At 30.3% G+C, this 576716-nt stretch overlaps 19 protein-coding genes and 3 non-coding genes across 26 annotated transcripts; 8 read left to right on the forward strand and 14 right to left on the reverse strand.

Moving 5' to 3' along the window:
• Positions 1-664: 664 nt before the first annotated feature.
• On the reverse strand, positions 665-3255 carry LOC135958468 (pickpocket protein 28-like). The gene is made up of 9 exons (XM_065509374.1): positions 3107-3255; positions 2838-3038; positions 2660-2777; positions 2455-2603; positions 2057-2184; positions 1811-1899; positions 1166-1751; positions 951-1102; positions 665-781 (listed from the first exon to the last, which is right to left on the reverse strand). The coding sequence occupies exons 1-9, from the start codon at positions 3253-3255 to the stop codon at positions 665-667; spliced, it is 1689 nt and encodes a 562-aa protein (XP_065365446.1).
• A 6086-nt stretch (positions 3256-9341) lies between these two features.
• AnxB11 (Annexin B11) lies at positions 9342-44324 on the forward strand. 2 transcript variants are annotated; one of them, XM_065506729.1, is made up of 8 exons: positions 9342-9550; positions 26525-26600; positions 32383-32982; positions 39336-39476; positions 39633-39873; positions 40489-40718; positions 43423-43632; positions 43711-44324. In XM_065506729.1, exons 2-8 carry the CDS (start codon positions 26589-26591, stop codon positions 43846-43848), a joined length of 1572 nt encoding a protein of 523 aa, XP_065362801.1. In that variant the 5' UTR covers positions 9342-9550; positions 26525-26588; the 3' UTR covers positions 43849-44324. The 2 variants fall into 2 exon arrangements, with proteins under 2 accessions (XP_065362801.1, XP_065362802.1); XM_065506730.1 differs by lacking the exons at positions 9342-9550; positions 32383-32982.
• Traf-like (TNF-receptor-associated factor-like) lies at positions 44194-56076 on the reverse strand. Its single transcript, XM_065506731.1, has 6 exons — positions 55781-56076; positions 49194-49601; positions 48981-49129; positions 48564-48844; positions 44788-44903; positions 44194-44725 (listed from the first exon to the last, which is right to left on the reverse strand). The coding sequence occupies exons 1-6, from the start codon at positions 55907-55909 to the stop codon at positions 44414-44416; spliced, it is 1395 nt and encodes a 464-aa protein (XP_065362803.1). The 5' UTR covers positions 55910-56076; the 3' UTR covers positions 44194-44413.
• A 58346-nt stretch (positions 56077-114422) lies between these two features.
• Positions 114423-115347, reverse strand: LOC135959097 (protamine-like). The gene is made up of 4 exons (XM_065510118.1): positions 115179-115347; positions 114914-115117; positions 114621-114830; positions 114423-114560 (listed from the first exon to the last, which is right to left on the reverse strand). Exons 1-4 carry the CDS (start codon positions 115179-115181, stop codon positions 114531-114533), a joined length of 447 nt encoding a protein of 148 aa, XP_065366190.1. The 5' UTR covers positions 115182-115347; the 3' UTR covers positions 114423-114530.
• A 38407-nt stretch (positions 115348-153754) lies between these two features.
• On the forward strand, positions 153755-325659 carry LOC135957467 (otoferlin-like). The gene is made up of 24 exons (XM_065508216.1): positions 153755-153833; positions 166176-166234; positions 171898-172090; positions 190828-190898; positions 242613-242802; positions 262544-262955; positions 294050-294250; positions 294310-294493; positions 297465-297527; positions 306168-306252; positions 310119-310275; positions 310331-310613; positions 310668-311351; positions 315420-315617; positions 315678-315794; positions 315853-316206; positions 316263-317320; positions 317392-317761; positions 317828-318372; positions 318441-318687; positions 322852-323102; positions 323174-323412; positions 323475-323751; positions 325449-325659. Exons 1-24 carry the CDS (start codon positions 153755-153757, stop codon positions 325627-325629), a joined length of 6498 nt encoding a protein of 2165 aa, XP_065364288.1. The 3' UTR covers positions 325630-325659.
• On the reverse strand, positions 191011-191083 carry TRNAR-CCU (transfer RNA arginine (anticodon CCU)). The gene has a single exon. It is a non-coding gene; the product is annotated as a tRNA-Arg (tRNA).
• LOC135956580 (adult-specific cuticular protein ACP-22-like) lies at positions 200778-205939 on the forward strand. The gene is made up of 3 exons (XM_065507115.1): positions 200778-200898; positions 205227-205658; positions 205725-205939. The coding sequence occupies exons 1-3, from the start codon at positions 200778-200780 to the stop codon at positions 205937-205939; spliced, it is 768 nt and encodes a 255-aa protein (XP_065363187.1).
• TRNAR-CCU (transfer RNA arginine (anticodon CCU)) lies at positions 200820-200892 on the forward strand. The gene has a single exon. It is a non-coding gene; the product is annotated as a tRNA-Arg (tRNA).
• On the reverse strand, positions 209168-209943 carry LOC135956582 (adult-specific cuticular protein ACP-22-like). The gene is made up of 2 exons (XM_065507117.1): positions 209484-209943; positions 209168-209416 (listed from the first exon to the last, which is right to left on the reverse strand). Exons 1-2 carry the CDS (start codon positions 209941-209943, stop codon positions 209184-209186), a joined length of 693 nt encoding a protein of 230 aa, XP_065363189.1. The 3' UTR covers positions 209168-209183.
• TRNAR-CCU (transfer RNA arginine (anticodon CCU)) lies at positions 237504-237576 on the reverse strand. Its single transcript has one exon. It is a non-coding gene; the product is annotated as a tRNA-Arg (tRNA).
• Positions 325660-334147: 8488 nt separating the features above from the next.
• LOC135959093 (phospholipid-transporting ATPase IF) lies at positions 334148-392561 on the reverse strand. 3 transcript variants are annotated; one of them, XM_065510113.1, is made up of 10 exons: positions 392426-392561; positions 348862-349072; positions 341056-341181; positions 340029-340990; positions 336738-337413; positions 336536-336677; positions 335974-336476; positions 335093-335906; positions 334696-335022; positions 334148-334637 (listed from the first exon to the last, which is right to left on the reverse strand). In XM_065510113.1, the coding sequence occupies exons 1-10, from the start codon at positions 392426-392428 to the stop codon at positions 334418-334420; spliced, it is 3984 nt and encodes a 1327-aa protein (XP_065366185.1). In that variant the 5' UTR covers positions 392429-392561; the 3' UTR covers positions 334148-334417. The 3 variants fall into 3 exon arrangements, with proteins under 3 accessions (XP_065366185.1, XP_065366184.1, XP_065366183.1); XM_065510112.1 differs by lacking the exon at positions 392426-392561 and adding an exon at positions 379317-379462; XM_065510111.1 differs by lacking the exon at positions 392426-392561 and adding an exon at positions 357960-358154.
• Positions 392562-403368: 10807 nt separating this feature from the next.
• Positions 403369-415362, reverse strand: LOC135958469 (phospholipid-transporting ATPase IF-like). Its single transcript, XM_065509375.1, has 8 exons — positions 415357-415362; positions 412684-412891; positions 411942-412617; positions 411470-411884; positions 405098-405668; positions 404234-405032; positions 403611-403937; positions 403369-403549 (listed from the first exon to the last, which is right to left on the reverse strand). The coding sequence occupies exons 1-8, from the start codon at positions 415360-415362 to the stop codon at positions 403369-403371; spliced, it is 3183 nt and encodes a 1060-aa protein (XP_065365447.1).
• TH1 (negative elongation factor complex member TH1) lies at positions 415290-417801 on the reverse strand. Its single transcript, XM_065508854.1, has 5 exons — positions 417606-417801; positions 416824-417536; positions 416271-416717; positions 415725-416206; positions 415290-415659 (listed from the first exon to the last, which is right to left on the reverse strand). Exons 1-5 carry the CDS (start codon positions 417669-417671, stop codon positions 415628-415630), a joined length of 1740 nt encoding a protein of 579 aa, XP_065364926.1. The 5' UTR covers positions 417672-417801; the 3' UTR covers positions 415290-415627.
• Positions 417802-418463: 662 nt separating this feature from the next.
• LOC135957046 (uncharacterized) lies at positions 418464-419978 on the reverse strand. The gene is made up of 2 exons (XM_065507703.1): positions 419488-419978; positions 418464-419380 (listed from the first exon to the last, which is right to left on the reverse strand). The coding sequence occupies exons 1-2, from the start codon at positions 419935-419937 to the stop codon at positions 418493-418495; spliced, it is 1338 nt and encodes a 445-aa protein (XP_065363775.1). The 5' UTR covers positions 419938-419978; the 3' UTR covers positions 418464-418492.
• Positions 419979-420344: 366 nt separating this feature from the next.
• ais (aramis) lies at positions 420345-422796 on the forward strand. Its single transcript, XM_065507359.1, has 5 exons — positions 420345-420516; positions 420581-421368; positions 421443-421776; positions 421900-422210; positions 422274-422796. Exons 1-5 carry the CDS (start codon positions 420442-420444, stop codon positions 422623-422625), a joined length of 1860 nt encoding a protein of 619 aa, XP_065363431.1. The 5' UTR covers positions 420345-420441; the 3' UTR covers positions 422626-422796.
• Positions 422671-434163, reverse strand: hfw (leucine-rich repeat domain-containing protein hfw). The gene is made up of 7 exons (XM_065507360.1): positions 433854-434163; positions 426935-427629; positions 426636-426870; positions 425595-425711; positions 423592-423753; positions 423402-423509; positions 422671-423329 (listed from the first exon to the last, which is right to left on the reverse strand). The coding sequence occupies exons 1-7, from the start codon at positions 433869-433871 to the stop codon at positions 423048-423050; spliced, it is 1617 nt and encodes a 538-aa protein (XP_065363432.1). The 5' UTR covers positions 433872-434163; the 3' UTR covers positions 422671-423047.
• LOC135956584 (uncharacterized) lies at positions 430517-432524 on the reverse strand. The gene has a single exon (XM_065507119.1). It carries the CDS (start codon positions 432488-432490, stop codon positions 430517-430519), a length of 1974 nt encoding a protein of 657 aa, XP_065363191.1. The 5' UTR covers positions 432491-432524.
• Positions 434164-436164: 2001 nt separating the features above from the next.
• Positions 436165-437877, forward strand: LOC135959306 (protein C19orf12 homolog). The gene is made up of 2 exons (XM_065510453.1): positions 436165-436443; positions 436540-437877. The coding sequence occupies exons 1-2, from the start codon at positions 436242-436244 to the stop codon at positions 436758-436760; spliced, it is 423 nt and encodes a 140-aa protein (XP_065366525.1). The 5' UTR covers positions 436165-436241; the 3' UTR covers positions 436761-437877.
• On the reverse strand, positions 437791-441954 carry dor (vacuolar protein sorting-associated protein 18 dor). Its single transcript, XM_065510452.1, has 6 exons — positions 441559-441954; positions 441192-441505; positions 440607-440921; positions 439148-440546; positions 438452-438603; positions 437791-438376 (listed from the first exon to the last, which is right to left on the reverse strand). The coding sequence occupies exons 1-6, from the start codon at positions 441857-441859 to the stop codon at positions 437912-437914; spliced, it is 2946 nt and encodes a 981-aa protein (XP_065366524.1). The 5' UTR covers positions 441860-441954; the 3' UTR covers positions 437791-437911.
• A 9140-nt stretch (positions 441955-451094) lies between these two features.
• sbm (sobremesa) lies at positions 451095-566594 on the forward strand. Of its 2 annotated transcripts, none has more exons than XM_065507412.1 (8): positions 451095-451336; positions 541475-541693; positions 553279-553380; positions 560567-560809; positions 560939-561437; positions 561506-561602; positions 563521-563839; positions 565226-566594. In XM_065507412.1, exons 1-8 carry the CDS (start codon positions 451291-451293, stop codon positions 565294-565296), a joined length of 1596 nt encoding a protein of 531 aa, XP_065363484.1. In that variant the 5' UTR covers positions 451095-451290; the 3' UTR covers positions 565297-566594. The 2 variants fall into 2 exon arrangements, with proteins under 2 accessions (XP_065363484.1, XP_065363483.1); XM_065507411.1 differs by lacking the exon at positions 451095-451336 and adding an exon at positions 538107-538361.
• A 1375-nt stretch (positions 566595-567969) lies between these two features.
• Positions 567970-568561, forward strand: nmdyn-D6. Its single transcript, XM_065508302.1, has 2 exons — positions 567970-568239; positions 568306-568561. Exons 1-2 carry the CDS (start codon positions 568040-568042, stop codon positions 568547-568549), a joined length of 444 nt encoding a protein of 147 aa, XP_065364374.1. The 5' UTR covers positions 567970-568039; the 3' UTR covers positions 568550-568561.
• Positions 568562-569370: 809 nt separating this feature from the next.
• On the reverse strand, positions 569371-575831 carry Atg2 (Autophagy-related 2). Its single transcript, XM_065508984.1, has one exon. The coding sequence runs from the start codon at positions 575696-575698 to the stop codon at positions 569639-569641; it is 6060 nt and encodes a 2019-aa protein (XP_065365056.1). The 5' UTR covers positions 575699-575831; the 3' UTR covers positions 569371-569638.
• Positions 575832-576716: the final 885 nt, after the last annotated feature.

Here is a 576716-nt window from a genome sequence, read left to right on the forward strand (position 1 = left end):
AAAGAAAGACTCGGGAACACACTGCATAAATATTGAAATGCTGGTTTTGTCTTATCTAAAGCTTTTACGAAATTTTTTAAAGTAAATAAGCATTTTGCAGTGTTTGTGTTATAGGAAAACCTCGATTTGACTGAATAATTTTTCCGAAAATAAAACAAAAATGGTCTGGGTTTATTTTACATTTTCTATAAGATATTTTAAAATAGTTTTTACTTTAGAGTTTTGTACTTAATAGCGATTTATTAACGTTTATCTACAGGAAAGATGTCCTTTTAAACAGTATTTATTTTTTTCTCGTTAATTTTTGTTGGAATTTGTCAAAATAATACAAGTCTGAAAGTATCTGGTAGCTTCTCCAGAGTGTTGAGTACCCAAAAACGATGTAAATACTTAAATACCACAATTAGGTACACTACAGTATGCATTAGTAGTACTCAGGGCAGGTGAAAAATAAAAACCCATATTCTCAAAATTTTGACGTATAGGTGGGAAACAAAAAATTTTCAATTAACTAGCGTCCGTAGCTCTTCTCAAAAATATAAGTTTCATTCCATGAGCAAACAAAAATGTTTGATTTGTAAACTAGTGTTATTAGTTTTAAATAAACAATGAAAATAAGTGCTAATTTGAATTTAGGTGACATGATGTTAAAAAGGTTTGGATTTTAATATGTTTCATTGCGATATTTTTGCAATTCATTACTATTCCAATTCATAACACGATTATTAATGTTTTTGCGGCGTTTAAACAACATTTGATGATGTAGCTTATTTGGAGAAACCTAAAATTAATAAGAAATTCAATTAAAAAAGAAACTTTTAGGGTCATTATTGCAACTTGCCGTTATAGTTAAAGTTACCTTTAAGGGTACCCTTTTCTATTGCTTAAAGTTACCTTTAACTATAACGGCAAGATATAATAATGACCCTTAATCTGCTAAACAAGCTTACATCTTTATCTTTATCATCTTTAGCCTCCAATAACAAAGGATTTCTTCTTTTGAATATATCGAAAAAAGGTTTTAAGAAAATAAAGTAGAACATTTCAGCTATAGAAATAACACTGAAACCCACCATTAAACTCATAACACCACCAGTTTGGGCTATATAATACAAAAATGTAGACATATTTAGAAAAATCTTTTAATATATTTTGAAAAACTTACATAAAAACTCAGTAAAACCGGTATATGGCACCTTGGTATTACCCCGGAAAAAATTATCTCTATAATAGATTTGTACCAGAGCCAAATTTTTATGCATTACCTCCTTCGAAATATTACGAAAGAATGGATCTTGTAAATTGAAATCCCTAGAAGCCAGCGGTGTAACAAACATATCGGGATAGTATGACAGATCATGACAGCCCGACAAACAATCCTCTTTACACTTTAAATTCCCCGGATCCAATATTAAGCGTTCAGTTTCAAAAACACAATCCATTTCATTAAGAAAACATGTGGTAGCATTGGGATATATTTTCGGCATATGATATGGTACACATTTGCAGCGACGCAACATTTGCTTAGAATCACATTCCATTTCACAGTTACGTCGGGTGTAGTATTTGAAATAGAGTAGGGTTTTCTCGCTGGAAAAGTAGCATTGTCTGTCTTTGGGGTTGGTGCTGCGCAACGACGATAGAGATTCCATGCGTTTGGGATTAATGCGTACACGAGTCTGGTGGCCCAGCATTATGGGCAGACCGGTTTCTTTCATGTGAGGTGCATCGACAGGATTGTAGAGCAAGACCTGGAAGATGAATTATCATTTAAGGGAGTTTGAATAGTAAAAATTTCAGATAAAAATACTTTAAAGCCAGGTCCATTTGTTGAAGAACAAAAGTACTCATCTAATTCGGCATTCAAAACTACGGTTAGTCCCATCGAAACTCCGGAACCTATTTAAAGAAACATTGAATTTGTTAATTTTTTAAAATCTAGTTTAAGAGAAATTTAATTTTATCTCGACAGGAACCTGATTTGATTAAGATCATAGGATAGCTATATGCCTATTTGGGAATCACTAATGTTATTCTAGTTATAACTAAAAGTTACCTGCTGCTCTCCTGGGATAATAACTTTTAGGCAAATGATCATGATCCTCATAACCTTCTTCCAAATTCCAATTTACCGGAATACTAGTACGACCATTCGAAGAAGTATAATCTCGAATAAATTCATAACTGAAAATATCCAAAAACATTCAGTTAACAAAAGTTTATGGAGCGGAAACTCTCCTGTCAAAGACCTAACTCAGTTGTCAGAAACCTAAGTGGTGAGAATGTATAAGTAAAAAATAAAATGGAAACAAAAACAACACCCATATGTGTAACTTTTTTGAGTATTTTTTTTCAGTTGTTAACAACTGAGTTAGGTCTTTGACAGGAGAGTTTCCGCTCTATGTGTATTTCTCAATGGTGTCAACTCTTATTCAAATATAAAATAACACTCACTCTCCTTTATACAAAAAAAATGGATGCAGCTGATTGAAAACACAACAAATGCCCTCATCCAACAATATCTCCCGAAATAGATCCGTACAGGTCTCCTCATTGGGACCAAATTTGCAATAGATAATCATGTTACTGCAGCTTTGGGTGTTCTGAAATTCATTTCAATAAAATAAAATTTATTTTCAAAATTATTACAAAACCTCACCTTTAAAATAAAATGCACCAAATTATCTCCCTTAAAACGAGGCTTAAAATTTTGGTAGCGTGAATAATTGTATTTTTGGAAACATATTTTCTGCAACATGGCATAGGCAGGGGTGTCTCTAAAAAAAATCACAAAATATGCTAAATTTTTAACCAAAAACTGCATTAAAAAAACTTACGGTACTATATCCTCAACTCTACTGGCCAATGCCTGATTCATATTGCAAAATGTTACGGCCGGAAAAGGTACATCTTGTATAGAAGTGGCTTTGGGACTCATGCTTATAATAACCGGAGTATTTTGCCATTTTTGTAGGAAATAAATGGCCATATATAAGCCAGCGGTGAAAACAATTGAAAATGATATCAAATAATAACCCCTTTAAGGAATCCATTACAAAAAAATCCAAATTAGTTCATCGATATACAAATAATTTAATTAACTTACCTTTCCCATATATTACGATGTACATCTTCTATGTACTTTAAACCGTTTAAGGAGGTTTCTATTAAAAATCTTTTAAGATTTTCTTTAAAATATATATGGACTGGCAGTAATTTAGCTTTTGGTTTCTCACTAGGTATATTTGTTTCCATTTTGTAAATAGTTTCTTTAATGTGTGCTCTTCAATCAATGATATTCAGTTAAATGATTTATAAAATTACTTAACAGTTGCATGGAAGTTCCTTAATGACTGGGGTGTTTGAAGCAGGGGGCGTTTACTGAATTTTGTAATGCTATTTAATTAAGCAGGCTTAATGATGATACTTTTTCTTTAACATTTAATGTTAATGAAAATTTTATTGTTTTTATTTCCTAGTACAACAAATATATAAGAAACTAATACATGATTATAATTATTACAATATCTAAACTGCTGATATTTCAAATTTAAGCTTGACGAAGACAAATTAGGACATAGCGGAAATGGAAATACTATACGAAGGACTTCCTGTCTTTTAAATTCATCAAGAAAAATTAAGGATAAATGTTTACATTGGTTTAAGTGCTACCTTTTCTTTTCTAAAATATTAAAATCTATCAGGTCATATTAACTTTATCGTAATAGAGACATATTTTATGGTTCTAATACTCGTTAACAATAGCACTAACCCATACGCGAGTCCAAGAGGGGTGAAATAGGAATACCCCACCTCAAAACCGAACAGTTTTCATATAAACAAGTAAGAGAGCTATATTCGGCTATGACGAATCTTGTATACCCTTCACCAAATTATACTTCAAAATACAATTTTTAAATATTTTTACATTAATTTTAAAATTAAAATTTAAAAATTTTTTTTTTTTTGGTTAAAAAAAAATTCGGTTTAAAAAATATTTTTTCCGATTTTGACCCATTGTAGGTCCAACTCGTTGCAAAGGCCTTTGAAATATCTATCATTAGATATCCATATTGTCTATATTAATGACTTAGTAATCCAGATATAGGTCAACAATAGGTTGTTTTTCCTCATATCTCAGCCATTTGTGGACAGATTTTGCTGATTTTAAATAGGAAACTTCTCGAAAGCATGTCTGACAGAATTATTGAAGATTTGGATCCCGAACATATCTGGGGTCTTCAGAAAATTGATTTCAACAGACTGACAGACATGGTTTAATTGACTCCGCTATCTATAAGGATCCAGAATATACCCAGTATGCAAAATGATTCGAAGTTATATCGAAAATTAATCATTTTTTCGTAAAATTGTATCGATATAATGTCGAGAATGTGCGTGTTTTCCTATGTAGAGTGCAGAGCGATATAGAGTCGAAACTCGTTTATTATTCTGAATCTAATTTTTATCGATAAACTATACCTCTTTCGATATTAAAAATGTTCTAAAATGATTGGATTGCGATTAATATATGAGCAATTTCGTGGCTTTAAACCCGTTAGAGCTTAAAACCCATTATATTATCCACATATACACCTGCTTGGTAACATTTAATACACTAATAATAACCTGTGTGACCCTTTATTCCTAACACATAAGACCTCACAGGGGCATCGCAAATAAAAGTACTTAATTTGACAAGAAAATGATTATTACCGAGCGGTATACTGTTTCCCTCAAAAACTCCTATTAGTGAAACAAAATGCGTGTTCTGTATATTCACAAGGAGTGGCCAAAGTTGAGGGGTAAGCCATCAATGTTATAATTCAGGCCGTAATGCATATATTCTCCTCCCCCCATGCTCAATTTTGGTATCCTTGTTGGTGTGTTTCTTAAAGTGGGAATGTGTTTTGGCACCTTAATAGTATCAATGGGTTTATTCATAATTTTAAGCAAATCATTTGCTGCTGCATATATTATTCCATGTTCAATGGACCATCGAGCAATTTTTTCTTGAAGTGATGCATATTCAATAACTTTATTATTATCCAAGAATGTTGCGTTAGATGTGTTTTCATTTTCCAATGCAATGAATTGACATAAACGACATCAATAATTGGTTGCGCTTTTCTTTTAAGACGTCTTTGATCCATTTTTCGTGTTAAACTACATACATTTTTAGGAATATGTTATTGATAGTATAACATTTTATTTTCTCACAAATTGATTAAAGAATAATGCAAGGCGAATTTACTGTACAGGTGGCGTTGATATTACAACAAGTACAACATAGCAAAAACAACATTGTGTTTTATTGTTGTTTCAGGGGCAAATGTGTCAAAAAAAACAAAACAAAAATTTGTGAAAAAAAACAAAAATAATCAATTTAATAAAAAATTAACTAAAAATAGTAATAAAGCCAATAAAAATAACGTAAATTTTACACCAACGCTAATTAATATTAAGAAGACATTACCAAAGTTTAAATTTATTTGCTAGTGATCAGGATCCAGAGAAAACATCGAAAAATACTAAAACAAATGAAAGAAACTGATAAAATACGGGTGCCTCCTGGAAGCTCGGTTAGCACTTTGCGGTGAAAATTTTAGCGCTAATGCTCCAAATGTATTCACGTGGCATAAATTGTTATTTCCAAAATCAAAACACTAATTTTAAAAGATCTTATAAACTTTTTTTGAAGCTAAAAAGGTAAACAAAACAATTTAAGGCATAAAATAAATTTGTTTTGTAAACAATTTATGACAAGTTTGCCCCAAAGGCGAAGAAAAAAAAGTAAATCAGCTGTGCTGTTAACGCCACCTGTACAGTAAATTCGCCTTGGAATAATGTATGTATATGAATTTGTCAATTTGTGAAAAAATAAATTTTGACATTAAAAAAAAACTGGGTATCGAAAATTATTCTCCTTTTCCATAAAATATTAAAATACGATATTCTAAAAAATGTAGATTGGATAGAGCATCATAATAAATTCATATTTTTGATTTTAATTCGAAATAACTTCGATAAAAAGTACTGACTCGAAATGTTGCATACTGGGTATATACTTTATAGGGTCGGAAAATTATATTGTGGAAATTACAAACGGAATGAAAAACTTATATATACCCTTTTCACGAAGGTGAAATTTATTAAAAGGGGAAAAACAAAATGCAAAACAAATTTTAATTATCCCCCCCTAATATTTGAGCTGGATCGGCGCCTGCAAAAAACAATGGTTTTAATATTTTTGCTAACACTTGTTTGTAATTCAATTTAATCACAAAATTTATTTTAATAAAATTTTTAACTGAAATTGTAAGACCTATATTTAGTATTAACTTGTCAATGGAAGTAAATCGAAATTACAAAAAAATCCAGCAGCTGTTGAACCAGGCTATGAAAGAGTGTTTTTTTTTATTTCCATCGCCGATGATTTAGAGAGCAATGACAGATGATAGGTTATTTTGCTCGATGAACTCCTACATTTTATGATCTTGAAATATTAATCAATGTCGAAGCCAATTTCACGTACCAGTCCCGGTATGATATGGACTGGGTTTCCATTATCTGATACAGTTCCTGTGCCAAAATCTTCAAAGAATCAAAGAAGGATCAAAATATTGACGAAGGACGATAACTTAACTTTCGTTGAAACTGTAAATATGAACAAACTGCAAAAGCGCTAGCCCTCACACGTTCTCAATTTCTGAACAATGCAGCTCTCAACTAACTGGATAGAAAAGAGTAAGGAAGGAAGCAATTCCCCATATCTGACCAATTTGAGTTCTGAACCAAACCATCCCGTGGCACTTATGAAGGTATATAACCTTTTGATGTCCGCCTCCAATAGGTCGTGCGGAAAGAAGACACCCATAATATCCAATCTTCGGTCGCACATAACCGTCAGCGACAGAGGAGGTGCTTCATCGACTCCTCTCCTGCATCATGACAGTTTCTGTAGAACACACCGCTTCGAACTCAGCCTGATGAACAATAGACAAGTCCGGTAGTCTAAAAGACGCACACGTACCAGTCGTGCCCAAATAAAAGATTCTTCCCAAACCCACCGTCGATTTCAAGTCATCTATGAAGATCTCAGACGGGATCTACGGAAGGGTTTGAATGGCAACATTCCTTCCATCCATGACGACACATTAAAGTCGCTGTTGAAGAACGCGACTAATATGAACGCATAGTGAAAGTAGCTCCAGGTACCATACGCTATTAGTAACAAGTCGTAAGGCAGCGTTGAGAGCAACGCCACAGATTGCCATCAAATAACCACTGAATAACATTTTCATTCAGTCCTAATGACCAACACAGACTACCTTAAAATAACATGCAACTCCATCTTCAGGAGGTTAAAGTCATTCAAAGTCCAACATCAACCTCGTACTTTTTTATTTATTTTTTTTAAAGAAACACAAACTGCGAACTGTTTTGCTTGTCTGCAGATACACACAGAGTCTCGAACGGGAATCGAGCAAACCTCAGATTAATAGTCCAGCACACTATCGACTGGTCTATCGGTGCACAATAATAGAGATACCGGTCAATACTGCAGTGACTATAGTCCTTGAAAAAGAAACTGCTTACATGACCAGCAAAGAAAGGATCACCTCACATATTCAACTGTTTAGTTAACCCTACTTCTTTGCTTATGTTGGATTTATGAACTATTCAGTAGATTCACACTCACAATTGCTTGGACTTTATCTCCATCTCACTCCAATCACATCAAGATTAACAAACAAAATCAATTTCAATTGTTTCTTATACTGACCCAAATGTTTATGTTTTTCCAAATGAAGTAATTAATTTATTAAAAAACCTTATCGTGTATACTAGATAGAAACGAATATTAGCATTTCACATAAACTTCCAAATCATGCTATAGTCTTAACTGACTCAGAACGAGTTCAGCAAAATCATCAAGAAAACGATTCTTAATCGCACTACTATCGATTCAGGTGATCATGTTTTTGTTTGTCATCTGCGATAACTTAAAACCATAGCTATTTTATTATCAATTCGGGCACTTTGTCTTCGAGCATCTGGCTGACATTGATTTAGAGAACATTCTGCGCTGTGGACAGGTTTAGTATTGTGAATGTTATATCAAAAGGAACAAATTGGTAGTTTTGGTAAATATGTTCATTAGGGTGGACCGATTTGTATGGACACAAATTTTTCAATATTGTGCCATCGATTTTTCGATAGCTTTTGGCATGGGGAAAAAAATTTCCACTACGACATATCAAAAAACTCATTTTCTAGGCACCCAAATTTCAGAAAAATGATCGTCGTACAAGCACGGAAGATGTCGAACCTTCTGGACGCAAATTTGTCAATTGTTTCTACACCCGAAACAATCACGATATGGTGTTGGCCGATTGAAGATTGAATGTGCGAGAGACTGTGGAAGCCATAGGCATCTCACATGGCTCAGTGGTTTCCACAATCTCTCGAAATTTCTATCTCCAATCGGCCAACACAAAAATCCATGAATTTAGCTATGAAATGCTACTCTTCCGCCGGAAGATCGGATTTAGTCCCGACTGACTATTTCTGGTTTCCAAAACCTGAAGAAATGTCTCGACGGAAAGAGATTTGACGTAAATAATGAAATTTTTTTGGAAGGAAAATGTTAGACAAAGGAAAAATAAAATAATTTTTTATCCCAAAACACTAGTATTTCGGTGCCCGTATTATATTGGTGGTGGATATATAATATTGTTATAACACTCTGTCTGTTTTTGGGAATGTTACCAATCAGTACAATTAAAAATTATTTCATTTTTGATTGGCTAAAAAAAAGTCTCACACTGTGCCATGTAATCAATTTCGACATATTTTATTGCCCAGGTATTTAAATTTACCAAAAGTTCTATATTTACTACAAGTTTCTGCATTGTTTAACCAAAATTTCCGTTATAAATGTTGTTATTTTAAAAATTGTCTAGTCACTACTTTTATTTACAACCCTGTTACACCAATATACAACTCTTCATACTAACACTGCACTAAACAATAAAATAAAATTAAACACAATAACAACAAAAGAGAGATCATTGTGCTCTCTCCCCAAAAACCAAACAAAAAAAAACAACACAATCGACTAGATTCATTCATCTATATAAAATCCCCAACCCAAAGCCACCAGCCAGTCAGGCAAGAAATAAACAAGCTTTTTATTTTAACATTTATTTAGTTGTCTTTTGCTCTTTGGATTGTACGTTTGGTTCCATTTTTATTGCTCCAGTACGTTTTTTACGCATTTTTTTCTAACAAAAAAAAAAACCGGCAAACAAGTAAATAATAGAAAATAAATAACATAAGATAACAGAAAATAAGTGAAGTGAAATAAATAAAAAAAAAATAACTTAAAATATATTTACATATAGCTGGGTTCTATTGTTAAATAATTATCTAGCAGATTCCTAAACTAGAAGTGTGAAAATTAAAAGAGAAGAATAAAGAAAAATTTAAGAAAAATAAAAATAAATTTTTCCATAAAAAATCGCTTTTGCAACAACAACAAGTGCCAGTAAGTCGAACAGATTTTATTTTTTATATACAAAATACGGGTTTTTATGGATTCTTTTTTTTTTGTTGTTAAATTTTTTTAAATTGTTTACCCTGGTAAATAAATATGTATTTGTTGTGTGTACTGGTATGGTTTTTAATTTCATTATCTAGACGAAAGAGTTTAATATGTATCGTGAATAAATTCCTTTGTTAAATTCAAAAATAAACAATAAAAAATTATAAATTTAATTAAACATGTGTGGTTTTAAATGGAAAAAACAGTCCAATACTTGTACATTTAAATTGTATCCATAATTTCAACATATTACGTATGAATAAATTAACTACGTATTCTATGAGTTGGTACACAGCTAATAACCAATTCGGTATGAATTGACTATGAGTCATCATTACATATTTATACTTCTGATGACAGTAAACAAAACGTTCAAACCTCTTTATTTTCGAGAGCAAATATGTATTTCGTATTACACTCACACCGCACTTAAGAATAATTCAGAATTGTCCAATGTGTGTGACTAATGTAATTTTAAACTAAACCTCACCATTATATTTAGAACCGGGTTTAAAATTAAAAACAAAATTGTTTAAATTTGTAAGAATCGGTAATAATTTTCATCCAATTACGATCTTAAAATATGTAATTCACTTATTTTCAAAATCAAATACTTTACTAATAGTTTTTATGAGGGATATACATAAATTTGTTTTTAATTATTTCTGGTTTTGCAAAAACAATAAAAAATATCCATTTATTTTGAAAACATATGCACCAAAAGTCTGCTCTCATAAAACTTTTATATTGAATATCTACATTAAAAATAAATTGAAAAAAAAAAACGAAAACTTAATTTCGGGTAGTATAAATTCAACGATTAAGAAGCTCTCTGAAACTATTTTGCATAGAATTGACGAGGTGTGTGGTTTCTTCGGAAGTAATCCTCTTACACTCTTCCTTTATCACGCTCTTGAGAATTGTCTTACTCATTATTGAGCGCGGGCCCATAGGCTTTGTACTGAGTTAATGTCTGGATATTGTGGAGGAATAGGCAAAGTTTTTGCCACATTGAACTGCAGCCAAAGGTTAACGATTTCAGCAGGGTCGTTATTTTGTTGGAAATAAAAAACATCAGACAACTCTGCTTTATATCTCTTTTTAAAACGTTCAGATAAACAAACCTATCTATTTTTGAATCCATACTGCCTACTTCTCCAGCTGCCACACTCCTCCAGATCATGGCTTCTCCACCACCATGCTAACAGTTGCTTGCAAATTTTGTCTATAGAGGGCTGTACCTGTTTTCCTTCATACCATTTGCTTACCTTTATTCCGAAGACACAAAAATACTTTTTGCCGAAGATACGAAATAAAAATTTTCCGACGAAAGCTTGTTTTGTATCTTAGGCATAAAGTGAAGGCAAATGGTGTGGAGGAAAACAGGTACAGCCCTCGATAGACAAAATTTGTAGCCAGCTGTTAAGCAGGCTATGACAGCTGGAGGAGTAGGTACCCTCAATAGACAAAATTTGTTGCCAACTGACAAAGTTGACACTATCGGTCCACGATTTCGCTTAGCCACTATACAAATGCCCCTCTGGAATACAGTTTGAGCAGTCATAAATACGTTGTTGTGCGGCAATACTGATAAAATGTTGCACAATTTATTTCTAAGTACTCTGAAATGATACTGTAAATTTTTTAAATATTTTAGCTTTTATTTTGAAACATTTGTACAATATAAATTTATACAAAGTATTGGCAATTGTTAGCTATGATCTTTTCCCAAGTATGGATTTCGAGCCAACCTTTTGGTGCCAAAAACAAATCAAGCCCATGTCGGATACTGTGTTCCAAAGTAAAGCGTATCCCAAAAAGAGCGTTCTGCATCGATCAAAACAAATAGTAGTCGGACGGGGCGCGGTCTGGACCCCAACCACTACATTCTAATTTTTTTTAACAAGTATTGCAACATTAAGGTTTCATGTCTGACCGTATATTCTGGTCGTTTTTCTCAAATGCTCGCTTCAAACGAATCAGTTGCATTTTTTTTTCGGTACAGGTTTCCTTTTGGTCCCACCAAATACAGATCATTACCTTAGCGCCATGGATATTTAGCTTTTGTCGATTCGGCTGGTTGGCCGTTGGTTTCTATTGGCCAAAAATTATTTTCTTTTATAGCGTTCAAGCTTTATTTCGGATATGCAAAATCAAGGTCTCTCGGCTTCAATTCATATGGTACCCAATTTCCCTGCTTTTGGATGAATCCAGCTACTCGCAAACGTTTTGAAATTGCTGCTTGAGTAGATCCCAATACGTCCAATTCTTGGTCTTCAAACTTTTTTGGCTGGCCTGGGCGATATTTGTCCTCCTTGTCAATTTCACCACTTCTGAACCGCACAATCTATCTTTAGCACGCTGAAACCGATGGAACACATTTGCCATAAGCTTTGGTGAACAAGGTGATTCAGCGACGCTTTTTTCAAATTAAAGCAAAACTTCCCGCATATGACGCGTTGTTGATACAAAATTGGATATTTTCGAAGCCTTCAAAATGACATATAAGTTATTAAAATCAGCATTCAAAAGATACGCCATCCATTGTAAATCCCAAAGTTTTAAGCCATTATTTCGCTAGTTCTTGAACGGTTGGTGATATCAGCACCTTTTGCACTAAATACGTTAAACATTTTAAGAGAAGGCAAAGTGTCTCCTAAAGGGTAGACTAAAAGGGGTATTTAATGTGTGATAACTTATTAGCTTTCAGTGTATTTAAACTATATATTTAAACTATATATTTTATTGAAATTTTTATCAAAATTATAGCTGACATTATTTAAAAAAAATTATTTTAATGTGATGACAGAAATTGCCTTCAAGTATCTCTTAACCGTTCTAATATGTTGTTAAAATTTGTGAAATTTAAATTAAAATTCACAATATTTAATATATTAATAACAACTGAATTCGTAGCCAATCAAATTAATCAACTGTATAAATTGATTTTATACAGTCATAGAATCAAAATTAATTCTGAAAATTAAAATAAGAACAAAACTAATGAATGTTTATTGGCTCAATTAAAATTTGTGTAAACACAACGGTAATGATCGGTCGTTATAACTAACTTATTCATAAATATTTTCTTTCGATGTTATTTTGTATGCGATCATGAGAATTTATAACCTATACCTAAACTACATATCAATTTTTTTTACTCTTATTATTTAAACATTGTTCAGGGTCGCATTTAGTTATTTGAATATTTTTTTTCTCTTCTTGTCAATGAGTTGTTTAATATAAAAATAAAAATATGCCTACATGGTTACTTTAATTTTTTTTTAGTTGTGGTATTTTTTATTATATTTATTTATTATTCATATTTCCTGATTATACTAGATGTACTTCCCCATCTTCCATTATTCAACTCTAAAGATGATTGATGTTTCGTGTTCGTTACTAATTTGTAGAGAGACGACGACTACTAATTATCGTATGAGTTTGAAATTTATTTATTTTTTTATTTACTTTTGTAATTTACAATTCAAAAAAGCTGTTTTTAAGCTTTAGTTGTATGTATAATAAATTATTATATGAGTTTTTTAAAAAATTCATTGGATTTTTTATATGATAAAAAATGAAAAGTGAATTTAGGAATATAATAGAGAAGAAATGTATCACAAAAATGGTGTAATATATAAATGTTTAAATAAATTTATCGCAGAGTAATAATGTTGGGTTGAGAGCCTAACTCAATCTGGAAATAAGTGATCGTGGGTTAATAAGTAACAGCATTTCGTATTAGACTGATCATTCAAATGGAAAAATTATTTAAATAGACAAATTATTATTAAATCTACTAGATAGCTTATGTAATCTCGCATGCCTATTATCAATTAAAAAAATGACGATCAATTTTACTCGATCGAAGCCAGGAGACAAATTACTGCATTCGTGATTGAAAAAAATTTCTTATTTTTTATTGTAGTATTCCACCATATCGAGCATGAAATCTATTACAATTTTATTATAATTTTGCGATTGAAATTATTGTTCGATATAAAAGATCATTTGATAGCAAAAGCGTTAATTTGGCCCCTGCAAATTCACGTTCTTAATGAGAGTTTAAAAGTCAGCTAAAATTAATTTTATTTTTATGAAAATATTAAAGTTCAAAGGTCATTGAAATTGCTTTGTGAATATAAATATGTATCTCTATTATTGATCCCACCTGTCGCTTAATAGTCAATCTAACTATAGGACCTTTATTTCTCTCATTTCTTTCCTTTTTTTATATATTTTAAACCTCTACTTTTTTTATAATTCCTTTATCTAATACATAAAACTGCTTAATGTAGTATCTAAAAACTTTTTAATCCACAAACTAATTAATTAATTCCCCTTCCCCAATTAGTTTTCTACCAGACATACACAAATCATTGTTCAAATTACGCATGCAAAAAAAGCCCTGCAAAAACATCTTCTCTTCATTAAAATCTTTAAGTAGTTTCACAAGCGAATGAAAGACTGAAAGAAAATCCATAAAATTACATCATCATCTGTTAGATTTCTTAGTCTTCTTTTGTTTGTTTTATTGTCTCATTTTTCATTAAACAAACGACGTCATAAAGTTTCCCCCAAAATAAATTCTTTACTACTTCAAAGATACAAACAAAGGTGTGTAAAATAAACTTTATAGACCTTTTCAATTGCTAACATTTATTTTGCTCTCAAGAGGAAAAAAATTCAACAAATACCACGTCATATTTTGTCAGTTTTTGATGAGTTTATGTTCAGCTATTTAACTGCCAAATATATGGCAGACTTAATAATTAAGACACGTCATGTTTATTTTTTAACAAAAAATTTATTAAGACTAAAATTTTGTATTTATTTATACATGCACGGTAGTTTTAATTTTATTAAATATATTCATGACGTTTTGTAAATTTTTGTATTTATTCAGTTTGCATCTACATATTTGGTTCACATTACTCACGAGTTGTTGCCTTTTTTTTGAGTGTCTGGTTTGTTTCAATATTTTCTTGTTTTGTTTTCTTAAGTTGGTACTAAAAATTATGACTGCCAGTCACGTCAATGCTGTGGTACGTCACAAACATGTTTTATATTTAATTTTGTCATTAATAGTTTAATGCCGAAGATTTATTCAAACAGCAAGGGATTGCAAAGTCTCTTGACTAGGGGCTCTAAGCACTACACCATTTTTAATAGTATTTCAGAAATTTCTAATTGTATTTAAGAATTTTCTATTGGAAGCATCACTTAAAAATGCGGATTTTTTTAAAATTGTTAGCTTTTATTTTGAAACATTTGTACAATATATTATAAATTTATTCAAAGTATTGGCCATTGTTAGCTATGACCTTTTCCCATCTTTATGGCAACATATGGATTCCGAGTCAAAAGAACTGCTCAGCTTTTGAGGCCAAGAACGAATCAATCCAATATCGGAAACTCTGTTCCAAAGTGAAGCGTATCCCAGAGATAGCGTTCTGCATCGATCGAAACAACTAGTAGGCGGACGGGGCAAGGTCCGTACTACAAGGCGGTTGTGGCAAAACTTCCCCCAAACACATCATTCTAAATACTTTTTAATAGGTATTGCAACATATGGTCGATATGGAATATTACGGTTTCATGTCTGGCCGCATATTCTGGTCGTTTTTCGGCAAATGTTCGCTTCAAAGAAATCAGTTGCATTCGGTAGAGGTTTCCTGTGATGGTTTGGCTAGCAGCTCATAATATATAGGACCATTTTAGTCCCATCAAATACCGATCATTACCTTAGGATGAATACTGCTGCTCGCAAACGTTTTGGAATTGTTGCTTGAGTATTTCCCAATGATTTTTCAAGCTGTTGTTGCGTTTGAAAACAATTTTCATGGAATAATGCCTTGAATTCTAGGTCTTCAAATGTTTTTGGTTGTTCTGGGCGATCTTTGTCTTCCGTTTCAAAATCATCACTTCTGAACAGAACAAACCATCTCCCGCATGTTGAATCCGATGGAACACATTCATCATTCGCTTCGGTGTACTTCAGCAGCAAATCTTCCCGCATATGATGATATGTTGCCACAAAATTCGACATTTTCGAAGCAAACAATTAAACTTTATTGTTTTCACTGTAATGTTCAATAACTAAGTGAGAATAAACAAGTAAGAGAGCTATATTCGGCTGTGCCGAATATTATATACCCTTCACTAAATTATTTTAAATATTTTTAGTTAAAAAAAATTAAATTTTTTTTTTTTCAAAATTGTTTTTGAATTTTTTATTTTTTACAAAATTTTAATTTATTAGTGAAAAAAAATCGTTTTAAAAAATCGGGTTAAAAAATATTTTTTCCGATTTTGACCCATTGTAGGTCCAAATTACAATAGCCTTATATACATCGTAGCAATGGACTTTGAAATATCTATTAATGGCTTAATAATCCAGATAGATAAACAAGTATTTTTTTTTAAATTTAAAAAAAAAATTTTAAATTTGAAAAAAAAATTTTGAATAACAATTCGAAATTTTTTTTTCCAAAATATTAAAAAAACAACTTTGAAAAAAAAAAAAATTGTTTACCTAAAAATAATTAAACATTTTATTTTGAAGTACAATTTGGTGAAGGGTATATAAGATTCGGCACAGCTATATTCGGGTGTTTTTTTTTTTTAAATTTAAAATTTTTTTTTTTTAAATTTAAAAAAAAAATTTTTTGGTGAAAAAAAAAATTCGGGTTAAGAAATATTTTTTCCGATTTTGACCCATTGTAGGTCCAACTTACTATGGTCTTATAAGGTCTTTGAAATATCTATCATTAGATATCCATATTGTCTATATTAATGATTAGCAGGGAAACCGGAAATATGCTCTAAAAAAGCGTTTTAGGCGCTTTAAATATGCAGTAAAAACTTTAAAATATGCTCTTAAAATTTAAAAAATATGCTCTTAAAAAAACAAACTTTTACAAAATTTTTAACCAAAAAAAATATACTTAAATTTTCAAATAAAAATCGTTGTCTATTGGATCTGAAAACATTTTTAAACATAGAAAATGTTCTTTCGACATCAACTGATGTTACAGGAGCAAATTTAAAAGACAATATTTCTTTAACACTTAGAGCGGTTAAGTTTGAATTAGAACTAAAATTTGATATTTAGATGGAGCTATTATTAAAATAGTGCTTATTTTATATTAAAACAAGTAAGAGAGCTTTATTCGGCTGTGCCGAATCTTATATACCCTTCACCTAATTATACTTCAAAATAAAAAATTTAAATATTTTTAGGTGAACAAACATTTTTTTTTCAGTTTTTTCATTTTTTGGATAAAAAAATTTTTCGAATTGTTATTTTAAATTTTAAAAAAATTTCTGTTTATTAAATTTTTTTTTTTTGATGAAAAGCCATCTATTTTTCAATTTTGAATTTTAAACAAAGGAAGTAAAAACCTGTAACACAACAGCGAAAAATAAGTAAGACAATATTTGTTTTTGATAAACTCAAAATATGATATTAAACAGTAAAATATGATCTAAAAACGCAAAATATGACATAAATATGCTCTTAAAACAAATATATGCAAAAATATGTATTTATGGGTAAAATATGCAAAAATATGCACTAACAAATCGATGCCAAAATTCTTAAATAGTTCTGAAACGTGTAAATATCTTATCCATGTGCTCATTAGACTCACCAGAAAAAACATGCATTTGCATATTTTGGTTTCCCTGATGATTAGTAATCCAGATATATATAGGTCAAAAATAGGTAAAAAATCGAGGTTGTCCTGGTTTTTTCCTCATATCTATCTGACAGAATATTGAATATTGAAGATTTGGAAGATATCTGGGGTCTTCAGAAAATTGATTTCAACAGACAGACGGACAGACAGACAGAATATATATACTTTATGAAAACTGTAGAAATTACAAACGGAATGACAAACCTATATATACCCTTCTCACGAAGGTGAAGTTTGTCGAGTTTGTCCCGGTTTTTTCAACCGAGCCGGGAGAATACCCGGTATATTGATGTAAAGTGGCAAAGGTATATAAAAGTTTGTTATTCCGTTTGTAAGTTCTACATTTTTCATTTGCGACCCTACAAAGTGGATCGTTATAGATAGAGAAGTCGATATAGCCATGTCCGTCTGTATGTTAAAATAAACTTTCCGTAGCCCCTAAATAACTTACATACATGATTCATACATCAATATATCGGAAAATCTCCGAGCTCGGTTGCTATGTAAAATCGAGAAAATAGTAATAAATAAAAAAAAATTTTGAAAAAAATTAAAAAAATTTGAAAAAAAAATAAAAAAAACAATTCGAAAAATTTTGAAAAAAAAATTTAGAAAAACTTCGAAAAAAAAAATTTTAATTTTGTTACCTAAAAATATTTAAAAATTTTATTTTAAAGTATAATTTGTTGAAGGGTATAAAAGATTCAGCACAGCCGAATATAGCTATCTTACCTGTTGATCTATATCTGGATTACTAAGTCATTAATATAGAAAATATGCATATCGAATGATAGATATTTCAAAGTCCATTGCAACGATGTATATAAGGCTAAAGTAATTTGGATCAAAATCGGGAAAATATTTTTTATTTTATTATTGTTTTTAAAAAAATGCATTTTTGAAAGTCAATTTTAATTAGGCACATTTTTATTTTAATTTTTTTTGTAATAATTCAAAGAATATCACTGAATACCAAAAATCAATGAATAAATACAATTTCGAAAAAATAAATTTTGAAAAAAACTAATTTTTTTTAAAAAATTTTAAAAAACAATTTTGAAAAAAAAAATTTTAATTTTGTTTAACTAACAGTATTTTAAATTTGTATTTTAAAGTATAATTTGGTGAAGGATATAGCTCTCTTATTATTGATCTTTATCGGGATTACTAAGTCTGGATTTATCTGGATTACTAAGTCATTAATAGACAATAGGATATCTAATCTATATATATAAAAGAGTAACGTTACTGACTGACTGACTGAGTGACTGATTCATCATCGCACAGCCCAAACGGCTGAAGGTAGAATCATGAAATTTTAACTGTGGGTTCCTCCCTCCCCAAAACGATCCGATAAGAAGGCATTTTTGGAAATTCGAACGTTTAGGGGGTAAAAAAGGGTAAAAACGGGTAAATTCGGTAACCTTATATCTTAAAAACTAATAAAGATACAGAAAAACTTAAAATTGCATGTTACTCCATTCAAAAAATAAGCTGACAGGTGTTTCGTACTTTTTCGAAATTCGAAACTTTTAGGGGAGAAAACGGGTAAAAACTGTATTTTGGTACTTTTTTGGCACCCTATGTATCTTTTAAACCAATAAACATAGAATCAAATTTTAAATCGTATTCTTTACTTATCAAAAAATAAAAAATATAAGTTTGGTACTTTTTGGAAATTCGAACCCTTAAGGTATAAAAATTGTGTTTATTTTTGGTACTTTTTCATAAAATATGTTTTTCTATAATTTGACATAGACATACGAATATTTTATTATGAGCTCCCACCACGTTACAGAAATTTATTTGAATAAAATTGTACCACCTCAATGGGGATAAAAAAGGTACCAAAAAGGGGATAAAATCGGGAAAATACATTATATTTGAAATTATTAAGCCAATTTTGATAATTTTTTTAACGTTGGTTCCTGGATTCATACAAAAATTAACTAACAGGGTGTTATTTGGAACTCGAGTACCAAGGTGTATATTGGGCCAAATCCGGGTAAGCAGTTTGGTACTTTTTTTAAAACATATTTATTCTTGGGCACATTAACACAGATTTTAATATTTTGAGACATGCCTATAGCATAAACAATTTTGGCAAAATGGAATATTTTTAAATTTCAAACTTGAGGGGTGTTCAAGGAAGAAAAGGGAAATTGGTACTTTTCTCCTAATGGTACTTTTTTAACATTTTAAATTATTTCAGTTATCGACATTAAAGTTAGCTGATATGTATCTGAGTGAAGTTAGTGTTAGGAATAGGGGATAATATTTAGGTACCAAAATGTGTGAACTGAACTATAGGTACTTTTTTGTTATTCTAATGGTACTTTTTTGAAATTTCTATAACAATGGACTTAGAAACATGAAATTAAACATATATGGTCCTAAGTGAGTGAGAATTCTAGGGGGAGACTTTTTGGTACTTTTTCTTTATTCGATTGGTACTTTTTGTAATTTCTTCACCAATGAACCTAAAAACATGAAATTAAGCTTGTATGGGCCGAAGTGAGTGGGAATCTACTAGTGACTGCTTTTTGGTACTTTTTCTATATTCTAATGGTACTTTTGAATTTTCTGTAATAATGGACATAGAAATATGAAATTAAGCATATATGGTCCTAAGTAAGTGAGAATTCTAGGGGGAGACTTTTTGGTACTTTTTGTTTATTCAAATGGTACTTTTTGTAATTTCTTCACCAATGAACCTAAAGCCATGAAATTAAGCTTATATGGACCCTCTAATGGTACTTTTTTGAATTTCCTATAATAATGGACCTAGAGTTTCCAAAAAATGGAAGAATTGCAAAACCACGGTTTCGGTTTTAAAAAATTGAAAACCGATCGGTTTCGGTTTCGGTTTTGTGATAATTTATTAAATATGAAGTATTATAGAAACAAAATTAGTTTATAATATAGCAAATGATATACAAATCTAAAATTCAAACTTGACGGGTTATGGTTTAGTGAATGCGTATTTAAAAGTGATAATCGATGGTACTATTTCCTTATTGCAATGGTACTTTTTGAATATTTTAAATAATAAACATAAAAATTTATAATTAGGAACACATTTTGCATTTTCTATAATAATGGGCCCAGAAATATGAAATTAGACATTTACAATTAGATTAACAAAGTGAGACTTGATAGTACTATTTCTTTCTTCTAATTGGGGTGGCGAAGCGCACCGGGTCAGCTAGTTATGAATAAAAAATCGGCGCGTTTTTCCCTTTTCCCATTTTCAACATTGAATTTGAATAGGAAAAATGGGAAAAAGGAAAAAAAACTCCCGCGGATTTTCACCCATATTTTATTATCATTAATAAAATTTTTTTAACACAAAAATTTTTTAACCGGAAAATATACTTTAAAATTGGTTACTTAATTTGTAATATCTAAATTTATTTGTTCCCATGTCATATTAAGGGACTACAGAGTTTATGCAGATTACTGCATACATCACATTACTCTACAGAGTATTTGAGAGTAAATTTTATTATTCTATTTTGAAATGATTCTTAAGACCAGTTTCTCTAACAAGATCGCTTAAGACTTGAGTGTTCACTACTCAAAAACTAACATTTTGCAGATACTGTCAATTAAACAGTGTGTAATGATATTGTTTATATTTAATGAATCACATTAGTTTAATAATCCCGCTAGTTGACCGATAATTTTCTTTAGAAATTCAATGATTGTCATGCGATATCTTTCGCTCGACTTGTGTTTGTTCATCTCAGCACATTACACTACAGATTAGTTTAGTGTAAATTGTATTTTTCTTTCTATTTTTATTATATACAATTAATTCAAATTTCTAAGAATGGCATGTTTGTTGTTGTGTCTTTCTATTTACATGAACAGACATTTAGTGGCAAATATTTTGAAATGGATTCTGGGTATTTAACCGATTTACTTGTTTTTCAAATTTTGTGTGTGTTCTTTTTTGTTTCTTTGCAAAAACAAAAATTAAACAAATATTTTTATAGTATGAGTTTATTTTTCTTTAATTTTTCTAGCACCAAAATCAAACACATGTTGCTTGGTATTATGCCAAAATTTTCAAACAAATAAAATAAATGCCTGAAAATTAAATTCAGCTACTGCAACAAAATATTTTTTTTAATGTTTGTATGTTTAAAATGATCTATTTCTTGTTTTCTTGCAGTGAAATTTATTAAGATCGTATAACAACAAGTTTTTAAGTTTTTTCTAGTTTAGAGTGTATCGATTTTGTGCATTGTTTCGATCAAGAAAAATAAACTTGATTTCCTGTTTGCTTTTCAAATTGCAAAAAGTTCATTTATATAGAAAATTATAAAAAAAAGAAATAAATAAGGAGCAGGGGACAGTGTCCACTGGAAAAGACTTTATTAGGATTAATAAATAGGTTAATAAAGAACTTGTTAATTATAATTTAAATTGTATTTAAAATATGTTTACAATCAACTTATAAAAAGAAACAAATTTAAAACAAATTCGGCCACGCCCACTTTCAAAATTTTACAAAAAAGGCGTTGTTACAATTAAAGAACAGTGGGGGAGAATCAACAGTTTTTGGAAATAAATCTGGCATTTCTAAATGACTGGTCCAAACGGGGTAAAATGACGTGGAGTATTCGATTTTAAGCTATTAAAATGGATCCTACAATTCTCCAGGAGCAAAGTTTTGCTGCTCAAAGTAGGATACCTTCAACATTTAAACACCTGCAATTTTTTTGTTTCCCATCCGATTTCAAAGATTTTTGGAAAGCGCTCGGCTAGGTCTTGCGTGTGCTATTTATTTATTATAATTTCCGAGTTATAGGCATTTCAAAATTGAAATTTTAAAACTTTCGGTCCGGTTTATTAAAAATATATGGCGTAATATTGGACCGATTTGTTCTGTTGGTTAGACAACTAAATTATATATAATATACAATAGATTTCAGATCAATATCTATTATGAATCCAAAAATAAACGATTTTCAATTTAAAAATTCAAAAAAAATAGTAGATTTTAAAAAATAAACTTTCTTTAAGAACATATAACAATTTTATATTTTTCTGTAAGGTACGGAGAACATTTTGATATAAAAAAATTTGACCTACTTTTTGAAAAAAAAAAATTCAAATTTGGTTCACATGTTCTAAAATCCCATAGCTGGGATCAGAAAACGGAAAGCAGCTTTGGAAACCTTGATGTGTTCTCTATTTATCTTTAAAGTATTTCCCCAGCTCCGAAGGAAATGTGGACTCTATGGGCAAAATTGTAAAAAATACCATTTTTGGGATTTTCGCTCCAATTTTTAAGAATTGTGGGATTCTGTTTGACCTTTTCTCAAATTTTTTTACACTTTATTAATTGGAATGAAAAATTTAAAAAACGTTGAAAATTTTATTGAGTTTTGTTAATAAATAAAGATTTTATTACATATTTATTGAGTTTCTAAAACTAAAATTTTTAGCAAAATTTTAATAGGATTGCAAATATTAAGCAATTTGATCCACATTTATTCTGAACTAATTTTTATGTTTAGAAAAAAATTACAAGTAAATATCTCAATTAAATTCAAAAATATGTCACTTTAAAACTCCGTCCTTCAAAAATATTGCAAGACCTAGCCGATCGCTTTTCCTAAATATAAAAATCTTTGAAATCGGATTCGAAAGAAACAAGTAAGAAAGCTATATTCGGCTATGCCGTATCTTATATACCCTTCACCAAATTATACTTAAACATTTTTTTTAACTGTTTTTATTTAAACAAAATTAAATTTTTCTTTTTTTAAATTTCTTTTTAAAAAAAATTAAAAAATTTTTTTTTTCAAATTGTTTTTTAAATTTTTAAAAAAGAATTTTTTTTGTAATTTTTAAAGAATTTTTTTTTTTGAAAAAAGAATTTATACGATTTAAGTTTGGCTGCAATCGGAAATTATTTTCTGCCTTCGGTTTGATGTTGAATTTTTAAAAAAATGTAATTAAAAAAGTCAATAGAGCATGATATGCAAGTTTATTCCAGATAGCAGTATTTATTTGTAAAAATATAAATCAATTGTAATTACATGCATATAACATATTAAATATTTAGAGAAAAAAAGTATTACAAAAATGTTTACAGAAGTGAAAGAAAGAATAATCAAAATAATAATGAAGTGTTCATATAGCGACAAAATTATTTTTGTTATCAAATTTTGGTATTGATTTTCTTGATTCTATATGAGCTTTGGTGAATCGTTCTCTTGTTGTTTTGTTGCACAAAGTTGATGTTGCTTTACTCTGCTTTGACTGCTCTCTTTACCGTTTGAGTATGACAGGGGCTGAAATAGCTCAATTCCTCCGTTTTTTCCTTCTTCAATAAACAGAAGAAGATTTTTTTCATCTTCGGATTTTAATATAGGTGATTCAGTAATATTTTCATCCCATTTCAAAAGCTCATAGTATGACGTAGCATTAAAATTTATCGTTGGCATCTGAAACAGTAGTAATTTATTTGATGATGTGAATCTACTTTTCAAAACTCGATGGACAGCTAATTCACGAATATGTTGTTGGGGATATATTAACATTACAATTAATATGTTTTCAGGATCTGCTAAATAACTGTTTCTTTGAATCACTGGGCCGACAAACCTTCACAGTTGTTGGTAAATATCTACTAAGTTTGATTAGTTCAAAAAGGTGTCGAGGTCCGTCTTTAAAGCTGGGAAGAGTTTTTATAGAAAACCACACTGAAGCGTAAACCTTTACAATATATATTGTAAGAGTTGTTAGATTTGAAATATAAAGATGTAGGTCTACACTTATATTTACAACGCAAAGCTCTGGTAAGTTCGTGAGAATTAGTTGAAAATTTACTATTGACCTTTTTTAAAGTTTTCAAGTTCTATGCCAATTTCTCCTAAAAATGTATGTGGCCTTGATGTTCCACCATCAATATGTTGAAACAGGTGTCTGAATGGCAGTTCATTCTGTTCTTCTAATAAACGAATATACAATTAAAAAATTTAGTGATACACCCGTATGCAAGAAAAAGATTTTAATGGTAGTAATTGTGATTGTTCTGTTTCTTCATAATCTGACTGATCATATTCAAGTTCAGTTGCCCTGCTCAATATATGTATCTGGCTACTTATAGCCATTTGTGTAACCGTTGTCTGGTATGTTATCAAAATTCGTTCTCTTGCAGGTATTTTTTGTTTTTTAATGCAAGTACATTTCCGAAAATCTTTGCACTTACATGCCGAAATATCAAACAAAGGATCTTTTCCAACTTTTCTTTAAGAATTTTCGGGTGAGACTTTATAAGATTTTTACATTTTAAATGATATGTTCGTATCATAACCTTCATTCGTCTAACAGATACTAAAGGTATTGACGATTTTCCCATATTTATATCAGTTTTCCAATAACGATGGCTTCTATTTCTTTATATGTTGGCTCTTTCTTAGTGTCCCTCTCATATTTAATGCTAAGTATGGTCCACTCATAAAATTTCATAAGATCTGCATAGGTTGGCAATATATTATTTTTTAAATCACACAAAACACCAAAATAAGGGACACTTCCAAATATTCCACTTCTCAGATTATGAAAACCAAATAAATAATAGCACTTTTCCCCTAATCTATCGAAATATGTAGAAAACTCGATTTTTAGGGTATTTGTATAAAAAAAGTAATATGTAAATACGTGTTCTGCTGAAATGTAACAGTAAGAATCCGGATTTAAATGGTACAATTTTATATTGGCATCAGTAGTTAATATTATTTCGCATAAAAATGTATTATTAATGTGATGCAAAAAATTTACTCTTTCCAAAAATTCAATCGCGATCCGGAGGCAGTAAAACTTAAAACAATGCAATAAAATTTTAGATACATATTAGCAACACCATTTGGCACATTTTTATCTCTGAGCCTTTCAAAAATTTAAGAAAAAGAAATGTTGAACCACCCTAACGCCCACGTCAAATTTTATCCCGATCAGACCAGCCGTTTAGAAGTGTCAGATTTATTTCCAAAAAATTTCGATTCTGCCCCTCTGTACGTCTGTGTATTGAAATCAACTTTCCGCAGCCCCCAAGTAATTTACAAACATGATTTATATATTAATATATCCACTATAGTTTCGGTTAGGTTTGCTATTTAAATTTGCTTTATTAAAATCGGCTCACAAATGGCTGAGAAAAAACCACCATTATCTCGATTTCGTATCTGTTTTTGATATATATCTGGATTACTAAAAAATATAAAAACAATATGGATATCTACTGATAGTCATTTTAAAGACCTTTCCAATGATATAACGCCATAGTAATTCTGTCCTTTAATTGGTCAATGTTGGGAAACATTTTGTAAATTTTCTTACTTGTTTTTGTTTATCTTTATTCTTTACGTTTTATATATTTGCTATTGATTTTGAAATTTAAAATTCCATTAATTTCAATTGGCATACTTCTCCTTTCAAGCACTCTAAAAAAAGTTCATTGATATTTATTGAGAAAATGTGCACTTGAACAGAAAAAAATAAAAGAACTTGTTAGTTTTGTTTTTTTTATCACCATAAAACGTATAAAAACATTGTGCAGTTACGGTTTCTACATTTTAGAATATTTGCTTTGACTTTGTCAATAATGCCGTGACGTCACTACACATTTGTGTAATGTCGACATATCGAAAGAAAAATATCTACTAAATACTTAAATGCATATAGTATAAATGTATATCTAAAATGTGTATTGAAAATTGACATACCAATTGGTCTGTCTAGCTATAATGCGGTAAAATACATAAAAGAAACGCAGGGAGTGAGAGAAAACACCGACAAGCGTGCCAAAATAATAGACGTGAATAAACTATAAAATGAATAAAAAACTAGGGGTATTCAAGGTATTACAAAACTGGTTAAAATTAGTGAAATTAAGATTGAAGCTATAGAAAAATTAATAAAGAATGTAAAAAAAAATTATTTATTTTAGAATAATAAATAGGTTTTCATAATTTTTCCATTAACTGTGATTACCCCTAATGCAATATTTTTTAATTGTTTCAATTCAATATTTTTGCTTATCATTTTCAAACGAAATTGATAAGGAATTTATTTTAAAACTACTACTTGTTTATTTTATCAATACCAGCAATTTAATAGCAATTAATTATTATTTAATTTAAATGCCAGTAAACAAGATACTTAAACAAATATTTCTATTATTATTTATTTGCAGATTTTAAAAGAATTTACCTTTTTGTAACAGCCTTAATTAATCACTAGAAACAATCAACAACAAAATGTATCCATTTGTAAGTATAAATTAATAAATTATAATATTTTCTTATAAACATAAATATTAACTAATCCCCTTATTCATCAAGAAATTTTTTTATTATCAAATGTTTGTAAAAGAAATTTTGTATTGAAAAATTGTTCTATAAACATTTAATAAAATAAAAATATTATTTTGAATAAGTTTTGAAATATATAAATACTAACATTTTTTAATTGATTCTATGAAATCATTAGATTTTCGTTTATATTTTTAAAACACCTTTCTAAATATTTATTTTAAAAATGCATGTCAAGTCTTGCCATATATTTTATAACAAAATTAAATAAACACTCTTATATACTATTGTATATTTTATTTTTAGTATTTTTGGTATTTTTTATATGTCTTATTGTATAATTGTTAAAGAAAATGTTTTAAAATATTTGCGGTATTTTTTTTTATGCTCTACAAATTCAAAACTGACAAAATTATGATGTGGTGTGGCAAGTGGCTGATTAATTAATTATAAACTTAAAGTGGTTAATTACTATTTTTATTGTTACACATATTTATTTAAATAATTTTTCCCTTAATCATAATCAACTATTAATTTTATAAAAGGTTTATAAAACAGAATTTCCATACTAAATTTGTTTAATAAATCTGTAATAAATTTCAAAAAACTGATTATGAATAAGACCTTTTATATATATAAAAGCAGCTGTTAAAAATATATTTTAAATGATTAACAAGGATTGAATCATTTTCATAACTTTATCATAATCTTATTTTAAACACAAGTGCCAGGGAGATCTTTCATTTAATATAATTTCATATCAACATTTTATTTCGTGCTAGAACTTGCGTGAGTGATTACAGAAAAATCAGGTTTAGTAGAATAAAATAATAATAAAAATAAAACAATTATATTTAATAATAATTGGTCAATTCACAAGGCCTCTTATCATGTCATATTGTCCTAATATTTCACAATGGTTTTTATTGTTTTTCAAGCAAAAAATGTCCTAAAATAATACTATTCTGTATGCTATGTTTTGTTATCGTAACCAACCAGCTGAGACCTGTGCCGAATGCCTAAGAGTCTGTAAAGCCGAGCTGCCGAGTCATGATATATTAGAACATTATGACAATATGACTGTTAAGAGACCTTGTGAATTGACCAAATATATGTAAAAAAATAAACCTAAAAAACATACAGTTATTCTAGTTTGAATGTTCAATAAATAATTTGAAGCTTTTTAAAATAACTCTCAACTTCTTCATTGTTCAAAACCATTGTGCAATTTTCGAAATTCGGTATAATCAAATACGATGGAGCAAAAGTCCACATCTCTTGGCAATATCAAAATTGTTAACATTTTTTGTTTTTTAATTTCAACACTCAACATATAATATTCAATATTTTTAACTTTCTGGCACAAAATGTTGCCCTTTTTCTGCCTTTTTTTTTGTTTTTCTTTCGAAAAATGCTTATTTGTAGAGAATTGGGAATTGAACATGGTCATATAATATATGAGGTATCAAAGTAACAAGATCTACTAAAACATATATACGAGAATGGGTAAATAAGTCCGCGACTTTTGGAATTTCCCGGCTCATACCTGAAAGGGCAACACTGCTCCTGTCAACAAGCATCTGTCAGTTGACTCCTGTCAAAATTTGAACAAGCTGCTCTTTATTTAGTTTTTATTTGACAGCCATTGATAGCAGATAAATTCGAAAAAAGTGAATTTAGTCTGCTCATTAAGCATTATATTTTGCGGAATAAAACATTACTCAAATAAAGGCTAAAGATAGGGTCACACATGGCAAATATTTGACGAAAAAGACGTAACCGCTAAATGAAATATATTTAAATACTTTTATTTATTGTCAAAAACTCCTTTTACTTAAGACAGTTCAAAACAAATATTTAGTTTTATTTTATTTGATGCTGTTTGATCTTACAAAACACTTGTAAGAGCAAACAACTCAAACAAATTTGTGCTAAAAAGTGATTACGCTTTTTTGAGTAAATATTTGCCATGTGTGACCGTACCTTAAGCTTGATAAATACTATGGGAATTCTGCACTTTTAATTTCAAAAAGTGGTTTACTGAATTTCGTTGTGGCCGTACAAGCACGGAAGATTCCGAACATTTTGGACGCCCAGTTAACCCTATGTCGACCGTTGGTATTTATAAGTACCATAACAATAATAAGCTTACAAAATGAAAACAAATCATTATTTGACCCTTTTTGCCCAAAAGTACTTTGAAGTAAACTATCATCTTTGGAATAATATATTTGTTTTGCCTATTGGCAAACTCGTTTACCCAGAATAACGTTGAATTATTTCACGTTCTCATTGTGGAGTTTATTTATGGTGTAATGATAAAAAATACTGTTTCGTAAAATACCATAAATAGACTTGTAATAGACAATGTTATAAACGTTACAAAATTACTCAATATATTAATAAAATTTAACCCTTTGACGACCACGGGGACACCGGTGTCCCAACACAAAAATATAAAATAACGAAAAAAAGAATGGGTGCCATTTTAATTTTAATTAGTTCGTAAACGTGTCGCTTATTAATGTGCTTAGATTAAAACAAGTTCGGTTACAGTATTTATTTTTTTATTGTTTTTGAAAATTGACAGTTTTATTTTGGTACTGTGTTCAAGAATTGTGCAAAAATTTTTTTTGTTTTAATTTCAAAATATGTTTTTTTGGCGCTGACTGAACCACATTAAATAGACAAAATGATTTCTTTTATCCAAATATTCTTATGGTCGTGAAAGGGTTAAAAAAATCGATGGCGCTTATTCATAAACGATCACCAAATGTTAACTTGTTTAAGTACCTATTTAAGTTATTCACAATTGGTTACTTTCAGTACAATTAGTTAGCACTTAATCATGGGTAAAGTTGTAACTAAATGCCAACTAACTAATACATTAAAACAAACATCGGATTGATTTCATTTTAATACATCTATACAAAAAGAAAATAATCTAGAGATGTGTTTTTTTGTCAACAACATTCTATTGTCACAAAGCAGTAACTAATTTAGTTATGAATTGTGAATAAGATCTACAACTATCTATGAACTATTTTTTAGTTTCCGTTTTACTAGTTCCGACTTTAGTTATGATTTATGAATATGCGCCGATGAGTTTTTTTTATCTTTAACCAGTACCAGGTCCCTTTTCGGTTCCTTGCATTTCCCTTTCGGTTCCTTGCAGGTCCTCCACAAAGTTACAATTTTGTAAATAAATTCCTGAAGTGCTTATTTTCAATATTTCATAAAAATACTTTTTCAACGATTTAAAACATTGTGCAACAAGGGGTTAAGGTCTCTACACCCGAAACAATTGAAATAATCACGATATGGATTTGGCCGATCGGAGATTAAAAGTGTTAGAGATTGTGGAAGCCATAGGCATCCCACTTGTGCACTGGTTTCAATTTTGAATGATCACTTGAGTATGAGAAAGCTTTCCGCAGGATGGCTGCCCCGTTTGCTCACAATCGGGTGCATAAAAGGGTACACATATAGCAGTTTTCATGGCAAAACTCCATGACATAGACTACGAAATGCTTCCTCTTCCGAATGACTATTTCTTGTTTCCTAACCTGAAAAATATCTCCGCGGAAAGAGATTTGACTCCATCAAAAATAGCTATTTTGATGACCTCGACAAATCTTATTTTTTGAAGAAACGTTGGACAAAGTATATAGAGCACAAAGGAGACTATATTGAAAACTAAAATTATTTGTTATCCAGAAACCTGTGTTTCATTCAAAAAGGCATTGAATTTTTGACCCACCCTCTTTTAAATACCTTTAATTCATAACCATATTTTAGATATCCATAATAGTACAAAAAATACGATCTTGTACTAAAGGTGCAGAAATAGGGCAACATTATTTTCGCAGAAAAGAAAACGGAATAAGATTATCTGTCATTTACACTGTCATACAGCGTGACTATATTTTCTACCAATTTGTATAATTCTCTAAAGGGGCAACATTTGTTTTACAGAACGGCATAAGTGTGGATCTTAGTTGATAACTTCATTACATTTTGAAATTTTTAAAATACTACTCTGGTTCTATTTGACTGATTTTGCCCATTTTCAATACCAAAAATTTCTGATCAATAAGAAAGTTTGAGGAAAATTCCATTCCACTAAGTCCTTCCCTGGCAGACATACATAGCTAGATCGTTTTTTTTTATTAGGATCCATAATATATGTATTTGTGTGGGTATGCGATGAATATGTCGATGCGTTACAAACGGTATTAAAAAATCAATCTCTTTTTGATGGTGGGTATAAAAAAGGCACAAAATACTTGCCTGGCTCTTGGACGTTTTCTATCGTTGAAACAATATTGTGAAGTTGGAGTTCATAAGATTCGTGTTTTGCATATGAATTCACGTATAAATGAAAACAGTTTAATACAATTATCCTAATATGTCAGTAAAACGTCTTTAGAAAGAACCATTATCTCGACTCAAAAACAAAGCGAACAAATTAGTTAGTCACTCGAAGTCCATTAAAAGTGGATTCCTCTATATAAAAAACTGAACCCTTTCTCTGTCCATCATATGTGATGCACAACAAGTTTCTTTCACACGTCCTTTCTTTATTGTTTTAACAGAACTTATTGATCATTGTGATGTCCATCTTGGAATAGACTCCAATAGTGAAATCTAGCATTTTAAAATCTGTTGGACTGATTTATTGAGTAAGATGCCATGAGCATTCCATTCCATTCTTGTAGAAGCAGATCACTTTGGTCTATTAATCATTGATTAAGTTATGTTTCCCTAGAGCAAGTGGCATAGCCAGGTGATATCAGACCTTCCCAGATCGTCAGACTACGTGATAACTTCTGTCAAAGACGTTGAATGCAAGAACCATCCTCATGACATGAGTCTTTATAATAAAGTGCCCCGTTATAAAGGACACCAATGCTATTATTAGCATACATATGTTCTCCGACATGTTCGTTGTTCCATCTCACCTAAGGAGGTTCGTATAAATTTCGCAGAATCACCCGCTTACATTGTGCAAGTTTAGTAATATCCCGGCAACCAATCCATTAATACCTTCGAATGCCTCGCTATCTTGTTAGGAGATAGTCGGCAAATATGCAAATACCTCCTGGTACACAAAAAACCTAAACCAGTTTACTGCCCTCCTTATGGCAGTAATCTCAACCTATAATACACTGTAAATTATCAGGCATATTACTTCATCCTAACCAATTCTACCCTCCTTCATCGACACATTACTATATAGTCTCAGAGCTCCTTCGGGCGGATAGGATCCCGATAGATCATCTTTGAGGACGAATGAATAAATATAGGCATTTCCTAAACATTTCATACCATATTCATGCTTAAATTTCATACTTTATGCACTCACTGAGCCTTTAAATTATCAGATATCACGATCAACTACTCAAAAGCAAATTTATTACTCACTTCTCTTTTCCCTTGCATTTTATAAGACAAATATTAAGTCTGTTCGTTTACTTGCTAGTTTTACAATACTTGTTTCCAATACTATTTTATTTAATTTTTTGTGTTAAAAATTTCCAATCCTAGTAAAACTTTTGAAAACTAGCAGGCCAACGAACATACCCATTTTTGCCACTTCAAAACAAACATCACATTTTTCGGAATAATTTAGCAGCTTATTGTGTTTTTTTTTAAAATTTTTTTGTTCTACTTATGATTTTTTTCTACACAACAATCTAAACGAAACTTGTGATTGTTTGCATATTCTTCTTATTTATAGGGAACCGGTATGCCACAACCACACGCCACATCATCAGCTTCAGGTTATAATACAAATACTCAGCCTAGCGGTATGCCAGCTGGTGTGCCATTCGGTGCTGGCTGGATAGCGCCCACACAGCATCCACATCAGCAACAGCAACAACAACAGCAACAATCGAATTTACACTATCAACCGAATACTACAGCACCTTATCCCACACATCACAATAATGCCGCTCCATATCCTACTAATAATGGAGCGGCTCCTTATCCCACATCTTCACCTTATCCTCATACAGCTCCTTATCCCTCGAATCAACCACCCTATCCACCCACTGGCAATCATAACGCTCCCTATCCCGGTTCATCCTATCCCCATAATCCACAACAGGCCGCTTATCCACCAGCATCCTCATCGCCACACTATCACAATGCTCATTATCAAGCTCCCATCAATCCATCGAATCATCCAACATCGTATAATCCTCAGCATGGTTATACACCAGTACGTACTTCAGGTGGCCTCGAATCACCAGCTGGCAATATACAACACTGTTTTGCAGAATTGGCTCAAAGACAAGGTCATCCCATACAGCATCATACTATGCAACGCAAAGAGGTTAGTTAGTGCCTTTGCTAAATCTAAAGGCATAACGTAACAGTTTGAGGGGCCTTATTTTGTAAAAGCCTAAAATGTTTTTTTTACTATTTCGATATGTTTTGTTTTGCAAAATAAGGCCCCTTAAATTAAAGATCTGAAATTTGTTATAATGTTTTAAAAACGAGTTGTAATATTTCGAAATTATTCCAAAAATTCTGTAATTGTTTTAAAGTATTTGAATATTAGTGGTAATTAACGAAATTTCTTTTATTAATTAAAAGTTGGGGTTTACGGATTTTTTATGGGACGAAGATAGTTATGTAGAAATTTCTGAAAAACAATATTATGCTGATAATGATGATAATCTAACGGATGAGGATGTATGTATTTAACTCTATTGTTTATATTTTTCTAAACTGCTTGTATAAATAATATGAAAAAGATTGTATGGAATTGTGTATGCTTGCTTATGAATATGCCTGCTAGTTTTTTAATTGAATAATTTAATTTTACTATAATTACATTGTACCAAAGTCCATTACGAAATTGCTAGTATAATTATTTTATTGCAGAGCTGTAAATAAATCATTCTTTTTTTGATTTTAATTCATTACAGATTAGCTAAATTTTGAATTAATTCTTTTCACAACAAAAAAAATTTAATGAAATTTTAATCAATGCAAACGAATTAGACAGAAATGAATTTCAATTCATTTTCAATTCAAATGAATCTGTAAAAAGAATTGCAATTCGTTTGTTAAAGTTAATTACAATTCATTTCCAATTTGACTGCAAAAAATGTTATGTTGAGATCCAAAGTTTTAAAAAAAAAGATATTTTCCACAATATATAAATATGAGATTATTTAAACAATAAATGATTGTTAAACACACATGTAATAATGTAAGTTTCTTTTAGCAAATAAACAAAATTTTCCCATCTTGATAAGATTTTCGTCGTTGTCAGGTAGCCGTCGAATTAAATTCCAATTCTGCGGCTACCTGACAACTCCAGTATATCATGGGAATTTCAAATCTTAGAATTTTTTGTCTTTGGACGATATTAGGTGATATACAAAACGAGAGTAGCGTTTGCTGTCTTTTACATAAAAAATTAGCTGAATAACAAAACAAAAGTGATGCTTATTGTAGATTTATTTACAAAATCAATTAAAATTTCAATCAATTCAAATGAGAAAGGAAATTAATTGCTTCTTTTTTCTAATTCATTTCAATTAATACAAAATCAATTAAAATGAATTGGAAATGAACTGCAATTCACTTTGACAAATGCATTTGAATTAGAAACGAATTCTACAAATTCATTTGAATTAGAAACGAATTCTATTTTTACCAAATTCATTTGAATTGACTCAAATTTCATTCAATTATTTGTTTTTATGTGAATGATTCGCGAATTAATTCAAAAATGAATGATTCATTTACAGCTCTGTTTTATAGTCATGTGTATAAACTATTTTTTATATAAACGGAAATGTGCAACCTTTAATGGTTGTGGGAGGATTTGTAAATTAATGATTAATAATATTATTAATAAATAATGGGTACCTACTGGGATCAGTTTAACATGTAAAGAGTGAGCCAGAAAAAACTTACTCAATATTACAGTCAAAACTTAAGGCCCAACTATAATATGCATACACTACCCAGTAGTTAAGCAAGTAGTCAATGTATCCCTTAAAGACAGTAATTGTCACAAATGTCTTATCACTTGGCTGACTCCAATTTATACATTTTGGTCATTTGTCACGTGTGTGCACTTTGTAGTGCAGAGAGAAGACAATTGGTTACTTTATACATCCCTAGTAATCTAGCGTGAAGACAATTGACACTTAAGTGTCTCTAAGTAATCTGGAGTGTAGTCACTTTAAACGTTTTGTGAGTAATTCGTACAAACTGGTTTAATACAAATTGTGTTGATACAATTCTCATACAGTTTATTTTTATTTTTGCTTAAGTATACTGATATCCCATGTAACATAGCATGAAGTCAATGGCACTTTAGTGTCTCTTAGTTACCTATGGTGAAATCACTTCAAACTTTTTTGTACTGCACTTTATTTTACCCACCATGAGCGTTGACTACTTTCGATCAGCTATCAGATAGTCACATTGTAATCAAAAGGGTCAATTGACCCCCTGCTTAGGACATGCACGTGTTAAAATAACTAGTCCAGTAGCTGATCAAGTAACCAGTTACAAAGCTAGTAAGGTAACTGACCCTATGTAACCAGTATGTGAATCCAATGCGTTGTCTACTTTGGACCAGCTATTAGACAGTCCCATTGTAATCAAAAGGAGACAATGGACCCCCTGCCTAGGACATGCCCGTGTTAAAACGACTAGTCACGTGGCTATTGAAGTAACTAGCTCCCACCCTAACTGATGGGTAAAATCACTAGTTCGGTACTGTCTCCTAGAACTGCTGGGTAGCTTAAGTCAGATTAAGCAACTGTGCGAATACATATAAAACGCATGTGACAAACTATAATGAACTTAAGAGAGTTTCGTCAAGTTTCGTCAAGTTTCGTCAAATTTATTTGCTTAAGGCCCAACTATAATATGCATAAGCTAGCTTAAGGTAATGTCAAAACCGAACGAAAAGTCTGTCAAATGCTTAAGAAAATCCGAAGGTAGCCATAATGTACTTACGTGCATTCAAAACAATTTAGCCCCATTTGCACATTTATGTGCAACACGTAATTAAATAAATACGTATTTCTTATTATTTTATTAAAACAAATTAATTTTCTTCATCCTTTTAATTTTTTCTTTATTTTATTTGTATAAAATAAATAAACAGCTGATTCCGTACGGAATGTGCGACCAGCTTCGCTCTTTGCTTAAGCAAATAAAATTTGACGAAACTTGACGAAACTCTCTTAAGTACATTATAGTTTGTCACATACGTTTTATATGTATTCGCACAGTTGCTTAAGCTGACTTAAGTTAGTGTATGCATATTATAGTTGGGCCTTTAAGCAAAGAGCGAAGCTGTTCGCACATTTCGTACGGAATCAGCTGTTTGTTTATTTTATACAAAGAAAATAAAGAAATAAATTAAAATTTATTTATTTTGATAAAATAATAAGAAATACGTATTTTTTTAATTGCATGTTGAACATAAATGTGCAAATGGGGCTAAATTGTTTTGAAAGCACGTAAGTACATTATAGCCACCTAAAAGTTTCTTCGGATTTCCTTAAGCATTTGACAGACTTTTCGTTCGGTTTTGACATTACCTTAAGCTAGCTTATGCATATTATAGTTGGGCCTTTATACTTGATGCAACAAATTATTATATAAGTTTGTCATTCCGTTTGTAATTTCTAAATTTTTCATTTGCGATCCCAAAAAGTATATATATTTTGGATCGTTATAGATAGCGAAATCGATATAGCCATGTCCGTCCATCCCTCTGTCCGTCTGTATGTTGAAATCAACTTTCCATAGCACCCAAATAAATTACATACATGTTTCATACATCAATATATCGGGAATTCTTCCGGCTCGGTTGCTATTTAAAATTGGTCCATAAATGGCTGAGATATAAGAAAAAACAGGGATAACCTCGATTTTTGGGCTATTTTTAATCTATATCTGGATTACTAAGTCATTAATATAGATAATATGGATATCCAATGATAGATATTTCAAAGTCCATTGCAACGATGTATATAAGGCTATAAAAAAGTTCACCAAAAAAATTTTTTGTCCCACAATTTTTTTCCTTAAAAATTTAAAAAAAAAAAATTTTAACAAAAAATTTAAAAAAATAATTTGGAAAAACTTTTTTAAAATAAATTAAAAACAATTTTGAAAATAATTTTTTTTTCAATAAATTTAAAAAAATATAATTTTAAAAAAAATTTCGAAAAAAAATTCTAAAATACGCAAAGATGAAGTCTTGTAGAGTTTATGTTTTGAATATGGACCTCATGGGACCACTAGGGGCGCGAACAGGGGTCCCCAAATTAGGAAACCTCGGGTATATTACATTTTTAAAACGATCTTATTACTTCGTTTGTGTTCCGAGTACTTATATAGAATCTCCTAGTCGAGCACTACAAAAAACCTCATCGTAGCTATCAATTATCTCTTATAGCTTAGGAGATATTCGCATTTGGAAATTAAATTTTCAAAATTTACTTCAAATTTAATAACAGATTTTCTTTATTGGACTAACAACAAATGTATGTGTCAAATAAAAAAGAATTGTTTAAAGATACTGACAGAGTTTAATGTTAGTATATGCATTTGAATTTTAAAAATGCGATTTTCTCTAGTCTTTTGGGATAAAAAGTACTTTTTTTTCTTTTTAAAGAATTTGTATTTTTTGAAAACCTCAAATATTTTAAATGAAAAAATAATGAGGGGACATTATTTTTTATGAAAAATTCCACTTTTAGGGCAAATCTAAATTTGGTATCCCAACTAGGGTTTTTATCCCGGGAATTCCCGGTACAAATTTCCCGGGAATTTTGTCAATTTTTCACTACCCGACTAAAAATCCCGGGAATTAAAAACTGACGAAAATACATAGAAAACAAGTTTTGCACCAAAAAAAAGTGAAACTTTTTTACAATTTTTTGCTTATATCTCGGAAATAATAATATACCGTATATTATTATTTATTTGTGATTTTTCGTATGAAAATTTAAAAAGTGAATTCATTATTTATTTCTTATTGAATTATTCTAATTGCTTTAAATTTCTTCTTCAAATCCATAACAAAATAGCTTCAAAACTTTATTGAATGATTAAATTTTTCTTCAATTCAAATCTAGTACAAATTTTTTCAATTAATTTTGTAAATGATTTTATTTAACAAAAATTTAATCATTCAAAGTTTGAATAAATTCTATTATTAATTCAGTTTAAACAAAGGCTTTAGAATGAATCTAAAAAATTAAATATTAGTAATGGATTTATGGAATGAAGTGTTGATATTCTTTAATTACGGATTAAGATTTTAGTGAATTAAGCTCAAATTTTATTAATTCGAAGCTCTGCTATTTATTAATTATAACACTAAGATTTTATATGAAATTTGTCTATAATATTCCTAATTTACAGTATCATTATATATTTCGGGAATAGCATTATATATTTCCGTAGTAAAAAATTTCCCGATTCGCGGGAATCAAAAAAGGTCGGGAAATTAAAAACCCTAATCCCAACATTGGGATTTTAGAACACTAAGCCAAAATTAAAAATTTCTTTAAAAAATGGATTAAATTTGAAGGGCAGGGCCTAGGTAAACCTCTATTAGAATATTTTAGATGTTTTCTATTTTAAGACTGTCCCTGTAGATCTGTAGATAATGTAAAATCATTGTAAGTTCATGAAGAAACTTTTTTAGGAAAAAATTTCGAAAATTTAAAATTTTCTCAATTTTGAAATTTATGCCTAATTATTATTTTTGGACTCCTAAACGATATATTATGATCTTTTTGTTTATTATGTAATTAATAGGACAATTTTAAATAAAATCGATATTATGAAAGAATCAGAGGTCTAAGAGATATCCTTGATTTTCATGAAAATAAGTTTTTAGTGGCAAAATATTCAGCAAACATTTGCCAGTTAGAAATGGTAGATTTATTTCTGTTCTGTTCTTAAATAAATAATAGATCCTTACGTATTATTTTCATTCACTATTCCAATCATTCTTTGAGAATCAACAGTATCTACATCAATATCTTAATAAAATCTTATTTTACAATAAGATTTCTTTAATTTGGTTTCGAAAATATTATATTTCAAATATATCTTATTTAATTTTCTCAGCTGTTTATAAATAGGAGGAGAACCAAATAATAGCTTTAGCAGATATTTTAAACTCTTGTTTATCAACTAAACTCATCCATAGTGAGTATGGATTGAATTTATTTTCAAAATATTTTAGTTAAACCCTTCATTTTCCTTTTAGTTTTTCGAAATACCTGTATGTTTGCTTTATAATAAAACTTCCTAGTATCTTAAAAAATTAAGTAAAAACCTTTAAGTTCTTAATAAATTAATATAAAGTAAATTATTAAATGACAATTTAGAAAATTGTTGCTCTTTAAAGTATCAGTCACAGATAATACAGATATGAGTCAGATGGAAAACAAACAAAATGTCACACTCGATTTGCAAATCACAACCATTCAAAATTGTTGTGGAACGTCAAAATAGCTATACGGTTTAATTACTTTTTTGACAACTGTCACTTGTTGCATATCTGTATTACTCTGTGGTATCAGTATTACCTGAAGCCTTACATTTTACAAAATCCTGCGTATTATAAAAAACACTATTTATTTATGCATTTTTAAATTAATTTCTTGAATAATTTTTACTTTAAAGGGCACCCCAACCGTTTTCCCAGCTCAAAGTTTTGATCCCGTTAAGGATGCCCACGATTTGCGTAAGGCCATGAAAGGTTTTGGTACCGATGAGGATGCCCTAATCAATATTATATGCAGACGTTCCAATGAACAGAGACAAGTAAGTGTGAACTCTACAACAACACTTTAGTTTAGATAACAACATTTTTTTATTAATAAAAAGTTTTTTGAAAAGCTTTCTTAAAGGTTGTTGTCTAAACTAAATAACGGTAAATGTAAGAGTATAACAAATTAATTTTATTGCTTTCTTTTTTAGGAAATCCAACGCCAATATAAAACACATTTTGGCAAAGACCTTATCGAAGACATCAAATCGGAAACTAGTGGCAATTTTGAAAAGCTTCTAGTGGGTCTTTTGCGTCCCATTGTCGACTACTATTGCTGTGAATTGAATGATGCCATGGCTGGCATTGGTACTGATGAGGATGTTTTAATTGAAATTTTATGTACTTTATCGAATCATGAAATTCATACCATTAAAAATCAATATTTGAGATGTAAGTATTCGTGTTCTTATTAGGGTTTCTAATTGCGTGGACTATTTTCATTCCCGGGATTTTTTTTTAATACAAAATTAAGCAAATAACCAGTTAGTTTCGGTTGTAATAACAGAATTTATTGCTAATCAAATGATTCAAGACCTCATTTTATAAAACGCAACGACAAACTTTAAACTTATTTTGTATAAAAAAAAATTCAAGTATAAAACCTTTTTCTCAGTATTCTTCATACAAATTGCTTACGTTTCTGAACGCTTCGTTTTATAAAATGAGGCCCTCAGCCTTATTAACCGAATTTGTGAGTTGAGGCTGAAAAATGTTTGTTCCAGTGACAAAATTCCTTTATTTAAATCGTCCGTGTCAACTGAATTTCTATTGCTAGTATCTAAGTAATACATGGATATAATTGAATCATTCGATTGGCATCAAATCATAACGAATCGGACTTTCTGTTCAGAATTAATTAATAAAAAGACTAATGAAATTTCGGAAATTTCCCCATATTTCTAAATAAAATATTCGTGATAAATCCCAGAAAAAATTTCTCGATTAGGAACCCTAGTTGTTGGACATGGGAGAACATTTATTTAATATTTATTTTTATTTCTTTAGTGTATGGTGCCCATTTGGAATCTGAATTGAAATCGGAAACTTCTGGCAACTTTAAACGTTTGTTGGTCTCTCTTTGCACTGCTGCTCGTGATGAAAGTGGCCACACGGATCGTGATGCTGCACAGAGTGATGCTCGTGAATTGTTAAAGGCTGGTGAGTTGCGTGTGGGCACCGATGAGAGCATGTTTAATATGATCTTGTGCCAGCGCAATTATCAACAATTGAAATTGGTGAGTTGGATTTTTTAAAGGGGTCTAAAAACTTTTTATTTAGCATAACTTATAGCTTTATACCTGTAGAAATAATTCGTTAACTCGTGAACGATTGGAGATATCTTAATGAAATTTCCCATAGTCAGTGCAGGAGTGTTTTTGATTTGATTTTTCTTTACATGGGTTCGTAGTTAGAATGTGCACTTCCACTCCGAGACCGCCGGGAATTGGAAGGTAGTAGATTCCACATACGTACGGTTCGACCAAAAAAATAATTTTCCCTATATTGTGTCGTGCTACCGATACTCAAACTTATAACAAATGGGAGCGTGATAGTCGTGTGCTCCGAATGAAAGTGCTCGTATTAGGTATAAAACTGCTTATGTCTGCTGAACAGCACCCGTGGTAATATTTGTAAAATAAGCATTAGCTGCCCACATTCTGACGATGTTCTAAAGCATCAGTAAACCGGGTAACCGTTTCATACCCTATAAGATCAACCGCTCTTCTTTGAACCCAGTCCAGCAGACCAAGTTCTGAAGAATATTTTAGGCATAGTACAAGATAGAGTAGGTATAACAGTCTCCGATTGATTGCTATCGGGAAGAGATGAATTTCATGAGAAAATTTTTGGCAGAAAGTTAGCTTTTCCTTTAAGCAGAGGAGAAATTGAAGTACCGATGTTATTCCGAATCCTCTTGACAAAGGATCAGAAACTTTTGCTGTTTTTTGGGGCATCAAGTATTCAAAATCTTATGCGATTTTCGTAACTAAGCCTTTCGCTATCGAGTATCCTTGTACAGTCACTAATTGCCTGTCTACGAAGATGATCAGTAAAGATCAACTCCGTTTCGAAATGCCATATTTTATGTTCTAACTTCCTCACGACAAGTTCTATTGAACAAACATTTATCCTTTGATTTGCTGGAAATGTTCCTTCTTGGTATGAAGAGTTTCATCCCCAACATAACCGTGTTCACTATCATATCGGCAGCTTTGTCAATGCTATCGTCGAGGCAGCATATCAAAAATAGTTTGAGCTCATTCCAGCGTGCATTACCATAATGAAACACCAAACGTTCTGGTGAAGCGTTCGGGGAATCCCTGAGGGCTGAATTTGAGAATGAGGTGGAAATGGTGCTATGGACAGAATTTCCCATGGTTTAAAGATATCCACACAAGTTTTGGATAAAAAAAAATCATTTTAGTTTTCAAGATAAGTAGTCTCCAACGTTTCTTCAATTTGTGTACCACTTTCAAAATATAAGATTTGTCGAGGTCATCAAAATAGTTATTTTTTGTGAGATGATTTCATCGTTGGAGTCAAATCTATTTCCGTCGAGACATTTCTTCAGAAAATAGTCACTCGTGGCTTATCCGGTGAATAGGGGAAAGAGGGGGAATTTCGTAGCCTATTTCATGGATGTTTGCCATGGAAACTGCACATGTGTGTACCCTTTTGTGCACCCGATTGTGAGCAAACGCGACAGCCATCATGCGGAAAGCTTTCTCAAGCACTTTCAATCTCCGATCGGCCAACACAATATCGAGATTTTGTTCAATTGTTTCGGGACCTCACTCAACAGGGCGTCCAGAACGTATGGCATCTTCCGTGCTGGTACGGGCACAATGAAATTCAGTAAACCACATTTGTATACCCTTCACCTTCGTGAGAAGGGTATATATAAGTTTGTCATTCCCTTTGTAATTTCCACAATATAATTTTCCGACCCTATAAAGTATATATTTTCTAGATCCTTATAGATAGCGGAGTCGATTAAGCCATGTCCGTCTGTCTGTCCGTCATACATCAATATCTCCGGTTCGGTTGCTATTTAAAATCGAGAAAATCGATCCACAAATGGCTGAGTTAAAAGGAAAAAACCAGGACAACCTCGATTTTTGACCTATTTTAATGATAGATATTTTAAAGTCCATTGCAATGATGTATATAAGGTATATTAATTTGGACCTATAATAGGTCACAATCGGGAAACATTTTTTTTCACTAATAAATTAAAAAAAAAATTTGGAAAAAAATCTTAAAAATTTTCAAAAACAATTTTGAAAAAAAAAATTAAATTTCCTTTACCTAAAAATATTTAAAATTTGTATTTTTAACATTAAAAAAAAAATTTGGAAAAAACTTTTTTTTTTTTTTTTTTAAATTGTGAGAACTTTTTTTTAAATTCTCAAAAAACAATTTTGAAATTTTTTTTTGAATTTCATTTACCAAAATATATTTAGAATTTATATTTGAAAGTATAATTTGGTGTCTTTCTATACCACTGTGTGCTGTGCGCCATTTCAATTAGAAATTGAGAAAATCCAAACTTATATTGAGAAAAAGCACACTGTAATTGAGAAATCCAAATTAATATTGAGAAAATACAAATTGAAGATGAGAAATCCAAGTTAGTATTGAGAAAATATAAATTGTAATTCAGAAAAGGAAAGTAATATTGAGAAAAAGCTAATTGAAATAAAGAAATTCAAATTAATATTCAAAAAATACATTAAGAAATCAATTTAATATTGTTATTTCTCAGCATTAATTCGGAATTATTTATTTAAATTTGTATTTTATCAATATTAATTTGATTTTTTCAATATCAAATTGTATTTTCTCAATTACATCTTGACATTAAACTAGTATTGGAATTATGCTTATATTTATAAAAATTACTTCCTTTCCATTTTTTAAACTTTATTTTAATTACAGATTTTCCAAGAGTACGAGCACATGACTGGCCACTCATTGGAGAAGGCCATTAAGAAGGAATTCTCGGGTGATATAATGGAAGGTCTCATTGCCATCTATCGTTGTTGCACCAATAAGGCTGAATATTTTGCATCTCGTTTACACAAAAGTATGGCTGGTATTGGCACCAATGACAAACAATTGATACGTGTCATTATTACCAGATGCGAGGTAATTTGAAAACTATTTCAAAATATTTTAAAGCAAGTGATTAAACTAATATAATTCCTTTTATTAAATAAATTCCAGATTGATATGGGTGATATTAAGACCGCTTATGAGCGCATGTATAGCAAGAGTTTGAAGAGTTGGATTAAGGGTGACACTTCTGGTCACTACAAACATGCCTTGTATGCTTTGATTGGAGAACAACGTTCCAACTCTTAAGATGCAGAAAGAGGAAAACAACATTATACAATTTTTTTTTATTAAACAATATTTTTATATAAAAAGAAAAACATAAAAAAAGATAAAAATATAATTTTTTATTATACAAAACTTATTCCTACTCTTTAAAAATCGAATATATTGTAATTTCTTATTAAAAAAGCAAAGTATTTTTTCATTAATTTTATATAAATCTCTAAAATATGTATGAATAATTGTTTTAAACAAAATAAATCTCAATTCATTGACAGAAGCTGCATTTAAAATGTCATTAAATCCAATAATATTCTATTCTATGCTAATGAAATCCCTGTTACCAAATTTTGTCTTTATAAATTAAAGAAATTTAATTTTTACTTTTTCTGTTATTTTTGTCATTTATTCATGTTTTATTTAAATACTGTCCTTTATTATTATTCCTAAAGTAAACATACATAAAAATAAAATAAAAAGTTATAAAAAACTTAAATAAAAAATTTCTGTTTTTCGTTTTACAGACTAACTTAATTATCACTAAAGGAATTGCTTTCAAAACTTAATAACTTAATATATAATAAAACTCTAACTATTGTTTCAAAATTTTCACCTCCACAAAAATGCTATCATTCTTAATATAATTACGCTGTGTTAGAACTGCATGGGGTATATGGAAAAACTGTTTGGTTTGTATATAATCATCACTTTTCTTGCGTACATTCACCGTTTTAATATAATCTTCCGTTTCACCTTGATTATATGTTTGATCGCGTATTACCATCTCAGCCTGCAAGCGACAGGGCCACGATAACAAAGGATCATATTCACCAGCTATAACATTTAAACAGGCTATCATATTGCGTCCCTTCCACGATCCCTTGCCATTCAAATAGATATCAAGCTTTAAGAAAATTAAGCATTTTTATTTTTAAGTTTAAAAAGTCTTTAATATTAGATACTTACTCTTAAGGAGTAGCCAAAGGGTTTATTGGAGAACATGGCACTATGTAAAATGGTATCGTATTGCTTAGCTTCTTCCAGTTTTTTTGAGAAATCTTTAATTCTCCAAATTAAGTGACCTAAAAAATAAAGAAAAATTGTTGATAAAGCAATTCAAAGTATTTTTAATTCGTCTATTTGTGAAAAATGGCCAAAGTCAGCATTTAAAATAAGAAAAAAATTAACAGAGTGATACAAAAGTGAACCAAAAAAATATGCAATTCTGAGTTCGGAAATGCTTATAGTCACGAGCATTCCATTTAGTGAAATAAACGTGGGTTCTACCTTTTAAACAAACATAGATTTGTAAAAATCGGTTGGAAAATGGCTGAGTTACGGTATTTTAAAGTTAGGATGCTCCATAACTAAAGCTAACTATTTTCAAGTATTTGAGAGCATAATGTAATTATCACAAAGTATTCAGAGGTGTCACGAGACAACAAATAATCTAGTTTTATATTTTTCTCCTTTATCGTTTGCTAGCTCTTTTTAAGAGAACTGCCCTAACATCTGATTTAGCATTTTTGAAACGTCAAATTTGACAACTCTGTATACTTTGTGGTAATTATGTTTAACATTTTAAAGGAAATTTGCAAAAAAAATAGAATTTATAGAATAAAAACTTTGCATGTAATTTAGGAAGGAGATTGTGAAATATTTATATCATATTATAGTTGGTAGGATCATGTCTGGACATGAAACTTTAGTACTGCCCATGTACAATAATTTGTAGGGATGTATTTTGTTAGGCGGCATGAAATAACCCCCCACGAAATAATCCCCCAAAAATAAAATGAAAAATGTGTTTAAACTATCGAACATTACGAAAATATTACCTTATAGCAGACCGTTTGAAACCACCAATTGTTTTTGATCACCTTCACTGTGTTTGGGGACTTATTTCATTTTAAAAATTGGGGTTCTATTTCATATGAAATAAGACCCCAATAATGGGGTGTTATTTAATTTCTGTTTGGGGAATTATTTCATTTCGTTGGGGTCTTATTTCATTTTCAAAACTGGGGTTTTATTGCATATGAAATAAGACCCCAAATTTTGGGGGGTTATTTCATTTTATTTTTGGGGTGTTATTTCGTGGGGGATTATTTCATGCCGCCATTTTGTTATGGTATCTGTAGATTAGTTCCGATTGATGAGTTGAGTTGGTCTATAGAGATTTTTGACCCTTATAAGACCACGTCTAAACCGGTATTGTTTAGAAGATCTAGTTGTTATTGTTGTTGTAACAGCTAGAATTATAAAATTTGCCAGTTGAGCTATTTCTACTGGTAAAGATCATAAATCCAAGTGAAAAGTCTGTCATAGGTGACAGATTATTAGAGAGCTTATAGATAATGTGATGACAGGATCCCGAACTGAGGAACTTCTTACTTAACTTTGCGGAGATTTGAGGGTTAGTCACGAACTGCTGGTGCCCACTCGGATAATTCACGATACATTTCTTGTTGGGAATTGTGGAATGCAGGATGTCGAGGAAGAACATGGCGTGACTGACAATGTCGAAGGTTTTTGACAATTCTAGCGTACAAGGACCGTCCTTTTACAAGGCCTCTGCAGCTTTAAGGGTTAATAGGTTAATGTGAATTTTGCCATACGAGCTGCTGGTAGTTGAATGGTCATTTGGGGAAGGATAAAAGAGTATTCGCGTTAGGCAAGAAGAGCGGTACAGGTGGAAAAACAACTCTGCCACTCTCCAAGATGTTTAACATCAACTAAGGTTGTATTACAATTTTTCCACATGTTCTCATTTTCCAACCTGCTGATGTTGCGATTCAGCTGGAAGATCCATGGATCTTTGGACTGCGGATGGAATGTTTGGCTGCACTATTGATAGTTCACCAACAGGAATGAAGCGAGCTTTATTAACGGAACTTTCTCATTCTTCGTGTCGAAAGATCATTGATGTTGCAATCAGTACATTTTCCGAAGCCTGATGTTTCGGATCTGAAACGATGAAATCGATATGTCGATTATAGGTAAGAGGTCTGACCTGCTCGTCAGGTTGCTAAATTGATTATACCAGGACTCACTACCGTGATGTCGGATAGGCTAGCGCAGTTAACCTCATTTAACCTCATCCTCATTTAACAAGCAGAAGGTGGAATCGAGAATTTGTTTTGCCAACAACGCACCTCTATATTGTTTGCCTAGTCTAGTGTGGCGATGCTAATGGAGCTATTTGAAGTTCCCTACACGCAGAGAAAAAATAAAAAAACAAACATATATTTGTTTACTGTAACCATATATATGGTTGATACAATCATGTGAATCATAAATTAAACATTTTATGGTTACCACAATCATGTAAATAGTTACTGTGACTATAATATTGTTAAAAAACTTGTAACACTATTTAAATGGTTACAGTAACCATGCCCAATTATATTTTTTCTCTGCGTGTAGAACCAGACTCATTTCGCCGACCGAATAGGTCCCGATGTCGTGACATTTGGTCAATGACGGAACATTTCACCCAATCTGATCTCGATGTATTGATCCTCGAGGTATTAGTCTCTAGTGTCATGATGGAAAGGAAGAGCTGTATCTTGCACTGTATTTCGAATTGAATCGTTGCCTTTGGTCTTTGGAGAACGTTGTATCCGTTGTAAGACAAAACTGATGAGAATTTCATACTATACATCAGTTTTGTCTCCTGGACCGCAGCATAAATTTTAATTTCTCAGTTATTATGACTTGCACTTTTGAACTGCAATGTGGATATTAACCCAGGTATCCGGATACATTCGAAGTTGTGCCTCGCGTTGGTGTTTGTTGCTACTGCAGATGTTGTAATGGCTGTTGCGATGGTTAGAGGTTTATTTCCGACACGTTCCAATAGCATGCTGATCAGCAATAGTGGAAGATGTTGCGCAGCTGGAAAATGGAAAAGTGGTAGCGAGTGTTAACACCCTTTCACTAAGTGACTCGGGACATGCCGGTGCATATACTCATGTGTAGTGTTAAATATGGATCTAGTTAATCCCTGGTTTCTAAAATTAAGTTAACCTGTCTTTATTGGTAAAACCTTCAACGTGTAATGTGATATTTATTCTCAATGGAAGCAAAAAAAGAATACCGATGCAAAAAATAATATTGAAGAGGCTTTTAAGAATGTCGATTCAGTCTGATATTGATATATCTTAATCGGTGACTGATTTGAAAGATAATCTATTCTCAAATAGGATCAATAATCCTGCATTGGGATATAAGGTGCAATATTGTACTATAAAATTTGGTCATTAACAGGCATCTCGTGCAATGGAATTCCTACAAAATAGTTGCATACGTGGACGACGTGATAGGAAATTTATCTAACGTTCATCTCAAGACAGTTTTAGCCACTAAGAACTTTCTAGCCCTGGGAACGACAATTGACTATTTGTCAGATTTTTTGCACTACCGATTTTTGTAGGTATTATAACAATGAAGAGGAGGACGAAACTTTAACTCGACATCGTCCTCTGGGTGGATCATTCTATAATGATATTAGGTATCTATTGGCATTGAGCAATTGAATGACGGACCATTGATATTTTCCATCATTTATCTAATTTTTCGCATTATCTGGGGAACATTTGTATTTTCCGACAACACAAAGATGGCAGGTGATAAAATTATCATCTCGAGTTAATAGTTAATGGACCCAAGTGGCCAACGACTTAGTGAGATTTGGCGAACAAATCGAATCTAACTAATCTAAACTACCGGATCACACTTACCTCTCGAATTGATATAACTAGTCAAACGTTGTTGAGTGGCAATATGATTTTCCAAATCGGACACCAGCTGCATTGTGTGATGTAAATCATAATCAGTTTTAACCATTAATTTCTCCAATTTATCACAACGTTCCTCAGTTTCACAAACAATATGCTTCATGCTTTTCACCTCCAGGTCCAGGGCAGCATTCTTGGCAGAATTGTTATCATTGGGAGTGAGTTTTGTGTTAATGTCCACATTTATCTCTTGAAGAAATTTGTCAATTTCTATAAATTTGTCTCTGTAAGGAAATAATTAAAATGTGTTAAGAGGATTACAAAATACAAAAGAACTTTTGACTAGATACTAGAAAAACAACCCTGTTTCAGCTTTATTTGTATTAGAAAGTCTTTGGACAATTGCATTTCGCCCCTTACCTGTTGATCTTCTCATTCTGCACTACTGTTTCCTCCAATTTCATTATATTGTCATTTAAATGATTTTGATGTTGCGTCACTTCCAAGGACATTTGATTGATATGCTTTTCCAGATCATCGATTTCATTTTGAATTTCGGTTTTTAAGGACTACATTCAAAAGAGAAATTAGTTACTTATGCACATGGAAAAACCATAAAATTTTCCTACAAACCTGCGTTATATCGTAACAATAACGAAAATCCTGCTGACACTGCTCCACTTCAAAACAACGCTGTGTGTTTTCCTCTTGCAATTGCTTTTGCATGGATTTAATATTCTCCTCCGTTGTGTGACTCCATTCGTCATGTATTTGATTTTGTTTTCTTAAATTTCCCACATCTGTGATCAAATGCAAACGCTGGCGTATCTCTTCATTTAACACTGATCGCAAAGTGTTTATTTCATTCTCCACCACTTGCACCCGATGATCGACCTGTTGATCTACTCTCTCCAAACTGGCACTTCTGCGTTTGTTACGTGGGCACTCCTTGAGATGGGCTCGCATACGTATTCTGGGCACAAATACATTGCAGGTATTTGGGCATTGTTCCAGCACCTGGCCACAGTGTATTAGATGTTCCTATAGGGTAGTTATTTATGTAGAAAACATAATCAGTTACAACAACCAAGAGGAATTTATAATGATGATTACGGTTACATTAAATATTAGTAAATATTTTCAAGTTTATTAATAAACCAGCAACAAGTGTATGTTTCTGCGAGTATGTGTACATATTTTTAAATTCGTTCCTTATCTTATCTGAGGGAGGTGGAATGTGTTGGGGTGTTTGTTGATAAATAATAAAAAATAAAAGCAAATGTTTGTGGTTGCTCATGTTATCCATTTATAAAGCTTATGTTGGCCCTTTTAGTGTTTTATTTTTGGCAAATTTATGAAATGGCTTTTGTTTATTGATAAAAGTTGACATTGAAAAATTAAACAGCTTTGAAACACTTTGAACGTTATTTTAAACTGAAGGACAGTTTGGACAGCAAATTAATCAAATAGTGACAATAATAAATGGGTGAAAGTCATAAGGTATTTAAACATATCTTGGTTAGAAGGGTAGAACGTTTTGTTTGCTTAAAGTTAATTGAGAGTTCCTAGTGTCGAGATGTCTTGATAAAATCATAATTAGTCCAGAAATTCAAAAACTGTACTGATTAAAAACTAAAGATCCCTTCTTCTGAACTTTGTAACAAAATTTAAACTGTGCTAGAAAGTAATATTTATTTAAAATTTTATTGATCAAGAAGGTTAAAAATTGTTCTAGAAGACGAAAATATATAAACAATTTGTGTTGTTATATTAGCGATATATTTACGATAGCTTTTATTGACAGTTCTTCCTAAATTTTGACAAAGAATATGATATTTAAAAAAAAGGGGAGATGGAAAACAAGTCTAAAAATTATCAATATTCTTTTGTTTTTGAAAGTTCAACAATTTAGTAAATGAACGGGAGTTTTATTTTGACAAAATTCGCTGTAAAGACCGTCGATTGATACCCATTTGCGTGGTACATCGTCTGGTCGATGTCGACGGCGCTTCCATGACATCCTCGGCTACAGCAGCAATATTCTCTGCAGAACAGCTACTCCGGGGTCTGCCACGCCTGGCAGAATCTCGTGTTGTGCCAGTCTCTTCGAGGCGAGCGGCTAAACGTCGCAGTGTTTCACCAGCAGGCGTTGGACGGCCATGAAATCTGCGACGAAATTCACGTTGTGCCAAAGTCACCGACCGATTATTGGTCAAATAAATAGTCAGCAATATTCCGGGCAGATGGAAAACAAGTCTAAAAATTATCAATATTCTTTTGTTTTTGAAAGTTCAACAATTTAGTAAATGAACGGGAGTTTGATTTTGACATCGTATTTTGTACTATCTTATTCCCATTTATGTCCTTAGTTTAATTAAATTAAAGTAACAATGTCTACTTCTTATGAATATTCCATATTAGGGTGGCTGTTATTCACATTTTTGGATTTTCGATGCTCCCAAGGCACGGTGGTAAATTCCGGCCAAAAATGTTTTTTTTTTTGTTTTTTTATTTTTTATAAAATTTTGATGGTAAATTTGTCTTAACAATTTAAAGTAACTATATGGTTATTTATAATGCTGTAAAGTCAAAGGTTTTTTACTTTTGAATCGAAGTAGCCTGTGCTTTTTTCTTTAAAGTTTTTTTTTGCAAATTAGCACAGATTTTATAAAACAGTTAGCACTTAACCATTCCACGTAGTTATTACGGATTTTTTGCATGTTCTTTTTATATAAAAGTGAAGTGATTAGGAACTAGTTTTAAACCAATAGAAACAAAATAAAAAATTATTTGGCCAACTCCTGTATGTAATTTCTAATGTTTTTTTTTCGATCACATATTTTATTCTTTATTTTAGGACTAAATTTCAGCCACTTACATGCAATTTTTTTGATACTTTTAGAACGTCCATGCTTTTTTGGCCAACCCTGTATTAGAACATCGAAATATTTATCGATCGGTTATGTTATTCTTAATACAAATACCAAATTTCAAAAATTTTTATGAAGAAAAAAATAAGTTATGGATTTTTGGCCGGAATTTGGCCGTGCAAGGTCTAAATAGGAATATTAGAAAAAAAAATATCTTCAAAATTTTGGTGATAAAATAAGTGTGTTAAAAATATATTTCCCGAGTTTGACCCATTTTAGGTCTGAATAACTATGAATTTTTAATGGTTTTTAAGGATGAAAAATTGTATTTCTTTAATTAATTCAGTTCTTTATAGAATGAAATAAACAATTTAAAATAACCCAAATTGATAGAATCATACATAACAAAAAGCAATAACTAAAATTTACTTAAATTTCCTTTACTTACTTCAATTTAACCTTCGCTTTACCAAAGGTTTTTTATATACATAGTTTACCAATACCCACCCAGGTGACAATACACTTTTATAAATATATGCGACGAACGAAATTTTAAAAAATTGAAAAAACCTTATAAAAAGTTGAAAGTGTTTCTATTAAATTCTATAGAACTCTAGAATTTGTTCAGTGAGTACAAATTTCATTTAAATCGAAACAAAATTAAAAAAAATATTAAACCAATAAAATCGATGTGGTCACCCGGGTGGGTATTGGTAAAGCGAAGGTTAAACTAAATATGAATAATTTTCATAAGTTAATAAAAAGTAAAAATTTCTTTATAGACACTATTCTGTGAGAATACTGTCGAACTGCCCTTTACGAAGCATACCCTGCTTCCCATCTTCATGAATCACTTTCACACTAACATCATGTAGGAATCTTGATCTAGAAAATGCAATATACATTTGGCCATGGCTAAAAGATAGATCCCTATCTTTTCCAACGTCTGACCTTGTGCTTTTTATTGTTTTGGAAAATGCCAGCCTTATAGGGAATTGTGTTCTGCGCAACAGATTCTATGTCAACAGATAGCTTCAGAAAGTCGTGAAAAAGTAAAATCCCCTTACAACAAATAGTGAGTTATATGGAGAAATATTAAAAACGGAAAATGCCACACTGCTCCGCTCAAAGGCCAAAAAATCTAGCTCCGTTACGATCTTCCGCAGAGAAAGTACTTTAAATATGCCAAATTTCAGCTTCTTATGTCATCAGATGGCTTCAGAAAGTTGCGGAAAGAGAATAGGACATACTAAGAAATTATATACACACCGTTACAAAAGTATACATGCGATCGACTTATTGGTATTTTTTTAAACATCTATATATTTAAAATAAAAATATAAGGCCTGACTCTTTCATTCACTCATTCACTGACTCATCAGTGAGTGGGTGAGTGAATGACTGAGTCAGGCCTTGAATTTATACCCGACACCACCATAGTGGGGAGGGTATAATGAGTTTGTACAGATGTTTGTAACGCCCAAAAATATTTGTCAAACACCCACCTTAAAGTATACCGATCGACTTAGAATCACTAGAATCTGAGTCGATTAAACGATGTCCGTCCGTCTGGCTGGCTGGTACATATTATTTTTTCGGCCCAAAGACCAATCCTATTGAAACTAGCTGAAATCGGTCCATTATTTCACATACTCCCCATACAAATGTCCTTCCGAAATTGGTCTTTATCGGTCATAAATGTTTAATTTATATATGTATCTCCACAAATTCCGCTCCAAATAAGTTTTATGTATACAAAATTCATGTCACCAAATTTTGTTACGATCGGTCCATAATTAGTCATAGCTCCCATATAGACCCGCTTCCGAAAATCACTTTAACGTGCATAAATCGCTTAAAAATGTTGGTATACATACAAAATTCAACAAAGTTAACTTTAATATAGACATAAATCACTCGACCTAATTTCATGGTGTTTGGTCCATAATTGGTCATAGCCCCCATATAAGGCCCACTTCCGAAAATCACTCAAAAATATAAATTATTGAAATTTTAAAAGAAAAATGTTTTTGCTCTTTTACTTAGTGTAGGGTATTATATGCTCGGGCTTGACCGACCATACTTTCTTACTTGTTTTATAAAATAGATGTTAAAACTTGAATTAAAAAAAAATCTCTCACTGGTTGTAGATGATGGAGATATCGATAGTAAGGCATGATAAAGAATATCAAATTTCTCAGTTATAGAACATTCTAGAAAAAACGGTCATTTGCAAATTCCTCATTGTCAGCTTCCGTACTATGCCTCCAAAAACTATTGCTAGAAGGGAATGTTTACGAGTTGAGAAATAAATTGTGTGGGTTTAAAACTATTATTCTATATAAAGTTTAAAAAAAAACAAATTTCGGTTAATCGACACAAATTAATCGGTTTATTTGTTATTTGAAAAATTTTGAGTTTTTGGAACAGTTAACCGACCGTAATTTTCCAGAATTTAAAAGGCGACCAAACCGGAACTATAGCCGATATATTGATGTATAAATCATGTTGTAAGTTATTTGGGAGTTTCGGAAAGTTGATTGTAACATACAGACAGAAAGACGGAGATTGCTATATCGAGTCCGCTATCTATTACGATCCATAATTCCATAATTAGTCATAGCTCCCTCTTCCGAAAATCATTCATGAAAATAAGTTATAGTCGGGCATGACTTTTCTGCTTGTTTTTATCAGATTTTTTATAAGTAAAGCTGATGCAAAAAATAAAAAAAAATCGCATTTACATACTACTTAAATGCAATAAAAAAATAAAAGTTCAACTTTAGCTTCAAATTTCTCAAGAACTGCTTAACCGATTTTAAAGAAATTAAAACTGTAGAAATACTCAAGAAAATATCCTGCGCAACTGTGTTGTGTATCTTTTGAACGAGGTTTTTGTCATAGAGCGGAAACTCGAAAAGAACTCAAACCAAAAAATTACTCAAAAAAGTTACACGTACGAGTATGGTTTTTGTTTTCACATAGTTTTTTTACTAATACATACTCACCACTTAGGTTTTTGACAACTGAGTTAGGTCTTTGACAGGAGAGTTTCCGCTCTATGTGTTTTCTCTATGGTTTTTGTTTTCAAAAACTTATTTGTCATTTATTCTCACTTAGTTATTGAACATTATCGAAAATATCAAATTTTGTGCTAACAAAGAGATATATACGGATAGTTTAGCTTTACTTGTTTAATTTGAAGAAAAGTGCAGCTGAAGCACACCAATTGCTCCGCAAAGCTTATGGTGTATGTGTTCCACTGATTTCAACGTGCGAAATATGGTTTGAATGGTTCAGTGGTAACACGGTCGTGACACGGAAGACAAATATCGCCCAGTCCAGCAAAAAAAGTTTGAAAACCAAGAATGGGAGACATTACTCCATGAAGATTGTTGTCAAACTTAACAAAATCAGTGGTAGCTCAATCAGCAATTTCAAAACATTTGCAAGCAACATGATTCATCCAAAAGCAGGGAAATTTGGTACCATACGAAATGAAGCTAAGAGATCTTTAAAACGGATATTGTATGTCTGAAATGCTGCTTGAACGCTGTACAAGAAAATCATTTATGCACCGAATCATTATTTGCGATGAAAAACGGATCCATTACGATAACCTGAAGCATATAGATGTATGTGAACCTCGGACAACTAGCCAAATCGACTCCAAAGCAAAATATCCATGGTTCTAAGTAATGCTCTGAATTTGGTAGGACTCAAAGGGTCCTATCTATAATGAGCTGCTGAAATCTGGCAGACCATCACCGAAAAACGCCCAGAATATACGGCCAGACATGAAACCGTAATATTCCAACATGACAACGCTTGGATGACGAGGTTGGGAAGTTTTGACTCACCCGCCTTGTAGTCCAGACCATGCCTCGAGATCATGACTGCTATTTGATTCGATCGATACAGAACGCTCTCTCTGGGATACTATTTACTTTTGAGCAGAGTATCCCATATTGGCTTTATTTGTTCTTGGTTTCAAAAGAAGAGAAGTTCTTTAGGCGCGGAATCCATATATTGCCAGAAAGATAAGAAAAGATCATAGTTGACAATGCCAACTTTGAATAAATAATTTATATTGTACAAATGTTTCAAAATAAAAGCTAAACATTTTAAATCCCCAATTTTGACCACAGACATAAATGGGTTAACAATGCTCTAGAAAGTGAAAAATAAGAGCCGCCCTATTCTACATCGATGACTAATACCACCTTTGTCACTATCTTAATAATGTCAATTTAATACATACGATTATTTAGTAGTAACACTTGTTGCCAATGTTGAAAAAATAAGGAAAATATTTATTTAAGTATAATGTTTGTAAACTTCTTCACTCACCGTAAATGTTTGTGAATCAAACCATTCATTGCAAAATAAACAAGAAGATTTTTCATACTTTACAATTGTTGTTGAACCGGAAGTTGAGGGTTGTAGACGTTCACCGTTATTTATATTTGAACCATTCATTGTCGAAGAAACGTTATAAATATAAAATTTCTTTTAAACGATTTGCAGAAACACACTACCAGAAATATTTTCTAATGTTTGCACTTGTTATTAGCAAATAAACAAATAAAATGGTCAAAACAATATGAGATATCTTATCAAGAAATTTACTACAAATGTATGTTTTATTATTATGATTGTATTTATTTGATTTCTTTTAAACAATTATCACTAGATAAAGTCAATGATATAATTTGGCACAATAGATTTTTGGTTAGCAATATTTATTTCAGTTTTTTTTACAATTATTTTAACACTATATCTTTTTACACTTTAATTAACTTCCACATTTCTTGTACATATTCTTGTGCATAAAAATGGGTGTAAATCGAAAATGTATTTCATTAATTGAAAATTATTTTTTTCTCTCTCGTTTTAATCAGCAGCACAATTTAATATTGACAATAACTAACAAATGACTACAACAAGTGCGAGCAACTAGCGACTAAATACGAAATTAACACAGAATAAACTAAATGAAATTAAAATCGGTATCAGTTTTTTTTCTTCATATCATTTTCATTTTCAACTACTACGATTGTTGCTGACTGTTATCAGTTGCAGAACGAATGAAAAACGAACAGACGAAAAAAATACACAAAACATTTTGTTGTATGAAAATGATAATGGATCCACAATCATAAAGAGCACGTCGATGGTAGTCCGAAAGAACTGGCAAAATGAGATCGAAAAGTAGGTGTCAAAAAAATATTAATAATAACGAGAGAGTAACTAAAAACTGGAGACTAAGAGTATTTATCATGTGCTGATAAATCGGGGAATATTAATTATCAAGTAAATATTTTGTATGCAAATTAATGCGTACTTTTTTAAATAGATATTTTGTTGGACTTAACATTTTCACATAATGTGGGTACTAAGATCATGTTGAGATGAAGCTGAAACAATTAAAGAAAATGTTTTGCCTAAATATGTGGTACAAAAAAAACACATTAAAATTTTTTACAAAAACTTTACCAAAAATATTAATTATGATACGCTAGGCATTTCCCCACCAAAAACTTACATTACAAAGTAATGTGTTAGTAATATAATGAGTAGGGTTTTTAATTTCCCGATCTTTTTTAATTCCCGGGAATCGGGAAATTTTTTTCTACATTCCCGGGTACCCGGCTATTCTCGAAATATATAATTATACTGTAAATTAGGAATATTATAGCCAAATTTCATATAAAAAACTTAGTTTTATAATTACTAAAGATCAGAGCTTCGAATTAATTAATAAAACTTGAGCTTAATTCACTAAAATCTTAATCCGTAATTAAAGAATGTCAGTCTTTCATTCCATAAATCCATTCCTAATATTTAATTTTTTATATTCATTCCAAAGCCTTTGTTTAAACTGAATTAATTTTAAAGTTAATTAATAACAGAATTTATTCAAACTTTGGAAGATTAAATTTTTGTTAAATCAAATCATTTACAAAATTAAAAGTTTTTATACTAGATTTTAATTAAAGAACAATTTAATCATTTAATTAATTTTTGAAGCTATTTTGTTATGGATTTGAAGAAGAAATTTAATGAAATTAGAATGATTCAATAAGAAATAAGTTCTATATATAATGAATTCTCTTTTTAAATTTTCATACGAAAAACCCCAAATAAATAATAATAATAAGCGGTTTGTATTATTGCCAAGATATTAGCAAACAAATTTGTAAAAAACTTTTCACTGTTTTTTGGTGAAAAAAAATAGAGTTCTAACTTGTTTTCTATGTATTTTCATCAGTTTTTAATTCCCGGTATTCCCGACTAAAAATCCCGGGAATCGGGTAGTGAAAAATTGGCAAAATTCCAGGGAAATTAGTACCGGGAATTCCCGGGATAAAAACCCTAGTAATGAGTCATCGGAGGCAAGTACATACCACGTAATCATTCAATGGTTGAATAAATTATTTAAGGAATTAATTATGAATTTGGTGAATAGGTCCTACATGTACATCAGATGTCAACCATTACCAAACCACTTCTAAGTAATGCATACGGTATGAAGTAGTCATTAAAAAGTAAGTTGTTCAGTCATTACCAAATTTTTGATGGGGCTTTTTTGGATTTCAAAGCTCATTTTTATAAATTTATAAAGATTTGTTATGTTTTTAATGAATAATAAAAAAATATTTTTGAAAATAAAAATTTTTATGAAGTTATGTTACTAAACATTTTCTATTATTACGAAATCTACTCTACTGTTTATGTTTTTGAATGGACGGGTAACAGTTAAATGACAGATCTATACCAATATATTTGGTGTATGACTTTAAAATGCGGGATTTTTTTTTTCAAATTTTTAGCTTTTATTTTGAAACATTTCTATTATGAAAAATTATTCAAAGTATTGGCCATTGTTAGCTGTGACCTTTTTCATCTTTCTGGCAACATTTCGATTCCGAGCCAAAAGAACAGCTCATCTTTTGAGCCCAATAACGAATCAATATCGGATAATCTGTTTCAAAGTGAAGAGTTTCCCAGAGAGAACGTTCTGCTTCTATCGAAACAAATAGTAGTCGGCCGGGACATGGTCTGGACTATAATGCGATTGAGGAAAAACTTCACAACCACTTCATTCTAAATACTTTTTAACAGGAATTACAACATGCGGCCGAGCATTGATATGGTGGAATATGCCATATTCTGGTAGTTTTTCGGTCAAAGCTCGCTTCAAAAGAATCAGTACAGGTACAGGTCAGATGTCACCAGCTCATAATAGAAAAAATTTGAAGAATTACCTTAGCGCCATGGACATGTGGCTTTGATGTCGATTCGCCTGGTTGGCCTGGCTTCACATATGACCTCTTCCGCATCGAGTTATTGTAATGGATCCATTTTTCATCGCAAGTGATCGTGTGGTATTCAATTTCTTTTTGTTGTATCCTCCTGCTAAGAAACGCTTTCAAATTAATGCTTGAGTAGCTCTAAATGATTTTGCGATCTCTTGTTGGGTTTGTCAACAACCTTCATATTGTAATGCCTCCAATTCTTGGTCTTCAAAATTTTTTGGCTGGCCTGGGCGATTTTTTTCTTCCGTTTCAAAATCCCCACTTCTGAACCGCAAGTTGAAGCCGTGCTTTGGTGAGCAGAATTTTTAAGTTATACACCCAATTAGTTTTACATCATGACCAGAAACCTTGTAAACAAGTATAATTAGAAGATATTTCCAAATCTATTTACTGGTGGTTCTAGCGATAATGTACAGAATAGCATTAACTCTGTTAGATGCTCTTTTGGCATCTTAAATCCTATCTGGAAGTATATTTACATATGAAGAAAAACCAAACTTAAAATTTAAACTCTTTCCTTAAATCCGTACTTCTTTTGGATATGAGGATATAAACTAGCTGCAAGTTTTTCTAAACCAATGTTTGCGGAGAATCCTAAGAATGTTCTGGCCTCAAATAAAATCTAAAGAAATGCTGTAGCTAGAAACTAAACAAATTCCTATAAATAAAGAAATTATTAGAAGAAAGTGGTCCTTAGAAGGCCTGTAACAAGAAAGGCTATAGAGTGGAATCCCGAAGGTAGCAGAATAAGATGTAGACCAACAGAAGCTGTCAGGGAGAACAAGAGTTGGAACGAGATTAATGCACTAGTTGAAGACAGAAATAAATGGAAGATATACATATATTATAGGAACGACGGGAACTTATATGTATGTATATATGTTATTTTGGCGGCGTGTATTAAATCTTTTGTATATTATTCAGAAACTTAAGTAAAATCATAATTAATGATAAAACTTATTATTATAAAATAGAGTAATCGTTAGTGTAATCGTCATCATTATCTACTTTATCTTAATAATCTCTAGCGACGAGCAAAATATTTGTATGGAAGCTTTTCCAAAAATGGCTTTGGTAATGCCATCTCCGACAACTGTGATCATTACATATCAATGATAAACGATTTCATTTTCCGAATAGTTACTGATTGCTGTAGATTTTAGACCGGCGGTATCGAGGTCTGGACTTCTTCGAAAACGACGTTGGTAAAGCTATATCCGTCAACGGCGAGAACTATATATACTTGGTAATGAATTTCATTTGGCTAATCATTGATTTGGAATTTTTTTTTTAACGTTTATTTATTTATCGAATCTGCCTTACTTAGGCCTGACAATAAGTAATAAAATCTTATAATTAAAATTAAAACTAAATGCTCTCTGACGGGAGCGTTGATGTTCATATGGGCCACATCTTAGCGGGGTGGTAGATCGGCTCTACGAAGCCTTGATCTTGTTTGGGTCTGTGTGAGATGTCTTGCAAGCGGGTTCGGGTGGTTCCACAATTTCATGATGTATTTCTCACGGACATTCTTGAATTCATCTTTAACTGACGGTACTTGTAGGTCTCTATGGATGTTCTCATTTCTTAAGTACCAAGGTGCACCTGTCATTATCCTAAGAATTTTCGATTGGGCCCTCTGTATAAGTTCGATACTGGAATTACTGGCCGTTCCCCACAATTGGATTCCATATGTCCAGATTGGTTTTAAAACACATTTATACAGGATGACTTTATAGTCAAGGCTTAATTTTGATTGGTGATTGTGTAACCAGTGAAGGCTAGAGGCTCTTAACTTCATGTGAAGTCTCTTGGCTTCTATATGACGACGCCAAGTAAGTCGTCTATCCAAGTGAATACCAAGATATGTAACAGTATCTGTCTGTGGAATGTTTATGTTATTTAGTGTGATAGGTGGACAATCACCCCTTCTGAGAGTAAATGTGATGTGTTTACTTTTGAGTTAATTTACTCGTATTCTCCAGTTATTCAACCATATCTCCACGAGTCTCAGATAATTTGCCAATTTCGTAGAAGCTACCTGCGGATCTGCATGTGAGCTAAGTATTGCCGTATCATCAGCGAATGTTGATATGGTAAGTCTATCACACACAGGCAAGTCAGAAGTATATATCAAATAAAGTGTTGGTCCGAGAACACTTCCCTGTGGAACACCAGCTTTAATTTCATAATTTCCTGTTACATAATCGCAATATTTCACTCTAAAAACTCGGTCTGATATGTATGACTCCAGCAATCGATGCGTACTTGGTGGCAGTAGACACTTAATTTTGTGAATTAACCCCTTATGCCACACCTTGTCGAAGGCCTGGGCGATGTCCAAAAAGATAGCACAGCAGTATTTTTTATTTTCAAAAGATTTTCTGATCTCTCCAGTCAATCGATTAACTAGTTCAATGGTTCCATGTTGTTCACGAAAACCAAATTGATGAACTGGGATGGAATAATTTTACATTGCAATACTTTCTCAAATAACTTTGATATGCATGGCAGTAGACTTATAGGTCTGTATGAAGACGGCATTGTTAAATCTTTTCCTGGTTTAGGTATCATTATGATCTGAGCAATTTTCCAATTAGTTGGGAAAACGCCTAGTCTAATGATCGCAGAAAACAATACAGATAGCACGATTATAGCTATATTCGGTAGGTTTTTAATCATGGATGGCGTAATTTTGTCATATCCTGGAGTTTTTTTTGTATTTGTGTTATTTTTGATAACTTTTCGAACGTCCTCGGGACTTACTCTGATATGATCATCCGCTGTCTTTGGAATTAACGGGACGGCACTCCGTGGCACAAAATGAATTGGGGAGGTGACGTGTTCGTACAATTGGATTCAATGATTCTGATCTATGCGACAGAATCATTGAAAATCTAAACTTACATAATATCGTACAAGTGCCTTTCAAATAAAAAAACATCGTTAAAAAACATCAGCTTGTGTTATTTCATATCAGAACCATCGATAAGCTTTGAAAACCCCTATACCTGTATTTGGTCTGCTTAAGAAATATTTTCCAAGTACTTCGGTATTACCCCAGCAGCTAAGCAAGTAGTCAATGTATCTCTTATAGACAGTAATTTTCACTAATTCCTGACCACTTGGCTGACTCCAAATGACCCATAATAGTAATTTTACACGTATAAACAATTTGCTCTATTGGTTACTTTTTACAGTACAAGTAATCTACTGTGAAGACAATTGTCACTTAAGTGGCTATAAGTAACCTAGAGTGTAGTCACTTCAAACATTTGTTTTGTACTGCACTTTATAAAATATTTATTTTAAACACCAGTATTAATCTATTGGAGAGTTGTCGGAGGAAGGTTTGTTTACAAGCAATCAGTTATTGGACTGTCCAGGAGATGTCTTTCTATTAGAGGTCAGTTATCTCCCATACATTTTAAATAACTAGTTATCTCACTGATCAAGTAAACAGATAGGTAGCTAGTATGGTAACTGACTCTATGTAACCGTTATATGAATCCAATGCATTGATTACTTTGGACCTGCGACCAGACAGTCTCACTGTAATCAAAAATTGTAAATTGACTCCCTGCTTAGGACATATATGTACGTGTTAAAATAACTAGTCATATAACTACTTATGTAATTAGTTGTCACCCTAAGTGATTGATAAAATCACTAGTACGGGGCAGTCACCAAGTTCTGGGTCAGTAATGCTTCATCTGCTTTCACATCTACTCATATTTCAGCGCGAGTACTTCCCACTTCCAAGCTCCTAAAAAATCATGTCTTTTTAAAGTTATCCCATCCTAATGTAACTATTGTATAATTAAATATTGCTTTTCAGCCAGCCAACATGCTGTCAATGGCTCATCAAAAGTACTCCTACAAATTTAACAACATATATCATTCCATTTACAATTAAAAACATTTACCAAAGGTTATAAATATTTAAAGTACCAAAGAAACCATAAAAACAATTTAATTTTACTTTATGGCTGCCACAAAGCAACAATAATTCAGATGAGGAAATGAAAAAGGACACAGATGTTGACAGTTTTACAGAGTGAATATTGGAAAAGTGTCATGTCTCCAAACTCATGAAATGATGTAGCCACAAAGCATCTTAGTTTTTTAAGAAGACGTACATCATGTTTAAAAAACTCTTAAACTTAAATTTCACACAAAGACATCATGTAAGCAACATGAATCCTTTCTTTCTACAACTTGTTAAAATTGTTACGACTTTAATCATTTGTATAGCTATAAAAAGTATTAAATTGTACCATAACAAATAACAACAATCTATAAACATGGTTTCATAGTATGGGTGTCTTTTCTATTCTACCTGCAAATAAATAAAATTTTGTCAAAAGACACGTATCCTGTCTAAAAATATTAAATCCAATTTGCTACTGTTTTCACTTTATTTAGTTTACTTTTAAAACCAAGAAAACGTGTGAATTAGAAAGAAAACCATGTCGTTCAAGTTGAATTTATCAAGGATACACCATCACGCTGTTGCTGCTCATTGTTTATGTATAAGTGGAAGAAGTCCTTTAAATTTTTCATTTTGTTTTGATTATTTGAATTGAGAGTTTTTCCGGTATCCCGCCAAAATAATTTGGAGTATTTGGTTATTTGTTGTTTATGTTGTTGTATACGGCTTTTACAAAACTCACTCATAATTTGAGTGAATTTTTGTTTGTTTGTTGTTGTTTTGCTGACGTACATTGTACATATGTGTGCGAATACATAGTATTTTGTACTAAAAAAATGTCTAACAACAACAAAATGTAGAGCATGGGAAGCTTTTGCGATGTCATTGACAATGACTTATGCAATGCGAATTATACTGTATGTTAAGAGTTGCCAAATTTTATAAATGGGGATGAAAATACGGGAAATTTGTTAATACTCTGGTCGTGTTTTTGTAGAATGCTGTTCAGATATTGCAGCAATTAAGCAAGTACTCAATGTATTCCTAATAGAAAGTAATTGTCACTAATGTAATTTTGAGATATCATTTGGTTATTTTTTTACATGCCATCTAATCAAGCATGAAGACTATTGTCAGCTAAGTGTCTCTTTAAATAACTAGTTATGTAGCTGATCAAGTAACCAGTAAGGTAGCTAGTAAGATAAATTACTTTATGTAACCGGTATATGAATCCAATACTTTGATTATTTTGGACAAGCTATCAGACAGTTTCATAGTAATCAAAAAGGGTCAATTTACCCCTGCACAGTGGTTTCCCTTATATGAACAAGCGGTCAATAATCCATATCTCCAAAACTAAAAAAGCTAAGGTCTTTAAAATTTGTCACCGCATAGTATGCCCGAAGAACTTAAAGTTTGCAAATTTTTAAGAAAAAATTTTAACAACTGTAACCACAGTAGCCCTTTGATCTTTCAAGAGTTGATTGGCTTTTAGACATGTTTTATGAATTTTTGAAATAAAATATTTCAGTATGAAAATTCGTTTGTTTTAAACAATTTAAGTAAATTTTTATTCCATTTTAATTACTGAATTATACACTGAAAAAAAACTAAATTAAAAAGTTATACAAAGTTATATAATGCAATATGAGGTAAGGTAAAATAAGACATTAATATACATATATCAAATATTAATCAAATTTAAAACTCCTTGACTTAAACTACTTGTTTTCTTTGTTGGTAAGTTTGTCCTCCAGAAATAAATGGATCTGAACTTAAAACACGCTATTTAAAAGTTCTGTATTTGTAGCATTGCACGATATTTTTCGGGGATGTTACAATCTAAACTGTTTTATATGAATATTTTTCGCTTCAGCTGCTTCCTCCGATAATTCACCTATTGACACTACTACATGTTTGCTTACCTCAGCTCCATGGATCAGATTTTTATGTACCGATGCAAAAGTCAAATTTTCAAACACTTAATTTCAACAATCAAATGATGCAATTTTGTAGATAAATGTTTATAGATGAAATGTACACTTATAGTTTTAAGAAAAAATTTATTTTATTTTTAGAAAATTGAACTAAAGTCCATGCAAGGGTGTTAAGCAAAAATTTACTTATATTTTCAAGCAATTAATTTTTTTATATATGTATAATTTTCCTAATAATACTATTTACCTTTAACATATTTGAAAAATATAACATTTCAACATCAATAAAAAAAATTATGGGGAAACCATAAACCGTTAAGAAGATATGCCCAAATCTATAAGACTCTAATTATTATTCTATTTTTGATTTTCCATGGAGAAAAAAAAATGTAGCCCCACTTTCCCCCAAGCTCTTTTTTATAAAATGAAAGGTGGGAGTGTCTTGTTTCGATTAAAAAAAATAATAGTTTTCGGAACAGGATGAAAACTTAAAATTGTCGAATAATAAAAGAAATATCAAAAATATTCTTATCTATGTATGGGTTTCGTGGGCGGTGGGCGTGACCGATTTTATTGAAACTCGACATGCGTTCCTTTTTGGTTTCAATAAATGTATGTACCAAATTTCTAGACTTTTGCTTGGATGTAAACAATTTTATGCGAAAAAATCAATTTGGATTGTATGGGCAGTGGGCGTGGTCGATTTTGATAAAATTTTATTTTTTTCTTAATTTAGTGAATATAATTCTCGGTTCCAAATTTCAATGCTCTACGACCACCCCTTATAATTTTTGCTCAAAAATGTATTGCATTTGGATTGCATGGGCGGTATGCAGTGGGCATGGCCGACTTTAATAAAACTTAGCATACGTTCTTCTTTTATTTCAGAAAATATATGTACAAAATTTATAGACTTTTACTTGAATAGGAAACATTTTATGCGAACAAATCTATTTGGATTGTATGGGCAGTGGGCGTTGGGCGTGGTCGATTTTGATAAAATTTTATTTGTTTCTTAGTTTGGTCCATATAATTATCTGTGCCAAATTTCAGAGCTCTACAACCACTCCTTATAATTTTAGCAAAAAAATGAATGAAGCCATCCCTCTGTGGGGCGGGTTAGTATATTTCAGATTACACGCCCATCCGCAAATTTCCGCAACTAACTTCAGCTTTTTTATTATCTTAAGAATCAGATAAATACAATGAAAAAGAAACCTATGGGGGAATTTTGGGGGAACACAACTAAAACTTTAAGTAAACATAATGAAGTTTTACAAAAAAGTAACAAACATATAGGTTAACTAAAACATTAATTTCACAAGAATTACAACACAAGTTAGTTTTTATTATTTTCTAAAGATAAAATAAATACCTTTAACTTCAAAATCCATTGAAAATAATTTAATTTTGTAGACTACAGCAATTGCAAGACCGTTTTGAAGTGCACTTTTGCTTTGAATTATTCTTCCAGCGTTCAGCTGCGCTTTGCAAATGAATATTTGCTCATGCTTTCAATTTTATTTTTAAAAAGTCCCGTTTGATTTCCAGTAAAAACCGGTTTGCCATTAAAAAGATTGGATATTTAAGAGATAATTTTTTTGTATTTTGTCTAAATGTTTTGTGATCGTTTTATTTATTTTTGGCCTATGGGCGGAACCACTGTGCCCTGCTTAGGACACGTGTTAAAATAACTGGTCACGTAGCTAGTTACCTAAATTATAGGTAAAGTCACTTCGGGACGTTCTCTTTGCTGGACATCTTGTCCGATTTTAATGAACTGTTCAGCATATATTTCTTTCGATGTGTGTCTCAAATTAATTCATTTTAAATGAAGCATGTAAACCACAGAATTGTTACTAATAATAAAAGGAACATATACACACAAAAGTAGTTTTCTTCATGGTTTGCAATAAATCTGTCATTTCTAACTGACTGATCCGAATTAAATGAAATATTACATACACACGATCGGTAGATCGAAATGCAGTTCTGATTATAAATATTTAATAACTAAGACAGAAATAATATTGCAGTTATTGAAATTTTATACACACAACAGCTTTCTTATATTTAGAATTATATAACCACAATTGCAATCGAATTGAAGTACCAAACAAATTTTGGTTTGTGTCTTTACTAAATTTAACTCATATATATTTAATTTCATAATTCTAGGTTTATTATTATTAAATATTATAAACGTATCATTACAATAAGGAAAAAATACCAAAAACTCAAAATTAAAGATTCTCAGACACTCTACATTGTGAATACCGCTATTATTTATTTTTTAAAAATTTTACTCGTATTTGGCAAATGGCAGAAATTTGGCAGGAACCAATGTTAAAAGTTTTATCAAAATTGGCATAAACCTCTGGAATAATATGTATTTTTCCGATCTTACACCTTTTAGGTACTTTTTTGCGGACATTGAGGTGAAAGATTTTATTTCAAATAAATTTATATATGAGTGATTTCATGTCAAGTGAACCAACTTTTGAAATCGTTGTCTTTTGATCGCTATGAAATTTGCATCAAGTTAGTTCTATTGGATAGTAATTCAGACACAATTTTTCAATAAGATCAGTGGAGAACTCTCTGAGTTAGACATTTTGGCCAAGCAGGTGTTTTTTCTCAGCCATGTAACTTATTACATATTGTTCTTAGCAAAATGTATCCCAAATAGTTTAGATAACTATTTCTTCAATATTTCAAAAGAATATATTTTTTACATTTTTTTCCGATATCAAAAACTTTTTTGACTTTTTTCTCAAAAGAAAGCTTAATGCCCAACTATAATATGCATACACTAGTTTAAGTCAGCTTAAGCAACTGTTCGAATACATATAAAACGTATGTGACAAACTATAATGTACTTAAGAGAGTTTCGTCCAGTTTCGTCAAATTTTATTTGCTTAAGCAAAGAGCGAAGCTGGTCGCACATTCCGTGAGTTTGTTTATTGTATACATAGAAAATAAAGAAAAAATTAAAGGATGAAGAAAATTAATTTATTTTCATAAAATAATAAGAAATACGTATTTTTTTAATTACTTGTTGCACATAAATGTGCAAATGGGGCTAAATTGTTTTGAATGCACATAAGTACATTATGGCCACCTAAAAGTTTCTTCGGATTTTCTTAAGCATTTGACAGTCTTTTCGTTCGATTTTGACATTAACTTAATCTAGCTTATGCACATTATAGTTGGGCCTTTAGACATATTCCTTGAAGCTTAGTGGAATGCGAGTTGGATTTCTATCAAAATAAATGTTTTGTAACTGAAAACATAAATTTTTTCACTTTTTTTTTTCGATTTTGTCCCCCTCTAACTCAGAGAGTTCTCCACCGATCTTGTTGAAAAATGTGTCTGAATTACTATCCAATAGAACTAACTTTGGTATATATATGTATATAACTTATCTGTATTGCATTTTATTTGAATTTAAATTTTAAAGAGATTTATGCTAGTTAAAGTGATTTGCGGAAGTGGAGCTTATATGGGAGCTATGACTAATTATGGAGCGATCATCACAAACTTTGGTGGTGCGAGTTAGGCTTATTTAAAAGTAATTTATGCTGAATTTGGTTTGGATATCTATATAACTAAGATATTTATGAGAGCTTAATTATCTTCAAATGGGGCAATCGCATGGGGGCTAGTAGAAATAATGGACTGATTCTAGCCAAATTCAATAGGCTTTGTCCCTGGAACAATAGAAAAGTTTGTAGCAAATTGAAACTGCGGCTAGTTGTTTGATTACTACATTTACATGTAAGGACGGACATCGCTTAATCGACTGAGAAAGTGATCCTGAGCAGATTGGTATACTTTAAGGTGGGTTTTGAGACAATATTTTTGCACATTACAAACATGAACACTAACCCAGTATAAACAGATTGATTTTTTAAAGGAGCAAATTATCGATTGATTTAAAAAATTATTAAACAATTTGACACTTCTGTTCTTTTATCAAAGAGTAAAGTCACTATAATAGAAGTACAATCCTATAATAACCAAATTTAGTTTATGAACTCCGTATTTTATTTTTAAAATTTTGAATTTTAAATACATATTTTTATAGTGCATATTTTTTATATTTTAAGAGCATATTTTTCGTTTTTAAGTGCATATTTTTGGTTGACCTACTTATGACCAACAAAATAATAGACTAGCCATTAAATATATTAGATTATTCTTATGTTGGCAGTCCTATCTATTAGTACTAAACCTAAAAGCTTTTACCAAACAAACGCATGCTTCTTCAAAAGCTTTTACAAAATACAATGACACCAGCAAAACAAACATGTGTAAACATTTTAGAGTTTACGAGTTGTAGTAGTATTAAAACAGCATGAAAATACAAAAACAAAATGCACGTGTATAATAAAAGTTACAACGACAAAAACAACAACAGCAACAAACATGTATAGAAATGAATATTACAAAATTGTACACCAGCCCAAACAAACAAAGACACACACACACACTGCTACTACTAAATAAACTTTAAGCGATGAAAATACAGGAAAGAACAAGAATTTTGTATTTTTTATTTAAGCAATGGATTTCGAAACAAACAACTCAGTTTCGAGTGAGACTTTGCCGCGTACGCGTTTCCACAGAAACAACGAAACGGGAAAATTAAATTCAGAATAAATACATCTATATATTTTTAATAAAATTGTTTTTGTTTATTTATTTATTGTTGTAGTTGTTGTTGTTTATATATGTGAAGAATAAAGTATAAAAATATGTTACTTTGTTTACTAAAATAAAGATTAAAGTGTTAGAATAAAGATTAAATTCAACACAAATTAAATGTGTACGTGTGGGTACAAGTGCTGCAGCAACTACACATGTAAACAAAAAGGATTTTCCATGTTTATTAAAGGAAAAGAAGGTCTACTTACTCGTAATAGAAAATAATAAAAGTTTTGTAACTGTTTTTTTGTGAATGATTGTGTTGCCGGAAAAGTGAGTTACATGTTTATCCCTGTGTGTGTACGTTTATCCTTTAATATATATATTTTTGGTTACCAGCATCTTTTCTAGTTTAATGTTTTTATTTTGTAGCCTTTCTAAGTTTGTTACTTTACGCCCGTTCTGGCTGACAAGTTTTACAGAAGCGCATGAAATATATAATGAATAAATTATTAAAATATACATAAATTTATGTTTCGTAACATAAAACTGAAATGAAATAATAAAATATTACAAAATTCCCGAAGGTGTTTTGTGTACAATTTGTGTTCAAATGTGTAAGAGTGTATGAGATTGTAATGTATGTATCTAATTGAAGTTTTGTTCGACTGTATAATAAATGCGGTTGCAATAACAATTTCAAAAATCAACGAGCCTTATATTGCACAGTGGGTTAAAAATTGGAAAAATTAAAAATTAAAAAAAATAATATAATGTGTGAAATTTAAACAAAACATAAGGTTACAAATAATAATATTCAGATTATATCTAAATGAATAAGTAAATGTTCAGAATATAAAAAAAAATCAATAAATAATTAAATAAAAATTTTAAAATTAATAAACAAATAATTATAAAAAATTAGTGAAATAAAATTAAAAAATAATAATAATGAAAATAAATTTCTGGAAAAAAGTGTTTAAGTGTATATATGGGCAATTCCAAATCATCGTACGTGACATTTGTACGCCTATAGAGTGGAATAGAATTTGCAAAAATAAGAGTATCTGAAAAATATTTTGGTCTGTATGTTCCATTCAGAGGGTACTATATTTTAAAATAATAAAAAGTTCTTTAGAAATATTGTTGTCCAAAAAATATTGAGCGAAATAAGGGTATATCGTACGTGATATACAATTAGAAATGGTATATATTTCCATATGAATATAGCGATTGTGCAAAAAAAGAATTATGAAATTCTGTACCTATGTCCGTAAATTTTAGAAAAATATCGGCCTGAGGACTTACATACCTCCCATATATTGTGAAATTTATTTTAAATATTCTAAAACTCCGTCATAACTACAAGGATAATTTTATTAAAAATGTTACAAAACTGCTTTGAGTATACTTATTATGATTGGTATATGTTACTCATACGCTAACGAAAAATTCAACATTTACTAATAAAACCGCATTTATTAAATTTTTTTTTTCTTAAATTTTTGTAAAACTCTGTCTCGAGTTCTTTTTGTTTATAATTTAATGAGTTACTCCAACAAATATAATTGTGGAAAGATATAAAAAACATGGATCTGATTCAGTAACACTAACATCTATATCTAAAGTAATTTCTAAATTTATGAAACGCCTAAATGGCTTAATCGATTTTATTGAGATTTGGGACATAAGTAGATAGATCCTTACTTGGACGCGTTAATAGCCTATATACTTTAACAACACTTTGATCGGGAAGGGACAAAAAGTGGGTAAAATTGGAACCTTTAGTTCTTATACAATGAAGCCTAGATCCTTACTTGGAAGCGTCAGTAACTTATATCTTTTTTTCGAAACTTGGACCAAAAAAGTATAATAAGGGGGAAAATTGCAAAAATTCGTATCTGCCGACACATTTTCTATGTAAAACTGTCAACAATTTGGCTAACGTTTTTAAGACTGCATAGTATCTATGACAAGTTTATTTCACTATATAAAATATATACATATATTAAAAGTATATGTGGCTTACAAAGTGCAAGATCGATATATGTGGCTTACAAAGTGCAAGATCGATATTCGCTACTAATTAAAAACCAGACCTGTCGCGAAAACTGAATTTTCGCGATAACAGAACCCACAATTTTATTGAAAAATTGTATGTACTTTTAAAATTACAATTGTTTTTTATTGATATATTTACATTTTAAAATTTTAAAGAAATTGGAGATTTTGAGTTAATTTTTTGGCGAATAATATTTTAAAATAACAGCTGAAGCACGTAGTTCATATAGTGCTTTTGTCGGCTTATCTTTTTCCAAAGCCCATTGCATGCATATGTTTATCGATGTTATACAATCGTCCACCTTAATTTTGTTTTTAGAGCTGAAGGCCTCTGATGCTATTGCTCATAATAATGTTAGTTTATAATTTGTAATTATAAGTTAATAGATCAATAAATAAATAATTTTGTTTTATTCATGATCACTATCGTATTAATCATCCGATTCCGTATCTGATAATTCCATTTGCTCCTCATTACTTTCGACATGAAATTCTTCTTGAATCCAATTGTTTATGTCAGCATTCGTGAAAAGATTTTCCGTACCAATTTAAGCTACAAGTGTACCAATAGTTGAAAGATCATCGTTTTCTTCCAAAATTATATTTTGTAAAATATTTAAGGGCATATTATCCTTTTCTCCATTCAATACCGAATTCGAGCAAAGCATTCCAGGATTTTCTGATATTTTATCCCAGGACGTAGAGATTTAAGTTTTTTAGTTTTAACTCCAAATTTGGCCCCTTCTCGCCAAGAAGTTGGGTGAGCAGTTGTTTTTTAATGTTAAATAGGCGCAGTCCAATTTGATGGTTTCATTGCTATTAATGAAATTAATCAGTCATCACTTTTTAGTTACTCAACTGGGTGACACGTTGCGTTATCTAAAAGCAAAACTGCATTTTGCGGCAGACCTTTGGAAGCCAAAAATTATCGGACTTAAAAAATGTTTACTTATGAACAACTTACTTTTACTAATTGGTAAAAAAATAACTTACGTGGGGAACAAATTCATGGTGGAACCAGTCCTTGAACATAAATGATGTCATCCATGCGTTATTACTGGAGTTGTATATTACAGGATTATTGAAAAAACATATAAAGGCGCGTGGGTTTTTCGATTTTCCAGTTTGTCTGTGCCAATCGCAGGGAAAAAATTTATTCGCTCTTTACGTATTTTTCTTCCGGGAGTCGTTTTCTCATTACATATGACAAGAGTGGGCATTACAGATTTGGTGAAGAGTCAAATGACTGGCTTTTGATCGTAAAATCGCTGCTGATATTGGAAAGAATGTTTCCTTTTGTTTTACAGACCACTTATAAAGCATTTTTTCCATTCTTGGGTTCTCAGCATTCTTTAAAGTGGAACGTTTGTCAGGGCCACTTTCTGTTGTACGTACGAACTTTCTTACACAGAAAAAAGTTTCAACATAAATATTATGATTCGAATTCATTGATTTCAATTCATAATATTTATAAATAATTTCTTAAATAGTATGATTTTTTTAATATTTTATGTTTTGAAATAAAATCTAGAAGGCTTGAAAAATATAATTTCAATTTCATTTTTATTTTTATGTTGTTCAAAAATGTTTGAAATTTTTCATGGAAAATTTTTAGTTTTTTTATGATTTTCAGCTACAAAATGATATAAAAAGCGCGAAAATGATTAAATTGATTTAAGAGGATGAAATGCTTTTATATTTATGAATGTTTTATTATGTTTAATGATAATTTTTAAGTTTCAGATATTCTCCTTTTTATCTTAAAATATTGGCCAATATATGGCTATTATGCAAATATTCTTGCACTAATTCATTATATAATACAATTATAATGCAATTTATTAAAAAAATTAAGTAAAAAAAGCAAAAATTTCCGTCATGTAAAATTTTATAATATTTATGAACATGTTCTTATTTTGAATGAAATAAGTTTGGGAAAAAAAGTCAAGTTCGATTAATAATATTTATTACAAAATTCATTCCAATTATGAATTTTTTTTCTGTGTAATGAATTTTCTTGCTTTATAATGCGGTAAACAGTAGACTTATGCAGCATCTAATTTTTGAGAAATCCTTGGCTTTAAAATATGTTGAACTTTTCCCATATTAAGAGACATGAATAAGCTGACAAAATTAAAGATCAAAATCATCCAAAAAGGTTAATATACCAAATGACGGAGATTTCCTTTTGTTGGTTATAGACATTGTTATCAAATTTAAATTTGTAAAAAAAGTAGCTAAAATAGAACCCTTTTTTCGTAAACTGTCGTGATTATAGAACCTGTAATGCTAAAAATTAAGCCGTCGCGATAACCGGAACGTGGCACAGTGATATTTTTTCTGGCAAAAAGTCTATTTTTTTATAGTTATTTTTTAGAAATCTAATGATGCAATTCTGTAGAGAAATGTTTCATTAGTAGAAAATCATGATTTGTTTTCGAAGAAAAAAATAAAATTTTCTATAAAAAAGAGTGTGGTAAAGTTATCTAAATATTATACAACGAAAAGTGATGAAAATGTTATGACATTTCAGTTGTTTATACAATAAATATGGTTCAACCAATAGTTTTAGAGCATTTGAATTAAAATATAGTATTTTCAATATAATAGGAAAGAAAAAATATTTAAATTACATATATAGTTTAAGAGATCTGAGCAAATCAAAATGGCTCCAAAAAAATTAGCATTTGCAGTTTTCATTAGAAAAAAAATAAGTTAGCTCGGTCTACCTCCGTGTTAGTAGTACTACTAAATGAAAGTTTGGAATATTTTCTTTCATTTTATGTAAAAAAATTCAGCGACTTTTTGCGATCGCTGAACAAACTTATAAATTTTTTGATAAAACTCACGTATTTTTTATGAATATTTACAATAAATTGCAATGCATATTTACAATAAAAGGTTTTGCATACTTTTAGGCTTTTACTTTTTATATGGGGGATAGGAGCAATTATGCTCCTATCTTTATGAAACTTAACAGATAGATTTGGGTTTATATAAATATTGTTTATGTCGAATTTCATCACGATACTATTATTTTTATGTGAGTTTTGAATGGTAAAACTATTTTCAGAAAGGGACCTACATACATATATGTGGACTAGGTTCAAATATGGATTTTCTTTGTAGTATGATATATGGGCACTTGAAAATAATATATGCAAAATTTTAATAAGATCGCTGCATTATATAAGAATTTATGGGAGGTACCACTACGGACTATCCGATATGAATCATTTTTAATATTTAGCTTGTCTATATGAAACTAGCCAAGTGTACCAAATTTTATTAAGGAGTGCTCCTACCTTATACTTTTTGCAAAAAAATACCACTGTGCGTCTCGATAATTGGTAGTCGCGAATACCGAGCTTGCACTGTAATAATATCTGTGCAATTGTGGACCCAATTTCTTATCCATACCAATACATATAAAGGATTTATGCCGGTTAAAAATAATTTTCGGAAAAATACAAACAAACAAAAAATACAATACAAATACAAATTTTCCCTTTTTGAGAAAAATGTTTTTTAACATACTATGCGTATGAGTAATATTGGTCAGACTTAACAAGTATACTCCAGAATAATATGAGGTCATAGGTAAATAAGATTTGTAAATATTTAAGATTTTTCATGAAATATGATCTAGTTTTTGACAACATTTGATAAAATTAAAATAAATATTTCCTATGGGTTTTCATTAAAATTAGACTTTTATTGCTTATTATGTAAATTCTGTATTAATTATCAAATTAATTTAAGAAATTTATATCGATTGAATATCATTGAATTAGAGGATTCAAAAACCAAAACCGGTTTCCGGTTAAACGATATCCAAAAAATTTGCTTTTAATGCAAATCTTATATTAGGAAATGCTTCTAACACATTTTCCTGATCTGGAGTAGAACTAACTCTCTTCAATTGTTTAAATGTTGATTAGAAAATAATTTTGATTAATATGATTTTTGAATGTTTCTTCCTTTAAATTGTTTATTATTTGTAAAAATATATCACGATCAAATTTACAAATGTAATGAAAAACTGAAATAGTACCGTGTCGAAACTAGCTCATTAGAAAATTCTATTTTTCGAATAACCCGAAAACCGGATTTTTAATAAGTCAGTTTTTTCATACTCTATATTGAACCATAATAAAATGCTATTTTTCGAATAACCCGAAACCCGGTTTTTAAAAAGACGGTTTTTTGATTACTATATATTGAAAACAAGTAAGAGTGCTTATTCGGCTGTGCCGAATCTTATATACCCTTCACCAAATTATACTTAAAAATGTTTTTTTTTTTAAATATTTTGATTTAAACAAAATCAAAATTTTTTTTTTAGTGTTTTAATATTTTTTTTTTCCAAATTGTTTTTAATTTTTTTTTAAAAAAGTTTTTTCAAATTTTTTTTTTTTAAATTTCTTTAATTAATTTTTTGGAAAAAGAATTTATGACAAAAAAAAAATTTTTGATGAAAAAAAAATTCGGGTTAAAATATATTTTTTTACGATTTTGACCTATTGTATGTCCAACTTACTATGGTCTTATATACGTCGTTGCAAAGGTCTTTGAAATATCTATAATATGTCCATATTGTCTATATTAATGACTTAGTAATCCAGATATAGGTCAAAAATGGGTCAAAAATCGAGGTTGTCCTAGTTTTTTCCTTATATCTCAGCCATTTGTGGACCGATTTTCTCGATTTTAAATAGGGACCGAGCCGGAAGATTTTCGAAGATACTGATGTATGAATCGTGTATGTAAGTTATTTGGGGGCTTCGGAAAGTTGATTTCAACACACAGACGGACAGACGGACATGGCTATATCGATTCCGCAATATATAACGATCCAGAATATATATACTTTATGGGGTCGCAAATGAAAAATGTTCTTATTTATCAAAGATATGATATACAAATTATGAAAATGTTTCACAATTTTTTGAGTCATAAATGAAAATAGAAAAACGTTATTCTATATCAAAAATTCATAACAGTACGGAATTTGAGCTCATTCGCCAAAATATGGCCAAATAATTTGCTTTTTTTGAAAATTGAAAAATTTAAATCGCAGGTATGGAAAAACTGCAGGAGGTATTGTCATACCTTTTTCCTATTTTTATTCCCTATTATATTTTCAATAAATCTTAATATGATGATTTTGAAATTTCTTTACAAAATTTCTAAAAGTTTTAAAATGGTGTTTAGAAACTTCCGTTAAAAAAATTTAATTTTTTTGGTCATAGCTGCGAAAAGGTTAACGGTATTCTACTAAGACAAAATGTCATATACAAGTAAATATGAATATATTTTATGTAAAAATTAGCTTTTGTTTTAATATTTCTTAAAATATCTTAATTTTGTTCATACATTTCTTGTTCTAGTGGCCTGGGGAATTTTTAATAATTTTAAAATTTTTTAACCATTTTTTTCTTTATATTTCACTAGAACGACAATTATTTTAAAATTTCTATTCTTTCAAATTAAATTTCAAAAATAATTTTTTAATAGTAAAATTTTTACAAAAACTGGAAAAATTGCATTTTTTCCCCTTGTAATCTAAAAACTTCAGAGGGCTTGCAGCATGTCTTAACCCCAACCGATTTACCTAAAACTTTTCTTTATTAAAGGCCACCCTATTATATATACATAAGTACATAGTAGTATTTAATAACAATGTTTAAGCAAAAATTGAGAAAATGTAAATTTTCTTTGAAAACTCTTTTGAGTATCTTAAGTAACTTGCTTACTTTTGGTTTGTATTGATATCCCACAGTGAAAAACCCACATACTTTAAAATATTAATATATATTATTAAGATTGGTACAAGTGAAATTCTTATTACATATTAAATTATACAAAATTACATTACATATTAATTCATGAGAATTTCAATCAGAACATTCACAAGAAAAACATTGTTTTCTGCGCCTTCAAAAAAGTATTAAAGCAACAACGTGATTTTAAAATTCACATGTTATAAAAAATACATAAATAAACTCACATACTTAAAAAAAGGACTTAAAAGGGATACTCGTACACCCCACGTTTATGGTGTTAATCATTTAAATCGTAAATTGTTTCAATCGTCAAGTTCCTGTCTATCGGATCTACTCAAAATTTTGTGATAAAACCGGAAGTGATTTGTTATAGAATTTTTCTTGCATTATTTTCCTGTTCTTCCACTTTCAATATTTGATTGTTATGTTCATTTATACTGTGTTTTTTTTTGGAATATAGGAAACAAATATTTGTTGTAGTCTTTTCATTGTTGTTTTGTAAACGGAAGTTAATAATTCTGACAAAAAATCAAAAACAAAAAACCGAACAATTTTTTCAACATGTTCAACATCATTTGTTCAGTGACTCGCAAATAATTGTAATTGTTCTATCGCTTCTAATGCTCAAGGTAAGTGAAGTCTTTCTTTTTAACAAGAAAAAGTTTTTTTTCAATTTAGAATGAAATGTGTTAAAAAAAGAGAGGGTAAGAAAAAACCCTGAATGATGATGATGTGTTTTGAGGCCATTTTCAAAATTAAATTATGAAACATTTTATTTTGGGGGGAGATTAAAATTGTATTGTTAAGAATTGTTAAGTGTATATTATTTAAAAGTGTTAAATTAAAATGACTAAAACAAATATTTTAAATAAATTTAAGTTGCCAGAACTTTTACTTTAACAACTAATAATTTAAATAAGATTAACTAATTTATCAGTTTACTGATCACTTTTAATTATTAAATTAGAAAATCTACATACATATTCAATAGGATATTCGATCTAAATTGCCCTCTTTTGATTTTAAGGTTATTTGACGGTATGATAAATCCAAAACAAAAAGAAATGTAGTTGAAAGGACAGTAGAATATAATAAATGAATAGGTGGACAAAATTATTTGGCGGTCTTTTTATATAGAATTGATATCTCCGATTCCAAAAAAATGTTTAAAAGATCAATATAATTTTTTTTTCAAGTTACAGTAGGGTCTAGATATATGGGGCATTTAAAAAATATTTATTTTGATAGATATCCCATTCGCAACCCACTTAGCGACCAAAAGGGTCTTCAAGGATAATATCTAAGCTTTTGTTTGAGCTAAAAAAAAAAATTAAAAAAGGGTCCATTTTGAAGAAAAAGTCAACAAAGTTTTTGATTTTGCAAAAAAAGTCAAAAATTTTATGTTTTGAGTTAAAAAATATTTATTTTGATAGATATCCCACTCGCATCCCACTAAGCGATCAAATAGGTCTTCAAGGAAAATATCTAAGCTTTATTTTAAGAAAAAAAAAACAGGGCCCATTTTTAAAAAAAGTCAAAAAAGTTTTTGATTTCGGAAAAAAAAATATTAAAAATTTTTTATTTTTTTTTCAAAAGAGCTATCTAAACTATTTGGGACACATTTTGCTAAGAACAATAGGTAATAAGTTACATGGATAAGAAGAAACACCTGTTTGACCAAAATGTCAAAATTTGACCCCCTATAACTCAGAGAGTTCTCGACCGATCTTGTTGAAAAATTGTACTATCCAATAGAACTAACCTTGGTGCAAATTTCATCCCGATCGGAAGACACCGATTTCAAAAGTTGGTTCACTTGACATGAAATGCCCCATATATATAATAAACATTAATAAAAAATTAAAAAAAAATATGTTTTCATGTCATGTCTACTATATTTCAAGTTACAGTAGGGTCTAGATATATAAAAATCAATAATAAATAAAGAAATATTTCTAAAAATTCCATTTCGTAAAAATTAAAAAAAAGTATTTCGGAGGGTGCTGGCCCAGAAGTTTCTTTAAATGATGTATATAGTCATTGGACGGGCTTCGACGGTCTTTTTTTTTGGCAAGCTATATAACATTCTTATAAAAAAAAAATATCAGTATATTTGAGAACCATGTTTAAAGGACTATAACAGGAAAATGGAGAGGCCCATAAATATAAGATATACATTTAATAAAAGCCTATATCAATGTTTATCTATGTTTTGAAGTGTGAATTTCTATATGGTAAAACCATTGGGATATATCTAATTTAGTAAAGCAGTAAAATATTAAAAAAAATTAACGAAAATATGATTCAAAATTTGTTGAACTTCTGGCGCTTCTGTCGAGAAAACGAAATGTCCAATCGAAAAACCCATTTGTATTGGAGGAGAGTAGATTATCAGCTTCCGAAAAACCTTAGTTTTTCCAAATTCTGAAGATATTATTAATTTTGTCCACTTAGGTTTTGATTTGGAACCACAGTGAAATGTGATGAAATGGTTTTAGAAAATAATTTAATTTTTATAACAGTTATCAGTTAATATTCACATAGAATACTCCACATGCGATTCCATCATTAATTTGAACTAATAATAAATTGGACCGCAATCATGCTGAATTTCCAGTTTGGGTAATGCCAGGAATATTGTGACGAAGGCACTTGACAAATGTATTTCCAATCTTTATGATCATAGTTAATTTCAATGGAAGATTAAATTTGATAGTCGCTACAATAAGTAAACTCATAGAATCGCCCTTGGGTGGACTACATTAATTTTCACCACAGAAGGATGGACATAGCTAGATCGTCTAATAATATTATAAGGACCCGGACTATTTTCTGGGTTTATATTCTCGTTTTCATCTTAGACACCACAATATCTTAGAAGAATGCATTCCGAAACATGAGCATCTCCAGGAAAATGAAATGACTGATAAACTTCTTGAACTAAACAATGGGAAAATATGCCCTTAGTTACATTATCGAACATAATCAATTAATGGACAATCACTCTTTCGTTCACTTTTTCCACTAGTAGGATACCAAAACTTTTCTGGCACTAATTGGGAAGAGAATCGATCAAGACTTTCTTTGCTATTATTAAAAACTCGATAAGACTCTTAATAGACATACATACTGGGTACTGGATAATGTTTATGGATGACCCATGTAATAGGTTAGATTGTATCTCGAAACACCTGAAGCAAAGCTAACTTGTGACCGGTATTAGATCCGTATACACGTACGTCCAAGTTTCATATAAAGGAGATACATTTTCAATCTTAAGTTGCCAAAGGTTGGGTTGGGTGTCTTAGGGTTTTTTTTGTTGTATTTTCCTTCTCGTTGTTACTGCTTCTGTTGAAGTTAGTGTAAGGAATTTGTAACCTACGCGCTTGTCCAACATGTAAATGATAAAGCTATGTGGCAACTGCACTCAATGAATGTCTGAATCAATGAGACACGAGACATTCGTGGACAAATTTCGATGTATTATATGCATTTTCTAATGACCGCCTTACTATTAGTAAAGATGATAATATCCCTGCCTGATATAACTTTATATTGAACATGTTGCGCGGACTTTAGCCATTATTATGGCCTGAATTATATAACAGTGATCAGGGTTTAGTAAATTCAACATGCAACTCCATTATTAGGGTTATATAAGTCGATTGTTCGATTGTTCGAACAATAAAACAATAAAACTATTGCAATTTGGTATACTTGCATTTTTTGTAGTATATGCTAATATAAATAATAAATAAATGTTTATAAATTAAAGCTTTTTTCTACACAACATTCTTCTAACTATTATCGCCTTGATAAATTTCATTTTTATTGCTAAACATTACAAAAGGCGCATCAATAAATGTAGAAACTATGTATTTTTTACAAGAAATGGTAAAAAGTTGAAAATAGTCGGAAAGTCGAAAATAGTCTAAAAAAGTCGAAAATAGTCTAAAAAAGTCGATTTAACTAAAAAGTCGAAAGTTCGAAAAGTCGACTTTTATAAATTACCAAAAGTCGAAAGTTCGAAAAGTCGACTTTTTAAAAAACGAAAAAAGTCGAAAGGTCGAAAAGTCGACTTTTTGTTTCAGCTATAGAACCCTATCCATTATATGACCTAGTGTATTCTCCGTCTTCTTTATTACACTCTAAAAAATGCATGTAAATCTACTACTATAAAGTAAGTAAGTTTTCATGTAAACTTACACAATATGCGTAAATTTAAGCACAATATGTTTATCAAAATCAATTACATACTTTTTTCAGCAACAATACAAACAAAATGTTTTATTTTAAATTTTTATAATATAATAAGCATTTTATATTTAAAATTACATATATTGTGCATAAATTGAAGTTTTACACATAAAGTGTGTAAAGTAATTCAAACGTTTAATATACAAATTGTCAAAATTATATTTCTAAAAAAAACAAAAATCATTTATTATAAAAAAAAATATTTCAATTTACACACAACATGTATTTTTACCCTAATTATAGAAGGAGAAAAGTTTCCTACTATTAATGTAGGAAATTTACATGAAAATTTATTAGAGTGTATGATACCGGTATCAAGGGGCGGTTCGAGTATTATGTAGTCCACAGGTATACTCTGATTGAACCTTTAATTTATTTGACCATGTCAATAAGTCCAGCGTCGATTGGCATTGCAGAAGTGCCCAATGGTAAACAGAGATAAATTTCTAACAGATCCTTGGACAGGCTCTCAATATGATCAAAATTCCTATGATACTCCAGATTTTGCATGGTTTTTGTTTCTTTTGTTTTGTTGCACTCTCCTAGATCTTGGAATATTGGGCGTCTTTGACCCACCATAGCTTCCTGAGCCTTGAGGGTTCCACTATAACGCCATCCCTGTTATGCTGTCAGGATTCTTTCTGATAGTATGGCCGATCCAACTCCATTTTCTACGTTTTATTTGTGTTAGTATGAGTTCCTCGTTGGTAATGTTCTAGAGATCCGTGTTGTAGACGTTGCACAGTGGCGCCTGTAAAACAAGTTAGGTTGCAAAAATCAAAAATTGCATGTGCCCCTAAAAAATATTAAATAAAATATAAAAGAAATATTAATAAAAAATTAAATTTTACAGGAAATTGTCCAACGATTTGAAATATGCTACATTTATTTCAATCAGATTGGTTCAGAAGATATAGACCTCCAAAGTTGACTGATTGACTGATCAAAAACAGAGCATTTTTACAGTATCTCGAAAACTATGTAACGGATTGTATTTTTTTTTATTCTATTGATATATCTATTTATTAACAAAATAAATTGTACTGTTTGCTTTGTGTTCGTCCAGGAAAATCGATATTTGCCAAATATCCATTATTTCAATATTTCTCAACTTTGATGGAAAATAAATAAAAAAAGTTCTTTGATTATTCCTTTACCTAATGCAAAACCAACCAGCTGCCCATCCTTGCACCATTTTTTGCTAGAGTTAAAATTTTGAAAAAAGACATGGTTCCAGAAATGTTTTGCATGCATTTTTGGGCAATTTATGATATTTAGCAGTGAAGTAGATTAGATATTTTACGGATTGTGAGCAATGTTTTACAAAAAAAAATAAAAATAAATTGAAACAAAAAATTAAATCTTTTCTGGAATATTTTACAAACAATTTCAAGATAAATTAAAAAAATGTTTAAATCGTTTCAGGAATAATTTTAAATCATAAAAGCCTTTAAAAAGAAACATAAAACATCAAATATTTAAATAAAATATTTTATTTTACTTCCCATTTTACTTCCTAAAAGACGTAGAATGCTTTTAAAACACTCATTTTATAGATTGATCAATTATCAAATATTCCTTTAAAATATTTTGATTATCTCATTTGGTTAAATAGTAGTTATGATTTTTGCAACGAAATAAAAACTCAAATGGCACCACTGTGCGTTGTTAGGAAAGAATATCCTGCATATGATTCTGAGGCACTTGTGTATGAATATCAATAGCTTTTGCGTGATGGTACTAATCGAGCTTTACTTCAGTACAACAGAGTAGACTTTAAACATGCTTTGAATATTCTAAGCTTGGTTCGTCTGGATATTTGTGAGTTTCTCGCTTTATTGAGACTGTTATCTACATCAGACTAAAGAAGCTATTTATGTATTCAACTGGTTTTCATATATTCAGAATGGTTTTCATATAAAGTACGTGTCTGATTCGACAAAATGCAGGGCAGTGGCATAGGCAAATGTGTTACTTCCTCTTTCCCAAACGATAAACAGATTTTCTGATAAACCCATGCAGGCAAAGGAGCCATCAGCTCTTCTTGTCCTGTTAACACATTACCTAGACTTCTGAGGATTCAGAATCTCCATTCTGCACTACAAGTTTGACTGTAGAGTTTTGATGATCCCTTAAATGATAATTCCTGCATGTTTTATCCATCACCATGAGTAGAGTATTAATATTCAAGATCCAGAACAGCAGTGAAGTAATACAACTTGTTTCGTATCTCGTGTTGAAACTGTTGTAATATAAGAGGCTTCTAGGCTAGACTATATTCTCCGGAAGTTGATAAATATCCATCAAATAGCAAGATAGCTGAATTAACAGTCATATTTCTTATGACGTCTATCACTAATCTTAATTCCATCTTATTTGAAGGTATCCTGTGTGTTCAAGAAGGCAATTTAATTTAATTTCCTGTAGCAGTGAGATCTTTCTTTGAAGCTAACTTGTGCTTGCAGTGTGGTTTCAATCGTTCTACCTTTGCTGTAGTCATATTGTGCCTGCGTTAAAATGATCGAGCGATGTTGTAATGTAGACATCAATGATCCTTTCCAGTGTCTTCAACAGAAAGAAAGTGAGGTTAATTGGTTTAAAGTCCTTAGCCTCTAAATTAAATATTTTCCTTCCCTAAGGAACGAAAACTATCTCATATGCTCTTCATTCTGATGGAACATGACATAGGGGCAGATATATTCTAAAAGATTAGTAAGAGTCATACCAAGGAGAAAAATTAAATGTAAATTACCTTTTCTGAAATGGAAGAAATAGCGCAAAATTGCTTTTCAGAATTAACCAGGGTTAGATTATAATTTGGTATAAAAAAGCTGTAATTCAATTGAAATACACGTCATCATCTGCTATTATGTGGAATTCTGAGCAGATAGTGACTTACGGATAGTCCATACCAATTTGTTTTACATTAATATTTCGTGGATTTTCTAAAACTTGAATGTGATAACCATAACTATTAAAGAAGTTAACTAATTTTAAATGAATTCGTGGGTGGCCAACATTCATTACTATATCCTACCCTATTTAATTTCGACAATATTCATTTCCTTGATTCTTTTAGATTGCGATGTCCATCTGGCCTTCTGGCCGTGTGTTGAAATAGTTTTTCTGAAGCATCTTTATAACATATATACAGCACAACTACTAGTATTTAGTATAAGATACTTATAAATACTTACGCACCACTTATATAAACAACACACTTATCCTTAGCTTAGTGTGTAAATGTGCTAAGTCCAATTTTTATGAAAATTCAGATTTTAATACAAAATGCTAGAATAAGTAAAAATACACTCGTTGTTATACAGTGATGTACAAAAGATCTGAGTCTATTTCCATTTATTATGTCAGTCATATGGAATTGGATATAATGAAGCTATTAAATATATAACAGAATAAAACTTGTTTTTATTTATTGCCTCATTCTTTCAATTTCAATCAACAATCGTAAATCATAATTTGTTTAAGGAAATATTTTGCAATGTACACAGAGAAAACAGATTCATGATAGCAACCGAATTTGTTATCAATCGAATGGTTCTACTTTAGTGACCGAAATTTAAAGATTTCAAAATTTTAGAAGAGTTTACGAAATGGTGGTTGCTTCAACCGAAATTCTTCTTTGTCAACTGACTTTCTGTTATTAGAACTGAAAAATTCTATGTGTGCAACCGAATCATTCGATAGGCAACTAATTTGGTTCCTATTACGAATCTGTTTTCTCTGTGTATTATCAACTCGACTACTGATATCTCAAACGTTGTTTATTGCCTTTTGAGAGCAATTTTAGTAACATTAGAGACTTTGAGCTAAATCCCAATAAAGGACCTATAAACCGCCAATGCACTTCTTCTAAACTGTGATTATTTATCATTATAAATCTTAGCAAAGTCTTTGTCTCTCCTGTAAAATTTATGAAATGGGACTTAGCACATTTGCACACTAAACAATTGATATAAGTACCAGTAGTAGTTACCCCAGCTGAAAAGATTTCATTTCACCTAACATTAACAAACATCCTTCATATAAGAAAAGTAAACATAAAAAGTTTCTTTCTCAAATATTTCTTTCATAATTAGCAACATCATTATCGCCATCATTTAGACTTTGACAGCAGAAATTGAAAGAAAACAGATACATACTTATTACATAAACTTTCTTGAGGCAAACTACGGCTGTAATCAACTTTCTAAAAAGAAATAAAACAATTTCAAAGAAATATTTATGAAGGTTTTCAACGATGCCTTCGTCTTACTGTAACTCAATGTCTTGAACTCAACAACTAATTGCAAAACATTAAAGTTAAATAAAGTTTTGCAATTTTTAATGTACTAATATGTAAAAAGACGAAAAAACTAAAATGAAATAAAAATATTAAAATGAAACTAAAGTCAAGTCAAAGAAATTAACAATTTTGATTAAAATGCAGCATACAATTATAAAAAAAAACTAACTGAAGACTTAAAACAAAGTCTATCAAATTTACCTTTCATGAAAGTTATATAGAGAAAAGCAAATTGTTGAAGTTAAGAATTTTTTCTTCCATAAAATAAATTTCATATAATAAACCAAAATTTGTGCATAATAAAAGAGCTGTAATCATAAAAGCAGCCAAACGAAGCCACCAAATTTAGCAAAACTTTGTGAATGTGAAGACACAAGCAAGGATCATTAAAGATTCAAATGTCTCTTAAGGACACACTTCATTTGTTGTTTTCATAAAATTTAATCATTAATTTACTCAGTTATTCTTTGCAAAGCTTCTTTTCATACAATTTAAAATGTTACGTCTGGGTTTTTATTTTCCTTTGAAACTGTGTGTTGGCCTGCTTTGTGTTAAAGATTTTTATCAAATTTAAGAAGGCAGTAATCGAGATAAAATTTGTGTTAAACTTTTTAAGGGTTTTGTTATGTGTGTAATAAAAAAAGAATTACTCGAAATGGTTTATTAAAAATAAAATTTATGCTGCGATGGAAAGTCCAGGGGGAAATTTCCAGTGAACTTCCTTTCATTCTAAAATGTAATAAAATTTGCCTATGGAATTTGTGCCTTTGTTTATAAAAATCCACTCTGCAAAATATAATAATGATCGAATATTATTCTCTTTGGTGCATTGGAACCGTCGTTTGGGTAACCCTTTTAAAAAAATTCTCCTTTTGAATTTTTCCAAAAAGTTATATATTACAAGATATATACAACTTGTATAAAATAAAAAATATACCCTTTTTGGATACATTTCAAGATTCCTTCTGTGTTAGATTGATACGTCTGATGCCTATGGGAAAGCTTATTTGGGCCCAGCACCAGGTTTCGTTGTGATACAGTAATCTAAAAATACATCATACATCTTAATTCAAAGGTCGCCCATCAGCTTGTGAAACCAACCCGTCGAGTTAATGAAGGAGTGGATAATTCATAAATCACTAGTGGAGAGACATATCTTATTAGTGAGAGTTCAGTGACCGAATCGTTTCAACCTTAAGTCGTCAAAAGCTGGGCTGTGTTAAAGAAGTTATTTTTTTGTCTCATCCTCTTCATTGTTACAGATTCTGAAGTATTCGTTATAGAGAAATGGTAATCTTCCAGCGTGTTTACCAACAGACCGCTAGTTAGTTAACACCGATATCGAGTTCCATAAATCGATTCTCGACTTAATTTTTTCTATACTTTTTAAAGATTCCTTCTATGTTAGAGATACGGCTGAAGTTATTCTTTTGTCACAGCCTCTTCATTGTTACAGCCTCTGCCATATTCGGTTATGGAAGTTGCAGTCTTCGAGAATGTTTATCGATTCTCGATATTAAATGTTTTGACACTTTTTAAGATTCCATTTAGGTTGGTGATACGGATTGAGCTTCTGGCAAAGCTTACTTGGGTTCAGAAACAGGATTTAAATTCAACTCAGGTTTTATCGAATAGCTAGATGGTTACTCCCTTCATCCTTAAATTAGTTAAATCCTTGACATCATTTAGATAATAAATTAATCACTAATTCCAAACCTTTCGAAAGTATGCTAGGATATTTGTCGACACGCCTACATCATCCTCATATCTAATAGTCCTGCAGCTTATTTTATCCATTGTCATGAGCTGAGTATAATTATTCACTTGCCAAAGCTGTGATGACTCCCTGTAGTAAACCTCGTATTGCAACTCTATCCATACTAGGATACTGTTCGCCTAAAGGTGAGGTGTTTTCAAAAAAGACTCTATAGCAGAATTAATATCTAGATTTCCCATGGCATCAATCACTGATCCCTGTTCCAAGTTATTGAAGGAATCTTCTATGACCAAGAAGACTGTGACAGCGAATTTTTTGTAGTTCAGAGATCTGCCTACGATTAAAACTACACTATTCAGCTCTATAGAATAGTGTAGTTTTAATCGATCTACGCTAAGGCTTTTTGAGCCTTGGATAGAGTAACAGGTTCAACTGATGATCAAATATAATAATGTGTAGACATCAAATGATTTACAGAGTCTTCAGAAGATATGAAGAAAGGATTATTGTTCCAAAGTAGGTCTTATATACAGTTCATCTTGGTTGGATATAAGATAAGCGAAGAAATATTCTAAAGATCAGTAAGAGCCATGAAATCAAAGTTCTAATATTCTTCGATAGATTTAGATTTGCCATCACATTCGGTGATGTATAATAGGTATATTTTTGATATCGTGCATAGCTGTGACCACATTTTTCATTGACTGATCTTAAAAATCCGGACAGCCGGGAAAATGTGTGTCCATCAGCGCATCCAGAGTGTTTCAAGATCCATATAGCTTTTGCATATAAGATGGTATGGTCGGACTATGTGATACAATCTTTGAAAATCTATTCCACGAATTTTGTCTTGTTGAATAGTTTTCTACAATATTTGCGTATCTCCGCAATCCACCTAGAATTCTTAACCTATCCTTTCACAACAGTGTGTCTGCAGAATATATATGTAGCTTCCGCTAAAGCACCTGTGAGGATATTTACTAGGAAGCTCAAATCCATCAAGCAGGTAGAATGTTTCACAATACCTCCCAGTAGATGGGTACCAATTGGACTGCCTACAGTTTAAAAATGTAACCAGAAAAGGTTAAATTTTTGTGTCTTGGACCAGCACTCAAGGAATGACCCCTACTCATGCAATGCATTGTATTGGAACTAGAAAATTGGAGAGAGGATAGAGGGAGTAGTATTTGTGGATATTTTATTTGAATTTTCACATATGCACAGTATGGTTAAAGAACGAATTTTCCCTGTATATGTTGAGCGATCCACTGACCAGTCGACAATGAATTGATCAGCCCTTACCGAAGAATGTGTATTGCGTAACTAAGGATTTCAGGACGAGTTCCCTAATTTCAGCAGAGCACATACCATTGTAGTATCGACAGAACAGTGGAACACATGCCAACATTCGTTACTGCTATTAACTAATGTTTGTCTGATCTCTACGATAACGATAAAGTTAAAGTTCAACATCACATAAAAATCCCAATTAGTAAATTTCCTGTTTCTGAAGAACGAGGAACGAATATAAATATTGCTTATCTAAATGGATGAATATCCAGATTTGAAGTACCTATGATTCAATTTGAATCATCATTATGTAGAGAATTTTCTAAACTTTTAGGTATTCTTTTAACGCATACTACACCCTATAATCCACAGGCTAGTGGACAAGTGGAACATTGTCATCGAACTGTAAAGTCGGCAATAATCCGCCAAACAAACTCCTGTTGGTTAAATGTTTTGCCTACTATTATGTTGGTTCTAAGGTCTTCCATTAATAATGATATCAACCTGGATCAGTATATAGCATGGAACTTAGATTACCAGATGAACTTTTCATTGATTTTAAAAATATTAACTCTGAATGGGTTATGCAAGTCAAAGAAGAATTGGAAATGTCAAAGCTAATACGTATCGAAAGAGTTGCAGCAATCAGATTTCGTTTTCATTGAGATGATACTGTTCACCTCTTCGACCACCTCATAAATTATCTATGGTTGATGTTAATAATAAAACAATATCTATAGATCGATTATAAGCCGCTGTAATTTTAAAAAACAAAGTTAAAATGGACCTTTTAAAACCCAACATCAACTTCTGAATCAAAACACCTAGTATTTCAATCTGGAACAACTGTACGAACCAATACTGGTTGGTTGGTGTACGTGGTAGTTCCCTGCGAGCCAAAAGTCAAGTACAGACGAAAGGACCCCGTTTTGACAAGACCACACCACTCGTCTGATGTAGTGTCATTTTCATCCTAATGTATACTAAAATGTCAGAGTTATTAGACCCAACATGTAGCCGTGAGATATCTCAGTAGGTCATTAAGTTTTGACCCAGATACCTCACCAAGTTTTGTCAAAATGTAGTTGCCCAGGAATTTGTGACTTTTGATCTGGCATTCGCAGAGAAGGTGGAAAATCATTTCTTCTTTTTCCCTATCAGAAAGACGATTCCATGACGATGCCTTTTCATTGTCATAGCAGTCTCCGTGAGCAGGGACCCAAACTGAAGTAATGTCAGATGAACGACCCAGCCTTTACAGATCATTCTTACATTACCTGACTAATGAAGAGGAAGTTGTATAGGCATTCAATGGGAGAAGTTCCGCCTGCCTGTCGACAATACTACCACAATCGCATAACTTTCAGCCTGAAAAACACTACACTCATTCGGTGTCATATTTGAACACAAGTTTACCCCTACACCTGGAGAAAACTAAGACTTTGAATTCCCTATCAAAATCTGTATATGGAGGTTGGTATACAATGGAAGGTAATAGTCCCAGAATCCCCGCATGGCCATATGTTCTCGATCTCCAACATCAAGGTACGTTAAGCCTCACGGTGTTGAGTAATCAATTTCAATGATATTTCGCATTATTTGAAAGAGGGATTTCTTAGTTTTTCAATCGCGGAAGTCTGAAGCTTAGAATCTTGGTCTTTGTCGTGAAAAGTACAAGTTCAGTTTCGCTTGGATTTACCCCAAGACCACTTTCCGTGACCCAATTGCCGAGAAGATGTCGTGATACTTTCCATATTTTCTCTTTAATGTTTTGTTTAAACAAAAAATATTGTTAGGGATTTCTCATTTTTTGGCTGTGGACAATCTTCAGATGGTTCAGCTCAATGACAAGATAACCTTTACATATTTTTAAAACAGAAGGATATTTTTAAAGAGATTTCAATCTAATATATTTGAAAATTTTGTTAAACATATTCAAAAGATTTTAAGATTTTCCTTAATTAATGATATCTGCAAGAATTAAATTTCGATGATATCGAGTAAAAAATGTCAGACAATAATTTAATCAATAGACCAATATGTGTTAAATGAGACAAATTGGCCATTTAATGTTAATTTGAGGAAAAAATTACCCACAAAAGTTTTGGGGTCATATTGGTTCTTGTGGAAATTATAGGTTAATTCTCATTTTCCACTTCCAATATCAATTGTAAGCCTATTGAAACCATTTTCTGATAATCCTAATTTTTGGATATGAAACAAATCTACGTGGGCTTATTTCAAATTTGGCAAATGCAATTTTTTTACAGACTATTACACTTACATACACGTGTGTATAGGCAATTGTATAGTTCCCTGTGAAAACAAGAAACTGTATTCATCTTTTGTATTCCAAAAACACTAACCATTCACATTCATAGCAATAAAAAATGAATATAATCATGTTGAACATTCTGTATAATCATAACAAGCATCTCCTAACATCAGGTGTTTGTTTCATTTTGATAAAAACTCAAGTACTCCTATCCAGCTGAATCCTACCTGCCTCACAGCATGTTAATGATGTTAAATTTCATGAGAAATATCCAACTATAAACAGCATCAATTTTACACAGAATTTGGGGGAACAAACAAAATTTTGTTACTTTTTATTTGTGTTTTTCTTTGACAAAATCTCGGAGTAAGAGGAGGGTGTGGTAACTACGGATAGAATCTCACAGTGCCAGCCTGTATTCATGCCCAACAAATTGGAAAAAATAACAAGCAAGTTACATTTAACAACAAAGGGCCGAACCGACCCACCGTCTGTCTAACTTTACACTGGAGAGTACTTCATGTGTTTTTTCTACATACAGTATTTTAGTTACAGTTCTATTTTACATGAATATTCACTAAAATGCTTACATACGTTTCAACTGACTGTATGACTGACTCGCTAACTTGTCATGCTGGGGCCAGTGCTGGTATATGAATGGATTTAAATTTTAGTGAAAGAACGAATAAATGAAATAGGATTTTTTTCAACTTACTTCTACTTTACAAATTGTTTGACTTTCTATATTGTTGGAAATAATTTTAAGTCTTCAAATGTTGAGTTGTTGATTAATGTCATGCTTTTTACACATAAACGATGTGCCATTCCTGAGCGACTATAATTTCTAACTTGTTTATGTTAAGATCCGGTTAAATCATTTAAATTGAATATACTATATCTACATTTTTGATAACAGCGGGTCCAAATATATCCCGATTTTCTCCATTTTTCTTTTATTGGACTAACAAAAAATGTATATGTCTAACAAAAAAAGAGTTATTGCAAAATCGTGACTGACTCCAAAGTAATATGTATTTGAATTTAAAAAAAAATTAAAAATGCGATTTTTCGTTAGTTTTTGGGAAAAAAGTACTTTTTTTATTTTAAATTTATCTAAAAAATTTCAAAGACGATATATTAGGAATCTATACTTTTCGAAAAGCTAACTTCACATTAAATATTTCAAATGTAAATAGATTTAAAAATTGTTGATACGGAGGGGACCAGGTCCATTCAAATAACGCTTATTTTTATGTAAAATTAAATTTTAGGGCAAAAATTCTCAAATCGCGTAGTCGATATCAAAATAAAGTAACCTATTATAGATGGCCAAATATGTTCTTAATTATTTTGTAAAGGGTACCGATAACCCCGCTCCTGGTGTGGATATTACAGCCAAAAAACTAAAAATCCCATTTTTGGGATTTTCAAAACTTTTTTGGGAATTACGGGATTCCTGATTATAAATTTCAAAATTTGTTTATAGTTTTCTATATACAATAGCAAAGTCTATATAAGTGTGAAATTTCATTAAAATCTATTAAGAAATAAAAAACTAATTTTAATTTAAACAAGTAAGAAAGTATGGTCGGTCAAGCCCAACATTTTTCTTTTAAAATTTCAATAATTTACATTTTTGAATGATTTTCGGAAGTGGGCCTAATATGGGAGCTATGACCAATTATGGACCGATCACCATGAAATAAGGTCGTGTGATTTATGTCTATATGAGAGTTAACTATGTTGAATTTTGTGTGTATACCAACCAATTTTTAAGCGATTTATGCACGTTAAAGTGATTTTCGGAAGCGGGTCTATATGGGAGCTATGACTACTTATGGACCGATCGTAACAAAATTTGGTGACATGAATTGTGTATATATAAAAGTGATTATCATAAAATGTTTGAACCATTTGTTTATTTCTAAGAAAATAAAAAAAAAAATGCATTCAACATACAAAACGTATGAACATACCCAGGTATGTTGCTGTTGACATGCGTAAAGCAGTTCTGCTGTTGACATAAATGTTAATATAGATGTTGCCTTTGATCATTTCATATACAAATATAATACATTCAAAAAACTATGACATGTTAAAAACCAAAATCTCCTTAAAATTATTCCCCGCACTGCAGTTGTTTATCACTACTGGCTTATATTTTAATTATTTAATTTTCTGTATTTTTTTTATGTTCTTGTGCCGAAATTTCTGTTTCAGAGTTTGTGTAAAACAGGGACAGACGACTACCAGTGTGTATTCAAGTAATTAATTCAAAATTTTTAAGTGTGTGGGTTACTCACATACAATCCTACACAAACACTCACATGTGTGTGTGTGTGTGGCATTAATAAATTTTTAAATAATAAATTCATGTGAATTTTTAAATAATTCGTAGAGAGCAGAAATATTGTCAGAAGTGTTAGAAAATTTATTTATTTCTGCTCAATTTCTTGCTCATGTTTATTTGCTTGTTCATGTTTAATGAACATGATTTTATTTAATATTTTTTTTATTTTATTTCTTAATACTAATAATTGTTGGAAATGTTTTATATGTTTCTAGCAGGATAGAAAAATCTTAATAATTTAATTTTTAATTTAATAAATTGTAATATTTTTTCCAATAAGGATAATTTGATGACACTACAATTGTTACTGTTGGGATTTCTAATGTTGTAGAAAATGCCAAAAGCCGCAGTCGGTCGATGCACTCAAAGCCAATATAACTAATTCAGGTCATCGCTTAAAATCAGACTAAAAAAATTATTGCTAAATTTGTGTAAAATTTTTAGCTTTTACATTTCAGGATATATAGGAGGAATATGAGTCCTTGAGCCAATTTTTTTTTTAAACTTCACATATTTCTTCAATATTTAGATTTATAACTGTATGCTAAATTTGGTAGAACTCCTTAAATTTTTACCCAGTGTTCTATGCAGCAGAGTCATTGAATATTGCCGATACTGCGGCAAATATTTATTTGATGTTATATTTTATACATAGTGGCATATATGAAAATTTCAAGTTAAAATAGAAAATCGATAACTTTCATTTTTATTTACTAATACAAATTTGGACTTACATTCTTTTTGGACAATTGATAGATAATAATATATGCCCATTTAGAACAAATATTACAATATTTATATATTTTTTATACTATTGTAAGTAATTTTACTTTTTCCATTTAGTTTATTTTTAAAATAAACTAATTATTTATGCATTTTGTACGTGAACAATATGTAACCAATTAAAGTTTTATGTAGGCCTTCCCACTCCAGCAATAAAATTTACATAAAATATTTAGTTGCTTTTATTATCCGTAAAACAATTGTGAGTATTAGGGAATAAGGACAATAACAAGCAGTAATAAACATAGATGACAATCATACAAATGTACAGAAGACTTTACAAAAACCCACACACTAACCACAAAAACTAACCACTGTACATAATGTGTACATTATATTTAAATGACAATGTGTTATTGAGGCACAAATTAAATTTTTTTGTGGACTACAGATGTACTTACATATGGAAGGTGGATAGAAACAGGAGGGAAAATAATACACACTGAATTACTATTAATTACAGCCATATACTGCAGACAAAGGCGCATCTAGAGGGGGTGAAATAGCAATTCACCCTCATCCAAAACCGAAAAGATTTCATATAAAAATTAAAAAAAAAGAAATATGTAGAACAGATTTAAATTTCAGACCCCCCCTCAAATGGTTGGCCTTTATCCGTACCTGACTACAGGAAATATCCCAGTTGGCCAAATTGTCTGAGATATTTTGGAATTTGTGAATTTATGTTGCCTTTAAGGATGCTGTTAAAGAAACCTTCGTTAAAGACTGGATGAGAGAGACACAGAGAATTTACAATTGTCATCTATTAAACTGACAAAAATATGAATGATAGACTTGACTATTATAATTTATTCACTTATTTTAAGGACAAGATCAGCATCAAGATCAAATATCTTTTAAATGTTAGCTTTTGTTAGGTTCATTCGATAAGCGATATTGTCTTCTATTATTTTGATTTGTCTCAAATTATATTAATGATTGGAATACCGACATATAAAACTCTTTACATGAAGTAGACCAACATAGTCTTTAATATTGTATTATATTTGCCGAGGGATCGCAAATATTGTTATCTGTTACCGGGTAGATAGATTAAAGACTGTAAATTTTTACTTTTTTAACAGACAAGTTGAGTCTTGATCATTGTCGTCTTTCAAAGTTTGTTGATGGCAAGTTCTTAAATGTTTGTAGTCAGTAACTCAAAATCACTTTTGACAATTTATCTTTCTGAATTGAAGATTTGCAACAAAATGGCATCGATTTGTTGTTGCATATTTTTGCATATTTTGTTATAAATGCATATTTTTCTTTTAAATGCATATATTAAGCATATTTTTCAATTTTATTGCATATTTAATTATCTTTTGGGTATATTTTTATGTCTGTACATTAGACCGTACCTCAAAAAAATCCACGTACACCCCCTAATATAATGTATTTCTGCAAGACAGTACGTAGGGTTCGCCTTTTTACATTTTTCGTTATATCTTTGCCATTTACAGTCGGATCTTAAAATATGATGTATCAATATTTTTGTCTCGGGAAGACCAATGTTATGCTTTAAGGGCCATATACCTCAAGTATTCCATTCTAGTATTTATCCACCAGATCTTTCTTCCTACCATCCTAATGTACCATCCTAATGTACCTTCCTAATGTCAGAAAATTAATGCTTGCAAGAAATCATTAAACTTTTGCTAACGAAGTAATTCGATATCACCTGCAAAACATTCTGCATTTACCGTTTGTTAGAATCTGTCCATTTTTTCTCCTAGCCCCCATACAAGTTATTTACGATTAGTGAAATTTATATTTTTCGTTTATTAATAAATATATTTCAAATAAAAAACTTGTTTTTATTGCATATTTTTGTAATTTTTAGTGCACATTTTCGCTCTATATAGTGCATATTATAAGCGAATATTTTTAATTTTTTAGTGCATGAAAATCCTTGCCTTTTACTATTGAATTTTAGTAGTAAAGGGTCAGCAGTAGGGTATTCGAATTATACGATTTTTCTCTTGTTCGAATAAAACGAATAATTCGAATAAGAGATTTTAACTTGTTCGAATAATTCGATCACAATCGAATTATTCGAATAATTTAAATTTTTTTTTAAAATTAAAGAAAGAATTTTTTATGTCGGTTTTTAAATATTTTATTGTTAAAGGAAAACAAAAAATAACATTAAATTTAACAATTCAAGTATTGATAATGTTAAAAAAACATTCGAAAAGAAAGTCCATCATTAAATTTTCAACAGAAATATTCTGATCAGAATAACTCCCGAATAATCTACAAAACAATTGACTTGCAAACTCTTTAGTTTCCGTTTTGGATCTATGCTTTAAAAAATTTGAGCATGATCCTGAATTCAAATACAATATAAACGTAATAAGAACTTTTTTATGTCGTTCATTAATTCGTGTTTTAAATTAAGTAAGTAATTCATTAGTAAATTAATTATTCACTATTTCTAAATTATTTATAAAAAATTGTATTATACCCTCAAGTTCTATCAACGTTGCCGTATCTTTGCTTAATAAAGTGGTCTCGGGGAATTACACAATAAAGGGAATCTGCCCAAAGTTTGATATCATTGTCAGTGAACGTGGCTAATTTGAAATCAGGCAGTGTATGATTGACTTATTTACAAATACGCAAAAAGTTTATTACCATGTTAGACAAAGATGTCCAACGATATATACATCATGTATAAAACGAACTCCTTGCTTTTCTTGCAACAAAACGTTAGTGTGCAATATTTGTGTTTATCATTCGATTTATTAAATATTTTGCAACACTTACGTACGCAGTTAATAACATCACTTATATACATATATTTTAAGATCAGATAATGTAGTCATTATAAACATCATCCTCAATATCACTTTCGACGACCGTTTCAAAATCACATTCTCCATCACATTCAACTCCACTTTAATCTAAGTTAAAATTTTGATTATTAATTGCGATTCTTCTAATATTTCGCCAGCTAAATCACAAATATTTTATTCCGTAACTTTTATTTTCATTGGTTCAAGTCCTAAGTTAAAAATTTTGAAAGATTTGTTTTAGGAATTGTAACTTCTAGCAGTAATATTTATGTATTTATGGAAGGAGCTATCGGAACACTCATCTACAGTGATCGAAAGTTCATTTGTTTTTAGTTATTTTTCGAATTTCAAAAACAGTACAATTTTTGTGAGTTATTATTACATATTTAAATTTGAAATTATGAAAAATTTTAATCAATTTAATAAATTTAAATATATATGAAAATTTATTCGTTTTATTCGATTATTCTACATAAAATTGTTCGAATTATTCGTTATTCGAAAATGGCCATTTTTAAATTGTTCGTAAGAAATTATTCGATTAATCGAACGATCATTAGTCGAATGAATACCCTAGTCAGCAGTCAATAACGAGGCTCGTGGGTTTAAAATTCACTTAACTAATTCGACGTGGCGGAACTAGTTCACTGAACTGCAGGGCAGTTTCTGCCAGATGCAGGGATTACACACAAACAACAAACCACAACAATATTAAATAAATAAAATAATCTTTGACATAATGGCTGGACTTAAGCAACAGTTATTAGAAACAAAGGGCAAAATTACAAACTAAAACTCGGGTACTATACAGTAGTGGGTGTAGGAATAGTCAAGTAAATGTAAATATTTATATGTATGGAAGGATAATAGTTATTAAGCCGGATTATCTACTTATTCTGACATTTTTTGAATGTTAGAATCAGAGATAAATACACATAGAGTGGAAGCTTTGCTCTCAAACAACTAACTCAGTTGTACAATCTATATGAATACAAAACCAACAATAGGATGTGTGATTATTTTGAGTAATTTTTTTGTTTAAGTTTTTTTCTAGTTTCCGATCTATGTGTATTTCTCTCTGGTTAGAACCATGGAGAAATACACATGGATCGGAAACTAGGAAAAAACTCAAACAAAAAACTTACTCAAAATAATCACACATCCGATTGTTTGTTTTGTATTCATATAGATTTTACAACTGAGTTAGGTATTTGACAGCAAAGCTTTCACTCTATGTTTATTTATCTATGATTCTAACATTCTAATTCGAATTACGTATGTTGTTTTTATTCTCTATAGGTTTTTTTACTAATATATTCTCACCACTTGAATTTTGGACAACTGATTTATATCTTTGAGCAGCAGAGTTTCCCATCTATATGTATTTGTCTATGGTTAGAACAAAAAGTGTAGTTCTGAAGTACTTTTTTTTGTTACTTTGGGTACATTTCAGTACTGTACATAATACGGCATTTATATAGCAGAGTAAATAAGATTATCTTGCAAAAAAGTTGTGCCATTTAAAAGTACATTTTTGATGTTTTTGGTACATTGCTGTTCTATAAAGTGAAGGTGAGGTTAAAGTAAATGCAACAAAGTCAGATTTTCTCATTATAGTTTTATTTACTAAAAGATTTTACTATTACTTCAAATTGTTAAGAACTTAGTTAGTACTTAGCTGCTTTTTAATTTATCACTACTGTGTTTAGTGTCAGATAAAAGTAACTCATAGTAGAAGTATGTTTCTTTCTATGTTTGGCCTTAAGTACTCAAAATCATACAAACATTATCACTGGGTAATAAAATGGAAAAATTGTGTTAGGAAAAAGGAATAAAATAAATGAAAACAAGCACTAGGGCTTTAATCTACTAACACAAATTAAACTCGTATTGGTTGAGTAATAAAAATAATTTGATTTTCCTTAATACTTATTCGTACCATGATGTTGTCTGTTTTATTGAAGGAATTTTTGTATAGATTTTAAAACTATTTTTAGAGGTATGTTGGAAATATTTATACATAAAAGAGATTGTATCATAATATTTTATCGATTCCATTTATACGAGGGCGCTTCAATAAGTCCGTGACTTTTAATTCTTATTGTCAGAGTTATATCGTATAATTTTATGGGGATCATTTTTGTAGAAGATCTTATCCCGCTCCTCCCTTTATGGGTCAATTTGATCCTAGGGGTTCGATAGCACAGTATTACGACATTAAAACTAATTCTTTTAATAACAGCTTGAAAGAGACATCACTTTCCAGAGAATCCTAAGACCACCGGATTAAATATTAAAAAATAAAGGATTAAAATATTGTACGAAAGATACAAAAGTTGTAAGTAAAGTTATTTTCGCTTAATTAGCAAAATTACACGCCACCTGATTTTAAAAAAATATCCAAAAATCCATTTATGATCCGAATCAGAAGTTTGCTATTTAAAATCAGCAAAATCGGTCCATAAATAACTGAGATATGACCAAAAAACCGGGACAACCTCGATTTTTGACTTATTTTTGATCTATATCTGGATTACTAAGTCATTAATATAGACAATATGGATATCTAATGATAGATATTTCAAAGTCCATTGCAACGATGTAGATAAGGCTATAGTAAGTTGGACCTACAATGGGTCAAAATCAGGAAAAATACTTTTTAACCCGAATTTTTTTTCATCAAAAAATTTTTTTTGTTACACATTTTTTTTCCAAAAAATAAAAACTAAAAAAAAAAAATTTAAAAAAAATCTTTTTTTAAAACAATTTCAAAAACAAAAAAAATTTTGAAAAACAATTAAAAAAATTAAATTTTGTTTACCTAAAAATATTTAAAAAAATTATTTTAAAGTATAATTTGGTGAAGGGTATATAAGATTCGGCACAGCCGAATATAGCTCTCTTACTTGTTTTTAATTCTGCTCAATATTTTTTAGGATTTTTAGATATGGAGGGCTTAAGTTTTTTTTTTTATACCAGCTATATTTGCTATAAAATTCTAAATAAAATCAAGACAAATTGCTAACAGTTATATCGTCAAATAACGTTATAGTAGGCACTTTTCTAAAAAAACTCAGTTTTTAAAACACAGTTTCCCCGTTTTAGGCATTTCAGTATTTGGAAATAAAAAACGTCAAAAATTATAACTTTTTAAGGTTTATCCTACCAAAAATTTATAAAATTATTTAGTTATACTAAAATATCAATATTCTAGTCCTACGGTTTTCAATAATATCAAATACTTATATAAAAAGCCTTGGCCCCTTCCAAAAATTTTTAAGTTTTTTCATATATTGCATGTTAAACCAACTACGAAGTGGACGCTATTAGCGCTAGTAAACTGAGCAAACGCAAATTAACTCAGCTTCAACTGTGGGAAATTTCGTAACCATATTCCCAATAGTTCCCGAGATATCGAATTATTTCCAAAACAAAAAGTTTCTAAACCACTGTGTGATGTGACATAAAAACATTTGGACAGACATCCTTTTTAGACTTTTAATTCGTATTCATTTATAAACATACATGCTCAATTTCATGCTTCTAGGTTCATTATTCTAAAAAATTCAAAAAGTACCATTATAAATTCAAAATAACCATTAGTAGAAAATTTGCCGATATCTCTTTGCACTCTTTTCACTTATAGGTCTCAAATGATTCAAATCTGTGCTCGAATTTAAAAAAAGTACCAAACTGTTTACCCGGCTTTGTCTCAATCTACACTTTCACACTCGTGTCCCAAATAACACATTGTTAGTTAATTTTTGTATGACTGGAGGATTCAATGTTTCGAATAATTGTTTTATGTCCCAATTGAAATTTATTTAAATAAATTTCAGTATCGTTCATAATAAAATATTCTATGTCAATTTACAGAAAAACTAACTACAATTTTTATTCATTAATTGTTCAAATTTGATAAAAAAAAACCAAGTAAGAGAGCTATATTCGGCTGTGCCGAATTTTATATACCCTTCACCAAATTATACTTCAAAATAAAAATTTTAAATATTTTACAAAATTTTTTTTTCAAATGTTGTTTTTTTTAATTTTTTGGAAAAAAAATTATTTCGAATTATTTAATTTTTTTTTTAAATTTCATTTTTTTTTTAAATTTAAAAAAAAAATTTTTGTTTCTTAAATTTTTTTTGGTGAAAAAAAATTTGGAAAATCGGAAAAATATTTTTCTGATTTTGACCCATTGTAGGTTCAACTTTCTATGGTCTTATATACGTCGTATCCATATTGTCTATATTAATGACTTAGTAATATAGGTGAAAAATAGGTCAAAAATCGAGGTTGTCCTGGTTTTTTTCTCATATTTCTGCCATTTTTGGACCGATTTTGCTGATTTTAAATAGGAAACTTCTCGAAAGCATGCTTGACAGAATTATTGAAGATTTGGATCCCGAAGATATCTAGGGTCTTCAGAAAATTGATTTCAACAGACAGACAGTCAGACGGACATGGCTTACGAAGGTGAAGGGTATAAAAACAAACTTACATATATACTATTTTTTAAAAGTAAAGAATACGATTTAAAATTTATTTCTATGTTTATAAATTTAAAGGATACGTAGGGTGGCAAAAATGTACCGAAATACAGCGTTTACCCGCTTTTTCCTCTAAAAGGATAGAATTTCGAAAAGGTAACAGAAATCTGTGTGTTTATTTTTTAAGTAGATAGAGAGGCATTTTCAATGGTTTTTAGTTTAAAAGATATAAGATTGCCGTATTTACGCGTTTTTGCCCACGTTTGGATTGTACGATGTTGAATCAGTAACGTTATTTTTTACGTATATAGAATGGAGTAATTATATCTATATATATTAGATAGAATGGATGTATTACTAATACAACAAATATTTTTAAAAACTAAATAATATCTTAAATAAATGAAATATTTTTGCAACATTGCCTTTGTATTTTGGTCTTCCCTTATAAACAATAACCTGAATTTAATATAAATCTTTCCGTTTCTTTAAAACATGCATATATCTCCCCTAAACCTTAAAGACATACTTCCTGTTTAAATTAAAAATATTTTTTATACCCACAACACCTACGCAATCTGATAAAGCCATAAAAAGTAACAAAACTTTTTGGTATTATAGTCATGTGGGATTTCTCAATAGATATTATTGGAATTTTGTCCTTAAATTCAAGTCAATAATTTTACATTTTAACAAACAACACAAGTGGCTACTGGGACAAAGGCAACAGAAAACATTTGCTTTCCATTTTCTTTGCAAAGTATCTAAACAAAATTAAATAAGTCTGTAAAAATAATAAAAGTGTATTTATAATAAATAATGAACAGACTAACCAAATTACTTAAAGCTCTAAAAGCGATAATAACAAAGTTCTATGGCATAAAATTAGGGAATAAAAGCAATAAAAGAAATTTAAATAATTCTTCAGGGACCATAAATATACACAAAATTGGCGTTCAATAAAAATCAAGTTTGTTTGGTATTATGTATATGAAAATTTTGGAAATAATTTAATTTAGCTTGCAATAATATTGCTCATACGTGCCATATGGTCGCATAACTAGTGACTCGTTAGCAACTACTTTAATATCATCACGTATGATTAATATCTGCTTTAAATATAACTTATACGTTTAGTCCAAATGAAGGTAATTGAACACGATTTAATTATAAATAAATATTAGTTAAATGCAGCCAGTTTTATAGCTACTTATTGAATTAGAACTTGAAATCTGTATATTAGGGTGGCCCAAAACAAATGATGTGGATGCTCCCTACTAAAATTAAAATTTAATTCATTCTAAAATGAATTGGGTTTAGTATTTGGTCAGCTAGTTCAAAGTTTTTTAAAGGTTTTAAAACGCTTTTTGAAAATCCATAAATGTTTGATCTTTTGTGATTTTGTTTGAAACAATTTTAAGTTTACCATTTTTTGAAATTTAATTTAGTTCCAAATTTATTTGCATTTTTGGAATCCTATAGTATAAGACGTCGTCTTTAGTATAAGACGTCGTCTTTAGTATAAGACGTCGTCTTTAGTATAAGACGTCGTCTTTAGTATAAGACGTCGTCTTTAGTATAAGACGTCGTCTTTAGTATAAGACGTCGTCTTTAGTATAAGACGTCGTCTTTAGTATAAGACGTCGTCTTTAGTATAAGACGTCGTCTTTAGTATAAGACGTCGTCTTTAGTATAAGACGTCGTCTTTAGTATAAGACGTCGTCTTTAGTATAAGACGTCGTCTTTAGTATAAGACGTCGTCTTTAGTACAAGACGTCGTCTTTAGTACAAGACGTCGTCTTTAGTATAAGACGTCGTCTTTAGTATAAGACGTCGTCTTTAGTATAAGACGTCGTCTTTAGTATAAGACGTCGTCTTTAGTATAAGACGTCGTCTTTAGTATAAGACGTCGTCTTTAGTATAAGACGTCGTCTTTAGTATAAGACGTCGTCTTTAGTATAAGACGTCGTCTTTAGTATAAGACGTCGTCTTTAGTATAAGACGTCGTCTTTAGTATAAGACGTCGTCTTTAGTATAAGACGTCGTCTTTAGTATAAGACGTCGTCTTTAGTATAAGACGTCGTCTTTAGTATAAGACGTCGTCTTTAGTATAAGACGTCGTCTTTAGTATAAGACGTCGTCTTTAGTATAAGACATCGTCTTTAGTATAAGACGTCGTCTTTAGTATAAGACATTGTCTTTAGTATAAGACGTCGTCTTTAGTATAAGACGTCGTCTTTAGTATAAGACGTCGTCTTTAGTATAAGACGTAGTCTTTAGTATAAGACGTAGTCTTTAGTATAAGACGTAGTCTTTAGTATAAGACGTAGTCTTTAGTATAAGACGTAGTCTTTAGTATAAGACGTAGTCTTTAGTATAAGACGTAGTCTTTAGTATAAAACGTAGTCTTTAGTGTTTTTAGTGTCATATCGATCCATGATTTCACCTTGCCACTATACAAATGTTTGAGCAGTCATATACATATTGATTATGCTGCAATCTTGATAATATGTTACACAAATTAGTTCTAGGTACCCGGGCAACATTTGTCCCTAGTCCCCATATAAGGTTCCCTCAGAAAATGACTTGAACATTCATAATTGTCTTATAAAAATTAATATCGTTATGAAATTGGTTTTTCATGAACCTAAATCTTTCTACCAACTTTTGTGAGGAAAATTAATTATTGTCAATAAATAATTTATATACATACATATAATAATACTAATATAAATTGCGACATAAATCATTTAAAGTTTGAAGAAATTCAGCACTCTGTCAAATTATGTACAGTTTGGACTGATTCAAGTCCCCATAGAAGGCCAAAATTGCATATTGATGATAGGTATACAAGATTCGGCACAGCCGAATATGACACTCTTACTTGTTTGTGTTCATTTACAAAATAAATTCTTTAAATTCTACTGATATTTAACAATTTTCAACAGAAATGCTTTCACTGAAAACCACAACGTGGTTAACACTGCGTATGATTAATATTTAATTAACAAAAAAAAAGTAAAAGTAAACACACACATGTAATATTTTACACTTTTTATTAGTTTATACCAACTTAAATTGAATTTTAATATGCGGTTGATTAAATATTTATATTTGTTGGGTAAATTGTATGAAAGTTTTGTATGGCAACATTTGTGAAATGTTTATTTAAGAGAAAATGTTAATTTTTAAAGTGATGTAAGTCAGATTTGGTAGGAGTTGAGTAATATTAGGAATGCTTTTAGAAATTAGAGATAACTACACACATATTTGGATGAATCTAATTTATTACGGAGAATTACAAATTGTATTTCGGGTTAGCTGAAACAAGGTAGTTATAGTTTTTGATTGATTTAACAAAAATATTTCTTTAGAGAGTATCATAAATAATTTGCGATTGGAGATGAAATATTATTTGTTCCGGAAAATTATAAATTGTGCTAACTAGTTTTCTAGTTAATTTTAAAGGGAATAAAGGTTAATCATGGCTTTAGAAATTACTATTTTAAATAGACTGATTTTTTCAAAACTTAAATATATAGTTTTATTCAAATACTGACTTGTGCTATTTTCAAAATAACCATTTCATATTTAAATAACACAATGAAGCCTAGATACATTTAAAATTTACATAAATCCTCAGTAGATTTGACATGCCTATGAATTTGTATGTCGACACATTTAATAGTTGAAAAATTTAGTTGATACCCAGAGGGCTGATAATTTTGATAGATTTAAAGGTGTAAATATAAACAGTAGCATATATTTATTATAATAACGTCATTATTCACAAAAAAGCATATAAAAATACTTAGTAATTGAAATTTGTTCTCTTTTGTTTTAGCCTTCAGTAAAATTTAAAATTGTCAACAACCTGCATAGTTCATTGTTTGTATAATAAAAAAATTACAAAGAATATAACAAAATGTCTACAAGTGTATTTGTAAAAGTTTAGAAGAAATGTAGCCAAAAAGTAAATGCCCGTTACATTAAATTAGCTACTTTAGGTTGATGATGTACAGCATATTTTAGTCCAATTTTCCATAAATTATTTTTAAATATTCAAGAACGGATCAATAAGTCCGTGATTTTTTAAATGAAATACAGCTTTTTGGATAAAAATCATTTTATTTTTCAACATGGTCTCCTTTGTGCTCTATAAACACTTCTTAAATTTTTTTATTCCTTAAAAAAAATAGGATTCGTCGAGATCATGAAAATAGGTATTACTTGTGAGATTATTTCTTCGTTGGAGCAAAATCTCTTTCCACCGAGCCATTTCTTCAAGTTTGGAAACAAGAAATGGCTCGGATGAGGGAGCAAATCATAGCCCATAATGATTGATACATCAGTATTTCAGCTATGGTCTAATTTAGATTGCAATTTAAAATCAGTTGAGATAAAGCAAAAAACCGCAACTACCTTGATTTTTTCACCAATTTTTTTTTACAAATTTTTATTTCTCATTTTTTTTTAACCTACAATTTTTTTTAAACCAAAATTTTGTTTATCAATTTTTTTTATAACAATTCAATAAAAATGTTTTCATTAAAATTTTTTCAACAAAAATAGTTTTTAATCATGATACAACAATATAAGGTACACTCAGTAAAATGTATAATTCTCAATTATACATTTTTTGTAACGTAAAACAAAAGAAAATATGAAAAAAATCAAAATCAAAGTTTGACGTTATAGGGCTAAATATTGAAAAATCTCCCTAGTGATTCTACCTTCTACTATTATTGTATCAAGGTTTTTAATATTATTTGAAATTGCTCTGAGGAAAGAATATTGTCCCAGAATATCGGACCAGAGTTTTATAAGATATACATAAATACATAAACTTGGATACTTTGTGGAATTTTATCACTTTTAAAAATTGAAAATCATGAGCGAGTTTTCCAAATTTAAAAATGGAAATAAAAAAATGATCTCAAATACATTATTTGAAGTTTTTTATGTTTTTATACACAAAATTCGTTCTTGTATTTTAATTGAATAAATCTAAACCTCGATTAATTATTTGCTCGATTAACCGATTATACCAGAAACCCGATTAATTAAATACCCTAGTAAATACATATACATACATACGAGTATTTTGTCCTATATCTTGTAGCTTATGATTAATATTTGTATTTGCGTTGTAATAAAATAATAATCATATGCAGTGTAGTCAAAATTCAATTGGGTTCTTTGAACCCCAAATGCAGCAATTTTGAGGAATAACAATTAAGGTGAATGATGATTTTGCTCGAAAATGTGGTCGCCATATATTATTTTATATCTAATCTAGATACATTCACTCCCTGCCACATGAATAGGACCCCCTAACACAATTTTTACAAAAAAAATCTAACGAACTTAATTCTTCTATTTAAAAGTAATTTAGATATTACTGAACACTCCAAAAAATGGTTCAATATATATACTGTTTTGTTTTTATAAAAAAAAATGTAAACCAAAGAATAACAAGAAGGGAAGCCTCTCAATTTTTTACAACAACAACTTCTCTCTCTTCTCACATACAAGTAGTATGTGAATTCAACACACTTGAGAGAGAGATTTATCTTCAAAACTTTTTATTGAAAATTGCAATAAAATTGCACTTCTAACACACACTTTCACAATCACATACAATTTTTTAATTTTTTTCTACACATTTAAACCATTAAATTAACCGAAACATGCTTATTTTGCACAAATGAAAAATATATTTTTTTATTTTTTTTGACATTCAATTTTTGGGTGTTGAAATTAAAACTGAAAAAAACATATTTGTAAAATTTCGTATTAAAAATTAATACAAAATTAAAATAAGTTTAATTTTTGCACAAATTATTTAATAAAAAGATGAAAAATCTATTTATAAAACTTTTACAGGTCAAATATAAAATAAATAATTTGAGAATTGTTCGATTTTTTAAATTTAATTTTAATAAAATTTTGTTATAATTTTTAAGTTCTCTTTTTTACAACCCTGTGTGTTTGAGGAGTGTGGTGGTTTAATCACCAATACATATAAACATTATGTTACCAATACATTCATATAGTTAGGTTTTTTTTTGACAACCGACTTAGGTTTTTTTTGACAGCGTTTCACTTCTTGTTATTATTCTTTGGTCCCTACTATAAAAAACAGTTTATGGATATTATTGCAAATAGTATTGCAAACTATTGCAAATTTTAAATTTTATTTATATTTTATGAAAATTTGTACATTTTAAAGCTTTTTCAATAATGCGTAGCCTCCATTTTTACAGATTGTTTCGTAAATTCGATTGGGAATAGAATCATACAATGATTTTATGTAATCGAGTGAAATTGAACTAGCCACTTTTGGAAGCATACACTTTATGAGCTAGCCATACCCAAACATTTTCAATGATGTTAAGGTCCGGCGATTAAGGGGACCAATCAAGCTCATTAACAATTTGATCAAGTAGCTATGATTTGGTGCATTGTCATGCTGGAATGTCCACTGTAAGCTTCCGAAAATGTTCTGAATGTGAGAAAACGCTTCTTGTAGCACTCCAAACTAGCAATTAGCGTTCATGGTGCTGGACAAAAATTTCAGTTAGCAGGAACCATAATATGATATGGCTCCCCACACCATAACTCTTCCCACTCTGCTATCCAAACGATCCAATTGATGCTCCTCTTTTCGGAGATCGTGAAAATAATTAAATTCAAAATGAAATTTTTTTCATCCGAATAAACGACACGGTGCCACTCGATATTCCACGTCATGTGAGTTGGACAAAAACCCAAGCGCATATTTTTTGGAACATCGTTAAGTGGTGGTTTTTCCAGCCTTAGAAATTACACGTTGCACTATTCTTACGCTTGATAAAACACCAGTTTTAGCTTTAATTTGTGCAGACGAGTCGTGATAGTTTCATGCTGCTCTGAGAATAGCACGTTTATCAGTTGCCGAATGTACACTTTTAGTACGGCCTTTCATATTTTCCCGTAGTTTGACTCATTCCGTAAAAAATTAGCGTGGGCGTGGCACCTCCCGGGACGGTCAGCTAGTAGAATATAAAAATCTTGTGTCACGATGTTTGTGTTTGAACTCCTCCGAAACGGCTCAACCGATTTCTATGAAATTTTTTATGTATATTTGGTAAGAAAATAAGTTGTAAAGTATATTTCATTTGTCAAAGTGAATTGCAATTCATTGATTGAAATTTGAATTTATTTTGTAATTAAATCTACAGTAAGCACCACTTTGGTTTTGTTATTCAACTAATTTGTAAAAGAAAGCAAGCATTACTCTTGTTTTCTACATTACATAATAAAGTCCAAAGACAAAAAATTCTTAGATTTGAAATTCTCATGATATACTGGAATTGTCAGATAGCTGCAGAATAGGAATTGAATTATTTGGTATCGGCGAATATCTTATCAAGATGGGAAAGTCTTGTTTATTTGCTAAAAGAAACTTAAATATTTAGTTTTCATTCCCCCTAAATCTTCTCTTGAATTTGATTGTTTGCAACTCATTTTTGATTTCATTCATTTGAATTGCAATTCATTGTTCTATTTCATTTGAATGAATTCAAAATCAATTCAATTCAAACGAATTAGAAATGAATTGCAATTCACTTTAAAAAATTCACCTGAATTGGAAATGAATTGAAATTCATTTCTGCCTAATTCGTTTGAATTGATTCAAATTTCATGCAATTCTTTTTTGTTGTGAAAAGAATTAATTCAATATTTAGCTAATTCATAATATCAATAAAAGAATGATTCATTTACAGCTCTGATATTTATTTATATTTTTTTTTTAATTTTTAGTTTTCTAAAAATTTGTATTATTTGCATAGACATTGATTAACAACTTAAGCGTATACTTAATATTAATTAAAATAATATTAATCATACTCACTGTATGTTTGTACTTGTCTTACAATTAAATAATAATCATACGTTGTGCAGATTAAATTCAAATAATTATTTATCTCCTCATTAAATTAAAGATTAATTTAAATTTCTTTAAGCCACTTTATCCAAAGTACCTATAGTTATTTACATTATCCTTTTCTATTACGTAAATGTCATATAAATATGAGAGTGTAAACCTAAACAAATATTGATAGAATAGATGAAAAACAAATAAATAGTAATTAAATGTTAATGAATACATTTGTCTTAAGAGTATTTAGATAAATAAACTGTTAATTTACTTTATTCACTCCAAAGCCAGAGAAAGCAAATATACAGGAATTATACAAGAATTATAAACTTATTAAAATTTATATCTGATCAACAAAGAATAATTGAGGAAAATTTTAAACACCCTAGGTCCTTTCCTTGAGGCCCTATACTAACTTCCACAGGCGGAAGGACATAGCTCGATCGACTTAGAATTTTATAAGGAACCCGAATTTGGTTCTACGAGCAATATTTCGATATGTTCCAAACAGCATGACAAAGTCATTATATTTCTGATAGTGGGTGTAAAAATGATTAGTTAACAACTTAATAAATTATGTGGATTAATTTAACTACAATGTCAAATTGTGCATATAAAGGAGTTTATAGTTAAATTCTAAAATTTGAATTCCCTCTAAAACTATTAAGTAGCTCTTCTTAATCCAGTATACATAAATTTATTTAATTAAAAGTGTATAGGATGTTAATAAACATTTAAATTAAAATGTAAAAATAAAGTTCTTTTCTGTCTTGACTACAAATTCCAATAAGCTATTCAATTATTCCCAGAACTTATTAACTTTGCATACGTATGCATGCAAATTGTCAAATTGTATATTTTGTTTAATTTCCTTTCAAAAACAAAACTCCCAGATCTCATGTTTTAGCATCCAATACACTTTCATTGTTTACGTTCAATGACTAGTATTTCGTATTCATTTAATCATCAACATTAAACAACAAAGGTATTCACTTCATAAATTTTAATCTTGCAAATAAAATAAAATTGTTCAGGACAAACAATTCAGAATTTTCTAGCTAGAAGACAGAACTAATTTGCTCGTATCAAAGAGGCGACATTTGGTATTTTGCAAGAAAAAAAAGCTGATGTGAATTCTTTATATCAATTTAAGTACATATCTGCACAGTGTTTTTTATTATTTTCGATAACAACAAAACATTCTTTAAATTTCTATTCATTTAGCTTCTAAAGATAATTGATATTGTTAAAATCAATGTGTCATTTGCTGAAATTCAATTAAAAAGAAAAGGTAGAAAAGTCTTTGTTGAAAAAAACATAATGAAATAATGTTCTTAGATGACATAAAACGGAGGCAAGTCTAGTTTTAATTAAATGAAACTTGTCATGTTTAGCGAAATTAAACTAGATTTGGGAAAAATTTAAATACTTAAAGCATTATATTACATAGGATTTAAGATTCTCGCTTACCTGTAGAAGGAAAGTAGTTCTCTGGATCTAGTTTTTCTATAGAAGAAAATTTGTTCGCTAGCTCCAGCTTCTCTATAGAAGAAAATTTGTTCGCTAGCTCCAGCTTTTCTATAGAAGAAAAGTTGTTCGCTAGCTCCAGCTTTTCTATAAAAGAAAAGTTGTTCGCTAGCTCCAGCTTTTCTATAGAAGAAAAGTTGTTCGCTAGCTCCAGCTTTTCTATAGAAGAAAAGTTGTTCGCTAGCTCCAGCTTTTCTATAGAAGAAAAGTTGTTCGCTAGCTCCAGCTTTTCTATAGAAGAAAAGTTGTTCGCTAGCTCCAGCTTTTCTATAGAAGAAAAGTTGTTCGCTAGCTCCAGCTTTTCTATAGAAGAAAAGTTGTTCGCTAGCTCCAGCTTTTCTATAGAAGAAAAGTTGTTCGCTAGCTCCAGCTTTTCTATAGAAGAAAAGTTGTTCGCTAGCTCCAGCTTTTCTATAGAAGAAAAGTTGTTCGCTAGCTCCAGCTTTTCTATAGAAGAAAAGTTGTTCGCTAGCTCCAGCTTTTCTATAGAAGAAAAGTTGTTCGCTAGCTCCAGCTTTTCTATAGAAGAAAAGTTGTTCGCTAGCTCCAGCTTTTCTATAGAAGAAAAGTTGTTCGCTAGCTCCAGCTTTTCTATAGAAGAAAAGTTGTTCGCTAGCTCCAGCTTTTCTATAGAAGAAAAGTTGTTCGCTAGCTCCAGCTTTTCTATAGAAGAAAAGTTGTTCGCTAGCTCCAGCTTTTCTATAGAAGAAAAGTTGTTCGCTAGCTCCAGCTTTTCTATAGAAGAAAAGTTGTTCGCTAGCTCCAGCTTTTCTATAGAAGAAAAGTTGTTCGCTAGCTCCAGCTTTTCTATAGAAGAAAAGTTGTTCGCTAGCTCCAGCTTTTCTATAGAAGAAAAGTTGTTCGCTAGCTCCAGCTTTTCTATAGAAGAAAAGTTGTTCGCTAGCTCCAGCTTTTCTATAGAAGAAAAGTTGTTCGCTAGCTCCAGCTTTTCTATAGAAGAAAAGTTGTTCGCTAGCTCCAGCTTTTCTATAGAAGAAAAGTTGTTCGCTAGCTCCAGCTTTTCTATAGAAGAAAAGTTGTTCGCTAGCTCCAGCTTTTCTATAGAAGAAAAGTTGTTCGCTAGCTCCAGCTTTTCTATAGAAGAAAAGTTGTTCGCTAGCTCCAGCTTTTCTATAGAAGAAAAGTTGTTCGCTAGCTCCAGCTTTTCTATAGAAGAAAAGTTGTTCGCTAGCTCCAGCTTTTCTATAGAAGAAAAGTTGTTCGCTAGCTCCAGCTTTTCTATAGAAGAAAAGTTGTTCGCTAGCTCCAGCTTTTCTATAGAAGAAAAGTTGTTCGCTAGCTCCAGCTTTTCTATAGAAGAAAAGTTGTTCGCTAGCTCCAGCTTTTCTATAGAAGAAAAGTTGTTCGCTAGCTCCAGCTTTTCTATAGAAGAAAAGTTGTTCGCTAGCTCCAGCTTTTCTATAGAAGAAAAGTTGTTCGCTAGCTCCAGCTTTTCTATAGAAGAAAAGTTGTTCGCTAGCTCCAGCTTTTCTATAGAAGAAAAGTTGTTCGCTAGCTCCAGCTTTTCTATAGAAGAAAAGTTGTTCGCTAGCTCCAGCTTTTCTATAGAAGAAAAGTTGTCTAATCATCTCTGAATAGTCCTTCCCATTTTTCTACTTAACTTTTCCTTAAAATAAATATAGTAGGAAACAAAATACAAACGAATTTATGACCACAAATTCCTTTGTCAATCTGACTATAAATGACTGTTTACTTTAAGACGACTACGTGACATTTTTACTAACAATCTCTTGTTTGCTGGAGTATATTTTAAAATTCTGAAAAGATGCTTGAATAAATTTTCTATTTAAGTAAACAAAATAGTTCTGGAGAAATTACTATTATGATATAGCCTTGCTCGCAAGGATATTCGTATTTTGCTGTACAAATAGTATGATACTTGAAAGTAATTGGTTTATTTTAATTAAGTCTAATACTTAGTAAATAAAATTCCCTTTAATCTTTTATGGATTTCAAACAATGAAAGACAAATTCATTTGTCATTTTTATTTCGAATTCAATTATTATCATAATTTAAATCATATTAATGAGATTTTTAAATTGCATACAATCATTATCATTTAGTTTCATGGCAATGTTTACACACCATGGCCGCGCGGTGGCCACTTTACTATTATAGAGTGACAAAGATTAAAATAAACCGAATCTTATAGTTATATTCATATTAAGCCTTAATTTTGAAATAGAAAATCCTTTTTCATAGCATTTAATATTTGTCACACTGTCAACACACTGCGGTTTGTTTAATATTTATTAAAAATTCAACAACTTTTCTTGTTTAAACAATAACGCAACCATTGTTTGACTAAAGACTCTTGATACTGATACACGTTCAGCTCATATCCTTGTTCTCGTAAACAAAAAAAAAAACACAATCACTTGTACATGCACGCAAAGGACTATACATATACACCAATATGTTTACTTGTAACCGAAGGCAGAGAAAATATTGGAATACATTTAGCAAATATTGTGAAAACGATAAAAAGAAAAACTGAAAACAAATTGAAAAAATGGCTCAAATAATGCAAGTTAAAATATGAAAGCAACACAAGTCTCGTGAAATTAAAAAATAATCATGCAAACATTTCAAAGGATAACACGATTGGGAAAATTCAGTACGCTGAAAGTTTTATTGCTGGATCAATATTTCCAGCTTTTCTATAGAAGAAAAGTTGATCGCTAGCTCCAGCTTTTCTATAGAAGAAAAGTTGATCGCTAGCTCCAGCTTTCCTATAGGGGATGGATGTTCGCTAGCTCAAGCTTTCCTATAGAGAAAAGCAGTTCACTAGTTCAAGCTTTCCTATAGAGAAAAGCAGTACGCTATAACAAGCTCTCACAGTTCTCTAGCTCGAGCTTTACTTTAGAATGAAACTTCTATCGCTTTCTATATTGCCTGCATTTAGAAGGGAAGTTGTATCACTAGCTTAAGTTTTCCTAAAGAAGTTATTAAAACTGTGATACAAAAATCTCTTTATTTTAATCTTCGTTACTATAGAGTATTTCTAATCTGGAAACTATGTTACAAACGAAATGTGTGCGCGTTTCGAAACATATTTCGTGACATTCGCACAAAATGGCTATAAATTATTTAAAAACAATTTAAGGCCATTTATGAACAAGTCAAACATCCTTTTATAAAAAGCATTTTAAGTAAATGTCTGTGACAATAAAGAAATAAAAAGCAAATAATAAAAGTTATTGGACAACTGCCTAAAACACACGTTTCACTGCCAATTGTAAATGTTATATATTCAATTGTTTAAGCAATTTTAAATAACGAAATTTATGTGTTAAATACATTACTAAATAAATTTAAATAGTAATTTTGTGACAGTTAATTTAAATTCAAGGAAATAGTTAATGACACACTTATGTAGTTTTCATGGGAAATAATTATTAACATTGCAATATCGTTATCTGGGATTGATTTAGAAGTTTCCTATGACTTAATGGAAATTCCTCCCAAAATCGCAAAATTTTCATATGAAATTTCCTCTGTGGAGGAATCCAGTTAGTAACTTACCAATCAGCATACAATTTTCTTAGCAAATGTTAAAACCTATTTTGAAATTATGTTTTTGGAAAAGAAAACTTTAATTATTAAAATTGTATACATTTTTTTTTTAAAACATCACTAAATCGTTACACCTTTCAATACAGAAGCATTGCAAATAAAGCCTAACACACACGTCTACGACCTCTTTGGGCCTGAAAGTAAATCAATTGATTTTATATATTTATTAAAGAAAATGTTTTATTAAAACTTACCAAACGATTGTACTTTTCTTTTTCCTTTTCTGAAAGTTTCATCCATCTTAGAGCGCCACGTCTTATGGTTTCCGTAGGTGACATGCCGCAGCATTGTTTGCGATAGTCACGCAAAAAATTTAAATAACCATTATTGGTTATTGGGCCGGGTCTCATGCAACGCTTTGAGCTTTGAGAACGACTCCGACTCCGACGACGTCGAGGTTTGCTCTGAAGAAAATGTAAAACAATCGAAATTTAAGAAATTAATTTTGTATTGAAAATTTCCAAGCTAATTTACGGACATAACTTACCATTCGACTATATTTTTCTTTCTCCTTTTCCGGCAACTTGTTCCACTGTTTGGCCCCTTGTACAATAGTTTCTTGTGGCGTCATGCCACAGCACGATTTCCGATATTTTCGTAGGAAATTTAAGTAACCATTGTTAGTTACAGGCCCAGGTCTCATACATCGATTTGCTCTGCCTCTGCGAGAATGACTGCGAACACGTTTAGCCTACAGATTTATAATTTCAATAAATTTTTAAAAAAAATGTATGGGCTAATGAAAGATTTACCATGGTTTATAGTGTTTAACTGCGCTGTTAAATAATTTTTTCTTGTACACAAAATTTTGTTTAATAAATTTGAATTTTTAAACTTATAATTTTGATATTTATTTTTAAAATAATTAAAAATTTTGTTACTGAAATTGTTTAACAGCTTTTGAAATGATATACATATTGAAAAAATATTTATACTTTAATTGGCAATAGTGTGCACTACACAAAGGAAGGTATGTTTAATTTAAAAATCAGTTTATATATTTTAAAAAATTTTCCAATATTCCTCAGTTATTTGCACTAAGTTCTCATCAAAATTTTCTTAACTGTTTAAAACACCTTAAGCCAACATTATTACCTAAAAGCCTTCAACAAATTCTCTCAAATTTCATTATAAATTTTCTATCTTACATTAAAAACAAATAAATCATTTTCATGATGCTGGCCTTTAAGATTTCATACAAATACTTAATTAATTAGCAACACTTAGACTAAGAACTTTTAATCTCTATGCCAACAGACATCACCTCAATTAAACCAATTAATCTATCTAGGTAATTAAGTATCTTTCACCTCCACCGCCTGCCTGCCTACACGCACTGGTAAAACTTTTCAAAAACTTTTTCCATTTCCCAACATTTACCAGCATTTACAAATTGACTTCTAACCTTTCTATTGTGTTATTTTGTTTAAAACTGTTGCCATTGTTTAGTTTTTCTCTGCTAATTGTTCATTAAAATTATTGTATTGTGCTGGTAAATCGATATTTGGTATAAATTACAATTTAATCTGTGCATTTGTTGTGTTTTGCTGGATTAAATATGTATTTAAATTGTCAATAAATGTTTTAATTTGTTTATGTTTGGGGATTATTATGCACTCAAGAGAATATTTGGATATTCAGACATTTGTAGATAATCCTTGGCATTGCACACTGGTTTTTTCCGTTGATTTTTTTGTTGATTTTTAATTTTTAAACACCCTAGTTAGAAAAAAAATATTTAACTTTAACATGTGGACTAATACTGTTCTGTTTCCGCGCTGTTAAAGAAAGCTTATTATGTACCACACGTTTTGTGTAAAATTGACGAGGAAAATTTTGCAATTTTGATTGTTTGTTCTGGCGAAAGTTTACAAAAAAGTGAAAAGGATTAATATGGAAAACGTTTGTCCTGGTATGTAAAACTATAGTTTATCAATGTTTGTGACGTTGTTATGTATTTTTGTCCAATTGTACCGTGTTCTGTTTATATGTATTTTTAAAATGAGCTTAGCAAGTGTAGTTCTGTTTCGTGGATCAGTACATTTGCATGGCAAAGCGTTGCAAAATGTTGTAAGTGAGAAGCTATTAACCAAAGTGTGCAGATTAATAAGAAACTAATCCTTTTTGTCCGAATCCACACGTTTTCGAAAAAATCAAAATTTAAACATTTTATTTTTAGTGGAAACGTCAAAATGTCAGCCAGATCGGTTATATGGCAGCTATATGAAATAGTGCTCCAAAAATATGAAACTTGGCACGTCATCTTGGGAGTATAAAAAATTTCAATTCAATTGCTTTTAAATTAGAGTTTATGCAAAAAAAAACGTAAAAAAACCAGTGTGCATTGTGAGTCTTTAATTATGGCAATTAAATGCAAAAAAATATAATTTAAAGTTGTATAGGATATGATTGCGATCTTAGTAAATCAAAGTTTGTTTAATGAGCTTTTTAAAGGGCTTTCATATGGTATTCAAAAAGCATATAGTTTCTCTGGAAAATATACTTTTGAAAGTTCCTTATTTGTCCTTAAATGGTTTGCATTATAAAAACACGTACATATAGTTTTTATTCCAAAAGCTCTTCTCTCAGATACCGAGTAATATAAAAGCCTTTATTTAAAAAAAAAATATTTTTTTGTTAAAAAAAGTTTTCTATGAAAAAAGTTTTCATAAAAAATAGTTTTCGTAAATAAAATTTAGAACCAAATTTCGCTTAGTATTTGTAAAAAAAATAGTTTTTGATAAAAAGTTTTTTACTGAAAAAAGGTTTTATAGAATATCACGTTTCATTCAACCAGAGAAAAAAGTTTTTATTGTAAAGAAAGTAACATATTTTCTTTGATAGTTTTTTTCAGGCGAGCTACTGGAGTCCTTAATGCTTTTCTCTCAATATACAAAAAGTCTTGTTTTGAAAGAAAAAAAAAAAAAATTATCTTTTGGTAAAAAAAACGTAAGTTCCAAAACCGTTCGAAGATGTTTAAAAGCCAGTTGCGCACAAAACTTAAAAAACCTTATTTAAGCGAACAAAACCGAAAAAAGCGGATGGCTTTTGCAAAAAAGAACGAGCATTTTACGACAGACTACTGGATGTAGGTAAATTGGTCAGATGTAGGGTAATCGAATTATTTAAAAAAGTAAAGAATGAAATTTTGATGTCGGTTTTTTAATATTTTATTGTTAAAGATAACAATTCAAGTATTGATAATGTTAAAAAACATTCAAAAACAAAGTCCATCATTAAATATTCATCAGAAATATTCTGATCAGATTAACTCCCGAACAATCTACAAAACAATTGACTTGCAAAACCACTAGTTGGACATGATCCTGAATTCAAATACAATATAAACGTATTAAGAACTTTTTTATGTGGTTCATTACTTCGGATTTTAAATTATGTAACTAATTCTTTAGTGAATTAATTACACTATGCGACAAATGGTAGGGTTAGTGATCGGCGGAGGTTCTGCCCAATGGGACACGTATAACTTTTTTTTTACCGATCTATCATTTCCCATTGGGCAGCACTTTGTCGCATAGTGTTATTCACTATTTCTAAATTATTTATAACAAATTGTATTATATATCAAGCTCTATCAACGTTGCCGAATCTTTGCTTAATAAAGTGATCTTGGGGAATTACACAATAAAAGGAATCTGTCCAAAGTTTGATATCATCATCATTGTGCATGATTGACGCATTTAGACAAAGATCTTCAATGATGTTCAAAATCATGTATAAGACGAAATCCATGCTTTTCTTGCAACAAAGCATTAATTTGTAATATTTGTGTTTATCATTCGATTAATTAAATATTTTGCAACACTTACGTACGCAGTTAATAACATCACTTATATAGGTACCGTGAAATAGCTCCCAAATGAAATAACTCCCAATGAAATAACTCCCTATAAAGTAATTCCCATCAAAAATTAAATAATTCCCAAACTTGAAAAATGAAATAACTACCAAACGGTGAAATGAAATTACTCCTCATAATCGGCGGTTTCATAATTTTAAAAATATTACTCCCAAAAAAGCGAAATAACTCCCAATGAAATAAATCCCAATAGAAGTGAAATATTTTCCAATCCGAAGCAATTTATCTATGTAACCTAAAAAAAGGAACTTCAAACGTGAAATAATTTTTCGCTTACCAAACATTTTTTGCATTGCGGGCCTATGGCGTAGCGCAAAGTTTTACTCCTCTGGGATGTGTCAAAAACTGGCTTCACCCAGAAAATTTGTTTTGCATTGCAGGCCTTCGGCCGGACGCTAAGGTTTTCTCCTCCGGTCATACTCAATATAACTTTCGATGACCGTTTTAAAATCACATTCTACATCAAATTCAACTCAAATTTAATCTAAGTTAATATTTTGATTATTAATTGCGATTCTTCTAATATTTCGCCAACTAAAAAACAAATATTTTATTCCGTACCTTTTATTTTCATTGGTTCAAGTCCTAAGTTAAAAATTTTGCAAGATTTGTTTTTAGAATTGTAACTTCTTCTTCTGTCTTTAGTTATTTGTCAAATTTTAGAAACAATACAATTTTTGTGAGTCATTATTACTTATTTAAATTTGAAATTATGAAAAATTTTAAGCAATTTAATAAATTTAAATATATATTCGTTTTATTCGATTATTCTACATAAAATTTTTCGAATTATTCGTTATTCGAAAATGGCCATTTTTAAATGTTTCGAAGAATTATTCGTAAGAAATTATTCGATTAATCGAACGATCATTAGACCGTATTGGGTCTGATGGGCTGATAAAAAAATTGGAGTCCAATAGCGAAATATTGCAAGCACAATGAAATTTGGAGATGGATCTTTGATGGCTTGGGTCTGTTTTCGTGAAAAACCAGTTGGGTGTACTACGTCAAATAACTAGCAGAATGTGTGCCAAAGATTACAATACAATCCTTGAAGACTCATACATGATAAGTTTGGATATATTTGGTTTAGAGCCGGGTAAGGATGACATCTTCATGCAAGACAACGACCCGAAGCACACTGCCGGAATTACTAAAAAGTGGTTTGAAGAAAATGGGATTATACTTTTAGATTGGCCACCCCAGTCTCTGGATTTAAATCCGATTGAACACCTTTGGTCAATATTGAAAAGGAAAATATTGGGTAAAAAGACCCAGCGATATCCATCAATGAACTTTGGGAGCATTCTATCGAGGCGTGGGTAAATATTAACCCACAGGTGCTAATAAATCTTGTAAATAGTATGCCAAAACGAATAAAAGCTGTTAAAACTGCAAGCCAAAATAGCCAAAACGTAATGATTTTCGTCAAGGGTCATAATTGTTGATAGCTAACAAGAAACCTTTTTAAATTTAAAAAGTGAATTTAATATTTTTTTTTCGTTTTATCTTTTTTTTTTAAAGCATAATGTAAAGATTAAGGCCCTAATTTTATAAATCACGTCACCAAGTGATACTTATATGCAAAGCAAAAACAACAATTCACACATTTCAAAAATTTGTTTTTGTTTTATGTACAAATTGTGAACCAAACAAACGCACAAAAATTCAAGAGTTGATTTGCCTTTCATAATTTGAAAATTGTGTACACAAAACAAAAACAAATTTTTAAAATGTGTGAAATGTTGTTTTTGCTTTGCACATAAACATCACTTTGGTGACGTGATTTACAAAATTAGGGCCTAAAATCAATTTAAAAAATTTCAATAAAAACAATGAAGAAGAAAAAGCAAGTTATTTATATTTAATATTGGTTGTTTTGTGAACAATTTTGTCCCTAACTGTATATATGTAAGCTTTTTTCACAAAAGAATATTGTTTTTAAGTCACCTAAATAGTATGTCCATTTTTACACGTATCTGACTCATAGATCAGTCTGAAGTTGACCGATGACCTTTGAGGGATATTGTGATATTATTCACATATATTTATGACTTAAGAAACCTCCATCGCACGATCGTGGTGGCCAGTTCACAAACACCTGAGATGACCATGCCCTCAAATCGCTCGATCAGAATATCCAATGTGGTCTGAGCTGAGTTATGAGTTATAACCACGTGTCGCTGGAGTCTATATCATTCAATTCAGGACAATAGAAGTTGGTAATCGTCGAGCTAATCGTGCTCGACGTTGCACAGTGTTTAGAAACGTTTGTTTTTGGAAATAATTCGGTATCTCGGGAACTATTAGAGCTATTACGAAATTTCACATGTTTGAAGCTGTGGTGCTTTTAAATTGATTCACGTTTGTTCAGCTTCCTAGCGCTAATGGGAGCCAGTTCGTACCCCCTCAAAGTTGTCACCTCGGGTCCCAAATAGAAGCAAAATTCATGATAAATAACTTTCATATAAACACAAATCACACGACCTAATTTCATGGTGTTCGGTCCATAATTGGATTTGTAATCCAGTTATTGAGCAAAAAAGGTGAAAAATTGGTAAAAAATTTAAAAAAATGTGCATTTTTGCGATTTTTAAGGCACTGGATGCAACTTTTTCGGGTAGGTATGTTCCGTATTTTTCTTCTACTATTCAATATCTACAACTTTTCTTCAGCCACAAAAGAGATATTCCGTACGGTATACGAGATAAAATATAGAAAAAGTGATAAAAATCCACCTTGAGGAAAAAAAATTCGTATGGCCATTAAATTATTACGGCAGCCAAATTGACAAAACTAATGATGCATAAGTTCTTATTTTTGGGGCTACTTTCACGTGCAATTGTTAGAATTGAGTCCCAAAATCATGTGTTGTACTGTGTTATGCAAGTATGGAGCTTTTTTGTGGAATTTTTTACTCAAACCGAAATTTTGTTTTAAAAATTGGCCAAGTTTGGATAGATCTGCGGGGTGTTATGTCCACTTAAATGTGTCAAATAGTACTTACAAGCTTTTGCATTAAGTTATCTTTTTGAATCATATAAAAATTGTATATAGTCCCGAAGAAAATGTTTTTCTACAAAAGAAAAAAATATATGGGAAAAAAAGTAAAAAATAAAGCCCTTTTTACATGTTCCAACTTTGGATGAGTTAACTGTTCCGTAGACCGAAACATCTAAAAAACCATAAAAAGATCTAGAAAAATTAAACAAATAATTTAATAAACCTGATTATCTCTTCAACTGATAGACATAACCTATACATGTGAGTGTATTTTTTTTATAGGTTTGCGCTCATTCGGAACATAAATGGGTTTTTTGGCGATTTTTTTTTTATATATTTGAGACCCAAGGTGAACAACTTTGAGGGGCTACGCGCTGGCCCCCATTAGCGCTAGGAAGCTGAACAAACACAAATCAACTCAAAAATACCTCTGCTTTAACCGTGACTTCTTTGGGATGCAGTGGACGTTCTGGGATTGCATTTGGTTTGATTTCGTCCGAATTTTGATAAAACAATTTTATCATTTGATTATATTGTTGAACGCTATAAGCGTCCTTGGTGATTTGCCAGAACAAACTGAATAATAGACAGCCAATTCGACAGATGTATCTTCAACTAAGGAAGTCTCTATTGGAATACCATTTAAATACATTTGAAATCAATTTTACAAAAAGTTGTATATTTTCAGATATGATGACTTTCATTTGATTTTAATGCTCTTCTCTGCACACATTTTGATGAAAAAAAAAAACATGATATATTAATAACCATTTTATACATGTTTTATAGATTCACCAATAGCCTGTATCTCTGCATTTTACCATAAAGAATACAAACATTTTTTTTTTTTAATTTACAATTTATATTTGTAAATAAGTATAAATATACATATAAAATAATACTTGTGTAAATACTCGTACACACGTACAGTGTGTAGTTTCAGTGATTTTTTTTACAAAATCGATTTTCTTTCAGAGATTTTTTTTCCCATCTCGGTAAATTTTAACACATGAATAATTTTGCAACAAAATGTATGTGAATTTAATAATACCCCAGCTGTACTAGGAAACAGTGCCGTACCAGTGATTTTATACATCATTTAGGGTGACAACTAGCTACGTGACTAGTTATTTTTCAATTGGTTTCTTTATATATCACTGGAAATCTAGCGTGAAGTCAATTGTCACTTAAGTGCCTCTAAGTAATCTAGAGAGTAGTTGCTTTAAACGTTTATTTTGTAGTACCTCCTAGAACTGCTGGTTAGTGCTACTAGTATATTGAAATATAACCATTTTTTTTCTCTAGCAGTTGATGGACAGAAATATGAATTGTGTTGAAAATAATACATATGTCTATTCATTTGCTCGTATTGAAATAAATACTGACATGTGTAGGTACTTTGTTTTGTAAAGTAAAATATAACAAAAAAGGTCAATGGTTTCTAAATATGATTATCTATAAGATTATAAACTCAAATTTATTTAAATATCTTGGAAAATAATTTACACAAGAATCAAGAACTTTTAATATGGCTATTTGGATTTAAATTTTATTAGCACTTTGAAAAGTTTCCACTGTTATTAGCTTCATCACTGCAAGCTAAACAAAAAAATTTATAAAATTCAAGCCAACCAACGGCCATTTATTTCAAATAACTTTTATTTTACCACTGACTGTCAGTTTAAATTTTCATAAAGTTTTGTAAAAAAATGCCAGAGTAACGAAACTGCAACAAATACAAATGATTTATAAACTCCTGCCACAAGGAAAAACATGTGTTTTTGTGGTTTAATGGTGTTTTATTTCATTGTGGCAAAAAGTTGAAATTCAATTTGATTCGATTAAGGCCAATACTGTGTGAGTTTTCAATTTGTTAAATAAATAAAAATCATTCAAATTATGAGGCCTTCGAGTATAAAATATGAAGGCTCCAATATAAGTTGTTGATATTTCTAAGATACAAAATAAATGTTATAAGATGTATGATAACTACTGAAGGTAAAGTTGAGAAGACTTGACCAATAATCTATTTAAGAGAGCGTCCAGAGATACAGAAGAGTGTGGTCATTGGAATAGCATTTTCAAATTTGTTTACACACACGGCCAGTGCTACTTTCATAAAGGTAGGTTTTTATTATTACATTCAAACCAAAATTGTCTGAGATAAATGCACTAATGCAAGAGAGCTTTTTGTTAAAGCTTCTGTCACTTAAACAAAAAAGTTTCATTTGCTTCGAAAATGTCGAATCTTGCGCGAAGCGTCATTTAAAAAATATTGAAGATCATGAATTGGATGATTTACTCTATGAAGATTGTTGCCAAACTCAATAGGAGCTTGCAGACCGTGCCCCGTCCAACTACTGTTTGTTTCGATCGATGCAGAATGCTATCTTTGGGATAGGCTTCACTTTGGAACAGAGTATCCGAAACTGGCTTGGTTCGTTCTGCATTTTTACCATTTTCAACATAAATTGTTCTTTTAACTTATTAACGCCGCACAGTGGCGTTAATAAGTAATAAAAATAATAAGACCGATGAAAATCGGCCAAAAACCCTGTAACTTTTGAACGGATAGAAATATTTTGTTGATGGACAGATATTTTCTTGAATTTGTCTCCAGTTTTAATTCCATTAAAATCGGTTCAACAGTTGTTGAGAAATTTAAAGCTAAATTTAATTTTTAATTTTTTATAGCATTTAGTATGAAAATGCTGATTTTTTCGTTTTTTGCATCAGATTTACTTATACAAAATTTATAAGCTGATAAAAACAAGTTAGAAATATGTTCGGTCAAGCACGACCATATAATGCCCTACACTATAATTAATTTTCATGAATGATATTCGAAAGAGGGCATTAAATAGGAGCTATGACTAATTATGAACCTATCGGCATGAAAATAGGTCGTGTGATTTATGTCTATTTGAGTGTTATTTTTGTTGATTTTTTTGTTTATACCAAAATTTTTTAGAAATTTATGCTCGTTAAAGTGATTTTCGGAAGCGGCCCTTATATGGGAGCTATGGCTTACTATGGACCGATTGCCATGAAATTAGACTGTGTGATCTATGTCCATATGAAGTGATTTTCGACCGATAAAGTCAAATTTCGGTAGAACATTGGTATGGGTGCTAGGTGAAATAATAAACCGATTTCAGACAGTTTCAACAGGCTTTGTCCTCGAGCTGAAAAAATATATGTACCAAATTTTATCGCAATATCTTCAAAATTGTGACTTGTACTTTGCGCCATTCGGATGAACAGGTGAAATAAAAATAGAACAAAATTTTGGAGTAATTTTATTCAAATGAAAAAAGTGTTCAACAAACAGGTCAAAACAGGTCAACAACTATATATGGACCTAAAGAGGATACTTTTGCCTTTCTCCTGATAATAAAATTTGTTTAACCCCTTTTAACCCTAAGCACTTTTATTCCACTGAATTTAAAATTTGACTAAAATATAGTTCCTGAGAAAAAATTTAATAACACATCAGGTATAAACGGTACAGTGACAAGTCATACCAGTTCTTAAAGACTATTAATCTACCAATATAAAAAAATAATCATCCAATTATTGATAATAGTTTGCGAGTGATGATAATTTACTTCTGATCAAATTTACAAAAATCACATTTTTTATAAAGTGACATAAAATATTTGACTTTAACACCACGCCCACAATTGTCAATATTTTTATCTAATTTTTATGCTGCCTTAGTTTCAATGTGTTTACTATTGTATGGCATTAACATTTTTGAAATCGGATATAACAAAAAGTTGGACTTTTGCCCGATGAAATTAAGTTCTGAGCCACCGTGCGCCCGGTGGGTAGAGAAATATCCAGCTGTTTTAGAAAAAATTCTAACCAGGGACTGATAGAGTTATCACTTTTCCACGGATAGATGAGAAGTGATTGGGACTACTCAAGTAAAAATTGGAAAAACGACATTATAATATTTATATAGAGAAATACGAATCAGATAAGTGACTGTTGTGCATGCGTGACAACTTCAATGATTTTGACCAATTTTCTTCAAAACCTATCACATGAAAATTCAGCTAATTTCCAGAGCTTTGTGATAATTTCCAAAGACTATGGATGCTTGAATTCTGCATACTATAATATCAATCGCATTTTAGAATTGCGGGTAGACAAATACCACAATACCACAGTTTCAGATGTAACAGATAAATATAAAATAAAATATATATATATATCAATATTAATGCCATTAAAATTATTGTATGCAACTTTGTCAAAATCAGACGAGGGAATCTGAGTTCAGGCGTTAATGGGTTTAAGGTTCTTCCAATAGGGACTTCCGAACTTTGACAGTTGTTAGCAGCCATATTATTGCAGCTACATATGATTCACTGACAATTATTCAGTTTGTTTTACTAAATCACCATAGACGAATATAGCGTTTAACAACACATGAATATGGTAAAATTATTTTATCAAAATGGGTGTTCTATTAGGGCAACGTTCCCCGCTAATTTTATATCAAAAAATCATCATCAGTGAAGAGGCCGATCAGCACATGAGATCCCATAGAGCGCCCACTGCATCCCGTAGAAGTCACTATTTGCTGTGGTTTTTGGGCAGGTGGAGTCATCAGTCCATTATCCTTTGAAAACGACATTTTCCAGGCCATTACCGTCAACGGCGAACACTGTAGATCGAAGATTATCAACTTCTGTTGTCCTGAATTGAATGATATGTGGTTGTAACAGGACGGCGCTATGAGACACACAGGTCATATCACATACATTTGAAGACATGGCCATCTCACGTGGAGGTGATGTGAACTGGTAATCGAGATCGTGTGATTTATACTTTTTCAAACGAATAAAAAAATTCAATGATAGGAAAAGCTTAATGATAGATATTTATGACGCGTCGGCAGTGGTAGTCAATCGATTGGTAAGTGATAACTTGCACTGATTTTTCGAATCGCATGTCTGAATATTGAATCTCTCATTTCACGACTTCTGTCTAAAAAAAACTGTACCAAAGAATATTTAAACTGGTCGAGACAGCAATGAAATACAATTTAGCAAACAGAGATGGGATAACATTTGTATGTCGGCCGAAGGAAAAGAGACTGCACCACAAGTACACCAGTAAGTCAAGTTTGGCGGTGCTAATATTATGATGTAGGGCTTTTTTTCATGGCACTTTATATCATAAAAAAATGCTATGACTTGAACTGCATACAAATCCATTTAAAATATTATCGTTTGAATGCATTATTGAATCAGCTCGACAATGAATCCAAACATACCATTGAGATATGTGTTTTGAAGTGGCCTACCCACTTCGTACAGTGGTCTTCTCCAAATATTCGAAATAACTATTTAATTTGTATGATAATGTAATACTAATGCAATCCCGACCATTTTCAGCCAAACTCCGTGTAGTGATGAGAAATGAATTCGTACAAAATTTAAATGCTTTTTCAATTAAAGTTCATCAGATATTCGAAATTAACAATTTACATTGTATGTTAGGTGCCACGCCAATACCGCAAATATTCAACTAAACTAAGTAAAATGAAAAATGTGATTTACGTTATTTGATAAGTTGCGCCAATTTAAATACCAGAATACGTATTGTAAATATTTGAATATGAGGATTAGGGTGGCCCTTAATAAACGAATGTTGGATTTTGGCCATTCTCACCCTCCAGTTTGGTGAACATTAGTAAAAAAATCATCCTGAAAAATTTTAGGTAAATCAGTTGGGTATAAGACGTGCCGCAAGCCCTCTGAAGTTTTGAGGTGCATTTACAAGGAGAAAAAATGCATTTTTTCAGTTTTTGTAAAAATTGTTCCATTAAAAAATTACTTTTGCAATTTAATTTAAAAGAATCGAAATGTGTACGTAATTGTCGTTCTAATGAGATATAAAAAACAGAAATCCGTCAAAAAATGTTAAAGTTACTAAAAATTCGCCAGGCCATTAACGCGTCTCAGACCACTAGAACAAGAAATGTAGGAACAAAATTAACATATTTTGATAAATATTAAAATAAAAGCTCATTTTTACTTAAAATATGTCCATATATACTTATATATGAGTTTTTGTCTTCGCTGGATACCGTTAACCTATTCTTAGGTATGAACAAAAAAATAAAATTTTTTTAACGGCAGTTTCAAAACTCCATTTTCAACTTTTTAAAAATTTTGTTAAACAAATTTCAGAATTTTTTGATCATCTCATTGGGATTTATTAAGAGTATATTAGGGAATAAAAATGTGAAAAATTATGAAAATATCTCTTATAGTTTTTCCGTTCCTGCGATTTAAATTTTGAAATTTTCGAGAAAAACCAATTATTTGGCAATTTTTAGGCCAATGAGCTCTATTTCCTTACTCTTATGAATTTTAAGCAAAACTTAATTAGAATATTATAGTCCAGATAATTCTAAATATACTCTGAAACATTTACTGAAATCGAAAAACGTTAACCCTTAAATCGTGAAGGCCAAAGTAAAATTTTTCAATATTTGGAATTTCTCTTGGAAAGATTTCGAAATGTTCGAAATGTTGTATATTTTTGGGCCGATCTTGCACAAGAATGGAAATTAACGCTTAATGGCACTTGGGGTTAAAATGACACAAAACTTTTAAAATCAAAATTTTTTTTATGGTTTTAGAAGTTTGGGATAATTTTAACACCAAGTGCTATATAGGGTTAATTTTAATTTTTCTACTGCTTTTGTAAATACTAGGCTTTGTGTTATATTTTTGTTAAATTTCATCAAAATCGGCCCAAAAATATACAACATTTCGAACATTTCGAAATCTTTCCAAGAGAAATTCCAAATATTGAAAAATTTTACCTTTGACCTTCACGATTTAAGGGTTAACGTTTTTCGATTTTAGTAAAAGTTTCAGAGTATATTTAGAATTATCTGGACTATAATATTCTAATTAAGTTTTGCTTAAAATTCATAAGAGTAAGGAAATAGAGCTCATTGGCCTAAAAATTGCCAAATAATTGGTTTTTCTCGAAAATTTCAAAATTTATATCGCAGGTACGGAAAAACTATAAGAGATATTTTCATAATTTTTTCACATTTTTATTCCCTATTATACCCTTAATAAATCCCAATGAGATGATCAAAAAATTCTGAAATTTGTTTAACAAAATTTTTAAAAATTTGAAAATGGAGTTTTGAAACTGCCATTAAAAAAATTTTATTTTTTTGTTCATAACTAAGAATAGGATAACGGTATCCTAAGGAGACAAAAACACATATACAAGTAAATATGAACATATTTTAAGTAAAAATGAGCTTTTATTTTAATATTTATCAAAATATGTTAATTTTGTTCCTACCTTTCTTGTTCTAGTTGCCTGAGACACGTTAATGGCCTGGCGAATTTTTAATAACTTTAAAATTTTTTGACCGATTTCTGTTTTTTATGTCTCATTAGAACGACAATTATGTACACATTTCGATTCTTTTATATTAAATTACAAAAGTAATTTTTACAAGGACGAATTTCATTCAAATCTTCAAATTCGAAATAAATTTGTGTAAAAACTGTTAACAATTTTAATTTTGGAAATGTATGGTCTTTCTCGGTATGTTAATGCTTTTAATTTAACTTGCATATAGTGACTTAAAGTACAAATTGTGTTCTATAGACGCTGAGGCTATTTAATGTACATTTCTGCTATTACGAAAATACACATATAAAATATTAATATAAATGTATGTAGCATTTTCATGCCACTTTCATGGCTATAGATTTTGCTTTTATCAAAGACCTTTTTATGTTTTTTTTTTTTTTTTAAAATAACGCAGCACAAAATAACACATTTTTTACGTGTTAAAATGTTTGGCATGTTTTATTTATTTTCTTGTTAAATAAATAGTCATACTTTAATCAACACCCGCACACTCTCACTTACAGGACACGGATGTATAAATATACATACATGTGTGTACATTGTACAAGCATACATGTATAAATAGCAGTCACTAACACCAACACGAGCCGTTTCATAATCGACATTGAGTGTTGGTAAATTTAAAGGCTTCCGGTTTGTGGTGTTTACAGCAAAGGATTTGCATTAAAGGATCCATTTGAGTGACATTAATGGATGTAATGGTCACATTGGTCAGATTTGAGCATACACAAATTACCACCACAACCAGTGTTGTCAAAACTTAATTAGGAAAACGTGGTAGATTTTCTTTTTGTAATAATAAAAAGTGTTAAAAATATTAAAAATTTATTAATGAAAAATTAAAAAAATATTTTTTAATTTTAGTTTTGTCGTTGACCTTCTTAGGAATCATTCAAGAACTACTAACATCAAAAATATTTGAAAAATGCTAAAAGTGTGTCAAGTACTAGATGCCATTTTTGTTGCTAAATGAGTTTGAAAAGTGCTAATTATATCATTAAACGCTAAATTGGCAACACTGACCATAAAACATATGATTAAAATTATTACAGATGAAACTGACGGAAATGTAGTAAAACACACTCGTTTGGTTATATACCAAATTCACGAACTACGGTTTTAAAAAGGCAGAAGACTAATTAATTTTATTCAGACCCTTTAGTGAGTTTTTATCCCACCTTTTTATTACTTTAAATTCCATCCTCGTATGTACGTGCTTCGAAAAAAAGGTCCAACTAAAACCAAATTAATGTTACAATAAAGAAAACCCTTTTTTATTTTTAACAAGATTTTATCATGGTAAGAGTACAATTTATTAAAAGTTTACTACCATGCCAACGCATTGCATGTTCTACTTTAATTAGCTTCACTTTAAATCTGGTTATTTAAAACATTTAAACAAGGAATTTATGGTAAAAATAAATCTCAAATAATTTTCAAATAATAAACCGCAATCAGCTTTTTATCGCAGTTTAGCTCTCCGCAATCTCTTGTTTATACCTTATTAAAAAGTTAAACCATCATTAACACACTTGAATGGGTTTTGGAAGCAAGGCGAAAAACAATTGGCACACAAAAAACTTTTGCACTTGGCCAAAATTAATTTGAAGGGCACTCTTACGAAGGTCAATGTTTGCTGGCGAAAGTTTCTGTTGGAATTTGGGTGAGTGGTGAAGTTGAAATTCGTTGTCGGTTTTAATATGTTTGGGTAGAGACTGTCATAATTTAATGCTGCCATTAATTAAAGATGTGGCAAAGACATACAAATTAAGAGAAAATTATGTCATAAGTATCACTATTTGATAACCAGTGGAAATTCTTTTGCTTAATTGTCATCTTATGAAATCATAATTTTTTTGAAGGATTACACCACAATATATGAACACTTTTTACTTCCATAGGGTACTATAAAATATTGTTACGTTTTAACCTTTTCAAAACGTTGGTTTATTTCCTTTAAATAAATCGGATACTTTTGATTGCAAATAAAAGCCGTAACAACTCTTTATTTATTTAAAATGTACAACAACCACAGAATTAAATAGTCACTCCATGTTTTTTATACACGTTTATAAATTCGCAGAAATACAGGCACACTTTATAATGTACACGAATTCACTTGAAAAACACAGCACTCAGTTGATGTTTGTTCGAAAAGCGTCTCTGATAAAACTGACTAACGACTGCAACCTCTGCCACTATTTATAACACTGCCATCTGCGCTCTAGATTTATCTTTAACTGTCTAGAGGTTTCTAATACATACGCCATCTGTGGTGTACTTTCTACAATGTTCTTTAACTGAATATTCGAATTCGAATATACAGTCGCAGCAAACAGCGTTGCCAACTTACGATCAATGGTTAACTGAAAGCTTTTATTCAATGTTAATAATGCCCACAGATATGTTACAGTTTGCTATTACAACACTGTTACTTGAAAGCATTAGGCTACTTCTAAATCAGCCGTTAAAATCGTTATATTTGAATTCAAGTACAATTTCGTAACAATATGAACTTAGTGAACTAAGCTGTTCATATTTTAAAGCTTTTTAAATTATTATTGTTTTTATCGTATTTTATTTATCTACACAGAGTTGAAATCTAAATCAACAGGGTAGTGGCTAGTGTTTATAAAAAACCGACTTTTTAAAAACCGGGTTTTTCGGTTAACCGAAAATTGGCCTTTAATAGAAAACCGGTTTTTCGGTTAACCGACATCGAAAAAACCGGTTAACCGTCATATATGTGTAGAAAACTTAAAATGTCCTATAAATTATACACAGCTTTAAAATGTTTAGTTTTTAGTAATCACCAGGGAAACCGGAAATATGCAGTAAAAAAAGCGTTTTAAGCGCTTTAAATATGCAGTAAAAATTTTAAAATGAGCTCTTAAAATTTAAGAAATATGCTCTTAAAAAACAAATTTTACATAATTTTTAACCAAAAAATATACTTTTGTTTAAAAAAATCAATACAATTCATTTCTAAAAATGTAAAGTAACATAAAATAAAAAAATTAACTAAAACAAGTATAACAAAAAATAAATACAACATAAAAACAGTAGGAACTTAGCGTGGAGAAAATCTCGTGGGCGGTGTCATCTTTTAAGCCCTATAAATCACCAGGGCCAGATGGCATATTCCCAGCGTTACTCCAAAAATCGATTTCAACCATCATGCCATGGCTTATAATGATATTTAGGTACAGCCTGGAAACAGGATAAATTCCTAAAGAATGGAGAGAGGTTACAGTGGTATTTATCCCCAAAGCGGGAAAGGTAAACCACAGTACCGCAAAGGACTATAGACCGATCAGTCTGTCATCGTTTTTATTGAAAACACTGGAAAGATTGGTCGATATCCACGTCAGGAACATCCTCTCCCCTGATAATTTCTGTAGGGCACAGCACGCATACCTTAAAGGCAGGTCGGTGGAGACAGCCTTGCATGACGTTGTCGGAACTATAGAGGGGACACTTGACAAGAAGGAATATGTTATGGCATCTTTCTTGGATATAGAGGGTGCGTTTAATAATGTGAACATATCCGCAATAGTTGATGCACTGGGTGACTTATGTGTTGATCAGCGGATAAGGAATTGGACAGAAAATATGCTTAGGAGCAGGGCCATTAACTCTAATATGGGTATTGGTAGGACAAGGAAAGTTGTGACAAGAGGCACACCACAAGGTGGGGTCATCTCTCCACTTCTGTGGAATCTTGTCGTAAATAAAATCCTTTTCAGGCTCAGTAGGATAGGTACCAAAGTAGTCGCATATGCTGACGACGTTGTTGGCATTATGTGCCTTCTATATATGCAAGAAAACCTTTGGGAAGAGATGGGGTCTTAAACCATACATTGTACACTGGATGTACACCGCGGTCATAAGACCTATTTTGACCTATGGGGCTCTTGTTTGGTGGAGAGTGGTGGACACTAAGACTCACCTCTCTATTCTAAACAAGGTACAAAGATTAGCATGTCTTGCAATTACTGGCTCTATGAATTCCACACCTCAGGCCAGTCTAGAGACGATGCTAAATATAACTCCCCTTGATATATATATCAAATGCATTTCTGCTAAGTCTGCTCTACGACTCAAACAGTCGAGCGGACTGAAGCATGATCGTATTGGTCATGGCACCATCCTACAAAAGATAGGCAGGCCAATCATAGGGCTGGAAACGGATTATATAATACCCACACCGAATTTTGATATAACATTTAGGATCAGAATACCGACAAGGGATGATTGGGCAGCGAACTCTGTCCTAAGAGATGACGTGATCTCAATCTATACTGATGGTTCAAAGACAGAAAGAGGCACGGGCTCGGGAATCTTCTCAGATGAGCTGGACCTTTTGATGTCTCTTCGATTACCCGATACCTGCACGGTTTTCCAGGCAGAGATTTATGCTATTGATACAGCCGCGAGAAGAATCCGGGAACTGAATCTTGAAAATTCGACCATACATATCTACTTGGACAGCCTGGCATCAATCAAGGCTCTTATTAGGTCGAAATGTCTTCTCAATTGTATCAAATCACTGGCACAACTGACACAACATCACGTGGAGTTGATATGGGTTCCAAGACATGCGGGCATCCGGGGAAATGAAGTATCTGATGAGTGCGCAACCAACGGGTCGTCCCTGGACGTATCTCTTGCGCAAAGGGATATTCACACTCCCTTGGTGACAGTATCAAAATTGATAGATGAATGGGCTTTGAGCGAGACGGAACTCAGGTGGTCAAATATCATCACTTGTAGAATATCCAGAATGCTCTGGCCCAATCTGACAGAGGATAGAACTATGATTCTTTTGTCTCTTAGTAGGAATTCGATTAGACTTCTCACGGGTATAATTACTGGGCACTGCATGATTGGACATATGTCGGAACGTATGGGTTACCCACGTTATGGCTATTGTAGAAGTTGTTTAGATGAAGAGGAGGAGGAATCGGTACAGCACCTTCTATGTGAATGCCCAGCCTTACAAGAGCATAGACTACTACATCTTGGTAGAGTTCTTTTCCATGATCTGGACTGTCTCAGAGATGTGTCACTGGTGAATATGATTGGGTTTATTAGAAGTACCGGCTGGTTCCCATAGGGACCACAGAAATCACATAATAGACGAAACTAGGGAGGGAAACTATTCTCACTTTATGTATAACATTTTCAGCATAATGGAATAGTACTTCTAAGGGTACCACAATGGGCCGCAAGGCCTCCGAGTGAACTCGCTAACTTGCGAGCAACCCACGTAACCTAACCTAACCTAAGCTATGAAAAGGCCTCGAGAGGTATCTTTTCATGATATTTTATATAAATATAAAGTCACTTCTTCAATTAATGTAATTATTGCAATAAATTAAAAAATATTGGGTTAAATTTTCAAATAAAAATCGTTGTCTAATGGATCCGAAAACATTTTTATACTTTGAAAATGTGCTTTCGACATCAACTGATGTTAAGGAGCAAATTTAAAACACAATATTTCTTTAACACTTAGAACGGTTAAGTTTGAATTAGAACTAAAAATTTGATATTTAGATGGCGCTATTATTAAAATAGTGCTTATTTTATATTAAAAAAGCCATCTATTTTTCAATTTTGAATTTCAAACAAATTAATAATTTCAAACAACAGCGAAAAAAAAGTAAGACAAAATTTGTTTTTGCACTAACAAATCAATGCCAAAATTCTTAAATAGTTCTGAAGCGTGTAAATATGTTATCCATGTGCTCATTAGACTCACCAGAAAAAACATGCATTTGCATATTTTGGTTTCCCTGGTAATCACGAATGGTTAAAAGTGCAAATCAAATGCAGTCAAATGGAATTGAGTATAAATATGTTACTAAATATATAATACTTGTTTTAATTCATTAAATTTCAACCAAAAAATGTAAATCATTTTTTTAATTAAATATTTGATAATTTTAAAATTTATTATCACCTCGACTTTCTGTTATGAAACAGAAAATGTTACAATTCCCAAAAGAGGACCTACACGATGCAAACGTACTTCTTCTTAGCTGTGATTATTTATCATTATAAATCATACCAAATAATTAATAAAACTCCATTATCAGATTTCAAAAATATTTCAAATCATGTACTCCTGTAATATTTCTGAAAAGGACTTTGTACACTTAGCTTAGTGAAATAAATAATAAAATTAAATTTTAAGAACAAAACACACTAATGAAGTCAAATTTATTGAAAGAAGGTATGTACATCAAATTCAATTTAACGTTTGGTAAAATCATCAGTTTATAATAAATAAATCATTATTAGGATTTAGCTTAACTTTTAGAATTATGCAGAATTTAGTTTTTAATAGCTTTTTATGTGCAATTTATTCAGGAAAAATTTTTTCAATAAACTCATCGTCCTCTAGTGTTTAAAATCATTGTAATTCTTAAAAATATTAATCTCAAGAGGTTTGTTTGTAAATCAGCAGTTTAGGTTTCAAATCAGACCAATAATATATATACAATGAATATAAAAATGCACAAAAACATGATATTTATTAATTTTAGTAACAAATTTTAAAAACCGTTTAACCGAGTGATAAAGACCGGATAAACCGGTTAACCGAAAATCAACATTTTAAATTAACCGGTTCGCAAAAAACCGAGATTTCGAAAACCCGGGTTTTCGGTTAACCGGTTTATAAACACTAGTAGTGGCTAAATTCTAATTCAAAAAGACATCAAAAACAATCCAAATTTGTGTAAAATTTGAACGGATTAATATATCGTTCTACAAATTTGAACTAATATAGAACAAAAGGTTTTTAATGAATGAATTCCTAAAACGGGGAAAATATGTTCCAAAAAATTTGAGTTTTTCATAAAAGAGGTGCTCTACCGTTATTTACCGAGTGATATCTTCTTAACGTTTAGTGTATTTAAACTATATATAGGGACTTTAAAAAATAATTCGGACCATATGTAAGCAAAACTGACCATAAGTCATTTCAAAAATACCAAAAAACAAGTAACAGTGGTATATTCGGCTGTGCCGTATCTTATATACCCTTCACCAAATTATACTTTAAAATACATATTTTAAATATTTTTAGGAAAACAAAATTTAAAAAAAAAATTTTAAAATTTAAAAAAAAAATTTTTTTCGAAATTGTTTTTTATTTTAATTTTTTTTCCAAATTTTTTTTTTATTTTAAATTTTTTTTTAATTCATTAGTGCAAAAAAATTCTAACCAAAAAATTTTTTTGTTAAATAGTTATATACATCGTTGCAATGGACTTTCATTAGATGTCCATCCATATTGTCTATATTAATGACTTAGTAATCCAGATATAGATCAAAAATCGAGGATGTCCCGGTTTTTTTCCATATATGTCAGCCATTTGTGGGCCGATTTTATTGATTTTAAATAGCATCCGAGCTGGAAGAATTCCCGATGTAATGCAAAGCAAAAAACTTTTCTGAGCAAAGCCAGATTTTGATACACCCCAGAGAAGAAAACCTTAGGGCAATGCAAAAAAACTTTTCTGAGTGAAGCCAGTTTTTGATATTTATGGATTCTGCTTATGCAAAGTAGAACCCAACAACAATTAAATAACTCCCAATACAGTGAAATAACTCCTAATTCCCAAAATAAAATTAAATAAAACCCAACAAATATATCATTGGGAGTTGTTTCATTGGGAATTATTGCATCATGTTTGTAAGTTATTTCGGGACTACGGAAAGTTGATTTCAACATACAGATGGACAGACTGGCATGGCTATATCGACATCGCTATCTATAACGATCCAGAATATATATAATATACTTTGTGGGGTCGCAAATGAAAAATGTAGAAATTACAAACTTATATATACCCTTCCCACTCATGATGAATAAAAAAGTCGGCCTTGAATTATAGCAAACAAGAGAAATGATTGAAATTGAATCCTCGCTGGAACTATCTTCAGATCACTCACCCACTATTATTACTTTGTTGAGCCCACTAGAAATTGTATCCCCGACTGGTAATTTAGCGATGGCAGACACAAGAATAAATTGGCTCAAATATAAAAAATACCTCAGTACACATTGCTCGGAAAACATACCGCTAAGAACACCAGAAAACATCGATCACTCTCTTATCAATTTCGATAAAAATCTCAAACTGGCTGCTCAACATGCTACCCAAACCCTTCGACAATTCAGATATAATAGAATTAATTCTGCAGATGTCGAACGGCTCTTAAATGAAAAAAGAAGATTTCGAAGAGAGTGTCAATTGCACAGATCCCCCAACTAAAATCGAAGCTTAAAGATTGTATAAAAAGACTTAAAAAGCTCTTGGAATTTCGAAAAATGGAATCATTGAATAAATATTTAGAAAGCCTGGAGGCAACCCCGCAATCAGACTACTCATTATGGCGAGCAACAAAAAGTCTTAAAAGACCCGTTATATGTAAGTCCCCCTTGCGAAATTCAAGTGGCGGTTGGGCAAGAAATGATACTGAAAAAGGGAATCTGTTTGTTAATCATTTAAAAAAAGTATTTACACCGAACACATCAAACGAAGCAATTGAGTTGCCACCTGTTGCACCCCATTTTGGAGCAGCCGTACCCCTACGTTTTGAGATTCGAGAGATCGAATATGCTATTGTTGATTTAAATCCCAAGAAAGCGCCTGGTATGGACAAGATCAGCAACAAGATGCTTATGGAGCTACCCCGGATAGCAGTAAAAATAATTCTTTTTATTTTTAATGCTATATTACGACTTGAATATTATACTCCAGAATGGAAGGTTTCACTGGTTACCATGATACCCAAGCCGGGAAAAGATCACACAAAAGTAGAATCATACAGACCCATCAGCCTATTGTCTAATATATCAAAGCTATTTGAGAAGATACTTATGAACAAGTTGTACCCGATGTTAATTGAAAACAATTGTATTCCGAATCATCAATTTGGATTTAGAAGAAAACACAGTACTATCGAATAAACCCATAGACTTGTAAATATGGTGAGAAAAGCGTTTGAAGAAAAGAAATACTGTTCTGCACTCTTCATCGACATCTCTCAAGCGTTTGATAAGGTATGGCATGCTGGATTAATATACAAATTGAGTCAAAATTTACCGGCAAACACACATAAGCTGTTGGAAAGCTATTTAACTGGTCGAACATTTAAGGTTAAAGAGGGAAACTTTTTAAGTACTGCACAACCCATTGAAGCTGGAGTCCCCAAGGCAGTATCCTGGGACCTTTTTTATATTTGATGTATTCGTCTGATATGCCAACTAAAAATCGCACTCATACATCAACATTTGCTGATGATACTGCTATTCTAAGCATTCATGAAAACCCTCAACAAGCGTCTCGTTACTTACAAAACCACATATTTGAATTGGAAAAATGGTTAAAACAATGGAAAATTAAAGTCAACGAGCAAAAATGTACACACATTACATTTACATTGCGTAGAGAATCATGCCCCCCTATTCATATCAATAACCAAACAATAATTCAACAATCGGAAGTGAAATACCTCGGAATACATCTCGATCGTCGCCTTACATGGAAAAGTCATATAGATGCAAAGTTGACTCAAATGAAATTGAAATCAATTCAAATTAATTGGCTCATTGGCAGAAACTCTACGCTTAGTTTAGATTGTAAACTTCTACTTTATAACATGATCATAAAACCGATATGGTGTTATGGCATACAGTTATGGGGCACGGCCTCAGCGTCAAATGTAGAAAAATTATCACAGTTGCCCCCTGGTATATCAAACGCGAATATACACAAAGATCTAAACGTGCCCATTGTAAAAACTGAAATCTCGAAAAATGTACAAAAATATTTAAAAAAAGTTGAAGTTCACCCAAATCCGCTGCCCCGCAACATATTAGATAACCGTGGCCACACTCGATTAAGAAGGAGGGACACAGCAGACCTAATCTAGAAGGAAGAATGTCAATTTAACCAAAACAACCATGAACACAATATTTTTTCTTCCGGCACTGGCTGGACTAATTAAATAATAATATTAGATATAAGATTTGAACCACTTATTGTTAGTTCATTAAATAATGAAGATACAATAAATAAATGATAATAAAAAAAAAATATATACCGCTTTTGGTGATTGAAAAAACATAGTAAAATTATTAGGACCATAGACCGACTTCATTGTCTATGAATATATCCTCACCTGAAATGCAAAAGGACGTAACAACCAAAAATTCCTGTCCTTTTGCATTTTAGGTGACGACATAATTTATAAGTAATGTTATAGAAATTTTAAATTAAATTAATTATTTAAATGCATCTATCGCACTGATAATGGATTTTGCAAGGCTCTCTCCAGTTTAAAACTACGTATACTTAATATTAATTGCATAAAACCCACATATATATCATACGACATGATGTCTAATATCTCATGCACATCAAATAACACTTTCTACAAAATAAAACTTTTTGTCGAACTTGAAAAGCGACCTAATGGGGGTTGTAGCCCTAGGTGAGGACATATTAAAACGGTTTTTAAAGATTTTGAAACACCCTCAACATTTTGATTTATTTTGAAAAAAACAATAATTAGGAAGTTTTAGAAATTTAAACTGATTTTACAGATTTTAGTATTTTATTTACAGCCCCACTGTGCAATATTTGCATACGTTACATACTAAATAAAACATTGGATTGCAGCCATTAACCAAAATATAAGCTACACTAAAACAAACTGACACGCAATCAGTTTATTTAACTGGAAACTTACAAAAACACAGAAAACAAAAGTTTTACAAAATTTCATTACACATTTTTTTTCACTTTTCACATACGACTTTAACAAACAGCGTTTTGCGTCATAATTGAGTTGCAAATTGTTGTTTTCATAAAAAGTTTTGTTTTATTTTTTTTCTTTTCGCGCTGTATGTTTACAATGTGGCATTGTACAATACATTTTGTCAAAATGCACCCCTTTAATATTGTGCCACCTTACACAACAACCAACAGTCTACATGAAATTCACATGAGCTGTACATTTGTTTTACATTAATAACACTTGCAGCATGTTGTAAGTGCCAGAACATTAAAGCAATAACTATATATAGTCATAGAATAAAGCGTTCAGCAACCTTGCAACAAACAATAGGTGTTCAATTAGACGCAGAAAAAATCAATATAGCGTGACTTTAAGTGCGTCTGAAAGGTTTGCAATTATTTTCAAGTTTAATGTGGGTGATGGGTGTAGGAGAAGAATCTCTTAAAGAAATTAAACTTTAGTTTTGTGTGACAAAAGGGGGAAAAAAGTTGAAAACTTTTACTTTTCGAACAACAAGAATGTGTCCAACTGTGAAATTGTTTTGATTAAGGATTAAATAAGCCTTAAAATTATGCTAAGATAAGCAAGTTTAAGTGAAAAAGTTTGTTTTTGTAAGTAAAAACGTTTTTGTAAGTAAAAACATAACATTAACTTTAAAAGAAAAACACAAAACCACTAAAGCAAATGATCGATTAATATAGGTTTGTATTAAATATACATACATAATAAAAGGAATTTCTAGTTTGAGTCCTTGCTAACTTTAACCACAATTGAACTCATTTGTAGCCCTTCTTTTATTAATAAACCTTAATTTACCCTGAGTAAAAGGGAGGGTCAGTTCTTTGAAAACTATAATTGAACATAATCAATGTCTCTCCTAATGGAATCTATTGGGTTGAATTAAATTTCAATTACGAGTAAGTTACTTTCCTTTTACATTTGCTTTTATCCAAAATCTAAACAATGGCAAGTACATTAATCGAATATCTAAAAATAAATAAATAACGCATTGTTCGTATTTTTTACTAAAAGGATTTGGTCACAAAACAAAACAATACAATAAATAACCAAACTAAAAAGTTTTTTTCTCCTACTGCTTCTTTTTTGTGTTTGGTGGCTATTTTAATGGTTTTTTGCTAATGCTCAAACAAAAGAATAAAATGCAAAATTGGTAGAAAAAATTGTAAAGGAAATTTTGTTGAAATAGGATTAAAAATAAGTTATTTTTGCTGAAAATTCAATTTAGAAGCTGTAAATCTGTTTCGCATACAATTGTTGAATTGTCAACTTGCCAGATGTTGTGTAGTCTTGCGTATGGAAAAGTCAATGACAGCAGTTTGAATATGTGTATTTATTAGTAAGGATTCTTAAAAAAGAATAATTTCGGGAATTTAAAATCAAAAAAGTGAAATAATCTCTTTTAAACCTTAGAAGTTGTACCCTTAATATTGCCTTTATCTTTGATACGACCCTGACGATATCATATCTGCCGGATTGTGTGAAAATATTCATCCGACAAACCACTGACGTTAATCAAGGCGATAATACTTATGTAGTAGACTCTCTTTTTTGGACGTTGTTAAGCTATTTTTTTGCTTAAATTCAATTATTTTTTTAGAAATTATTTTAATAAAATCTAGAAATTTTATCCAAATCTAATGAAATTCGGTAAATGAACGTACAATAGAGTAGTAAATATGTATTATTTGAAATTATTAAATTTTACTTAGTAATACAGAAGTTGTTCATATATCCTTTTTTTAACAAAAAACCAAAATGTAGAAAAAATTATCCTGTTACTAAATTTATACTTTTTTTCAATGGAAATTCAAAAATTTAAGAAATAATTATAATTAATACCTACAAATCATTTCCGAATCTTATGAAATATGGTAGATGAACGTACAATAGAGTCGCAAACAATTATTAACAAAAATTATTTATCTTTGCTTAGTTAAACAAAAGTTGCTCATATATCCTTTTTTCAGTAATATCAAAAAATGTTACTAAGCTGTAAATTTGTCAACATTACTGTATTTCAAAGCTTCTTGTTAAACGAATTTGATATATTTTTTTAATCCTTACCTTTTCATTAAGAAAAAAATTTCCATAAAATCTACAAATTGTATTAGAATCTAATGAAATTTGCTAAATGAACCTAAAATGCAGTCGCAAATACCTTTTAATAAAAATTATTAAATTTGACTAAATAAAACAGAAGTTGCTCATATATCCTTTTTTCGACATGAAACTAAAAGGTAGCAAAAAATTTGTTTTACTCAAGCTCGCAATTTTATTGCATTTTTTAGTTTTTTCAATTGAAATTATGCAAAAAATTTAATATCAACAACTATTTGAAAACAAAAAAATGCATAAAACCTACAAAGCTTTTCCAAATCTAATGAAATATGGTAAATGAACGTACAAAAGAGTCACAAAAAATGATTTACAAAAATTATTTATCTCTGCTTAGTTAAGCAAAAGTTGCTCATATATCCTTATTTCAGTAATATCAAAAAATTTGACTAAACAGTAAATTTGTCAACATTACTGTATTTCAAAGCTTCTTGTTAAAAGAAATTGATATATTTTTTTAATCCTTACCTTTTTATTAGAAAAAAATGTCCATAAAATCTACATATTTTATTAGAATCTAGTGAAATTTGCTAAATGAACCTAAAATACATTCGCAAATACTTTTTAATAATAATTATTATATTTGACTAAATAAAACAGAAGTTGCTCATATATCCTTTTTTCGGCATGAAACCAAAAGGTAGCAAAAATGTACCTTTTACTCAAGCCCGCTACTTTATAAAATTTTTTAGTTGTTTTTGAACGGAAATTAACCAAAAAATTTAACATCAACAACTATTTGAAAACAAAATACTTAATAAAACCTACAAATGTTATCCGAATCTTATGAAATATGGTAAATAAACATACAATAGAGTCGTAAACATTTATTAGTAAAAATTATTTAATTTTGCTTAGTTATACAAAAGTTGCTCATATATCCTTTTTTCAGTAATATCAAAAAATATGCCAATACATTTAATTTGTCAACATTATTGCATTTCAAGCTTATTGTTAAACAAAATTTATACATATTTTTTTAATCCTAACTTTTGTATTCAGGCAAAAATGTCAATAAAACCTTCAAATTGTATTAGAATCTAGTGAAATTTTCTAAATGAACCTACAATATAGTCGCAAATACCTTTTAATACAAATTATTAAATATGTCTAAGTAAACAGAAGTTGCTCAAATATCCTTTTTTCGACATGAAACTAAAAGGCAGCAAAAATATTTGTTTTACTCATGCTCGCAATTTTATTGGATTTTTTAGATTTTTATCAACCGAAATTAATAAAAAAATTTAACATCAACAACTATTTGAAAACATAAAAATGCATAAAACCTACAAAGCTTTTCCGAATCTAATGAAATATGGTGAATGAACGTACAATAGAGTCGTCAACAATTATTAAGAAAAATTATTTAACTTTGCTTAGTTAAACAAAAGATGCTCATATATCCTTTTTTCAGTAATATCAAAAAATATGCCTATACATTAAATTTGTCAACATTATTACATTTCAAAGCTTCATGTTGAACGAAATTGATATATTTTTTTAATCCTTACCTTTTTATTAAGAAAAAAATTGCACTAAAACCTACAAATTTTATCTGAATGAAGTTGAATGGTTCTAAATGAACCTAAAATACAGTTTCAATAAAGATGATTAAATTAAGCAGCAATTTAATTTAAAAATTATACTTTATTTATTAACAAAATTTATTAAATTTCACTCAGTAAAAAGAAATTGTTCTCGGTATTAACCAAAAACATTCCTATAAATGAAATTTGTCAACATCTTTGCTTTTTATAGCTTCTTGTTTGATGAAATTGTTGCCCCTTTTTTAATTCCAAATTTAAAATTTTTTTACTAATGTAATTAAATTTGATAAATAAACGTAGAATAGAACGTAGCAAATACTTATTTATAAAAATTATTTATTTTGACTAAGCAAAACAAAAAGCTAAGTAAAACAGAAGTTGCTCAAATATCCTTTTTTCGACATGAAACTAAAGGCAGCAAAAATATTCTTTTTACTCAAGCTAGCTATTTTATTGCATTTTATAGTTTTTTTCAACGGAAATTAAGCAAAAAATTTAACATCGTCAACTATTTAAAAACAAAAAATTCATAAAACCTACAAATTTTATCAGAATCTAATGAAATATGGTAAATGAACGTACAATTGATTCGTCAACAATTATTAACAAAAATTATTTAACTTTGCTTAGTTAAACAAAAGTTGCTCATATATCCTTTTTTCAGTAATATCAAAAAATATGCCTGTACATTAAATTTATCAACATTATTGCATTTCAAAGCTTCTTGTTAAACGAAATTGATACATTTTTTTAATCCTAAATTTTTTATTAAGAACAAAATTTGCATAAAACCTACAAATTGTATTAGAATCTAGTGAAATTTGCTAAATGAACTAACAATACAGTAGCAAATACCTTTCAATAAAAATGATTAAATTTGGCTAAGTAAAACAGAAGTTGCTCATATATCCTTTTTCGACATGAAACTAAAAGGCAGCAAAAATTTTCCTTTTACTCAAGCTAGCTATTTGATTGCATTTTATAGTTTTTTTTAACGGAAATTAAGCAAAAAATTTAACATCGTCAACTATTTAAAAACAAAAACAAATCATAAAACCTACAAATTTTATCCGAATCTATTGAAATCTGGGAAAAGAATGTAGAATAGAATCGCAAATAGTTGTTACTAAAAACTATTAAAATTTACTTAGTAAAACAAAAGTTGTTCATATATCCTTTTTTTCCGCTTGAAACCTAATGGCAGAAAAAATGTTCTATTTTATAGTTTTCTTCATTTGAAACTGTTTTAACAACTATTTCAAGAACACCTACATATTTTATCCAGATCTAATGAAATTTTTTTCGTATTAAATGAATGTACAAAAGAGTAGCAAACAATTGTAAACAAAAACTATTAAATTTTACTTAATTAAAACAGATGTTTTTCATATATCCTATTTTCGGTATTAAATTTGTTGAATTGCATAGTTAGTTTTTGGATTAAATTGATAAGTTATTTTTAATTCAAATTGATTTTTCTAGAAAAACTTCTATGTTTAAACATTTTTTTCCCAAATCTAATGAAATTTATAAAATGAACGTACAATAGAGTCGCAAATATTTATTTATTAAATTTGGCAAAGTAAAACCATGGTTGTTTATACATCCTTTTTTTGGCAGGTTCCAAAATTTAAATTTTTTTAAATATTTAATTTTAATTTTTAATTTTTTTAAATATTTTATTATTTTGTGGAGGAGAAGAAGATTTTACAGCTACATCTCACATGTCCCTGAAAATAGGCGCTGATGAAGGTATGAACTACCATTATATTTGTTGCCTGGACATTACTTGATACGAAATAACAAACTCATCATTTTAAAATTACTTATTATATAAAATGACCCTACTAAATCATTCAAAATATAAAACATTTTAAAATCCTTTTTATAATACACAAACAACATACATCCAAGTACAATTACTTATTTAAAGTTGATTACTTTCTTTGTCACATTAACTTAATGAAGATAATTTATTTTTGCCATTAAATATGTAAATTAAAGTTCCAAATAAGTACCGAAAAACAAGTAAACTAAAAATATTTAATCTGAATTTCATAAAATAAATTTCGAACAAACTCTGCTGGTAACTTATAAACTTTAATTGCATTTATATCCTGCTGATTTCCACTGTGTTTACCCAGGGTAAATACACAGACATGTGAAATCATGCCAGGTTAAATTACATGTAAACAAATTATATACTTGATTCATAAATAATTAAAAATCATAAATTATCTAAATAAACTAATTGTCTGAATATATGATATTTAACAGCATAAATACTAACTCATGTTACAATTTTTGTTTTAATTTATAAATAATCGAATAAAAATTCTAAATATTTTGTATACATATATGAAATCCATACAAAATTCATTTGTCATTATTTGTACAACAATTTAATGGTACACATTTCTTTTTGGGGTTTGGTTTGAAAGGATATGAATGAATGTAGTTTAAAATTATTATTTTTTCTATCAAAAAAAGTCATCTATTGCATATTCATTTATACAGCATAGTAGACACTCAGACATTTATGAATTGTTATGTAAGTGAGCCCGATATGTTTGATCAGAACAAAAAGGAAACTTAAACCATTATTTAAAAAGTACTTACATTTATTTATTGTTTTCGTTTAAAAATTATAAGACGCATTTTAAACAATGGTCAAATTGGGTCTATGAATTGATCCCTTTGCAATAGTATAAAGGATCATAATGCGTTACCTCAAATCTGATCCTTCATATATGTATCGTTCACATATGAACGAATACATTTTCCTAATATCCACGACCCCGATAGATCCGTAACGAGATGCACTGCTTGACCACTCATGAGCAGGGAAAATACCGAGGAGGTAATATACATTTTTATCATTGTCTTTACCATGACAACTGCTTCAGAAGTCATTAGTGGCAACATTTATTATATCAGAAACCGCAGCGGATCACGTGAGAAATGCATCATAAATGAAGGCTTGTTATAATGAGCGTAGCCAAGGAGTATTCGAGTTTTAGTTATTAAAATAGGCCCAACAAATACTCCATGGGCGGCGCTATGGGGGCTCAAAGCAGGGTGCCTTCTACTTGTAACATTTTTAAACACATGCCATTTTTTGTTTTCCATCCGACTCCAAAGATTTTTATATTTTTAAAAAGTTCCGAGTTATATGCATTTGGAAATTGAAAAATAGGGCGTAAAATTAAGCAAATAGTAGATTTTTGAAGTTTTTGGTCGAAAATGTGACTTAACTCTTTTTTTATTAAAAAAAACTTTATTTAAAAACATATAACAGATTTATGTTTTTCTATAAGGTATCTTTACGGAAAACATTTTAGTATAAAAAACATGTTCTATTTTTCGAACATGTCGCCCCTACACCCTTCGGAATTTGAGCTATTTTTTATAAAAATTTCAAACTTTGGCCACATGTTCTAAAATCCCAATGCTGGGATCAGAAAACGAAAAGCAGCTTTGGAAAACTTGATGTGTTCCCTATTTATCCCCAAAGTATTTTCCCAGCCCCGAAGGAAATGTGAACCCTATGAGAAAAATTGTAAAAAAAAATACCATTTTTGGAATTTTCGCTACAATTTTTAGGAATTAGGGGATTCCCTTTGACTTTTTGACACGATTTTTAAACTTTTTTATTTAGACTGACAAATTTAGAAAACTCTAATACTCCTTGGCTCCGCCCATGTCAAATCCCGATCCCGATCGCACCAGCGGTTTAGAAATGCCAGATTTATTTCCAAATTTTTTTTTTGCCCCACTGTCCGCTCTGGGAAGATTAATAAAGTTTGCAATATTGACATACTGAATGAAGACGCCAACCCAACAAAAAATCGATCTCTTTGTAGACGAGATACAGGTACTTCAAAACAGCCAGAATAGCCCCACGTTATCTCGTTAAGAGACCGAAGGTATTCATATACAAATCTGGAAAGAAAAATATTTAATTGATGGTTTGCTGTCAGTGCAAATCAGCTTTTTGTCATGGAATATCCTGTAGTAGCTCAACCAGTATACTACATTCATCATGCAATCTGAATCAGACCTCATATTGAAATCGGGGAATCTAAAAGCCAGAAACATATCCCAAAATATTCACATAACTGGTTATGTGTACAAATTATACACGAACGGTGTCAATTTGACAACGAAAAAATTACACCATTCCGTTGCCGAATTAACACCATCCGTTGTCAATTTGACAACGAAAAAATTACACCATTCCGTTGCCGAATTAACACCATCCGTTGTCAATTTGACAACGTTCGTGTACGATTTTATAACAGACCGTTGACAATTTGTCACCGTTCGTGTACGATTTGATACCAGACCGTTGTCAATTTGACACCATAAATTGTATGTCGTCACTGGATTCAGTGGTATTTTCTGCCTGAATCTTCACTGACTTCACTGCCTGGATCTTCATCTGCACCAACACAAATTCGCAATCAAACATAATTACACTTTCTTTTATATTTTGGTTTTTTTAACCATTTATTTGCATCACAATTACCATTTATTATTTATTAAAATATTTTGTCAATTCGTACCCGTTTGTTTACAAATTGTAAACGTACACAGAAAAAACTATTTCTTAAACCGTTTCAATTCAAATATTTATCACATATTGAACTGTTTCTAATTATTTTATAATTGAATCAAGTATTCATGTGCTCAAAAACAAAATTTTCTGATATTTTGTATTGAATTTTGAGTTTTGAATTTGATAATTTTGATAATTAGATATACAATTTTCGTTATTGGTTGAACTTTAAATACAAAAATTATTGAATAGATAATTTTTGTAATTGAAAACACATTTTTGTTATTTTTTGTGTTTTCAATTACAAAAATTATCTATTCAATAATTTTTGTATTGATTTTCAACCAATAACGAAAATTGTATATTCAATTATCAAAATTATCAAATTCAAAACTCAAAACTCAATACAAAATATCAGAAAATTTTGTTTTTGAGCACATGAATACTTGATTTAATTATGAAATAATTGAAACCAGTTCAAAATGGGATAAATGTTTGAATTGAAATATAATTTTTTCTGTGTACGGTGTCGAAAAAAAGTGACGAAAAAAAGTCCATAACAATTACAGCTCGCGATGAAGTAGTTCGTAAGGCAGCTGCAAACCATGTTCACTTTCATTGCTACAGCGGATAAGTGTACTTAGTGCTGTCTGTAGGCATTGTGGAAGAGTAGCCAAGTGTTTGGACTGATCTATATCAGATCTGCGAAAATTCGTTAAGATCGACTACGGTTTCACATTCAATTTCCAAAATGTCACAAATGTATATTCCTTGTGCTCGAGTGATTTTTCAACATATCACACCAGCGAATGTAGTGCAATCTCAATAGAGTTGCCTTTCATATAGTCATGTTGAGAGTTAGAATATTAAGCTAGATCTATCGACTATCGCAAATGCCTGTCGGTTATCCTTTCCATGGTTTCAAGAGGTAAGACGACAGTCTAATGGATCCGAAGTCCATCTGGCTAGTATGAGAAGATGTATGACCATAATAGACAGGTGGAATATATACGAGCCAGCAAGGTTATAAACAGATCATTATCACTTTGTAATTTAGCCGGAATTATGCCATATAGACTCGGTGATTTATGTGGATCAAAACTCTTCAGGGACCATAGCAGTCTGTCCTTATTTATCAGAATTGGTATTAAATATACCCTACACCACCATAGTATAGAGGGTATATTGGGTTAGTGCTGATGTTTGTAACGTGCAAAAATATTGTACCAACACCCAACTTAAAGTATACCAATCACTCTCTGAGTCGATTAAGCGATGCCCGTCCGTCCGTTCATGTAAAACTTGGGGTCTCCAAATTAATTTTTGAACAATGAGTACTTCTGCAAAGTTCTTGTTAGAACAAGTATTGCGATGCACCTTTGTCGCAAAAAATTTGACCAACCCTAATACTTATATATACAATATATGCTTCCTTTTTTTAAATTGAAATATATTTTTAAAACATTTTTGTAGTTATGCCCTTTTGCACTTTCAACATTCCCTCTCTGTGGTAAAATCCTTCATGTCATTTTATGAAAGACACAACAAGTTTTCGAGTACATATGTTTTTGCTGTACGTACTCGTTTAATATTCACAATGATTTATAGATGGAAGCATACAGGCAGTCCTTAGAATAATTGCTCTTCAATGTGGAATTTCATTTCAATAACAATAATAAATGAACAAACTATGGCAAGTATTTGTAGGATAAAGAAAAATAACGATTTAATGTGATAGTAAGAATGAATAATAACACAGGTCTGCAATGATTTTGGTGCCGGAAAAACTAAAACTGACAAAAAAAAAAATAAAAACATTTACAGCAATTTATTAAATTATTTTACAGGTCAGATGTTTATTTTTTTAAATTTTTTACGATGGAGGTACTTAGGATACTCCAACCGTAATCTTTCATCTCATGTTCAGCTCATTCATTGGTATTTAGCTTCCATCACTTTTAAATTTTAATTTAAACGTTCTCCTTGTTCTTCGCTTTACGATCCAAGATTTCCAAGAAACTTGTCTAAATGATTGTGCAGATGTGCAGATTGTACATATGAGGAGCCGCGGAACAAAAGGTACTTTTTTGAAAATTTAAAAATTTTGGGACATTGATTTTTTCTGAAACCCAAATATTATAAAAATACTAAAATATCAACTTGTAAAAAAAATTCGAAAAAGTACCTTTTGTTCTGCGGCTCCTCATATATTACTAATTACAGGTAATTACACTGTACAATACAAAAAAAAAAACAAGTAAGAAAGTATGGTCAGTCAAGCCCGACCATATAATAAATACCCTACACTAAGTACAAAAGCAAAAACATTTTCTTTTAAAATTTCAATAATTAATATTTTTTAATTGATTTTTGGAAGTGGGCCTTATATGGGAGCTATGACCAATTATGGACCGATTGTGTGTGTATACCAACATTTTTAAGCGATTTATGCACGTTAAAGTGATTTTCGGAAGATGGTCTATATGGGAGCTATGACTAATTATGGACCGATCGTAACAAAATTTGGTGACATGAATTTTGTATATAAAAAAGTTATTTGGAGCGCAATTTGTGGAGATACATATATAAATTAAACATTTATGACCGATAAAGTCCAATTTCGGAAGGACATTTATATGGGCGCTAGGTGAAATAATGGACCGATTTCAGTAATTTTCAACAGACTTGGTCCTTGCGACCTGTACTCTACGCACAAGGTCTACATAGACAGCCAGCCAGCCTACCAGCCGGACGGACATCGTTTAATCGACTCAGAAAGTGATTCTAAGTTGATCGGTGGGTGTTAGACTAATAATTTTGGGCGTTACAAACATCTGCACAAACGCATTGTACCCTCCCCACTATGGTGGTGTAGGGTATAATTACAAGGTCCGATCAATAAATTTTGATAGAGAAGATAAAAAAAGACACGTTTATCGATGTTTTGAAAGTTTACGTATGAATTTCAGTTGATTTGATGGTGATACAACTCTGCTGTGAGACTGAATGCTGGATGCTTGTGGTCTGGAAAAGACTATGGGCACTCTAAGATACTGAATTACTATGGGCACTTACATAGTAATGTCGATTACTGCATCGCAAGACCTTTCCGCGATAGGCAGTTCCATATTTTGATTCCGAACAGGGATTTATGGCAGCGCGGACTCTTCCCCCTGATGATATCATAAGGATATACACTGATGGCTCAAAAAGGATCGGTTTCTTCATTGATAACTATGGGGATTAAATCCTACTTCAGGCTACCTAACTTCTGTACGGCTCTCCAGGCGGAAGTTACGGCCATTAAACGTGCATCCAACTGGCTGAGTTTTTATCGTATATCTGGTAATGTTTGCATATTTACTGATAGCAAGGCTGCCATTAACGGAATAGCGGGTGTCTTCACGACATCTAGGTTAACCGAGGAATGCCGGGTATCCCTTAATGAGATAGTGAGACATTCTAGGATAACGCTTATATCAGGGTAATTATATAGCAGACGAACTGGCCAAAAGGGGTGCGATGATGGATGATGAGGAGATCGACCCCTTTTCTGGTATTTCCCTTGTTGAATGCAAGATGCCTGTTCAGCGGATACTATATGAATCTGCAAAAAGCAGGTGGACCAATGAGTATATTATGAGTATATGATGCCAGCAGGACGAATCTACTTATGGAATTTCGTCATGAGCAAATAAGGCTAATTGTTTTCTTCATTACAGGACATTGTATAATTGGGACACATGCTTGGGCCTACGGTACAATGACTACTGTAGGAGCTGTCATAATGAAGAAGAGGAGGAGACGGTGTCCCACATATTCTGCCAATGTCCGGCTCTGATAAACCTTAGGGAACGCATCCTCGGATTACCATTCCTATCATGCTTAGACGAGCTATCAAGGTTGAGTTTTAGACGAATCTACTCTTTCATCAGAGAATCTGGTTGGTTTAGCATGGAAACGATGGACGTATAATTAATACTCAGATGTTTACCCCTTGGGTGTCACAATGGGATCAGTTTTGAATGGACCCAAGTGACCTTCATTTGAGGGGAGGTTAAAGTTTCCAACTCTGGCAAATTCTTATTATAAATCGGCATAAGAAACCATGTGATCCTTATATCAAGGTTGAGTTTTAGACGAATCTACTCTTTCATCAAAGAATCTGGTTGGTTTAGCCTGGAAACGATGGACGTATAATTAATACTCAGATGTTTACCCCTTGGGTGTCACAATGGGATCAGTTTTGAATGGACCCAAGTGACCTTCATTTGAGGGGAGGTTAAAGTTTCCAACTCTGGCAAATTCTTATTATTAATCGGCATAAGAAACCATGTGATCCTTATATTTTAGGTATAAAGTGTGTAAAATATTACGGAGAACATTTTTGTAGAATATCTTAACCCTCTAAATCTTCAAGGCAGGGGTCTTTTTTGTCCTTCTGTTAAAGAAGAGCAAAAACCACCATTAAACTGCGATTTAAGGGGTTAAAATGTTCCGCAAAAATATTATAAGTGAAATTTTACTATAAGTCCCTGAATACACCAAAACGGAAAATTCAACCAGAAAGTCAGAAACAGGACACAACAAAAGAGAGCTTAGGGATTATTTCGCATTAATTAAGAATTTCATTTGAAAGTACCCCAACAATTTATCATGACAAAAAATTGTGCCGAGTCGGTTAATCCGAGCCGTCGAGTCGTGAAATATTAGAACATTGTGACAATATGACATGATAGGAGACCTTGTGAATCGATCAAATATTTAGAATCCTCGGCTTATTCAGGACCTTAATCTCCTTCTTAATGTAATTGAAATACATGCTTCTATATTCACCACAAATGAAATAAAGCTCAATTCGGTCATTGCGACAACTCTTTCACGATGAGGATATAATGCTAAAATCAATTTATTCATAGCAAAATTCCTATAAGATTACGAAACAGGCACAGGAATTTACTTATGACAGCCAATATTGTAAAAATTGAAAGTAATTCCAAAGCTAGCAAATTTATTTTCTTTATTTGTTGACCTGTGTAATGACAGAATGATGACTTTGCTTTTTTAATAGGTTTAATCAAGTACATGTGTTTAGTCAGGACAATGATTGCCAATCCTAGATCTAAACAATGAGTTCTTTTTGTATCGAATTTTTCAAAGAGGCAAACAAATTATTCAATATTTTTTTTTAATTGTTTAACTAAAACATTGTAATTATAACAAAAAATATACATTTAAAAACCTATAACAACAATTTTATTACATTTTGTTTAACATAGAAACAATAATTTAAGGACTAAAATAATACTGTCCTGAAATAAAGGTCTAACATTTAAAACAATTTCCAAGAAATTTACTTCATCATTTCGTTGAGCTTATTTAAACACTTTTCTCTGCTTTTACTTCCAAAAACTTAGAACATTTATAAACACTAAATCAATACTCCATAAATAATATTGCACCTGTATTTACCTGGTCTGTTTAACATAATATATGTAGCTACAATATAATACATACTTATATTTAATGCAACACTTTTAATACTATTCAATAAAACATCTATGTTTGTCTATCTATTTTCAGTTATTTATTTCTGCAGCATTCTCAATCGTGAGGGGAATAACAACCAACTACTTACTAGTATAAAGAAACCCCAATGAAAAAAAATCAAATAAATCATCTTAGAGAGAAATAAAATAAGAATTCTAATTCTTTAACAATAACACCATTAAATGGAATCCAATAAGCAATATTTTACACCAAATTCAATCAACCAAATAACAAAGTTATTTCAACTGTAAAAATACGAAAACACCATCAACTAAATATATGAAAAAGAATTTTAAATAAACATTTTATAAAAATATTTATTTAAACTATAAAACAGTAGAGAAATACTATTAGAAACAAAAAAGTTCTCTTACAAAAAAAGGAATATAATAAAAATATAACAGCCACAACATGTCGTTGACCATCAAACTAATACGTTTTGAAGTGCCCAAGGCCAAAACAAATCTAATAGGACGTGTGGAATTTCGGGGTAAGTTTGTATATGAAAGTTTAAAAAATAAATAAAAATATAAATTAGAATATACAAATATTTATACACAAACATAAACACAAGTACATAGCTGGTGTATCCTAAATTTAATCAAATCATTTATAAACAAATAAGAAAATAGAGTTGGTAAATACGACTACATTTGCAGACATGTGCAAGATAATTAGAAGAGACAATTTTAGAGATTTCGTGAATAATAAATTATGATTGGGACCTGTAATTAAATTCCAATGTTTACATGGACTGCAAGATATCTGGACGGATATCTGGAATTGGATAACATCTGCAACATATTTAAAGTAAATATCAAAATATTTATGAAAAATATCTTTAAGCTGTTTCGTATTTTGGTCCATAACTCTGGTTCTACTATACCGAATTTGTAAATTTTGACTGTCAAACATTTCTGACTGAAATATGAAATTTGTTAAAGCAACCAATAAATTTCGTAACTTAACGAAATCGGTAAGAAAATACAAAATGTTACAGAATTGCGGTACTGGTTCTTTAATGTTATCTTAGATCAAATTTACTGACAAATTTCTTCAATGCTTTTGTAATCTAATGTTTAAACACTTCAATTTACTTTACCTACCTTAACTTTCTATTATTTCGCCGAGCACTAACAGAAATGAACAGAAACAAAGAAGACAAATACCAACTACATATTGAGCCTATTATGTTTATTGTCCTACTCATCACACCAACAATCTTCACATTTAATCTAATTTCCTTTGAGTGGCATAAGAACAATGGAAACTAAGGCAAAATACATGATAAGTAATAAGAAAAATCTCACACCAATTTCACATTCAAATAAATAAACCAGCAAATGTCTCTGTACCATCATTATCAGCCATAATAGATTTTATGTTTCAATGAAATTTATTCAACATGCCTAAATGTGATTGTTAATCTTTGTATGACATTTAGGCCAACAATCAAACATCCATCCGTCTGTCTGTCTTTCATTCATTTACTTTAGTTTAAGAAGCTTCCGTTATCATCAAAATGTAATGAAAAAATATTCATCATATTTGTGGCTGACAGACAGACTGTGTCATGAAAAAAAAATATTTTTTTATTGGATATTTTATATCCTCCCTCAGTACTCATTCTCCAGGAGGCTGTACAATATGAATGTGTCTAAGTTGTTTCTTCCCATAAATTTGACAAGTACATTCTAGGTTCTTATAAAACTTTCTATAGTTCTGCCCTAGGAAAAAGGTTCCTTAAAATAGTGTCCAAAAAACAGAATCTAGCAAAACTATTTGAAACATTTAAATTTTTCCTCTCTTAATTTCAAACTTTATTAATCAAAATTTAAATTCCTAAACAATTTTTAAATTTAAACAACGTTTTAAAATTAAATTTTATATGCAAATTTTTCTTTAAAACGTTGTTTAAATTTTAAATTTGTTTAAGAATATGGGGGCTAAAATATAGCTAAATTTTAAAACGACCCTTACTTGCTGCTTTTTGACATTCACATCATTATTTTTTCAGGCTCTTTAAACAAAATTTCATTTATGTATCTTCTTTTTTATACATTTTCTGGTTTTCTCCTCCTTCTTAAAAAATTTGTCTTTTATATGATGGTTGACGTTTTTTTTTCTTTTTGCAGAAATGTTTCAAATATTTCCGTTAGTGGATGTCTAAAGGAATTTCCTTTTCCGCTGCTTCGTTTGAATAATTTCTTAAGCAAAATACTAGTACACGTACGAGTATAGACTAGGGTGGTCCTTAATTTGGTGTATGTCTTACAAATTTAAAATTGATGGCGTATCTTTTGAACTCGGTTTTAGTTTTTAATAACTTATATGTTATTTTGAAAAGTACATATCTGTCATTTATTCTCACTTATTTACTAAACATTATAATATAAACAACCAATTTTTTGCCTCGAATTTTGTCATATACGGTAAGTTTTGCTTTACTTCTTTAATTTAAAACAATTAAGAAAGTATGGTCGATCAAGCCCGACCATATAATACCCTACACTTAGTAAATGAGCAAAATCATTTTTCTTTTAAAATTTCAATAATTTATTTTCGTGAATGATTTTCGGAAGAGTGCATTATACGGGAACTATGACTAATTATGGACCGATCGCCATCGACATCGTTTAACCGACTCAGAAAGTGATTCGGAAAAGAAAAGATATATATATTATGTATAAACTTGCAGGAAATTATGTCCTCTTTTCAAAAATGTAAATTATTTTTAAGAATTAAAAAATTGATAGAATACTTTTTTCAAAAATATGGGAATAAAAAATAGATGATTTTTTGTTGGAAAATTTTCATTTTTAAAATGCAATATAAGTTTTGATTATGCATCGTTTTTAATGAAATATATAGAAACTCTTGATCCAAATCCAAAAATGAAAATGATATTTTGGAATTGTTAATGACAATCCTACAAATCCCAAAATATTTTTCAAAAATTCCAAAATTGGCATTTTTTAGATTTTTGGATCTGTTGAAGGCACCAAGCTGGGGCCTATGAAATCCCTTTGCACAATATTGAAGAACATATTGAGACATACAAAAGAGGTCTTAATTTTTTGAAAGTAGCTATGCGATTAGATAAAATGTCTAAAGTAGAAATTTTTATAAAAAATAGGTCTACTTCGAAAAGCTCTGGACCACGCAATAATACGAATTTTTATATTATTTTGCTTTTATAATATTTCCCAAAATGTTATCTTTCAGAAAAATATAAGAAGTAAGAAAGTATAGTCGGTCAAGCCCGACCATATGATACCCTACACAAATCTAATTAAAAACCAATCGCCATAAAATTAGGTGGCATGACATCTGTATATATGAAACCTGTTTGTGTTGAATTTTTTTTTGAATACCAACATTTTTAAGAAATCTATACTCATTAAAACCATTTTCGGAAGTGAGCATTATATGGGAGCTATGACTAATTATGGACCAATCGTTATAAAATTTAGTATGGCTCTTGTACATACATATAAATTATTTGTGTTGAATTTTATTGGAATACCAACATTTTTAAGAAATTTATGCTAGTTAAAGTGATTTTCGGAAGTGGGCCTCTATGGTAGCTATAACTAATTGTGGACCGATCATTACATAATTTGGTGAGGCGGGTTCGGCTTATATAAAACTTATTTTAGCCGAATTTGGTCTGGAAATCTATATAACTGAGATATTTGTGAGAGCATAACTATTTTCATATAGGGCAATCGTATGGGGGCTAGGAGAAATAATCGACCGATTACAATCAAATTAAATAGGCTTCGTCCTTGGGGAAATAGAAGAGCTTGTACCAAATGTTGTTGAATTATCTTTGAAATTGCGACCTGTAGTTTGATTACAAAGTTTACATGGACGGACAGATGGACGGACATCGCTTAATCGAACCAGAAAGTGATCCTGAGCAGATTGGTATACTTTAAGGTGGGTGTTGGGTAAATACATTATTTATCTTTTTCTTATTTTCTGTATAAGTGAAAATTAATGTAAGTACGAAAACTGTTGACTCAGTAGAGGTTTTTAAACAATAAATTATTATTAATAATTATTATAAACGAAAATTGGGAAAGAATAGTAGACGTTATTAGCAAAAAAGTAGACCAAGGTAGGTAAAAAAATAAAATTTTACTTTTCAAATGCAAATAACTAGTAAACTGTAAGAGATAATATATGGCTAAAGGAAAGTTTTTTATAGATCTTGTCAAGTAGATTCCATATGTATTGTTACGAAATTGTACTTGAATTCAAATATAAGAATTTTAAGGGCTGATTTAAAAGTAGCATAATGCTTTCAAATAACAGTGCTGTAATAGCAAACTGTAACATATCTGTGGACATTATTAAATAAAAGCTTTCATTTGATTTGATCGTAAGTTGGCAACGCTGTACTCGAATTCGAATATTCAGTTAAAGAACATTATAGAAAGTACACCACAGATGGCGTATGTATTAGTAAGATCTAGAATATTCGAATTTTGACAGTTAAAGAATAATCTAGAGTGCAGATGGCAGTGTTATAGATAGTGGCAGAGGTTGCAGTCGTGAGTCAGTTTATCAGAGACGCTTTTCGAATAAACATCAACTGAGTGCCTTAAAGTGTGTTGTGTTTTTCAAGTAAATTCGTGTGCATTATGAATTGTGTCTGTATTTCTGAGAATTTATAAACATGTATAAAAAACATTGAGTGACTATTTAATTCTGTGGTTGTTGTACATTTTGAATAAATAAAGAGTTGTTACAATTTTTAAACTACTAAACGGCTTTTATTTGCAATCAAAAGTATCCGGTTTATTTAAAGGAAATAAACCAGCGTTTTGAAAAGGTTAAAACGTAACAGTATAAAAATTATTCCAATCGGATCGAAAACAAAAATAGCCATGGGAAATTTTATTAAAATCGGTCTATTCGTTTAGAAGTTACATATTTATATCCAATTTTTTCAGGTCCCCTACTGTGCAAAATAAGCAATGAAACACTACTAAGTTCAAAAAAGGTGATAAATTTAATTTGTTTTTAGATATTTTTAACAAAAACAATACTTATGTATGTATCAAAAATATACGTAAAAATATCAAAATACAATGTATCAAAAAATGCACGCTATTTTAAAGCGAAATTTAAACAAGTTGACGAACATCACTGAAAACTGTTTTTTAGAATAACTTCTGAATTGGATTTTTCCCAACGTTTAATATTATTTTTTTTTTAATATTTCTATTGGGTCAATAAAACTTTCAAATAAAGTGTGCAACCTCTAAACTAATTTCGATTTTGCTTAAATTTCCAGCATTTGGTTTTTACATGACGAAGAACAATTTTAGACCTTGGAAGCATCGAAAAACCAAAATGTGCTACACAAGGGCTACCCTAATACACACAAGCCAATGCACACTTGCGTGTAACTTATTAATGACATTTTAAACGAAATTCTGTGCGATAATGACAAGAAATACTGTTTCAAAATTTAACACATGGTTGACGTTTGAATATGTTATGAGCATGAGGTAACAGGGCATAATGAAATTAATTAAATTTATTAACTTTGTGCTTAATCAATTTAGCACTTTTTGTTTCACATGTTCCTTTAAACAATTTAAATCTTATAATTTTGAAAACAAAGAAGCAACAGACTTGTCATACATATATAGGAATTTATGAATAAAATTCCATATATTTTGTGCTGACATATTTAACTCCAATATTTAATCCAAATGCTTCCTTACCTTCAAAAATAATCTTTAGCAAATTCCTGCTGAGATAGAATGATTTTCAACAGACACGTTTCTTAACACAAATCCATCATATATGTTCTCCTACTCCTACATTATTATATAACATTTATGGTCATAATCTCTGTTGATATAACCACACTCCTTCTCATAATACAGATAACCGCAAAAAAAAACAGCATAATACATCATAAAGTACTAAAAGATGTGTTGAGACACGCATTTAACAACTATTCACTCCTACTTGCTACATATTTTCTTATTTTCGTGCATGACTTTTTAAACACCAAAAAAAATCAAACATATTTCTGTTGTTTTCTTTTATGTGGCAAAAGAAAAATATTTTCAAATCTATCACATCCATCTCCTTAACAAAATCTCATTTTGAACATGACAAAAAACAAACAAACTGCAAGAAAAACTAATAATGTCACGACTGCAAGCGAAAACGAAAATAATAAAAAAAAGATAAACAACCATAATTCATTTTTGTTTCTTTTAAGCAACAACTTTTAGATAAACAAATGAAAAATACTTTGAAAAATATTTGAACACAATAAGGACTATTTAAGGAAATAACTGCAGATAGAAAATACTTAAAGTGAAACTGGGAAAAGTTTGATAAAAGTTATCTTTTAAATTAAATAACAACTATGCAAAACATTGTAGTGGTTGACCTAGTTGCTGGTTTCTGGGGAATCGTTTGAGAAAAGCTACAATACATTTAAAGAGTGTCCCAAAATTTAATAGAAAATACAGTTTATATGCTCACCACTAGAAAGATGGTGGGTATATTGAGTTTGTCATTACGATTGTAACATATCAAAATATTAGTCGCAGAACTATATATATGGAAGATTTCATGTCAAGTGAACCAAATTTTAAAATCGATGTCTTCCGATCAGGAGGAATTTTGCACCAAGGTTAGTCGTAATGGAGTAGTAATAACTAATTTATGCAATTAAAATTTTGCAAAAATGAGCGAATTCATTTAATTTTGAATAAATTTTAAAAGAATTAATCGATTTTTATGATCGATATCTCATTTTGTTGCTATTACATGTGGCTTTGTGATAAAGCCATAAATCTGAACAATTTCTGCCGTTTTCGATTTTTCTAAAACAAACTAAATTGCTATTTTCACGTAAAAAATATATTTTTTGCTTCAATTTGTTATTATAACTCGAAAAATACTAAGCCGATTGAAACGAAATATATATATGTGAAAATGTGTACATAGCATGGGGAAAATTAACTTGTAAATTTAATGTATATTAAAAAAAAAATAAATTTTGTGAAAATGAGCAAATTCACTTGATTGTGAATAAATTTGAAAAGAATCCATCCATCTCATTTTGTTGCTATTACATGTGGCATTGTGATAAAGTAATAAATCTGAACAATTTCTGCCATTTTCGATTTTTCATTATTTTTTAAAATACAAAAAAAATAGCTATTTTCACGTAAAAAATATATTTTTTGCTTCAATTTGTTATTATAACTCCGAAACTACTGAGCCGATTGAAAAGCAATATATATGTGAACATTTTTCATAGCATGAGGAAAATGTTTTCAAAACTCAATCAATCGAAAGAAGAACATTAACTACTGAATTTTATGTATATCAAATAAAAAAAATAAAATTTTGTGAAAATGAGCTAATTGAATTAATTGTGAATAAATTCGAAAACAATTGGATTTTTATTATCGATATCTCATTTTGTTGCTATTACATGCGGCTTTGCGATAAAGCAATAAACCTGAAAAATTTCTGCCGTTTTCGATTTTTCATGATTTTTTTAAGCAAAAAAAATACTATTTTCACGTACAAAATATATTTTTTTTTTCAATTTGTTATTATAACTCCGAAACTACTGAGCCGATTGAAGTCGAAAATTTCTACATAGCATGGGGAAAATATTTTCAAAACTGAATCAATTGAAAGAAGAATATTAACTACTGAATTTTATGTATATCAAAGAAAAAACTAAAATTTTGCGAAAATGAGCTAATTTAATTAATTGGGAATAAATTCGAAAAGGATCAATCGATTTTTACGATCGATATCTAATTTTGTTGCCACTATATGTAGCTTTATAATAAAGCAATAATTCTGAACAATTCCTGCCGTTTTCGATTTTTCATGAGTTTTTTAAAATTTCTATTTTCACGTAAAAAATATATTTTTTGTTTCCATTTGTTATTATAATTCAGAAACTACTGAACCGATTGAAACGCAATATATATTCGAAAATTTGTACATAGCATGAAAAAAATGTTTTCAAAATTTAATCAATTTTTCATATGAAGGAAAATTAGTAAATAGCACGGGGAAAATGTTTTCAAAATTCAATCAATCGAATGAAGAACATTAACTACTGAATTTGATGTATATCAAACAAAAAATTTAAATTTTGTGAAAATGAGCAAATTCACTTAATTGTGAATAAATTCGAAAAGGATCAATCGATTTTTACGATCGATATCTCATTTTGTTGCTATTATATGTGGGTTTGCGATAAAGTAATAAACCTGAACAATTTCTGCCGTATTCGATTTTCTATGATTTTTTTAAAACAAACAAAATTACTATTTTCATATAAATATATTTGTTCCTTAAATTTGTTATTATAACTACAAAACTAAAAAAAATTAAAAAAATTCAAAATTTTACTTAAATTTTTTTTTTTAAAAGAAACCTCTCCATAGAATTTAAAGTTTGGACGATATTTGTACAACTGGAACCACAATAGATCAAAATTGTGTAGTGGTTTAAAAAGCCTCCAACAGATTTTCGATTTTGTAGCCCTGTGTAATTCAAATACGATCAAACCAATTCCGTCCGTATGTAGTTGGCACGATAGGGCCTCGGGGGAAGCACATAGGGGTATAAAATTAAGATATTTTTTATTAATCAGAAATGTTTGGTATTGGAACAAAATCTGAGACAACTTCCAAAATAGTTGATATTTTTAAAAAATATTTAGCTATTTCCATTAAATATATTGCAGATACTACCAATAAATTTTGCATATATTGTTCCTATGATAAAAGGAAAATCTCTGTTGAAAAAAAAACACATCGATATAATCGTCACAAAACCACAACAGTACATATATATATTCTGGGTACTTACGAAATTCTAGGGCGATCTAGCTGTGTCCATCCATCTGTCTGTCTGTCTGTCTGTCTATTGAATACACGATACAAAAAAGGAGTTAAAAGTGACTACACCCTAGATTACTTAGAGACACTAAATGGACGATGGACTTCATGCTAGATTGATGGGATTTAATTTACCAACTTATAAATACACGCAAATATATTGTACATACTTAGTTTAAATTTTAAATTTATTCTACTTTGACTTATTTTGGCATCTCTTCTTATCTGCTTTGAAAAACATACTTGTTGGCTAAAAATTTATTAAATTTCATTGACAATTTAAAACGGATTTTGATTGTTGCGTGACGACAAATTATTAAAATACGCACACACATAAATTCTTTTGAAATTGTTGCTTCCAAAGAATAGGAAATAGAAAAGAAACTCTGCTAGCAAAAATCTAAATCTGAGCGGAGAATGTACTAGTAAAAATAACAAAGTGAAACTCGTGTGGGTAATTTTTTGAAAATCTTTTTGTTGAAGTTTTATTTTTAAGAATTTCTGCTCTATTTGTTCCACTAACATTGCTTCTATAAAACTTTATAAATTCATACATATGTATGTATGTACATGAAAATTTATGGAAGAGTATGACAACAATGACTGAAAAACAACATTCTAAAGATTTATGTACTTTTTTACAGAAAAAACAAATGTACATTATACAAAACCAGACACAGACAGAGATTGGAAAGGAAAACCCATACCAACTGACATACAAATATGTTTGCTATATAGGGCTTATAATGATTATTAGGATGGCCTTCTATGTATGAAGATAAAAAAGTTATTTATTTTTCCAAAGAAAAATGGAAACATAAAAAAAGATTCAGACATAGTTTGTTGGTTTGCTTTGAAATTTTTTGATATGATGTTGACTGATTGAGGTTCTTCTATCAAATAGTAAAATTGCAGAGAATATAAAGATTAAGGTTTTTTTTAAGTAATAAAATCGCATTAGTTTTTCTTAGTATTATATTTAAATTACTCATATTAAATCAAATCTAAAATTGGCAAATCGAAGGTTTGTAATATTTTTGAAAATTAACAAAATCGGATGGTATGGTAAATACAGAATCATAATGTGTATAGATAAAGTATAATTAAAGTGGTTCTAATGAAATAATTTAATTCAATTTATTTCAAGGTTAGTTACCGTTACCTCTAATCTACCGTTACCCCTAAAATGCTCTTACAGCTCGACTAACGTTAGCGCTAAAGTATCGTTACCTATCGTAGTACAAATATGAAAGAATTTTATACAAAATTAAATGAATATAATTAATACCGGAATTTCTTGTCAGTTTTGAATTGTATACCATACTTTTGCCATTGAAAGTATAAAAAATATCCTGAGAGGGGGCACGAAACTTTTTCCGATACCCTTAATTTTTATCATAACAGGACACAGGCATTAACAAAGTTTTAAGAATCTCACAATTACACTTCGCTAGATATTCGAAAATAACTAGACTTATACTTGGTTGGGAGATATCAATCTACTGTTCTGATACCATCTATTTTTATATCTGATATGTACAATGGTAACAAAATAACTATTTTTTTACATGATGGGAATCATTCCCTCGATTCCGCCCAATTTCAGGCAAACATCGTAAAAATATAAGAAAGTTATTCTGACAAAGCCTTAAGACTCTCGAAATTACAATTTTCTTTGCAATGGAAAACTTACACTCACTGCTCCGATATCCCCCAGTGGTAAGGAATACATCTGTACTAAGCTTAAAACTTTCACAATTACAGTTCTTTAAATATTCACAACTATTTACTTTGTATGAGCGGTGCCACGCCTATTTAACCAATCATGCCCATTTTCAGCCAAGCATCGCAAATTGGTATCGAAGTAAATCCACCGAAATTTTGCGGCTTTCACAATTATAGTTCACCAGATATTCCTTAATAACTGTTTACTTTGTAAGGAAGGTGCCACGCCCACTTGAAATTTCAAAATAAACAGTAGCCTATTATTCCGCCTAAAAAATGCAGGATTTACAATAGTTTTTAATATCTTATATGTCATTTTGAAGGGTACATTTAATTTATTTATAATAATTATTTATTCTCAATTAGTTACTGAACATTATAGTATAAACAGTAAAGTTTTTTCTCCCTTCTAAAATGTCGAATTTTGAGCCGACAATGCATCATATGCGGGAAGTTTTGCTTTTCTTATTTAATTTGAAAAAAGTGCCGCTGATGCATACCGATTGCTCAGATACTCAGGCAGCAATTTCCAAACGTTTGCGAGCAGCAGGATTTATCGAAAAGCAGAGAAATTGGATGTCATATAAATTGAAGCCTGTAGATCTTGAGAGATGATTTTGCATATCCAAATTGATGTTTTAACGCTATAAAAAAAAATGTTGCACTGAATCTGAAATCTGACCAAACAATCACAGGGAATCTATACCGAACGCTACAGATTCGTTTGAAGCAAGCATTGCCTGAAAAACGAACTGAATATGTATGTTGCCAGTAATGAAACAGTCTTATTAGATCATGTCAACGCTCGGCCACATTGTGCAATACCTGTTAAAAACTATTTAGAATGAAGTGGTTGTGAAGTTTTGCCCTACCAGCTTTATAGTCCAGACCATACCTCGGCCGACTACTATTTGTTTCGATCGATGCAAAACTCACTCTCTCTGGAATACTCTTCACTACAGAAAAGAGTATCCGAAAATGGCTAGATTCGTTCTTGGTCCCAAAAGATGAGCAAATCAGAACATCGGAAATTGAACATATCCGAAGTGTCCTTCTTTGGGCACCCCTAGCCGCACCCCTGGAGGGCCCTGTGGTCCAAATTCATAACTTAAACTCTAAAACCTTCCTTTTTGCGCATGTCAAATTTCATTCAAATCGGACTAAGGGTTACAGATTTATTTCCCTCATTATACCCTACACCACCATAGTGGGAAGGGTATAATGTGTTTGTGCAGATGTTTGTAACGCCCAAAAATATTAGTCTAACACCCACCTTCAAGTATAACGATCGACTTAGAATCACTTTCTGAGTCGATTAAACGATGTCCGTCGGTCCGTCTGGCTGGCTGGCTGGCTGGCTGTCCATGTAAACCTTGTGTGCAGAGTACAGGTCGCAATTTTGAAGATATTTTGATCAAGTTTGGTACAAATTATTTTTTCGGCCCAAGGACCAAGCCTATTGAAATCGGTCCATTATTTCACCTAGCCCCCATACAAATGTCCTTCCGAAATTGGACTTTATCGGTCATAAGTGTTTAATTTATATATGTATATCCACAAATTGCGTTCCAAATAAGGTTTATATATACAAAATTCATGTCACCAAATTTAGTTACGATCGGTCCATAATTAGTCATAGCTCCTATATAGACCCGCTTCCAAAAATCACTTTAATATACATCAATGTCTTAAAAATGTTGGTATACACACAAAATTCACCATAAATAACTTTCATATAGACACAACTCACACGACCTAATTTCATGATAATTGGTCATAGCTTCCATAAAAGGCCCACTTTTGAAAATCACTTGCGAATATAAATTATTGATATTTTAAAAGCAAAATGTTTTTGCTCATTTATTTGCTCATTATATGGTTGGACTTGACCGACAATACTTTCTTACTTATTTCTTATTTACCACTGTGAGTCATTAATTGTTATGATAAATATTTGTCAAGTGTAGACACGAGGTTACCTAGCTGTCTTGTAGGGTGACACATATAAAAAAGCAATTACTCTGTATAATACAGCTGCTGTAAAAAGACAACACAATTTGTAATTAAAAATAAACATAAAACATTAAATTTTCCAAGACATTAAAACGACATTTCTTCATTAACTGTTGCTACACTAGTCAAAACATTTATGTTAAAACACATATATAATTTATGTAAATATTCTTCCATTTCAGGTGTTGCTCATATAACTTCAGAATTGTGTTCGTCTTCTTCAGAAATTGATGTCAACCAGGTAAGTTTACTTAACGTGTTTTTCTACAAAAAAAATAAATTATTCCGTTTGATTTCTATAGCACTTGTTCCCTTTTTAAATGCCCATGAATATTCAAATCGTGGTTAAAAGCTTTTTCCGTTTTATATCGTTGTCAATGTTGGCGATTGTAAGGAATAACATTGTATTGATTGTGCCTTTTAAAGAATGGCTTGTTGTAATCCTTACAAACTTAAATGCAGTTGTTAAGCATCATTACATTTGTATTCCTTTAACACAATACGGTTCATCATTGTTTGATTGGGAAATTATTTTTTTTTGTTATTGTTTGGAGTGCTTGTTGTTGCAACATATTGTGTCTGTGTGTGTTGTATGATTCGCACTTAATCCTGTTTGATGATTATTAATGAACAATCTGTCATTTTATGAATTGTGGCAACATGATGATGGTATTGTCAAGTACGTGTAGAAAGCAAATTAAAAGTGAATGTACAAACATGGCAACAGATTTGTTAGTAAGAGGAGCACAATAACTGAATACAAGTGAGGCCAATTAGTGCTAGTAGGTCATTCAGTAAAGGATACCATAGCTTTAATTAAACGTAAATTGTTTTAATATAAGGTGGTTGAATTTGTTTCATATTATTGCAAAACTAGTCAGATTTCTAGAAACGCGTTCATTTACTCAGAAATTCAATAGATTCTGTAAATTTAACAAGTGTTTAGTAGCTCAGAGAAATTATTTATAATTATAACCAAAAATATTTCTTTATAACAAAATTCATTACAAATTTATATTCCTCAAAAATATTTTAAGTAGATTTGGTTTACATTTTTTCATCATTGAGTTTTGTGTCTCATAAATATTTCAAAGAAATTTCATTTTAACTTTTCCATCTAGAGGTTTCTGTTAACCAATAGCTTTCTCTATCTTTCTAATAAAGAAGTCTTTGACTAAAACCACAAGATATTTTTATATTTTTTTTAAATACCAAGTGTAACCTCTTTAAGAATTTTTATATAAATACCAAAGTAGATTGCACAGAAAGACACGTACTACTTATTACAAAATGGAATAGCAATTTTAGCACAGTGCAATCTTCAATGACACAAAACTGTAAGTCAACTTCATTTAAATTTAACATTATCATAAGCGCAAACATCATTTGAATGTTAATTTTTTAAGAAAATGCATAGATAAGTTACGCTATAGTTTTGGTTTTATCTGATATTTGATGGAAACTGTTAAGCGGTTAAACTTGAAGACAAGAAAATGAAAATATTATAAATATTAAATAGTAAAACAAATTTATCAAACACAACTCAATCCTAATAACACTGTCCAACCGCATTTTTTCGGAGCAGAATGTCATTTTTGGAATAGAAGGGCATATTGAGTGGATCATTTTTCTATAATAAATTTATTGACCAGCTGGTCTGAATTTTAAATTTAAGCTCATTCGAATCATACTTGAATTTTTGGCGATTTTTAAAAAAAATGTGAAAACCATTTGGCGTGTAATTTTGATAATTAAGCGTAAACAGCTTTATTTACAATTTTGATATCTTTGGTGACCCCCACTGAAAAAATTATAGTAGAATATATCAATCCTTCAAAGTCCTTTTTGAAAGGAATTTTTTTAATTTTCCCGAAAAAAGTGTAAAATTAACCCTTAAAGAGAGGAGCTAGAGGGTTAAGATCTTCCACAAAAATGATCCTAATAAAATTCCACAATATAACCCTGACAATAAGAACACTCTGAGATATTAACTTACAACATTTTTTTCATTTAGTATATCGCTCTCTTCGATTAAAAAATTAAAACTTTGACCCACTGCAAAAAAAAAAACTCAGACCAGTTGGACTATAAGTTTTTTCTACAAAAATTATCTACTCAACATGCACTTTACGAATTATAGGGTCGATATTCTGTTTCAATCAAAAAGTCTAAATTTGTTGGACAGTATTATTATTGGGTGTATGACTTAAATTTTTTTAGCTATGACCTTATCCCATCTTTCTGGCAACATATGAAATCCTAGCCAAAAGAACTGCTCATCTGTTGATGACAAGAACGAATCAAGCCAATATCCGATACTCTGTTCTGGAATGAAGCTCATCCCAGAGAGAGCCTTCTGTATCGATCAAAACTTATAGTACTCGGACGGAGCATGGTTTGAACTATAAGGCGGGTGAGGCAAAACTTCGTAACCACTTCTTTCTAAATAGTTTTCAACCGGTATTGCAATATGTATCCTATAGTTTTGATGATGGAATATTACGCTTTCATGTCTGGACGCTGGGCGTTTTTCGTCCAATGCTCGGTCCAAACGAATATGTTGCGTTCAGTACAGTTTTTCTGTGATGGTATGTCCAGATTTCAGATTGTCATAATAGATGGGACTATTTTGGTCCCACCAAATACAGAACATTACCTTAGCACCCTAGATATTTGGTTTTGCTGGCGATTCGGCTGGTTGACCGAAATTGCTACTTGAGTAGCTCCCAATGATTTTGCAAGCTCTTGTTGAGTTTTACAATAAACTTCATGGAGTAATATCTTCAACTATTGGTCTTCAAAGTTTTTTTGGCTTGTCTGTGTTCGTGTCAAAATCGCCACTTCATAACCGCACAAACCATCTCTCGCATATACAGCTGCGGTCAAAATAATAGCACCACGACATTCATATTCTTATATTAAAATATTACGTAAAAACTGTTAAATTAATTTTTGTTGTTTTTGTATTAATTTATGCTTAATTCAATAAACTTTCAAACATTAAAAATAATTTTGAAAATTAGAAGAAAAACAACATAATATATAACTACCTACGAAATTCATCAGTCAAAAAAATACCACCAAGATAGAAATCGATTAAAATAAACAAAAATTAACAAAATTTATTTTAGTAACAATTATTATGGTTTGTAACGTTCTTAACACGTTATTATTAAAAGTAAAATATTGCTGCCTTTTGTTTTCGTAATTTTTGGCAAAAAAGAGACCGAACACCTCCTACCAGTCAAAAAAATACCACCAAGATAGAAATCGATTAAAATAAACAAAAATTAACAAAATTTATTTTAGTAACAATTATTATGGTTTGTAACGTTCTTAACACGTTATTATTAAAAGTAAAATATTGCTGCCTTTTGTTTTCGTAATTTTTGGCAAAAAAGAGACCGAACACCTCCTACCCATAAAGATTCTAAAATTTTTAAAATTTTGTATCCAACTTGTATGCCAAATATATTTTTTCATTTCCCAAAATAAATTCTTAAATATTTTTGGTTTCCTTTTACCCTTTTTGTGACTCTTGGCCATCTAGTTTTAATAAAATTATGTTTGGGGATATCGCACCCTGTGCCACGACATTGACCTTTTAGCTTGAAACCCAAATTTATATCAATTTACCATTCCATAGATCATTCCTAGGGTCATAATTTCATTGATTTATATCTGAGTATGATTTTATCAAGCATTTGATCATATAATATTGAATTATTTATTCCACATATTCAATATATTCTTCGAATGTTATAGTAGAAAAACCACGATCAAATTATAATTTTAAAATCTGTGTGTTTTTAAGAAAAGATGAATATATTATCTTAAATTTTAGTTGAAATTGGATTCGGAGGACATTCTATAGAAGTCTGATATCAAACAATATAATTTGTTTAATTATTTGACCAAGAAGTTTTTTGGTACTTGAATGTTGAAAAATGGTAATGCGACTTCGGAAATTTTACCTTTAATAGAGGATGTTATAATGTTATTGATAAAACTTTTCTTGGATTTAAATAATTTAAATTTTGTTCTTGTAATGGTCAGCGAATAACTGCAAAACTAGTCGCCACTTTTGCCTGATTTTCGAAACGGTGGGCCAAGAGTGTTATGATTAAAAGCGATAAGCGGTTTCGCAACCTGAAATTTATATTTTTATTTCAACGCAATGTTTTCTAAAACCATTTCTAAATATCTATAAATAGTTTTTTTTTCTGAATTAAGCTAATTGTATGTTCAGAAATCTTAATTTTTGAAACTAGAGCTCACATACACCACTTTTTTTGTTACTAAAAAAATTTGATAAGTAAAATAAATTTTTTTGTTTTAAATTTTATTCATTTCGATATAAATTAATTCAAATTATAATATTATGGCAATTTTTTAAATCGAAAACATAAATATTCTATATTTTTCGACAATTTCTTACGATGGTGCTATTATTTTGACTGCACAAAATCTGGGTATTTTTCAAAAATACCATATAATTTATTGAAAGGTTAATGTTTCTTAAAGAAAACTTTACTCATAGAAGAAATAGAGATTAATTAACGATATACTATAAATATTTAATTAAAATTACTATGAAAATAAAAATATTTTCCATGTTGATTGCTTTATGGTTCTGTGGTGCTATTATTTTGACCGGCACTGTATAAACCTATGGAACACATTAACCATAAGCTTTGGTGATCAATCAGTGTGTTTTAGCGTCACTTTTTTTCAAATTTGAAGAAGCACTATCACTATAGTGATTCTCCCTATAGGGAGAGTTTTCAATATTTACCCTTATAACGTCAAACTATGTTTTTGATTTTTTTATATTTTCATTTGTTTGACGTTACAAGAATTGTATAATTGAGAATTTATTTTCTACTGAGTGTACCTTGTGTCATGGTCTTGCCTATTTTTCAACTTATCGGGAGAGTTAAAAATTCGATAAATAATGCCCTCAAATTAAAAGAAGTCTATTAGATTGTGAATAGTTATGGATCCAGTCACAGCAGAAAATTGACAACAGTCAATTTGGGCTCTCAATTCAGAATGGTACGCCATCATTTCGTTTTCAAAGTCTATGGGAAAAAAGCTGCAGACAACTAATTATATAAATGGATTACAATATTTGGCCTAATATATTTTTATCTTATTATTACTTATATTGCTGCGCTTTTAAATATTTCAGAGCAAAAAAGTTGCTGTACACACAGCATAATATTTTGTCTATCTTTCGTAGTCATACTGTAATAAGTACTTTCTCTTGAAATCAATACTTAAACAATGTCACCTTCATATTCCATTAGGCTTATAGAGCGAAGTCTACAATTTATGAGAGTATTGCAAGATTTTATGTCATTAACAGGGCCAGTAGCAGGAAGTTGATAAGAAAATATGAAAAACGTAGGAAGGACTAAAAGAAAAAATACATTTACGAGTATGTGAAAGTAATTGACTACACATTTAATACATTTATCTACGTGCGTACTTATATCTAGAGTGCATAAAATATATTGTACGAGTCAGTAATATTAATTGCATATTAAAAGACAAATAATTTGTCACTGATGCCAATGCTCATGAACGTGCAGTTTTTGTCCTAAGTACTTATTGCAAAAAGTACAACTAAATATGTAATACACTCAGAGAAATTGTGAATTTATAAATAATATAAAATAAATTAAGTTAAATTTGTATTTTGTACCAAAAACTCTTATTTAAAACATAAAAATATTTAGGCTTCATTTTTGAAAAAAAACAATTGTTTTGGTTTAACTTTATTATCGTTAGTATATTGCCCCAAATTAATTATACAATATACAATACATTATTAGTTAATGAATGACTTAATTTTAAGTACTTTTGTTTAATTTTCTTATTGTTCTTTTTATATTTTCACAGTCATTTATATGGCCCTTGGCACGACCCGCCTGCGATGAGGAGCCTCTAATTGTCGAATTGCGAACACAAACAACAAAAACTCTAATTAAGACCGGCTTAAGTCATGCCTCGGGTGGTTTAATGGGCGGCACAGCCACTGGCACTATAACGAGCAGCAGCAAATGTATCGGACAATACATGATGTTAATGCAAGGTAAGTTTTAACAACATTTGTAGTTGTAGTTGTACAAGTGCACATGTAAATAGATACAAGTACATATATGCCTAATGGGGCAGTTGTTTTAGTGCAACATTTTTAATGCTTTTTCACAGAATTCAAGCCATTTGTGAATGGGTGGCATAGAGCATTTTGATTCTAGTTAAACAGAATATTTAATGTGTATATTTGGAAGTGAAAAGTGATGTGAGTTACAACATCAGAGTAGGTGTGGAAAAGTGAAATTGCAAACAGGAAGTTAATTACACAAATTATTAAATAATATTAGGCAATTTCGTAGCAATATTAGAATAAATTATACAAAAAATTTACCCTTTAATGCCACTGGTTTTTTTAGTGTCCCAATTTATAAGCGACAATTTCAATTAAAATATAATTTTTTATTAAAATTTCTTAAGTTTGACCCTAATCTGATAACAAATTCAAATATTAAAATTTGACCCTGGGGTTAAAAGAATTATAGTTGCTCGATTTGGTTAAAATGTTTAGCTATGAGTCCACTAGACTACTTTAAATTACCAAATCGAGTCCTTTGATGAACAAATTCCTTTTGATCGTTATCACTAGTTCCTTTTATAGCCCAAAGTAATGCATTTGTATATTATGAAAATTATTATGAAAAACATTTCTTCATGAACTTCGATTTGTGAAAAAATAAGAATAATTTAAAAGCCACCTTATAAATACACTGTCCAACAAATTGAGACTTTTTGATTGGAACTAGAGTGATCAAATATTCGACATATACAAAAAACCGGTTTTTGAATAATTCGCAAATGCGTAATTTTTAAAAACCGGTTTTCGGTTTTTTCAATCAAAAACCGGTTCGAATAACCGGTTTTTAGCTTTATACTTTTCTTTTAAAAATTAATTTAACATAACTTTAAATTTATTCCAATTTTTGATATACGAATACTCAGAATGTTAAATCCAAAGAAATGATATATGAGGAGCCGCAGAACAAAAACTACTCTTTCGATTTTTTTTACAAATTGATTTTTTGGTAATATTTGGGTTGAAATCTTCTAGAAAAAATCAATTTCCCAATATTTTTAAATTTTCAAAAAAGTACCTTTTGTTCTGCGGCTCCTCATATATTAATATAATACTAACAGTTAGTTGTATTTTTTAAAATAATATTTTATAATATTTTTTTTAAATAATATAGATAACTCTCCTGTCAAAGTCCTAACTCAGTTGTTTTATCAAAATTAAAAGACACGCGGTTGGTGTGAACTACGTAGATCAGGAAACCTTATACGAAGCTACATCACACACGCCAGAACTAGACGCAAAATTGTCGAATGAAATAATATGAACACGAGCCTTAAGAAATATTGACAATGATACGAGAGTTGTTAATCAACCCCGACCTACTTTGCGATTCCGCCTTGGTCTTGATGTATAACTTGTTAATTCTTAAAAGTAATCGCATATTAAAATAAATAAAAAAATTATTCGATTTTGTCGAATAATTCGAGACAAAAAACCCGGTTTGTCGAATAACTCGAAAACCGTCCTATTTAAAAACCGGAAAATTGAAAAAACCCGGTTTTTCGAATAATTCGAAAACCTGAACAGAATATCGATTCTATAATTCTGAAAGAGCATGTTGAGTAGATCATTTTTGTAGAATAAACTTATAGTCCAGCTGGTCTGAATTTTTTTTACAGTGGGTGTAAGTTTTATTTTTTGATCGAAGTTGGCATTATACTTATTGAAAAAAATGTTGTAAGTTAATGTCTGAGAGAATTCTTATTGTCAGAGTTATATCATGAAATTGTATGGCAATTATTTTTGTGGAAGATCTTAACCCTCTATCTTCTCTGTTTAGGGGTCAATTTGAGTCATTGCATAAAGGACATTTAAGGATTAAAATATTACACAAAAATTTGTTCCGGAATCTTTCACAAAAGTTACAAATGTTGTAAATAAAGCCCTTAACACTTAATTATCAAAATTACACACCACCTCGGGTTTCAGCATTAGCTGAAATCGAAAATATAAATTGACCTTAAGGAGATCTACAAAAAACTTGCATACATATCGAGCCCTTAGCTCCAAATTATCGTAAGCGACATCTTTAAAATTTTTGTTTTATTGCAGAAATTAAAATTTTATGGACCGTCTGATGTTTTAGCTTTCTCAGAATATCAAAATTGTTAATAACATCAAAAATATAGGGGGTAAGATTTTATTGTAAGTCAATCTTTATATTTTACAATAAAAAAATTTTATCGTAAGCGACACACAGTGGTATAGAAAAACAAAGGGGGAAATAAATCTGTAACTTCTAAATGGTAAGATTGGTTTGAATGAAATTTCACATGCGCAAAGAAGAAGTGTTGTCGAGTTTAAGTTTTGAACGTGGACCTATTATTATTGGACGATATTATTTCTTGGTTTGAGTTCCGATTTAAAAAAAAATATACATATAGAATCTTCTCATCGAGCACTACAAAAAACCTCGTCGTAGATATCAATTGTCTAAAAAAAGCAAAAAATTTCTAAGAGGATGTATAACGAATTTCTACTTTCTGAAAGCTAAGTTCTCATAAAATATTTTAAAGGAATACTAATTTCAAAATTGTTGTTACTGAGGGGACCAGGTCCTTTCAAAAAACACCTATTTTTTATGTAAAATAAAATTTTAGGGCAAAAATTCTCAAATCGCGTATCCGATATCAAAATATAATAACCGATTATAGGTGGCACAATATGTTTCTAATTATTTTGTAAAGGGTCCCGATATCCCCGACCCTGGTATGGATATTATGCCAATAAACTAAAAATTACCTTTTTTGGAATTTTTCGAATTTTTTTTTGAAATTGCGGGATTGCTGATAATAAATTTCAAAATTCGTTTTTATTTTTCCATTTTAAATAGAAAATTCTACATAACTGTGAAAAAACTTTTATAAATAATTAAATTAAAAACTTTTTATAAATAAAAGTTTTATTTCAATTCGAAAAATTTTTATCTACACAAAAATTCAATAAAAAACATTTTTTGTCATATTTTTCTATAAAGTATTCCATGAATTTTTAATTGTCAAAAGTTATAAATGTTTTTGAAAAATAGACAAATAGCTTGAACGAAATTATATTATATCGCATCAAAACATTTTTAATTCTATGTATAAATTTCAAAATAATCGAAAAAAACTTCTCATGTAAAATTTGTGTTTTGTCGCTTACGATAATGTCGCTTACGATATGTATGTTATCTCTCTTAGATCAAGTGATATTTAAGTTTAATTATTTTGTTTAATTTTGCTCAATTTTTTTGGGTTTTTAGATATGGTGGGCCTATTTTAAAAATATCAGCTAATTTTGCTACAAAATTCTGAATAAAATCAAGACAATTTTCTAACCGTTATCTGTACCTATAAAAAATTACAAGCATCCAAAATTTGGAACATGTAAAAATGGCCGTATTTTTTACATTTTTTTTTCAAAAAAATTGGTAAAAAACTTTACCAATTTAAAAAAAAAAAATTAGGTTTGAATAAAATTTCTAAAAAGGCAAAGCATTGATCTTCGAAAAAGTGACATTATTGTATAGCCCTATATCTTATTTAAATACATGCAAAGTAGTTTTATTGTCACATAGAAAATAACGTCAGAGTAGGCACTTTTCTAAAATAAATATTGTCAAAAATTCTAATGCCATTAATTTAAGGACATTCATATCTACATTACTTCCAAATTGTGTTATAATATCTTTAACCGATACAATTTTACATTAATTAAGATTTAATATTTTTGTTCATACAAAATCCCTATATTATAATTTTTTAGTTTGTAAGGTAAATGTCGTCCGAAAAATGCATACAATTATTTTACTTTACTAAACTATTAATCTTGAAGTCCTAAGGTTTTCACTAATACCAACTACTTATACAAAAAGATTATACTTATTCATCAGGTACTTCACAAACCTTGCTCCCTTTTGAAAAATTTTAAGGTTTTTTATATATTCCATGCAAAATTTGTTTTGGAAAAAAGTAAAAAATACGGCCATTTTTACATGTTCCAATTTTGGATGCATGTAACTTCTTATAGGGACGAGATAACTTTTAGCAAGATATTTTTATTGTATTCGTAATTTTATAGGAAATATAGATGATATTTTCAAAAAACATTTTGAACATTTTAAATTTCTGCTCATTCGGATCATACTTGGATGTTTGGCGATTTTTTTAAAAATGTAAGACGCGAGGTGGCGTATAATTTTACTAATTAAGCATAAAGAGCTTCATTTACAACTTTTGTATCTTTGGTGACCCCACTGAAATATTCCGGCAAAATTTTGCCTAGACTATTTTAATCCTTAAATTTCCTTTTTGAAAGAACTTTTTTTGATTTCCTCGAAAAAAGGGTAAAAATAACCCCTAAAGAGAGGAGATAGGGGGTTAAGATCATCTACAAAAATGATCCCCATAAAAATTCATAATATAACTCTGACAATAAGGGGTTTGTGGGCTTCGTCATCAAAAACTAAACTGGATGCTTCTCAGCTACAGATTAGCCAGTTAGAAATGCTGCCATTTACTTTCCAAATATTTTAGTTCTAAGCCACTGTGCATCCAAATGAAGCCCTCAAAGCCCCATTTTCTCAATCTCTGGTTATTTTTTATCAGTTCTCATACAAAAATTATATTAATTGGAAGTATATCGTTACGAAAAACGACAACCAGAGATTGAGAAAATTGGGGTAACCATCAACAACGACAACATAATTAACTATAACAAAGATACCATTTATTTTATATTGTCATTGTCGAAAAATTTGCATGATGCTAAACAAAAAATGAAAACAATGCTTATAATAAGGCTGATTATTATAATTCATTGTTAACAATAACTTAAAAGAAATAATACATAAATTCCATCAACTTTATCTTAATACGAAGTTTAAAAACTTTTTTATAAATTAAAATTTATTTATTCATTACTACTGTGTAACTGTTTGTGAGTCTGCACATTTGTTCACATTTACTTTTATTTTTCTTGCAATTTCTCAACAGAATTCTAAAGAATTGTTAAAAGTCTGTCATAACTGACTCGGTAAAAATTCTTTGTCAGCCATTAAATTAAATTTATCATAACTTTGGTATGCAGAAGAACAAATTTCACAAATCCTTCAACGTAACTTTTTTATGGCCACAAATGTGCTACGTTTTTTTTATAAGGTACTTTTTCTTTATAGAAGGTGTATTAAGTTTTGAAACGTGATTGGTGTTATATTAATGAGGATAGCAAAGTTAACATTTTAAACTTAAAACTTTAGGAATAATGATAATAGATATAAAAAGAAATGAATATAAATGTAAACTACTTGTACGATAAGAAGCTTAGAATATCAATATATAAAAAATCGAGCCCATGTATTCAAATTTAGTTAGAAGAAAATCTGAAAACAACTATTTTGCATTTCCTTAAAGGGCATCTGAAATTCGTTTTAGACAACCATAAAACCCTTAATTGCTCTATATTTTTTATAAATCTTGACATTTACATAATTTTTTCTTCCTAATTCCATCTAACCTGCATTTTATATACATACGTACATACATATGTACTTACATACTAGGGTTGTCAATTATTCGAGTTTTATTTTAATCGAATAAAAGTTTATATTTTTTTTGTTATTCGATAGAAAATAATTCGATTAATTTTATAAAATATTTTTAAATCCAGAAAAATTTCAACAATTCTTTGTCAACAATGAGTAACAAGTAAAAGCGTTATTTATATTCGGCTTTGACGAATCTTGTATACCCTCCATCAATATAAGAAAATAAAATATTTTTGTGATATAGGAGCAATATGGAGGGCGTGTCAATTATAGACCGATCCTCATAAAATTTTGAAGAAATTTGTTTATGTCCAATTTCTTTACGATATTAATTACACTGTTAAACAAATTGAGATTTTTTGATTGGAACAGAATAGCGATCATATAATTATGAAAGGGTTGAGTAGATAATTTTTGTAGAATAAACTTATAGTCCAGCTGGTCTAAATTTTTTTTTGCAGTGGCTCAAAGTTTTTATTTTTTGATCGAAGGAAGCATTATGCTAACTGAAAAAAATGTTGTAAGTTAATATCTGAGAGAATTCTTATTATCAGATTTATATTATGGAATTTTATGAGGATCATTTTTGTGGAAGATCTTAACCCCCTATCTCCTATCTTTAGGGTTCAAATTGACCCCTTTTTTGAGAAAATCGAAAAAAGTCCTTTCAAAAAGGACATTTAGGGATTAAAATGTTCCACGAAACTTGTTGCCGCAAAATTTCATTGGGGGTCACCAAAGACACAAAAGCTGTAAATAGAGCCCTTTACGTTTAATTAGCAAAATTACACGCAATATCGGGTCTCACATTTTTTAAAAATATCTCCAAAAATCCAAGTATGATCCGAATGAGCTGAAATTTAAAATGTAAATAGTCCATAAGGAGATCTACAAAATATATGTAAACGTATGTAAGTGATCTCTTTTAGTTCAAGAGATATTTAGGTTTATTTATTTATTTTTTTTAATTCTGCTCGATCTTTTTTGGTTTTTAAGATATGGCAGGACTACGAAGGTTCGAAATTTTTTTTTAAAATATTATCTATATTTACTATAAAATTTCGAAAACAATAAAAATAACATGCTAACAGTTATCTCATCCCTATAAAAAGGTACACGCATCCAAAGTTGGAACGTAAAAAAATGGCCATATTTTTTACGTTTTTTCCCAAACAAATCCCTATATTTTTTCTTTTCTAGAAAAAAATTTTCTTCGGCACTATATAAAATTTGTATATGACCCGAAAAGAGAACCTAAAGTAAAAGCGTGTAAAGTAAAACTTGGCTCACTTAAGTGGACCTAGTCGCCTCCAGACTTATCCAAACTTCGCCAATTTAAGAATAAAAAATTATGTTTTTGTAAAAATTTATAAAAAGGCAAAACACCGATCCTCGAAAAAGCTTCATGTTTGTATAGACCCATATCTTTTTTAAATACGTACAAAGTTATTTTACTATCACACCGTAAATTACGTCACAGTAGGCACTTTTCTAAAAAACTCAGTTTTTGAAAAACATTTTCCCCGTTTTATGAATTTTGGTATTTGAAAATAAAAATGTTAATAGTTATAATACAATTAATTTAAGGATATTTGGATCTTGATTATTTTCAAATCTTGTTATCATATCTTTAACAGTTAAAATTTTATATTAATTAAAATTTTATATTTTTGTTCATGAAAAATCCCTATATTACAATTTTTCTAGTTTCTAAGGTAAATGACAACCGAAAAATTCATAAAATTACTAAATTTTACCAAACTCTTAACCCTCTAGTCCTAAGGTTTTCAACCATACCAAATACTTATCAGGAGCTCCACAAACCTTGCTCCCTTTTAAAAATTTTTAACGATGTTTTTTATAAATTCCATGCAAAATGTGTTTTGTAAAAAAAGTAAAAAATACGGTAATTTTTACATGTTCCAAATTTTGATGCGTGTAACTTTTTAAATGGTTGTTAGCAAGTAGTTTTTATTGTAATTGTATCGAAAATTTTGATGATAGTTAAAAAAAAAAATTGACCCTCCGTAGGCCCGACATATCAAAAAAGCAATCGTGCAAAAATAAATAAATAAACCCAAATAAACCTAAATAACTCTTGACATAAAAGTGATATGTATGTATTTTTTTGTAAATCATCGCAAGCACTATTCATATATATACCCTACACCACCATAGTGGGGAGGGTATAATGTGTTTGTGCAGATGTTTGTAACGCTCAAAAATATTGGTCTAACACCCACCATAAAGTATAACGATCGACTTAGAATCACTTTCTGAGTCGATTAAATGATGTCCGTCCGTCTGGCTGGTTGGCAGTCCATGTAAACCTTGTGCGCAGAGTACAGGTCGCAATTTTGAAGATATTTCGATAAAATTTGGTACATATTTGGACCCAAGGACCAAGCCTATTGAAACTGGCTGAAATCTGTGCATTATTTCACCTAGCCCCCATACAAATGTCCTCCCGAAATTGGACTTTATCGGTCATAAATGTTTAATTTATATATGTATCACCACAAATTTCGATCCAAATAAGTTTTATATATTCGAAATTCATGTCAACAAATTTTGTTACGATCGGTTCAAAATTAGTCATAGCTCCCATATATACCCGCTTCCAAAAATCACTTTAATGTACATAAATCTCTTAAAAATGTTAGTATACACACAAAATTCAATACAAAAAACTTTCATATAGATCGTGGTGATCGGTCCATATATTAATTATTGATATTTAAAAAGAAAAATGTGTTTGCTCATTTACTTAGTGTAGGGTATTATATGGTCGGGCTTGACCGACCATACTTTCTTACTTGTTTAATATCAGCTCATTCGGATCATAAATAGATTTTTGGCGATTTTTTAAAAAAAAATTTAGACCCAAGGTGGCGTTTAATTTTGCTAATTAACGGTGTTTTCTTTTCTGGCATAAATGATGCAGTTACTCTGCCTTTTACCCTTTTTTGTCTTCTTTTCTGAAAAAAATGTAGTATGGTCGTGTACTTTTCATTTTTCATTTAGTATAATGCTCCCTTCGATCAAAAAATTAAAACTTTCACCCACTGTAAAAAAAAATCAGACCAGCTGGACTATTAGTTTATTCTAAAAATATGAACTACTCAACATGCCTTTTCAGAATTATAGGGTCGATATTCTGTTCCAAAAATGCTGTTGGACAGTGTTATGAATGTTGAAGTCATTTTCTGAAGAGGACCTCCTATGGGGACTAGGAATAAACGTATTATAAACGAAATAACAAAATTAATATTTAATAGAGGGTATAAAATACAAAATTATATATAAGTAAATTTAAAAAAATTTATTTATTCGAATAAAAAATAAATTTTTTCTTCGATTATTCGAATAATTTTTATTTGGATGACAACCCTACTTCATACACTTATTTTTGTCATTCTTCTTAAATTATGCACAACTCATTAAAAAGCAACAATAATAATAATAGCAAATGGAAGCAAAAGAATGAATGAAACAGATTCCATTAAGAAAAAAGAATGTAAAAAATTTAAATAAAAGAAGCTTTTGGAAAATATAATGTGCAAAACTATTCCTCTAAACCCTTGACCCACAAAATGTAAAACCAAAATATTCTGAGTAAAAACTTTACAACCTCAACACAAAAATAAAACTATAAAAGAAACCTACACACAAACATTTTTACGGGTGCTCTAGTATGCATGATAGAATGTATGTATTTGATTTTGTTGATATTGTTGTTGCACATGCAACATGAATACTTTTATACAAGTGCAAGGTCAGCCTTACTACACAGTTGGGTTCGATTGTATGTGAGAGTGCACCCGCAGTTCAGTGGTACGAACATGCATCTAGATGTAATGAAATGTAAAATGATATTCTAGTTTTTATCATTTTTAGTGGTAGCGCTTGTTGTACCTGCTGTTGTCCTTTGGTTGCAAGCAACAGCTGTTGAACAATTGCAGTGGCGTTGCAAGTGGTTTATGTCGTGAATTAAGGGCCCTGAATGAGTTGACTTATTTAGTGTTTGAACTATCCTCAAAGTGTCTTTTATTAGAATAATTCAAAATGTTTTGGGGGTATCACAATTTTAAAAAATTAGTATATATATGGGGGATTTCATGTCAAGTGAAGCAACTTTTGAAATTGATGTCTTCCGATTGAATATTTATATATATCCCACTCCCATCCCACTAAACGACCAAAAACCTCTTAAAGGAATGGACATAAGCTTTCTTTTGAGCAAAAAAAAATTAAAACAAGTAAGAAAGTATGGTCGGTCAAGCCCGACCATATAATCCCTACACCAAGTAAATGAGTAAAAATATTTTTCTTTTAAAATATCAATAATTTATATTCGTGAGTGATTTTCGGAAGTGGGCCTTATATGGGAGCTATGAACAATTATGGACCGATCACCATAAACTTAGGTCGTGTGATTTATGTCTATATGAAAGTTTTTCGTGTTGAATTTTGTGTGTATACCAACATTTTTAAGAGATTTATGCACGTTAAAGTGATTTTAGGAAGCGGGTCTATATGGGAGCTATGACTAATTATGGACCGATCATAACAAAATTTGGTGACATGAATTTTGTATATATAAAACTTATTTGGAGCGAAATTTGTGTAGATACATATATAAATTAAACATTTATGACCGATAAAGTCCAATTTCGAGAGGACATTTTTATGGGGGCTAGAAGAAATAATGGACCGATTTCAGCCAGTTTCAATAGGCTTGGTCCTTACATGTACCAAATTTTATCAAAATATCTTTAAAATTGCGACCTGTACTCTGCGCACAAAGTTTACATGGACAGCCAAACAGCCAGACGGACGGGCGGACATCGTTTAATCGACTCAGAAAGTGATTCTAAGTCGATTGGTATACTTTGAGATTGGTGTTAGACCAATATTTTTGGGCGTTATAAGCATCTGCACAAACGCATTATACTCTCCCCACTATGGTGGTGTAGGGTATAAAAAGTGCCCATTTTGGTAAAAAAAAAAGTTCGATTTTGCAAAAAAAAAGTCAAAAATTTTATGTCTTGAGTTACAAAACATTTATTTTGATAGATATCCGTCACGCATCCCACTAAGCAACCAAATACGTCCTCAAGGAAAACATCTTAACTTTCTATTGAGAAACAAGTAAGAGAACTATATTCGGCTGTGCCGAATCTTATATACCCTTCACCAAATTATACTTTAAAATAAATTTGTTTAAATATTTTTAGGTAAACAAAATTTTTTTTTTAATTGTTTTTCAAAAAAAATTTTTTTTAATTTTTTTTAAAAGTTTTTCCAAATTTTTTAAATTTTTTTTTTTTAAAAAAAATTTATGACAAAAAAAATTTTTTGATGAAAAAAAAATTCGGATTAAAAAATATTTTTCCCGATTTTGACCCATTGTAGGTCCAACTTACTACAGCCTTATCTACATCGTTGCAATGGACTTTGAAATATCTATCATTAGATATCCATATTGTCTATATTAATGACTTTGTAATCCAGATATAGATCAAAAATAGGTCAAAAATCGAGGTTGTCCCGGTTTTTTGCTCATATCTCTGTTATTTATGGACCGATTTTGCTGATTTTAAATAGCAAAATTCTCGAAAGCATGTCTGACAGAATTATTGAAGTTTTGGATCTGGGGTCTTCAGATAATTGATTTCAACAGACGGACATGGCTTAATCGACTCCGCTATCTATAAGGATCCAGAATATATATACTTTATAGGGTCGGAAATGAAAAATCTAGAAATTACAAACGGAATGACAAACTTATATATACCCTTCTCACGATGGTGAAGGGTATAAAAAGGGACCATATTGAAAAAAAGTCAAAAAAAAAATTGATTTCGGAAAAAAAAATTTAAAAAATGTTTTTTTTTTAAATTTTATTTTCGAAATATTGATGAAATAGCTTTCTAAACTATTTGGGACACATTTTGCTATGAACGATAGGTAATGAGTTGCATTAATGAGGAAAAGCATCTGCTTGACCGAAATGTCAAATTTTGACCCCTTCTAACTCAGTGAGTTCTTGACCGATCTTGGTGAAAAATATTGTTTGAATTACTATAAAATCCAATCACATGACACGAAATTCCCCTATGTATATCCTCAATAGAACCTTCATTAGATAATTTTTCAAAAAAGTTCAAAAAATGCTATTTTTAACACGTTAGTTTAGGGAGGGTAAAAATTCTATAAACAATGTTAAATCTAAAGTAATCGACGCTATTTCTTTTAAACCCCCTTTATCTATAGGGAAAACCAACTTCGTTGTTTTTCAATCTACAGCAATTTTACTTTTTATTTTTTTTTTGCCAAAATTTACAACTGTATTGAAAAAAACAAAAGGAATTTCTGTGTTGCTGCAAATACCTACAGATATAAAATACTCATACCACAAAACGAAATAAAAGCCGCAAAAACAGAATAAACCGAATGTAGGTCAAGTTCATTGAGCTGATTGCTGTTCAAATTTAAAGGTCTCAAATACTACAACAAAAAATACTTTCGTAATTATCTGCAAAATGATGTTTGTTGTTATTTGCAAGCTAAACATGGGTCAAACATACAAAATCAGTTTAAAAATGAAAAAAACTCATTTAATATTTAAATTGAGTTCGAAATAATCATAAAAGTTTCAAAATGTATTTACTTTACAATCAAATAAATATTTGAAAAAGTTTCTTCTTGGCAATCGAGGTTTTTGTACCCTTCAGCATGAGTGGTAAGTTTGTCATTCCGTTTGTAATTTCTACAATTTTGAGTTGTAGATAGCGTAGTCAATTTACAGCCATTTCCGCCTGTAAATTGAAATCAGCATTCGTAAGCCCCCAAATAACTTCCATGCATTATTCATACATCAATATTTTCGCTATTCTCCAGTTCAATTGCTATTTAAATTCGGGAAAATCGGTCTACAAATGGCTGAGACATAGCCAAAAAAAACCATGACTACCTCGACCTACATATTGATTTTTTTCTCACCAAAATATATTTTCAATCTCCATCTTTAGTGAAAGGTATATAAGATTCGGCACAAGCCACTATTGTTCTCTTGCTTGTTTATAAACATGTTGAAATTTTTTAGCAACATTTTGAAGTCAGTGACAACATTTATTTTGTATACACGCTACGTGTTTATGTACAAACAACTATCATGTTGTTTATAAACAATTCAATGTGTCTAAGAGCTCTCTGGTGCCAAGTGATGTGTATAAACAAGGTTCCTTTAGGCAAAATATCCTTGAAACACAACAAATTTGATATTATCACATACACTCACATGCAACCACTCGTAGACATTTAGAGTTTTTATGTTGACTACATTAATTTGAAAATGCTATTTCAGCTGGTACTTGTGTTGTGTTTCTAAAAATGTGTAAAATTACAGAGTAATTGGAGGTTAAAAATGAACTGTTGCTATTTTAAACCAATTACTAGATATTAATACCAATGTTGTAAGCAATATGCATAATCAGAATATATATGAAATTTATTTATTTACAAACCTTGTACGGTTGTTTTATAAGAATAAATTGAATTAAAATATTTTTTGAAAATAGAGTAATTATTTAAATCAGACTTAATTTTATCATTTATTATGATATTGTTTCTGCATTTAATGTTTAGACCTTAAAATAAATAATTCAATATTATAACAAAAACAATTATTGGCAAATTAGCTTCAAATCAGATGAGTAGTAAATCAGCTCTACGTAGCCTTGATCTGTTTTGCAAGTAGCCGTGTGAGCGGTTCGGATGATTTGACAAATAAGTTTCAGGAGTTTTTTCTAAATTCATCACTGACCAAAGACACATCTAAGTCTCTGTTCTTATTTCTTATGCACCAAGGAGCTGTCGTCAGGGTTCTAAGAATTTTGGGTTGTGCTCTCTGTATAAGATCTATACTGGAATTGCTTGCTGTTCCCCACAATAGAATTCCATATGTGCAAATTGGTTTTAAAAATGTCTTATTTTACTATGCAGTTAAGGCTTAATTTCGATTGATGGTAGATTAGCCAGAGTAAATTAGAAGCTTTTAGTGTCATGAGGAGCCGCTACCAAGATATGTAACGTGATCAAGCTTTGGAATGTACATACTGTTTAGTGTCACCGGTGAACAACTTCCTCTCCCAAGTGAAAATTTTATGTGATTTAATTTGATTTCATTTACTTGTATTCTCCAATTTTTAAACCACGTTTCCTTCCACACGTCTGAGATAAATATCTATGTTTCTAGATACTATATTTAAGTACACATGAGAACTAAGAATTGTAGTGTCGCCTTCAAAGGTGGGGATCAGTGTTGCCAGGAGCTGGCGAAAAAAGAAGCTATATTGGCTTCAAAAAAAGGCCAGAAAAAGCTAAACCGCTTTAGAAAAAAAGCCCAAAAAAAAGCTAAAATATTATAAATTAAGAATTTTGGTTTATATTTATTTTTAAATAAAAAATTAGAAAATATGTTCATAAAATTCATCTGCTTTACTTAGAGGAAGTACTAAAAAGTTAAATACTAGATTAACCATGTCAGAAAATGGACATTGTTGGTTCTATATTTGTCCATTTGTAGTTTAATATATTCTGCCCCTGAGCCTTAAGCTTCGTAATTTTATTAGCACTTTAATTTTTCACTATCAATATGACATAATATATTTTTTTTTGATTTTACTACTTTATTATCAACGGGAAAAAAATTGATTTTGCGTAGAGTTTTCATATGGTAATCTTTGTCGCAATTGCTCAATTAGTTTAATTTGTCGTATTATTTTTGTCATAATCTTCACTAATTAAAACGTTCTTTATTTTATCTCTCATTCATCAAACTAGTATGATAAATGTGTCAAAAACATTAAACAATTTTCAATTGGCGACGATAATGGATCAAATTCCTTGAATTTTAAATCAGAAAACAGCAAATGATTTATTTACTTTTTGTACTTTGTGCAATACTGGTTTTAAAAAAAGATGGTACGCCAAATTATAATCAGTGTATTAATTACTTAAAAGTTTGGCTTTTTAGAATTGCTGGTTTGACGAAATTAAAACAAAATGGGTTTTAACTCGAAGCATAGATCCACAAGACGTTTAACGGATATTGATCGCCATCGAGTATCACAAGCCTTCAAGAGTTTGTGGGGCTCTTGTCCATTATATAATGATGAATATAATGTGTAATAACAATTTTATCTTGAAAGATAATTTGCTAGACATTTAAGCTTTCAGATATAAAATACTCAATTTCATTTTGAACCACTTGATATTGGCAATTGTTATTTGTTCTTTTAATACTGCACAATTCTTGAGTAAGTTGAAAAGCTAAATGAAAATCAGTAATGAATTAAAATGAAAATGGTTCACAAATATAAATTTAGCCTTTTTATTTACTCTTTAGTCTCGAAATTTTTAGCCTTTTTTAATTTCAAAAAAGGCTATTTTGAAATTAAGAAAAGGCTAGAAAAAAGCCACGAAGCTAAAACCAAAATTTCGAGGCTGAAGAGTAAATAAAAAGGCTAAATTTAGCCTCAAAAAGGCTAAACTGGCAACACTGGTGGGGATGGTTAATTCTGATCCCAAAAATTTTCAAAAAAATGTAAGTTGATTTAGTTGACTTAAGCAAATAGTTTTAAGAATTTTTGCAAAAACAAACGGATAATTATTCGAACAAAAAAATCGAAAAATCGAAAAAACTTTTACAAAATACCGAAAATTTGTTTCAGTTTTGTATTTTATATTCGAATAAAAACATGAATTTTCACAAGATTCTACAAAAATAATGCAAAGAATATCCTCAAAAAATGTAAATTGCTTTTATTAACAAAAGCTAATAAAATAAAAAAAATATTACAAAAAGAAACGGATAATTATTCGAATATAAAAACCGAATATAGAACAAATATTTGCTTAAAACTTTTATATTAAATGTTCATGATTTTGCAGAATACTAAGAAAATTATTCGAATAAAAAAACCGAATAATCGAAATAAAAATTTAAATATATATAAAATTAGTTTTTTCATAAAATTGTATGAAAAAAAAAATTATTGTATATCGATTTTTTAATAAAAATACACGGATAGTTATTCGAATAAAAAACCGAATATTCAAAAAATTCTACAAAATTTCGTCAAAAAATGTCTGTTGCTTTAAATGACAATAGATTTTTAAACATTTTTACAAAAATAACCAGAAATTTCGAATAAATAAACCGAATAATCCAAAACAAATCTAAAAACTACCAAAATTTTTTTTTGTATTGAATCTTGTATTGGTTAGCCTTATTTAATTTTTTTACATAATTACTAGAATAAAAAAACGAATACATATTCAAATATTCCACAAAATGATACAATTTTCTCACTAATGTTTGTTTAATAAATTTACAAAATATCAAATTTTTGAGAATTTTTACAAAATATAACCGGATAATTATTCGAATAAAAGAAATTAAAAAAAATGTTTTGGTATTGAATCTTATACTGAAAGGGCCTAACTTTTCAAAATATTCCACAAAATGGGACAAAAATTTACAATAGGTACAATTTTTAGGAATTTTTACAAAAATAAACGGATAACTATCGAATAAAAAAAAAACGTATAATAAAAATAATTTTTGCTTAAAACTTGTTCTTTGACTTTTATATTAATTGATCTTTATTATGCAAATTTTTTACAGAAATACTCGGATAATTATTCGAATAAAAAACCGAATATTCGAAAAAAAACCTTTTTAAATACATAAAATTAGTTTTTGTATGGAACTAGTGAAAGTGAAAGAACTGCATTATATCGATTTTTTCAAAAATACACGAATAATTATTCGAATAAAACCGAATATTCAAAAAATATCTCAATATTATATAGAAAATTTCTTCCAAAAAGTAGCTATTGCTTTAATTGACAAAAGATAAAATTTATGCAAAAAAAAACCGGATAATTATTTGTGTGAAATGTATTGGAATTACTAAAAAACTTAATTTCCAAAAATTTCGAGTTAGGGCCTTTCTACATGAGACCAACGATATGTATTTTGATTCCAGTAATATTTAAATGTATGAAGCTAGCAAGGTGAAATTTACCACTTCTTACTGTTATTAGTTCGAAATTCTTAGACCTACTGGTTTCACTTGTGGAATATGTCTTATATCAAATTATCCAAATCCATATACAGCTGCGGTGAATATAATAGCACCACGACGTTCATATTGTTATATAATAATATTACGTAAAAAATGTTAAATTAATTTTTGTTGTTTTTGTATTAATTCAATAAACTTTCAAACATTAAAAATAATTTTGAAAATTAGATGCAAATTTTAAAGAAAAACTACATAATATATAACTACCTACGAAATTCATCAGTCAAAAAAATAGCACCAAGATAGAAATCGATTTAAATAAACAAAAATTAACCAAGACAAAATTTAATTTAGTAACAATTATTATGTTTTGTAACGTTCTTAACACGTTATTATTAAAAGTAAAATATTGCTGCCTTTTGTTTTTGTATTTTTTGGCAAAAAAACATACCGACCACATCCTACCCATAAAGATTCTAAAATTTTGAAAATTTTGTATCGAACATGTATGCCAAATATATTTTTTCATTCCCCAAAATAAATTCTTAAATATTTTTGGTTTCCTTTTACCATTTTTGTGACTCTTGGCCATCTACTTTTAATAAAATTATGTTTGAGGATATCGCATCCTGTGCCACGACATTGTCCTTTTAGCTTAAATATCAATTTATCATTCCATAGATCATTCCTAGGATCATAATTTCTTTGATTTATATCTGAGTATGATTTTATCAAGCATTTCATCATATAATATTGAATTATTTATTTCACATATTCAATATATTCTTCGAATGTTATAGAAAAACCACGATCAAATTATAATTTTAAAATCTGTGTGTTTGTAAGAAAAGATGAATATATATTATCTTAAATTTTGGTTGAAATTGGATTCGAGGACATTATATAGAAGTCTGATATCAAACAATATAATTTGTTTAATAATTTGACCAAGAAGTTTTTTGGTACTTGAATGTTGAAAAATGGTAATGTGACTTTGGAAATTTTACCTTTAATATATTGTTATTGATAAAACTTTTCTAGGATTTAAATAATTTAAATTTTGTTCTTGTAATGGTCAGCGAATAACTGCAACACTAGTCGCCACTTTTGACCACCGTGCAGAACATAAATGCCTGATTTTCGAAACGGTGGGCCAAGAGTGTTATGATTAAAAGCGATAAGCGGTTTCGCAACATAAAAATTTATATTTTTATTTCAACGCAATGTTTTTAAAACCATTTCTAAATATCTATACATAGTTTTTTTCTGAATTAAGCTAATTTGTATGTTCATAAATCATAATTTTTTATACTAGAGCTCACATACACCACTTTTTTTGTTACAGAAAAAAATAGAAAAGTAAAATTAATTTTTTTGTTTTTAATTTTATTCATTTCGATATAAATTAATTCAAATTATAATATTATGGTGATTTTTTAAATCGAAAACATAAATATTCTATATTTTTTCGACAATTCCTTACGATGGTGCTATTATTTTGACTTCACAAAATCTGGGTATTTTTCAAAAATACCATATAATTGATTGAAAGGTTAATTTTTCTTAAAGAAAACTTTACTCATAAAATAAATAGAGATTAATTAACGATCTTATATTATATTTAATTAAAATTACTATGAAAATAAAAATATTTTCCATGTTGATTGCTTGAAGGTTCTGTGGTGCTATTATTTTGACCGGCACTGTATAAATGTTCAAGTTGTAAATACAAATTTGTAAAGTTTTAATAAAAAAAAAATTTAACCAACAATTTTGATCTACCTCAATACTTGATTTTTAAACCTAAAAATGTTTTTAAAATTCGAATATGTATTGAATGTATGTATGTTGAAATAAACTTTCCGAAAACTTAAAATAACATACAAAGTTGTGGAGAAAATTTCTAATTTATAATGAAATCTTTTAGAACAAAAATATTAATTTGAGCTATTATATATTTTATAAATTATTTAAAAAATACTTGTTCTCATTCATATGATTTGTAAATTAATTAATATATTGAAATTTATTTGCAGGTCTCATACATACCGGTTTTATACATGTGCAAGACCAATTAGTTGATATATCAACCAGTCGTTCAATACCGGTAAGTTCTCTTTAAATACCTATCTATCTATAAAAGTAAAACTAAAATGGTAAAATTAACATTAAAATTATTAAAAATAATTAAGAATACTAAAAAAAAATCTTACAAGCTTTACCCCAGATGGGACTCGAACCCACAATCCCCGGCTTAGGAGGCCGATGCCGTATCCATTGGGCCACTGGGGCAGTTAGCGCAGGCACAGCCAAATGTTTATAACAACACAACACACACACGACAAAAACAAAAATTCAACCACTACGCATCATACACCATTTACACTCACTCACCCATTCAACTCTACACACAGCGAAGAACAAAAAAAAAATAAGATAAACAACAAAAACATCACAAGTATTATTTTTAGAATAAAATATGATGTAAACAACAACAACAACAAGAAGAAAAAAAGAACACACTCAACACACACGTGCTGTATTTATAAAAAAATAAAAAATATATATAGAAAGAAATACAAGTAAATAAGAATAAAAATATGCGAGATATGTAAACAAATATATAAAAATGTTAAGTGAGAGAGATGTTTATAGAGAGTTTATTTATACAAGTTTAATGCGTAGAAGAGAATTTAAATAATGTTTATAATCAGTGTTGCCAGTTAAGGTCAATCGCTATTAACCAAAAAATGCAAAATTTTTAATAATTATCTGGCCTAATATTATTGACCTATTTGTTTTTTATATAGTCATTGGTATCACCGAGGTAATAATTCAATATACAGATTATTAAAAATAATTAAAAATTAATCCAATAATGTAAAATATTTGTCTTTATTACATACAGTTCTATTAAATTTCTCTTTTCTAATTACAATGTAACAAATATCAATTTAATTTTCTGGCAACATTGTTTTCATATCGCTATTGTGTAAACACTCTACAAAATAATCTCTACAAACAAGGCACAAATAAAATGTGCCGTAGAGAAACATTTGTTGAGAGTCAGAGAAATGTAAACAAAAACAAAAAATATAACAAAAGAAAACAACCACCACTTTTTGTGTAGGGCATAATGCAAGCAGGGATTCTTAAACATTAATTGTGGGGTTGTATTAATTATGAATAAATTATAACATTTTTACAATTATTATAAAATATTTATTTTCTTACTGATTGAAAAATTATATTTATCAACATGTTGCAATACAAATAATGGTAAGCTTGTTGTTTTAGAAGATTAGGCATATGGGAAATTCCATTATGTCGAACGTGAGCGTCGTACATACATATTTAAAGTACATATTAAAGTCAAAAGGCTTAATATATTGGTCTTAATTGATATATAATTGTATAATTGATGCTAAGTTTAATTTTGAGCAAGATTTAATTTTCATAGTTTTGATTTATAGTAGTTCTCCGGAAGCTCCCCAACTAAATTAAAATACTGTCAGCTATGTTTTGCAAGCTTTTGTTAACAAAAATTTGCACAACTTATTCATTTTTTAATTGATTTTAATTTCTTTACGTTTTTTACAAAGCTACTTTAATAAGCTTTTTCACTAAAATAAGAAATAAATATTTTATTGGCTCTCGATTAACTTAGAGCGTGCAGAAAATTAATATTTGTTGAAGAAACTGCGTTTTTCAATTTAAATTACATTTTGAAGTTTCTTCTTTCTGAAGGTGACACATTTACTAATTTTTTTTTATTGCAGAAATTAAAATTTTATGGACCGACTGATGTTTTAGCGTTCTCAGAATATCAAAATTGTTAATATCTTCAAAAATATAGGGCGTAAGATTTTATCGTAAATTAATGTTTACATTTTGCAGTAAACTAATTTTATCGTAAGCGACACACAGTGGTATAGAAAAAAAGAGCGAAATAAATCTGTTACTACGTTTATACGTAGCCTATTCGCAAATAAAAATTATTTGCAATTAACTAACTCACTGTTTATAAGTCGGATAATTTCTGTTTTTATGTGATGCCGGATGGTAAACATTAATAATTTGGTAGTAATGTTTTTGAACAAAATATGATAAATTTTATATTTTTTTAAATGCAAAAATTATAGAAACTAAAATTCATATTTGTCTTGCAATCCAATTAATGCAAAAACACAATGAAATATTTTAAAAACGTCTTAATAAACTAAAAACGTTAAAACATATGGCAATGCTTAAAATCTTATTTGGAAATAGTGTCGTTAATCAGGAATTGTTTTCGTGAGTTAGCTATTCGCAAATAAAAAAATAATTCACTTTTTATGCGGCTAATTTTTCTAAATGCAATATTTTTATTTGTGAATAAGCCGTGCGTATAAACGTAGTATGTAACTTCTAAATGATTAGATTGGTTTGAATGAAATTTCATATGCGCAAAAAAGAAGTGTTGTCGAGTTTAAGTTTTGAACGTGGACCTCATGGACCCACCAGGGGCGCGACCAAGGCTCCTCAAAGTAGGACACCTCGGGTATGTTACATTTTTAAAACGATCATATTTCTTCGTTTGAGTTAGGAGATATTCATATTTAAAAATAAATTTTCAACATTTTTACCCACCCTACTCCAGTTTTTTTGATAACAGCGTATCCAAATATTTCCCGACTTTCTTCAGTTTTCCTTTATTGGACTAACAACACATGTATGTGTCAAAGAAGAAAAATAATTATTCAAAAATAATGACTAAGTCGAAAGTTATATACATTTGAATTTATATAATTTTAAAAAGGCGATTTTTCGCAAATTTTTTATTGGGAAAAAAGATTTTTTTTCTTTTTAAGTTATTGCAAAAGATTTCTAAGAGGATGTATAAGGAATTTATACTTTCTGAAAGCTTAGTTTTCATAAAATATTCTAAATGAAAAAAAAAATTAAAAATTGTTGTTACCGATTTTACCATTCAAAAACACCTATTTTTTATGTAAAATTAAACTTTAGGGCAAAAATTCTCAAATCGCATATTCGATATCAAAATATAGTAACCGATTTTAGGTGGCCCAATATGTTTCTAATTAATTTGTAAAGGGTTCCGATAACCCGTACCCTGGTATGGATATTATAGCCAAAAAACTAAAAATTCCCATTTTTGGAATTTTTCAACACTTTTTTGGGAATTGCGGGATTGCTGATAATAAATTTCAAAATTCGTTTTTATTTTTCCATTTTGAATAGAAAAATCTACATAACTGTAAAATTTCATTAAAAAATATTTATAAATAAAAATTTAATTTCAATTCGAAAAATTTGTATCTATGCAAAAATTTAATAAAAAATATTTTTTGTCATATTTTTCAATAAAGTATTCCATGAATTTTTAATTGTCAAAAGTTAGAAATATTTTTTAAAAATAGACAAATAAAAAAATATGCAACTTATTTTCTTTATATAAATGAAACGAAGTGATGAATTTTTTTTATTTTATATTTAGATGAAAGCAAATTATATCCAAAATAATTACAACTTCAATATGTTTTAACAAAAAACTTTATTTTTTCTTTAATTCCTTTCATTAGGGCTTTTATTGTGTTGTTTGTAACCATTTTGCTGGCAATTGTCGACTTTCTCTTAATTTTTTTTTTAATTTTTAACTTGGCCTCTCAATAAGGCGGAGTTCTGGGCAATTTGGTGGATTATCTTCTTTGGGTACATAAATAACATTTTTGGTATTGTACCACTCAATAGCTTTTTTGCTATAGTGACAAGATGCATGATCTGGCCAGAAGAATGTGGTTACCCTATGTTTATTTAAAAATGGTAGTAAACGTTTCTGGAGACACTCTCTAATGTAAATATCGGAGTTAAAAGAGCCGTTAGTAATGAAGGAGGTACTTCTTTCTCCACATATGCAAATTGCATGCCATACCAAGAATTTTTCGGGAACTTCGATTTTTTTGTACGCGAATTTTTTCTTCAATATAGAAAAAGCTGCGAAAAATCAGCCAATACATATGTTTCATCATCCATTACACAGTACTCACGATTATCGAAAAATAATTTTTGTAAAGTTTTTGCTTTTTTGTTAGCCTCCAAATTTTTCTTTGAATTCCTGTCAGGCACTTTTTGAACTTTAAATGTCTTAAGGCCAGCTTTCGGAGCACCCCACTTTTTGAGCCACTTTTCTACCCGAAATATTTGGGTGTATTGAAAAAGTCCGTATTGTTATGTTTGCTTTCTTTTGGTCAGCAAATCCTTTCTTTCTTTCACTTCCACCTTTTCTTTCAATGCTAAAAAGCTCCTTGTATTGTTTTATCACTTTGAAAAATCACTTTGAAATGTTTGGAACTAAAAATACGAAATTAATCTGAATAATTTCTAATAACAAAATTATAATTATATAAAAACCGTATGTGTTCGTGATGAATAAGTATGAATTTACATAACTGAATAAAACACACTTTTGTGTTAAAAAACAGTAGCAAGCATAAAAACTGATTTTGCTCAAAAAGTTATCCAATTGTCCACATCCGCTGTTTATATTTTTATTGATCATTGTCAATTATTGTATCACATTTTGTCCAATATTTTTTTACGTAAGGATAATTATAAAATTTTTAGTAAAACAAGTAGTACAATTGAGCCAGCAAAAAAATGCAACTCTAAGAAAATTGACTTGATTTTTAAAATTTTGAAAAAAATACTTATAAAAAATTGGTGAAAACTATAACAATGTTGCATTACCATCATTTACTATTAATACAAACAAATTTAAATTTAAAAGGATAAACATTTTATCCAAAAAACGCCATGCTCCTATTCCGTTATAAAAATTTAGATATAATTAAGATTTGTGTTATAATTAGAGTGCCGAAATAATTTTGATGGCTAGTTTTGAATTGGATTTTATTGAATTAAAACTAAAATGTTAGACATTGAAGTAATCAAGGCTGTGTTAACTGATCCATGGAAGGTGACATCATATATTTGATGCTACCCAAACGAACACATGTGGACTTTTACGATTATTGCAACCTCCAAAAGATAATTTAATGATGCAAATATAGTAGGGAGAAACAAATCCAATAATCAATATATTATTTACAAAAATAAATTAAGCGCCTATGCTTTTCGAAGCAGGTGCTTTATGCTTAAAATAGTGCAGTCGTATGATATCGAAGGTCAATTAACGTAATTTTAATTTATTCGAGTGTGATAGACATATCTAGTTACTCAGGCCGTCTGGTCAGAGATATTCCCTGAAATAATAAATTAAAATATTAAAAAATAGCTATAGCTTAGTAATCACGTAAGATAGGATTCTATGAAATAAGAACAGTGTCAAATTTAATATTATTTACAGTTGTCTTCCTCTGAATTGGAATTCGTTTACTTACCAAAATAAATGGATATTTGAATATGATTTCATTATTTGTAATTTTTAAAGACCACATGATGTCATATGATTGTGAAAATAATATTTTAGCATTAAATTTAGGCACCCTTCTAACATTAAATAGACATATCCTTTTGATCTTGAGCTCTTATGCACTCAGTTTTAAGCACACCACCACAATTATGTGATTTCTTTTTCATAGAGAATATCCGCAAGATTTTAAATTGGTAAATAAATAAATCAAAATTTTTAAAATTTTCTTTGTTTTCGAAAAATTCACCATATTAAACCGAAAATGCATCATTCGTTAATTCTGTTATCCTTTGTTGATTTCATATCCTTGAATTTATTAGTATTAATAGTAAATTACAGTATTATAGTTTTTAGCTGGCCACCACTGTATATCCTTTAAATAAATGAAACTATTTTAAAATCAACATCAAAACAATTTATTTATTATTTAACTATATTTACTTAAAAAAATAATAAATAATCGAGAAAACCTATAAATATTTCAAAATTCTACAGACTCCAATAAAACTGAATTATTATATCAGAGCCCCTGCAAATTGTAATGTTAAGTTTCATATTTTTTTAAGTTTTTTAATTGGGTTTGCTAATAATTTTATTAAAATATTAAACCGAAAAGTTACGTCAACAAACAAAATTGACATGTAAAATTTTCAAAATTTAAATTTTAATATTTTGCCATAACTAGGTTCGGTTTTTTTAAAAATATAGTTTTTCATACTAAAAAATTTGTATAAATTTTCTTAATGTGACTGAGTCAGAACCAATGAATTGTTGTTGAATAAAATATTAAGAAAATTTATACAAATTTGTTTTTATAAAAAAGTGCACTGAAGGACGGAGTTTTAAAGTGACATATTTTTGAATCTAATAGAGATATTGCCTTGAATTTTTTTTGTAAGACCAAAATTTAACTTATCTAAACAAAAATATAGTTCGGAATAAATGTGGATCAAATTGTTCCTAATATTTGCATTTCTATTAAAATTTTGATACAAATTTTAGTTTTAGAATCTCAATAAATACATATGTAATAAAATCTTTATTTTTTAACAAAACTCAATGAAATTTTCAAAGTTTTTTTAATTTGTCATTCTAACAATTGGAGAGAATATCCCAAAAATGGTATTTTTTTACAATTTTGCCCATGGGGTCCACATTTCCTTCTGGGCTGAGAAAATACTTTGGGGATAAATAGGGAACACATCAAGGTTTCTAAAACTGCTTTCCGTTTTTATACCCTACACCACCATAGTGAGGAGGGTATTATGCGTTTGTGCAGATGTTTGTAACGCCCAAAAATATTAGTCTAACACCCACCTTAAAGTATACCGATCGACTTATAACACTTTCTGAGTCGATTAAGCGATGTCCGTCTGTCCGTCTGTCCGTCTGGTCGGCTGGCTGGCTGAGTACATTTACCAATTTTGAAGATATTTCGATCAAATTTGGTACATATTATTTTTTTGGCCCAAGGACCAAGCCTATTGAAACTGGCTGAAATCGGTCCATTATTTCACCTAGCCCCTATATACACAAAATTCATGTCACCAAATTTTGGTACGATCCGTCCATAATTAGTCATAGCTCCCATATAGACCCGCTTCCAAAAATCACTTTAACGTGCATAAATCGCTTAAAAATGTTGGTAAACACACAAAATTCAACATAGTTAACTTTAATATAGACATAAATCACACGACCTAATTTCATGGTGATCGGTCCATAATTGGTCATAGCCCCCACATAAAGCCCACTTCCGAAAATCACTCAAAAATATAAATTATTGAAATTTTAAAAGAAACATTTTTTTTGCTCTTTTACTTAGTGTAGGGTATTATATGGTCGGGCTTGACCGACCATACTTTCTTACTTGTTTTATCCCAACTTTGGGATTTTAGAACATGTGGTCCAAATTTGAACTTTTGATAAAAAAAATAGGTCACATTCCTAAGGACGTAGGGCAGACATATTCAAAAACCGTCGGTTTTTTGGAAACTCTACTAAAAACTACTGACAATAAACTGAAAAATTTTAATTTTGTAATTACAGTAAAAGCCCGGTATAACCAATCTATCTTTAACGAAAATCCGATATAATATGTTATATGTAAAACGATTGTTTAAAAAAATTTATGCTCGATAACGTATGCGGAATGAAATTGCAAAAAACAGAAAACGCTATATTTGTTTCCAACGTTAAAACAAATAAATTATAAAACCTTTATAAAATAGCCCATTGTATAGATTTAATGCAAGCAAAAAATGTATTATATTCATGTACTTTTGTGGCAGTTGTGAAGAAATTTATATACAGGTGTTTAAAATACCGATGTTTGCACTTTTCTGAGCTCCTATTTGAGTTTCATGGTCTTATTTTTCTCGATTTTTATTTTAAATAATCTACAAAAACTCTTCTATTTAAAAACGTACAAAACCGTCCAAAAACTCTCAAATTATTTTTAATTAAAAAAAAATATGGACATTTTTTCACTTTAGAAAGTCTGGCATATCAAGGGTGTTGGAAACATCATAATCATCTGGGCGTGACAGTTGGATGATGGAACAGTTAAGAAGAACTTTATTTAAAAAAAAAATAATCTCTGATGTTTCTTTTTATGAAATGATTAATTCTGTGTACACATTTCATAATATATTAATTAGAATTGGTGGTCAAATCAAATTCCAAAAAAGTCAAAACTTCTAATTTACATCTGATTGATTAAGATCCATATATATTTTTTTAGAAAAAAAATTATGTTCTACTTTGCACATCTTATCAATAATAGGTTTATTTACTTTCAAAAAAAGTCCACTTCTCTGCCTTTCTCTACCACTTGATGTAAAATATAACAAATTGTTCCCGTTGATAATTGATAAAATATTGAAAAAATTACGAATATTTTTTCAAGGTAGTTCTTTTTTTGTTAACATTTTGAGATAACTAAAAGCCAGATTTTCAAATGGGGTATTAAAGTATTAAGGCAAAACATAATGTTATTCAAAATAAGTCCTAAAACACTAATAGCTCATATACTTTTTCTATTGGACAGTGTCAAATTTTTGTTGCATACGTTATAACAAAATTAAACGAACGATACAATTTTAAACATTGACAATTATATCAAGCTATCAAGAAAACCTCAACAAATCCTAGATCTATAAAGAATGATTTATATACCCTGGTTGAAAAGTAGTTTTAATGTTGATTTTTCGACCACAGGAAAAAACACATTCCAGTTAATTGAATTACTTTAAAACCTAGATCCATAGAAATACAAATAGGTTTTATAATGGCGAATTTCATGCAAGTAATGGTTCGGTGTAAAAGTTTTTAAAGAATCAACAGAAAAATTATTATCCAGAGCTGATTTGGAAATTAAAAAATAAAACGCTTTGTAACAAAGTGTTGTTGTAAACAACGTGGATGTTTTTAATTGCAGAAGCATTTTTAGAAACGAAATTCCTCCCAATGAAGGCTTTATTAATCCATGGTAATGGACCAATTGAACCTCCGGAAGAATAATTAATAAAAACTAAAAATTTAGGACGTAGTCATGTCTCGAAATAACGAATATGTCGATTTAATGACAACTTATTGTTCGTTATACCGCGATTTGCCTGTAATTGCTTTTGTAGATTTTAAACAGTTTTTAACATTTTCAATTAAATTCCACGTTTCTGAGATGAAACTTCAAAACACGCAGTTTTTGGTGAAAATCTAAAAGTGAAAATATTTGTATTCAGCGTGACAAAATTTTATAAAAAATATGTTTTGTACAAGAAGCTCTTTTTGGCTGTCGAGTAGTGTAATTTTTGATTTCTAAAAAATTCCTAAATATACTTTTCCTAAAATTTTGTTGTCATTTCAGATAAATCTAATAGTATGCATGTTTTAATAAAAACAATTTGGGAACCTCTGCTACTAAATGAAAGTACATACACACAAGTATTCATATTTGAAAACGTATACTGCCATCTACCCAAACATGTTTAATACCAACCATGTGCTTTCTACAAGATACTCTTACGTGTAGAGATAGATAGATAGTGGTTGTTTTGGTAAATACTCACTCAACTAACAATAACAAATATGTACTCAAACACAACAACTACAATAATACCAAATAAGAAAATACGTAGCAAAACAAAGAATTTGTAATAAAGAAGCATGACTAAATGGGCGGCCATATGTTTTGAAGACAAAACAACAACAAAAAAAACACATTCCAAAGCAAAGTATCTATAAGATGTAGTCATGAGTACGTAATAGATTCTATTTAATAAAACAAGCAACAAATGTATATTTTACGTCATTTCACTTTATTAGTTGTTCTTGTTTTATTAGCTGGTGTTGTAGAGACATAGATTGTTTATAGCAGATTATAGATACATTTTCAGTTTTTATTTTAGCCAAAAAAATTCTTTCTTTTGTGTGTGGTTGAGTACATTTTTATCTTTCTTTCTTTTTTTATTCTATAGTATAGGTAGGTATTTTTGGTTATAGACAAATATTTATGGCCAACAAGTATTGTTTTGTTGACTCCTTTATGTTGCTATGTGTGATTTAACATTCGTTTTTGTCTATTGGTTGCTAACCGCCCCAGTGGCCCAATGGATACGGCATCGGCCTCCTAAGCCGGGGATTGTGGGTTCGAGTCCCATCTGGGGTAAAGATTGTAAGAATTTTTTGTTATATAATTTCTAATTACACACATTCTATGTTATTTAGAAATTAATTAAAAATTTAATAATTTGGAAAGTTGTTGTGTCCTTTCTAATTGGTTAGAAAATAACTAAACCAATTAATAATGACTAAAAGATGAATATTATGGAATATTCTGATAAAATATATAAAACTGTTAAAATACCTGTATTTTGGATAAATGGTGTATTTTTTTGGATAAACTTTAAATAATAATTTTATTTTAATATTTAAATAAAATTATTTTGATAAAAAAATTCGACAGGGCATTGCACCTTCTCACCCCTTCCAAATTTGTTAAAACTTGGTTCACAGGTTCTTTATGGTCATTCAAAATTATTTGGTTTGTCTTTTATGGAGGTCAAAGTTCAAATTGAATATACGAACGGTGTAAAATCTCCACTGCCCTCATTTATGAGCAAGCGGTTAATAATTATAAGGCAATAGGGAGAATCCATATCAAAAGGCACAGAAAACTGCTATTTTCGGATTTGACATCTTCGATTTTAATGAAATTTACCACACATATTACGGTTCCAAAAGGTTCCTCAAATCAATGACTTTCATCAGAAAACATTCATATAAAAGTTGTTTAGATATTCGATATCACAGTTACAAATGATCTGATACCACCTATTTGTAACTTTGGTAACGAAATAAATCCTTCAAAGTTCAACGACTTTCTCTAATAAAGTTCATCAGATATTCGATAACATGTCCAGTTCCATGTCCACTATTAATAACCCGCCCGTTTTCAGACACATTACCAAAAATTATAAAAAAATGTTTCGGAGAAACTTTGAAGAATAATGCAATTTTTATTATTCAGATATTCAAAATTGACTGAGTACCTTGCATAGAAGTATCCATACCCACTGTTCCTATCCCAGCCATTTTTAACTAAACTCCGTACAGTGATGAGAAATTAATTCACACAAAGTTTAGATACTTTTACTGTTACAGTTCTCCAAATATACTAAATTATATTTTTTACTTTCAAATGGTCGAAGTCCGTTCATTTTCAGACAATTTATGTAAAGTTTGATGAATATTGTAATTATGTTTTTCAACTTGTTTAGAAATAACTATTTACTTTGTTTGGTAGAGCACTCATCCCCTGTTCCGATCCCTACCTTTTTTAGTTAAACCGTATGCAGTGATAAGATATTGATTCGGACAAAGTTTGAAGACTTCCACAATTATAGCTCTCCAGATATTTGAAAATAATTATTTACTTTGTATGGGTGGTGTCACACCCCCTGTTCCCATCCGTCCCGTTTTTGGTTAAACTTCATGGAGTTATAAGAATTCGATTTCTATAAAGTTTGAATTATATCATAATAATAGTTCTGCAGATATTTCAAAATAACTATTTACTATATATGGGTGGTGCCACGCCCATTTATACAATCCCGCCCATTTTTAGGCAAGCCGTGCATAATGGTATCAAAGTAAATCCCGCGAAGTTTTGTGACAATGTTAGTTCACCAGATATTCCATAATAACTATTAACATTGTATAGGTGCCACGCCCATTTAAAATTTTGAAAATAAAAAATAGTCTAGTGGTTTTTTTAAATATATAGGAATATAGGGTAAAAATGTCAAGAGGGTTGGATCAGCGGTTTAATTTTACCTGTTTTTACCCCCGCAGGTAGACTTTTGAAAAGGTACTTTCTAAATACATATTTTTGTGACTATAGTGAGCTAAATTAAACATGTTTTCCTTTTAAACAATTATTCAATGTTTAAAAACTAAAAGTACCTATTTTTTCCCGTTTTTCCCCTTTTTATCACTTTATGGCCAATGTTGTGAAAATAGGTATTGATGCTTTCAAGTAATAATCTATCTATGTTCGAAATTTCAATAAAATCGGTTCAGCCGTTTAGTATTTATTGTTTAAGAACTAAAGGTACAAATTTTACCGGTTTTCCCCCTGTTTATCCCTTTCTTGTCCAAGTATTGGAAAAAGAAATAGCCTAATGACGCTTATAACTAACGATCTATTTACGTTCCAAATTTCAATAAATTCGGTTCAGCCATTTAGGCGTGATGCTCAAACAAACCAACAAACAAACTTACAAAGACATTTATATATATATATATATAGATTTATATAGATTTACATAGATATAGATTGACCATAACATTGAAACTAATGAAAGTAAAACATAATTTTTGATTATATTTTAAAGGCAAAGATATTGTCCTTAAAATGGTGAGAATAAAATTGTTTACTTCAAAAAGGTTAAAGGTAAATTTTCGGTGTTAAAAATTCAAAAAGAACATGGTATGAGGACACCTAAACTCTCTACTATATTCGTGCAAAATAATTTGGATGGAGACTCGATTAGTTTCAGGAGTTATAAAGAAAAACGTTATTATAAATAAGTTTTTTCATATAAATTCATTCATTTTGTTAAAATTTTTGTTACAATAACAAAACACATGTAAAATTTACACTTAAAGTACAATAGCACATACAATTTTCTGAAAATGAGCGAATTCACTTAATTGTGAATAAATAATAATCCTTCGATTTTTACTGACGATATCTCATTTTGTTCCTTTACATGTGGTTTTGCGATAAAGTAATAAATCTAAACAATTTCTGCCGTTTTCGATTTTTCATGAGTTTTTTAAAACAAAAAAATTAGCAATTTTCATGTAAAAAATATATTTTTTGCTTCAATTTGTTATTATAACTCCGAAACTACTGAGCCGATTGAAATAAAATACATATATATTTGAAAATTTGTATATAGCATGGGGAAGATGTTTTCAAAATTCAATCAATCGAAAGGAGAACATAAACAACTCAATTTTATGTATATCAAACAAAAAAATAAAATTTGGTGAAAATAGGCTAATTCACATAATTGTGAATAAATTCGAAAATAATCCATCGATTTTTATGATCGATATCTCATATTGTTGCTATTATATGTGGCGTTACAATTTGGTGAACAATTTCCGCCGTTTTGGATTTTTCATGATTTTTTAAAAAAAAAAAAATTTTTTTCTATTTTCATGTAAAAAATATATTTTTTGCTTCAATTTGTTATTATAACTCCGTAAGTACTGAACCGATTAAAAACCAATTTATAAACGGATTATGTAGATCTAAACTTTTAGAAAAAATTTAAAAAGAACTCCTCCATAGAATTTAAAATTTGGACCATATTTGTCCTACTGGAACCACAATACATCAAAATTGTGTAGTGGTTTAAAAAGCCTCTAAAATTTGTTCGATTTTCTTCCCCTGTGTTATATTTCAGACGGTTGCTAAATATCCGAATTGATTTCAAATAACTGCCTATTTCAAGTAAAAAAGGAAACATAATTATTGCAAAATAAATGTTACCTATTATAAACATTTGTAATATTTAAATACTCAAAAATTTTAAATATCAAACAAATTTTAACAAACAGATGAATGCTTTACTAAACCAAAACACTTGAAAAGTGAAAGTACCACAAACCAGAGCTGCAAAGAATGATTAACTTTAGAATGAATCTTTATTGAATAAATCCATATAAATGAAATTTAAAATTTCAAAGAAATTATTTCACTTCATTTACTTTCATTCTACTTAATTTTTCAATTGACTTTTCAGTTCAGATAAAAATTACATACAAATTCCAATGTTTTATTAAAATGGTCCTCATCGTAATTCTAAGCTATTTCGTAATCAAGCTATTCAATTGATTTAAAAATAGATCTGAGCAACTTTTTAAGTCTCACAAGGGTTTTTCGATGAAAATAAAAAGAGTTTTTTGTCATCTTTAATTTAATTAAAAAATTCGATGGAAAAATTCATTGAAATAGCTAAACGATGAATTCATCAACATTTAAATTTAATTATTTTTTTTTTTTGGACGAATTTATTAAAACTTCAATTCGATTCATATTTTAAGCAATAATTAAAATTTTTTTAATTTATGGTGCGTTAAAAATCAAATATGAATCATTCATTTACAGCTCTGCCACAAACATATTTATTTAGCCTACATTTTAAATATTAATTTAAACCCAAACAAAAGTAGTTTAATGCAAATCCATAGTATTAAGGTTTACACCCCAAAAAACATTTTTGCACAAGTTCAAGTTCAACTTTATTTTAATGTATTTTAAGTTTGTCCTAATATTTGGGTTTGGTATAAAAACCTAACTGAAACCAAATTAGAATCACAGTTGAAGTTTAAATTGTTTGAAACAATTATCCTAAAATTATTAGAAATTAATAAATTGTTAACTCTTTGCAATAAATAAAATGAATTCTTGGACTTGTTTTGCTATAGTTTTTGCTGTTTGTGGTCTAGCAGCTGCTGGTCACTATCATCATGATGTTGGTCAGGGAGGACATGGTCATGATGGTGGTGTGGCCGTACATTATTCTGTGGTAACAGAACATAAGGCAGATCATCATGGTCATGAAGCTGGTGGCCATGATGCTGGTCATGCTAGTGTACATACTTGGGGACAAGATGATGGTGGTCACGAAGACGATCATTTTGATGGCGGTTATGTAGCAGAACAATATGCTGGCCATGATGACGGCCACTATTTTGAAGGTCATGATGCAGGACATTATAGTGGCCATGATGGCGGTCATGATGATGGCCACGATCATCATGCTTATCCTAAATATGAATTTTCTTATGGTGTTAAAGATTCTAAAACTGGTGACATTAAAAGCCAATCGGAAACCAGAGACGGCAGCAATGTTAAAGGTATTTTCAATATAAATTATATAAAATAATTACTAATTTAATGCATTTTTATAATTAATTTTTTAGGCAGCTACACCGTTAAAGAAGCTGATGGCACTACACGACATGTAGAGTATTCTGCTGACAAACACAAGGGTTTCAATGCTGTTGTCCATACTTTGGGCAAAGCTCACTCCGGCCATGATGCTAAGTACACTCATGTTGGAGATGATCATGGATATGTTCATGGCAAAGCTAGCAGTTATGTTATTGTTAAGAAGCATGAAGAAAAGAAACATTAAGATTGTAAGAATTTTTTAAATATATTTAATAAATGAGATTTAACGAAAAAGTAAAAGATTTTAATAAGATTGACATTTATATTGGTCTAGTTCATGTCCGAATTTTTATTTAAAAAAAAATCAATAAAAGATATTTTTTTAACATCCACTATAACATCCACAATAAATTCGAAAAGAATCAATAGATTTTTCTAATCGATATCTCATTTTGTTGCTATTATATGTGGGTTATCGACAAAGTAATAAACCTGAACAATTTCTGCCATTTTCGATTTTTCATAAGTTTTTTAAAACACACAAATTTGCTATTTTCACGTAAATTTGTCATATAACTCCGAAACTACTGAGCCGATTAAAAAGCTATATATAAGCAGATTAAAGGTTATATAAATTTTAACTTTTCTAAGTTTACTTCAAATAAAAAAGTAAACTTAGACTTGCCCTTTTTGAGTTATAATAAATTATGTGGAGAAACATCTACAAAAATTCACAATTTTAGAAAAAACAAATAAGAATATACCCTACACTAAGTAAAAGAGCAAAAACATTTATCTTTTAAAATTTCCATAATTTATATTTTTGTGTGATTTTCGGAAATGGGCCTTATATGGGAGCTATGACCAATTATGGACCGATCGTAACAAAATTTGGTGACATGAATTTTGTATATATAAAACTTATTTGGAACGAAATTTGTGGAGATACATATATAAATTAAACATTTATGACCGATAAAGTCCAATTTCGAGAGGACATTTGTATGGGGGCTAGGTGAAATAATGGACCGATTTTAACAAGTTTCAACAGGCTTGGCCTTTGAGTCGAAAAAATAATATGCACCAAATTTGATCGAAATACCTTCAAAATTCTGTACTCTGCTCACAAGGTTTACATGGACAGCCAGCCGACCAGCCAGCCAGACGGACGGACATCGTTTAATCGACTCAGAAAGTGATTCTAAGTCGATCGGTATACTTGGTGGGGGTTAGACTAATATTTTTAAGCGTTACAAACATCTGCGCAAACGCATTATACCCTCCCCACTATGATGGTGTATAAAAATCCATAGAATTGAAAAATTTTACCAAAAATTTTCAAGACAAAGAATTCCATGAAGATTGTTGTCAAACTCAACAAGAGCTTTCAAATTCAATGGAAGCTACTCAAGCAGCAATGTCAAAACGTTTGTGAGCAGCAGTATTCAGTATTCCAAAAGCAGGGAATTGGTTACCATATGAATTGAAGCCGAGAGACCTGGAAATACAAATTTGCAAGTCCGAATTTATGTTTGAACGCTATAAAATAAAATCATGGATCCATTACGAACAGGGCACCATTCAGCCCTCTCCAAACTTTTCCAATTGCTTTTGGTATCGGTAATAACTTCTCTCGATTTATACCGAGCATTCTCTGAGATCGCACTATACGAGTTGTTATAGATGGAATCTCATCAAACGCGTTAAAGATCAATTCAACGGGTACCACAATGCTCCGTCCTTTCTCCTACTCTATTTCTTATAATTCTAAACGACTTTCTAGGTTAAACTTCCAACCCTATCTACTCTTTTGCAGATGACAGCAGCATTTGCCATTCATATGAATTCAATTATAGACCAAGCCTGTCGGAGAATGGGCCAATGAAGAAAAACATGAATGATACGCTTAACCAAGATCTTGTGACAATCTCTGAATGGGGCTGTGCGAATAGAGTCGATTTTAATGCACGCAAGACGAAGCATTCAAGTGCCTCGGTTTTCTAAGACGGTGTAAGAAATACTTCACTCCATCTGATCATCTTATTATTTACAACAATCCGACCCAAAATGGAATACAACTCTTATGTGTGGGCCGGTGCTTCAAAGTCTATTTTGGAGTTACTTGACTGTGTACAGGGGAGAGTGAAGGTGCTTATAGATGACAGTAGAGTATCCAGATCTATTGACTTACTGTAACATCGTCGCAATGTGGGTTGTGTTTCACTGTTCTGCCGATACTACAATGGTATGTGCTCACGTTCTTCGGCAAGAGTTCATCAATTCTTTGTCGACTGGACAATGGATCGCACAATACGTTACAGAGAAAATTCGTTCTTTAGCCGTACTGTATGTATGTGGAATAAGCTTCCTCCAGAAGTCTTTACTGTCACTTTTAATATAAGAAAACTCAAATCAAATGTACACAAATATTACTCTCTCCAACCTCCCTACCATAACCTATTTTCCTAGTTCGAACACAATGCATTGTATGAGGAGGTGTCATAACCTGAATCCAAGCAAAAAAAAATATATGCCTCCATTATATTTGAAACATATTGTCATAGTTTTAGGAATTTCGGTACTTAAATGCAGACAATGGCAAAAGTTATAAACACATTGATAAAAAGGCTTTTCTATCTATAAAACTTTAAAATTTTATTACGATCAGTTCGATTTTTATACTAATTAGAATTTAAAATTTTTCTTCACGAAAGTTTTTACTGTAAATGTTATCCTGAAAATTTATAGGCAACTTTTTTTTATTTAAATGTTAATCCTAGTTTTCAATTATACCAAATACTTGTATACGGCGCTTACATCTACCCATCAGAAGACTCACAAACCTCGGCTTCTGTTAAAATTCAAAAATAAAATAAAAAAAAAAAGTTATGACCAGACAAAGTTGAAATTCATGTTACCCTACACCGAGTATATAATTATAAACAGTTTTCTGTTGTATGGGGGCTAGGAGAAATAATGCACCGATTCTAATCAACTTCAATAAGCTTAGTCCCTGGGGCAATATAAAAGTTTGTGCCAAATTTTGTCGAATTATCTTTAAAATTGCGACCTGTAGTTTGATTACAAGTTTACATGGATGGACAGACGGACGGACATCGAACTCAGAAAGTGATCCTGAGCAGGCTGGTATACCTTCAGGAGGGTGTTCGGACAATATTTTTGCAAGTTACAAACATCAGCACTAATCCAATATACCCTCCCCACTATGATGGTGTAGGGTATAAAAGGGTTGAAACAATCTAAAAACTTGACATTCTTCACAGTACTATAGTATAGGACTATGACCGCCTACTTTATAATGTTGACACATTGTAGAGGCGCACTTTCATAATTCAGTAGTTATCGATATCGAACATCATTAATTAGACTATTATGAATATCATTAGAAACTTGTAATAACACATTTTGTTAAACTTTTTCGTTAAGTCTCATTTATTTAATATATTTTAAATTTTTTTTGTACAATTTTAATGTTTCTTTTCTTCTTGTTTCTTAACAATAATATAACTGCTAGCTTTGCCATGACCATGGCCATATCCATGTCCATAACCATGATCTTGTCCAGCATGACCATACTTAGCATCATGGCCGGAGTGAGCTTTGCCCAAAGTGTGGACAACAGCATTGAAACCCTTGTGTTTATTAGCGGAATACTCTACATGACGTGTAGTGCCATCGGCTTCCTTAACGGTGTAGCTGCCTAAAAAAATAATTTTAAAAAATGCATTAAATTAGTAATTATTTTATATAATTTATATTCAAAATACCTTTAACATTGCTGCCGTCTCTGGTTTCCGATTGGCTTTTAATGTCACCAGTTTTAGAATCTTTAACACCATAAGAAAATTCATATTTAGGATAAGCATGATGATCATGGCCATCATCATGACCGCCATCATGGCCACTATAATGTCCTGCATCATGACCTTCAAAATAGTGGCCGTCATCATGACCAGCATATTGTTCTGCTACATAACCGCCATCAGAATGATCATCTTCGTGACCACCATCATCTTGTCCCCAAGTATGTACACTAGCATGACCAGCATCATGACCATCAGTTCCATGACCATAATGATCTGCCTTATGTTCTGTTACCACAGAATAATGTACGGCCACACCACCATCATGACCATGTCCTCCCTGACCAACATCATGATGATAGTGACCAGCAGCTGCTAGACCACAAACAGCTAAAACTATAGCAAAACAAGTCCAAGAATTCATTTTATTTATTACGAGGAGTTAACAATTTATTAATTTCTTATAATTTTAGGATAATTGTTTCAAACAATTTAAACTTCAACTGTGATTCTAATTATGTTTCAGTCAAGTTTTTATACTAAATAGTTTAAAATTAACAAAAAAATATTTGGTCAAATTTCAAACATATTGAAAAAAGTAAAAGTGTTTTTAGTTATGTTTAAATTGCATTTGTTGAACTTGAACTTGTGTAAAAGAGGTCACTGCTTTAATGGGTTTTAATCTTAGAAACATGGTTTGGTATTATATTGAACTACTTTTGTTTAGGTTTACATTAATATTTCACATTTAAACTAAATGAAAATGTTTGTAGTACTTTCACTTTTGAAGTGTTTTTAAATAGTAGTGCATTCAACTATTTGTTATATTTTGTTTGATATTTAAAATATTTGTTTATTTAAAAACTACAAATATTTGGTACGAATAAGTTTAATTTTGGCAATAACTGTGACTCCTATTTTAGTTGAAATTGTGATACTTAAATCCACATTATCTAAAATAAATTGGTAATACTTTCATCCACAGTGTCCGGTGAATAATCCAGTAAGTATTCTAAAGTCACCCTTTTCGAGCAAAAGTAATGACTGGGATCTACGTCTGGATAGGGTAATGTACCGTTTGGACTGTCTTAGTCCTGGTAAATTACACTAAAATCGAGCAAATTCCAATTCAACCCTGGAACAAATAAGTTCCATAGTGTATCCACGTGGTATGCCGAAGAATGGTTCAGGACCTATAAACGAGTGTCGGGCGCCCCTGTTGGCAAGACAATCAGCGCGTTCATTACCAGCATGACCTTCATGGCCAGGTACCCAGAACAATGTGAGTTCATTGTGTGCATAACAACCAGTGTTGCCACAACCTCAAAATATTTGTAACCAAGTTTGATTAAAAAAAATGCTAAAAAAGTAACCAAAAAAAAGTTTATTGCAGACGTCATGTTTTTAACTTTTTTTAAAAAAAGTAGCTCGATCTTTTTATGAAATTTTTTTTTTAAATATCACCTATATTGGCGATATAATTGTAAATAAAATAAAAAAAAAACTTGGAAAGTTGGAACATATAAAAAGTGCCGTATTTTTTAGGTTTTTTCTTTTGTAAAAAATTTTCTTTGGTACAATATACAATTTTTATATGATCCGTAAAGAGAATTTAATGCAAAAGCGTGTAAAGTAAATTTTGGCTCACTTAAGCGGACACAATACACTCCAGACATATCCAAACTTGACCAATTTTTTAAAAAAAAATTTAGATTTGAGTAGAAAATTCTAAAAAGGCAAAGCACCTATCCTCAAAAAGCTTCATATTTGTATAACTCTATATGCTTCTTATATATCTACAGAATTTGTTTACTATCACACGGTAAGTAGGCACTTTCTAAAAAATACTCAGTTTTCCCCGGTTTAGGAATTTTGGTATTTGAAAATAAAAAAAATGTCAAAATTTGTAATGTCGTTGATTTAAGGACATTTGAGTCTATATTAGTTCCAAATTTCGTTATGATATCTTTAACCGTTAAAATTTTACATTAATTCTAATTTTATATTTTTTTATGCAAAATCACCATATTATATTTTTTAAGGTAAATTAATAAAATTATTTAATATTACTAAAATATCAATCTTCAAGTCCTAACGTTTTCAACAATATCAAATACTTATATAAAAAGCTTTTATTTACTCCTCAGAAGTTCCACAAACCTTGCCCCATTTGAAAAATTTTTACGTTTTTTTGTATATATTTCATGCAAAATGTTACTAGTTAACATATGAAATGTAAATTTTGAATTCAAAAACATACTGACTTAAAAGAAAGTTAAGTGTAACAAATTTTGCATGCAATATACATATGAAAAACGTATAACTTTTTCTATTTTCGATCTCGTTAGGATCGTATATTTAAATATTGAAAAATCTGTCTATAACAAAATGTTTTGAAAAAAGTAACCAAAATGAAAAATAAATACTCATCTACACATCAGGAAAAAAAATAACCAATTTTGGTTATAAATAACCAAAACGGTAACACTGATAACAACACCAGACCTCATCTCATATGATGAGAGCAGCCTGGATATCTGACAACAAATATCTTAGTATTTATTTTTTAAACATTCGTGGGAGCATATAAGGATAGCGTAAATCCCAGTCTGAAATATTGATGGGAATGTACCCATTGGGATACCCCTGGGAAGATCCATGTGAATGCGGACAGCAGTCGGATTTACCATCTTCGATTTTAATAAAATTTACCACATACATAATTGGGGTATTCACACGGTCTACTATTTGGTCATATTGTCATAATGTCCTAATATATTGTGATAGTTTAAACAAATTTTTGTTGTGTTTCAAACAAAAAAGTTCTAAACTAATAAGACTATTTGAACTATGTTTATTGATTTGTCATAAAATAATACTTTTTTTTGTTTAAAACACAACAACAACTATTATAATATATTACTACATTATGACAATATGACTAATAGCAGACCGTGTGAATACCCCAAATATATCCTATTGAGGGATTCAAATGGTCTGCTATTATGTCATATTGTCATAATGGCATAATATATTTTTTTAGTTTTTAAAAAATTCTTGTTGTGCTGCAAACAAAAAAAGTGTTATTATATGACACACTAATAAACATAGTTCAAAAAGTTTTATTAGTTCACAACTTTTCTGTTTGAAACCCAACAAAAATTTGTTTAAACTAAAAATATATTTTATGACATTATGACAATACGACCTAATAGGAGACTGTTTGAATCCCCCAAATATGTTTCTCATATCAGTACTTTTTCAATGAAAACTCATTCCGTTGTAAAAATATCGCGATTTGAAAATTTAAAAATTTGTTGAATTTCTCTAAAATTATATACACATAATTGCCAATAACCTTGAAACTACTCAAAGACCAGCATAATTTTTGACACCATTTTAAAGTTAAAAATATTGTCCTTAAAATGGTGTGAATAAAATTGTTTACTTCCAAAAGGTTAAAGGTCAATATTCGGAGTATATATTTCAATGTAAAAAATATCAAAGATCGCGGTGTTAAAAATTAATAAAGAACACGGTATAAGGACACCTAAACCCTCTACTATATTCGTGCAAACAAATTTCGATGGAGTCTCGATTAGTTCAGGAGTTATAAAGAAAATCGTTATTAAAAGTTTTTTCATATAAATTCTTATAAAAATTTAAGCACATGTGATTTACTATGTATATAAATTTAAATTGATTCAAATTTGTTCTGTTTTCTATTCGCTTAAATTTAACGTACTTTTAATAACATTTTTCTTTATAACTCCTGAAATAATCGAGTATCCATCGATTAGTTTCAGCTCTCAATCTATGAATTACATGGTGCTACAAATTGTGTCAAAAACAATTTTAGAAACACCCTCAAATTCAGAACTTATTCTAAAAAAAACCTGTAGACTTTAAATTTGTTAACTGGTTTGGAAAGAAAACTAATTATGCTTTAAAATGGCGTGCAGTTTTTGATAATTTTATAAGTTATAAGTATTATTTTTGTTAAGAATATCTAAAAGAAAAACAAAATTTATCAACATTTTTGATTTTAGTCGCTTTTCATTGCTTATTCTGATATGAAAGCTTATACAAATTTATACCAATGTATAAAGAAAAATTAATTCTTAACAAAATATGTTTCTAATTATTCATATTGGATGAAAATTGTAAAACTTATTCAACTTTTCATAAACACATTTTTTAGTATTTTCTCACCCCAAAAAAAAGAAACTATTTAAGAAAAATATTAGTACAATCTTTAATTTACAAGGTAAAATGATGTCTCATTTTTGTCTATATAAAATTGTCTTTAAAACACAGTGCAAAACAAAATAGGTTTTCATAAAAAAAATTAAAATAACTATTGTTGAATTTTAAAATAACGAAAAATATAAAAAATAAAGCGAAACTTTTAATAAAAACTTACACAATTTTTTTAAATAAACATTTTATGCATATATTTTATGAAAGCTTAATGCTTTGCCTCTCCATAATTGTTTAATGTGTGAGTTAGAGGTACTAAAGTACTACGACCTACCCTAAAACAGTTTTTTCAAAATAACTCAAAATTTTGAGGGTGTTTCAAAATCTTTGAAAACAGTGCCTAGGTGAAGACATACTAGTGTCTTCACCTTGGCATACAACCCCCATTAGGTCGCTTTTCAAGTTCTGGCAAAAAGTGTTATTTTATAGCAGAGTGTTATCGACTAATTATGGGAAAATAACGGTTACAAATGCAATCCGAGGAGTCAAATTCTTCCGATTTTAAGAATAAATGCTTCGGCTCTTGGTCGCCTAACGTCTAATTATGAGGAAGAAACATCAATGGACTAACTATGAATTGTTAGTTAAGACTATTTAGGGAATACGATCAGACGAGATAAATTCTTCGGCTAACGACTAATTACGGGGAAATACAATTATGTTACAATCCTACCAACGCACTATAGTTCAAAGTATCACTTTTTCCGTGCGAAATTAATAACTATTAAAGTATTCTACTGTTTGATACTAAAATTGGACCATAGGTAGAAATACTTATATTTTCAACAAATTTAAGAAACAATTAACCCTCTGTCGACCCATCAGGAGAAAAATAGAGTAAATTCATTGCTTTTGATCAGAAAAAAATTATTTCATATTAGTTTTCAGTCAATTTAGTTGAATCAGTAATTCATTTTGTAAACACATTTGATTCAAAATATTAATTGAAGAATCAGATAAAACTTCGCACAGTGGTATAGAAAAAAAAAAGAGGGAAATAAATCTGTAATTTCTAAGTCCTTAGTTAGATTTTAATAAAATTTGACATGCGCAAAGAAGAAGTGTTGACGAGTTTAAATTTTGAATTTTGACCGCATGGGCTGGGCCCACCAGGGGTCCCCATAGTAGGACACCTCGGGTATGTTCAATTTTTAAAACGATCCTGTTTCTTCGTCTGTGTTTTCTATCATCTGCTTCGAATGTATTAATAGCTTGTGTGCTGTGGATGTCATTGGTAACCTAAGATACAAATCTGAAAGCATATATCACCATTAAGCCATATAATGTTTTCATTTCGAAAATTATCTTCCTTTCTTCTTCATTTTTGACATTTTATTTTTAAGTAATCGTAGACAAAATGGCGGACTTTTTCATCCAATAATTTCTTACAGCCCTTAGGAATAACAGGAGCACTAATTTTCTTCACAATATATTTAATAATAGCATCATACTTTGTGTCTTTTGTGCGTTATTTTAGCCAAATTTCAAAAAGTTAATTTTTTTTATAGCACAGTAACCTAGAAAAAATTAAATTACTCAGAAAGCGCAAAAATGCGCAGTATGAAATAAAGTGAAATGAATTCACAACATTTCAGTATATTTACTTATTTTAATTTCAAGTTTAACAAACGTTAACATTTTTTTAAAAGCTTCTATAAAGTTAAAGTTTTGTAATCAAAACAAATTACTTTAAGGTTATGTTTAAAAATTGTAATTTTTAATATAAAGGGAAATAGTTTCCAAATATTTAGGAAAGCAAAATTAAGTACTTAGACGTCTCGTTGTTTTCCATTTTAAACATTATTTAAATTATTCACACACTTTCCACAATTAACGGTTAAAAGTTACAATATAATATTGATACTATTCAAATTTTTTTAAAAATGTATCGAAACTTTGACTTTGAAGGCATGCTGTCAAGCCGTATTTTGTATTTTACAAGAACCAATTGCGAATTTGTTTGCATTGGAGTTTTAGTAACAGGTTGACAATAAAAAATAATGAATAATAACAACTTCGAAATTGGAATTTCGCACGGAAAAAGTGATACTTTGAACTATAGTGCAACGAGATAAATATTTCGGTTCTCGCTCGCCTAATGACTAATTATGGGAAAATAACGGTTACGGGTACAATCCGTGAAGATAAATTGTTCAGATATCATCGACTAAGTATAACTTATTAGTTAAGATTGTCTAACGAATACAATATGACGAGATAAATACATTAATGTTTGAATACTTCAGCTCTCAATCGGCTTACTATGAATTAAGAGTTAAGACTAGTTTGGGAATACAATCCGATGCTCTCTGTTGGCTTACATAAAACAAGGCTATAGATTAAATTCGAGGATATCAATTCTTCAGATCTTGTCGACTAACTACTAATTATGTGAAGAAACCGGCTACGGTATTAGTACGAATTAAGACTTTTGGCCTGTTCTGATTAGGCTTTGTTATACTAAATTTCACATAAACTGTTTGGGAATTATTAACAAAAATATTAGTATAGTTTTGTTGGTAAAAACATTGCATTAATGTTATTTATTTTAAGTTGATAGTTTGGCTTTGGTAATTATAGGTTACAATTTAATAACAAAGTTTTTGCCTAAGTTTAAAAAATACAAAATGTTTCCCCTTGTTATCTTCGAATCCCCTAAAAATTCGAAAAAAAGTAAACAAAAAACAACACCTTAACCTTAAAACCTAACGAACTTTTCAGTACTTGATAATTGGTTTATTATTGTATTTTAATCGAACTGATCTATATCTATTATGTCTCTAATAACATTTCAAATATCCAACCTTAATATTATCACTATTTTAGAGCAATTTTATTTACGTTTTCATGTCATCATCATTTCAGCTGGTCCCATTATAAAATTAAAAAGTTTTCACAAATTTGCTCTTTATAAAAGGAACTTTTTAATGTTTTTACCAATTTAAGTTTGTCCTCATTTTCCAACTTAAAAATTAAATATAAAACTATACAAAGTTATGAGACACCTCCAAGGTATAGCGAATGCAATAAAAGACTACAACTAAAAACTTAATAAAAAGTAATAAAACAGCAAACTAATGTAATGTATTTGGCAGGACTGTGTAAAATACATTCTACACCCGGCAAGTATTTTTGTTATGATGGATATACACTAAAGTTTGATACCATAGATTGTAAACCTTATTAGTATTGTAATATACTAACAATCTAGTTGAAATTATAGGACGGTAAATGTGTCATGACGTCTTAAAAAGTTAACAATAATTTTATTAGGTAAAACTTAAACTTTTACTGGCTCCTTGCAAACAAGGACATTTTAGTATAAATACTTTCTAACCTACAGCAGGGTATATTGACAAAAGTTTTTCTTTTCCATAAAAACCTAAATAACAACCGGAAGATATTAAAATAAAATTTTCACACAACAGAAATATGACCAATAAATCCTATAGAACTGCAATACAACAAAATACGTTCAACAGATGAAAAAGAAAAACAAAATAAAACTTTTAAAAAACGTAAAAAAATGTTTTTGACACAAAAGAAAAGTTAATCTATGTCTGTATACATAATACATATGTATGTATTCCACACAAACATACATATATTTATGTATAAGTATTAAAAATTTATCTCTAAGTTTGTTTGTTAGTTTGTTCCACAATCAGACTTAAATGGATCAAACAATGTTATTAGAACTTGAAACATAGACAAATCCTTATCTATATTTGGAGTCTATATTTAGAAAACATCATGCAATGATTGTTACTTTTATTACAAGAAAGTATGAATAGAATATGTATTCTTAATCTTGGTCCACGAAGGGATAAAAAAGGGAAAAAATTTGGTACCCTTTGTAAATGACAATTTCTTCTAAAGTGACGTAATTTTTCATTTACTTTTCTTAATCACAAGAACTGAAATTTATTATTACCCTTCTTCTTAAAGATATAAAAAGAGGAAACCAATTGGTTAAATTGTCAATAGCCTATGTATTGCGCATACCTTAGACATTTCAGAAGTACTATTCTGCAAGTTTCGAGAACAATAATGTACCTTGGCGTAATTCTATATTCTAGATCTCGTGGAAGAATTACGCTATAATATAGAAAGGTTATTTGTAAGAAAACTTTAAAAATGAGACGGAGTCTCAAACCTTTTATTGTACACAGCTTATGATTCATTCTGACCTATGGATATCTTGTCAGGTGGAGAGCGATAGACACCCTCTAGTCTCGCTACTACTCGCTCCATAAATACCACTCCTTAGACCAATATTGAAACGATGCTAGATATAACTTCCCTCGATCTCTATAGCAAATGCATTTCTGCTAAGTATGCTTTAAGTCTGAAGGAGTCAAGCGGACTGAAGCATGACCCATATTGGTCATGCCACCATCCTACAGAAGATATACTGCATAATCTTGGGGCAACAATCATACTGTATAAGGAGTGAGTTCGAAATAATCTTAACATACATAAACGCTAATAGAAATGGAACCACTAAACTTACAGTTTTGATTTTTTTTATTTGATTGAAATTATTACTACAACTTACCAAAAATATTACTTTTATAGTTCTAATTAATAGTGATAAATTTATGAAGCTTTTCCGGAAACCCTTCCATTATAGTGCTTTCTGCCATTTTGTTCGAACAGGTAGTCCATCTCCGTTTAAAATCGACCACACTTTTAGACACCTTTACTGTACTCTTCAATTCTCTTTTAACAAGAGCCCAATATCTCTGCACAGGCAGTTTGGAGGATTTGCCTCTCTTGATACAAATACTACACTATTGATCTGGTACCACTCAAGACCTTGCGACAGGATTCTCAATACGGCCAAAAATAAGTGAACGCATTAAAAAGTCTTATGAATGGAAGCATCCTTTTTTGTAAACATTCCTTGATGTAAATTACGGTATTTATATTGCCCTTTGAACCAATGTTTGGCTTCTTTTGACTCAACTGCATATTGCTTGCAGTTCCAGAAACTTTTTGGGAAAATTTTCTACTTTTGGGTCCTAAAATTTTCTACAATATTCCCTCAAGCATCAGCAACATACAAATATTGAGCCGGAAGCTGCGAAAAAATTTTCAGAACATACGTTTCATCATCCATTATGCAGCAAGTATATTTATTAATAAAATTTGACTTTAATATCCGTCTTTATCCTCTAAATTTTTTGCAGAGTTCCTGTCAGGAACTTTTTGAGCCTTGTATGTTTTTAAACCTGCATTTAACTTTTCATACCAAATAGTCAGAGTACTGAGCTAACCGGACTGTTTTCCTACCGGATGTGTTGAGAGCTCTTTTGAAAATGCTTTCTATTTATTGGCTTTAGAAACATTATGTGGACCATTCCTTCTACCTATATCAAGTTTTTTATCAACGGACAAGTTCTCCCGAACCTTTGATTATTTGGCTATCTTTTGTAGGACCATGTTGGGTACGCACTTTTTTATCGTCACACATTTTAATCAGATTAACAGCAAATGAACATAATTGACATTAAATATAATAAAAACATCAAATAAATACTTGAGTTAAACGTTTTAAGGAAAAACGTGTGTTAAGATTTTTTCGATCTCACTCCTTAATACCTACACCGTATTTTGATGCCGACAAGAGATGAGTTCAATCTACACTGATGACACTAAGACGCAAACGGCACTAGTTCCGGAATTTTCTCTAATGAACTTGAACCCTTGGTCATTCTCATACTGCCCGATAGCTGGACCGTCTTCCAGTCAGAGGTATAATTCCATCGACTTAGCAGCTAATATAATTCGGGAAAAGAATATTGCAACTTTAATCATTAAAATCTCCATGGACAGCCTTGCGTCTATAAAGTCTCTCAACTTCAACACAATAAGATCAAAATTTATTCTCCATTACAGAACACTTTGTGGATTTAATATAGGTTCCGGATCATGAGGGCATCCGGTGGAATGAAATCGATGATGGGTGTGCAACTTAAGCGTCGTCCTTGAACATAACTCTTTCGCAAAGGAACGTTCATACTCCCTTGGTTGCGATATCGAATTAGTTAGATACGTGAGCGCTGGAATCAGAACTCAGAACTTATCACATATAATATACAGATTGCTCTGGCCGTCTCTGTCGAGAGATAAGACAAAATTTATTTTGTGCATATTGGACATGTTTTGAAAATTAAATGTGTTAAAAGTATTGCAAAATTATTATTCAAAACGTTTTCCAGCAGCAGGATTCATCCAAAAGCAGGGAAATTGGGTAACATACGAATTGAAGTCGAGAGGCCTTTAATAACGATTTTGTATGTCCGAAATAATGCTAGAATGCTACAAAAAAAATCTTGTTGAAATATCTGTTAAAAGTATTTAAAATAAAGTGTTTGGGAAGTTTTGCCTCACTCGCTTTATAGTCCAGACCGTGCCCCTTCCGACTACTATTTGTTTCGATAGATGCTGAACGCTCTCTGGTATATGCTTCACTTTGAAACAGAGTATCCGATATTGGCTTGATTCGTTCTTGGCCTCAAAAGATGAGCTGTTCTTTTGGCTCAGAATCCATATGTTGCCAGAAAGATGAGAAAAGTTCATAGCTAACAATGGACAATACATTGAATAAATTTATGTTGTACAAATGTTTTAAAATAAAATTTTTTTAACAAATCCCACATTTTTAAGTCATACACCCAACAATAAAATCTAAATATTCATAAAAACCACCACTAATTTCAAATAAAGATACATAAATTTGTGCCTAACTGAAGATCTGAAATATTCTTGTTTATAAAATAGCTTAAAAATAGTAAATTGTCCCAAAATTTAAAGATTTACTAAGTTTTTAATTGCCAAACTAAAGTCAAAATATTTCTTAAGACTCTTAAGTTAACTCTTTCAGCCACGCTTTTTGTGTATAAGTTTAAAATCAAATCAATTGCATTTTTACTTTAACCCATTTCGCTCCGCTGTTCGATTTTTCGAACAGTCCCCCTCGTTGCTAGGGGCAAATTTCTACAGTTACATCAAATTAAAAAAAGTGTCTAAAAATAGACATTTTTAAATTAATTTTTAAAAATAGTGAAAAAAATAAAATTGAAATAAAAAACATGAGGAATTATTGCCAACATATGTAACTGTTTCATAAAACATAAAAACCATGATTTACATGCAAATGCGGGACATCACATATGTTTAAACTTAACTATTCGAAATTTTGAACTGGATTTTCTGAGAAAACGAAAAATCGGAAAATTTTTTTGACCAGATATTTGCAATCAGGTGGTCATAATTACCCTAAAAAAGTTATTTTTTTCAAAAAATAAATAAAAATTTTATCTCGGAGCGAAATGGGTTAATCAAGGTTAGTTTATTATAAAAAGTAAGAAAAACTTTATCAAAACATGAAAAAACCACCCCATTCCAAGGTTTTTTTGTAGATTGAAGTGGTTAGTTTACTAACCACCGTGGCGGTTGGCATTAAAAATAACTATGATAAGAATTTTTGTTTCGTATATATTTTTAGGAATCGAATATTTTTGACTAAATTTTCTGACAAAACAACCGAAATACCAAAGTAACACTGAATTCGATGAACAGTAAACACTTGTGCTCTTTTTTATTGAATGACTGAGAGTCTCTTAAAAAAACTGATTTTTACAATATGATTTTTACAATATTTTCAAATTAATATATTTATCTAACCAGAGCACCCTGACGGCAAAATGACAATAGATGCCAATAAACTATGTTTTAAAGACTATAGAAAATGTGGTTAGTAAACTAACCACCAAACCGCAAAGAGCTAAGAGGTTCTGTTTTATGTTCAGTATTATAGGGCTTCATAATAAAATAAATAAATTAATAAAGAATAGAGAATCAAAACCCGTACAATGCCGGGTGCAAACAATTTATAGACAAATATTTATTTACTACAGTACTGTTCAAGGTACATATTTAGTTTTTGTCTGCTACGAATATTTTATATTAGTAGATTAAAGACAGAAATAAAAAAAAAACATTGAAAACATTTACGCCATTAACTTACATTTACGAAAAACACGGAAGCAAACAAAAGAATAAAAGAATAATGGAAACAAAATCTTATAAATTATTAAACTTTGATAATGGCTGTGAAAAATAACACAAAATCAAGGTAAGAATTTTGTGAAACCTTTACACCATGAACTTGTTGAGGATGTTTTTGAAAAGAGACTGTGATTTACTTGTATGAACATATGTATGTTAAAGTGTGAAAATAAAAATAATAAACATTAGGAAACATTTTGTAACTCAAAAGAAACATCAAGATTTACACATCTGGTGATTCGCTTTTTTTTGGACACTATTTTGTTTTCATAAAAACAAGCTACTATTTCGAATACATTTTTCGTAAGGATAACTTTTCACTAACAGTTTTTCATTTAGTAATTCAAAAATTAACCATTTTTTTGTTTTGTTGCTATTGCTATTCAAACAAAAAGCCCCTTTTACTGAGAATTCTTTTTATATTTGAAAACAGGTAAAAACAATTTTCATTAAAGTTTTTTTTCTGTTTTGTTTTGTTTGCTTTTCTTGTTTTGTTCTACTTAAACAAAAAAACAAAGAAAAAAATATTTAAGCCCTAAAGTATGAAAACATATTTTGTTCGTACTTTAATATTTTATAATTTGTTTCATTGTAACTTTTTAACAAATTCTGCACAGAAAAAAAAAATTCATAATTGGAATGAATTTTTTCATAAATATTATTAATCGAACATGACTTTTTTTTCCAAACTTTTTTCAATCAGAATAAGAACATGTTCATAAATATTATAAAATTGTACATGACGGTTTTTTAGCTTTTTTACATAAATTTTTTGATATTTTATAATAAATTGCATTGCAATTGCATTATGTAATGATTTAGTTCAAATATTTAATCAACAAAATCTGAAAGGTAAAAAGAACATTAAACATAATTAAACATCCATTAATATTAAAGCATTTCACATTCTTCAAAAAATGCAATCAATTTCGCGCATATTTTTTCATTTTATAGCTGAAAAACATTAAAAAAGTTCCAATGAAAATTTCTAACATTTTTGAACAACATAAAAATGAAAATTTAAATATTTTTTTTTCAAGCCTCCTAGATTTTATTTGAAAACAAAAAATATGAAAAATATCATATATTTAAGCAATTAATTATAAATTTTATGAATTGAAATCAATGAAATCAAATCATACTATTTATGTTGAAACTTTTTTCTGTGTGTAGTTCAACCTTAAAGGATTTTTTTTTTATGTAAGTAACTAAATTCTTGGAATTATTGTTTTTGTTGCTTCGTCTCTTTTGACGTTTAAGATTGTTGGTAAAAACATCAAGTCATTTCATAATTTTGCTTTACTTTGACTGAACAAATGGGCTGATATTGACTCACAAGAGAGCCTTCATAAGGCAAAACATGTAAAGAGACCTTGAAGTACTTTGGCATCTACTTATTTGTGGCGAAAATTTTCTCATAAATAAGTACAGCATAATTTTAGGGGTTTTTCTAACTAAAAATATTGAAAGGATTTTGTAGTTTCGAATAAATTTAAATAGAAATAGAAGAAAGAAACAATTTCAAATGTTATATTTGGCAGGGTCGAATATTAAATACCCTTTACCAATAGCTAGAATTATAGAAATTACACTGGTCCCAATATTGAGGAATATCGAAGAAATATTTTGAACGTGATGAATTTCTTCCATTAAAAGTCCAATTATTTATTTAATAAAAACTAATCCATTGTCTTTTATGGCCTAAATCTAAAGTAGTTTTAACATAATTAACTAAATTAATTTATTTACACCTTAAAGTCAAATGTATATACATGTTTATTAGTTTTTAACGAGTCTCTTTCTCCAGGTAAACTATTGCTCATTAAAAATGTACAAGTAATTATTTGCTGCTACTCCTTTGAGATTATTAACTACAAGAAAACATAAAAATTAGCCCAAAACTAGGCAACATGTTTTGATCTACACATACATTAATATTGCCCCAGCAATACACCCTTTTCACTCATCCCCACACACATAACAACACAGTAACATATAAAGAAAGCTCCCCTAAATGTTTATTCACCGTAAAAGAAACCAAAAGGCAAACAAAAACTACAAGAAAAGTAAATAAACAAACAAACATGTTTATGGTAAAACAAGTAAAAGAAAACAACTTCTTTAGGGTAACTTTTGTATTCATGTTCATCTTGCTGTAAATTTCGCGTGCCATTGACATCGTTTCAGAATAAAATTATAAAAAAAGGAAAATATGTTTGTGCTGTTGTCTTTTGTTTCAAAAGTACATACTATATCAGAAATCTTTATCTTTAGACTTGTCTTTTATTTTTTGGGGTTTTGTAGACAGTCACGTAATAAAACCTGAACGTCTGTTAGAAATAAATTCTCTAAAGAATTCAAAACACAGTTGCAAATAAACATAGAATCATAGATATTTCCTTAAATATCTATGCATGTACGGAAGTAAATATTACATTTTGAATACATTTATAAAATATCAACACAAAAAAAATGTTTTATTAAAATTCCTGCCGGATATAACGACACCATAAACTTTAATAAACAACTGTCAGCCTGAATAATAAAACAAGTCAAAAGTGTCATATTTAAGTGAAAATTATATAACTGCCACCATTAAATTAATTACAATTATACGCTTAATTATATTTGTCGGCAATTTTTTATGTTTTATTTTGTTTTTTTGATTTTACACGCCATTTTATTTGTGGCAGTTATTATGGAAGTAGTCCATGTCAAGAATTTTAAAAAAGAGTTAAACAACTTTTTGACATTCAAGTAAATATACATTTCTACAGCTCTTTAACGTTTTTGATATCATTAGTCGAGATGATAATAGACATAGACAACAACTAGATAGGTAACTGAGAGCCAAAAACCTAAGTCTGTTGTCAAAAACCTAATTCATGAGAATGTATTGCATGTATTTTGTTATTGTATCACCCGTATGTGTGAAAAGAGAGTGATTTTTCCATATATATTACTCTCTCCTTCCGTTCTATGTGTTTATTCTATGATAATAGATTTCAAAATGATCCAATATTTAATGAGTAAACTAATATATTATACATTTAATAAATTCAATTTTTATAAAAAAAAAGTGGACATTTTTCTTTGTGCCTTTATGTCCTTTTTAACACGGCTGGGACTGTGAACAATCGAGAATACATTTTGACCTTATTACGATGTATTAATGGAGAATTAACTCTCGTATTCTTTTCTCGGCTGAGTCGATGGCATAGATCTCTACCTAGAAAATAATGCTGGTGAGATCAGACATAAATCCCGAGCCTATTTGCTCTTTTGTACCGTCAGTGTAGAGATGAGATTTGCGTCTTCATGGAACTCCTCCGCGGAGGACAGAGTTTAGGGAACCAGACATACATACCTTGTCGGTATTTCAATCGTAAAGGTCATATCAAAATGCCCCTAAATTGGTCTGGTTGCTTCTTGACTCCAGACTGGTCGAAGAAATGGGAACCATGATTCCAGTAATAGCAGGCTTGTTTCTTGTCCGGAATGTAATGGTGTAAACCGGTTGTGAGTCATAAAAATGCGGGATTTGTACAGTATAAATTTATTCAAAGTATTGACCATTATGACCTTTTCCAATCTTTCTGGCAACATTTCGCACACCCAGTTCAAAAGTGACACAACTCAAAATTAATTTTTCGGGTTATATAAACCCGAAAAATAAATGTTTCAATTGGTACATATTTATTTTCTATTTCTGAAAAATGAAAATTTTGAGTTGTGTCACTTTTAAACTGGGTGTGCGATATGGAAAGAAAAGAAATGATCATCTTTTGAGGCCAAAAACTACTCAAGCCAAATTCGGATACTCTGTTCTGAAGTGAAGCGTATCACAGAGAGAGCGTTCTGCATCGACTGAAACAAATAGTAGCAAGGTCAAGGCAAGCTCTGGACTATAAAGCGGTGTGGCAAAACTTCCCAACCATTTCTTTCTAAATAGATTTTAACAGGTATTGCAACATGTTGTTGACTGTTCTCATGATGGAATATTACGGTTTAATGCCTGCACACATATTTTGAGCATTTTTCGGCCAATTATCGCTTCAAACTAATCAGTTGCATTCTGTACAGGTTCCCTGTGATGGTTTAGCAAGATTTCAGCAGGTCATAATAGATATCAGGTCATACAGAGAATTACCTCAGTGCCATGAATATTTGGCGTGGTGTCGATTCGGCTGGTTAGGCGAGCTTGACATGGATCCATTTTTCATTGCAAAATTATTCGGTGTTAAAATCATTTTCCTTTATAGCTTTCAAGCATCACTTCAGACATGCATAATCGCCTTTCAAAGTTTCTCGGCTTCAAATCATATGATACCGAATTTCCTATTTCTTTCTATTAGAAATGGAAAAATAGAAACAAATTTTGAAATTTATAATCAGGAATCCCACAACTCCCAAAAAAATTTTGAAAAATCGCAAAAATTGGATTTTTTTAGTTTTTAGGCTATAATATCCATACCACGAGCGGTGTTATCGGAACCCTTTACAAGATAATAAAAAACATATTGGGCCATTTAAAATCGGTTACTATATTTTGATATCGACTACGCGATTTGAGAATTTTTTACCTAAATTTGAATTTTACATAAAAATAGGCATTTTTTGAGTGGACCTGGTCCCCTCGGTATCAACAATTTTCAAATTTGTTTTCATGTAATATATTTAGAGCAAAATTAGCTTTACAAAAAGTATAAATTCTTAATACAACTTCTGAGAAATTTTTTAGATAACTTAAAAAGAAAAAAAGTACCTTTTTCCCAAAAATTCGCGAAAAATCGTAATTTTAAAAATTTTTAAATTCAAATGCATATAACTTTGGCGTCAGTCATGATTTTTAAACAATTCTTTTTTTTGTTTGACATATACTATATCTGTTGTTAGTTCAACAAAACAAATTAAAATCGCGAAATACTTGGACCCGCTATTATCAAAAATGTGGAGTAGGGTGGGTAAAAATGTTGAAAAATACTATACTTTTCAATTATATCATAATATTTGCATGCGTTTTACTATATGTATGTATGCTGTTGACGTAAGGATACAACTTTGTAAATGGTATTTGTCTTCCAAACGGGTGATCATATCCTAACTAAACTTGAGACAATTACGTAAACAGTTTCGACTAGGCTATCGCGAAATTTCAAGTAGATCCAATTATCCAATTCAGAGCTACAGCGTTGCAAAAAATGCAAAACATACCCAGATATGTTGCCGATGACATAAAAGATAAAGAAGTAAAGCAGAACAAAAACCACTTTCAGAAGATACGCCATCTATTGCAAGTTACGCATTTTGAAGTCATACACCCAATATAAAACTTGTTTAATAATAAATATCGTGATTAAATTGGAAATTTTTCTCATGATATTAATTATTATAGTACAATTATAAATTTTCTGAAGGGTACCTTGTATGGGGACTAGGGACAAATGATGCCCGATTTTCACCATACTTTACATTATAATATCGGAACACTTGGAAGTCATTTTTCCAAACTTTTATAAGTATTGCCCCAAAATCCATATATTTATGAACACTAAAACAGTGTTCCGGGCTAAAACAGTGTATTGGGCTAGGTCCAATATTGCCCATTTGCAATATCCAACAAAACATATCAATAGAGAGTATATTTGGAAAATTTCAGTCAGGTGGCTCTTTTGGTTTGGGCCCTATTTTGTTTTCAACAGACGGACCGACATAGCTAGATCGTCTTAGAATCTTATAAGAAACCAGGATGTACATACATATATAACTTTGTGGGTCTGCAATGAATATTTCGATTACAAACGGAATGACAAAATCAATAAACCCTCATTCTCTTTTGATAGTATGTATAAAAAGTGGCAATAAAAAGGAGCGGACGACCTATCTGTACGCCAAATTTTATGCAAGTTGGTTCAGTAGTTAATACTGAATGGGTAAAAATGTAAACTCACAAATAATGAAAGAATCATGTCTCTTTCGAATATTTAAATATATTGAGTAGGAAATGATAGTAAATGATTTAGGATAAGATTTGTGCAGTACCCTTGTGACAAATTTAAATCCAAACTAATGTAAATCATAATCTTATATATAAATAGGCCACACGTTTTTTTGTGGTACACTTTTAAGTATGTTATTGTCCACCGATATTGATGAAACTTATATGGTTTAAAAGGTTATTTTCTTTAGATGTGCACAATATAATTTTTTTTAAAAAAATTCTTTTCATAAAAGTGGTAAAAATCGTTTTAAATTTGCTTGAAAAACAACAACAACATGTGTATACACATCTAAATACACGTGTATTTGTACACAAACGTGAAAAATATTTTTGTATATAATCAAAAGTAACTGTATATTTTCGTTATTAGTGGTCGAATTTTGACCACCAGGCGATCCTAGTATTTATTAATAAACCCCAGTTTCTAACTTATTGTGCATTTAATAATAATCTATAAAAGCCAGTTAACTCTAGCTGCAACTACTCTGCTTAACCTTTAACATAATTTTTAATCAATAGCAAATTATTAAAATACCACCAGCGAGTATAATTAATTTATTCGCACAACAGTCTGCAAAATATTAATCATACGTCATGTCATACAAACAGCAAGCAAAATACAATTCAATGTTATTATTATTAATCATACGCCACCTTTAACAATGGCATTTTGCTATAAATTTAAAACAAATAGTTAAAATATAAAATTTGTTTTTAAAAAACAATGTTAAACTAATTACCACTATAATTTCTGTGGCTTTTTATAGTTAATTGGTGTTAGCATAGAAAAAACCCAGTGATGCAATTTTTAAAGTTTTATAAAAATTTATTAAAAAAAGTTAAGATTACCCGGGGCAATTAGCTGTCAGTTTTATCACAGCAAAGAAAAAGAATAAAACTTGAAAACAATTTAAATATTTCGTAATTGTGTTCTAGGCATTTTTAACCATTTTTTTTAAGTTGCCGTTGTGTGTTTTTCAATTTATTATGAACAAAAAGAAGCAAAAAGATTGTAGTGGCAGTGGCAGCTTTAAATATGATTTTTATCTTTTAGTTTACAGGCATTTTTTGTTTGTTTTTTCATTCGCTTTTTTTAACAAAATGTCATCTACACTTGATACAGTGGTGCATATTAGATATACTAGGATTTGTTTTAATGTGTTTATGTAGATATGAGGGTTGTAACTTTTATGATTCTGACATACAATTTTTCAAAAATTTAAGGAATTAAATTTAAATTGTTTTTATATGTTTACCCCATAATTCATAAAAAAAATTTTAAATTTAAACAATGTTTTAAAGCTAAATTTCCATATAAAATTTGATTTTAAAATGTTGCTTAAATTTAAAATTGTTTTAAGAATACGGCCATTATTATTTAATATTTATTTCAAAGTTGTTCACTGTGGAGCATAATTTTAGAGGTATATCACAGTTTTATTGTCAGTTTAAGAACTTTCACATTAAATTTTCTCTTCTAATACAAAATAAACTTACATTTTATCATTTTTAAGGTGATACTTCTTCTTCGTAAATATTGCCAAGAATTTTAATAAAATCAAGCATTTAAGTTTAATTTTAAAATAAAATTTGAAAAATTATCTCAAATGTCAAATTATATTTTTAATATTCATCTTCCCATATTATAAACCTTTAACCCTTTGCGTCGTGAATTCAATTCATCACAAACTTCTCACACCATCATCGTATGTTTAAGTATAATACTTCATGCTCACGTATATTGCCTTGGACATGGCCAATTTGTCTGTGTCAGTTTTCCTTCTTTTTTTATTTGTTATTTTGTTTTTTATCTTGTTAAACGGTAGACAAGTAGGCTTTTTAGTCATGACATGCTGCCGCCGTCGGTTGGTTTAACTTTGTAGACAGTCCTTAGTACTCAAACACAGAATATGAGTATAGAAAACAGTGAAATGCGGTTGAGAATATGGTTTTTTAAATAAAGCCATTTATTTTAATATTCATGAACTGGTTGCTAATGTAGCTGCTGCTGCTGCTACTGCTGTTGTCATTGTAATATTGTTTAAACAACATTGTTGCTCGTTTTATCTTTTAAGCCTGCTGTTGTTGATGGTTTTTAATGGTTTGTTGTATCTTTTTTCTATTTCTTTTTTGTTTTTTGATTTTTACATGTTTGTTTTTGTTTATTTAAGAGTAGTGGTGTCATGTCTGTAAAGAGCATATTCAAGTGTCAGTTTTAAGAGAGTTACTATTTCGAGGTAACCTTAAAAGTAATAGCAATTACAGTGGTTTATTTTTATATTTCAATGTTGTAATGGATTTTCTTAAATCATTTTAATATTCCTGTCAAAAGTCTTGTTGAATAAACATTAAATTCTGAGATTAGATATATAAATTGATGAACGTATCAATTGTTAATTAATCAAACAACAAAATTCTATCTATTTACAATTATTTATATTTTCAATGCTGAAAATTTGAGTAGCAATATTAAAAAAAAGAAATTTTGAAAAAAAAACCAATTAAAAATAAATTGTAGAAATAAATTTTTGTTTCTTTAAATAACAGTTATTCTCAATGAAAATAAGTTTTGCTTTTCAATAAATATTTTTTTTCGTTGCTCATAACTTTTATTTTCGATTTAACTTCAGCTGAAGTATCTCCACTTCAACCAATATCCGATTTTCTGATTGACGAATCGACGAATCTAAATACGTCATCGTTGTTCGGAACATCAATTAGAGAACTTTAAGTGGATTTAACTTCAGAAGATGACAACGGCAATACATCGCGAGAGTTATTAGCAGCTATAGCTGAAATAGAGTGCTTTAAACCTATGAGACTGGACGTAGAAGCCGATTTGTTGCAATATTATTAAGAGAAAAATAAATAAATTGGTTCATATTGTCTACGCACTAGGGATGCCAAACGGGACTGGGTTTTACAAATCCCGGGATTCGGGATTTTAGAAATGTAAATCCCGGGATCCCGGGATTTTTCGGGATTTCGGGATTTTTCGGGACTTCGGGATTTTAGTTAAACGTCAAAAACATCAAATTCAACAATAAAAACTATTAATTTCATTAATATATTTAAGTAAAAATATAACAAATCAAAAACTAATGCATTAAATTAAAATAAAATGGTCCATGATTTCCTCTAGCTCCATACATTTGTCCCCGGAGTACTGTTTGAGCAGTCATAAATATCTTGATTATGCGGCAATCCTTATAAAATTTTGCACAAAATAAGTTGGAAGTACTCTGAAAATATACTGTAGAGTACTACGGAAATCGGGCTACATTTGCCCCTAGTCCCCTTCAGAAAATAACTTGAACATAAATTTAGTAAAAGTGTAAATTGTGTAAATGCCTGTCAATGCAAGGGAAACGTGCTGCTCCCTGATTCAAATGAAACAATCTGGCTGCGTTTGGATTTGAAGCGAGATTCGTATTATAAATATGCTGAAATTTAGCTTTCTAAGTATTTTGGGTGCTTCAAAAATCTTCCTAAAATATCAAAAATCTCATAATATTTCGGTATTTGTTAATTCCGGGATTTTTTTTGACAAATCCCGGGATTCGGGATTTCGGGATTGGCGTCCCTACTATGCACTGCCGGCTAAACGGCTTTCTGTTGAAAGAGCATTTTCTGCTTTGCGTATTTTGTTGACTGAGAAAAGGTGCAACTTGGCGGACAATGCGTTTGCTAAAACATTGATTGTGAAACAAAATTCTTCATAATTAAAAAACACACAATAAAAAACATCAATCTCATACGAAGCTTATTTTTTGCGACTTTAAAGGTTAAATTCAATGTACGTACTAATAAAATGCAACCAAGGTGTCGAAAGAAACTTCTTTTGAGTTATGAGCAACGAAAAAAATATATTCTTTAGAATAACTCTTATTAGGCAACTTAAAAACATACAAATTGAAAAAAAAGTTATGAGCAACGTAAAAAAATATAAATCGAAAATAAAAGTTATGAGCAACGAAAAAAAATATTTATTATGAATAACTCTTATTTGAAAACGTAAAAATTATTCATTGATTTATGCCTGACTTTTTCAGTCTCAAAAAATTTAATAACAGTTATTTTTGGTCTCTGGTTTAAATAACAAATATGTATAAAATTTCCTCATATCGATAACTCTAGATAACAAAAAAAAATCATGAAATTTTATGCGTATGTTACATCTCAAATTTTACAATGTTAAAAATTGCAGGACATCCTGTCACAAAATATTTTAATTTAGTTGTTTAGTCAATTTAACACACTTTAAGATTATTTAAAAAAAATAAAATTTTAAGTAGAATACATTTGCAAAAGTTCATCTGAAAATTGCATTTACATCATGAATGCATGATTTGAAAAAAAAATATATATTTTTTTGACTATGTAGTATAAATTCGATATCAGCTTTATAGAATACGAATATTTAAAGTTACACTCCAAGAAAATTTTTCTAGATTTCTAAAAAAATCGTGAATACAAGCGCGATTTTTTTCAAAATTTAAGAGAGTGGAAATTAAAATATCCAAGGACTCCGAATGTTAAAAACTTGTGTGGTGGTGGAATTGTCTATGGTGGAATTCATGATATAGTGATAGTGTAGTTAAAATTTTTTAACTAATAATATTTTGAAAATAGTTAAAATATTATTCGAATCACTTGATTTATTTCTCCGAGGAGAATCCACCATTCCACTAAAATAAACGCTCTACTGGAGCAGAAGAAGCCAAAGGCTTGTTAAATTTAAAAAACATTTGCCTTATTATTGGATATTTTTTGAGACTGCAAATATCAGTGTCCGAGCTTATAAGGAACGCACGTATTTCACTTTCTATGCCATCCTTCTGCACAATGTCTGTTGAAGGTCCTAATATTGAAGATGTTAATAAACTAAGTAATTTCTTCAATAACTTTTTCACTTACTGTCAATTTCCCCAAAATCTAAGAATCCTAAATTATCAGTGTTTTTTTGTGTTATTATTTCTTTGGTTTTTAATACCGAAATTCCTAAACCGTGGAAAATGTTTTCCAAAAACTTATTTTTTAGAAATGTGCCTACTGTGACGATATTTATCGTGCGATAGTAAAACAACATTCTAGATATTTAAGAAGCATATATGTAGGTTTATACAAATGTGAAGCTTTTTTGAGGATCAGTGTTTTGCCTTTTTGGAATTTTTTACTCAAATCTAAATTTTGTTTTGAAAATTGACCAAGTTTGGATAGGTCTGGGGGTGTTGTGTCCGATTAAGTGAGCCAAAATTTACTTTACACGCTTTTGCATTTAATTCTCTTTCCGGATCATTTGCATATAGTCCTGAAGGGAATTTTTTTCTACAAAAGAAAAAATATATGGGCCTTTTTGAGAAAAACTTAAAAAATATGGCACTTTTTACATGTTCCAATTTTGGATGCGTATAACTTTTTATAGGGACAAGATAACTGTCAGCAAGTTTTTTATATTTTATTTAGAATTTTATCGCCAAAATAGATGATACTTTAGAAAAAAAATCGACCCTCCGTAAGCCTGCCACACCTAAAAAACATAAAATGATTGAGCAAAATTAAAAAAAAATAAAGCTAAATATCTCTTCAACTAATAGAGATAACTTACACATGTATTTTTTGTAGATCTTCTTAAGCAATTCAATTCAAATTTCAGCTCATTCTGATCATAAATGGATTTTTGACGATTTTTTAAAAATATGACCCGAGGTGACCAACTTTGAGGGGCAACGCACTATCCCCCATTAGCGCTAGGAAGCTGAACAAGTGTAAATCGACTCGAAAATGCCTCAGCTCCAACCATGTGAAATTTCGTAACAATGTCTCCAACAGTTCCCGAGATTATTTCCAAAAAAGACGTTTCTAAACCACTGTGCATTATTTCGGATATGGAAAATCGTCTTTCAAGGTCTCTCTGCTTCAAATATGATACCCAATTTGCCAGTTTTGATGAATTATGCTGCTCGCAAATATTTTAAAATTGCTGTTTATGTGGCTCAGAATTTGGCAAGCTATTTTTGAGTTTGACGACAATCTTCATGCCTCCATTTCTTGGTCTTCAAACTTTATTGTTTGACTTGGTGATTTTTGTGTCTCGCATGTTAAAACTGATGGAACGCATCACCATTTCTATTAAAATTAAAGAAGTAAAGCAAAACTTCCTGCATATTACGCTTTACTGTTACAAAATTCGACATTTTCGAAGCGAAAAAAAATTTTTTGTTTATACTATAATGTTCAATAACTAAGTGAGAATTAAAGACAGATAGTACGTAGCCTTCAAAGTGACATAAGTTATTAAAAACAAAAGCAACGATCAAAATATGCGACGTCTATTGTAAATCCTCAATATTATGATTTTTATACCCTACACCACCATAGTGGGGAGGGTATTATGCGTTTGTGCAGATGTTTGTAACGCCCAAAAATATTAGTCTAACACCCACCTTAAAGTATACCGATCGACTTAGAATCACTTTCTGAGTCGATTAAACGATGTCCGTCCGTCCGTCCGTCCGTCCGTCCGTCCGTCTGGTTGGCTGGCTGGCTGGCTGGCTGGCTGTCCATGTAAACCTTGTGCGCAGAGTACAGGTCGTAATTTTGAAGATATTTCGATCAAATTTGGTACATATTACTTTTTCGGCCCAAGCACCAAGCCTATTGAAACTGGCTGAAATCGGTCCATTATTTCACCTAGCCCCCATACAAATGTCCCCTCGAAATTGGACTTTATCGGTCATAAACGTTTAATTTATCTATGTATCTACACAAATTTCGCTCCAAATAAGTTTTATATATACAAAATTCATGTCACCAAATTTTGTTACGATCGGTCCATAATTAGTCATAGCTCCCATATAGACTCGCTTCCGAAAATCACTTTAACGTGCATAAATCGCTTAAAAATGTTGGTATACACACAAAAATCAACATAGTTAACTTTAATATAGACATAAATCACACGACCCAATTTCATGGTGATCGGTCCATAATTGGTCATAGCTCCCATATAACCCCACTTCCGAAAATCACTCAAAAATATAAATTATTGATATTTTAAAAGAAAAATATGTTTACTCATTTACTTGGTGTAGGGTATTATATGGTCGGGCTTGACCGACCATACTTTCTTACTTGTTTATACATGTTTCTCTTTTAATATTGCATAGTCCATGTTTATACCCTACACCACCATAGTGGGGAGGGTATAATGCGTTTGTGCAGATGTTTGTAACGCCCAAAAATATTAGTCTAACAACACCTTAAAGTATATCAATCGACTTAAAATCACTTTCTGAGTCGATTAAACGATGTCCGTCCGTCTGGTTGGTTGGCTGGCTGGCTGGCTGGCTGGTTGGCTGTCCATGTAGACCTTGTGCGCAGAGTACTGGTCGTAATTTTTAAGATATTTTGATCAAATTTGGTACATATTATTTTTTCGGCCCAAGGACCAAGCCTATTGAAAATGGCTGAAATCGGTCCATTACTTCACCTAGCCCCCATACAAATGTCCTTCCGAAATTGGACTTTATCGGTCATAAATGTTTAATTTATAAATGTATCTCCACAAATTGCAATCCAAATAAGTTTTATATATATAAAATTTATGTCACCAAATTTTGTTACGATCGGTCCAGAATTAGTCATAGCTCCCATATAGACCCGCTTCCGAAAATCACTTTAACGTGCATAAATCGCTTAAAATTGTTGGTATACTCACAAAATTCAATATAGTAAACTTTCATATAGACATAAATCACACTACCTAATTTCATGGTGATCGGTCCATAATTGGTCATAGCCCCCATATAAGGGCCACTTCCGAAAATCACTCAAAAATATAAATTATTGAAATTTTAAAACAAAAATGTTTTTGCTCTTTTACTTAGTGTAGGGTATTACATGGTCGGGCTTGACCGACCATACTTTCTTACTTGTTTTATCTAAGCGTGGGCAGAAATCGATTTTTTGGTCAAATTCGAACTGCAAACAAAAAATTCTGTTGAACTCTACTAAAGAACTTTCAACAAAAACGTCTATGTTTAATTGAAATTTGCTTATTTGTCCAATCCAATATATTTTTTTTGTGTTTATTTATTCGACTAATTTCGACACAGCACTGACTTTATTTTTTAAGATATTAGATTTATAATTTAAGATTTAATATAAATTGTACAGATCAGACCAATGAAACTTCGGGAAAAACATAAAAAATATATACATATATTTTTTATAAAAACAAATTCTGCAATCATATTTTGAGAAAAAAATTTCATGATAAAAATATGAATCAGACAGTGTATGTTGTGGATATTGAAATTGTCAGCTACAAGGATTTGATTACAATTTCGCAAACTGCTAATAATCTTAAACAGTTTGCGAACTTGATTTTTGTACCCTACGCCATTATGAGTTTGTAACGTCCAAAAATACTAGCCTAATACTCATATTAAAGTATACCGATCGACTCATAATCACTTTCTGAGTAATTAAAGCATGTCCGTGCATCTGGCTGACTATCCATGTAAATCTTGTACAAGTCGCAATCAAATTTGGTACATACTTTTATTTCGGCCCAAGGATAAAGCCTATTAAAACTGGCTGAAAAAATATTTCATTAATTCACCTAGCTCCCATACAAAATTCCTCCCATATCTAATCATTCGAAAATCATTCACGAAAATAAACTATTGAAATTTTAAAAGAAAATGTAAAATAGTAAGAGAGCAATATTCGGCTGTGCAGAACCTTATATACCCTTCACCAAATTATACTTTAAAATAAAAATTTTTAGGTAAACAAAAATTATTTTTTTTTAGATGTTTTCTTTTTTATTTTGTGGAACATTTTTTTCTAAATTGTTTTTAAAATTTTTTTTTTTTTTAAATTCTATCTATGATTTTATTTTTTTATTTAAAAAATTTTATCTTTTTAATATTTAGTGAACAAAACATTTTTTGGTGAAAAGAAATTCGGGTTAAAAAATATTTTTCCCGATTTTGAACCATTCTAGGTCCAACTTTGAAACATCTATCATTAGATATCCATATTGTCTATATTAATGACTTAGTAATCCAGATATAGGTCAAAAATCGAGGTTGCCCTGGTTTTTTTCCTTATATCTCAGCCATTTGTGGACCGATTTTCAAACTTATTTGGAGGCTTCGGAAAGTTGATTTCAACATACAGACGGACAGACGGACATGGCTGTATCGACTCGACTATCTATAACGATCCAAAATATACAAAATATACTTTGTGGGGTCGCAAATGAAAAATGTAGAAATTACAAACTTATATATACCTTTGCCACTCATGGTGAAGGGTATAAAAAGGCTCTCTTCCGAAAATCATTCACGAAAATAAATTATTGAAATTGTGAAAGAATTGCTCATTTAGTCATTGTAGGGTATTATACTTTCTTACTTGTTCTATATATTAAGTTTTCCCTCAAATATGATTATTGTTTAGTTACTAAATAACTAACTTTTAATGTTATACTGTTGCTAAATATACACTCACATTTAATTGCTATTTTAGAACATGTCTAATAAATAATTTTTAAAATTTGTTTAAATTTACACATATTCTAAATTAAATTTATAAAATTTAATGGAAATTCAATAACAAAAAATTCTTACAAACTTTACCCCAGATGGGACTCGAACCCACAATCCCCGGCTTAGGAGGCCGATGCCGTATCCATTGGGCCACTGGGGCTCTTAGCAACGTATAGAAATAAAACGAATGTTTAACAACGCCCAACAACACATAATAGACACACGACAACAAATAGTTGATGGCCATAAATATTTTAGTCTATAACCAAAAATATATATTCTATAAAATACATGAATAAATAAACATGAATAAAAACAAACAAAGAGAAAGAACAAATGTGTGCTTTAATTAAATTGACTTTCTTGTTGTGTTTTATAACTTTAAGATGAAAATAAACAATAATATCAATATTTTACCATTTGTGTAATTAATGAAGCCTAAGTTTATATTTTCAATTAGTATTGTTATAAATTGAAATGAAACCTAAAATAGAAATTTGTAGCCCTTTTTTATTAAAAGTATTTTGCTACTAGTGCGTTTTTCATAATGATTGTTTCAAGTTACTTGGAAAATGTTTGATTTAGTATTACAATTACCTTAGAACAAAGCAAACCATTCTCAGTTTTATAGTCCAAACAATTTCATTTACAGCTACCGGTTATTATTATTTTTCAAAGTATAATTTGCAATACCTTAGACTTTGCCAAAATACTTGTGGCAAAGAACCTAGCATCACATATTCTTAGTGAGCAAACGAGCTAACTCCATATTTTATGAAAATTGAGATTCGAATACAAAACGTTAGAATACATAAGTAAAAATACACTGTTTGCTTAAAAAGAAAAGTTTATTTCGTTTTTTCTTGTTGTAATACTGTGGTGTGCAAAAGAGCTAAGTCCATTTTTTTCCTCAAAATTACAAACTTATCTCAGTCTAATGAAATTGTGTAAAAAACTTGTTTTAATTACACTGTCCAACAGCATTTTTGAAACAGAATAGCGACCCTATAATTCTGAAAGGGTATGGTGAGTAGATCATTTTTGTAGAATAAACTTATAGGTCTGAATTTTTTTTTACAGTGGGTTAAAATTTTAATTTTTTGATCGAAGAGAGCATTATACTAAATGAAAAAAATGTTGTAACTTAATGACTGAGAGAATTCTTATTGTCAGAGTTATATTGTTGAATTTTATGGGGATCATTTTTGTAGAAGATCTTAACCCTCTAGCTCCTCTCCTTAGCGGTCAATTTGAACCTTATTTCGAGAAAATCAAAAAAGACTTTTCAAAAGGGGATTAAATATAGGATTAAAATATTCTACAAAAAAAAAATAATTTTTCAATTTAAAAAATGCCATTTTCGAATTAGCATGGAAAATTTATGCAGTAACTATTATGTTTCCCTTTTGGGAAAATTTTTCTTTATTATCACCTTTGTGAGAAGGGTATATATAAGTTCGTCATTCCGTTTGTAATTTCTACATTTTTCATTTCCGAGCCTATAAAGTATATATATTCTGGATCCTTATAGATAGCGGAGTCGATTAAGCCATGTCCGTCTGTCTGTCTGTTGAAATCAATTTTCTGAAGACCCCAGATATCTTCGGGATCCAAATCTTCAATAATTCTGTCAGACATGCTTTCGAGAAGTTTGCTATTTAAAATCAGCAAAATTGGTCCACAAATGGCTGAGATATGAGGAAAAAAACCAAGACAACCTCGATTTTTGACCTATATCTGTATTACTAAGAAATTAATATAGACAATATGGATATCTAATGATAAATATTTCAAAGACATTTGCAACGACGTATATAAGACCATAGTAAGTTGGACCTACAATGGGTCAAAATCGGAAAAACCGATTTTTTTTGTCACAAAAAAAAAATTTAAAATTTAAAAAAAAAAATTGTTAAATTTAAAAAAAAAAAAATTAAAATTTAAATAACAATCGAAAAATTTTTTTTTCCAAAAAATGAAAAAACAACTGTAAAAAAAATAAATTTTTGTTTACCTAAAAATATTAAAATTTTTTAAGTATAATTTGGTGAAGGGTATATAAGATTCGGCACAGCCGAATATAGCACTCTTACTTGTTTTTATAATAAACTTTTTTTCCATTAAAAATAATTTTAGAAAAAAGTACTAAATTGAAACCCTTATAAGTTCCAATTTCAAAAAAGTGCCAAAATCCAATTGAACTATTTTTTGAAGGACAACAATTCCATTTAAATTTAATTTCTGAAATATGGGTTACAAAAAAAGTACCAAAACTGGGGTTTTGTCCGTTTTATCCCCTTAAAAGTACAACCATCAAAAAGTTTCACACTCTTGTCCATTTATTTTTTGTGTAAATTCAGATGAAGTTGGATTTTTGGTTCTAGCATTATTAGGTCAGTAGATTAATATTACAATTTCCAAAAATCCCTTCTTATTAGATCTACACATCTAGAGAGGTACCCATATACAAAATTTAAAGGCATACAATTTTTTTATGAGAAAATTCGAAAATTTATCAAATGGACCTAATGTAGTGTTCTACTGAAACCAGTTTGGAGCTAATCAGTTGGATGGTTTCAGATTCTATAACGGACATAATTAGGTAGACAATTTTTTAATGATTTATATATCGGGGATTTCATGACAAGTGAACCAACTTTTGAAATCGATGTCTTCCGATCGGGATGAAATTTGCACCAAAGTTTATTGGATAGTAATTCAGACACAATTTTTCAACAATATCGGTGGAGAACTCTCTGAGCTAGTGGGGTTCAAAATTTTACATTTTGGCCAAGCAGCTGTTTTTTCTCATCCATGTAACTTATTACCTATTACTCTTAGCAAAATGTGTAGTTATTTTTTCAATCTTTCGAGAAAAAAAAATAAAAAATTACTTTTTTTCCAAAATTTTTAGACTTTTTTTTCAAAATGGGCCCTTTTTTCTCAAAAGAAAGCTTAGATATTTTTCTTGAATACCTATTTGCTCGCTTAGTGGGATGAGAGTTGAATATCTATCAAAATAAATGTTGTGTAACTCAAAACATAATTCTAATGATAGATATTTTAAAGTCCATTGCAACGATGTATATAAATCTGCAGTAAGTTGGACCTACAATGAGTCAAAATTGGGAAAAATACTTTTTAACCCGAATTTTTTTCATCAATTTTTTTTTTTTTTTGTCATAAATTATTTTTTACAAAAAAAAATTAAAATTTAAAAAATTTAAGAAAAAAAATTTGGAAAAAACTTTTATAAAAAAATTTCGAAAAAACTTTTTTATATAAAAATTTGGAAAAAAACATTTTAATTTTGTTTACTTAATAATATTTAAAACAAATTATTTTTAAGTATTTACAATTTGGTGAAAAATATCTAAGATATAGCTCTCTTACTTGTTTAAATTTTTTTTTTTGCTCAAAAGAAAGCTTAGGTTCATTCCTTTAAGAGGTGTTGGTCGCTTAGTGGGATGCGAGTGGCATATCTATCAAAATAAATATTTTGTAACTCAAAACATAAAATTTTTGTCTTTTTTTGCAAAATCAAAAATTTTGTTGATTTTTTTTTTCCAAAATGGACCCTTTTTATACCCTTCGCCATGAGTGGCAAGGGTATATATAAGTTTGTCATTCCGTTTGTAATTTCTACATTTTTTATTTGCGACCAAACAAATGGCTCAGATATAAGAAAAAAAAATCGTGAAAACAAAATGGTCCCTTTTTTATTTTATTTTTTGTTTTTGCTCAAAAAAGTATAGGTCTTTTCCTTGAAGATCTCTTTGGTCGCTTAGTGGGATGCGAGTGGCATATCTATCAAAATAAATATTATGTACCTCAAGACGTACAATTTTTGATTTTTTTTTTGAAAAATCTAACTTTTTTTAAAAAAATGGGCCCTTCTAATATTTCTTTTATTTTTTTGCTCAAAAGAAAGCTTTGATCCATTCCCTTAAAAAGTTTTTGATCGCTTAGTGGGATGCGAGTGGGATACATATCAAAATAAATATTTTGTAACTCAAGGCATACAATTTTTGACTTTTTTTGGAAGATCTAACTTTTTTCCAAAATGGGCCCTTTTTAATTTTTTTACCTAAACGAAAGCTTAGGCCTATTCCTTTAACAACTTTTTGGTCTCTTAGTGGGATGCTTTTTGGTCTCTTATTTTGATATATATCCCACTCAAACAAAGGATTTTAGAATTTCTTTTGTGTCTTCTGTAATATGTGTGAAACGGCACTTAACACATTTGCACACTTAGCTAACGATAAACCAGATTTTTGTTCGGAATCATTAATGTGTATTTTTTTTATAAAAGAAAGAGAGTTTCTTCCATTTTATATGAAAAAAAAAACATTCTTCTTACATTTTCCACACTTACAAATTTGTTTGATTTTTAAGACAAACAATAAATCTTTTTGTAATTTACATTCAAGCCAACATTCTCTTACCATCTTCTTTAAATATTTGATTTAACTCTGAACAGCCAAGAATTTAATATAAACAGGCACTTGTTAATTTTACGAATATTATAGAAGTAAGTACTTTTAATAAAGTATGACAAATTATTATTAACATTTAACCTGTTGCTTATGACCTCGTTCTCGGTTCTAATAAACTGAACAAACAAGATACACACAAGCAGACACAAAGAAAAAAAAAAGTACTCAGACTGGGTTTGAACAACGTACTCGTTTGTACAACAACAATAAACATACTTCCGTTAATGAAAAGTCAAGGAAATCTCATCTTCTTCACTACATTTAACAATGACCTTATCCCGGTAAAATGAAAACGTGACATGTAGTTACAATATTTACACATACATTTTATTTACATTTTTAGTTTAGAAGGATATATGAAGGAAAGAGAGTTGGAGAGAGAGAGTGAGTTAAAGGACAAAATAAGAGAATTAAGAGAAAACAAACACTTGTTGTGCGCACTTGAAATAAAGTAACAAACTGTTGATTCTATTTACAGGTACCAAATCGTACAACTCCAACTCATGCCATTAATGGGGGAAAAGGACGAAAAACACACATACTCTCACTTACACCTCCCCCTGTTATGCTCTTTTGTGTGGTTTTTCGTCCTTTTAGCCATATATGCATGACTTGATTGCTCTCTTTTACATATGTGTTGAACTGTATGTTGTGTATATATTTGTATGTGTTTGTTAATTTGTTTTTCATTTACTTACAGGTTGTAGTCACATTTGAAGCTAAATATGTATCTCCCGATGATGCTGCTGGTAATTTTGAGCCAACAAATTTGGTACGCTCCATACAACAGCAAAGCATAAGTTGTAGCAGTCAAAGTTTGGAAGATGATCAACAGATGCTACTTGACATCGAACAGAACATAGCGAACCTGGAGCGAAGTCTGAATAAAGGTGAATTTTTTATAAATAAAATTAAAAGAACAAAAAAAAAACGAAATAAAATATAAGTGATAAAATAATTTTTATAAAAATAAAATAACGTGAAATTTCTAGAATTTTTTTATGATAAGAAAAACTACTAATAATGTGGCATACTTTTTAGGGTTAAAGAAATAATATAGCAGCTGAAAAAAAATCAAACAAATCTATAACAACAAAATAATTAAAAACATATGAATGTTTTAAATGAAAATTAACAAAAAAAATGTGTTAGTAAATTTTAAATGCTATAAAGTGATTTGCAATTAAATAAAAAAGTAATTTTAAAGCATATATTCAACAAAAATTATAGCACAAAAAGTAAAGCATATCTTAAGGTGGCAAAAAATTTACAAAAGTATTTTTTAACAAATTTTATACTTGCAAATGTTGTAAAAGTAGCTTATGAAAAACAAAATTTAAATGTCAAAAATCTTCAAATGACAAGAACTTGTTTTTGTTTTTCAAAATAATACGAGAATGTGTATGAAAGTGTTAAAACATTATAAATAAATAAACAGTCATGTGTCATACGTTTGCTACTGGGTCTTAACGTGGCTCTCATTTCACACACTTTGGCTTATGCCACATCAAATGGAATCTATTTTCAACTTTAAAGATTAAATGGATTGTTAAGCAAATTAAAAAGAAAATAAATTAATGTTTGTTTTAATAAATTAAGTGAACACAGTAGATAAAAGCATATTGTGAGTAATATGATACATTTTTTAAAGCAATAAATGCAGCAGCAAGTGATGGTAATCTAAAAAAAAGGAGTGAAAAATATACAAAAAATTACTTAATGAAAAAATTGTGTGCAGAATTCAAATAACAGCCCAATGCTAAATAAAAAATTTGGTATTGGGGCTTTGAAATTACTTTCAGACAATCACTTTAAAAGAAATAAAAATTGTGTTTTACTAAAAAGTTTATCAAAATATGCATGTTCGTAAGTAAAAAAATATGATTTCAATATTTCCCAAAGGATTTTTGTTGGAACTTCTAAAAAATAGAATGCAAATCAAAGAATTTTTTATAGGATTGTCATTGGATTTATAACTACTGGATGGGAAGTTGTGCTCTACAAAATATTACATTTTTCATAATTATTTTATTTAAACCCAACAAGCAGCAAAGTCATAAAAATTCAAACACTTGAATATGTTGTTGGAATTTGACTTGAATGCAAATGTAATTATGTTTTAAACTTGAAAAATATTGCCTATAATTCAAGGCTTGAATTATACTTGCATTCAACTTGAATTCCTGTAAAAATGCTTATTGGGAAGACATTAACAAAAAGAAGTTCTAAAATAAAGAATTTTTATAGTGAGGGCGATCGGAAAAATGTGGTAATAATTCGATATCTTTAAATGTATCTACAAACGAATCGTACAGGAAGGCGAGGACTTTTAGAAAATGTAATTTAAGAACACTCTGTTAAAATACGAGTTGAGGTGACATAGTCCACCACTTCTGGTTTTCAAAACTTTGTAGAGGACGTCATTTGAACAAATATGGACAGGCTTCAATGCATTTGTTATAAAGCAAATAGGAAAATAAGTTTCAACTTTGAAAATCTTGTTTTTTACCTTGAATTTATTTAGTTTTTCGCTTATTACTTCTCTAATAGTTGTACAAAAATTGTTTTAAAAATATCATCTTATTTTTAGTAAATTCCCACATAACACATAAAAAGTTTTTTTTGCAATATCTTAATCTGCCTAGTAAAGAAAAGCAATCAAGTCATAATTTTTGAAATGATTGTGAAAAATGCCTAAATGTAAAATGGAGCATAATTGTTTTAAATTTTCCTCTTCTGATAAGTATAAACGTTACAAATTACTAGTAAAATATTTTTAAATCTATATAGACGTGCACCGTACTTGAGGCAATGGTCTAAAATAGTGATTTTTTTAAACAAAATTCAAAGTTTATTATTAAAAAACAAAAATCGAATTTTTCAAAATTCTTAACAAAATTCTTCCTACACATTAGGGTATACGAATTATTCGATTTTTCTCTTGTTCGAATAAAACGAATAATTCGAATAAGAGATTTTAACTTGTTCGAATAATTCGATCACGCGTTTAAAATTAATCGAATTATTCGAATGATGTTTTGATGTCGGTTTTTTAATATTCTATTGTTAAAGAAAAACAAAAAATAACGTTAAAGGTAACAAGTCAAGTACTGATAATGTTAAAAAACATTCGAAAAAAAAATCCATCATTTAATTTTCAATATAAATATTCTGATCAGATTAACTCCCGAACAATCTACAAAACAATTGACCCTTTAGTTTCCGTTTTGGAGCTATGCTTTAAAATTTTTTAGCTAGTTGGCCATGATCAACGTATTCAAATACAATATAAACGTATCACGAACTTGTTTATGTCGTTAATTAATTCGGGTCTTAAATTGAGTAACTAATTCTTTAGTAAATGAATTATTGACTTTTTTAAATTATTTATAACAAACTGTATTATACATCTACCTCTACCAACGTTGCCGAATCTTTGCTTAATAAAATGGTCTTGGGGAATTACACAATAAAGGGAATCTGTCCAAAGTTTGATATCATTGTCAGTGAAGGTGGCTAATTTGAAGTCAATCAGTGCATGATTGACAAAGATGTTCAACGATGTTCAAAATCATGTATAAGACGAACTCCATGCTTTTCTTGCAACAAAACTTTAGTTTGCAATATTTGTGTTTATCATTCGATTTATTAAATATTTTGCAACAATTACGTACGCGGTTAGTAACATCACTTATATACATATATTTTAAAATCATGGCCTTCATCTATTTCAATGTAATCATTATAAATGTCATCCTCAATATCATTTTCGACGACCGTTTTAAAATCACATTCTCCATCAAATTCAACTCCACTTTAATCTAAGTTAAATTTTTGATTATTAATTGCGATTCTTCTAATATTTCGCCAGCTAAATAACAATATTTTATTCCGTACCTTTTATTTTCATTGGTCAAGACCTAATTTAAAAATTTTGAAAGATTTGTTTTTAGAATTGTTACTTTTTTGCAGTAATATTTACATATATATTTATGGAACACTCATCTACTGTGATCGAAAGTCCCTTTGTCTTTAGTTATTTGTCGAATTTCAGAAACAAAACTATTTTTGTGAGTCGTTATTACTTAAGGTAGGGTCACACATGGCAAATATTTGACGAAAAAAACGTAACCGCTAAATAAAATATAATTTAATTCTTATATTTATTGTCAGAAACTCATTTTACTTAAGACAATTAAAAAAAACATTTACTTTTATTTTATTGGATCTTACAAAAAACACTTAAGAGTAAACACGTCAAACAAATTTGTATTAAAAAAAATGGTTACGCTTTTTTGAGTAAATATTTGTCATATGTGACCGTACCTTTATTTAAATTTGAAATTATGAAAAATTTTAAGCAATTTAATAAATTTAAATATATATACATTTATTCGTTTTATTCGATTATTCTACATAAAATTGTTCGAATTATTCGTTACTCGAAAATGGCAATTTTTAAATTATTCGAATAATTATTCGTAAGAAATTATTCGATTAATCGAACGATTATTAGTCGAATGAATACCCTACTACTCATATATGAGTAGGTGAGATGCAAAACTCGTTCGTTACAAAAATTAAAAAATCAAGATAACCATTAATTCTCGCAGTCCTTTTGGAGCTTAATGGTAAGCAAAATAGAGATTGTATGGATGCATGTTCTTTTCTATATTTTTACATGACTTAAAATTGCAGTTAGCAGCAAAACTTGCTTTACATTATCTACTGGAAGCGAGGTTCCTACATATGAATGGAAAACTGCTGTATCGTCTGTGCTGAAAACACCAGGTCAACTTCATTTTAAATTCAAAACTTCCAAGAGAATGATAATAGAAGAGATTAATTACAGAACCAACTTTTGCACCCTATTCTGGAAGGGAGGAAAGACAAATATAAAATAAAATTTATCAAGACCTACTTCCCAACAGTGTGGAGATTAAAATTGAAAAGAAAAATGATGATTATCAAACCGCTTTGGGAAAAATTGAAGATGCTATAATGACCTACAATAATTATATTGATCATGATATGGTGGAAATTAATGTAGAATGCAGTGAAGTTAAAAATTTTAATTTTTTTTAAAAAAATTTACTTTAATTACTGTTTTACTACAGTTGCCATATAAATTTAAAATAAATATCAAAATATAGAAAAGTAGAATGATAGAATTTCCTTGTGGGCTATAGTGTGCTGTAAAATTCATTCGATGATATATAAATTGTAGCAAAACTCGTTTGTTTCGAAAACTGGTTGCAAAACTCATTCGTTCCAAACTTTTATTTATTATTTCTCTATGTTTCGCTGAAATATGCTTGGCATTGTATGGTAATGAAGTGGAATTGTCTAAAGCTAAAACAAATGTAATTAATGAATACCTCCTATCTAAATTTGCCATCGATGTTAAAATAATAGAGATATTGGTGATTTTTAGTTAAATTTGAACTATTTTTTTCATACACAGAAAAAACTATTTCTTAAACCGTTTCAATTCAAATATTTTTCACATATTTGCTCAAAAACAAAATTTCTTGATATTTTCTATTGAATTTTGAGTTTTGAATTTGATTATTTTGACAATGGAATATACAATTTTCGTTATTGGTTGAATTTCAAATACAAAAATTATTGAATAGATAATTTTCGTAATTGAAAACACATTTTTGTTATTTTTTGTGTTTCAATTACGAAAATTATCTATTCAATAATTTTTGTATTTGAAATTCAACCAATAACGAAAATTGTATATTCAATTGTCAAAATAATCAAATTCAAAACTCAAAATTCAATAGAAAATATCAAGAAATTTTGTTTTTGAGCAAATGAATACTTGATTTAATTATGAAATAATTGAAACCAGTTCAATATGGGATAAATGTTTGAATTGAAATATAATTTTTTCTGTGTACTAAATTTTTGGGGTACTTTAAAATAAAATTCTTAATAAATGCGAAATTAACCCTTGTCTCTCTTTTGTTGTGTCTTATTTCTGACTTTCTGATTGAATTTTCCGTTTTGATGTATTCAGGGACTTATAGTAAAATTTCACGGATAATATTTTTGCTGAACATTTTAACCCCTTAAATCCCTGGTTTAATGGTGTTTTTTGCTCTTTTTTTAAAAGAAGGAGAAAAAAGACCCACATTCTACATAAATTTGCTGAATACATTTTATACCTGAAATGTAAGGATCACATGGTTTCTTATGCCGATTAACAATAATAATGTGCCAGAGTTGGGAAAATTTAACCCCCCCTCAAATGAAATTCAGATGTAAACTTTCAAAACGCCGTGTCTTTTTTTTTTGTCTCCTCTATCAAAAATTAATGGTCGGACCTTGTAATTTTTTTTTTGTACAGTATTATATCCATTTTATTAAAATTTTCATTTTAGTTAAATAATGAATAAAAAAATCATATGAAAAGAATTTCAATATATAATAGGAATCTAAAAATAATAGATTTTAAAATTGAGAAAATTCAGTTTTTATAATTTTTTAGATGGTACCTGCAACCGATTTTCGCTTTCCCTTTCGATTTTAAACCATTTTTTACCGACATTCTGAGTTTTGGCTTAATTTTATTCTTTTGACAGACCTTCAAATGTGGACTTCTTGAAGATATTATTACAAAAATTATTCCAACAGAATCCAATGTGTACACTTTTCAATAGGGTTTTATAAAACAAGCAAACCTTAACCCCCATATTCATAATAAAATTTTAAATTTATAATTGGTTTCTAAAACAAAATTTCCATGTGTGATAAAATGTGTGATACTATTCCGCTCAATTTTGTTTTAGCTTCTTCAGATTACGTTTGATTTTGTCAATTCCAAAATAGTTTATAATTCTGAACATCCAAATTTATAACACTTTGGCAATTTTTGTATATCAAAACAAAAGTCAAGTTTTTGGAAAAGAAAGTATTTAAAAATATGGGAAAAACAAATAATTTAAAAATAATATTTCTACTTAGAAACCTGAAAGCGGTTTCATTCAAAAGCAGCAAAATGCGGAATTAATTAAACTTTACATCGAAATGGAATTCGGTGACATGGTGCAAAATTATAAAATTTTAGACGAAACTTTAGATTGTGAGTTCATATTTTAGCTTAAACTCAAAATACCAACTATTATGTTGTAGATAACAATTAATTTCCTTACATTTGCAAACAGTTTTGTATAAAGTTCAAATGCCTAGAAGTATGCAACTCAATACACATGCAAATATATATAATTGTACTTGCAGATGCAAATACATACTCACACAAGCCTTCTTAAAAAACTTATTATTCTTAATCAAATTATTTATATTTATAAATTTCACATGCACAACAATATTTTTTTGTTTATTTCTGCTATAAAAACTTTTTCCAGAGACATTTTTGCTTTTTACTAGCAAATGCTATAGAGACTCATCTTTAAAAATTTCTTAGGCAGAGATTTTTTAAATATTTTTGTTTGTACAATTACAATATTTCAAAACAAAAATATTTACCAGTATAAATACAAAATGTTGCTATTTGTTAGTTACAAGAATAAAATTATGGCTTTGCTTAACTAAACAATTTGCTTACTTGCCATGAACTAGGCAATGAAAAATATGTTTTGTTAAGCAATAACAAGTATACTTATTTTACTGAAGAAAAATATTTTCTAAATAAATATTTATTTAGGAAAATGTAGTCAAGTGTAGTCAAGATGAACATTGAAGAGTAAATTTAAATTGGGCAGTAGTAGTCAATGGATTTAAAGCATAAAAGTGAGTAATAATGAAATTTATTTTAAATTATTACAAAGTGAGTTAGATGGCTTTATTAAACATAGCAAATTTTAGTGTTAGTATAAAAAGGTGAGATTACGAAGTTTTCATTTTAAATAAAAGAAAAAAACATAGATATGTGCATATGAATTATACATTAAAAGAAATATATGTGCATTACGGTAACCTAATAAAATGTTTGGGGTTTTCCCAACTAAAAAAAAAAATGTAGTTTAAATATTATTTGAACTTCTTCATCCCCATCTGATGTTCGTTATAATACTGACGCCAGGAAAAACATTTTGAGATTAGGTCTCCCTAAAGAAACTAAATATTTTTCCTCCATACAAACAGGGCCACCCTATTGTACATACTTATGTATTTTATAATGTCTCATACATTTATTAATGTGTCAACAAAATCATTAACTTAACAACAAAAATTGTAATTCAAATAGTACAAAATGTGTTTTTATTTTTGTTTTTTTTTTTTTGATGTTGTTCCGTTTGTGGAGTTTTAAAAGATAATATTGAAACAAATCACTCTAATAGAGACAAAGGAATCTCTGGAGATTTGAAAAGGAAAAAATGTGAAACAAAAAAAGCACAACACGAAAATATAATTTTACATAACTGTAGACAAAAAAAAATATTGTTAAATCTGTTAAAAAATTTTGGCACACAAAGATAAACAAAGCTTTACACTTAGGTCTGCAGTTACGTGGTTGAAAGATCATATCATTACATCTATATTCGCAAATGGGCTAAGTAGATTTTTATGATATTTTAAAAATTTGAAAAAAATTTTACAGCCCTGACATTTTTATCCTATTGGAGTCAACGCAAAAAAATTTAATAAATCAATCTTCTAAACTACTGGTCCGATTGTAAAATGATGTATGAACGAATCGTAGAGGAGGCCATAGGCTTTAAGAAAGTGAGAGAAAAAATAAATTTTTGTATAAATTTATTTTTTCATTATGTGACAATCTAATATATTACTGCTCTGATTAGGGGATGTATGGGGGTAGGGTCAATTATGGACTGATCCTCACAAATTATGGTAGAATGATTTCGGTTCATATAAAACATGTTTCCAGTTTCATCACAATATTAATTATTATATGTCAATTATAAATGTTCAAGTCATTTTTTGAGGGGGTTCCTGTATGGGGCAGACTTTACAGTATAATTTAGAACTAAATGGTGCAAAATTTTAACAGGATTGCCGCATAATCAATATATTTATGGCTGCTCAAACAGTATTCCTGGGTGACATTTGTATGGGTGCTAGGTGAAATCATGGACAGCTATTGCCCATTTTCACTATCAAATAAACCTTATCAACGAAGAGTATTTGTAAAAATATTCACCTAATTAGCTCCTTTCGTTTGGGGCTTATCATGTTTTTACGGACATATCCAGATAGTTACAAACGGAATGACAAAATCAGTATACCCCCATTTAGTGGTGGATCTGGGGGGCGTGGGATGGTAAAGGAAATTCCACCTCCCAAAACCAAAACGTTTTAATATAGAAAAGCAAAATGTAAAATAAATTTGACTTTATTTTTCCCCAAATGGTTGATCTGGATCTTTTCTCATGGTGGGTATACAAATGCTATTGAAAAATTTACCAATTTTACAAAATCTTATTTAAACAAGCTCTTAAAATAAGACATTTTTCTTTAGGATTAAATTTTTTAAAAAAAAATACTATTTTCTAAAGTCTAATGAAGTACTTATCAAATACGTAAAAATATTAAAAAATATTTAAAAACAATTAAGCAAAACAATTTTTTAAATTCATTTTTAAATTTTGAATTTAATTTCACAATTTGAATGATTGAGATATTACAAAAATATTTGTTAGCCAATATACACACCTTGGTATTCGAGTTCCAAATAACACCCTGTTAGTTAACTTTTGTATGAATCCAGGAACCAATGTTAAACAAATTATCAAAATTGGCTTAATAATTTCAAATAAAATGTATTTTCCCGATTTTTACATATTTTATGAAAAAGTACCAAAAATAAACACAATTTTTGTCCCTTAAGGATTCGAATTTCCAAAAAGTACCAAACCTATATTTTTTATTTTTTGATAAGTAAATAATACGATTTAAAATTTGTTTCTATGCTTATTGGTTTAAAAGATACATAGGGTGCCAAAAAAGTACCAAAATACAGTTTTTACCCGTTTTCTCCCCTAAAAGGTTCGAATTTCGAAAAAGTACGAAACACCTGTCAGCTTATTTTTTAAATGGAGTAACATGCAATTTTAAGTTTTTTTTTGTATCTTAATTAGTTTTGAAGATATAAGGTTGTCGAATTTACCCGTTTTTATCCTTTTTTACCCCCTAAACGTTCGAATTTCCAAAAATCCCTTCGTAGTGGATGTTTTTTTGGAGGGCGAAACCCACAGTTAAAATTTCATGATTCTAGCTTCAGCCGTTTGGGCAGTCCGATGATGAATCAGTCAGTAACGTTACTCTTTTATATATATGGGGGATTTCATGTCTTCCGATCGGGATGACCTATTGGATAGTAATTCAGACACAATTTTTCAACAAGATCGGTCAAGAACTCTCGGAGTTAGAGGGGGTCAAAATTGAAATTTTGGCCAAACATGTGATTTTTCTCATCCATGTATCTTATTCCCTATTGTTCTTAGTAAAATGTGTCCCAAATAGTTTAGATAGCTATTTCTTCAATCTTTCGAAAAAAATAAAAAAATTTAATATTTTTTTTTCCAAATCAAAGACTTTTTTGATTTTTTTTTCAAAATGGGCCCTTTTTTTCTTAAAATAAAGCTTAGATATTTTCCTTGAGGACCTATTGGGTCGCTTAGTGGGATGCGAGTTCGATATCTGCTCAACATAAAGCTCAGATATTTTCCTTGAAGACCTATGTAGTCGCTTAGTGCGATATCTATCAAAATAAATGTTTTGTAACTCAAAATATGCAGTTTTTGACTTCTGTTTTGCAAAATCTAACTTTTTTTTAAAATTTCTTTCGAAATATTGAAGAAATAGCTATCGATTTTAAAAGTTGGTTCACTTGACATGAAATCCTCCATATAGATAATAGCATGTTTTAAGAAAAATATTTGCACTTCCGTTAGGACAATAAATACCTCCTTACTTTCCAATTTTAATGTTATTTTAATATTTTCTTTCTTAGTAAATATTTAAAATATGTATTTGACGTCCTGTTTTTTTTAATATTTCTCCTGAAGTTAAACAGCTTAAAATAACAAAAACATGTGAAACATAACATCATGGAGAAAAACCTTGTAAATTGGTGTAATTAAGCCTAATTTGAGTATAGTACTAACTGTTGCAGGGATACATATAAAGGCATGTCTAAATCAATTCAATGTTAATTAGTTGTTACCAATATCAGCACAAACACAAAACTCTGTTTTTCTTTCGCTTTTCTGTAGTTATTCACTTAAATGAAAATAGATGCCTCTTAGTTTCCAAAATCTGTAGTTGAATTTTAACCATCTTATTAACAAACAAATGGAAATAAGGAAAACAGCAAATTGAAATTGGGAAAAAGAAAATATTATTGAGAAAATATTAATGATACTCAGCGATCATATCACAACCATGAACACAAAATTTTTTCGTCCGGCACTGGCTGGACTAATTAAATAATAATATTAGATATAAGATTTGAACCACTTATTGTTAGTTCATTAAATAATGAAGATACAATAAATAAATGATGAAAAAAAAAAGCGATCATACAGAAGTTCTTTGGCATTATTATATACACTGGTGCATATTCCTATAAACGCACACTACTTTTTTTAAAAAGATTGTAGAAATTAAACATGAACATATTTATTGGGCTACAAATTTGTTTATTAAATTAGTTAAGACTTAAAATATTGTTTACAAAAAAAATTCATTTGTACTTTATTTATTTTTTTTTCATTTAATTTTCGAGATTAACAGCCATTTTTAATGGTATTTTCCTATAAACATACTTTAATTTATGGGCCACTGTAGCATTATTAATAATCTGTGGATGATCCTTTGTTATGAATTGTTTCAAAAATTCGGCCTGGCATTGATTCCACAAATTTTTTAAGCAGATTGGAATCAATTTTCTCCCAGGCTTGTTTAATTCTTAGTTTCAGCTCTGTCACAGTCATTATGCTTTCATTCTGGGCATTATTTGCATAAACTTTACGGGCCATGTATTCCCACAAGTTCTTCATAGGGTTTAAGTCCAGACTACAAGCCGGACCGTCCAACAGAGGAATGCAATGTTCATTAAACCACGATTTCGATTGCTTAGAAACATGGATTGCAGCATTATCTTGTTGGAATATGCAATCTTCATCCACAAATGAGAGAAGGGCATCTTCCAACAGTTCGCTATAAATCGCACTATTCATTTTTGTCGGAACAAAACATATTTTCGACTTGCCAACTGCAGAAAACGCTGCCCAAACCATAATACTACCACCACCGAAATTACGTTTTGACGTCCGAACATCGTTTGATCTCAAATCGTGCTATAGCATAAGTATGAATCAGGACCGTCTAAATTTAATTTTTTTTCGTCAGAGAAAATTACTTTTTTCCACTCATCTGCCCATTTCATATATTTTTTTTGGAATTTTAGACGATTTTCTTCATGGTGCTTTTTTAGCATTGGTTTACATTTCGGCTTTTTCCATTTTATGTTTTCATCGTTTCGTAAAATGTGTGCAACGTGTTTGGAAGTCACTGGAAGATTCAATTTATTATTTATTTGTGTGGAATTCAATTTGTTGCTGGTTGCTTCTTGTTTTATTAGATTAAGTTGTCTTCTTGTTAGTTTTGTATTTCCCTTTGTAGGTTTGTGAACTACATAATTTTGACCTTTCTTCAAGAAATTTCGCACCACACTTTTCGAACGATCGATTTTATGTCCAATTTCTCTATTGGAACATCCTTGATCGTGAAAAAATTTAATTCGAATCATTTCTTGATCGGACAAAAAGTTGCCTTGGGCATCTTTAAAAGTGATGAAATTTATTGATTCAAATAGAAAAAGTTGCAGTAAATTGAGATTTTACTATTAGAAACGTACCTTTGGTTGAAAAAAAAACTAAAATTTATAATATTTTATTTTTGGTAACTTTTTTAAAAACAAATTTCACGTCTGCGTTTATACGAATTTTCCATTTAAATATCACCAAGAACATTTGATCGCATAATTAAGGCAAACAACAATAATAAGGAAAAAAACGTATTTACTTTCAAAAAGTACCGTTATGTTGTCTCTCATTAAAAAAGTTAAATTTTGCTTTTGGATGAGAACACAAAGATATAACAAAAATACAGAAAAAAATTAAGTGCGTTTATAGGAATATGCACCAATGTATACATATATTACTTTGTTAAATTCATTGATTTTGATTTTAAAGCAAATCCTTTTAGTAAATTGTAATTATTTTTCACGTCAGTTTAATTTGTTTCAAACATTCTGTCTGATATTAAAATAATTGATCAGAAAAACTTAAATAACTACAAACATTTAATATAAATTCAAGGACACAGCCACCACCCAACTTCATTGAAAACATTTTTGTCTTCCAGCTAAACAAATGAAAACATACAAACATGAAAGTATTTCTTACGAAAAACAAGGACAGTTATGAGGAGGTCGACAAGCAATGCGATGGTTTAAACCCAGTAAAAAAATTGAACTTCGTGCTCTTCGAAATAGTCGCTTCTTAGAAGCAGTAGTGCATTTGCAGTCCAGCTTTCACATCGCTTACCCTCTCCTCTACATCGTGAAAAAAGCTCTTCATGCTTTTATGTCAATGGGTGCTTCCCAAAAATTATTATTGTAGATGATATTTGAACCTTTTAAAGAACACAATACAATAGTAAACAAAATTTGTGATATTGAATTTTATAAAATTCTGTTTTGCACTCCAGACATGGTCAACTTTAAGACCTCTGAATTTCACCTTGTATTCTAACAGAATGACCACAAATGACATTTTGTGCAAACTCATGTTTTTCTGTACAATTCGTTCCTATATCATTTTGCAATCGGACCAGTAGTGTAGAAGATACAGATATTTAACAACTTTTAACCAGAATAACCATACATTAACCATGTGGACGTATGATTAATATGCGATAAATACATATCAAGTATACTCATCCAATAGAACTAATATTGCGAGCACTTCTCTGTTACTGTTCCAAATTTAATAAAATTTGATACGAATATTCCTGTGAGTAACATAATATCAAAATAATTGTAAAGATAAAACTGAATCCTTTCATAAGACACAACATTTGTTAAAATTGAATAACACATTACAAAGATGTTCTTTCCACAACATTGCTAGTTTAGCTCAAAAATGACCGAGATTTCGAACTTTAAAGAACCATAAAATATGAACCTTATACCTTAGTTTATATGTCATATAAATGTGCATTAAAAAGTAGATTACATGGTTTGAATTTTAACAAAATCAAACAAGAGAAATTTGTAAAAATATATTTTTGGATTGATAAGTTTCGGAATTTCTCATTAATAACTTTGTTCCAAATTGTATAGATTTCAAAGTTTTATAAATATTTATTACAATTCACTATGCATTTAAAGCCACTGTGCTCTGCATCGTTTCATTTTCATTGAAAATAATTTCAGAGAAAAATCGCGTATTTTTTCAAAAAAAAAAAAAAATATTATTTGTTTGTGCGTTTTTTTTGTTTGGCTTGGTTGCGAAAATATTAATGAATGTTCCGCAAAAGTAATAAGTAGATTAAAAAGAATTGATATTTAATATACTAGTTGGAAGTTTCATGTTCCTGCTGATTTTTCACCAAAAATAAACTGATGATTCTTTCTCATACAAGTATTCAAACATCAGCAGGATGACTAGAAACCTCAAATGTTGTAGTATGAAAATGTCATAGATATTTAAAAACTAAATACTAACAACCTGCTGCTTTTGTGCTAAAAATGTTTAAACAAATATATGAACAAGTTTGGGAATGTCATCAGGTTTCCTTTATGATATCGAATGTGTGAAATTTTCAACAAAATACGTAAAAATATTCGCTAAATGTAGAAAATAAATTAAAGCACTTAAGCTTCATTTACACTAGCTGAATTCTCATATGAGTTGAATGTCAAAAACTACAATTTAATGTTATTTGAGTGTCCAAGAACATCAATTGTATAAAAAAACATTTAAATTCAGAAAAGCAAATATTGAGTAAATGAACAAATTGTTGATAAGAAATCCAATTTAATATTGAAAAAAATAACACTTTAAATTGAGAAACCGTAAGTAATATTCAGAAAATTAAAGATGAAATTAAGAAAACACAACTTCATGTTGAAAGAACTTAAATAAAGATTGAGAAATGCGTTTCATTAAAAAAAAATAAAAATAAAAAATATCGAAAAAAAATGTATGAGCGGTTGTTACAATAACAAAACACATGTTAAATTTCCACTCAAAGTACTCGTTCGCTATAGAAAAACAGCACATTAATTTCTCAACCCAGGAAAATTTTTAGAACTTGTGATTTTGGAACAATATCCGATTTTTTGATAACAACCATAGAACTAGTGATATCGCAACTAGTTCTAGAACCCATTCTTATTGTTGTGATTCTTAACCCTCGCTCCGACAAAAATTTTGAATTATTTTTTCTTAAAAAAGATAACTTTTAGGGTAGTTATGACCCCCTGTTAATATCGGGCCAAAAAAATTTTTCCGATTTTTCGTTTTTCCAGAAAAGCCATTTCAAAATTTCGAACAGCTAAGTTTAAACATATCGAGCCCTTAGCGCCAAATTATCGTAAGCGACATTTTCAAAAATTTTTTTTTATTGCAAAAATTAAAATTTTATCATATCAAATATCAAAATTTTTAATAACTTTAAAATTATAGTGGGTAAGATTTTATCGTAAGTCAATGTCTACATTTTACAGTAAACGAATTTTATCGTTTACAAAAAAAAAGGGAAATAAATCTGTAACTTCTAAATGGTTAGATTGGTTTGAATGAAATTTCACATGCGCAAAGAAGAAGTGTTCTCGAGTTTAAGTTCTGAACGCGGACCTCATTTGCCTACCAGGGCCGCGACCAAGGGTCCTCAAAGTAGGACACCTCGGGTATATTACATTTTTAAAATGATCCTATTTCTCCGTTTGTGTTCCGATTTCAAAAAAATTACACACATAAAATCTTTTCATCGAGTGCTAGAAAAGACCTAGTCGTAGCTATCAATTGTCTCTTATAGCTTAGGAGATATTCGCATTTGAAAATTAAATTTTCAACATTTTTACCCAACCTACTCCAGTTTTTTGATAACAGCGTATCCAAATATTTGCCGATTTTCTCCAGTTTTCCTTCATTGGCCTAACAATATACGTATGTGTCAAATAAGAAAAGAACTGTTTAAAAATAATGACTAAGTCCAAAGTTATATTCATTTGAATTTAAAAAATTTTGAAAAGCCGATTTTTCGCTAATTTTTTGGGAAAAAAGAACTTTTTTCTTTTTAAGTTATCGCAAAAAAATTCTAAAAAGATGTATAAGGAATTTGTACTTTCTGAAAGCTAAGTTTTCATAAAATAATCTGAATGAAAAAAAACTTAAAAATTTTTGTTACCGAGGGGACCAGGTTCATTCAAAAAACACCTATTTTTTATGTAAAATTAAACTTTACGCCAAAAATTCTCAAATCGCATATTCGATATGAAAATATAATAACCGATTTTAGATGGCACAATATGCTTTTAATTATTTTGTAAAGGATTCCGATAAGTCCGACCCTGGTATGGATATTATAGCCAAAAAACTAAAAATTTCCATTTTTGAGATTTTTCAACACTTTTTTGGGAATTGTGGGATTGCTGATAATAAATTTCAAAACTTGTTTTTATTTGTCCATTGTAAATAGAAAATTTTACATAACTGTGAAATTTCATTAAAAACTATTCATAAATAAATATTTTATTTCAAATCGAAAAATTTGTGTCTATGCTAAAAATTCAATAAAAAAATATTTTTTGTCATATTTTTCAATAAAGTATTCCATGAATTTTTAATTTTCAAAAGTTATAAATATTTTTGAAAAATAGACAAATAGCTTCAACGAAATTATATTATATCGCATCATAACATTTTTAATTCAATGCATAAATTTCAAAATAATCAAAAACAAAACCTTCTCATGTAAAATGTGTGTTTTGTCGCTTACGATAATTTGGCGCTAAGGCCTATATGTGATGTCCCGCATTTACATGTAAATCATGGTTTTCAATTCTTCACAATTTTAGGCCGATTTTAATGAAAGTTGCAAAAATTATACCTTAAGGTCTTAGATTTACAATAACAGTGCAAAAATGGAAATTAACCCTTAAGAACACTAGGGGTCAACATGACCCTCAATTTGACTGTGTTTTTAAAAATTGAAGGTCATTTGGTTCAAGGGTTAATTTCCATTTTTGCACTGTTATTGTAAATCTAAAACCTTAAGTTATAATTTTCGCAAACTTTCACTAAAATCGGCACAATAATATATAATATTTCGCTATCATTAATTTTTCCGTCGACCGCACAGTGACGCGTAATTTTTGCTTCAAATTTATGTTGAATCTATGAAACTGCTATGAATAATACATATAATTAAAATGATGTAACACTTGCACACAATTTTTTCCTAGTTACCAAAAGCCATATTTCTAGCCATTTAATTTAAATTTGTTCAATAATGATTGACACAATTTAAAACTTTGTTCACGCTTTTTTTAAATGCTGCTTCAAAACAAAAATTTAAGCACGTCATCACCAGCAGCAACCTTAAAACCCAGTGCCAATGCAAAGAACCCTTTCAAGCCCATAAATTATTTCATTGTACTTAATTTGAAACGAAATGCTGATGTAATATTTCTTACTTATTTCCATGTTTTTTTTGTTTCTTGTGAAATATTCCGCTAAAGAAAAGTATTCAAAAAAAAGCAAAAGTTTAAAAGATAAATCTTTTTGAATTTTATGTCATAATCATTAGTTAATTGTTTGGAAAATTTTAATTTAAATAGAGATGTTATGAAGAAGTAAGACACAGCTCATATACGCTGCTAAATAATTTGAATTTTTTTTGTTAAAAATTAACAAATATGTATGCCGTGCTAAAGAAATTTACAGAGAAAAAGTCTTGGTTGAGATAGCAGAATTTCTTGCTTCTGCCTTCACCGCCGCAATTGTCTACTGTGATTGAAAAATTTGGTTGATGTTACACAAATTCAATTATATAAATCGTAAATCTTTCAGTAAACTGTATTTTTGTTGTTTAAACAGAAAAAATCTGTGCATCAAATCATTCGATTGGCAACAAATTTTGATTTCTGCATGTAGCATTTTTAATAAATAATTTTTATCACAATTTTCTTTATTAAATCTGGTGTAGGATATAACAAAAAGTCTTTTAAGAATCAAGTAATAAGCACACACTTATTTGTGACCTAATTCTTCTTATTAATAAGCTGCCAACATCAAAGCAAATGAATTCTTTGCATTTCATGTTAAATTATTAAAATTATAAATCAAGTAGGCGTAAACATCTAAAATATTTAATTTTAATTAAGTAACTGTATTAAAGTAACACATTTTATTTACAAAACATCAACGCATACTGGGGTCAATCGTTAAAAAAGTGTTAATTGTTTCCTAAGCTACTAGCAAAATAATATACAAACAAATAGTAAAGGAGGAGGCTTTCATATAGTTTAAATGATTTGTACTTAAGTTTAAATTTTTAAATTTTCGTATTAACCTTGAATTTATTTTGATTTTTGCAAACATCTGCGGTAATATTTGTCTTCTTATCTCTAATAAACTTCATTATAATACGTTAAAAACATTTTTGCAATTTCTCAAGCCCTATTTATTCAGCTTTTTTTCGCAAATATATCTGATTTGTAAAAACAACCGACGCTACGTAGGGCCGCCAAAATTAAACAAAAAAAAACAAGTAAGAGAGCTATATTCGGCTGTGCCGAATCTACCCTTCACCAAATTATACTTAAATTTTTTTTTTTTTTTTGAAAAAAAATTTATGACAAAAAAAATTGTTTGATAAAAAAAAAATTCGGGTTAAAAAATATTTTTCCCGATTTTGACCCATTGTAGGTCCAACTTACTATCCAACTTATCTACATCGTTGCAATGGACTTTGAAATATCTATCATTAGATATCCATATTGTCTATATTAATGACTTAGTAATCCAGATATAGATCAAAAATAGGTAAAAAAATCGAGGTTGTCCCGGTTTTTTGCTCATATCTCCGTTATTTATGGACCGATTTTGCTGATTTTAAATAGCAAACTTCTCGAAAGCATGTCTGACAGAATTATTGAAGATTTGGATCCCGAAGATATCTGGGGTCTTCAGAAAATTGATTTCAACAGACAGACGGACATGGCTTAATCGACTCCGATATCTATAAGGATCCAGAATATATATACTTTATAGGGTAGGAAATGAAAAATGTAGAAATTACAAATGGAATGACAAACTTATATATACCATTCTCACGAATGTGAAGGGTTTAAAAAAAAAACAAGTAAGAGAGCTAGATTCGACTGTGCCAAATCTACCCTTCACCAAATTATACTTAAAAATAAAAGTTTTTCAAATTGTCTTTTTTAAATTTTAAAAATTTTTTTTTGGTTTTCCAATTTAGCGAAAAAAAAACATTTGGTGAAAAAAAAAATCGGGTTAAAAAATTTTTAAATTCGAAATTCACCAAATTTTACATCAAAATAAAAATTTTAAATATTTTTAGGTAAACATACATTTTTTCCAAAGTTGTTTTTAAATTTTTTGGAAATTTTTTTTTTTCAAATTGTTTTTTAAATTAATTTTTTTTTAATTTTTAGCGAAAAAAAACTATTGGTGAAAAAAAAAATTGGGTTAAAAATTTGTTTACGGTTTTGTCTATCATTAGATATCCATACTGCCTATATTAATGACTTAGTAATCCAGATATAGGTCGAAATATAGGTAAAAATCGAGGTTGTCCTGGTTTTTTCCTTATATCTCAGCCATTTGTGGACCGATTTTCTTGATTTTGAATATTAACCGAGCTGGAAGAATATGAATAAAATTGTTCAGTCTTTATCTTACTTTGGTGAAGTATATCTAAGATTCGGCACTGACGAATATGTCTCTCTTACTTGGTTATTGTATTATTGGCCTATTTCATAAATTATTGTCATGACATCCATGGAATTAAGAAATTGTTCATCAAATATAATGCCGATTGCTACATAAGTGTTTCTCTGATAATATCCTGTACAAGTTTGAGTACTTATTGTGGTATACTCTTAATAGCTGTAGGGTATGATGTGAACAGGCTTACTTCTCATTATATTCTTCCTTGTAGGCTTTTTTGTATAAATATGATTGATTAAGTATGCAGGAGGGTAAGAATTGTATATTCATACTTAATACTTTATGTTTCGTGGTTAGTTGACATTTAAATAATATATGAGCCAAACATAGACGTTATAATTCGTTTTCTTTTTGTTCAACAATCGTGCACATATTAATTTAATCTTACACAATTGATAAATTTTATGATACAAACAGAGGTATGAAATAAATAAAATAACTAATTATATAATGGATTTAGCTTTTATTTAGATAATCATCAGATATCTTATGTTTATTATAAGGAAATACATTTTACAATACCAGGACAAAAGAAAAATAAAACACCTCAAAGTATGCTACATTTATTAGCCATAACTAAGGAAATTAACTAACTGCATACAAAAAACATGTTGATGCTTATACAAATTGTAACTTAAACTCTTTATAGAATCCAGTGGCAATTTAGCCTGTGGCAGTGGAGCGGCCTCTAGTGGCAGTGAATCGTATGTATCAGCAAAGAAACGACATCTATTGAGACGCGTGATGTCGGCCGCCAATCCAAATGCCACAACCTCATCAGCAGCTGCCACAGCAGCTAATACATTGGCGCTGCATCGCCAACGTGCTGAAATGAAATTCGAGAAATATGGCAAAACACCAACTAGAAAAGGCAGCACCTCCATGACCGTTGGTCTGGTATCGGCGGGAGCATCAAGTGATGCTGCCACACCAGGCGGAAGTCCAGTGGCACCTGTCAAAGAGAAACGTATGACCATCAGAGCTGTACGCAACATAATACGTTTGGGGCGTAGTCGACAGAGTTCACAGACACGTGACAGCAGCACTGAGGATGAGGGCAGGTAAGTTGCCGTGGCAGTAACATAAAAATACTGAATTACATAAAAAATAAAACTTTTTAGCAAATTCAAAGAAATAAAAGACCACAAAATTTATTATAAAATGTTATCGTATTTATATTTGTAGGTTTATTTTACAACGATTGTTAAAAGTATAAAAAACAAACAAACAAAATTGATACTTTATTCATAAACATACATAAATATTTATTGCTATTTCATTTTACTTACTTTGTTTCAAATCAATGGAATTTTTTGGTTGAGAATTTCTTTTCAATTTCAAAAACTTTTTGTTGTAGCTAGTTTTAAACAATAACAAATTTGTTTTTAATGTTGTAGAATTTTAGCAAATTCTTGAAAAATAACAAAACTGCTTTAAGAAACCTCTGCCAAAAATCATAGTTTTCCCAACTTTTAGTAGTGAGTGTTTCATACACATTTGGGGTAAATGAATGGTTTTATGGAAGAAGACAAGAACAAAACTAAGTGTAATAAATTATAGTTTTTTTTGTAATGGTTCCCTCATATTAAATTTTCTTAAGTCGTGATCTTTATGTTCTGCTCATGTTCTATTATAATGGTATTACTATTGCAGCCCTGTCGATCGAAACAAATAGTAGTCTGACGGACACGGTCTGGACTTCCCAACTACTTCTTTCTAAATAGTTTTCAACAAGTATTGCAACATGCGGCCTAGCTTTGTCATAATGGAATATTACGGTTTCATATCTGGCCGCATATTCTGGGCCTTTTTCGGCCAAACGAATCAATTACGTTTGGTATAGATCTGGCCAGATTTCAGCACCTTATAATAGACAGGACACTTTTGGTCCCACCAAATACATACCATTACCTTAGCGCCATGGATATTTGATATTTAGCATATTTTTGTAGACCTTGTCAAGGACTATCTATGTATATTTTAAATTTCAGCTCATTCGGATCATAAATGGCTTTTTGGCGATTTTTTTTTAAATGTGTGACATTGAGGGTCCACTCATTGATCCCCATTCCGAACACCTCAGCCGATTAAATAATACAGCACAATCATACTATTTTAACAAAAAATCGTTGTTTTAGCGTCAAAAAATAGTAAAAACGAAAATTGTTAAGGTACAAACTGATCTTTATGTGCTATTTAGAGTGACTATACACGTTCAGAATTCATTGATATGTTCACAAGAGTTATTCAGATTTACCGTTGCTACAACTTTTCAAAATATTGTTATTGAAAAATTAGGAGTCCCTGGAAGTTATTATAAAAAAAATAAAAAAATAAAATTTCTTCCTATATTTTTTCAACAAAAGTGCACGAAAAAGCAATTTTTTGGAAAAAAATTTTAACGAAATTTATTTGGCGGACTCTTAGCTATATTATTGCCATATAAAGTTAATTAGCTGTTAACCAAAAACTGATGACACCTTTTTTAGAGGCCCCACTGATTTTCAGAAACTTTGGGGGCCCATAAAAAAAATCGGTCACCAAAAATGTACAAACTGAGTATAGGGTTTTAATACCCTTTGGTAGTAGAGTCGAACTTATACTGTCATGATCTTGTGTTTTTCCAAAAGTCTTCATTTGTTGCATGGTGTAATAGATAGAACACTTATGGTCCCACCAAATATAGACCATTAAATTATAGCCTTGTATATTTGACTATGGTGTCGATGCGTCTGGTTGGCCATGCTTCACATACGATCTCTTACTCTTCGGACATTAAGTAATGATTCCGTTCAAAAATTATTTTCTTTTATAGCGTTAAAGCAGCATTTCGGACAAGCAAAATCAGGTCTCTCGGCTTCAGTTCATATGTTGTTCGCAAACAACAACCTTCATGGAGTAATGCCTCCAATTTTCTAGAACTCATGAACTTCCTATAGAAGTCAGAAAATATATCGAGCTAAAAAAATCTGCTTGTTTTTTAACGTCACCTGTAATAAATTCGACTTGTTATACAGTATGCAGAAAAACTTTTTAATAGAGTTTTTAAAAATTTTAAACATTCAGAACTAAATAAATGTTCATCTGATTTAGAATATGTTGAAAGTGACTCTCACAATTTAGAAGCTGAGCTCAGTTTAACATTAAAAGAAGTTTAAAATCCACATAAAAGATCTAATATTGTAACAACTAGCGAATTAAAACAAGATTTTGATTATTTGGAAAAATGTTCAAAAAGTTAAAATAAATGAAATCTTTATACAAGGTGGCGCAAAAGTAAACTTCCGATGTTTTTTTGACAGTAATTAAAAAAAAAGAAAAACTTTGATTCTTCTTGTGGATTATTTTTATTTTGGTCTTTTAGTTTTTTTTACATCAAGTCGAGAATATAATGTCATGTAAATGGCCGCCGCCACAGTTGATTGTCATTTGAGCCATTTTTATGTCATTTTCTGTCACTTTGGCCAAAACTTCCGGCGATAGGTCCTCACATTCTTGACGGATATTGTCTTTAAGAGTTGCAAGAGTCTGAGGCTTGTTGACACAAACACGCGACTTCAAAAAGCCCCACAAAAAGAAGTCTGGAGCGGTCAAATCAGGCGATCTTGCTGGCCAGTGCAAAACGGGAGATTAGGCGCCCGGGAAATGCATCCTTCAGCATATCGGTTGTGGCACGTGCAGTGTGTGCCGTTGCACCGTCCTGTTGGAACCACATGTTTTCCAATCCAAATTCATCAAGTTGCGGCAAAAAGAACTCGTTGATCATTGCTCTGTAGCGCTCACCATTCACAGTAACCGTTTGGCCCGCGACGTCTTCGAAGAAAAAAGATCCGATGCCACCTCCAGCGAAAACAGCACACCATACAGTGACTTTGAGCGGGTGTAATGGCACTTCGTGGGTTACACGCGTATTTTCAGTGCCCCAGAAGCGTAAATTTTGCTTATTTACGTACCCGCTAAGATGGAAATGGGCCTCATCATTCATGATTATTTTTGATGAAAGTCACCGACCGATTATTGGTCAAATAAATAGTCAGCAATATTCCGCGTTCTGGAGCAGTGTAACGTAACATTGTTTATTAACGTGTATTTCGCATGTGTTTACTACACAAATGTCAAAACAGAACTGACATTAGGGGCCAATCGCAAAATTTATAGCATTTTCTGATAGGAGGATTACATTTGCGCCACCTTTTTAATCCCACTTAAACTGAACGTGTTATTTCTGTTTCTTTTTTATTCAAAAATAAATTTAAAGTTGTGTTAAATAAATTAAGGTTGTGTTAAATTAATTTTTAAAAGACTGAACGATTTTTTAATTAGTTTTAATTAAAAAAAACTCGTTAAGCTTAATATATACCTGAATTCATAAATTGACAAAAACCCGGTTATTCGAAAACCGGTTTTATGTATATGTCAAATATTTGATCACTCTAGTTTTGGGCCATAATCAATTAAATTATTATAAACTAAAGCATACTTTTATGCAGTTTTAAAAAATGTATTTCTAAATTTATTTTGGATTTTTTAGAGTTTTTTGCAATTTTGATCTTGAAGATGAAGTTTTTTTGATTTTATATATCCCTATGACAAGGGCTACAACTTTGCCGCAGAGAGTAAATCAAAATTCCGAACTGTTCGCAAGATATGAGCCTGAGAAAATTATTACTTCTTTGGGGGCCCATAAAAAAATACATGACTTTGGGCAAAAGTGGGAGACACGGGTTTTTTTAGTCTTTTATCGCGTACTGGTGTCCGTATATGGTTATATTTCCATGACTTTAAAAATTACACACACTGTAACTAATTAAGAATATATACCCTTTAAAATTACATAAAAGTTATTAAAGACAATAACCGCTTTCAAAATGTAAATTCCCAATTTTTAAGCTATACACCCAATACATAAATTATTTGTTGTTCTTTTGTTTCTCTTCCCAGCCCTAAGTAAAATAATAAACATAAATTTGTCTTGGAATATTTAGTTTCGTTTAAACAAAATAGTTTCTAACTACTCAATGGGTATAAACAATGCTTTCACAAGTAGAAAATATTCTATTCAAGGGAAACGCTTAGAAATTGTTATAAATTTAAGATTCCATTGCATTTTGTTTCATTGTTCTGTGTAAAAAGAAACCAAGACAAATATTTTGCAAATGTTTCTATATTATTAAGTTGTAAACTAAAAGACAAGGAATGCCGCTTGAAAAGAGAAATATACAAGAAAATTCAAAACTTAATTAAATAGACGAACAAAGAGACTAAAACTTATAATAAAATGTATTAAAGTGATTTTTACCAAGAGATTCAAGGCACGTTTTCCAAGGAAACTAACTAGTTTACCTCAATAAATGTCTAAATAAATTTTAAATATTTCTAAACACACATAATATAAAAGCGTGATAAAATTTATCTCATATACATATTAATTGTGTCTAATTGATTTTATTACACCCAAAGTTTTGTAAACAAATTAAAAATTGAGACTTCTCTTCTACCCGCAAATAATATTGATTTACATTTTTGCTTTAACACCACGTGTGCGGGTATCAAAAGTTTAAATTTTAATTACGGAAACCACATAAAAACTTTAGCGACATACGAGCTAAAGTAGGGGATGCCACTGATGATATTTGATACATATTTAAAAGGGTAATTCAACACTCAAGAAAAACACTTCATTAAATTAATTAATATTGCACTGATTTAAAAATGTTTGTAAGGTTTTGAATACAACAAGACAAAAACCAAAAGAAATTAGTCAAATTCTAATTCATGAGACTGTGTTTTGATATTGCTTCACCTATAGTGTGAAATGGGAGTGATTTTGTTAAATTTATATCTCTTTGATATTTTTCTTTCATTCCATTCTATGTATTTATTCTATGATCAGTAGTCTCAATGTAAGACGCTAGTGCGAGTATAGCCTAAGTATAAGATAGTAGTATGAGTATTAATAAGAAGTCTCAGTCATAGACAAATATACGAGTATATAGAGCGGAAACTCTGCTGTCAAAGGTTAATTGATCCTTGTGTCCATTGATCGTTCCCTTTGTGGTAACTGCGGAGAAAATAGAAACAAAAAGAAAAGAGAAAGAAAAGTAGATGAAGATTTAAATCTATGGATTGAATAAGAGTGAAGTATGCAAGAGAAAAGTATAAGTACACAGAGAAAAGAGATTCGTGATAGCAACCGAATTTGTTGCCAATCGAATGATTCTATCTTACTGACCGAATTTTAGAGTTGTGACTACAATATTTTGTAAGGGGTAACTAAAGTTTGGTTGCCTCAACTGAAATTCTTCTTTATCAACTGACATTCTGTTGTTAGAACTCAAAAATTCTATGTGTGCAACAGAATCATTCGATTGGCAACAAATTCGGTTGCTATCACGAATCTATTTTCTCTGTGTAGAATTTGGAGGAGTAAGACGAGAAGAATTTGAGAACTCATGGAACTCAACTAACGCATACCATCATGGGACAGTTGCTGGGTCACTATGAGGTGCAATTTGAATGTTCGGTCTTATCAACCAACTGCTTTCCCTAATAAAAGGAAAGCAGATAACCCGGAGATATTACTAAAGGATCACTCATCTAAAAGACTGGCACGTAGATCGAACTGTGCCGGTCTATTGCAAAAGAAGTGTTGGCTCCTCATTCTGACTACTTCTGCAAATGTCATGATGAGGCAGCCCAAGTCCGAAAGTATAATGCCCGGTGATCATCGCCACCATATTTCTAAGTCGTATTCGCTCTAAGCGAAGTAGATACGACGTGCGTTTACAGTTCATCGCAGGCCATATCACCTTGTTTATATTTATCCGTTACTTACAAGTCGACAACGAAATTTCACAAAGGAAGTCTATTTCTTCATCTTCCGACATCGAAGCTTCTATTCCCGCCAAGTTATCAGCAATACAATTGCCTTCGTTAACCCTGTGTCCACGTACCCAAGTGAGTGCAACTGTCGAATGTCTCGCCATCTCATTTAAAGATGTTTGGCATTCCTGGACTATACTTGATGTTGTATAAACACCTATCAGGGATTTGATTGTAGCTTTACTGTCAATATATACATGAATATCTCTACCAAATACCCTGTAATATCTGAGCCAGTTGGCCACTCTCTTAATGGCCGATACCTCGGCCTAAAGAATACTGCATCCATTTGAGAGTCTAAATGACATTTATATCCCAAATTCAGGAATGTAAATACCACCGCCCACTCTATACCCCTTTCTGGACCCATTCGTATAGATGGATAGCCTCATTGAGTCAAGGAAGAGACCATCAACAGGGTTTATACTGGATGAGATTGAGAAACCGAAGTTCCTCAGGGAGAAAGGCGGTGCAGTAAAGACCTAACTCAGTTGTCAAAAATCTAACTGGCGAAAATGTATTAGTAAAAAAAAAAACTATATGAAAACATTAACAACATTCGTATGTGTAATTTTTATGCCCTACACCAGCATAGTGGGGAGGGTATAACGCGTTTAAGCAGATGTTTGTAATATTAGTCTAACACCCACCTGAAAGTATACCGATCGACTTAGAATCACTTTCCGATATCCGTCCGTCTGGCTGGCTGTCCATGTAAACCTTGTGCGCAGAGTACAGGTCGCAATTTTGAAGATATTTCGATCAAATTTGGTACATATTATTTTTTCGGCTCAAGGTCCAAGCCTGTTGAAACTGGCTGAAATCGGTCCATTATTTCAAATAGCCCCCATACAAATATCCTCCCGAAATTGAACTTTATCGGTCATAAATGTTTAATTTATATATGTATCTCCACAAATTCCGCTCCAAATAAGTTTTCTATACACAAAATTCATGTCACCAAATTTTGTTACGATCGGTCAATAATTAGTCATAGCTCTTTAACGTGCATAAATCGCTTGGTATACACACAAAATTCCACATAGTTAACTTTTATATAGACATAAATCACACGACCTTATTTCATGGTGATCGGTCCATAATTGGTCATAGCCCCCATATAAGGCACACTTCCGAAAATCACTCAAAAAGATAAATTATTGAAATTTTAGAAAAATGTTTTTATTTTACTTAGTGTAGGGTATTATATGGTCGGGCTTGACCGATCATACTTTCTTACTTGTTTTTTTCTGAAATCTGAGTATAAGAAGGTTGGAGTATTTATTATTCTATTTAACAGAAAATAAAATTCTGACTAAATCAAATACTTCTTGTCTTCTTTATCCTTTTTACAAAATCCGTACATACTACACAGCCATTTTTTTATTCATCTTTTCAATGCATAACAAAACAACTTGTTTTGCAAATGCATACATTTCGATGTCATACTCAATTGGGCATAAATGCTTCTTTCTCTTGCTTCCTTCTCCTTTGAATAGTCAATTCAAATTTTTTTCAAAATCCCTAGCCACATAAGATGCCCGTTAAAATTATAAGGTTACATAATTTTCGTTTTTCCAAATATACAAAGAGCATTGATTGGTATTATTGTATAAAATAGTTGTTTACCTCACACAGAAAAAATTATATTTCAATTCAAACATTTATCCCATATTGAACTGGTTTCAATTATTTCATAATTAAATCAAGTATTGATTTGCTCAAAAACAAAATTTCTTGATATTTTCTATTGAATTTTGAGTTTGATTATTTTGACAATTGAATATACAATTTTCGTTATTGGTTGAATTTCAAATACAAAAATTATTGAATAGATAATTTTCGTAATTGAAATTCAAAAAATAACAAAAATGTGTTTTCAATTACGAAAATTATCTATTCAATAATTTTTGTATTTGAAATTCAACCAATAACGAAAATTGTATATTCAACCAATAACGAAAATTGTATATTCTATTGTCAAAATAATCAAATTCAAAACTCAAAATTCAATAGAAAATATCAAGAAATTTTGTTTTTGAGCAAATGAATACTTGATTTAATTATGGAATAATTGAAACCAGTTCAATATGTGACAAATATTTGAATTGAAACGGTTTAAGAAATAGTTTTTTCTGTGTGAATAGGGTCTAGAATGAATAATTTAGAGTGCCAGGAGTGCTCTCAGATTTTTTGGACAAATAGTTTATTTTACAGCAAGACAACCTTATAATACCTATTTCCTGATCAACTAAGACCTGATTTGTGCAACATGGAAGGCCTTTTATGGAATCCCGGCACATTCGCCAGATCTTAATGATATGGAAATACGTTCTCAAAACCATAAGCATAATTCAGTTGAAGAGATGAAAATGACAATTTTGAATGGTTCATAAATTCTATACTTAATAGCATTTCTAAACAATGAATAAACATGTTTAATGAATCATTTGAAAAAAAATCAATATACGTTGTTTTATTGGAATAATATGTAAGCAAATGAGCATAAAGGATTCTCATCTGAACAACATTTGACCAACAAGTATTTTAGCCAATAGTACCAATCAATGCTATTTGTAGTTTTGGATAAAAAGAACGAAAAGTATGTGATCTTATCATGTTGACGGGCACTTTAGTCCCACACACACAAAACAAATCAACACTTATACTCAGCGCTAAATTTGTTAGACGTCTTTTTTACATCCACATTCGCAAACATTTGCATTCATATGGAGTTGACATTCACAGCAGTTTTACAAGTAGACAATGTATAACTTATAGACAGTAATTGTCAATAATGTCTGATCATTTGGCTGACTCCAACTTTACAGATTTTGGGTCATTAGACATGAGTGTATTCTTTGCAGTGCACAAAAAAGTCAATTGGTTACCTTATACATTCCAGGTAATCTGGAGCGAAGTTAATTGTCACATAAGTGTCTCTAAGTAATATAAAGTGTAGTCACTTTAAAAGTTTATTTTACTCTGAACTTCAGAAAGTAGTTATTTTACCCAACAGAAATGATCTATTAGAGAGTATTCTTAGGAAGATTTATTTACAATCAATCAGTTATTGGACTGCCTAGGGGATGTCTTCTTAACTGCCTATTGGAGGTTAATTAGCTTCCGCTTAGCAAAAATAACTAGTTAACCACTTTTGTAACTAGAAATGTAATTGACTCTATGTAACTGCTATGTGAATCTAGCGTGTTGATTACTTTGGACTAGCCATTAGACAGTCTATTTGTATTCTATGTAGGATCAATTAACACCCTGCTTAGGACACGCACATGTTAAAATATCTAGTCACGTAACTATTTACTTATGAACCTAGTTGTAAAATTACTTGTTCAGGACAGTCACTCAGAACTGCTAGGTTTTAATAAATCCACATGCATACATTTGTATTTGTAGCTGACCATAAAAATAGATTGTAATTTCATGGAAATATAGACATGAATAGATATGGTAAGTAAGTGTTTTAGCGCCAGTTTCTATGTATATTTGTGTTATTCAAAAGTATCCTAATAAAAGATACAAATCACATTTATTTTAGTGCAAATACTGATTGCAGCTGTTGCATCAGCTAAATAATAATATAAATTTATCCCTTTAATTGGGTCAATGTTGTAGGTTAGTTATTTTTATAAAAGAAGACCTATTTATAATGGGGTTTTGTATAGGGTATGGTCGTATTGAATACAACCTTTAATTTTTAAAGGTTAGTTCGATGCCATTTAATTAGAGAATTTGCAAATATGTTTTGAAAGGGAATGTTAATCTAATATTTCAATACACTGCAAAAATGCATTTTTAACTCATGTACCACAGAGCACTGCATATTCAGTTTTTCTTATAGTGATCGTTAGACCTTTTTAAATTTTTACTTCGTATGGGAGGTGCCACGCCCATTGTACCTATATAGGTCAATTGTAAATCTAAACCATCCAATGACCCACTCAAACACACACACACAATTTTATTGAAATCGGCTCAGCCGTTAAGGAGGAGTTCAGTTACTTACACATGTAAAGAAGAATTATATATAAAGAAGATATTTAATTATTCAACTATGTCGTTATGAATGCAGAAAAAAATTGTACTACATGGTTACGACAACTATACTATATATTTCTTCAAGAATCTATGAATCTCTATGGATCAGCAATATTAGTCTTGTGAACTCACAAAATTAACTTTCCTTTTTCTTTAAACTAATCTAAAAATCACATCATATGGGTTTGAATAACCCAACATTAACTGATAAAGCTGCTAACATTAACACTGAAGCTGCTAAAATATCCAGAAATAGAACATTTTAGTCTTGTCCGTTAGGATAATTCATGAAACTACTAGAAGATGGCACTGTATTTTATTAATTTAATTTTTTAGAATAAATAAAGTATAAAGCTAATTTCTCTATTATTTTATGTGTCTAAGTGGTTCTTCGACCAATATTTCGATATATTACAAACGGAATGGCAAACTTAATATTTTTAGCTATTGGGTATAAGAAGGAGGGACACAGCAGACCTAATCTAGAAGGAAGAATGCCAATTTAACCAAAACAACCATGAATACAAAATTTTTTCGTCCGGCACTGGCTGGACTAATTAAATAATAATTATTAGATATAAGATTTGAACCACTTATTGTTAGTTCATTAAATAATGAAGATACAATAAATAAATGATGAAAAAAAAAATTGGGTATAAAAATTGCATATAGTTAGTTTTAAACAGAAATTAAAAAATAATAAATATCTGTAAATGTGTAAAATTTGTATTAAAGAAATCACTGAGCTCTTATCATACAATTATTCTATAAACTCGTGCCCTTGTAATTGATGTACGCTGAATCCAGTGTAACTCTCAATTTTTATAAAATTTCAAAAGAAAAAACCTAAGAATTTTATTTACATGCATATATATTTTTCACACACGAAAGCGTATGATTAACATGTGCTAATTATAACAAGTATACTCTGGTTGTCTCACATTGCGCAGTGGGGCAGAATCAAAATTTGTTGTAAATAAATCTGGCATTTCTAAAAAGCTGGTCCGATCGGGATAAAATTGGTGGTGGGCATAAACAAGGAGTATTCAAATTTAAGTTACTAAAATGGCATCCATAAATGCTTTAGGGGCGGCACTATGGAGACTCAAACTAGGGTACCTTGGACATGTAAAATTTTTCAAAGATTTTTATATTTTTGGAAATCGCTCGGATAGGTCTTGAAAAAATATGCTTGCAGCTGTTATTTATCTCTTAATATTTCTGAGTTATAGGCATTTCCAAATTTTTTAAAAATATAGGGCGATTTTTTTTTGTTAGTTAAACAATTCAAAAAATTAATAGTTATCTTCTCGGAGAACATTTTGGTATAAAAATCATGTCTTATTTTTAGTACATAAGCTCTTCGGAATTTTACTTATTTTTTATCAAAATTTCAAATGTGGTCCACATGTTCTGAAATCCCAAAGCTGGGATCAGAAAACGGAAAGCAGCCTTGGAAACCTTGATGTGTTCCCTATTTATACTCAAAGTATTTTCCCAGCTTTGAAGGAAATGTGCACGCTGTGGGCAAAATTGTAAAAAATAAAATTTTTGGGATTTTCACTCAAATTTTTAGAAATTTCGGGATTCCCTTCGAACTTTTGACAAGTTTTTTTTACATTTTGTTATTAAGAATGACAAATTTAAAGAACGTTGAATATTTCATTGAGCTTTATTAATAAATAAAGATTTTATTACATATTTGTATCAAAATTTTCATAGGATTGCAACTATTAGAAACACATATATTCCGAACCATTTTTTGTTTCTGTTTTGACAAGTTAATTTTTGGTCTTACATTTGTAGGTTCCATTTTAATAACATAAACTCGAATACTTCTTGGCTACGCCAACGATAAATTTAATCTCGATCGGGCCAGCCAGTATTTTATATAAATAATTTTCAGTGTAACAGTATTTCTATAGATTTCAATACAAGATTACCATCCCTGATAAACAACCATGTAACATATGAATTTTCTCCCAACTTGAACAGGTTTTGTTTACATTTTCTCTCATTTCATTTCTAACGTTTACTCATTATTGTTGTTGTTTAACAACATGTTTTTCATAATCAAAACAAACCCTAAAAACAACACACCACCTGTTATCACAATTTTAATCATGTTTAAACAATTATTGAGGGGAAGAGAGAATGTAACCACAACAACATTGAAAAAAATACTCATGAAGGATTTGTTTTTGTTGTGTCTACAACAGTGATGCTAAAAAAAATGTAACTTATACACATGTTTGTGTAAAATAAACAATTACATTATTTTATTATGATATCTAAAAAAAGCCTGAATAAATTATAAAACAGTTAAACAAAGAATACATTGAATTTTAGTAAAACTTTAAGAATTGTTTAAGAAACATTTAAAAAAAAATACCCTGCTGAAAACATACTTGAAATGTTTATTTATTTATAATAAGTAAAGTAAACATTAAAATGTCCGTTTTCTGTATTAATTTCAGACATAAGGACATTAAAGTAAACATTTACATAAAAATCAAAGACTATTTTGGTATATATTTGCAATGTTAACGCCTTTAGGCAAATTTGTATTTAGCTTTGATATTTTGTGTGACATTTGTTTATTTAAATACATGAATGAACATGATTTTTATCATAATTGAACACAGAATTGATAGTTTGGTTAATCAAGCCCTAGTTTAGTTAACCAAACCAATTGGTTAAACTACAGTGAAAACTGTAGTCAGACAGTGACAGTTATTTCAGTTTAGTTTTTAGGTTAGAGCGACTGTAAAAAATCTATATCAATACAAATGTTTTAAAAAACGTAATAAAAATAAACCCAGTTTTTATTGACCTCCTGAATATTTTTCTCGAAATAATCAAATTCATAAGAACTATAAAATTTTAGCTACATTTTTAAATACATACATATTTGCTTACCTAGAATTTTTTTTCTTCAATTTTCCACAAATTTGTAATTACACGTTTGTTTTTTCTAGATTTTTTTTTTTTCAAATTTGCTATAAATATTCGTTTAAATAACAAACTTTTTTCCTTCATAGAAAATAATAACCTTTTTTAATATTTTCCTAGAATTTAAAGCGCCTAAAAAATGTACAAGGTTTTTTTTCATGTAAGAATTGAAATCATAACATTTCTGGGAATTATTGTGGAGAAATACAAATCAGATGTGCAAATAAATCAAACCTAAACATATGTAACACTAGGATACACCATAAATATGCTGGGGTTTTCATATAGCAATTCTGGTTTATTGGAGTTTATAGAGTTCCGAAATACTCACAGCTTTTCTCGATCACTTTGTTTAGTACACTTTTTATTAGCAAATGTTATGAAATAAAGATACAATGTTTCCTTTAAAAGTAATATGTTTTACCTTTCAATCGTAACTCTGCCATTTTCCAATCGATTTTTATACCCTACACCACCATAGTGGGGAGGGTATAATGCGTTTGTGCAGATGTTTGGAACGCCCAAAAATATTAGTCTAACCTTAAAGTATACCGATCCACTTAGAATCACTTTCTGAGTCGATTAAACGATGCCCGTCCGTCCGTCTGGCTGGTTGGCTGTCCATGTAAACTTTGTGCGCAGAGTACAGGTCGCAATTTTGAAGATATTTCGCTCAAATTCCGTACATATTATTTTTTCGGCCCAAGGACCAAGCCTATTGAAACTGGCTGAAATCGGTCCATTATTTCACCTAGCCCCCATACAAATGTCCTTCCGAAATTGGACTTTATCGGTCATAAATGTTTAATTTATAAATGTATCTCCACAAATTGCGCTCCAAATAAGTTTTATTTATACACAATTCATGTCACCAAATTTTGTAACGATCGGTCCATAATTAGTCATAGCTCCCATATAGACCCGCTTCCGAAAATCACTTTAACATGCATAAATCGCTTAAAAATGTTGGTATACTCACAAAATTCAACATAGTAAACTTTCACACGACCTAATTTCATGGTGATCGGTCCATAATTGGTCATAGCCCCCATATAAGGCATACTTCCTAAAATCACTCAAAAATACAAATTATTGAAATTTTAAAAGAAAAATGTTTTTACTCTTTTACTTAGTGTAGGGTATTATATGGTCGGGCTTGACCGACCATACTTTCTTACTAGTTTTCAATTGTTTCGGATGTAGAGACTTCAACTTGTCGTCCAGAACGTTCTGCATCTTCCGTGCTTTTTTGTTCACTTTTGTATTATTCTGTAATGTAAACAATCAGATTTTGCAATTAAACTCAATTTTTTATCCCTTCCATAAAATAATATTTGTCGAGGTCATTAAAATAGGTATATTTTGTGAGATGATTTCATCGTTAGAGTTAAACCTTTTTCACTCGGGTCTAAATCCGGAGAATCGGTCGGAATATAGAGCATTTCGTAGCCTAATTCATGGATTTTTGCACATTCATGGCCAACAGCATATCTTGATATTTTTTTTCAATTGTTTCGGATGCAGAGACTTCAACTTGTCGTCCAGAACGTTCTGCATCTTCCGTGCTTTTTTATTCACTTTTGTATTATTCTGTAATGTAAACAATCAGATTTTACAATTAAATTCAATTTTGAATTTACTTTAAAACAAACATACATATTTCCTGATATTTATAATATTCTGCAAAGCAGAATATAAACAAAACAGTATAAAAAATTGACTGAAACACGTGTATGTCTTTTACTTTTCCATACAATTGAAATACAATCGTGTTGAGCTCACACATTTCTTTCTTAGGTTAAAGACAACAGCACGAGTTTTTGAAATTATATATGAAAACAGTAGGAGAATTAAACATAAATATGTAAATTTAATATTTCTTGCATATTCATTAAGGTGGTTCCGTTTGTATGGAGGAAAAATAAGGTGTCGATATTCCCAACTAAAGTGAAAGTTTAGTTTGTTTAAGCAGACCATTTCCCAAATTTGTACTCATTTGAATTTTGAAAAAAATTTTGAAAAAAATTTTGAAAAAAAAACCTTGAAGTTTATAAAGTAATAATTTAAACAATGACTATAAATAATTCTATGTCATAATTCTATTGGATGGAGGAAAAATAAGGTGTCGATGTTCCCAACTAAAGTGAAAGTTTAGTTTGTTTAAGCAGACCATTTCCCAAATTTGTAATCATTTAAATTTGAAAAAAAATCATAATGTTTATAAAGTACTAATTTAAACAATGACTTTAAATAATTCTATGTCAAAATTCAAATTTTTTTTGGCAAAAACTTGTAACAGTTCGAAGATTTTTGGACTTACACGAAAATTTAAGATGTTGCCAATTGATATGCTCTCCAAATACTCAACCCAGGACAAACATTTAGAGAAAAGATATCTTAGAATGAATTAAATTTTTATTTTATTTGGGAATAGCAGTTGTGGTATTTGGGGCCACCCTAATTTATATATATTAATTATTCATAAGACAACCATCTGTTGTTAGTTGTTTCAGCGTTATCTATCACAATCTCTTCGTTATTCGCCTGAATACTTGTATTTATTTTTTAAATGAAATATATTCCTAAATGTAATCTATTTACTCTCTGGATAATTGAAACTCTCTAAACTGAAAAGGCTCTAGTAACTGTATAATGCTACTGATACCAATTACTTAAACTTAAAGACATATTTTCAAGATTAAAATGTATGTTAACAATGTTTTACTGTAATAAGTGTAACAAGGGATTTTTGGAAATTTGAAGATTTAGGGGGTAAAACAGGGTGTTCTCTAAACTTATATAGACAAAATATAAATTTCATCATTATTTACTTAAAAATCAGCAGATTAGTGTTTGATAGTTTTTGGAAATTCGAAACTTTTAGGGAAGAAAACCAGTAAATTTGGTACTATTTTTCCAGCCCATATTTATTTAAACCAATAAATATAGAAGTAAATTTCAAATCGTATTCTATACTTATAAAAAAATTAACAAACAGAATTTTGGTACTTTGAAAATTCGACAAATTAAGGGATACAAATTTAATTTAATTTTGGTACTATTTTTAAAATTTTATTATGACCTACGATTTATTTAAATAAAATTTGTATCATTTAAACGGTAAAAATTTTTATCATTCAAATTTGGTACAAAAGGGGTAAAAACGGGAAAACACCTTTTATTTAGAAGTAGTGTTCTACGAAAACGTTCTGGAAAATACGTTCTGGAAAATATTCCCTTTAAATAAACCGGATACTTTTGATTGCAAATAAAAGCCGTTTAGTAGTTTAAAAATTGTAAGAACTCTTTTTTTATTTAAAATGTACAACAACAGAATTAAATAGTCACTCAATGTTTTTTTATAAACGTTTATAAAGTCGCAGAAATACAGACACACTTTATAATGTACACGAATTCACTTGAAAAACACAGCATTCAGTTGATGTTTATTCGACAAGCGTCTCTGATAAACTCACTAACGACTGCAACCTCTGCCACTATTTGTAACACTGCCATCTGCACTCTAGATTTCTCTTTAACTATCAAAGCTCGAATATTCTAGATCTTACTAATATATACGCCATCTGTGGTGTACTTTCTACAATGTTCTTTAACTGAATATTCGAATTCGAATATACGGTCGCAGCAAACAGCGTTGCCAACTTACGATGAATGGTCAACTGAAAGCTTTTATTCAATGTTTATAATGCCCACAGATATGTTAAAGTTTGGGCACTGCTATTTGAAAGCATTATGCAACTTTAAATCAGCCGTTAAAGTCGTTATATTTGAATTCAAGTACAATTTCGTAACAATATTTTATTATGACCTATGATTTACTTAAATAAAATTTGTAACATTTAAATTGTAAACATTTTTATCATTTTATCAAAAATATACCAAACAGGTGGTAAAAACTGGAAAACACCTTTTATTTAGAAGTTGAGTTCTATATTTTTTATATGAGTTCAGTATTTTTTTCTTAAATAACACCATTTCTAAATGGCTGGTCCGATCAGCATACAATTTGACGAGGGCATAGCAAAGGAGTATTCGACTTTAAGTAATTAAAATGGGCCCTACGAATTCTCCAGGGGTGGCGCTATGGGAGCTCAAAGTAGGGTACCTCCGACATGTAATATTTTTATAAACGTGTTATTTTTTTGTTTCCCATCCGATTTCAAAGATTTTGTGCAAGTGCAATATTTCTGAAGTACGAAGTTTTAAAGTGACATACTTTTAAAGCTAAATGAGATATTCACTTGAAAATTAACTTATCTAAACAAAAAATTTAGTTTTTCTGAAGAAGCGAAATACGGAATTAATTCCACTTTCAATCGGAATGGAATTTCGTGACAGGCCTGATAGTTGCCAAAAAATGTTTCCATTGTATTGGCAATCAATGTAATTACAATGTGATCTATTTATTATGAAGGATCAGAATGTCTATTTAGTAAATAGATAGATAGTTGTTGATTTTTACTATCCCGTTCTCAATCATATTAATTTTGTCATTATACCCTTCACCATGAGTGGCAAGGGTATATATAAGATTGTCATTCCGTTTGTTATTTATACATTTTTCATTTGCGACCCCATAAAGTATATATGTATACTCTGGATCGTTGTAGATAGCGGCGTCGATATAGCCATGTCCGTATGTCCGTCTGTGTGTTGAAATCAGCTTTCCGAAGCCCCCAAATAACTTACATATGTACACGATTCATACATCAATATCTCCGAAATTCTTCCGGCTCGATTGTTATTTAAAATCGAGAAAATCGGTCCACAAATGGCTGAGATATAAGGAAAAACCAACTTCGATTTTTTACCTATTTTTGATTTATATATATCTGGATTACTAAGTCATTAATATAGACAATATGGATATCTAATGATAGATATTTCAAAGTCCATTGCAACGATGTAGATAACTTGGACCTACAATGGGTCAAAATCGGGAAAAATATTTTTTAACCCGAATTTTTTTTTCATCAAAAAATTTTTTTGTCATAAATTTTTTTTCCAAAAAAAAAATTATAAACTAAAAAAAAAAAAATAAAAAAAATTTTGAAAAAACTTTTTTTTTTAAAAAATAAAAAAAAATTCTAAAAAATTTTGAAAAACAATTAAAAAAACAAGTAAGAGTACTATATTCGGCCGTGCCGAATCTTAAATACCCTCCACCTAAATATGATGGTATAAAAGCTGAAATAATATAACAATTGTTAGAAAGACTAGTTTACGCAGAAGATATTTTATTTCAAATGTACAAACAATTTTATCTAATTCAGCAATTTATAACTGAAATTCCTATTAGAACGTTTGACACAGTTATTAATACGTTTGGATCAACATTTTTCCCTTTTAACCTCAAGTGAAGAAACAGAGTATAAAAAAAGGGTATACAAATATATTTAGACAAATTTCAAAATATTTGGTTGTGGGACTTTTGCGGGAGCTATGACCTATTATCATTCGATTGTCATAAAATATTTTTACGTGATTTTTATGTATTTATATGAGAGCTGTGGCCAATTATGGACCAATATTCACAAAATTTAGTATTATGATTTTTGAATACAAATTACTGATCTGTGTACCATTTTGGTTAAATATATGGATGCTATGACCTATTATGATCCTAAGTATTTAAGGGCTTTTTTTGTAGAATTTCTATTACGCTATTAACAAGAGTGGACCTTATGTGAGAGCTATGCCGAATTATGCACCAATATTTAAAAAATCTTGTAGTACGATTCTTGGATACAAATTACTCATCGGTATAAAATTTTGGTTGAGTGTAGATTTTTATGGATATTTGTGCACGGTAATGTGTTTTCCTGAAGTAGTTCTTATATGGAGGTTATGACCAATTATGGGCCTATCATCATACATCGATTTTTGTATATATTGAATAAATTTGTTTTGAATTTCAACCTGATAACTATATTTGTAAGAAATTTATGAGGATATTAGTGATTTTCGGAAGTGGTCCTTATATGGGAGCTATAACCAATTATCGGCCGATCTTCATAGAATTAGTTACATTTCAACTTGATAGCGATATTTATAAGACATTTATGCTTATTTAAGAGATTTTCGGAAGTGTACTTTATATGGGGGCTATGGTCAAATATGGGCCGATCCACGAAAAATTTTGTAATATAATTTCTTTTACCACGAAACTTATTTTTGCTGAATTTCATGTGGATATTCCTATTTTGTAGGCATTTATAGACCATAGAACGATATTTCGGGAAGAAATTTGTATGGGGGCTAGGAGAAATCATGGACCGATTCTTATAATTTTCACCAGAGTTACTCCTTTTATCATAAAAGTAACGAGTGCAAAATTTTATGATATTAGCTGCAATATATTTACAAAAAATGTCCAAAAATATGTGAAAATTATCAATTTTTTTTTGAGGTTGTCCCACATTTTCATTCATAACTTTGGTTCACTGTACCGATTTCGCTGATTTTCAATACCAAACTGCTTAGGACAATAATAAACACTTTTCTTGCAACTCTACTAAGTTTGTTTGCGTATTTTGGACGTGAGCGTGTTTTACACAGACGGACAGACAGACGGACATGGCTCAATCGACTTAGAATTTCATAAGGATCAATAATATATATACTTTGTTGGGTCTCAGATGAATATTTCTCAATGTTACACACGGAATGACAAACTTATATATACCCTCATTCACCACTTATGGTGGTGGAGGGTATAAAAATTAAATTTTGTTTACCTAAAAATATTTAAAAAAATTTATTTTAAAGTATAATTTGGTGAAGGGTATATAAGATTCGGCACAGCCGAATATAGCTCTCTTACTTGTTTATTTCTTTTTATATTGAAAATCGTTTATTTTTGGATCCATAATTTGTATTGCTCTGAAATCTTTTGCATTTAATTGATAATTTAGTTGTCTAACTAACAAAGGAATTCGAGTCCATTCGGTCTAAAAGTACGAACTATATTTTTAAAAAAGCGGACCATTGTAAATATCAATTTTGAAAGGCCTATAGCTCGGAAATTATAAGAGATAAATATCATATGCAAGCATGTTTTTTCCAGACCTAGCGCTTTCAAAAATATGAAAATCTTTGAAATCGGAAAGGAAACAAAATAAATGGCACGTGTTTAAAAATGTTACATGTCGAAGGTACCCTACCCCTACCCAATGGGGGCTGAAACCCATTGGCTACGCCCACGTCAAATTTTATGCCGATCGGACTAGCAGTTTAGAAATACCAGATTTATTTCCAACAAATTTTAATTCTGCACTGGAAGTATCTGTAAGTAATGGCCCTTAAATGCTGGTGTACGGCCAATAGATTACACTGCGGAACAGAGATTTTGGTGCCCGAGATTTGAACTACGTTTTGTACAAGCTGAACCCTCATTACTATGTTATACTTGTTTTTTTCCTGTCAGCTCGCGTTTTCGAAATACCGCGGTTTTTATATTTTCATTGAATACCCTATTTTTTGGTGTTTTTCTTTAAAAAATTGGGTAATGCAGCTAAGAATGTGAAATTTTTTTAGCATGAGGCTGGTCTATGTAAACATATGCTTCTTTTGACTATAATAATTCTAATGGATGTTTTGGCATATTTGTCTGATCTTTCAGGAAAGTTGAAATTTGACTATTTTAGCTTTATCCTGAATAAAATTGTGCATTATGAAAATTTTAAATAAAAATTTAGAACTGAACATTCAGGAATTATAGCGAACATAGTCTTTAATTAAAATGAAAAATTAGTTAAAATTTTAATGAAATTTTACATCCTAAAAAACAATTTTTTTTATAAATAAATTTTTAGGTAGTCATTAGTCTTATTTCTTAATACACATTTAAATCTAATGTGAAATCGAATTTTGTATTTACGTGATTTACAGCATTTTTGGTGAAAATGTCTTGAAAGTTTTATTAAAAATACTAGTAATTTATAGAAAAAAATTAATTTTTACAAACATATACATAGATTTATTTCTACATTATGTATCCAGGAATTGTCTAAGTTGATAATTTGAATACCAAAGTAAGCAAAACACAATTGGAGAACAGTGCATGTAATTGATATTCGCTGATCTTTTAATATATATTCGCCACAAATGTAAGAAAACATATTAGGATCTTTAACACAGCATCTCATCTTACTATCCATAATGAAATAATGTATCAAGAGAAATTATATTAAGCAAAAAAAAAAACATTTTTGATTAAAACTTTAGTTTATGTATAATCTTGCAGGTGTAAAACATTCAAGTTACGAACATTTGTATAATTTTTTAATACGAAAAATTTATGAAAAATATTGTAAAACTTTGAGTTATTTGCCAAATAGTTTGGTATATTTTCAGCGAATTTTCAATATATTTATATAAATTAGTTTATTGATATGTTTTTATTGTATATAGTGAAATAAATTTGAACCCTTTTACCATAGGTCAAACTTATAAGGATGAAACTGAAAAAAGTTAATTTTCAACATCCTTGCGATATCACCAATATATCCTGAAATTTAGATAAACAAAATTGATTCCAAAGAAAAGATAATTTTCTGTAGAATACCAGTACAAAAATGAATTTTTAATTTTAGTCTCCATTTATGAAATAATCAAACAAAAAGAGAAAAAAATACAGAATAACCAAAAAAATTAAAACCGCGATATCTTAAAAACAAGAGCTGATCAAAAAAAACTAAAGATAGTTTTGACTATGAAATGTCCCATACATGTTTTAACAAAAACATTTTCCGCGGCACCAAACCAAAATGTCAATTTTGTTCCTCTGTGTTATATTAGAGCCCATGTCCTATTAAGATCCAAAGTCTCCTTATCAAAAAGATCATCTATTTTTTCTCGTTAATCTCCAGTCGAGTTCTATTCCAAGATCTTTCTTAAACTGTTTTGCCATTTTCTAGATCTTGTTGGAAATTACTAAACGATTTTATGATAAAGTTTTATAGATTATAATTCTGATATTTATTCCCAAAAAAGTATTTTTTTTAACCTCAAATATGAACATATGTTGGGATTTTCTTATAATGGATATTAAAAAAAACTGTCTGGCATTAAAACTAACAGAATTGCCTTAATAACTTTACTTAAGTTGCTTCACGTGCAGCTTCAATACCTAGAAAACAAAGTGATTATACTTTTTGGATTTATTTAACATTACATTACTTTTTAACCTGAGGCAAATAAAAAAAATTATAAAAGCAATAAAACAAAATAAAAAGAATGAAAGTTATGTATTTATAAGTTCAAGCAACTTTGAATTACAACACAGTCAGTGCACAGACATTGAGCAAATTTGAGAAAGACCTTCATCGGCCACCTAAAATCTCAAATTTGCTGCAAGAACTATTTAAATTCAAATGTTAACTTGTCTTTATATTAACCTTATTCAAAACATCTGAAGTGTTAACATTTTGTTAACAAATTACGAAAAATACCTACTTACATGTATTTAACAACATACTTATGTACTTACATAGACTTACAATACCCACATACAACATTCGTTGACAACTAATGGAATTATATATTATAATATGTTAATGAAAATGTGAGAAATTATTTTCATCGTTTTCTTTTTTTTTTGCTTATCGTATATGTTTATATTCATATAATTTGGCGGTGAAGAATATTTATTTTTTTTTGCTTTTTTTTACTAACAACAAAAAAGAAAAATAACAAGAGAGAATAAATTAATTACATACATTATAAATGATTTTATTACAAAACATGCATGGAACAGAAAAAAAAACTGATATAAATTACTACTAATCAATATAATGAATTAGTAATAAGTACCACATGACGTATTAGCAACACAGTGCGTATAAATTAAATAATAAGTACTTATACGCTACGTAGTCATTAATTATGACGTGGTTTTTTCTAAAAGGAGTCTCAAAAAAAGGGGGAAATTTAACCTTGAATCATATGTGGGTCAATTTATGATGTATTGGTATTTATAAATGTTTTTTATTTTGTTTAGGGAAGCCTGTAGCTTTTATTTCAATGTACAATAGGTGTGGCCATTTAACAAAAACTTGTTGGTTAAATGGGTTGGTTAAATAATTGGATTTAAAATACTATTATTAAAAGTGTTTGTTTTACATTTCCATTTCCAATTGCATTTCAGAAGTTTATAGTTGGAATTTGGCTAGAATGCAAATGTAATTATATTTTAAACTTGAAAAATTAAAAAAAAAACATATGGCTTGTATTTATGTTTCCATTTTTACTGGAGCATGCTATTGAACTAAAGTGTAATACAACTGTAATTCAATTGCTTGACTATAATTCAAGGCTTGAATCACACTTGCTTTCAACTTGAATTCCAGTAAAAATTCTTATTAGGATCACTGTGCAAAAATTAAGTGAAAAATTCTAGTCAGAACGTGCTAAGTCCTTTTCAATCGGTTTTAAATATTTTTGAAATCTATCAATGTAATTTTATCACTTATTTTGTATAATTTTTAATGATAAATAATCACAGGTTAGAAGAAGTGCGTTGTCAACTTATAATTTAATTTTTGGAAATTTCTTTTACTTGTTTCGTTTTTTAGTGGACTAGCATATTATCCTATAAATTGTTGTCTATATTTTTATAATTTTAACTTTTCTATTGGATTTAAAGTCTCTATTGTCACTAAAGTTACTCTCAAAAGGCAATATTTTTGATATCAGTAGTTGAGATGATAATAAATTTCCAAATTATCCAATATTTAATTCCAAAAAATTAGTAACAGTCAAATCCATTTGACTGAGAGAATAGTTTTGCAATTTTGATGAAATAAAATGGGCATAGCACGTTTACATACCACAAAATGCACTTTTGTATTTCATTATATAAAAACGAGAAAAATCAAAATAATTGGAAAGTTTTTTATGCAAACGGTGTATTTTTACTCATCCTGGCATTCTGTATTAAAATCTTTCTTTTCATAAAACTGGAGTTACCACGTTTGCAAAAAAAATTCGAGTCAATATCTTATTTTAGTACAAAATGTGAGAACCATTGACTTGTTGGTGAATAAAATATTAAGGGTATTCATTTCAAAAAATTTAAAATTAGACTCTGATTTTTTTACACTTTTAGACAACAAACACAAAGACAAAATTCCACAAAAAGTTTTATTTTTTATAAAATAAAATTTATTATGGAAAAGTACAATATTTTTTAAGGACGAAGTTTTAAAGTGGCATATTTTTTAATCTAATTGAGATATTGATTCGAAATTTTTTTTAAAATTAACTCATCTAAACAAAAAAAAATTGGTTTGGTGGATCAAATTTTTTCTAATAGTTGCAATTCTATTAATATTTTGATACAAATTTCAGTTTTAGAAACTAGTGTTTATAAAAAACCGACTTTTTAAAAAACCGGTTTGTCGGTTAACCGAAAAATGGCCTTTTTTAAAAAACCGGTTTTTCGGTTAACCGACATCGAAAAAACCGGTTAAACCGGTTAACCGTCATATATGTGTAGAAAACATAAAATGTACAATAAAGTATATACAGCTTTAATTTTTTTAATTTTTAGTAGTCAGAAATGGTTAATATTAAATAACTATAAATATACAAAAGTGCTAAGTCCTTTTATTTTGTAAAAATTTCAAAATTATTATCTCAGTCAAATGGAAATGAGTATAAATATGTTACTAAATATAAAATACTTGTTTTAATTATTGGTTTATTCATTAAATTTCAACCAAAAAATGTAAATCACTTTTTTAATTTAATATTTGATAACTTTGAAATTTATTTTCACCTCTACTTTCTGATATGAAAGACAAAATGTTCCAAGTTCCAAAAAAGGACCTATAAGATGTAAACGCACTTTCTCTTAGCTGTGATTATTTGTTATTATAAAAAACTCCATTATCAGATTTTATAAATATTTCAAATAATGAATTTTAGAACGTTTTTTGTCTCTCCTGTAATATTTCTGAGAAGCTAACGAAATGATTAATAAATTAAAATTTTAAGAACAAAATACACTAATGAAGTCAAATTTATTGAAGGAAGGTATGTACATCGAATTCAATTTAACGTTTGGTAAGATCATCACTAAGTTTTTAATGAATCATTAGTAAGATTTAGCCTAAACTTATAGAATTATGCGGAATTTAATTTTAATTTTTAATAGTTTCATTATGTGCAAAAAAGTTTTTAAGTAAACTCATCGTCATCTATTATTTAGAATCATTGTAATTCTTAAAAACATTAATCTAAAGAGGTTTGTATTGTAAATCAGCAGTTTAGGTTTCAAATCAGACCAATAATGTGTATACAATGAATATTAAAAATGCACAAAAACGTGAGATTTATCAATTTTAGTCCTAAATTATAAAAACCGGTTAACCGAGTGATAAAAACCGGATAAACCGGTTAACCGAAAATCAACATTTTAAATTAACCGGTTCGCAAAAAACCGAGATTTGGAAGAAAAACCGGTTTTTCGGTTAACCGGTTTATAAACACTATTAGAAACCCAATAAATATGTAATAAAATCGTTATTTATTAACAAAACTAAATGAAATATTCAACGTTTTTTAAATTTGTCATCCTTAATAAAAAAGTGTAAAAAAAGTTGTCAAAACATCAAACGGAATCCCGCAATTCCTAAAAATTGGAGCGAAAATCCCAAAAATTTTATTTTTTTAAATTTTTCCCATAGAGTCCATATTTTCTTCGGGACTGGGAAAATACTTTGAGGATATATAGAGAACACATGAAGGTTACCAAAACTGCTTTTCATTTTCTGATCCCAGCATTGGGATTCTAGAACATGTGGACCAAATTTGAAATTTTTATAACAAATAGATTGATTTCCGAAGCTCGTAGGGGCACATATTAGAAACACAAGACATGTTTTTTAAACTCAAAAAGTTCTCCATAATGTTACCTTACATAAAATCATAAAATTATTGTATATTCTTAAAGAAAGTTTGTTTTTAATAAAAAAAGTGTTAGTCACCTTTTCGCCCAAAAAACAGCAAAAATCTATTATTTTTTTTTGGATATATAACTCTAAAATTTTTTGATAGTTCAGTTGTCTAACTAACAAAAAAATTCGAGTCCATTCGGTCTAAAATTACGCCCTATATTTTTAAAAAAAAGCGAACCAAGGTATGGTAAAATTTTAAAATTTTAATTTTGAAATGCATATAGCTCGGAAACTATAAGAAATAAATAGCCCACACAAGCATATTATTTCAAGACCTAGCGCTTTCCAAAAATATAAAAGTCTTTCAAATCGGATGGGAAACAAAAAAATAGCACGTGTTTAAAAATTTTACATATCGAAGGTTCCCTACTTTCAGCCCCCATAGCGCCACCCCTGGAACATTTGTAGGGCCAGTTTTATTAACTTAAACTCGACAAATCCTTGGCTATGCCCACGTCAAATTTTATATCGATCGGAGCAGCCGTTTAGAAATGTCATATTTATTTCAAAAAATTATGATTCAGCCCCACTGTGCGCTCTCGAATCTCATGTAGATTAGTGAAAATTAGTCTTAGAGCAGACAACACCCATTCTGTTGTTGAACACTATATCCATCCAAGGTGATATGGTAAAACAAATTGAATTCGACAGATGTAGCTAAAAAAAAATATGGCAGTTATCAACTGTCAAATATTGGAAGTCCCCATTTGAAGACCATTTATTAAAGGATATTTTCTGCGTTTATAAAGGTTTATTTTTGTTTACAAAATAGTCGTTAAAATATTTAAATATATTAATTTAAAGCAAGTTTTAACAGATTTCTTTGAAACTCTTGAGATATTTAAAAATGTTTAACATAAACTAATAAAAGCTTAACTTGTGAAAGTACTAATTGCTTTATATTAACAAAATTGTATATAAATATGTAACAAATAAGAAAAGAATAAGAAAGAATTTATTTTCAAATTATGAATTGTTTACATTAACTGATAGTAATTGACAGTCCTGGGAATTCCGCAAAATTTTCAATCCCGGGAAATTGTGCGAGAATTCCCAGAAATTATTTTCCTTAGTTTTATGTGATGTTTTTTGAACATGACTTTCTCTAAAATATGGAATTCAATTTTAATTGGGTGTTTAATTGGATGTTCTTCAAGTTTTAATTAGCATTTTTACCAAATTTTTGATTTTTTGATTGAACATTGCCAATTCAAAATTAAAAAAAAAATGAAATTATATATTTTTTGCGAATTAACAAAATTAATTGGAATCTAACGAAAGTATAACAAAATCGGATGGAAATTGAAGCTATTTCGATACAAATGGTGTCAGGTTTGTGTATAACCAAAAATAGAAATCGAGTCAGTTTATCTCTTTATATTAAATTTTTATTGGATATTTTATTTGTATCTATTTATATTTTAAAACCAAAGATATTTTTAGGTTTTAACGAAGTTTGTATTCTTAAAATTTACTAATTTGTCCTAGGCGGGAATTTCTGGGTTCCCAGGAAATTTCAAAATTAATCCCGATTCCCCGGGAAATGAAAAATTGCGGGAAAAGACTATACTTAATATACATAAATAGCCAAAAGTATATTATTTTTTAACACTATTTTTAAAATCCAACAACAATTGCCCAAGTTTTGGATAATTTTTTAAAATAACCTGGTTATTAATATTAATCATACGTCTGGTATAACAAAAAATCGTATATCTGTTCATTTACTTTCCCAGTAAATACTTGCAACGAGAGAATAAAATCAAAATTTACAAAATTACTATCTTCAATTCGCAAAAATAGTAAAAAGTAAATGAACGCTTTTCCAGTAACAATTGTTTTATACACACAATTTTCTTCACAGAAAAAACTATTTCCTTAACCGTTTCAATTCAAATATTTGTCACATATTGAACTGGTTTCAATTATTTCATAATTAAATCAAGTATTCATTTGCTCAAAAACTAAATTTCTTGATATTTTCTATTGAATTTTGAGTTTTGAAATTGATTATTTTGACAATTGAATATACAATTTTCCAAGATGTATTTATTTACAGGTGAAGTCAATAAGCCAGCTGATTATTTTTTGTTCGATTTGTTTTATATTTTCTAACTGTCAAAGTTTATTTACTTGTATTTTCCGTTTCCTAATTATCAGTGTTAATTTATTTAAATTTAAAATTGTTTTCAGTTAGAAAAAGTAAAATTATAAGAAATTTTACCAATATTTTAAATTCAAAATGCGATCCTGCACTATTTGCAAGAAAAAATATGAAAAGGGTGGTGGAACATTGTTTAGAATGCCAAAAGACCCCGAAAAAAGATTATTGTGGGGCCAAATTTGTGGCAAAATCTTTTCGGCAACGGCACTTATTTGCGAGGAACATTTTTTACCTACCAGCATAATACGTTCTGGTAATAAAGTTCTACTTTTGCCAAATGCTGAGCCTTCTGTGCAGAAAGCTCAGGAATTTTACAGGAGAGACAAAAAGCATTCAAATTTTGTTTTGCTAAAAAATAAAAGTAATGCCTACAGAAACTTATCTTTCTTTAATAAATAATGGACTTGTCGCGTTTGCGAACTAAGCTAACGAAATACTCTCCCCTACAGCTCTTCAGAGCTGACAATATTTTAATTGATGTTCCAATTGTGCACGTTTGGATAGATCACCTATGGAGCAAATACTATCTGCTGACGGTTGGAACATTGAATAACTTCCCAAAGCTTTTTACACAGTTTGTTTTAATTAAATCATAGTTCCTGGCTTAGTGTTAGACTCATGTTCCTTGTATTTTTATGATGCTATCTGTGTACCCCAAAATCTTGAAGAGTTTCGTCACTTTGTATCACCAATTTCATTTAAGAATTCTCTTTTTAAAATTTTGTTAAGAAAGAAATCATTTGGTTTTTATTTTGTTTTTTAATTTTTTTAATCAGCTGTTGACTTGTTTGACTTTTAGAAAATATTTTTACAAAAACAAAATCCATGTTGTTTTTGTATAGTTGTATTTGTTGTAGAATTGGGACTACCTGTAAATCATTATGCCATGCAATTTTCGTTATTGGTTGAATTTCAAATACAAAAATTATTGAATAGATAATTTTCGTAATTGAAAACACATTTTTGTTATTTTTTGTGTTTCAATTACGAAAATTATCTATTCAATAATTTTTGTATTTGAAATTCAACCAATAACGAAAATTGTGTATTCAATTGTCAAAATAATCAAATTCAATAGAAAATATCAAGAAATTTTGTTTTTGAGCAAATGAATACTTGATTTAATTATGAAATAATTGAAACCAGTTCAATATGAGATACATTTTTGAATTGAAATATAATTTGTTCTGTGTTATTTTATTGCAAAGAATAACAAGAAGGGAAGGCTCTCTCTTTTTCTACAACAACAACCTCTCTCTCTTCTCACATACAAGTAGTATGTGAATTCAACACACTTGAGTGAGAGATTTATCTTCAAAACTTTTTATTGAAAATTGCGATAAAATTGCAATTCTAACACACACTTTCACAAACACATACAATTTTTTAATTTTTTTCTACAGATTTAAACCATTAAATTAACCGAAACATGCTTATTTTGCACAAACGAAAAATATATTTTTTTTATTTTTTTTGACATTCAATTTTTGGGTGTTGAAATTAAAACTGAAAAAAACACATTTATAAAATTTCGTATTAAAAATTAATACAAAATTCAAATAAGTTTAATTTTTGCAGACATTATTGAATAAAAAGATGGAAAATCTATTTATAAAACCTTTCCAGGTCAAATATAAAATAAATAATTTGAGAATTGTTCGAATTTTTATACTTAATTGTAATTAAATTTGGTTATAATTTTTAAGGTCGCTTTTTTACAACTATGTGTGTTTGAAAGTGGTTTTTTCACCAATACATATAAACAATATATTACTAATATATACATATAGTTAGGTTTTTTTTGACAACCGACTTAGGTTTTTTTTGACAGCGTTTCACTTCTTGTTAATATTCTTTGTTTTATTACTTTTAAAATGTATAATACTCACATTTTCTTAAATTTTTTTGAAAATTCTTTTTTTTGTATTTTTTAAGCACAAAAATAAAATTGTAAAACAATAACACAAAACATATGAAATATAAGCTGCTAACTATTACGAGTTCAAAATAGAACTTGTAATAGTTTGCAACAAGAGAACACTCTCTAAAATTTATTCGCTCTTGATTTTTTCTCTACTTGCTAGTTTTTTTAGTTAATGAACGCTTTTCCAGTAACAATTGTTACTAACTACTAACAACTTTTAGTTATTGAAAAGAGCTAATGTTATCAAAAAGCGGACATTTAAATTTATAAATTGTATTAGAATCATTTAGTCATAAACTATCAGCTGTCAAACTGCATAAATGACGGCAAATTTTAATCTTGCGTAAATTTGTGTTATATTTTAGAATACTTGATTTGTGTTCGCCATTGAATACGTGTATCTTGGAAACCAAATTGTCTTTAAAAGCATACTAAGGCAAAGGTATTGCTCTATAAATCTCCTTTAAACAGCATGATTGGATACCATTGCCTTAACCCCTTTCTTTTACCCTTATCATCACCATCAAAGTAACATTTCCTAATTAATAATACCGCATTAAAATTTCTACAATAAGCATTCCTATTATTTTAATTTATAAAATATTATTACAGTGAACAAGAGAAGGAGTAAGTAGCTATAGGCCTATTATACATTTAAATAACTGAGAATTTATATTAACATACATTTATATTGTGCAAATAATAATGTTCCCCTTCCATTGAAATATTTTATTAATTAGTTTTATAAATTAAAATTAACATTTCTCCAACCTGTCTTAAGTAGACAATTAAAATAAATGTTGGCATTCCTACAAACAGCTTCTAATTATACTCATATTTTCACCGTACCTTAATAAATGCAAAAGTATTTATTTATGAAATTATTCCTTGAGGACATTTTCTATATTTAAATATTAATTATTTCACTAGTGCTTGGCGAGCTCATAAATCATATTTTATGAGTGATGAAAAATAATCACGCATCAATTACAAAGTTCATTAATTAACTATATGAATTTACATAATGTTTGTGCTAAAGGGTTTAACTTATTAAATATGAATGGATGAATGAATGTTTGGAAAACAAATAACAATATTTACCTTATGAAAACGCTATTTATCATGTCTGTTATTTTAATGTAGTGATGTATTGACATACATAATTGATAATTAAATTGAATTTTCTGTTTTACACAGATCACCCTTGATATTTGAACAAGAAAATGGTGCGGCTGTCAACAACACATCAATGCCAAATGCTGATACAATGGACCCTCAACATTTTATTAGAGGCAATAATGGCCTTATAACAGCCACTACCACACCGGGAGCTGAAAGTGGACAATCAAATCAATCCAGTGATCTGGAGGAATTGCAACACTTTGATCAGGGCAAAATGTAAATGCTAAAAAATACTACATAAATTGATTTTATTTTTGAAAGATTCTTTCTTAAAGGATTAAACAAATGACCCGTACTGCTGATCATCTAAAATCTCAAGACTTTCAAGTTTGTATAACCATTATAGAGGCCAGACAATTGCCCGGTTTAAATATGGATCCAGTGGTTTGTATACAAGTGGGAGATCAAAAGAAATATACCAGTGTTAAGGAGAGTACAAATTGTCCTTACTACAACGAAGTAAGTAAAATTAAAAGCACACAGAGAAAACAGATTAAATTTGTCCAGTTGTGGCAACAGAAAACCACAATTCGTAAAGAATTTTTTGTCATCCCATAAAAAATTCTGCAGCCACAACTAGAAAATTCGATCATGACGACTGATTAATTGTTAGTACTAGGTACTGCTGTCAAAAAGTTGGACTTCTTGGTCATAGAGTATAGACATAAAGCGGAAACTCTCCTGTCAAAGACCTAACTCAGTTGTCAGAAACCTAAGTGGTGAGAATGTATTAGTAATAAAATCCATGTGAAAACAAAAACAACACTCGTATGTGTGATTATGTTGAGTAATATTTTTGTTTGAGTTTTTTTTTAGTTTCCGCTTTATGTTTCTCTATGTACTTGGTATACTTTGGTACTAAAAATCAAAAAATATATATGGGGGATTTCATGTCAAGTGAACCAACTTTTGAAATCGATGTCTTCCGATCGGGATGAAATTTGCACCAAGGTTAGCTCTATTGGATAGTAACTCAGACACAATTCAACATCGGTCGAGAACTCTCTGAGTTATAGGGGGTAAAATTTTGACAATTTGGTCAAACAGGGGTTTTTTCTTATCCATGTAACTTATTACCTATTGTTCTTAGCAAAATGTGTTCCAAATAGTATAGATAGCTATTTCTTCGATCTTTCGAAAAAAAATATTTAAAAAAAAAAATAAAAAATTTTTAATATTTTTTTTCCGAAATCAAAAACTTTTTTGACTTTTTTTTAAAATACGCTATTTTTTTTATTTTTTTTTTTTCTTAAAATAAAGTTTAGATATTTTCCTTGAACACCTACTTGGTCGCTTAGTGGGATGCGAGTGGGATATCTATCAAAATAAATATTTTGTAACTCAAAACATAAAATTTTTGACTTTTTTTGCAAAATCAAAAACTTTGTTGACTTTTTTTTTTCAAAATGGACCCTTTTTTAATCTTTTTTTTTAGGTCAAACAAAAGCTTAGATATTATCCTTGAAGACCCTTTTGGTCGCTTAGTGGGATGCGAGTGGGATATCTATCAAAATAAATATTTTTTAACTCAAGACTTACAATTTTTGACTTTTTTTTTTGCAAATACGATTTTTTTTCCAAATGGGCCCTTTTTTTAAAATTTTTTTTGTAGTCAAAAGAAAGCTTAGGTCCATTCCTTTAAGATATTTTTAGTCCCTTAGTGGGATGCGAGTAGGATATCTATCAAAATAAATATTTTGTAACGCAAGACATACAATTTTTTAATTTTTTTTTCCTTTAAGATATTTTTAGTCCCTTAGTGGGATGCGAGTGGGATATCTATCAAAATAAATGTTTTAACACAAAAATTGTATGTCTTGAGTTACAAAACATTTATTTTGATATATATCCCACTCGCATCCCACTAAGCGATCAAAACCATCTTAAAGGAATAGGCCTAAGCTTTCTTTATAGCAAAAAAAAAAATTACAAAAAGGGCCCATTTTAAAAAAAAGTCAAAAAAGTTTTTGATTTTGCCAAAAAATCAAAAATTGTATATCTTGAGTTACAAAATATTTATTTTGATAGATATCCCACTCGTATCCCACTAAGGGACCTAAAATATCTTAAAGGAATGGACCTAAGCTTTCTTTTGACTAAAAAAAAATTTTTAAAAAAGGGCCCATTTTGAAAAAAAATTCGAATTTGCAAAAAAAAAGTCAATAATTGAATGTCTTGAGTTACAACATTTTTATTTTAATAGATATCCTACTCACATCTTCCTAAGTGACAAAATAGGTCTTAAAGGAAAAGACCTAAGCTTTCTTTTGAGCAAAAACAAATTTTAAAAAAAAGTCCCATATTGGAAAAAAATTTCGATTTTGCAAAAAAAAATTAAAAAATTGTATGTCTTGCGTTACAAAATATTTATTTTGATAGATATCCCACTCGCATCCCACTAAGGGACTAAAAATATCTTAAAGGAATGGACCTAGGCTTTCTTTTGAGCAAAAAAAAAAAATTAAAAAAGGGCCCATATTGGAAAAAAATTTTGATTTTGCAAAAAAAAATTAAAAAATTGTATGTCTTGCGTTACAAAATATTTATTTTGATAGATATCCTACTCGCATCCCACTAAGGGACTAAAAATATCTTAAAGGAATGGACCTAAGCTTTCTTTTGACTACAAAAAAAATTTTAAAAAAAGGGCCCATTTGGAAAAAAAATCGTATTTGCAAAAAAAAAAGTCAAAAATTGTAAGTCTTGAGTTAAAAAATATTTATTTTGATAGATATCCCACTCGCATCCCACTAAGCGACCAAAAGGGTCTTCAAGGATAATATCTAAGCTTTTGTTTGACCTAAAAAAAAAGATTAAAAAAGGGTCCATTTTGAAAAAAAAAAGTCAACAAAGTTTTTGATTTTGCAAAAAAAGTCAAAAATTTTATGTTTTGAGTTACAAAATATTTATTTTGATAGATATCCCACTCGCATCCCACTAAGCGACCAAGTAGGTGTTCAAGGAAAATATCTAAACTTTATTTTAAGAAAAAAAAAATAAAAAAAATAGCGTATTTTAAAAAAAAGTCAAAAAAGTTTTTGATTTCGGAAAAAAAATATTAAAAATTTTTTATTTTTTTTTTTAAATATTTTTTTTCGAAAGATCGAAGAAATAGCTATCTATACTATTTGGAACACATTTTGCTAAGAACAATAGGTAATAAGTTACATGGATAAGAAAAAACCCCTGTTTGACCAAATTGTCAAAATTTTACCCCCTATAACTCAGAGAGTTCTCGACCGATGTTGTTGAAAAATTGTGTCTGAGTTACTATCCAATAGAGCTAACCTTGGTGCAAATTTCATCCCGATCGGAAGACATCGATTTCAAAAGTTGGTTCACTTGACATGAAATCCCCCATATATTAAACATTTCAATATTTCATAATTTTCTTTCAACTCTCTCTCTTTGTTTATTTTGCTGCCAAAAGTATTTTGTTTTTGATTTTCATATGCCTCCGGTGATGTTGTTTGATAAAATTATTACTCTGTCGGTAAGTTGCCCAGATTAAATCAATGTAAACTAATCATTAGTTATATTTATTATTATTTGTTGATTTCTAAAGAACACACACACATTAATTTGTTTGAATTATAGGTAGAAAGGTAATTGTAAATTATAATATTCATAACTGGTCATTTAGGTGATAGGGTGTGTTAGGTTATGAATTAAGTATTTTAAAGACAGGTGTTGGATGAAGTGTGCATAACGAATTTATAATGTAAATTTAAAATTAAAACGAAACTAATTTGCATATTCATATTGTGTATAATTATAAATTACACTAAGCTACAAAAACAAAACAAAATTTCATTTAATACTTGGTATAATTTACAAGATTGGATGAGTAATTTCCTAACCACATCTCAAGTTAGGTCAAAAAATATATTTGTTGCACACTTAGAATTCAATTATTCTATTAGAAATTATTAAAAGGAGGATCAAAGAAAAAAGCATAGTTTAAAAACTACATTTTTATGATCACAGCCTTTGTCCATAATTCTAGATTTCTACATTGAAGCCCAGTGTACTAATCCCAAATAGCAAATGGTATAGTTTTCTAAATGCATATTAAACATGACAATTATTACTAATAATAAAATAATAATTTATATGAAAAATCATACAAAAAAACTATTTAGACACTAAAACGTGGCTAGAAAATATGTTCGTATAAAATAGAAATATAAAATTTTCTGTAATTAAACTGTCCAACTGAATTTTTGGAACAGAAAAAATAGCGACCCTTTAATACAGAAAGGGCATGTTGAGTAGATCGTTTTTATCGAATAAACTCATAGTCCAGCTGGTCTGATTTTTTTTAATAGTGCACAGTGGTTTAGAAACTTTTTTTTTTTTGGAAATAATTTGGTATCTTGGGAAATATTGGAGATATTGATAAGAAATTTTACACGGTTTAAGCTGAGGTGTTTCTGAGTTAATTTAGCTCCTCAAAGTTGTTCACCTCGGGTCTCAAATTTTTTAAAAAAAATCGCCAAAAATCCATTTATGATGCGAATGAGCTGAAATTTTAAATATAAATAATCCTTGAGAAAATATGCTTACAAGTGTAGGCTATCTCTATTAGTTGAAGAGATATTCACATTTGTTGATATATTTTTTTAATTTTGCTCGATCTTTTTATGGTTTTTTAGTTTCGGAATTTATTTTTAAAATATCAGCTATATTCGCGATAAAATTCTAAATAAAAGAAACTTACTAACAGTTATCTCCTCCCTATAAAAAGTTATACGCATCCAAATTTGGAACTTGTAAAAAGGGCCGTATTTTTTACGTTTTTTCCCAAAAAAGCCCATATATTTTTTCTTTTATAGAAAAAAATTTTCTTCGAGACTATATAGAATTTTTATATGATCCGGAAAGATAACTTAATGAAAAAGAGTGTAAAGAAGAATTTTGCTCACTTTAGCGGACATATTACCACCCAGACCTATCCAAACTTGACCAATTTTAAAAAACAAATTTCGGTTTGAGCAAAAAAATTATAAAAAGGCAAAGCACCGCTCTATATTTATATAACCCCATATGTTTCTTAAATACTTACTAAGTGTTTTTTTATTATCATACGGTAAATAACGTCACAGTGGGCACTTTTCTAAAAAAAACTCAGTTTTTGGAACAAATTTTCCCCGTTTTTTGAATACAATGGGTCAAAGTTTTAATTTTTTGATCGAAGTGAGCATTATACTAACTGAAAAAATTTTGTAAGTTAATGTCTGAGAGAATTCTTATTGTTAGAATTATATTGTGGAATTTTATGGAGATCATTTTTGTGGAAGACCTTAACCCTCTATCTCCTCCCTTTTTGAGGTCAATTTGACCCTTTTTCAAGAACATCAAAAAAAACTCCTTTCAAAAAGGACATTTAAGGATTAAAATATGCTACGAAAATTTTTGGCGGAAAATTTCAGTGCGGGTCACCAAAGATACTAAAGTTGTAAGTAAAACTCTTTACGCTTAATTAGCAAAATTACATGCCACCTCGCGTCTCACATTTTTTTTAAAAAAAATCGCTAAAAATCCAAGTATGATCCGAATGAGATGAAATTTAAAATATAAATAGTTCTTAAGGAGATCTACCCCAGCGGGAAAAAATGATAGGACTTCAATTTGTAGGCCTTCTAAAAGGCATACTTACACATTCTAAAAGATCCGATACTCATTCCACCCTGCCTGCTCTTAGAAGGTGTTCAAGAAGCCCTATGAATCCCCTTCTAATAACAAGTGAGCTTGTTGGCTGCCAACAGCCCATCATAAGTAGGCCTTCTCTCAGTCCTCTAACAGCAGCGAGTATGCAAGGCCTTGGCTCGCAATGACACGCCGTGTAAAATTGAAATGATTTTGCAATGCGGCAAAATGATTTTGCAAGTCCTTGTGTCTGCAAAATGAGGCATTTAGGAAGGCCTCTTTACTGCATCTTTTTCCCGCTGGGACCAAAACTATACACACATATGCAAGTTATCTCTTGTATTTCAAAAGATATTTAGGTTTATTTATTTTTTTTAAATTCTGCTCGATTTTTTTTTTTGGTTTTTCGATATGTCGGGCCTATGAAGGTTCGAATTTTATTTTTAAATATTATCTATATTTGTGATAAAATAAAAACAACTTGCTATCTCGTCAAAGTTGGAACATGTGAAAATGGCAAAACACATTTTCCATGAAATATATAAAAAACGTTAAAATTTTTCAAAAGAGAGCAAGGTTTGTACAAATCCAAATGATTAAATATAAGCTTTTTGATAAGTAGTTGGTATTGGTGAAAACCTTAGGACTTGAGGATTAACTGTTTAGTATGATTAAAAAATTTAATGAATTTTTCCGGACGTCATTTGCTTAGAAACTAAAAAATTACAATATAAGGATTTTCCATGAAGAAATATATAAAATTTTAATTAATGTAAAATTTTAACAATTAAAGGCATCATTCGGAACTAATGTAGATCCAAGTAAATAAATGGCATTATAATTTTTGATATTTTTTATTTTCAAATACCGAAATTCCTAAAACGGGGAAAATGTGTTCCAAAACTGAGTTTTTTTTAGAAAAGTCTTTACTGTGATGTTATTCACCATGTGAATAAATATAAACTTTGTTTATATTTAAACAACATAAAGGGTTATACAAATATGGAGATTTTTTGTGGATCGGTGCTTTGAGTTTTTTTTACTCAATCCTAAATTATTTTTAAAAAAATCGATCATGTTTGGATTGTATTAGTGGGGACTATGTCCACTTAAGTGAGCCCAGTTTTACCTTAACCGCTTTTGAATTAAGTTTTCTTTATGGATCATATAAAAAATGTATATAGTCCCGAAGAAAATTTTTTTCTACAAATGAAACAATGTAAAGACTTTTTTGGGAAAAAACATAAAAAATACGGCCCATTTTACATGTTCCAAATTTGGATGCGTGTAACTTTTTATAGGGACGAGATAAATGTTAGCAAGTTAATTTTTATTTAGAATCGGTTCGCCATATCTAAAAAACCCAAAAAAGATCGAGCAAAATTACAAAAAAAATTAAATAAACCTAAATATCTCTTCAACTAAAACCCACATATGTATATAAGTGTAGATCTTCTTAAGTACTAATTATATTTTAAATTTCAGCTTATTCGGATCCCAATTGGATTTTTGGCGATTTTTTTTTTTTTAAATATGAGACCCGAGGTGACCAATTTTGAGGGGCCACATATGGTCCTCGTTGCCTCTAGTAAGCTGAACAAGTGTAAATGAATTATAAAACACTTCAGCCCCAACCGTGTGAAATTTTGTAACAATATCTGTAACATTTCCCGAGATACGGAATTATTTACAAAAAAAAAGTTTCTATCGTGTGCATTAGCGTGTCCTAAAAATAATTTTTGTTGGGGCTCAAGCATAGTTTTAAAGCCTTTCGGAAGAGGTTTAGTGGTCGCCCAAGTCGAGTTTTTGCCTTTTTTGGAGTTTTCTTCATAACTTTGTAAAGACCCACGATTTTTAATACTTTTGAGGGCACAGTATAAAAGAAGATTGTCCAAGCTTTATTTTTGTGTGCAAAAACTATTAGTTTTTGCAATGAATTGGCTCATTAAGGTGCCCTACATTAGAATTTTTCGTAATTTTTCCATAAACTTTGTAAATAAGGCTTTATAACTTTTAAAATTTTTATGAAAAGGAAAAAAACTAACAATGCAATTTCAAAGATCAATTAATTCTTAGTAATTTAGGGACACTTTGGTGTTGTAGGGTATAAAAATCATTTTGTGTACAAAAAAGTTTTCGTTTGCTTTATATAACTCAGGAACGGTAAAAGCAAATTCAAAAATTTTTGTCTCTTAATTATTAATAATTAATTGGTCTTTCAAACTGTATTGTTATTATACCCTTCACCATCGTGAGAAGGATATATATAAGTTTGTCATTCCGTTTGTAATTTCTACATTTTTCATTTCCGACCCTATAAAGTATATATATTCTGGATCCTTATAGATAGCGGAGTCGATTAAGCCATGTCTGTCTGTCTGTCTGTCCGTCTGTCTGTTGAAATCAGTTTTCTGATGACCCCAGATATCTTCGGTATCCAAATCTTCAATAAATCTGTCAGACATGCTTTCGAGAATTTTGCTACTTAAAATCAGCAAAATCGGTCTACACATGGCTGAGATATGAGGAAAAAACCAAGACAACCTCGATTTTTGACCTATTTTTTTACCTATATCTGGATTACTAAGACATTAATATAGACAATATGGATATCTAATGATAGATATTTCAAAGACATTTGCAACGACGTATATAAGACCATAGTAAGTTGGACCTACAATGGGTCAAAATCGGGAATTTTTTTTTTAACCCGATTTTTTTTTTAAAAAAAAAATTGAAAAAACAAAAAAAAATTTTAAAATTTTAAAAAAAAAATTTTAAATTTAAAAAAAAAAATTTTAAATTTAAAAAAAAGTTAAAAAAACAACTGGAAAAAAAATTTAATTTTGTTTACCAAAAAATATTTAAAATTTTTAAGTATAATTTGGTGAAGGGTATATAAGATTCGGCACAGCCGAATATAGCACTCTTACTTGTTTTTTTTTTTAATTTTAATAAATATTTTAAAAGTTATAAAGCCTTATTTACAAAACTTATTTAAAAAAAAGGCCGACAAACCCGATTTTTGCAAAAACTGTATTTGAGCGACCTCTAAACCACTTCCGAAAAATCTGAAAAAAATCTCAAAAATACTCTACCCTATAAGCTTTTAAATTATGCTTGAGCACCCATGAAAATAAAAAAAAACTTTTTTTTGGGACAGTAATGTAGTGCATCACCGTGTTAAAATACTTCATATCAACTTTTCAAACGAATGTCTAAAGTATAGTTAATAAAATAAGAAATTTGTATGCACACTTTTTCCCAGCACTGTAAGTATTAATTTACATCATTTATATATTGTTTTTACCCAAAAAATAATACATAAAAACATAATAAATTAATGTAATCGTCATTTCTATAGAATTTTGCGCCTGAATTATTTTCACATTTGTTTTAAATGACCTTCATTTAAAGACATTTATGCTGGTTTGATCAAATTGTTTGCTTGTTTTGTATTAAAATTATATGGAAATAATATTTTTTGGGGACAAAGTAATTAATACAATGGACATTAAGCTTAATATTTAATATGTAATTAAATACTAGTCTAACATATAATTAAAGGAAACATTTTATTAATTAAATTAAAGCAAAATTTCATGAAATTTCTTTTAATGTTAAAGAATTTTATAATAATTGTCAGTAAATTGCTGTATAAAAAAATCGAGTTTTTATGTTGTGAGAAAAAACTGTAGACATGAAATATTTGTCATCGAACAAAACTTTTTTAAGTGATATACATAGATATAAAATGAAATATTTATATCAAGACATTAATAAACAAGATTTTACAAACTTTCTCTACTTTTTCATTGATTTATTTACTTGTATTTTTACATAAATATTCAATTCAACTACCTTTACCTTAACTACATAGTGAAAAATAAAGCAATTTACAATAATATCACTGTAAGAATAATTGTAGCTAATTAACTAATTGAATTCCAACAAAATTGAGGTTAAAAGAGCGTAAATTAATTGCATTTAACATTGATTCTTAATTAATGTTTTTCCTGGGAAATATTATTGTGTACAGCAATAAATCTTAAACCTGGTTAAGTTCACTGAATGTAGTATAAAAATATATACTGTTGTACTCTATTATTTCGAGCATTCAATAAATTAAATAAGACCAGACAAAGGAACGTTATAAATCAAAGCAGGAAGCTGGCAACAGCACAGTGGGGCCAAATATAAAACTGATTGAGAACTACTGATTCGAGTGAACAATGATGTTTATGAAAAACATGTAAGAAATTATTGTCGGTCAAGCACGATCATATCTTACCCTACGCTGAGAAAATGAGTAAAATAAATTTTCTTTTAAAATTTCAATAATTTATTTTCGTGAATAATTTACGGTCTTTGGTCTTATAATAAAGCTATGAGCATTTGTGGACAGATCGCCACTAGATTTGTGTCAAATAAGGCCCACTTCCGAAAATCACTTTAAAGAACATAATTTCATGACGATCGGATCATAATTGGTCATAGCTCTTATAAAGGCCCACTTGCGAAAATCACTCAAGACAAAAATATTGAAAAATATGATATGCATGCAAAAACATCTCAGCTCTGACTGTATAAAATTTCATTAAAATTTCAGTAAAAGCGAAATGGTGTTTTCTTGTCGGATTTTTGCCTAAAAGTAGTTCAAGAAAATACCTATTTATCACATTTTCCCCACCTTCAGTCCCACTGTGTCTTAGTAGCCTTATAAAACAGCTGGATATATGTATGTTGGAAAAAGACATCATTATACGAAACGAACACAAAAAAAAAACTCGAGAAAATCAACAAAAGAAAACATGTATAAAACAAAACAAACAACAACTTATAAAGTATTAACAAGTACTTAAGTATTTATGAGAACCTAGAAATAATATTTATTTATTTAGCTAAAAATAACAACAAAACAAATGCTCTAATATTAACTTAATTTTACCTACATTAATAACGTTTTATATATTCTGTTTTATATTAATACACAAATAAACAAAACTAAAAAGGTATTGCAATCCAGGAAGTTTTTACGCACCGGCACTTTAGTTGGTTCATTTAAAATTGATTTGTCAACAGTTTATGATGCTCCGGGTATAAATAAAAATAAAATTATGAAAAAAAATATGTTTGTTAAATTTGTGTTTTATTTATTATTTATTTACTAAATGTAGTTAGTTGTCTTTGTTTTTTTTTCAAACTTGTAACTAAATGTTTTAAATTTTTTTATTTACTTTCCTATAATAAAAAGATTAGTTAAAGGTTTTATTTGTGTGTTGGAATCAACATTTTTCAACTTGGCACTATAGTTAAAAATCAAAAATTGTTGATATAAATTTCGAAAAAAATTAATACTTATTCTTATCTTAAAAGGCATTTTTAGTACACTTGCATATATCTGTAACTAGGCAGTTTTTTATTGTACATAAATAAATTTCTTGCAAAATAGCTTATTGGATTTCAATTTGCTAATATTGACAGGCTGCATAATGAACTCACTAATTTGTAAGATCCACTATTTATACCCTACACCACCATAGTAGGTAGGATATTTTTTTTTAACAGCTAACAGTTTCATTCCTTATAAGATCAATCGCCATTCTTGGAACCCGGTCTAGCAGCTCTAGACTTTACCTTTCAGCTCCGGCTCATATGTTTGAATTATATTCCATATTTGGACGAATGAAGCTAGTATATATACGAAGAAGGTCGGAAGGTGAGAAATATGTCCGAGACCGTCTCAAGGAACCCAAGCACCTAAAAGTTTCCTTTGCAACATCGAATATATGCACTGTTTATCTGAAACTGCAACAGTTTCGTTACCCATACGAGAAATTGATTGTCGTTAAATTTCGTGATGTTTGCGTGTCAATCGGCAACACCGAGTTTTGAATGTATTGAGATTTACTAGGTTCAATTCACCTCATCTATAGATTGTTTTAAGGTCACGACTTATCAAGTCATTCATATTCATTATTGAGAGTTTGATTTTTAATATAATACTCTGTAATAGGAACGCAAAAAAACTTACGTTGAATACTCAATTACATTTAAAGTTAATTTTAAAATATGTAAAAGAAAATCCTCCCAAGAAAAGAAAATAAAACAAAACAGGAATGTTTTTTTTTACCTCTCACACATAAAACTCGCAACAATATAGCCTAGAATTTATAAGATTATTTTTCTTGTTTTCATGTAAAAATTATTTTTAAGAATGACTTGACTTTTTAATTTTGTTAATAAAAAAAAATATTTTTGGTTTTCTTGTCCTTTCTTTTTATGCTCTCTTTTCCTATACTCTCTTTCAATTTCTTAATTATCTAACTTCCTCCAAAAATATTGATATATTTAAAAATTGATGTCTTGTGAAAAAAATTTAAAAAAAACTTGGTGAATTTCCTACACTACCCTAAAACACCAACTGTCAATTATTGTGTCAAAAATTGTTGTTAACTTGTTGCTTGGACAATATTTAAAAAAGGTTTTACAAAGTCGTAGTGTTTTTAGTCGTAATAAATTGATTGGCAACTTTAAATTGGATGTAGCGACAGTGTGGCATCAAAAAGGTAAAACAGAAAATCTGCTAAGAACATTCACTTAGAATCATGTACATACAAGTTCACATTAAATACACTTAAGGCAATTTTCAATATTTTACAATCATATTTCAATACACAAGCACAACTAAATATCTAATCTTTGCACGAGAGTTGTGTGATAAGGTATTTGAGTTTAAAAACTAAACAGTCATCTATACAATGGGGAACAATAGCTGGCAATGAATGGCTATGGCTTATTTAAAATCATCAATATTATATAAAAATATAAAAATTAACATGTTTTTGTTATTAATGTTCCATATTCTATTTACGCCGACTACTGATTTATAAGATCCAATCACTCGCCTTAATATTCCAAGTGTCTTTGGAAGTCAGAACATGTTAGAAGTCCGACGCCATTCGGAATCGTTGATTGTCAGCGACTGCATAAGCAGCTGATTACTTATCACACAACTTTAGTACAACGACTTTATAAACAAAAATAATTTAAAATGCATAATTAAACGCAACTAGCAACGATTAAAACCAAACGAACCATACATTTTATACTTTAAACTCCTCCCTTAAAAACGAGAGGAATAACACAGGTCAACAGCAAAAAAAAGGCTTCACTAACCACTATATAGATTTGATGCATCATGGTTACCGAAGAACAAAAATGTTAAAGATTTTTATACCCTACACCACCATAGTGGGGAGGGTATAATGCATTTGTGCAGATGTTTGTTACGCCCAAAAATATTAGTCTAACACCCACCTTAAAGTATACCGATCGACTTAGAATCACTTTCCGAGTCGACTAAACGATGTCCGTCCGTCCGACTGGCTGGTCGGCTGGCTGGCTGTCCATGTAAACCTTGTGCGCAGAGTACAGGTCGCAAGTTTGAAGATATTTCGATCAAATTTGTTACATATTATTTTTTCGGCCCAAGGACAAAGCCTATTGAAACTGGCTGAAATCGGTCCATTATTTCATCTAGACCCCCATACAAATGTCCTTCCGAAATTGGACTTTATCGGTCATAAATGTTTAATTTATATATGTATCTCCAAAAATTCCGCTCCAAATAAGTTTTATATATACAAAATTCATGTCACCAAATTTTGTTACGATCGGCCCATATCGACCCGCTTCCGAAAATCACTTTAACGTGCATAAATCGCTTAAAAATTTTGGTATACAAACAAAATTCAACATAGCTACCTTTTATATATTGTTACGATATTGTACTTGAAATCAAATATAACGATTTTAACGGCTGATTTAAAAGTAGCATAGTGCTTTCAAATAACAGTGCTGTAAAACTGTAACATATCTGTGGGCATTATTAAATAAAAGCTTTCAGTTGATTTGATCGTAAGTTGGCAACGCTGTATTCGATTTCGAATATTCAGTTAAAGAACATTGTAGAAAGTACACCACAGATGGCGTATGTATTGGAAACCTCTGGACAGTTAAAGAGTGCGGATGGCAGTGTTATAAATAGTAGCAGAGGTTGCAGTCGTTAGTGAGTTTATCAGAGACGCTTTTCGAATAAACATCATCTGAGTGCCTTAAAGTGTGTTGTGTTTTTCAAGTAAATTCGTGTACATTATAAATTGTGTTTGTAATTCTGAGAATTTATAAACCTGTATAAAAAACATTTAGTGGCTATTTAATTCTGTGGTTGTTGTAAATAAAGAGTTGTTACAATTTTTAAACTACTAAACGGCTTTTATTTGCAATCAAAAGTATCCGGTTTATTTAAAGGAAATAAACCAGCGTTTTGAAAAGGTTAAAACGTAACAATATACATAAATCACACAACCTAATTTCATGCTGATCGGTCCATAATTGGTCATAGCTCCCATATAAAGCCCACTTCTGAAAATCACTCAAAAATATAAATTATTGAAATTTTAAAAGAAAAAGGTTTTTGGTCTTTTACTTAGTGTAGGGTATTATGGTCCGACTTGACCGACCATACTTTCACACTTGTTTCTAAAATTTAGAATTTTTTTAGATGTTTCTCTACATAATTTATGATAACTCAAAAATGGTTACTCCGATATTATTGAAGTAATCAGAAAAGTTCAAATTTGCATAGCCTTCAATCTGTTTATATATTGCGTTTTAATCGCTTCAGTAGTTTCGGAGTTATAATAACAAATTGAAACAAAAAATATATTTTTTATATGAAAATAGCAAATTTTTGTGTTTTAAAAAACTCACGAAAAATCGAAAACGGCAGAAATTGTTCAGGTTTATTACATTATCGCAAACCCACATATAATAGCAACAATGTGATATATTGGTCATAAAAATCCATTGATTCTTTTCGAATTTATTAAGACTTAAGTGAATTCCCTTATTTTCACAAAATTTTACTTTTTTGTTTGATATATATAAAATTGAGTAGTTAAAGTTCTTCTTCCTATTGATTGAATTTCGAAAACATTTTCCCCATGCCATGTACAAATTTTCACATATATATTGCTTTTAAAGTGGCTCAGTAGTTTCGGAGTTATAATAACAAATTGAAGCAAAAAATATATTTTTTATGTGAAAATATAAAATTTTTTTGTTTTAAAAAACTCATGAAAAATCGAAAACGGCAGAAATAGTTTAAATTTGTTACTTTATCGTAAAGCCACATGTAATAGGAACAAAATGAGATATCGATCATAAAAATCGATGGATTATTTTCGAATTTATTCACAATTAAGTGAATTCGCTCATTTTCACAAAATTGTATGTGCGTACTAGCGTGTACTTTGAGTGTAAATTTTACATGTGTTTTGTTATTGTAACAAACATTTTAACAAAAACAAAATACAGGCAAATCTCGGTATAACGAATCTCACTTTAATGAAAATCCGATTTAACGCACGGCCAAATTCGTAACATTGACTACCTTATATAACGAACATTTCAAAAATTTTATGCTCGATATAACGAATGGTGAGAAAAAACAAACAAAATCAAACAAACGACCAAATTTTTAACATTGACAATCTTATATAGCGATCATTTCGAAAAATGTACGCTCTATTGAGCGTACGAACAGAAAGTATAAAAAACAAAAGTAGTAAAAAATGTAAAAATAAGAAAATAAGTCGTTACAGTACTGTTTTCAATGGTTACTATCTTTAATAATAGATGCTGTAATTTATATAGTGGTTTTAATTGCTTGTTTCACAATATCGAATGAAACATTTCGTTCGCATTCGAAGCGAAAGAAAACTGATTCGTTGACATAAACATGGAGTTAGGGAATCCAAAATCAGCTTTCTTTCGTTTAGAATGCGAACGAAATCTTTCATTCGATATTGTGAAACAGAATATAATTGTGCAAGTGTTCACCTGAATTAAATATGGGAAACCATAGAAGAATTTCATTTAAAGAATAAAGTAAAAAATTTCGGCAAAAGAATGCAATATGGAATAACAAAGTTCTTAACATCTAAAAAAGAATGTTAGAAAAAAATTCTCCATAGAATTTAAAATTTGTACCATATTTTTACTACTGGAACCACAATACATCAAAATTGTGTAGTGGTTTAAAAAGCCTTTAAAAATGTTTCGATTATGTTGCCCTGTGTTATTAGACATTATTACTTTTTCAAACAAAAAGTAATTGCTAAAAGCATTTCAAATTATTTAAAAGCCTTCTAGTAGATGTTTTTGAATCTTCACTGTATGTAGCCCTACAATTTCACCTCCTCTCACCTTATCTTCTTATTCATTTAAACTAAAAAAACTAAATCTTCTTTAGCATTTTTTTTCCTCTGGCATGTTTTTATATTAATAAAGCATGCAAATATGTATATTTCGTTGTTAAATTAATTAAGCTAAAATAATGAATGAAATTTTCTCCCCCCCATGAAAACAGATCATCAATTTTATCATAAATGGGCCTTATTAACGGATCCCGATGATTTCTATAGTGGACCCAAGGGTTATTTAAAATGTGATATTGGTATCATTGGCAAAGGTGATACCGTTAAAGTGCCACAGAAATCTGAAAAAGATCCAGATGACATCGAAGCGTAAGTGGTTTTCTAACTCTAACAATACTCAAATATAATTTATATACATTATTAGAAATCTCTTATTGCCGGATGGTGTACCCATTGAAAGACAACGAGCTAAATTTATAGTGAAAATCTATAGAGCAGATGGTTTGCCCCGCATGAATTCCTCACTAATGGCCAATGTTAAGAAAGCTTTAACCGGAGAATCTAAGGACTTGGTTAGTCCTTATGTCCAAGTCTCTTTTGCCGGGCTAACGGGCAAAACAACTGTAAAGAAAAATGCCTATGCTCCGGTATGGAATGAACAATTGGTGTTTACCGAAATGTTTCCTCCATTGTGTCAAAGAATTAAGGTAGGTTTTTTTTCAATTGCTAACCAACATATTTCTCACTCTTGTTTATTTTAGATCCAACTAAGAGATGCCGATCCCATGAAACCCTCCATTATAGGCACTCACTATATAGATTTGAAACAAACCTCCAATGATGGCGAAAAGGGTTTTCTGCCCACTTTTGGTCCCTCATTTATACATCTCTATGGTTCTACCCGTGATTATACTCTATTAGATCAACATTCCAATTTAAATACTGGCCTGGGAGAGGGTGTTAGCTATAGAGCCCGCTTACTCATAGCCATACGTACTGAAATCACCGATAACATCGAAATAACCACCGAAAAAAATGTCGAACTTGAACCCACCCAACTGATATCCGAATCATCTTATTCGCGCAATGAAGAATTCTTTTTGTTCGGTTCCATTGTGGAGGCCTCTATGATCGATAAGAAAATCAGCGATAAAACCGTATTCTTTGAGTTAAGTTTGGGTAATGCTGGCAATTCTTTGGATGGTCATAATGAAAGTTTTGCCACTGCCTTGGATGATGGTGAAGATGGTTGTGTATTGGAGACAGTGGATACGACTTCGTTTAGCAGTACTACAAATGCTTGCAAACCCATATCACACGATAAGAATCATTACTATCTGCCGTATTGGGATTATAAGCCGTGTATGGATGTTAGATGTACTTTGCCGGATCTGAGGAGACGAATGTATAACAGTAATATGTTGTCGAAGATGGCGGAGAAATTTGTGAGTATATCAGTGATATTATAGTAAAATTTATGTTTTTCGAATTGTAAAGGAGATTTATTAAAGTTATCGGATGAGTATGATCAATTAACTAAGTTTAAATGCTCAATTTATTTCAATAGTTCATTGATAATTTCTAGAAACTCTGTTTATTGCAGTTGCTACTGCGGAAGCCCTAATAAATCAAATATCAGAAAACTTCTTATGTATAACAAGTGTTTTTCAAGCTTCAAATTCAAAATCTAAGTTAACCTTCAATTGACTCAATAGTAAATGCAATAATTGCACCACCATACCATGTGGATTTGCGTTGAAACCGTGAAATGCATAATATTCTCCTTGGAGGATTTTTTTGTTAAAAATAATTTGACTCTGATTTTGTCATTCCATTAGTAACAAACCGAAATATTGGTCGTAGAACCGAAAAGTAAATATATTATAGGTTTAGGTTTAGAAGGGTGTACACTAAGTGTACTTCCACCCAGAGACCTTGAGGTCCATTGTGATTCCCTTCGATAGAGATAGATAAAGATAAAGATGATAGCATTAGAATAAGCAAAAAAGAAGTCCAAAATTCCGTCTGATAAAAAGAAGAAGAAAGAAAGGAAAGATTAGTCTTTTTACGGATTTGGACCTGCCGTAGAACGTCCCTTAAATAGCCACTCTATTCCCTTAATGAAACCTAGTATGTTGCTTAGTTTGCAGCCAGCAACATTACCAAGTTCATCCAGAAATCTATTTCCTAGCCATTTAAGTCTGTGACCCTGTAGCATAGGGCAGTTGCACATAATGTGCTCTACTGTCTCTATCTCCTCTGCGTCCCCACATACTCTACAGAAGTCCTGTGTGTCAGTATCCCATTTTCCCTTAAAGGCTCCAATTGAGCAATGACCGGTTATCACTCCTACTAGAATCCTGAGATTGTACCTATCCAACTCTAACAGTGTCCCAGTCGCGTTCGCATTCAGTCTTGGCCATAAGGCCCTGGACACTTTGCAATCTGTTCTACTGCACCAGGATCGATTCGTGCAGTCCCGGAATCTTTCGTAGATTACCCTGTAAAAAAATATATTATGGGTCCTTATAAAATTCTTAGACATTCTAGCTATGTCCGCCCGTCGATAGGGCCTCAAGTGAAGGACGTAGGGGGATGAAATTGTTCACAAATATTCTATGTTGATCTCTTCATCATCTTGTCTAAAATGTTTCAGTTGTCTACAATATTCATGATTAAAATAAGAATAAGCCATAAAAGCCTTGTAAAATAGGTTTTGAAGTATCTTGCCAAAAGATCCACTAGTAGTCAGTCGAACTTATCGAGTTATCGGAGTAACATATTCATGAGGCACTTGATAGATCACTTAAATTTAAACAATATACGATGGTAGATCTCCTAGACATAGATGAAGCCTTCAACAACGTAACAACTATTGCAATTCAACAGGCTCTAGAGGATTTTGGTGTAGGAATATACATCCATACATCAGTGACTGGATTGTATTAATGTTTAAATCGAGAGTTATCAACACAAGTCTTGTGAACAGCAAGGAGTCAAAATAAATTGAACCTAGAACATACCAAGATTAACTCTTCTCTACTTCGGCTGATTGTTTTTAACTCGTTTGGACAATAAGGGAATTAAAGTTTTTGCTTATGCATATTGATGGTTTCATGATTTTTTCGGGATGTGGTTAGCGATATCTCAACCAATGCATTGGAAATGCTCGAAACTGGGCCGCAGATAGTGACTGGGAGTTAGCCCAAACAATAGAGAGCTGGTACTGTAGTAGTTTATCTTCAATAAACTATGTTAAGGAGACTGTGAACTTTCCCTAGCAGACTGAGCCAGAAAGATATCTAGGTATGGTTTTGGACTCTAAATGATCATGGAATGTTAACATGCAATATAGAGCTACTGTTGCTTACTATCCCTATAGTATTTTTGGATCACACAGGGACACTATGTTCCACCTAACTCCAATGAAACTTCATTTAATGATTACATCCATTAAGATCAGCTGTTTCTGAATGGTGAATATCATGGACATATCGACGTGGCACGTGAAATACTTAAGTGCTTTATGCAAACTGTCATTTTAATGTGTCTATCTAATACGGTCACACAGTCTAGTTTCCAACACTTCAGATAGATTTTTCAGCATGAAGAGCTGGACATTTGCAGAGAAGATGAAGATCTGTATCCTCCATCCCATGGTCGCGGTAACAGTGATACAAACTCTTGAAAGGAATGCCAATTCTATAATGATCCCTCAGTGGCAGCTTCCTCGAAGAATATTAAGCATAGATACCATAGTGATCGCCACTCTATAGATTGTACTATAATAACACGTTGTCTGTTTATGTGGTCGATGGTGAACTTATGGGGTCTAAATCCAGCTTGTTCCTGCCTTGAAGGTGGTGTTACCCTGTCAGAGATTCTTTTTGCGATAATCTGGGCTATTACCTTATCAATTACGCATAGCAGGGTAATGCCGCGACAGTTATTAGTGTATATGGGATCGCCCTTTTTTTGGTATATTTCTTATCACGCCCTCGGTCAACTCGTTATCAAGATTTTCGCTCTCCCAGAATGTGTGAGTCTGACTTCAAGAGCTCAGCAGAGATTCCGTCAACACCTAGGGATTTGTTTCCTTTGATACTGCTAATTGAATGCGCTATCTTCTCCATGGTGTGACATGGAGAATGAATGAATTATCCACGTGAGATTCACATAAGCATTTATTTCGTACGCACTCAAATCTGTTGCTCTTTGCGATGACGTATAACCATTCGAGAGTTTCCTTAGAGATCTATACATGTCACTGGATGGATATCTGCTAAGATTTGTGCGTGTTTGCTGATTTCGTCCAGCCATCTCCTTTTATCGCTGTGAGCACTACGTTTCACTTCTCTATTGAACTCGTTGTAACATGTCTGCGAGAGTAGTTTAACACTACGAGTTCGAGCTCTAATGAGATCAGATTTTCCATAATTCGATTGCCCACCAGGTTTCATCGGAGATCCAATCCTTTCGCACATGTTCCTTATGACCAATAATACGAGTAGAAGGTTGCATAAATATAGACTTCACCCATTTCCATTCCTTTAGCTCATCGTCTTGGCAAGATCCAAAAGCATTTCTCAAGGCTCCGGAATATGCAGTGGCAAAGTTTCTATCCTGAACAATTGTATTTAAAAATCATACTATTTGTTTTTGTGACGATCAGTCCATAAATGGCCCTAACTCCCATATAAGATCCACTTCCGAGAATAACTGTAACAATTATAAAACTATTGTAAATATTGTCATTAAAACGAAATTGAACCAAAACTGATCCCAAAAGACTACATCATTTAGATCATAGAACCGTTAGGTTATACTAGAGCAACGTGTGTTTTGATGCAACGTGTCTTTTGTTTGTCTAGCTCTTAAATTTCCCTCTGGATGCAATTAAAATTTCTTGCATATTCAAAAGATATTGATGTAAATTTCTTAGTCTAGATCATCTGATAGTACTTTTTATTTTGTTTGCTTTTGTACTGAAAGAAATGCTTAATGAAGAATGCGAGAAAGATTATTGGTTTGTTTATTGGAATTGCTTGACTTTTCGATTGTCTATGTGCAGTATTTCCCTTAGAATCATACAACCACAACTTAAGATAGTTTATTAGCGCCTTTTAAATGGTTAATGTCTTTACATGATCGTCTTGATTAAATTAATACTTGCTCATAAGAAGCGTTGTCAGAAGATCGGTTTCAAACCGAAGACCGAAGATATCCTAGATCAGAGGAACTACTTATAGACTTAGTTTGGTCTTAAACTACCAAAAAATAAAAAAAAATAATTAATTTAAATTTAAATAATGATATGTACTAATAATTTTTTTAATTAAACAGATGTATTCCAATAATTCAAAAGATCTGTGAAGATAAAAACAAACTGTTTTTATTTATCTTTAGAAAAATCAGAGTATTAAAATTCTGTAGTCTTCAATCGAAGGATAATTCCATTATCTTATCTCCAGATTACCTTAATCTGTCTACTATTAATTAATTTTTCTATCTAGGAGGATGGCCTAAATGAAACCAAACGCCTAATTGAGGATGAAGATGCCAAAGCTGAGGTGCGTCTACGATCAATTCTAGAAGATTTAGCATCTGCCTGTCTGCGTTATCAAACGATAACAAAAACGAATTCCATGAGTGCTGGCAGCGGTAAAACCAAACTAGACAAAGAGCGCATTAAATTGTGTCTAAGAGAAATTGTAAGTGGCCACAAATTTATACAATAATGAAAATTATATAACAATTTTATTATACCACAGGAAAGTTTAGGTAATTTGGCACGAAATCTAAGAGCCTTGGTAACACGCAGCTCCCTTAGTGAACGTTTTAAGCAGGCTCAAGGTTATATGCAAAAATTAAAATTCCTAATAGATGATGTGAGTTTTTCGTTCCAACAGATTCAAGGAAAGTTTCCTAACATATTTTTAATTTTAGCCCCAACATTCTCTACCGGATATATTCTTGTGGATGATAGCGAATGGCAAACGTTATGCTTATCATCGTATGTCGGCCAGAGATTTAATTTATTCACTTACGGATGAAGAATCCGGCATGCATTGTGGCAAGGTGCAAACAATATTCCTACGTTTACCGGGTAAACAATCAACGGGACCAGCAAGTTGGTTTATACAAGCCAAACTCTCCATTTATCTGTGGCTGGGAGTGGTTAATCATAAAGGCCATTTCTTTGATGGTCTACCCATAGGCTATGACTTATCACATGAGTTGAGAAATGCCGAAAGACCCGGAGCCATGGCTCCCAATAATATACACTATTTAGAGAAATCGGTAAGTTAAGCTTTAACTTAATAAAATAAAATCATTTTAAATATTTTATATTGCAGACCTTTCAACTACGAGCCCATATTTATCAGGCACGTTCTTTGATTGGCTCTGATGCCTCTGGCTTAAGTGATCCCTATGCCACAGTTTATATAACCGAATTCGCCAAAACCACCCAAGTCATAGAGGAAACTCTAAGTCCCACCTGGGATGAACTATTGGTGTTTGATGAAATTTTGGTTTATGGCACTAAAGACGAAATTAAGAAAAGTCCTCCCACCATAATCATAGAGATTTACGATCAAGATAAAGTAGGCAAGTCAGAGTTTATAGGACGAGCCATAGCCCAACCCAGAGTCAAGCTAAGAGAAAATCCCTATGTAACACCCACCTTGGAATGGTTTGATATTGTTAGAGGACCCGATAATGCTGGAGAACTATTGGCCGCCTTTGAAATGCTGGAAATTGGTTCCACCGATATGCCCCGCCTGACCGAACCTAAAAATGTTTTGGCCGAAATAAAAAAGGAACGAAATAATGTACCACAACAGAACACCATATTTCCAGTACCCAAAGAAGTTCGTCCAAATCTGGCTAAATTTCGTTTAGAGGTACTATTCTGGGGCCTCAGAGATTTGAAACGAGTACACCTAATGTCAGTAGACAAACCACGTATTGATGTTGAGTGTTCGGGCAAAATTTTAAGTTCGAATATCATACAGAATGCCAAAAAGAATCCTAATTTTCCAAATATGTTAAAGTCCATAGAGTTGGAATTGCCTTTGGAGGAGACCTATGCTCCTCCCATAACCATAAGATGTGTAGATTGTCGCTCGTTTGGTCGTTACACTTTGGTGGGCACTCATCAGATCACTTCCATACATCGTTATCTGTTTAAGCCACCACCGAAAGAGGATATAACCAAGTATAAGACAATTGGTGGTCAGATCATTTTGTCGGCACCCTTAAATGAGGAGAGTCTTCAGAATCTTGTGGATGGTTATGGCATGCAACCGATGTTGGATTCGCTGCAACAGGCCAGCATGAAGGATTTCTATGGCAATCGCAGGTCATCATGTGATCAATTTACTTTGTATGGGGCGGCATGTGTTACGAAAATGTGAGTATTAGGAATAAGAAAATAGGACTCCACAATTCAGTATTGAGACATTTCTATAATCCAAACTCTAGGGTAAAAAAACAAAATTCCAAAAAGAAAACCTCTCGACGTGGCAGCAACAAAGAAAATCAGCTGGTGCAAGAGCAAGATTCCGATGATGAATTGAGCCGTGATTGGTGGACTAAATACTTCTGGTCCTATGAACGTCTCATTGACAATGCCAAAGCTGAGAAGGCTCTCAATCACACAGAAAAATATCTTACACCGCCACCCACACAACTTACACAAAACTCCAATAAATTGGGAGCAAAAGGTGCGAAATTCGTACAAAAGTTAAGTCCCAAAGCTATGACTGGCTTGGGCCGCAATAAGCCCGATTTCAACAATGCAACAAATATAATCAAATCAAAGCCCCTCAATAGCACTACAGCATTATGTCAGGTAAGTGGTCAAACGAATTCGTCTAGACGAATTCGTAGTGTGGCACGTCGTGCTCCTCACTTTCAGATCTATCCCAACGAACTGGAGTCGCAAGCGGAATTCAACAATTTCCGTGAATGGCTGCAGTCATTTGCTTTGTACAGAGGCAAGAAAACAGGAGACTCTACAGAGGATGAAAATCGCACAGTGGGTTTTTTCAAGGGGACCATTAAAGTTTACCGCCTACCACCACCCAAGGGTGTAGATTATCCTATACCCAATTTGCCAGCAAATGAACCCATACATGTGCTCGTCAGAGTTTATATAGTTAAGGCCACCGATTTACATCCCATGGATTTAAATGGCAAAGCTGATCCCTATGTGGTTCTGCATTTGGGTAGTAAACGTATTTCCGATAAAGACAACTACGTTAGCAAACAGCTGAATCCTGTATTTGGTAAATGTTTCGAAATAGAGGTAACTTTTCCCCAGGATTCCATGTTAACAGTGCAGATTTTCGATTGGGATTTGGTGGGCTCTGATGATTTGATTGGTGAGACTCGCATAGATTTGGAGAATCGTTTTTACAGCAAACATCGAGCCACTTGTGGTTTGGCCTTAAGATATGAAGAGTAAGTGATTTTTTATATCTTACTTCCTTTTTGCAGTTCTTTTTTAATTTAAATTATTTTATTTTCAGTTGCGGCTACAACCAATGGCGTGATCCCATGAAACCCTCGCAGATTTTATCGAAACTATGCAAAGAAAATAAATTGGATACTCCACATTATTTTCAAGATCGCGTGGCTATTGGCAAGTACTGTATGACCTTCTCCGATGAGGAGGTTATAGCCTGGAATGGTCCCAGTACTTGCCGTAACCGCGATGAACATTTAGCATTAGCTTGCTTACATCGTTGGAGTGAAATACCGAATGTGGGTTGTAAGGTAAGGTCTTCGTGTTGGTATTTACAGCCACAAAAAAAGGTACGAGGATAGTTTGATAATTAACCCCAGATGCCTATTTTAAAGGCATGTTTTTAGGTATGATTTTTTTTGCTTTGTAAACAAAGAATTTTGTAAATTTACGATACCATTCCACTTTGTGTACAAAGTTTTTTTTTGTTTTTGTTAGGAAATTTAATAATAGTATGTCTGATACTTTATAGAAAACTCGAATGATTATAAGTTAATGGTAATGTCTGTTAACTGTTTTCTGTTCTTATTCGCAAAAAAAAAACCTGATACCATCTCTAGTCGCCCTGCGTTCCCACCATTAACTTCATTGTCACTAATATTTCAGGTCCTACAATAGTCAACGATTGGCCTTGTGCTTAGCAAAGATAAGACGAAACGGGAATTTGAGCCGTTTGAATTCAAATGGTAAGTCGTTGAAAATCATCGGTATCGTTGAATCACCGATGATTGTTGCCTCAAAAAATTGGGAAACATTTTTTTTGGATTTTCGATTGTTCCGTTGCATAATTACGGAGAATCATTATCGGTGATCCAACCCTTCCAATGTGGTGACATTCCGGTTGGTTTCAATGAATTCAAAAATTCAGTAGGATAATTCACTACTTTACTGTGTCAATCGATTTGCATATCATTTTTTCAATTGAATTTGCTCATTGAGCTTGTTGACACCATAATTTGTTGGTGCCAAAATTGCATGTTCACACAGCCAATCTGAATTTTTGTAGTTAGTAGTAAGACTTGAAAATACATTGTCGACAACCGCTTGAATATTCATATGCATTTGGCAGAAGTTCAACGGGAACGAAATCTCATTTGTGGCTGGATCAATTGGAATTTTTCCATTTCTGATGTCCAACAATTGTTTTGAGAATATTTCGGCAGAAGGATCTTGCAGCAAATGCACACGCTTGTTTGCCGATGGCATTCGGCTTCTGTAGCTTCAATTCCAGTGAAATAAATTTGAAGGAACTTCGCATCATCGTAGGAAAGCGGGAGCAATGATCCAATTCTGTGATACGTTTGGCCTTGAACTTTAAAGGTGGGCATGGAACCGACGTTGTTTACGACATTAGTTGCCCCGAAATACTTCATTTGACAATCATGAGTTGTACTTTCGGATATTTTGAAGGGAGTGCTTGGAAATCGGAGTGCCGCCGGAAATATAATTTAGAAGCGGCTCAGATGGCTCAATAACTCAATAACTTTACCATTCGAACAGCACATTCCCGCCAATCAGTACGACCTTGTGATTCTTGTAGTCATCATCCTTATTGTAATGAAATGCCGCTAACTTGAAATCCATTATTTCTCTTGATCAAGCCATTTGGGAGCGATTGGCTTCTGGTCTTTCGATATGCTGTTGGGGTGGCTCTGCCGCTCTCGATGATGATGCACAGCGACTCATTTGCAGAAGTCGTATTACGCGTTCTCTTTCAGTTTATTCAGCCCTAGGTCAAGAGCTTCCTAAATAATTTACAGCTTAATTCTATTCACTTCAGCAGATTTTGCTAGGCTGTTCAACTTACAATTTTTATTTTTATCATTCTTCTAACTTCTGAAGATGAACTTTAACAGAAGCAACAGCGACAAATGTGTGCTGTTAGATGATAGAGTCGCGATTTATTGAGCACCCCGAGAGAGACAAGGCGAAATGAAGTATTATTCGCAAACTACACGATCTTCCAGTCTCGAACACACCAGAACTTTACACGCCAACTGAAGTTGCAGAAGCCATCAATACATCTAAGCCTTCAAAGGCAATAGGAACTGACGGATTTTCCATGCTGATGCTAAAACACCTAGGCGAGCGGGAAGTCGAGTACCTGACAACGGTTTTTAACCTGTCAGTAAGGAGCTTAACAATAGCCGATGTCTGGAAAATGGGTCGAGTGATCCCATCGTTAAAACCTGGGAAAATCGCGAGTGAGGGACATTCGTAGAGGCCGATTTCCCTCCTTGCACTTGTAGACACTCGAAGCTCTTCTCCTCCCCTAGCTGACCTGTCAACTACCAGCAGCTCGTCACCAGCATGGATTCCGTAAGATGCACAGCACCACCACAGCATTACCCGCCATAGTCTCTCAGATCTCACAGGGCTTAAATCAGCAGAGGCCTTGTGAACGGACTATCTTAGTGGCACTTGACCTTTCGAAGGCCTTCGACACTGTCAGTCACGCCACACTGGACATCCTGCAGTCCACATTGCCCAACAACATGAAGAGGTGGATAGTGAATTATCTGAGTGGCAGGCAGTCGTTCGTGGAGTTTAGAGACAAATGCTCAAAACCCCGTAGAGTTAAACAAGGAGTCCCTCAGGGCTGGGTTTTGTCGCAGCTCCTGTTTAACTTCTACCTCTCTAAATACCCAGTGCCCCCACAGGTTGTGGAGGTTATCACCTATGCGGACGACTACACCATCTTGGCGACAGGTCACAACGTTGATGAGCTTTGCGGTGTGGTAAATGGTTATCTCAACGAAATCCACAATTTCTTCACTGCACGTAACCTGCAGCTATCACCAACGAAGTCATCGGCTACACTCTTCACCACCTGGGCGAAGGAGGTAAAACTCAACTTAGACATCATGGTCGACAGTGAACCACCCGAAAATCTTGGGAGTCAGTTTTGTTAGCCTTTTTACCTCCTCAGCACACGCCACTGCAATCACGCATAAAATGCGAAATAGGAACAAGGTCCTCAAGGCACTTGGGGTATGGACAAAGAAACCTTGCTAGCAACCTACAAGACGATTGACCGGTCAGTTAACTATACTACTCCAGTGTGGTCGCCTTCATTGAGTGATACTCAGTGGAGAAATATTCAAAGCTGTCAAAATACAGCCTTAAGGACCGTCACAGGCTGCCTCCAAATTACCTCCGAACACCACCTTCACGAGGAAACTAAAGTTCTACCGGTCAAGGAACATAACGTCATGCTGACGCAACAGTTCCTTCTGGGATATCACCGGAGGAGTCATCCAAACTTCAACATCACACAGTTGGAGTCTCTCCCGAGGCATGTCAGACAGGACCTTAGAAAATACGAGGAGAGCATACAGAGGTATGTGCAGGATCCATTGGATCGTAGCTCATATATGACTGCTTTGAACGACATTCATAGAGACGCGGTAGCAGGATACCGCATGAATCTCGTACCTGGAAGTCGCCCACCACCGATATTACACACCGAGAAGATTCTGCCGCAGAAAACAAGAGTCGTTCTGGCACAACTAAGATCAGGATGGAGCAACAGGCTTCATGTCTTCTGGTCCCGCATAGACCGTGCCGTCATCAACTTATGCCCAGCATGTGGTCAGGGTCCTCATGATACCCTCCACATTTTCAACTGTCCAGTCAGCCCTGCTTCACTACGTCCAGTAAATTTATGGACCCATCCAGCAGAAGTAGCACAATTTCTTGGACTTGATACTGCAGAACACCCAGATTAAATATTGTAAAATTGTTCACGCTGCTACAACAACAATAAATGTGTGTTGGTGTTTTACTGCTTGGCTGTCGCTTTCTGAGACTTTTTAACGATGTCCGTCTGTCCATCTGTTCATGTAAACCTTGTAATCAAACTACAGGTCCGCCATATTGACTATAATTTGATAGAATTTCGCACATAATTCTCATTTATTCCAGTACGAACATAAGGATAGCTCCGATCGTCGAATAATTCATATAAGTGTATCAGGATACAGTTCTTCAGTTTCCAGCGATTCATATAAGGCCTCTCCATGAAATTATCTTTCAACCTTATACGTAGTTTCCAATAAGTGCAGACATAATATTTAACATTGACTATTTTATTTAAAATTTTTACTAATAAAACGTACATACATACATATATAAAATTTTTAGATTAACTATTTTTGTTCTTAGTTTAAGTTAATTATCAAACTACCTTCGTATTTAAATGTTTGTACATGTTTGCATTTTTCTCTCCTCTATTTTTCTTCCTCTATTTTTATAACTATCTTAATAAAAAAAAAACGAGAATTGATGGATGTTTTAAGGCAATTTTTTTCTAAAATTTTTTATCTATTTTTTTAAATGTTCATAACAATATTGTCAAAAATAAAAAAATTATATTTCTGTACTAATTTTTTAATCTACCACACAAATATTTCAAGATTGTTCCGGAGCATATTGAAAGTCGTCCCCTATACAATCCCGATAAACCGGGTATAGAACAGGGTAAAATTGAGATGTGGGTGGATATGTTTCCCATGGATATGCCGCTGCCAGGACCAGCAGTGGATATATCACCTCGGAAACCCAAAGCTTATGAATTGCGCATTATAATATGGAATACAGATGATGTGGTGTTGGAAGATGATGCCTTCTTTACGGGAGAAAAAATGTCCGATATTTATGTTAAGGGGTAAGATTCTGTTTATTTTTTTATGGGTAACTTTATAAATTTTACAACTATAACTATATTTTAATTATTAGATGGCTTAAAGGTCCCCAAGATTGCCAGTCAACCGATATCCATTATCGCTCTTTAACCGGTGAGGGTAATTTCAATTGGCGTTTTATCTATCCCTTTGAATACTTGGCAGCCGAGGAGAGAATAGTGTTGTCCCGAAGAGAATCTTTATTCAGCTGGGATGAGACAGAGGTGAAAATCCCTGCTCGTTTAGAGCTGCAAGTATGGGATGCTGATCATTTTTCGGCAGATGATTTTTTGGGTAGAATTCTCGATATGATAGAGATAGTTTGAGTTTTTCTTTAAACCTTTATTTATTTTCAGGTGCCATTTCCTTTGATTTGAATCGTTTTCCTAGAGGTGCTAAATCTTCCAAATTGTGTACTTTGGATATGCTCAAAACCGATAATGTACCCACTGTAAATATTTTTAAACAAAAACGTGTTAGAGGTTGGTGGCCATTTTATATTAAGAAACAGAATGAAGAGATGGAGCTGACGGGTAAGGTGGAAGCTGAATTCCATTTGTTGACTAAAGAGGAAGCCGAACAAAATCCTGCCGGTCATGGACGCAATGAACCCGATCCATTAGAGAAACCAAAGTGAGTTTTTTTATACATGTATAGCTTAAATTAGAAGTTTAGAAAGTGCAGAAAAAGTAGTATTAAACTGAAAATTGGACAAAATCAACTATTTGTCTAGAATTCAGTTTCTTCAATGTAAGTGTATGACTTCAAAATGTGGGATTTTCAATAGATGAAGTAGCTTTTAAACGCGGTTTATGTTTTTAATTACTTATTCGTCATTTTGTAGGGTACATATCGAAAATGTCGATTTTTTACCAACAAATGGTCATATGCGGAAAGTTTTGCTTTACTTCAGTAATTTGTCGCTGAAGCACACCAATTGTTCACCAAAGCATGAGTTCCATCGGCATCAACGTGCGAGATTTGTCCGGTTCAGAAGTGGTGATTTTGACATGGAAGACAAATATCGCCCAGGGAAGCCAAAAAAGACCAAGAATTGCTCCATGAAGATTGTTGTCAATCCCAACAAAAACTTGCAAAATCATTGGGAGCTACTCTATCAGCAATTTCAAAATGTTTGCAAGCAGCAGAATTCATGGAAAAGCAGGGAAATTGGGTATCATACGAATTGAAGCCCAGAGAGCTTGAATGATTCTTGAACAATATAAAAGAAAATAATTTTTGCACCGAATCATTACTTGCGATGAAAAATTTATCCATTACGATAACTCGAAGCGTAAGAGATCGTATGTGAAGAATGAAGTGTTAAGGAAGTTTTGCCTCACCCAACCCTGCCCCGCCCAACTCCTATTTCTTTCGATCAATGCAGAACGCCCGTAAATCTCAACAAGAGCTTACAAAATCATTGGGAGATACTCAAGCAGCAATTTTAAAATGCTTGTGAGTAGCACGATTCATCCAAAAGCAGGGAAATTGGTATCAAACGAATTCAAGCCGAGAGAGCTTGAAAGACGAAAAGAAAATCATTTTTTCACCGCGTTGAAAGCTGGAACCATTACAATAACCCGAAGCGTATGAGATCGTATGTGAAGACCGGCCAACCAGCCGAATCGACACAAAAGCCAAATATCCATGGCGCTAAGGTATTGTATATAAGGTATTTATTGGGAGCAATAGAGTCATATTATGAGCTACTGAAATCTGACCAGACCATCACAGGGAACCTTGCCGAACACAACTGATTCGTTTGAAGCCAGCATTGGCCTAAAATCGCCCATAATATGCGGCCAGACATGAAACTGTAATATTTCATCATGACAAACCTCGACCACATGATGCAATACCTGTTATAAAGGATTTAGAATAAAGTGGTTGTGAAGCCTCTTCCGACTACAATATGCTTCGATCTCTCTGGGATGCGCTTCACTTTGGAACAACTCTATTCGTTCTTGGCCTCAACAGATGAGTAGTTCTTCTGGATCGGAATTCATATGTTGCCAGAAAGATCGGCAAAGGAAAATACTAAAGGCTAACAATGGCAAATACTTTGAATAAGTTTATATAGAAATGATTCAAAATAAAAGCAAACATTTTTAACAAAATTCCTCATTTTAAGTCATACATCCAATAATATTAAACTGAATTTTGGCTGAAAAATTTGGAGAAAATCAACTATTTGTCAAGAATTAAGTTTCTTCAAAATTAGTTTTTAAATACTGTTCTATTTTATTATAAAAACAAACTACCTTGACTCTTATATCTTAAAATTTGACAAATACAAATAATAATTTCCTCTATTCTCTTATTTGCAGTCGTCCAGATGCCTCCTTTATGTGGTTCGTAAATCCTTTGAAGTCCATACGCTACATTGTCTGGCACAATTACAAATGGGCAATACTGAAGGCGCTACTCCTGTGTGCCATTGCACTATTCTTTGTGCTCTTTGTCTACTCAGTACCTGGTTATTCGGTTAAGAAAATGCTGGGTGCTTAAAAACTCGAATTATAAATAATTTTCCTGAAAAGTTAGTAATTAAATTATGGTAAGGGTTGCAAAATGTTTCATTTATAAAGGAGGTTATACATTAAAAATAAAAGCAAAGCATATACTCAAGACTATTCAAACTTAATTTCATATTGCATACTTTTAGGATGGAAATAAATAATGTTACACAATTTTATTTTCGAATGCCTCGAGATTATTTAAAATCACAAAAGCTATAGTTTTTATACCCTTCACCTTCATGAGAAGGGTATATATAAGTTTGTCATTTCGTTTGTAATTTAAAAAAGTATATATATTCTGGATCCTTATAGATAGCGAAGTCGATTAAGCCATGTCCGTCTGTCTGTCTATCTGTCTGTTGAAATCAATTTTCTGAAGACCCAAATCTTCAATAATTCTGTCAGACATGCTTTCGAGAAGTTTCCTATTTAAAATCAGCAAAAGCGGTCCACAAATCAGCAAAATCGGTCAAAAATCGAGGACCGCCATCCTCGATTTTTGACTTATATCATTAATATAGACAATATGGATATCTAATGATATATATTTCAAAGACCTTTGCAAAGAATTATATAAGACCATAGTAGGTTGGACCTACAATGGGTCAAAATCGGAAAAAAATATTTTTTAAATTTTTTTCAACAAAAAAAAAATTAAAAAACCAAACAATTTTTTTAAAATTTATAAAAAAAAATTTTAATTTAAAAAAAAAATTTTATTTAAAAAATTAAAAAAAAACAATGTTAAAATAATTCGAAAAAAAAATTTTAAAAATTTAAAAAACCACTTTGGAAAAAAAATTTAGTTTACCTAAAAATATTTAAAATTTGTATTTTGAAGTATAATTTGGTGAAGGGTATATAAGATTCGGCACATCCGAATAAAGCTCTCTTACTTGTTCTTTATAGTTTTTGAACCAACATATCATATAATATCTTTATAAATGAAACTGTTTTAAATCCTTAACAAACTAATATCCAATATATTATATTAACAAATAGTTATTAATTAAATCATAAATTACCATGATGGCAAATTTCTACAAGAAGGTTTAATTGAAATAATAAGAAACCAGAGGGTTGTACCTGATTTTGTTGGTAGTTGATATACACATATACATACCATATAAAAGAGATAATTCATATTCTCAACATACATATAAGAAAATTCCTTTGAGTGTTTATTTTTTTAATTTAATATATCTTCTATATAACGTAAGTACCTATTAATAGTTAGTTTACTTCTAAAACAAAGGTTTTCAGGGTACTAGAAAATAGTGATTGGAACAAACAGTGCAAATAATAAATGTGTATAATAAGGGAAAACTTAAAAAATTCTTTCTATGTATAAGAAAACTGATGTAATGCTCAAAACTAATACTAAAAAAATTTACTATTACTTATCTTAAATGATTGATTATTTTTCTAAGATTAAACAAGAATTTGGAAGTTTGGTTCAATACGAAAAAAGCTTATTTGAAGTTTAACCTTTCACCCTAAAGGTTAAAGTCTTTCGATTTTTGGTAAAATATTACTTAGCAAATCTTAAATTATTTCTTTTAATAATAAACTAATTAATGATTAATTTAAGAAATTATTAAAATTAAAAACTCTTCCTTTCTAAAATTAAGTAAAATTATCTAATCTCTAACTTTAACAATAACAAACCTGAAACCCAACAAAAATTAACCTAAACAATGTATATTATAACAATCAATTTATATAGTTGTATTTTTTGAAAAGGGATTTTTTATCCAAAACTAAAATTTTTTTCCAATTTATTAACAATTTAATTTAAAAACTTAAAAAAAAATCATTGTGCCACACCATTTATTGCAAATTGAATGTGTATATTGTAAAGATATGTTGTATAATTGAATCATTTCTAAATAAGTTTCCAAATTGTTAACTAATCTATAAAACTTTGCAAACTATTAGCAAACACAATAACAAATAGAATTACACACCTTAAATAAAAAATAATTTTTGCTCAAAGTTTTTCTTTAAAAAAAAAATTAATTCAAATTTAAACCAAAAAACTTTTCAATTTATTATTAATGTAATATATTTGAAACTCTTTATTATATTAAAAAAAAAAAACAAATACTAATTTATTTATAATTAATGTTGTTATTTATTTCAAATAAAATTTAATTAATAAACAAAATTTAAAAGAAAATATTTTAAAATTAATGAGATTTTATTAAACATAGTAGCCTCAATAGTAGATCCAATCGTATGTCTTTATACAGTTCAATTTTAACTACAATCGTAGGTCTTTCTGTAGCTCAATTTTAGCTTCAATCGTCTGTATTTATGTAGTTCAATTTTAGCCTCGATCAAAGGTCTTTATGTAGTTCAATTTTAGCTTCTATCGTTGGTCTTTCTGTAGCTCAATTTTAGCTTCAATCGTCTGTCTTTATGTAGTTGAATTTTAGCTTCAATCGCAGGCCTTTATGTAGTTTAATTTTAGCTTCAATCAGAGGTCTTTATGTAGTTCAATTTTAGTTTCAATCAGAGGTATTTATGTAGTTTAATTTTAGCTTCAATCGCAAGTCTTTATGTAGCTCAATTTTAGCTTCAATCGTAGGTCTTTATCTAGTTTAATTTTAGCTTCAATCGCAGGTCTTTATGTAGTTAAATTTTAGCTTCAATCGTAAGTCCTTAAGTAGTTAAGTTTTTGGTCCAATAGTAGGTCTTTATGAAGTTCAATTTTAGCTTTAATCGCAGGTCTTTATGTAGTTTAATTTTAGCTTCAATCGCAGGTCTTTATGTAGTTAAATTTTAGCTTCAATCGTAAGTCCTTAAGTAGTTCAATTTTAGCTTCAATCGTAGGTCTTTATGTAGTTGAATTTTAGCTTCAATCGTAGGTCTTTATGTAGTTAAATTTTTGCTCCAATCGTCGGTCTTTATGTAGCTCAATTTTAGCTTCAATTGCAGGTCTTTAGGTAGCTCAATTTTAGCTTCAATCGTAGGGGTTTATATCAGAGTATGAAAACAAACAAAATATTTCGCAAACGTTTGCAAAATGTACAAAACAAATCAAAATTTTTATATTGTATTGTACATGAGCAAAAACAAAAACTTTTCAAGTGACAAAGAGAGAAAACGAAACGATTAGCTTTTCACTCATCTTCATTATTTAATTTACAGTTACAATCGTACATTTGAGTACAAAACAGATAGAGAAACGTATTTTTTATTCGTTTTGTTTTTTATTGTACTGTGTTCTCTATTATAATGAGTAAATCAATTACCAAACGTTTGTTAAACGTTTTTTTATCAGAATGTTTCAATATTGTTATTACTCTTTTCTTTTATAGCTGCGTACGTTTATATTAATGTACAGTTTGCGCTCATGAGCAAAAACAATACAAAACAAAATGGGACAATCATTGTCATTGTTTTTGTTTGGTTTTTGTTTTATTCACTGCAAAGAACAAAACAAAACGATAGCAAACGTTTCGATTTGTTTATTTCCGTACTCTGGTTTATATAGTTCAATTTTAGCTACAATCGTAGGGTATAATAAGATTAAATTTTTACTTCAAACGTTGGTCTTTAGAGAGTAATTTAAAGTTTAGTTTTAGATTCAATAACACAGGTCAACAGCAAAAAAGGCTTCACTAACCACTATATAGATTTGATGCATCATGCTTACTTACCTAAGTAGAAAATGCTATTTTCACATAAAAAATATATTTTTTTCTTCAATTTGTTATTATAACTCCGAAATTCCTCATCCGATTAAGACGATACAGCTGCGGTCAAAATAATAGCACCACGACATTCATATTGTTATATAATAATATTACGTAAAAACTGTTAAATTCATTTTTGTTGTTTTTGTAGTAATTTATGCTTAATTCAATAAACTTTCAAACATTAAAAATAATTTTTAAAATTAGATGCAAATTTTAAAGAAAAACTACATAATATATAACTACCAACGAAATCCAACAGTCAAAAAAATAGCACCAAGATAGAAATCGATTAAAATAAACAAAAATTAACCAGGACAAAATTTAATATAGTAACAATTATTGGTTTGTAACGTTCTTAATACGTTATTAGTAAAAGTAAAAGTATCTGAGGATTAATTTATTAAGCATTTTATCTTATAATATTGAATTATTTATTCCACATATTCAATATATTATTCGAATGTTATAGTAGAAAAACCACGATCAAATTATAATTTTAAAATCTGTGTGTTTGTAAGAAAAGATGAATATTAGGGTGGGTCAATTTGTTCGGGCCCAAAAAACGTGGTAAAGCGTATAGCAAATTCGTAATCTACGGAAAATTCTATGAACTTTTTCAGAAGAAACCATGATTCTAAAATCAAAATCGAGCTTCCGGTTTTTTACGAGAAGATTTGGAGCTCAAGACCTCTTTTTCTAGGAGACCTCGGGTATGTTCAATTTTAAAAATAATAATATTTCTTCGTTTGTGTTCCGATTACATACATATATATAGAATCTTCTCGTCGAGTACTACATATAACATCTCGTAGCTATATATTCTTTATACATCTTCTTAGAAATTTTTTTAGATAACTTAAAAAGAATAAAAGCACCTTTTTCCCAAAAAAATAACGAAAAATCGCCTTTTTTAATTTTTTGAAATTTAAGCATAACTTTGGACTCAGTCATTATTTTTAATAAATTTTTTCTTTATGTTATATATACATTTCTTGTTAGTCCTATAAATTAAAAATAGAGAAAATCGGAAAATATTTGAAACCGCGGTCATCAAAAAACTGGAGTAGGGTGGGTAAAAATGTTAAAAATGTATTATTCAAATGCCAATATCTCTTACGCTATAAGAGATAATTGATAGCTACGAGATGTCGGAACACAAACGAAGAAATATTATTATTTTTAAAATTGAACATACCCGAGGTCTCCTAGCAAAAGAGGTCTTGAGCTCCAAATCTTCTCGTAAAAAACCGGAAGCTCGATTTTCATTTTAGAACCATGGTTTCTTCTGGAAAAGTTCTTAGAATTTTCCGTAGATTAGGAATTTGCTATACGCTTAGTAGTCAAAAAAATTTACCCACCCTAATGCATATATTATCTTAGATTTTGGTTGAAATTGGATTCGGAGGAAATTCTATAGAAGTCTGATATCAAACAATATAATTTGTTAAATTATTTGACCATGAAGTTTTTTGGTACTTGAATGTTGAAAAATGGTAATGTGACTTTGGAAATTTTACCTTTAATAGAGGATGTTATATTGTTATTGGTAAAACTTTTCTAGGATTTAAATAATTTAAATTTTGTTCTTGTAATGGTCAGCGAATAACTGCAACACTAGTCGCCACTTTTGACCACCGTGCAGAACATAAATGCCTGATTTTCGAAACGGTGGGCCAAGAGTGTTAAGATTAAAAGCGACAAGCGGTTTCGCAATCTAAAATTTATATTTTTATTTCAACGCAATGTTTTTTAAAACCATTTCTAAATATCGATGAATAGTTTTTTACAGAATTAAGCTAATTTGTATGTTCAGAAATCATAATTTTTTTTGTTACTAAAAAATTAGAAAAGTAAAATTATTTTTTTTGTTTTTAATTTATTCATTTCGATATAAATTAGTTCAAATTATAATATTATGGCGATTTCTTAAATCAAAATCATGAATATTCTATATTTTTTCGACAATTTCTTACAATGGTGCTATTATTTAGACTGCACACAATCTGGGTATTTTTCAAAAATACCATATAATTAATTGAAAGATTAATTTTTCTTAAAGAAAACTTTACTCATAGAATAAATAGAGATTAATTAACGATCTTATATTATATTTAATTAAAATTACTATGAAAATAAATATATTTTCCATGTTGATTGCTTTAAGGTTCTGTGGTGCTATTATTTTGACCGGCACTGTATATGAAAATTAGTACATAGCATGGGTAAATTGTTTTCAAAATTCAATCAATCGAAAGAAGATTATAAACTACTCAATTTTATGTATATCAAACAAAAAAGTAAAATTTTGTGAAATTAGCGAATTTACTTAATTGTGAATAAATTCGAAAATAGGGCCTTTTCGGAAATGCATCACTGCGCTGCATTTGATGCGCATCTGTGATTAGTTTGCGATGCTCATGCAAATCAGCTGATGCTGATGCGCAGACAATGCATCAGCCATTTTTGTGATGCTTGTTTGATGGGTTTTTGCACATCATATGTTTCACTGTTGCTTTTTAGAACTCATGACATTTGCAGTGTTGGCAACTTTTGCATTTTAGAATGTACCGCGCATCAGATGCAGCGCAGTGATGCATTTCCGAAAAGGCCCATAATCAATCGATTTTTATGATCGATATCCCATTTTGTTGCTATTTTTTTTTTTTTTTTTTTTTTTTTTTTTTCATCATTTATTTATTGTATCTTCATTATTTAATGAACTAACAATAAGTGGTTCAAATCTTATATCTAATATTATTATTTAATTAGTCCAGCCAGTGCCGGACGAAAAAATTTTGTGTTCATGGTTGTTTTGGTTAAATTGGCATTCTTCCTTCTAGATTAGGTCTGCTGTGTCCCTCCTTCTTAATCGAGTGTGGCCACGGTTATCTAATATGTTGCGGGCCAGCGGGTTTGGGTGAACTTCAAGTTTTTTTAAATATTTTTGTACGTTTTTCGAGATTTCAGTTTTTACAATGGGCACGTTTAGATCTTTGTGTATATTCGCGTTTTTGATATACCAGGGGGCAACTGTGATCATTCTTAGAAACTTGTTTTGGCGTCTTTGGATCTTTTCTACATTTGACGCTGAGGCCGTGCCCCATAACTGTATGCCATAACACCATATCGGTTTTATGATCATGTTATAAAGTAGAAGTTTACAATCTAAACTAAGCGTGGAGTTTCTGCCAATAAGCCAATTAATTTGAATTGATTTCAATTTCATTTGAGTCAACTTTGCATCTATATGACTTTTCCATGTAAGGCGACGATCGAGATGTATTCCGAGGTATTTCACTTCCGATTGTTGAATTATTGTTTGGTTATTGATATGAATAGGGGGGCATGATTCTCTACGCAATGTAAATGTAATGTGTGTACATTTTTGCTCGTTGACTTTAATTTTCCATTGTTTTAACCATTTTTCTAATTCAAATATGTGGTTTTGTAAGTGACGAGACGCTTCTTGAGGGTTTTCATGAATGCTTAGAATAGCAGTATCATCAGCAAATGTTGATGTATGAGTGCGATTGTTAGTTGGCATATCAGACGAATACATCAAATATAAAAAAGGTCCCAGGATACTGACTCCAGCTTCAATGGGTTGTGCAGTACTTAAAAAGTTTCCCTCTTTAACCTTAAATGTTCGACCAGTTAAATAGCTTTCCAACAGCTTATGTGTGTTTGCCGGTAAATTTTGACTCAATTTGTATATTAATCCAGCATGCCATACCTTATCAAACGCTTGAGAGATGTCGATGAAGAGTGCAGAACAGTATTTCTTTTCCTCAAACACTTTTCTCACCATATTTACAAGTCTATGGGTTTGTTCGATAGTACTGTGTTTTCTTCTAAATCCAAATTGATGATTCCAAATTGTTGTCATATGTCTGTTGCAACGGGGGGTAGTTCAAATTGATGTTATTTAATGGCTGAGCGGGGAAAATCTTTGGTTTCTGGCTTTGTGATTTTTTAACAATTGAGTAGACAGGACAACCCCTGTAGTTTGCTGTGTGGTTACCTCCGCAATTGCTGCATTTTTTTATTTTAGGATCATCTTTAGATTTGTTACATTGGGATGTGTTATGCAACTCCCCGCAAATGACACATACTGGTGGCAATTTGCAATATGCCTTGGTGTGTCCATATTCTTGGCAATTCATACATTGAACGGGGCCGTTGCTATTGTATGTAAGTTTGTGATACAGCAATAAACCTGAACAATTTCTACCGTTTTCGATTTTTCGTGTTTTTTTTTAATACAAAAAAATTTGCTATTTTCACATAAAAAATATATTTTTTGCTGCAATTTGTTATTATAACTCCGAAACTACTGAGCCGATTAAAACGCAATATAAAAAAGGTTATGTAAATCGGAACTTTTTTAAGTTTACTTCAATAATATCGGACTAACCCTTTTTGAGTTATCATAAATTATGTGGAGAAACATCTACAAAAATTCTGAATTTTAGAAAAAAAAAATTAAAAAAAATACTTCTCCATAGAATTTAAAATTTGGACCATATTTGAACTACTGGAACCACAATATATCAAAATTGTGTAGTGGTTTAAAAAGCCTCTAACATTTTTTCGATTTTGTTGCCCTGTGTAATAGTTATTTTTAGCTTCAATCGTAAGCCTTTACTAATTACAGTTTGGTACTTTTTTCAAAACATTTTTTTGGACAATTATATAAGATTCGACACAGTTGACTCTTACTTTTTCTTTTTCGAATGGTATTCGATTTTTCTATTATAAAGAATCTGGAGACAATTCAATTAAAAGCATTTCATATTTTATCTTTTCAAGATTGTCTTTTTATTTTTTTTTTTGAAATGGATCTTTATTTACAGCACTTTGTTGTCATGGTATAAAATAAATTAATAAAAATTCTTAAAAACTATTTTTTGGCACTGGACAATTTCTTTAGCACTTACACGCTAAATAAAATACAATACAAAGAACTTAAAATAACAGATGATCTATAAATAATAAAAAAATAGAATGTCTTAAACCTAAATAACAGTTAAAATTCAATACTATCTATCTCTCTTCCTTTTCTCGTTGACCGCATTATAAATGAGTCGATTCAACTTTACGTCGCATTTGCAATAAACGTAAACGTTCTCTACCCGGAAAGAAGCTGTGTTTGGGTAGATTTAAGCCTCTCTTGGCCATGCGATAGGTAAAATCGGGCAGCAAACAGGCAACAGTGGTGATAATGCAAAACAGCCAAACGGGTATAGAGCTGAGCAGTTTGTTGTAGGCCCAATAGATATCGGTGTCGTAGTGGCTATAATGATATATAAAATATTGAAAAATATGTTTTACAAGTAGTAAGTAATACTTACAAATCGATAACATTGTAGATGACAGTGGTAATCATAAATGCTAATATTGAGCCCACAATGGTGACTATATACCAGTAGCTTAGATATTTGGATTCCAGCCATAATTTCAAATTTCCTACTATCACCACTAGCTGTATGAGCAAAGTGCCAAAACAGGAAAATTCTGCAGTTTGTCCCACATTTAAAATGACATCATTGGTGGAGAATACAAAGAAGGCAAAATAGAAACAGATCAGGGTATGATAAACGGCATTAAGGGTCCAGCCCATGAAGAAGGGCCAGTGTAGCTGTTTGTTGTCGGTGTTTTTCTTGTAAAGTTCGGGTTCCCTAGAAAAACAATTTATTTAGTTTAGTTATAGATATTATTTTTTTTTAAACTATTGTAAATTGTCCATACCTCATTAAAGTCTCTTCTGTATAGGGTTTCTCCGTTAGCGATATAAAGAAAATCGGCAACGAAGTATATATCACATTGTATAGAGTCAAAAATAATGAATCGTAGACCGATGAAGACGAGAATAGCGTATGAAATTGAAATAGGAACATAATACCCATAAAGAAGATATTCTTGTAGAAGAAATACAAAACCAGCAGAGACAAACGCGACGTATGATAGTGACCATGAACCAGCAACAGTCGCTTTAGCAAACAAAATTTTGCAAAAGCAAAATCTGCACAACGGGCCGCCTGACGACCTTCCTTACCCATTATGCCAATACCCACATGAGCCTCTTGTATCATGCTGACATCATTGGCGCCATCACCAATGGCCGCTGTATTGTAGTTTTGTGGCGCTGTCTTGATCAGGGAGACCACTTCACTCTTTTGCAAGGGACTCAGGCGGCAACACAATACAGCCGTACATTTGATGGCCACATCACGGAATTCATTGGGTGTTTCAGCCAAAGCTACCGCCAGACTTTTGCCATCAATAAGCAGAGCACATTCACGGCCCATGCCAAAGATAATTTCTCTATCGAGAGCATTTAAATGAGTCAGCATATCTTCTTTGCGTGAGCATTCAATGATGAAGTATTTAAAGGCATTTTGAGGTATATGACCGCATGATAAAGCTATATTTAAGGCAGTTTCTACCTTGTCTCCCGTTAAAACCCAGATTTTTATGCCAGCTTTTTGCAAAGAAATCAAAGTATCAGCCACATCATCCTGCAAGGCATCCTCCACAGCAGTAGCACCCAACAAATCCAGATCTATGGAAAAACAAAACATCAGTTTTCTATGCTCTCTTTATTATTGTTTCTCATTTCTTAAACTTACTACTCTCAATTTTCGAATAACACTTTTCGCTCAACTCCTTGCGATTCTCCAACGAGCTATTAGCCTCATTCAGCTCCACCAAAAACTCTCTGTACTCTTCGGCTCCAATCTTTCTTCTCGCTATGGCCAAAGTTCTCAAACCCATGCGCGCAAAATCACTTATATGAGCATCGGTTTTTGCCACCAAATCTCTAGAGTTATTGCTGCACAAAGGAAATACATAACTTTCAGCACCTTTTGTGTAAATCCATTTAGTACCATTTTCATCCTTGATTATCACACTCATTCGTTTGCGATCGGAGGTGAACTCTAAAACATGTAAACGATCGAAATTCATTTCGTTAACCTTGCCCACACTAAAGGGCCGTGAATAGTCCATGTGGGGTGGAGTGACACGTATTTTCAACACCTCATCATCATCACCTATATAAACAAGACCTAAATGGGCACAGGCCTCCACCAAGGCCTTTTCATCGGGACTGGAAGCCTGATAATCTAAAGTGCTTAAAAGAAATCCAATATTATTTTTTTTAAATAATTTATTTTTAATTTTAAAACTTACTGTACAACTTGCTCGATTTCATTTTTCCTTCTCATGGACTCTGCTCTTATGAGTATGGTGGGTTGTCTTTGGAAATTTGGGGCCGCATAGGATTCCCTAGAAGCTGTACTGCTAGTGCGATATACAACTCCGGGTGTATTGGCTTAAATTAAAAACAAATTACTTTATTTCAAGGAATTAAATTGTTATTTGTATTTACTACCTGTTTGTGTTATATAAGCTCCAGGAGCTCCATATGATTGAGATCTTCTATGACCCAAAGCACCCACACCTCCCATGCCACCCCCACCACTATTAGCACCACCATATTCTGGCAAATCCATTTCAGAGGTAGAACGTTTAAATTGCATAGACAAAGGTCTGCCAGTGGGTATACTTTGCAAGGAGCTGGGAAACATAACCTGTCTGCCTTCAGCATTCACCCCAGCTCCGCCCACACCATTTACCATTTCCATGCCCTGAGGAGGCATGGACATGGGATGTACCCGGGTATTGGCTCTGGTAAAATTAGGACTTCTCTTAACAATTTGTGGCCTTTTACGTCTTTCGACTTTATCATCCAGCAAAGGATTAACATCCGAGGTAACTTGTATTGAGGGATTAACCGTGGGACTACCATTAGGATCTGTGGACAGAGATGTCTCCATAGCATTGACATCACTTTGTTGACTAGAATTGTGACTTTCTTCAGTTATGTCGGAAATTGAATACATTTTAGACAAAGCACTAGCACCTGCTGCGGGGGGAGCAGTAGGTGTCTTAGCTTCAGGATCTGTGCTATTATCAGGTTGCTTATCACCATTATTGCTATTCATATCACCAGCCACTTGTACGGTATGGCAAATGGTTAAAGCTTGAAAGAAGTTTTTTTGGTCTTTCTGGAGGAGAGAAAATAAAAATGAAAAGTTAATTAGCAAAAGTATCCTTGGAAAATCGGCATTAGTTTTAGAACTAGCGAGCAATGATTTTTTTGAAATATTCTCTTTCGGGACAAGTTCTGTGGAAGAATCAAGGAGAAGCGGAAACAGTTTTCTAATCAATGAGAAAATTCCAAATGAAATTGAGAATTTTAAATTGAAATTGAAAAAATTCCAAATGAAATTGAGAATTTCCATTTTAAATAAAGAAAATTCTAAATGAAGTTGAGAAATTCAAATTGAAATTTAGAAAATTACAAATGAAATTTGGAAAATTCCAATTGAAATTGAGAAAATTGTAAATGAAATTGGGAAAATTCTAAATAAAATTGAGAAACATTATATAAATTATTTTAAACTAAAAAAACAAAATTAACGATTATATCAGATGTGGAAAGAAGTGGTTGTCTGGATAGAGAGAACAATTTCAATTTATTTTGTAGTAGAAAACATGGCTGGTCTCGTGTTGGTCCCCGAACAGTTCTTTCGATACCTACTTCCCGTGACTCGAAACATCCACCTGATAGGTGCAATTGGTACCGCAGACATTATTCAAATGGATAGTCGCAGAGGTTCGTTCACTGCCGAAAGAGCAAACGAATGGGTCAAAAGTGTTGATAGCAAGAGTTGGGTAATCAGTTATCTGAACTCGTTTTGGTATGTGACAATGCCCCTTGCCACAATCGTTTCCGTGAAATTTTCGACAACTCTTCAGCAACACTTTTACCATTGAGTCCCTATTCACCAATGCTTAACCGTATTGAAATTATTTGGTCCAAAATCAAAAATATTGTGAAGTCAAAGATGAATATACCAACCGTAAATCCTCCTAATGTAGGAGAGCAGAGGATTTTATATATTCAAGAAGTCCTGTATAACTACTGGAGACTGCAGTAGAGCTATACAACATCGCACCGTGGTATGAGAAAAAAAAGAGGGAAATAAATCTGTAACTTCTAAACCCTTAGTCCGATTTGAATGAAATTTCACGTGCGCAAAGGGGAAGTGTTTTTGAGTCTAATCTGGACCTCATGGGTCCCCAAAGTAGGACACCTCGGGTATGGTAAATTTTAAAAATGATCCTATTTCTTCGTTTGTGTTCCGATTTCCAAAAAAATACATATGTAGAATCTCGATTTGAGAATTTTTGCACTAAGGTTGAATTTTACATAAAAAATAGGCGTTTTTTGAATGGACCTGGTCCCACGGTATCAAAAATTATAAATTTTTTTTCATTTAAAATATTTTATTTAAAGTTAGCTTTTCAAAAAGTACAAATTCATTATACAGCCTTTTAGAAATTTTTTAGATAACTTAAAAAGAATAAAAGTATTTTTGGACTCAGTCATGATCCTTTATTTGATATACATATACATCTGTTATTAATCCTATAAAGGAAAATTGGAGAAAATCTGGAAATATTTGGAACCGCGGTCATCAAAAAACTGCAGTAGGGTGGGTAAAAATGTTGAAAATTTTATTTTCAAATGCGAATATCTCCTAAGCTATAAGAGATAATTGATAGTTACTACGAAGTTTTATGTAGTGCTCGATGAGGAGATTTATATATGCAATTTTTTTGAAATCGGAACACAAACGAAGAAATAGGATCATTTTTAAAATTGAGCATACCCGAGGTGTCCCCTGGTCCATAAGGTCCAGATTCAAAAATTAATCTCAAAAACACTTCCCCTTTGCGCATGTGAAATTTAATTCAAATCCGACGGGTTTAGAAGTTACAGATTTATATCCCTCTTTTTTATTCTCATACCACTGAGCATCGTTCCACCAATGCGCTTTGGAATTGCAAGATATGCCTATTGGTAAATAAGACTGTGTACATATATTTTTTGTTTAATGTATAATATATTTATTTATGTAGAGTAAAATAAAATTTTCTCAATTTCATTTGGAATTTTCTTAATTTCAATTAGAATTTTCCCAATTTCATTTGGAATTTTCTAAATTTCAAATGGAAATTCTCAATTTCAATTGGAATTTTCTCAATTTGAAATGGAATTTCTCAATTTCATTTGGAATTTTCTCAATTTCATATTGAAATTCTCAATTTCATTTGGAATTTTCTCAATTTGAAATGGAATTTCTCAACTTTATTTGGAATTATCTCAATTTAAAATATAAATTCTCAATTTCATTTGGAATTTTCTCAATTTAAAATGGAAATTCTCAATTTTATTTGGAATTTTCTCAACTTAAAATGGAATTTCTCAATTTCAGTTGGAATTTTCTCAATATCATGTATAATGTTCTCAATTTCAATGAAAAATTGTGTAGATCTTTTATCAATGTTTATTTATGTTAAGGAAATATTTGCAAATGCTTGCCTTTCGATACTTGAAATTATGTATCGTGTATTAGATTAGATTTTAATAAAGCTAACCATAAAATCCTTTTGAAACATTTATGGAAAAAAGTTCAAGGTATCTGTTTTTCCGTTAATATAATTCTATGGATGTTTTCAAAGAATCTGAAGTGGTTCTGATTGTTTTCATTTTCCTGGGTACACATACATATAAAGGAACATTTAAAGAAGCTTTATTATATCATATACTCACATTAAACTTATTGATATCCACCTCAAACGATTGACCCTCCTCCTGCAATCTCGTCTTCTTATACACATACTTCCTGCCCGCTATCGAACACTGCTGGAATATCATTTCATTCTTGGTCAAAGTACCCGTCTTATCCGAAAACAATATATTAATTTGACCCAATTCCTCATTCAAATTCGAAGTATTCACAATACAAGGTTGATCGGTAGCCTCATCATACAGCTGAGTATCCCATTCCATAAACAAACCGCCCAAAACACGATGCATTTCAATGGTCACATACAATGAAATGGGTATCAAATAATTGAATAATATCAAAAATGATAAATAATCTTGTAGAAATTGCTTTACACTATAACTATCGGCGGGTGGTCCCAAATAGGCCAAATGGGGTATAACAAACATTTCATCGTATCTTTTAAGGAAATACAATATCGTAACTATGGCTATTAAGGCTACCAAAATGAAGATTAAAAATCGATTAATATAGACCTCACTGGAAGCAGATTTATTGCGTGTTAGACGAGAGTTAAGCTGGAGTTTTGTAGTCATGCCTGTGTAAACGGCACAGCCGATAACACATTCGGTATTTTTTACACGCGAACCCCTTAACAATACATTCTCTGCTGTCAAAGGCAAAACTTTACCCTCTGACCCAGACAATTCTATTTTACCATTAAAACTATACAAATCAGTCTTGGGACTTTCGCACTCGATAACACCCAATTTATGCATTTTATCCAATTCCACCATGGGCAGTTCTCTGGGCACCATTAAAGTTTTTAAATTGGATTCACCATCCAAATTGGCGGTGGTTATAAAACATTTGCCATGAGGATCCGAGGAACGTATCAGCACCAAATCACAGGGTACATCACAATCCCTTTCGACCAGCACCAGATCTCCGGGAGCTACATACTGGGATTCTATATGTTCTTCCACACCGTTACGTATAACGGTTACTGAAAATCGAACGTTAAACATTTATTGGTTATTGTGTTATTTTTGGTTTAGTTGATTTGCTCACCTGGCGAACAATTGACTATATTATCAGTTTTAAAGCGCAAAACGTCTTCATAACCTTGTTTAGCGGCCGTTACAGCTATTACAAATACTAGTGGTAGTAGTGATGTCATTGGTGATACGGGACTGTCTGTAAAAAGATTACATTTTAATTATAAATTTATGGAAGGTATTAAGTAGTTTATTAAGTTTTTATATAAATAAACGTAATAAATAATAAAGATCAGGTCTGATAAAGACCTATGATTGAAGCTAAAATTGAACAACGCAAATACCTACTATTGAAGCTAAAATTGAACTACATAAAGGCTAATGATTGAAGCTAAAATTTAACAACATAAAGACCTAAGATTGGAGCTACAATTGAACTACATGAAAACCCATGATTGAAGCTAAAATTGAGTTATGGAATGACCTAAAATTGATCAACATAAAGACCTATGATTGAAGCTAAAATTGATCAACATAAAGACCCACGATTTATCAACATAAAGACCTACGATTGAAACTAAAATTGAACTACATAAAGACCTACGATTGAAGCTAAAATTGATCAACATAAAGACCCACGATTTATCAACATAAAGACCTACGATTGAAACTAAAATTGAACTACATAAAGACCTACGATTGAAGCTAAAACTGATGAACAAAAAGACCTACGATTGAATCTAGAATTGATCAACATAAAGACCTACGATTGAAGCTAAAATTGATCAACAAAAAGACCTACGATTGAAGCTAAAATTGATCAACATAAAGACCTATGATTGAAGCAAAATTGATTGACATAAAGATTCACGATTGAAGCTAAACTTGATCAACATAAAGATCTACGATTGGAAGTAAAATTGATCAATATAAAGACCTACGATTGAAGCTAAAATTGAGCTACATAAGGACCTGCGATTGAAACTAAAATTGAACTATATAAAGACCTACGATTGAAGCTAAAACTGATGAACAAAAAGACCTACGATTGAATCTAGAATTGATCAACATAAAGACCTACGATTGAAGCTAAAATTGATCAACAAAAAGACCTACGATTGAAGCTAAAATTGATCAACATAAAGACCTATGATTGAAGCAAAATTGATCAACATAAAGACCTACGATTGAAACTAAAATTGAACTACATAAAGACCTACGATTGAAGCTAAAACTGATGAACAAAAAGACCTACGATTGAATCTAGAATTGATCAACATAAAGACCTACGATTGAAGCTAAAATTGATCAACAAAAGGACCTACGATTGAAGCTAAAATTGATCTACATAAAGACCTATGATTGAAGCAAAATTGATCAACATAAAGACCTATGATTGAAGCTAAAATTTATCAACATAAAGACCTACGATTGAAGCTAAAATTGATTGACATAAAGATTCACGATTGAAGCTAAACTTGATCAACATAAAGATCTACGATTGGAAGTAAAATTGATCAATATAAAGACCTACGATTGAAGCTAAAATTGATCAACATAAAGACCTGCGATTGAAACTAAAATTGAACTATATAAAGACCTACGATTGAAGCTAAAACTGATGAACAAAAAGACCTACGATTGAATCTAGAATTGATCAACATAAAGACCTACGATTGAAGCTAAAATTGATCAACAAAAAGACCTACGATTGAAGCTAAAATTGATCAACATAAAGACCTATGATTGAAGCAAAATTGATCAACATAAAGACCCACGATTTAAGCTAAAATTGATCGACATAAAGACCCACGATTGAAGCTAAACTTGATCATCATAAAGATATACGATTGAAGCTAAAATTGATCAACATAAAGACCTACGATTGAAGCTAAAATTTATCAACATAAAGACCCACGATTGAAGCAAAACTTGATCAACACAAAGATCTACGATTGGAACTAAAATTGATCAATATAAAGACCTACGATTGAAGCTAAAATTGAGCTACATAAAGACCTGCGATTGAAACTAAAATTGAACTATATAAAGAAATATGATTGAAGGTAAAATTGAACTACTTAAAGACCTTCGACTGAAGCTTAAATTAAACTACATGAAAACCTATGATTGAAGCTAAAATTGAACTACATAAAGACCTAATGTTGAAGCTAAAATTTAACTACAAAAAGACCTACGATTTAAGCTAAAATTGATCGACATAAAGACCAACGATTGAAGCTAATCTTGATCAACATAAAGACCCACGATTGAAGCTAATCTTGATCAACATAAAGACCCACGATTGAAGCTAAAATTGATCAACATAAAGACCTACGATTGAAACTAAAATTTATCAACATAAAGACCCACGATTGATGCTAAAATTTATCAACATAATGACCTACGATTGAAGCTAAAAATGATCGACATAAAGGCCCACGATTGAAGCTAAACTTGATCAACATAAAGACCTACGATTGAAGCTAAAATTTATCAACATAAAGACCCACGATTGAAGCTAAAATTTATCAACATAAAGACCTACGATTGAAGCTAAAATTGATCAACAAAAAGACCTATGATTGAAGCTAAAATTGAATTACATAAAGACCTAATGTTGAAGCTAAAATTTAACTATATAAAGACCTGCGATTGAAGTTAAAATTGAACTACATGAAAACCTATGTTTGAAGCTAAAATTTATCAACATAAAGACCTACGATTGAAGCTAAAGTTTAACTTCATAAAGACCTGCGATTGAATCTAAAATTGAACTACATAAAAACCTATGATTTATGCTAAAATTGAAGTACATAAAGACCTATGATTGAAGCTAAAATTTAACTACATAAAGATCTTGATCTTTTATTAAATCTTGATTCAATTATTCGAATTCCTAAATTAGAAAAAATATAATCAAATTCTAGCTCTTTAGCAAGTTGATTGCAAACCATCTAAAATTTGATCGATTATTCGTTAATTTGTACCGAATATTCTGGTATTTCCTATGATGTTTTACTTTGATATTCATCGATTATTGGTTACTATTGTAAGTTTATCCAAATATTTGGGGTTTAAAAACTACTATATGATGATTCTTTATGCATACATGAATTATTTTATTATCCAAATATTTGAATTTTCTCTTTTGGTTCAAAATCAAACTGTTCCAGCTTCTGCAAAGAAAAAATAAGGGAGACATTTATGCTTCTAATTTAGGAATCTAGTTTTAAGTAAATTAATTATTTTTAATCATTTATTTGCTTAATTATTACTTCATTTTTTCCCATTTAACTTTATGCTTCCTAAATAATTAACAATTAACCCAACGAACGTATATAATTTATGAATTATAGTCCAAATTCAATGCGAATGATCAAATTACATTGTTAAATCCAATTATTAGTGTTGTTATCCGCATTTGAATAAAAACAATTGTTTATAAAACAAATTAATTACGAATCCCACACAAAAGCTAGATCCCACAATTTGTCACGATTTCTAAGAGATTAATAAGAGCAACAAATAACAAGCAATAAATAAACTGAAAACAAACATAATTGAAATATGAATGTCAACTTAAAGAAAATAATAAAATTGTTTGATTTAAATGTTGCACAGTGGTTTAGAAACTTTTTTATTTTGGAAATAATTCGATAGCTCTTGAACGATTTGAGATATCTTAATGACATTTCACATAGTCTCGATCTTTACCTCGGTCATAATCTTCAATTGACACAATGTTGTTAAATGTCTTCCCGGAATAGTGCCTTTGCCCTCATTAAATTTAATATTAATTTCGATATATACATAAGTCTTTCAGCAAAATCTTGTAATGATCACTTGGCTCCCATATAATGCCTAGATCCTAAAACCAATTTATAGGGCTTTATATTGGTATCATAATTTTTAAAAATCGCGAGTTACAAATTATTCTCATTTGATATTAAAGCAGGTAAATTTGATACAAAAGAATAGATATTAGATATTCTGGATGATCATCAATGAATAGTTAGTAGGGATTCATACAGTTTCAATTACACCAACTATTTATAATTTTCATACTTTTGTAGACATCCAATTATTATTTAAGTGTCTAATACTTGAGATATTAACACTTGACTACCATGTAGGAAGTTTATTTCTATACTACTCATAACATTTTTATTTTATATTATTTTTTAACGTTATTCATAAGAGTACTACTTAATCATTCTTTAACGTTAAAAGTTCAAATTAAATTTACACTTAAATGTAAATTTTATTGTTTAGGTGTGTTTCAAACCTCTACTAGTCCAAGATACTCTACATTTTTAAGTAGTTATATTATATAAAAAACTAAAGTTAAACCTAAAATTTACAAAATGAATTTTACATTCCTCTTCTCAAACATTTTTATATCTTTAACCATGAGTGGTTTGTCTGTCTATTGAAATCAACTTTCCGTAGCCCGTAAATAACTTACAAACGTTATTGATATATCAATATATCTGGTATAGTTCTGGATTGGTTGCTATTTAAAATCGTGAAAATCGGTTTTTAAATGGATGAGATATAATCAAAAAACCACAATACAATGATTTATTTTACCTATATCTCAAGTACTTAGACGATATGGATATGAAATGGAAGGAATTTCGAATACCTTGCCAACGACAAGGGGTAAATTTTATTCACCAAAAATATTTAATAAAAACTGTATTTTATTAATTATTTTGTGAAGCATATTTATGAATCGGGACAGCCGGGACAACTGTGTAGCAAATGCAATGCTAAACTAAATATGACATCCATTAACTTACATATGATATGAACTACTACTTACATATGAAATATACTTTGTATGGCAAGTAGTTGCGCGAGTAGGACTTCTTTATATAAATATGGTAACCTTGGCCATGGGCAAAAAAAATCTACATTTAATGTATTAAAAAAATATGTAAGAAAGTATGGTCGGTCATTTACTCAGTGTAGGGCTTCACTGAGTAAATGAGCAAAAATATTTGTCTTTTAAAATTTCAATAATTTATTTTCGTTAGCGATTTTCGAAAGTGGGTTTATATGAGAGCTAAGAGCAATTATGAACCGATCGCCATGAAATTAGGTCGTGTGATTTATGTCTATATGAAACTTATTTTTATTCTATGAATTAATATCTCCGCAGTCAAGCTAGACTAGGCTTAAAGAATATATTGTATCTGAATATTGTAAATAAAATACAAACATTAAAGTGATTTTCGGAAGTGGCCCTTATATGGGAGCTATGACTAATTATGGTCCGATCAGCATAAAATTAGGTTACATGACTTCAGTGTATGTAAAATTATATGAATTAAATATTTATGACCGATAAAATCCTACTTCGGCAGGACATTTGTATGGGAGCTAAGTGAAATAATGAACCGATCAGACAGTTTCAATAGTATTCGTCCTAGGATCGAAAAAAAACACGAGTCAAATTTGATCGACATCTGCGAGATGTTAGGTTTTCCCTAATTTGCAACGTAAAAACATAAGGCACGTTATATATCAACGGATAGGGGATTTTGTCTATTTTTCACAGATATATATAACTTTTGACAATGAAAAAATTCATGGAATACTTTTTTGAAAAATATGATAAAAAACATCTATAACCCCCTGTCTTACCTGATCATTTTTTATTATGATAAACATCAAAATGGTTATCAAGGTAAAAAATTATCAGTAGTTTTATTGCTTCGTTTTGAGAAAATTGTTAATGCTCTTGGTCAGACAACTTTGTCTGGACAACAAACGTCATTAATTGTTATGATAAATATTTCTCATGTATAAAGTTAGCTTTTTAAGTTAGTTTTTCAAAAAGTATATATTCCTTATAAATCTTCTTAGACCGTTTTTATAAAATTAAAAAAGAACAAAGGTACCTTTTTTCCAAAAAAATAGTGAAAAATCAACGAAAACAATTTTTATTTGTCATATAGATTTGTTATTAGAATAGCAACCAGGAGAACATCGGGAAATATTTGGATTCTCTGTTATCAAAAAACTGGAGTAGGGTGGGAAAAATGTTGAAAATTAAATTTTCTAATGCGAATTTCTCGTAATCTATAAGAGATAATTGATAGCCCCGAAAAGGATTTTGTAGTGCTGAGGATTATACATATGTATGTAGTTTTTGAAATCACACAACCGAAGAAATATCTCTGTTTTAAAAATTGTATATACCCGAGGTGACCTGCTTTGGGGAACCTATAAAGTATATACATTTTGAATTCTTATAGATAGCGGAGTCGATTAAGCCATGTTCGTCCGTCTGTCTGTTGAAATCAATTTTCTGAAGACCCCAGATATCTTCGGGATCCAAATCTTCAATAATTCTGTCAGACATGCTTTCGAGAAGTTTGCTATTTAAAATCTGCAAAATCGGTACACAAATAAGGAAAAAACCAGGATAACCTCGATTTTTGACGTATTTTGACCTATATATGGATTACTAAGTCATTAATATAGACAATATGGATATCTAATGATAGATATTTCAAAGACCTTTGCAAGACGCAATAAAACCATAGTAAGTTGGGTCAAAATCGGAAAAATATTTTTTAACTCAATTTTTTTTCTTCAAAATTTTTTTTTCGCTAAATATTAAAAAAAAAATTAAAAAAACAAAAAAACTATTTTTAAAATTAAAAAAAAAAATAGAAAAAACCAAAAAAAATTTCAAATTCAAAATTTTTTTTTACAAAAAATTAATTAAATTAAAAAATAAATTTTGTTTACCTAAAAATATTTAAAATTTTTATTTTGAAGAGTTATAAGATTCGGCACAGCCGAATATAGCTCCCTTACTTGTTTTTTATAACACTGTGCGCCATGTTAAATTTGACGACATGTCCCTCTCATGCAAAGTATTTGAATTAACAGCGGTCCCTACCACTGAGGAACCAATTGCGGCATGAGTTCGCTTACCTTCCCTATACCAAGGTTTAGAAAACAACATTTTTATCAAGATTTTATTTTATAAACTTTGAATTTATTACAAATTGTATATCAATAAGGAGGCGTAATTATATTTTTAAGATTTTAGGTAACTTTAAACAAATTTTTCTAAATGTCTAGGATTGTAGTCGATAGCAATCGAAATCGAATTCACAATTTTTGAAGAAAGTTAACTCGATGCAATGATATTCTACTTAAAGAGTAATTGCTCTCAATAGAGAGCCATAAATAATATGATCTAATTGTGGGCTGTTCACTCTTTCTCTCTAGAACGTTACTAATAATTTATTTTCCTAATCGATAGCTCATTTTAATTAATAGGAATAAACTGTTTTTGGAAAACGTTATTGACATCTATGTTTATTTTATAAACAGAAAAATATTGACTGTAACAATTTAGAGCATTTTGTTAAATTGTAAAAAAAACAAAAGTGACCAAGTTTTAATTGATTAAAAAATTAATTACAATGGCGCTTACTAATTAGTATATGTAAAGTCTGTGCATAAAATTGTAATATGTATTATTTACAATGGCGCCTTCTAATAAAAATTATTAAATATCAAATATCATCATCTTGCCTGCAAAATGGCTTAAGTGTAATTTTAAGATTTTTTTTTTGGCTTTTTTGACAATTTTTCTACTCAATTACCAATATATTTCCTAATATCTCTACTAATTACAAAGGTTATACCAAGAGCATTAGGCTGCTAACAAAATCTTCTGAACTCTACAAATCAACAACATTGCATATTTTCTATTTTTATATTGATAATAGTAGAACTCTTCACCTTAATTCAATTTATTAGCAACAAAATTTTTATTTTTTTTTTCATAAATTTCTATTAATGATACTAAAAAATCAATTTGAATTTATACTCGTGCTGTGGTACTCACCAATTAATAGCGATATAATGGTCATGACTAAAAAATAAAAGTTCGCTATTCGCCGAAACTGCTCGAGTAGATTTTGTGGCAGAAATGTGATGAATGTGTATTTGGTTGATTTAATGCGATTCAATTTTTGTTTTCTCTTTTTCTTTTTCACCTCCTCATCGCCACCGATTTTTATTTGCAGCCAGTCATTAATGGTGCTGACACGCGAACCCTGCAATTAGCAAAAAATAAAAAAAAAAACAAAACAAATAAAATAAAATTTGAATAGAAATTTTGAATGGAAATTATTTGAAATTTGTAAGTGATTTCTAAAATTAAGATAATTTAGTTTAAACGTTTAAAATTTAATAGTCATGAACAGTTCTATAGTGAAAAAAACAAATAGGAGAGATATGTTCGTCTGTGCCGAATCTTATATACCCACCACCATTATTCATTCATACATTATGATCCAAATATTTTTAACGATTTAACCTATTTTAATAGCAATAATAATTTGTTGTAAATTTTGTATTTCTCCACGTAATTTAGTTGTTTTAAATTGTTTTGGTTGGACCGATTTTGCCCATTCAAACACCAAACATCTTTGACCAACAAATAAGATTTTCTAGAAAATTTCAACCCCTAAATCCCTCCCTCTAGTTATTCTCGGATGTGGATTTTAAGAGAGATCTATGGGCAATTATGAGCTGATCGTCACAACATCAAGTAGTATTGGGTTTATGGCTTAAAAATGTGGGATTTACAATAGATAGCATATCTTTGGTACGCGGTTTTTGTTTTAAATAACGTATATATCATTTTGAAGGGTACATATCTGTCATTTATTCTCAATTAGCTATTGACCATAATATCGTAAACAACAAAAATTTTTTTGCTTAGAAAATGTCGAATTTTGTGCCAACAAAGCATCATGTGCGTTAAGTTTTGCTTTACTTCTTTAATTTGAAAAAAGAAAGAGACGCTAACGCACACCGATGGCTGACCGAAGCTTATGGTAAATTTTTTTCACCTTGGGAGGGATGGTTTGTGTGGTTCAGACGTGGTGATTTTGACACGGAAGACAACAATCGCCCAGGCAATTTGTAGACTAAGAATTACTACATGAAACTCAACAAGAGCTCAAAAAACCTTTGGGAGCTACTCAATCAGCAATTTCGAAACGTTTGCAAGCAGCAAGTTTCAACCAAAAACAGGGAAATTGGTTACCATACGAATTGAAGCTGAGAGACCTTGAAAGACGATTTTGTGTGTCTGCTATAAAAGAAACTCATTTTTGCACCGAATCATTAACTGAGATGAAAAATTGATACATTACGATAACCCAAAGCGTAGGAGATCGTAAATGAAGCCCGGACAACCAGCCGAATCGACACCAAAGCCAAATATTCTTGGCGCTAAAGTAATTGTAAGTATTTGGTGGGAACAAAAGTTTACTATCTATTATGAGCTGCTGAAATCTGGCCAGACCATCACCGAATTCAACGGATTCCCTTGAAGTGATCATTGGCCTAAAAACGCCCATAATATGCGGCCAGACATGAGACGTATTGCCTTACCCGCCTTATAGACTAGACCTTGCCCCGTCTGACCACTATTTATTTCGATCGGTGCCAGAGTCAGAACAGAGTCAGTTCTTTTGGGTTTATTACGATAATCCGAAGCATAAGAGATTGTATGTGAAGCCCGGCCAACCAGCCGAATCGACATCAAAGCCAAATACCCATGACGTTACGGTAATGGTCTGTATTTGGTGGGAACAAAAGGGTGCTATCCGTTATGAGCTAATGAACTATCACAGGAAACCTGTACCGAATGCAACTGATTAATTTGAAACAAGCATTGGAGGAAAAACGCCCAGAATATGTGGCCTGACATGAAACCGTTATATTGCATTTCGTCCACATGTTGCAATACCTGTTAAAAAGAAGAGTTTGGGAAGTTTTGCCTTATACTTAGTCTGTCCCGCCTGACTACTATTAATTTCGATCGATGCCAAATGCTCTTTCTGGAATACATTACACTTCAAAACAGACTATCCGAAATTGGCTTGATTCGTTCTTAGCCTCAAAATATGAGCAGTTCTTTTGGCTCGGAATCGATATGTGGCCAGGAAGATGGGAAAAGGATGAATAAATTTATATAAAATAAAAGTTAAAAATTTTAAAAATCCCACATTTTTAAGTCATACACCCAATATGATTTTTGCATAAAAACAACTGATCTGTGTAAACTTTTGGATCGATATCGATAAGTTTTTTGTGTTAGTTAGGCCCGTGTTAGTTAGTTCCGTTTTCTCAATGTATCGACAAACTGTCGACATAAAGTTATTAGGCCGATAAACTGTTCGTTAGCAATTTTGGTTTTCTCTATATACAGACAAAAAAACATTATTTTCAGATGGCAATAACTCTCAAAATAGAGTGTGAAAGTGACAACATGTTTACATAAATCAGCTATTTAATGTCGCCATCGACAACCGTAATCTTTTGAAAAATTCATTATCCTGCATGTCTACCAGGTAGTTAGGCCTGGCATGATAAACTATTTCAGCATTCACTTGGAACTCATGTTCTTCGAGTTCATCCTCCATCAAATTAATGTTAATTCCTCTATCAAACTTTTTTTTGTATAAAATCTATTTAATTTCGTTTACAAAAACACAAACACATAAAAACTATGAACAGCAGCCAGCTGATTGAATTTATCTGTACGATAAATAAATAATTGGCAGATGAGGTCGGGTTAGCTTTGCGACAGAATAGAAACAAATGAGACATTGAGAAAACCAAATTTCTTTAATCTGCAGTTTTTCGTTGGGAAAAAAGATAATCACTTAATGAAAAAACGGCCCTTAATGTGTTTTTCGTAATAGGGGGGTCAGACGGCATGTATTGCTTGTGTATTGGGACATGTATTCGATACATATGGAATTCCATGTGTATGTCAAAATTCACGTTATACATACAATTTATAATTTCCACGTTCAAACGTACATATGTAATTGCATGTGACATAACCTCTATTAGTTTATATGTTTGTTGTTTTTAACAATATATTTATTTAACACATTTTTAAATCAAAATAAATATATTTAATGCAATGAAATTTATTTTGTTATGATTTTTATTTACTCTTTTTTGTTTTGTTTTTTTTTTTATTTTGCACTCACACAGTGTTGTATTTCAAAATACAACACTGTTATACACACGAAAATAGAACATGCTCTAATTGCCAAAAATGTCATACACACATGTATTTTACATACACAAAGTTTCATATGGATCACACGGTATGTATATGTTTACATATGGAAAAATGTCCCAATACATGGCACAAAACACAATACATGCCGTCTGACCCCCTTTAAGTGGTCCTAATATGAGAGCTACCACCAATTAAGGGCCGATCTTCATAAAATTAGGTACGGCCATTTTTGTGTAATTTCAAACTGATTAAAATATCTACACACAGCCTCAGAAGTGAGTGAATTTTTTGATTTTTTTTAAGATCATAAAAATCATTATATTCCGACTTAAATCTTTTTTTTCAGAACGGAATCTATTATTCAACTTAATCTCCAACAAACCGAAACTTTTTACATGGAACTTCTTTATGAATACTGCTTTTCTATAGCAATTCATCTACCATCGATCCATATTCCGGGAAGATATTTGTTTTGAGGCTGGGAGAAATCATTGACCACTTCTTTCCATTTTTAACAGATCTTGTCCTGTTATCATAGGAATAATGTGTGTAACATTTCATGGCATTATCTGCAATATATTTAAAGAATATGGCAAGAAATTGTTGGAGGTTGTGTCACATCTTGGTCCATAACTCTGACCATATTCTATTTTGACCATTTTCAATACCAAACATTTTTGATCAACAAAGACTATTTGGAAAAAATTTCATTTCCCAATGTTCTTCCCTCGAGGCCCTATAGTGACAACCACACATGGACGGTCATAGCTAGATTATCTTAGAATTTTATAAGGATCAATAATATATATAGTTTTTAGTTCTACAACCAATATTTCGATATGTTACAAACGGATTGACAAAATCAGTATACCCCCCATATATTTGGTGGTGGATATAATAATACAGCTATTAAACAATTCTGTTGAGAATTCCCATCATATTTTAATTGTTTTATAATTTGTCAGATTTGTATCATTTATTTAATTAGCCTGGAGTAATTATATTAACAATTAGAACTAATGACTACTGACTTGTGGGAAACTTTTGAAATAAAACGGTACTGATTATATGATCCCGTAAAGTGTATAAATTTTGTATTTGTCTGTTTTAAAGGGTTTTTTCACAACAAGATTCCAAGAGTGCACATATTACACTCACACCCACCCCCACCCCCTATAAAATATTTCTACCCCTACTCAGGTTAAAAATGTTAAACTGAAAATATTATTTTCAAATTAACTCAACAATTTTACCGCGTTATGCAGGGGACTTCTGCACTCTTCTATTCCCACAATAACAGACAAATACGTTACGTTTTTCATTTATTATTGTTCTATCTGTTAAATTTATTATGGTTACAGTGCAAAAATAAATAAGTTTAATTTTATCAACAAAAAAAAATATATTATAAAAAAGTGTTAATTGATTACTTTTCTCAATGTTGCTGTTTTTTTTCACAAAAATAAAAATCATAAAATTCTACGAAATAGACTATTAAACGTGCTATACAAAATATATATAATATTCGTCTTCTTTATGGAGGAATGCCTATTAAAATAAATTGTTTTTCATGCATTATTTAAAATATATAATAATAAAAATACATACATTAATATAAATAAATAAAGTACCTACTTATTACAAAAATATTGATTTTACAAATTATGAACAACATGAAATATTTTCTATAAAAAGAAAAATAAAAACAATTTTATGTTTTTCTGTTTTTTTTTTTTTGTATGAATAAATTTAGCAAAGCAAAAATAAATGAACCAGAAACTGAGAATTAATTAAATACTCACTCGTACATTGTAGAAATAAGAAATAAAAATACTCGTAAAAAATGTATGAAATAAAAGCAAAAATTGTGTTAAACGATCACAAGTACGTTTGGGTAGCAAAAAAAAGGTCAAAAAAGGCCAAACACAACATTTGCGTGGTGCATAATTTATCATATAGAAAATAAAAAATATTATAGAATAAGTATCAAAAGAAATATGGAATATGTTTAGGAGTATTTTAAAAATAAAACACAGCCTCACTATTTCAACTTGAAATAATTGACAATTTTGTCAATAAACACACACAAAAATCATGACGATGAAGTCACTACACGCTCTTCGCCCAACAAGTCAAGCCCCCTTTAAATCTGTTGATGGAAGAGGGGATTCTATTGTTTTGTAACTGTTTGCTTTTGTTTATTATTAAATAAATTATGATTATTTGAGGCGTTTAATATTTATTCGAACGTTATTAAATAAATATTAGTATTTGTATAATTTATGGGATTGATATTTAAAAGTTTTTATAAGAATACAGGTGGGGTCTTTTAATTTGAATATACATATAAATAATTATACCCTTCACCTTCGTGAGAAGGGTATATATAAGTTTGTTATTCCGTTTGTAATTTGCACAATATAATTTTTCGACCCTATACATTATATATATTCTGGATCCTTATAGATAGCGGAGTCGATTAAGCCATGTACGTCTGTTTGTTGAATCAATTTTCTAAAGACCCTGATATCTTCGGAATCCAAATCTTCAATAATTCTGTCAGACATGCTTTCGAGAAGTTTCCTATTTAAAATCAGCTAAAGAGGTCCACAAATGGCTAAGATATGAGGAAAAAACCAGGACAACCTCGATTTTTGACCTACTTTTGACTAATATCTGGATTACTAAGTCATTAATATAGACAATATGGATATCCAATAAGACCAAAAAGACCTTTGCAACGACGTATACAAGACCATAGTAAGTTGGACCTACAATGGGTCAAAATCGAAAAAAATATTTTTTAACCCGACATTTTTTATCACCAAAAAAAATTGGAAAAAAAAAAAAAAAATTTTAAAATTTAAAAAAAAAATAAAATTAAGAAAAAAATAATTTGGTGAAGGGTATATAAGATTCGCCACAGCCGAATATAGCTCTCTTACTTGTTTTAAGTTATGTTATTAAAATAAATATTTAACCTGAATTTGTTCGCTCGTTTTGCTTCTAAGTTCTTTACCACATTGCGATCTGGAACTTTATACCCAGCAGTAGCATTTAACTTTACGAGCTGCTTTTCTGATAAAAGTGTTTGGTGCTCTTCGAAAGAGTTGTTCAACTTATTTTGCCTTACAAATATTTGTTACAGCTTTTTCTTCCTGATCTAGATTTCCTTCCAATGTTCAAGTCTTCCTTATACTGCACAGTGGGGCAGAACCAAAATTTTTTGGAAATAAATATGGCATTTCTAAATTGCTAGTCAGATCGGGATAAAATTTGACATCGGCGTAGACAAGGAGTATTCGAACTTACGTTAATTAAAACGGACCCTACAAATGCTCTAGGGGCGGCACTATGGGGACTAAAAGTAGGATACCTTCGACATGTAACCTTTTTAAACACGTGCAATATTTTTTTTCCCAATCCGATTTCAAAGATTTTTATATTTTTGAAACACGCTCGTCTAGCTCTGAAAACACGTGCCTATCTCTTATAATTTCTGAGTTATATGCATTTCAAAAATGAAATTTTAAAATTTTTCCATACGATGTTCCGCAATTTTAAAAATATAGGGAATACTTTTCGACCAAATGGACACGAATTTTTTTGTTAGTTAGACAACTAAATTAGCAATAATATATAAAAGATTTTAGAGCAATATCAATTATCGATCCAAAAATAAACGATCTTCAATTTAAAAATTCAAAAAATTTTAGGTTTTTTGGGCGAAAAGGTGACTTAACTCTTTACGGAAAACACTTTGGTATAAAAAACATGTCCTATTTTTCGAATATGTCGCCCTTCGGAATTTGACAAATTTTTTATAAAATTTTCGACTTTGGGCCACATGTTCTAAAATCCCAAAGTTGGGATCAGAAAACGGAAAGCAGGTTTGGAAACCTTGATGTGTTCTCTATTTATCCATGAAGTATTTTCCCAGCCTCGAAGGAAATGTGGAACCTATGGGCAAAATTGTAAAAAATACCATTTTCGCTCCAAGTTTTAGGAATTGCGGGATTCCCTTTGATTCCCTTTGTTAATAAATAAAGATTTTATTATACATATATTACATATTTATTGAGTTTAAAACTGAAATTTGTATCAAAATTTTAATGGGATTGCAAATATTGGAACAATTTGATCCACATTTATTTAGATAAGTTAATTTTTGGTCTTTCCAAAAAAATTTCAAGTCTATATCCCAATTAGATTCAAAAATATGCAACTTTTAAAACTCCGTCCTTCAAAAATATTGACTTGAATTTTTTTTTTTTTGGGAAAACATGAATCAATCTCTTCATCTCTATTTATGGGTGATGAAAATATTATGGAACGTCTGATCTTGATGTTCTGGACATGAAAATACGAAATGATGTCAGCTGGACTATACTTATTATTCATATGGGCAATTCCACGAGAATCGCTACCACGACTGAAAACACAAAAACCCTTGAAACTTTTTTTCAAGATGATTTGAATAGAAGAAAATAGACAAGAATAATAGTTTAAACTGATTATATTTAATTTTTTAATGTTTTAGGTATGTTTTAGGATAAAATTGCGGCGAAAACTAGGCATCGAATTAGCTTGTAGTATGAAATTAATTTGACTCTGATTGTTTTTTTGCTATTGTCAAATTGTTTATTAAAACCGAATATATCTTTTCTATTAATTTTTATAGTTTTTGTATACATATATTTACAGAATATATATTGTTATATTATAAGAGAAAAACTGTCTCGTAAGGTATGTCACGTACGATATTAAGTTTTATTTATCCAAAGATTGTTTTTATTTAAATATGACGGATTGTAAAGGAAAAATTTTTCGTTTAGTGTATGAAATTAAAAGAAAACATAACGCCGTTTTATGTTACGTACGATATACCCTTATTTCACTCAATATTTTGGACAACAATATTTCGAAAGAACTTTTTATTATTTTAAAATATAGTACCCTCTGAATGGAACATAAAGACCAAATTATTTTTTAGATACTTTGCAAAATCGATTCCACTCTATAGGCGTACAAATGTGACGTACTATTATATGGAATTGCCCATATGTCGAGAGAAGCATTCAAGTGCCTTGATTTACTGTAATGACGTAGAAATTAGCTCACTCCATTTGATCTCCTCAATATTTACTATGGTTGTCATTCGAATAAAAATTATGCGAATAATCGAGGAAAAAATATATCTTTTATAAGAATGAATACGTATTTTCTACTATTCTATTAATCGACTGTTACTGATCGAATCATTTTTATTCTAAAGTCAAAAATGTTATTCATTCGAATAAAACATATATTTATTCCTTCCATATCAAACTTCATACATGACGGATGAAAGGTGATAGCCTCTAAAAAATGTTTTGTCAAACTTTTAACTAGAATCCACAAAACAATAGGAATAAAGAAAACTGCAGGAAAGGAGCATTAACGAAGGATATAGGAATCACCACAAACAGTTACAAAGGAGAAATTTGAGAAACTTAGTAGAGCCCTATGACCAAAAAATAGTTGAAGGAGTACGTAATTTTTAGATAAATATGTTACAATATAACAATTTGTGGTTTATTCCAAAGTTATCAATGCTTTATGGAAATATGTAAAGTAATATGATGTTATAAAAGTTATGAGAAGTTAAAAATAAATTTTTCTATTTACTATATTCCCAAAATCTCAATATTACGGAGTAATTTTTCACATTGATTTATATTACTATGCAAATAGTTATTCAAATAATGTTATTAACACTCCATATTAAAGCCCATATAAGAATATCTGATTTTTGTTTACAACAGTGTTATTCACGAAATTTGTATTTATTATTTTTAAATTGAGATATTTAATTTATTTATTTAATGTATCTTTTACAATTATTATTTTACCTTATGCCATTTCCACGATACACTCTCCTTAACAAAACTTCTTGTTGTGGCAGACTCATCTTTTGGCCACAATGTTACGCCATTTGTTGTAGTATTAACACGTCTATAACCGCTCAAATGATCATGGCGAGCCACGAAATTCATGTTGTTTTTACACTCTCACCCCAAAGCACTCAATTTATTTTACACAATTTTATTTTCTTTAATTTTTTCTCTGCTACGATATTAACGGAAATGTGATTTTAATTAGGATTAATTTTAATATAAAATTATTGGTTTAAGCAAAAAGAAAAAAGCCGAAATAGTAGTAGATAAGTAAGTAGTATAATTTAGTTATTTTGTTCGTTACTTGATGTCGAATAAAATTTTTATTTCCGCAAAAAATTTCACTTTATTATGCAGGCGGGTTATGCGTATCATTTGTTGTTATTGTTGGTTTGTTGTTGATTAAATTGTGGGAGATTTTTTCACTTTTTCTCTTTAATTTATTAAAAATAATAGTGAAATTAAGATTATTTTCTTGTTAATTTGTTAACTTTTTAATCTTTAACTAACATTTTGTAGTTGATGAATATTTTATTTGCTGGATTATAATAAACGCGGATATAAATATCTGTTTTTTTTTTAAAAAAATAAAAGGCTTACAAGTTTACAAATTGACGATCTAGTTAATACTGTTTTGTTTCTTTGTTGTCTTTAACCAAAAATAAAATCACACACAAATCTTTATTTGTATTTTTGTCTGAAGCAGCAGCAACAGCAGCAGTTTGAAAATCTGGGTCTAGTAGCAACAGGCAGCAGCGCGTCATGCAGCAGGGGAAAAAACTCTTTAAATCACAAGTCGGCATTAAGTAACTGAAGTGAACAACACAAATAAAAAGTAACTGTTAAATAAATATCTGTGTGTTTTGTCAGTATGTCTGTCTCTGTGTTTGGTGAATTGTAGTATATTTCATATTGTATCCATTAGATGCGCGAATTCATTGAATCTATTTACAACTGTAGGTATGTATGTTTATACGTAAATAAGTAGATATATCTACTAAATATGTATGTTTGTATGAATATTTATACCCGTACTGGTATTTACTTATTTCGTTGTAGCCGTAACAGTTATTGTTGTTTGCTCTATAGAGTATGACTTTTTTAACACTTTTTGATTTTTATTTTTTTTTTCTTCTTATAGTTTATTTTTGTTATTTGTGTTAAATACATATATAAAACATATAAAATTTTTGCACACTCGATTTATTTTATTCATTGACACTTTGCTTTTTTTTATTTCATTATTATTATTATTGTTATTAATATTACTCTGTTTTATTTTCTATCTATAAACTGTCTTTGTTAGAATATCAACGATATTAGGTAGTGCCATTTTTAAGTGAATTAAATACTAAAACAAATATTAAATGGGACCTTAAACAACACTTATGCAGATGTGACTTTTGGAAATAAGTTATTTTTTTGAAAAAGTACTTTTTTAAATAAAAGTACTTTTTAGTACTAGAATCATTAAAAACATCTATGTGCTGTTTTTCTATAGTGAACGAGTGCTTTGATTGGACGTTTTACATGTATTTTGTTTTTGTTACAATTACAATTACAAAACACATGTTAAATTTATTTCAAATGCACTGGTACTGTATGAAAAGAGAATAAAACACTTAAAATTTATGAATTTTTAATTGTTGGCAATTTTTTAGGATTTCATTCCATTAAAAATTATTCGAATAATCGGGGAAAAAATATTTTTATTCGAATGAATAAAATTGTTCAGTTTAGAATAAAAAAAATATTCGATTAATAATTGTAGAATAATCGAATAAATTTTTTGTCTAGCTAAAATTTTAACAAATATTTTATATAAATAGAAATATTGATATATTAAAGAAACAGTTCAAAATTTTTAATTTGTTGGCAAATTAGACAACCCAGTCGAATAAAAATTATTCAAAAAACAAGTAAGAAAGTATGGTCGGTCAAGCCCGACCATATAATACCCTACACCAAGTAAATGAGTAAAAATATTTTTCTTTTAAAATATCAATAATTTATATTTTTGAGTGATTTTTCGGAGGGGCCTTATATGGGAGCTATGATCAATTATGGACCGATCACCATAAAATTAGGTCGTGTGATTTATGTCTATATGAAAGTTATTTATGTTGAATTTTGTGTGTATACCAACATTTTTAAGTGATTTATGCACGTTAAAGTGATTTTCGGAAGCGGGTCTATATGGGAGCTATGACTAATTATGGACCGATCGTAACAAAATTTGGTGACATGAATTTTGTATATATAAAAGTTATTTGGAGCGAAATTTGTGTAGATACATAGATAAATTAAACATTTATGACCGATGAAGTCCAATTTCGAGGGAACATTTGTATGGGGGCTAGGTGAAATAATGGACCGATTTCAGCCAGTTTCAATAGGCTTGGTCCTTGGGCTGAAAAAGTAATATGTACCAAATTTGATCGAAATATCTTCAAAATTGCGACCTGTACTCTGCGCACAAGGTTTACATGGACAGCCAGCCAGCCAACCAGACGGACGGACGGACGGACGGACATCGTTTAATCGACTCAGAAAGTGATTCTAAGTCGATCGGTATACTTTAAGGTGGGTGTTAGACTAATATTTTTGGGCGTTACAAACATCTGCACAAACGCATAATACCCTCCCCACTATGGTGGTGTAGGGTATAACAAGGGAAAAAAATCATTTTTATTCAAATGAATAACATTTTTCTGTTTAGAATTGTCGAATAATCGAATAAATTTATTTTCAAGCTAAAATTTTATAAATTTTTTTAAATAAATGGAACTGATTTTTCTTCGATATTGGGCTGATAATAAGATATTACTTGACCAATTTATATGAATATCAATTAAAAATTCAGCTTTGATATGTATCTATGGAAATGAAATTCATTATAAACTAATTGACCGCCCCGGCTTCGCCCGGTAGCATTTACTAATGCTAGTTCGTCGAGTTTATCCAACCCTGCCTGTTCTTATTTATTTGCAAATAAAATATCTAAATTTGTACTGCATACTTTAGGGTTTTTTTTAGTACAGTGGACTGGACTCAAAAAAGCCGGTTTTAGACGTAATTTTTTTAATTTTTTTTCTTTACAAACCATCTCCTGAAAATTTCGAATGGAATAAAAAACATCAGCCAAATCGCTCCAGCCGTTCTCACGTGATGACATTACATACATGGACCATTTCATTTTTATATATATAGAAGGTATAACAGCTGATTTAGGTCATAGTCGGGCATAATCGACAGACTTTCTTACTAGTTTTTTATTCTTCATATATTTTTTGTATATTTCTTCATGATGCTTGCTCCCTTGGAAATAATTGTTGCCGCAATTTTTTCTTTTGGACACATATTACATTGTTAACATACAAACTATTAGAAATTTTCTGGTTTTAAATATACTATAGTAAATTATTCGAATAATATTTCGAATAAACGAGGAAATTTAAAAAAAATCAATAACTCCAATAATAAAAAAAATGGTACATTTTTATTTACTCGAATAATTGACAACCCTACAATTTATCAATGATTTTTTTATAATTTTACTTATTTTCTAAAACGTAACAAGTTCGCTTTTGTTAGTCCAGTTAAAAATTTTTGAATTTGGAAATGCGGACTTTAGTATTCTTTCCAAAAAAGAACATTAGTACTAATAAGAAAAAATTAATTGAGTACTATTTTGTAGAAATTTTAATTTCTTTTTTATGAAAAATAAATTTAGTAAAGAAAAGTTCTTTAGTACTATTTTGAATATTCTGGAAAAAGCACAAAAAATAATTATTTTCCTGTATAAACATGTTTATGAGATTTTAAATTAAAAAGTACTATTTTGTAAGATATGAGACAAAATTTGTAAAATTAAATATTTATGTTCATTTATGTTATTTGCTAATATGTATCTAATTCAGAAATATTTCGAAAAAAAAATATATAAATTGAACAACGAAGAAAATACTCGAGTATTCGAGTAAAAGCACCAGAAACTTAAATCTTTTAAATGTAAAAGAACAAATTAAAAAAGTACTTTTTTGTAAAATATAGGACAAAAGTTGTAAAATTAAAAATGTACTTCAGAAATCTTTCGTAATAAGTACTAAAATTGAGCTGCGAAAAATGTACTTGAGTACTAAAGTACCATAAATTTAATTTTTTATATAAAAAAGAAAACACTTCATTTCTTATCCAATATTTGTAAAGAAAAGTACTTTAGTACTATTTTAAAAGTATAAATATTTTTTGTATTATAAATTTAAGTGATTTCAGCTGAAAATTTTACATATTTGTTAAATTCAAAAGAAGGGATTAAAAAAAGTATTTTCTGTAAACCACAGGACACAAGTTTTAAAATTTAAAATGTATGTCGTTTGAAGAAATTTAATTCAGAAATATTTCGAACAAAGTACCTAAGTTGGACTACAAAAGTACTCGAGTACTATTTTTTAAAAAGTACCAGCATTTTAATTTGATTATGAAAAATGATGTGCTTCTATCCAAATTATTTGAAAAATGTAACAAAACGAAAAATTTATGAATTCTGTAAAAAAAGTACTTTAGTACAATATTGAAAATTCTGAAAAAAGGACCACACAGGAAATTTATATAAATGAAAAAATGAAACAGTATTTTTTATAAGATATAAGAAAATAATACATCAGAGTTATTTCGAATAAAAAGTTCGTAAAAAGTGCTAGAGATATAAACTCACATAAGTAATTTACTGGTAAAAAAAGTGAGATTTTTCCGAATAATAGTGAATATATAATTTTACTTTTTATGTCAGATCTGGGACAAAAGTTTTAATAAATTATGGTTATATAAAAAAAATATTTTAGTATTCCAACGAAAAAAGTACATAAGTACAATTACAAAAAAAGTACATAAGCATTATTTCGTGAAAAGTACCATATTTAAAGGCTTCTATGGAAAAAATATTACTTTTTTTGTATTTCTTTTGTAAAATATATGAAATATAAAACAAAACTGAAATTTAACGATTTTTTTTTAAAAAAATACTTTATTACATTTTAGTGTTTAAAATGCTTAAACACTTTTACGAAAAAAGTAATTGAGTACCTACTATTTTGAAAACAATTGAAAAATGTAATAAAACACAAATTTTTTAAATCTTTCTTCTACTTACTAAAAATAGTACTATTTTGAATAAAGTTTATATTTAGAAAAATGTTATGTTCATTTTCCTAAATATGAACTTTATTCAAAATAGTTAGATTTTTCAAAATAAAAAAATGTTGGGATGTTACATAATTATTATATGTATATATAAAAAAACGAGTAATAATTGATTTTGGAATACCATTTGGTTAAAGTACAAAAAAAGTGTTTTTTTTCTAAAAAGTACCCAAAACTAAGATTATTATAAAACATCTGTACGTGTTATGTAAAACAGTTCAATAATTTGAAAAAAATTAAATTTTGATAAAAGTACTTTAAATTTTGGAAAACGTACCAATAAGTTAGAATTTGTTAATAAACAAATTTTATATGAAAATTTAACTTATTTCTTGTACGCTTTAAGAAAAGTACTATTTTGTAAAAAGTACTTTTTAAAGAAAGAAGTGGAAGAGTAAATTTGTACCTTAATTTAGTAAATTAGTAAAATTGACTGAAAAATAGTTAACAATTTAACCCATTTAGACCAGTTAAGTGAAAAAACCCTTTTCACATCTCACTGTACTAGTATGTTAAAAATTATTGGCACACATTTGTTGATGGGTACTTAACAATTGAACCACTTGCTGTAAATACATACTTATTATTATTTAAATATCTTTGTATCTTGTAAATACCCATAAAGAGGCAATACAAACAACTGCAAACAGTAGCAGTTTTATAATATTTTTCTTAAAAAAAATAATAATTTGTTTATTTTCAATTTCCTTCTCGATGTTTTACTAAATAATTTTATTGATTTTAGTTACTTTTAAAATGATTTTTATGGGCTTTTAATTAGCACTTCATGACGATGACCAGGCATTAATTTTAATCTACAGCCAACCAATTGCAGATGTTTTTGCTTTAGTAGAGCAAAAAAAATATTAAATTAATAGTCTTACCAAGACTAGCTCGCTTGTACTTTTCCGATTAATAATTTCAATAAATGAATGAATTTTAACACATTTCGTTTAAAACTACATACAAATTCAAAAATTATAACAAAAGATTTCATTTAGTATCTCGTTACACGTACGAAATATTTTTGATTTATTCGAATTTAATTTCAATTGGCAACATACGGTATAATTCATTAATGGTTTTATTTATTGAAAACCTATTAACAGGTGTTTTTAATTTATGGGTATTTCACTTAATAATTGAAATCATGATGTGAATTTTACGCAATTAGCAACAATAATTTAATATTCTGAAGATTAAAGTCCACAAGGAGGTAAAATTTTAATATTTAAATAAACTGTATAAGAAATAATCTGATTAAATTGTCAATATTCAAATAATTTCTATTCATTTGTTATTGTTATGATGGTAAAGAAATCAATGAATAGAGTTGTTAAAATATGAGTTTGTAATTAGAATGTTTTATTGTCACGCCCACACAAAATATTAATGATGAATTCATTTTTAAATGTTTAAACAATTGTGAGCAGTTGAGGTTCAAAACCCCAAATTATATTTTTAATGCGTACAATTAAATTTAATAATCAACTAGTAAAAGACCTATATTCAAAATAAAAATTTGAAATATTTTCAGGTAAAATTTTTTTTTTTAAATTTTTTGGAAATTTTTTTTTCGAACTGTTTTTTTTAATTTTTTTTTGTGTTTTCAATAATTTTTTAAAATTTAGCGAAAAAAAAACTTTTGGTGAAAAAAAATATTCGTGTTAAAAAATATTTTTTCCGATTGTAGATCCAACTTACTATGGTCTCATATACGTCGTTGCAAAGATCCTTGAAATATCTATCATTAGATATCCATATTTTCTATATTAATGACATAGTAATCCAGATATAGGTCAAAAATCGAGATTGTCCTGGTTTTTTCCTTATATCTCAGTCATTTGTGGACCGATTTTCTCGCACTCGGGGTTAAATCCCTAGAATTCGTAATTAATTAATTTTTGCATTGCACAATGGGGCAGAATCAAAAATTTTGGAAATAAATCCGGCATTTCTGAACGGAAGTTCCGAATAAATGTAGATCAAATTGTTCCTAACATTTTAGTTTTTGAAACTCAATAAACATGTAAAAAATCTTTATTTATTAACAAAACTCAATGAACTTTTCAACGTTTTTTAAATTTGTCATTCTAAATAACAACATTTAAAAAAACATGTCAAAAGGTCAAAGGGAATCCCGCAATTCCTAAAAATTGGAACGAAAATCCCAAAATTGTTATTTCGATTCTTCGACATTTTTTAGAAACCGATTTTCGGTTTCTTCGAAATATTGCAATTTAATATAAACCGGTTTCGGTTTTTTTATAATAACCGGTTAACCGTTTTTTTTTTTAAAAAATATTAAAACGCCTAGTAATGAGAAGAAAAAGTTTTACTTATTAAAATAATAGTGATTAAAACAATTTGTATTACTTCTTTTATGCTTCACAAGGTCTTCGGTTCAAATTTGACCCATTTTGAAATTAATATTTAATTTTTTCTAAAAGTGAGTGGTTGATATTTTATGAGTTTTATTTAATTTCAACAACTACTTTAGGTTTATATAAAAATAAATTGGCAAAAAAAATATCTATAAACTTGTTTGGACTTAAGGTCTTTCGTTACGCTCAATTAAGTTACATTTTTTCAGAGCTTTTGTAGCACAACAATATATTTTTGGTATCTTTAATATACATCTGTCTCTTTTCATCATACTTGCTGAACCTTATACTTAAATGAAAACTGGGATTCCCCGGGTAAATACCAAAGCTATGCTTTTTTTGGAAAATTATCTTTTACTTAGTGTACTTGTAAGACATATAGAAAACAAAGCTTTCCAAATCACTTGTGACATTTGTCTAAATAACAAAGTCTTCTAAAATAGTTGAAGTATTTGTTTTAAATTTTTTTTTTGATTTTGAATATTTTTTAAAGTTTTTAATACACAGTTTTCACTCATAAACACACTTTTAGAAAAAACCGGCTATTTGGGGATAAATAGAAAACACATTAAGGTTTGAAAAGCTGCTTTCCGTTTTCTGATCCCAGCTTTGGGATTTTAAAACATGTGGCCCAAAATTTAGATTTTGATAAAAAAAATAGGTCACATTCCGAAGGGCAACATATTCGTAAAATAGGACATGTTATTTATAACAAAATATGTTCCATAAAGATACCTTACAGAAAAATGTAAAATTATTATATAAGATCTTAAAGAAAGTTTATATTTAATGAGCACAAAAAACAACAAAAATCAAAAATTTTTTGAATTTTTAAATTAAAAATCGTTTATTTTTGAATCCGTAATTGATATTTCTTTGAAATCCTTTGCATGTTATTTGCAATTTAGTTGTCTAACTAAAAAAAATCGAGTCCATTCGGTCCAAAACTATAGTGGGGAGGGTATAATGCGTTTGTGCAGATGTTTATAACGCCCAAAAATATTGGTCTAACACCTACCTTAAAGTACACCGATCGACTTAGAATCACTTTCTGAGTCGATTAAACGATGTCCGTCCGTCTGGCTGGCCATGTAAACTTTGTGCGCAGGTACATATAATTTTTTCGGCCCAAGGACCAAGTCTATTAAAACTGGCTGAAATCGGTCCATTATTTCACTTAGCCCCCATACAAATGTCCCCCCGAAATTGGACTTTATCGGTCATAAATTCTTAATTTATACATGTATCTCCACAAATTTCTCTCCAAATAAGTTTTATATATATAAAATTTCTGTCACCAAATTTTGTTACGATCGGACAATAATTAGTCATAGCTCCCATATAGACCCGCTTCCAAAAATCACTTTAATATACATAAATCTCTTGGTATACACACAAAATTCACCATAAATAACTTTCATATATACATAAATCATATAACCTAATTTTATGGTGATCGGTCCATAATTGGTCATAGCTCCCATATAAGGCCTACTTCTGAAAATCACTCACGAATATAAATTATTGATACACTAGCTGACCCGACAGACGTTGTCCTGTCCTAGTCAAAAAAATGCTTGTGTTCGATTTGTGAATTTGTGAGAAGTGGTTTGAAAAGGGCAAAAATAGTTAAAATGAAAAAAATATATTATTGAATGATAATTTTTATTCATATAGGACATAAATAAAATATACATAGAAGCAGAACTGAGAGACAAAGAACCTAAGTTTGTTGTCAAAAGCCTAAGTCTTGCGACAACAGAATACATGTAAATCAATGTACATATTTTGAGTTTTTAAATAAGTAATCGAATTTTGTTCTGAAAAATGAGTGATCACAGATCGAGCTGTTTTTCTTGATTAAACGCTTATTGGCCAAGTTATTAGCTAATTTAGATATTTTGAGTTTTTATATAAAAAATCGATTTTTGGTCAGCAATATGAGTGATCACCAGGGCAACCAAAAATATGCTCTAAAAAAAGTGTTTTATGCGCATAAAATATGCACTTAAAAACGAAAAATATGCTCTTAAAATATAAAAAATATGCACTTAAAAATAGTTGGTTATTGTTTGATTGCAAAATTTCATTAAAAAAATATATATGAAGTAAATAAAATATTGAGCTCATAAATTAAAATTGGTTATTATAGGATTAAATTTCGATTTTAGTGAATTTGGTACTGCATGAAAATAGTTAGATTCAATTCATTTTATTATATTTAGCAATAAATTACTATGTGGTTACTTAAGTTTTAAAAATTTTAAACTAAATCTTTGTTTTAGATTTCCGAGTTTCTTAGACAATCTTAATGAATTGATTTGTCTCATATTTTAAACTGCTTAATATTTCAAACTTTTTTTTAGTAATTAGTTGCATATATTTTATATTCTCAATCTATGTGTCCCAATGTTTATAGGATCCCTACTGAGGATGTACCCAATAAATTTCTCCAAATGTTTATATTTTATATGAAGCTTTAAAAGCTTTTTTATCATTTGAATAATGTTTCAAAAACTCTGTGAATAGCGTGTAATTTTTTGGTAAAAAATTGCAAAGGATTTAGGAGCATTCGTCATGTATCTAGATTAACATCTGAATTCGGCTTCTAAAATTAAAATAGAATTATAAAAGAGCCTTACAATAGTGGAATGATTAGTTCTGTTTAAGACTGCGGCAATTAAAAAAATTAAACATTTTTTTTCAAGTTTTATCATTTGGACTCAAAATACCGTGACATTTCCTATGTTTCTTCCTTTCTCATCCATTGTATCGTCTATCGATATCCACATATATCCACGCCCATAATAACATACAATTTTGGAATTATCTTTTAATTTTTTACGTATTTTTACTATTTCTTAATATTTGTGTGAGTATATTTTTAATTTAATTGAAATATATGGAAACTAAGCTCCCTTAAGTCAACGAAAACTCTATGAAGATAAGTCGATTATGGGTACTATATTATTTATTTAAGTAGCTTAGGCCAATTATCATTGTACCTTAACAAAATAGTAAAATATAGAAATGAAAACTTACAATACAAAAAATAGAATTATATCAGGAAAATAAAATAATGAAAAATAAAAGAAAATATGCAACAAAAATATGCAGTTATGAGTTAAATATGCAAAAATAAGCTATAAAACGCAAAAAATGCTAAAATATGCAGTAAAGGGCAAAATATGCAAAAATATGCACTAACAAATCGATGCCAAAATTCTTAAAATTGTCTGAAACAGATAAATAACTAACTCATATGTTTATTAGGGTGGCCCTTAATAAACGAAAGTTGGATTTTGGCCATTCTCACCCCCCAGTTTGGTGAACATTAGTAAAAAAATCATCCTGAAAAAATTTTAGGTAAATCGGTTGGGGTTAAGACGTGCCGCAAGCCCTCTGAAGTTTTGAGATGCATTTACAAGGGGAAAAAATTCATTTTTTTCAGTTTTTGTAAAAATTTTGCCATTAAAAAATTACTTTTGTAATTCAATTTAAAAGAATCGAAATGTGTACGTAATTGTCGTTCTAATGAGACATAAAAAACAGAACTCGGTTAAAAAATTTTAAAGTTATTAAAAATTCGCCAGGCCATTAACGTGTCTCAGGCCACTAGAACAAGAAATGTTGGAACAAAATTAACATATTTTGAGAAATATTAAAATAAAAGCTCATTTTTACTTAAAATATGTCCATATTTACTTGTATATGAGTTTTTGTCTTCGTAGGATACCGTTAACCTATTCTTAGGTATGAACAAAAAAAAATAATTTTTTTAACGGCAGTTTCAAAACTCCATTTTCAAATTTTTAAAAATTTTGTTAAACAAATTTCAGAATTTCAGATCATCTCATTGGGATTTATTAAGAGTATAATAGGGAATTAAATCGTGAAAAAATTATGAAAATATCTCTTATAGTTTTTCCGTACCTGCGATTTAAATTTTGAAATTTTCGAGAAAAACCAATTATTTGGCAATTTTTAGGCCAATGAGCTCTATTTTCTTACTCTTATGAATTTTAAGCAAAACTTAATTAGAATATTATAGTCCAGATAATTCTAAATATACTCTGAAACTTTTTTAATGGCAAAATTTTTACAAAAACTGAAAAAAATGCATTTTTTCCCCTTGTAAATGCATCTCAAAACTTCAGAGGGCTTGCGGCACGTCTTAACCCCAACCGATTTACCTAAAATTTTTTCAGGATGATTTTTTTGCTAATGTTCACCAAACTGGAGGGTGAGAATGGCCAAAATCCAACTTTCGTTTATTAAGGGCCACCCTAATGATTATACGACGCACATCAAAAAATATTATATTGCATATTTTTGGTTGCCCTGGTGATCACAGATCGAGCTCATTATTGGCCGAGTTATTAGCGAATTTAGACGTTTTGAGTTTTTATATATAAAATCGATTTTTGTTAGGAAATATGAGTGATCACAGATCGAGCACCTTTTCTTGATAAAACGCTTATTGGCCAAGTTATTAGCGAATTTAGATATTTTGAGTTTTTATGTAAAAAATCGATTTTTGGTCAGAAATATGAATGATTACAGATCGAGTCCTTTTCTTGATTAAAAGCTTATTGTCCGAGTTATTAGCAAATTTAGATATTTTGAATTTTTGGTCAGAAATATAAGTGATCACAGATCCAGCTCCTTTTCTTAATTAAACGCTTATTGGCCAAGTTATTAGCGAATTTAGATATTTTGAGTTTTTATATAAAAAATCGATTTTTGTTAAGAAATATAAGCGATCACAGATCGAGCTCCTTTTCTTGATTAAACGCTTATTGGCGAGGTTATTATCGATTTAAGCTATTGTGAGTTTTTATATAAGTAATCGAATTTTACTCTGAAATATGATTGATCACAGACCGATGTATTTAATAAGTGGGCGGACTATGTATTACGAACATTAAAAAAAAATTTGTTAAAACGGTCCAGGCGTCCTGCGATTTTAGATAAACAAAATTGGCGTGGTCAATTCTTCTTTCAGTAACAACTTAAATCGGATTACTATGATCATTTAAACAAAAAATTAGCCAAATCGATGTAGCCGTTTTCCGATTTTAGATAAATCGAAAAAAGTGGGCCGTGGTAAATTTTTCATTCCGTAAAAACCTAAGTTGGGCTATGACCAACATTTAAAAAAAAAAATTGTCTAAATCGGTCCGGCCGTTCTCTACTGATGCAATTACCAAGAAACGAAATTTGATTTTTATTTACAGTCAGCGTCAAAAGAAAGTGTACATCTTGTTTTTACATTTAAAACGTTTTATTTACATATTAAAAAACAATTTTTTCTCCAGTTCTAGTATATTTAACAAAACACACAATTGTTCTCTTGCAATATATAAACAAAAAACTAAACTATTTCAACTGCAACAAAAACAGTAACAACAAAACCAAAAATACTCCATTTTTAACGCGTCAGAAAAAAGTGTACACATTTAGAATTGCAATAAGATTTTTCTAGCTACATAAAAAAATATATTGTTATTCTTTATTTTTGCCTAGATTATAATTTTTTGTGGATCTTGCTGCTAGTCTCATGAGATTTTAAGATAGTAGCTTTTCTTGTTTGATCGCGAGAACTTTAAAACCAAAATGGGAAAACAAACCGCAATTGAAACAAGAAAGTAAGTCATAAAATTTAAAAATGAAGGCAAATCGTCACGTGAAATCTCCTCTATAATAGGAAGAAGCCATAATACTGTAAAAAAAAATTATAGACAAACAAAAAAATTTAGAATTTTAGAAGATCAGCAACGTGCCGGAACACCAAAACTCCTTAACAACCTTGAAATACGATCGATTGTGAGAGCAGTGAAGAAAGTATTCACAGTAAGTGCAGTAAAATTATGCGAAGAATTAACAGATTCGTCTGGAGTGAGAGTTAGTAACAGTACGGTTCGCCAAGCGCTACACCCAAATGCTCTATATGGTGGAGTTCCGAGAGAATAACCCCACATTTCCAAACGAAATAAAGAGCGACTTCGAGAATTCGCAAACAGGTATAAAAACCAAGAAAATTGTTTTGGAATAATGTGCTGTTTACGGACGAAAGCAAGTTTGAGATTTTCGGAAGTAAAAAAAGGAGTAAAATTTGGAGAAGCAAAAATCAAGAGTTCGACCAAAAAATGTACTATCCACCGTAAAGCATGGTGGTGGTTAGGTGATGGTGTGGGGGTGTATGGTGGCAAGTGGCATGGGAAAACTCATATTTATTGATAGTTTGATAAGCAAAACCGATTACCTAAACATTCTTATAGAAAATATGGAACCCATCATTAGAAAATTAAATCTAGAGCGAACCTGGATCTTCCAACAGTACAACTATCCGAAGCATACTTCTTAACTTGTTAAAGAATGGTTGTTGTATCATACACCGAAACAACTGGAACAACCCCCACAGTCACCGAACATTAATCCCATTGAACATCTGTGGTAGCATTTGGACAGACAGATCAGAAAATGAAATATTACCAGCAATGACTCTCTACACGAAATCCTGCAGGAAGAGTGGTTCAACATCCCAACATCGGTGACATCAAAATTGGTAGAAACAATGCCAAGGAGGCTTGAAACTGTTTTAAAACCCAAAAGATGTCAAATAAAATACTAAACACGTTTTTTCTTCTAATTTCCCTAAACTGTACACTTTCTTTTGACGCGTTAAAAATGGAGTATTTTTGGTTTTGTTGTTACTGTTTTTGTTGCAGTTGAACTAGTTTAGTTTTTTGTTTATATATTGCAAGAGAACAATTAAATGTTTTGTTAAATATACTAGAACTGGAGAACAAATAGTTTTTTAATATGTAAATAAAATGTTTTAAATGTAAAAACAAGTTGTACACTTTCTTTAGACGCTGACTGTATATAGAAGAATATAGATATTTTAAAAGAAAAATATTTTTGCTCATTTACTTGGTGTAGGGTATTATATGGTCGGGCTTGACCGATAATACTTTCTTACTTGTTTTAAAAAAGGTATGTCAAATTTTTATATTTCTATTTTGAAATGCCTATAACTCGGAAATTATAAGAGACAAATTGCACATGCAAGGTTGTTTTTTCAAGACCCATCCAAGTGCTTTCCAAAAATATATAAAATATAAATTTTTGAAATCGGATGGGAAACAAAAAAATTCCTCGTATTTAAAAATTGTACATGTCGAAGGTACCCTAATTGCTCATTTTAATAACTTAACCCCGAATACTCCTATGCCCACGTCAAATTTTATTCCAATCGGACCAGACCAGATTTATTTCCAAAAAATTTCGATTCTGCCCCACTCTGCTATGTGACACGGGTTAACGATATTCGATAAAACATATCCTTTGGCAGAAGATTTTTATGCAGTAAAAGGGAAAACCCTACTAGAAGTTACTTTAAATTCTAAGTTATTTTTAAATTATACCTTCTCTCTCTTATTACAAATATTTTTTTAAACGGGAAACAAATTCGTCTAGCTGAAGAAATGATATTTACTCTCTTTTAATTTTTTTTTTAAATTTTTTCCACATAATTTTGCACCTAAAACTAATTGCTTTGCACTTGAGTTTATCACAAAATAATTTGAAATGATATCGAACATTGGTATACGTCATAACGAGAGACATTCATATATTGAACAACAGAAATAGATAAAATGCAATTATACAACAATTCAATAAACAGTTTTATACTTTTATTAGACATTCAAATACACAGTTACTTGTAATTGTATCTAAATAGTTGCCAATACAACAAACTATTACAACTTTATAAAAATTCATACATATACGTACATACGTGTAAATAGATACATTCACATGAATTTCACACATAAATCATTTACAAATTCTGCTGACAATGAATTAACCAATGACCAACCAGTGATTATTAGTCTCAAGTTAAACTATTAAGAATATTCACCAATTAATTACATTTCAAATCAAGAAAACACAAATTAAATACAATTTCATTATTTGTTGCCTTTTTCTGCTTCTGCTTTCGATTCGTTTAACTTTTTTGAACTTTTCACCGCCACCAAAATTACTCTCACACGTTTAAATTCTTTTCAACTTTCATTTCCAAACTCAACAACTCAAATTTATTTTTTCTTTTTGTTTGGGAAATTATGAAATGATCTTAGAAAAGGTCATTTCTTTGGCTGTAAGTAAAGTCATTAAGAAATTTTATTTTTTCTTCTTTCATTATGTTTAAAACCGTTCTTTCTTTTTGTGTTTTTTTTCTTTTTTGTTCAACTTTAGAAAACTTAAAACCCGCAACACGTTTAACCGTTTTCAAAGACAACGAGCTGCATTCACTGAAGCATTCAGACACTGACTGATCATGACTGAATGACTGACTGAACTTGAAACTGGTCTTAGATGAAGAAATGTTCGTAAATGATACATATTTATTTCAAACTTTGATTTTATCTCAGCTCTCTTTTGTTCTCTTTAATTAAACTTTGTTTATTTCCCTTTTCTGTTGTTATTTTTTTGTTTATAATTTCCCAGCAAACGAAAATGTGGGATCTCAAAATTGATCGGAAGGAATGAGAGAAATTATGGCAAGCGGTAAAAATGTTATAACGTAAAGTAAATAATTCTATATTAGATATTGAAAATGTAATTCCTTTTAAAAAATAATTTTTTTTCAAAAAATTTTTTTTTTCCAAATTTTTTTTTTTTATATTTTTTTTAAAAAGTTTTTTCAAAATTTTTTTTAAATTAAATTTTTTTTTTTTTTTGGAAAAAGAATTTATGACCAAAAAAATTTTTGGATGAAAAAAAATTCGGGTTAAAAAATATTTTTCGCGATTTTGACACATTACAGGTCCAACTTACTATAGCCATATATACATCGTTGCAATGGACTTTAAAATATCTATTAATAGATATCCATATTGTCTATATTAATGACATAGTAATCCAGATATACGTATGTAGATCAAAAATAGACCGAAAATCGAGGTTGTCCCGGTTTTTCGTTATATCCCAGCCATTTGTTGGCCGATTTTCTCGATTTTAAACAGCAACCGAGCTGGAAGAATTCCCGATATATTGATGTATGAATCATGTATGTAAGTTATTTGGGGGCTACTGAAAGTTGATTTCAATATACAGACGGACATGGCTATATCGACTTCGTCATCTAAACGATCCAGAATATATATATTTTGTGGGGTCGCAAATGAAAAATGTGGAAATTACAATCGGAATGACAATCATATATTTACTTTTGTCCAGGCGCGGATCCAGAGGGGGTGAAATAGGAAATTATTCTTAAAATATTTACGATATATTTCAATATCTGAAAACTAGAAGAAATACTTGGAATACAATTATTTTAAAATCTATCTTTATTTGTTTCCTGGGTTACACTATTATTAAATAACTTTGTTATTGTTCTCTTGCATGTGCCCGAGATATGAGATACATACTTGTGTGTTTAAGTATGAATGTATCTGCACAGCTATAGACACAAATATTTATGTATATTTCTGTATTTATTTTTACAGTTTTATTTTTTTTTATCTCCCTCTCTGTTTTGTTCGTGTTCGTTTTTTACGGTTTTCAATTTCAAGTTTATAACAGATCTTGTTTACTACTCCACATCTGAGATTTCTGTTGTGTTTGGGCCGTTGTTGGATTTGTTAGTTTTTTACAATTTTGCCAAAATTCTCAGTTCCAGCACGCGATCATCAATCATTTATTAGGCTCAGTGAGTGAGCGAGTACGTAAGTGTGTGTGTTTGTTTAAGTTTTCGTTTTATTTATTGTGAATTTTAAATGTTGTTGGCTTAGTTACGTTCGAAATTGTGTGATTTGTTTGAGTGCTTCCTATACAGTCATAGAAATAATGTTGGTTGAAATAAAATTGTATGGAAAAAAATTGTTGTTCGAATTTTGAAGGGTTATAAAGTTATGTGCTGAAAATTTGAGCCAAATCGGGATTACGGGACGCGCAACGAGTTCAAAGGTCAGATATATACAAAATTTTACTATTTATATGAAAAAAATTTGTGAAACTCCTTAACATTCTGCATTATTTTACAGAGATATGTAGATTTGTTTAAATTAATTAGAGATTAATCCTATATCTCCTTTGGTAAAAATGAACCACAAACTGTATTATAGTTAAATTCGGAAAAAATGCAAATTTTTCAGTTTTTGAAGAATCGAAATGTGTACTTAGTTGTCGTTGTAATGAGATTTAAATGACAAAAATTGATTAAAAAATGTTAAAGTTAAGAAAAATAGAACATGAAGTCCAGTATTTATAATAACAGCATACAAATGGAAATTAAACCTTAATAGCACTTGGGGTTAAAATGACACTCAACTTATAAAATCAATGGTGCTAATTTTAATGTTTTTTATAATTAAATAAACTGAATCATTCAAGTTATTTTTAAAATTTAATATATCAAAAGTAGAATAAGGGGTTAAAATCAATTTTATTCCTCAAAAATCCTCAATAAAACATTAATTACGTTATTAAGGCAAAAATCTGGTATAAACACGATATTTTGCAGTTTAAAAAATATCGATCAAAATTGTGAATATTTTTTAAAACTTACTGCTTTTTAATACACACTACAATATTTTTAAGTTTAATTCCTTTAAAAAATCAAATTTTGATCAGCACTATTGAAATTCACAAGGTTTTCTATGATTTTAAAAGTTTAGGATCATTTGGACCCCAAGTGACATTATATATAAATACTAGACTTCGTGTTATATTTTTCTTAAGCTTCATCAAAATCGGTTCAAAAATATATAACATTTAGCTATCTTTCCATGAGAAATTCCAAATTTGACGGTAAGTTAACGACAAATAAACTGTTCTAGTTAAGCCATAACGATAATTATGAAAAAGTGCAATATTTTTGAAGGAAGGAGTTTTAAAGTGGCATATTTTTGAATCTAATTCAGATATTGACTTGAAATTTTTTTTGTAAGACCAAAAATTAACTTATCTAAACAAAACAATATAGCTCGGAATAAATGTGGATCAAATTGTTCCTAATATTTGCAATCCTATTAAAATTTTGATATAAATTTTAGTTTTAGAAACTCAATGAATATGTAATATGTAATAAAATATTTATTAGCGAAACTCAATGAAATTTCCAGCGTTTTTTAAGTTTCTCATTCTAAATAACAAGGTGTAATTTGCCTATTCAAGGTGTAATTTGCCTATATAGGGTCTACATTTCCTTCGGGGCTGGGAAAATACTTTAAGGTTAAATAGGGAACACATCAGTGTTTCCAAAACTACTTTCCGTTTTCTGATCCCAGCTTTGGGATTTTAGAGCATGTAGCCCAAAGTTAAAATTTTGATAAAAAATAGGTCAATTTCCAAAGGGCGTAGGGCCGACATGTTCGAAAAATAGGACATGTTTTTTATACCAAAATGTTCTCCGTAAAGAAAATTTATAGAAAAACATAAAACTGTTATATGTTCTTAAAGAAAGTTGTTTTTTAATAAAAAAAAAAGAGTTAAGTCACCTTTTTGTCCAAAAAACAGCAAAAATATACTATTTTTTGAATTTTTAAATTGAAAATCGGTTATTTTTGGATTCATAATTGATATTGCTCTGAAATCTTTTGTATGTTGTTGGTAATTTAGTTGTCTAACTAACAAAAAAAATCGAGTCCATTCGGTCCAAAACTGCGCACTATATTTTTAAAAAAGCGGACCAAGGTATGGCAAAATTTTAAAATTTAAATTTTTAAATGCCTATAACTAGGAAATTATAAGAGATAAATAGCAAACGATGAGAAACCAAAAAATGGCACGTGTTTAAAAATTGTACATGTCGAAGGTACCCTACTTTTAGCCCCCATAGCGCCGCCCCTGGATTATTTGTAGGGCCCATTTTAATAACTTAAACTCGAATACTCCTTGGCTACGCTCAATTCAAATTTTATCTCGATGGGACCAGCCGTTTAGAAATTCCAGATTTATTTCCAAAAAATTTCGATTCTGCCCCACTGTGGGTCGGTATTCATAAGAGATATGACCCTTCTAGTTCCAACAAATACAGAGCATTACCTTAGCGCCATGGATAATTGGGTTAGGTGTCAGCAGTTCAGATATACAAACCGTCTTTCAAGATCTTTCGGCTACAATTCGTATGGTACCCAATGTCCCGTAATCTCCATAATAATTGACACAAAATTCGACATTTTCGAAGCAAAAAACAAGTAAGAAAGTACAAGTACTACACTAAGTAAAAGAGCAAAAAAAAATTTCTTTTAAAATTTCAATAATTTATATTTTTGAGAGATTTTCGGAAGTGGGTCTTATATGGGGGCTATGACTTATTATGGACCGATCGTAACAAAATTTGGTGACATGAATTTCGTATATATAAAACATATTTGGAGCGAAATTTGTGTAGATACCTATATAAATTAAACATTTATGACCGATAAAGTCCAATTTCGGAAGGACATTTGTATGGGGGCTATGTGAAATAATTTCAGCCAGTTTCAATAGGCTTGGTCCTTGGGCCGAAAAAATAATATTTACCAAATGTGATGAAATATCTTCAAAATTGCGACCTGTACTCTGCGCACAAGGTTTACATGGACAGCCAGCCAACCAGACGGACGGACATCGTTTAATCGACTCAGAAAGTGATTCTATCGGTATACTTTAAGGTGGGTGTTAGACTAATATTTTTGGGCGTTACAAATATCTGCACAAACGCATAATACCCTCCCCACTATGGTGGTGTAGGGTATAATAACGTGTGTAACGTTTTATGGTATTATCTTCAATATATTTACACAAATAACCTAAAATATATGAAAATTGTCAATTTTTTTTTAGGTTGTCTCACATTTTGGTTCATAGCTCTGGTTCTACTAAACCGATTTTGCTGATTTTCAATACCAAACTGCTTAGGATACAATAAACATATTTTTTGTAAGTCTACCAATTTTGTTTGCGTATTTTGGACGTGAGCGTGTTTTACAGAGACACACAGACGGACAGACAGACGGACATGACTCAATCGACTTAGAATTTCATAAGGATCAAGAAAATATATACTCTGTTGGGTCTCAGATATAAGCGTAGCTAGACTATTATTCTGGGGTGGGCAAGTGCCCTTCCCAAATAGTAAAAATAAACAATTTTTTTATAAAAAAATAATGCGAGTCTGGGGTGGTTTTGACCACCCCAGCCCCCCTCTATCTACACCAATGGTCTCAATGTTACACACAGAATGACAAACTTATATATACCCTCATTCACAACTTATGGTGGTGGAGGGTATAAAAAGGCATAATTGTCTATTCAAAATAAGATAATAATATAAAATATTTAAACAATTTCTATAAATTATTTAATTTGTAGCACAATTCATTAAAGGTTGTTTATCTCTGATTCCAAAAGCATAAAGCTTTGACAAAAATAAAAATAAAAATGACGTCGAAAGATTAGACAAAGCTTTTCACAGTAAATAAACGTTATTAAAAGCTTTGATGTGTAAAATACAAAAAAAAAAATCAATTTTATGAGGTGTAAAAAAAGATAAGATTACAGTTATCATTGACAATACAATGTAGGTACTCAAAAAAAATATATATAAAATATTGAGGAATTTATTAATATAAAACACGGATATAAACTAAATACCAAAACAATGGAAATTAGTCATAGTTTGAAAAAAAAAATTGGAATACTTTTTTTTTAATATGAAATTACTTACCCTTCTGCCAAAATATTTGTCAAATAGTTCCTCCAATTTATCCATTATGGTATTTTAAACTCAATTTCTAAACTCTACTTGAAATTCATAAAGCTTTTTCAATAATATTCCACTTTATTTTAATTGGATTTTTTATTTCATTATTTTAAAATTTTTAAAATTATTTTAAAAAACAAAAGATAGTTTTTTTTAAAATTTACTTTTTCACACTCATTCACTTGCTAACTCGGTGATAAACTAAAATATGTACTAAGTTTTTAACAATTGATTAGTTGTTGCTACAAAATCAAGCCGTAAAAAGTCCCCAAAATATTTACCAATATAAGTATTGATGGCCAAAAACATACAAGTATTCTATATAGTAACAAATTATTATCGTTAGACCTTAAAAAAACCATATCGTACGTTATCACTTCACAAATATTTATATAAAACTTAATAATATTTTAAACAACAAAACAAAAAAAAAATTATTTAAACAATTCGTGGCAAATAGTAATCAATTTACCAATACATTTCGTAAAGAAAATTGTAATCGTTTTTCTTAAGAAAATCGTTTTTTTCAATCCGTTTTTAATTGAGAATAAAGTTTAACTAAAATGAGTTATTACTTCATATATGAATTGTCTGCTTCTCTGTATTTGGGTTCTACAAACCGTAAACGCCCATATGGCTTTCAGATAGATAAGGTTTCTTTATACTCAGTTTCTCCAAAAAGTATGAATGTGGTATTATATCCCGCCATTATCAGCCACTGCATCTTATCTAATATTAATATTATTATTATTTTTTGTATTTTGTTTTTATTATTTTTTTTATACACTTAAATGATACAGCAAAAATACACAAAATAAAACCGAATTGGTTTAGTTTAGATCCAATGTTAGTGTTGTTAAAAAGTTCGTTAAATGATTAAAAATTACCGTTTTGCACTTGATGTAATTAAAAAAATATATAGAGGCTATCAGAACCCGTGCTGGAAATCTATTGATTAGTTAATAAATTATTTTTAAAATTTAATAAATAAAATTGGATATTTCCAACTAATTTAGTTTCTTTTAATTTAAAAAAAATTGTATAACAATCTACTGACTTATTCAACTTCGACCAGCCCAAAGACTATAGGTTCCCCTCTCCCTATGTAGATATATAGATTCCTTTTCTTTTGGAAATTCAATGGTTTAGGGGGTAGAAACGGGTAAACCTTATACCTTCTAAACTAATACAGATACAAAACAAAATTAAAATAAATTTTTATCTTAAATTAACAGGCAGCTGTTTGGCATTTTTTTTAATTCGAAACCTTTAAGAGAAAAATGCCTATAATGTTTTGGTACTTTTTTATACCAATAAATATAGAAATATATTTTAAATCGTATTATTTACATCTCAAAAAATACCAAATATGTATTTGGTAACTTTTGGAATTTCGAATCTTTAAGGGGTAAAAATTGTATTTATTTTTTTGGTACTTTTTTCATAAAATATGTTTTTCTATAGAATGACTTATTATGAGCTCTCTTTAAGATACGATACGAAGATACGAAGAGTTAGATTGGGCCAAATCAGGGTAAACAGTTTGGTACTTTTTTTAAAACATATGTTTTTTTTAGAAAATGAATACAGTTTTGAATCGTTTGAGACATATCAGTGTCACATAAAATTAGCCAAGATGTAGTATATTGATATTTCAAAATGTACGGGTGTTCAAGAGGGAAAATAGAAATTGGTACTTTTTCTCCCAATGGTTCTTTTTTAATATTTTAAATAAATTACTGATCATATCGATATAAAAGTTAGCTGATATGAATACTTCTAAGTGAATAAGAATTAAGAACAGGTTGCTTAATGGTATTAAGCTACAATAAAGAAAGCACAAATAGTACTTTTTCGTTTCTCGAATGGTACTTTTTGAATTTCCTATAATAATTGACATGGAAACCTGAAATTAAACATATGTATATGGCACTGAGTGTTGCAGACCTTTCTTTACTCTAATGCATTGTTAACCAAACTCTCACAACAATAGATTTGCTTCGTATTCTAGTGTTACGATGTGTGTACACTGAATCAAATTTCTTATGAAAATATCCTTGACTGGCATCACTTGTAAAATAACTCATATTCGTTTTTTAATTTCGGTTTCACATATATATGAAACTCACACATAGACGGTGCCCGCGGTCGTACTGCTGGAGACCAATGCTCTAATGGTATCTTTTCAATAATTTATAATAATGAAATTATAATCACATGAAATTATATGCACATGATCCTGAATGAGTTAGGATCTACAAAAATTGGTCTTATTGATGCTTTATCCTAATAGAAGTAATATTTTATAATAATGGTCAAATATTCTACATATTCTAAAAACCGGTTTTCGAATAATTCGAAAAAGCCTAATTTTTAAAAACCGGTTTTCGGTTTTTTCTATCAAAAACCGGTTCGAATTACCGGTTTTTAACCTTTTTGTCAATTTAATAATTGAGGTATATTAAATTATTATTATTATAAACTTCGCCAGGAGTGGCAAAGTATATATATTCTGGATCGTTATAGATAGCGAAGTCGGTATAGCCATGTCCGAATATGGATATCTAATGATAGATATTTCAAAGTCCATTGCAACGATGTATTTAAGGTAAGACGGATTTTTTTTTCATCAAAAAAATTTTTTTTGTCATACAAATTTTTTTAAAAATTAAAAAAAAAATTTGGAAAAAACTTTTTTTAAAAAAAATTAAAAAACAATTTGGAAAAAAAATTTAAAAAAATTAAAAAAAATTTATTTTGTTTGAATAAAAATATTTTTAAGTATAATTTGGTGAAGGGTATATAAACGATATAGCTCTCTTACTTGTATCAAAATTTTTTTAAAATTAAAAAAGGGGAAGTTTTTCCAAATCATTATTAAAAGTAATCGCATAAAATCTTTAAATAAATTTTAAAAAATATTCGATTTTTTCGAATAATTCGAGACAAAAAAACCGGTTTGTCGAATAACTCGAAAACCGTCCTTTTGTAAAAACCGGTTTAAAAAAACCGGAAAATTGGAAAAAAAAAAAGGTTTTTCGAATAATTCGAAAACCGGTTTGACAACTCTAGTTCTGAGTGAATAATAATCCAAATCACTTTTAACTCCCTTCACCATGAGTGGTGAACCCCCGAAAGTATTATATTTTGGATCGTTATGGATTGCGGAGTCGATATAGCCATGTCCGTTTGTATGTAGAAATCAACTTTCTGTAGCCCCCAAATAACTTACAAACATATTGATATATTATCGGCCCACAAATGGCTGATATATAAGGAAACAAGTAAGAGAGCTATATTCGGCTGTGCCGAATCTTATATACCCTTCACCAAATTATACTTTAAAATTATTTTTTTTAAATATTTTTAGGTAAACAAAATTTAATTTTTTTTAATTGTTTTTCAAAAATTTTTTTTTGAAATTGTTTTTTAATTTTTTTAAAAATTTTTTTTTAAAAATTTTTTTTTTTAGTTTTTAAATTTTTTTTGACAAAAAAAATTTTTTTATGAAAAAAAAAAAAATCAGGTTAAAAAATATTTTTCCCAATTTTGACCCATTGTAGGTCCAACTTACTATAGCCTTATCAACATCATTGCAATGAAATGAAACTTTGAAATATCTATCATTAGATATCCATATTGTCTATATTAATGACTTAGTAATCCAGATATAGATAAAAAATAGGTCAAAAATCGAGGTTGTCTTGGTTTTTTTGCTCATATCTCCGTTATTTATGGACCGATTTTGTTGATTTTAAATAGCAAACTTCTCGAAGGCATGTCTGACAGAATTATTGAAGATTTGGATCCCGAAGATATCTGGGGTCTTCAGAAAATTGATTTCAACACACAGACAGACATACGGACATGGCTTAATCGACTCCGCTATCTATAAGGATCCAGAATATATATACTTTATAGGGTCGCAAATGAAAAATGTAGAAATTACAAACGGAATGACAAACTTATATATACCCTTCTCACGAAGGTGAAGGGTATAAAAACCAGGACAACCTCGATTTTTGACCTATTTGTTATCTACATATATCTGGATTACTAAGTCATTACTATAGACAATATGGATATCCAATAATAGATATTTCAAAGACCTTTGCAATGGCGTATTCAAAGTTAATCGGATCTGCAATAGAAAATAGGAAAAATATTTTTAAACCCGAATTTTTTTCACAAAAAAAAATTGTTTTGTTATAAATTTTTTTTTATAAATTTGAAAAAAATAAAAAATAATTTAAAATACAAATTTTGCCATCAATTTATTTTGCTAATAAATTTGAATTTTTTTTTTAATATTTGTTTACCTAAAAATTTATATTTTAAAATATAATTTGGTGAAGGATATATAAGATTCGGCACAGCCGAAAATTGTTCTCTTATCTGTTCTTTATTCGAATGGAATTTAGCTATATTTTTTTATAAAATTAGACACACGTAGTCCAAATAGAATTAGAATCTACAAAGGGAGTCTTAATGATTATTTTTCTTATGGTACTAGAATGTGGTCTAAATGCTGCATTTTATATTTTCCACTGGTACCTTTTGAATTTTCTAACAGTAACATTAAATTTGTTGCATATGATTCTTAATGGCACATTTTTTATTTTCTATATTTATGAATCTACTAATGTGAAATTAGGTACTTGTGAAACTAAATAAAATTTAAACTTACAAATTTTCATTTTCAAATGCGTATAACTCGCTAACTACTTATAAAAGATAAGTAGCATGTATTATATTGCCCTCATCGCAAGTGTTTAAAAATTTTGCATGTCTGAGGTGCCATTTTTTTAAGACCCCAAAGCGGCGCTTCAGAAAGTTCTGTGGGTTCCATCGTCAAAATTTAATCACAAATACTTCTCTGCTACGCTTATGTGGAATTTCATGTCAATCGGATCAGCATTTTAGAAATGCCAGATTTATTTTCAAAATATGTTTATTCTGCCCCACCGTATTAGTACTTATATTTTTGTCGATAACCCAATTATCTTCTATACTCCTGCAAACTTTCAATCTGAACACTCTTTTAGTTGAAAGTTTAGGAACCAAAATATGATCGAAAGTAAGTCTTTCCTATAAATTCATTTGCTAAATTTAACAAACTTAAAATTGCAATGAATGGATCTGATTATTATAAAATATATGTTTTACTTTGAAATCAGCCCTATGTGTTTTGGTTTGGATTTGAATTTATATTTTTCTAATTTCTAAACTAAACGAGTATCTTTACATAGTGTATGTAAATATTATTACACAACTGATGACAGCAGTTATAAATCTGTTTGATGTATTAATCAATCGATCATGTGATAATAAAAATAAAATCAATTAAATAAAGGTAAATGATATATTTTTCTAAATTTTACTTATTTAAATTAGGGTGAATCCTATTATATGGTACAGAAAAAACATAGTCGTAGTCATTCCCAATTGAAATTAATTTTTGTTTTATTTTAAAATTTGTGTCATAGTACTAGTCGTTGGTGAGGTGAATCAAAGGACAAAGAAGTCTTTTTTTTATATTTTTTATATTTTTCATATATTTCTTTCAAAGGAATAATATACAATTTTGGTTTCATACGAAAGGTTTTTGAATTGCATTTAGATCTTAAACATATTATGATTATGCATGTAGAAACATAACATTTCATGATTATTTGTAAGTGGAAGTGTTGGTATATAATATAATATGTTTACATATTTAGCATTCTTTAGTTGTTCGCAAAATAATTATGTTTCAGTGAACCATACTCAAATTTATAATTTCGATGAACATAAAAATGTTTATTTTAAAATATTGTTGAAATTAAAATAAAATAAAATAGAAATATGCCAACAATATATTGTTACAATGAACAGAGTATAGTTGTCGTAACCATACCGAACCATATTTTTTCTCTGTGTGCACCCTAATGTTAATATTTATTTCACCCATATCATTTAAAAGGACTGAAGTACATACACGTGAACATAAGTTTATCAAACCTATTTGAAATCTGATATGTATATTTTGTAAATCCCCTGGCTATGTTAAAGCATAAAGTCCAGATGTTAGTCATGCTTATCTGATAAGAAAATCGAACAGGGAAAGCTCTTGTTTAACAATTTAAGCGTTAGTGACTCACAAACTAGTGCTACATAATTATACATCAGAGATGTAAATTTGTTTATCATGATTTCGTACATATGATATCAAAGTCGCGACACAATTATATAATAATTTAGAAACCATAAATCAAATTTTGAAAAAGATGTTTTGGAAAATTATGCATTAATCGTATTGATATATTTTCATGTTTTAATAAAATTAGAAATTATTATTTAATATATAAAGCAGGGGCGATCTTGTACTAATTCGCAAGGATTATAATGATCAAAAATCATTATAAAAGACGTCCAAGCAGCTAGTAACTACTAAACAAAAAATATTTTTGTATGTTTGTTTTTCAAAATACGTATATTAAACTCTGTTATTTCCCAATACATACTGCCAACATTGTATAATAATTATTTCAATCAATCAGTAAAAACATATATTCATAATGCAATTAGTCATATAGTTTTATGAGGTTAAAGCAAACGAAAAAAAAAGTGTATCTATAGATATCTATTAGATATGTAATAAAATAAATACATTGCAGCAATATTTTATTTATGACTAATATTTGCAAAATAAATTTCATTTACTTATTTTACAACTAAATGTTAGAACAAATAAGAGACAGGTGCATTGAGATTAAAAAACAAATATCGAACTATGTTAACAAACCACAGAAATGTAACTTAATCCATTTTGACAGAGTTCTTGTTAGGATTAATTTTGGTTGAATTTACTCACTTTAAAATCATCCTAAATATTATCAATTTCATTTAGTTACAGCACACAATGAAGCAGAATCAGAATAATTTGGAAATAAATCAGCCATTTCTAACTGGCTAAACCAATTGATATTCAATTTGATATAGGCATTAAAGTGAAGTATATGAGTTTAAGTTTTGACGATGGCCCTCACAGTCACCCCAGGAATGGCGTTGTAGGGTCTCAGAGTAGGTTACCTCAGGCATGAACAATTTTTTGTGGTTCGTCCCATTTCAAGATTTCTGAATATTGAATTTTTTCCAGTTAATTAAACAAGAAATAAAAAAAATCATTTAACAGAATTTCAAAGCAATATATTTTACGAGTTACAATATAATTGATTTGAAAATGGAGAAAATATTGACTTTTCATAATCACCTTATAATGTTTTTTATATTTTTATGAAAGGAATCTCAAAAAAGATAAATTTAAAATAGAAAAAGTCTATAATATGCAAACATGGATTTCCCAAAATCAAAATTTTGAATTTTGACTAAGTGTTGTAAAATTCCAAAGGTTGTATTAAAAATCTACCATATTATTATTTTACAAACACTTTAAAAGCAAGCTGTTAGTTTTCACTAGATTTTTTTAAATTTCCACTAAAAACATATAACGTGAAATTTAACTGAAATTTTTAAAAACTGTTTTGAAATCTGAGGAAGTTGTGCTCTTAACTGATTTTAAGGATGTTTGCAGGATTATGAAAGGAATTATTTAAAAAAGGGATTTTATTTCATCAAACTTTGTGATTTTTAAGTATAGTTCGTACCAAATAACCTTTAGAATAAAATCAATATAAAAAATATGTACAGTGTCTAAAATTTGAATTAAGTTTATGCCAAACCACCATAAATATGTATATCACAATATGTCTTCACAAAAAAGTCTTTTTTGAAGACGTTATCAATACAAACAACATTTCAAAGTCAAATTTAGGTGATTTTTTATACAGCAATAAAAAAACTAAAAATAATAGCATATTCCTATAAATTTTTTTTAAAAAAAATTGTAAAAATTAAACAAGAACATATTTAGGGGGATACAAATTCATTTGTACTTTATTTATTTTTTATAAACTTCACCTTCGTGAGAAGGGTATATATAAGTTTGTCATTCCGTTTGTAATTTCTACATTTTTCATTTCCCACCCTATAAAGTATATATATTCTGGATCCTTATAGATAGCGGAGTCGATTAAGTCATGTCCGTCTGTCTGTCTGTTGAAATCAATTTTCTGAAGACCCCAGATATCTTCAGGATCCAAATCTTCAATAATTCTGCCAGACATGCTTTCGAGAAGTTTGCTATTTAAAATCAGCCAAATCGGTCCATAAATAACGGAGATATGAGCAAAAAACCGGGACAACCTCGATTTTTGACCTATTTTAGATCAATATCTGGATTACTAATTCATTAATATAGACAATATGGATATCTAAAGATAGATATTTCAAAGTCCATTGCAACGATGTAGAGTTGGTCCTACAATGGGTCAAAATCGGGAAAAATATTTTTTAACCCGAATTTGTTTTTCATCAACAAATTTTTTTTGTCATACATTTATTTTCCAAAAAAAAAAAATTAAAACCTAAAAAAAAAAAAAATTTTAAAAAAAATTTGGAAAAAACTTTTTTTTAAAAAAATTTTGAAAAAACTTTTTTTAAAAAACAATTTAAAAAAAAAAATTGAAAAACAATTTAAAAAAAAATTTTATTTTGTTTACCTAAAAATATTTAAAAAAATTTATTTTAAAGTATAATTGGTGAAGGGTATATAAGATTCGGCACAGCCGAATATAGCTCTCTTACTTGTTTTTACTTAATTTTCGAGATTAACAACCATTTTTAAGGGTATTTTCCTATAAACGCACTTTAATTTATGGGCCACTGTAGCATTATCAATAATGTTTCATTGTTTCAATGTTTGTTTGATTGTTTCAAAAATACGGTCTGGCATTGATTCTACTAATTTTTTAAGCAGATCGGAATCAATTTCCTCCCAGACTTGTTTAATTTTTAGTTTCAGCTCGGTCACAGTCATTATGCTTTCATTATGGGCATTATTTGCATAAACTTTACGGGCCATGTATCTGCACAAGTTCTTCATCGGGTTTAAGTCCGGACTACAAGCCGGCCAGTCCAACAGAGGAATGCTATGTTCATTAAACCAAGATTTCGATTGCTTAGAAACATGGATCTTGTTGGAATATTCAATCTTCATCCATTTTTTCATCCATAAATGAGAGAAGAGCATCTTCCAGCAGTTCGTTATAAATCGCACTATTCATATTTGTCGGAACATAACATATTTTCGACTTTCCAACTGCAGAAAACGCTGCCCAAACCATAACACTGCCACCACCGAAATTACGTTTTGACATCCGAACATCTTTTGATCTTAAATCGTGCCAATAGCATGATTATGAGTCAGGACCGTCTAAATTTAATTTTTTTTTCGTCAGAGAAATTACTTTTTTCCACTCATCTGTCCATTTCATATATTTTCTTGCGAATTTTAGACGATTTTCTATATGGTGCTTTTTTAGCATTGGTTTACATTTTGGTTCTTTCCATTTTATGTTTTCATCGTTTCGTAAAATGTGTGCAACGTGTTTCAATTTATTCTTTATTTGTGTGGAATTCAATTTGTTGCGGGTTGCTTTTTGTTTTATTAGATTAATAGTGTATTCTTTTCTGGCATAAATGATGCATTCTTTGTGTTCTTTTCTGAAAAAAATGTAGTTTGGTCGTGTTCTTTTCTACTAATATTACCCTAAAACCCTGAATATATGCAACATGTTTCAACCTCAATTTTATCAAAGGCTTAGAAATGCACCACTTTATGTAAGCAAAAAGTATAATTTTATAATATTTAGAAGCTGCATAAATGGTAATGATTTTTGTTCTATTGTGATCTTTAAAAATGCAACACATTATGAGGGTATGGGTAACCTTTAATAAATGGTACAAAATATATAGGCAACATTTTGTGTCAGAAAAGAAAACACCATAAGTTGTCTTCTTGTTAGTTTTGTATTTCCCTTTGTTTTGGTTTGCGAACTCCATAATTTTGATCTTTCTTCAAGAAATTTCGCACAACACTTTCCGAACGATCGATTTTACGTCCAATTTCTCTATTGGAACATCCTTGGTCGTGAAAAAATTAAATTTGAATCTTTTCTTGATCGGACAAAAAAGTTCCCTTTGGCATCTTTAAAAGTGATGAAATTTATTGATTCAAATAGAAAAAATTGCAGTAAATTGAGATGTTACAATTAGAAACGTACCTTTAGTTGAAAAAAAAATAAAATTGATATTTTATTTTTGGTAACTTTTTTAAAAACAAATTTCACGTGTTTATACGAATCTTCCACTTCAAATAGCACCGAGAACATTTGATCGCATAATTAAGGCAAACAACAAGAATAAGAAAAAAAACTTGTTTACTTTCAAAAAGTACCGTCAAGTTGTCTCTTATTAAAAAAGTTAAATTTTGCTTTTGGATGAAAACAACAGAGATATACCAAAAATACAGAAAAAAATTAAGTGCATTTATAGGACTATGCACCAGTGTATAAGGCATGAGAAGGACCATGATTTGCTAAAGTATAAATTCAAAAATATGCTAAAGTTAATTTTTGAGAATTATTTTTCTAATAGTATTAGAAGCCCTATTTTTAATAAAAAATTTCTGTGTAAATATTACTCGATTTTGCCTAAGAAACGAATCACTGAGAATTGATCAGAAAAAATTGCTAATAAATCTGTTTTCTCTAAACAACTAGCTCTCTACTCTAGCTCTCGTGGAAACGTAATGCTGAGAGTCGAATGAAGAAGGCTTTATGTGCCTTCTATATATGTAAGAAAAACTTTGGGAAGAGATGGGGTCTTAAACCATACATTGTACACTGGATATACACCGCGGTCATAAGACCTATTTTGACCTATGGGGCTCTTGTTTGGTGGAGATTGCTAGACACTAAGACTCACCTTTCTATTCTAAACAAGGTGCAAAGATTAGCATGTCTTGCAATTACTGGCTCTATGAATTCTACCCCTCAGGCCAGTCTAGAGACGATGCTAAATATAACACCCCTTGATATATATATCAAATGTATTTCTGCTAAGTCTGCTCTACGACTTAAACAGTCGAGCGGGCTAAAGCATTATCGTATTGGTCATGGCACCATCCTATAAAAGATAGGCAGGCCAATCATAGGTCGAGAAACGGACTACATAATACCTACACCGAATTTTGACAGAACTTTTAAGACCAGAATACCGACAAGGGATGATTGGGCCGCGAACTCTGTCCTAAGGGATGACGTGATCTCAATCTTCACTGATGATTCAAAGACAGAAAGAGGCACGGGCTCGGGAATCTTCTCAGATGAGCTGAACCTTTTGATGTCTATTCGATTACCCGATACCTGCACGGTTTTCCAGGCAGAGATTTATGCCATCGATACAGCCGCGAGAAGAATCCGGGAACTGAATCTCGAAAATTCGACTATAAATATCTACTTGGACAGCCTTGCATCAATAAAGGCTCTTAACTCCAACGTCATCAGGTCGAAATGTCTTCTCAATTGTATCAAATCACTGGCACAACTGACACAACATCACGTCGAGTTGATATGGGTTCCAGGACACGTGGGCATCCGGGGTAATGAAGTATCTGATAAGTGCGCAACCAACGGGTCGTCCCTGGACGTATCTCTAGCGCAAGGATATTCACACTCCCCTGGTGACTGTGTCGAGATTGATTGATGAATGCACCTTCTATGTGAATGCCCAGCCTTACAAGAGCATAGACTACTACATCTTGGTAGAGCTCTTTTCCATGATCTGGACTGTCTCAGAGATGTGTCACTAGTAAATATGATCAGATTTATTAGAAGTACCGGTTGGTTCCCACGGGGACCACAGGAATCACATAGTCAACGAAATTAGGGAGGGAAACTATTCTCACTTTATGTACGAATTTTCAGCATAAGGGAATAGTATTTCTAAGGGTATCACAATGGGCCACAAGGCCTCCGAGTGAACTCGCTAAATTGCGAGCAACCCACGTAACCTAACCTAAACAACTAGTTCGATATCAAAACCCTTCACCAAATTATACTTTAAAATACAAAATTAAAAAAAAAAAGTTCAAAATTTTTTAAAATTTAAAAAAAAAATTCAAATTGGTTTTGAAAATTTTAAAAAAATCAAAATTATTTTTTTCGAAATTGTCTTTAGATTTTTTTTTTTTTTAAATTTAATTTTTTAGCGAAAAAACATTTATGACAAAAAAATTTGTTTGGTAAAAAAAATCAGATTAAAAAATATTTTTCCCGATTTTGACCCATTTTAGGTACAAGGGACTATAGCCTTATATACATCGTTGCAATGGACTTTAAAATATCTATCATTAGATATCCATATTGTCTATATTAATGACTTAGTAATCCAGATATAGATAAAAAATCGAGGTTTTCCCGTTTTTTCCTTATATCTCAGACATTTGTGGGCAGATTTTGTCGATTTTAAATAGCAACCGAGCCGGAAGAATTCCCGATATATTGATGTATCAATCATGTTTGTAAGTTATTTGGGGGCTACGGAAAGTTGATTTCAACATACAGACGGACAGACGGATTACCAAATAATGTAGAGACGAATCGTAGAGAAAGACATAACATTTAATTTTTGAATACAAATTGAGATACAGGGTGTCAATGGTAATGGTTGTCCAAATATTCTTCTAATTCACTTATTTCCAATAAATTCCCAAATAACATGTTAAAAGTTTTTTGGCAATATCTCAAGCAGACTAGTCGTGATTTTTACAAAAATTTTAACTTAATTGATCTTAATACTTCTCGTAGAGTTTTTTTTGTTGTTGTTGTAATAAATCTTATGTATTGTAAAAACATTAAAATTTGAAAACCTTGCAATACTTCAAAATTGATTTCAAACCAAATGTGTGAAATCATGCAAAAAATATATTTTTAATATCATTAGATAATTTTGTATTACTTTCTATTTATAGAAGTTTGAATTTGTAATTTAAATTCAATTTATATTTATTTAGTTTAAAACTCATTCAAGCTTAACTTTATAGATAACGCTGACGTATAATTAATATTTCCCCATTAAAAAATAAATGTGAATTAATCATACGGCATAGTACTTAAAGTAAATAGACTTACCATTTCGAAGGCTTGGTAGATTTAAATCCACAGATAAGGGAAGAATAAAATAAAACAGGCGAACGATGCAAATGGGGAGAAAATCCAAATTGAGCACTTGTTAACTAATTTTTTTGGCTTTATATTTCTTTAATAATTTTAATTTTTTTTAGATTTTTTATAATTTTTTTTAATTTGTTACAATGTTCATTAAGTTTTTTATTACACAAGCCATATTTTTAATAAATATTCTTTAAATTTCAATTCCTTTTAACTTTATCACTACTATTTGCCCGATAAACAAGGCGTTAATATTGACATTCAACACTTTGACTGACAACAAAGGTGACGACTCACTTTAAAAGGCAAACAAACAAAAAAACACAAACGATATTGTTATAAAACCATTCATTAGTTCATTAGAAAAATATTGAAAATAAATATAAAAATCCCACGTTACAACTGTTACCGTTTAGACATTACTCGACGAAAAGAAATTCAAAAATTCTTTTTTAAAAAATCGCTTCGTTTGCCAGCCAACAAAACTAACTACTAACAGTTTTATGAGTTGACGTTTATCAAAGACCAACAACAACTAACACTCACCAATATGAAACCAAATCGACTGAAGAGCATGAGAGTGATATTTTTTGCAAATAAATGGAAAATCAGTAGAACAAATTTGTTAAAAAAAAAAATTAATGATAAGCTCTTTTTTGTTGCTTTCTCTCTTTTAAAATCTTATCAGTAGATTTGTATATAATTTGGTATTGGTTTTTAGCTGCCAATTACTTTCTATACTTCAACACTACTGCGGTTGTTTTAACACTTGTACAATTACAAAATGCGTGCAAATGTAAATTTGTTTATTTATTTTTTTTTTGTTTAATTGCTGATATTGTTTTTAAGCCCCTAACAGTGAGAGGTAAAGATTTGTCACTCCGTTTGTGATTTCTATCTTTTTCATTTGATACCCTAAAAATTATATATTGTGGATCTATATTATAGATACGTCAATATTACAATGTCCTTTAGTTCGTATATCGGTTGAAATCAACTTTGCGAAGGCTGGACTTATTTTACGGGCACAAGTCTGGCATTAATGTATAAGAAATACTTTAGAGAATTTTGTTACTGGAAATTAGAAAAATCGGTCAGCTAATGGCATTGATTTTTAGTTTGGATATAACTCGAAAACTTATATCTCTACATAGACAATATATATGGGGGATTTCATGTCAAGTGAACCATTTTTTAAAATCGATGTCTTCCGATCGGGATGAAATTAGCACCAAGGTTAGACCTATTAGATATTGTTTTTAGCAAAATATGTCCCAAATAGTTTGGATAGCTATTTCTTCAATAAAAAACACAGAGAGCTCTTGACCGAACTTGTTGAAAAATTGTGTCTGAATTACTATCCAATAGGTCTAACCTTGGTGCAAATTTCATTCCGATCGGAAAACATCGATTTTAAAGGTTGGTTCACTTGACATGAAATCCCCCATATATATCGAGCCCTTAGCGCCAAATTATCGTAAGCGACAAAACACAAATTTTACAGGAGAAAGTTTTTTTAATTATTTTGAAATTTATACATAAAATTAAAAATGTTATGATGCGATATAATATAATTTCGTTCAGGCTATTTGCTTATTTTTCAAAAATATTTATAACTTTTGACAATTAAAAATTCATGGAATACTTTATTGAAAAATATGACAAAAAATGTTTTTTATTGAATTTTTGCATAGATACAAATTTTTCGAATTGAAATTAAATTCTTATTTATGAAAAAGAAAAAAGGCCTTTTTTCTCAGAAAGTTAGCAAAAAATCGTCATTTTAAATTTTTTTAAATGCTAATGCTTATAACTTTGGACTTAATCATTATTTTTAAACAATTCTTTCTCTATTTGACACATAAATGTGTTCTTACTCCAACAAATGAAAATTGGAGAAAATCGGAAAATATTTGGACCCGCTGTTATCAAAAAACTAGAGTGCGGTGGGTAAAAATTTTGAAAATTTAATTTTCAAATGCGAATACCTCCTTTTTATAGTGCTCGATGAGAAGATTATATGTGTGTAATTTTTTTGAAATCGGAACACAAACGAATAAATTGGATCGTTTTAAAAATATAACATGCCCGAGGTGTCCTACTTTGAGGACCCTTGGTCGCGGTTCAAAGGTTCAAAACTTAAACTCAACAACACTTTTTCTTTGCGCATGTGAAATTTCATTCAAACCAATCTAACCATTTGGAAGTTACAGATTTATTTCCCTCCTTTTTTTCGATACCACTGTGTGTCGCTTACAATAAAATTCGTTTTCTGTAAAATATAAACATTGACTTACGACAAAATCTTACCCGCTATAATTTTTAAGTTATTAACAATTTTGATATTCTGAGAACGGTAAAACATCAGTCGGTCCATAAAATTTAAATTTTTGCAATAAAAAAAAATTTAGAAAATGTCGGTTACGGTAATTTGGCGCTAAGGTCTCGATATATCAAATGAAAGGTGTTCAAAGGCCTTTCCAAATCGATTACTTTATTTTGCTTTCACCAAACTAAATTTTTCAAATTATAGTAAAATTCAGAAATCTGGTTAGAGAGCTCACAACCCTTTTTATTTATAAGCAAATCCATTGTATTTAGATCGTTTTTTCAAGAGATCATTGGTTTTACTACGGAAATGTAATGTATTAAAACAATGCTAAGATCTCATTCATCTTTACTTTTTGACCGCATTTTCTGAATTCTGAAAATGCGGGATTTTTAAAAGATGGTGTATCTTGTAAACCCTGTTTTTTTTAATACCTTATAAGTCATTTTTAAAGGTACATATCTGTCATTTATTCTCATTTATTTATTGAATATTATAGTGTAAACAACAACGTCGAATCATGTACCAACAAATCGTCATATGCGGGAAGTTTTGCTTTACTTCTTTAATTTGAAAAATAGTGCCGCAGAACGACTGCTTAAGGTGAATATTTTCCATCGGTTTCAACAAGCAAGAGATGGTTTGTACAGTTCAATAGTGAGTTTGACAAGATATGGTTTTTACACGGAAGACAAAGTTCGCTCAGGCAAGCCAAAAATGTTTCAAAACCAACAATTGGATGCATTACGCCATGAAGATTGTTGTCAAATTCATCAAGATTTTGCAAAATCACAATGAGCTACTCAATCATCAATTACAAAACATTTGCGCAGTAGGATTCATCCAAAAGCAGCGAAATTTGGTACCATACGAATTGAAGCCGAGAAACCTTGAAAGACAATTTTGTATGTCCGGTGTAAAAAGTAAATAATTTTTACACCGAATGATTACTTGCGGTGAAAAATGGATCTGTTACGATAACCGGAAGTGCAAGATATCATATTTGAAGTCCGACCAACCAGCCGAATCGACACCAAAACAAAATATCTATTACGCTAAGGTAAGTCTCTATATTTGATTGTCTGTATTTGTATGAGCTGCTGAAATCTGACCAGATTATTACAGGAAACCTGTACCCAGAATATGCTGCCAGACATGAAACCGTAATATTTCATCATGACAACGCTCGGCCACATGTTTCAATACCTGTTGAAAACTATTTAGAAAGTGATTGGCTTGGGCTGTTTTGCCTCACCCGCCGTATAGTCCAGACCATTTTTTCGATCGATGCAGAATGCTCTCTCTGGAATACAGTTCACTTTGCAAGAGAGTATCCGATATTGGCTTGATTCGTTCTTGGCCTCAAAAGATGAGCAGTCATACACTTAATAAGTATTAACTTTAGTAAATAAATCTTAACGAATTGTTGTTGGTTCAATAAGAAAATGTGGTAAAATGAGAAGATTGCATTCTAAACACACTTTTTTTGACAAATTCCACGTAAAATAAATATGATGCCAGATAAATTTCCACCTCGAGAGCAACAGCGGCATCAAATCCAGTTTGATGTAAATTTTCACAATTAAAATTCTGCACAGTATTGCGATCGTCATGATTTCACATAGACATAGCAGAGTTCTATGGTTAACATTTCCCAAGTTTGTACTAAATAAATGTCAAAGGATGACAGCTCAATTTTGACATCCAATTTACTTCATAACTTCAAATTTGCCAAACATTTAGTAGAAAATGAATTAAAAAATTCCAATAGTATTTTCACCACAACTGTACGCTAAATATACATGTAATTTGAAATTTATTATTTAGGTTGATGGTGTTGTCAAACAAAATTTGCATTGAATAAGAGAGAATTAACAAAAAGGAGAGTAAAATAGTTATCGTACATTTTATTTGAGTGCAAGAGAGTACTTTAACTATCTAAATAAGTGCAACAAAATTTTAGATTATTTATTATTAATTTTTTTTCAGTCAGAAAAATAAAATGTTTTATTTTTTATATTTAACAAAGATTTGTTATCATATTAATTATAGAGCCAAACTGATAAATATGTTTGATTGATTGAATAAAAAAATCCGAAATAAATTTAATATGCAAACTTTGTTTATAATAAATATATTTTCAAATTAAGCAAAAACTAATATTCGACTTTGCCGAATCTTCCACTATAAAATACAGTCGTGGGAAGCCAATTCTATGTTTAAAACCGTAAGTTATCTGTCCATAGTTCGGACATTGATGAAACGAATTTGTTGATTTTCAATAACAAAATTCTCGAACACATAGCCGACATGTTGGTGCCACATTTAGAACCATAAGCAGACATATGATTTAAACAGACAGACGAACATTGTTAAATAAACTTCTCTAAATTTTATGAATTGTATAGAAATTACCCATTTAACGGGTAATTTAACGGATGTGCCGAATCTTGTATATCCACCATCAATATGTGGGAATTTTTTTTTTTTATTTATTCACAACATAACACTTTTTTGATATGGGGGTATGGCCAATTATGGACCGATCCTCACAAAAGATGTTAGATTTAGGTTCATATATAACTTGTTTATGTCCAATTTCATCACGATATTAGAGTAAGTTCGGGTAATGTGGTATACCTATTTATACCCTACACCACCATAGTGGGGAGGGTATAATGCGTTTGTGCAGATGTTTGTAACGCCCAAAAATATTAGTCTAACACCCACCTTAAAGTATACCGATCGACTTAGAATCACTTTCTGAGTCGATTAAACGATGTCCGTCCGTCCGTCTGGTCGGCTGGCTGTCCATGTAAACCTTGTGCGCAGAGTACAGGTCGCAATTTTGAAGATATTTCTATCAAATTTGGTACATTTTTTCGGCCCAAGGACCAAGCCTATTGAAATTGGCTGAAATGGGTCCATTATTTCACCTAGCCCCCATACTATGTCCTCCCGAAATTGGACTTTATCGCTCGTAAATGGTTAATTTATATAGGTATCTACACAAATTCTGCTCCAAATAAGTTTAATATATACAAAATTCATGTCACAAAATTTTGTTACGATCGGTCCATAATTAGTCATAGCTCCCATATAGACCCGCTTCCGAAAATCACTTTAACGTGCATAAATCGCTTAAAAATGTTGGTAAACACACAAAATTCAACATAGCTAACTTTAATATAGACATAAATCACACGACATAATTACATGGTGACCGGTCCATAAATGCTCATAGCTCCCATATTAGGCCCACTTCCAAAAATCACTAAAAATATAAATTATTGAAATTTTAAAAGAAAAATGTTTTTGCTCTTTTACTTAGTGTAGGGTATTATATGGTCGGGCTTGACCGACCATACTTTCTTACTTGTTTTTATTTGACTATAATTTTTAAAATCTTAATTCGATTGGAACAGTTCTCAGCTGGTGTACATCCATGAAAGTAAAAAAGTCTTTTAAGTTAAAGTTTTAGAGAAATTTGGGAAAAAGAGAAAAAGCCCATACACAAGCCATTGAAAAAATTGGCTGGTAATGTGGTATACTATGTTCTGTTGATATTATATGCTAAACCACATAACCGATGCATAGTATTTTAATTTGTAAATGAGTTGCGTTTTATTTAAATCATCTTCAATGGGTTCGGTACATTCTTCGCTTCGTAGGAGACATTGATTGACTGATGCGAAAAAAATTTCCATTTGTTGTTTTTAATAGCTCAGATAGCGTTCTTCAAATCTTCCGCTGCCCATTTTCATACTTCACATTTCTTTGGCATATTCTTTGCTTGAAAGTCCTTAGCTATACCACATTAGCCGACCACGTGGTTTATTGAAATTATTATAAAATGAAACATATACACTAAATATGCTATATTGTTACATATGTTCTTCAATAGCAAAATATTCCTATTTGACATTAAAATTAAATTAATGAAGTTTAAACACGTGATTTTCGAAAAAAATTAATTTATAACAGATCACAAAAAAAAGTCTACCACAAGATAATGCTGATTTTTTCTAACCGACTATTTCCATGACCTGCAAAAATGAAGTACACCTACCCAATGTTAATTTTTTGAGATCATAAAACTCTTAAGCTTGGTACCGCTACTCCTATGCTCTTAGTATTAGAGAAAAGCAGCTATACCACATTAACCGCCTATACCACATTGCCCGAACTTACACTAATTATTGTAAGACAATTATGAATGTTCAAGTTATTTTCTGAGAATGACTTTGTATTGGGACTAGGGACAAATGTTGCCCGAGTTTCGCCATAATTTGCCGTATAATTTCAGAGTACATAGAACTAGCTAGTTCCTATCGTGTTTTCAACAGACAGACAGACATAGCTAGATCGTCTTAGAATCTTATGAGGAACAAGAATATATATACTTCTGGGGGACAGCAATGAATATATCGCTATTATAAAATATTCACTCAAAATATTTGAGATATACTATATCTGATCTAAAATCTGTTAGTTAATGTAAAGTATGTAACTACACATTGTAAAATATGTCTTCCAAAAGTTAAAATTTTAGTAAACAAAAATTTTAAACCTGTCTAAAAATTATAAACAAGTGTACCGCCTCTCTACTTTGATCTTTATACCACCTAAAATTAACTACATAAACGTTTAATTTTCTTCATTTAACATTTCCTATAATGATGAAATTTTTTGCAAATATTCCTAAATACTTTATTGCTGTTTTATTTAAAGTGTTTATAGATCTTTTAAAATTTACAGCCATGTTTTATTAGAAAAGATAACTGCAAATAATATTTATCTAACAAATAAAAGTTGTTGTTATAATAAAAAATAATTAAATAAATTTTTATAAGTATTTGCTCACAAAAACGAAATCTTACAAATCATGTTGAAATAAAAATGCGTTATTTTGTGTATTTTAATACGAAATATATTGAGCGGGGACACGTTTATTTGGTTTTAAAATTTAAATATACGTATTTTTAGTGTACAAACGTTGAAATTTTATGATGTGATAAGAGTTTTGACTCAGCAGAATTTATATTGGGGATTGTGTGCCCCAGATGAAGCGATTTTTTTCCAAAGATAATATTGGTGCCTATAAGCAATGGCAATTATCAGTAAAAAAAATTGTAAGAAAAAAAAATTAATAAGTAAATATCAGCAAGTTTTTAAATATCAATAAAAAAATGCCAACTAGATATTAAACATCTCAATTTTACCATTCTTAGATTAAGTTTATTTCGGAATTTACTCTCTCTCTCCTTTTTTATGTTTATGCACGAATGAAGTTGTCGAAATCCATGAACGGATTATCTGGGCTGTGAGTAATTTCTATTTAAAATAGTATTTTTTCCCATTTACAAGGAATTGATTAACAATAATTTGAACTTCTTCATTACAGTGCTTATCAAGTCATATTTAGTTGTGATAAAAGGGTCAACGCAATCTGAATAAATTAGAATCCCTCTAAATTACTGATCCGATTACCCAATGATATATGAACGAATCATAGAGGGGGACATAGGCTTTAAGCAAATAAAATGTGTGACTTTTCTGTTGGAACACCTTGTATTTTAACAGGGAGATCACTAGTTTAATTTTCTTGAAACCTATGTCCTCCTCTACGATTCATTAATGCGTCATTTTGCTATCGGACTAGTAGTTTAGAAAATTCAGATTTATTACCAATTTGTTTGCGATTGATCTTACTATACAACTTAAGGAATACTTAATCTGCATCTGAATGGTTTGTTTAGTCCTTAAACAAACCATTCAGTTGCACGAACAAATTCATTACGCTTCTGACATCCATTCCCTAGAGGTCATGTTAAAAGAAGCTATCTAGCGTCTTGAATATTCGATCCACTAGGGAAGATCTTGTGCAACCGTCTCCTCCTACTTCTCATTCTGATCTGAACTTGGTATTCTGGAATTCAGTAAATTTCGGAATAACTTGCAATTTAGTTATGACATTGCCAGCATTCAAGGACCAAATTTGATTTCTCATAGATAGCCACAATTTGTTTTAGGACTTCTTGGCTATTGGTATAGATCCGAATATTAGCTCCGTATATTACATAAAATCAAAACCAATTCAAGGCACGCTTGATGATCGTAAAAACCGGAAGTCTGAAATACACACCCCTCCCATTCCATACTTTACTTCGTGTTCCAGTGAATAACCCAAATGGACTACTACTCTTCCTGGTAGAGAGTCCACACGGAGAATTCATTATCGCAAAAAGGTCTGAGAATGCAATAATCAAAATAGTTCTGAATTGCCTTTACACTGTCAAGCATAGTTGAAAGTATGTACATAGTTCATCTGAATTCATACACCCGTAATATTGAGATCCACTGCCTTGACCATAAGATCAGAAGTCAAACAGTTCATCATGACAAAAAGAGCCTTTAATGAATAGCGAATAGCTACTGTAATCATAAGTGCCAAAGTCTGTAACAACTTACAGTGGGTGGCTTTCAGAAAAGCATTCTGCCAATCAAGTTCTCCATACATTTGTATGGACTTTACCATCATTTCAAAGAGCCATCTTGTGTTTTTGGGGGCAATTCTCCAAGTCTTCCGTATATCCCTTCTATATAGAAAAATTCAACAAGTAATGAGATAATTTCGAGCCCCCACAGAAGATGAAATGATGCTTTGGATCAGAAGTCTTTCCTTAAAAGCAACAGTTGGTTGGGCAACACCAAATCCGATTAGAGCCGGCTCTGAAACTTCCTCAATATCAATGTGTAATAATGCTCAATAGTTTTCTTAATGAAACCCACAAGCGAGTGAATCGCAGTCTCAACCATTTGTCGAGAGGCAGGTAGTAGAACAGGTCCAATCATTGTTCTTATATGAGCCTCGAATATCTTCCACGCATAATATGAGATGTTGTGCTGGTGTGGGAAGGGGAAAATCCCAAGTACCTTGAAGATAGAAGAGAGATGAGTACAAAAACTATTGACAAAAAAACTTCAAAATCTTTGTGTTATAATTAAGTCTCGGTACAATAATATTCATCTGCATTACAATATAGATATTTCATTTATATCAGAATTATCGTTCTACTTTGAATAGGAGAGAGATTAAACACAAGATTCAGCTCTTCAAATTATATCGTCTAGTTTGCGAAACGAATCTTGGGTTACTTAGGTTTCTAAGTCTTATGTCGTCACTAAGCTAAGAAGTGTAAACTTACAATTATAATTCGACCAACCGAGTGACAGTTCTGTAAAACTGTCTCTCCATATTTTAGCCAATTGTTGAAGTATATTTCTATTCAAATCATAGTCATAATCATCTACAATAATTGAGTTCAAGCTTCAAAACATGATTTTTATCGGGATTAAATACTTGATATTAGTAACTGTATCTGCTGTCAAATATTTTAGCATTTGCGTCTATTTTTTATTTTTCTAAATGACCTTCTACGTCAAACTTCCAACCCTATCTATTCATTTGCAGATGACAGCAATATTTGCCATTTATATTGATTCAGTTACAGACCAAGCCTGTCGGAGAATGGAAAAATGAGGCAAAATATGAATGATTCCCTTAATCGGGACCTTCTGACAATCTCTGAATGGGGTCGTGTGAATAGGGTCGCAAGACTCAGTGTTGCATGTTGACACTTAAACGAACGACAGACCATATCGCTTCATCTGTATTTATGGGTGGTGTAAATATTGTGAAATCAGACATTCTTAATATTCTGGACATGAGAATACAATGTTATGTCAGCTGGTCTAAACACATTTTTCAAGTGTCGAAAGAAGCGTCTCGAATTTCTGAAACGGTGTAGGAATTGCTTCACTCCATCCGATCTCCTCACTATTTACACCTATATCCGACCGAAAATGTAATACAACTGCCATGTCTATTTTGGAGCTTCTCGACCGCGTAAAGGAGAGAGCGAAGGTGATTGTCGGTGACAGTAGGGTATCCAACTTTATTGATTCGCTGGAACACCTTCGCAATTTTATTGTTCTATCGATATTACAATGGAATGTGTTCTGATGAAATTATTTGCCTAGTTCCAAGTGCTGGTCCAAAAAGAAAAAAAAAAGATTCTATGAGAAATTCGAATTTTAAGGGTTTGAAGTTATTCTTTGGGTTTGAAAGTCAAATATTTAAGAAATATTGATATAATATATTCAAATAATGAGTTTTTCTTTTGTTTTGTAAAACATTTTAAACTGATCTTTACAACTTCAAAATTTCCAAAAAGCAATATTTCACTTACTATAAATAAACTACAAATAAAATTAAATAAATAAATAATAAAATGTGCAATCGATAAGATTACACCATATACGATTGCTAAAATGTTTATCTATGATTATTCATAAATGTTGCAGCAACATTATGCCTACATAAACAAATGTTGCAAAACATTTTTATTTCATTTATTTTCTTATAACAAAAATCGTTAAAGATAAGACAAGTACTAGAAAAAAATTCTATACTTATTTTCAAAACTTTACTAAAAAAAATACAAGGAATTATTTAGTAAATAAAAACAATAAATAAGACATTTACAATAACCAATAACTAACGCCTAGACACTCAAATACCCATGACATTTAAATCACACTTCTTGGAATTTCTTTGGCCGAACATGACCCGAATAACTTTTATTGTATAATCGGGTACCAAACAAGCGGATGCGGTTATTATGGTAAATAACCAGGCTGGTAAAGAGCAGAACAGGCGATTATAAGCATGGAATAAACCGGGATTGTTGGGACTGTAAAAGATTTTAAATATTAATGATGGGGAATTTATAATTTGTATTAAATTTTACTTACAAATCTATAAAATTATATATAACGGTGCTGATAATGAAGCCAAAGAATGAGGCCACTATAATGATTAAATAAATATAGCTCAGATAGTTGGATTCCAGCAGCAGCTTTAAGTTGCCCACTACAACCACCATTTGTATTAACATCGATCCAAATATATAGAATTCGGCAGTTTGTCCATTATTGAGTATGACATTGTTGAGTAATAAGAAGAAATAGGCAAAGTAAAAGACAATTATCGAATGAAAAGCTCCATTGAGAATCCATCGTAGAAATACGGACCAGCGTACTTGACGATTTTGGCAATTTTTCTTATATAGTTGAGGGTTGCTGTAAGGAAGAGTTATTTATAAATAACATGTAATATAATTAAAGGGACATAATGGGAGATAATTGATCTGAGAATTGATCTTTATGTTTAAAGATATAGTCGTTAAAACCATAATAAAGTATAAATAATACAGGCTTTTCAATTCTGAGTCGATCGGAATGCATTAAGGTGGGTGTTAGACTAATAATTTTGGGCGTTACAAACGTCAGAACAAACGCATAATACCATCCCCAATATTGTGGTTTAGAGTAAAAATACAGATTTTCTAACGTTACCTCACAATTTTACCACTCACCTCATTAATACCTCTTCCGAATAAGGTTTCTCACTTATGGCCAAGAATGTAAAACTAAACGATATATAAATCACATCAAACAGCCACAAATACAAAAAGTGATAAACAGAAGTGGCAGAATACAAATCGTACAACTGGAACATCACCATAATGCCGGTTATCAAAATATTCTTATAGCAATAGAATAAAACCAAAAATGATAATCTGGCTGTATTGTAATGGCCATGAACCAGCAGTAAACGTTGCAACATATAAAATTTGGCTATAGAAAAATCCGAACATCTAGCAGCTTGTAAGCCCTCTTTGCCCATAATGCCAATACCCACATCTGCCTCTTGAATCATGGACACATCATTGGCTCCATCACCCACGGCAGCGGTTAAATAGCCCTTTTGATGTTTTATTAATGAAACCACTTCAGATTTTTGCAAAGGATTTAAACGGCAACATAAAACCGCCGAACATTTCAAAGCCATTTCGCGGAATTCGCTGGGGGCTTGTGATAAAGCTATTGCCAAACTATTACCATCCATTATTAAAGCAATATTGTTATTGGATTGATGTTTTAAAATTTCCAAAGTATCTAAAAATTCCTGTTTTGAGTGGCAATCTAATATGGTCAGTCTATATGAATCTGCTGTTATATGGCCACACGATAAAGCTATATTAACAGCCGTCTCCACTTTATCGCCCGTTAAAACCCAAATCTTAATGCCAGCCTTTTGCAGAGCCAACAAAGTTTCGGTAACATGTTCCTGCAAGGCATCCTCCACTGCAGTGGCTCCCAGCAACTCAAGATCTAAAAATAAAAAAAAAAATCAGCTTATAATGGTAATACATTTAATACTTATATGAGAAACTTACCACACTCAATATTTTTATAACAATTCTCCAACATATCTTTTCTTTTGCCTAAAGCCAGCTGAGCCAACGAAAGATCATTCATAAATTCTTCATATTCATCTTCGGGTATAAGTCTTCGGGCTATAGCTAGTGTCCTCAGGCCCTGTATAGCAAATTCCGTTATATGTTGATCGGTTTTTGAAATCAAATCTTTTGATTTTTCGCCACACAATGCGAATACAACATTTTCTGCTCCTTTTGTATACAACCATTTGCGTTTGTCTTTATCGCTTACTATAACACTCATACGTTTACGCTCTGAAGAGAATTCCAAAATGTGTAGACGTTCGTATTCTAGAATTTGGTGGTTTTCATTGCTAGATGTCGGAATTTTTAAGTTGAGTACATCATTATCATCGCTTAGATAATGAAGTCCTAAATGAGCACAAGCTTCTAGAAGTGATTTTTCATCGGGACTTGAGGCTTGATATTGGGGACAGCTATCGAGGCTGGTATTTTCAGCGTTTGGGGTTTGGACAACTTGTACGGTGTGGCAGAGGGCCAAAGCTTTGAAAAACTCCAATTGAGAGTTCTGAAAAATAAGAAAAATTCGGGTTAGTAATCGGGTTAATATGTATTTTGTCTTTGCGAGAGTTAGGTTTTTGACAACAGACTTAGGTTATACTCCTCAAGAACGCGGAATACTAGTGACAACTTTTAGTAAGATAATTAAATCTATAATACTCTGATATTACAAAATATTGCAATATCATGCTCTGGAAGTAGTTAGGTTAGTCCAAAAAGTTAGGAAGCGACTTAAAAATGCGGGACTTAAAATATTTAGATGACGTATCTTTTGAACGCGGTTTTTTTAATAACTTATATGTCATTTATTCTCACTAGTTATTGAACATTATAGTGTAAAAAACAAAGTTTTTTCTTGTTTCGAAAATGACGAATTTTGTAGATCTCAACTAAGCGTCACATGCGGGAAGTTTTGCTTTACTTCTTTAATTTGAAAAAAAAAAGTGCCACTGAAGCACACCGATTGCTCAGAGAAGCTTATGGTGAATGTGTTTAATCGGTTTCAGCGTCAGAAAGATGGTTTGTGAGGTTCGGAAGTGGTGATTTTGACACGGAAGACAAAAATCGGCCAGGCCAGCCAAAAAAGTTTGAAGACCAAGAATTGGAGGCATTACTCCGTGAAGATTGTTGTAAGACTTAACAAGAGCTTGCAAAATCATTGGGAGAAACTCAAGCAGCAATTTCAAAACGTTTGCGAGCAGCAGGTTTCTTCCAAAATCAGGAAAATTTAGTACCGTACGATATACATTGAATGACGATTTTGAATGTCCGAAATGATGTTTGGACGCTATAAAAGAATATGATTTTTCCACCGAATCATTACATGCGATGAAAAATGGATCCATTACGATAACTGTAAGCGTAAGAGGTCGTACGTGAAGCCGGCCAACCAGCCGAATCGACACCATAGCCAAATATCCATGGCGCTAAGGTAATGCTCTGTATTTGGTGGGACCAAAAGCGTCATATCAATTATGAGCTACTGAAATATGGGCAGGCCATCGTAGGGAAACTGTACCGAACGCAACTGATTCGTTTGAAGTGAGTATTTGCCGAAAAACGCCCAGGCATGAAACCGTAATATTCCATTATGACAACGCTCGGCCACAATATGCAATACCCGTTGAAAATTTCCCAACTAAGTGGTTGGGAAATTTTGCCTCACCCGCTTTATAGTTCAGACTGTGCCCCGTCCAACTACTATATGTTTCGATCGATGCTGAACGCTCTCTCTGGGATACGTTTCACTTTGGAACAGAGCCAATTTTGGATTGGCTTGATTCATTCTTGGACTCATAAGATGAGCAGTTCTTTTGGCTCGGAATCCATATGTTGCCAGAAAGATGCGAAAAAGTCATAGCTAACAATGGCCAATACTTTGAATAAATTTATATTTGTGCAAATGTTTCAAAATAAAAGCTAAAAATTTAAAAAATCCCACATTTTTAAGTCATACCCCAATATATAAAAGGATATTTGTAGACTGTTAAAATTGTTAAAAATTATTTAGAAAAATTATTCCATAATTCCCATAATTATATAAAACTGTATTCCGGCAGGGAATTTCCTGCTTTAAATTCGAAATTTCGACATAAAAAGGGTAAAATTTGGAGGATCCTGTGAAGGGCACGTTTTTTGTTCCTATGCGAGAACATTTTCTTTCGAATTTTTGTCGGGAATTTCTTTAAAAGTTCTTTTCTTAAATATACAATATTCAGATTGGTTTGATGGCCTAATGTATTGCTAATTGAATGATTCCATTATATCCATAGATTTCGGTTGTCATAGAAGCATTACGCTTGAAATAACTGATTTTTTTTGTTTGCTCAACACAACACAGGGCAACAAAATCGAAAAAATTTTAGAGGCTTTTTAAACCACTACACAATTTTGATGTATTGTGGCCAAATTTAAAATTCTATAGAGAAGTTTTTTTTTAATTTTTTTTTTGTTGTAAAATTGTGAATTCTTTTTGAACGTTTCTCCACATAATTTATGATAACTCAAAAAGGGTTAGTCCGACATTATTAAAAAGAAACTTAGAAAATTTTAGATTTACATGGCCTTTAATTCGCTTATAAATTGCGTTTTAATCGGTTCAGTAGTTTCGGAAATAGCTAATTTTTGTGTTTTAAAAAACTCATGAAAAATCGAAAACGCTCAGGTTTATTACTTTATCGCAAACCCACATATAATAGCAACAATATGAGATATCGATCATAAAAATCGATTGATTCTTTTCGAATTTATTTACAATTAAGTGAATTCACCCATTTTCACAAAATTTTACTTTTTTGTTTGATATACATTAGAGTGGCAGCCGATTTTTTTTTTAGATTTCAAAGAGTGCCGGGTGGAATATTGTGACACTAGGCCTAAATGTTAAGTGCTAAAAATTTGAGCCAAATCGGGCAACGATTTTTGGACGCGCATCGAGGTCAAAGTTCAGATATATGCAAAATTTATTTATACTATTTATATGGAATAAATAAGTGAAACTCGTTAAATTTCTGCATTGTTTTCTAGAAATGTATAGATTTATTTATATTAATGAATATTACATAAAAATTTTTTTTGGAAGTTAACCCTGCATCTCCTTTATGTCAAAATTACCCAAAAACAAATTCACCAGACCATTAACGTGTTTCAGGCCACTTGAACAAAAAATTTACGAAAAAAAATTAACATATTTCGAGAAAAATTAAAATAAAAGCTAATTTTTATTTAAAATGTATCCGTATTTACTCCGTATGAGTGTTTGTCTTCGTAGGATACCGTTAACCTATTCGCGTATGGCCAAAAAAAATTATTTTTTTAACGGCTGTTTCAAATCTCCATTTTCAAATTTTTAAAAATTTTGTTAAACAAATTTCAGAATTTTTTGATCATCACATTGGGATTTATTGAGATCAAAATAGGGAATAAAAATATGAAAAAATACCTCTTACAGCTTTTCCGTACCTGCGATTTAAATTTTGCGATTTTCAAGAAAAACTATTTTTTTCCATATTTTGGCGAATGAGCCCAATTTCCTTAATGTTATAAATTTTAAGTAAAACCTATTCATAATATCATAGTCCTTGTAATTTTAAATATGGTCGAAAAGTTTTACTAAAATCGGAAAACGATAACCTTAAATCGTGAAGGTCAAATGTAAAATTTTTCAATATTTGGAATTTCTAAAGAAAAGATAGCGAAATGTTATATATTTTTTTGGGCCGATTTTCAGGAAACTTGAGAAAATTTTGCATAAAGTCCAGAATTTAAAATAACAGCACAAAAATGGAAATTAACTCTTAGCAGAACTTGGGGTCCAAATTACCGTCAACTTTTAAAATCACGAAAAACACAGCTATTCTGACCCCAAGTGCTCTTAAAGGATTAAATCCATTTTTGCACTGTTGTTGTAAATGTTAGACCCCAATGTATATTTTGCTCAAGTTTCATAAAAATCGGCCCAAAAATATATAACATTTCGCTATCTTTTCTTTAGAAATTCCAAATATTGAAAAATTTGACCTTTGACCTTCACGATTAAAGACTCGTGATTAAAGACTCGTTTCAGTAATGTCTTTAGTTTCGTCTATTACCATGTCGTCCTACAACTCATTATCACAAAGTTCATCATAGAATATTCTAGAAAAAATTCCAATTTCCTTAGTTTCAGTTTCCGTACTATACTTCAAATAACTATTGCTAGAAGGGAATGTTCACGAGTTAAGAAATTAAATTTTAAAAAATAATTCTGTATAAAGTGCAAAAAAGAGACATTTCGGTTAATCGACACAAATTAATCGGTTTATTCGTTATTTTAAAATCGTCAATTTTAAATTATTCGAACAGTTAACCGACAAAAATTAATCGGTTAACCGATTAACGGTTAATCGATTGAATACCCTAATACATACATATATATAGCTTTTCAATCGGCTCAGTAGTTTCGGAGTTATAATAACAAATTGGAGAAAAAATATATTTTTTTACGTGCAGAAGAAGTAATTTTTCAATAGGAAAATCGTAAAGAATGGTGTTCCTAGAAAAATTTCTTATTAATGCAGTTATCAGCTCAATGTCCTGAGTTCAATCCTATTGAGAATTTTTAGTGAATCGTGAATTGGCGGTTGAAACAATACCGATTAACTCCTACCAATTTGTACGAGCTTTAACAGCGGATTGAGCACGAGAGAGAGAGTATTCCAAAAAAAGTTAATGAAAAATTTATAGAAAATATGCCAATGCGTATAAAATTTTATTTACGTAATAAAGGATTTTGAAAATTTTTTTAAAAATTGCAATTCTTCCCTAAAGTTATTGTGGGGTGCAAAATTGAGTACAGGCGAGTTATTTTAGTTTTGTCTGCTTTTTATTTAGAACTGGATGTTTTTTGTTTTGAATTGTAAATCATTTTGTTACATATGTACATATTAAATATAAAATAAATGACAGAACAAATTTTTGGATTTGCCTTATTAGTTTTATTTTTATTCCATAAGAAGTGCCCAAAATAGAAACATGTACTCATTTGAGCTCCCCACTGTATATGTTCTACCAAAAATTTATTATACCCTTCACCTTTGTGAGAAGGGTATATATAAGTTTGTCATTCCGTTTGTAGTTTTTACATTTTTCATTTCCGACCCTATAAAGTATATATTTTCTGGATCCTCATAGATAGCGGAGTCGATTAAACCATGTCTGTCTGTCCGTCTGTCTGAGATATGAGGAAAAAACCAGGACAACCTCGATTGACCTATATCTGGATTACTAAGTCATTAATATAGACAATATGGATATCTAATTATATATATTTCTGCAACGACGTATATAAGACCATAGTAAGTTGGACCTATCGGAAAAAATATTTTTTTTTCACCAAAAAAAAAAATAAAAACAAAAAAATTTTAAATTTAAAAAAAAATAATTAAAAAAAACAATCGAATAATTTTTTTTCAAAAAATTAAAAAACTGCAAAAAAAAAATTTTGTTCACCTAAAAATATTAAAATTTTTTATTTTGAAGTATAATTTGGTGAAGGGTATATAAGATTCGGCACAGCCGAATATAGCTCTCTTACTTGTTTTTTATATGAAACTGAATTGAAACATAAACGTGGCAATAAATCGGTAAAAAGTGGTGCAAATGGAAAATGAACGACAATCTGTTATCACTTTATTTTCAAACAAAAATTTATTTTTTATATGAAACTGAACTGAAATCGGAAAATGTACGAGTTTATAAATATTCAAAATTCAAGAATTTCAATTAAAAGGGACCATAAATCCCGTTTGTGTGTTCCAATTTTCTCACCTTCATATGTACCTAATTTCATATTTCTAGAGTCATATGTAAATAAACTCAGAATCATATTTGTCAAATTTCATGTTTTTCGGTTCCTCATAATAGATAATTCTCATTAATGAAGAACATTTTTAAATTACCATTAGAAGGTCTTTTAAGCCCCCAGGATCATTCAGATGATTTCGGTAATATATAATAGTGTTGTCATTTTGAGATCTTATTTACATTATTCTAAATCGTGTATGTATAATTCTATGTTCCTTTGATGGAACCATCGACAAAAGTCTCCCTTGCTTTCACTCTTATTCTATTTACAAGCATATAACATCAAATTATTGATCATGGTTTATCCTTTTCTTCCCAGTTGGTATATTACAGTATTTTATCATAAAACTGCTGATATAAAACCATTAATTAGCATTAATTTAAGTCTATATTAAGATCTTTAATTCAATATTTATATTCTACAAACAATTATGCATTATAAATTCTCTCTATCTATATACTCACATTACAAGACTTGAGTTCCAAATGATCATCGGTCTCTTGATCCTCCAAATAATTATTACGATACATAAATTTCTGACCATTTATCGAGCACTGCTGGAAAACCATTTCATTACGCGTTAAAGTACCCGTCTTGTCCGAAAATAAAATATTAACTTGTCCCAAATCTTCATTTAAATTTGAAGAATTCACCACAGCTCTCTGATCAGTTGCGGCATCGTATAAATTCTGATCCTGCTGTATAAAGAAGGCATTGAAAACTCGATATAGTTCAATATTCATATACATAGATATGGGGACCATATAATTGAAAAGTATTAAAAATGCCAAGAAATCTTCTATGATATTGGTAATATCATTGACACGTATGGGCGGACCAAGATAATCCATTAAGGGCACCACATTGAGCTCTTCATATCTGGAATAGAAATAAGAAATTGAGTTATAAAGAAATGGGAAATGAACAATTTTTTACCTGCCCAACATATACAAAATGATGCAGGCCACTATCATTATAGCCACCAAAAATATTAAAAACTTATTGATATAGATTTCACTGGAAGCTGATTTATTGCCCGTGTAACGACTATTCAATTGTAGTTTTGTTTTCATACCCGTGTATACAGCACAGCCTATAACTTTGTCTGTATTTTTTATTTTCGAACCTCTGAGTAGTAGATTTTCCTCTGTTAAAGGTATAACAGCTGCACTATCATTTAGCTCAATTTTACCCATAAAGGTATACAGATCAGTTTTAGGACTTTCACACTCTATTACACCAATATTGATTAACTGGTCTATACTACATGTATTTGCATTAAGTCCCCTGGGTACCATTAAGGTTTTCAAATTAGTTTCTCCATCTAAATTGGCCGTGGTGACATGGCATTTTCCATGGCCATCAGATGTTTGTAGTAAAACCACATCACAAGGCACATCACTATCCTTGGTTACAACTACTAAATCTCCCGGACATATAAAACGAGATTCTATGGATTGCTCTTGACCATTACGATACACAGTTACCATGGAATAATTTACTAAATTATCATTTTTATAACGTTGGAAATCATCGTAGGCCTCTTTTACGCCTGTGACAATCATCACAAATAGTAGAGGTATCAATGAGGTCAAAGGTGATATAGTACTGTCTGTAATTAAATGAGAGATTTTATAATGGTTTGTGTATTTATTTGTGATTTATTTTAACTACTCACTTACGAAGAATGATATTATTGTCACTACTAGAAAATAGAAATACACTGCTCTACGAAATTGATCATAGAAATTAATGGGCAGAAATGTTAATAGAGTATATTTAGTGGTTTTGATACGATTTAATTCGGGTGATTTCTTTCCATTTTTATTGCAATCACCTCCAATGGTTATGCGAACATTTTCGTCACTTTTACTGCTGCTGGAACCCTGTAAGGAAATTTATTGTAATTAATCATTAACTCTTTTGCAACAATTTCTATAATTTCGTGATTAAATTATTTCAATTAAATCAGGTCTGCAGTTTTGAAATGTGTTTCAAAATAACCTATTGGATTATTAGTTGGAATAGAATCTTTTCTCTAGTCTATTATCTTTTTAATAATATTGTTACGTTTTAACCTTTTCAAAACGCTGGTTTATTTCCTTTAAATAAACCGGATACTTTTGATTGCAAATAAAAGCCGTTTAGTAGTTTTAAAATTGTAACAACTCTTTATTTATTTAAAATGTACAACAACAGAATTAAATAGTCACTCAATGTTTTTTTTATACACGTTTATAAATTCTCAGAAATACAGACACTTTATTATGTAGACGAATTCACTTGAAAAATACAGCACACTTTAAGGCACTCAGTTGATGTTTATTCAAATAGCGTCTCTGATAAACTGACTAACGACTGCAACCTCTGCCACTATTTATAACACTGCCATCTGCACTCTAGATTGCTCTTTAACTGTCAAAGTTCGAATATTCTAGATCATACGCCATCTGTGGTGTACTTTCTACAATGTTCTTTAACTGAATATTCTAATTCAAACAGCGTTGCCAACTTACGATCAATGGTCAACTGAAAGCTTTTATTCAATGTTAATAATGCCCACTGATATGTTACAGTTTGATAGGCACTGCTATTTGAAAGCATTATGCAACTTTTAAATCAGCAGTTAAAATCGTTATATTTGAATTCAAGTACAATTTCGTAACAATATTTTAAATGTAACAAGTAACCCTTCACCAAAATACAAATTTCAAATATTTTTTCAATGTTTTTTTTAATTTTTGGGAAAAATTTTTTTTTTTCGAATTGTAATTTAAAATTTTCTTTTAAATTTTAAATTTTTTTTTATTTACAAAAAAATTCGGGTTAAAAAATATTTTGTCCGATTTTGACCCATTGTAGGTCCAACTTACTATGGTCTTATATACGTCGTTGCAAATTTCTTTGAAATATCTATCATTAGATATCCATTTTGTCTATATTAATGACTTAGTAATCCAGATATAGGTCAAAAATCGAGGTCGTCCTGGTTTTATCCTCATATCTCAGCCATAGAAAACTTCATGTCTGACAGAATTATTGAAGATTTTGATCCCGACGATATCTGGGTTCTTCAGAAAATTGATTTCAAAAAATCTATTGGAAAATTTAATTACAATACTATTTGAGGAGGAGGTCCATAACAAAACGCAATAATTCCAGTTTTTAAGTTTTTCGTTTTTTTTGGCTGAATGCAAGTCTACACATTGAAATTTTACAAACCATAACAAAGGTCAATAATTTTACTGTTATTCAATACCAAATAAAATGGTTCAGACCCAAATAAAACAATTCCATATCTATGCAATAAACAACTCCGAGATATTAGTGAAAAGTCAAGGGTACAAATTAATTTTATCAAGAAAAATTTATTTTAAACTCTCTATAAATCAGCAAATGAATTGTGTTGTCAAATTTTAATAAATAGAGACTTATTTTTAAGACAAATTGACAAGATATCGTAAAATAGGCTGCCGTTTGGTTGATGGAATTTCTCTTGGTGCAAACGAAGTAGAACAGGAACCGTTATACGAAGCACACGTGCCTGAGCGAGACGCAAAATTGTCAAAGGCAAATATAAATCGAAATATGAGATCGCGAGTTCAACTCACGGTTGGGCAGCATTTTATTTTTACTTTATTACAGGACAAATTTCCATTACTTTTTCAGCTTATTTTGTAAGTAAAGTTTTTGGTGAGTGTAGGACCACAGTCCGATTTATGACAACACAAAATTCTTTATTTTATTTGAGATTAAATTAATTTGTATAACAACTCGTACCATTATATGTTTAGTTTGCAAATTTAAATTGAATTATTTTTTATATAAATTCAATATTTCTTTAAAACTTTCACTTTGAACTTATAAATTAAAAATTGTTTATTGCATTTCTATCCGTTAATAGCAACTCTAGTAATAATCCCGGCCAATATAAAGCTAAATACAAACAACTTGTTATTATTAAGTTCATATTATGTCTAATAATCTAAAATTTACAATGTTGTGTTGTTGGACTAACTTATTGGGGGCCATTTGATAACGATAAGGGGGTATTATCGAAGTCAAAGAAGTTGCACATTTATATTTAGTGTTAGATTAAAGATTACGCATATCATTTGATATGCTAATTGAGAAGGTGTTAAAAGAAATAATAATGCTTTGATATCAGTAAAATAATTAAAAGTGTTAAAGGAAATAATTATTGAAATAAATTGTTAATATACATATTTCAATAGTATATATAATTTAATTTCAGCTAGTGGAAAGTGAAAATATATATTGATATTTTGTTTATTACTTTATTCATTTATTGAATATTTTATTACATTAAAAATTTAAATATAATTTTTACATTCATACTTATTATTTGTTTTTTTTTCTATTGGTCTGTTCAATAACAAAAATCAATTACGAATTCTTACAAATAGTTTTTATTTTTCTGTGCAAATTTGTAATAATTCTTAAAAATGTATTTGTTATTGAACAGGCCAAATATAAAAGGAAATATTCCCAAAATAACCTAAAAAAGAGACACACTTAATATATAAATTAAAAAGAAAATAATAAAAGAAAAAATATTTCACAACTAAACTAATTAAATCAAGCATCACCTTCTTACGCTGTTACACAGTAGTATAATGAGCCTTGCAGTGAACTAAAAAGAAACAAAAACAATTTCATTAAAAAGGTATTTCTGAAATAAACAACAAATTCACTTACCTATAAATTCCGATACCGGATCATTATCACCTTCACCTCTCATAGTGCCAGTAATTTCCTCATTTTCTACCATGGGTAAAAATAGCAATACAAATTCCGGCGAATAAGGATGGGTAATGGTCTCTAAAACTTCTGTGACAAAATAACGTATAAGCGAGATATCGGTGTCACCTTTACCCCAGCACTGTTTGATGTACTTGACAACAGGCACTACACAGCCGCGTGTTAGTAAATTCACCATACGATCCAATAACATTTTCTTCATTTCCAATTGTACTAGAATTTCCAATTCATCTTGTTTCGACTCGAACAGGCGTATTAAGAGGATTAAAATTTGTTGATGTAAAGTGGGATGCACAGCAGCTACCTCATCTAAAATGGCTAAATGTGTGGGACAGCTGTCGGTGGAAAGTTTAAAGTATGAGGGTTCTGTGACGGTGTTTTCTATCCAGCGTATAACGCCCACACCCACGACAGGGAATCTGAAAAAAAGGTTATTAGTTTTCCATGTTTAATTTTCTTTAGTATTTCCAGACATTTACTTACTTTATACAATTGTACAGCGTTTGCAATTCAGCTATTAATTCCGTAGACCCCTTGTTGACATTACAAATGGCATGCACTTTTTCTATCGCTTGTACAGTGCTCTTCAACTCCTCTTTATTTAAGATTCTTTCCGTTAAAGGTCTTTTTTTGGCAGGTGTATCTACTACAGAGGCTGCATAGGCCAATAGGTGAATATATTTCGATTTATGTTCGGGATTTATCTTTACGCCAGCTTTGAAGAGAGAATCTACTAGTAGTTCCAAAAATTGAGGATTTCTGATAAGATCAATTGGTGGTGGATCTGTTCCCGAATAGTTGCGATACAGCACAGTAATATCGGCTGGATTAAGGGTATTACGCGAGAGCATAGATGATAAAGCCTGACAGGCCTGAGGATAAGCAGCTGAACCGTTTAGAGCCATAGTAATGGGAGTAACATTTTGATTGCTAGATAAAAATTATGAAAAAGATTTTTTATTAATAAAATTTTTCAAAATTAAAAATAAATTTTTTTACAGAATTTAAATTAAAAGCATTTTTCCAACATACTCACTTTTGTAACGCATATTTCGTTATCTCCTGCGACAAGCGTTTCATATTGAAGCCACCTTTGGGCTCTTGGCTCAAAACTTGAATTAAAACCTGAGAATAAACATACGTATGCTGACCGTGACACACCATACGTGCACATTCTTGTATGGCACCTTGTATATCCTCGGGATTACTAAGAAACTTAGCTATAGATGTTTTCAATACACGCGAGAATACCTCAATTTGTTGAGCCGCCGTTGAAATCGAAGTAATTTCACTTTGAAATCCAGCATCCGATATCAGTTTAATGGTAAAATTCAACATTAAACAATCAGGATACTCTTCGGCCAAACGGTAAATTAAAGAACGCCAAGTGGGATGATCTATCATTTCGGTCAACCAATCAGGAGTTTCACCCTCTTCGGTAAAAATGGTATCAGCCTTTTTGGGATCGAAAGTTTTCAAAATCATATCCTTTAAATGATTTTCCACCATGGCCTGGACATCGGTTACCTTAACCCCCGCCAATATAAGCCATTCTGCCAATAAATTTGCCATTTGCGCCACTGCCTTATAGTTTTCCGACAGCATCATAATGACCTCTTCCGGCGAGCCGCCAGATTGAAAATAACGCTTAAGCTGGGTAAATATGCCAGGTTCCATAATATAATCGGGTGTTAGAAATTTCTCCAAGCACTCCTGTATAGTTTCTTGGGGATTATCCTCGGGCATTTCCTAAAATTTATTGAAAAAATTCTTGATAATATTGAAATTACTTTTACGACTTTGTGGGGTGAAACTTACCTCATCTTCTCCTTGTTGCTTGGGCCTACCCTGTTGCCAGCCAGTTTCATCGTATTCCATTTCCATTGTTAACGTAGTTTATCAACTTTTTGATTGATTATAATAAATATTAAATTAAATATTAGCTAGAATAAGAATTGTGTAAAATTTGTTTTAAATTTTTCACTTTTGTTGTTTTTGCCACATTCTACGTATAAAGCCGACAAAAGAAACTGTCAAAACAAGCCATCAACACAGTGTTGTATTTTTAAGTACAGGGTTGTTAAACAATGAAACGAATAAGTAACCGGTTGTTTGGGTTATACGAATTGATGCAATTTAATTATATTATAATTAAAAATACACGAATTTAATTATTACAAAATGTAACAAATCTGTTTGTTGTAAATTAAGATATTTTTTAGAAGAAAATATAAAATTCTGTATTTTTACATAATGATTTATTTTAAGTGTAAGAAAGTCATATCGTTCAAAGCACAATCTTTTATATCCTTTATTTAAAGAAAACATGTTGAATATTTGCGGAAATTGGCCCATTGTCGATCGCTGGAAAGGCCTTAAAATATGTACATTTGATTTGATGTACTTATAGCATAAATATAAAAGCGAGGTATTCGTGGCTTTTTAATTGTATCTGATCTATTTACGAACCGATTTTGCTGATTTTCAATTCTCATGACTATATTTGATATACTCATACAACATGTTGGTCCGTAGGATATCTGAGGCTTCGTAAAACGTATTTTAATGAACTCACTGATATGCAGACATCATATTATCCATTTCATAGGGTCGCAAATGAATATTGTAGAAATTACAAATGTAATGAGGTATATAAACATAAATTACTTTTTTTACTTTTCATATTTTATTTATTAATTAGAAATTTATTTCACCACAACATCAACCAAATCACTGCGTTTTTGTAAACCTTGAACACTTTGTTCATTGCCTATAGCATATCCATCATTATTATCCGAAGCCCAATTAAATGAAACCACTTCACGTTTACGATCCACATAGTCATCTTCAATGGACACACTTAAATTATGTAGTGCACAAATCGTCTCCAATATCTTACGAACTTCAGCCAAATCTTTAGCTTCCAATGCATACAGAGCATTAAAACGTTTGGCCATAATATCCAAAGTATCGTAAGCCAATTTTAAAGCCGGTTCCAATAAACTATTAAACTCATGCTCCTTGCGAAAGCAAGGATTCGAAAAAGGTTTCATTAAATACGGCTTAAGAGGAAAACTTTTATTTCCAATTAGATAGCAATCTTTTGGCATGGTATTTTCATTTAAAGCCAATATTTGTCCCATTGGTGTCTCGTCGAATGTATAGTCCTGTTCGAGTTCTACAAAGCAATCAATTACTTTTTGATCAACATCGCACACTATTTGCAATATAATGGGAATTTCCGAATCTTCGGAGGCCAAAAAAATATCCAAACGTTTAATGGCTAGCACACCAAATAGATTGGGAAATATTTTCAATTGGGAATGCTTTTGGAAACCCTCCAGTTGTAATTGTTGTGAGACCTGGGAATTTGGCCATTTTATGTAGGATTCGTATTTATCCGAAATTATATGCCAAAACTGACTTATGATGGACTCACAGTCGTTCTGAGATATTTTGAAGCGTTTGGCTATTTCTTCAAAATGTTCATCGGTGGTAAGTTTCCATAGTGATAAAGAGAATACAGTTTGAGGTGGTACACCAGCGGCAAAGGTGGATGGTGAAAATAAATGTCGGATGAATTGAAAAGTTTTCTGGAAGATAAAAATAGATACATTTTAAGAACCTGCTATATTGTAAATAAATTTGTATAGACATACATATTTAATGTCTTTCCATATTGTAAGTGAAATAAACTTACCAAAAAACTCATTTTGCACATATGCAAATAGCCCTCAAACTCAACATTTTCAAATTCATTTAAAAGATTTACTTCCTTTGTCCTAGTAGAAATGGGCTTCAACTTATCGTCTCTTAACTTTTTGTGTTTCCTATTAAAATTTTCCAGTTTTTGTGTAAGTTTCCTTTTTTTATTCGCCTTTTGACTAGTTGTTGGCATTTCCTGCTTACGGCCTACTCTATTCCCACTTGATGGAGTTGCCTCAGAAATGTGTTGTTTTAGAAAAAAATCTTCTGCTTCATTGTCTGCTGCTTCGAGTAAAGGAAAACGTGATTCTGCGTTAACATTTGTTTCGGTGTCATTACAATGCCACAGAAAATGTTTAGGTTTCTTATGGCCATTATTCTCATCTACCAGTATGTCCTTGCTTATAATTACGGCTATATTTGATAGTAAAGCACTTTCTTCCATTTTATGGTTTATAATTGTTAAAGTATTAAATATTTTTTTATTAATTTTTTAGCAGACACTTGATTTTTTCTGCATCCTTGTTGTTTAAGCTTTTGTCCAACCCTTAATCATATGGCATAATTCAATGTCCTTAGGAAATCATTCACAATATCAATAACGCCTATAAGTATGCTAAATTGAAGTAATATTTTAAATAATAAAATTTGCTTAAAATAATTTCTGTTTAAGAAAATATGTTCAAAATATGTAATATATTCAGTTTTGGTATACGAATCTTCAATAAATTTATTAATTTATCTTAAATTATATTAAAAAATGTTAGCGTTTTCTGTCTGAGATTATGTGGCATCTTTATTTACATTTTGTTTACTAATTCACAATAGTCATGTCTGTCCAAAACAGCTGATCGTTTACTCTGAGCTACACGTGCACAACTTCTCTCTCGTTTAGTGTTTTTAAAAAATAAAATATTTGTAATAAAATATCGGTATTTATTAAATAAAAATGGATGCCCATGACTTATTTCGTCAGTTGACAAGAGGTGTAAGATTTACCAACAGAAATAAAGCTCCACAAAAGGTAAATATTGATAAAATAAGCTGAATAAAAACTCGATATAAACAATTGTTATTGTTTCCCACAGCAGAGCAAAAAGCCCTTGGAAAAACAGTGTAAACTGGAGGATGAAATAAAAAGCAAAGATGAAGGAATAGTTTCAGATGAAGATGAAACTATGCAAGATATTGAAGACATAGAAACGAACGTTTCGTCTGATGAAGAAGAACTACAGCAAGACGATGAAGAACCACAAACATTTGAATTTATATCGGGAGTGACAAGTTCTGGCAAAAAATCGAAAAAGAAAACCAAACCTCTTACAGCCGAACAACAAGAAAAACAAATGGAAGAGGAAATGATACAAACAATTCGTAAAGAAAATCGTATTACAGTATTTGGAAAAAATATACCAGCACCCATCTCCACGTTCCAGGAACTGCACACCAACTATAACATGAATGAGAAACTAGTGCAAAATCTTGTGAACTGTAACTATGCCAAACCTACAGCCGTGCAAATGCAAGCTATACCCATTATGCTTAAAGGCAGACCTCTAATGGCTTGTGCCCCCACAGGTTCTGGCAAAACTATAGCCTTTTTAGCACCTGTTATTAATGACTTAAAGGCTCCCAAGAAAGTAGGCTTTCGTGCTTTAGTTTTAGCACCCACAAGAGAATTGGCTCAACAAATCTATCGTGAGTGTATACGTATGTCGGAAAAGACGGCTCTTAAAATTCATATAATAAGTAAAGTTAATCAGGCGAAAGCGAAATTTGGTGAGAATTCCTCAAAAAAATTCGATATTTTAATATCAACACCTAATAGAGTTAGATTTTTGTTGCAACAAGAGCCACCGCTGTTGGATTTGAAGAGGTGCGGTCTAAATATTAATTTTTTTTTTTTAAAGACGTGATGAATTTTAATGTTACTTTTTTATTTTATTCTAGTATTGAATGGTTTATTCTTGATGAAGCTGATCGTTTGATGGAGGAGGGTCAGAATAATTTCAAAGAACAATTAGATGATATTTTAGCTGCCTGTACAAATCCCCACAAAAAACTTGCTTTATTTAGTGCCACATATACGGTGCCGGTAGCCAAGTGGGCTTTAAAGAATCTTAAAAATCTAGCTCGTGTAAATGTGGGTGCCCAAAATGCTGCTACTGAATTTGTGGAGCAAGAGTTGTTGTTTGTGGGTTCAGAAAGTGGCAAACTTTTGGCTGTACGTGATATGGTGAGAAGCGGTCTGAAACCACCGGTGTTGGTGTTTGTACAAAGTAAGGTAAGTTGTACGGCTCTTAGAGGCTTTTATCATAATTTTAGATGTAAAATGTCTTTTGGAATCAAGTTAATATAGTTGTGTAAATACCCAATCATCGAAATTATTGTTTTTTGACTTTATTAGGATCGTGCCAAACAGTTGTTCGAGGAACTTTTATACGATGGCATTAATGTCGATGTCATACACGCCGATCGTACCCAGCAACAACGTGACAACTGTGTGAGAGCTTTCCGTGAAGGTCATATATGGATATTAATTTGTACAGAACTTATGGGACGTGGTATTGATTTCAAAGGAGTTAATCTAGTATTAAACTATGATTTTCCACCCTCCACTATATCATATATACATCGTATTGGTCGTACCGGCAGAGCGGGCAGACCAGGAAAAGCCATAACATTTTTCACACAAGATGATACACCACATTTGAGAAGGTATGTTGTTGTTATATTTTAAAATATTTCAAATATTCCAATAAAACCATAATTTCATTACAGCGTTGCTGAAATTATACGCAATTCTGGTGGCAAGGTACCCGAATTCATGTTAAACATGAAAAAAGCCAAGAAATCAGAGAAAAAGAAACTGGCCAGTTTTGCTCCAAAGCGAGCAGATATTTCTACCAGAATCAAACCCGAACAAGAAAGACAAGATAAATTAGAAAAAGTAGAAAAGGTAATGCAAAAGAAACACAAGTCAGCTAAAAACTCTAAGGCGGAAAATGATGATAACAATAAAAAATTCAAGAAAATACAAAAATTAAAAAATACCCATAACAGTTTGCCGCCTACAAAAAATAAGAAATCGAAAAATCATATTAAAAATAATAAATCTAAACAAAAATCTTAATAGTTATACAAACCTAAATACAAATTGATTTAAGTAAAAGAATAATTGTTATTTAACATTTCATAGTTTATATATATTTTATATATAGTAACTTTTTTTGATAATATAACAATACATAAGTTTTTTTTATCATGTATTGTTTATAATAAATTCATAAAAAATACAATAAAATTGGTTTTTTCTTTATATTCTTTTATAAACATATTTAATTGCACTTGTTTGATATGTGTTTGAGATTATTTTGTTACAAACAAAATAATCATTACTTTAGGCACTTTGTTTCCATTTAACATATATAAATAATAATATTTAAATTAACATTTAAAATTAGCTTTTAAAACATCGATACTTTTAGTTTAGTTTTCTTACAATACATAAATTTAAACACAGTTTTTGTTTTCAATTAATTCTTAAAAAAAAAATTATGACTCACAAAGCCAATCACAAGGTAATTTTGGCATTTTACTAGCTGGCCATGGCAAATAGCCGGCTGTTTTGAATACCCAATAATCATAGGATACTTTTGTTATCAGGGCAATTAATAAAATAACTTCGGTAGCTATTAGATAATAAACATAATCGGTCCAATCATGCGGCGATTGACACACTTTAATCTCTTGTAATTCCATTATACGCTGAGGTATATTACGGCATTGAATTTCCACATAGTCTGGTATATCTTTACTGCGCTGCAGTAGCCAAAGCTGGTTATTAAAAGAATTTTTGTTTAAATAAAAATCATTAATGAATTATTAAATAGTTGTTTAACAAATTACCTTTAATACTTTGGCCGAGTTACAATCACATATTAATTTATTGCCACCCAAAAATATTTGTCGTCCAACTATGCTATCCAAAACATTGGTTAATAAATATTCGGGAAGCTGAAAATATGTTAAATCACTTAAATACAATACTTTTTTTTATTTTATAAAGATTATATTTTTCTTCTGATCTTAAACTTACCCTTTTAATATTATTGTTACGCAAATATAATCGCTGAAAATGATCCATAAAATTAGTACCTTCCAAATCGTGCATTGATTCAATGTGATTGTTATCGGCAAGTAGTTTTACAATGCTTTGGTAGGTGGGATTATTATGAAAATGTTCACCAATTACTGTGATCTGTGAAGTACGAAAATATGTTAATAATCAGCTTAATATAATAGTGCAAAATCTTATAAACTGCTCACCCCTGCAAACACTTAGTTTTGTTATCATTTTAAAGAATGATTTAAAATCAAAGGCCCTAACTAAGATTTCACAAACACTTGAGATTAATAGAATTTTTCACAAACTGGGGAGTTTATTCTCTCAGATGTATTTCAATTGTGAATTGCTATTTTCAAATAAAATATGTAGCTTAAGTTAGACTTGACTTAAGGTTTGAGAATAATTTTAGATTAATAATAACAACTTGACAATACATATCAAACATAGTGTAAAACTAATACCGCAACAGAGAGTAAAATATGTTAAAAACATTTATGGCCGAAACAACAATAAAACTTAAGTTTTTGACAGCAGACTTTGAAGATTTTCAAAAACAAAATTTGGATAAAAAAAAGTTGGCAATCGTGGGATTTCACTTATATATCTTTAATGTATTCAATAAAAAAATGTTCACTATCAGAATATATCGATGGTAAGATAATTTCAAGCCATTTACTCCCTGTCTATACCAGACTAATTTTTATCATGATAAACTTCAAAATGGTTGTCAAGATAAAAAATTATTACGTATAGTCTCCATTTATTAGTATTATTGCTTCGTTATGACAAAATTGTTAGTGCTTTTGCTCAGATAACTTTGTCTTGACAACAAACGTCATTAATTGTCATGATAAATATTTGTGAAGTATAGACAGGGGGTTAGAGACCGATTTTATTAGTATTATTGCTTCGTTATAACAAAATTGTTAGTGCTTTTGCTCAAACAACTTTGTCTTGACAACAAAAGTCGTTAATTGTTGTGATAAATATTTATCAAGTATAGACAGAAGGCAAAATTGAATTCAGGGGTATTTTATTATGGAGCAGGATTAGGGTTTTTAATTTCCCGACCTTTTTTGATTCCCGGGAATTTTTTTTCTACATTCCCGGGTACCCGGCTATTCCCGAAATATATAATGATACTGTAAATTAGGAATATTATAGCCAAATTTCATATAAAAACTTACCCCCATATGCATAAACAGTTTATAAATTTATCAAAGGTTTATAAAACTAAATTTCCATACAAAATCTCTTTCATAAACCTTTGATAAATTTATAAACTGATTATGCATATGGGGGTTAGTGTTTTATTAAATATCAGATCTTCGAATTAATTAATAAAATTTGAGCTTAATTCACTAAAATCTTAATAAAAATGTCAGCCTTTCATTCCATAAATCCCTTTCTAATATTAAATTTTTTTAGATTCATTCCAAATCCTTTCTTTAAACTGAATTAATTTTAAAGTTAATTAATAACAGAATTTATTCAAACTTTAAATGATTAAATTTTTGTTAAATCAAATCATTTCCAAAATTAATTGAAAAAATTGTCTTAAACTTTTTAGATTTTAATTGAAGAAAAATTTAATCATTTAATAAATTTTTGAAGCTATTTAGTTATGTATTTGAAGAAGAAATTTAAAGAAATTAGAATGATTCAATAAGAAATAAATTCAATAAATAATGAATTCTCCTTTTTGAATTTTCATACGAAAAACCCCAGATAAATAATAATAATAAGCGGTCTATTATTGCCAAGATATAAGCAAAAAACTTTTCACTGTTTTTTTGGAGAAAAAAAACATAGTTCTAACTTGTTTTCTATGTATTTTCGTCAGTTTTTAATTCCCGGGATTCCCAACTAAAAATCCGGGGAATCGGGTAGTGAAAAATTGCCAAAATTCCCGGGAAATTTGTACCGGGATTTCCCGGGATAAAACCCTAAGCAGGATATAAAAAAATACTTACATTATTATTAGTAATATTAAGCTGAAATGTATTCTCCGGCAATTTAGGCGGCAATTCTGTTAAACCCAAATTGGAGCAGTCAACACGACAAAATATTTTATTTTTTGAGGGATCCCCCTAGAAAAATTTAGAAAAAAATAATTGAAACATTGGTTAAAATTACAATATTAAAACTTAAAATAACCAAAATACTCAAGATAATAATTGTTCAAGGCAATGGTCAAAATTAGATTAAATATTGAAAATTGTAGGTTAGAAATACATATATCAAGTTTGTCATTCTACTTGTACTAATTATAACGTTTTAATGTCCTTTTTAAACAATTTCATCAGGTTTTCTAGAGCAACTATGAAATTTAATCGTAAAATGATGTTTTTATTATTGTTTAATAATGCTTTCTATACCTAGCTATTTTTTGGGTATCGGGACTATGTGAATCCCAGCCTATAAAACCCTTTTCCTTGGACTGGGTTTTTTTACTTTAATTATCTTTATGGCACCTGACTTTTTTCTCTCCAATTTCATTTCTTCTCTTCACTTTGAGTTCACACCGAGTTATATTCCTTAAGGGTATTACAATGAATCCTACGGGTCTTCGAGTGGAAGTGTACTTCTATACTACACACCCCTTCAAATAATCTATCTAATCTAGCAGTTGAATTATTAAACTTTTTATTAGATTATGTTAAAACCTAATTACATACTAAGTTAGCAATTTTGAATCCTGTAGAAGCATTTTCTATATTATTAAAATAAATAACTGTTCTTCCAAAATGTATAGAATATTATGTTGTTGTACCAGGTTAAACTATAAAATTTTCTAGAAATTAGAATATTATTATATCTATTGGTTTTACTCAAAACCTTGATAAAAAAATATCCCTCTTATTTTAAAGAAAATGTTAAATAAATCATTTATTTTTCATTATCGGTATTTCCTTCAAACATTTTTCCAATTACTACAAACAGTTGTTACACATATGCCAAATTTCCTGCAACAAACACATTTAATTATCTTTTTTTCTTTTTTTTTTACCTACCGCTGACAACATATGTTCCGGCGCACAAGTACAATTGCCTTTTCCTGGTATAACCGGGCAGTCCGTGTAAAAACGTCTAATTATATCGATTTGATTAATCGCAATATAATCGGTTGTATTAAACCAATTAAAAGTAGAATCCATTAAGCAAAATGAACTGTTGGGGGCCACGAATTTAAATGAACCGCGAAATATGGTTTCTACCAAATTATTGCACAGCATGCGTTTGTTGTCTCTAAACAAAACAAAAATATTAAATGTAATAATGTGTTCAAATTAATATTTAACTAAACACTCACCTTATATCCATAGTAATATTTTGATTAGGACCCAATTTAGGTATTTGTGTTAGATTATTCTTGGAGAGATTTAAAAATTTCAAAAATATCGGTGTTTTCATGGTGATATTCAAGAGATTATTGTTGGATAAATTAAGGCACTTCACTTTAGACATACGTGAAAATGTTTTCACAATACGTCTGATATTGCCATCGGTTATGGCCAATGATTGTAGTGTTTGAAATATGGGTGATGATAAATCAATTTCTGTCATTGTGACATTATAAATATGCAGATTAGTCCAATTGCTGGTGTTAGGACAACTGCTTATCATTGACAGTTGTGTGATGTTACAGCAATACCAATTATTCTGGCTGGCATTTGAATTGGGATGTTGACGACACTGACAGGTGTTGATGAAGTGTGAGGTTTGATGGTGTGTTTGGTTGGTGTTGTTGTTATTAAATGAATTAAGGCACAAATTCTCTTCCATTTGGAAGCAATAGTCGGGAGCCGTCTCAACTTGTGGCGCAATTTGAGACTTATTGGCTTCTGTAGTGGCCAAGGCATTGCCATTGCCGCTGGTAGCTGAGCCGCCCGAATTAGTAATACTGGGTATTACAATCTGAGCTTCTTGTTGAGCAGGGCTTTCTTCTTCTGGCCTTCCCCTAACAGTAGCTCCACCGTAAATGATTAGTGCTATAAGGGTATAATACTATAAAGAAATAAAATACAATATACAATGTCATTTGCAAAAAATATGGCATTAGAATGTTAGACAAGGTAGTCTATAGGAAAATATTAATTGCTTAAGCAAATATTGACCAACTGAGTAAATGAATGAAAGTCTACAGAGTAGAAAAAGTAGCTAGTTAGTATAAGGGTTTGTTAGAATGATTATGTTATGATATGACATGAATTCTAAGGAGTGTCTATAGCCATAGATAAAAGCAACACATTTGTTGCTTTTAATTAATTTATCTTTTCTTTATTGTTATCATTTTGTTTCTATTTGTTTATTTAATAAATGGAAAAAAGTTTTACTTTATTGTATTATTATGGTATTGTACTTTAAGATCAGCTTTTTATTTAAATTCATTTGTTAGCATGCTTAAAGTAAATAATGAAATTTTAGCTAGATTTTATTTATTAAAAATAATTTGGTTTTTTGAATTTATTTCTATTTGTTTTAACTAATTTGAATTTTAAATTGCTTTATTTTCTAACTATCTAAAAATGTGTTAAAATATCATTATGTATGTATATATTATTTGGTTGAATGTACTTTGGAACATTTTTAGCTTTCTTAAACCATTACAAAGCTAAATTTTAAGGAAAATTATAAGATTTAATAATAAAAATTGGAATTTCTCTTTATATTTTGTCATTTCTTGACAGATATAGATGATTTTCAATAGTAAATTTCAATGAAGTTACAATACAATGATCAATTTTCAAAATAACGACATTTTACTACATACAAATATATGTGTTTTTATTAAAATTTAGTAAATTTCGATGTTATATTTTTAAATTTATTTTGATAATATTAACGTATTTGTATATGTATCCATACGAAAAATATGCCCCTAGTTTGGAGATGACAGAGCGACACCAAACAGACCTCTATGGTTGTAACTGAGGGTTTATTTGTTTTGAAGTAACCTGCCCAATCGCCAGATCTCAATCCCATAGAAAAGATATGGAAAAATTATACCACGAAGAAATTTCTATTGAATATTTGGAAAAGTTTCTATTGTATTGTCAACCACTGTAAACAAATTTTAGAAAATTAATAAACCTTATTAACTACACCATTTCCAATTGTATTTCAGAAGTTTCTAATTGTATTTCAGAAAATTCCAATTAAATTTCAAAAATTTCCAATTGATTTTCAATAATTTCCAATTATATTTCAGAATTTTCTAACAGTATTTCCGAATATTCCAATTATATTTCAGAAGTTTCCATTTATATTTCAGAATTTTCTAATTGAACCTATTTCAGAAATTTCTATTCGTATTTCAGAAGTTTAAATACCTATATTCTAAAATGTAATTGTATTTCAGAATTTTCCAATTGTATTTTGGGAAATTAATATTTGTATTTCAGAATTTTCTTTTTGTATTTCAGAAATTTCCATTGGTATTGCTATTAGAATTCTCTGAAATACAAATGGAAATTTCTGAAATAAAATTGGTAAATTCTGAAATACATTTGTAAAATTCTTAAATATAATTAGAAATTCCTGAAATACAATTGGAAATGGTGTAGTGTAAGCCATTCTTAATTGTTAAATCTTCAAATTTTTTGTTATTTTATCGATACTTCTATGACAAGTTCTTCGTTTAACAATTGCTAAGTACATATTGCAATGTATTGTAAACAAAAACAATACAAATTTTTTTACTGTGGTTTTCTTTCTTAATTATTTCATTCACAATTAATTTAAGCTTTATTCAGACTTTTATTTTAGGTGTTTAAAGTGTTTAAACATTTTATTATACAATGTATGAAAAAAAAAAACTAGAAATATCGCAGACTAGTGATAATTAAAACATTAATTTACAGCCCAGAAAGGTACATACTAATAAATGCCATTAATAATAAAATACGTCAATAAGAAAATATTTGAAAATGAGATTGTAATTGTTTAAAAATTATAAAGATTCTAAAATTAGCTCTGAACATAAAAGCTCGTGCTAGTAGAAGAAAGTAAATTAGAAGCTACTATTTTTAATTTTGTTTATAGGTTCTTAAATAAAAAAATAAATTTGGATAAACTTTGATAAAAAAATTATTAAAAAATCTGAAATGTTGTAGGTACATGAGCTTTTACATACATAAGTTAATTGATCAAAAATCATTTTGAATTCATCTGAATGTAGAAAATCAAACAGATTCGAATACACTATATATTCAGTAAGGTTATCTGAATCGTCTGCATACATATATATTTACAATACGTGTCCCAGTTATCAAACCCAGATAGTACAACTAGGCTGACATTTTTCACCTCTCATTTTATAGGGTGAATGCACCAGTAGTCGGCAGTTTAACTTTTTTTCAGTTTTTAAAGTGATACCATTATGAGTGCGAACAAGGTATTGGGATGTAAATGAGTTATTATTGTTTAGTAATTTGTATAGTTTTAGACTCAATTAATTATTTTCAAGCAGTTTTTATTAAATTTGAGCAATTTACGTTTTTTTGAAAAAACACGATTTGTACCTGAAGTCGGCACCCTTGATCCTAATGTCGGCAATTTGTGACCCAATTGTCGGCATATCATTTTTTATTAAGAAAAGAATAAAATCTTAAAAGAATTCAAGTTATTTTTTATTTAAAATATCAGTCATTTAAAATAATAATAATAAAAAACAAAAACAAAACAAAAATTAAACGTAGGTATGTAAAAAATTATAAATATTTGGAATCCATTCAATACATTAATAAAAAATTAATAAAATTAAAGGTACTACAAGTTCTATAGGTATTTGTACTATAAGTTAATTTAATAATAAATTATTAAAATTAATTTTCAAATAGGTATGTACTTAGTTACTAATTAAGAAAAATATTATATATATTCGATAGATACTTCAGTCTATTTGGTCATTGCATGCTATGCACACAAAGTCAATCCCCATTACATCGTCGTACGGCAGTTCTTTCAAATTAGTGCATTTGAGGTGAAACCACTGTGGGCAAATGTCACATCCTATGTTTTTCAGACCATCATCCTCAGCGTCTGTGTCCAAATCTTCTTTACATGTGCCACAAACTTGTTTTATCTTCCCTTTTTTATTTTTTTTTGGTTTATTTTCTTTATTAATTTTTCTTTGTTGACGTTGAAGTTTTCTTTCTTTTATAGCTTCAGCTTTATCAATTTTTTCACGTTCTTTTGACTCTATATGGACCCTCCATGCAAGAGCAGATATAGCACTAGGTGCCTTAGGCTTTAAAATGCGCTTTGAAGAAGTTGATGGCTTTGGGAAATATAAATGTTTTTCAAATGTTGGTGACATGGATTTGGCTTTCATTAGCGAAGCGCCTAAGGAATTTTTACCAATCGTACTAGTAACTGATGAGCTTGGAGAAGAACAGTCTCTATTAGTTGGAAGCGGTTGGTTAATATTTAAAGGAGTAGTAGGGATTGGACTTGAACAGTTAAGAGGCTGAAATGAAGTATCGTTATCATTAATTGTTGATGCAGTTGGAGATGAGTAGTGAACAGGTTTAAACTTTTTACTGGGATTATCTGTATCTAAAGTTGGCGTTACTACCAGCTCTGTTTGCTTTTCCAAAACCCCCTCCTCATTAATTATATACGTGCCTGACTCTATGGTAACGTTACTCAAAATGTTAATAGGTTGATCATTTCCATTTCTTTTTAAGTTATTGATCTCTTCAATAATGACATCGGAATCAATTCCACGTTCACATAAATTAGGAGCTATTCGGTTGATTATTTCAATGGCTCGATCAAAATCTCTTTCTTTAAGTCTTTTCTCATTTTCAGACTGATCACCTACTAATAACTCCAATTGATTTTTTACACATTTAGTGTAATCAACGTTGTCAGGATTAAAAGGGTATAATCCGCATTTTCGAAACCCATTTTTAATGGTATCTTCCATGTTTATTTTAGAGAGAACCGCGTGAAGAAGCGGGCAAAATGTTGATTTATTAATAACTTTACAAATATTTTCCGGGTTCAATTGCCATTCTCTTATGGTATTCTTCCATTCTTGTTTTAGTGGTTTAAACACGCTCACGTCAGCAGGTTGCAACATGTGTGTAGTGTTTGGAGGTAGTGCATATAGAATAATGTTGTTGTCTTCACAAAATTGGCTTAGTTCCAAAGTCATGTGGGATTTATGACCATCAACAAACAACAGAATGGGCCGTTGGACATTGTGATCATTAAGCCAATTGTGGACTCCATTTGCGATATATTCGACTTCACTTACCATCCATCCTGACTCTGATTTCCCAAGAAACCAATTTTCTGGCAGGCTGTTTATTATGTCTTTGGGCGGTCGTATATATGGAAAGACTACCATTGGTACCACGGTCTTGCCATTTGCTGAAAATACCAATAGCACTGTAATTGTTTCTTTTTCATTCCCCTTTTGTATGGAATATACATTCCGATATCCTTTTGGAGCCAAAACTTTGCCAGTTTTAGGGCACATACTAAAACTTGTTTCATCACCATTAAATATTCGGGATGGATCAGCTAAAATATCCAAAGCGTTCTGGTCATTGAGAAATTTTTTTAATCCATTAAACCATTTTCTTATGGCTTCCTCTGTTACTACCGCTCGACCCTTACTAATTCCTTCTGCTTCTCTAATTGATAGACAGGGATGACGTTTCAAAAACCCTTGATACCATTTCCTTCCTGGTCGACCGTTTAAAAACGGTGTGGTTCGCTGTTCTTCCTTCACGATTGTTTGAACCGTGTTTAGCAAATCCTCACTTTTTAATGGAAATCCACATTTTGCTAGATCTTGGCACCATTTTACTAAACGCTTTTCTTCAGAATCAGACAACACGGTTTGTGGCCCCATCTTCCTAGCACATTCAGGAACACGTCCGTATAATCTGTCCTGTATGGTTGAACGAGGAACTCCATATTTTTTACTGGCACCTAGTACTGAAATCTTCTTTTCTCTTATTTCACAAAGAGCATTTTTTAAGGCTTCTTCAGGATATTGGTGAATGGGTCTTTTTCCTGGTGTGTCCATATTTGTAATTCTAAAATGTTAGGAAAATAATCCCTTCTAAATCTCAAAATATTACTCGGTTTTGCGATCTCCAGACAAATAAAAGCTGCTGCCGACTTCAGGATTCTTTAGCTCCTATACTCGGCAGTTCTTGAAATACTCAATTAAAACTGTGCCGACTATTAGGTAAATTCATTTTAAACTCATTTTCTTCAATTCTATTGTCAAGAGAGGTGAGTAATAAACAAATTTGTAGAATTTGAGCTTAATATAAAAAAATAGCCATTTGCCTGAAGTCGGCATCACCATGCCGACTATTGAAAATCATTGAAATTTTTGTTCCTAATGGCGGCATTGATTAAAATAACCAAACAAATTATTTTTTGTAAAAACTTTTACATTAAAGGTAATATTTAAACAATCTTTTATCTGTTAAAACCGCTTTTATAACAAAATCACTTTAATTAATATGGTTACTTACTTGTTTTAGTTGGCCTTGCCACTAAAAAATTTCTTGAAAATCAGGCACTACCGCACCTGTTGAAAGATGGTCACTGAATGATGACAAAAATAGATCAAAATACTCATCTCACCCAAATGTAAACATTACATAAGGAGAAATGAGTGTATGTTAAATTAAAGTTAAATCTTACTTTTGTATAAAATTATCGTTATTCTTATTTATTAAGCTTTTAAGTCAAAAATGCCGACTACTGGGTCATGCCGACTATAGGAGCGTTTACCCTATATGTATTTTTCTGTTACCTAAATAATCAAATTTATTTCAAAATGTTTACCCAATTTCATGTTTATTAACAAACAAAAAAGCCAAATAGTAACCAAGTTAATTAAATCTTAAAAAATATAAAAATCAGCAATAATAATAAAAAATTAAACATACTCATACATCCAAACATAAATAGAGATAAACACGTAGAGCAAAACAAATAGTAAAAGAAATAAAGAAAAAATAACAACAAATAACTCATTAAAAAAAGCTAAAAATAGAATCGCAAGGAATTATAATTAACCACACAATCAATGCGCCAACAACTTAGTATAATGAGAAAAATAAACATTTATGAACGTAGTTTTTTGTTTCTTTTTATGTAAACACATGTTTAAGGTGATTTTTTTCCCAAAAAACAATATACATATTTCTTTGTTTATTTAATTACTTTCAAAAAAACGTATAAATGAAACTTACTTTTAGGTATATATACATTTTGTTTTTGAGATCTTTTAGTTACGTTATTATTACATTTAGAAAAATGCAAAATATTTCAAAACTATTTGTTTCATTTAATTGCACTCATATTTAGCTGTCGCTGTGTTAAGAATTTATTAAAATTTTCTTATTTTAATTATTTATTGCACTAAATTTACAATCAATGTGTAAAGCACGTAAACACACGAGTCAACGACCACTTGTTGCTGCTTTTTTCCCTTACATATGTAACTATGTTTTTTTAAAAATAAATGTAAAAATAACAAAAGCAACGTTTAGTACTAGTTGATTTTATCCAAAACTAAAAACTGTATTTATAAAATTAATAATGAAAACAACAAAATAACAATAATAAACACAACCGAACGCGAGATTTGTCAAAAAACAACTGAGAGATTCGAGGTGAATTTAAATGAGGTGAAGTCATTTCTACAATAAATACCTAATCTACAAAAACAATAGTCAATTTATTTGTTGTTTGAGCTGTCAAAGTCTGGTTGTTGTTTTTGTAGCTTTTGCGTTTTTGTAGTATTTGCTTCAACAAGTTCTAGAGAATTTGACACCTCAAACAACTAAATAAGAAAAGAAAAATATTATCAGCACTACCTTAATAAAACTTGCCTAGGAGAGAATTTTCTAAGAAAATGAATGAATTGCTGCAGGTGTACCCTTGGGGGTTAAATGCGCCTTACAGGAAACAAAAGAATCCAAAAATTTAATCTGATTTGGTTAATTAATACATATAACTAATTTACTGTGATTTAAGATATAAAGACATTCTAGTTTAAAATATTCCGGTTATATATTTCAACAAGAAAACATATTGAGAATACTTGTTACTTTTTGAATTTTTATAAAATTCAAACTAATTTGTATAATAAGTATAATAATAAGTTTAAAAAGAACATATTTTCAGAATGTGGCTACACTCTTAGCATTGGCAAAACAATAAAAACTTTTAAAATTCTACAAGATAGAAGATTAAATCAAGAACAAATAAGGGACTATATTCGTCTGTGCCCAATCTTACATATCCTTCACCAAATTATACTTTAAAATAAAAATTTTAAATATTTTTAGGTAAACAAAATTAAACGTTGTTTTTATTTTTTTTCCAAATTTTTTTTTTTTTTAATTTTTATTTCAAATTTTTTTGGTAAGAAAAATTCGGATTAAATAATATTTTTCCCGATTTTGACCAATTGCAGGTTCAAATTACAATATACATCCTTGAAATGGATTTTGAAATAGCTATTATTACTCTCAATGAAATAACTCCCATCAAAAATGAAATAATTCCCAAACTTGAAAACTGAAATAACTACCCAAGGGTAAAATGAAATTACTCCCAATAATCGACAGTTTCATAATTTTAAAAATATTAGTCCCAAAAGAAGGGAAATAACTCCCAATGAAATAAATCCCAATAGAAATGAAATAATTCCCAATCCGAAGCAATTTATTTATGTAATCTAACTCCCCTCCTCTGGGGTGTATCAAAAACTGTCGTCGCTCAGAAAAGTTTTTTTCCTAATATCTCAGCCATTTGTATTCCGATTTCCTCGATTTTAAATGTTAACCAATCCTGGGAATTGCTGATATATTGATGTATCAATCGTGTTTGTAAGTTATTTGGGGGCTATGGAAAGTTAATTTAAACATATGGACGGACATGGCTATATCGACTTTGCTATCTATAACGATCCAAAATGTGGGGTCGCACATGAAAAATGTAGAAATTACTAACGGAATGACAATCTTATATATGTAAAAAACGATGTTGAAAGCATCATGTTTTACCGTTACTATATTATTATTATATTTTGGATTTACTAAAATTTTATAACTAGATTTCAATTTTTTAGCTATAGCTGAATTCTTGAAGTTTATTTATTTTAGCGTTTATTTAGTTTTATATTGACAGCACCTACAACATATGATTATTTTTTTCCGAAAGGGTGGCCATATTTCTCAATGCTATTTAATTATTTACGGGGATAATTGTGTTGGCAATTAAAACAATAAATAAATAATGTTTTATCTAATAAAACAAATCTGTATTAATTTTTCAATTTAATGTTAACTAAGGTTTATAAAAAATTCTTGATATTATTCTTAATTGCATAAAACAATTTTAAATTATAAATTCCTAAAAAGAACTTTTAAAATTTCCTTTTTGGAAATGTTTTGAATACTCTATATTATTACCAATTATTTCCCCTTTTTCTATGTAAATAAAACAACAATAGACAGTTTTTTTACAAGAAACAGGAAATTTCATAATTTGTGCATAAATTTTGTAATTTTATTTATAAACATTTAATTGTGATTAATACTAATTAAATTATTTAGTAAAACTTTGCTAAAATGCCTATCGATGGTAGAGAATTAATAGAAGCCATCTCCGTATTGGCAGATGAACAAAATGTACGAGTCACGGTGAAACAATCGGGCAAAGGTGCTATTGTGTGTGGAGCTTGCTGTTTTGCTGGTGGTCTATTGTTGGGACCAGCTGGCTTGGCCATTGGCGGTGCTGCTGGTGGCGTGGTGGCATATAAAATGACAAAAGGTAAATTTTTTATATTTGGATTAATCACATGGACTTTGGATTACGTGGCCATTGATTGATTGTATGATAAAGATTACTAATTGTTTTTATGTTTAGGTTCTTTCCGTCCTTTGGGTGACGTCATCATAAATGATCTTACCGATACGCAAAAAGAACAACTTGTTCAACATGTCACCAAGGCTGTGCAAGATGTTCATCCCACTGATTTGGTTATGCTATTGCCATTGATCATGAATAATTTGTCTATACAGCAGGCTGTTTTAAAAACTGTAGTCAGTTTTGTTTCAAATGAACTGCGTTTGCAAGTTATCGACTGATAAAGCTGGTAATTTGATGTAATTTTGTTAATTTGAAATTTAGTTTTTTTATTTAAAGTTTTAATTGCTGTTGATCTTTTAAAAATGTGTGAGTTTAAACAAGTTTTATTTTATTTCTTCATGTTTTAAGAAAACTATTTTGTAGAGTCCGACCGAAACCGTCCAAATAATCATTAAGCGGCCTAATGCGCAAAAAAGATCGAAACTTTTCTGATTAATTTCCAAAAGAAAAATAGTTATTTTAATTCAAGAGCATGTTTTAGCTCATTTTTTGTTCCTTTACATTTTTGACTCCCACTTAATATACAGCCCAATTATGAATAAAAAATTTCCCGGGAGTTTTTTCCCATTGAATAGGAAAAATGAGAAAAGGGAAAAACTCCCGGGGAGTTTTTATTCATAATTGGGCTGATTGTTTTTCTTACCTTGAACTGAAAAGTTATTTTGAGATCAGTTTTTACAGGTTGCTTAGATATTTTACAATAAAAATATGTTTTTGTGTTCTATTAATTATATTAAAAATTCCAAAATCTTTGTTTTTCCTTTATAAAAGTCTCGGTTTCACTAATCTTAGGTTTGATCTAATACTGGTATTAGACCAATTTATGGCCTAATCGGAAACTGAATATTTGGGCGGACTCTAACATTTTGTTAAGGCAATTTTAAAAGAAACGATGTCCTAAAAACACAATTTAAGTTTTAATAAATTATTAATTAATAAAATTTTGTAATAAAATTGGTACAAACAATTGTAAAACTTGTGTGAAATATTCAGAATTCTTTAAAAATAATATTGATTTAAAAGATTATTATTATAGGTATGTTTTTAATTATAAGTTTAATTTGTAAAAGCCATTTTGCCATGTACTTTAACTGTAAATTTAAGTAAATGTTACTAACAAAGTACCATAATTCGTGTAACCTTCCATTTCCCAAAGTCTTAAATTCTATTAAAAGTAACAAAATAATAATTACACGGCAAATTAATAACATAGATCTTAACACCTTCCAAAATATTTAACTAATTAAAAATAAAACATATTTTTTTTATATTTTATTGTTATATTTTTTTATATTAAAGTATGTATATGAATAAAAATATTTATACGTTTAGTAACTTTGGACTTTTGTTTTTTGCCTATCTCTCCCATTTACTCCCAATCAACATTAACCTGATCCCAATCCTCCACAAACGGTTGGTCTATGGTCTCTATCATCAGACCACAATAAACACAATCGCCTGCTATGATTTCCTCAATTTCATGCTTTAACTGTTCACGTTTCTTTTGAGAAGTGCTTGTATTCTCACCCATGGCTGCGGACTGAGTTAGCATGTTTTCCAGCTGCTGTTTTAACATTGTTAATTTGCGACTCTTTTCCGAGCTAAGCAGCGGCACCACTAATTTTTCCAAACAATCTGCATGAAACTTATGACTACAGCCGTATATGAAAAACGGTTTGACCAGCAAAAATGTATCACAATTATTGCATACATCATTCGCTTCGATGCGTATGCAACTTTCTCGTATGTTTTGTAAGTCTTTGCGTACTCTTTCCGCTTGTTTGGTACACTCTTCCATGTCGTGTTGTAGTTCTTGGATTTTATGATTATATTCCTATGAAACGAAGAAATAAATGTTGGAAATGTTTAAAGAATATTCTTATATATAAAAACTAAACTAGAGGAATACTTTTAGTGCATCACAGATGGGCTCTTTAAAGTCATCGATTTTCTCAAAATCAGAAAAGAAGGGCAGCAAGTCTTCTATTTTAAGAAGATCACATTCTTTCAAAAGCTCCAAAGCTTTTTTCACATCATTTTGATCCTTAATTTCATGGAAAGCTAAAATAATAAGATTTTTTTATTGATTGATATGGAGGACATATTTTTCAATATGGAGAAAATTAAAAAAAAAATTGGATAGAAAATTTAAAAAAACAAATTTCCAAAATAAAACAACTGATAGTAAATGTTTTTATAGTTGGATAATCTTTTTCAATACATATTTTGTTCATTGAAAAATTGATTTTATTGAAAAATTTCAATACAGAGAATGTTTCACTGAGAATTTCTATAAAGAGAAAATTGTATCGAAAATTTAAAAAAATAAAATCGAAAATTAAAAATTTAATTTTACGAAAATCTTTATAAATAATACGTTATCGAAAAATTTACTCAAAATTTAAAATTTTAAACATCATTTTTGAAAGAATTGTTATTGAATTAAAAAAAAGTTATCGTAAATCTTTTAAAAAATAAAATTTTATTTAGAATTTTTAAACAGAATTTTTTTTATGGAATTTTAACGAATGTTATAGAGGAAGATAAATTAACCCTTTAATATACATATTTAATGAATTACATTAGCATAAATGATACAACTTACCTATTTTCAACCATAATTTCCTTTTAATTTCATCATCTTTTGCCTTTGAGGCTGTTTCCTTGGCCAATTTCAAATCAAACTCCAGCGACATATCAACAGCGGCCGACCACAGTTCCAGCAAACAATACAAAAACACACATGCTGTTTTTGCCTCAAAGTCTATGCACGTACTTAAAGCATAATTAATATCATAGTGTACCAGTGACGTATCGTGACCCTCATTTTCCAAGTATTTTATAACTTTTGCTGGCTGATGTTCGGCATATAAACGTAACAGAAAGTTGTGTATAGCCTGGTTTGTTTCACCCAAATTGTAAATACAATATTCCAAATATTTTGTAATTTCCGCTATATGCAAGGGACTATCGATGGCAATTAAGCTGGGTATTAGTTTACTTATTTGAAATTTACGTCCCTGTGCCATTAATACGTCAACGGTTTCTTTGGGTATTTGTTCCATTAGAACGGGACAGTATTTGTAGTACAACTCGATATTCTTTTGTTTTTGCAATATATGAAGAGCATCTAGATATTTGTCAGCTCCTAAATGCTGTTCGATAACTTCCTCGTAATCTTCGTTGGCAATGGCAAATTGTGCCAGATTGTGGGAATCTGCATGTTGAGCTATTAATTGCTGTATGTCGGACTGATTGGCGCGCACACATTTTATGACCGAAAAATGTTGCATAAATTCATCATATTCCGCTTGCCATTCACGTTTTTCTTCTTTGCTACGTCCCGGAAAGTTTATTTGTGTTAGATACAAATCTATTAGCCACACCACAATTATAAGTAGAAGCTCATCCGCATCGGCTGGCAGTTTATCCAGTTTTTTCTTTACATACGTAATAATGGGTCTCTTATCTTCTAAATCTATAAACTTTAAGCAAACTTCCTCAAAAGCTAACTGGGTTTCGGCATAAATTTGGGCGGCCTCTAAATAATTGTTATCATCAAAAGCTTTATTCGCTTTAGTTTCCAATACTTTATTGAGGCTATTATCGTCGATGGCATGGATTTCTGCCATTTCATAGAGACCCATATTCAAATAGATTTGCCAGATGTTACGCTGTTCGTCCACAATTTTAAAATTGAATATCATTTTCTCCGTGTAAACATAAATATTACCCGTAAAAGGATCCCTTAATATATTCAGTAGTTTACCCATCTGCTCATGAAAGAATTCTTCATAGACTACCGATTGATTTAACAGACATATGCCGGTTATATGATCATGGTACATAAGCAAAGCATGATATTGTGTCAGAACAAAGGATTTCGGCACATTTAAACGTTTCTCTTCGAAGGATAAATGTCTGCGTTGTTCAAAATCTTTGCCAAGGGGTATCACATCACTGCCTTGCAAGAATTTTTCATCAGCTATAAAACTTTGCGCCACCTTAGATATAAATATTATTTATTAGAAATATATAGTAGGATTTATTTGATTATTAAATACCTCGCCATGTCTTAAGCCAGAACCGCATAACCAACCCCAGTTTGTGGGAAATTTTTCATTGGCTGGCCCATAAAACCTTAAAACCGAATAATTTAGATCTGTTTTGGCCTCTTCATATCCATGAGATTGTGTTCCATTAATGTAACTGTTGAAAATTGCTTGCAAGGATTTTTCATCGGCTCTCAGTGTTTCTTGGAATGTAAATATATAGTCGGGTGCTGTTATTACCACAATATACTGATTACTATTGGGTAATTTATTGAATTCTATACCAGTTATGGGATATTTGGTACGACCTAAACCCAAATCATAGACCTGAAAGAAGAGGTTTATAATTAATACTTCAAAAAAGGTTTTGGTGAACAAAAATGTTTTTGAAACAATACTCTTTTGTTTTGTTTGGAAAAATAAACCGGATTAAAAAATATTTTTCTAGAAATTGAGGTTGTTTTGGTTGGAATTTAAATAGCCGATATTTTGATGTATTACAAACGGAATGGCAAACTTATCTTATCACTCATGGTGAATAATATAATAATGGTATTAATATAAAATTAAATACAAACTGCTATTATAGGATCATACCTGTTTCCTATAAGATGGTTTATCGGCCTCCAATGTAAGTTCAGTTTCAAATATCAAACCCTTGCTGGTACCCAATAGTATGGGACCTGTAGAAGATTCTGTACCATAAGTCTTGTTAAAAGCCACAGCGGTAATTTCATGATCTTTGAATTTTTCAATACGTCTAACTTTCGGACCATTGGCATTAATATACAAAAAATCTGCTGATAAGCCCTGAGCTTTTGGTATCAAGCTAATGAGTGTATGATGTCCAGTGGGATCCAAAAATAATTTGCCAATTTTATAGCCAGCCAAATATTTTTCCAAAGGAATTTCTGCAAAAAATCGTAAATGCATAATCACTTTCCAACAAACATTGCAAACTTACCTCCTGGAGGCAAAGCCCTGGGCAAAAAGAATCTTAGCAATGTAACTTGTGAGGAGGGTTCAGGAGCTTTCAGCAAACACACCAGCCAATTTTTGCACACTGTCAAGTGCATAAATTCTCCGGTATATTGTTGCGGTATACGTAGTATCATTTTCCTTTTACTAAAAATGGGCGTTTCATCTTCACTTTTGCTGGAGCCTGCAGCATCATCATTTGGAAGGGGATCCAAGAATTTCGGTTTTGCTAATGGTATATTATATAAATCGTATTTATCTTCCGGTTCTTCAACATTTGAAGCCATTTTTCGATTTGTTTTCTTAAAATTTCACAGAATTTTCACTGATTTTCGATTTTTTTTGCTTGTAAATTGGTCAGTGTTTGTATGTCATTGTATTGTTTTATTTTCTACGAATGAGGTGGAGAGGAATTTTCAGTGCACAGCTGTTTTGTATTTATTACTTTTTGGGTGACATCTATTGTAAAAATTAGTAGTAATACTACTCATGGTTGATTATATGGTAGTTAATTTAAACTATTTTTTAAAATGATAGAAAAAATATTAATTCAATTCCAAATTGATTGCGTTAGGGCAACATAAGATCGTATTATTTTAAATATCATTAAACTAGCTACAGCATTATGACTTTTCTTAGTAAAATTTTACCTCAAAAGTAAAAACATTTCAAAAACTTTCCGTTAAATTTTTTTTACCTTTTTCAAAGCAATTTTTTATTTTTAAATCAACTCTGTGAATGTTTACAAACAAAGTAAAAAAATACTGAAGAGGGAACAGACAAGTTTAAAGTTGTTTAAAAAATGTGTAAATTTGTGAAAAGTTTTAAAAATGTGAAAAACAATTCAAAACAATAATATTTATTGCGAATGTGCTGAAATATTAGTAATAAATTAAATAAAAATGTATATATTTCTGTAGTGAAAACTAATCTCATCATTTAGTGATAGAAAAAAGATGGTAAGTAGTTATTTTTAAGGAATGTTGTGTTATTATGCTTTATTATCAGTGCATTAAAGAAATATATAGTTTAATTAATTACGACATCTAAATAGAAAGCCAGTACATATGAAATTAACTTCTAAGTTTTAATTTTGCTCTCCCTTTTAATTCCACAAAGAAATTTTATATGTCCTCTCACAGCTTTTCAGGATGTCCACATTTATCAAGAATCTGTATTCATATAGATAATGCGTCATTGGAAGTCTGCAATTATACACTACACAACCATAGTTGTTGTGCTGAAGTTTATAACGCCAAAAAAGTATTAAAAACATTAAAGTCTCCGATAGACTCAGAATCACTTGCTTTGTCGATTTAACGATGTCCGTCATGCTGTCTGTCAATGTTAACCTTGAGCGAAAAATACAGGCCGCAATTTTGAATATATTTTGGTATGATTTGACTCGATTTGGTTCAATTCTCAAAATATCTACATTCGCTAATAACTTGGCCAATAAGCGTTTAATCAAGAAAAGGAGCTCGATCTGTGATCACTCATATTTCTGACCAAAAATCAATTTTTTATATAAAAACTCAAAATATCTAAATTCGCTAATATCTTGGCCAATAATCGTTTAATCATGAAAAGGAGCTCGATCTGTGATCACTCATATTTCTGACAAAAAATCGATTTTTTATATAAAAACTCAAAACATCTAAATTCGCTAATAACTTGGCCAATAAGCTTTTAATCAAGAAAAGGAGCAAAATATCTAAATATCTAATAACCACGATCTGTTATCACTTATTTTTCTGATCAAAAATTGATTTTTTATATAAAAACTCAAAATATTGCGAAATAAAACGATTTTTTATATAAAAACTCAAAATAGTATGTTTTTGACAACAAACTTATGTTCTTTGTCTCTCAGTAGCGCTTCTATGTACATATATTTTATAAATAAATCGACTTAATTTCATGGCGATTGGTCCATTATTGGTCATAGCTTCCGTATAAGCTTTGCCTATACAGGCAAAAAGTTATTAACAGTAAAATCATATGCAAATTAAATTTCATTACCATTTCATTTACTGATTACTGCATTTTTTCAGTAATCAGTACCATAGTGGGGAGGGTATTATGCGTTTGTGCAGATGTGTGTAACGCCCAAAAATATTGGTCTAACACCCACCTTAAAGTATACCGATCGACTTAGAATCACTTTCTGAGTCGATTAAACGATGTTCGTCCGTACGTCTGGCTGGCAGGTTGGCTGGTTGGCTGGCTGGCTGTCCATGTAAACCTTGTGTGCAGAGTACAGGTCGCAATTTTGAAGATATTTCGATAAAATTTGGTACATATAATTTTTTCGGTCCAAGGTCGAAGCCTATTAAAACTGGCTGAAATCGGTCCATTATTTCACCTAGCCCTCATACAAATGTCCTCTCGAATTTGGACTTTATCGGTCATAAATTTTTAATTTATATATGTATCTACTAGGGTATTCAATCGATTAACCGTTAATCGGTTAACCGATTAATTTTTGTCGGTTAACTGTTCGAATAATTTAAAATTGACGATTTTCAAATAACGAATAAACCGATTAATTTGTGTCGATTAACCGATTAACCGAAATGTCTCTTTTTTGCACTTTATACAGAATTATTTTTTAAAATTTAATTTCTTAACTCGTGAACATTCCCTTCTAGCAATAGTTATTTGGAGTATAGTACGGAAACTGAAACTAAGGAATTTGGAAATGACATTTTTTCTAGAATATTCTATGATGAACTTTGTGATAATGAGTTGAAGGACGACATGGTAATAGACGAAACTAAAGACATTACTGAAACGAGTCTTTAATCAGAACTTAACGATACTATTAAAGTATTCAAAATCTAAAAAAATATGCTTAGAAAAAACTAAAAAAAGAACTGAGAAATTGGATACTTTTTATCGTGCCTTACTTTCTTTTTTTCCAAATCTACAATCAGTGAGGTAGTTTTTACAAGTCAAGTTTAATTAAAACTAATAAAAATCGTTTAAAATTTAAGCATTTAAATTACATTCTTTTTTTAAAAGATTATTTTAGAAGATCTCCTTAAAATCTAAAAAAGGAACTCACATGTGTATATTTTATGTTTTTGTTCTTTTTAATAAGAAAATGCTTATGAATACCCTAGTATCTACACAAATTTCGCTCCAAATAAGTTTTATATATACAAAATTCATGTCACCAAATTTTGTTACGATCTGTCCATAATTAGTCATAGCTCCTATATAGACCGAAAATCACTTTAACGATCTTAAATCACTTAAAAATGTTGGTATATACACAAAATTCAACATAAATAACTTTCATATAGACATAACTCACACAACCTAATTTTATGGTGATCGGTCCATAATTGGTCATAGCTCCCATATAAGGCCCACTTCCGAAAATCACTCACGAATATAAATTATTGATATTTTAAAAGAAAAATATTTTTACTCATTTACTTGGTGCAGGGTATTATATGGTCGGGCTTGACCGACCATACTTTCTTACTTGTTTTTAATTGAATTACCATTAATGATTAAAAGTTGTTAATCATTGACCTATAGCGCTCGCCGTTGACGGTGATGTCCGGGCCAACGTCATTCTCAAAGAAATTTGGACAGATCGACCGAAACAGTGACTTTTTCGGGATGAATTGGACGATCATTTGATCTCATTTGGATTGGAATCGTCCCAAATTTCACAATTTTATTCATCCTCGAATGGGACTCTTAAAATGGTCGAAGTGCGGGAACGTTACGCAAACAGATAAAACAATTGTATCATGGCTATATCCGTTTATGGTGATTTGATAAACAAATTAAATAAATGACAGAAAATTCGATAGCTTCAAAAATATGGCTGCTATTCAGAACTCCTTTAACAGGATTTTTGTTTGCTGATCATTCAATAACTGACCGTTACTAATATTATTATAGGCCCAATTCCGCATTATCGCACATAAATCTTTAATATATTAATATCGAAATTGTCTCCTTTTCACTTCTCATTTTTCTTAATAAGAGAATATTTTTGGAGAAACTTGAAGAGCTAACAACACTGCCATCCACATTTTTTAATTAACTACGACAGGGGTAGCGAAGCGCACCGGGTCAAGCTAGTTTAATATAAATAACGCAACGTTCTTTCTGCATTATAATTTTCAATTCTGTTCAAACTCGGTAAAGCTGTTTACAATACATCTCGATCTTATTGAAATACATACCTTAATTCCTTTCTTATTTTTTTTTTGTTTTTCAGGACTTCTGATTTAATAATTCAAATCTATTCTCCTTTAGAGCTATTAAGAACCTTTGGGAATCTCATTATTATTCATCATTATTTTTATATTCCTTATTTTTGTTTAAACAGGGTCATATTCCAAAAAGTTCTTATTCAAGTGATGCATGTACAAATTCGTAATTTTATTTATATACGATGATTAAAAATCGTTTTGTTATTCTCTGTGCGACAAACTTGATAGTTCTCCAATCAATTATTTTAATGTGATGCTCGAATACATACAGTTTTTTCATTTGATCAGTAGCACTGAAATTTACTAAACAAAAGCCACGCAAATTTCATAAGTACATACATACGAGTAGTATGCGTAAAATTTTAAAACAACGAAAATTTTTGCAGATTTTGCAAAAAAAATACTAAAAAAGTCATATGATAAAATTTGTTTATAATAATTTTAATGATCTTTGTGTATTGTACGACATTCATTAATATTGAAAGGGAAAATATAGTAGGTATTTGTTTGTTTAGCAAATAAACAAAATTATATTTTGCAAAAAACTACACAATTAATTAATATACATCACACAAATGTGTTAAAATGACATATGTATATTGTTTATAATATTACGTATATTTGTATGGATCAAATATTTATATAGCTATTTATATTTGTATGTATAAAGATTGAATTGTGCTAAATCGCACGTTTTATCTGTACAAAAAATTGAATTTATAAAAATTTAGTATCAAAAAAAAAAGCAAATATTATAGTTGATCCACAACGATTATTTGAAGCACTATTATATCTACCTTCACGACCTGATTTTTATATAAAAGTGTTGTTAGCACTTCAAGTTTCTCCAAAAAATGTATCTTATTAAGAAACATGAAATGAAGGCAGTAAACATTAGTTCTTTGAGTTTTCCTAAAAAATTAGAAGTGTAAAGGAGGCAGTGTTGTTAGTTCTTCAAGTTTCTCAAAAAAATTTCTCTTATTAAGAAAATTAGAAGTGAAAAGGTGGCAATTAAAAACTTAAAATTTCCAAGATTTACCAGGAATTTTAAAATTTTACAAACCATAATTTCGAATAAAAAAATCAGACAAATCCTTCGAATTGATCAATTTCACTGTAGGCCAATTATTTTATTTTTAATATATCAGATCTATATATGGATTACTAAGTCATGTTGGTCTATGTTGGACAGATCTTACACATAGAAATTTATGATCGACAATGCACAGTGGTTTGAAAACTTTTTTTTGGAAATAATTCCGTATCTCGAGAACTATTGGATATATTTTACATTTTGTAATAAAAATTTTTATTCAGCAATATTTTTTTTCATCCAAACATTTCACCTATAAAAAAAAATTTCACCAAAAAATTTGTTTACCAAAACATTTTTTTTAACAACAAAAAAACGTAAAGTTTTTATCTATATGTATCTGTAATACTAAATTATTAACATTAAGACCTGTCTAACGACGTATATATCGCCATATAAATTCGGACCGACAATGTGTCGAAATCGAGACAAATATTTTTTAATCCACATTTTATTTTAACCAAAGTTTTTGTATTCCAAATTTTATCCAAATATTTTTTCACTAATATTTGTTTTCCACCCAACAATTTTGTTCACCACATTTTTTGAACCAAAATTTTTATTTTAGCTAAATTCTTTTCAATATTTATTTCAAAGTATACATTGCTGAAGGGTATAAGATTCGCCATGGGCGAATATAGCTCTCTGATTTGTTGATAACATCAAATGTCAAGCAATGCCAAATAAGTCCCTATTTTTTTCATATTTTAAGATATTGCAATTAAAATAAAAACATTAGGATTTTATTTGAACATTTTGGGAAAAAATTTAAATGTCAAAGAATAACAAGAATAGAAACGCTGTCATAAAAACCTAAGTCTACTGTCATAAAAACCCTAACTCTAAGAGTAAATCATATATAAATTAATTAAGTTGATCCATTACGAATCTGCCACATTTAATTTTTATGGATGTATACCGGATTCATATAAAAATATTAATTAATATTATTTTTGGAACGAAATATTTCCAATATTTTTGCACGATATTAATCTCATTAGACAAAATATTTCTCTTTAGGATATATGAGGCCATCAGTGCAAAAGTGGTGTAACCCACAATTTTTGTTGGTAGCTGTTCTGGTGCTACATACATTTCATACATTACCAACTATCAATATAAAGTGGAGTAAGCCATATTATGGTATTTAAAAGCAGATGAGGCTTTTGCAAAAAGCATTATAAAGCGTGATCCATTTCGATATTCCCTATTTTTTTAAAGAAAAAAACTCAGAAAATTCAAATTTAATGGGAAATGTTTATTATCATTTGAAAGAACATTCTTTGGCATTTATTTTTTGAAGATTATGTCTATCAAATGTTGGCCTTTGCTACGTCGTGACGTAGGAATGAGAATAAAAAAAGAGGGAAATAAATCTGTAACTTCTAAACCCTTACGCCGATTTGAATGAAATGTATGTTTTTTACGTGTCAAATAAATTAGGGAAAACTTAACAACTCGCTGAGAATTTACATAGCACTGTTTATTACATTCATAAAAATGTTATTATGTAGGCAACATGCTTTTTTATGAATTTTTATGTTAGGTAAATTCTCAGCGAGTTGTTAAGTTATCCCTAACTTATTTGACACGTAAAAAACATAAGGTACACATGTTATATATCAAAGGATAGAGGATTTTGTCTACTTTTCAAAAATGTATATAACTTTTCACAATTAAAAAATTCATGGAATACTTTTTTTTAAAAATATGACAAAAAATGCTTTTTATTGAATTTTCCATAGATACAAATTTTTCAAATTGAAATAAAAATTTTATTTATGAATATTTTTTAATGAAATTTCACAGTTATGTAGATTTTTCTATTTAAAATGGAAAAATAAAAACAAATTTTGAAATTTGTTATCAAGTATCCCGCAATTCCCCAAAAAATCTGGAAATATCCCAAAAATGGGATTTTTTCGTTTTTTGGCTATAATATCCATAATAGGGGCGGGGTTATCGGAACCCTTTACAAGATAATTAAGAACTTATTGGGCCATCTAAAATAGGTTACTATATTTTGATATCGAGTATGCGATTTGAGAATTTTTGCCCTAAAGTTGAATTTTACATAAAAAATAGGAATTTTTTGAATGGACCTGATACCGTCGGTATCAAAAATTATAAATGCTTTTTTCATTTAAAATATTTGGCGTAAAGTTAGCTTTTCAAAAAGTACAAATTCATTATACATCCTCTTAGAAAATTTTTAGATAACTTAAAATGAATAAAAGTACTTTTTTCCAAAAAAATTGAGAAAAATCGCCTTTTTTAATTTTTTTATATTCAAATGCATGTAACTTTGGACCCAGTCATGATTTTTAAATACTTCTTTCTTTATTTGATATATAGATCTATTGTTAATCCTATAAAAGAAAAATGGATAAAATCGGAGAATATTTGGAACCGCGGTCACCAAAAAACTGGTGTAGGGTGGGTAAAAATGTTGAAAATTAAATTTTCAAATGCGAATATCTCCTAAGCTATAAGTGATAATTGATAGCTACGATGAGGTTTTATGTAGTGCTCTATTATGTATGTGTAATTTTTTTTAAATCGGAACACAAACGAAGAAATAGGATCATTTTAAAAATTGAACATACTCGAGGTGTCCTACTTTGGGAACCCCTGGTCCCGCTCGACTACACTTCCTCTTTGCGCATGTTTCATTCAAATCGACGTAAGGGTTTAGAAGTTACAGAATTATTTCCCTCTTTTATTCTCATACCACTGTGCGTCGCAGAGAGTCCATCCGTTGAGTCCAATTTTCGATGACTCGTTCGATCATATCGACTGGTAGCTGGCGAATGACACGCGTGATGTTTTCCTGCAATGCCTGAATCGAAGCGGATTTGTCCGCATAAACTTTAGACTTTACATATCCCCACAGGAAAAAGTCGAACGTGAAATTATGTGCTCACCGATGTGTTCTCTCAATAAATCCATTGATTGATGCGATGTGTGGGAAGTGGCCCCGTCTTGCTGAAACCAAATGTCGCCGAGATCACGAGCTTCAATTTCAGGCATTAAATAGTCGGTTATCATGGCACGATAACGGTCGCCATTGACGGTTACGTTCGCACCGACATCAATTTTAAAGAAACATGGACCGATGGCCCACAAACTTCACAGCGTGCTGGACGTGGAATAGTACGCTCAGTAGGCCGATTATGTTGAACATAAGTTGAGCGAATTGCACGAAACACATTCCTCACAGAACGTGAATTTTCGTAATAAAGTTGAACGATTTGTAAATGTTGTTCAGTATTTCCATTATGAAATGCCAAACAATACTAAACAAAAATAACATGACAGCATGACACGAATCACATGTGATCTTTCAAAAAAGGCTATTGAAAAAAGTATCTCTACTTGAATCACCCATTATAACAAAGTAATAGAGCAAAAGTGTTGTAAGTTACCCCTACCTCTAAGTAAGTAGTTTGGGGTTACACAAATTTTGCGCTGATAGCGTCATATATTTTATGCCATATTGGGTCTGTCTTATCAACTTTTGATTTTGAATCTGACTTCATATAGGTGTTCAACGACTATAAACCTAACAAATACTTTCACATAAAATTACATAAACTGATAAATGAAAATTGTTTGCCTCCATTTTTAATTTTGTTTTGCAGAATCGTAATCAGCGTTTCCAAAATTCTCATATGTGTTTATTATACCCAATATTGTAATTATTATTATAAAATCTTTTTGATCTGAGTTCCAAGCTAAAACCTAATTTACCGCCTTTTTACCATGTAGGGCATACAAAAAAAATAATAAAAAAATCTATGGTATTGAAATAAACTGTAATAATTTGTTAACACTTTTTGTCACATAATAACTTTATTGTTAGTTTGCAAAAAACTTGCAACGCATCAAGTGCTACGCTAAACAAGCATTTAAAAAGCAATTATATATTAAAAACAAACAAAAAAAACAGTAATACCGGGAATAACCACAAGCTCAAAACCTATGTCACTAAATAACGGGGTGAGACGTCGTCAAAAGTAGATAAAACCAAAAAAAAAGTATCACATTTATATGTTTAGCACAAAAAAAATAGCTTCATTACCGGTTAATTCAAGTGTAAAATTTGTATAGAATGAATCTATGTAGATGAAAAATAGTGGGAAATTAAACAGGAAAAACCAGTTTTATTAAAATCTCTCCAACCCCCCCCCAACAAAAACCTTTTTGAGAGAGTAACAATTTCTAACCACAAACGAATTTTGTCGTACAGAATTTTTTTTTGTTTGGGAATTCATTTCGGGAATTATATTTTTATTATAAATACGCAGAGCAAGGCTCTCCAAGTTTCATTCTCTTGTAGTGGTTAAAGTGACATGATAGTGAGTAGATTGCTGTACTGTAGCAAGTCATGTATCAGCATGTCCTTCCAAACACAACAAATATTTTTAGTAATGGTAAGTGTTAAAAGTTTAACTAAAAAAAAAAATAATGAAAAAGAATACCAACTTTTTTTTAAAAAAATAAATTAATATAACAAAAGAAGTTTTAATAATTTTATAAAAAAACAAATGATAAACAAAAATAAACTTTAAAACAAAAATACAACATATTTTCTAATTAAATAAAGTGACTTAAAAAAAACTGTTGAAATATGGGTGCGGATTAACAGATACATTTTTTTTTTTGGATTTCGTGTAAAAGTTCTTTTAAATTTTAATGTTTTTTTTTATAAATTAACTAACATGGCAAAAAAAAAAACACAACTTCATCGATTTTCCGTCATAATTAATAAATAAACAAATAAAATGCATAAATAAATAAAATAAAATTTAACATACTATGTGGATAACTAACTAATAAACAAACACATTGTGAATTGAGCCAAGTGTTTGTAAATTATTAATATAAACAATTTTTTTTTTGCTTATTTATTAATAGTAATAATTCAATACATATTAAATTACACTTAAATAAAATTATATATAAACAAACACATATCTACATACATACATATGTATCTATATATACAATCGTATATACTTATTTACGTGCATGCCGATTTCGTCATCTACCGTTACAAGTGTTTAATAGGCTTCGTATAATTTTTAAAGACATGTATGTAAGTGTGGGTGCGTGTCTCTTCCCCACTCCTTTCCCTGCGGGTGTGAATTTGTGATTGTGTGTTTCAATATAGTGTGATTAAAACGAATATAATGTTGATACAATAGATAATAACTATCACAAAATTTCACAAACAAATTTTCTTAAAAATATTTTTGTTGGACGTGTATTTTTACAAATAATTTAAATGTGTTATTCAGACGTGTAAAGTAAGCACAGTAGAGCGAATAATATTCACCTTGTTTTCAAAATCGGATAATTTGAGAGTAAAACTAGAACTGAGTTGGGAACAAAAATTTCTTGAAGCCCAAAATAGATATCCAAAACTTTCATTTCCTTCATTTCCATTTTTAGAAACTCAACCAGTTTGAGTGATATGCTTTGTATGTTTTATAAGTCCTTAATAAAAAATTGTAAAACACAAATAGTTTTTAAAGAAACCCCTATTTTTGTATCCGATTTTATTTCTATTTTCTGTGAAAAATCAGCTTAAATCTTCGGAATTTATATAGGTTTTTTTTTAACTCTCTGCGGTTGAGTGGTCACTTTACTAACCACATTTTCTATAGTCTTTAAAACATAGTTTATTGGCATATATTGCCATTTTTGTAAAACTTTGCCGTCAGGCTGCTCTGTTTGAAAATATTGTAAAAATCAGTTTTTTTAAAAGACTTTCACGCATTCAATAAAAAAAACAGAGAGTTTTGTCAAAAATATTCGATTTCAAAAAAATGTATACGAAACAAAAATTTGTTTCATAGTTATTTTTAATGCCAAACGCCACGGTGGTTAGTAAACAAACCACTTCACTCCACAAAAATCCTTCGAATGGGGTGGTTTTTTTATGTTTTGATTAATTTTTTCTTACTTTTTATAATAAACTAAACTTGATTAAAGTAAAAATGCAATTGTTTTGATTTTAAACTTAAAGGATGAGGCCTTTGAAATACCTTTAATTTCATATACAGTAGTTGACAATATATTGGAAACTTTTCCATTTATTCAATAAATAGTCCAAAATCCATATTTGTGCTGTTTTATCATAACAACTTTAGTCTAAAAATCTTTTTTAGAGACACTAACGATTTAATTTTAAATCTAAATGTATTGTTAAAAAATTAACAGTGATAACTGTAACTTGACTTAAAACTTCCTTCGTTGTATCGTTTTGAGCCCGTATTTTGCGATCTATAATGGTTCATAGGCTTTCTATTGGATTGCGATCTGGCGATTGTGCAGGCCACTTCAAAACACGTCATTCGGTTACAACCCTAGATGTATGTCTGTACTTATTGTCGTGCTAAAATGTTCAAACTAGAGGCATATTTGGATTGAAACGAAGTTATTTAAAATGGATCTGTATCCTATTCAATTCATAGTATTTTTTATGATATAAATTGCGCATGCTTTTCCATCATGAAAGGGTTACACCGACAAATCGAGCGAAGTACATATTCCTATTTGCCAAATTATCCGCGATGTGATTACACTTTTTATGTCTGAAATTTCTGCTTTGGGTCTGGAAGTCCAAAAGACACACTCGTCCCTGTTAAGATTTTCAGATATTTTTTTCACCTTCATCTCCAAACTGTATATCCGAAATTGCCACCGCCAAACTTGACTGTCTTACTTGTGTATTTGGGGTCCATTCACTTTTCATTCGGCCGATTACAAATGTTATCCCATCACTGCCTCCTAAATTGTATTCCATTTCTGTATCGACCAGTTTAAATGTTTTTTGTCAAATTGTATACGACCATTACGGTTTTCTAGACTTCTACAGAAGTCGTGAAATGGAAGATTCAATATCCTGACATGCGATCCAAATAATCACTGCGATCGCAGCTACAAGCATCCGCGGAATGTTCGTCATAGAAACCTCATGTCGTTGGTGTCCATATCGTCCAATTCAGACCCAAAAAGTTGATAATCATTGAACTATAGCGATGGCCTGGTCAACATTGTTCTCAAAGAAATATGAACCGATGGCAATGAGATCAATTTATGGATGAATGGGTATTTCAAAAAACCAAATTGTCGAATTTGGGACGATACCAATTTACATGAGATCCGAGAGCGTCCAATACATCCCGAAAAAGTCAGTATTTGGTGTGGATTTTGGGTGATAGGATGATAGGATTTTAAAAGTGTTTTTGAATTTTGATGAATAATTATAAGCTGAAATGTATTAATTCACTAATCGATTTAAGTTTTAAAAGAAATTATACAGATATGCTTTTGTATACTACACTTTTGTTTGTCCAATAAATCAGAAGATTTCGATTAAGTGCCCCTTCGAAATGCTTCCTATTGCAATCAATTTGGAAAACTTTCTCGAATGTCTTCAGATAAAAGTATCTCGTAATTTTGAAACTCTATCACTTAATTATATTGCCACAACTCTTAGAAGTGTTTTGTGTCCATTTGGTAATAAAAATTGGTGGAACAAAATATGCATTTCAAAATTTTCATTGGACCCGTTCTATTGCCCAAAATGACGTAGAGCTTTATACTTGCAACTCACACAATCTGTCACACTGTGCAAATACAGACGTTCAAATATTTGCACGCACTCACGGTAAATATTGTTCATATATAAACAAAACACAATACCGCCAAATTTTAAAGTTCAAGCAAAATATTAAATATCAACAATGTATGACGAAATATTTCATCATAATTTCTTAGACATTTAGTGGAAATTGAAAGAAAACAATTTTTAAAAACAAAAGAAAAACTAGAAAAATAAACTTCCAAAAAACATGTGAAAAAAGAAAATGTGTGTGTACATCTGTAGATAAATATATACCATCATCAATGCGAGAAAATAGAATTTGTGAATTCCTTCAGTCACAACCCCCAACCCGAAAAATAGATAAAAATAAATAAAATAAAGGCAGCGGCATGTCAAGTACATTTTTTTAGATAAATTGGAAAAAAGCGGCATAACAGAGAGACAAAATGCAAAATTGTACCAATGAAATTGATTAATGGTACTTTTTTGGTATTAAATTGTACCATGCATAAATATATATCTGCAGTGTACGACTTAAAAATGCGGGATTTTTTCAAATGTTTAGCTTTTATTTGGAAACATTTGTACAATATAAATTTATTATGACCTTTTTCCATCTTTCTGGCAACATATGAATTCCGAGCCAAAAGAACTGCTAATTTTTTGAGCTCAAGAACGAATAAAGCTAATTTCGGATACTATGTTCCAGAGTGAAGCATATTCCAGAGAGGGCATTCTGCATCGATCGAAACAAATAGTAGTCGGACGGGGTAATATCTGAACTATAAGGCGAGTGTGGGGAAGCTTCCCAACCACTTCCATTTAAATATTTATTAACAGGTATTGTAACATGTGGCCGAGCGTTGTCATGATGGAATACTACAGTTTCATTCTGGTCGCATATTCTGGGCGTTTTTCGGCCAATGCTCGCTTCAAACGAATCAGTTGCATTCGGTACAGGTTCCCTGTGATGGTCAGGCCAGTTTTCAGCAGTTGATAATAGATAGGGCCCTTTTGGTCCCATCAAATACAGTGCATTACCTTAGCGCTTTGGATATTTGGCTTTGGTGTCGATTCGTTTGGTTGGCCGGGCTTTACATACAATCTCTTACGGTTTGGGTTTTCGTAATGGTTCCATTTTTCATCGCTAGTAATGATTTGGAAAATTATAAGGCTTATCAGCTTCAATTCATATGGTACCCAATATCCCTGATCTTGTATGAATTCTGCTGCTTGCAAAAGTTTTGAAAGGCAGACTGAATGGCTTCCAATGATTTTGCAAGCTCTTGTTGAGTTTGATAATAATCTTCATGGAGTAATGCCTCCAATTCTTGGTCTTAAAACTCTATTGTCTTTCGTGTCAAAATCACCACTTCTGAACCGAAACCATCTCTCGAACGTTGAAACCGATGAAACACATTCACCATAAGCTTCGGTGAGCAATCGGTTTACTTCAGTGGCACGTTTTTATACCCTTCACCATCGTGAGAAGGGTATATATAAGTTTGTAATTTCCACAGTATAATTTTCCGACCCTGTAAAGTACATATATTCTGGATCCTTATAAATAGCGGAGTCGATTAAGCCATGTCAGTCTGTCTGTTTGTTGAAATCAACTTTCCGAAGCCCCCCAAATAACTTACATACACGATTCATACATCAATATCTCCGGAATTCTTTCGGCTCGGTTGCTATTTAAAATCGAGAAAATCGGTCCACAAATGGCTGAGATATCAGGAAAAAACCAGGACGACCTCGATTTTTGACCTATATCTGGATTACTAAGTCATTAATATAGACAATATGGATATCTAATGATAGATATTTCAAAGATCTTTGCAACGACGTATATAAGACCATAGTAAGTTGGACCTACGATGCTTTTTGCTAAATATTAAAAAAAATGGAAAAAATTTAATTTCAAAAATTTAAAAAAAAAAATTTGAAATTTTTTTTTCCAAAAAATGAAAAATCAATTTTGGAAAAAAAAATTAATTTTGTTTACCTAAAAATATTTAAAATTTTTATTTTGAAGTATAATTTGGTGAAGGGAATATAAGATTCGGCACAGCCGAATATAGCTCTCTTACTTGTTTAAAATTAAAGAAGTAAAGCAAAACTCGCTGGTACAGTTTTACAAAAATTGTCTGTCCTCTTAGTGACTGATTATATTTGGTGGATATCCCTTGTTATACCCTACACCACCATAGTGGGGAAGGTATTATGCGTTTGTGCAGATGTGTGTAACGATCAAAAATATTGGTCTAACACCCACCTTAAAGTATACCGATCGGACTTTATCGGTCATACATGTTTAATTTATATGTATATGTATCTGCACAAATTTCGCTTCAAATAAGTTTTATATATACAAAATTCATGTCACCAAATTTTGTTACGATCGGTCCATAATTAGTCATAGCTCCCATATAGACCCGCTTCGGAAAATCACTTTAACGTTCTTAAATCACTTAAAAATGTTGGTATATACACAAAATTCTACATAAAAAACTTTCATATAGACATAAATCACACGACCTAATTTTATGGTGATCGGTCCATAATTGGTCATAGCTCCCATATAAGGCCCACTTCCGAAAATCACTCACGAATATAAATTATTGATATTTTAAAAGAAAAATATTTTTACTCATTTACTTGGTGTTGGGTATTATATGGTCGGGCTTGACCAACCATACTTTCTTACTTGTTTTTTATTACTATTTCACAGCGACGATGCATTGATTCAATTAAAGAATCAATCGCCTCCTTTGAAATATTTTGCAGTCTCTTTTAACCGCATATGCATGCTTTCTTCGCAGTATAATTTTGAGTCCATATTTTGTGATCTACTAATTTTTTTTATCACAAATAGTTCTTTTGATTCAATTATTTTGTTTTATTAAAAAACTTATTGCGCGTAAAAACTACATTTTATTAGAAAACCTAGTAAATTTGAAACTTTCGTCCCAAAAAAGTCATTGTACATTACAGGTCTCAATTTTGGCAAAAAAGTACAGTTCTGATTTTTTATCCCTGGCACATGTTGTTTTTCCTCATTTCGCTTTAACAAATACTCGTAAAAGAAAAGCCATAATGATAAAAACCGTTATTTTATGAAATCTCTTTTATAACGGAGCATGAGCAAAGAGGACATAGAGAAAGAAACAGAAAGAGACACAAGTAGCGGTAAATTGAATGGATATTTATTGCAAGACACATTGCTCTCGGTAGAAATAGAGCATTATTGTTAGAGAAAATGGAAAATATATTGCGTGGGTTGTATTCGTTTCGTTTTTAGAAGAGATTTACAACATAAATTGTATTAACTATCGATATGTAAAGTTTACTGTTTTACTGGTCGTAGTATGATAAATATATTTAACTTGTATGTAAGTACATATATACAAACTCACATTGTTATATAGATTTTGACTGTATAAGTAGGATACTATGGCCCATGATAAATTTTTATAGACAGACGACTTTCACCGCTTTATGTTGGGTTCGTATAAATAAACAAAACAGCTGTTGTTTCGTTTCGTTTGCTTTTTCATATTGTTGTTTTTTTGTTTTGCTGTATTTGGTTTTTCTGATTTCTAAGTAAAAAAGACGAGCCCTCTTTATTTAAGTTCATTGGTAGTGTGTGTGGTAGTGCCAAAAGTAAAGAAGGGTGGCATGTGCTGTGGCATGTGTCTTTAAAGTTGGCTTTACAAAACCTTTAAGGCATTTTACTTTTAAAGTTAATGGGCCACACTACGACATTGAGTCTATAACCTTCAAAATCCTTGAGCAAAACCCCTTGCAAACATTTGTTTTACTTGAAGTGTTATGAAAGTGAGGGCATGTGTGTGTTAAAGGGTTAAGATTTGTGCTACTTGTGGGTTTTCAACTACATATTTAATTAGAATTCACTTTAAGTTTGTAAAAACGATTTTAGATAAAAAATAAAAGCAACATTTATAAACAAGTGCTAAAATAAATTGAAAATATTATTGCGTGGGACTATTTTTAACAATCATGCGAGCTAAAAATATATACAAAAATATTGTACATAAAGCAGTAATGATAATACTAAATACAGTGGTTGACAATATAATGGAAACTTTTCCAAATATTGAAATCTGGAATAAAATCGAGAGTTTTTCGAATATATTAAATCGTAAGACCCAAGGTCAAAAACTTGTATTTTCTTTGCTTTTATTAACAAATAAGAAGATCATTATTTATTATTATACGAGTAATATTGACAAACCATATAATTGTCTGGCCCTTGCATTGAACGACGATGCATTGAAGTCAATCATTTTATTTGAAATATTTTGTTATTTCTTTATATTCGTATCTGATAAAGCTACATTCGTGGTATAATTTAGAGTCCGTATTTTGCGATCTAAAATTGTTCATAGGTGGTTTTCTATGCGATTGAGATCTGGCGATTGGACAGACCACACGTATCTAATTGAATTGTAACCACTTGGTTACAACTCTAGAGGTGTGCTCAATATCATTGTCGTGCTGGAATCTCAAAACAGACCCACGCCGTAATATTGCCACCGCGAAACCTATTTGTGTACTTGGGGTCTAGTATGTTACCCTTCAGCCATCTTACAAATGTTCTCCTATCACTGTATCTTTAATTGTATTTGGATTCATCCAAAAAGAGAACACTTCTGCTTCGACCAGTTTGAATCTTCTTTGGCTAATTGTATACAAGAGTACTTTTTTTTAGAAATAATAGTTTTTTCGCGTGTGTCAGGTTCTGTAAAAACTCATTACAGTTCGAGATCTAATTTCCAATTGTAGATTATTGATAACTTTCTGGGGAGTCAGTTTTGGGAATTTCTTGCTATAAAATTATCTCGTCTTGGAGTAAAGTAGAGTCTTCCTACAATATGCTGAGTTTTTACAAAACCCGGCACATGATTTTTTTTTATTAATTTTTAAAACTTCTAATTTATTAATTGAATATTTATTACAGACAGTTATTACTTCAATCTAGCACTAAAATCGTTGATTATTTTGGATTTTAAATTGTGTGAAAAAATTACAAAAATGGTTTTTAAATAGTTTTCTTAAATATTTTTTTATTTTAGCATTTTTTGTTAAACTTTAAAAATGCTGTAATTTATTACATTTTAATAGAAAACTTAGTAAATTTGAATTTATCTTAGGAACCCAGCAAAAACTCTAATTACCCAGTAAAACAGCAAGAAATATTACAGAATTCAATTCCGATCGAAAGTGGAATTAATTCCGTATTTCCTTCTTCAGAAAAAGTAAAACGAAAATTTCTTTCGGACTAAAACCACTTTCAATTTTCAAAGTAGAATTGATATTTCAATGTAATTATTTGTTTTTCTAAAATGTTTAATCAATTTCTATACCAAAAACTTCAATTATGTTTTAACATAAAAATCGCTGTCAAATTAATATCGGAAATACAGAATTATGAAATATTTTTTGAATTAATAATTTACACGGAATCTGAAGAACCTAAAACGAATTCGATTGGAATAAAAACAACGAAATTGAAACCATTCCGAACAAAATGTGTGACAGGCCTGGTAGATAAAACGTATATACCAAAATTATACTTAAAAATATTTTTATTTAAACAAAATTAATTATACCCTACACCGTCCGTCCGTCCGTCCGTCCGTCCGTCTGGCTGGCTGGCTGGCTGGCTCTCTATGTAAACCTTGTGCGCAGAGTACAGGTCGCAATTTTGAAGATATTCCGATCAAATTTGGTACATATTATTTTTTCGGCCCAAGGACCAAGCTGAAACTGGCTGAAATCGGTCCACTATTTCACCTAGCCCCCATACGAATGTCCTCCCGAAATTGGACTTTATCGGTCATAAATGTTTAATTTATATATGTATCTCCACAAATTCCGCTCCAAATAAGTTTTATATAAACAAAATTCATGTCACCAAATTTTGTTACGATCGGTCCATAATTAGTCATAGCTCCCATATAGACCTGCTTCCGAAAATCACTTTAACGTGCATAAATCGCTTAAAAATGTTGGTAAACACACAAAATTCAACATAGTTAACTTTAATATAGACATAAATCACACGACCTAATTTCATGGTGATCGGTCCATAATTGGTCATAGCCTCCATATAACCCCACTTCCGAAAATCACTCAAAAATATAAATTATTGAAATTTTAAAAGAAACATTTTTTTTGCTCTTTTACATAGTGTATTGTATTATATGGTCGGGCTTGACCGACCATATTTTCTTACTTGTTTTTTTTCCAAATTGTTTTTTAATTTTTAAATTTTTTTTGGGAAAAAGCATTTAAGACAAATTCGGTTTAAAAAATATTTTTCTTGATTTTGACCCATCGTAGGTCCAACTTATATACCCCGTTGCAATGGACTTTGAAATATCTATTTCCATATTGTCTATATTAATGACTTAGAAATCCAGATATAGATCAAAAATAGGGCAAAAATCGTGGTTTCGATTTTGTCGAAATAGCAACCGAGCCGGAAGAATTCCCGATCTATTGATGTATGAATCATGTATGTTAGTTATTTGGGGGCTACGTAAAGTTGATTTCAATCTATAACGATCCAAAATATATATAATTAGTGGGGTCGCAAATGAAAAATGTAGAAATTACAAACTTATATATCCCTTGCCACTCATGGCGAATAATAGTTTTCAAAAAAGTTTCCATTGTATTGTTACTCACTATACGTAAAGCAATCGAATAGAAATTTCTGTACAATATGCCTCTTTTTTCACATAAAATATGTTTATCAATTGCTTATTTTTATCACAAAATTCATATCATTCCTTTATTGAAATTACATAACAAAATACTTTTCCAATCAAAAAGCATACCACCTCCTTTTCACAAAACCATGTAAATAAAACATTACAGTAAATTTTAATTTAATTCTCATGTTTATTATACCAAAATATATGTATTTCACAATTCTCTGTTTAGCAGACAAGATGTGACTGAATTTATAACTTAAGTTCAAATATGTTTCATAGGAAATCTTTTAAGATTTTAAAGAATACACAGAGTGTGTTTAAATATACTAAAACAATATGTAATAGATATTAATAAAAGCCTACTTTGGTTAAATAATAAACTACTCGTACTTATAAGTAAGTACATGCTTATTTTGACACAAGTACATATACATAAATTTATATTATAGTTACATACATATGTACAGATGTATTTATATTAGGGTGACACTTTTTCGAATTTCTATAAACTTTGAACTCCGTCATCTAAAACCCAAATGCTGAAAATTTGAAAATCGTATAACATTTAAGAATACAGTTGTCAAATGGGGGTCTGTGGCCCTATAGGGTTTCGTATAAAAATTCCAGGGAGTCGCGAAGAACTCTGTGAAACACTAAACTTTAACACTGTATTCTAATTTATTTCCAATTTTCATTTGACAATTTGCACTGATGGGCCACCAAACATGATGAGTTAGCGTTCAGGATTTCTTAAGTTGACCAAAACAAAGATCTCATACAAGGACTTGCAGCAAAAATATTGTCAAAATAATAGATCAATGGTGTTTGGAAGTTATTTGGAATTTCAAGGGACAGGCCAACATGACTGTATTCATTCCACTATCTATAACGATCCTGAATGTATATGTTGGGTTTTGTTGAAAATATTGAATAATTTTATTACGCAAGTTTTAAGGAAAAACTTATGTTAAGTCTTTTTCTATCTCACTCCTAAGTTTATCTTGTGATATATACATCAGGTAAGAAGTATGAAAAAAGTGGGCCGTGCTTTCAATGAAATGGTTCTGTGGGCCGTAAAGCAAAAGCTTGTTATTTGATGTTTCAAGTTTTCAATTCCGATTAGGACCTTTCTTAAATTTTCAAGATTTTTAACACAAATATCCAAATATCACTGAACTCATTCTGTTGGCTTGTGAACTTGATCCTTGATTATAATTTATAATATTTAATCTAATGTTTTGTATTTCATTTATATTGTCACTCCTTGTATACAAACATACTATTTATAAATAGTATAATAGTATGACAAATGTATAGGATGTATAACGGAAAACATCTGTATATTTGTGTGTAAAACAACACTTTAACACAGTAATATAACACATTTGTACATACATATATAGATAAATGTCATGTCCTTTTAATGCTTACATACGTGGGTATTTATACTAAAAGCACACGCACTCATTCATTTGCTTCCTTTTAATTCAAGAAAATTTACTACTAGTAACTCTTTCCTTGACATTGCTACTGGGAGGTTATTTTGTGTTATACTAATATATGTTAAAGGATGTGAGTGAGTGTATGCATGTGTTAAAGGCATTTTAACTAATCTAGACTATTTTCTAACGGGCATACAAGTTGTTGGGAAATTGTAGATATATGAGGGTAGATATATGAGGTTTTTGGATAACAAAATATTTTATTTTTCAACATAGTCTCCTTTGAGCTCCAACATTTCTCCAAAAAATAAGATATGTCGAGATTTTGTCATCAAAATAGGTATTTTTTGTGAGACGATTTCATCGTTGGAATCAAATCTCTTTCCGCCGAGATATTTATTCAGGTTTGGAACCAAAAAATAGTCACTCGGGGCTAAATCCAAAGAATAGGGCTGAAAAGGGAGCGTTTGGTAGCCTAATTCATGGATTTTTGTCATGGAAACTGCACCCGATAGCAAATGTGGCACTTTCAATCTCCTTCAATCGTAATTTTTTCAGTTGTTTCGGGTGTAGAGACCTCATATGAGCTTTCTGAATGTTCGGCATCTTCCGTAAGGTCACAACAAAATTCAGTAAACCACTTTCTTACCATTGAAATAGATGGTGGAGAGTTACCTTAGTATTTATGAAGCTTAGCCTTGGTATGAGACAGGATTTTTTTGCGACAAAAAATAATGCTTAATGAGCAGATAATGGCTGTCAAACACAAACTAAATGGCGCAGCTTCTTAAATTTTGACAGGAGCAGTGTTGCCCTTTCAATTAAAAATCAGTTGTCGATGTTCCCAACTAAAATGAAAGTTTAGTTCGTGTGATTAGGCCATTTCTCAAAATTATTTGTTCTGGCGTCAGTATTTGGTGAGCTGGATCAAAGGATAAAAATTAATTTTTTTCAGATTTTTATGATTTTTTCATATTTCTCGCAAAGGAAACATCTGAAATATTGGTATCATCTGTCATTTATTCTCACTTAGTTATTGTTTACACTATAATGTGTAAAGAAAAAAGTTATTTTTTGCTAAGAGTCATATGCGGGATGTTCTGCTTTACTTGTATAATTTTTAAAAAAAGTGCCGTTGATGCATACCGATTGCTTACCATCGGTTTCAACGTGCGAGTTCAGAAGACTAACTCAAACAGCAATTTCAAAACTATTTATTACGAGCTGCTGAAATCTGCCCAGACAATCGCATTGTACCTGTACCGAACGCAAATGATTCGTTTGAAGCGAGCATTTGTCGAAAGTAATATTCCATCATGACAATACTCTGCCACATGTTGCAATACCTGTTAAAAACAATTTAGATTGAATTGGTTGGGAAGTTTAGCCTCGCCCGCTTTATAGTCCAGACCTTGACCCGGGATACACTTCACTTTGGAACAGAGTATCCGATATTGGTTTGATTCGTTCTTGGCCTCAAAAGATGAACAGTTTTTTTCATGGAATCCTAACAATGGAAATACTTTGAATAAATTTATATTGTACAAATGTTTCAAAATAATAGTTAAACATTTTTAAAAATTCCGAATATTTAAGCCATACACCCATTACATAATTCCTGGATATTCTTATGTACTGATCGTCATTAAATTAAAGTATGATAAGATATTTCTGTACTTTAATGGTTTTTCCTTTATATGGGAGTTATGAACAATTATGGAACGATCCACAGTTGGAAAAATCACCAATCTAGCTTATAAAAAATCGTATCTTTTAAACTATTGATCTGAGGAGTAAGAAATGTATGAAGCGATTGTAGCTAATAGAGTGATCTTTAAATATATTGTATTTGTAGACACCCTGTTTTATTACAGGGTGCACCAAAAAGAAGGTTTTAATGGAAATTACAATTTTTCTTGATATTAAAGTTCAACAAAATAAATCAGTATTTTTTGTTAAATAAAACTCAACAAAAAAATCTTTTTATATGTTAATTAAATCATAGCAATAGCTTTTTGCAATAAAAATTATTTCAAAAAAGAATTTTCATTGAAAAATGTTGAAAAAAACTTCTTTCTTATGATGAGGTTTCGAATTTTCATTGAAAAATCTTGAAAAGTCTCTTGTTTATGATGGGGTTTCGTTTTGTTACCTGTAAGAAACAAACAGCCTATTAGACAGTAAAAGACCATACAATTTTAGAAAAACATTAATTGCTTAAAAATCAGATGCACACTAATTTCACTGCTTGTTTTAGAAAATAAAAATTTCTATTTGCGAATTTATATAGAAAACAAATTTTAGTTTTTTATTGTCGTTTCATAATAAATTCCGAAACGAAAATTTTTATTTTACTTTCAAAAAACAGGCAAAAACCCATAAAAAACAAACACTTGAATATCGCCCACAAGTTATATTTGTAAATTTTATATTTTTATATGTAAATATCTCAATTTTAAATACTGTTTTGGTCCTAGTTATTTGAAGCCTGGCCCTATTGTGGTGAAATTAAGGACGGCTACACCAGTATCCCTAATGGTTGAGTATCCCTAACAATATAATTATATAGAAAATTAAATGTATTATACAAGAAATTAAACGCATTTACAAATGTAAATAGTGCCAGGGTTCGTAGATGGCTAAAAACAGCCAATGGCAGCCAATTTTTTGTCCAGGCTTACTTTATTAGGTCTAGTGTCAAATTCAAAAATTAATTTGGCGGCAATTAGGGGTATTTTTTTCTAATCCCTTTTCACATTAAGAAATTTTGACAAAAATATTCTTTTATATATTTAATTGCAAAAGATATTACTAAAATCATTTTCACTACAACAAATCATGTCCTCGTAATCTCTAGGACTTGTTTTATCCAAAAATAAAGTGTAGAATGACTAGTGCAATAAAACTTTTGATAATACATTGGGTGAAACATGAAACCAAAATCCCTCATGAACGTACTACTTATTCATTGCATACATTTACGGCCCTGTGTTTTCATAATTAACATATCAATCGAAAAATGTTGAATGCATTTTTTAGTAGCAACTACCATAGAATTATTCTATGCTATAGGTTTATAAATTTAAAAAAAAAATATTTTTTATAAGCATTTTTCCAACAGTGCGATCTTCATAAAATTCGGTACGAATTCCAACCTGATAACAATATTTATAAGAAATTTATGAGTATGTATTAAAGTGATCTAAATAAGTGGACTTATGATCAAATATGGACCTATATTCAGAATGTCAAGCAGTATGTTTTTTGCATACATATTTATGGCCAGATCTTTATAAAATTCGATATGACAATTTTTATATTTTTAAATATTATTTGTGTCGAATTTCAAATTATAGAGCCATATGCCTCAAAGAAAGGGCTTGTAAAAATCATGGACCGATTCCTACCAGAGTTTGTCCTGTTATCATAGGGTTATTTTAAGAATAAATTAAGCAACTATTGTAATATTTTGTTGGCCATATGAAGGCTTTTATTATTACAGAATTAAATAAATGTGTGCAAAATTTTATCGTATTATGCATAGTACTCTATTCATATTTGCGAAAAATTATTGTTGTTTCGTGTGAAAAATTTTATATACAACAAATGATCAGCTGTTGGTTTTAATTTCGAGCGAAATAAGTACTGCTTCACAAAAAGAACAGAGTACTGCTTTTGAGAAATTATTTCGCAAATATTTCATTCCAAATATTTTATATGTAGTTTGACAGCACAAAATTTTGAACAGAGTACTTAGCTTCATCTGCAAATATTTAAAGAAAATACCAAACAAATTTGAATTTTGAAAAATATCAAATATCCAGATTTCATAACTCTGTTTCTACTAAATCGATTTTGCGCATATTCAATACGAAACAATGCTGATGATCAACGAATACTTCATCTCTTTCTTCTAGGCCCTATAGTGCCTTCAACAGACAGATGGGCATGCAGTCAGACGGACGGACATAATTAGATAGTTTTAGAATTCTATAGGGAACCAGAATAGATATATTTCGTTGTGTTACAAACAACATGACGAAATCAATATAACCCTCAACTTTTTTGTGGTGGGTATAAAAAAAACTTTTCAAATTATCCTCTTTTATACAAGTATTAGCATATAAAAGGATTCTTGTGAACTATAATTTTATGTTAAGAAATTTTATTAATAATACAATAAGCTTAGTATTATGATAAAGATGCTCATATTAAAAAGGAATTTTCTTTATAAATGTAGTAATGTATTTATAAAGAATAAATGGTTACGTAAATATAAACTCATATATTTAGTATAGAATGTTGTATTTATAAAAGTAATGTGATCAGGAAGTTTTTCTAAAGGAAAGAAAGTAAAATAACTAATATAATATAATAATACTGTGAATTGAAAACATATTTTTGTTAAATTTAAAGAATGAATGAATAAGTATTTCGCATTTGATTATTATATTTGTTTGTTAAGTTTCATTTAAAATACATATATATCTAATATTTGAATTAAAAATATTACCCTGCCTATTCTGTCTCTCCTGCCAACCCTATTTCTACAGTAATAATGACAATTAAAGGTCATACTGACATCTATATGTGCTCGTAAGAAACTGACTTTAACTGGTTTATTTCTTCATTTTGTTTTTCATGTCATTGATTTGTCAGCAGCAAGTTGTTTGTTTTTGTTTTCACTCGTGTAGCCAGAGTTAATAAAAGTTTTTTGTTTTGTGTGTACGTGATGACAGTAACGAATTTAAATTGTGTTAAAAGTTTACTTGTCAATTGAAGCTCATAGATACATTTCGACACAACACACACTATTGTGATGCACATAACCTCACTGTTACACAAAATGTATAACAAATTGGGATAAAACATGAAAACCATGCTGTTGGCAGCAGGAAAACAATGGTCTAAGAAGCAAAGTAACATTTTGTAAATCCTTTGGGAATAGTAATCAGCTTAGAAGCATTTTCAGAGATAAAAACTTAAGCAATCTGCTGCTGGTTATAATCAATCAATTAGGTTCTTATGCTGCCAGGGACAGAATAGAATTCTACAATTAGCTGTATTTTAATGGATACCATAGCTGTAAATTGTGAATATTTTTATTCAAAATATTTCCAAAAACTTAATTATTTTTGAATTTTAGTTATATTTAAAAAAATAAATTTATATTGAAATGATTCTATATTATTCAAAATAGGATACTAATTAGTATATATCTATTTAGAATATAAAGCATTAAATATTATTTGATTTCAATAGAATACGATATTAAATAAATTATACTTAAAAGTTTTTAATAAACATTTATAAAATTATACTAATAGTATTTGTATTTTAGTAACAATAAGTTGTATTTTATTTATTATATAATGAATAGATTTTAAAATATTCTAATCAATATGAAAACATGTAATTATTTTCAAATTATATTTTTATAGTAAAAATGAAATATTAATTTAGTTTATTCAACTAGTTATGAATAAAATATTATTTTACTTATTCGAAAAATTGTTGATCGATTTTATTCAAAGCAATTTTCTTTGAATAATTTTATTTTTCCAAAAAAAAGAAAAATATTTAAATATTCAACATAAAATTTTAGAATACTTTTTTATTCATAGAAATTTTCTTTGAATAATTTTATTTGTGAAAATAAAGTCAAATATTTTAACAACTAATTTTTGAACAATTTTATAAAAAAATATTTTTGTTTGTAAAAATGAGCTCGGACGATAAAGATTATTATTCCGAGGATTATGAAAAAGATCCTTCGTTTGCTATAAATAAACAAAAACAATGCTAAAAAATAATTCAACGATATTTTGAACGTCTAATTTCACTTGCAGGGTTATTAAATAGCCCTACGAGGAATGCCATGTAAGACGATCATTTTGAACAACTAGTTACTTTAAAAACAGTTTTTAAAAATAATTCATGAATTTTGTTCTTCACAATTTAAATTAATAATAAACCTCCAATTGAAACCATTAATCTGTGTCCATATTCTAGTTATAATCAATGATTAAGTAGTAAGTTTTAAAAATAAAATATTAGATATCAGAGAACTAGGGTTCCAATTTCCCGAAATTTTTCCATTCCCAAACTAAGAAAAAACAAGTTAAATCTGAAAAAAATTTGTAATTCGTTTCGAAAATAACTTTTTCAACTCAGAATGCAATCAGAAGATATTTTACATCAGTATTATTGTGAAATAAAAATATTCTTTAACATTTATTATAATTATTTGTATTCAGTAATTTTTGGAAAAATAAATTTATTTGTTTCAAATTTGTGAGAAATAAAAATATTTCTAAAGTTTTATTAGAATTATTTCTATTCAATAATTTTTTGTTTGAATAATTTTAGTTTTTAGTATTTTGTTTGAATAAATATACTAAATAAATTAGTTGATTTTGTTTGTATCTAAATGAAATAAATTTAAATTTTATTCAACTTTATTTTATTTGAATATATAAATTTTTAATATTTTCTAAAAGAATATTAATATAATTTAATTAAACTAATATTAAATGATTTTATTTATAATTTATTTGGTTTTAAAAGATATAAATATGCATAAATTTAACTGTAAATATTATTAATAAATTAGACAAATACTTTATTTAACTAATAAATAATTTGGAAAATAAATATTTATAATTGGAAACAAAAACTAAAATAATATAAAAAATATTTATATTTTGTATTTTATTCACAAGTTACAGCTATGATGGATACTAATGTAATTATTGATAAAGTTCAAAGTGCAATTTTGAAGGAAACTTACTAGACACAAGACAGCTAACGTAATTGTTTACAACGTTCACTGACTCAATTAAAATTCATTAATGCAACAGACTAAATTAAATAAACCTGGATTTTTACACAATTAACATAATAATATTAACTAATATTTCATTTAAATAAATAAGGTTTTAATTTTTATGAAAAGTCAATAAATTATTCACTAACTCGTTCTATTTGGTAATATCAGGAACGTCTGTAGAACTTGTTTCAAAATCACTACACCATTTTTCATTGAAATTGAGAAAATTCCGAATGAAATTGAGAATTTCCATTTTAAATTGAGAATTTCGATTTTAAATTGAGAATTTCCATTTTAAATTGAGAAAATTCCAATTGAAATTGAGAATTTCAATATGAAATTGAGAAAATTCCAATTGAAATTGAGAATTTTCATTTGAAATTGAGAATTTTCATTTGAAATTGAGGATTTTAATTTGAAATTGAGAAAATTCCAAATGAAATTGGGTAAATTCTAAATAAAATTGAGAAACATATAAATTATTTTAAACTAAAAAAAAAATTAACGATTATATCAGATGTGGAATGATGTTGTGGTCTGGATAGAAAGACCAATTTCAATTTATTTTGTCGTAGAAAACATGGTTGGTCTCGTGTTGGATCCCGAACAGTTCTTTCGATACCTACTTCCCGTGGCCCTGACATCCACCTGATAGGAGCAATTGGTACCGCAGGCATTATTCAAAGGGATAGTCGCAGAGGTTCGTTCACTGCCGAAAGCGCAAACGAATGGGTCAAAAGTGTTGATAGCAAGAGTTGGGTAATCAGTTATCTGGATACGTTCTGGTATGTGACAATGCCCTTTGCCACAGTCGTTTACGTGAAATTTTCGGCAACTCTCCTGCAAAACTTTTACTATTGAGTCCCTATTCACCAATGCTATTGAAATAATTTGATCCAAAATCAAAAGTATTGTGAAGTCAAAGATGAATAACCAACCGTAAATCCTCCTAATGTAGGAGAGCAGAGGATTTTATATCTTCATGAATTAATTAACGATCCCAAGTCCTGTATAACTACTGAAGATTGCAGTAGAGCAATCAATTTCATATTGAAATTCTCAACTTCATTTGCAATTTTCTCAATTTGAAATGGAATTTCTCAATTTCATTTGGAATTTTCTCAATTTCAAATGGAAATTCTCAATTTCAATTTGAAATGGAATTTCTCAATTTCATTTGGAATTTTCTCAATTTCATATTGAAATTCTCAATTTCATTTGGAATTTTCTCAATTTAAAATGGAAATTCTCAATTTCATTTGAAATTTTCTCAATATCATGTATAATGTTTTCAATTTCAATGAAAAATGGTGTAGTTCTAGAACGACTATAGCAAGAACTTCTTCAGAATCTTTGATAATAACCACAAAAACTATTATCGCAATTACTTCTAGCACCCGTTCTGAAGAACAATGCTGTGATTCTTAAGAAATTCTGTAGAGTTTAACAGGAACTAGTTATTTAGAACAAGTTACATATTGATTCTAAACTAGTTCTATAGAACACCAACTAGTTCATCGTGGACATTTATAAAAACGAATGCAGCAAACGTTTAATAGATCCAAAAATCGATAAACCAGCATTTTAATGACGGATTTTTTCAAATATTTTGCTTTTATTTTGAAACATTTGTACAATATAAATTAATTCAAAGTATTGACCATTGCTAGCTGTGACCTTTTACCATATTTCTGGCAACATATGGATTCCGAGACAAAAGAACTGCTCATCTTTTGAGGCCAAGAACGAATCCAGCCAAATTCGCATACTCTATTCAGAAGTTAAGCGTATCCCAGAGAGAGCGTTCTCTATAACTATAAGGCGGGTGAAGCACAACTTCCCAACCACATCTTTTTAAATAATTTTTAACAGGTATTGCAACATATGGCCTAGCGTTGTCATGATGGAATATGACGGTTTCATGTCTGGCCGCATATTCTGGGCGTTTTTCGGCTGCCAAACGAATCAGTTGCATTCGGAACAGGTTCAATATGATGGTCTAACCAGATTTCAGCAGCTTATAATAGATAGGATTCTTTTTCACCAACCAAATTCAGAGCGTTACCTTAGCGCCATGGATATTTGGCTTTGTTGTCGATTCGTCCTGTTGGCCGGGCTTCACATACGATCTCTTACGCTTCGGGTTATCGTAGTGGATCCATTTTACATTGCAAGTAATGATTCGGTGAAAAAATGATTTTCTTTTATAGCGTTCAAGCATTATTTCAGATATACAAAATCTTCTTTCAAGATCTCTCAGCTTCAATTCGTATGGTACCCAATATCCCTGATATAGGGATCTGCTGTTTGCAAACGTTTGGAATTGCTGATTGAGTAGCTCCCAAGGAGTTTTCAAACTCTTGTAGAGTTTGTCAACAATCTTCATGGAGTAATGCCTCCAATTCTAGGCTGGCCTGGGCGATCTTTGACTTCCGTGTCAGAATCGCCACTTCTGAACTGAACAAACCATCTCTCGCAGTTTGAAACCGATGAAACACATTCACCAAAAGCTGTGGTGAGCAATCGGTGTGCTTTAGCGGTACTTTTTTTCAAATTAAAGAAGTAAAGCAAAACTTCCCGCATATGACGCTTTGTTGGCACTAGAGAAATCCCGAGGTTTTCGGGATTTTCATAAATAAATAGGGGAAAATGTAATTTTTGTGTGCCTTTCTCATGCATTTTGACATTCTACATGCCCGAATATCGCAAAGTGATGTTCAGCTAAGTTGTTAAGCTCAACTCCTGCTACAATATAGTTAATAAAGGAAAACGGTTTTTTTGGTTTTCCTTGAGTGGAGCTCTAGAAAATCAATTCTTCAACTTTTTTTGTAAGTTATCTAACAAAACTCAATTTAAATCTTCTTCAAACGAAATTGATTTTATCTCAGATGAGGAGCTCGAACAAAATGAAAATATTTCGATTGCTCAAAGGCTAAAAGATATTATTAAGAAATGTAAAAAACCCAAATAACAATAACGAAACCAAGTTATAATGTAGATTTGCAACTTGCAAAAGAAATAGATCACTTTATTTCTGAAGGAACAAGAGGAAAATACTTGCAGATTTGTTATAAGTATTTGCAAACCGTTTTGCCAATGTGAAAGATGTTTTTCGGCAGCAGCATAAACAAATTTCGTTCCAGAATGGCAGACGAAACCATAGATGCAATAGTACGTTTTTAGTGTCTAAAAAATATTAATTGCTAAATAAAAAATTTAATTTCAATTGTAACGACATAATTATGTACGTTTCCGGGAATCGGGATTTCGGGATTTTCGGGAAATCTAAAATCCCGAAATCCCGATTCCCGGGATTTTCAAAAATCAGTCTCTAGTTGGCACACAATTCTACATTTTCGAAGAAAAAAAACTTACACTATAATGTTCAATAACTAACTGAGAATACATGATAGATATGTACCCTTCAAAATGAGATATATGTTATTGAAAACCAAAACCGCTTTCAATATTCCGAGGTTGACAATTTCAAACAAAAATCATTGATTAGAAAACTGTTTCCAGTATCAATCCAAGGAAGGGTTACTGGATTCGATTCATAGAACTTGTTCCAATGGTGTCCAAACTTGAAGCAGTACTGGCTAGAACTAGTTGTTGAACTAATAAAATTTGTTCCTGTTTAAAATGTTTATTTTGAAATTTTTATTTTAAAAATAATCCGGTATATTTTTGACTTATCTTGTTTGCTTACAAGTCGTTATAAAACACATCATGTTAAGTGCAAATTAACCTATTTTTACAAATGTATTTTATATATTTTTATAGGCTTTTCACTTTAATGCTTGTTACATACACAAGCTGCGTGGGTTATAGGATAAGTTCCATAAGAATAAAATTTCAACAAATTTCAAATTGTTTTAAATTTGATCTTTCTTAATATGTTTTTAAGAAATTATAATCTTTTACCTAGATACATTTATATAAAATCTTGTCTATACCAACTACTTCTCATACCACCCTCCCCTTCAATAGTCAATATTATTCAATACTTTTTGCACACTTTATGGTTCGTTTTCATTTATTTCATGCAAGTAATTGTTTATTTTACTGCCGCATTCTTTAATGAAGACCTCTAGCCATCACTATTATCATCATTATTATCGTTATCATAATTGTCATTATCGTTGTCAATATTGTCCATACTGTCAATATATACAGTCCCAACGGTTGGTGGTAGTTTCAGTATCTGATTTCATCGACATTATTGTTAACGGCGAATTTTTTTTTTTAAATCTTTATAACTGACGTTGCATTTTCTGGGCCATATTACGTTTTAGACACCGCACTGTGGAGAAAGTTGCAAGAAAGAAGTATAAAATATATGAATATAAAATATATTCGAGTAATAAGTGAAATGTTATTAAATATTTCTAAAGCAAAAGGAAGAAATAGTCATGACTTATTGTTTTCCAGGTTTGTCGGGAATAATTTATGTTGCAATCTGTGAAATAAGTGTGAAAAAGAATTGACTGTCATGTGTGACGTATGATTGATATTAATTAAAGGTCTATTGTATAAAAATCAAAAATAATTGAATTTAATAATTCTATGGCATATACTTTGCTATATTAAAATAAATCTTAAACTGTAGAATATGATTTCGGACGTCCAATTATGGGTCACTTTTTCGAGCAATGATGGTAGCATATGTCACGAATAATACGAACAATGTTAGCCTCCAAGGCGTCAATTGTTAATCAACATAAACCTACTGAGATTTAGATAGCCTTTCTCAATCTAGGTGGCATCAAAGATGTGTCACTGGCAGATCTGGTAGTTTTATTAGAAGTCCTAGGTGCTTCCATAGAGGGTCAATACTGATCACCGATACGAGAGAGTGACGAACAGAAAATGTCCCATGCAGAAATTGAATTACTTTATGGGTTGTACGACGTGTATTATCCTATTGTTGAAGCCACATGTTCTCCATATAAATATCATGCAATTTAGACAGAAATAACACTGTTGTCATGTTGCACGACCAACTACAAATAACAGTCACTGCTTGGTCAGAACTGTTGGAGACCACAGTTCTGATCAAGCAGTGACTGTTATTTGTGGTTGGTAGTGCAACATGATAACAGTGTTCTTTCTGTATAAATCTGTGAGTTTCCAATTGACGACATCAAGGAGAATATCTCATCTCTTAAGTTGATGATGACTTTCATTATTTTTGAAATATTGTTCATCAATGAAATCGTGTTGGTCTCTCATGTAATGCTCCATTTTACTTACCCGAAACATGGAGCTATTTCACTGCTTTTTTATTCCCTTCACCTTAGTGAGAAGGGTTAATATAAGTTTGTCATTGCGTTTGTAATTTCCACAGTATAATTTTCCGACCCTATAAAGTATATATATTCTGGATCCTTATAGATAGCGGAGTCGATTAAGCTATGTCTGTCTGTCTGTTTAAATCAACTTTCCGAAGCCCCCAAATAACTTACCTACACGATTCATACATCAATATCTCCGGAATTCTTCCGGCTCGGTTGCTATTTAAAATCGAGAAAATCGGTCCACAAATGGCTGAGATATAAGGATAAAACCAGGACAACCTCGATTTTTGACCTACATCAGGATTACAAAGTCATTAATATAGACAATATGGATATCTAATGATAGATATTTCAAAGACCTTTGTATTTCAAAATCGGAAAAAGTAATTTTTAACCCGATTTTTTTCGGTAGATATTAAAAAAAATTAAAAAAACTAAAAAAACAATTTTAAATTTTAAATTTCGAAATTCGAAAAAAAAAATTTCCCAAAAAATGAAAAAAACAACTTTGGAAAAAAAAAATGTTGTTTACCTAAAAATATTTAAAATTTTTGTTTGATGTATAATTTGGTGAAGGGTATTAAGATTCGGCACTGCCGAATAAAGGTCTCTTACTTGTTTTACTATTAAATTTTTCAACTTCATTTCGATTCGAAAACTTTTCACTAGTTAAAGAAATGGGCTACTGAACTGAAATGTTTTAATTCATTTGACTTCATTTAATTTGAACAAGGATCCAAAATATATATACTGGCATATAATAGAGTCGCAAATGATTATTATAAAAATTACAAAAAAGAACAAAATTTATTATTTAGTTGCAGAAAATAACATTCTTCAGCACATGTCACTTGTTATTTTTGCCTGCAATACCACAGTGCTCCCTCCATTAAACAAACGATTGCTGATACGGTTATTATTATAATTATTTATTTCATTACAGTCATTGTAGTGTTGTTGTGGTTATTTGTCAGTCTTTACAGCTCAACCAGAAAAATATTGAACCACCTACAAAAAAACACCTATTTCTTGCTATTTGTTTTTGTATTGAATTACTTTCATCACCTCATTCTCTCTCTTTCTCCTTCCATGTCTAAATTAGCTGACAGCAATTGTCTGTGTGTTGGAAAATAGTAGTTCATTTGTTGTTGTTGATAGTTTTAAATTGATAACATTGCAAAAAAACTAGAATATTTAATGGAAAAACGTATGACTGGCCGTATTCAGTCATATGAGTAGATGAATAGAACAAATATTACACTTCCTCTAATTGGCCCATAAGCTTCGGCTTCTGGGGAATTATTTGTAGAGCAATTATTTTCTGTGTTCCGAGTTGTCTGTTTTAATGACGCCAGTGATATACTATGTATTTATGTATGATGATAAAAGAGGGACACACAATACAAATAGTTAGTTTTTCCTTTTGTTTTGTTTTGCTCTCTATATAAATTTCCATATTGTAATAAATAATTGCGACTTTTGTTTTGAATTTCAAGGTCGTTAGTTAGTTGATTAAGTTCGGAGGAGAGGTGGAGTTTAATTATCAGCCAGAGATAAAATTATTCACAGATTCATTCAGTTTTATTTATATTTATTTGTATTTGTTGGGTTAAATAAAATTTATTATCTGTCAGGGTATTTGTAAATGTGTTTTGGTATTTGCTAATGACAATATTTGTTAACACAATTTCATGTAGATGATGAAATTACAGAAACATAAATATGGGTATAGAACATTTTAAATAGCATTTGAATAGGTATAAATTCAGTTTTTAATAAGTGTTTACATGATGCAAAATTAGCAAATTCTAAAAATTATATAAACTCATAAAATACCCAGGAGATCTGGGTGGGTGCCTGTCCCGAACTAGTGCTTTTACATAGATTACAAAGATGCTGCCTCTTAGCTAATAGGTGGGTAAAACAACTGAAGTACAGTGCAAAGAGTTTAAAGTTACTTCATCCTAAATTACTTAGAAAAGTGACTTAAAATGTATGATTTAAAAATGTGGGATTTACAATTGATGGCATATCTTTTGAACGCGATTTTAGTTTTTAATATCATACATGTCACTTTGAAGGGTACATATCTGTCATTTATTCTCATTGACTTATTGAACATTATAGTGTAAACAAGAAAGTTTTTTTTTACTTCGAAAATGTCGAATTTTGTGCCAACAATGCGTTATGTGCCGGAAGTTTTGCTTTACTTCTTTAAATTGAAAAAAAGTGCCACTGAAGCACACCGATTGCTGCGAAACTTACGGTGAATGTATTCCATCGGTTTCAACGTGTGAGAGATGGTTTGTGTTCAGAAGTTGTGATATTGACACGAAAGACAAAGACCGTCCAGGCCAGCCAATAAAGTTTGATGACCAAGAATTGGAGGCATTACTCCATGAAGATTATTGTAAAACTCAACAAGAGCTTGCAAAATCATTAAGAACTACTCAAGCAGCAATCAAAACGTTTGCGAGCTGCAGAATTCATACAAAATCAGGGAAATTGGAGCCGAGAGAATGATGATTTTGCATGTCCGAAATGATGCTTGAACGCTATAAAAGAAAACCATTTTTGCACCAAATCATTACTTGCGATGAAAAATGGATACATAACGATAACCCGAAGCGGAAGAGATCGTACGTGAAGCTCGGCCAACCAGCCGAATATAGCAAAAGTGTCCTATCTATTGTGAGCTGCTGAAATCTGGTCAGACCATCACAGGGAACCTGTACCGAACGCAACTGAGTCGTTTAAAGCGAGCATTGACCGAAAAATGCCCAGAATATGCGACTGGATGTAATATTCCATCACGACAACGCTCGGCCACATTTTGGAATACCTGTTAAAAACTATTTAGATAAGGACTGAGATCGAAAAATTCTTAACACACGTTTTTCATTAAAACCCCAACTTGGTTCTACAAAAAGTTGGCCAAATATTCAAAGGTCTGCTATCAAACTGTTTCCAATGTCATTCAACAATAGCGGGAGCACTTGTCCGTTGATATAAAACTTGGTTCAGGTAAAAGTAATGATCCACATGATGTCTCTAAAGCCAAAAAAAAAATAGAAAGCATTTTCAAAAGAGTTCTCAACACCTCCGATTAAGTCAGTACTCGGACTATTTGGTACGAATAGTTAAAGCCAATGCAGATTTAAAAGCATAAAAGGCTCAAAAAGTTCCTGACAGGAACTCTGCTAAATATTTAGAGGCCAAAGACAGAGCATGGAAATTGAAGTCATATTTTATACAAAACCTGCTGCATAATGAATGACGAAATGTACGTATGGCAATTTTTCGTAGCTTCTGGGTTAATATTTGTATGTTGCTGATGCTCGAGAGAATGTTGTAGAAAAGTTTAGGACCTAAAAGCAGAAAATGTTAACAAAAAGTTCTTGGCATGGCAAGCAATATGCAGTTGCGGCAAAAGAAGCCAAACATTTGTTACAAAGGGCTCTATAAGTACCGAAATTTACATCAAGGAATGTTTACAAAAGAGGATGCTTACATTCATAAGACTTCTTAATGTGTCCACTTATTTTTGGCCTGATTTGACATCTGTAACTATGGTGCAAGGTTTTGAGTGGTACAAGAACAATAATGTGTTATTTTTACCAAGAGAGACAAATCCTCCAAACTGCATGGAGCTGAGGCCAGAGGAGAGATATTGGGCTCTTGTTAAAAGAGAATTGAAGAGCACAAAAAACGTGTCCAAAAGTGTGGTATTTTTTAAAAGGATATGGACAACATGTTCGAACAAAGTGACAGAAAGCACTATAAAAATCTTAATTTAAGTGTTTCCGGAAAAGGTTCGAAAATTCATCACTCGAAATCCATATGTTGCCAGAAAAATGGGCAAATGTCATAGCTAACAATGGCCAATACTTTGAATATTGTACAAATGTTTCAAAATAAAAGCTAAAAATTTTAACAAAATGTAGTTTTTCGCTTATTTAAAATTTTTGGGAATATGAGTTTTATTTATTTCACCCCTTTAAAAAACTGCATGAACCCGGAAATGGTAACAAGTTTCTTACTTATCAATAGATACATCTAACTGCCATAAGTCGCCACATTAAATGTTAAGGATGTTTGATATAAAACCATTTTAATATTGGAAAACGATCCTTTTATTAAAAAATAAAGCAAAAAAAGTACGTTTTGTTAAAAAAAAATTAAAAAGTATGTTTTAATGAATGTTTTTAATCCTGAGCTAACAATCCAATTTTGTTTAAGCCATTATAAATATCCAAAAATTAGAAAATTTAATCTTTAACCTTAACCAACCTCCCACTACATTCAGTCCTACATAAATCACAAAATTTAACTATTAAGGCCGTTACAAAATAAATGACTAGAACAACAATTTAACCTTGCAAAAACTTTTTTAATTACTGCTCTGTAATCCAGTAATTAAAGTAGCAAAAACATAAGTAAACCTAAATATTTTCACTTACATTTCATGTAATTAATATAATAAATGTTGCAAAAAATACAGCTTATATTAAATTTCTGGGTTTTAATTGCCAGAAAGTAATATCCTTAAATATTATTATATAAGAAATATTTAAGGGATATTATTAACACATATTTACCTAAACATACATAGATATATACATATATTTGGTTAAATAGATATATAAAACCACAAATATGTAAGTTATACGTGCATATAACTATGGATATTTTTTTCAAAGTGAACCCAGGGCGAATGAGTAATATAATATTATTGTGGTGTGCTTTTGCCAACATTTAATATTGTAAGTATAATTCTATACTTTTTGTATTTGAATATTAATTTTTTTAATATTTCATTACAAAAATGAATATATTAAAAGTAAAACAGTTGTTTCTAATTTCATCATCGTTTAAAGCTTTGATTGGTTTTCCCACATGTTTTTGTTATGTAATAATGAATGAAGATTTCAATTGAAAAATATTAATTTAAATTGCATAATTTATTTCAAGTAAAGATTATACCTATAGATTATTTTGTATTATTATTTGTTTTGAGCTTGTTTTAAAAAGATAATCACAAAGTGCCACGTGGCGCAATGGTTAAGAAACATTTTATTTTGAAAATAATTCGGTAGCTCGTGAACGATTGATGTATCTGAGCTGATTTGCATTTACATAGCGTCGTAGTTGGAGTGGGGGATAATGGACTGACCCTCAAAGTTTGTCACCTCGGGCCTTAAAATGTTAAAATAAACACCAAAAATGCATGTAGTATCAGAATGTCAAACATTTTTACTTATACCCTTCACCATAGGGTAACAAAAAACCTAATTCTTGCAACAACAAAATACATGCTAGTTAATGTATTTTGTTGTTGTATCAAACAAAGGGTGTGAAGTTAAATACGTCCCACATTTATGTTAAATACGTTCCAAACACTGTTAACCTTCGCTTTACCAATACATCGATTGGTTTAATATGTTTTTTAATTTTGTTTCGATTTAAATGAAATTTGTACTCACTGAACCAATTCTAGAGTTCTATAGAAATTAATAGAACCATTTTAAACTTTTTATAAGGTTTTTTCAATTTATTAAAATTTCGATCGTCGCATATATTTATAGAAGTGTAGTGTCACCCGGGTGGGTATCGGTAAAACATGTACATAAAAAACCTTTGGTAAAGCGAAGGTTAAACTAGTTTCTAAATCGGTAAAAATTGATTTTTTCAATAAATATTATAAAATTATTTAATTTTATGGAAAGAAATCAATAAAATACATAAACTAATTTAATTTTAAAAAATTAATTAATTATATAATTTTTTGGTGTAAAAAATTCGATTTTCAACAAAAATTTATGGAAAATGTGTAATTTTCAAGTGAATTGTTCTCAAATTTAGAGAAAAAATGAATCGGGTCAGCGCCAGAGTGGAAGTAGCCTGGGACTAGTAGATTCCAAAACTATATCGTATATGTCTGGAACCAGCCCTGTATTCATGATAGAATTTTTGGAAAAAATGGGTTTTTCAACAAAAATTTATGAAATATATAGAAATTTCAAGTGAATTTCTGGGAAATTTATAGAAGACATGAATCGGGTCACCGAAAGAGTGGAAGTAGCCTGGCACTAGTAGATTCCAAAACTGCCCTGTATTTGAGATAGAATTTTTTGAAAAAATTGGTTTTTCACCAAAAATTTATGAAATATGTATATAGAAATTTCAAGTGAATTTTTTTAAAATTAAATAATTTTTTTAAAATTAAATAATTTTTATAAAATTAAATAATTTTATAATATTTATTGAAAAAATCTATTTTTACCGATTTAAACACTAGTTTAACAGTGTTTGGAACGTATTTAACATAAATGTGGGACGTATTTAACTGAGGTATTTAACTTCACACCCTTTATCAAACATATGATTTTTTGTATTTTTTTTGACAAATTGGAGTTTCTCGTCTCTATGTATAATTCTCTATGCCCTTCACCATGAGTGGTAAGGGTATATTTTTCATTTGCGACCCCACAAATTTTATAATATTTATTGAAAAAATCTATTTTTACCGATTTAAACACTAGTTTAACAGTGTTTGGAACGTATTTAACATAAATGTGGGACGTATTTAACTGAGGTATTTAACTTCACACCCTTTATCAAACATATGATTTTTTGTATTTTTTTTGACAAATTGGAGTTTCTCGTCTCTATGTATAATTCTCTATGCCCTTCACCATGAGTGGTAAGGGTATATTTTTCATTTGCGACCCCACAAAGTATATATATTCTGAATCGTTATAGATAGCGAAGTCGATATAGCCATGTCCGACTGTATGTTGAAATCAACTTTCCGTAGCCCCCAAATAACTTACAAACATGAGACATACATCAATATATCGAGAATTCTTCCGGCTCGGTTGGTATTTTAAATCGAGAACATCGGCCCACAAATGGATGTTATATCTCATTTGTGGGCCGAGACAATCTCGATTTTTGCCATATTTTTGATCTATATCTGGATAACTAAGTAATTAATATAGATAACATGGATATCTATTTTTCAATATTCTATATTTCAAAATCCATTGCAACGGGAAAAATGTTTTTAGACCCGAATTTTTTTTTTAACAAATTTTTTTTTTGTCATAAATTTTTTTTTCACTAATAAATTAAATTTTTTTTTTTTAAAAAAAATTTTTTGAAATTGTTTTTCATAATTTTTTTTAAAAAAATTAAAATTTTTTTTTTTAAATTTTTAAAAACAATTTTGAAAAAATTGGCACTCTAGCCTTCCTATCGGAAAAATGGCGTCGTTCATCGTTTTGGAGAAAGTAAAGTGGTGGCTCTAGATATTTCCAAGGCGTTCGATAGAGTGTAGCTTTTGGTATCAGTATTAACTTCTCTCGAAGTTAAAGTTGTTTGTTGTGGAAAAATGGAAAAGATAAGACTAATATCATAATTACGATATTTTGGTACTAATTTTATTGATAACTGTTCAATAATTGCAAAATCTCTACCAATATCTTGTAACTTAAACATTTTTTACTTTGTGACGAACTTTTTTACTCGGCAAAGAACAGTTAAACGAGTTAAAAACAACTTCAGCTAGTTTTATATTTAGAGTCGACTTCAGCGTTAGAAGTATACTTTAACTTGTCTATGATAGACCTAAAGCCCACTCTTAAGTAAAGTCGAGTTTAATTCTCTTAAAATGTACTTTATTTTTGACTATGATTATGGGCCAATGTTTCTCGAAATCCTCTATCCTTGTATATTTTTAATACAAAAGGCCTTATTCATAATCAAGTTATAAATTTATGAAAGGTTAATAAAACAAATTTAGCATGGAAATTTTGTATTATAAACCTTTTATAAAACTAAAATAAAAATCACAAGCATAAGTTGTGGCGTTTCCGTTTCTTTAGGAGATGTTTTTAAAAATTTTCTGTGGTTTTTAGTAATTTATAAAAGCTATTATTACAATATACTCTAATTACGTTGAATTTGTAAAATATGTACAACAATACTGATTGATTTATGTTGGCAAAAATTTAATGAAAATTTCCTTCTGACGCGTATAAGTAATAAATAATAGTGTTGATAAAAATTCAATATTAAGTATACGCTTGATAACATTACAAATTATATTAACTCTCTATTCTCTTACTCATTCCCACTCTCAGGTGAGAGTGCTTTCTGGCTAATAAATAAAAATTGTATATTTTATGATTTTTCAAATTCATCAAGAAAATAGCAAAGCAATAAAGCTCAGGTGAAAATATGGACTAAGAAATCTTTATTATTTTTTTTTTTTTGGCTAATGAATAAATTGTGTTTTTATGATCTTCATTTCTCAAATTCATCAACAAACTGGAAAAGCTATAAAGCTCAGTCATTTTCTTAAATAAAAATTTTAAACAAAATGATAAATTTTATATATATTTTTAAACTAACAACAGCCTACTACGTGTTTACAGAGGTGAAAAAAGGCTCGTCTGATTTATTTTTAAATGCAAGAAAATAAATTGTGAACATAAAACATAAAAAAATATGTTGGCAAAAAAGAGACGTTAAATAAAAAAAACTAACTTTAATAATAAAAAAAAAAAATGATTCCACGTGTAGCCCAAATTAAGTTCGTTTATAATAATAATGAAATACAGCAAACGGCAGCATACAGATTTGACGTAAAAGCGAAAAGAAACAAGAAAACAAAAACAACCACCATAAAAAAGTCAACAATATAAGCATCTCAACACATTGCTTAGGCAGCTGACAGTGGTTTAGTTAGGGATAATAAATGGTAAAAACTTCAAGAGTCAATAGAAAAAAGAAAAATATAATTTTAGATTATTAGTTAAAAATGTTAAAGTAACTTTAAAGTATTGGGAGTAAGACTTAAAAATTAGTGTTTTTTTTTCAATTTTTAGCTTTTATTTTTAAACATTTGTACAATGTAGAGTTATTCAAAGTATTGGCCATTGTTAGCTATGACCTTTTTCCATCTTTTTGGATACATATGGATTCCCAGCCAAAAGAACTGCTCATATTTTGAGGCCAGGTACGAATCAAGTCAATATCGGATACTCTGTTCCAAAGTGAAACGTATCCCAGAGAGAGCGTTCTGCATTGATCGAAACAAATAGTATTTGTACGGGGCAAGGTTTGGACTATATGGCGGGTGAGGCAAAATATCCCAACCTCTTCTTTCTAAATAGTTTTTTAAGCGGTGAGCGTGTCATGATGGAATTTTACGGTTTCATGTCTTGTCTCATATGATGGTATGGCCAGATTTCAGAAGTTCATAACACAGAGCAACAAAATCGAAACAATTTTAGGGGTTTTTGATGTAATATGGTCCAAATTTTAAATTCTATGGAGAAGTTTTTCTTAAAAAAAAATTTAAGTAAAATTACGAATTTTTTTAGACGTTTCTCTACATAATTAATGATAACTCAAGAACGGTTTGTCCGATATTATTAAAATAAACTTGGAAAAATTGAAATTTACATAAACTTTAACCCGTTTATATATTGCGTTTCAATCGGCTCAGTAGTTTCGAAGTTATAATAACAAATTGAAGCAAAAAATATATGTTTTATATGAAAATAGCAAATTTTTGTTTGATATAAAAAATCATGAAAAATCGAAAACGGCGAAAATTGTTCAGGTTTATGGCTTTATCTCAAAGCCATATATAATAGCAACAAAATGAGATATCGATCACAAAAATCGATTAATTATTTTCGAATTTATGCACAATTAAGTGAATTCACTTAATTTTCACAAAATTTTAGTTTTTTGTTTGGTAAACATAAAATTGAGTAGTTAAGTGTTCTTCTTTCGATTGATTGAATTTTGAAAACATTTCCCCCATTCTATGTACTAATTTTCACATATATATAGCGTTTCAATCGGCTCTGTAGTTTCGGAGTTATAATAACAAATTGAAGCAAAGAAATATTTTTTACATGAAAATAGCTAATTTTTTAGTTTTAAAAAAATCATGAAAAATTGAAAATGGCATAAATTGTTCAGGTTTACTACTTTATCGCAAAACCACATATAATAGGAACAAAATGAGATATCGATCAAAAAAGTCGATAGATTCTTTTCCAATTTATGCACAATTAAGTGAATTTGCTCATTTTCACAAAGTTTTAGTTTTTTGTTTGGTAAACATAAAATTGAGTAGTTAAGTGTTCTTCTTTCGATTGATTGAATTTTTAAAACATTTCCCCCATTCTATGTACTAATTTTCATATATATATTGCATTTCAATCGGCTCAGTAGTTTCGGAGTTATGATAACAAATTGAAGCAAAGAAATATTTTTTACATGAAAATAGCTAATTTTTTAGTTTTAAAAAAATCATGAAAAATCGAAAACGGCATAAATTGTTTAGGTTTATTACTTTATCGCAAAGCCACATATAATAGGAACAAAATGATATATCGATCAAAAAAATCTATAGATTCTTTTCCAATTTATGCACAATTAAGTGAATTTGCTCATTTTCACAAAGTTAGGTTAATTACTTTATCGCAAAGCCACATATAATAGCAACAAAATGAGTAATCGATCATAAAAATCGATGGATTCTTTTCGAATTTATTCACAATTAAGTGAATTCACTCATTTTCACAAAATTATACTTTGAGTGGAAATCTTGCATGTGTTTTGTTATTGTAATAAAAACAATTTTTCTGTGTTTATTTTAATAATATTGGACTAACCATTTTTGCATTATCATTAATTATGCTGAGAATTGTCTAAAAAAATTCAAAATTTTACTTAATTTTTTTTTTAAAAAAAACCTCTTCATAGAATTTAAAATTTGGACCATATTTGTACTTAGGTAGCCATGATTTATCAAATTAATATAGTGGTTATTCAAGCCTTTTTTACTGTTGACCTGTGTAACAGATAGATTGGTACACCAAATACAGAGCATTACTTTAGCGCCATGAATTGGTGTCGATTCGGCTGATTTTCCGTGCTACAGGTTATTGCAATGGAACCATTTTTCATCGCAAGTAATGATTCGGTGCAAAAATTATTTACTTTTATAGCATTCAAACATCATTTCAGACATGTAAAATCGTCTTTCAAGGTCTCTCGGCTTCAATTCGTATGGTATGGGTACGAATGGATGAATCCTGCTACTCGCATACGTTTTGAAATTGCTGCCTGAGTAGCTCCCAATGATTTTGCAAGTTCTTGTTGAGTTTTTCAAAAATCTGCATGGATTAATGCCTCCAATTCTTGGTCTTCAAACTTTTTTAGCTGGCCTGGGCGATCGTTTTCTTCAAAATCACCACTTCTGATCAGAACAAACCATCTCTCGCTCGTTGAAACCAATGGAACTCATTCACCATAAACTTTGGTGAGCAATCGGTGTGCTTTATATAAAATAAGTAAAGCCAAACTTCTCGCATATGACGCTTTGTTGGAACGAAATTCAACAAGTAAGAGAGCTATATTCGGCTGTGCCGAATCTTATATACCCTTCACCAAATTATACTTCAAAATACAAATTTTAAATATTTTTAGGTAAACAAATTTCCAGTTGTTTTTTTAATATTTTGTAAAAATTTTTTTAAATTTAAAATTTTTTTTTTTTTAAATAATTTTTTTTTGTATTTTAAAAAAAATTTTTTGGTTTTGTAAATTTTTGTTTTTGGTGAAAAAAAAAATTCTGGTTAAAAAATATTTTTTCCGATTTTGGCACATTGTAGGTCCAACTTACTATGGTTGCAAAGGTCTTTGAAATATCTATCATTAGATATCCATATTGTCTATATTAATGACTTAGTAATTCAAATATAGGTCAAAAATCGAGGTTGTCCTTTTTTTCTACTCATATCTCAGCCATTTGTGGACCGATTTTGCTGATTATAAATAGGAAACTTCTTGAAAGCATATCTGGCAGAATTATTGAAGATTTGGATCCCGAAGATATCTGGGGTCTTCAGAAAATTGATTTAAACAGACAAACAGACGGACATGTCTTAATCGACTTTGCTATCTATAAGGATCCAGAATATATATACTTTATAGGGTAGGAAAATTATATTGTGGAAGTTACAAACGGAATGACAAACTTATATATACCCTTCTCACTAAGGTGAAGGGTATAATAACTAAGTGAGAATAAATGAAAGATATATGTATAAGTTATTAAAATCAAAAGCCGCGTTCAGAAGATAAGCCATCTATTGTACATCCCGCATTTTTGAGGGAAATCCGTGCAGTGCTCTTTATTTGGTAACATTCGCTATTTCAATTTGAAAGTTTACCACTGTGCGGCGTTTTAAATTTTGTTGTTTTGAAATTTATACTGTTATACACACTTATCTCAAATTTACACTCAGGCAGTCACGCGAAAACCTGCATACACTGTCAAAAAAGTTGCGTATGTTTATTTGTACACTTGAGTTTTTGGGTTTTTTTTCGCTAAAATTGCTGACTGCCTGTTATTTTGACAATGAATGTTTGTATGTATTTGTATACAATTTTAGCACGATTATATGACGTTCTTGTAGAGGCATGACATGACTTGTTTCTGAACATTATAGCAACTAAAACATACCCATATACATAATTATTTATTTATTTCTTTTAACATGTAAATACTTATAAACATTTCGCTGATTTTGTGCTTTTGCTGTTCTTGTGCTCTTGTTTAAATTAATTTTTTTTTGTATATTCTATATACAAATATATGTATATTTTCTGGGGCCAAAATGCCGGCCATTAGATTTTATTCATACAAATAATATTTTCTGTTTTATCCATTGAAATGACGTAGTTTTTTACTCCTTTCTCTCCCAGCATGATAATAAAATGAATTTAAAGTCCTTAATTCTGTGTATGTATTGGGATTTTATAAAGAGTCTGCGCCTTATCCAATGTCCTTGATATGACACATAAACTCTTGTGTTGGTTGTTTCTGTATGGGGTAGGCAAAGCATGCTTGTTTAGTGGTTTGGTGTAGGTTTAGAGGTGGTATTTTAATACCAGCACACTATCACTTTAGAAAATTGTATTGCTCTATTTTGTTTTTTGCTCCATCATTTCTGGGTTTTATGATTTTCATTATTTGTTATCCAGCACATGGGTACCAGCAGTGAATGGTCACCATGAGTGTTAAAAAACCTTCATTTATATATTTATACCGGTTTTAAATATATTTGTTTTTTATCTAGAGCCTTGATCTCCCTACAGTTATTTTGTGAACTACAGATTTCGACTTCCAGTTGACTTTATTAGGTCATGCCCAAGGCTACCAATTCAAAACGGTAAAAAGGTAACGATAACACAAATTTTGATTATTTCGGTAACGGCATTATAGTAAGAACTGTAATTTAATCCTGAATTAAATTATGGCGTTTCTTTTGAACGCGATATTTATTTTTAATAACTTATATTTCACAGATATATACCCTTCATCTGTAATTTTTCTCACTTAGTAAACATTAAAATGTAAACAACGTTTTTTTTTTCTTCGAATTTGGCATCATATGCGGGAAGTTTTGCCTTACTCCTTTAATTTGAAAAAAAAACTCCTGAAGCATACCAATTGCTCACCGAAGCTTATGGTGAATGTCTTTCATCGGTTTCGACGTGCGAGAGATGGTTTGTGTTGTTCAGAAGTGGTGATTTTGACACGGAAGACAAAGATAACCCATGCCAGTCAAAAAAGTTGGAAGACCAAGAATTGGAGGCATTACTCCATGAAGATTGTTGTAAAACTCAACAAGAGCTTGCAATATCATTTGGAGTTACTCAAGCAGCAATTTCAAACCGTTTGCGGGCAGCAGGATTCATTCAAAAGCAAGGAAATTGGGTACCATAAAAATTAAAGCCGAGAGACCTTGAAAGACGATTTTTCATGTCTGAAATGATGCTTGATCGCTATAAAAGAAAATCAATAGAAAAATGGTTCCATTACAATATTCCGAAGTATAAGAGATAGTATGTGAAGCTCTGCCAATCAGACGAATCGACTCCAAAGTCAAATATCCATGGTGCTAAGGTAATGCTCTGTTTTTGGTGGGACCAAAAGGGTCCTATATTTTTTTAAGTTGCGGAAATCTGGCCAAACCATCACAGGGAACCTGTACCGAACGTATCTCATTCGTTTGAAGCGAGAATTGGCCGAAACACCTCCAGACCAAGTACAATACGGCATTTCTAAACGGCTCAGTATAAAATTTGAGTATTCGATTGTAAGTTATTAAAATAAGCGCTACAAATGTTCCAGGGGCGGCGCTTTGGGGTCTCAAAATAGGATACCTTCGACATATAAAATGTTTCAACACGTGCCATTTTTTGTTTCCCATCCGATTTCAAAGATTTTTATGTTTTTGGAAAGCGCTGGGCTTGCGTCTGCTATTTATCTCTTATTTTGCCATACCTTGGTCCTTTGTTAGTTAGACAATTAATTATCAATAATATACAAACGATTTCAGAGCAATGCCAATTATGGATCCAAAAATAAACGACTTTCAATTTAAAAATTCAAAAAATAGTAGATTTTTGCTGTTTTTTTTGGGCGAAAAGTTGACTTAACTTTTGTTTTATTAAAAAAACTTTCTTTAAGAACATATCGTTAGCAAACGTAACAAGTCCACTTTTTATCGAAATTAAGATTTTGATGCAGAAAGATAGTAAAACATAAGATACATATTTTACAATAAAAAATTTCGTTATTTTGTTTCTAACTAATGATTTTTCAGTGATACGCAAAAGTGCTAACTCCACAAAAAAAAAAATAATAAGAAAACATGCTAAGTCCAGCAAAAAAAATTGAATATGCTATTTAAATCGAGTTTTTCAATACTATTTGCTATAATACTTTGAAGATTAACATTTTTCGATGTAAACTATCACAATTCACTGTAAAATAAAAAAAATTAAATTTTGAAAAATAATAATAAACAACTAATTTATTTAAGATTTTAAATTATTTTTCTTTACAGCAATGAAATAGGACTGTTTTTTGTTATGTATTTAAATAATATAAAATAATAAAACGAATTTGTAAAATAATAAAACGAGAACTTAAAATTTATTATAAAAAAATGCGCTAAGTCCAGCCAAAAAACACAAAATCATCAAAATCAAGAGAGCTAAGTCCCTGTAATTGGCTTCAGTTTCTCATTCTTCAATGATTTTATTTTTTCAACTGATACTTAAAGCCAACAGATCATAGGAGAGAACTGCGTTTAAAGATTTAAAGAATATTGAAAGCAAAAAAAGATAGAACGTTTTTTGTCTCTCCTATAAAATTCATAAAATGGGACTTGGCACGTTTGCGTACTAAGCTAACGATACGCTCTATAAACCAAATTTATACACAATACTGACATCATGTAAAGTGCCAAAAATGGTGACTTTTTGAAAATTTTGTAGGGGGACCACTAGAATGGGTGGGTCGGCCCTCCAAAGTTAGTGGGGCGGTCATACATTTAGACTCGATTGGGGCATTTTCAATGGGTCAAAGTGGATTTTCAAAATTTGACCTTTGGATCAAAATAAGGAACATTGGAATTCATTTGAGTATGGTTCACTGAAACATAATTATTTTTCAAACAACTAAAGAATGATAAATATTGTTACGAAATTGTCAATTTGACTTTAACGGTTTTAACACTGGTTTTAGCATCCACCATCTTTTGGACATGTTGTCATAAGTGGATACTTCTACTTATCAGTACAGTGCTGTCAACATTAATTGTTAAAGATGCTAACATTAAGGCTGCTGAAAGCTCTAGAAATAGAATATTCTAGTTTTGTCCGTTAGATAATTCAAACTTCTAGAAGGTGGTGTATTGTAGGCGCTGCCATACTTAACATCAACTGTATTACCGGTGTGTTTTTAAAGTGTGTAATATAAGTGTGTGTATTAAAAGAGAGTGACTACCCAGCAGTTCTAGGAGACAGTACCGAACTAGTGGTTTTACCATTTAGGGTAGCCACGTGACTAGTCATTTTAAAACGGGTATATCCTAAGCAGGGGGTCAATTGTCTCTTTTTGATTACAATGGGACTGTCTAATAGCTGGTCCAAACTAGGCAACGTATTGGCTTCACATACTGGTTACATAGCGTCAATTACCTTACTAGCTTTGTAACTGGTTACTTAATCAGCTACTTGACTAGTTATTTTAACACGTGCATGTAATAAGCAAGGGGTCAATTGACCCCTTTGATTACAATGTGACTATCAGATAGCTGATCGAAAGTAGTCAACGCTTCTGGTGGCTAAAATGAAGTGCAGTACAAAAAAGTTTGAAGTGACTTCACCATTGGTTACTATGAGACACTAAAGTCACTATTGACATCATTCTATGCTACATGGGATATCAGTATACTTAAACAAAAATAAAAATAAACTGTATGAGAATTATATCAACACAATTTGTATAAAACCAGTTTGTACGAATTACTCACAAAACATTAAAAGTGACTACACTCCAGATTACTTAGAGACACTTAAGTGTCAATTGTCTTCACGCTAGATTACTTGGGATGTAAAAGTAACCATTTGTCTTCTCTCTGCACTACAAAATGCATACACTTGTCAAATGACCAAAATATATAAATTGGAGTCAGCCAAGTGATAAGACATTTGTGACAATTACTGTCTTTAAGGGATACATTGATTACTTGCTTAACAGCTGGGTATTTAAATTGTTGTGTAAATTTAATTAAATAAAGAGTTGTTAAAAATTTTAAACTACTAATCGATTTTATTTGCAATTAAAAGAATACGATTTATTTAAAGGAAATAAACCACCGTTTTTAAAAGGTAAAAACGTAACAATATTATATATTAAACTTGCAAATAGGTTTCCTAAAGCGAACATCAATAATTTAAGTGAATTTATCAATAATATTTAAAATTGGAAAAAAAATTAAATTTTCTATTCCCCAAAATAACTATTAATGATAATATGATTAATTCGGATCATAATATGTTTGGACTACAATCATAAATCTTGTCAAAATATGTTGCTTTTAGAATATGTTTACAACAACCAAAGAAAACATTAAGTTTGACAACCAATAACTTTCCTATTGATTAACTTTGATTTATAATCCTTGATTTACAAATTGGAAATGAGAAATCAAATTTAATTTGTAAATATACTCCTCACCATAAGTGTTATTATGAGTTTATCATTCAGTTTGTAATTTTCGCATTTTTCATTTGCGACCTCATAAAGTATATCTGGATATATATTCTGGATCGTAATAGATATTTAGGGATTTTTAAAACAAACACACAATTTCCTATCTGCTCTAATAAATGAACGCAAAACTTAAAGTCATACAGTCACACAAATATCCAACCATTTTTTTGGGTCTACAAAAATGGGACCATCCTAATGCATAATGCAATGTACATATATGAATTCGTTCTTTGAACGTTAAAACATGTAGTTATACAAATATTCAGTATATAACAACTACATAAGAATACTTGCACTAAAATTATTGTTTACGTCATCTGCTTCCTATGCATTTCTGAGCTCCTACATAAATTTCATGTTTGTACATGTTTGAAACATACACAAACATGAATCTAGTATATGTATATGTAAATGAATATGTATTTTTACACCTACATACATAAATAGATATGTATGTATATATACATATTGAATGATGTAAATATATCCATACATACTAACGAATTTGTTAGACAGCAAAACAAATGAATATTTAATGAAATTTTATACATCATACGCGCCCAAGAACAGAAACTGAAACACAGATAAACTGAAAACTTACATAGATATATACCAGCGGCAAAAGGATGCAGTAAAGAGGCCTTCCTAAAGGCCTTATTTTGTAGACACAAGTACATCCAGTCGTATTGCAAAATCATTTCAATTTTACTTGGTGTTTAAGTGGGAGCCAAGGCATTGCATACTCCTTAGAGGGCTGATAGAAGGCCTGCTTAACAAGCCATATTAGCACGTCTTCCGTTGAAGGAATGTAAGGAGACTTGCCACGAAATGCCTCATATAATGTCTACATAGGAACTTATATTAAACTACTAGCGGATACCCATCGTGTGCTACTACACTAAAAATTATAGAGTTATTAATAAAGGGTTTTTATAATAATCATTTTTATACCATATTAATGTATAAAAAGTACCAAAAAGAGGGATAAATTAACCCCTTATACGTTCAAATGTTCAAATTTATAAAAAGTGACAAAATCCATTTGAATTTTTTTTAGATGGACTACAATTCCATTTAATTTCTTGGATATGGGATACAAAAAAAGTACTAAAACTTTGGTTTCGCCCGTTTTATCCCTTTAAAAGTACAAAAATCAAAAAGTACCACACACTAAATTTAGGTTAAGTTCGACTTTTAGTGCTAGCTTTATTAGTTCCGGAGATTTAGAGATGCCGATTTTACCCGGTTTTACCCATTTTAACCCCCATAAAATTCGAATTTCCAAAAAGCGCTTCTTAGTGGATCTACACATCGTGTGAGGTACCTACAAACAAAATGTCAAAACTACAAATTTTCAAAACTTAAAATTTGGGAAAAATTTTTGTGTGGGACAATTCGAAAATCGGCTTTAAGAATGGACCTAATGTAGGATTTTAGGTGTCTAAAACCATCTTCAGAAAATTTCCTTTCCAATGAAACTCCTTCTGAGAGAAGGCAGGGTGGAATGAGTATCGATTGTTATAGAATATGTAAAAATGCCTTTTAGAAGGCCTACAAAATGAAGACCTAGCAAATTCTACCCGCTATGATATGCAAATGAATATTCATTCGTACGTACGCTTGAAGGAAAATAATTTTCATTTTTTTTATGAATGAACAGCATTACATGAGATGGATGATTTTTATTGTGATCAACAGCCATCCATACATGACTTGACTTTGTAGGGTAGAAGATTTCAATAACTTTATTTTGTTGGTAACAATATCTGTCTTTATCCAAGTATTTCCAAGAATTTTTAAAGTGTTGAAAAATAAATGTTGAATAAGGGGATTTTATTGTGTTGAGTAAATATTGAAATGATACTTCATTTCGTTTTCAATTGTGTAACTTTTCAACTCAACAAATAAGTTTACAATGTAAATTTTACATATGTAAAAGAAATTAAGAATATATTTTCAAGGAGAACAACGTTTTTGTTAAAAGTAGATCATGTACTTAGAATATTTATTATTACATTTTGTGTACATGTGTCATTTAAATAAGAAAACTTTTTTATGTGAAAATCACACTTGTATAGCATGCTAGAATACTTTCATAAATATGTACTTTGTACACAGTGAATAGCAATATGAAAAAAACAATTATTATACCCTTCACCATGAGTGGCAAGGGTATAAGAAGTTTGTCATTCCGTTTGTAATTTTTACATTTTTCATTTGCGACCCCACAAAGTATATATATTCTGGATTGTTATAGATAGCGGAGTCGATATAGCCATGTCCGTCTGTGTGTTGAAATCAACTTTCCGAAGCCCCCAAATAACTTACAAACATGATTGATACATCAATATATCAGGAATTCTTCCGGCTCGGTTGCTGTTTAAAATCGGCACATAAATGGCTGATATATAAGGAAAAAACCGGGACAACCTCGATTTTTGGCCTATTTTTGATCTATATCTGGATGATAGATTTTTCAAACAATTTTTCAGGGAACAATTTTTTTGTCATAAATTTGTTAACACTAATTAATTTTTAAAAAAAATTAAAAAGAAAAATTTAAAAAAAATTAAAAAAAAAATTTTGAAAAATTAAATTTTGTTTACCTAAAAATATTTAAAATTTGTAATTTAAAGTATAATTTGGTGAAGGGTATATAAGATTCTGCACAGCCGAATATAGCTCTCTTACTTGTTTTTTTATTTATTAGAAATGAATCTAGTAAAATGAAAAATTTAATTGTCCGTTCCCAAAACTAACTCACATAAGGAGTGAGATCGAAAAATTCTTAACACACGTTTTTCATTACATTTTTTAACCCAAGTATTATTTGAATTTTTTTTTGATCAAGTTACCTTTGAAAAACATGTCAGTTATTATGTGTAATGTCAATTATATTAATTTTTTTGTTAATCTGATTAAAATGAGTGACCAGAAAAAAGTGCGTACTGAAATTATTAAATATTTTCAACAAAACCCAACTTGGTCTTACAAAAAGTTGGCCAAGCATACAAAGGTCTGCCGTCAAACTGTTTCCAATGTTATTAAACAGTACCGGGAGAACTTGTCAGTTGATAGAAAACCTGGTTCAGGTAGAAGGAATGGTCCACATGATGTTTCTAAAGCCAAAAAAATAGAACGCATTTTCAAAAGAGCTCCCAACACATCCGGTAGGAAAGCAGCCCGGTTAGCTCAGTGCTCGGACTATTTGGTACGAAAAGTTAAAGCTAATGCAGGTTTAAAAACATACAAGGCTCAAAAAGTTCCTGACAGGAACGCTACTAAAAATTTAGAGGCCAAAAACAGAGCACGGAAATTGAAGTCAAGTTTTATAAAAAAATATTCTTGCTGCATAATGGATGACGAAACGTATGTTCTGGCAGATTTTTCGCAACTTCCAGGTCAAAAATTTTATGTTGCTGATGCTCGAGGGAATGTTGAAGAAAAGTTTAGGACCCAAAAGCAGACAAAATTTCCCAGAAAGTTCTTGGTATGGCAAGCAATATGCAGTTGCGGCAAAAGAAGCCACTCATTTGTTACAACGGGCTCTATAAATACCGAAATTTACATCAAGGAATGTTTACAAAAAAGGCTGCTTCCATTCATAAGACTTCATAATGTGTCCACTTATTTTTGGCCTGACTTGGCATCCTGTCACTATGGCAAACAAGCCCTTGAGTGGTACAAGAACAATAATGTGGTATTTGTACCAAGAGAGGCAAACCCTCCAAACTGCCCGGAGCTAAGGCCAGTGGAGAGATATTGGGCTCTTGTTAAAAGAGAATTGAAGAGTACAAAAAAGGTGTCCAAAAGTGTGGTAGATTTTAAACGGAGATGGACTACATGTTCGAGCAAAGTGACAGAAAGCACTATAAAAACGTTAATGGAAGGGTTTCCGAAAAAGGTTCAAAATTTCATCACTAGTGATTAAAACTATAAAAATAATTTTTTTTGTAAATTGTAATAATAATTTCAATCAAATAAAAAAAAAATTAAAGCTGTAAGTTTAGTGGTTTCTTTTTTATAAACATATATGTATGTTAAGAATTTTTCGATCTCACTCCTTATCTATAAAGAAATCTAAAGTTATTATGAGTCTCAAAACATGTTACCAAACAATTGGTGAGCTTCGCTGACCAATCATTAAAATGAAAATGAACTGAAACACTGAAACGGGTTTCCCGGATTTGGCCCAATCTAATCCTCGAACTCGAGTTCCAAATAACCTATTAATTTTTGCATGAATCGATGAATCAATGTTTAATATTTTATCAAAATAGGCTTAATAATTTTGGCTAAAATTTATTTTCCCATTTTACCCCCTTTTTGGTACTTTTTTGTCCACATTAAGATGATGCAAAGTATATTTAAATAAATTCTAGTATCATAGTGAGAGCTCATCATGCCTATGTCAATTCATAGAATAACATATTTTATGAAAAAAGTACCAAAAATAAATTACATTTTTACCCCTTATGGGTTCAAATTTCAAAAAAGTACCAAATTCATATTTTTTGAGATATAAAGAATACGATTTAAAATTTATTTCTATGCTAATTGGATTAAAAGATATACATATATAATGAAAAAAAGTACCAAAATATACTTTTTACCCGTTTTCAACACCAAAATGTTCGAATTTCAAAAAAGGACCAAACATTTTAACTCTTTTTCTTCATGTTATTTTGTGAAATTTTTTTAGTTTAGAAGATATAAGGTTACCGAATTTACCTTTTTTACTCCCTAAATCTTCGAATTTCCAAAAATCTACAGAGGGAGAGGGAAACATATCCAAATTTCATGTCTCTACCTTCTGGCGTTTGGGCTGGGCGATGTTGAATCACTCAGTAGCGTTACTCTTTTATATACATACTAGCTGAATCCGGTCCGCGTTGCTGGCCCTTAGAAAACATCTGTTTTATATTGCATCTGGATCTCGATTTTAATATACAGTGTCGGATAAATTCGGTGATCCAACCTTCAATGTTAACACATGTAGTGGCATTTCAGCTGGTTCCAATGAATTCAAAATTTTAGTATGGAAATTTCTTATTCATGCACCTTATATGCAAGAGCAAACAAAATTGTTTGTCACATACCGAAAATCAAAAATCTAACTTTACACTGTTACCCAAGAGGCTTTTCTGAAGATTTCGTGAAAATTTTATCAAAATCGGTCCAGCCATTTTTGAGTCCATATGGAACATACATACACACATCCATTTTTATTAAATATAGGGCATTAGCGGTATAATGTGAAAATTTGATTTCTACACGCCCCTCCGCCCACAGACCGAATATTAAAAATCTGATTATACAGTGTTAGCCGCTGGGCAATTCTGAAGATTCCCTGAAAATTTCATTAAAATCGGTCCAGCCGTTTTTTATATATATATAGATGGCATTAGCGGTATAATGAAAAAAAATTGATTTTTCCACACCCCACCGCCCACAGACCGAAAATCAAAAATCTGACTTTAGAGCAGCGAAATGCTGCTCTAGATATTTTAGTTGTATGAGTTGAGAATTATTCTCTGGCAAAAACAAATAGCTGAAATAATGAAATAAACAAACATAAAAGCGTAATACAACCTGCTTCTATCAATGCTCATGCGAGACTGACTGTTTTTATACAATGTGTGTGCTTGCGTACATGTGAAAATAAAAACAAGAGAGCTCATTTGAGAGCTCACTGCAGCTCGCTGCTTTAGAGTGTTACCCGCTAGGCTATTCTGACGTTTCCCTGAAAATGTCATTAAAATCGGTCCAGCCGTTTTTGAATTCATTCGGAACATGTATATTAGATGAACAATGTTTGTATGAGAAAATTCAAAAATCTTCTTTACGAATGGACCTAATTTAGTATTTTAGGTGTCTAAAACGATATTCAGAAAATTTCCTTTAAAACGATACCAGTTTAAAGCTAATCGGTTGGATGGTCTCAGAGTCTATAACGGACATAGGTAGAAACATTTTTTGTATTTTATATATATAGATAGATATATTGTCGAAATTCTACTACGACAACGAAACTCTTAATAAGATTGGCTATCAAGACATCCGGATATACTTTTACATTTTATTAAATAATAAATTTACGAAAAATAGATAAGAAATCGATTTTTTTGATTCATGTCTAATTTTCATCACACGTGTCTGAAAAACTTTTAATAACGAATCAAATGAAATACACATAATTGAATTATAAAACCCATAATTGAATTTTACATACAATTCATGTGCAAATTACTGCTTTATTATTGTTATCATATCATAGTAAGGAAATATGTTTTGTATTTTCCTGACTTTTTTTACATATTATTTACATAATTTTATTACACTGTGCAAATTTCTGATTCATCTGTGTTAATTTCATTTATTCCAACGGAAAATGAAAGCAGCATTAAACAAATAAAAGAATATTTAAAATAAGATATGCATGTGATTAGTGCACACTTAGCACTTGTAAAGTTTGAGAAATATTTGAATATAATGTATAGAGCTTTACAGAATATTTAATGCGCGGAAGATTTGTCAAGAGATTTGAAAATTAAGAAATTCAAATCACACAATTTTAATATAATCTAAATAGAAATTTAAGAAATAATTGCAAATCATATTGGCAAATTTGCAGTTAAGAGTTATCTAGAAACTGTAAAACTGCTCCCAATTAGCTTATGTTGCTGATAATATGACTGAATTTCTACCATTTCAGAATTCTTCTTATAAGAAGTGTTTCGATATATTTCAGCAATTTATGGACCTATTTTGCTGTTTTTCAATACCAATATTCTAGAATGCATTCTTACATATGTGGAAATTGATACAACCTTTATGTCCTTAAGATATGGTAAATTAATTTCAACCATCATAAGTATCCAGAATATAAAGAGTGAATCAGAAAAAACGTATACACACTATTCTAGTCAAAACTTATCCTTGGTCCAACAAATTTTTTTTTTAATCACGTTAGCTTTTAAAAATATTTCTTTTCTGAATCATTCATTTGCAACTGTTATTTCGGTTAAAATGGACAACGAAAAAAAAGTACGTGAAAAAATATTTAAAAAACAAGTAAGAGAGCTATATTCGGCTGTGCCGAATCTTATATACCCTTTACCATGTATACTTCAAAATAAAAATTTTAGGTAAACAAAATTAATTTTTTTTTCAAAGTTTGGAATTGTTATTTCATTTTATTTTTAAATTTTTAAAATTTTTTTTTTGTTTTTTAAATTTTTTTTTTTGTGAAAAAAAAAATTCGGTTTAAAAAATATTTTTTCCGATTTTGATCCATTGTAGGTCCTACTTACTATGGTCTTATATACGTCGTTGCAAAGGTCTTTGAAATATCTATCATTAGATATCCATATTGTTTATATTAATGACTTAGTAATCCAGATATAGGTCAAAAATCGAGGTTGTCCTGGTTTTTTTCTCATATCTCAGCTATTTGTGGACCGATTTTGCTGATTTTAAATAGGAAACTTCTCGAAAGCATGTCTTGGATCCCGAAGATATCTGGGGTTTTCAGAAAATTGATTTCAAAATACAGGCAGACGGACATGGCTTAATCGACTCCCCTATCTATAAGGATCCAGAATATATATACTTTATAGGGTCGGAAAATTATATTGTGGAAATTACAAACGGAATGACAAACTTCTCACGAAGGTGAAAAGTATAAAAAATCAAATATGGACTTGCAAAAAAACGGATATTGGTAAGGCAAAAGAAGTTAATGTTCAAGAATAATACAGGATAAAAAAACAAACAAAATTCCCCAAGAAGTTGCTTGTGTGGCTAGCCATTTGCAGTTGTGGAAAGGAAGCCAATCATTTGGCTTTTACCTTTCCTAAAATAGCACAGAGTGCCTTCACATCTGGCTCAATTTAGCATCATGTCACTATGGAAAAAAGGCCCTTGAATGGTATTCAAACACTAATATCAAGTTTGTACCATGGGAGGCAAATCCACCCAACTGACCAGAACTTCGGCATATGGAAAAGTATTGGGCTCTTGTAAAAAAAAATTAAAGAACATAGATCGATTTTAAGACTAAGTGGACCACCTCGTCCAAAAGGGTCACGGAAGTAACTATAAAATCTTTAATGGGAGGATTTCCGTAAAAAGCGCATTAGTTTATAAATAACCAGTAATATGGCAATATTTTAATGTTTAATGAATTTGTACAATATTTTAATAAATTTACGTATTTTTGAGAATTTTAATATTGAACGTTTTATATTTTATTTACATTAATACAAGTATAAGTTTTTTTGCTCACTATTTAGTCCCGGTTTGGTTGATATTTAAAATCAAGAAAATTGGCACTAAATAAGCAATAAACCACGACTCTATTTTTTATCTATATCTGTATTAGTAGTCATTAATATAGACAATATGGATATCAATGAAAGGTATTTCAATAACACCATAGTAATTCGAACCTACAATGGGTCAAAATCGGGAAAAATATTTTTTAATAGGAGTTTATTTTTCACAAAAAAAAAAAAATTATCATAAAATATTTTTTCACCAAAAAAATATTTTCAATATTTATCTTAAAGTATATTTTGGTGAATGAAATATAACATTCGGCACAGCTTCTTACTTGTTTTTTGTTATTTGTAGAATTTAAACTATAGGACAGACTTCCAATTTTTGGTATTGAAAATTATTTCTATGAATTTTCAATACCAAAAATTTTAAATTTAATTTAATAAATTTAAAACATTTTTATAAAACACTGTAGCTTCGAGAGAATTTAAAACGTTCCAAAACATGTGTAATTTTCAGGCCTGTCACAGAATTCCATTCCGATCGAAAGTGGAATTAATTCCATATTTTGCTTCTTCAGAAAAAGTAAAACGAAAATTCTTTCGGATTTGTTTTAATATGAAAAACGCTGTCAAATTAAAATCAAAAATACAGAATTATGAAATATTTTTGGAATTAATAAATTATACAGAATCTGAAAAACCTAAAAGAAATCGATCGGAATAAAAAAAAACGGAATTGAAACCATTCCGAACAAAATGTGTGACAGGCATGTTTGTTACTAATACATATTTAGAGTTATGTACTCTTTTACTAACACATATATAGAGTTAGGTACTGTTGTCAAAGAGTCGGACTACTTGTTATACTTAGCTTTTAATTTTATTATATGTATGTATTCGTGCAAACTATCAGGCCTGTCACAGAACTCCATTCCGATCGAAAGTGGAATTAATTCCGTATTTTTCTTCTTCAGAAAAAGTAAAACAAAAATTCTTTCGGAATGAAACCACTTTAAGTTTTCAAAGTGGAATTGATATTTCATATTAATTATTTGTTTTTCTAAAATTTTTAATCAATTTCTGTACCAAAAGCTTTCCTTTTGTTTTAATATTAAAATATAGAATTATTAAATATTTTTTGAATTAATAAGTTTTACGGAATCTGAAGAATCTAAAACGAAATCGATCGGAATAAAAACTACTGAATTAAAACCATTCCGAACAAAATCAAGCTCTGAATCCATTCTCTCAAAACTATCCAATCATAACCTTTATTGTAATTAGTCAAATATGAGAAGTCAACGATAATTGCTATTTTAAGTTTTAAAATTCTGTTTTTGAATCAGTGAGTCTAAAAACGGTGTATGTGTTATACGTTTTCTAAGTGTGCTAAAAATTCAAGGATCCATTTAGCAGAATTCTTTCTCTAAAGATTTATCATTATAATCCTTACGGCTAAAATTTCTTGTCACACAGTGTTATAAATACTTGTTTCGTTTGTTGTCTTTTTGATACAGATTTTGATTATTAAATTTTTGACATGCTAATATGGCAAGTCTTGTGATGGGAGAACAAACGCCATTTTAAGAGAAGTGAAAGACAAAAATTTATAAATTTTTTCTGTTTTCTTTTTTTGTTTAAGAAAAACATACACACTTCTTCTATTTTATATAGATAAAAAGAAAATTGTTTTATTTTGAATGTGAGTATGCCATGAGTAATAATCACGAGGTTTTTTTTGCTTAATGCTGCTCTTGGGTGTCTTAAGACAAATAAATTTTATACATACGAGTGCAAATACATAAATAAATAAAATAAAATAATATAATATAATGGGTATAATAATGTATAAATTTGTGCTAATCTATTTTATATAGATACAAACATATGTATGTATGTAGGTATGTAAATATTTATACTACAGGTTGGCAGAAAATAAAAGGGTAAACAATGTTTGAGATTTTTAAATATATATTCCTAATATTCTAATTTATAAACTGAATATTTCATTCCTAAATATTGTTTTTTAAAGATTTTGGATATAGAAATCAGCGGAAATTAAATTTGTAAGCCAAATAGACATTATGTCGGTTAAGTTGGCTGACATTATGTCGGTTAAGTTGGCTGTCAAAATTAGTTTTCTCTTTGAAATATATTCTAAATTGGAGACATTAAGTCGTTTGAGTTGGCTGTCAAAATTTGGTTTTCTCTTTTCTCATTTCAATGATTATCCCCATTCAAATGATGTTGAGTATTGTTCACATTTATTTGTCTAAATACCTCAACTTATTTTTCATACGATTGAGCAGACATTATTGTTCAGGTCTTTCGTAGTAAATTATTCTGATAATAATACAGATTTTAAAGATAAATAATTCATTTGAAATAATTTTATTTTGTTTATATTTTGTTGTTGTTTTTTTTGCATTCTGGTCAGTTGTTTTTATTTCTATTGGCAAAGTATCAAATAATTTTTTTTTTTAATTCTATAAAATATTTATTTTGCAAAAAAAAGAAAAATAAATAAAAAAAAATTATACCAAATTATAAGAGTTTTGCTGACGTTTATTTTTTTTTTGATTTGGTTTGTTTTTTTGTGGCAAAAATATTAAACTAATACAGCTAAAACAAAAAAAAATTAAATAAAATTAACAAGTATTTAATTAAATTTGTATACATATTATTACATTTACACATCACCCTTTAGTTCTGATGGTGTCAATGATATACTTTTAGACAGTACAATTCTTAATTATTAGATTTTTCTTTCGTTCGAATTGAGCGAATAATTCGAATAAAAGATTTTAACTTGGTGGAATTCGATTACATATTCGATAACATATTTAAAATTAATCGAATTATTCGAGTAAAAGAAATTTTTTTAAATAATGTAAGAGATTAGGTTTTTATATTCGTCAAGTCATATGCAAAGTAGTATCGTATAAAGTTACCATTAATAACATCTAGAGTTTTTCTCTTCCCGCACTTTTTCATTCCCAAAAATTTCCGCCTAGAACAAATTATTCAGTTTTAAGAATGTAGGCTAATAATCTAAAAAATGTCATTGATTTTAAAATGTAATTGGATACAAATAAAAAAATCCAATAAAAATTTAATATAAAGAGATAAACTGACTCTATTTCTAATTTTAGTTATATACAAACCTGTTACCATTTGTATCGGAATGGCTTCAATTTCCTTAAGATTTTGTTCTACCTTCGTTAGATTCCAATTAATTCTGTTAATTTAAAAAAAATAAATATAAAATCAAAAATTAAGTAAAGATGTTAATTAAAACTTGAAGAAAACCCAATAATAGTAAACAAAATTCAATTCCACGCTTTACTCTTTGTGAAAAAGCAAAATACTAACATAATTCCACTTTCGATCGTAATAGAATTCAGTGACAGCCCTAAACATGCACGAGTTTCGGATTAATTTGAATAATTAATTTGTTATTAGACTATTTGGGTTAAATCTTTTTTGTTGTATGAATCTTCTGCATTTGTTTTGGAGCTTTAATCATCTTTTAGAGAAAGCCAAGTTCAAAAACACCACATAAAACTAAGGAAAATAATTCTCGGGAATTCTCGCACAATTTCCCGGGATTTCGGGATTGAAAATTTTTCGGAATTCCCAGGATATTCCGTCCCGTCAATTTGTACAATATAAATTTGTATTGTCCATTGTTAGCGATGAGATTTTCCCATCTATCTGGCAACATATGGATTCCGAGCCAAAATAACTGCTCATCTTTTGAGGCCAAGAACGAAGTAGTCCAATAACGAATCAGGCCAATATCGGATACTCTGTTTCATAGTGAGGCATATCCCAGAGACAGCGTTCTGCAGCAATTGAAACAAATAGTAGTCGCACGCGGCAGGTCTGGACTATAAAGCAAAACTTCTCAACCACTTCATTCTAAATACTTTTAATATGTGGCTTAGAGTTGTCATGATGAAATATTACGATCGGGTTCGGGTTCCCTGTGATGATCTGGTCAGATTTCAGCATCTCATAATAGATAGGACACTTTTGTTCCCTCTAAATACAGATAATTACCTTAGCGCCTTGGATATTTGGCTTTGGTGTCAATTCGGCTGGTTGGCCGGGCTTCACATACGATCTCTTACGCTTCGGGTTATTGTAATATATCCATTTTTTATTGGGAGTATGATTCGCTGCAAAAATGATTTTCTTTTTTCAAGCATAATTTCGGACATGCAAAATCGTCTTTCTAGGTCTCTCGATATTTTCAAAGCAAAAAACTTTATTGATCAGTCAGTTCGGCATTTCATTACATTTCTCTTATATCCTTTATAAAGGATTTTCAATGAGGGCGGATCGATGTTGACAGTCTATGGCGGCCATGTTGTTTGGCGGCGTATGTTTAATGTTTTGTTTATCAGCACGTCCAAAATGATAAAACTGTATTATCAAAATGAGTGTTGGTTAGTGCAAACGCCATCATCATCATATTTAACAACATTTTTGGATGAATGGCTATGAAACAACCAAAACTGCTGCACGACGTCCAACATGTGACAAAAAATTTTGCCAGGCAACATCATTGGTTCATACTTCTTTGAAAACGACATTGGCGAGGCCGTCTTGCTCAATCATAAGCACTATAGATCAATGACAATCAATTTCTTTTGACCCGAATTAAATTATTTGGTTGTTGAATTTGGACTTTATGGAATATAGGAGGGTCGTGGTCATAAGACCCAAAAAATAGGCCCTGCAGGGGTATATGCAAAATTTAAAACAATCCCAAGTTTCTGTTTTTGAGATGATCCAATATATTTTATTATATATGGAGTCTAATAGTTAAGGTGTACAGGTGTTCGTGGTTTAATAAGAAATTTATTAGTTTTTTAAAAAAAAGAATAGTTCATTCATTGCATTTAAAATTTGAAAAAAGTAAATTTTTGCAATTACTTTTTTAGTATTTAATATTAAAATAATTAAAAACTTGGTGTTTCTGTGAGTGCTAGTGTCCTCCAAATTAGAGATATTTTTGATGTAAATTTAATATTTAAGCCAAATGTTCTCTAATCGCATGGCTGATCTAAATTATCTTGGGAATTTTTCAACAACATATAGTAAATTTCTTGCCATTTTGTAATACATTTTTGGTCACTGCATTACCAATGATAACTACAAGGTAAAGCTAATTACTGCGAGTTGTGTATTTTGAAGCCATTAATGAGACTGGTAAGTTGTTAATATATCAAAGACATATAATATATCAAATTGTAGGAATTTGTCTGAACTTTAAAAAAAATTCAAAATACACAACTCGCAGTAATTAGATTTACCTTGTAGTTATCTTTGATAATTCCGTAGTCGGTAATGCAGTGACCAACAATTTGTTACAAAATGGAAAAACTAGAACATTCGCAAAAATGCTTTCAGTTGAGTTTTTGTGCATTAGAATTGCTCCAAATAGCAATTCAAAATGCTATTCTGGAAAAAAGTTTAAGATTTGTGATTGCAATTCCGACAATTCCCAAAAAATCCCAAAAATGGAATTTATGTTTATATATTCAGAGCATACTGGGGTATACAAAGTAGCCTTTAATTGTTTGCTATAAAATGGTGGCTACCAGAACTGCAGGATTTGCATGTTTATTTCTTTCGTCTACAAATACATGTTTACTCTCAAATTTGATGCATTTCTTTAATAATTTTATATTGTCTGTGTTTTTGCAGTCAGCTGCATTTTATTGACTTTTAATTATTTTTTTAGGTCTACAAATGAACATATTTTATTATCTGCATAAATTTTTAATATATTTATTTTATTTTTAAATAAATTTCTTTGTTGTTTTTACCCACAATGTAATTTTAAATATTTACAGCAAGATATTAAATTGTTTACTTTGTATAGATGTTAACTTTGTATTGAAACAATAGATTTTAAGGCTGTAAACAAATTACAAAGAAAAATTCAAAATTTTCCAAAGCTAATAAACTGCTACATTCAAATCTTCAGTTATTTGAAAATGATATCAAGGTTTTGATATAAGTAATACCATTATATTTATTGTGAAAATTGTAGAGGCTTTTTAAAAACATTTTTTGATTAACCCAAAATATATAATTTCATTTCAAGCATCACTTCCTCTTAAAAATGTAAACAAACATTTTCAGTAGAATTAAGGATACAATTTCCCTAATACATACTTACATATTTCGTTATATAATGCCCACAATTTATTTACATACTTATATCAACAAAATACTTGATAATACATAGATACAATATGTAAATATAAGTAATTTCATAAATCATTGAACCTTGTCAGTTTTATAGACATTTTTATTTTCACAATGGCGCCTGACTGTCCTTACTAGAAATTTTCTAAGGATTCCTCTCAGTTTTCTTTGAACAAAACTTGTTATTAAGAAATCAACCAACAAATAAATATACAAAACCGAAAAGTAAAACAGCAAATAAAATGGAATTTTTTATTAACAATTAATTTAAATGAATAAAAATATTAACAACCGTGAAAAGCTGAAAAAACAACTTACTTATTTACTTTATTTATGTATCTGCAGGATTATGTATGTATGAATTACTAAGGAAAATGTAACAAATAAATAGGTAATAACAATTCACCTTAAATATTTTTTTTTTATTTGAAAAAGTTTGCAAACAATTTATATCGACTTTCTGCCTACACGTGGTACTTGTCTGTCTCTGTTTGTTACATTTAAAAAAGAAGTTTTTTTTCAAACTTATTCTTGAGAAATTAAAGATTAAATGGAAAGTTATGTGTGTTAACAGTAGTTATTATTTTACTAAGGCGATTTCATAAGAAAACAAGTAAGAGTGTTTATATTAGGCTGTGCCGAATCCTGTATACCCACCAGCAATATGTGGGTATTTTTTTATTTATTGACAATCAAATATTTTTCTGTCATAGGGCTTATATATGGGGAGTGGGGCAATTATAGACTGATCCTCACAAAAGTTTTTAGGAAGATTTAGGTTCATATTAAACTTGTTTATGTCCAATTTCATCACGATATTATTTATTACAAGACAATTATGAATGTTAAGTTATTTTCTAAGGGGGACCTTGTGTGGGGACTAGGGCAAATGTTTCCCGATTTTCGTCATACTTTACAGTAAAATTTCCGACTACTTAGAACTAATTTGTGCCAAATTTTATCAGGATTGCCGTATAATCAACATATTTATGACTGCTCAAACAGTATTCCTGGGGGACATATGTATGGGGACTAGTTGAAATCATTCACACTTTCATATTAACTTTGGTCAAGATTTTCACAAACCTTTTATTTATTTATGTTTCAACTAAGAAAATCAGTTAAATGTAAGTGGATGTTATGTCTTGTGATTCAGATTCAAAAGGTTAGGTTAAGTTGCGTGGGTTGCCCGCAAATTAGCGTGTTCACTCGGAGGCCCTGTGGCACATTGTGGGAAATCTAAAATCCCGAAAATTATAAGAAATAATCGTACATAATTATGTCTTTACAATTGAAAGTAAATTTTTTATTTAGCAATTAATTTTTATTAGACACTAAATAGCATACTATTGCATCTATGGTTTCGTCTGCCATTCTGGAACGAATTTTGTTTCCGACATATGCTGCTGCCGGAAAACATCTTTCATATTGCCAAAACCGTTTGCAAATACTTATAACAAATCTGCAAGTATTTTCCTCTTGTTTCTTCAGAAATAAAGTGATCTATTTCTTTTGCAAGTTGCAAATATACATTCGTTATTGTTTCGTTATTGTTATTTGGGTTTTTTACATTTATTAATAATATCTTTTAGCCTTTGAGCAATCGAAATATTTTTATTTTGTTCGAGCTCCTCATCTGAGATAAAATCAATTTCGTTTGAAGAGGATTTAAATTGAGTTTTGTTAGATAACTTACAAAAAAATGTGAAGAATTGATTTTCCAGATTAACTATGAACTTCTGTCAAAATGCATAAAAAAGGCACACAAAAATGACAATTTATTTATGAATAACGGGATTTGGAAAATCCCGAAAATCCCGGGATTTAAAATTAAAAAATCCCGGGCTTCGAGGTTTAAGAAAACCCCGGGATTTTCGGGAACGGGATTCCCCGTTTGGCATCTCTACTAGTGACACATCTCTGAGACTGTCCAGATCATGAAAAAGAGCGCTAGCAAGATGTAACAGTCTTCGCTCTTGTAAGGCTGGGCAGTCACATAGAAGGTGTTGCACCTATTTCTCCACATATTCATTCAAACAACTTCTACAATAGCCAATCATACAGTGCCCAGTAATTATACTCGTAAGAAGCCTAATCAAATTCCTACTAAAGACATAAAAGAGTTTTGGTCCTATCCGTTGTCAGATTGGGCCAGAGCATCCTGGATGTACTACAAGTAACGATATTCGACAATCTCAGTTCCGTCTCACTCAAAGCCCATTCATCTATCAATTTCGATACGGTCATCAAGGGGTTGTGAATATCCCTTTGCGCAAGAGTTATGTCTTAAGACGACCCTTTGGTTGCGCATTCATCAGATATTTCATTTCCCCTGATACACTCATGTCCCGGAACCCATATCAACTGGACGTGGTGTCGTAATAGTTGTGCCAGTGATTGGATACAATTGAGAATACATTTCTACCTAATAACATTGGAGTTAAGAGCCTTGATTGATGTAAGGCTGTCCAAGTAGATACGTATAGCCGAATTTTCGAGATTCAGTTCTCGGATTCTTCTCGCAGCTGTATCGATGGCATAGATCTCTGCCTGGAAAACCGTGCAGGTATCTGGTAATAGAAGAGACAACAAAAGGTCCAGTTCATCGGACCTTTTATAACCATCCGTATAGATTGTGATCACATCGTCCCTTAAGACAGAATTCGAGGCCCAATCATCCCTTGACGGTATGCTGATCCTAAAAGTTCTATCAAAATTCGGTGTAGGTACTATGTAGTCCGTTACTTGCCCCATTCAGAAGATATTTTAGCGTCGATTTGCTAGTGTTTTTGTTTAGCATATTTTAAGTTCAACAGCATATTTGTGCATATTTTGGTATTAATAACATTTTGAAAAAAATTTCAAAAATTGTATGTTTTGAGTTACAAAATATTTATTTATATATATATCCCATTCGCATCCCATTAAGTGACCAAATAGGCCTTCAAGGATAATATCTAAGCTTTCTTTTGAGAAAAAAGTCCACATTTTGAAAGAAAAAAAAAAAGTCAAAAAAGTTTTTGATTTCGAAAAAAATATGTCAAATTTTTTTTTTTTTTTCGAAAGGTTGAACAAATAGCTATCTTAACTATTTGGGACACCTTTTGCTAAGAACAATAGTTAATAAGTTACATGGATGAGAAAAACAATCGAAAACAATTTATTATTGAAGTGATCGATAAATTGTTAAAATATCGTCATTTATTTTAACAAATAACTAGTATTATAGCCGCTTTAGAAAAACCAACAACCAAATGTCAAGCATTGCCAAATAGTACGTTTATGTAGAATGACCCTTATGGCGTTCGCTGTGTGACACGTAACGCCGTCCAGCTGAAACCACATATCGTCAAAGGTAAACAAAATTGGTTATTTATAATCAACATCGTTTTCAATTAAGTACCAATGATGCCACCGACCGGCAAAGCCCTCTCCAAACTAAAAAAGAAACACGCGTACTAGTCTGCGTAATATAAAAACCTACATTCACACTTACCATTGCTCACTATAACTAAATAACTAAAATGGATTCCCTGAAGGGATTGTATTCCAACAGTCCTTTCATCCCTATTTGGAGAAGGGGCTTGGTGTACAGTAGCCAATATTGTCTGGGACTCCATATATTGAGTGTATAGCTTAAAATGAGGAATTTTTTAAAATGTTTAGCTTTTATTTTGGAACATTTGTACAATATAAATTTATTCAAAGTAGTGACCATTGTTAGCTATGACCTTTTGTGACAACATATGGATTCCGGACCAAAAGAACTGCTCATATTTTCATGCCAAGATCGAGTCAAGCCAATATCGGATGTTCTGTTCCAAAGTGAAGCATATCCCAGAGAGAGTGTTCTGCATCGATCAAAACAAATAGTATTCGGACGGGGCACGGTCTGGACTATATAACGGGTGAGGCAAAACTTCCCAACCTCTTCATTCTAAATACTTTTTAACAGATATTGCAACATGTGCCGATCGTTGTCATGTTGGAATATTACGGTTTAATGTCTGGCAGCATCAGTTGTGTTCGGTACAGATTCCTTGTGATAGTCTAGTCAGATTACAGTAACTCGTAATACATAGGACCTCTTTGCTCCCACCAAATACAGAGAATTACCTTGGCGCCATGGATATTTGGCGTTTGTGTCGATTCGGCTGGTTGGCCGGGCTTCACATTTTCATCGCAAGTAATAATTCGGTTTGTATTGTACCCTCGGCTTTAATTCGTATTCGCACCCAATTTCCCAGCTTTTGGATGAATTCTTCTGCTCGCAAATGTTTTCAAATTGCAGCTTGACTAGCTCCCAATGATTTTGCAAGCTCATGTTGAGTTTTATAACTATTTTTATGGTCTTTGACTTCCGTGTCAAAATCACCAAAATCACCACTTCTGAACCGAACAAACCATCTCTCGCACATTCAAATTAAAGAACACGTGCAACTGGATAAGAATATGATAAGAAATGTTGGCCTTGGAGATGAACTATCAAACACTCAACATGAACGGCTTCTACAACATGTGGCGATATATATCAATGGATTTCCCCGGGAGCGATTATATCGGCTCTATGTAGAGCCGACATCGATCTTTATTGCTATTCGTTGGTACAAAGTTCGTCATTTTCGAAGCAAACAAAAACTTAGTTGTTTACACTATAATGTTCAATAACTAAGTGAGAATAAATGACTGATATCTACTCTTCAAATGGATAACCCAATGTGGTCTCATGGTCGGTTTCATACACCGGTAGTGCCAAGTCTTATGACAGAAATATGGGAATTTTGTATTTCCTTCGGAAGAGTACAAGATCAGTCTTCTCGGGAGTTACACTACGACCAATCCCGGAGTGCGGATTCCATTCTTTGCGATATGGGGACATCATCTGCACACACAACAGTCTTATAACCTATAGAATCGAGATCCATGAGTAGTTTTAAGGAGTCCCGCAACTACCCTATAGAAGGGACAGAAGTCTGTCTACGAAGGCAATAAAGATCGATGTCGGCTCTACATAGAGCCGATATAATCGCTCCCGGGGAAATCCATTAATATATATCGCCACATGTTGTAGAAGCCGTTTATGTTGAGAGTTTGATAGCTAGTCTAGACCTGCATTTCTTATCATACATTTCTTATTATATTCTTATCCAGTTGCACGTCTTCCTAGCCTCGTTGAAGATAATTAAGTCATGACCAAATTGAAATGTTTACCCCATTGCCTTCTTATTGTATAGGGTGAATTTAATTCATCCCTTATAACAATTTGACGTGTCTTAATATTAAATGTTTCTTAAGTATTCTACACACACCTTTCGCTAAAGACCTTTTGTCAAGTTTCACAAAATAAATACAAAGTATTTATAAATTAAACACGCAAATAAGTGTAGGTGTGTAGAAAAAACACAAAATCTAGATGTTGCTGTTGCTTTTCAAACAATGTCCATCAAATTTGAAAACAAAAATATTTATTTTTCTTTTAGTTTAGAGAAAAAAAGTAACAAAACAAAAATACACATAAATAAACTAAACAATTTTGCCAAAAAGTCTCTTATGAATAGAGAAAATTTTTTAAAAAAAAAGCAAAAAAACTCAAGAAATTTTATATTAAAATGTTAACAGATTATATTAAACTGATATACATATGTACCTACATTTAATACAGAACTATACATATAAACCAGTGGTAGGCACGAACAGAATCATGGTACTTTAGTAAATGTAACGTAATGGCGCATAAAACTAATGTTATGCATGAAATATTTGTACTGATATTTTTAAAGAGTTTGACTCAAACATGTGTTGAATATCTCGTTCGGCTCCTTATAGCTATGAGTGCCGACCACTGATATAAACATACATACATACCCACATATGTATGTATGTCTGTACTTTTAAATACATACAAAGTGTGCGTTTCAATGGAATTACTTTTTCGATTGACGCGCTTTTTGAGTCACGCGGTCAGTATTCAGGAATATTCAAATTTACATACATACATACGTACACATTTATGTATGACTACTTTTTTATTAGAATTTATTTTATTGATTCTTAATTTTTTTTATTCTCTTATGTTTGATGACGTTCAACAGCAATTTGTGTCTGTCTATGTGGCATTTTGATTGAATAAAAACTACAAAATGGTGGGAAGTAAATAAATTTGTCACATTTGTATATGATTTTTTCAATACTTTTTTTCTATATTTATGTACATATATACACAAAACGTTTTCGGTTTGAGTTTATGATTTAAGGGGTTGTGGTTACAATTAATATTTCAATGATATGCTCTTATTTAGAATACCATGCCACCAAAATATAAAACAAAAATCAATTAATTGTAATGTCAATGAACTTGTTGTATTGGGATTTATTTTTGTTTCTATGTCATTTAAGTACACATATTTAATTGTAAATACAGTGTGTGTTTGCCAAATAGAAACTTTGTGATAAAATCGTTTAAATAGCAGTTGCTTTATATTTACATTCCAATTCCTAAGTCTTGTATTTAAGACGTTCTCAACAAGAACAAGTAAGAGTGCTATATTCGGCTGTGCCGAATCTTATATACCCTTCACCAAATTATACTTGAAAATTTTAAATATTTTTAGGTAAACAAAATTAAATTTTTTTTCCAGTTGTTTTTTGAATTTATTGTAAAAAAAAATTTTTCGATTGTTATTTTAAATTTTTTTTTTTAAATTTAAAAATTTTTTTTTTTTTTCAATTTTAAAAAAAAAAATTTTTTTTAAATTTAAAAAATTTTTTTTTTAAAATTTTAAAAAAAATTTTTTTTTAAATTTTAAAATTTTTTTTTTGTTTTTAAATTTTTTTTTTTTTTTTAAAAAATTCGGGTTCAAAATTTTTTTCCCGATTTTGACCCATTGTAGGTCCAACTTACTATGGTCTTATATACGTCGTTGCAAATGTCTTTGAAATATCTATCATTAGATATCCATATTGTCTATTAATGTCTTAGTAATCCAGATATAGGTAAAAAATAGGTCAAAAATAGAGGTTGTCTTGGTTTTTTCCTCATATCTCAGCCATTTGTGGACCGATTTTGCTGATTTTAAATAGCAAAATTCTCGAAAGCATGTCTGACAGAATTATTGAAGATTTGGATCCCGAAGATATCTGGGGTCTTCAGAAAACTGATTTCAACAGACAGACAGACAGACAGACGGACAGACAGACAGACAGACAGACAGACAGACGGACATGGCTTAATCGACTCCGCTATCTATAAGGATCCAGAATATATATACTTTATAGGGTCGGAAATGAAAAATGTAGAAATTACAAACGGAATGACAAACTTATATATACCCTTCTCACGAAGGTGAAGGGTATAAAAATATTAATTATATTCCTGATAAAATTTCAAATAAAATAGAGATTATCTGGTCCCTATCAAAAGTTACACACATCCAAATTCGGATCTCAAAACTTGGGCAATTTTAGAAAAAAAATCATATTTATCTACAAATTTCTAAAAATTTTTTGGAAAGTTAATAAGATATCACACGCCTAATAACGGCAGATAAACCTCTTTTATGGAGAAACACAATTTTTAGAAATTTCGGTATTTAAGTGAAGACAAAGCCATTGATTCGTTCTATATAAGTTCCAAGTTTTATTACTATATCTTAATCCGTTTGAATTTTACACTAATTCGAATTTTAAATGTTTTCTGCATTAAGCAGTAAATGATTTGCTTAAAATTATGAATAAACCATTTGATAGTATTAACATGCCAAAAGATATTCGCACTTTAAGAAACACACCAACACGGATACCAAAATTGAGCATATTATTATTAAGACATGTTCATAATTACAATTCATTATCAATTTTAATTTGAACTTAGTCTATTTACAAATGTTTTCTACGAATTTCTTCCACTCTTCTCTCTCTCTTGCTATGTATCGTAACTGGTTGTAGGATTTTCTAGTCTCTTTAGCTACAGTATTTCTCGATGATGTTTTTGGTCGTCCAACGCTTCGAAATCCCTGAGGGTTCCACTCAAGTGCCGCATGTGGGACCTCAGACTCTTCCTTTCTTAGAGTGTGACCCAGCCAACTATATTTACGCTTCTTTATCTCATTTTCAACCTTTCTTTGGTTAGCCCTTGATAGCAAATTGTCGTTCGTTATTCTTTGAGGCCACCATATTCTTATAAGTGGATGGATTTTACGCAGGCGTGAAATATTCTTAGTTTCGTTGCAACGCTAATTTACACAACATTGCATATCTGTCCTTAGCCTTTTTCAGTCGTCTTTCTACATCAAGTGTTGTACCACCATTTGTACTTATAATGCTGCCTAGATATTCAAAAGTGTCTACTACACTGATCTCCTGCTCATTAATTGCAAACTGAGATGTATTCACGGCATTAATTCCCATCGTCTTCGTCTTGCTGATATTAGCTCTTAGTCCTACTTTCATTGATTCTTCAGTAAGTGAAGTTATGAGGTATTGCATATTCAAATTCCTATTGGATAGAACGACTACGTCGTCTGCATACTCTAGATGTGCTAATTTATTGTACAATCCCCAATTGAGTCCTACAGGCACTGTTTCAACGGCATCAAATATAACATACATCACAGTTATAAATAGCAGCGTTGACAAAGCACAACCTTGCCTTACGCCACTCTTCGTCATGAAGCTATCACCCAAAGCTCCATCATGCAAAACACTGCATGTAGATCCTTCGTAGCTATTCCTGAGGATGTTAATGAGCTTTTATGGAATACCTCTTGCATCAAGCGCCATCCAGATAGATTCTCTCTTGAGAGCATCAAAGGCCTTCTCGTAGTCCACAAAGGTCAAGCACATAGTTGAATTGAATTTTGCAGCTTGTTCAATTAATATTCGCACTGTACTAATTTGGTCGATACATGACCTACCAGGACGAAAGCCAGCTTGGGTGTTTCGGATGTGATCATCTAGCGCTTCTGCTATTCTGTCCAGTATAATCTTATTAAATATCTTAAAAACGGCAGGAAATAACGATATTTATTTTCCTATCTTCCTTCTTTGGGAGTTTAATAATGATCGCCTCTTTCCAGTCGGGAGGAAAAGCTTTAGTGTTCCAAATTAGTTCAAATATTGGACACAAGATTCTTGCCATTGCGTTGCCGGCTGCCTTACCGCATTTCATACTCTTAATTGCTGCACATATCTCGCTTTCATTGGGGGCGTTCGTATCTATGCTTCTGTTGGGATTAAAACGTCTGCATAGTGTAAAGTCATCTGATTCATTGTGCATTATATTCAGCGTCTTCTCAAAATGTTTACTCCAAACATGTAATTGCTCCTGTTTGGAAGTCACTGTATTACCACTTTCACCGTCTATAACAGGAGAACAACATTTAATATTGCCACCACCAGCCAGTGTTCGGGTCAGTTTGAAAAGTTGCTTCATATCTTCTTTTTCCGATGCTGTCTGCGCTTCTTTGCCAATACAATAATAAAATTGCTTCTTGTCTTGTTTAATTTGTCGTTTAATATGTTTACTCAATTCGCCATACCTTATGTTATATTCCTCTTTACGTTGAGGATCATTTTCGCCTATCATCGCTATTTTAATTGCTCGTATTCCTTCTATCAGATCCCATGCATCCGTAGACATCCATTCCTTTTGCTCGGTTGAGTGAAATCTGAGAGTATCTTTACAGAGATTGAGCATGGGGAAGGAAAATATGTGCATTACGGCCTGTACTTCTTTGAATTTTAACATTGATGGCTTACCCCGTTTTAAAAACTTTGGCCAATCCTTGTGAATATACAGAACACGCATTTTGTTTCACTAATAGGAGTTTTTCTTGTCAAATTAAGTGTTTTTATTTGCGATTCCCCTGCGACGTCTTATGTGTAAGGAATAAAGGTCACACAGGTTTTTAAGCTCAAAAAAATAGTGTCCCACACACTAACCACGGGTTTAAAGCCACGAAATTGTTAATATATCGATCGAAATCGAATCATTTTAGAACATTTTTAATATCGAAAATAGTAAAGTATATCAATAAAAATTAGAATCAGAATAATAAACGATTTTCGATTCTTTATCGCTATGTACTCTACCTAGGAAAACACGCACATAAAAGTTTACGAAAAAATTATTCATTTTTGATATAACTTCGAATCATTTTGCGTACTGTATCAATAAATTTCATCTTTTTATGGTGAATGTTATTCTCAAAATTGATCGGAAACTTTGTTTTTTTTTTTTTTTAAATTAATCCCCAAGTTCTAAAGTTTTCAATAATGCTTAATACTTGTACATTAGGTCGGGTCGAATTGTATGGACGATAAAAAAGTAAAAAAATCGTATAGCAGAAACGCAATCTACGGAAAATTCTAAGAAAGTTTCCTCAAGCAACCATAGGTCTAAAATGAAATCCTATCTTGCGCATTTCGACTTTTATCCAATGATATTTCAGTATATATATTTTTTTAATAGTTTTTTTATTGGATAAAAGTCGAAATGCGCAAGATAGGATTTGATTTTAGACATATAGTTTCTTGGGGAAAATTTCTTAGAATTTTCCGTAGAATGCGTTTCTGCCTATTGTACATACCATTCGGTAGACTCACATACCTCGCCTTTTCTCATTGTTAGCTAGGACCTTTTCCCATCTTTCTGGCAACATATGGTCCGAGCCAAAAGAACTGTTCATCTTTTGAGGCCAAAAAACGAATCAAGCCAATATCGGACACTCTGCTACATAGTGAAGTGTATCCCAGAGAGAGCATTCTGCATCGGTCGAAACAAATAGTAGTCGGACGGGCACGTTCTGAACTATAAACCGTGTGAGACAAAACTTCCCAACCACTTCATTTTAAATATGTACTTTGCAACATGTGGCCTAGCGTTGTCACGATGGAATATTACGGTTTCATGTCTGGCAGCATATTTTGGTCGTTTTTTGGCCGTGTTTCACATACAATCTCTTATCGGGTTATCGTAATGGATCAATTTTTCAGTAGGAGCTATCAGACCACTCATCTATAAAGAGAGAGAGAGCGTTCTGCATCGATCGAAACAAATGGTAGTCTGATGGGACACGGTCTGGACTATAAAGCGGTCGTTGTCATAATGGAATATTACGGTTTCAAGTCTGGCCGCATATTTTGGCCATTTTTCGGTTTCAAATGAATCAGTTATAATCGGTACAGGTTCCCACTAAATGCAGAGCATTACCTTAAAGCCATGAATATTTGGCTTTGATGTCGATTCGGCTGGTTTGCCGGGCTTTACATACAATCATCTACGCTTGGGGTTATCGTAATGGATGTATTTTTAATCGCAAGTAATGATTCGGTATAAAAATAATTTTCTTTTATAGCGTTCAAGATCAAAATCATCCTTCAAGGTTTTTCGGCTTCAATTTGTATGGTGCCCAATTTCCCTGCTTTTGGATGAATCTTGCTACTCACAAACGTTTTCAAATTGATGCTTGAGTAGCTCCCAATTCTTGGTCGTCAAACTTTGTTGACAGGCCGTCAACAAATACAAAATGGCGTTCGTGTCATATAAAAAAATTTCTGGGAAATATTTTCCAACATTTTCGATTTTCCCCATTATTAAGTAGATTGACACAAAGTTTAAGTAGGGGATATTCAAATTCATATTAATAAATATTTCAATAGTTCTTTTATTATTTGTCAATGGTTTCGAATTGTATTCTTTGCAGCAGCTCAATCATAGGAAAAACATATTGCAATTACCTTTCAAGTTGTCATCTATGAAAGAGCTCAATTATAAAAACAAACCATAAAATAAGAAAACTGAGTGTAAACAAATTTCTATTTAAATTCAGTACAAATTTGTAATATTTTTATTAAACAGTCACATAAAATGTCATAATCGTAAATCGCATGGCGCCAAGAATGAATTTTTTTATTGTACAACTGTCTGTCATAATTCTCGATTTGAGAGAGGGTGGGGGGTGGTGGTTGAGTGAGTGTTTATGCCTTAAACGATTTTCAAGTTCATATTTATGAGTGTATAGGGTGTGTAAATTTACATAGAGTTTGTGAAACCGGCAGTTTTTGGAACAAGGTTTGTGTAAAATACAAATTTATCTTTATGACATATATTGAAAGTGACGTTTAAAGCAATTGACACAAAGTTTACCACATGATAGTAATAACGTATGTTCGAAAGTAGTTAGTTCGACTTGTCTTAGAGGTAATATTTATATTGCCTTTCGAACTGTCGGGTACTTAAAGCCCATATTACACATCCACATATACGCGTATGGCCTTGACATTGTAGCCAACATGCTAAAATCAGCAGCAAAATTAACAAGAAATATGCGGCAAACTTTTTGGAAGAAGGGCCTTGTTTACATTTTCGGTTTTTTTTAGATTTTAGTTGTATTTGACTTTTGAACATTTATTAATGAAAATAGAATAAACAAATTCTTTAGAAAGATAAAAATGTAAAATATGTAGTTGTCCAAAAACTATGTCATTCATTTAATAGATTAACATAAGATCAATAAAAGATATACAAATTTGGAATAAAAAAACTTGGAACTATGTTGACATTGTTAATTGTTCTGAATACATTTTTTCTTAACTCGTGTCAATTAAGACTTTTTTATTACAAATGTTTTGACTATAAATCAATTAAAATTCTATCAAATTTAATACTGTGTTGCTTAAACATATAGTCACTGCAAAATGTTGGGAAACATTTATTTTGAATATGAAAAATTTTAAAAATATTTTAACTTTTCTAATAACACTGTGTGTAATTTTTTGAGTCATGGAAATATAACCATATACGGGCACTACTACGTGATAAAAGACCAAAAAAAAAGACCCGTGTCTCCCAGTTTTACATAAAGTCATGTACTTATGTTTTTATGGGCCCCCAAAGATTTGGGGCCTCGGTGTAATTTTTGCAAAAAAGTGATAATTTTCTCAGTTTCATATCTTGCAAACAGTTTGGAATTTTTATTTACTCTCAGAGGCAAAGTTGTAGCCCTTGTTACTTTTTCTAATATTCTGGATCGCTATAAATATAGCCATGTCCGTCTATCCGTCTGTATGTTGAAATCAACTTTCCGTAGCCCCCAAATAATTTGCATATATAATTCAAACATCAATAAATCCGCTATAGTTCCGGTTCGGTTTCTATTTAAAATCGAGAAAATTGATCCACAAATGGTTGTGAAGAAGGAAAGAATCAGGATAACCTCGATTTTTGACCTATCGGCCTACAAATGGCTGAGATATAAGCAAAAAACCTCGACTACCTCGATTTTTTACCTATTTTTATACCCTTCACCTTCGTGAGAAGGGTATATTTTCCGATCCTATAAAGTATATATATTCTGGATCCTTATAGATAGCGGAGTCGATTAAGTCGTGTCCGTCTGTTGAAATCAACTTTCCGATAACTTACATACACGATTCATACATCAATATCTCCGGAATTCTTCCGGCTTGAGGACAACCTCGATTTTTTTTACCTATTTTTACATTATAGACAATATGGATATCTAATGATAGATATTTTAAATACCTTTGCAACGACGTATATAAGACTATAGTAAGATGGACCTACAATGGGTCAAACTCGGAAAAAATTATTTTTAACCCGAATTTTTTTTTTTCAACAAAAGTTTTTTTTTCGCTAAATATTTAAAAAAAAATTAAAAAACAAAAACGAAAAAAACATTTTTTTTCAAAAAATTAAATAAAGAACTTTGGTGAATTCGTCATAGCCGAATATAGCTCACTTACTTGTTTATCTTTAAGTCAATAATATACAAAATATATATATCTAATGATTGATAATTCAAAGGCCTTTCCTACGACCTATATATCGCGATAATTATTCGAACCTACAATGACTCAAAATCGGGAAAAATATTTTTTTTTCACAAAATTTTTTTTTCCCCATTTTTCATTTCCTTTTTTTTTCAACATTTTTTTCAATCACCCGATTTTTTTTTTTCACTAAAAGTTTTTTTTTCGCTAAATATTTAAAAAAAAATTTTAAATTTAAAAAAACTAAATTTTAAAAAACAATTCGAAAAATTTGTTGTTTCCAAAAAATTAAAAAAAACAACTTGGAAAAAAATTTTCTTTACCTAAAAATATTTAAAATTTTTATATAAGATTCGGCTTAGCCGAATATAGCCTTTCTTTCTTGTTTATCTTTAACTCAATAATATTGTTACGAAATTGTACTTGAATTCAAATATAACGATTTTAAGGGCTGATTTAAAAGTAGCATAATGCTTTCAAATAACATTGCTGTAATAGCAAACTGTAACATATCTGTGGGCATTATTAAATAAATGCTTTCAGTTGACCATTGATCGTAAGTTGGCAACGCTGTTTGAATTCGAATATTCAGTTAAAGAACATTGTAGAAAGTACACCACAGATGGCATATGATCTAGAATATACGAACTTTGACAGTTAAAGAGCAATCTAGAGTGTAGATGGCAGTGTTATAAATAGTGGCAGAGGTTGCAGTCGTGAGTGAGTTTATCGGAGACGCTTTTCGAATAAACATCAACTAAGTGCCTTAAAGTGTGTTGTGTTTTTCAAGTAAATTCGTGTACATTATAAATTGTGTCTGTATTTCTGAGAATTTATAAACGTGTATAAAAAACATTGAGTGGCTATTTAATTCTGTGGTTGTTGTACATTTTGAATAAATAAAGAGTTGTTACAATTTTTAAACTACTAAACGGCTTTTATTTGCAATCAAAGTATCCGGTTTATTTAAAGGAAATAAACCAAACGTTTTGAAAAGGTTAAAACGTAACAATATATACAATATGGATATCTAATGATCGATATTTCAAAGGCCTTTACAATGACTCAAATTCGGGAAAAATATTTTTTAACCCGAGTTTTATTTTTCACCAAAATTTTTTTTTCCCATAACATTATTTTCAATCACATTTACAAAAAAAAAAATGATTAATCTTTAGTTACATTGGTAAAGGGTATATGTAAAATTGAAATGATCAAATCGAGTACACGATCGTTTTTCCAAAGTTTTTTCATACTAAACATTGACAAAAACTACACAATTGCCTCCCTCATATGAATTTTCTTCACAGTATTCAAATTTCCATATTTCTTATATAAAAACCTCATCCAACAAAAAAAAACTATTCATATTTATATGCATTTATTATTTTCTAAACAATGCCATCCATATCAGCAGAATATAAATGCGCAATTTCTTTATCAAGAAGTATATAAAAACCATTACAAAAGAAATACCTAAATGAAAGGCTTAAATGAAAATTTATGAACCTCTTAAGTAACTTGGGTGAAATTAAAAAAAGTGCAGCAAAATGCAAAATATAGTAAAGAATAATGGAAAGAAATCATTATAATTAAAATTTACAACTATTCTACAGTACTAAACGTGTGTGGAGCATGATTATTTACATACTTGACATTGACTTTGTTCCGGAGACAAGAAAACAAGTCGTAATATTCTAAAGGTAGGGTCAGACTACGCAAATTATTTGACACAAGATGTTTCATGTGTTTGATCAAAACTACATCAAATAATTCATGGGTTGATTTTGTGTTCACACTGTACACATTTATTTGCCATATTTGTTTAATCAAACTACACCGAAATACTATCAAACACACAAAGGGGAAAATATATTTGACTTGTGGTCACATTTATGGTAATATTTGTTCTAAATAATTATTAAATAAAGCTGCAAAACAACTTTAATTTCTTTCATCAATAAATAAGACATTTCTAGAAAGTAAAATATTACCAGATTTTGCTTTACATTTGAAAGAATTATGAAATTTCAGTACTTTTATTTAAGCGTCAATTATTTTATGTTTCTAGTTTGAACACAAAATATTTTTGCACTGCAAACAAGAAAACAGCTGAATTTGGTCAAACAAATTTATTTGCCAATATGAAAACATTCTTGTAATGTGACCAATGTGTGACCACTAAACAGCAAATATTTTCCTGCATTTTGGGTATTTTTTTATTTGATCTTGCAATTCATTTGCAAGATCAAACAGCGTCAAATAACAGCTGTTGCATCATGTGTTATCGCAAAAGTAGTGTTGCTATATCTTAAATTAAAAATCGCTAAATAATGAAAACAAATCGCGAAAAGAACACAAGCTTGAACAATTTAATAATATAATTATTAAATGTTTATTTATTAAATTATATTACTATCACAATTCATAATTGAAATTGAATGGAAATGTAATCATGTTTTATACTTGAAAAATATTTGAAATATTAAATATTTTTCAAACAAAAAACATATGGCTTGAATTTATGTTTCCATTTTACTGGAGAATGCTATTGAAATAAAGTGTAATACAACTGTAATTCAATTGCTTGACTATAACTCAAGGCTTGAATTACACTTGCTATCAACTTGAATTCCAGTTAAAAAGCTTATTGGCTTTTTAAAACATATTATTAATCGAACACGACTTTTTCCAAACTTTTTTCATTCAGAATAAGAACATGTTCACAAATATTGTTAAATTTTATGGAAATGTTTACCTTTTTTACATAAATTTTTAATTAATTCCAATTCAATCGCATTATCTAAAAATTTATAATACAAATTTTTGTATGATACTAAAATCAGAAAAGTGAAAAATGCTATTAGACATATTCTTCTTCTGCAGTAAAAAAAAAATTAAACAGATCATACTGTTTAAGAATTATTTTTTAATTACAATCAATTCATACTATTTATGTATGTATAAAAAATTTTCTTTGATTTTAAATTCAATCTGTATAAAATTTCAGTTAATATTCCATATGTACATATGAGCAATTTTAAATTTTGAAAATAGACAAACTCCATGTATAAATAAAAAATAATCAAACATCAGACTATGTTAAACGTATAAAAATATAAATCGCATAAAATTGCAAAAATCGCAACATAGACTTCATGTCTTCAATTAGTTTTTCTCCCAGTATATCATCCTAGGCTGAATGACTTTTATGTGAAGAAGAAGACTTCATTTATTGATGCAATTATTTAGTGAAAATAATTTAAATAACATTCAAGAAATATTGAATATGTATTTATGTTTAAAAAAAAATAGTGAATTTGTGTCTTTAATTTAGTAAGAAAAATATTTAAATAATCTCCTCTTATTTTTCCGCCATGCTGAGCAAATAATTTTCTGTTTTTTTCTATTTGATCAAACAATTATTTTATGAAAGTGTTTGATATAGTGTGACCACACGGCAAATATATTTACTGATTCTTTTTCGCAGCAGTTTGGTCAAACAAAAAGTGAAAAATTAAATTCAATATATGATAACAAAATTCAATAAATCTCTAATAAAATGATTACTTTACAATTCGAAATAAGTGTTTTAACCTTAAAAATATTTGCAAGATCAAATTATATATTTTTTAGGTATTTATGTAGCTAGTGGTCACACTTTGTTCACATTAAGAAAATATTTTGTTTGCCGACAAATAATTTTGTTTGACTAAAATCATCTGTTTTGTTGTTTGCTCTAAATTTTATTTGTGGTCAGATTCAGGCAATGAAATATTTGACGATAAACGTCAAATATTAGCTGTGTGTGACCGTACCTTAAGTAATTTAAAGGGTATTTTGGTAAAGGCTGTTTCCTAATTTTACAAGCATTAAAAATTTATATCAACATCATGAGAAAAACCGGGTTTCCTTCAGAATTAAACTTTTTTTCGTGTATGATGTTTGGAAGACTTATGTATGGAGGCTTGTTGAAATAATGGACCGATTTCAACCAATTTCAATAGGTTTAGTCCATGGGCCGCACGTATAAAATTTTATTAACTTTAGAAGTGACAGAATTTTGCATTTTAACTCATTAATCGGTAATGGAAGTTTTTGCTGGGAAGTTTTTAATAATAAGTATTTACACAGTTCTGGAAAAAACATTCCTTGAAATGTAACACTGAAAGAATTTTCTGCATAAATCCAATGAATTCTGGCATTAATGTAATGAAAATTTACATTAAAATTTAACCAACGTAGCGCTTCATTGCTTTAATGAAACATGTTTCATTAAACCTATATCAATGAAATGTTTCATGAAATCAATCAAAGTTTTACATTGACTAAATGAAATATAATTCATTGGAAATATGAATATTTGTCATTAATTTAATGAAATGTATCATTGAAATAGTGAAGAAATTTCATATTTTAAATGAAATTATTTAATTAGTTTAATGAAACAATTCGTAATTTCAATGAATAAATTTCATTATAAATATGATTTAAAATCGTTCGTCTAATGAAGGACTTCATAGGAACAATGATGAAAAATCATAAATTCTATGAAATAATTTCATAAATTCAATGAAATAGTATCATAAATTTAATGAAATAGTTTCATGAATTTAATGAAATAGTTTCATAATTTTTATGAAATAATTTCATTAATTTAATGAATAAATTTAATTAATTTTTATGAAATAATTTCATTAATTTAATGAATAAAATTTTGAAAAAAAAGGTTGGTTAACCAAATAAAATATTTTGATTAATAACTAGAAATAACATTGAGTGTTTCTATTTCAACAGATTTAATTGCAATTTGTTTAGGCTGCTTTTGAATAATTGTTTAAATGTGTTTTCTAGTGAAAAAAAGAAAACAATTGAAATGAATTAGAATTAAATTACTTGATGGAGATCTTTATCAACGTCATTCATTTATTAAAAAAAAAAACAAACAAAAAAACTCAGCAGCAATTTAAAATTTGACGCCTAGTATAAACATTTCAATTAAGCATTTGTATACAAACATGTATAATTTTTTTATTCTTTTTGTTTTGATTAAATTTATTGTGACAAGACACTTCATTATTTTTTTTTCATTCTCTAATTAATGAATTAATTTCACATGACACTTTATTTTGGTGTACGTGTGTTTTTTGACATTTGTCTTCTGTATTTGATTTGTGTTAGATTTTGTTTAAAATATAGAAATTTAGCAGATTTTTATTAGAGGATTATAACGAAATGTTGATTTTAGTTCTTTACTTATTTAACCATAGGCTTTCCTTTCGATATCAAATTTAGAATAATTGAAGGTTTTTTTTGTTTAGGGGGCGAACTTGATCGGTTATTTGACTGTAAATAACACGAATGTCAACGAAGTTCATAAACAAAACATACAATCAATAGAGAAATATGGCGAATTACATTTTATGTTAATAAAATCCCTTTATGACGACCACTGCTTCAATAATATGAAATACTTCAAAACCTCGTAGCCTTTGCTAGAGTTTTTCAAAATGTTTGATGTCACTTAGTTATTTATTTATTACTTGTAATAAAACATTTGTAATAATTACTTAGTTTTAATTAAATTTTCATTAACTACGAAAACAAACATAACACAAAAAATGCAAAGTTCATGTACTTTCCCAAAACGTTTCATGGGAAATTCGACATGTTTTCTATTTATTATTTTATTTATAACTTTTATTAATAAAAATTTTATTAGTTTATTTTCTTTTAAAAAGAAAATATACAGGCCATAGCTATAATTGTTAAATTTTGGGTGTATTTGAAACATTTTCAACAACAATTTTCTTTACCCACGCATTTTATTAATAAATTATATTTAAATTAATCAACTTCGTGCTGTGTTTTTTTTATGAAAGAAGAATAAATTCTCCTAAATATTTTATGTTAAGTCTTAGACAAATAACATAATTTAACAATTTTATATTAAATATGTTTTTCTTTTATCTTATTAAATATTTTTACTCACCAGTTCAATGTTAAAATGATACTTTAAGCAGACATATGTTTTGAAATCAAGGTCTTTTATAATTTATAGGTGAATCTGTTGAGGAGCCGAGCATAAAAAGAAAAGTAAATTTATTTATTTATATATAAATGGATATATCAATACTTGTTTTTAGTTAGGCCTAGTAGTGACCCTCGTATGTAGCATAATTTATACAAATAGTGTCATTAATCACAAACTGTCAAATTTAAATTTATGACCTTCAAATAAAATCTGCCCAATTCAATTTATTATTGTCTGTAAATTAATACAGCTTAAATAACAAATGTCCTTCAAATGAATAAAAGAAATTCCACGTCTGTATAAGATTGCATAAATATTAATTAACAATTTGCTTATTTGATCTTAAATATAGTCTAGTCCAATTCATCTGAAGGTTTTAGTTGTTTGTGAATTAAGCACAAGCAACTGTCATTATTTTATTAAAATAAACTAAAGTCCCACGTACTATTTATTGTAGAATGAATACAAATGCGCGTAACTGTTCCCCATAATATTCTTTATTCAGCGGCTGGATAACAGAGTTTTGAAATTGTGCAAACTTCAAAACTTGCTAATGAATTCATTACTTTTCAATGACTACTACATACCATATGCATTACTTAGAACAAGTCATATAATGACTTATTTAATAACGGTTATATAACAGCTTACTTTCCATCAGAACTTCGAATTGATTAATTAAATTTGAGCTTAATTCACAAAAATTCCATAAATAACTTAAGGTAGGGTCACACGTGACAAATATTTGACGAAAAAGACGGGACCACTAAATAAAATACATTTGAATTATTTTATTTATTTCAAAATCTTATTTTACTTAGGATGATTCAAAACAAAAAATTTAGTTTTATTTTATTTGATGCTGTTTGATCTTACAAAAAACTTGTAAGAGTAAACACGCCAAACAAATTTGTACTAAAAAAAGTGGTTAAGCTTTTTTGAGCAAATATTTGCCAAGAAGAAATTTGCATTTGAAAATTAAATTTTTAACATTTTTACCCACCCTATTCCAGTTTTTTGATAACAGCGGTTCAAAATAGTTCCCGATTTTTTTTTGAAATCGAAACACAGACGAAGTAGGTCCGTTTTAAAAAATTTAAAACGGACCTACTTTAGGGGACTCATGGCCGCACTCTAGTGGGCTCAAGCAGTCAGAATTCACTTAAACTCTTTGCACATGTCCAATTTCATTCAAATCGGACTAAGGGTTTAGAAATTACAGATTTATTTCCCTCTTTTTATACCCTCCACCATGAGAAGGGTATAAATTAGATAGAAATATCTATCTAATGATAGATATATCAAAGTCCATTGCAACGATGTATAGTAAGTTGGACCTACAATGGGTCAAAATATGGGAAAAATATTTTTTAACCGGAATTTTTTTTTTCATAAAAAAAATTTTTTTTAGCATAAATACTTTTTCCAAAAAACAAAAAATTTAAAAATTGAAAAAAATTTAAATTTTGTTTACCTAAAAATATTTAAAAAAATTTATTTTCAAGTATAATTTTAGTGAACAATGAGTGTCAATGGTATACATATATAAGTTTGTAATTTCTACATTTTTCATTTGCGACCCCACAAAGTATATACAGTGACGGACATTACAATAGAATCACTACCAATATTTCATTTAAAACCAGGAGCAATCATAAGGATTGGTGTGGGCCAGAAAATATAAAGAAGTGGCAAATGTGTTGTGGACGGACGAAACGACCATTAATTTAATTGGTAGTGATGATAAGACATGGGTTAGACGTCCAAAAAATGGCAAAAACCAAAAACGTTTAAACATGGTTGGGGAAATATTATTATATGGGGATGCTTTTCTTGGTATTGCGTTGGTCCAATTTATTGGATTAAAGAAAATATGGATAAGCACTTGTATGTAAATATTTTGGAGAATGTTATAAAGCCACATGCATAATGGAATATGCCCTTAAAATGGCTCTTCCAGCAAGATAATGACCCAAAGCACACATCAGGTCTTGCCAAAAAATGGTTTTTATATAACAAAATTCATGTTATGGAATGGCCGTCTCAATAACCAGACTTAAATCCTATGGAAAATAGTAAAAGACAAACTCGGACCTGAAAAATTTAAAAACAAGGAAGAACTTTGGCAGAAAATTTAGGAAATATGGTATGCAATTTCCCGATCTACATGCGAAAGTTTGTTAAATTCAATCCCCAAAAGATTTGATGCTGTTATTAGAAATAATTGATATGCAACAAAATATTAAGAAAATAACGAATTCTTATGATGATTTTTTAGTTTTTATCATTTTAAGACTGATTGATTTATTTGAATTTCGCTTATTTTATTTAGTCTTTTAGATTTGACATCGTTTTTAACATAAGAATGTGTTATTTTTTTATTTTGTTTTTTTCTATTTATTGCTTACGTTATGAGCGAAGTCGATATAGCCATGCACGTCTATCCATCTGTATGTTGAAATCAACTTTCCGTAGCCCCCAAATATCTTATGCTATGTTCACACTTGGGCTTTTAAACGCGTTTAAGCAAAATTTTGATTAAGTTAATCAAAGCCGTTCACATTACATTCGAGATGATTAAGTTGACACTAAAATGATTAAGTTGACAAATAAAAAAACAACAATGATTGATACATCAATATATCGGGAATTCTTCCGGCTCGGTTGCTATTTAAAATCGACAAAATCGGCCAACAAATAGCTGAGATATAAGGAAAAAACCGGGACAACCTCTATTTTTTATCTATATCTGGATTGCTAAGTCATTAATATAGACAATATGGATATCTAATAATAGATATTTCAAAATCTATTGCAACGATGTATATAAGGCTATAGTAAGTTAGACCTAGAATGGGACAAAATCGGGGAAAATATTTTTTAGCACGAATTTTTTTTCATGAACAAATTTTTTTTGTCATAAATTCTTTTTTGAAAAGAAAAAAAAATTCAAAAAAAAATATGAAATACAATTTTGAAAAAAAAAAATTAAATGATTAAATTTTTGTTAATTCAAATTTAATACAAATTGACCTAAAAAATGTTTTCTTCGTTCAATTTGTTTTATTTTTAATGATTTACAAAATGAATTGATAACAAGTAAGAACGTTATATTCTGCTGTTAACCTCCATCAATATCTGACTCAGAATGAGGACCCATTTTTTTTTTTGATGGTGGGAATAAAAGCCAATGTCGGATACTCTGAGAGAGCGTTATGCATCGATTAAAACAAATAGTAGTCGGTCGGGGCAAGGTCTGAACTATAAAGCGGGTGAGGCGGAACTTTCCAACACGTGGCCTATCGCTGTCATGTCTGGCCGCATATTGTGGGCGTTTTTCGGGCAATGCTCACTTCAAACGAATCAGTTCCATTCGGTACAGGTTCACTCAGAAGGTCTGGTCAGATATAAGCAGCTCATAATAGATAGAACCCTTTTGCTCTCACCAAATACAGAGCATTACTTTAGTGCCATGGATATTAGGCTTTGTTGTCGATTCGGCTGGTTAGCTGGGCTTCTCTTACGCTTCTGGTTATTGTAATGTATCCATTTTTCATCGCAAGTAATTATTAGGTGCAAAAGTTAACTTCTTTTATAGCGTTCAAGCCTCAATTCAGATATGCAAAATCGTCTTTCAAGGTCTCTCGACTTCAATTCGAAATTGTTGATTGAGTAGCTGCCAATGAATTTGCAAGCAACAATCTTCATTGAGTAATGCCTCCAATTGTTGGTCTTGACACTTTTTTGGCTGGCCTGTGCTATCTTTGTCTTCAGTGTTAAAATCACCACTTCTGACCCGCACAAACCATCTCTCGCACGATGAACACATTCACCATAAGCTTTGGTGAGCAATCGGTGTTCTTCAGCGGCACTTTTTCTTTCAAATTAAAGAAGTAAAGCAAAACTTCCCGCATATGACGTTTGTTGGTATAAAATTCGACATTTTCAAAAACATGCAAAAAAAAACTTTATTTTTTACACTATAATGTTCAATAACTAAGTGAGAATAAATGACACATATGTACCCCTCAAAATGACATCTGTTATTAAAAACAAAAACCGCGTTCATCTATTGTGAATCCCGAATTTTTAAGTCATTCTATTTATAATAATAAAAATCAAATTTTAATTTAATTTACCCTTTTTCTCAAAATTGATTTCATTCTTTTCAAGACCAATATGTCTACACAGTGTGTCTTATTATATACCGTCAATTCTTTATTTATTGGTTGGTATTATTATTTTATGACGTATTTTTAAGGAGAACATGATTATTTAGGTAGCTCACAGTAAATAGTCTCTAAAATGAAAATATTAAAGATTTCAGTTTATTGTAAATAAAAACGTCATCATAATTTTAAAAATAACTATGTATAATAAACTTTAAAAATAATATGAGAATGTAACATTTGTTTATTCTACAAATCTGTGTAGTTTTTTATGTCATTATTACAGAAATATGACTTATGTATATTAATAATCTATTAATATGAAGTAAATAAATTTTATTCCGCTCAATTATGTACATGGGAAAATTTAACAATATGGCTACAGTTCAAAAAAAGTTTATAAATTTGTTGAAAATTTAAAAAAAACACCTAATGATTTCGATTTAGCACTCGAAATAAAATCTATGTTACACTAACCCTAATTTGAAGACAACTAAATAATTTTACAATTTTTTTTAGACTTTCCGGCACGATCATTGACCTAAACCCAAACAATTCGTTCAATACATATGTATATAATATATATTCATTCAAAATTTACAAATCGTAAACTACTCAAACGTTTACATTAAATGAAAGGAATGTAAACAAATAAAAAAATAAGAAAAATTATTTATTTTTTATTTACATACATATAAATTCTTTCAATTGATCAGCAACCACAAATATGATCAGTATACAATCACTTTAGCAATTAACTCAATTTATGAAACAAAAAAAATAAAATAAAATACGTATATATGAAATATACTCAAATAAAATAAAATCAAAAGGCAAAAATAAGAACAAATATGTATGCAATGAGTGGAGATCGTTTAACAATTCAATTAACCAAAAACAAAAAAAGAAAGAAAAATCAAAAAGAATCTAAGCAACAAATACAAAAAATACTGATATATTTACGGTTTACAACGGCCTGTTAAATGCCCTTCATTAAATAGCCTTGAAAATGGAATAGCTCAAGTTCACCTCTACAATAAAATTTAAAATCTTTGTTTGAGATGCAGCTTAAAAATAGCTTAAACTTAAATTGTAATTAAGGTTTAGATTAACATGACTAAAGTTCAAACGTTTAAATAACTGTAAGATTTAGCATAGACCCGTGACTTAACATCCTAAGAAAGGTATTGAAAGGCCCAAAAATCATTGTCTTTTTAATCTCACGACTTATGGCAATGTAAATCCAACAGACAGTTTGTACATCTCAAATACATTTGCTTCGAGTTTAACTTTACTGTTTTTCAAGTCAGGTTTATGGTACATATTTAAACTAAAACTTAAAACTAATTCTATCTCAATTTGTCTACCCATCACTAAAAAAAAGTGGAGTTTGCCATTCATTTTGTAACATATTGTAATATGGTCGTAGAACGAAAAATTATATATATTCAGGGTCCTTATACAATTCTAAGCCAATCTAGCTATGTCAGTCCGTCTGCTGTTGGCACGATATGGCCTCGAGAAATGGACGTAGAGGGATGAAATTTCACCTGCCTGGATCCGCGCCTGCACAAATCACACGACTTAATTGCAGGACGATCCGCTTACTTCTGAAAATCACTCACGAAAAAAAATATTGAAATATTGTTTTTTTAAATTTTTTTTTTCATATTTTCTATTTGTGACCAATAGATGAAAATATATCAAAATATTTTTTTAAAGTTTTAGGTTTTATTTTGAAACATTTGTACAATATAAATGTATTCAAAGTATTGGCCATTGTTAGCTATGAATTTTTCCCATCCTTCTGACAACTACTGAACTAAGGACTGACTGCCTGTTTCTCTAAATGCGAACGAACGCTTTCTTTCGTATTTTAAATTAAAAACAACAAATAAATTTTAAATTTTTTTGTTGTTTTCAATATAAAATACGAAAGAAAACGTTCGTTCGCATTTAGAGAAACAGGCAGTGAGATCGAAAAATTCTTAAAACATGTTTTTCATTAAAACTTTTAACCCAAGTATTTTATTTGATTTTTTTTCTTGATCTAGTTACCTTTGTAAAGCATGTCAGTTATTATGTTTAATGTCAATTATATTCATTTGTTGTTAATCTGCTTAAAATCAGTGAGCAGAAAGAAGTGTTAAATATTTTCAACAAAACCCAACTTGGTTCTAAAAAAAGTTGGTCAAACATTCAAAAGTCTGCCGTCAAACTGATTCCAATGTTAATAAATAGTATCGGGAGAACTTGTCCGTTGATAGAAAACTTGGTTCAGGTAGAAGAAATGGTCCACATGATGTTTCTAAATCAAATAAATAGAAAGCATTCTCAAAAGAGCTCCCAACACATTCGGTTGGAAAGCAGTCCGGTTATCTCAGTACTTGGACTATTTGGTACGAAAAGTTAAAGCCAAAGCCCGTTTAAAAACAGACAAGGCTCAAAAAAGTACTAAAAAATTAGAGGCCAAAGGCTGAGCAAGGAAATTGAAGTCAAATTTTATAAAAAAAAATATACCTGCTGCATAATGGATGACGAAACGTACGAATGGAAATTTTTTCGCTGCTTGGGGTCAATATTTATACCCTACACCACCATAGTGGGGAGGGTATTATGCGTTTGTGCAGATGTTTGTAACGCCCAAAAATATTAGTCTAACACCCACCTTAAAGTATACCGATCGACTTAGAATCACTTTCTGAGTCGATTAAACGATGTCCGTCCGTCTGGTCGGCTGGCTGTCCATGTAAACCTTGTGCGCAGAGTACAGGTCGCAATTTTGAAGATATTTCGAAACTGGCTGAAATCGGTCCATTATTTCACCTAGACCCCATACAAATGTCCTCCCGAAATTGGACTTTATCGGTCATAAATGTTTAATTTATATATGTATCTCCACAAATTCCACTCCAAATAAGTTTTATATACACAAAATTCATGTCACCAAATTTTGTTACGATCGGTCCATAATTAGTTATAGCTCCGATATATGCCCACTTCCGAAAATTACTTTAACGTGCATAAATCATAGTAAACTTTCATATAGACATAAATCGCACGACCTAATTTCATGGTGATCGGTCCATAATTAGTCATAGCCCCCATATAAGGACCATTTCCGAAATTCACTCAAATATATAAATTATTGAAATTTTTAAAAGTAAAATGTTTTTCTCTTTTACTTAGTGTAGGGTATTATATGGTCTGGCTTGACCGATCATACTTTCTTACTTGTTTTATGTTGCTGATGTTCGAGGGAATCTTGTAGTAAAGATTAGTACTCAAAAGCAGAAAATTTTCCCAAAAAGTTCTTGAGATGGCAAGCAATATGCAGTTGTGGCAAAAGAAGCAAAACATTTGTTACAAAGGGCTACTATATAAATACCGAAATTTACATCAAGGAATGTTTGCAAATAAGGATGCTTCCATTTATAAGACTTCTTAATCTGTCCACTTATTTTTGCTTGATTTGGCATCCAAGAGATCCTGTCCCATCACTATGGGACATCGGAGATGGACAGCCTGTTCGAACGAAGTGACTGAAAGCTCTATAAATACCAAACAATCCCCTTATTTTGAGACCAAGAACGAATCAAGCCAATTTCCAATACTCTATTCTGAAGTGAAGCGTATCCCAGAGAGAGCATTCTACATCGATCGATACAAATGGTAGTCGGCAAAACTTCCCAACCACCTCATGTGGCCTAGCGTTGTCATGATGGAATATTACGGTTTCCTGTCTGGGCGTTTTTCGGCTTCAAATGAATCAGTTGCCTTCGATACAGGATCCATATGATGGTCTGGCCAAATCTCATAGATAGGACAATTTTGCTTCCACCAAATACAGAGAATTACCTTAGCGCTATGGATATTAGGAATTGATGTGGATTCGGCTGGTTGGCCGGGCTTCACTTACGAAACATGCAAAATCGTCTTTCAAGATTTCTCAGCTTCAATTGAATTCTGCTGCTCGCAAACATTTTGAAACAGCTGCTTGAGTAGCTCCCAATGATTTTGGTAGCTCTTGTTAGGTTCGACAACAATCTTCATGGAGTAATGCATCTAATTCTTGGTCTTCAAACATTTTTAGCTGGCTCGGGTGATCTTTGTCTTACGTGTCAAAATCACCACTTCTGAGCCGCACAAACCATCTCTCACAGGTTGAAACCAATGGAAAACATTCACCACAAGCTTTCGTGAGCAATCGGTGTGCTTAACTTGCCTGTTTTTTTTTCAAATTAAAGAAGTAAAGCAAAACTTCCTGTATATAACGCTTTGTTGGCACAATATTCGAAATTTTCGAATCAAAAAAACTTTTTTTGTTTACTCTATAATGTTCAATAACTAAGTGAGAATAAATGACAGATATTCAAAATTACATGTAAGTTATTAAAAACAAAAACTGCATTCAAAAGATACGCCATCTATTGTAAATCCCGCATTTTTAAGACATACATCCAATTGGTTTTCTTAAAGGAATTGGGAGGTTTTTGTTTTATTCCCTTCCGAAGTTTGTAAAAAAATTTAAATCAATGATTTTTAGATTGCAGGATTAAACTAACTAGCATAACCCGGTGCACTTCGCTACCCCTACCCTAGCAAAATTAAAAAAATATGAATGGAAATACGAAAATAACACATACAATATTTGAGAATCGCTCAATTACAGTTCACTTGATAGTCGAAAATAACTAACTAATTTTGTATGGGAGATACCACTCCACTGCTCTGATCCCACCCATTTTTAAACCTTTTATATAAATATTATGCTTTACTTTAACTTTCCTTTATAAGGGAGGGGTCATTCTTACTAAGCCGATCATGCTTAGCTAAACCTCGAACAGGGATCAGGAATAAATTCGTTTTTAGCTAACCTCGTTAGAATGGTAATAAATTGATTGATACAGATTTTAAATTCTTTTAGAATTATAGTTCTCCAGATATTCAAAATTAATTATTTACTTTGCGCCATAACCACTAATGCAATCCCGACCATTTTCAGCCAATCTGTGTAAAATGATAAGAGAGCTATGCGGACAAAGTTTGAAGAACCTTGCAATTATTACTTTGTATGGGAGGTGACTCACATCCTTTTCCGACCTCTCCCATTTAGGGTGCTATGCCCTCTAATCTAATTCCGTCTATATTCAGCTAAACTTCCGCACAGTAATAAGAAATTAATTCGCTAAAAGTTTAAACACTTTTACAATTATAGTTCTACAGATATTCGAAATTAATTATATACTTTGTATAGGGTGTGCCACGCCCACTATTCCAATCCCGAACACTTTCAGCGAAACTATGAAAATTTATAAAAGAGCCATTTAGACTAAGTTTGAAGAATCTTGCAATTATATTTCACAAAATATTTAGAAATAACTATTTACTTTGTATGGGAGGCAACTCACCATTTTTTCCGACCCGTCCCATTTTTCGTTAAACTTCATGCAGTGATAAACCGTTGAAAATCGTTATAATTATAAAATAACTATTTACTTATCTACAATTACATATTTACCCCCATTTTTTTAATTTGTCAGAGCGAAATCAATAATGTTTAATTGTTTCTCCTATTTATTTACAACAACAAATTGAACAAACATGCAATGCTTTGTTTACTTTTTAGCTTAAGGTTCACATGTACACGTTTTTGCATATGTGTTAGTAACATCTTTAAACGCTTATAACTCCTAAAAAACTGAACCGATTTCAACAAAATATATATTCTGCACTTCTGTGAATAAATCCCTTTAAAATGGTATATTTCTTGCCCAAATTGAATGTGTAATGTGAGCGTAAAAGGGGTCTAAAGAAATCGACTTGCCTATTAATATTATGATTATATTTCACAAAATAATTTTAATAACTCTCCTCAAATATTCAAAGTGTTAAAGCCTAACAAATTACAAATTATGTTACTCTGAAGTGCATCGCTAAAACAAAGAATTTGAACATCGAGTTTAGGCAAACAAAAATACTGAATTGGGACCTATGTGCTTATTTATCAGATAACTTCTAAGTAATGCAGATGGTATGTAGAAGTCATGCAGTAATTTCATATCATTATCAAGTTTTTGTTCGATTTATTAAAAAGTTAATTCAAGAACTGCTAAAATTAAAATTTTAATTAACAATGTTTCATCTATGAATATAGCAATTTATAATATTTTTTCTACAACAATATTAATATAGGCAGTCAATTTAATAACCTAAACATATGTATTTCAATTGATGAAAGATGTTTTCAGTAATATATTTATTTAAAAAGAAATAAGAAATATTTCAATTAAAATCAATATATTCAAATGTTACAAACGAAATGACTAATTCGCCATACGAAACCCCGTTCTAACACAGTCAAGTGAAGGGTACCAAGAACTGATGTACTCAAGATAAAGTAAAGAAAAACTGAATGAAATGCTGAAATAAATTTTTAGTATTTTAAGCAATTATTTTAAATTAACACATTCAGTTGATGAAAAGTAACTGAACAGAAAGATACCAAGTGGACGAGCAAAATAAGAAAAATAAAAGAAAATATAATAAAATATTGGAAATTTAAAGAATTTTTAAAATTAAAAAAATAAAAAATATTGAACTATAGTGAATATGAGAAAAGAAATATTAAAAAAATACAATTAAATAAGTGTTAAATTAAATTTGTTGGCTTTTTATTTATATAAAGATTTTTTATTATGATTTAAAAAACAAAAAACAATTGTACAAAAACCATTATGGAATGCAAAATATTTGCTATATTAAAAAAACAAACTGAAATTTAAAAATAACATTAAAAATTCATTAAACAAATATTTCATACCACGCGCTTTTTTATATAAAAGATTTGCAAATTGACAAAAAGAAATTGTTTTGAATAAATAAAAAAACACTGTGAGAAAAAAAGTGTTAAAAAGTTAAAAAACAAATTGAATTGAGAATATGAAACAGAAACTAATTTACAAGTTTTTACTTAAATAATAAACAACTAAGTGAAATTATTTTCTTCATTTGAAAGACTTATACAACCCGTTTTATTCCACCCCCCGTTTACATATGGAGACGCCTACAAAAGAAAACCATTCGAATTTAATCATTGTCTAGAAATCATCTTCATCATACAGGCAACAACGTCATTGTCGTCATCGGCCTTAAGTTTATTTTTTTTTTTTTCAAATTATTCTACTTCTCTTTAAGCAACAAAAATTTTCTATTTTCATTTATGAAAATATTCACGTTCTTGTGAATAGGCCAACAAATTTTCCCTCTATTCTTTTTGTACGAAAAAAGTGGCAGAAATAAAACAGAAAGACAGAAAAAACAATAAGATACAAAATTGAATTTTGTTTTTGTGTATTTGGTGGTTGGTAATAGAGACTATTTTTTGTTCTATTCTCCCAGTTAATGAAAGCAAAATAAAAGGAAATATATCAAACGAACTTTTAAAGCAAGACATCTTCTCTATCTCTTAAAGAAACCAACAACGAAAATATAGAACGTAACGAAAGAAAAACTTTTCTTCGACTCTCTCCCCCTAACGGTTTTGTGTGTGAAAACATCTCGCTCAATCCATTCGATATCCTAAAATACTCGTACGTGAAAGATTTTCAAATTTGTTTTTTTGGTGCCAGTGAGTGTTGGTGGTTCTTTTCTTTTGAATTTTTGGCTTGAAAGCGTTGTGTGTGAAAATTCTTACAACAGTTTGTTAAAATCTGTCATAGACATCGTTTCGTTCGTTCGCCTGATATTGAATATTTGCGGCGAAATAATTTGTAAAATTTGTAATCCGTCCATGCCATGCGCGATAAAATATCCCAACTATTTTGCTTGCAAAAAAACGCATGCAAAAATAATTCAACAGATAATCGAGGAGGTGTGTGTGCAAACAAATAATTAACACAAAAATATAAATAAATAAATAATTAAACAAAATAAATATATTTGAAAATAAAAAATAACAAAGAAACTTTGTTAAAAGTTTAATTAAAAAAAGTTTCTAAAAAAAATTCTTAACAAAATTAAAATTTTAACAATAACAAATTTCACAATAAAAAATATTTTTAAAATTATAAATTCGAATTATAAAACAAATTTTGTGTTATACATAAATAATTTCAAGGTTGAAATAAAATTAAATTATAAAAGTATTGAAAAAAAACTGTCTTCAAAATTATTATTATTTTTTGTGTTTCAAATAATCGTAAAATAAAATATGATATAAAAATAAGCAAATATTTAATAATGAAATAATTTAAAATAAAAGTGAATTTTTGAATTTTTTTAAAATAAAAATAAAATAAATCAATATGGTCCTTCTGACCTGAAATAATTCCAAATACATATATAAATTGTTTTATAATTTCATAATAAATGAATAGAAATAATAAAACAATTATGTTTATTATTAAAATTCTAGTAATTAAAGTTCTAAATTAATATTTTATCACACAAATTTATTCAAAACACCGGAAAATTAAAAAGTTTTTTTTCAAAATTGAAAATGAAAACCTAAAAAAATAATATGTAAAAAAATAAATCTAATATTTTGTAGCTGTAAAAATAGGCAAAATTAAAAACCTAAAAATAAATCTTAAATTTCAAATGAAAGTAATATTTACTATCAACAAATTAATGGTCCTTCTAACTATAAATACACTAAATTATTGTTTTAAAATAATAAATAATAATAATGATTTCAAAAGTTTAGTGGTTTTGCAAATGTTTCTAAAAATATATATTAAATATATAAAAAATATTGCTCAAACATTAAAAATATTCCATTGAATTTTTTGTGTATTTAAACAAATGTTATATGCATTTGAAAACATCAAGAATCTAAAAATAGTTTTAAAGTGAAATATGTTTAACAAGTGATATTAAAAAAAAATACAAACAAATAGACCATATTAAATTTTAATTTGGATTTACAATCTTTTTTAACGCGGTTTTTAATAACTTATATGTCATTTTGATGGGTACATATCTGTCATTTTTTCTCACATCGTTATTGAACATTATAATGTAAACAACGTTTTTTTTTTGCTTCAAAATTGTCGAATTTTGTGCCAAAAAAGCGTCATATGCGAGAAGTTTTGCTTTACTTCTTTAATTTGAAAAAAAGTGCCGCAGAAGCACACCGATTGCTCACCTATGCTTATGGTGAATGTGTTCCATCGATTTCAACGAGCAAGAGATGGTATTGTGAGGTTCAGAAGTTGTGATTTTGGCACAAAAGACAAAGATCGTCCAGGTCATCCGAAAATGTTTTGAAGACCAAGAATTGGAGGCATTACTCCATGAAGATTGTTGCAAAATCATTGGGATTTCAATTTCAAAACGTTAGCGAGCCGCAGAATTCATCCAAAAGCAATGAAATTGGGTACCATACGAATTGAAGCGTAGACACCTTGAAATACTATTTTGCATATCCGAAATGATGCTTGAACGCTCTAAAAGGAAATCATTTATGCACCGCATCATTATTTGCGATGAAAAATGTGTCCATTACGATAACCCAATGCGTATGAAATCGTATGTGAAGCCTCTAAGGTACTGCTCTGTATTTGGTGGGAGCAAAAGGCCCAATATATTATGAGCTACTGAAATCTGACCAGACCATCGAATCTTTTCAATCCCGGGAATTCCCGGGATTTCGAATCAATTTTTTTCGAATAAATTTTCTATTTTAATACTAAATTGAAAATTCTGATATATAATTAGACATTTCTGAAATTCAATTAGAAATTTCTGAAATACAATTGAAAATGGTGTAGAACTTAAAAAATACATGGATATAATAGAATAATTCAATTAGCTGCAAATTTGGCCATCACAAATAATCTGAATATTGTAACTTTTAGAAGAAAACGTATATAGAAATTCCCATAAATTCCCGACAAACATTTCCCGAAAATTTACAAAAAAATATTCCCGGGAAATTTTTCCCGCGTAGGAACCCTAATGAGTTCACAATCGGTAGTTGTCAATGGTTTTCTATGACAACAAAGAAAAAATACATAAAGTTATTGGATTAAAATCGACCGATTTCGAAAAGATCGAAATGGAGTGATATTTTTCGATCTATTACCATCAAAAAAGATGGAGGGTATATTGATTTTAACATATCAAAATATTGGTCGCAGAATCAAATATTCGAGATCCTCATAATATTCTTAGAAAGTGATATTCTGAACTAGTTTCTCCTAAAAATTCTATAATCTTATATTTTTCTTTAAAAAACTTTGGTATCAATATTCCAGAAATTTGTTACACTAATTCGAATTGGAAATTTTTCCTCAAAATAATCATATCATTATATTTTAGGTTTCTATGGTAAATGTTATTCTGAAAATTTATCGGAAACGTGTTTTCTTTAAAATGTTAATCCTCAAGTTCTAAAGTATTCAATAATACCTAATACTTGTACAAAAATGCTTATATCTACTCCACAGGATTCTCACAAACCTCCGCTTCTTTTGGAACTCTTAAATTGAGTTAAGGATTTATATTGATTAAGGTGGTTTTAATTAAAATAGGTTTGAATATTTTCAGGCAAATTTGGAAATGTACCTATACATAAAATTGATTTTGAAGTTCATAACAACAAAACACTCAAAAATCTATAATGACGAATAAAGAGAATTTTGTAGCTAAAATAATTTTAAAAATATTTTGTGTGATAAAATATTATTATAAAAAATAATAATAAAAACAAATAAAATTAATTATACAAAACAAAAATGAAATAAATAAATATAATTAAAAAAATATATTTTATTGTGAAAGTGTTATAAACAAAATAAATAATTCAAATATTAATTTTCTAATATTAGTTTTAAATATTAAACAAAAACAGTGATAAAGTTTACTAATAAAGTGTTTCTTCTCTCTCTCTTTCTTTATCTCTTTTCATATTAAAAATATCTGTGCTACTCTTTCAAAACAAAAATAAAAATATAAACAAACTATGACGTTTGGCTAATTCAGGACAACATGTGCCAAATAAAGCAACGCTCAACGGGTCAACGTGTACCAACGGTTCTATTGGGCCAGAAGGGCCCGAAACGACAGAGACCGACTCATCAGGGACCGGGGGGATGCGGAAGTCGTTGGAGAGGAAGGGCTCAACGCCGAACGACGCTGTTCACCTCCAGAGACGGGTGGGACTCTTCAGTGGGGTGGCTTTAATTGTCGGGACTATGATAGGTAAGTACAAAATAATTACATAAATGATAAACAATTGGAAGCCTAAAGATTTTGATAAAATATGCATTGAACCCGTTTCATTAGGATTGAAAATTTTCAATAGCAAACAAGTTATTAAATCACCTTTTTTATTACTTTATAAAATCAATTTATAAAGAAATTCTTTGAATATCATAACACTATAACGTAAACTTTTAATTTAATTAATAGGAATCATAAAAAAAGAACATTACATTGCCAATGTTGATGATAATATTCCGAATTCTAAACTGTACTATTTTAAGCATCTTTAGATGTTCTCTTTTCTTACTGCTCGTTCAAAATTAATTAAATTATTATATTTAAATACTTGTAATTCTTTCTTTTAATCTAATTAAAACAATAAATTCTTTTTGCTTTTTCATTTTAAGTTACCCAATAATGCTTATTTCTGTAGCATTTATTTTCCTTTAATTTTAATAGAAACAAAAACCCAAAACAAATATCATAATGTCATATTTAATTCTTCGCCATATTAGTTCTGTCATGGTGATAAATTTAAAAAATATTACCCTAAATTGAATTGAAAATTATGATTGGACGTCAGCAATTACCAAAACACACTCGTACATATCTGCTGCATTTATATTTTTAGCCATGCAACCTGTCTATTTATAATCGTATTTTGCAAACAATAATTATTGTATTGAACATATAAATTATATGTATATGACACTTTGGGACAAAATTTTGTCACAAATAAAACTAATAGGAAAATATAATTCATATTTTGTAGACTTCACGTGCTAAAGCAGAAACTATTTTAATTGATTGAAACTGATTCGGCATTAGAGCAATACAAACAGATTTTGTTAGAAATTGAAAACAGCAATTATTTACAGAATCATGTGAAATAAATGAAGGGCAAGAACAATTTGGCAAAAAGGAATTATTGATGCTGTATAATAATTTGTGTATAGAAGCAACTAAGAGTTCTATATTCGGTTTTGACGAATCTTATAAACCCTTCACCAAAGCATTTTGGAAATAAATCTAGCATTTCTAAAGGGATATTCCGATCGGGATAAAATTTGACGTGGTGATATTGTGGCTCAAAGTAGGGTACCTTCGACATGTACAATTTTTAAACACGTGCCATTTTTTTTGTTACCCATCCGAATGCTTGAGTGTGCTATCTTATAATTTCCGAGTTGTAGGCATTTCAAAATTGGAATTTTAAAATTTTGCCATCGACTCGAATTTTTTTTATTAGTTAGACAACAAAATTACTAATAATATACAAAAGATTTCAGAGCAATATCGATTATGAATCTAAAAATAAACGATTTTCAATTTAAAAATTTGGGCGAAAACGTGACTTAACTCTTTTTTTATTAAAAAAACTTTCTTTAAGAACATATAACAATTTTATGTTTTTCTGTAAGTTATCTTTACGGAGAACATTTTGATATAAAAACATTTTTCTATTTTTCGAATATAAAGCCCCTACGACCTTCAGAATTTGACCTATTTTTTATGAAAATGTTCAACTTTGGGCCACATGTTGTAAAATCCCAAAGCTGGGATTAGAAAACGGAAAGCAGTTTTGGAAACCTTGATGTGTTCTCTATTTATCCCCAAAGGATTTACCCAACCTCGAAGGAAATGTGGACCCTATGGGCAAAATTTTTAAAAAATGCCATTATCGCTCCATTTTTAGGACCTTTTGACAAGTTTTTTTACACTTTGTTATTTAAAAAATGTTGAAGTTTTGTTAATAAATAAAGATTTTATTACATATTTATTGAGTTTCTGAAACTAAAATTTGTATCAAAATTGTAATAGGATTGCAAATATTAGGTCCAATTTGATCCACATTTATTCAGAACCAATTTTGTTTGTTTAGATAAGTATTTTTTAATGAATTCATAACGTATTCTTTAATGGAATATGTTTAAGAGAAAAAATTAAATTGATTTTGATAATTGAAAAGTTACTTGAGAACTATCCAGCACTCTAATAAATTTTCCTGTAAATTTACTCCATTTATAGTAGGTAACTTTTCTCCTACTATATTTAGGGTAAAACTACATGTTGTGTGTAAATTCGAATATTTACACACATTATCTATATATATAAAAATGGATGTTTGTATGTGGGTATGTATGTGTGTATGTATGTATGTTCCGAATGAACTCAAAAACGGCTCCACCGATTTTGACGAAATTTTAAGGGAATCTTCAGAATAGCCTGGCGGGTAACACTGTAAAGTCAGATTTTTTATATACGGTCTGTGGGCGGAGGGGCGTGGCATTATAAAATTTTTACATTATACCGCTAATACCATCTATATATATAAAAAACTTCTGGACCGATTTTGATGAAATTTTCAGGGAATCTTCAGAATAACCCAGCGGGTAACACTGTAAAGTCAGATTTTTGATATTCGGTCTGTGCTCAGAGAGGTGTGTACAAATCTAATTTTTACATTATACCGTTAATGCCATTATATATAAAAACAGATGTGTGTATGTATGTTCCATACGGACTCAACGGCTGGACCGATTTTGATAAAATTTACACGGAATCTTAAGAAAAGCATAGCGGGTAACACTGTAACACATATACATAAATACTTTTTTTTATTTCCAACGTTCAAACAATGACAATTTTCATTTTGTTGCTTAACATCATTCTAAAAATTAATGATTTGGTGTAAAAGAAAAAAGGAATACATTCCAACACATGTCCGGTACTATAGAAGTTCTTTTATATTATCAATCGATGATAAACAATTTTGTTTACTCTTGCAAATTAGGTGCATGATTAAAAAATTTCCATATGAAATCTATTAAAAAAATAATATTTTGAATAACTCACCGCATATCACTTTTAATAAAAAATAACGGTTTTATTCAAATAAAATTTGTTTTCGAAAGGGCATATACGTCTAGAGTCGCATAAACGGGAAGAGAATGAGATTGACGGCTTCAGCAAATGCGTCGCAGTGCATCTTCATCGAGTGCTGCAGAAACACCTCAACAGCATATAGTTGTTTGCTCCCGAATGACTCGATCAAGAGAAAGAATCGATTTAAAGTTGCCCGGATTTTATTACAATAAGTATGATGACTACAGGAATCACAAGGATGTACTAATTGGCGCAATGAACAAACATTACTTACATTGCAGCATTTTGAAGTTCCCTAAGGAATCCCCGGGAATGTGCTGTTCGAACGGTAAAGTTATTCTGCCACCAGTTATGGAGCCGTCTGAGTTGCTACTAAGTTACATTTCTGGCGCCAATCCTATTTCCAAACACTTCCTTCAAATTATCCAAAAGTACAACACATGCTTTCAAATGATGTCGGCTTCATGCCCACCTTTAAAGTTCAAGGCCAAATGTACCACAGTTTTGGATCATTGCTCACGCTTCCCAATGACGATACGAAAAATTCCAATTGATCCCTCCACAAATGAGATTTCATTTCCGGACTTCTGCCAAATGCAAATGAATATTCAAGACGTTGTCAACAAAGTATTCCCAAGTCTTACAACGAACTACAACAATTCGGATTGTCTGTGGGAACATGCAATTTTGGCACCAACAAATAATGATGTTAACAAGATCAATAAGCAAATACAATTGAAACTGCCTAGCAAAACAATAAAATACAAATAGATTGACACAGTAATGAACGAAGAACAAGCCTTCGATTATCCTACTGAATTTTTGAATTCATTGAATCACCGACTTTGTCCGAAACTGTATACTAAATTCGAGATGCAATATAAAACAGATGTTTTCTAAGGGCCAGCAACGCGGACCGGGTTCAGCTAGTATGTAAAAAAATATAAACAAAATATGTAAAGTTACGTATTTATGTGTTTAAAAAATGTTTAGCAACATAAAATTTTCATGTAAATTTAGATTTTTTATGTGTAAAAAAACATTGATAATATGTAAAGCTACAGTTAAGCTGCTTAGAACTACACACAAAATATGTACATATGTATATACTAGGGTATTCATTCGAATAATGATCGTTCGATTATTCGAACAATTTAAAAATGGCCATTTTCGAATAACGAATAATTCGAACAATTTTATGTAGAATAATCGAATAAAACGAATAAATGTTCATATATATTTAAATTTCTTAAAAAAATTTCAAATTTAAATAAGTAATAATGACTCACAAAAATTTTATTGTTTCTGAAATTCGACAAATAACTAAAGACAAAGGGACTTTCGATCACTGTAGATGAGTGTTCCAATAGCTCCTTCTATAAATATATAAATATTACTGCAAGAAGTTACAATTCTAAAAACAAATCTTTTAAAATTTTTAACTTATGACTTGAACCAATGAAAATAAAATGTACGGATTAAAATATTTGTTATTCAGCTGGCAAAATATTAGAACAATCGAAATTAATAATCAAAATTTTAACATAGATTAAAATGGAGTTGAATGTGATGGAGAATGTGATTTAGAAACGGTCGTTGAAAGTGATATTGAGGATGACATTTATAATGATTACATAGAAATAGAAGAAAACTAACGTTTTGTAGCAAGAAAAGCATGGAGTTCTTCTTATACATGATTTTGAACATCGTTGAACTTCTTTGTGTAAGATGGTAATAAACTTTTTGCGTATTTGTAAATGCGTCAATCATTCTTTACTTCAAATTAGCCACGTTCACTGACAATGATATCAAACATTGGACAGATCCCCTGTATTGTTTAATTCCCTAAGACCACGTTATTAAGCAAAGATTCGGTAACGTTGATAGAGCTTGATGTATAATACAATTTGTTGTAAATAATTAAAAATTGTGAATAATTAATTTACTATAGAATTAGTTACTCAATTTAAAACCCGAATTAATGAACGACATAAAAGAGTTCTTAATACGTTTATATTGTATTTGAATTCAGGATCCTGTCCAACTATCTCAAGTTTTTTAAAGCATACGGAAACGGAAACTAAAGAGTTTGCTAGTTGTTGTCGCCACGGGCAAAACTAGCTAAATTATTTCAGTGTTGTTAATGTTATAAAATTTTCGTTAAATATTCTTTTACATTTTGTCTGTCATTTTGTTTGTCTTATATTATCATTTATTACAATAGTTACAACTACATTTTATATATTTTTAACACTAAATTGGCTAGCGTGGTGGTTAGTCTTCAGTGCGGAAGACTAATTTAGAATATCTTCAATATTTAACTCTAGTGGTTTCCATAACAAAAAGTAAGCTAGTTTTTAATTAAATTTTTGTTTGTAATTTACATAATTTCCCCAACTAAATAAATATGTGTATTTGTTTGTAGGAATTTTAATATAAGAAACATTGGATAAATAAATTTGTATTAAAATGAAATCCAGTGTCTCTTTATTCAAAGTCCTGTGCAAATCATTAGCGAGGCGATTTCCTCACCCCAACACTAGTCAATTGTTTTGTAAATTGTTCGGCAGGTAATCTGATCAGAATATTTCTGTTGAAAATTTAATGATGGACTTTGTTTTCGAATGTTATTTAACATTATCAATACTTGAATTGTTAACTTTAACGTTATCTTTAACAACAAAATATTAAAAAACCGACATCAAAACTTCATTCTTTACTTTTTTAAAAAAATTTAAATTATTCGAATAATTCGATTAATTTTAAACGTGTGATCGAATTATTCGAACAAGTTAAAATCTCTTATTCGAATTATTCGTTTTATTCGAACAAGAGAAAAATCGAATAATTCGAATACCCTAGTATATACACATTTAAATGCTTCATATTAAATAAACTATACGAGATTTTATTTTAAAAAGATACTTTATTATATTCAGACATAAAATCGCATGATATTAATTAACTCTTATTAGAATAATATAATTTTTTAACGATTGACAATGCTTTTAATAATATTTCCAGGAGTACTAGGTCTAGGTAATATTTACTGTTGACAAAAAAAATAGAATTTGATAAATCATACTTTTTCGGAGTTATTTTGAGATACGGAGCAAAATGATGGACTGAACTGACAACGATTGTGCATTTAGCGTACCAAAACCAATATATAACATTCATTTTGCCTGATGAATATTTCTTGTCTCTTATGAAAAAGTCTGTAACGAAAATTACGAATATACATACAAATATTTAGATTCAATGGTATATATTTGGAATATCATAATATATGTATATTTATACCTTCTTGTATAATTTGCAAAGATATTGATTCATAGTTATGGTCATTTTATTATATTTAAGTGAAATACAACTACTTTTATCTGTTACTGCTATAAGTATACATATGAATGTAATTCGTAATTTTATTGAAAATGTTTCTTTTAATTTTATTTTTCGTTTTGAAAATATTTTTGATTTTCTGAAAATTAATAAGAAAATGTCAAAAGTTTTATTGGGAAAATTAAATACAAAAGTTATTTGTAAAGCATTTTTACTTAACTTTATTGATTAGAATTTGCTAACACTTTTCGTCGATGACGCCAAAATTGGAAGAGAATAAGTTCTTTTAAAAAAAATGCACTTTAACACGACTTTTTAATTAGTAATTTTTAATCACAACATAACAATTTATTTTTTAAACTTTTATTATTTTTGTCTCGACATTTTGACAATTTCTACATGACATGTTTAAAGAAAGTACGATTATACACATTGTGTATAAAACTTACATTTACTCTTATTATATGTAATTATAAAGTTGATATGCCTATTATATTATAAACATGTTGAAAAACATTCACAGTACTATATTTTGTATGTATGTTTGCAGATAAAAATATGTAAATCATTTTGATAAACATATTGTGCTTAAATTTACGCATTTTCTGTAATTGTACATGAAAACTTACTTAGTTTAAAGTAGTAAATTTACATGCATTTTTTAGAGTGAGGTAAAGAAAAGTACAATTTACATTTCGGAACTGATGAAAATATCATAATCGCCAATGAATGTAACACAGATTTGTTCTGGAATGAATGTAAATTCTCATGTGATCATTATATGGGAAGAACTTACTGATTTCTTGAAGTAAATTGATTATGATATATAGCTCTAAATGATATTATAAATTACTTTTGGAGAACAACAAACCTTCTTAAAGTCAGACTAATAAGACACATATTTGTCGGTCTAAGAGAATTAGCTCCTACCTAATACAAGTACATATTGAACATATATTCGGCTGTGCCGAATCTTATATACCCTTCACCAAATTATACTTCAAAATACAAATTTTAAATATTTTTAGGTAAACAAAATCAATTTTTTTTTCCAAAGTTGTTTTTTTTTCATTTTTCAAAAAAAAAATGTTTGAATTGTTATTTTAAATTTTTTTTTTAAAATTTAAAATTTTTTTTTTTTTTGGTGGAAAAAAAATCGGATTAAAAAATATTTTTTTCCGATTTTGACCCATTGGTCCAACTTACTATGGTCTTATACATATATGTACGTCGTTGCAAAGGTCTTTGAAATATCTGTCATTAGATATCCATATTGTATATATTAATGACTTAGTAATCCAGATATAGGTAAAAAATCGAGGTTGTCCTGGTTTTTTCCTCATATTTCAGCCATTTGTGGACCGATTTTGCTGATTTTAAATAGCAAACTTCTCGAAAGCATGTCTGACAGAATTATTGAATATTTGGATCCCGGAGATATGTGGGGTCTTCAGAAAATTGATTTCAACAAACTAACAGACGGACATGGCTTAATCGACTCCGCTATCTGACTTTAAATAGCAAACATCTCGAAAGCATGTCTGACAGAATTATTGAAGATTTGGATCCCGGAGATATCTGGGGTCTTCAGAAAATTGATTTCAACAGACAGACGGACATGGCTTAATCGACTCCGCTATCTATAATGATCCAGAATATATATACTTTATAGGGTCGGAAAATTATATTGTGGAAATTACAAACGGAATGACAAACTTATATATGTATCCTTCTCACGAAGGTGAAGGATATAAAAACAAGTAACCAGTTAGGGAGCTAGTGACGTTAATGTACCATTGTAAGCATTGTAATGTTTCTTTGTCATTTTTGTATTAAATTATTCAACTATGTACTATCGTATATAAATTTTGAATTTTCTTTTAAATATTTTTGATATTAGCCTTACAAATCATACAATTAATGCTTGTTTACATGTAGGGTACAAAAATAATTTAACAATACAAATGAAAATGTCAAGTGATTGCAATTGTTTTGTTTGCAGTGGTATGACAAAACATGTCTTCCTGTCTGCTATCACAGACATTTTTGTGAGGTTTTATTAACTAGCAATAAGTCCCCCACTGTGCAGCCATACATAACCTCATTATTAACAATGTTTATGGACAATTTCACCATAAAACTTAATTTTCTATAAATGTAATGTTTTGTAGTGTAAATATGTAAGTAGTTTATTTAATGCTTACTAAGAATTCAAAGGTCAAAGTTGACGGAAATTGTAGTGGTTAAAAGTATAAACCACAAATAAATGAAAAACTTAAAATAGAAACTTTGCAAAAACCAATTAAAAGTGAAAAACCACAAATGAATTGAAGAATTGCATATATTGTATTCGCCGTTACAGCAGCAAATGGCTTATAATTGAAGGACACAAAATCCTTAAATAAAAATAAATTTTTGAACATACAGTGGTTGACACATACAGTGGTTCCAAACAGCCCCTATTCGATTCCAGTCATAGTATTATTTGAGGAGCCGAAGAACAAAATGTACTTTTTTGAAAATTTTATAAAAATACCAAAAATTCAATTTGTAAAAAAATTCGAAAAATTACCTTTTGTTCAGCGGCTCCTCATTTATGATATGAGTTGGACCCATTCTTTGTATAAAAACCAGTCCCACACCATAATATCGCCACCGCTATATTTGATTGTCTTATTTATGTAATTGAGGTCCTTCGTTCTCTTACAAATGTTCTCACATCATCACTCTCTCACACCTCTTAAATTATGTTTGGATTTGGACCTGTTTAAATAGCAGGTACTTGCGGGGCAATCAAGACCAGATACATTAGCCCCAGGGCTAACATATCGAAAACTAATTTCCAATTCTAGATTACTGATGACCTCCCGGTTAATTTTTTAAACTCCCTTGCTATTAAATTATCTTATCTTGGAGTAGTTTTACAAAGGGATTTACATTCAGAAATATATTTTCTTTAAGATAGAGAAATTACGGAATCCAAAAAATACTAGTTTTTCTTTGAAACTTAAGGCTGGGTTAGCCTTAACGGGACGGTACAGCTGATCGTTTCTGTTGTGTGTAAAGTAGTTAGAGCACTTATAGTGATAAAATGTAACGTAACTGTAACGGCTGAACCTGTAAAAACAGAATTTCATTACGTTTCTACTTGACATCTGCTAACAGGGTTGATTTTCTAAAACAATTAAATTGAAAAATACTTATTGATTTGAAAAATAGCATAAATAATGTTTTTTTTATATAAAATCAACTATCAACCGCTAATTTTTTTTTTTTTTTTGATTTTTATGTCAAATTCGTGTTACATATTTTTAATGTTCTAAAATCGCACTAAAGTGTTTTAAGTCAACATTACGGTTACATTCCATCAACGCACTATAGGTAATTTCACCCATTTTTGTGGCCAAAACTATAAGGAATCATTGAACAAGGGTGAAAATCGGTATACGGGGGTTTTCAAGGTTGCTGATTTCGAATCTGATGTAAAATTTTTAAAATTCAAAATGGCGGATCCAATATTGCGGCGTAAAATTTAAAATGTCTTCTGATTTACATTAAAATCGGTATGTAGGGATATTCAAGGTTGCTAATTTCGAACCAGAGGTAAAATTTTTCAAATTCAAAATGGCGGATCCAATATGGCGGCGTAAAATTTAAAATGTCTTTTGATTTACATGAAAATCTGTATATGGAGGTATTCAAGGTTGCTATTTTCGAATCTGATATAAAATCTTTCAAATTCAAAATGGCGGATCCAATATGGCGGCGTAAAATTTAAAATGTCTTCTGATTTACATGAAAATCAGTATATTGGGGTACTCAAGGATGCTGATTTCGAATCTGAGTTAAAATTTTTCAGATTCAAAATGGCGGATCCAATATGGCAGGAAATCATCCATCTAACTGAGATATTCTTAAAAAAATTAGAACTGTTTTTCTTCACATAACCGGATTCCTCATTCAAAACATTACATTGCCGAATTCAATTTCACCAATAATAAAATTGTAAACAGCAGCATTCTTCTTCTCTTATTTTGCGCATCCAACCAAATTTCCGCAAATTCGCTATTTTTACGAACAATTATATTTCTCAAAAAGTGCAACATGAAATTGACAAATTAAACTCAAAAATCTTCATTTAACACGTTTCTGATTGTTTGACCACTTGCTAAGCGGTCGCCGTTATTTTTTTACAAAAACAAAACTTGCCGTTATTTGCTTTTTTTGTTTATCAAATGCCAACAACAACAAAATGCATTCTTAAAAGTGCAAAAAATAACTTTTTGCCTCAAAAATGGGTAAAATTAGTGCAATGGATGAGATCTTCTTTACTGAATAGTTTGCCATAAAAAACTCAGTTTCATGAAAATTAAAATAGAGGGTATTGAATGTATTAAATTGAAACACTTGCACTGTGTATGTAAAATTACTGAATTTAAATTTATTTTAAAATTTTTATGTTTGATTTGTCCCAATTTTTTTGTTTCAATTTTATTTATGCATTTTTCTCTATTTATTTAGTTTAAAATCCTAGTCTTCTGCAAAAACTATTTATTGCTCGTCATCATATAATTCTCTTTAATTCTAATAAAAAAAATGGCGACGAACAAAACATATTTTTATCATATTTTTTATGTCTGAGATTTATTTGATGTTTTTCTGTCTTATTTTTTTATTTACGTCTCTCATTCATTTACTTATTACGTGCTTTATTCAGTTTTTTAATGTTTATAATTCTTTTTATTATAATATTAAAATGATTTTATAAATTTTTACGACTATTTTTTATTGTATTTTATTTGCATATTTATTTATAAATTTTTGTTGTTTTTAACATATTTATGCGAGAAAAACATTTATTTATAATTTGCGAACAATTTTATTGTGTATTGAGAATTATTATTATTTATTTTTGTTTAATTTGTAAAGTTTAATATTTTTTTTTTTGTATTATTGTATAAGTGTTAATTGCTGTTTTATAAATATTTATTCAAAAGTGGGTTAAATAAGTAAATAAAGAATTAAGTTAGATTTTTTGTTAGCATTAAAATTTTTAAAGTTTTATATTTATCAATGGTTTATTAAAAGTTTAAATCCAAACAATTTTTCAATTTTAATAACATAAATATGACGTCTTTATTCTAAAATAAATATGACAGGGCAACATTCTCAAATTGTTGCCCTCATCCTCGTAAAATGTTACTTTTCTTTTAAACAATAATAAAGCGAAATGTTCCCTGTTTCTAATCCAAATACACATTTTTATACTAAAAGGTTTCCTTTTGTTTTTTATATTTATGTATTTTATAATCTATTTTATTATAATAATCTCTTTAAATCTTAATTTTTTATAGGATCTGGAATATTTGTGTCACCATCTGGTCTACTAGTTCGTACTGGTTCCGTTGGTGTTAGCTTTATAATATGGCTGGCCTGTGGTTTGCTCTCATTGTTGGGTAAGTACCAAAAATTTTCCACAAAACCAATAAACACTAAATAAAAAACAAAAATAATCCTTGAACTGAAAAACAACACATTAAAAAAAGTAACAAAATTCAACAGGTTTACTAAAATAAAACTATTTGGAATCAAGAAAAAAATTCAAAGCAAATGGAGGTCATGTCAAAAAATACATTCTGTACATTCATACACTTTAATGTGATGTATACAAATCTGTTGTTTTACACCGACAATTTGTTGAAATTTGTTCTAATTATTTGAATAGTATAGAGAAAATTGAAATAAAACGACAAAATATACTACTACTACGAAAAAATAGAAATTAAATATTAAAAAAACTCCCAGACTAGCGCCTTGTAAGCAAAACTGTAACCTGTTGCACATGACGATGAGGTTGATAAACGCCACATTTTTTGTTTTCTCTCGCAACTATGAAAGAAACATTTTTGGCTAAATGCCAATACATTTTCGGTTTATATGCAAGATTTTTTTTACACACTACATATATAAATATATATAGATACTTTTAGTATAAACGTATACTTTAGGGGTAAAACTAAAAAAAGTGTTTTAAGATTGTGGGAAAAAAATTATTCTTTAAGAATACTCGTATTATAATAAAAACTTTATTGTACGAATACACTCCAAAAATTTATACAGTAAACTATTGCTTACTGTAAACATTATCCAGAAATTCTGGTAACTGCACCTAGCATTTAATGTTAATACTGGTTACTGACTCTATTAATTGACCCTACATTAATTAAAAAGATACAGTATGATAGCTAGTCTAAAGTAATCAACATATGATTACAATGACACTGTTGCTAAATGTCTAACCTAATTGGTTAATTGAGCAGTTATAGGAGGAAGCAAATTGATCCCAAATATTGAACCCAATCCGATACCTGGCGCTCGATTTGGTAACTTTTATATTTTCTATTACTAGAAAATCCCTTGTAATCAAACTACAAGACGCAATTTTAAAGATAATTCGACAATATCTGCACAAACTTTTATATTGCCCCAAGGACTAAGCCTATTGAATTTGGTTAGAATCTTATCTGAAAATATCTTAATTATAAGCATATCCAAACTTTAATGTGCACAAATCTCTGAAATATGTTAGTATTCAAATAAAATTGAACACAAATATGTTTCATATTACGCATATCATCCCACCAAAATTGACGATCTGTCCATAATTAGTCATAGCTATAAGACCGTCCCTCTACTCCCTATCTCCCTGTCAACATTGACTACTGCACTCCCTTACCCTTTATCGACAGACGCTTCTCTGTATCGTTGTATCTAGGGACACGCTTGACATCTATACAAATGACTCTAAGTCTGCGCTTGTGGTGGGTGGTGGCTTCTACATATATTCCCCATTTTCAGAAGGGGGTATGTTTCAGGCTACACAATGAATGTAGTGTAATTCAAGCTGAAATCTCAGCGATTAAAAGGGCGGTACACTGGATGAAGTATTATAGGTTATTTGGTGTGAATATCCGAATCTGTACTCACAGTAAGCCTGCTATCAAATCCTTATCTGGTGTCAGATTGGTACATGAATGCCGGGTATCTCTTAACGAGATGGCGAGACATTCTAACCTGGAGTTATTGCGGGTTCCGGGTCACTCTGGTGTAACTGGCAATGCTATCGCGGATGAACTTGCCGAAAGAGGCTTACGTCTACCAGGTGATGAGATCGATCTTCTGGTCGGTTTACCGCTATCCTGCTGTAAATCACTTATACAGCATCAAATATTTGAGTCTGCTCAGTTCAGATGGTGTAGTCTGACAAATTGCACGATATCGGGGCTCATTTGGACCATTTTTGACCATCACAGATCAATGTCTCTCACGGGCCTATCAAGGGCTAGGCTGCGAGCTCTGATATCAGTGCTTACTGGGCACTGATGATTGGTGCGCATGCTAGGAGACTGAATACTCCATACAATGACTTTTTTAGAAGTTGCAATGATGAAGAAACTGTTGAACATCGACTCTGTCTTTGCCCTGCTTTATCAGAGTCCTTTTTTGCACGGACTGGCTGATCTATCTACTGTGGATGTCAGGAATATAGATTCGTTCATTCGTGCGACAGGTTGGTTCGGCACTGAACCCATTTCTGACATGTGAAGGATCTATTGAGGACCTGAGTATGATCCTTAGGGTATCACAAAGGAACCAAATTATGGACCCAAGTGAGCTGGTTAATACTAGCTGCCTTCATAACCTAACCTACTCCCTATCTTGCCTTCAGCAGACATACATTGGAATATATATGTATATTTTTGTGGATCTTCGACCAATAATTCGATGTGTTAAATCGATGTGAAAAATGGATCCATTACGATAACCCGAAACGTAAGAGAAGCTCGGGCAATCAGGCTAATCGACATAAAAGCCAAATATCCATCGCGCTAAGATAATTCTCTGTATATGGTGAGAACAAAAGGGTCCTGGCTGAAATCTGGCTAATCCATCCTGTACCGAAAGCAACTAATTTGGTTGAAGCAAGCATCGGCCGTAAAACGCCTATAATATTCGGCCAGACATTAAACTTTAATGTTCCATCATTACAATGCTCGGCTACTTGTTGCAATGACTGTTGAAAAGTATTTAGAATAAAGTGTTTGGAAAGTTTTGCTTCACTCGCTTTATAGTCCAGACCGTGTCCCGTCCGACTACTATTTGTTTCGGTATATGCAGGACGCTCTCTCTGAGATACGTTTCAATTTAGAACAAAGTATCCGATATTGGCTTGATTTTGCCAGAAACATGGGAAAAGGTCATAGCTAAAAATTATCAATATTTTGGAAAAATCACTCATTTTTAAGATACACCCAATCCATTTTTTATTGATATTTAATGTATTTTTCGTATCTGGGCCTTATATAGGAGCTACGATCTGTTAGGGGGATATTATCATCAAGTATTGTATATCGAATCAATAACAATATTTATAAAAGTTGAGGATTATTGATACGATTTTCAAATTAATTTATTTATGTGATTTTCGGAAGTGGATCTGATTCGGATTGAATATTTAAATATTTAGTTCATTATAAATTCATAATAAATCCACTCCAATCTTAATAGCCTTCCAAAGAAGGGCGTAACAACCAAAAAAAATTGAGTTTTTAATGGATATTGGTATCAAGGCACACGTCTTCACAAATTTATAGCTGTTTATTTTTAAAAATAACGACTTTATTGAAGAATGAAAATCATATTTATAACCACAATATTTAAATTTTATTATGTTTATTGTCTCTCCTGTAAAATTTAAAAGTGTTGAACAGATTTGAGACGATAAATCAAATATATATATTTTTTCTGTATTTAGTAGTTAGTATTTTCATCGACTCATCATTTCATTGAAAATCTTAAGTGCATTCGATATTCGATTTTCATGGTATAATACTTATTATTTATACAAACATGTATCTGCTACATTTGTAAAACTACAATTGTAGTTGAAAAGAGAAATTGAAAGTTTGGTCCACATACAAAGCTACAAATGCAAAATAATTTTTATAAAATAAAATAAAAGTATAAATAAAAATTCATGTTAAGGCCAATTGAATGAATGCGAGAGTTCCGATTTAGGAACACTTCATCTATTGCTCTCTGATTTGTTTTTCTTTCTTGTCTTCATCTAAATACATACATATGTATGTATATATTTTACTTTTTCACGTGGTTTTTCTTAATTTTGTTTTTAATTTTTATGCAAAAACAATTTAATCATGTAGTAATGAAATGTTCATCTTAGTTATAGTTTATACTACTTGTAAATTAAAATGTTTTCTATTTTATTTAAATTAAACTACGAGTACACATGTAATTGTTTTAGATTTTTTTTTATTTGTTGCCAAGTTCAAGTGTTGTTGAAGGATTTCTATTGAATGTAAACAAATCAAATATTATATTTAGTTGTAGGTAATTTGTATGGCGATTTATGATAGATATTTTTAGAAAATATCTTTTAATTTAGTATGTGAATTCTTGCACGTAGACCTGTCACGATAAGAAAGGGATTTCTGGGAGGGTTTATTTTACAAATGTCTATTTTACAGAAAAGCTACTTTGTTGTGATTTTTTTTTGTAGATAAGCATCGACTGTAGATGTCTTGGTTGTTGGTGATCTGGTTAAATGGTCCTTATGTCAAGTTGTTATGATTTTATGCTAAACAAGTTTTTTCAGGATACATAGAGTTTGTCGAACATGAAGAGGATTATGCACTTTATAGGAATAAAGACTGATTGCTTTGAATGTTAGATTCTTAAAACGTTTTCACGGTTTAGTTTATATAAACCTAGATACAAAAATACAGTCACAGAAGTACAGTCACTTTACTGAATCATTTTTATACTATGATAATCCTAACCCTATATCTATGCCTGATAAATTTGTGTCATGATAAACTACTAAATGTTAAGAGAACAAATTATCATGTATAGACTCCAATTATTAGTGTTATTGCTCCATTCAGACAACTTTGTCTTGATAACAAACATCATTAATTCTTATGATAACTATTTGTCAAGTATAGACGATCTTATACTGACTGTTTACTGTACTACTATGGCTATAGATATTCGAAACAATGTATAACATCAGTAGTCTGAGTAGTTATGGCCTGTTATTTATTTGAATAATCTATACCCACTAAAGTTTTTTTAAAAGTAAATTCAATTAATCGTATGTAAATATGACATTAAGTTTGTGTCACCTCTGACAACACCACCTCATTCACTGAAATTGGCATTATGCCCACTGTACGTTTTCTTTTTTGAAACAAATGAGAGGAAAAAATCAAAAGTAGCAATATTGATGGATGTTAATACCATAGAGAATAGGCATAGAGCGGAAACTCTCCTGTCAAAGACCTAACTCAGTTGTCAGAAACCTTAGTGGTGAGAATGTATTAGTAAAAAAACTATGTGAAAACAAAAACAAATATTTTGTTTGAGATTTTTTCTAGTTTCCGCTCTATGTTTCTCTATGGTTAATTCCTCAATTAATTTATAATTATGTTTTATGTTAAGATTCAATAAAACATGTTAAAATTGATGACAGCATTAATGTTGGTTGATTTTAAAAACAGTAGGATAACAACATGGGCCATTTCAATTTTAAATTTGAATCGGCTATAAAAAAGTACTGGGGTCGAATTACCGCATTCGATATCGAAATTATAATAAAATGTACTAAATTTCATTCTCGATATCGAATGCCGTAATCTCAAATAAGAAGATTATGATCAAATTTACTCGATATCGAATGCGGTAATTCGGCCCCTGATTATTTTTTAAAATTTCTGGTTTTATTGGAAAGGTTGAACTTTGTCATTTAAGAATGAAACACAATATCATTCATATGACTACCACGACTGGCTCGGGAGTACCTCATTCAATCAACTTAATTTTTAAGTACATTTCCGATTATTTCGGCTCGAATCTCTTCAATGGCAACTTCGATTTCATGTTTCAGTGATTTAATTGTCTCTGGATTGTTTGCGTAACATTTATCCTTAATGGCTCCCACAGAAAATAATGCAAAGGGCTCAAATTACAGCTCCGAGGCGGCCAATTGACATCACAATTTCGGCTGATTATTCGATTTTCAAAAACTGATTAAAATATCGATGATTGCGTTGACTGTGTGACATGTGGCCCCGTCTTGTTGAAATTAAATGTCGTCCATGTCATTCTTTTGAGTTTTTGGAAACAAAAATTCGTTGAGCGGCTGCTTGCCCATTTCCGAAGAAAAATGGCCCAATGTTGCCGCCAGCCCAAAATCCAAACCAAACAGTGACTCATTGTGGATGCATTGGCTTCTCAATAGTCACGTGTGGGTTCTCTGAATCCCATATGCGGCATGAACTCTCTTCACAAATTTTCCACGAATTTTATTCGAGTGTATAGCGTCCCATTTTGCAAATGTCAAACTTAAATCTTTCAAATTTAAAATTTTAAATGGTCCACACTGTACAAGAACTCACTACTTTGGAAGTAAGTTTTTAATATTTCCCAATTTTGTTTGAGTGTATAGCATCCCATTTTGCAAATGTCAAACCTCATAAACCTTTCAAAGTCAAAATAATCGGTAGTTCAAAACAAGAAAAATTTACTAAAGTTTTTGGAAGATCTAAATTGTAATGACTACTCTTAAGAAAGAGTAATTGATATAATTTTTTTTTTCTCAAGTTGGTTTAAAACCCTAACTTCTTTCGCAATATAAACCAATTTAACGTCTGTTTTCGATCATTCCAACGATAATTGGATTTACGTCCCGAGTATCACTCCCCAGAACAGCAGAACTGATTTAACAACAACCACTTTATTTTTTGTTTCGAAATCTTATAATCGATACAAAGTCGGATCTACTCGATTCTCACTCACTGAGATTGAAAATCTTGAAACATTTAGTAAAAAAATCGAATTATAGTACGATAATTTAATAAAAACAATTATCACGTATATTTATACATCTAATTGTAAAAAATTTACAAATCAATATTTGGAATTCCTATTTTTTTTTTATTTATTCTGGATCGTTATAGATAGCAAGTCGATATAGCCATGTCCGTGTGTCTGTTGAAATCATATTTGCGAAGACCCAAATAAATAAAATACATGATTGCTACATCAATATATCCGCTATAGGCCTGGTTCAGTTTCTATTTAAATTCTGGAAAATTGGACCACAAATGGCTAAGATAAATGAAAAAAATCACGACCTCCTCGATGTCTGACCTAATTTTGATCTATAACTGAATTACCAAGTCATTAATTATGGCAGACAATATGGATATCGGGTTATAGACATTCTAAGAACCTTTCCAGCAGCGCTATAGATATCAAAATCGGGAAAAATACTTTTTAATCAGAATTTTTTACAACAAAAATAGTTTTCCATCTTTATCTTAAAGTATACTTTGGTGAAAGGTATATAACTTGTTAAATATTACATTTGTTTATAAATTTTATTTGGTATAAACTATGTCTAACGCTGATTGTCCACACTGTGGCTTAATTTAAATCAACTGGACTAATAATAACCTGCAAAGCCAAAAAGTATTCTTCTAACAAGTTTTTCAATAAATTTATAAAATAATACCATTTTACACAAAAACACTAAACACATTATCGTTCTATTCATTCTAGGCGCTCTGGCATATGCTGAATTAGGTACAATGAATACATCGTCAGGTGCTGAATGGGCATATTTTATGGACGCATATGGACCAGCACCGGCGTTTTTATTCTCATGGGTATCGACACTAGTTTTAAAGCCATCGCAAATGGCAATAATTTGTCTTTCATTTGCACAGTATGCAGTGGAGGCATTTGTCTCTGAATGTGATCCACCAATGTCGGTTGTTAAAATGGTTGCAGTAGTAGCAATAGGTAAGTAAAAGAGATTTGGTAATACAAATGTGTACTTTAAAACATGTAACTCTAATATTATATTATATATTTTTCTTAAACCATTTCCACGATCACTACCACTTCCTCTATTTGCCGTCTGTCCCTTAGTGATGATATTGTTTGTTAACTGTTATAGCGTTAATTTGGGCATGGCAGTTCAAAATATATTTACCGCCGCCAAATTGGTGGCTGTTTTAATTGTTATATGTGGTGGTGCCTGGAAACTGTTTCAGGGCAATACACAACATCTATCGAATGCATTTAGTGGACCTACACCCACCATGGGAGCAATAGCCACAGCCTTCTATACGGGTCTGTGGGCTTATGATGGCTGGAATAACTTGAACTATGTTACGGAGGAGATTAAGAATCCGAGCAAGAATTTACCACGCTCCATAGTAATTGGCATACCATTGGTTACTTTGTGTTATGCTTTGATTAATATTTCCTATTTAGCGGCCATGTCACCCACCGAAATGATTGAATCCGAGGCTGTAGCGGTAACATTTGGTAATCGTATCTTAGGAGCCATGGCCTGGTTGATGCCCTTGAGTGTAACCATCAGTACATTTGGCAGTGCAAATGGTACATTGTTTGCAGCGGGAAGGTATAAATTATTTGAAAAATATTGTTAAATACTTAAATATTAAAAAATGTTTATTTTCTTTATTACAGATTATGCTTTGCTGCTTCCCGAGAGGGTCATTTGCTAGATATTTTATCTTATGTGCATGTACGACGTCTAACACCAGCACCTGGTCTAATATTCCATGTAAGTTTTAAATTTGAAACCAAAAAAAGTTTTATTTTCTGAAAAAAAAATTTTGCTTTTTTCTGTCCCTTGTTTTAAAAATCATATTTTTTGTATCGTAGCATATAAAGGGAGTGACAATACAATGGAAACTGTTTTTAAAACGTTATTTCAGTTCTCAAAAACACGACCTTTCTCCAAATATAGATGTATATTTCGTAGATAAATTCAAATTTACTACGTTTTCGAGCAAAAAACTATAAAAAAAATTATATTAAAAAATCAGCAGTTATAAAAGTAATAAAACAAATTCCTGAGCAGGTACCGTAAAAAATCTCAACATTTGGACAGAATACATTCAAGATAAATAAAAGTTTAATAAATTCCCAAAAATGACTTCCCGGGAGGATATCAATAATATAGCATTTTAAATTTGTTCTCGAACTGTTAGCCACAGGGCAAATGGGGTTGCCCCCCGAAGAACTTCTTATTTCTAAAAATATCGAACTTAAACAGGTTGAGACAGAAACGGAATACTGTTCTCTTTTCGGATGAACCGAAATGCAATGTAAAAGGCAGTGAGGGATGAACATTTGTATAACGGCCAAAGAGAAAGAGACTGGACACAAATAAGACAGTCAAGTCAGGGCAAAGAATGGGTCCTATTCATATCATTAAATATGTTATGACTGGAATCGGATACAGATCCGTTTTAAACTGAGGAAAATATGCCCCCAGTTTGGAGATTCCAGCACGACAATGACAATAGATACGCAGATCTACTATTGTATCCGAAACGGTCTGTCCAATCGCCAGATCTCAATCTCATTTTTGTTTAACAAACACAGACAGTGAAGCGTTTTGCTTATCTGCAGATACACCCAGAGTCTGTTGCTGGAATCGAACCCGCAAACCTCAGATATATAGTCCAGCACACTATCGTCTAGTTTATCGAGGAACCCTTATATTATAGATCGCAAAATACGAACTCAAAATAATACCACGAAGGAAGGTTTATCAGATGTGGTTATAAGGGAATCGCAAAATATTTCAATGGAGGCGATTGATTCTTTAATTGGTTCTCAAAACATGGGATATCCATTTTTTGTAAAAATTCAACCTATCTGGTATGTAAAATGTTCGTTCGCATTTAGTGAAACAGGCAGTATAACTAGTGGGTTATAATTTCCTTCCTAGATGATAAATATCAAGTAATATAATTTAATCAACAAATGTTGATGGAAGAAGTAGTAATAAATTAATTACAACAGGTTTATATAACCCGACAAATTAATTTTGAGTTGTGTCACTTTTGAACTGAGTGTGTGATATATTCTTTCTTTTAAATATCCCCAAAGAAAACTGGCAGAAGCTGTTAAATATGGTGAACGTGGAGGCCAGTTAAAATCGCAACAAAATTCAATTGTTTTTGTGCGTTGTTTGTCTTCATTACAAAAACCTATTCAATATCCTATAAACTTTTTGGAAAATAAATCAGTATTTTACAAGGTTGGCTTGCGATTTGAAATGGTAACGGTAATTTGGATTATTTCGGTAACGATGACTTAGCGGTAACGATATTTTAGCTTATTACGGTAATGGTATTTTAATAATAACGGTAATGGCATCCTGAATTACATTTTTAATAAAATTTACAAAAAATAAAGATAAGTTGACAATGTTGGCATTCATAGTATTTAAAATTCTGAAGATTTCAATAAACTCAATTATTAAAATTTAATAGATCTTGAAAATATCGTCAATTTGATACCACTTAGGCCAGGTTTAAATCGACAACTTATACTTCGTTTTTGACAAAACAAGGCAGAAAAAGGGCAATATTTTTTGCCAGACAAGAAAACGGAATATGTTCATATCTTCTTATTCTATATATAGACTTTATTTTAATTATGTATTTATTTATTTTCTTTCGTTTTAGTCATTAATTGCTGTTGCTATGGTTTTGTATGGTACCATAGATTCATTAATTGACTTCTTTAGTTTTACCGCTTGGATTTTCTATGGTGGCGCTATGTTGGCCCTCATTGTGATGCGTTTCACCAAACCCAACTATCCAAGGCCATATAAAGTGCCTATTATCATTCCCGTTGTGGTTCTGGTGATCTCAACGTATCTGGTGGTGGCTCCCATTATCGATACGCCTCGCATTGAATATTTGTATGCATTACTCTTCATATTTGCCGGTTTGATATTCTATGTACCATTTGTGAAATTGGGAATGACACCGAGATTTATGAGTAAGTTGACAAATATTGTATAAATAAATATGGAACTTGAAAATTGAAAATGTTTTCAAGTTAGTATATTTAGTAGCATGGCATAATGATTTACAGGTAGTCCCAATTCTACAACAAATACAACTATACAAAAACAACATGGATTTTGTTTTTGTAAAAATATTTTCTAAAAGTCAAACAATAAGTCAACAGCTGATTAAAAAAATTAAAAAACAAAATAAAAACCAAATGATTTCTTTCTTAACAAAATTTTGAAAAGAGAATTCTTAAATGAAATTGGTGATACAAAGTGACGAAACTCTTCAAGATTTTGGGGTACACAGATAGCATCATAAAAATACAAGGAACATGAGTCTAACACTAAGCCAGGAACTATGATTTAATTAAAACAAACTGTGTAAAAAGCTTTGGGAAGTTATTCAATGTTCCAACCGTCAGCAGATAGTATTTGCTCCATAGGTGATCTATCCAAACGTGCACAATTGGAACATCAATTAAAATATTGTCAGCTCTGAAGAGCTGTAGGGGAGAGTATTTCGTTAGCTTAGTTCGCAAACGCGACAAGTCCATTATTTATTAAAGAAAGATAAGTTTCTGTAGGCATTACTTTTATTTTTTAGCAAATTTGGCCCCACAATAATCTTTTTTCGGGGTCTTTTGGCATTCTAAACAATGTTCCACCACCCTTTTCATATTTTTTCTTGCAAATAGTGCAGGATCGCATTTTGAATTTAAAATATTGGTAAAATTTCTTATAATTTTACTTTTTCTAACTGAAAACAATTTTAAATTTAAATAAATTAACACTGACAATTAGGAAACGGAAAATACAAGTAAATAAACATTGACAGTTAGAAAATATAAAACAAATCGAACAAAAAAAAATAATCAGCTGGCTTATTGACTTCACCTGTAAATAAATACATCTTGTTTAGTAGCTTGTGGTATTATTGTGACACTTCATATAATTGTATAACATTTAAAATTTGAGTTTGGATGAAGTTAACTCGCTCGACTATGAAGTTTGGAATTGCGATTAGAAGCTTAAAAAAAATCCATTTTTTTCAATTACATACTTCAAAACTGGAAAAAAATTTATTGTTTCCCTTGTAAATGCATTTCCAAACTTCTAAAACGATGCGGGACCGGTTAACATTAGCCGATTTGATTTAAATTTTATGACTATTATATAATGTGCCACAATAGTTTTGCATTTTTTGATTTACAATGCTCCCAATATCTAAAATTGTCCTCCGTCATCAAAAATCAAATGAAAATTTTACCTTGAGAGAAACGAAAATCATAAAAGTGCAAAACTGAAACAAAACAATTTTAAATGATTTTCATCCATAATTTTAATAAACTTCATTTCCTTTTAAATTACAGATAAAGTTACATTATTCTTTCAACTGTTATTGGAAGTTGTGCCCACATCTACAATGGGCATGTTCGATTAAAAAAGCTAAACACATCAGAACAAATAAACAAACTAGACCAGAAATATGCTCAACAACACTAATGAGACACTTGCAGAAAATGCAATGGGGGTAATATCAAAAAGATATACAAAACATTGGATTGATTTATATATCGTTGTAAAGCTATAAAATAGTTTTTGACACAAATATTCTAAAGAAAACCAAAATATAAAAACAGAACTATTGAAAACCAAACATTCATATTAAAAGAATTACAAAGATATAAATTATTAAAATATATACTATACAATAAAATACTATATATATTGTAGATTTTAAGAAAACAAAAATTTTAAAAAATTAAAACCAAAAAAATGTGAAAAAATAAAAATTCAAAAAGAAGCAACCAACTTGTTACTTGAAATTAAAAGTAGTTGTTGTTATCAACAAAAATATATAATTATTATTATAAAACAAAAAACTTATATAATTTTAAGGCTTTGTTTATTTTTTTATAAATTATATTTTAGAAATTTTATAAATAAAAAATAATTTTTAAAAATTACACATTGTTTGCTAAAACAAAAATAGAGAAATAGCAAACAAATTGGTTACAAACAATAATAAAATTGTTTAAATTTCTGTTGTAAACAAAAATTGTTTAGTAGGACTGTTAATAGACTTTAATTGAATTTTATTAAAAAAAATACAATTATTAAAAACAAACAAAAAAAAAGTGTAATTTCAACCACCTCCAAAAGGCTAATGTTTATTTTGTTACACTGTGCAAACGAACTCAAGCTACTTATTGCATAGTTGTTAAATATAAACATTAAAACTTTTTTCAAAATATTGTTGTTAAAATAAACAATTTGTTTATCAATAATTTTTGCTCTATTTTCTCTAATATTGTAAATGTTGACACAAAATACCAATAATCAAAATATTGAAAATATTAGTAGCATTATCAGATAAACGAATAGACCTAATATCATACAAGTTTTTTTGAGCTTTTTAAGCAATATAATTATTTCTAAAATATATTTTTAATTTAAATTTAGAATATAAAAGACAAAATACTAAATAAAAGTTAAACTTTCAAGTTTTCGGCTCTTTGCATTTTTTTGTTTTTGAACGAATTTTTTTTTTTATTTCTTTTACTACATATTTAAAAAATTGTCTTTATTAAGTATTTTGTTATTGAAATATTTTTTATTATTATTAAAATACATACAATTTAATTATAGTTTTTAAGTTTTTATTTTTAAAATGTATTATTAATGGAAACAAGAGAATTTTCTTAAATAAAGTTTTACAAAAACAACAAAAAACAAAAATCTCTAGTTTGATTTATTAGCATTACGAAAAACTGAATCGAATCGTACTGAATCATTAATTGATTTCTAATATTGAGATTTGGATATTCGGAACCTTAAAAGCTAGGATATCTTAGGAAACTTTAATCTAAACATTCAGAACAAGATTAATAGGGTCTACGTGGCCAACTACTCCTGTAAAAGAGCAATTGGTACTAACTGGGGTATTATGCCGAAGGGTATCAATCTTTAAAGCAGTTGTTAAACCCATCTTGTTCTATGGAGTATTTGTGTGGTGGCACGCCTTGGATAATGCTACTCAACGGAAGGCCGTTGAACGAATTCTATGGACTATCGCGATACTGGCGCTGTGATACTGTGAGACTAAATGCTGTTTTTCGTGTTCTGGTAAACTCCATGGACATTCTAGGATACTAAATTACTATGGGCACATAAATAGTAATGTCGATTGTTGCATCGCAAAACATTTATTCGATAGGCTTTATAATCCCGATGACGATGTCATAAGAATATGTACTCTAAAAGGGGCAATGTATATTTACTGATAGCAAGGCTACCGTTCACAGAATAGCGAGTATCTTCACGACATCTAGGTTAACCGATGAACACCAGGTATCCCTAAATGAGATAGTGAGACATTCTAGGATAACGCTAATATGGGTCCCTGAACACGATAGAAATGTATAGCAGATGAATTGTCCAAAAGGGGTGCGATGATGGATGAGGAGGCGATCGATCCATTTTCTGGAATTTCCCTTGCAAAATGTAAGATGGTTGTACAGGAGCGACTATATGAGACTGCACAAAACAGGTGGACCAATGAATCCACCCGTATATGATGCTGGCAGGACGAATCTACTTATAGAATTCCGTCGTGATCAAATAAGGCTAATAGTTTTATTTATTACAAGACACTGTATAACTGGGACACATGCTAGAAGACGGTACAATGACTACTGTAGAAGTTGCCATAACGAATAAGAGGAGGAGACTGTGTCCCACCTATTCTGCCAATGTCAATCAGAGAATCCGGTTGTTTACCCTTCTGTTTAGATCTTGGGTATCACAATGGAATCAGTTTTTGAATGGACCCAAGAGCGCTGTTTGACTAGCTTTGTTTTTAAATTTCTTGTTTTATATTTTTGTTTTTTAGTTATTCATTAGTTTATGTTAAAACATATAAATATTTATATGTAACATCCATTTTCCATTTCTATATAGTCTTTAAATATTCGCATTTCATTACTTCATGATTATTTCCCTGAGTGCATTTAACGCTCAAAAAAATCGCTGTTTCATTTAATATCTATTATCTAATTGGCATTACTTTCTCAACTGTCACTGGACAAACGGAAGCAGAAAACCAAAACAAACAGTAAATTCTCATTACCAGCCCGTTACACATTAGAATAAAAAATAAAATAAGTAAAATAAACAAAATCATAATGGAAATTACATTGGCCATCATTAAACCCCATGTGGTACGTAATGCTGTAGCGTTCCAGGCATTGAAACGTTTAATCAAAGAACATTTTAAAATTGTGGACTCCAAAGAAGTGCACATTACGAAACAATTATCGGAACATTTCTACGCTGAGCACAAGGGAAAATTCTTTTACAATCGTTTAATAACATTTATGGGAAGGTAAATTTGAAAGTAATGTACATACAAAAGCAATAAGTTTTAAATGGAAAGTGTTTCTGTTTACAGTGGTCCCAGTTATGCGTTAATTCTGCAATCACAAGATAGCATTTCTAAGTGGAGAACTATGATGGGACCTACTAAAGTTTATAAAGCGGTGTACTCCAATCCAGATTGTATAAGAGCCATTTATGGTCTCTCAGATACACGCAATGCCTGCCATGGTTCCGACAGTGTGGAATCAGCTTTAAGGGAAATATCTATATTATTTCCAGATTTCAATAAAGATGTGATAACATCAGAGCACAGCTGATGGGTATAAAAATCATTGGGTGTTTAATTTTCGGAACAGCTGTGGGAACTGGTGTCTTTGTGGCGGTGAAAAAATCGCTTAATTTATTTGCAAACTACAATAATTTTATTTAAATCGTTAGTAACGGCTTTATTATTCGTTCATATGTGAAAAATTTATTAAAATGTTAAAAAGCCAAATGATGGTGTTAAAATTGCAACAACTTTAAAATTTGTGCCCTGATTTTTAAACGTTTGTTAAAGTTGGAGATATGGAGAATCCAATCCAATCCGATAATTCGAGTTTCATTTAGAAAGAATACAAATTTATCATTTTATTATCAATCGAGTGATCAATTTTCTTGATTATTCGAACGAATAACGATTAAAAAATGTTCGAATAATTTAGTAAAATCTATTTAAAACCAGAAAATGTTTAATAATTTGTACAAAATTAATAATATACAGATACAAATGATATTTAAATATCAACCGAACCGGTACTATATCGGATAAATTGATGTATCAATCATGTATATAAGTTATTTGGGGGATTTGGAAAGTTGATTTCAACATACATGCGGACATGTCTGTTTTTTTTTTTTGTAAGCCCAGATTTTCGTTTATTTCGATAAATGGTCCGCTTATATATCATATATATTTAGCCAAAAAATCTCGACTTAAAAAAACAGTAATGGCCTTTCTCTATTAAGGTAACGATATAATTTATGGGATCGCAAATAAAAAATGATGAAGGATATAAAAACGGTACTTATATTCTCAAATATTTTTAAATGCCTACATACCACCTTCATTTAGTTTACTCGAATTGAAATAAAACACTTTTGTATTTACTTTTGAATGTATATATATATGTATGTATATAGTATGTATTTATGTATAAGGCAGAAGTAAAAAATAACAATAAGTAAAATATATCTTAATTATAATTTGATGTGCACCTTTGTTTTGAAAAAATAAGAATTGTAATTGTAATATAATAATAATAAAAACTTCAATTTATCTTGAAGAAGAATTCCACATATTTGTTTATGTTTAGTTTGTTTTCATTTCTATTCGCCGTATGTTTTAATCAGACTAAAGTTATTAACTAACAGTTGTCATCTTTCCATTTCTCTTTTGCTTCGAGTTTTGCTTCAGGTACCAAAGAACTCTTTACACCACCCAATATATTGGTGGTGGCTTGTGTAGCCAACACAGCGGGACATACCACAAGTTGGGGTACTTGACGCATAACAGCACCCACTGCCCCGGTCAAACCTTTTTGGTCATGTTCAGCGGCTGCTGTTTCTATTAGATTATTGGCCGAATCATTGATGCCATCTTTGAGAATGTGATAGGCGTTAGCCACACCCTCACGTATATCCCTGGGGCGATTGTGACGCTTTTTGCGACCCCTTTTGCTTTTCTTGGATTGTCGGACCGAGGGTCCCGAAGATACCATATCGAAAGCTGTCTCTGCGGTGAATTGTAAAAGCTGTATCAGCCTAGAGGTGATTTCCAGAGCGGCCAGTATTGTGCGGGCACTAAAACTTTGAGCACCCAACTGCAGACCCCTGATGAGACGGCCATCTTTCTGATAGTGTTCTATGGGTAGCCAAAACAGATCGTATATGCCTTGAAATAGCTGAACGAAAGCATAAGTGGGACCTACTCCGCTCAATATCTTGGGCAATTGATTACGTTTTATATCCCTCAACCATTCTTTGCACAGATAATTGCACACCTTTTCAAAGCCCAGTACGCCACGTCTATAAATGATTTTGCGTAAAATAATTTCGGAACATTGCAATTGACCCAGTCCCATTAACAGGCCAGCTATGGGTCCTTTAGACAGCTCTACACGTCTGCCATGATAATCGAAACGGATGGACACATCAGGAGTGAAAATAATTTCGCGGAAAAATATAGGCGCGGTATTGTTTTCTTGCGACACCACCGAGACATTGCTATCAGATCTAACAGATCTGCTGTCGGCACTTTCCTGTTCATCGATTAATAGAGAAATATTTTCATTGACAATACGACGAGCTCTCAGATCGTTTACAGCGTCGGGAATTTCTGGTTCATCTTCGTTGATTGTCATTATGGGAACTTCGGTTTTAGCTAGCGCGAGTTTACTTTGTTTGCCTTCGTCTACTGTTGAGTTATCTTTGTCACAGGCTTTACCGAAATTGGTGAAAAAGTCCGTTAGAAATTCCAGAGTATCTTGATCGATGTGAACACGCAGAGGGCTGAGCGATATACGCAGCGAACACTCTTGATTATTACTTTGCTGAGGATTTGGTCGTACATGTATGGCTTTAACCAACACCATGTGTTGGTTTCTGCGATTGCTAAAACTTTTTGTGTTGGCATTGTAGAGAAACTTGTTGATTTCGGAACTTTGTAAACGATCTCGTATTTCGATTTCATTCACTACCAGGACTTGCCTCGAGGCGTATGAAGTGTGACGAGGATACATTTCATAGGAAAATCTCACCTTGGTAAATTGCATTTCCACCAATACTTCATGATTGCGATTGCTGCCACCCACCGACTTCCAGGTGAGTTTTTCTTTAGGTTTCTTGTGCTGAGGCAGGCGACTCGATTCGTTAGCATAGAACACACCCTGGCGGTAGGTATCGGACATGGCAGTTTTATTTGCACTTGCCTCTCCAGATGAAGCTGCTGCAGCTTTCATATTTGGGGTTGTGGATGCAGTAGGGGAAGGCGGAAAATCATGGCCGCCATACATGTGCCAGGTAATGGTCATTTCACAGAGAGTATAACGTTGTTCCGGCACGGGAAAATTAGTGGGTGTTCTGAGCAGATCATTACTGGAAGACGAGGGTAGACAAAAGTGATTGTCAACTATCATCAGAGGATCATCGGAAACTTCAATCGAACTGCTAGAAAATTTTGAATTCACAAACACTTTTTCTTCTTCGGCGATTATACAGTAGTCTTCCTCGTTCGATGAGCCATTATGCAGATCTTCAAATAAAGCGCTGTCATCTTCTGTTATATCACCAAAGTCGGCTTTTATAATGGGTAAAGTTTCTCCAGTATCTAAACTGATGCTAGATGTCATTAAAGTAGATGTCTCCATTGCTGGTATTTCTGTTGTGTAGTCCTGTTTTATTAGGTGTTTGTTATTTTCATCGGGGAAATAAAACAATTTAAGTTCATCTTTTCCCCGTACGGGCTCTTCGTCTATGGTCTGCAAAGTACGTTGTTCTTCCGGGGATTCTTGCACCGCTTCGGCCATTAGTATATTGACACGTTCTTGCTGTTTCTTAGTAATCTCTTTCGTTAACTGCTGTTCAGTTTGTGATAAAAAGAAATCCGATTCCGAACTCAGAGAGGACTGCAACGACTGCTCTTTAGCGTTTAGTTGTTCATTGTTGGCATTCGTATTGCTGGCCATGTAACCGATGAGTTGAGCAAATGCACTGCCCGAATCATAACAAGTGCGAAAATGTACATCATGTATGGAACATCTCAAATCAAAGGTGGGGCATTTATCGGTTTCATCATCGTTAAGACGCAACGAAATATCCAATAAACCCACATCCAAAACGGGCACTAGACTTTTGTTATCTATACTCGAGATCTTATAGCAGGGATATTTCTTGTGAGTTGATTCATCAAAGGGAGCCAGCGATAGAACACATTCCTCCAAGACAAAGCGTAGATTACAACAGGGCATTGAGGGTATAATATTGCTGCATACCGAGAAATAGAACAATTCCAAAACCGCCCGGTAAGGGAAGTTCTCTGGGCGAAAATCTATGGCACAATCCCACAAGTGTAATTGCATTTCGGACAAAACACTAAATGGTTTATAGCCCTCAATGGGATAGTCGGCGACATCTAGGAAATCAATCAATTGATTTATCCAATATAAAGTAGGGCTCGAAGGATTATAGCGTAGAGTGGCGTAACGTATGCCTGCAGTTATCTTAAGCCTTTTAATTTTCTGCACAGGATTCTTTTTCATTTCTATGACCACTGAAAACATGTCATGATCGTCTTCGGGTATCACAATTCCCTTTGTTAGACCAAGGGGTATTTTGTAAAGTGTGGACTGCATAAAATCTTCCACTTGGGCTTGATGATCAAATCTCAGTGGTGTATTCATGGGCACTATGCCACAGTGATAGATTTCGCCACTTTTTATTTGGGTACACAAGTACGATAAATTCATGTCGTTTTTAAAACCGGCAACTAGGAAAATTTTTACTTTTTCAACATTTAGTAAAAATTTGCCACAAACCTGTGGCAAAATGTGTTTGTCGTTATCACGTACGGGTACAAAACAAGAACCCGAAACTTTGCCCAGCATTATCTCCACCGAGCAATTGTGATGCGACATTTTGGCAGCAAATGTTTGAGGAGGCTGTTGTCTGCAAGATATGCCATCATCATCGTCATCTTCAATCTCTAAATCATCTTCTTGCTCCTGGTTATCATCACTTTGATCGCTATGCTCTAAAACCAGCGGACTCTTATGGCTACTAAGACTTTGTATTGGCTGTCCATAGGTGTCGGAAAAGGCATCACTATGTGCTATGGCTGATATATAAACAGAATCCATTAAACCCATATTTAAAAGACTTTGGCCCATTTGTGGTTGATTATCCGAAGCGGAAGATTTCGTGATATACGGACACGAGGGCTCCCACATAAACAAATCCGCATTGAGTCTATTGTATATTACTTCATACAATTGCTTTGATTCCACAAAGAAATCTACTACGGGAAAATTTAGCTTTACCTGTATCTCAGAATTGTCCATGGTTGTTTTACAGAATTCATCAATTTCATGTTTATCTCCCGGCAGCAAAATATTTTCCGTTAAATCGTTATCCATTTTATTGGCATACGCCGAGGTACTGCTTTGCCGGCAATGACGTTTCGCACTAAACGGGAGGTTTGGTTCTTTACCGGCCTCTAAAGAGGCATAATTTCTTTCAGCAAAGTCTACCAGAATCAGGGGATAGTCCTCTAACACCGGCTGTTGCAGCAATTTGTTGTAGCTGGTTGTTAGTAAATGATTTTGCACGTCATCCGTTTCCGCATAAAATATTTCAATTTGTGAGGCATAAAATTTCAAGCGACTTTCGCAAAATATTAATTTAAATTCGGAAAAGCGTAACAAAAGATAATCTGTACGTATATTTTGTTTCCACCAGGGCACACGATTCGGATCATGTAAAGGTCTCAAGTCCACAATGGGGAAACGTAACTTAATATCAATCAAACCACAATTTACCGAAAATTCCGTTTTATCCCCAGCTAAATCTTCCTTGGCTGCTGATTGAGCTTTCGCAGAGTAATTACTGTAGGGTGAGGGAGCAAAAAACGAGCCCAAACGATCAATTATGGTTATATCAAACTCTAAAACATTCTCCTCCAGCATTATCTCTATACTAGTACGGCTATTCTTGTTCATTCGTATGCTATTGCTGGAACTAAAGTTCATGGTGAATTCGGGCCTTATTTGATAGCCATTGAAACAATTCTTATTGCGATTAAACTTCAGCAAATGTGTTACTTGCCCGTCCAGCACTTCGCACAACTCCACCTTGGTGGCCGAGATGCTCGAGGTGATTTGTAAGATGTTTTTATTGCGATTTTGTTTGCCCTCAGCTACTATGGGATTTAGTCGTAGGAATAGATGATTTTTACTGGAATATAAACTAGGGCTCGACAATTCACGCTCAATAGGGATGTCGGCCGTGTACTCAAAGAAGTGTTGTGAAACCTTAAGCAGTTCCTTGAGGCTGTGTTCGTTCCAGAAATGTTGATGAGAATTCGAATTGGATTCTACCAAAATGTCCTCATGCAAAATGACTCCCACTAAAGCGTTAATTTTTATCACAAAATTGGAGATTTCTGCACTGGAGTCTATATTAGTGGCTTTGCGTTGGTTTCTCGAGACGCTGGTTATAGTACTGGAACTCAACGAAGAGGATACTATAGAATCACTGTAGTTATCACAATTGCGATACATATTTGTATTTGTTGCTTTGGCAGGATTTGTGACAGTGGAAGGGCCACAAGTCCACATATTTAAATTGCCATGGGCTAAATTACTGTCGTATTGCTCCTGTTGTTGTTGCTGGCACTCAAAGTCGTCTGGGTAGTGGGCTAAATTTCGTTGTTTTACACCTCTATAGGATTCCTCTTCACTAAAGGCCTCCAGAAAGTGTGTCAGCAATTGCAGTTGGCGTGGTGAGAATATGGCACATATGGCCCCCAACTCCACATCGAAGCAAATTTTTGGCCCCGTTATCTCATCCGACTGTTTAACTTTGATTTGCAGATTTTGCTGACCCATAAACTGTAATATGGGTATATCTTCATGCTGTACTCCACACTCGCTTTCGGAAACCCAATTTTCTTGGGTAAACATGGACACTCCCGTCAGATTTACTGTGTGTTTGGCGTAAGTTGGCAAACGATTAACATGTTCACTTTGTGGTGTGTTGCTACTATCTGTACTAGACATTTGTGGCATTTTCTCATTGCCAGTTTCATTTTTATAAAATAGTTCATTTAAGTGGATATTTAGTGCTACTCCCCTTAGCCTATAATGACAGGGATATTCTATTTTTAACGTGATATTTGAAAATTTCGCTTGTATTCGATTTAAAACATTATCTATTGTTTCGGCAAACTTCTCCAGACCCACTATGGAACCAGCCTGCACTCCCGCATTAGTTGCTGTACATTCTGACTCATCATCCTCTTCCTGTCTCATACACTCTTCAGCTAATTGCAGCGAACTGCTTACGGATGACCACATAGACTCTATCATGGACTCGTGACATTCGTGGGCCCTTTTAACAGGCCTCAGACACAACACCACATCGGACGCTTCAATTGAACTGTCATTGGTCATCAGTGCATTCCAGGGAACTGACACAGTCAGCAGACCAACTTGACCATCTGTAAATTCGAAGGGCCAGCCTTGAGCATCCAGTAATTCATTGAGAGCCTCTACGCGCAGTGAAACATTTTTTATGGTGGCCTTTCCATTGTACAGCTCAATGTTGAGTTGCTCGAGATTTAATTTTTCGTCTAGAAATTGTCCCAAATAACGTTGCAATAAATATCGACATGTTTTATTCTTTAAACCGTCCCACACATTAAACCATGACATATTCTTTTATTCGTTTTACTCTTCTCTTGTTTATATTTTAATTAACACTCAAATTTATTGTTTTTATGAAATTTTTCTAACTTGTTTTCTATTATTATTATTGTATTTAATGCGTATATTTTTCAACAAAGAAATCGTCGTTGTTCCAAAATAAAACTATTATGGGCAGTAGTGTTGATCATTTAGCTGCATTCTAGTCAAATTTACGCCAAATTTTAGCGTTTTCTTCAGTGCTGCCGTTTTAGCTTATTTGCAGGTAGATTTTAGCAGATTGCATTGACAAACTGCATATTCATTTTATTAACATAACCGTTTATTTAAATTTGATTAGAAAATTACAAAGGTTTAGATATTTTATAAGATAATAATTAGAATTGTAATGATTTGCAAAGGTTTGGTGTTGTCAACCTGTATGAAAAAAATTGTTGCTGGTGTTAATGATATTTGTATGTATACACAGGTATACAGAAAAGATTAAAATATTTTTGGCGCCATTGAATACACAAGACGCTGACTGAAGGCGAATTAATTCGCCTAGCGCTGCTTGTTCTACTTATACATAATAGTGACGGCAAATGTCCCGTTATACAGCGGGGGAATTAATTTTCCCGTTACTTAATTTGGCGTAAATACAAAAAATACATTTAATAGACAAAGATATCTGTGACTTGTGAATGGAATGAAAAATATAAATTATTTTTATGTCCAATTAATTATTTATCCAATTATAAATATTTGTGACTTTAATTAATTATTTAGTTGTTGAATAAAGTTTTTGTTTAATTCATTTATAATTATTAAAGTTGAGTGTATGTCCTTTTTTATTATTAAACCAAGTAAATCATAAATATTATATTTTAAAAAAATATGACAATAATTTAATTAATCTGGCTCAAGTTCATTTTACACATTTCACAATTTGGAAATCAAAATAAATTAAATTGTGATTTTCGACATGATATTGTTATATATCACCTTAAGTCTTCTTATATTAATCATTTCCGGTAAAAACATACTC

This window comes from Calliphora vicina, chromosome 4, assembly GCF_958450345.1.
Source record: "Calliphora vicina chromosome 4, idCalVici1.1, whole genome shotgun sequence".
Classification (NCBI taxonomy): domain Eukaryota; kingdom Metazoa; phylum Arthropoda; class Insecta; order Diptera; family Calliphoridae; genus Calliphora; species Calliphora vicina.

What these genes read in the sequence shown, in the direction of transcription:
- LOC135958468 (XM_065509374.1), bottom strand. Translation starts at nt 3,255, where the DNA reads ATGGAAACAAATATACCTAGTGAGAAACCAAAAGCTAAATTACTGCCA. An exon ending in TGGTGCATTTTATTTTAAAG is followed by an intron (nt 2,604 to 2,659) that starts GTGAGGTTTTGT and finishes AATGAATTTCAG; the next exon opens with AACACCCAAAGCTGCAGTAA. An exon ending in TTATCCCAGGAGAGCAGCAG is followed by an intron (nt 1,900 to 2,056) that starts GTAACTTTTAGT and finishes TTCTTTAAATAG; the next exon opens with GTTCCGGAGTTTCGATGGGA.
- AnxB11 (XM_065506729.1), top strand. An exon ending in ATTATCAACAATTGAAATTG is followed by an intron (nt 40,719 to 43,422) that starts GTGAGTTGGATT and finishes TTTTAATTACAG; the next exon opens with ATTTTCCAAGAGTACGAGCA. An exon ending in TCATTATTACCAGATGCGAG is followed by an intron (nt 43,633 to 43,710) that starts GTAATTTGAAAA and finishes AATAAATTCCAG; the next exon opens with ATTGATATGGGTGATATTAA.
- Traf-like (XM_065506731.1), bottom strand. Translation starts at nt 55,909, where the DNA reads ATGAATGGTTCAAATATAAATAACGGTGAACGTCTACAACCCTCAACT. An exon ending in ATTGTTACGATATAACGCAG is followed by an intron (nt 49,130 to 49,193) that starts GTTTGTAGGAAA and finishes TTTTGAATGTAG; the next exon opens with TCCTTAAAAACCGAAATTCA. An exon ending in CCTTTGGCTACTCCTTAAGA is followed by an intron (nt 44,726 to 44,787) that starts GTAAGTATCTAA and finishes ATTTTCTTAAAG; the next exon opens with CTTGATATCTATTTGAATGG.
- LOC135959097 (XM_065510118.1), bottom strand. An exon ending in AAGAAAAATATAGTCGAATG is followed by an intron (nt 114,831 to 114,913) that starts GTAAGTTATGTC and finishes CATTTTCTTCAG; the next exon opens with AGCAAACCTCGACGTCGTCG. An exon ending in AAGAAAAGTACAATCGTTTG is followed by an intron (nt 114,561 to 114,620) that starts GTAAGTTTTAAT and finishes ATTTACTTTCAG; the next exon opens with GCCCAAAGAGGTCGTAGACG.
- LOC135957467 (XM_065508216.1), top strand. Translation starts at nt 153,755, where the DNA reads ATGTCGTTGACCATCAAACTAATACGTTTTGAAGTGCCCAAGGCCAAA. An exon ending in GACAGTGTGGCATCAAAAAG is followed by an intron (nt 306,253 to 310,118) that starts GTAAAACAGAAA and finishes CCATGAAAACAG; the next exon opens with ATCATCAATTTTATCATAAA. An exon ending in CATTGTGTCAAAGAATTAAG is followed by an intron (nt 310,614 to 310,667) that starts GTAGGTTTTTTT and finishes TGTTTATTTTAG; the next exon opens with ATCCAACTAAGAGATGCCGA.
- LOC135956580 (XM_065507115.1), top strand. Translation starts at nt 200,778, where the DNA reads ATGTGTGATTTAACATTCGTTTTTGTCTATTGGTTGCTAACCGCCCCA. An exon ending in TCCCATCTGGGGTAAAGATT is followed by an intron (nt 200,899 to 205,226) that starts GTAAGAATTTTT and finishes GTTTTGCTATAG; the next exon opens with TTTTTGCTGTTTGTGGTCTA. An exon ending in AGACGGCAGCAATGTTAAAG is followed by an intron (nt 205,659 to 205,724) that starts GTATTTTCAATA and finishes TTAATTTTTTAG; the next exon opens with GCAGCTACACCGTTAAAGAA.
- LOC135956582 (XM_065507117.1), bottom strand. Translation starts at nt 209,943, where the DNA reads ATGAATTCTTGGACTTGTTTTGCTATAGTTTTAGCTGTTTGTGGTCTA. An exon ending in AGACGGCAGCAATGTTAAAG is followed by an intron (nt 209,417 to 209,483) that starts GTATTTTGAATA and finishes TTATTTTTTTAG; the next exon opens with GCAGCTACACCGTTAAGGAA.
- LOC135959093 (XM_065510111.1), bottom strand. Translation starts at nt 358,103, where the DNA reads ATGAATTTCGTGGCTCGCCATGATCATTTGAGCGGTTATAGACGTGTT. An exon ending in TGGATATCAATAAGTTTAAT is followed by an intron (nt 337,414 to 340,028) that starts GTGAGTATATGA and finishes TCTCTCCTCCAG; the next exon opens with AAAGACCAAAAAAACTTCTT. An exon ending in TTATTCGAAAATTGAGAGTA is followed by an intron (nt 335,907 to 335,973) that starts GTAAGTTTAAGA and finishes GTTTTTCCATAG; the next exon opens with ATCTGGATTTGTTGGGTGCT.
- LOC135958469 (XM_065509375.1), bottom strand. An exon ending in ATTTTGTATATGTTGGGCAG is followed by an intron (nt 411,885 to 411,941) that starts GTAAAAAATTGT and finishes TTTCTATTCCAG; the next exon opens with ATATGAAGAGCTCAATGTGG. An exon ending in TCGGAAGAGGTATTAATGAG is followed by an intron (nt 403,938 to 404,233) that starts GTGAGTGGTAAA and finishes TCTTCCTTACAG; the next exon opens with CAACCCTCAACTATATAAGA.
- TH1 (XM_065508854.1), bottom strand. Translation starts at nt 417,671, where the DNA reads ATGGAAATGGAATACGATGAAACTGGCTGGCAACAGGGTAGGCCCAAG. An exon ending in AGCAACAAGGAGAAGATGAG is followed by an intron (nt 417,537 to 417,605) that starts GTAAGTTTCACC and finishes AATAAATTTTAG; the next exon opens with GAAATGCCCGAGGATAATCC. An exon ending in TCCGGTATCGGAATTTATAG is followed by an intron (nt 415,660 to 415,724) that starts GTAAGTGAATTT and finishes GTTTCTTTTTAG; the next exon opens with TTCACTGCAAGGCTCATTAT.
- LOC135957046 (XM_065507703.1), bottom strand. Translation starts at nt 419,937, where the DNA reads ATGGAAGAAAGTGCTTTACTATCAAATATAGCCGTAATTATAAGCAAG. An exon ending in TGTGCAAAATGAGTTTTTTG is followed by an intron (nt 419,381 to 419,487) that starts GTAAGTTTATTT and finishes TTTATCTTCCAG; the next exon opens with AAAACTTTTCAATTCATCCG.
- ais (XM_065507359.1), top strand. Translation starts at nt 420,442, where the DNA reads ATGGATGCCCATGACTTATTTCGTCAGTTGACAAGAGGTGTAAGATTT. An exon ending in CCGCTGTTGGATTTGAAGAG is followed by an intron (nt 421,369 to 421,442) that starts GTGCGGTCTAAA and finishes ATTTTATTCTAG; the next exon opens with TATTGAATGGTTTATTCTTG. An exon ending in GATACACCACATTTGAGAAG is followed by an intron (nt 422,211 to 422,273) that starts GTATGTTGTTGT and finishes ATTTCATTACAG; the next exon opens with CGTTGCTGAAATTATACGCA.
- LOC135956584 (XM_065507119.1), bottom strand. Translation starts at nt 432,490, where the DNA reads ATGGGGCCACAAACCGTGTTGTCTGATTCTGAAGAAAAGCGTTTAGTA.
- hfw (XM_065507360.1), bottom strand. An exon ending in TTAATATTACTAATAATAAT is followed by an intron (nt 423,754 to 425,594) that starts GTAAGTATTTTT and finishes CGTACTTCACAG; the next exon opens with ATCACAGTAATTGGTGAACA. An exon ending in GTAACAATAATATTAAAAGG is followed by an intron (nt 423,510 to 423,591) that starts GTAAGTTTAAGA and finishes ACATATTTTCAG; the next exon opens with CTTCCCGAATATTTATTAAC.
- LOC135959306 (XM_065510453.1), top strand. Translation starts at nt 436,242, where the DNA reads ATGCCTATCGATGGTAGAGAATTAATAGAAGCCATCTCCGTATTGGCA. An exon ending in GGCATATAAAATGACAAAAG is followed by an intron (nt 436,444 to 436,539) that starts GTAAATTTTTTA and finishes TTTTATGTTTAG; the next exon opens with GTTCTTTCCGTCCTTTGGGT.
- dor (XM_065510452.1), bottom strand. Translation starts at nt 441,859, where the DNA reads ATGGCTTCAAATGTTGAAGAACCGGAAGATAAATACGATTTATATAAT. An exon ending in AACCATCTTATAGGAAACAG is followed by an intron (nt 440,922 to 441,191) that starts GTATGATCCTAT and finishes CTCTTCTTTCAG; the next exon opens with GTCTATGATTTGGGTTTAGG. An exon ending in CCATCTGTGATGCACTAAAA is followed by an intron (nt 438,377 to 438,451) that starts GTATTCCTCTAG and finishes TTCGTTTCATAG; the next exon opens with GAATATAATCATAAAATCCA.
- sbm (XM_065507411.1), top strand. Translation starts at nt 538,286, where the DNA reads ATGCGCGATAAAATATCCCAACTATTTTGCTTGCAAAAAAACGCATGC. An exon ending in TTCAACAGATAATCGAGGAG is followed by an intron (nt 538,362 to 541,474) that starts GTGTGTGTGCAA and finishes TGGCTAATTCAG; the next exon opens with GACAACATGTGCCAAATAAA. An exon ending in GGTTGCAGTAGTAGCAATAG is followed by an intron (nt 560,810 to 560,938) that starts GTAAGTAAAAGA and finishes TCTGTCCCTTAG; the next exon opens with TGATGATATTGTTTGTTAAC.
- nmdyn-D6 (XM_065508302.1), top strand. Translation starts at nt 568,040, where the DNA reads ATGGAAATTACATTGGCCATCATTAAACCCCATGTGGTACGTAATGCT. An exon ending in TTAATAACATTTATGGGAAG is followed by an intron (nt 568,240 to 568,305) that starts GTAAATTTGAAA and finishes TTCTGTTTACAG; the next exon opens with TGGTCCCAGTTATGCGTTAA.
- Atg2 (XM_065508984.1), bottom strand. Translation starts at nt 575,698, where the DNA reads ATGTCATGGTTTAATGTGTGGGACGGTTTAAAGAATAAAACATGTCGA.